General features: G+C 42.5%; 2 protein-coding genes across 2 annotated transcripts; both read right to left on the minus strand.

Moving 5' to 3' along the window:
- Positions 1-46,610: 46,610 nt before the first annotated feature.
- CA10 (carbonic anhydrase 10) lies at positions 46,611-416,957 on the minus strand. Its single transcript, XM_054709247.1, has 9 exons — positions 416,897-416,957; positions 346,354-346,428; positions 265,623-265,765; positions 126,423-126,608; positions 66,950-67,045; positions 63,271-63,343; positions 51,832-51,986; positions 49,491-49,665; positions 46,611-47,308 (listed from the first exon to the last, which is right to left on the minus strand). Exons 1-9 carry the CDS (start codon positions 416,955-416,957, stop codon positions 47,286-47,288), a joined length of 987 nt encoding a protein of 328 aa, XP_054565222.1. The 3' UTR covers positions 46,611-47,285.
- On the minus strand, positions 188,732-189,747 carry LOC129147356 (kunitz-type protease inhibitor 2-like). Its single transcript, XM_054709248.1, has one exon. It carries the CDS (start codon positions 189,510-189,512, stop codon positions 188,757-188,759), a length of 756 nt encoding a protein of 251 aa, XP_054565223.1. The 5' UTR covers positions 189,513-189,747; the 3' UTR covers positions 188,732-188,756.
- Positions 416,958-576,716: the final 159,759 nt, after the last annotated feature.

Consider the following 576,716-nt stretch of genomic DNA (forward strand, 5'->3'; position numbering starts at 1 on the left):
CAGGGAGGGTAGGCAGAACCAAAGGAGAGAGGTAAATACGGGTGAAATTTCTCTGCATTGAACAGGGTTTGCCCACAGGGATGCAGCTAGTAAAACAGGGCATGGATGCAGAGGGTAGTAGGTCCCTCTTGCACATCACAAATAGGACACTCTTCCTTTTTTCCAGTTCATTGGAAAGCGGGTTTAGCTAAGTGAGGATGAAGTTCCTGGATGGAGACAGTGGGAGGAAAGAAAACACCGCCGTGTTGTTTATCTGAGCAAAACTACACAAGTTTCTCGAAGCTTTTCTTACGCTTCCTTTCTCCTCACGTTTCTTTTTGCCTACTTTCAGAAGTTTTCCCTGCGGCAGTGGAGGTGGAAGTTGCTCCTGTCTTTCTTGTTCCTCTTGGAGATCATTTCACCTTTGATTCTTGGGTGACCTCTCACCTTAGACACAGCTGTGCTGGTCATGCACAGCCTAGGAACCACCATGACCTTCCAACCTTGTCTTTATAGGGGATGGAAGAAGCTATTTTTGTTTCTCCAAAGCAGTATGATTCCTGAAGCGATGCTGCTCATGGGTCCTTGGTAAAAGACCACTACAGGAATGCATCCTTGTCTGCCAGGAACAAAGGGTGGGGAACGGGTCCTGGAAAGCATTAGCGTGTAACTTGGACATGTACCAGGTAAGGCTGAAAATGGAAGTATAACTTTTCATGATCTTTGCAATGACTGATTTAAGCTCTCTCATTTTACTGATGAGAAACAGAAGTAAATGACTTAGTTGCCCAAGGTCATGGAGCTAGTGGCAGAGCCAGAACTTGATCCCAGGACTTTTGAGTTGAATTCATTTGCTCTAATGATACATCATGCATGACCAGCCTCTTAAAACCCCAGATTGAAAGCTGCCTGATGGTTGCCATAGAAATGCCAGACCTTCTAGGTGTGTTGGATGGGGAGGGGAGATGATGGGTACTTACTCAATGTCTGTTCTCCCTTCGTTATTAACAGAACTCCAGCTAAAGGGTAATGGCATGTCCATTAAAAGACCACATTTTCCAGGTACTTTGCAGAGAGGATGACATGTATAGTTCTGGCCAGTGAGCTATACATGGATGTCACTGGGTAGAGTCTCTAAGAAATTTCCCTTATAGCAGGGAAGACCTAGCTAATGTGTCATTTCCCCTTTGCTATCCTCTTTTTGTCCAGCATTTAAATGCCACGTTAGAAGTATCTCATCACCGTGAGATGATCATTAGACCAAGAGAATTGCATGGACTTTGGCTTTGACACACTTGAGCTGCTGAGTCAGTCAGCAACCACCTCCTTTCTGACTTGATTACATCACTGTAAATTGATCTTTCTGTTAGTTGCCGTCAGACATAGTTCTCTAACGTGGTCCAGAAAGGAATCTATATAGTTATGTACTCGAATTCCCCAGAAAATAGCCTTTTACATTATTAAGCAGCACTGAAAATGTTAGCAAACAGATGACTAGAGGGTAAAATTATCCACATTACCAGAGGAATTTTCATATTACAAAAGGATCACAGGATCCCTTTCAATTGCATCTTTTTAAGTGTTTGTTTATAGACCATTTCATACTTAACAGAGGAGAAACTAAAAGCTGAGCTGTTCCGTGATATTGCTGATTAAGAATCAATCAGAAACAAAGATAAAACAACTCTGAAAGTATAATGATCAAAAGAGACATTCACATTACTAAACTCCTCTTCTTTTTTTTAACCAGGCAGGAAACTCAAATGCAGATGCCTGGCTATCCTAATAGAGTAGAATCAAACACATTTCCCTCGAGGTGTCATTCATTCCATGAAACTTACTCTTCAAGTATTTCCTCCCCATTTCTATGAAAAGCCTCTGTATCGCCCTGTGCATCCAGACTTCACATCTCTATCATCTTTTCTCCCCCCACTTCAACATTCAATCTGTTGTCAAACCTTGGGTGGGTGGGGTAGGACATGGGGAAAAGGATCCCAACGTGAATTTATCCAGTTGTTCTCTGAAACCTCAATCATATATGTTCTTTGGTATGGCCACTCATTAGCTGCCTGCGTGAGAAATATCAATCTGTGTGATGGTGACATTGGAGGCTTACATGATTGCTATGATGTATTCGTTTTGGAGACCAAACATCGCAATTACAGCCAACAGTTGATTTTTAATTGGGACACAGAGGTAAAAGGACTTTCTGTTGCCATAGTTTCAGAGGCACAAATGTGGTCAGCTTCCTAAAGCTGGATTTATTTTCAGATGTAAGATATTACTGACAGTGAGCTCTGGTAACTAGGGGACATCTGCTGTTCCGGTAGGAGTGAAGGGTGATCTTGAAGCTCAGCTAAAATCAGGCTCTTAGGCGAAGCACATTCTGCAATGGTGTTTTCAATGCCTTCAGTTTCATATCCTTCTATTGGGGATACATGTCTGAAGAGGAAATATTAACCTATCTTAATGAGTACTTTGCCAATAGACTATTGTTCTGTGTGGCAGGAAAAGAAAGAAAGAAAGAAAGAAAGAAAGAAAGAAAGAAAGAAAGAAAGAAAGAAAGAAAGAAAGAAAGGTGCAGCCCTAGCCAGTTTGGCTCAGTGGATAGAGCATTAGCCTGTGGACTGACGGGTCCCTGGTACTGACGGGTCCCTGGTTTGATTCCAGTCAGGGGCACGTACCTCAGTTGCAGGCTTGATCCCTGGTTGGGGTGCGTGCAGGAGGCAACCAATGGATGTGTTTCTTTCACATTGATGTTTCTCTCTCTGTCTCTCCCCCTCCCATCTCGCTGAAAATCAATGGAAAAATGTCCTCAGGTAAAGATTAACAACAATAACAACAAAAGGCAAGGGGCAGTTCTAAACAAGTCAGTGATCACAGCCCCTGGGTCTTGTTCCCACCGTTGGAGGATCTCATGGCAACGGCTAAGAGGATAGAAGGAAGGAGAAACTTGCATTGAACACTAGGAAGGCCAACTGCCATTGTACATGTGAGAAAGCAGACTTTCTGCTAAATATGGGTCCAAAGAAGGACTGATTGGATTCACGACTCTTTTTATGCTTAACACCAACTTGTGGGGAGGTGAGTAGAAGAGACTTCATCAGAATTCAGTGACACCCCTTCATTCTGAGGGGGGCCAGCTGGAGCCAAGGCTGGGCGGCCGGCAGTTGGAGAGTCAGCTGGATCCTGCAAGGAGAAACCCATTAGGTATCCTGTGCCAGGCTGGTACCTAATCACAGATTGCACTTGGCACAGATGTCTCTGTCAGGCAAAACACGGGGGCACTCCCCAGCCAACTCTTGGCGGCCACTCCAGCACTGCAAAGAAAATTGTAAACACAGAGATGAAACTTCTGCTGTGGTATCTTACAGCGTCAGCTTCCTCCCTCCGTGTCTGCCAGGTCTCTGGATCTCTGCAGTAAATCTAAAATTTATTTCTCTTCCCTTCATCAGCACTGAAAGACTGGTTAAAAACCGGGCTATAAAACTCTCTCAAATTCCAAAGGAAGGAAATTGCACAGGTCATATTCTCCCAGTACAACACTATTAATAAATGAAAGTTGAAATAAAACTCAACCACTTGAAAATGAAAACAAAACAAGACAAATGCAGAACATTCACCTAAGTAATTCTTAGGTCAAGGAGGATATAAGAAGTACAATTAGAGTCTAATTAGCTAATTATGACATTGAGAACACTAGATATAAAAACTTATAGGATGTGACTAAAATTGTACTCTGAGAAAATGCATAGTCTTAAATGCCTTCTTTTATTTTTTAATACCTTGCTTTTAAACAAGGAATAAACTGCATGCAAATATTAAATTCAATAATTAGGAAAACAAAATATACCTAATATAAAGCAAACAAAACTTATAGCAGAGCTTAATTTTGTAATATAATAGACAAGTTGCTAGTAGCTCAAATCAAAAATTAGGAGAAAACCTAAGCACACAAAATGAGAAATTAGAAAGAGAATATAATAACAGATATTAAAAGGGCTATAACATCCCACTACATAGAAACAAATTTGAAATTCAAAGAAATATCTGATTTTCTGTGAGAATATAAATTATTATAATTGACTCAAGAAGTAGAAACTATCAATAGTCCATTAACAGGGAAGAAGTTTTATTTTATTTTTAATTTTCCAGCTTTATTGCAATATTATTGACATATAATATACGTAAGTTTAAGGTGTACAATGTGATACATGTATATACAATAAGGATAGTCAACACTTCCATTCCCTCATGATGTGTGTGTGAGTGTGTGTGTGTGTGTGTGTGTGTGTGTGTGTGTGAGTGTGTGTGTGTGTGTGTGTGTGTGTGTGTGTGTGTCCCCTTATAAAAGAGACTCCAGAGAGCTCCTTTGCCCCTTCTGACATGTTGGGGACACAGTGAGAGGACAGCTGTCTATGAACCAGAAAGTGGGCTCTCACCAGACAGTGAATCTGCCCACACCTTGATCTTGAACTTTCCAACCTCCACATCTGTCAGAAATACATTTCTCTCGCTTAAATCACACGATCTATAATATTTTTGTCACAGCAGCCCAAATGGGCTAAGATAAGAACATTAGTGGAAAAATTTGGTTACTAGAAACCTAACAAGATCAGATGCATATTTTTGACAAATGCACCCTGCTGCTATAGAAGGTTGACAATGGGGAAAACTGGGTGAGGGCTGTTCTGGAAATCTCTGTACTCTCCTTGTAACTTTTCTGTAAATCTAAAACTATTCTAAAATCAAAAGTTTATTTACATAGGAATGTTATCTAACGCTCACAGACATTGTGATGATCAAAGACAATCCCATAAATAAAATGTTCAGCACATAGCAGATAGCCAATAAAGAATATCTGTGGTTCGCCCAGCTGGCATGGCTTAGTGGGTGAGCATCAACCTATGAACCAGGAGGTCACGGTTAGATTCCCAGGCAAGGTACATGCTCAGGTTATGGGCTTGATCCCTACTTAGAGGGCATGCAGGAAGCAGCCAATCAGTGATTCTCTCTCATCACTGATGTTTCCATCTCTCTCTCTCCCTCTCCCTTCCTCTTTGGAATCAATAAAAATATTTTAAAAAAATCTACAAATCTGATTCTCCCCATGCCACTGCTTAAAACCCAGGCATGGGCCCTGACCTGGAATTGAACTGGTTCATAGGCCAATGCTCAACCACTTAGCCACACCGGCCGGGCTCTAGTCCTTTCTTCAAGATCTTGGGCAAGTTGCTTTGTCTATCTAAGCCTCTGTTTTATTTGCACACCAAGATTCCTCTGAACCCTTCCAGACCTGACATTTTCTAGTTTTTCCACAAGTTTTGGAGGCAAGGATCCTTGCCCACTATTGACAGGGAAGACTTGGTGTTCTATTATATGGAGGCATTTATTTTGCTCTCTGGCTGGTTCTTAGTTCTACCTCTTTTTCTTGCCGGGATGGATTTCTTGTCTCTCTGCTGGAATCGCCTTCCATCTATTCCCCCTTCAGCTCTCCCTTCTTTGTCCTCCGATTGAAAAATGATGGAGAAACAGGCCCGTGGTGGGAACCAAAACTCCCTGTGGCGGAAGGAGACTCTGCTCGAATCACCACAAAGTTCTTCAGCCGCGCGCCTGTGGAAGTATCGATTCTGATTTTATTTTCTCCTTTTGGTTAGGAATCTTAATTGAACTATGGGTAGCCGCGATTACCACGGGCTCACCCCTATTAAGCCCCAGACACACACCCCTGAATTTTCTGCTCAATCAATACCACCTAGTTTCAATGAGAAGAGAAAGGTTACAAATTTTATATATAAAGGTGGGTATTGAAAAATTCCTCTGGTTGGCTCCAGGTCAGCATCCAATTCACAGCACTTTATGAGAGTAATTCTTTCAGAGCGAGATTTTTCAGCCTGTGGAAGTCCTTTCATGGGGTAGGGGGGCCATCTGGGAAGTCAGCAGGCAGACTCTCCTTTGTAGAAAAAGCTGATGGGGGTGGGAAGAGGCCGCCAGACCTGTCTGTGTCCAGCTGGGTTTGGAGGGAAGAAGAGGCTGGTGGTGGTGTGGACACTCAGGTGGGGACTGCCAGATGCCTGGAGGGAATCTGCTTTCTGTTCTCTCCCTGTTCTCTAACACACAGCAGGGAACAAGCCTTCATTAAGTCCCTCCTAGCTAATGGTCAGACAAACTATTTCATTTAATTCACCCAATGACTGTTGAGCATCCACTCTAAGCCAGGTGAGGGGTGTCCGATGGCAATGCATCTGTGTCAGGAAGTTGAATTCCGAAAACACCCTATACATTGGGTTTGTTCATCTCTAAGACTCGGATTGCTCTTTTGTTGTAGAGCTTGTAAGAACTTTGCTTCTGGAGTAAGATGTGTTGGTCTGGGTCCTTCAAGAAGCAGACACCAACATGAGTTAGACATATGAGAGACTCACTGGGGAAACCCTGAGGAGGGAAAATGGGAAGGGAGCCAGAGAAGGCTGGGAGAGCCATCAGACTGTGGTGACCCCTATGAGGGAGAGAGGAAAGGAAGGAAGGGAGGGAAGGAGAGAGGGAAGAGAGGGAGGGAGGGACAGTGGGAGAGAGGCAGGGAGGGAGGTATGAAGGGAGGGAGGAAGAAGGCTGCATTATAATTCTAAAAACATTTCAGCCAGACTGATGGGGAATCTCAAGTCAAAGTTGCCCTGAGAAGAGTCCTGCATGTCCCAGGACCAGGCATGTCACACTCAGTCATTGACTAGGAGCAGCCCAAGGCACATGTCCCTTTGTGTGAAAGTGGTGATGGATTTCAGAGCACGGCATCCAGGCTATTGGTCAATTACATGCCCAGGAGCAAGGGATCTGAGAGGTACTGCCACAGTTCAATTCCTATTCTGCCCCTTACTATCTGGGTGACTATGGGCAAGTTAAGTCAGTTCTCTAAGCCTCATCTTTCCTCATCTCTAAAGCAAGATAATTCACATCTCATGGGAGTATAGGGAGCAATAGATGAGATGATGCATATAAAAAGCATTTTGCACAGTGCTTGGTATGTAGTGAGCTCTTGATAAATATGAACGATGATTAAGTTTTATTATGTCAGTGGTTGAAGCTTTTCTTTTTTTTTTTTTTAATGCAATGTTCCTTGAAACTGAAATACACAAAACGGATGGAACATTCTAGTTGAAGGGGGGTGAGAAGCCATGTGTGCTTCCCCACACCTCTGCTCCAGCCCTTGGAACATTTCTGAGGAACCCTAGGATTGGAGAAACAAAAGATCGAATCACATCACACACACACATGGGTGTGTGTATTGGAATTCTTTATGTTGATAGTTTAAAAAGTATTTAAAAGATTAATATATAGTCAGATAGATCTTTTGAGGCTCTGTGGGTTTTAATAGATGAATAGATTTGTGTAACCACTATTATGAAGGAAATACAGACCATTTTCCTCAGTTGCCTCTTTATCATTACCCCTCCCCCACTCCTAACGCCTGGCCACCACTGTTCTGTTCTCTATTGCTATAGTTTTGTCTTTCTGAGAAGGTCAGATAAATGGCATCATAGAACATTCAGTCTTTTAGGACTGGCTTCTTTTATTTAGCTCAACGCTTTTAAGATTCATTCAAGTTGCTGTGTACCAGTAGTTCATTCCTTTTATTGCTAAGTAATATTCCCATGTGTGGATGCAGCATGGTTTGTTTATTTATCCTCCTGTTAAAGGAAATTTGGGTTGTTTTCAGTTTATGACGATTCCTGGCACAGAGTTGGGGGTAATCAATAAATGGTCGCTGCCATCATGGAGGCTAAGAATGGGGGCCCCCTTTTTGTGAACTCTATGTGATCCCCATGTGTCTTCTTTTTAAATAAACCCTACACTTTGTTTTTTTACTACAATTATTTTCCTGCTTATAAGTCACTGGATGCAATGAGTCAAAATTCATTTCCTTTGCGTCTGTGTGGCTAATTGGGGAGGCAGCCACTTGGTAACATTGTTTCTTAATTTCTCTCTCTCTAAGCATCTCTCCCCAAAGTCAGACCTCCCCCTCCCTCCCTCCCCAACCTCCCCAGGTCATAAGCAGTGGCTTCAGGACTAAATTGTATTATTGATGGTAGCTAAATGCACACATAGGACTGTAGCTCGTAGCACTAATTTCTCTCCCAGATGCTTCTGCTTCATATTCCTAAGTCACTCATCAGCACTGTGCCCTTTTATCCATCCCAGCTGACACTCTTCAAGCATTTTAGTGACTCTGACCTCATTCTTTATTTAGCAATTTCATCACTTCAGTCCCATGCTGGTAAAAATTCATCTTCACTAATATCAACATCATCAGGATTTGTCTGAGTAATGAAGACACAAATGCTATTTAAAGCTGCAACTGGAAAAGTGGAGCTGGTTTAACTGACGACTTTCCATCCCATTGAACCCCAGAGGGTTGGCTATTTAGTCCGTCTGGAGCAGAGTTAGTTGTTGGGAGCTGGAGAAAGGCTCTCCCTAACAGAGTGAAAAGAATTGGGAGTTTCCGGGAGCCATTTTATAGGGTGAGGACCAGGAGGAATCAAGGAAGGCTAAGCAACAGAGAAGAACCTATGACGTGTGCTAGGCTTGGCAGCGTGGAAGAATAAGCAACTAGAGACCAATCCTCAGCAATGGAATTTCACTCCTTGCCTTTTTTTCTCTGTGATACAGTAGTCACACCTTCTTATAGGGTTGGAGATATAAACTATCAAGGGACCACCCCTCCTGCCCTCTGGGCTCTAACTGGTTGTGAATAGATACTAGGAGTCCTTGGTAGTAAGGATGGTCTCCTAAGAACAGGCCATCTGGTGTTCAATGTGAAATGTCTATAGAGACTCTGGTCTATCCCTCTATTCTTGGACTGCTTAGTAACACCTAACACACATCCCAGGGACATTGAGAAGGATTTTATCCTGGAAAACACCAGGGCTGGCTCTCATTCCTCTGTCAACAGGAATTGGGACAGAAGGTACAGATGCTGGATGGAGACAAGATTAACACTAGGATTTAATTTGGTGAAAGTAGGAGTTTGGAGTCAAAGAAGTGAAGTTCCCCTTCTTGCTCCCCACCATTTCTCTGCCACTAAGAACCCACATCATGTTGAGGAGCGCTTTACACTCCAATTGGATGTGGAATGAGAGGTGATATGGAATAAATTACACCCCCACCCCCCAATTTATATGTTAAAACCCTAACTCCCAGTACCTTAAAATGTGACTGTATTTGCAGATAGTGCCTTTAAAGAGGTGATTAGGTTAAATGAGGTCACCTGGTAATCTGGCTATTTGGTAACAGAAGGAAGTATTTTCCTGTTTCTTTTTTCTAGTTTTATTAAGATACTAGAGGCCTGGTGCACGAAAATTTGTGCACTGGTGGGGGGAGGGTCCCTCAGACCGGCCTGCCCTCTCTCACAGTCCAGGAGCCCTCGGAGGACGTCCTACTGAATGCTTAGGCCCGCTCCCAGTGGGGACTGGGCCTAAGCTGCAGTCTGGCCTCTCTCTGCGGGAGGTGACCGGCCGATCAGGGGAAGACACTGTCCCCATCACCCTCTCGCTGCTGCTGCCTCTGGCCTCCCTCTGAGGGAGGCAACCGGGCCGATCAGGGGAAGGCAATGCCCCCATCATGCCTCTGCTGCTGCCACTGCTGGCCACCACAGCTTGCCTGAGCCTCGGGCCAGCTCTCACAGCGGCAGCTGCTATCTACGGCTTGCCTGAGCCTCGGGCAGCTGCTGCGGCTTTGTCCGGAAGGATGTCCAGAAGACATCCGCTCTAATTAGCATATTACCCTTTTATTAGTATAGATAATTGACATAGTACCACATGTAAGTATTTTGTCCCAAAACATGTATACACACTTTGAATACATATAAGGGCAGTGTTTATTAAATACAGCTCATTTTCAAGATGTACTAGAATCAGCTATTAAAGTATGTATACATTTTTGGGGAATATATATATATATACATATATATATATATATATATATATATATACACACACACACACACACACACACATATATATATATATATATATATGATACAGCTTAATGATTTGACTTACATATATTATGAAATTATTACCACAATAAGTTCAGTTAACATCGACCAACTAAGATAGACATAAAAAAAGAATTGTTTTCCTTGTGATGAGAACTCTTAGGATTTACTGTTAATGAGTTTCACACTATCATACAGCGGTGTTAACTATAGTCATCCTGTTGGACATTACATCCCCAGGACTTGTTTAACTTATAACCAGAAGTTTGCACCTTTTGACTACCTTCCTCGAATTTCCCCTCCCCCCACCCCTGTAAGGGAAGGTATTTTCTCATCATGACCCTGTTCAATGGGAGTGTTGTCGTGTTACTGCACCTGGGCCAGCCAAGGCACACCCAGAGGCCCCCTTGGTTATTAGCAGGCGAGGTGGGCTTTCTGACACAGTTTGCTAGAGCGAGAATTGTCTAGAACTGAGCAGGGGGTTGTCTCTGAGCCTCTCTGTTTTTCCGTCCCGTTTCTGCCCTCCGTCATTTTCCTCGCCCAGATCCTGGTTGCTCTTTCTTTTGCGCGGTGTGTGTCATTTCAATTTGCAATTTCAACATGGGATAAGGAATTTTCGAGTAAATCTGGCTTTAGTGAGACAAATTAAAATCCAATTAAAGAAATAAAATAGTGAACGTCCAAGTGCTTATGAGAGGTTGTTGGGGTTTGGGGTGGGGATTGGTTTGAGCTCACAGAATAGCTGAAAATTACCCCTGGGAGAGGAACTCCACAGTGAAGGCTTGGCAAAGCTGAGAACAAGGGGTAATTACAGGCGGGAGTCTGTGACCTGCTGGATAGAGAAGATGAGAGGAGCTGGTTGCAAGGGAAATGCATTTGATTAAAAAGCAGCTTAACCTCTCCACAAAGCCTGAACTGGAAAAAAAAAAAAAAGGGAAAGAAAACTATAAAGCTGCCATGGAACTTACCAGGAGGCAAAGGAGAGAGAATGTGCAAGTGGATGTACTTGTTTGTATATTCTCCCAGGAGCGCTTAGAGGAATGAAATTGAGTTTGACAACACTGCTTGAGACCCTGCCCTGTTCCAGATACATTGAAATTAAATTTTAAAAATATATTTTTATTGATTTCAGAGTGGGAGAGGGGGAGAGAGATAGAAACATCAAAGATGAGAGAGAATCATTCACCAATCGCCTGGCGCCCCCGCACTGGGGATCGAGTCTGCAACCCTGGCATGTGCTCCCAACCGGGAATCCAACCATGATCTCTTGGTTCATAGGTCGATGCTCAACCACTGAGCCATGCCAGCCGGGTTGAAATTAAATTTAAAGGGGCGCCCTACACTTCAGTAATTAAGATAAATGACATTTAATGAAATATTTAAAAACATAAAACAATCTATAATAATAAAAGTGTAATATGCTAATTAGACCAGATGTTCTTCCAGACGAAGCTGGGGCTGCGAGGGAAACCCGGGTCCCAGGTGCCAGAGGGAAGCCAGTGCTGGTAGCTGGGGGAAGGAAGGCCTACTCTTGCACGAATTTCGTGCATTGGGCCTCTAGTGCAAAAAATAAAAATGAATTTAAAAAGACAGGATCAGTATTCCTGATTTGTCCTTTTGCTTCAGGCTTTTGCTTTGGCCTGGCACTGTTACTGACCTTGTCTTTGTTTAAAATTTGATATTTTATTCATCTTGGTATTTTTTTGCATTAATTTTGGTTTTTAAAAAAATGCTGCATTAAAACATTATTTATTTCGATGACAGAGTTTTTTGGTGCCCCCTTAAAAGTCTGAGCCCAGGGCCAGTCCCAGCCCCATGGGACAGAGAGATGGTGTTTGCCCTCCTGGGTGGGGTCAGCACCCTCACCTCAGACCCTTAGACGACCCGTTGTGTTCTAGGCACTCGGTTTGGTGTTGCAGATACAAATTCAACCAAGACATGCCCCTCCCCCCGAAGAACTCCGTGTAGTGCAGGGAGTGGGGCAGATTCATCAGCAATTGATTCCCACTTGGGTTTGGGTTCAGTCAGAGAAACAGTTGCTTCTGTTTATTCTTTTGGTCCTTGAATGAGTTGGTAACTCCCGCGAGGGGAGAAGGTTTAGCTAGAATGGGTATTATAAGAAATGTGGACTTGCAGGGAATTTTGGAGTCTCAGTTAACACCCCTTTTGCATTTACAGACCATTCACGTTAGGTGGTCCCTCCAGGACGGGCGAATAGACAGTTCTGACGCTGAGACCTCCGAGTTTGGTGCCTCCTGCTCCTGAGTCAGAAAGGCAAGGGGGCTACATAGGAGGGGACTCTGCCCATGCATCCCGCCCCCATTCTCACTGTAAACACACTGTGCCCCGAAAGGAGAAGGGCTTCAGAAAGTCCTTGAAACTGGGGCTCTGTTGGCCGATTACATGGGAAAGCTTTAAGGCTGAAGGTAAACCATCCAGCCTATTTAAAGTCGTATACCCTCTTTAATGTGAGTGATAAAACCTTAATTAAAGCAGTGATTAGAAAACAGAGTCATAATGACCACTAATAAAGTAGTTTATAGGGATCGATAGCTTTACAAAGAACAGCCCGTCCGGCTGCGGGTGAGCAGACAGCCCAGAGCTCGGGCTCTGGCAGGGCAGAAGTATTAGAGGAAGGGTTTGCTGGAATAGAGAGATAACATAAAAGGCAATTTATAATGTGTGACTCCGAGCAATGAGCTAGGGAAAATGGAAAGCTGTGATGTGGATGGCATTCCTTGTACCTTTGCATTGTGAATGAGCTTTACAAGATTGCAGGCTATTGCAAGGATTTGGCTACTTGTGTGCAAATGAGTGTTATCTGCATTATTTTTCTTCTTTGTTGTGGTCCATGTATCTTAGGGTGAAGGGAGCAGGATGAATAAAACCACGTCTGAGAAAGCCTTTGGCGATTGATGCCATGCTAATAACCACCATAGTAATAAAGGCCAGAGTAATAATAATAATAACAATAATAATAGAGTAAGAAGGAGCACCTAAGTGCCAACCCCCTTCATATTTCATCTTTAATCCCAATGACTCTGCTGCCAGGTGTATAGTATCACTTTACCTTTACCAAGTGATATAGAGGGTGTTTACTGAGAAATTGGAACATGGATTTTTAGTTCAGGATCTGAAAGGTAGTAAAACACTTGGTTCAAGCGCACCCCCCTCCCCCCAACCCCACACACAATCTGTTCCATGACCTACAAGGCCCTATCGGATCTGGCTTCTGCTGACCTCTCCAGTCTCACCTATCTCTATTTTGTCCTTATTCATCCACAGTGGTGTTCCTTCTGACCTTCAAACATGCTAAGTTCTTTCCTGGCTTAGTTTGTTTATATTTGCCATCCTCCTCCAGAATAATCCTTCCCTAGATCTTTTCACAGACCCCCTTCCCACCCTTCAGCTCTGAACCCAAATGTCACCTCCGTAGAGAGGCCCTTTCCGTCAACCCTACCTAATCCCCTCTTTCTCCAATTCACCTCTTTGCCCTGTTTTGGTTTCTTCATTGCACTGAGCACCTAAGAGTATTTTATTTATTCCCTTTCACTTGTTTGGTATTTGCCTCCCTCCACTAAAATGTGTACTTTTGTGAGTTGGTATCCCCAGGTTCTGGAGTAATTAATTAATGCCTTGCACATAGGAGGGGCTCAGTAAGTGTTTGTGGGATGAATGGACAAAGGCTACTTGAGGAGCCTGTTTACCCTCTGATCCAATGTAAGATTCCTGTTCAGCTTTAACCTATTCCCTTAACTCTCCATGCTTTTCCTGCCTCCGCCCCCCCGCCCCCCCAATTCATTGAATACAAATTTCACAAGGATTTGGACCACGATGCAGAAACCCTTGGGATGAAACACTGCACAATCTAATGATTTTAAGAGTCCCCAAGTCCTAATTAGCACGGTGCATGGCAATGGTGCTAAATGAACCGTACTAGTCTTATCAGGTCAAAACCCAGCTTTGTAGGGCAGCCTCAAATAGAGGCTGTGCTCTTTTTTTTCTTTAGTGAGACAGTCCATGGCATCTCCAAAGGTGTATCAAGGTTTAATAGACAAATAACATACTTGGTGGATTGTGCAACGAGAGAGATGCTTGCAGACTCTCTGGGGTGTGGCTTCCGGATATTGAAGTTTCTAGCAGGTGCACTCGGGGCTTGGATGGATGGTTTCAATTAGAATTTAATTAGCATCAATCAAGGCAAACTCCAGGGGCTGCCAATTCATCTGAAGTGCCCCTGCCCCAACTCCCTCCCAGCCCTCCCCTCTCCCAGGGCAGCTCTGAAGCAAAGCTCTCTGTAAGCACAGGCATGCAAAGGAAGGGGCTCTCCACTCAGTTTGACGTGGAGCTAGAAACTCTTAACCATCACGTCCATGGCCATTGGGAGACCAGCTGGCCTGTCTCTCCCTGGCCGCCTTATCAGACTTTATTCTGACCCATTAGGTGGCTGGGCCTGCCCCAGGTCACACAGCCAGCTGCATGGAAACATGCACTTTCTAGCCCCTTCTCGCCATTCACAGCCATGCTCCTGAACCACCCGTGACAACACATCCCATAGCAACTTGCTGCCAGCCCTCTTGGCCTCCGAACTGGCTATTGCCTCATTCCTCGTTTTAACTCAGAAATTGCCTCTTGCTGCTTTTGAGACCCAATGCTTTAGGTTTTTCTTTATTTAATCTTTAATAAAGAACTATAAATTATACATTTTCTTCTGTGTGGATAACCCCTTCTGTGCAGTGTGGGCTTGAGAGAGAAGCGGGGTCCATTGGCTTATGTGGTGATTTTGGCTCGCAGGGGGCATGCTGCCAGGAGTACTGTTTGCCTGCGGATTTCATAGACCTCTGGGGTACTGGAGAAGAATACTTTGAAAATGGTGCTTGAATCTTGGGAAACCAAAATCAAATTTCTCCAGCAGAGAGAGGGAGACAAACTATATTATCTACCCTCGGGGGAAGTTCTTTTTCTGGAGCGGGGGAAGTTCTTGAAATTGGTTAGAATTTCTCCTTGAAGGCGAGTCTCCTCCTGTCTGAGATCAAATTGGTTATTAACAGGGAGAGAGACTTTGGATGTGGCCTAGACAGTGACACTCAGCTGCCTTCTAACCCAGCTTCAGAGGAAAACTTGGCTTGGGTTCCTTAGTGAAGGACAGACACAATGAGATTCCCCTTCTTGGGAATAAAGTCGGTTACCATGATGCAGTATAATGAAGAGGTTGGGTGGGTGTGGGAGCCAGACAGACATGGGTTCAAGTCCTACCTCTACTGCTCACCAGCTGTATGATTTTGAGCAAATACATTTTATTTTCTCCTGAGTCTCACTCCTAACACGAGGGTAAGAATTCTTTCCTCACAAGTCCATTGGGAAGATTAAATGAGAGAATAAATGTGAAATGCTTCTTATGGTGCCTGGCCCAGAAGGTCCTAAATAAATGGTTGTACTAAAGCTTATCTCTGCTGCCCAGGTGTTCTCCTGCATCCTGGACCATGGTCTGCTCTGGTACTGGCCCGGATGCTTGTAACTTACCTTCTTTCTTGACCTTGGACTTTACCTTTTCTGTGCGATATATTCTGCTTCTTCCTGGTCTACCTGGATCTGCTCTATTGCCTGACTTTGACTTTTGATGCATGGATTCATCTTTACGTTCGATCTGCACTGTCTTATATGTAGCCACTAGCTACATATGGCTACTGAGCCCTTGAAATGTGATATCAGAGTAAACTATACAGTGGTTTTCAAAGACTTAGTATGAAAAATGAATGGAAAATATCCCAATAATTTTCTTATATTGATTACATATTGAAATAATAATTGAGTGTATTGTGTTAAATAAAGTATAGTATTAAAATTAACTTTACCTGTTGCTTTTTTTTTTTGAAATGATAACAAAGAAACCAAGTTTATTGGGGACTTACCATGTGGTAGGCACTGGCTGGGCAGGTCACATTTGAGTCATTTAATTTTTACAACAATTCCTTGTGTTTCTATTATTAATTATTTTATAGTTAAAGAAACTGAGGCTCAAAGAGTTGATGATAATTCCTTAATCACCTGTTTCTTTTTACTTTTTAAAAGGGGGACTCCAAGGAAAATAATATTTACATGCGTGCCTCATGTTTGTGGCTCACCTTTTATTTCCATTGGATGGGGTGGCTTTGGATTGGCAAACTGCTCTGGAGCCACATCTGGTCCGCTGCCTGGCTCTGTATGGTTTATGAGCTAAGAATGGGTTTTACATTTAAATCATTGAAAAAAATCACAAGAAGAAGAATATTCTATGAAAAGTACATGAAATTCAAATTACAGTGTCCCCAAATAAGGCTTTATTGGGACACAGCCATGCTTACTCTTTTACATATGTGTATGGCTGCTTTCATGTTGCAACGGCAGAGTTGAATTGTGGTAACAGAGACCACATGGCTGACAAAGCCTAAGCTATGTATTATTTGGCCTTTAACAGAAAAAGCTTGCCAATCCCTGCTCTAGCTCATTCTCCTGATTTTGGGTCTTTCTTCTGTCCTGACCATTGGCCCCTGGATCCTCTCCTGAATCAGTCTTGCATTTCTATACCTTATCCTGGATTCTAGACTTACCAAGCGCCCATTACTCCGCTTTTTGACTCTGTACCCACAACCTGCTTCCCCATGTAACCCCAGCCTGGACCGGATGTCATTCTCTCCCAGTCACTTGCAGCTGCTCCACCAGCTCACGCTGAGTTGACGTATGTGATGATTAAGTGAGCCGTTCTGCTTTGGGCTGGTGTCCTCCCTGTGGCCATCTTGGTGTTTTGCTGGGTGTGGATTGGGATTTGCCATAAAACAAGCGCAAATGCGCAGAAAACACCAGTTTCCGAGGACCACAAATTGTTGCAGAAGACTGACAGACGGCAACGCCGCCGTCGCGATGGGGGCGGCCATCTGCTGTCACCCGTGTGGAGGATGTCACGGAGGGAGCAGAACGTGGGGAGTGGAATGACAACAGCTGTTTCCAAGCTTGAATGCGGTGCCTCCAAACGGAGCACAAGATGGTGACAGCTGACAAGGGGAGAGGTCACGCGTCCCGGGAGAATCTTCACCAAGGGCCCCTTCTCACCTTGCAGCCCACCACCACCATAACCCCTCTTTCTGTAAGAAAACCTTATTCTTATTTTTTTACTGTAAAAGAAATCCATAGTTATTGTTAAAAACCAACCAAACAGTCAAAAAAGGCATTGAGTCTTCCATCGGATTTACACACAGTTTGGGCAGGGAGGTGGCTGGGACTCGAGCTGGAGTTGAGTTTCAGATTATACCGACTCTCAAACTATCTCTTTTTCTCAATAAGCTAAGGATCCCTTAGGAGTCTTGGCGTTTTCCCTGGTTCTATTTCCTTTGGATACATTCTTTGTCAGGAGATTTTTTTTGATCTTCATTTAAAAAGCCTTCATGTGGGTCTTTGCCACCAGTTTGCTTCACTTGCCTGGGTCCTCTGAATCCCAGTGGGAGGCACAGATTAGGCTGAAGGATCTGGTGAGCGTGGCTGTAAGCTCTGAGAGGTCAGAAACTCTGCTGTTTTCAACATGCACACGGCAAGCCTGTATGGCAGCACCTGTGTATATATGCCCTCTTTCCCCCTCTAGACCCATCCAATAACTTGAAATTGCCCACACTCAGTTTTGCTGTACCTTCCCTGTATTCCTCCTTCTTTCTCCCTTATGCACACTGGTTTCCACACTAACCTGCCCATAGTCTTAAGTACCCTACTCATTCCTTCAGGAACCCCATTCAAGCGCTCCTCTGGGCCTCAGGACCTGTCCCACGAACTCTTACCTCTCCCATGTCACCTCTGTTCAGGGCTGAGGTCTTGGTGAAGGAAATGGAAAAACTACCAGGAGCTAAGTCCCTGGTAGCCAAGAGATATTAAAATACAACCACCGATTGCCTGAGTGGCAGAGAGCAGAGCTGTGGTTTCCATCTCAATGAAGCCCTAGATTTCTAATTGTTGTTTTTACATTTAGAATAAAGTCCCTTTTACTGGGGCATTTGCAATGGGTTTGTTCCTTGCCACTGCATGTTCCTTGAGCAGAGCAATCAGCATTCTTCCAAATAGCACATCGTTAATTTCAGACACCCTCTGTTTTAAGGAGGTTTCACCGGCCTCTGTTTCCTTTGGCACTAGGGAGCAGAGGGTCTGGTTACTAGTACTATCCGGGTCAAAGAGAAGTCATCTAATATTTTTTTTGTGATGCATCATCTCCACACCTCAAGGCAAGCACATGAAGCTTCCGCCTTCTTCCTTGAGAATGGGTGTCTCAGCGTTTTTATCTGCGTGGTTTTCCAGCTATCTAAATTATTTATCCATTCAATCTTTTATTCATTCAATGAATATCGATTGATATCACCTATCAGTTGACAAATGTGCTGGGACTGGGAAATCTGATTGAAAGATTCCAGTTCACGTGGACATTCCGCTGGATGATGACATAGTGTAATAAACCATAAGAAAAATATCATGTAGACAAGAAGCAATACAGAGCCCTAGCAGGTTTGGCTCAGTGGATAGAACATCAGCCTGTGGACTGAAGGGTCCCTGGTTTGATTCCGGTTAAGGAATCATATGCCCAAGTTGCGGGCTCAATCCCCAGTAGGGAGCGTGCAGGAGGCAGCCGATCAATGTTTCTCTCTCATCATTGATGTTTCTATCTCCCTCTCCCTCCCTCTCTGAAGAAGAAGAAGAAAAAAAGCAATGAAGAGAATGAAAGCAGGGTAATGTAGTTAATAGGTGGCTATTTTGAATCGGATAGCCAGGGAAGGCCACTCTAAGAAGCCACTATCTGAATATTAAGAAGGGATCAGTCATGAGGAGGTCAGGGAAATACAAGGGCCCTAAGATGGGATCAAGCATGGTATATTCAAGGGACAGAAAAAAGGCCACTGTGACTGGGGCACAAAGAGAAGAGAAAAACTGGAAGATGATGAGGACAGAAATGTGGGCAGGGCCACATCAGGTAGGACTTTGTACATCAGAGGAAGAAGAACATTCTAAGTGTTATGGATACCCTAGGAGGCCCCTCTCTTTTAAAAAGATAGCTTTCTTAAAGTATAATTTGCACACTATAAAGTTCATTTGTAGTATGATTTGCATACCACAAAATACATTTAAGTGTACAATGAAATGCTTTTTAGTAAATGTACAGAAGTATGCAGCCATCACAACAATCCAGTTTTAAAAGATTTTCATTATCCCAAAAAGTTCTCTCCAACTCCTCCACAGTCATTCCCCATGCCCATCCCCAGCTCTTAGCAAGTATTTATCTGTTCTATAGATTTGTCTTTACTGCATCTTCCATGTAAAAGGAATCACATAATATGTAGTGTGTTGCATTTGGCTTCTTTCACAAGTTTTTGAGGTTCACCCATGTTGTAACCTGTATCAGTACTTCATTCTTTATTTCTTTTTCTTTTCAACTTTTTTTTTTTTTGTATTTATCCACTCACCAGTTGATAGACATCAGGGTTATTTCTAGTATTTAGTTCTTATAAATAATAACAAGTAACAAAAAACCTGAAGTTTAAAAAAAACACATTTTTATTGATTTCAAAGAGAAAGGGAGATTGAGATAGAAACATCAATGATGAGAGAGAATTACTGGGCCAATGGTTCTCAATGGGGAATGATTTGCTTCTCCCCAACTGGGGCACATTTTTGATTGCCGCAATTTGGAGGGAGTGTTACTGGCATCTAGCGGGCAGAAGACAGAGTTGCCGATAAACACCCTCCAGTGCTAGAACCCATCCTCCACCCCCAATAATGATTGGTCAGCCTAATGTGCCACCAAGGTTGGATTCAGAAGCTCTCTCTCAGACCTAGCAACCAATTATATCATTGCAATTTAAATCCTTGGCTGTCTCTTAACTTACATTCATCTTCTGTCTCCCATAACTCCTGACTCTGAGGAGTCCCACCTAAATGGGGTCCCACTAACCCCAGAACTCTGCACGGTTTGGTCATTGTTCCCACTAACCTCAATCTTGTAAAAGAGACTCAGATAGGAATGGGGTGCGCCAGAGCAATGTTGTCTTGTTTTCCAAGCAAGCCCGGGGAGAAAGAGGCTAAGACAGAAGCTATTAGGATGAAACATAGGGTAGTCCTGTTTAAGTGATAGAGGTGAAATAGGATCTTGTCTGCGGCAGGTAAAACTAGGAGGCCCATTATGTGGAAGAATTGGAGGTGGGGGAATGGCTGCGAAGCTGAACCATACAGGGTAATTGATACAAAGTAGCATGTAAAGAAACCAGTTAGGGTGGCTTTACAGAAGGTGAAATTAAATGGCGACATTGCTCAAGCTATAACATTGCACAGAAAGGGGAAGGTGGGGCAGAGGGGAGAACCAAGGAGACCAAGAGAGCAGTTGTGGCAGATGGACCTGCAGAGGCAATAGGGCTGTAGTATTTACTATATTCCCTATTCTGTAATTTACATCCCCATGACTATTTTGTAATGACCAATTTGTACTTCTTAATCCTTCACCTTTTTCACCCAGCCCCCCAACCCCTTCCCAAATGGCAACCCCATTTGCTTTATAATTTGTTTTCTCTTTCTTGCTTCACACACACACACACACAAATTTTTTTTCTGAACTCTTCAACACTAGTTTGCATACATCATGCCCCTTTATTCTTAAACAGTTCAATGCTAAGAACAGGAATATTCTCTTACATGTCAACTTCAATAATTTAACATCAATTCAGTATTTTATCTAATCTACCATATTCCAATTTTGTCAATTGACTCAATAGTGTTCTTTATAGCATTTCTTTTTCTTCCTCCAGTATAGGGACACATGTAGGTTCAAGTATTTCATTTAGTTGTCACATCTCTTCAGTCTCCTTTCATCTGGAATATTTTGCAGCCTTTCTTTGTCATTTATGACACTTTTGAAGGTACAATTCTGTTTTTGAGTTTAATAGGAAGTTCCTCATTTTGGGGGTTTTCTGGTGTTTCTTCATGGTTAGATTATGCACCTCAGCTTGAATACTAAGTGATACTGTGTCCCTCTCCAGGTATCACATCTGGAGGCACCTGATATCTGTCTGCCTCTCATGGATGATGTGAGTTGACTATCCAGTCAAGAGGTTGCATTATCTCTCATATGCACACATTCTTATATACAGTATGTGTGTGTGTATATATATTTAATTTATTTAAGAGAGATAGGGAGAGAGAGAATCCTTGACTGGCTGCCTCCTGCATGCCCCCTACTGGGGGGTCAAGCCTGCAACCTGGGCATGTGCCCTGACTGGGAATCGAACTGTGACCCTGTGATGTGATTAAACCAAGTTAATCAGATTAGATTTAGCCTATTTAATTATGTCAAACTGATCAGATTGAAATCAAGCCCATTGGATCAAATGTAGCTGATTTGATTGAATGTAGCCAATCCAATCCAATCAATATGAGCAGATTAAGCCACACTGGCGGGGCAATTCTTAATCAATTATACTCATAGACATTAGCATCCTAGGTCATTTCAGTCCCTCACTTTCTTTGCAATCATGTGCAGGTAGAAGGTGTGTCAAGTTTTGGTTTCCATTTACACTAAAGGAGGAGGTTTTATAATTATATGTTATACTTAATTTCTGGAATCAAACCAACCTCTGAAGATTGTTTCTTTTGAGCAAACAAGTGAGAAATAAAACCAAACCAAAACAAAAAGCTCAGAATTCAGCAACCCTGCCCTCATTGCCGTGTTTCCTCCACTAGAGGAGAAGATTGGGTTTCACAGAACCGACCATTCCGACAGCAGGATTCTGTTTGTTGCCTCTTGATGAGAATTTGACTGGAATATCCTTGGAAAAATGAGAGGAAGCTTGACTAACATCTCTGTGGTTAAACAGAGGAAAAATTAAAATTTTCTATTTATGAGTTCACATCCCTTGTATTATGCTGGTTGACAGTTGCTTTAGGAAGGGTGAGAGCAGAGGGTCGGTCTGTTAGTGGAAATGTTTGATTCCAAGCAAGGACATTCCAAATGAATTACTTGCACTCAAATCCTTGTCTCAGGGTCTGTTTCTGGGGAACCTGGCCTCAGACAAGTCTACACAAGTATGCTACTGTGATAATTTTTTTAAAATATATTTTATTGGTTATTTACAGAGAGGAAAGGAGAGGGACAGAGTTAGAAACATCGATGAGAGAGAAACATCGATCAGCTGCCTCCTGCGCACCCCCCACTGGGAATGTGCCTGCAACCAAGGTACATGCCCTTGACTGGAATCGAACCTGGGACCCTTCAGTCCGCAGGCCGACGCTCTATCCACTGAGCCAAACCAGTTAGGGCCTACTGTGATAATTGTTAAACTACAACAATAATGGTGGTTTGAGATACTCATCAAATGACAAAATCCAGCTTTGAATGTTTTTTTGTCATCATGTAAAGAAGCCTGGTCTAACCAATGGAGGATGATCAGCCACATGAAAGAGAAAGTAGGCTTTGCAGTCAGCAGGTGCATTCAACTGCCAGACATGTGAATGGCCATCTGGCCCCCAGCTGGCCTGCCCTTGACCACAAAACCATGAATGAACTCAGCCGACACTGCAGGGGATGGAGAGGAGCCACCCCGCTGAGCCTTGCCCATATTTCCACCCCACAGAATGATCTCTGGATCAAGAGGAGCTAGCACTTGAAACGGCCTTGACCACGTTAGAACCTGATGCTGTGACTAAATAAGACCTTGGGAATATTGGGAGGGAGTGTACTTAATGGACTTTGTGTGAATCATTGGGGCAAGAGGGAGGACTGTAGTCGTTCCTTAGAATAAAGGCTCCCAATGATTCACACCTCTTTGTCTCTTCCCTTTGCAGTGTGACTTTGCTGCCCCTCTCATCCAGAGACGGAATCTATTTCTCCATCTTCTCTGAATCTGTATGCCCCCCAACCTGTGACTTATTCTCACTAATAGAATGCTGCAGAAGTGACATTTTGAGACTCCTGGGGCCTGGACTTAAGGAGCCTGGCAGCTGCCACTGCCATTCTTATGTCATGCATCTGCCATGATGTAAAAGGCCAGGTATAATTACTGGGGGAAGAGAGGCCAAGCAGGGAAAGTCACGGAACACTGGCTGACAGCCCCAGGCAACTGCCAGATGTGTGAGTGAAGCCATCTGGACCAGCCAGCCACCAGCCAACGGGCCAACTGACCACAAACAGAGAAGTAAGCCCAGCTGACTCCACAAGGAACAGACACAAGCCATTCTTGTGGAGTCCTACCAAGCTGCCAACTCACAGAACCCTGAGGGGGAAATGCAACCAAATCCATGCATAGTTCTTAGTTTTGCTGAGTTTCTGTGTCCATGGCCTCTTAATGCCAAGCCAGGGAAACAAAGATGGCACCTTTAATATGAAGTTTAAAGGCCCTGCCTCCACCACTTCCAAGTTCACCTTCTGATTTTGGTCCAACCTTCAGTCCTTTCCTGTTCAATAGACCCAGGAGGCTAGAACTGAGGGTCCTTTGGACATAGTTACAATGCAGAGTACTAGGCCTATTCAATTTCACCCTGAGATTAAACCTACCACCAAACTGAAAGGCGTATTACATAAAGTGAACGACTATGGATGAAGGAAGACCCTGAGCAGGACTTGGTATTTTGCATGAATTTGTAAATCCCGGCATCTTCTTGTAAAACGCAGAGTATGGGTAAGTTAGTCAAGAAACCAATGCAGTCCTTTTGCCCTTTGCTTCCCACATTAAAAGTCATGGACAAGATTTTATCTTAATTGAGATGGAAATACATATTTTTCTTCTCAATACAAGAAGGGGACATCTATCAGAGATAGGCAAAAATGCACCAGGCTCCAAGGAGCAGCAGTAATTTCAACTTGAAATATTTTTGCTTTGGGGAAGTTTAAAGAAAGGTTGCTTTGACATTTTCCTCTCTCCCTTTCTTTCCTCTGTGTCCATCATTAGATGTTTATATTGAAGCTTTCGGTAGAAGAGCACGTTTTAGGACAGCTTTCCTCACTTTTCTGAACATTTATCTTCCTTTGCAGAGGGGGGTAAACCCCATGAGTGCTTCATTTCAGATTTCCTGCCCTTCCCACTCTGTTTTCTTCACATGTCTCCTGTGGGTAGAAAAAGCTAGAGAGAAATGTTGATTTCTGATGAGAATAATGCTGTGTGTGTGTGTGTGTGTGTGAAAAGTCTTTGTTGCATAAGGCAGTCGGTTTTGTTGCCAAGCTACGTGGGGAACCATCCAACTATTGATCAATTTATATCATAGCGTAGCTCCTCTAAACATGGCAGAGTTCCCCAGACCTCAAAAATACAAGTGCATTAACTGCTAGTACTAAACTTAAATCGGAGATAACTTCTCATTGCTTAAAGTCCTCTTGCTTTTAATGTGTGTGCATTTGGCTACTCCCGGATGTCTCCTCTCTGTGGTCTAGCTCAGTCAACAGAGTGGAGGTTGAGATGAAGAATTTGCTTTTCAGGCAGAAGAAACAGCCTGTGTGAATCCCTGAAGATAACGGTGCTCTTGAAAACCGAGTAGTGTGGCGAGACCAAAGTGTAGGATCTGTCTGCAGGGCGGACAGGGCCTGCAAATGAGGCTGGAAAAGTGAGCAGAGGCAAGGTTAGGAAGAACCTTTTGTTCTTTGCTAAATAGTTGGGAAAGAGTTCCATGGGTGATGCAGCATCATTGCAGAATCGAAGAAGAGTGATAGGATCTGGCTTCATTTTGGAAAGCTTGCTATACTTGCATATTTTCTCTACCTCTTCTGACCTGACTAGGTATCATTGGCCAGATATATGAGGACGGCCATTTGGAAGAACATCTTGTCTCCTTATCAGTGGACCAGATTCTCACCAGGCTTCCCTAGTGCCTGTGAGGGAAGGTGATACATCAAGGACAGATAATGTCAGAGTCCTAATGGGGCTCTGTGGGTGGAGGACCCAGTCTTGAAAGGTATTTTTTATTTTTTATTTTATTGCTCTTGAGATTAGAAGGAAGGCTGCCTTTGCCTCAAATGTCAAGGCATTCTGTAGGCGAATTTTCTACTGGAGGTGAATCGATGCCAATTTGAATTTATCCAGTAAACTCTGGAAAACAAAATTAAATTATTGGCCCTCTTTCCCCTGGCAGCTACAGTGAGCTGAATACTTTGCCTCATGCCCAGACACCTGGACGGACAGCTTCTGGGGCGAAAGAGAAGTGAACAGAGAAAAGGGATGAAACCCGGGCAGGATTCTAACACCAAGCACAATACTCCTGGGGCAGAGATTTTAAAACGGAAGTGTAACTGGCACCTGTAAAATACTTGTCAGTTAGGAAAACACTGTAGAAACATGTAGCCTAAGGTACCATACATGGTGGTCTTCAGTTACTGGTATTAGAAAGTGTGATTAAAAACCCTTAAAAAGTCACAGGTTGAGAACGTTTAAAAATTACTTAGAATTTGTTTTTGACGCCTGGGTCTCCTTTTAGATGAAAAGTTTGAAGTTACTGAGTAGCAAGGTTGTTGTAAGACCCTTCCCCAGCCTGGCAAACGTGTCAATTCGGTGGTAGAAGCCGTGTGTGATGGGGGTTACAGGGCTTTAGTGCGCTTTGGGGTTAGACAGACCTGGCTTAGAATCCCACAACCTTGTTCAAATTGAGTGTCCTTGGCAGTCACTTCCTCTCTTTCAGCATTAGTTTCCCGTCTTTAAAGTGGAGTCAACACTAATCTCCTCGGATTGTTGTAAGGATTGAATCAGAGTGCTTACAAAGTGCTCACATTTATATTTGAGATGTAACAAACACTCAATAAAAGGCAGTCACGGTGATCGCTGCTGGTGTTTTTGAGACTCAGGTTTCCCAGCACCAGTCCTGCATTGTCCTGATTTGCTGCCCACACCATCTCCCCTTACTACTGACCTTGAAAAGGTCATCTCTCCATGCTTACTTCTGTTAAATGCTTCCAGGTCTGACACCAATTTGCTTGACCAGGGCACTCAACATGTACCCCAGTCTCCTGAGACTTGGATTTTAGTCCATCTTTCTACCCTGACTTTACTGCTTGCAAATCCTGGTAATGACTCTCCCACCCCTCTCCTCCCGTGGAAGATCCCGAGACCTCCCTTCAGAGGAAGGTAGGAGAGTAGGAGCAGAGTGACATGTAAAAGAGACTTGAATGGCCATTGTTAGCTTTGAGGATGAAAGGAGCTATGAGCCAAGGAACGCAGGCAACCTCTAGAAGCCAGAAAGAGCAAAGGAACAGATTCTTCCCCAGAGCCTCCAGAAAAAAAAAAAATCTTGATTTTAACCAGATGAGACCTTTTTCAGACTTCTGACCTCCTGAAACTGCAAGATAATAAATCTACATTTTTGCCCTAGCCGGTTTGACTCAGTGTGCTGCGATCAGCACGGCCAGGGGTAAACCTGAGAGGGGGGCGGGGGCGGTGAAGGATTAAAGAAGACAGACAAGAGAGTAAAGCTGGAACTAGATGGAACGCTGCCCTCGGATGGAGAGACAGCGCCCGGCCTGCAAACCGAGTCTTTATTTTATAGCCGAGATTCCACGAGGCAAAGTAAGGGCGTGGTCAAGATGTTTACAAAGTTCTTGCGGGTTTTGAATCTACTCAATTACATGCACCTGATCAAGTTTTGTTTTGGCAGCACTTGCTGCACCTCCCTCAGCCTATATCACTCCGTCACCTGGGACCACAGGTTCAGACCATAAGGTCAAGCTTACAGCTTTGGCTATAATTGTGCTGGGTGGCTTTGCCCTCCAAGCTGGGACCTGCACGTGGCTTTGCCATGAGAGAACCATGCCCTCTCATTAGTCTGAGGCTTGAACCCGTCCAAACGCTGTAGCCACTCTTCACAGCTCAGTGGATAGATAGACATTGACCTGTGGACTGAAGCGTCCTAGATTTGATTCTGGTCAAGGGCACATGCCCTGGTTTCAGGCTCGATCCCCAGTAGGGGGCATGCAGGGAGGCAGCCAATCAATGATTCCCTCTCATCATTGATGTTTCTATCTCTCTCTCCCTCTCCCTTCCTCTCTGAAATCAATAAAAAATATTAAAAAAATAAATCTGCATTCTTTTAAGCCACCAAATCGTAATTGGTAATTGGTTATAGCAGGAAATGAATACTCTGCCTTTTTAGGCAAGCTATTTGCTTTCTGGTGGACCTGCCCAAAGTTACAGACAGAAAAACAGGGTAACATGGATTTCAGAATAAACACTTCCAAAAAGACATGGTACACAGGCAGTTTATTACAAATAGGATCAATCCAATAATCCCCAGGTATTTATTCCTATTATAAAGTGAGAAAACTTTTATCAGTTTTCATTATTCTCCATTAAATATAATATTTTAATAATTTAGCATTAACTAACCTACCATAGTCATCCATATTTTTCCTGCTGTCTTTGGATTTTAACCTCCAGTATTACATTTTTATCAGACAAAAATGATTTTAAAAAAAATCTCTCAAGTAACAGAAGCATAGGATATTAATAGGGGTTTTTATAACATTTTATCTCCTTAAATAATGGGCCCCCTTTATCAACTGACATATGATATGACCACATACTATATAAAACAGATGATGGCAAATTGTTCAGGTAGAGGTCGATTGCTGACGGGGAGAGGACAGGATCTCCAATGGTTAGCTTCAGTCTCTGTGGCCTCTGCAGCATCTCATTGGAGCCCCAGAGAAAACATTGTTCTAGATTTGAACTTTCCATTTGACAGATGGTTAAAACTGGGGGGTGGGGAGCATGGTCATTTTAAGGGTACGTGGCCAGTTAACACTAGAAGGGAGACTTAAGCCTGGGCCTCTGGACTTGGCTTTCAGACTGTGGCTCCCCCCACACCCCTACCCTACTACATTGACCTAAAACTAAATTTTTGTTTTGTTTAATTGTTTTTTTTTTTTCACAGATAAAGTGAGGGACACAGGCATTCTTTGAGGGTGGTTATTTTTTAATCAAAAACGTTTTTATCAGGCTCAAACATGTATCAGCTGCTAAAGTAATTTCTTCGTTCAATTACAATGATAGGTGAGGAAACTGAGCCCCAGAAAGGTAAAGTGACATGCCTTCTATCCATTGTCAGCTCAGATCTCAATTAGCAAATGTTTCTTCCCATTCGAGTCAATGAAAACCCCCTTCCTTTGTTACAGGGTGGGGGACTGTTGAAAAAGTCAGAAGAAATATGAAGATTTCTCATTGATAGGAACACAGACAGCCAACATTCTGTGCTTGTCAGATTACATTAGAAGAAAAGCTGGCTTTCCATTGAAATGGATTAAAAATAAATCCTCAGAGGCTTCTCTTTGAGCAGGTGAGATTAGTAATTAGGCCCCTTAGTAAGAGGCCAACTTGGGAAATGATGGAGAAGATGTCCAAAACCTGAAGGAAGAAGGCTCCATCCCAGGCCAGCTCTGAGAGTGATCACCAGCCCTTCCTGGGGAGGAAGCGTAGTCTTGGTATCAAATTCATGTCTCCTTCCATTTCACTTGCTACACCCGTACATACTAAGTAGTTCTTACTCCCGAGTGAGGCTCCAGTCACTCTTCACAAACCCACCCTGGGCAGTTCTGTGCCTATCAGGGCTCACACTCAGCTGGAACACACCAGCAGGCATGTTCTGATTGGCTGAAACCCGTGCCATTGCTGTCAGTAGATATTTTGAATATTACCCCTGACATAAATATCAGGGTCAGTCAAGATTCTGGTGCCTATAGTGAGCCACGCTAAGCCAGCCTGATCAGCTGTAGAACTTCTTAGTAAAATGTATTTTGATATGGGTGTTCTAGTAAGCGATGGAGCCAGAATCCAAAGCCCTTCCTAACTGGCTTCTGCGGTGTTTCAAGTGATGAAAAGCATTTTTCAATTTGATGGGCTTCATCTGCATTTTATTAGCCTATTTCTGGGGAAAAAAATACCATCTGTACATCATTTTGCTTGCAGACTTGTCTTTATTATTCCTTCCCCACCTCGTGCGGTGGGTCCAGGATTTGATTTTCTCTCGGCTCTTGGCACATTTCTCATCGTCTCTCAGAGCAATTTACCCTTCGTGACAGTCCATCTGTCTCTCCTGCCCCGCTTATGAATACTCTGCCTTCCCCGATCCCCCTTGTTTCCTTTTTAATATCATCCGCCTAGTCTTCCCTGACCTTTCCCAGCTCTTCAGCTGTCCCCTGGCTCCCCATCCGCGCTGTTTGATTGGTCGGAACCATGCAGATGGCTCTGACAGCGTTTCTCTCAGGACTTGACCCATCACACTTGTTTCACTGTCTCATTGACCTTTACTTGTGGGTTAGTGGTTTGTGTTTTTCTCTTATTAAAATAGAAGAAAGAAAGAAAGAAAGAAAACTATAAACATTCAATGTGAGGCCATTTCTGAATGTTACCATGTGAGTGTGGATCTGGGTGTGAGTATCTTCCCTGCTGGGGTTGGAGGGAGGGACTGTGTGGACTTGTGACCTTCAGGGCCACTGTGCCAAGTTGTCATGGCCATGGGTGAACCTGAGAGGGGCCGGTGAAGGATTAAGACAGACAAGAGAAGAAATCTGGGCGTTAGGTACGATGCCCTCTCTGATGGAGAGACAGCATCACAGCTTGCAACCCGAGTCTTTATTTTATAGCCAGATTCCACGAGGCAAAGTAAGGGCGTGGTCAAGATGTTTACAACGGTCTCGGGGGTTTCCAATCTACTCAGTCACAGGCACCTGATCAAGCTTTGTTTACTTGCTGCACCTCCTGCAGCCCATATCACTCAGCCACGTGGGACCAGAGGTTCGGACCATAAGGTCAAGCTTACAACTATAGCCTTTGGCTATAATTGTGCCGGGACTTGGATGTGGCTTTGCCACGAGAGGATTGTGCCCTCTCATTAGTTCCAGGCTTGAACCTGTCCAAACGCTGTAGCCGCTCTCCACAGGCCACCTCTGCAGCTTTGATGGGTTGATGGTCATTGCTGATGAGCGTCACCTGGGGGGGAGAGGGGAGGGACGTATACTTAGAGGTTTACATCAGCAAGTCAGCAAACGTTTTCTCTAAAGAGTCACCTAGTAAAATTGTCAGCTTCTCAGGCCAGACAGTCTCTTTGGCAAGTGCTCACCTGTGCTGTTGTAGTGCAGAAGCAGCCAATGACAACACGTAAAGGAATAGGAAGGGCTGTGTTCCAATAAAACTTTATTGAGAAAACTCAGGCAGGGGGTCAGATTTCGCCTGAGGATCTTAGTGTGTTAACCTTTGTTTTATTTTGTCTTCTACCTTTCTATCTTTGCATTTTTGTGCATGTGTTGTTTTTCAGAAATAAATTAGCCTTGTGAGGGAGACAGTGGCAGGGAAATGGGGGCTTGGTGCAAGAAGATATGTGCTGGGCATATTGCTTTTAAAATTGCTATTTTTCCATGTAACATATTATAAATACTCTTCTTGTCAGTGAATATTCATCTTAGCATCATTTGTAATACTGGAAACATCCTATTTTTATTGTTTATTTATTTTTACTTACAATTTTATTTTGTATCAGTTTCAGGTGTATAGCTTAGTGGTAGACAATCATATACTTTGCATAGTGTTCCTCCAGATATTTCCAGTGTTCCAACTGGCACCGTACATAGTTATCACAATATTATTGACTATATTCCCTAAGCTTTGCTTACATCCCTGTGACTATGTTGTAACTACCAATTTGTACTTCTTAATTCCTTCGCCTCTTCACCCCCTCAACCTTCCTCCCCTCTGGCAACCACCAGTTTGCTCTCTGTGTCTATGAGTCTGTTTAAATTTTTAAAAATCCCATCTTTAGGTACAGTATATTTTATATATGGAAAGTGTGGTGGTCATGCTTTTTACTATAAAGACAATCATATGACATTTCATTACCCCGTGAGCTGTGGACCTGACTTTGGTTGGAGGCAGGTGAGAATGGATAATGGGCAGTTCAGAGCAGTGGGTCAGAGTAGTGGGCTTCAGAATGAGGCCGAGCTTGGCATTATTTCTGAATCTGCCTCTTACAAGCCATTTGATTTTAGGGAATTCACTTAACTTCATTTACTCCTAGTTTCACCAGCAGTAAAATATGCATAATAACTTCAACTTCATAGTGTTGTTGTGAGGATTAAAGTATATGAAGTATGTAAAGGCCTCAGCACAGGGCCTGACACAGAACAGTTATACAGTCAAGAGTAGGCACCATAAGCATTCATTCATTAGTGCCATTAACACTTACCGAATAGCTATAGAGTTTCAGTCACTCTGACAAATGCTTAGGCAAAGAAATGACAATATGGACTCACCCTTACCCTCAGGAAGCTCACAGATAAGTGAAAACACAGCGACAGAACAAGGCAATAAATGCTGTAATATTGAGGAATGCACGAGGGACCCAGGGGTCGGGGGGAGATGGTGCCCAGGCTTTCTGGATGGCTGTGTCCCGTGAAGGACACAATCATCATGTACTCTTTTTCCTAGGAAACAGAAGAGGCCAGTGCCAGCTTCACAAGTCCCTGCGTGCTTGCACTGTGATTTAGGGCACGCATCCTCCATTCCTTAATTCCTTATCTGCTAGAGACATTGTTCAAGGCAAAGAGAGACTCAGCCTTATGATACTGGGGCCAGCCCAGGCCAGCCAACGGGCCATAAACAGACCTGACAGAACATTATTCATTGGATAGAAACTATTCTAATATGAAGGGACCTTTGGAGTTACATAAGCATTGCTATTTGCATCAAAGAGATTCCCTGGGATAAACTCCATTTCTAGTTGAAAAGGAGAGAGAAGCCATTGCTTTTGATTGACAACCAAAGATGAACTGACCCATCTGGTCCAGGAGGGATGTTGGGACAAGCCAAACAACAGCTGGAACATTATACCTGTTACACCCAAAGGGAGATATGACCGTCTTCTAAAGAGTGAGGATTGACCAAGGAACCTGGTACTGTGTTCTATTTTGTATTAGAAGCATGGGGCCAGTCAGGACCGGGACTGTTCCCTTGGCGTCTGCACTTAGGAGGAGTGCAGGGATAGTTATCTAGAGGTCAAAGACTGAGGGAGGACAGGGCCATCCTTAAACATACAGCACATGTGTCTTATAGCTGATGTGGCAAACAGGTTTACTCTCGTAGGCCAATTTTGGTCTGTTCAGATTTGCTACCAGGAGCATGGCATCGACAAAGATTCAAGGGCCATGGGCAGGCTCAGTGGCATAGGAGTCCATGACGGGGCTCATTGAACATCAGCAAGGAGTATCTTATTTATATTTGTGCATGTGCCTACGTGTTTCTCCAGAACAAAATTTCGAATTGGAATTTCTGGGTTCAAGAATATGGTCATTTAGAATTACTCATTGCAGACACTCAGGTCGTTACTGAACGGCTTCTGCTTCCTCACCGGGGGCTGGCCCTGCCCCAGCACAAATGCTGGGGGCATTTTGGCAGTTTCTATTATAATTCTAAACGACCTTACCTCTCTACGGGGAGAAACCCAGGCAGGTTTTTCACATCAGATAAGGCACCTGGAAACTGCAACCAAGCCAGAGAATGCTGTGCGCTGGGCTTTCTGTATCCCTGTTCCGGAAAAAGCAGTGTCTTGTAAAAAGTGGAGCTACAGCATCACCTTCATAGTGAGGGCAGCACAGCTGTCAACCCCCTGACTCGGGATGTCGGCTTCGGTCCCGCACTTCCGAACCCACCCCGACAGGGTTCATAGCCTTTATCCCGAGCCACTCACCTGACCCGCTCACACCGACTCTCCGACCTGTGCCCAGTTGTCTTGATTTCCTGGCTTCGGATGCTGGGGTTTATTTTCCGGCTCCTGGTCAATCTTGCACAACGTGCTGGGGAACAGAAGCAAGGCGGGGAGGGGCGCGGAGGGTGGGGGGAGTTGGCCTGGAGAGATGCATGGGGGCGGTGTGCAGTGTATATAAACTTGCGTTCAACATTTTTTTCTTAGTGTGTACATCTGCGTTTGCAACTGTATTTTTAGTTCCTTGGGGATGGAACCAATTTCTGTTCCTCAGAGTGAACAGCACGGTGAAGACGGTAAGTTTTTATTGAATGAAAACAGTGAGATAAGAGGAGAGAGCTAGTGTGGCCATAGAGAAATCACTTCACCTATCTGGGTATCACTTGGATAATCTTCAAAAATAAAGGCTGAGTGACAAGTTCTCCAAAGCAGCAAGGTCTGAGGCAGGAGTCGGTAAACTTTTCCTGAAAGCACCCAGAGAGTAAAAATATTTTAGGCTTTGCAGGGCAGATGGTCTCCGTGGCGACTGTTCAACTTGGCCTTGTGGCACCCTTAGCAGGCCCAGAACAAGCCAGTGTGGCTGTGTTCCAGTAAAACTTTATTTACAAAAATTGGCAGCAGGCTGACCCTGCCATGGAGGAAGGGGCTTAGTTGTACATGGCCTTGAGCCCCCAGCTTGGACACCAACTGGTTGCCTTAGGCAAGTTAATTAATCTTCCCGATCCTGCGGTTGTTTAGCCATAAAACACAGGATGATATTCCTTACTTTGCAGGAACGGTTGTTGTGAGAATTAGATGAATATATATCAAGTACTCCTCCCGGGGCCTGGCAGAGGCGGTAACTGCAGATTTTATCATGCGGCTCTGATATCCAAGGGGCCTCAGAGTCTAGGAGCTCTGCTGGTGTTTTTAGCTCAGGCTTTCCTGAGACACAAGCTCCTAGATGACATTTTCTCTGAGAAACAATAAACAATTAGTGGATTTCTTACCGGAATTTGCACCAGCAGAAAGATAAAGGGACGCTTTGGGGACAGTGTTCTAAGTGGGTTGGAGAATTTTTCTTTCTCAAATGCCCATTCTGGGCCCCGGCCTCTGGCAGTTTCCAGGCCGGCCCTCTCCACCAACGCCCCCACCCCAGCCCCTCCCTGCCCTCAGCAGGCCCACTTCACCCGCTACATGTGTCACTCTGGCCCACACTTCTGCCTTAGGCGTTCCTTCCCCAGGCCTCCATCGGAGGTCCTCTGGTCTGGCTTTTTGAGATCAGGTAGGGCACTGACTATAAGAGATCAGGTAGCATCATGTAATTCACAGCAAGAATGGGAAACTGAGCCAGGTCTTTGGGGACCTCGGAGTGATGAGGAACTGATGGTGACATTGGGAGGCGATTGTGTAGGGCTTGAGCACCTCACTCTGAAGTCAAGTTGCCTGGGTACGAATCCTGGCTATCCCCCATTCGCTGTGGGACCCTGAGCAAGTGTTGGTAGAGACTGTAATTGTCCTTATGATGCAAGACTGAGTGACGATTAACTATGGCTATTTCTTCTATCTAAGAAGTGCGTGATTTTTTGATAATGTGGGGTCTTGGGGGTTGAGTATTATAGCAGCTAACTTTAATTAACCTTACTCCTCCTAGTCACTGGCTAGATACCCCCTCATCTAAACCTACTAGCAGCTAACTTTAATTAACCTTACTCCTCCTAGTAAGGTTATAGCAGCTAACTTTAATTAACCTTACTCCTCCTAGTAAGGTTATAGCAGCTAACTTTAATTAACCTTACTCCTCCTAGTCACTGGCTAGATACCCCCTCATCTAAACCTACTGATGATGTCCCACATGTGTGCCTCATTTGCCCTGAAATGGAGAAAAATATCTACTAGTATGCGGGAGGAGATGTTACTTCTCTTTTGGGGTTCCATTCTTAGGAAAAGTTGGAAACAGCATTATTCATAGGCATTTTTTATATGCTAGGCGTTTTCACACATGTTAATTCCCTTAATCCTCTCAAAATCATGATAGTTAGATATTATTTAGTATTCATTCTCCCTGTTTTACATAACAAGACACTTCGGCTCGAAGAACTGAAATCTGCACAGCTGGGGAGCCATCAATTTACTAATAATCCGAAGGGGAGAGGTGACCCACAGGTGCAACAACATAAGACTTTCCAAATGGCATATGAAGAAGAACAAGGTCACATGAAGAAAGGTATGTCTGTTAATGCAGAGGCGACCCAGAGTGGAGGACTGACAATTCAGAAAGCCTCACCACGCTTTTCACCCTCTGGTTCATGTAGAACAGGTATTCTCAGTGAAAAAATAGTTTTTAAGAGAATAAGGATGATACCTTGCCTTCTTTTAAAATTTTAAAAACAATTTTAATTACAGTTTACATTCGATATTATTTTGCATTAGTTTCAGGTGTACAGCATAATAGTGAGATAATCATATACTTTACAAAGTGTTCCCCGCTATTTCCAGTACCACCCTGCCACCATACAGATTATTGACTATATGTGAGGATTAGATCAATTCTCACTTTGTACTTTGTATACCCATGACTATTTTGTAACTACCTATTTGTAGTTCTTAATCTCCACTCAGTCCCCTAAACCTCCTCCCATCTGGCAGCCATCAGTCTGTTCTCTGTATTTATGAGTCTGTATCAATTTTGTTTGTCATTTATTTTGTTTTCTAGATTCCATATGTCAGTGAAATCATATGGTATTTGTTTTTCTCAGACTCACTTCACTTAGCATAATACCCTCTAGGTCCATCCATGCTGTTGCAAATGGTTAAGATTTCATATTTTTATGGCCAAGTCATATTCCTTTACATTTATGTACCACCACCTTTTTATCCACTTGTCTATTGATGGGCACTTGGGTTGCTTCCATATCTTGGCTATTGCAGATAACGATTCAATGAACACAGGAGTGCTTATACGCTTTTGATTCAGTGTTTTGGGTGACCCTGCGTTCTTAGTTGAGAAGACTGAAGCTCATAGAGGTGAAGTGCCATGCCAGGTCATGTGGCCAGTAAGATGGAGCTCTGGATGGCACCCATGCTCAAAGCCCACACTCTTTTTCTTCTACTGATAATTGAAGTTCCCTTAGAAAGTGGTCAATCTCTAGTCAGAACTTCTAGAATCATTCCTGCTCAATTTTTAAACTAACCCATGATATAGCCATACACAGAAGCATTGGTGTGTGTGTGTGTGTGTGTGTGTGTGTGTGTGTGTGTGTGTGACTAGTTATTAATATTGAGGTTTCTGGAGCCCAGAGTCACCAGATTTCTCCTCTTTTCCATCAAATTCTACTATCATTTTACTTTTCTTAGTGTCATCAATTCTCCCCTAATGCTGGATTTTCTAGGAAACCTGGGTTGTGTCCAGTTGAGTGAAGGTTAAGCTCTCTGAGTTTTTGGAATTGGTCGTTTCTGCCGCTTTCTCCTTGTTAGTGCCCAGTTTCCTCTTGAAAAGATTTATTATCCACTTTTCATCCTCTGCCTCAGCGTGGGTGTTTGAAAGAGCCTTAGTTATTCCCACGCTTTCGGACGCCACAGGAAGGAGTGGGTTCTCAGATGCCATGCTTCTCGCTATAATTGGTTTGCATCTTTGTCACACACTCACTCCTCTTCTGAATAATTCTGTAGCAAGAGTATAAAATGGTTTGACAGTGTTTTCCCCTCCCAAATTTACCAGAAACAAAACAATTGCTCTGGGCTCCAATGACTTCTGTCCATATCTGATTGGGAAAGAAAATTGGAAATGGCATGGCCCAGCTGCCTACTCCTAGTTCAAACTGCTCTCAGGCAGGGAGCCCTCGTACACACTGCTGGTGAGAGAATAAGCTCACTTCTCTTTGGTGGGGAGCTTATTCTCCCTCCAGCTGAAGGATGGAGACAAGCTGGGGGGAAAGTATTGCTGGATGTCTCCAGGAGGGATCTCGCCAGTCCCGGAGTAACCCTGGCGTGCGGAGGGACTCTGAAGGATGGAGTACAATAAGGTGTAGTTTTGAATAGTCAGAGTGACCTGGGTTTGAATCCTGGCTCCACCACTTCCTTAAAGTAGGCTGTGGGGCAAGTTGCTCAAACGTTCTGAGCCTCTGTGTGGCTCACTGTGCTTGGGGACAATACATGTTTTTATCACAGAAGACTGTGGGAGGATCAGATAAAAGAATGCCAGTAAAGTGCTTGGCAAGTATTGATGGAGAACGTAAGAAATTAAAGAAGTATAGCTTTACCTATATAGTTAATAGGCTTGGTAATTAATGCATGTAGAAAGCTATTGTTCCAGGGACTGGAATGTGTGACTGGACCTGGGACTGGAATGTGTGATGGGACCTGCCCTGACTTCAGGAGACAGGCAAGCGATTTGACCTTTGTGCCCCAGGAGGACTGCAAGTGACTGCAATTGCTCCTGAGAAAGAATCACCGGTCAGCAGATGAGGGGAAGCTGGGAAAATCACCGAATGCAGCTTTTATCTGATTAACCATTTTCCCTGAATGCCAAACCCCTTACCTACTTTCTCCTGAATTCCAGCCCTTGACCTATACCTTTCTCCCCATTAAAAAGGGTCAGCGCCACTCAAGCGGGTGCCTCTATCCCTAGCCTTGCCTGTGCTGAGCTTTGGTCACTTATTATTTTCAGGTTGAAGTGAAATTCACATAACACAAAGTTAACCATTTCAAAGTGAACAGTTCCATGGCATTTAGTACATCTACAATGTTGTGCAATCACCACACTGCCACCTCTCTCTAGTTCCAAAATATTAAAAAAAAAAAAAATCCTCACCTGAGGACATACTTAGAGAGAGGAAGGGAGAGAAAGAAAGAGAGAGAGAGAGAGCAAGAGAGAAACATCGATGTCGATCGGTTGCCTTCTGTACTCTCCCTGACTGGGAACCCAGTCCCACAACCCAGGCATGTGCCCTGACTGGGAATCGAACAGGCAATCCTTTGGTGCACCGATGATACTCAACCAACTGAGCCACTCAGGCCAGGCCCCAAACCTTTTGATTACCCCAAAAGAAAACCCCATACCTGTTAAGCAGTTGCTCCCTCTTCCCCCAGCCCCCATCCCCTGGTAACCACAAATCTGTGTTCTGCCTCTATAGATTTTACTTATTCCAGACTTTTTATATAAATGAAATCATACAATATATAGCCTTTGTGGGCTACATATGTAGGCTCTTTCACTTAACATAATGTTTTTGAGGTTCCTCTACATGGTAGCATGTACCAGTACTGCATTCCTTTTCATGAATGCATAATATTCCATTATTCCATTGTATGGATTTACCACATTTTGTTTATCCATTTATCCATTGGTGGGCAATTGGACTGTATCCACCTTTGGGCTATTGTGAATAGTGCTGCTATGAACACGGGTGTACATGTTTGAGTCTGTTTTTAATTCTTCTGGGTAAATACTGGCTACTTTAATTAATCTCTGCTGCGTGTTTCTTACTGGTATGGGTTGTACAAGGTACCATGACAGAGAGATGAAGCATGAGGACTCTGGTGCCAGGCTCTCTCCTCTGATACTTACTAGTTGAGTGATGTTGGGCAAGGGGCTTGACCTCCCAGTACTTCTGTTTTCCCTTCTGTAAAATGGTGTCCATGACAACAGTTCCTACCTTATAGGAGAACTAGAGGCCCAGGACACAAAATTCGTGCATGGGTAGGGTCCCTAGACCTGGCCAGCAATCAGGGCCAATCGATTGGGGCCTTTTGGCTGCCAGCTGGGGCCTTCCTTCATTCCGCACCGCCCCCTGGTGGTCAGTGCACATCAGAGCGAGCGATCAAACTCCTGAGAGGACAATTTGCATATTAGGCTTATATATATATATATATAGATTGTGATAATGAAATGGATTGGTCCCTATAAGGCACAAACACTGCTTAGTGAACATCAGCAACCACAGTTACCCTCTTCCTCCTGGAAGCTCCTTTTCTTTTTTTTTTTTTTTTAATTTTCAAAATTGATTTCAGAGAGGAAGGGAGAGGGAGAGAGAGATAGAAACATCACTGATGAGAGAGAATCACTGATTGGCTGTTTCCTGCACACCCCCTACTGGGGATTGAGCCTGCAACCCCAGCATGTGTCCTGACTGGGGATCAAACCATGACCTCCTGGTTCATAGGTCGATACCCAACCACTGAGCCATGCCGGCCGGGCTCCTCTGTTCTTTATGGATGAGGAATCTTAGACTCAGAGGCATAAGGGTCGCCAGCGAGTAAATTGCAGAGCTCAGGTCTGACCACGCTAGCCAGACCCAGAGCACTTTCTTCTTCTGGTTTGTACATTGCCACCTCCTCTGGCCTCCTCCTACCAAACCCAGCTGGTTTTTCCTTCCTTCGTTTCCATCGGATCTGTACGAAGCCTCATCACGTCTGCAGAACCCGCCAGGCTGCTCTGGCCCCGGATCTTAGCCCCAGCTGTTCTGCTTATCTGGACTACCAGCCTGCCTCCCGCCTTCCAATCCTGCCACCTGGCAGGCCTGATTCAAACTCTTCCTTCACGAAAGCTCCCCACTGAGCTTTTCAATCAAGAGGTGGTACTTCATGGCTGACTCTCTATCATTCTTAAAGTAGCTGTCTTCCGGCCTCAGCGAGCAAAAGCATTGTCTTTGTGTGAATTGCAAGAAGGCCTTCATTCTCTCCAGGCTGATGAATGGCGAAAAGATGTCCCCAGTCATCCTCTCAGCCGGGCACCTCCGTGCAGCGTGCAGACTGTGCACCCGGACGTGGCCAACCTGCCTGTGTGACAGTTTCAAAAATTGTCTTCTGAGTGTAAAGCATCCGAAGCCGCATAGAGTGCATGAGTCCCATGTTCATTCATTGTTTCCCCCAACTAGATTTTAAGCTTCTTGAGGGCAGGAACCACAATATGCCTTTCAGTGTTCCCCACTTTTCTCGGCCCAGAGCTGAGACCTCAGGGTCCAGTAATGAAGGGACTTGGGGCAAGTGCTGTGTCAGCCCGGGGCTCTGAAGAGACCCAGCAGAACTTGGGCAGGCAAGATTTATCATCCACAGGAGACCTTGGGGCTTTATCCCATTCCAGTCACAATGACCACCTCACGGACTTGGGAAGCCACCCAGCACCCCTGTTCCCCCAGGCTGGCTCCTTCCCTATTCCCCAACCACACCTGGTGCTTCATCAAGTGGCTCAAATGCCACTTCCCTGGTGAAGCTTTCTTTCCCAGAAGCCTCTGTCGGAATCAATTTCTCCCTCCTACGATTCTCTAGGTGGTCTTTCCCTTCTAACCCACCATCCCTGACTCTCACAAATGTTTTTTTAACTGATTTTAGAGAGGAAGGGAGAGAAAGAGAGAGAGAGAGAGAGAAAGGAACATCAATGAGAGAAAAGAATCGTCAATGGGCTGTCTCCTGCACGTCCCCTACTGGGATGGAGCCCATAAGCCGGGCATATGCCCTGACCAGGAATCAAACCAGTAACCTCTTGGTTCATGGGGCGATGCTCAACCACTGAGCAACACCAACCGGACCCTCACAAATGTTTAAGATACAGGCCAAGTTTTCATCTCTAAATTCTGTTTGCATCAGGGAGATGTATTCCAAACTACACTGGGCTTCCTCTCCCCTTATACTAGGTTCTTTGAGGACAGGGTTTAGGCTCGGCACACAGTAGGCCCTCACTCACTCAGTGGCTGTTGAATTGATGTCAGCCAGGGTCCCCCGCTGCACCCATTTTTCTGCTGGGCGTTGTTCTGCACCGCAGCGGAAGCATTTGCATCCATTCTATTAGCGGTACCTCACACTGTTTAACACGTTCCCGGGCGTTTTCTCACCTCTCTCTGGTTTTGTTCTCACAATTTCTAGAATATGAGAAAAGAAATGATTATATCTGTTTCACTCAGAAGGCACCTTAAGTCCAGGAGGCAGACATCTTATCTCACTGGTGACAGGGACACGGCCGCCACTCACTCAGGTGTCCTGAGCTCCATGCACACGAGGGCACCGCGGCATTTTGGCTCTAGTTGCATCCTCTTACATCTTGCCTGAAGTGAAGCGCTCATTATCCTGAATTCCCACTGAGTGTGAGCCCTGAGGTTCCGGAGCCCGCTGGGTGTGAGGTTTGAGTATCCTTGTCAATTCTAAAATTCCATGAGCACACATCTCTGGGTTCATGTGTCCAGTCTTAAAGGCATCATTCTTTCCTCTCATCCACTCTCTGTTCTACCATTCTATTTGAGTATCTCTTCCAGGGGCAGACAGCCTCCGAGGTGGCCTCTATGTATTTGGGACCATTCGGCAAATATCTTGGGATAGAACAGTGGGTCTCTGCCTTGGTTGACATTAGATTTTAAGTAAAGGAGAGGAAGAGGGAGAGGGAGAGAGAGACACATTGATTGGTTGCCCCTACCCAGGCTGGGGAACCTGCAACTGAGGTACATGCTCTTGACCAGGAATCGAACCAGAGACCCTTTGGTCCTCCGGCTGACGCTCTGAGCACTGAGCCAAACTGGCCAAGGCCACCTGGGAACTTTTAGAACTACCAATGCTCGGTGCCTTTATAAGCTCCCCTGGGTAACTCCATGGGCAGTACATTTTGAGAATAGTTCTCTTGGCTGATAATAGAGCAGAATCACCTGTGGCTTTAAAAATCTGTTGGCCTGGACTCATACTCAGAGACTCTAATTTAACTGGCCTGGAGTTGGGAAGGGCAGCCTGTACCTGGGGTCCACTCTAAAGAACAGGACTAAATGACCACAGTCTCCGGGGGCAGAGCCATTTCATTCCAGCAGCAGCTAAGAGCACATTCACCTGAGGCTTCTCTAGTATCAGCCTCCTTTGTAACTTTCTGGCTGATGTTCAACAACTGTGTGATCTTGGGTAAGTTTATTCACCTCTCAGATTAACTTCTTTATGTATAATATTAAGCCAAGAACTACTTGGCAGAACTGCTGTGAGCACCAAGTAAAAAAGGTGTGGCCCTCGCTGGTTTGGCTCAGTGGCTAGAGCGTTGGCCTGTGGACTGAAGGATCCTGGGTTTGATTCCGTTGGGCACATTCCCGGGTTGTGGGCTCAATCCCCAGTGTGGGAGTGCAGGAGGCAGCCAATCAATGATTCTCATCATTGATGTTTCTCTCTCTCTCTTCCTCTCTGAGGTCAATAAAGAACTATATTTAAAAAAAAGTGTGTAAGCCAAGGCTGGGTAGCTCATTTGATTGGAGTGTCATCCGCGTGTGCCAAGGTTGCAGGTTTGATCCCTGGTCAGGGCACATACAAGAACCAACCAATGAACGCATAAATAAGTGGAACAACAAATTGATGTTTTCTCTCTCTCCCTTCCTCTCTCTCTCAAATGAATAAATTTAAAGTATATGTAAAAAATATATAAAAGAACCCAGGACCATGCCTAATATCTACCTGATACACAGAAGGTACTCAACAACTCTGAATTGAAAAGAATTCAATCCTCCCTCCCATAGGAAAATTCTATGTATCCCCAAACTTTTTTTGAATACCCACTATTTGAGAAGCATTCTGATATGTTTCTGTTTTTCTTTCTGTGCGTAGGAGGGAGAGACACAACGATAGATGCCGAAATCATCTCTGTCTTCGGGGAATTCCTTCCGCACTGCTCCAGGAGGCTGTTTCTCTAGCAAGTCCATGGAGTGCCGCCCCTTCGGATGACCTGCTTAGCTTTGTGTTTTGGTCTCTCCCCTGGAAAATGTCTCAGATTATCCTCACCCATGCCCCAGTCCAGCCTAAAATACCTCCAATCACCTTAAAAAAATTTTTTTAAAAAATTGATTTTAGAGAGAGGAAGGGAGAGGGAGAAAGAGATAGAAACATCAATGGTGAGAATCATTGATTGGCTGCCTCCTGCACGCCCCCTACTGGGGATTGAGCCCACAACCCAGGCATGTGCCCTGAGCAGGAATATAACCGTGATCTCCTAGTTTATGGGTCAGCGCTCAACCACTAAGCAACGCTTGTTGGGCCCTCCAATCACTTTTAAGGGTGGGCTCAAATTGCCCTTATCTGAGAGCAGAGCTGGGTACTTTCGCGCTCTTGGGGTCTTTCTCTAATCTGGAGACTGGAGGCCGGAGGACCTGTTGGCTGGATATTGCTATGGTACAGGCCTGAGATAATGAGGGCAGGGACTAGGGCTTGTCACAGGGCTGTTGGGTTGGGGGAGGGAGCACCACATGGAAGAGACACCATGAAGTTAGAACTGACAGGGCTATAATTTGCCTATAAGTTTTAATTATGAACCGAGCTTATCTTTCTGAACTTCTGGTCTCCGAACTCATAGCTTTTTTTTTTCCATTTGTTCTTAATGATCTGAAGTCTTGGAAACATTACAATCTGAGTAATTAGGCACGATGACCTGGGGTGGGTTTTGGAAGGTTGGTGCCAAGTCATCACTTGGTGCCAAGTCATCAAATACAAATGCTTCTTGTATTTAAAAAAGCAAGATTTGTTATTCCAAGCCTGGACTGTTAATGGAAGATCTGGGGAAGGAGAAAGCGGCTGGGGAACACTCGGAGACCACCCCAGATGTTACTATGTCCAGAGATAGGGATGTGATTCTGAAAAGGCAAGACCTGTTGGATAACGCTGGCCTCCTGGCTCCCATGGACCCATCTTACAGGCGAGCCCTCCTCGGAGAAGGGCCTTCAGACAAGGATGTGGTTCCCAACGGGGCTGCACATGGGGATCACCTGGGGATTCTTATAAAACACGGACACTTGGCTGCCACCCGACATTCTGACTTCAGTGGTTGAGGTCCAGCCTGGCACTGGGCAAAGTTTGGGAACCTCTAGGAGTGAGCAGTTGATTTGCAGTGGTTCTCACACTTGAATCACCTGGAGGTCTTGCTAAAACACGGCTGGCTGGACTCCACCCCGGGAGCACCAGCAGGTCCACAGTGCACTCTAAGAATTTGCATTTCTTCCCAGTTCCCCAGTGATGCTGATAGCCAGCGCCACACTTTGAGAACCATCAGCTTAAAAGAACTGGGTCTGGCTTTACTACTTATGAGCCATGTGACCCTAAGCATGACACTTGATCCTACCAAGTCCAGTTTCTGCATTTGTAACATGGGGCAGCAATGGCGAGGACCTCCTGGGTGGCTGTGTGGGTCAAAGGAGATGGTATTTGTAAGTTGCTTAGCATGGGGTTTGACCCATAGGGAATGTGCAACCCATGGTGGACTTTATTCATACAATTCCTCAGCTGGGGCCTTGCAGATCTGTCCTTGTGTTCAATGTGCTAGTTGGTGAATGATGTTACGGTGTGTTTTTGCTCCTGGACATCCTACTTGTAGGCTTTCTGGGACAGGAACGGGGATACCCTCATGAGCTACTGGTGCCCTGAGGTCCAGCAGGGTAAGGGCCCAGCCTGGGGGTGTTGGCATTGTTCATTGACGATCATCAGTCAGACTCTTCTCCCGACAGCGGTGGCTGTGGGCTGGGACTGAGTGTGCTCTCCTGCCCAAACTCCATGTCACTCTCACAATTCAGACACATTTAGTGCAGTGAGTTGTAGTTGTCCTGATGTCACCTTGGCAACCAAACTGCTACTAAGGGAAGTGGGAACAAGGCCCCAAATCGTCTTGGAAACCACAAGTTGTGTCTTTGCGAGGGGCGGGGGATGTGCATCTCCACACACTGTCTTTTTTTTCTCATGTAATTTGCCCAGAACCCTCTTCAGTGTGTGGTTACCTCCTTCCCCCATTTCACTGAGGAGGGAACTGAGATTCGGCAGGTATGTCCCCTCTCGGTCTAATTATCCTTCCCTGGTGATGGGATGCCCACGTGTGCCTGTAACTTTAAAGGCAAAACCAGCCGGACTGCACACACTGCAGAGCCCAGCGACACAGCTGCCCGCCCCTCCCGAGCACCCACTGACTTGAAATGTATGAATATTTTTGTTCCTTGATGGCTTCACCCACTCGCAGGGGCTTTGGGGGCTTGTTTAGAGTACACAAATCTACCTAATTTTCTTTATGTCCACGTAGTTTGAGGGCAAAGTGCCCTACTTCCATGTAACAGTTGGGAGATCCAGTGAGCGGGGAGAAGGGACGTTTGGGATTGGCCCAGGAGGTGGGGAACAGGCCAGTTTCCTCCAGTTCTGTTCAGAGTGAAATTCTGCCTATTCCCAGGGCCCCCCAGGTAGAGCCTGAGTTTTCTTTTTTCCTCCCTGGACTGAGAACTGAGTGAGACAGTTAGGGAATGATGGTGTGGAGAGGCCGGGAGCTCATGTTCAGGTCATTTTTAGATAAGGACACTGGCCCAGGTCAGAGAGGATGCTGGTGAAAGAACAGAGCCTAGAAACCCATCCCCCTCCCTCCATCCTCTCCAGCATGCCTTCCTCTCTGCCCCGACACACATAGGCATTTACCTGTGTGCTGTCTGCTGGTACCCTATTGTTTTTGTTTGATATTAATTTGATCCCCCTGTTGTGATGGGTGCTAGCCCCTCCCTCTGAGGGAGGTATGGTCTGGTCCAGATAACCCGTGATAGGTAGGCCATACACATGCCCTATAGGCACCATTTATAGAATATTCATGGCAGGTTTAACCCCTTTAAGTAGCCATAGAGCATTTAGGCCTCACAACTCGTGCAGGCAGTTATTAGCATCCCCAATATAGATCAGAGAAGTAAAGCAACTTGCCTAGGATCACACAGCAAACAGGCAAGTGGTAGAGTAAAGATCTGAAGCCAGGCCTAGTTGATTTACCATCCATGTTCTTCAGCCATTATATTATATGGCTGCCTGCCCTTGCAGGCTAAGAAACACTCAGACTCAGAGAGGAAGCAGCAAGCCACACAAAGAAAGACTGCCAGCTGCCCAGCCTACACCTTTGCAAACAGATTTGGTTTTCTGGAAAAATACGATTGCTCAGAAAAAAGCGCATATGTCATCATGGCCAAGCCCATCATCTAATATCAGTGAAAAATGTAAAAAAAAAAAAAAAAAAAATCCAACTCAGTGTCTATTTCAAATATGAAATTTCTGGCTATCGATTTTTTTCATTGTCAATATACCTAGTCACTTGGCTGAAGTTTGTCATATGCTTGTGAATGTTCCCATTTGCACAGGCTCTGCAGACCCTGTGCTTTCCCTCTTGTGCTAAAAAGGAGAGATAAAAGTTATTTTTAATTTGGCCACCGGAGGAACATCCAAGCCTTCCCTTCCGGCAGCTAAGCCTATATGTTTTCTCAACAGGGTATTAATTACCTGGCTCCGGGAGCGACTGGACAGGCTGTTCTGGCGGCTCGGGCTGCCCTGCCGGCCACAATGCAATTGCTTGTGAGCGTAGCAGGACTCAGGGGCTTCAGCAGGGAGCATCCTTTGATAAACTCAGACATGGGTCCTGGGTAACTTGTTAAACACATTTATTGATCTCTTGACAGTAACCAAACACAGTGAGTGACCATTATAAACAAGGAAAGAAAGGCATTCGTTTGTACTTTGTGAGATCCAGCTGCACCCGGAGAGAAAAGACACCCCTTCCCCAGGAATTTACAAGGCAAAGTGCATTCCTTCAAGGGAGCATCACAGGGGGAGGGGGATGGCAGTTTTAAAACGCAAGGAATCGGTAGCCTGCTAGCTCAGGCTGGAGCTCACCTCGTATGAATGATGGAGCCACGGAGGGTAATTAAAGTTATACTTGCTTAGCAAATGCATTCCTGATTGCCACAAACTCAGTAAAAAACGGGCTGCAAACGAACAAAACATGTAGATGAAGGAACAAGTGAAACCAAAGAATGCAGCTGCATGGGGCCAGGGCTTAGCCTGTAAGGAGGGAGAACAGACCAAAGCCAGAAAAATAAAATTAAGTCGTTAAACCCATTTATTGAGCTGTTAACAATAACCAAACACAATGTATGACCTTTGGAAAACAAGAAACAGCAAATGGATCTGATCTTGGCAAATCCTACTACAGATATGTGACAAAGGGGAAATAATTCAATTTCTTTATAGTCTGCGGTGGTATATATATACAATGTGTATCTCTTCAATGTCTGTCCTTTTTTTTCTTTTTAAATTGTTGAGTAAACAGAAGAATCAGAATCTAGAAATAAGTGTCCTTGGCCAACTCTGTCCTGGTTCACCTGCCACCAGCACCCTCCAAGGATCCTAGGACACTGAGATTACTCGATGCAAAGCACAAAGTCTGCTTGATGCTGTCAAAGCCATGTTTTCTCCTCTCTCTTTTGGAAGAATTCTGTATGTACAAAGGCTGAAAAGTCTCATTGGGTAGATTTTTTAGTTCAGGAAAACAGTATCAAAATTGTAATCAGGTTAACTGGTTATTTTCTTCTAAGACCTCTCATGAATGAGCCTTTTGTTTCTGAAAACTTGACTTCTGATCTTGAAGGCTGTGCATGTATGTGTGTAGATATGTTTGCAGGTGTGTGCGTATGTATGTGTGTGTGTGTGTGTGTGTCTTCTGCCATGGTTTTGCAGACACTTTTCATGAAGATGGGGCCAATCCAAAGAGTGAATGAGGCTTGAGAAAAGGGAAGGAGAGAGAAGAAAGAAGGGGACATTCCAGGTTACGTCAGTTCACAGTTGTAGCATTTCACTGAGATGGAATTCTTCTTGGGCTAGTTCCCTACTTGAGGAGCCATTCATTTACTGGAAAGAGAGAGAAAGACACACACACACACACACACACACACACACACACACACACACACACACCACATAAAAACAAGGCATAGTTGAATTAGTTGGCACAGAATTTGGGGGACTTACTCCAAAGGAGAAGGAACAGGTTTGTAAATGCCTGCTTACTTTTTTATATCCCTAGAACCCCTCTATTTCCCCAGGAACCTCTATTCAAAATTATTGTCCCCATACCAGTCACATGCCGCTACCATAAATTTAAATTAATGAAAAATTAAATAAAAAATTTAGTTGTCTCACTCTACTAGTCACACTTCAACTATTCAATAGCTACATGTGGCTAGTAGCTACCCTATTGAACAGTGCAGATATAGAACATGTTTATCGTCACAGAAAGTTTTGCTCTAGACCACGGTTGGGCAAATGACAGCCAACAGGTCAAATCCAGCCCATATCAGTTTTTATAATAAAGTTTTATTGGAACACAGCCACACCATTTATTAACATATTACCTATGGCCTCTTTCACACCACAACATCAGAGTGTGGCAGAAAATTCCACATTCAAATAGGTTTGTGAAATGCTACATATCTTATTGCTTCCTCTTGAAGACTGGCATAATTATTATCATTATAAAGGCATGGGAAGTCTCCCAATGATGAAATCTATTTAACTCTTTTAAAATGCAGATTTTTCAAACATAGTTGACCAACATCCCTTTTACTCAAATTGCTTTCTGAACATTATCGCTGTAGAGCATTTTGAGAACTAACCCTGTTGGTTCTTTCTCAGACAGGTCGATAATTCTACAATCAGTTCATACTAAGCCTTTTCAGATGCTGATTATTTAAACATATATGTGATCAGTTGAATTGTATACCCCCCAAAATTTATAAATTAAAGTCCTTATCCCTAATACCTCAGAATGCAACCTTATTTGGAAAGAAGGCACTTACAGATATAATTAGCTAAGATGAGGTTACAGGGGTGGGCCCTAATTTAACTGATTGAGGTAGGCCCTAATCCAATATGACTGGTGTATGACTCAAAAGTCTACACCCTGCTGTAGACTATTTGTGCTGGATGGATGGGGTCATATCTGTCTGCATCACACTATATCCTCGTCACCAAGCTAAGTGCCTGGCACATAGTAGATGCACAATAAATAGGTGTTGAGTAAAGAGAAGGCTTAATCAATGGGTTATTAATTTGTTGGTAGCTCTGGCTTGAAGGGAACAGAATATTAGTTTTGGCACTCTACATGTGTCTGAGAAAAAAGAAAGGAAATGTGGGGGAAGTAGGAGAGATGAAGTGGGGGGCCAAGGGCAGTGGTGGTAGCTGCTTCGAAAAGCTGTCTGGTAATATCTATAGCCCCATATTTGAGCAGCACATTATTGCTACAAAGGGCTTCACCATCCAGGCTCTCGTTCATTCCTCACAACAAGTCGTGAGGTAGATGGTATAGGGATTATCATAAAAAAGTGAGGTCTACTGGGTAAATGACTTGGCTGGGTTTGCATAGTTTGTTAGTGACAGAACTAGGTCTGGAACTGGGGTGTCCTGACTCTGGGTCAAAGGCGTCTCCACGACACCATTCTGCCTTCATCGTCCTTTCTTGTTGAGAGCTGAGCACCATGATGAAACACATACTTAGTGTGCAGAACGGAAGAGGGCTGGTATGGACCAGAGGGTTACAGGAGGCAGGAGTTGTTTTGAATGCCCCCCATAGTAGGAATAATTGTCACTTCTAGGGACATAACACCAGAAAAGGATGCATTCACACACATTACCTCCTTATATCCCAACGGCCTGGCATCCAGAGCATTTGCTCACCTTTTAGCAGAAAGGGGCTCATCATGCACATAAATAAAAGCTCCAATGCTTCTAGCTGTCTGCTCTAACACATGACCTTGAAAAAAATCAGCCTCTCTGGCTCTTCTGTACAATGGCAATGAAAAGGCTGTTTTGCCTGAACCAGAAGCAAAACAGAGGGATTTAAAGTTTGATCTCTATCTCTAATATATAGGCTTTATCAACAGAAAAGCGCCAGGCACATGGAAGGTGGCGGTGTTAATTATAATTTATAATCACGATTCTGATAATGGGAGAAAACACCAGGCCTTCAAGGACAGATGTAAGCAGGAGGACTGAGCTCTGGCCTGGCCCAGTGCCCTCTGAGCCATGCACCCACCTCTATACTGAAGCTTCTGGGCCCGGTTGTTTGGACAGTCCTTCCCCTGTAAACTGAAGTTGATGTTGGTGCGGATACAGCGGTTGTTGAGGGGCTGGACGGGCCTGAAGTTGTCACTCATGCTCAGAAAGATCTGAGATGGCTGATTCTGGCTGAGCAGGCGTAAGGAATGCATCTGAGGAGAGAGAAACAGCTGTGAGATCCACCCATCCTCCTAAATACGCCAGGGAAGAAGACTGTGTAGACTGCCAAGCCAGGCTAGGGCCCTGTGAGCCCCTCGGAGACCCTGGTTGTGTGGATTCAGTTGAGCTGGGGGCCACTGATGCTGCCATGTGTGAAGTGAGCCTCGTTTGTAGCTCAGTAGCTCATGGATGCCTCTGAACAAGTCGATTATTCTATTTTATCCTCAAACATACCCTCTGTCGAAGGAGGAAATCCAACTAGCTGTTCTTCAGGGTCTCTTTCTCTTACACCCCATGGTTCAATAATTCTCAACAATTCAGGGAATTATTCCCCGCACATGGGTATTATCCAAACTACAGTGACTGGTCCAGGGGTCAGAGCGAAACTAAGCTGGATTAGTTTGGTTCCTTTTCTGTGAAATCAAAGAGCTGGACTGAAATGTTTGCAGCCAAGTTCCACCCCAGGACTGAGAAGCAAAGGAGTAGTTTTGAGCAGGAGAGAAGAATGAAGCGAATGGGTGGTAGGAAGCAGAAGAGAACAGAGATAAAGGGTGTCTGGGGTTCTGATCCCAGCGAGTTCCTGACATCAATTTCTGATATAAATTCCTTAAGATGCCCAGTATCTCTTGAACAAACACTTTCTCTGAGTTTATCTGGAGGAGGTTGCTTGTCACCAAGAGTCCTAACCAATACAGATAGGATCAGGGAGTTCAAACTGTTCACTGTTTTTGGGCTGTAAGTATAGTTGATCCTTGAGCAAAGTGGGGGTTAGGGGTACCGACCCTCTGTGCAGTTGAAAATCTGCATATAACTTTTGACTCCCCCCAAAACTTAGTTGTCTCTTGGTATCTATCATCGGGGATTGCTTATAGGGACCCCCCCCCCCCCGACCCCATGGATACCAAATTCCACGAATGCTCAAATCTCCTGTATAAAATGGCATAGAACAATGCATAGAGTCATCTCTCTGTGTCCATGGACTCCCAACCACAAGCATTTATTTTAAAAAATTTGCATATCGGTGGACAAGTTATTCAAAGATCAACTGTACATATCCTGTAAAGGAGAATGGAGTCTGCTTCCTTTGCTCATCTTTCCTCTTAGCTGTCATAGGATGCCAGAATCAGAGCATGTCAGAGCTGGAACAGACTTGTGTAATTTACCCCCGCATCATAAAGAGCAGTATTTATTTCACAGGAGGGGGGTGGCAGCCCAGGAGCACATAATGAGCACATAATGAACCAAAGCTTGCCTCAGAGGCCAGAGCTCCTGGTTCCCGTCCAGTTCTGAAGGATCCAAGCCAGATTTATGAGAAATACTGAGCTGCTCTGAAGAACTCCACATTCAAATATGTTTGTGAAATGCTACATATTCTATCTCTTCCTCTTGGAGACTGACATAATTATTTTCATTTTAAAGGCCTGGGAAGTCTCCCAACAATGAAATCTATTTAACTCTTTTTTAATCCAGCGTTTTCAAACATATTTGACCATATCATCCATTTTGCTCATTTGCTTTCTGAACACTATTGCTGTAGAGCACGTTGGGAACTAACTCTGCTGTTCTTTCTCAAGTCGATGCTTCTACAATCAGTTCATGCTAAGCCTTTTCAGATGCTGATTCTTTAAATATAGGTGTGATGAGTTGAATTGTGTACCCACAAAATTCATAAGTTAAAGTCCTAACCCCCAAATACCTCAGAATGCAACCTTATTTAGAAATAAGGTCATTATGGATGTAATTAGCTAAAATGAGGTTATTGGGGTGGCCCCTAATGCAATATGATTGGTGTCCTTATAAAAAAGGGGGACTTGGACAAAGAGACACAGACATAGGGAGAACACCATGTGAAGATGAAGGCAGAGTGGCAGTGATGCTTCTACAAGTCAAGGAACACCAAAGATTGCCAGAAAACACCAGAAACCAGAGAAGAGGCATGCAACAGATTCTTCTTCACTCCCTCAAAAGGAACAAATCCTACTGACACCTTGATCTTGGATTTATAGCCCCTAGAACTGTGAGACAATACATTTCTGCTATTTAAGTTTGCAGTACTTTATTAGAGCATTTCTAGCCAACTAATACAATAGGTATTTCACAAACACAGCCAGTCTTCACATCATCTTCCCCATTTGCTAAGAGACCACAGAGAAGCTCACCTGCATCCTCGTTATATAGACAGGCTTGTTCATTATTATCCAACTTGCTGTCTCATAGCAGGGTGGGATAGTCATCGACCCATCATAAGTAATGAAACTAGAGGTCTCTGGATACAGTTCTTCTATATTAAGTCCCTGTAGTAAATATGCATCATCTAGAGAAGGAAATAAGAAAGACTTAAGAATTAGGTTTCTTATAAAGTGCTGGTATTGCTGATTATTTTTTCCTTTTCTGATTACAGAAGACTGCATCTGTCAGGATAGGCTGCAGTAACAAACAGTCCCCCAAATCTCAATCATTTTAAACAACAAAGGTTTATTTCTTGCTGACATACATGTCCACTCTAGGTTGGCTGAGGGCTTCCTCCATGCCATTGTTGTCTAAACTCTTAGGATAGGTGCCATCTGGACCCTGGTGAGCTGCAATGATAGGATGAGAAGCTCCCATCCCAGAAGTGGTGTACGTTACTCCTGTGCACATTTTGGTAGCCAAAAAAATTACATGCCCAAGGTTGACATCAGAGATGCGAGGAAGCACATTCTTCCTGCAGGATGCGACACTGAATATTGATGAAAAGAAATGTTGTCTATGACAAGGACACAAAGAAGAGCCAAATATTTGTTTATAGTCCCTGAGACTTGGAATCATAGTATTATAGTCACAATGAAATGCCCATTTGAAGGCTTCAGTTTCTGTGGAAAGGTTGCCTGGTCACCATTCTTGTTTCTGAACATTGCTTAATGAAAAGAGCATTTAAGAACTACTTTTAGAAAGAAAAGTAATCAGGCCAAATCCAATCACAAGGCTTAAAAAGTGAAGTTCAACAACTAAGAGAGAGAGAGAAAGAGATTGGTCAAGCTGCATTTGGAGACCAACTCTAGGAGAAAGGACTTCCTTTGTCTTTCCATTTAAATGATTTTGCTTTTCCATCAAAACATCAGAGATTCAGGACAAGTTCAAGAGAGACACAGCGATTGGTACACAGCTGGTCTGGTCTGCACCCTGGCCCTTGCAATATGCTTCCATGACAAAGTCATGATGCCTAGAGCACACACTGACGTGATGAACCTTGGCAGTTAGATCAGGTGCCTACACAGCAAGCTCATGTGAGTGTCCATCACTTGGCTCTGTTTCTTGAGCTCCTTGTACGTGTCAGGCCGGGTGTCGGAGAGCAGGATGTAATTAAGTGAAGGCATCAAGGAGCAGCAGACACAGTGATGCGTATCTGCACCAAGTACATTGAGAAGCTGTCACTTCTGCCTGGGGGTGGGACTCAGGAGAGGATTAGCCGAGGAGCTCACCTGAATTGCATCTTGAATGACAGGAGCTAATCAGTGTGTGGCTGGCAGGGGGGTGGCTGTCAAGGGCACTGTAGACAGTCATGCTGGAGAAAGAGCTAAGGACATACAGAACAGTGCATACCCAGGGACAGCCAGCATGTAGATGAGGTGCAGGGGGAAGGGTGTTGTGAGAAATGAGGCTGGAGGGTCAGCAGGGGCCACACCTGAAGGTCCTTCTCTGTGCTGCTGGGAGTTTGGGCTTCATCCCATAGGCAATGCAGAGCCACTGAAGGGTTTTAAGCAGGGGGGTAGCGTGATCAGATGTGCACTTAATGATGCTTGCTCTGACAGTGCTTTGGCTGAAGATTAACATATTGAATGAGAGAAGGAAGCATTTGGCACATCTTTATTAAAGGTCAATGTGATTTGTTTAACCAAGCTTGCCCGTGGAGCATATTGGGACTCAAGCATGCTGCCATTATTTTATTTTATTCGTGGTGGTGGGAATGAGGGAAGGAAGGAGGCAGTAGAATGAGGGGCATTCCAAGCATGACTGGAGGAAAGAAAAAGAACATTTATGTTTCTCTGAAACCACAACCAGCCTCTGTGTTGCATTCACATTTGGGGGAAGGATTGGTGTGTGTGTGTGTGTGTGTGTGTGTGTGTATGTGTGTGTGTGGGGGTGTGTGTGTAAGAGCACAATGAGGCATGTTCATGGATTTAACCCACAAAGCAAGGTAACAACATGCTTCCAAAGCACCATAATGATGGTATTCCAGACTACCCACTGTGGTCCCACCGGGAGATTCCTCTTTGTCCACATCCCCTTAGAGAAATGCAACAGTTGTCAGAGAAGGTAGGCAGCTTTTGCCCTCCCACCACCCTCATTCACCAACTTTGTTCTTTCCACGAATCTCCCTAATTCTCATACTTGACCTTTTGCCCATTTATTTCCTCACACTACAGAATTTGGAAAGACCCAGCGTGAAGAGTGTGAGCTCTGGACTCAGACCTGAGTGTGAGAGATGATTTTGCTGTTTACCATCCAAGTGACCACGGGCAAGCAGCAACTTCTGAGCCTGTTTCCACATGTGTAGTACGCAGATGGTTGGAATAGGCAGTGGACTGAATGTTTGTGTCCTCCCCACCCAAATTCATATGTTGAAGTCCTAACCCCAATTTTGATGGTATTTGGAGGCAGGGCCTTTGGAAGGTGGAGCTGCCATGAATGGGATTAGTGCCCTCATCAAAGCAACTCCAGAGCGCGCTCTCATCTTTTTCTACCATGTGAGGATGCAACAAGAATTCTGCAACCCAGAAGAGGTTTCTCACCAGATTCCTAACATGCTGGTGCCCTGATCTTGGACTTTTAGCCTCTAGAACTGTGAGAAGTGAATTTCTGTTGTGTATATGGTACTTTGTTATAGCACTCAGGACTGACGAAGACAGAGCACTTGCCTCACAGAGTTGTCTGAGGAACGAATGAGATCAAGTTTTTCAAGTACTTGGCACAGGGCCTGGCCCATGGAAAGCACTCAGCGAGGCTGGGTAGCAATGATGTCATTCCTTCTTTCCTGGGCTGTTCTCACCCCCTTCTCCAAGATAACCACTGCTTGGCCTTTCTGAGGCCTCCTGGCTCTCCCCCAGCTGGGGTAGTGCCTTCCATTTCCACCATATTTGCTGAATTTGCTTGTCAATAGTTACCTACTGTCTCCACTAAGCTGTGAGCCTTTGGGAGAAGGGATTCCATCTTTTATCTCTAATCCCAAGCCCCAGTATGGGGGTCCACTGCGTAGTAGGTGCTCAATAAACATTGGTTGAATGAATGAATGAATGAATGAAGTGGTTTCTGCCCAGCAGCTCCACCTGCTGGTAGTGCTGGTCATAAACTAAGGGAAGAAGAGGCAACATCATCTGCCAGATGATGGGGAAAATTCTCTGAGGCTCCAGTCTATACCATTAACTTAAGTTTGTGCTGTCCAGCCCTCTCCTCATTACATATCACATCCTAAGATATTAGGGTGAGACGGAGACTGTTGTCTAACCATGTTTCTACACCAAACAGGTCTGAACCGCGTATTTGCATTGCTGAAATTGGTGTGTATTTAACATGTAATGCTTATCTACTTCACTCACCATGTTGCCTCAAAGGCGGCCACTAAATCAGTGTTCTCTTTTAGAAATTGGAATTTGAGAACTATAGGCTACACTTTTGCCTCTTCTTTTCTCCCCACAAAGACTTGCTTGGTGTATTTGGCAGGACGCAGGCAATGGAACCCGAGAAAAGAATGAGCACACCCAGCAGTTTTCAGCCCTAGTATCAAGGGACCCTGGGGTGTCCTCCACTGCTGACCTGGCCAGGAACTAATTATTATTACCCATAGGCGATCGCATCCATGCAGCAGCCTGCAGAAAAACTCAGTCAGTGCATGTCAGTGTTATCGTCTGGGCATCGTAGACCAAAGGAGCCTAAGAACTAATGCACTGGAAAGTGGCCTCTGGTCCTCAGACTCTCACGGCTCTATTCATTAGTAAGAGTGGCAAAGATCTAGAGGTCAGATTTACTTATGAGCAGAGAGACACAAATGTGCGGGGTAGCTCCGAGGCCAGTGGGGTGATCATGCATGCCCCTGCTTGCTTTAAGGATATTTACCGAGAAGAAGTGATGGCAGGAGTTCAAATAAATTTTCATGGATAGTTTTATAGAGAGGTTTTCTTTCTTTACTTATTTATTTCATCTATCTATTTACCTTACCTATCTATCACCTATCTGTCTGTCTATCATCATCACCATCTATCTATCTTAGGAGAATATAGCTTATATAGGATAAGCCCCAGACTTCAAGCAGGAGTCTTAATTCAAGTTTAAGTTCTAATTGTGGGCTTTGTCAGTAACTTACTTTTCCATCATGGCTAAGTATTGTAATCTCTTATTTGAGGGTAATATCCAGATTATTCTGGATATTACTGAAGTCATTTTCAATTAAAAAAGAATTCTATAGACTCTGAAATGTCACTCAACAGAAACAAGTTTACATAGACACATATCTTAAGTAGGTCAAATTTTTGGTATGACAGTGTTGTAATTTTTTTAGTATTGTCTACATCTTTGTAGTACAGGAAGACCCCTTACACAATCAAAAGGTATAAAATATTTATGCACAGTTCATAGCCCAGTGTTATTCTTCCAAATTACTGTAGAAGTTGACGGCTGTACTCTTGATTTTATGACATGCTCTTGGCAAGTCTATCATTTATGTTATGCTGAGTTCTTAGTCAGGGACACAATTCCCAAGTTGACTTTTTTTCTTTTCCTCTTCCTAAGGGAAGCACCTATGATGAAAACACCTAGAACTGCACAGTGGGGAATCTTGCCTCAGTCTGAGCAACAGCGCAGCCTCTGTTAAACGCATTGTGTTTACTTATGTGGACCACTGATTAGATTTAACATCGCCTGCTTTCCAGCTTATGAAGTTCCCATTCAAAGAGAATGATGCCGGCCAGCCGGCATGGTTCAGTGGTTGAGCATCGACCTATGAACCAGAAGGTCACATTTTGATTCCCGGTCAGGGCACATGCCCGGGTTGTGGGCTCGATCCCCAGTATAGGGCGTGCAGGAGGCAGCTGATCAATGACTCTCTCTCATCATTGATGTTTCTATCTCTCCCTCTTCCTTCCTCGCTGAAATCAATAAAAATATATTTAAACAAAAAATCCAAAGGGAACGATGCCAATGAAAAAGATTTGGCAGTCCTGGAGATCAATAGTGGACTCCCTTCTGATCAACATGGAACTATTTGGCAATTTCCTCATATGGAATGACAGTTCTTCTTGTAATCTGAGGCACATTCAACTGAAATGAAAAAAAGCAATTACTAAAGCATAAAGTAATATGATTTTTTGTTCTACACAAACAATAAATGAAAGAAAGAGCCTCTGAGAATTGGATTCATGGAGGTAAGCTGCTCCTTCTCCGTTCCTCGCCGACTTGAGTTACTACTTAGATTGCAACACGAATGGGTATGTTGCATTTCGTATTCTGTGAAAACCTTTCCAAAGCTGTTCTTTGAAATGAAAGTACAAGTTCAATTAAGCACCGAGAAAGGCACGAGGAACAATATGCTTAAATTCTCTGGTGACATTTCATCACATTTAACACCCTGTCTCTCTGAGGAGCGGGCTCACAAAACACTTCCGGAGGAACTAAGACATATAAGGCGGTTACAAGTTGGTCTCCCCTTGCCTCCACATTCATCTTTTAGCTGGGTTAAGGGTCGGGGGCTAAAGCAAAGTTATAAACAGGCAAGACTGAAAAAGATGTTTTAAGGGACTCATATGGTGTGTCAAAACACCACGCTTAAAAATCTCTCCTCTAAACGCCTTCAGTCCTGCCTTTATTTCCTCGGAGGAAATATATTAAGACAACAGCCAGACACTTTCAAATTTGGAATCTGTGATCTTTTGGATTCTTTTTGGACTAAAGTTCACCATTGTATTTACTGAGTATGAAATGAATGGAGAGCGTGAAACCGAATGAGAATGAAACTATCAAAATGCTACACTGTCCTAGGACATTGGAATAGTTCATTTATACGTAATGTCCTAATAACGACTCCCTCTTACCCACTTAAGAAGGCTATTTGCACTCCATTAGTCACTAATTTTACCACTTTAAAATACCATAAAATTAAGAAAAAATGCTAGCTTGATGAAGTCACGTGGATATTAAAACGATAGGAATGTTACGTTTTACATAATTGGGGCACTGTGCCTGCTAATTAATTAACACAAAGAAAACGGAGGGATACAGGCATCTTTCCAAAATACCACATTAAAAAAATTAAACTACTTTGAGTAAATGACCAATATCTCCTCTAGAAAATCCATTCAGAAAGTTCATTTTTCAATGTCATGATTTCAGTCTTGACCCCCAATCTGTTGAAGGGGAATTTAACTTTAATAAAATAGATTTCATTCAGAAGACTGTCTAAATTCAGCCTGAAATTAATTCAGGCTGGTCTTTCCCATTGTTGGTCTGGGTTAGGGAGAGAGTTTTATAAGATTTGCTCAGATATATGAAATCCAAACTTCCAAGGAAAGTGGTGGATCCTCACTAGGCCATTACCATCGACTGCATGGGTTCACACATGGGAACTGTGAACTTGAAACTTCATTTAGAGTGAGCAAGATATTGTCTGTGTGCCCTGTATTGTGTTTATGTTAAACCTATTTTTTAGGTGGCATCATAGTGACCTACCTCCCACTCTTCAGGAAGCTGGTTTTAATGACCATGAAGTTTAGGACAATTTAGAAACATACAAAACTATGCACTTATACTAGTCATTGTCCAGGCGGTTGACTCATGACCTTGTTTAATCCTTACCCCAACCCTCTAAATATCAGTATTAATATACTCATTTTACCAATGATGAAATTGTTATCTCAGAGATGTTAAGAAACTTGCCTGAAGCCACACAGCAACGGAAATGGTAGAGCTATGAGCATAAATCTGCTAGTTTCATCTCTCTTTAGTAGAACACATCTTATATAATAAAAGCCTAATATGCTAAGTGTCTGGTTGTCTGGTCATCCATTCAACCAATCAAAGCATAATATGCTAATGATATGCTAAGGCCACTCAACTGCTCACTATGATGTGCGCTGACCACCAAGGAGCAGAAAGATGACAGGTTGACCAGTTGCTATGACATGCACTGACCACCAGAGGGCAGACGCTCAATGCAGGAGCTGCCCCCTGGTGGTCAGTATGCTCCCACAGGGGGAGCGCTGTTCAGCCAGAAGCCAGGCTCACGGCTGGAGAGTGCAGTGGTGTTGGTGGGAGCCTCTCCTGCCTCGGTGGCAGGGCTAAGGATGTCCAACTGCCAGCTTAGGCCCGCTGCCTGCGGGGAGCAAGCCATCCCCCGAGGGCTCCCAGACTGCGAGAGGGCACAGGCCGGGCTGAGGAACCCCTCCTGAGTGCACAAATTTCATGCACCGGGCCCTCTAGTATTTCTCATAAGTATGCTGACTTTTATCAGCTTGATATCTGGCTTCTAAAATTCCCAGTTCTTTGACAAGATTCTCCTTCTTTCCTTTTTTTTTTTTTTTAATGGATTGCCTGGCATTGATTTTCTTAACTGGCTCAATAGGATGATTTTTCACAATTCCTTTTTCTCTCCTACTCATCTAATCTCTGATGAAACCAAGCAAATGGACGGTGTCCCTATTGGCTGCCATTTCATGGTGACTTCACCGCATGTTTCCGGGGTGTTCTAGCCTCCTCACACCTCCTCAGCTAGCTGATGAGGCAGACACACAAGAGCCTCTTTGAGGGTGGGATTTAAAAGATATCTTTAGAAATGATTTGCAATCCCTAGTCATGAGGATTTGAGCTACTCTTTTAAAAGTGAGGACATGTCCGCCTCTCTTCTCTGTCTATTCTCACTCCCATGATTTCACCCAGTTAAAATGCCATCTGGAACCCAATGATTTTTGCATTTATATCTTCAGTTCTGTCTCCTGAAATCTAGACTCATATATCCAACTGCCTACTCCATGCCTCTTATTGGTAGACATCTCAAGCTTAGCATGCTTGAAACTTCTAGTTCCCTTCCCACCCACTACTCACATGTTTCATCAACAGTCTTCACATCTCACTTGATGGAAACCTCTTCTTCCCAGTTGCTCAGCCTAAAAACCTTAGTCATCCCTGACTCTTCTTGTTCATATCACACATCTGATCTATTAAGAAATGTCTTCAAAATATACCCAATCATTTCTCTCCACCTCCTCCACGTTAGCCTGGTCATGATCTACAATGTCTCATCATTTGGATTGCTGCAATCATCTCCCAACATTTCTCCTTGCTCCTCTCTAGTCTATTCCCAGTCAGACAAACAGAGTGATCCCTTTGTCAGCAGATCATGTCACTCTCTGCTCAAAGTCTTAGGTTGACTTATCATTACGATGGTCTTCAAGGGAAGACTGATGAGGAAGACTGATCCCATGACTTAAGTGGTTACTACATGTGACAATAATGGCAGTGCTGCTATGTCCTTCTGTATAACACTGATTTTCACTGGTGGTTCCATGCCAGGGGACAGGCAGGAGTTGCAGAGAGCTTAGGATGGTATGAGCTTGAACTTTCCAAGTTTCCCCAAGTTCTGTGTTAGCTTAGGCCCCTTCCAAGTGGAAACAATTGCAAAAAGCAAAGAGATAGCTCTTCAAACTGAACCCAAATTGGCATTAAGAGAAAAAAAACCCCCATGCGTTTCATGGAATGTGAAAGTATCAGTATTGTAGCTAGTTTGCAAGCAGAGTATTCTGAGAGGTGCCCCTGAGCAGGTGGCGTTGTCTCCATCTTGACTGGAATTCATGGGCTGATGTCAGCATCACCTGCTGCCTCCTGCTGGGTCTCTGGAGAGACTTTCAGGCTTGTGCTTCCCACCCACTGGCTGTATCCTAGTGAATGACTTGTTTCAGATACTCCCCTGCTTGCCACACAGGCTGGCTGCCTCAGGGAGTTTAGCTGGAGGGAAGAGTGCTGGTGCTTTCCTGCTGAGCAAATCAATCCCTGAAGCCAGAGTTCTGGGCATAGCGTGTCTAGGCCATTCCCACGTGTGGGGCCATCATTATCCTTGTGGTGCCAACCTTCAGGTGCATGATAGATGTGCTACCGGGAACACCTCCATCATCCCCCAATGAATGTTGGAGCACCAAATACCTGTGATTAGGGGGCATGATGCAGTTACCTCTCCCCATGGGGCCTCCTTATCTCCCTTAGTTCTCCTTTCTTTTCCCTTGGCTCTGACAGCTAGATTATGAAGGACAGCGGAGGAGGGGCTCCTGCTCTCTTCTGTTTGCATTTCTAGAAGGGGGTCTGGAGAGGTGCTGAGGGCATTTCTTCAAATACGTCTTCTGCATACATTCCTCAGCCTGGAATCAAGACCATTCAAGATCTGGCTTCCAACCATCCTTCTTGCCACTCACTATCTCTGTCCCTGCCACTGCTACGTCAGGGGGCCTTCATTCCCCCATTAATTCAGATCATCACCGATGTTTATAGGGTTTACTGTTAGATGAAGAGCTGATGAGGACAGAGATCCTCCCTTTGAACTCTTCATCATCTTTTTAATATGTGTATTTTTTTTATTGATTTCAGAGAGGAATGGAGAGGCAGAGAGAGAGAAATATCATTGATGAGAGAGAATCATTGATTGGCTATCTCCTGCATGCCCCACATTGGGGATGGAGTCCACAACCCAGGCATATGCCCTGACTAGGAATTGAACTATGACCTCTTGGTTCATAGGTCCATCCTCAACCACTGAGCCACACCGTCTGGGCTTTATTGTCCTTTTAATGCTCTCTTTGCTGCAGATGCTGCTCTCTAGGCTTAGAATGTGCCGCCTTCCTCCATTCTTCCCCCTCCTCTCTCTCTCTTTTTCTCTTCCTCCCTCTTTTTCTTTCTCTTTTCTCTTTCCCCAGCAAATAGTTATTCATCTATTCAGTCCTTATTTGAATGGCGCCTGCTTTGTGCAACCTTGCCATGTAATTCTACGCAGATCTTCTATGATTTGAAAGCATTCTTTTCATATTTTGAACACTGACCTTGTTACACAAATCTTTATCAGACACTATGAGAGTCCGTCTCCCCAACTAAATAGTGAAGACCTCGTGGACAGACATGTCCTTTATATTGATTTCTCTATATCTTGGCACTTAGGAACCACTCCATAGATATGTGCGGAGTGAGTGAGTGAACAAATGAGTCAAGGTCTTGGGTTTTAACATCACTATCCACTTCAGTTATTGCCAAAGTGTGTCCTTCTCAGTTCCGGCAGACCGGATGGGGGTAGCAGTCAGCAGGGACGCCTCATCTGAAGCAGAAGTTTCCCTTAGCCACAAAACAGCCATCCATCATTGGTCCCAACAAGACTCGTCACCTTGGCTCTCCAGTCCCTATTTACACCAGAATCGATACACCTTCCCATAGCGCACACCCACGTGGATACTTTCTTCTTCAGCTGCAGCCACATCGCTCAAAATTAATCAGACCGGTGCCGGGGGTGGGGCGGGGAGGAAAGTCTCACTAATGATTGATTCTGCAGCGGGCAATCTGTTAGATTGTGTGTTGGGGCTTAATGTGTGATTTCACGGCTTTTCACGGTCTCTAAACTGCAAATTCAAGATTATTTGAAAACATTTTATTTAATTTTCATGCTTTTTTAATCAAAAAAGTTAAAAGACTAATAATAATCTTTTATGGGCAGTTATCAAATGTGCTATTTCTACATAAGTCAGCAACCCCTTCCTTAGATTAGAGAGGACTCCACTGGGGTACTGATGAGATGGCGGGGTGGGGGGTGGCTCTGGAGACAACGTCATTCATTCTTCTAGGTGATGTTCAAGGGCAAGTGGCCTGTTAGAATGTTTGCATGCTGCTTTTAACTTTTGTGAACATCATTATTTACCTATTGCTTGGTTCAGAATCCTAGAAGGGCCTCAGACACCTGAAATTCAACTTCTTCACTTTAGCAATGAGGAAACAGTCAAAATGAGAAAGTTCTTCTCCTTCCAATGCTGTACTATTCTCTCTTTTCTGTGTAAAGATTCTAGGGACTAAACACCCTGGAAACCCAAGGAAACAGGACAGAGTCCTCTAGATCAGTGGGTCATATACATGAGGAAGAAGAAAGAGGCCTTCTGGCCTCTACTTGAAAGGGAGACCCAGTGACACAGAGAGGGAGACTTGGCCCCACAGTCAGGCTCTGTAAATGCTGAAGTTGGATGCAAACTACCATGTGAATGCTTTTCCCATTACATAATTGGCGAAGCCCCAAACATGACTAGCTGCCATGGTGGAGTTTCTCAGCTAATAGAAGGCCCTGATTTATTATCAATCCATGGGTTAATGATGACCATCTTCATAATAATCATTATTGCCTTAGACAGGCATGGATGACAAAGACTCCAGGGAATATTTTTTGAAATGGGCTGCTTCTTAGCCAACTCTGACTTTCCAGAGTCACTTTCTACAGAACCAAAGGATCATGAAGCTAAAAGGGGCTCTTGGAGATCATAGATTCTGGCTTTCTGCCTTCAGACGGAACTAACCTTTATAGAACAGCTGTTGTAGAGAAATTGAACCAAACTTACTTTTATATGTTATTCTTGTGATAGTATCTCTGTTGAGCATTCGATTAAGAAATGGGTTTGATGAATCAGAAACCTAGGGTAGAAAAGAAAAATTTAATGATTGGATAGTGCTATCTCAGGATAAACATTGCTTCCATGAATTCACTTGTTCATTCACATTTCTTGAGTGCCTACCATATGCCAATCATTATGATGACTGAAAATTCAGAGATAAAATATACTCTATTTCCCAGAAACCCCAGTCTAGAGAAAGAAGACAGATAAGTAAATAAATGGCTATAATATTGTATGAACAGTGCTAGGAGAGAGTCACCCACCTGGAGAATCTGGAGAGCTAAGACCTGAACTGAGTCTTGAAGGATGGGTGGAAATTAACAAAATGCTTTGGTGGTCAAGTGTGGAAACAAGGAAGGGTAAGGAAACATATTACTTACAGAGGACCTGTTCATACATGGACATGTGAGAACTAGCCATGCTAAGGCATGTACTTCAGTGTAGATGGAGCTGAGAGTATGGGAGGAGAGGCTAGAGGGGTAGGCAAAGGCTAGCTCATGCCAGGCTTTGAAAATCATGTTAGAGAATTTAAACTAGGGATGGGGAACCATCAAAGGGTTTTAAGCAAGAGGCAGGGAGTGACATGTTAGGAGTGAGATAGTAATCTAGGTAGAGAGTGAGAGAGAAAGAGTACACAGAACAGAGGAGTCAGGAGATGAAAGTAAATCTCTAAGAATAATAGAGAACCTGATTATGTAACTGCTCTTTATTGCATAAGTTGAATATATCATATACCATGCCATTCAATCATCCATCCACGCATAATCCATCCATCCATGTATCCATCCATGCACCCTTCCATGCATCCATCCACCCATCCATGCATCTATGCAGCCATCCATCCATCCAACCATCTAACCATCTATGCATCTATGCATTCATATATTCAATAAAAATTTACCAAGCATCGATTATGGGTCGAACATTGTACCAGATGTTTAGGGATCAGTTGCCCATGCCTTTAGGTCTCCAAATCCCCTCTTTGGGAGAAAAAGCAAGGTTCAAGGAGCTTGATCCAGGGGACCACCATTTGGAGACTGTGGACACTGTTTTCTTAGCACCCACTTTTTACTCATTTTTTTCCGAGTTGCATTGTTCATCCTAATAATTTCTCTCCTACCTCACTTGGTTCAGCTCTGCTCTGTAATTTACGCCTCAGCTACTAATCGGATGTTGTGACACATCAACATTTTAAATCTGATTTATTCTGAGGGTTGGAAAAATTCAGCAGGTGATTATTATTATTAGATAAACAACAGGTAATTTTTAGTTTGGAAATAGCACAGACTGTTTATTTTCCCACCATCTGTCTCTCATTTCCCACCGGTCCTGGGTGTGTTGTGTTGAGACACACACCAAGGGGAGCTTGGTGAGTGACAATGCTCAGTGGTGTTTGTAAAAGCCCACCCACAAACAGAGAAAAGTCCCAAAGGAAACACTGCTGTACCCCAGAAGCTTTAGTACCAAACCCAACTGCTGCTTTGCCATCCTCAGTGGCCATTTAAAAGATAGCCCGAAGCCACCGGTGTGGGCTGACGTACCCTCGGAAAGGAGGAGAGCCAAACTATAATGTCATGGCAGGTAAGGAATGTGCCATGGCCCACTGTCCGGTGCTTTGGGCTTCTGGTACCTGGCGAGTCTGGGTATTGCTAACATTGGGACTGGATCCCTTTGAGCTGATTAAAAATAACTGAAAAATTTCCAAAGTGCACACAGATGATTTGTGGGCTCTAGTGTGTTGGCTGCGTGGGTGAGAGGATAAAATATGTACTTGGTATAAGTGAGCTTAAGTGGGAAGTTAATGGTGTGTGATTGAGTAGCAATTACAGCCAAATCTCAGCTCCCTGTGGTCACGGGAAGGATGGGGGATGAGGAGGGGACAGAGATAAGTAAAGCCCACAGATAAACAAGTCTCTTATTTTTAGCCAACAACTTCAACCCTTCTACGGCTCAGCTTTTGGGCACAGTGACATCTCTAGGGCTCAGCTGACCTAGATGTGGGGCCTCTCATTTTTGTTCCTGCCTCCCCTGCAGGGAGCTGGGAAGGGGAGGCGGAAAGATCAGAAGGAGGGGAGGCCTAGTAACAATGTGTGCCCTTAGAGACCAAGGGCCTTATTCACTTATTTCTATTTCGAGCGCCTAGCACAGGGCCGGCCCATGTCCCACACTCGATCCGTGCATTGGGGTGAGTGAATGACTAGTCACAGCTGGGATAACTCACAGAACATCTGGAAGTTGACTATAATGAACCAAGATAGGGATGCTGTGGCTTACTTTGAGGTCTAACCAGAAAGCTTCAGGTTTGCTCAGGGGAAGAATGGAAGCAACCTAAGGGCCAAAGTGGCCCAAACTGTCCCTCTTTCACTGACCTCAGGGTCCGGGGCACAAGTTCCTCCCAAAACCCCACAGGGAGGCAGCCAGGACTTGCATCAGTAATCTCAGTGGGTCTTAGACATAACACAAAGGGTGGTGTGTGTGCCCAAGAAAACCGGGGGGTGGTGATTTTACATCCATGAGGTTTATGAAGGACCAAAGGATTTTAAGCAGGGGGTAGGGAGTAGTTTGCTGTCAATCACCCAGGAAGGGAGGGAGAGGAATTAAGGAGAGGCAAGGAATTAAGGGGAGGCATGGAGTCTTGAGAGGGAGGACCAGGCAGGTGAAGTGCCTGTTGCAGAGGGTGATGCTTTCAGGGGGCACAAGGGAGTGGTACCTGGGGTCCCCCCATGCCCATTCTTCTGAGCTATGTCATCACCAGAACTCTGTTCAGAGCCCAGAGTAGCAAGCGCTGGATCATCTTCATCAGATTCCAAGTTCAGATTGGGGCGCCTCCTCTAACGATCTGGCCAAAACTTCCCAAGGGGTTGGCACAGTGACGGCCAACTTTTGGAAATGCCACACATTGCTTTTTTTCCTTCCCCCGCTCCCCACCACCAATGGAAAAGACAATTTCTTTGTTTCTTTCTTCCTTTAAATTTGCATACCTGTTTTCTCTCTCCATCTGTCAAAAATGTTAATGGCAATTACCTTTTAACAAATTAGAACTGGCTTGGTAGGAGATTTGTTGTTGTTGTTGACTGCTAGGAAGATGTGGCGCCTCCCTAGAGTGTCAGAAAGTCAGCACTGGTGATCTTGGCTTAGTTTTCTTCAGGGGATGCTTACAAAGGAGGGAGGGAGGGAGCGAGGGAGGAAGAGGATGCCCAGAGCTATAGTGGGGAAGCTGGAGGGAGCTGTTTAGTGCAGCGCCCAAGGGGAGAGCATCTCACATGCATCTCTTTTTCCAAAGGATGGGCAGGGCTTTAATCCTGTGGGTGTCAGTGAGCTACCCCCTCCCCTCCTATTACTTGGTTCTGATTTTTCTGCATAAGGTGGCGCCTGGATCCAGCACTGTTTTTGTTCTCTAGGACAGGCCCTGGTGTGTGAAATGGAACCCATCATGTGTGCGTCTCGCTGAGAGGGACCTCATTCTTCATAAATCCCGTGGATGTCAAATCACCACCCTGCAGGTTTTCTTGGGCACGCACACCACCCTTTGTGCTATGGCTAACATCCAGCAGACTGAGGAAAGATATCCTGATTGTGGTGGGAATGGCAAGGGGAGAAGAATAAAGGAATGCAAGACACTTACTTTTATAAATATAGAAACTACCACCAATCCATTCGGGCTCTTTGCAGCTTCTGTGACATTTGTATACAACTCATGGTTATAGTGGATGAGCTGCACCTGGAAGGAGGGAGAAACAATAATAAGAACAACAGTGTAGCATTAAAATGTGTGAGGCACAGCATGTCCACCTAACATAAGGGTATCTTGTAGAACAACTGGAAAGACAATATTGTAGCTGAAGGGATTTCGAGGAGATGTGTGTGGGTAAAAGGCACGCACACACACATATGCACACATATACAAAAATACCCATCCACATTTGCAAATGTTTTCTGGTAACAATCATGCCGTTCCTCAGCTCAGTGCCCATCTGGCTCTGGCTCCATCTCAGGACATTTCCCCTAAAGTGCATATAAAGTGAATTTCCCTTATTAGGAGCGGAATTGCCCTGCAGGGGCCCACGTCCTGCACCGACAGCTGCCACTGGCAGTGAGTAAATCCTCCTCAGGCTGCTGGGCGAGCAAGGAGCGGCCAGGTCCTGATGGAGACAGAGCTGATGGCTTAGGCTCCCAAAGCACCAGCCTGCCCAGGTCATCTGACTGTGAGGGACTCAACTTCTTCCTCCTTCCCAGAAGATCAGCAATGTGCCTGTTGGGACCTTGTGCAATAGCAGTCTGGGGGCGAAAGGAGTCCTGGAACTGTGTTCCAGTAAAATGGGTTTTCCCTCTGTTACCTAATTTTTTTTTAAAATCCTCTTCTTTAAAAAAACTGTGTAACACAGCATACATATATAGTCACATGAGTCCCCCTCCCCCCAATTTTGAGCCACATGACTAATACCCCACCTCCGTGGGACTCACTCGTTTCCTCTGAAAAATGGGTATGATTATCTCTCCTTGGACTCATCTTAGGGCTGTGGTTTTATTTTTTATTAAAAATTTTTTTTTTATTAGTCCTCATATGAGAATATTTTTCTATTGATTTTTAGGGAGAGTGGAGGAGAGAGGGAAAGACAGAGAGAAACATCGATGTGAGAGAAATACATTGATTGGTTGCCTCCAATCAGGGCCCGGGCCAGGGAGGAGCCTGCAACCGAGGTACATGCCCTTGACCAGAATAGAACCTGGGACCCTTTGGTCCACAGGCTGATGCTCTATCCACTGAGCCAAACCAGCTAGGACAGGGCTGTGGTTTTAAAATAGATTTTTAAACAGTACAGATGTATCATTTTTATAAAAAAGTAAAAAAATAGAGAAGAAAAAAAGTGATAGGCCCCCCTCCTCTACCTATGTCTAATCCTAGCTCAAACAATATGACTTTCAACACTTTAGAATTTATTTTTCTAGATTTTTTGTGTGCTTTTAAATCACACACATACATACACATGTAGGGCTTAAAATATTTGGGTAAACCCCTAGAAATGTATAACCTACCTAGACTGAATCAAGAAAAAATAGAATCCTAACAAATGAACACAAATATGGAGATTGAAGTAGTCATAAAAAAACTTCCAATAAAGAAAAGCTGGACCAGATAGCTCCACAGGTGACTTTTACCAAACATTCAAAGAAGAATTCATACCAATCCTCCTTAAACTCTTCAAAAAAAAAAAAGAAGAAGTATACTTCCAAACTCATTTTATGAGGCCAGCATCATCCTGATATCAAAGCCAGACAAAGATACTTCAAGAAAACTATAGGCCAGCATTCCTAATGAATACAGATACAACAATCTTCAATAAAATACTAGCAAACTGAATTCAACAGCACATTGAAAGGATTATACACCATGACCAATTGGGATTTATTCCTGGGATGCAAGGATGGTTCAATATATACAAAACAATGTGATACACCATATTAACAGAATAACGATAAAAAATACATGATAACCTCAAAAATTATTTGACAAAACTCACTATTTATTCACGATAAAAACTATTTTAAAAAGGCACAGAGGAACTTAACACGATAGAGGTAATACCTGAAAAACCCACAGCTACCATCATAACCAATGGGGAAGAACTGAAAAAGTTTCCTCTAAGATCCAATACAAGGCAAGGATACCCACTGTTGCCACTTCTATTCAATATAGTACCAGAAGTCACAGCCAGAAAAATTAGACCAGAAAACAAAATAAAAGGCATCCAAATGGAGGGGAAAGAAGCAAAATTATCCAGAAGACTCCAGAAGGCAGCTTGGCTATGGCCAGACTTTTGGTTCCCACCTGTCAGAGCACAACTCTGGCATCAAGGGCAAGACGGAAAGACGCTTGAGGACTTGCACCAGGTCACGCCCCAATAGCTGGGCTTCACTGGGAAAAGGTGCTGCTTCCCCTCCACCTGTCTCCCAGGTCTTGTCGGGGCAACCACACTGCCTGTAGCTGTTGCCTTTGTTCCTCCCCAGCCAGGTAGAGTGGTGCCAACCCAATACCCACCAACCCCTCACAAGGTGCCTGGGTGTGGGTGGGTCTGGGGGAAGGAGGTCGCTGCTTGTCCTGCCCTTAAATTGGGCTTGGGGAACAGCCACACACAGAGGCTAGGCAGAGTATTACATTGGCAGCTGGGTTCTAAAAGTGATGTCTGCGGATTACTTCTTGCCAGTTATAGGTAATATTTTAAAATCCAAACCTTCCAAAGGCAGAATGTTGAATAATTTGGCTAAGCATTAAACTGCAGTTTTATTGACCCCAACTGGGGGCTTACTCAAGGTAATCCCGGTGTTGGACAGGAAATAGGGGATCAATTAGTGAATGTTTGACCATCTGAGCAAGGGCGTGAAGCAACTAAGACTGCAGGGAGCCCTAACTGGTTTGGCTCAGTGGATAGAGTGTCGGCCTGTGGACTGAAAGGTCCCAGGTTTGATTCCCGTCAAGGGCATGTACCTTGGTTGCGGGCACATCCCCAGTGGGAGGTGAGCAGGAGGCAGCTGATTGATATTTCTCTCTCATCAATGTTTCTGACTCTCTAGCCCTCTCCCTTCCTTTCTATAAAAAAAAAATCAATAAAATACATTAAAAAAAAAAAAGACTGCAGGGAGAGGGACAATGTTGATACTGCTCGCAAGAGCAAACTCTTCGGGGTTCATGATGACATGCTGATGAAACACCAAGTTTAGCGATTCATTAAAGTGACACCCCAAGGACTTCAGCTAGTCTGGCTGGAATTACATGTGAAAGAGCTAAACCCAGATGACTGGAAATTATTTTTCAATCTTGACTCTTTATCAATTTAGATGGGTGTACTCCTAGAGAAGCTTTCTGAAAATACAAGACTGAGAAATGGCTGCCTTAGAGGAAGAAATGGCATAATTTTGGTCTTTTCACGGTGCTCAGACGTGGTGGATGCCATGATTCAGGTCTTTCTCTATATCCACATTCTGCGTAACCTGAAGTGACTCTACATTGTGTGGCACTAGCTCACACCTTGCGTTCCCATCCCAGAACACACTGCCTCCCCTCAGTCCTTTATAGGGACCTATTTCTAATTTTGAATACACATCTCAAGGGCAGGGATCTCCATCATCATATCCCTAGTATCTGTCATGGGACTTGGCTTAAAAAGAGATGTTGGCAAGTGTTTGCTGAATGAATCCTAATTCTACATCTCTCTCAGGGCATAGTCTTCATTCTAGAAGGGGCCTTAGAGAAAACCCAGGCCAGCCAATTCTTTTAAAAATGAAGAAACTGAGATCAGAGAAGGGCTATGTCTTGCCCAAGATCATGTAATCATTCCTAGATCCATTCATTCAATGTTTAGTGAGCAACGACTAAGTGAGGGAGTGTGGTCTGATTTGAAGTCAAACAGGGAGGTAGGACCAGACCACAGAGAGCCTGGCAGGCTAAGCTAGGGGGTCTGGATTCCATTCTAAGGGTGATGAAGAATTGTGTTTACCATATGCCTAGAATTCTCTCAGGATCAAAGGCGAAGCTTTCTCTGTGTCCTAGAACTGAAGTGTGGACCCTGACAAAGATCGGTCTTTGGTGACAAGGAACACAGGTTTCAAGTTAAAAGATAAGTATTCATCTTCACCTAATGAGCCAACCTGCTGCAAGCAAGCTTCTGAGTTGATAGCAAGCTGTTCTTGTCACCAGTTAGGTTGGGAGCAGCCTCTGGTGTGAAGGCCTCACAGAACATTTTCACTTTGTGGCAGTGAGGTGACTCCCAGGGGGTGCCAGGTTGCTGGTCGCTCACCCCTCACCCCTCGGCAGGGAGACCAGCTGTGTGTTCAGACCCTGATGTGCACACCTGAGTTCGTCTTTCTCAGTATGATGCTCCATTAGCTGAAGTCCCTTAGTGAGCTCGAAAAACAGAGTCTTATATCAGAGGACCACATGCGGCCTTCGGAGCCACAAGGCCACCACCTTACCCACCCCTGCTTAAACACCCCCGTCACTTCCCATTGCACCAAATCTGAGCACAAGCCTTGTGTGACCCCTCCCCCGACCCCTCTTTTCCAACCAAGTCTCCTTATCCTATGGGCTCTGGCCATAGTGACCTTCTTTCAGTCTCCCTTACACACCATGCTCCCTCCTTCCCTAGAGCCTGTGCATACGCTGTTCCCTCTGCTTAGAACACCTTTCCCTCCCCTGCACCTGACTAATTTATGAACTCCTTTAGATCCGAGTTTAAGGTTCACCTCTTGAGAGAGATCCCCGCAACCCACTCTCAGGGCATCCTGCGCCTTTCTTCTTTGAAACACAGATCACGCTTTTACTTCAACATTTATTGTGTGACTGATTAATGTCCATCGCTTTCACTAGACTTTTAGCTTCATCCACACAAAAACTGTTTCTGATTGGCCCCATGATATCCCCAATGCCCCAAAACTGTTTCTGATTGGTCCCTAGAATGTCCCCAACACCCAGCACAGTACCTGGCACATATTAGTGTAGCAAGGTAGAAATGAAGCCATACTGATTGTCAATAATAAGACAAAATGTAATGCCCTGAGCAGCAGGGAGAGCAAGGTGCTTGGCTGAGCTGGTAAGGGAACAGCCTGGAATCCTGAAGTGTATCTCTAATGGGAGCCCAGAAACTAAATGTCTCACTGAGCTACGTGGATTGCAAAACCTGGCTTCTACATTGGATACCATTGGGCAAGGCAGACCTCTCCTTTATCAATAGGAAAATTAATACTAAATAACTCATAGAATTGTGGGGATGATTTTATGAGACAGAATATATAAAGAATTTAGCCCAGGGACTGGCATGTAGTAATCATTCAATATTTAGCTACTAGAGGCCTGGTGCACGGACTCGTGCATCGGTGGGGTTCCTTCAGCCTGGCTTGTGCCCTCTCGCAATCCAGGACCCCTCAGGGGATGTCAGAGAGCCAGTTTTTGCCCGATCCCTGCAGGCCAGGCCGAGGGACCCCACCAGTGCACGAATCTGTACACTGGGCCTCTAGTATGCAAATAAGATCTCTTCCCACCCTCCCTCCCCCACTCCCCTCTGAGATTCATCAGTCTGTTCCATGTTTCCATGCCTGTAGTTTCTGCTCCTGCATTGAGCGTCTGCCCCTTGGTGGTAAGTGTGCGTCATAGCTACTGGCCAGTCGGCTGGTCACTTAGGCTTTTATATATATATATATATATATATATATATATATATATATATAATTGTTTTTATTGTCTATAATTTATTATATGAGCAGTAGAGATAGAGCCTTCAGTTCCTACAGGCATAGGGGTTAGGAATATGCAGCCCCTTCTTCTGGGTCCTCACTCTAAGTCTGTTCCCCAAAGAAACTTAAGGAAGGTGGTAGCTGTTCATAACCTGGGTATTTTTCCCATTTGTCTTGTCCTGTTCAGACATGTACATTCTAGGCACTGGATGAAGTCAGAGCTTATAAAGAGAAACACATCCTTATAATTCACAGGGCAGCAGGCTTTTCTGTAAAGAGTCTGATAGTACATACAGGGTGCCCTCACCCCCCGAAAAAAAAGTATACACACTTTGAATTATTATAAAGTCAGTGTTTATTAACATGTAGTTCATTTTCAAAATTTAAAAGAATCTACAGAAACGAATAAATTTTTTTGTCAACACCTGTTTTCAACCTGATAACTGTTCTGGTCCAGGCACTGCTACCATAATAACGTGAAGCAATGGAATCGCAAACATCAAAAATCATTTCGTTCAGTATTTGTTTGCCCTCAGTTCATGACTGTTGCCAGTTTTGTACCGTAAACTTTATCTTTTATGTATCCTCATAAAAAAAGTCCAGTGGTACTTTAGGATAAATTTTCTTTGTTCCAAGCTTAGTCTGGCTTCACCCATTATTTCAAATCAGTTAGATCTGAAAAGAAGTGACAATTAAGTGGGTTATCAGCTGTTAAAGTGTGTATACATTTTTTGGGACACCCTATATTTTCAGCCTTGTGGGCTATCTGTATGGTCTCTGTCACACCTATTCAATTCTGCTTGTGTATGAAAGCAGCCATAGACAAGATATGAAAGAATGGGTGTGGCTGGGTTCCAATAAAACTTTATTTACAAAAACAGGTGGCAGTCCCATAGTTAGCCAACACTGCCAGTTTAAATTTGAGAGATGAATAAAAAACTCCAGGGGCATTCATTTTCTAGAATGTGTTCTAAAGTGATAGGAAGAAGCACATGTTGAAAGACTCTAGGTATTAACCTCTTCTTTCGTTTAAATGATAGTGATTACAATTTCACACTTCTACAGCCCTTTAAACTTTTCAAGGCATAGTCAACTCAAGTGAGTTTATTTCCAGTCAACACACAAGTCCCAAGTGCCCATCATGTGCTAGACCCCAGAAGCCCAGAGACAAATGCTACATAGTCCATATCCTTGAGGAGCTCACCCATACTACCCTATTTGTTCCTGAAATAGGCAAAGGGTGAAAGGAAGGCTCAGAGAGTCTAAGCAACTCTTCCCAGGTCACACAGCCGAACAGGGAGCCCGGCCCACTTTCCTGTGTACAAATGTTTTCTTCCCACAAGAAAGCAAAGAGGAAAAGAAAAGGTGTTTTATATTTGAGGGGATAAGGTGTTTTATATTCAGCAGCTGTAGCAGGAACAATAATTATAAACTAGAACTTATTTATAGAAAGTCATTAACAAGTTTGTCTTTAAGTGCAAGAGCTCACAGAGAATTCTGCAGAGAAGAACTTGGTTTGATAATGTACTAACCGCCACATTGCCAGCCTAAGGTTTGGCAATTATCACTGGTCTGCCTGTTGACTGATGAGTTCCTGCATTTTAAGACATGGAATGCAATTGTGGTTTAAAATAAAGAAGTGCCTATAATTGCATTGACTGAAGACCCCCAAATGTGCTCCAGCTATTACAGCAACCTAGAAAACCAGAGTGAAATATGGTATTTTTCCCCCAAAAAGATGAAACTTGGATTTTCACGCATGGCGCTTTTCTCCGAGTTGCACGGAGGTTTGCACATGTGTGGAGTGATGAGTTTAGGTGCAGGATGATGCTGGAAAAGGCAAGACTCTGAGTCTAGTCTCTTCTGTCCAAGTAACTTCAGGCTAGCTGCTTAGCCCCTCTGTGCCCTAGTCTCTTCATCTGTAAAGTGGGGATGAATCTAAGAATCATCTGGGGATGAAATGAGATGATCCATCACACAGTCTTCCAGGAACTAGGCAGACAATCAAGCAAGTGAAATAAAATAGATGGGGTGACAGGACCACACATATAAAAGGCAGACACCAAATGTTCCTTATATTTCCTTCTATGATGTGAAGATTGAACGTATTTCCTCCTTATCGGTTTCTGGACTTGAAAAGTTTTAAAAAAACAAACCATAGGCCAAGAATCTTCTAGAGAGTTCTCTCCTCTAAGGAAACATATTTCTCACACCTTTATCAAGAACTACTGAGTAAGGATGTCCCCTGATGTGTTTTTCTTTTTTTCTGGAACATTTTGAAATAGATGCTTCTAGAAGTCTAACTTTCTTCCTATGATCCTGCTGAAAACCAGAGCAAGACATGCCTCTTTCAATGAGGTTTGATCCTCTCAGGTGTGACTTCTGAGCAGTGGCTGCTAACTGCCAGGATTTAAAGGGGAGCTCTGTGTACACTTAAAAAAAAATTTAAATGTTTTTTATTAATTTCAGAGAGAGGAAGGGAGAGGGAGAGAGAGATAGAAACAGCAATGATGAGTAAGAATCACCCATCAGCTGCTACCTGCTCACCCCCTATTGGGGACCTAACTGCAACCCAGGCATGTGCCCTGACTGGGGATCCAACTGTGACCTCCTGGCTCATGAGTTGATGCTCAACCATTGTGCCATGATGGCGGGGAATCTGTGGGCACTTTTTGAACCCTGGCGACTTTAATTAACTCTCTGCCTCACTGGCATCCTGCAACCCAGATGTCATTTCTCTTGCCCTCTTTCTCTGCATTCACCCACTGCCTCCCCACACTCCCATGACCTCAGACTCCTCCCTGTGAAGGGCACGGATGAAGATCCTTCACTGGCTCTGCAGCCAAATGTCCTGGGTTATTTATTCTCTTGGAGCCTCGATTTCTTCACATGCAGAATTGTGACTGCGACATAATCATCAAAGCCTTCTTGGAATGATTAAAAGAGCTAAAACATATAAATGAGCTAAAGTGCATAAATGAGATGAAACAGGATTCAGACGCAGGGCCTGGCACAAAGCAAGCACTCGTTAAGTGGCCGTGGTGATTATTACTATGAGGGATGTCTGGCTGCTGGGGTTCAGATAAAGGAAACGAGAGGATGAGCGGCTTGTTCGTTCCATGGGTAACAGCAGAGCCAGGCTGCAGCACTTCTCGATCATATTTCTCGAGGACAGGGTCTGTTTACCACTCACGGTTGTATCTTACTTTATCTTATTGTCTGGATTGCCAAGAAGATTTTTCCAGTCTTTTCTCTGTGTAGTTCATGCTATGAAAACAGTAGATGTACAGAACACATGGTCTCAGACTACCTGTGCACTGTCTCTCCTCGCCTCATGATCACCCCGCTGGGTGAAAACCACTGTTCTGCTGTGTTCAGGTCACTTTTGTTAAATGCTCATTGAATAAGTAATTCAGAGCCCATATACATAGTATTAACGAAGGCTCACTTTGTTCTAAATCACTGCAGAGGTGTCATGCAATACCGTTCCTCTGGTTAAGGCAAGAATCCTTTCCCTACTTCTACTCCCCACAATGAAGCTTGGTCATGATGAGTTTATTAGTATGTTCCAGAAGACTTTTAAGGGGCAGCTAGGCCAATGTCTCTTAAATCATATATCCAAGAAGCCCAAGTGAATATGAGCTAATGAAAAGCAACACGATTGCGGTTAAAAGTTGTTTTTTATTACTTTATTATTTTATATATTTTTGTTTTTATTATTTCATTACAATCAAGTAGAGCTCATATCAGGAATCAAGAGTAAGTCAACATTGAAAAAAAAATCTTCCAATGTGATTTAGTTGAAAGACGTGGGGAAAAAGAACCATGAACAACTCAGTAGGGACCACCCATACTTAAGTTACATCTATACCCAATTCACGCCCATTTCAGTGGAATTACTTCTTACTTCAGCCGGAGAACACGGCTTTAACATCTGACTTCACTGACGTGATGGCTACTTCTTGCATCTCTTAGACTCACTGGAAACTGTTAGTAAGTTACTTCTGTTTTATGATTCAGGTTTAAATGACTTCAGTTTTGAATTGTACTTTGGAGGAAAAAAATTCAATGCTTCAATATGATGCTTGGGATGTCTGTGCCTGAGGTCTGATCTATGCCACGAACAAGGAAGGTAGCCTCCAAATGATCACATGATAATCTGGACCCAAGCATGTCCATGAGAGGCTGAGAAAGGTCCTGAACACTTCATTCTCCATCGCTAGAGGCTGGCACCAATAGTGCAACGTGGATCCCAGAGTGCAACATGAATGACATTTCAGGGGACCATGTAGGTTTTTATCCCCTTATAGTCATTTGGAAATAACTAAACTGAAGAGACATGTGATTTGTCAAATATCCAGGGGCAATGGCCATTAATAGGTACCTTGCAATCAGTGAAAGTTAAAGGCTGACTGAGAAAGCTTTTCTTTGCTACACTTCATAGTCCATCCCAGGATTAGCTAAACTCAAATCACAGAGAAACAGTAGAAACCCAACTCCTCTTTTAATAAGAAGCAGCTGTGTGCTACTGAATTGTTTGAGGGCCTTAGAAACTCAAGTTCTAGACCTGAGTCCAAGCTCTGTTCCTTGTTTGTTTAGTGAACTCAGGCAATCACCTAGTATCTTTCAGTTTCCTGATCTGAAACATGAGGCCAAACACTTGTGCCTCCTAGGCTCTGGGAAGGATTTGAAAAAGACAGTGGATATACATCCGGTTATATTTTCACCATGCAGCTCGATGTCTGGTATATTCCAAGTACTTAATTACTTGAATGAACAAAGACATGTATAAAACTCTTTATAAACTGTAATGCTATATATGTATAATAAAAAAAATATTTTTCTTCCTCTCCTCCTCCTCCTCCTCCTCCTTAAAATTGGCTTACTCAATACTCAGTTTTTTTTTGTAACTCCAATAAATAAATCATACAGGTATTCTGGTGGGAGTAGCTGGGGTGGGGGGCTACTTGGGTGACCTCTTTAGAAGAAAAAAACCAACTCATCTGAAGAATAGCGAGACCCCTTTGGAGGGAATAGCAGAGGTTAAATTAGGCAAATTCCAGAGGCAGAACCTGTCACTGCAGGTTCTCAGACCAGAACAGAGGAACCACTGGACCAAGAGTAACAGCCCTCATTTTTCGTAGACTCCAACTCTATAAGCAAGAAACTCTATTATGACTTTTACGATGTATTATTCCGTCACGTCTGCTTTCTGCAGAGGCCATGAACACCCACCACGGAGGAAGGAAAGATTAAATCCTCACACACCCCATATTCAGTTGCTAAAGCCCCATATTCAGTTGTTGTTAATTCAGAAGGGACACTCTTGACGAGTACCCTTCAAACTGTCATATTAATGGAAATATAAACACAGCATCTATCAGGTAAGAGATGAGGGCTTTCTGTCCTCTTGTAAATCAAGCTGCAGAGCAATTTGGATAAAACGTTCATAAAAGTAGGCTTGATTCTGCACACATTAATTGCCTAAAGTGTGATAGTTAATGACCAGAAATACATACTTTCAAAGCCATTAAATATACACAAACACCATCCATGGTGGATTGACTCTGGGGAAGAGGAGTAGAAAGAGCCCCGAGCTGTCAGTCAAAGGGACTGGATTTTAAAGGGCAGTTCTGCCAGGATAGTTGAGTGAGGCTCTTCCTACTCCCTTTCAGACCTAGAAGTCTTTGTCTGGAAAACATGAGATTTTAAGGGCAGGGTTTTGTAATTCTTCTAAAAAATAAACACATACTGGTGGGGGGTATATAGGGTGTTGCCTCCTGAGTTTCCATCCAAGTCACTTGAATTGCCTTGAATTGAAACCAAATATTTAAATGAAAGTTTCCGTGGACAGGATGTTTAAGCCTGGGGTTGCAAATGGAATGACGACAGGGGCTGGGCAGGTTGTATAGGTGAGAGAAGGTGGCAAGGCAGGGATCAAGGCTAAAGAATACATGTGTGTAGCTTAGTTTCTGGGCATCCTGGCTGCCAGTTTGTGACCTCTGTTTTCTCCATTCGACAGTGTTTAGGCCAAAACAAATCAAACCCAAACAAAACAAAAAAAATATCCCAAACTTGAGACTCGACTCCCATGTCTTCAATTCATTGATTCTTTCAGTAAGCACTTATTTGTGCCTCCCATGCTCCAGGCACTGTACTGGGCATGAGGTGAGGAAAAGAGGGAAGATCTCAGAGGCAGAAGGAAGTACATGTAGCATTATGCAGGCATGTTTAAGAAGAAAAAGCTGTAAGGGGGATGAAGGTAAGATGACCTGAGAGAAAAAAGTAGGGACCAAGCCATACCCAGGCTTGGAGACCTTGGTTAAGAACTATGCCTTGATCATACGAACAATGGAAAATAATCATAAGTTTTAAGGTGAAGGAGAGGGTGTGTATTGAAGGGGGATAGGATGGTGATAACATCAGTTTGCATTTGGTACAGATCACTCAACCAAAAACTACAGAGACTCTTTACCAGAGCACATTTGCTCACTGTGATGTCTGACTCTTCCAGGAATCACAATGCCAGCTGCCTGCCAATTTCCTCACACTATTGCCCTTCCTGTAACTGCCCAGGTTCTCAGTGAGCTACCGATTGCAAACCCTGGGACCAGATCACTCAAATTCAATAACATACCTCATGCTACAGTGTTTAACAAATAATTGAATATCTGCCTATAAATTTTTATCATAAAAGGCACTACAAATTATTTAGTGATTTTGTTCCTTTAAAAAAAATAAATAAAAAAACATATCAATCCAGAACACAAGGAATGGGGGACCCTCAAACAGGCTTCCAAAAAAATCAGAAAAAGTCTTCAGGAAGATTTCAAAAGATGAGTAGAGTGCAAAACAACTTTTGGCAAACATAGAAAAGTATTAGCTTATTCCAAGAAATTAGATACAAGTCACCCAATTATTGGAAATAAAGGGCAAAAAAATGCCAAGAAAGGCCCAATACTTATGTGGAAAAGAACAAAAGCAATATGTCAAGAACTAATTTGAATGACCCAGGAATGGCCACATCGGTTCTGGCCTATCATTGCAAGTCAAACTGAAGCCAAATGCCAGAGGATAATGAGATCTGGTTCAGGGTTCTTACATGCCACAGGGGAGAGAGGGAGTCACAAAGATACCACACTGAAGAAGCAGAAAGAGAGGATGAATGCCAATGAATGGGCTTACTTATTTTTCCACTTGTTCAATTTATTAGCAAAGGATTATATAAATTTATGCATGTACAGTACACAGCACATGCCAGATATGTACTAGGTACTCAAGAATCTTAGTTTACCCCTCTACCCCACTTTTTTTTTTTACCTCTTCCCCCAAACACACACACACTTACACACACACACAAACACACACACTACTAACACCACCATCACCACCAACATGAAGAAGATGGCTCGATGCCTAGTGTTTGTGGGATCATGCCATGTGGGAGCTGTAGAGTCCATTAGCAGCCCATTGTTTAAGTCATTGTTTTACAATGTTTTTACTTCCAGGGGTAACTAACACCTGGGTTGGGGGACCCTTGCCCTCACTATGGTAATAGAGCTAACATTTATTGGTTTCCTACTACATGCCGTGTAATTAATGCCATGCCATTATCTTTTTTTTGTGTTTTATAAGCATTATCTTCTTTGATTCTCCCAAAGGATGCCCTATGAAGTCAGGTAACATTTTCATCATCCCCCTTTCTAGAGGCATGGGGAAGCAAGGCTTAAAAGAAGTGAAGTAGCTTGCCCAATATCTCACTCTGCTAATTAGTTGAACAGCTAGAATTTGAACCCAAGAGCCTAATTCCAGAACCTGGCTCTTGACGAGAAGCCAAAATGAAAGTGGACCCCAGATATCCTGCAGGAAACCAGATAAAGCTCATGTCCCAATTCCCAGATAAAGCTCATGTCCCGATTCCCACGCCAGGGCTATTCGCCTAGCTCTGCCCAGTGGAGCTGAACTGAACAGAAATGACTTCCACCAGGCCAGACGCCTTGCCCTCCCATCTTGTCCCTCAATAGTTAAAGTGAGTTCCCAAGGGCTGGCTATTTTCAGGGGGTGGAGGAGGGGAGAGTTCTGTGAACTCTGTAGGCGAGGAGGCCTGGGGAGTGGGTGGGGGGACCCCAACCACCTCAGTTGTCCTGAGGCATGTCCTTATGCCTGTCCCAGAGACAGAGACTCTTTAATTCCATCTTGTACTGACACAAAACACACATCTCTCTTGCTGCTCATTCTGAGTTGAACAGGTCATGGCCTTAAGGCCCGTGGAATTGGATGGGTGCCCGAAAGGGCCATTCTTGGCTTTCTAGGTCCCCACATGGAGAGCAGGGAAGAGCAGCGAGGAACAAATGCAGCCTCCTAGTCCCAGCCCCGGAACCTCTCGTGCTCATTCGCCTTCTGTGGCATTTGGAGAGCAGGTCTCTGAAGTCCCAGGTGGCAGAGGTACAGCGCTGACCCGCGGCAATCCCACGCAGCCGCCCCACTGTCTGTGGCCGATCACTGTGTCTAGGCAAGGGAGACGCGCTCTCACAGGGAATTTTATGCTTCAAATCTCAGCCTATCCCAAGCCACACTTGTGATCCCACCACCTTAACTTCCCTCAGATCGGGTCCTCTGGCATCCCCTCACTTTAAAAAGAAGCCAGAGCTGCCATGCCAAGGAACTGCCTGGCATGCCATGCACCTCAACTCTTGGAATGTTAAGAGCAGGGCAAAATAGCCTAAGCAACCTTGTTTCCCAAAGAACGGTGTGCAAAGATAACAAGAAATCAGATATGGCTCCGGGACTGAAACTTAAAAACATGGTTGAGAATTAACATCACTATGTTATGTTATCTGCTCCACTAAAAATACCTTTCTTCTATTGATGTAATTGTTCCCCTTCCCCTTATCAGAAATGTCCATTGCTTTCTGTCTCCTAATAGAAACGTTATTTGGACTTCTGCCTGAATTAATGATTCCGGAATAGCTATTCTTATTGATCTCAATACATGCTTGTTGCCTCTCACTTCGAAAGACCTTTCATTTTTAGGTTAGCAGTTTAAACATTTCACCCCCCCCCCCCCCGCCCCCGCCGCGCTCAGGGAACACTCCTGTGGCACCCCAGCTCTTTCTTATCATCTGAGAGCCCTTCATGACCTCCACCTCCCCCTTTCACTTTCCCATCAAACTGCCCATGCCAGCCATGCCAAGTCACTGCTACTTCCTGTACAGACCTGACTGTTTGCACATTTGTACCTTTGAATATGCCTCTCCCTCTACCTGAAATGTCCTTTACCCCTGTGTCCAACTGGCAAACTCCTACTCATCCTTCAAAACCCTACTCAGTCTTTACCCACCAGGTGGAAGGGCTCATGTGTTCCTCTGCGCCACCGTCACATCTACAACATACCTCTCTGAAGGCCTTTACGGCTCCACGTTACAATTATTGTTCATAGGAGCATCTCCCGCCTAGAATGAGAGCTGCTGGAAGGCAGGACTGTGGCTTATAGAAATTGTTTCCCAGGGTCTAGCATAGCCTCTGTCGCATCATAGGCACTAAATACACTTTGTGGATATGGATGACTTTGCAGAATTGGTCACAGGGAAGAAAAAGCATCCTCTTACTCAGGAAAGAAATGACTCGACATGTCTGGAAACTGTAAAACCCTTGTACAAGCACTTTTCTTCTTCTTTTGTAGTTTTTTTTTTTTTACTATTGTGTGGCTGTAGTCCGGAGAAGTTGCCTGAGTTTTATTCATTTTCCAAACTCTGATCGTTATCTTAGGGAGGGGTGGTGTGGGATGAAACAACAAACAGTATAATTGTAGCTTTTTTTTTTCTTTCCCAGGGACAGAGATAGAGCAGCCTCTGAAGAAGTGTTAATATTGGGAAAGATGCTATTATCTGCATTTTATTAATTAATCCATACATCTCCCTGTCATTCTTTCTTCTCTATGGCCTTCCTCACAGCAGTGGGGCACACTTCTGCTGTTGGTAAATTGGCCCAATAAATCTGGCGGGACCACCTCTATTTCCAGCAGTTCACTTAACATTTTCTCACATGGCTCTGGTCTCAGGATTGAAGTCAGTTAAAAAGATTAATACCATTTAATACTCCCCAGAAGGAAGACGCCAGAAATCTGTTTAAGGTCTCGTTATTCATGTCTTCATTTCCTTTGTGCGTGTATTGTGATAAGCATAACCATCCTTTTCAGGCTGCGGCTAATAACTACTTAAAATGATTAAGGTAACTCGTTATTTCCTGTAAGAAAATTGCTCTGCTGTCATTAACATGGAATTAACACGACTCCCGTTTCATCTTCGGCTCACAGCCTTTTGGCCCCCCTGTTCCCTTAAGTAAGCAGAGAGCCATCTGGAGAAGGCTGCGGGTTCCTTCATAAAAGATGTGCTCTGGAGAGGCAAGGAGGTGAGGAAGGCAGCTTTGCAGAGGTCACTGCTGTGGAGGCAGCCGCTGGGAGGGAATCCCTGGCTTACTTCCCGGGTGTACGCATAGTCCGCCTGACCTCCCACGGGGTTTGCAGGAATAATTAGCATGATTGTTATGACTCCTGCGTGGCCGAGCAATGCCAGGGGGACCTATAACTCTTTAAATCTCCCAACTGTCTGGACCAGTGGTTCTAAAATTTTTTTCCATTACATTCACATGTGATACACACTCCTATGGGAATATTCTGCTTTTTAGAAGGTTCCACAGATGTCTTGTAGGGACATAAAACACTGTGATCGTTTGTAGCCGCCCTACGTAGTAATGGTAAGTTGGTGACGGCTGGATATTGGGGGTTTCAGCACAAAAAAGACTGACCAGGGCTATAAAAGTGGGGTTTATGAACACGTGTGCACAAGTGTTTGTTGGAGTACCTATTTTCAATTCTGAGGGTATATACGAAGGAGCAGAATTGCTGGGTCGTATGGTAATTATTTGTTTAACCTTTTGAGGAACTGCCAAGCTGGTTTCCTGCGTGTTAAATTGAGCACTTACCCGTGCCTGGCACTGAGTTAAAGAGTTCCCAGGACAGAGCACTTGGATGATGCACGTCTCGAGACAGGAGACCAGAGGGGCCGAAGTTGTCCATGCCGTGTTTATGGACCTATTCTAGTTGTCTTTCTCCCTCTCTGTCTTTCCTACCTCCTACACGCCCCCCACTGGAGGAGCTTGAGCTCAAACCTGGGCATGTGCCCTGACTGGGAATCAAACCGGCAACCTTTAGGTGCATGGGGTGAGGGCCAACAAACTGAGTTATAACAACCAGGGCGGTTATACATTTTTAAATGAAAAAAAGAGAAAGAATTCTATTTCATGAGAATGATATAAAATTTTAGTGTCCAGAAATAAAGTTTCACTGGAACATAGTCATACTCATTCCTTTCATATTATCTATGACTGACTGCTCCCTACAAAGGCGGAGTTGAGTTGTGGAAACTGGAACCACATAGCCAGCAAAACCTAAAATATGTATTCTCTGTCTCTTTACAGGAAAAACTTGTCTACCCCTGGTGTAAAATAATAAGGGGTTTCAGGAGAGGAAGAGAGATCACATCCTGCTGGGTTAATCAGGGGAGACCTCCCGGAGGAAGTGGGTATCTTGACCAGTGGGTAGGCACTGAACGACAGCCTCTGGGGAAGAAGGAAACCCAATAGGTATAAAGTCTTGCAAGTGGGAACAACCTGGGAAGTGAAAGCATATTTTAGGCTTAAAACCATGAACAAACCAGGCCAGTGTCTGGAATGTCCATATAGAAGCCTCCTCAAAGCGTCCCTCTGAATGGGAAAGAGCAACGGCCCCCCACAAAGAAGTCCTGTTCCCAACTCTGGATGAAACCAGCTGGGCATGTGGATGGCGAACTACCTATGTATGTCTGAGCAACGCCGAAGCCCAGGCATAACATTAATTAAATGTGACTGAGGGTTGGGGACCCACTGGTTCTCAAAGTTGGGGAGTGACACTGTGCCCCAGGGAGTGTTTGGACACGTATCAGGCTGCGCTGCCACAGTGAATGGGGAACATATGCTGAGATTTACTGTCCAGGGGTCGGGGCTGTTAAAAGAATTTGCAGAGAGAAGCAGAGGACCGTAGTTCTGGGCAATATCAAATAGCTTCTCCTCAAAGCCGGTAGCACCCCTGTTAAAGTCAGGCTGGGGACTCCTCTATGGTACAGAATGAGCATGCGCTGAGGAATGAGAGGCTGGATGAAGGGAATGCACCTGCTTAAATACTGATGAATGGAGACCAGGCAGGAGGGTATATTGATGCTAACGCATAACATAGACTGAAAGGCTTCTACCACCATGCTCCCTCCGCCCCCCCCCCCCCGTCCCCCCGCCGCCCCCCGATTCCAGGAGAGCCAGAATGCCAGGGAAACATGCAAATCCAAAGAGAATCTATGTTTCGGGAGATATTTATGGTGCCTATGAAAGATACGATTTGGGGGTGGGTAAAGGTCCATCACTACGCTTTACCCACAGCCACTCTTTAGCCTTAATCTGCACAGTGGCTGGCTGGCTGGCTTTGGAGTCAGGAAGGGCTGGGTATGGTTCTGGCTTTGTCTCTTCCTGGCAATGGATTTAAAAGTTCTTAACCTCAGTCTCCTGACCTGTGAAATGGGTATGGTGAAGGACTTTTCGTAAGGGTCGATCAAGAAAACCAGTGCTTAGCACAATATTAGGGCCCTTAGTGGTGCCCAGTATAAGTGTGTTTCCTTCTCTCTTTGCTTCGATGAGACAAACTGATTTCTGCTATTATAGGCCAGTGGGCAATTAGAGGGAAACCAATCTTGGCCAAGCGTGGCACATGGCAGTACAGAATTGACATTTGGGGCTGCATAATTCTTTGTTGTGGGGCAGCCCTGTACATTGTAGGGTGTTTAGCAGCATCCTTGGCATCTACATCCTAGATGCCAGCAGCAACCCCGGGTCATGACAACCAAAGCTGCTTCCTGGAAGGTAAAACTGCCCTTGGTTGGGAACTACTGGTTGAAGGGAAGAGGAAAAACAAGTGGCAGTTGTTTCTGATGAAGGGAGAAATGTGGGATTTTTTTTTTTTTGCCTACGCAAAAATTCGGACCATAAACCTCCCAACTCTATGGCCTATTCATACCACAACATACCATGTTGTAACTCAGGGCGCTGCACTGGTCCTGGGGACAGACAGGGACAAGGCATGCCCCTGTTCTCCAGGGGTGGACAACCTGTTCTGTAGAGTCCCATCTGGGGAAGAAGGTTCTTGAAACTCTGGCCACCAAGCGGTCATTCATTTCCCAGGCAGGGCCTGCCATTGGGTCTCTGGAAACCACGTGGTGGGACAACTGGACTGAGAAGGTGAGAGCTGGGTGGTTTATGCCGGTGTTCTCTGCAAGCTGGGCCCGGGCTGGTGAAACAGCAGTTCCCCTTCCCACTGCGGGGAGACCGGATTCATCGCAGGGGACGTGGGCTGGTGACAAGACTGATGATGTGGGGAGTATTGTTTATCTGAGTGCAATGCACGCAGAGCTCAAGGCAAAAGGTGGGTTTTATAAATCAGCAGCTGAGTAAAATAAATGCATTGGGCTAGTTACTAGTACTCCTGCTCACTGCATAAAGGCGGAAGGGGGTGGTGAAACACAGTTATTCAAAGGAATTCAATAGACTTAGTGGATTCTCCCTTACCTGATCAGTTACTGCCAACACCCAAAGGCATTATCACCCGCTTCCTCCCCCCTGAGCCCCCTCCTCCCTCCCCCCGCCCACCCAGGGCCATATTCTCGATGATAAAGCTCTGGAATTTTGTCATTGGAAACAGGAGCTTGTCTTCTTAACACCAATAATCAAAAGTAAAGAAATGACAGACAGAACGCCCCCTGATGAAGGTGGGAGAAGAGAGGTAACCCAACGTTTATACAAAGGGCCGCTCTGGGCCAGGCGCTTGATACATACATCACCTCATTTCGTTCACACAAAATCCTGTGGACCAATGCTCTCCACATTTCCTGCATAGAAGAACCACCAGGCCTGCTTATTACAAACCCAGAGATTTGAGTCCCACCCTTAGACCTTCCGCACTGATTCTCTGGGGAAACAGGAAAATCTGTTAATATTGTTAACCATCACCTCCTATCAGGGGGTTCTAAAGATCAGGCTAGTTTGGAAAACACAGCAGTCAACTATCATGTACCATCCCTAAGTTACCGATGTGGAAACTGGGCTTTGCCTGACCCCTAATTCTAAACCCTTGTCATGGCTTCATGCTGCCTCCTTAGAAATGACAGTCCGAAAAAGACTCAGATGCGATGGGCTTACCATTAGTCTCTGCTCTGCATATCAGCTGCTTGGAGCTTTGAGAGTCAGTGTGGTGGAGAGGACAAAATCTCTGATGGGAGTCCAAGGACTTGAGTTACACACTCACTGGAGTTTATTAGCTCCGTGACCTTGGGCGAGTTACTAAAGCTCTCCTGGTCACAGTTTTTTCATCTGTAAAATGGTGATAAAAAAAATAATACTTGCTCCAACTGCCTCCGAATTCACTGTGTGGAGCGAATGAGATAATGGATGTGAAAGAGTTTTGCAAATGGAAAAACCGTCCGTTCGGTGATAATATTGTGGAATCCTGATTAAGTCGATGCCCAATTATCTGTGTAACCAGTTCCTATTTTGTGTAGGTCTTTTGTCAAGGTCTAAACTTTCTTTCTCACCTTTGGATCACTTCCCATTGTGTGGTCAACGTGAGAACAAGACATTCACACTTATTGACAGGTGAAACAAGGCATGAATAGTGCGCCCTATCAAAGGCTGCTACTCCATGCAGGCTCCCTCCAACGGCATCTTGTACGTGTGGTCTGGAACTCCTGATATCACAGCATTGGGATAACTGAATTAACCAGCCACCACTGTAGCAGCTAATGGAGTGTTGCCTGCATCGTGTGAGGTCACCCTCTAGTGGCTGAGGCTGTCAGTGCCCCTAAACATTTGTCCCCCACTGTCACAAGTAGAATAATGGCCCCCAAAGCTGTCTGTGTTCTGTCCTCTGGAGTCTGCAAATATGTTACCTTACAAAAAGGGACTTTGCAGATGTGATTAAGGGAAGGATCCTGAGATGAGCACATTAGCTTGGATCATCTGCGTGAGCTCAATGGAATCGCATGGTTCTTGTAAATGAAGGAGGGAGGGAGGAGAATAGAGAAGCAGATGTGATGCTGGAGGCAGAGACTGGAGTGATCCAGTGTGAGCAAGACTTGGCAGGCCGTTTGCTGGCTTTGAAGATGGATTCTTCCCTAGGTCTCCAGAAGGGGCACAGCCCTCCCCCGACCTCCGTTTTATGTATGTATGTATGTATGTATGTATGTATGTATGTATTTACTTATCTAATTTTACTTTATTTTTAAATATATTTTGATTGATTTCAGAGAGGAAGGGAGATTGAGAGAGAGAGAGACAGAAACATCAATGATGAGAGAGAATCATTGAAAATCCTGCACACCTCCTACTGGGGATCAAGCTTGCAATCCCAGGCTGGGAAGCGAACCTCAAACTCCAGTTCATAGGTTGATGTTCAACCACCAAGCCACACTGGCCGGGCCTGACCTTCATAAAATCTATTTTGGACTTCTGATCACTAGAACTGTAAGACAGTAAATGAGTGTTGTTGTAAGCCAGTAAGTCTGTGGTCATGTGTTAGAGCAGCCGTAGGAAACGAACACACCCCTTCTTTCCATGTTTATCAGTGGGGTGCTGTTGACATGTGAGTGGTCCCAAGCATCGCAGAGCATCTAGCGTCCTGCAGGCACTAAATGCCAGCCTCCCTGCCTAGTCACTGTGACCACCCCAGTACCTGCCCACTCATTCCCAAAGGCCCTGGGGTGGGGGATGGTGTTGCCCAGGCTGAACAGAAGAGTCTCTATGGTGGGCATCAGGGGAGGAAAGGAGCTGGGGGAGCAGACTTCAGAAGAGCAGTATGTAAAAGCTACCTTTAAAGCTCCATGGTCCTCACTAGCATTATTGGCTCCTCACTGGACTGGAAACTCATTCATGCTTATGTATCCCCTGCACATCAGGCCTCACCACCTGGCCCAGAGCAGGTACTCTCCAAGTATTTGTGAAGAAAAGAAACAGGTTCTGTAGTTAATTATTTCTCAGGCCTCCAAGAAGGATTTATGATGCCTTAGAATATAAAAAAGGGTAAGCTGAAAATAATGAAATAAAATCTCATTAAGAGGAGCAGAAAAAAAAAATTCCCAGGCACCAGGGATAGGAGGTGGGAGGGATGAGGGGGTTGGGGTCCTGTTTCTGACCCACCACCGTTAGTCTTGAATTCCTGACTGCGAATGTTAAGACAGGCAATGCCCCCTTCAGCATCCTTTTAGGTCTCACGTGCAGGTCAAAGGTGAATCACAGGAGGGTGTCAGGCCTGACAAGTTGTTTACCAGATAAAATTGCATGGAGGCTTGCAAGCTGGAAATGCAAATATATGTTTGATCTCCAGAAATGTCCTTTACAATTAGGCCAGGGATGGTTGGACAACGCAGTCAGCTTGATTAGAGATAGCTGGAGGCGTGCTGGTGTGAGCAGTTTATTAAATTATTGAGATTTCTGGAGGCTACGGATGCCAGGGAGGGTGATGTGAGAAGTTCGAGTTGGAGTCTGCAAATCACTGGAGACACTCTTAGTGTGGGTGTCAGGACAGAAGGGGAAGCCCTGAGTGGGGGGAGGGGAGGAGGGTGAGCTAGGGTCACAGTATCTTCCAGGCAAAGAGCCCCTCCCCCCCGCCATGTCCCTCCTGTCTCTTTCTGTCTCTGCGAAGCCACATTATTGATGCTAATAACCCCCTAATGGCCCTGCAAGAAGGATTTCAAATCTGCAAATGACAGCTTTTGCAGGCACCACAAATCACTGAGCTTTGCAATCAAACGCAGAGGGGCCCAGATCATTGAAGGACTTGGCATAATGGGTGATAAAATGCAGTTTAATGCGGACAAATGTGGAATAATATGTCTTGGAACAAACACTCAGAAGGAGGAACAGCTGCTAAATGAATTGGTTTGCATTGCACTGACCAGGGACTAGTAACAGCCCTGAGCAGCAGCCAAAGAGCTGACAGAGAGGCTGGGGAAGCTGGTCTCCAGTGCTGGGGAAGCACCCCAAACAAGTCAGAGGGAGGAGATGGCCAGGTTAGCACCTGCCTCACGGGCACCCAATGCTCCACAGAGGAAGAGTGGCCTGATGTCCCTTCTATGAGTCAGGAGCTGGCTGCTGCTTCTCAGCTCCTTTCTTGCCGCTCTGCCCAACCTCCAAACTCGAGGGTAATTCAGGGTTTGGGGGAGTCCCAGGGATTGGACCTTGGCCTTCACTTCTCCAGTTTCACCGACTCTCCAGAGAATCTCAATCAGTCCCCTTGGCTGTAAGTTATCAGCTATATGCTGATGACACCCAAAGTTAATCTCCAGTTTACCTTCCCCTGGAAATCAGCAGGTCTCAAAGTTTCCTACACATTAGAATTATCTGTGGGACATTAAAAAAAAGTCCCTATATACAGACCATACCATAGACCAATTAGGCAGCACCTCTGGGGGTGGGACCCAGAGATCAATTTTAACTTGACAGGTGATTCCAATGTGCAGCCATGTTTGAGAACTACTGCTCTAGACTTCTCTACCCAATTTTCTACTTAACCTCTTCCCTGGATGTGTAATTGGTGCCTCAAACTTAAGATGGCCAAACGAACTTGAATATTCCCTCCACTTCACACTGGGCCTTTGCCAGTCTTCTGCTCAAGCCGCATATCTAAGCTCTATTCTTGTTTTTCTCTCCTTTCTCAGTACCTACATCTAATCCGCAGCAAATTCTTCAAGACTAATTTGAAAATATCCAGCATCACCCTACCATCAAGTCTAGCCTGGACCATCGCAAATCTTTGCTTACATTTGGTTTCTCTCTAATCCATTCTCCCTCTGGTAGCCAAAGTGATCTTAAAATTAAAATCAGGCTGTGTCACACCCCGGCTTAAAAAACTCTGATGGCTTCCATCCTAGGTGGAATAAAATCCAAGCTAATTATCCTGACTTCTGAAGCCCTGCTCTCACATTGAATAGGGTTGAACTGTGAAATTAACAGGATATTGAGTAAATGACAGTGTGTGATTTCTGAGTCTACAAGATAAAATATCACAGTTTCCTCTCAGGTCACTCTTGAGTCACTCGCCTTGGGGAAAAAGCTGCGATGTCTCGAGGACACTCAAAAAGCCCTATGGAGGAGGGTGTGTGGTGAGAAACTGAGGCCTCCAGCCACCAACTCATCATCCATATGTGTGTATCATCTTGGGAACTGGATTCCCTATGCCAGTCGAGCCTGCAGATGACTGCAGGCCCGGCTGACATGTGACTGCAGCCTCTTGGGAGACCCCTAGTCAGAACAACCCAGCTAAGCCACTCCCCAGGTTCCTGACCCATGGACACTCTATGAGATAATGAATGTTTATTGTTTTAACCCACTACATTTTGGGATAATTTGTTATGTAGAAATGGATAACTAATACATTGATTCATACAAATCCAAGAGTCTGGAGACCTTTGCATTGCTCTAAACTGTTTTGAACCATGGTTTGTACCACTGACCTGTTTTAGCACTAAACATCTCAAAGCTTTACTTTCTTGTCTGTAAAATGGGAATAATACTCATTGTTATTTCTTAGGTTGCTGTTAAGATGAAATGGAAGCATTATTAATAGTAATGTATGATATTGGTTATCATTATTCTTATTTTATACTAGAAGCCCAATGCACGAAGATTCGTGCAAGAATAGGCCTTCCTTCTCCTGGCTGCTGGCACGCTGCAGGCTCGCTCAGGCAGCCTGTGCAGTGGCGGTGGTGGTGGCAAGCCCTGTACACTCCGGTGCCGCTTCCTCCTCACCTTCCTTCTCCGGAGAGTTCCTCTGTGCTGTGCTGGCACTCCCAGGGAGGCAGGAAGGGGAAGAGGTGGGAGGAGTGAGGAAGGTGGGGAGGACTGGAGAGGTTGGGTGTGCTAGTGCATTTCACTTTCCCATTGTGAAAGTGGGATGTAACTGGCCCCCTTCCTTATCCTCTTCCTCCTCCACCCTCTGCCTCCTGCCAGCCCACCCTCCCTCCACACCCATCACCCCGCCCCTCTGGATTTGGTGAGATAGGGAGGAGGGAGATTTGATAATTTGGGTTACTGTGTAGGTGGCCTCTTTGATCTATTCAAAACAAAGCTGAGCCGCCACCATCGCCCCTTGGCTGGTCTGGGGCTCCAGGGGCGTGCTAACTGTGCACCGAGTGAGCTCCGGTGTGTGTCTGTACCCACAGGGCTACTCCAAGGCTAGGGTTTTGTTTACCAGAGCAGCGGGGCAGAGGTGGGGTAGAGGGAGAATCCAGACACCGGGAGCTACGAGCTCAGGCACCAGAGGGTTGCCTCTGAGGCCAGGGGCTGGGCCACAGGGAGGCTGCAAGGACAGTTGACAGGTGTGGAGTGCAGCAGGGAGGCCCTGAGGAGGCTCACTGCCCAGAGGCCTGGAGGGGCCAGGGCCATCGCCATCTTTGTTGGGTTAATTTGCATACTCACTCCTGATTGGCTGTGGGCATCACGAAGTGATGGTCAATTTACATGTTTCTCTTTTATTAGTATAGATTGTTTTTTTTTGGGATGTTTCACAACTTCATGAATTTGCAGTACTGCTTTCTCTGCTCAAACCTACATCCTTTCCCCTCATCAACCTGCAGAAATGTTCCTTCCAGACCTAGAACAAGTATTCCATCCTCTTTGTCCCCTTTTCTGGCCATCCTAGAAGGGCTGATCCCTTCTGCCTGCCCACTGCCCAGGCCCATGGCTGGAATGCTGCCTCTGCTCTACCATCAGCTCTGCTGTTGCTGTGTTCTCCCTTGAATGGGAATAAATGCTCCTCTTCCCTGCCCCCTGTTTCAACGGTTCACCTGGACCCTGAAGCAGAACAGTTGGTGCCCCTCTAAGTCTGTCAAGGTTGCCGGGTAGAACAGTCCCTTTCAGTTTTGGTTTTAAATTAAAAAATTTTTTTTCAGTTGCAGTTACATTCAATGTTGTTTTGTATCAGGTTCAGGGGTACAGCATAGTGGTTAGACAACCATCTACTCTACAAAGCGTTCCCCCTGATATCCTTTTCAGTTTTTACTTAGCACCAGCACCTGATGAAGAGACACCAACCTGCTCGCCACTCTCTTTGCTCTAAGCTTGCTTTGAACCAACCTTCTCCCTCTTCCTTCAACCAGACACACGCCCAGCCGCCTGCCTCCCAATCCATGCAAATGCTGTCTGCTAGCAGTGACCCAATCTTAGCTTCAGTCAGCGTCCTCCAGAGCACCAGAAACAAAACCAGCCATCCTTAAAAAGACATGTGAAAAGCAGCATTATAGAAGAATCCAATGCCTTAAATTACTGTGTGTTGCTAGGCTGCTATTCTCTCCGAAGGTCCAGTTCTGCATGATGAGGCTACTTTCACACCCCCAACAGATGGCCCATGGTAACGGGCCATCGCTGACCTTGTTACAATGAAACCTATTACATGGAAAATGCTCCCCAGCAGATGTGTTCACTGGTTCCATCCCCACGTGGGGATCATCCCTTCATGGAGATGCTGTTTGGGTGGTATTTATAGGCTAATGGTTGCAGGGTGAAGAGGGGTGACTGTTATTAGTATTAATTACAATCACATGCATTTAGCTAGTGCTTTATGCTTTTTCGGAAATGCTTCTACAGCTGTTCCTTCATCCAATTCTTGCAGCATCCCTCTGAGGTAGACATTAGAGTTGAGGGCAATGAAGCCCAGGAGGGCATGTAAGGTCTTCCCTTCCTTCTCTGAAAGGTCTCAGAGTGAGTTTGCAGCTGTGGCTAGTGGCCTGGCCTGCATGTGGGTGGTGGGTCTGCAGGCTGTACAATGTGGAGGGGAGACCTGGACTGAGAATCCCACTCTGCCCACTCTGCCCCCTCCCCAGCAGGTGTCCTGGGGAAAGCCAGTGAAGGTCCCCATAAAGGAAGTGCTCTTAGCTGGTTTGCTGCTGTAGCCCCTGAAACAGGTCTCCTTGCTTCTGTCCTTGTCCTGCTTCCATCTGTTTTCAGTGCAGCAGCCAAAGTGAGCAGTTTAAATCCTATTGCAGATGATGTACTGACCACTCAAAACACTCCCACAGCTCCCCGCCCAGCTCCAAAACAGAATGGAAGTTTTGGTGATGGCTGGCATGGCCTCCCAGGGTCTGGCCTCGCTAACCTTCCTGCTCTCCTCCCTGCTGCTTGCTCACATTCCTGCCACATTGGCCTTCTAGGTGTCCCCGCAACAGGACACACTCCACTCAGGGCCTCCATATCCCCGCTTCCTTGCCTGCTACATCCTTCCCCTTATCTCTGCTTGGCTCTCTCCCCTCCTGCCTTCAAATTTTGTGCACATGTCACCTTCTCGATGATGCCTGTCCCAGTTTCTCCAGACCTCCCTTGCCTGCCCACCCTCCTTCCTTCCTTATCCTTCTCTCCCTGTTCTGTGTATGTCTTTTCTCTGTAGCACTTACCATCTTCTGATACAATGGATGTGTTAGTTTCCCAAGGCCGCCTAAAACAACAGAAATGTACTCCCGCACAGTTCTGGTGGCTACAAGTCCAAAATCAGCGTGTGGCAGGGTTAGTGCCTTCTGGGGATTCTGAGGGACAATCTGTCCCATGCCCCTCTCTGGGCTTCTGGGGGCTCTCGGTGATCTTTGGCGTTCCCTGGGCTTGTAGCAGCACACCTCCGATCTCTGCCTCTGTCTTCCCATGGCCACCTTCTGTCTGCGTACGTGACCAAATTTCCCTCTTCTTCTAAGAAGACCAGTCATTGGGTCAGGGCCCACCCTGGTGGTCTCATCTTAACCTGATTGTTTACATCGGCAAAGACCTTATTTCCAAATTAGGGCTCAGGTTTAGGACTTAAACATATATTTTTGAAAGGCATAATTCAACCCACAGCACTATATAATTTATTTGTTCTTATCATGTTCCTTGTTTATCGTGTTTCCTTCTGCTAGACAATCTCTGTGAAGACCAGGACCTTTGCTACATGGACTGGCTGGATCCCAAGACATTCACCAAATGTCAGCTTCCTTCCTTCACGTTCTGCATCCTTTTGCTATTATTTATATCCCCAAATGGAAGTCTCATAATAGCTAATTCTCAATTATTCACCCATATTTGGGAAGTAATTTCATACTCATTTCTAATGTACTGCCAGAAGAATCCTATTTTGACAAATTGGATGTTCTATCAAGGTTTCCAGCTTATATTCAAATTCCTTTCCCAGAGGCTGCTGCAGTCTGCAGACTTGATGGAATTCTTGGAGGTGCTATCTCCACTCAGGGCCCCTTCTTTCTGCAGACCTTGCAGTCAGCATGCTGACCTCCAAGCCCTCACCCTGCCCCAGTTCTTGCCCTCGGTTTGGTACCTTGTCCAGATGTCACGAGTTCTTACTCAGCACCTGACAACCAGTCTAGAGAATCGGACCCCTATCTCCTGAGAGCCAGACAGGATCTTAGAAATCATTCATTCATTCACTCTGTAACATATTTCTTGAGTACCTACTAAGTGCCAGGCATTATGAGTTTCCCTTTATATCTCCTTTTAACCTCACAGCACCCTGTAAGGAGGGTATATGGTTCATTTTTTTCTTTTTCCTTATCCTTAACTGAGGATATGTTTATTGATTTTAGAGAGAAAGGAAAGGAGAGAGAGAAAGAGAGAGAAACATTGATGTGGGAGGGTAACATCGATTGGTTGCTTCCAGAGTGTGTCCCAACCAGGGATTGAAACTGCAACCAAGGTACGTGCCCTTAACCAGAATTGAACCTGGGACCCTTTGGTCCACAGGCCGATGCTCTATCCACTGAGCAAAACTGGCTAGAGCAGCAGATCCTTCTTTTAGGTCACTCTTATCCCCTTCTTGGTGGCACACTAAATCTTATCCCCTTCTGGTGACAGCTCTTCCTCCCTCCATGGACTCATTTCATCAGGTCACTTTGGTGCAAGTAGGGTCAGTGGTTTCCACCTGCACCTCCTGACCCCCTCTCTACCCTTCTCCACTTGGCCTGGGAGACTGTGTGCTCTGCCTTGACTGGCCCTGTGCCCTCTGGTAGCCCTGGGAGGAAGTTGGAGGGAGGAGGCTGGGGAGATCAGGTCCTTATGCCCCTGGTTCCTGCCCTGTGAGCTTGTCTCAAGCTGGCTGTGTCTCAAAGGTCACTGCCCCTTTCAGGACTGCCAACCCTCAAGAATCTCTCTCATGCCAGCTTCTGGAACTGCTCCCCGCCTTTGTCCCTTTGGACCTCGGGGTAGTAACATAGAATGTTCTATCCCAGGGTTAATGTATTATCCCCAATGGCTTCCCCACACTCCCGCTGTTAGGAATGGTCCCTTTTGCACACAATTCCCTCAGTGTTTCCCATTTGAGTGTGCCATCTGTGTCCTGTTGGGGATTTATTGTGTACAAACTGCAGTGCCCATATGGTGGGGGAGGAGACCGAGGGTTAAATGCCATTCTCCAGGTCAGATGTGGTTGAGAAAGTGGTTGGCCAGGGGCTGGAATGAGGTCCCAAGTTTAGTGCTCTGAGGGCAAAGAGGACTATCCAATTGGCCTCAGATAAGCCACTGGTTAGATACCCTGTGTATAGTAGGTATCTACTATAAATAAATGTTGGCTGATGACATGTAAATTTTCTTTGTTGATCAGTTACCATGATCACATTCTAAATAACTACAGGTAGGAAGTCAGCCCATTGGAAATATAATTATCGGGGCATGCCCCTAGTAGATCTGAGTCCGGCAAGCCTGTTAGACCCTATGGTCTTACTCTCCTCAGCTGTAAATTAAAACAAGGCCCCATTCTCTAGTATTTTCATGAGGATTAATGAGAGGATATTTGTCAAGGATATATATTGGCAATGGCCCCGAGCCACTTTCTGAGCCTCCTCATACTTACTGCCATTTGAGATAATATTTCTGAGCATTTAATTCATTCCTCCCTTAATGGGGTGTGGGCTTTACAGGAGTAGTGGGGTGAGAAAGGATGAGCTCCTGAGGAAACACTTACGAACCCGGGCTTTCTGCCATTAAAAGAGACAAATCTTTATAGTGACCTAATTAAAGTTTTTAAAATTCAATTTGGACAGTTAGCAAGCCAGGCTCCTTTCAAGGAGGAATCAGGAGTCAGTGCAATGACCCAAGTGTTCCTGGGCTGCTTGCCATCCCAAACAACTGGAGTGGGTTTATCAGCTTCTCTCAGGAACCCATGCTGCCCAGGCACAGGTTTGAGTAAGGAAGGGTGTCCTATGGGGTCACACTGATGTCATGGCCCAAGAGTGGTTGACATGACTAGAGGACATGCTTTTGGGGATGGAAGGTCATGAAGTATGGTTCTTACTAAGGGAAAAAGGATTTCTCTTTCAACTGTTGCTATGGAAGTTTACAGAGTCTAAAAGAAAGAGCATCTTTCTAAATCCACTAATCCATCTGTTCTTTCATACTTCCATATGTCCATCCATCCATCCACCCACCCACCCACCCACCCACCACTCCATCCGTCCGTCCGTCCATCCATCCATCCATCCATCCATCCATCCATCCATCCATCCATCCATCCATCATATGCTGAGTACTTACTTCTAGCAAACATTGGAGAGACAATATTAACTATGACACAACTAGTACTTTGATAGAGCTCAGTCTTCATGGAAATACAGATAACTAACACCATGGTTAGGAGCCCCAGGGTCTAAGTCAGGAGGCCTAAGTTTGAGTGCTGACTCTGTAATTAAAGTGGCCATATGTTCTTGGGCAAGTCACCTTTCTCTATGTCAATTTTCTCATCCATAAAAGAATGCAGCTGGTCTAGGGAAATGCTCTCTCAGGTCTCTTCCAGGTCAGACATGCTAAGATTCCATGTCCAGGCAAATTCAGTGTAAACCAGATCACCTTGTGACTACAGATACTGCAGTAATGTAGTACATGGTCTCCTCTGTCCACCTTGCCCCTCCAACGAACCTCCTATAATTATAGGCAGTTCATGGTCCTTTCCTGGTCCTTCCTAAAGCACATCTAACATGTTCCTCTTTTAATTTGTCCCTCTAGGAGTGGATTCCTTCCCTCATAGGTTAGAGATCAACATTTTAAAAAATATATATATTTTTAAAATTGATTTCAGGGAGGAAGGGAGAGGGGGAGATAGAAACATCAATGATGAGTGAGAACCACTGATCAGCTGCCACCTGCACATCTCACACTGGGGATCGAGCCCACAACCCAGGCATGTGCTCTGACCAGGAATTGAACTGTGACCTATTGGTTCTCTCAGTTTGACACTCAACCACTGAGCCTTGCTGGCTGGGTGAGATCAACATTCTTAGGGAGGCATTTGTGGCTTGGCCTAATACTTCATCTCATTTTGCATCAGGCCTTGATTTTCCTTCTTATCCCCTTAAAGTCATCATAGTTCCTTCTGTTCAAAGGCCTCTTTCTGGACCACTTGTTTTTCTCCATCCTTCTCACAGGGAGAATCACTCATCCTTCAGGTAACAGCCTATCCACCATCTCTTCAGGGACACTTTCCTTCATCCCCTAGGCAAGGCCTGGCTCCTTTGTTATATATACACACATAGAACCATGTTTCTTCCCTTTAAGGCACAAACCCTATCCTTGTCCTAAACCCTAACACAGCGGTCCTTTGGTTTAGTGTCTGGCTCCCCCATCAGTCTATCAGCCTCATAAGAGTAGGAACTGGGTCTACTTTGCTCAGAGCTGCATTCCCGATGCAGTGCCTGGCACATAGGGGGTGCTCAACACCTATTTTTCTGAATAATAGTGAAAATATAGTTAGTGTCATAGGCTGACAAATATGAATTTCCCCATGCCTGGAAATGAGGCCGGGAAATGGTATCCACTTTGGGTTAATCTACCTGAAAAAAAATTTGCCTCAATAGAAAGCAACCCATACGTTGTAAATCTGCTGCAGGTAAAAGCAAGTTACTGTCCAAATCCCATCCAATGATTAAGGGTGTCTCTCAAATCTCAAGAGAGAGAGAGGACTCCTCTGAACCAGATTGGGTGTCCCAGCAGCTGGGATTATGGAACCTGTGACACATCACTAGCTGTGAAGCCACTGCTGAGTTGCTGAGAGAGGGTAGAAAAGGAGGCACACAGAGGAACAGAGTCAGAATATGACCAGGGGTCTCCACCACTGGCCAAGGTGGGGGTGTCCTCGGTCCAGAAAACTGATTCAATAGTTTCAAAAGCCTTAGGAGAAGATGAGCAATTCATAATTTTCTTGAACTTGGTTCAAAACTATTTTGAATGTGATTCTGGGTAGCAAGCACAGTGGTTGAGAGCATGAGCCTGGAAGCCAGATAGGCCTGGCTGGAGTTGTGGTCCCAGCACCGGGCAAGTCGCTTTGCTCCAAGCCTCATTGTCCTCATCTGTGAGGACAATGGCATGTTTATCACTGGTTGTTGGAAGAGGAGATGGAGTTACATAGGCTCAGCAGGGCCTGGCATGAATGAGGTGCTCTGGGAATGAAGCTGTTAGCAGTGAGATCAGTTACTCCCTTCATCATGATTTTGTGCTCTCTATGGGTCCATCTGGTCTGCATTTGATTCCTGAGTGGACCCAGTTGCCAGAAATGGGCTCCTGTGGGAACTGCTCCCCTTTCTGGCCCCACACTTTGACTCCTCTCCTCTTTACAGCACACCAAGTCCCTCAGCTATGAGTTGGCCCTACTTTAAACATGTAACCAGAATCCAACTCTTTCTCTCCTCTTCCACTGCTACTGCTCTGGTCTAAGCTGCCAGCATCTCTCACCCAGCTGATTGCAGCGGCCTCTGAACTGGTCTCCCTGCCTATGCCTGTGTCCCCTCCTGTCTTTTCCTGGCACAACAGCCCAAACAAGCCTGTTAAACCTAAATTGGATCCTGCCACTCCTCTGTTAGAAAACACACTTAGAACGAAACCCAAATCCAGATCTCACTCCCAAACCTTCATGATGGATCCCAGCCAACCTTTCTGGTCCTCTCCGCTCTCCCCTAACACATCGTTTCCAGCTGCAGTGGCCTCCTTGCCGCACACCAGGCACATCCCACCTGGAAGCTCTCTATCTGGAAACCTGCAAGCTGGCCTCCCCATCCTCTTAGGTTTTTGTTCACATGTCACGTTCTCAGTAAGGTCTTACCTGGCCACCTTATTTATTATTGCAATCCCATCCCTTCCCAAGCACTTTTCCTATAACCCATCTCCTACTTTTATTTCCCCCACAGCACTGGTCACCATTTGATGACTACGTATTTTACACATTTGTCCACTGCCTGTCTTCTCTAGTAAGTTCCATTACAAAGGAGCTTTTATTCTCTTTTCTGTTCTATGTTGTAGCCTCAGTAGTTAGATCCTCATAGAAGCAATGTGCTAGGTTCTTCATGAATATTTACTGTATGAACATATAAATGAAGGGATGGTCAGCACAGTTCTTAGGGTATGGATGCCTTCTTAAAATAATTTTAAAATATTTTTATTGATTTCAGAGACAAAGGGAAAGGGAGAGAGAGATAGAAACATCAATGATGAAAGAGAATCATTGATTGGCTGCCTCCTGCACGCTCCCTATTGGGGATCAAGCCATAGTTGTAGAACTGGACCCCTGAAGGACATAGGAAAAAAGGGTTCATGCAGAGGAAGCCAGGGAGGCAGGGAGGATGGTAGGGAGGAAACCCCACACATCTACTTCTTCAGTGCCGTCAAATAGCCAACTAACCTTAACTGCAGCATTTCTCTGGTGAACAGCAGCTGCCTGTTTTCCTGGGGTGATCAATCTATGAAAAGTTTCCAAACTGTGTTAAAACTGCCAGTTTCTCTGCAAACAGCACAGAGCGTACTTTCCAGGGAGAGAAGTTCAATAATTAAAATGAGTCAGCACTGAAGAACTGGAGGGCGGTTTGATCTAGTTTAGCAGCCGACATTTTCTTAGCAGAGAAATGCAATATCCATAATACATTATTTTGTGCCGAACGGAAGTCAACTAGAACAGAATTGTCTCAGGAGAGACCCAGGGCAGCTTGCCAGAAAATCTTTTCGAAGGCAACAGGAAACCTGGTCTTCAAAAACCAAAGTTGGGGAGTGGTCTTGGGGCTATGTCTCAGGTACCTGCAGGTCTGGGCACTCCCCAGAGCTGTTACCACATGCCAGTCCCCTCTGTCTCCCCGTGAGGGTGCTCTAAAGGGCACCTAAACACAGCCACAGGGCTGTCTGAACACCTGGAACGTAGAAGTCCAGCTTCCATCCTCCCCACCAGCAGAAAGACCTCTTCAATGTTGCGCAGCTCCTGTCCTAGGGCTTAGGTTTGCTTTGGCCTGGGGTGTTACTACAGGCAGTGGGAAGTTGGGGGTGAATTTTTGCTTTTCTGGGAAAAGCAGTGCTGTTAAAAGAGAAAATTGCTTTCTCTGGGTGGCAAGTGTCCCTGCAAAACATCCCCCCACTGAGCTTCCACGAAAAGTGAAATCTGCCAAACCTGAAAGTGCTCTGGCTTGAAGTCAGAGTCCTGGTGAGAGGTTGTAAGACTCTGCTCCCTGCGCCTGCTGCATGGTCTCCCTTCCAGGGGCTGGCTCTCCCACTTCAAAGGAAACAGAAATTGGCTCCGTTCTGTCCCCCTGAAGTTTTTGCAATTACGGGCTGAACTAAATTTGTGTTAGATTATGCCAAAGATGAAACACCGCTTTGCTTTATTTTTTATTTTTTGCTTCACTGACAATAGTCCATGAGAGAAAGCCTTCAATTAGGGTAGCAAAAAATACTGATTAGAATCAATCAACACCTCTAGAAGTTTCAACACTTAAGTTAATTAAATGGTTCAGTAAACTTGAAGCTAAACTCGCAAACAGAAATCGCAATGTATAAAAGGATGCTTAGATTAAAAAATACAACCAGATAATTATCCAACAAACTCAACATCAACCTCACCAAAGGCTCTGTGGAAACGATCAGGCAGTGCGCTAATTTTCAATGCAGCTCGCACTTAACACCATTACTCAAAAGCAAAAGCTCATGACTCCTATCTGTGAATGTGATGTTCTCACAAAGAACTGGTTTAGAGATAGACTAGGGGGAAATTGGCAATGACCTTGAGGTTTTTAAATAGTCCTGAGTATTGTGAGACCACTGTTTCTTTACCCTGAATATAAATAAAACCATGCAAATTTGCTGATTTTATTTAATGTTAGAGCTCCACAATCTGAATGAGTGAAATAAGTATACAGATTTTTTTTTTCCCAAAGACCACTATTTTGTAACACTTCTGCTGCAAAATAAAGTCAAACTAGATGTGTTCGGTTGAATTCCCTTAGACAAAGCCTGAGATCAAGAGTCTAGTTCAAGTGACTTATTGGGGATGTGTTCCCCAGACAGAGGGAGAGAGGAAAGCAGGACAGAGCAGGAGCAAATATCTAAGCAAGTATGTTGACTCAGCTGGAGACTGCTTCAGTTTGAATTCTTAAGGAAAGGCTGGAGTACAAATTATGTAACAAAATTAGTCCCTCCTGGGGCAAGGAGGTTAGTCCATTATATCCACTTACCTTGTACATATCAGTCATTGGCTCTGGGCTTCTGCTGGGGATGGGCGAGAGTGTTTGGGGCATAGTCTCCTGGGCACATCTGGAGGCAATTCCCCAGGAAGAAGGTGTGCAATGACCAAGTCACAGCGCCTGGGGAATGGGCATAGCAGCTACCAGATGGGATCTGGGCAGGGTGTCTACTCTACTGGACCAAGGAACTTGGGATCTCAGCAGGGTATCTACCCTATTGGACCAAGGACCTTGGGATCTGGGCAGGGTGTCTACTCTACTGGACCAAGGAACTTCTGCTTTATAGAGATCATTGGATGATCTTGGGTAAGGGCAAACCCATTCTGAAGAGTTAGCTACTCCAGGTTTCAGACACTGCCTCACTCCTGAACATATGAATGAGTCAGTCAACAAATATGTGTTAAATTAATGGTGAACAGATCACTTACAAGTATCAACGGGATATTGAGCTGATTCCATGCTCTTTCCAAACATTTCACAAATACCCACTGGAGATAAACACAAATACCCACTGGAGATAAAACAATAATATGCTACTTATAAGGTTCCATTTCATCAGGACACATAGGTTGGAGCCTTAGTATAGCTTCTCATTAAGTATGTGGCTTTGAACCTCAGTAGTCCAATCTTTAAAGTAGGAAAAAATACAGATCCACAGAACTCCGATAAGGATTAAGAGACATGGTACATAAAAATGCTTAGCAATTTGGCTTTTTCTCCCCAAAATGTGTTTATTTGGCAGAAAGGCTGGAGATCAGGAATAGAGATACTTAAAGCTAAGGGATAAGAAGCCTCTAATAATAAAAATGTATTCTATAAAGATAAAGTGATACCGGAACCATGCTGTAAGTCAATAGGCACCACGAGTTGATATTGATCTATAAAACACACTTTAAGGAATGAAGTGACTACATAAGGCGAGGCAGAACTAGAACAAGCATCTCATTGTTTTATTTCCCAACATAGTTTGCAGCTCAGGCTCTGAACGCTTAACTAGAGAAATTGTGAATTGTAAGCAAAGCATGGGTTTCCTGTGTATTGGCCATTTGCAAGGTCTCTATGCACAACACTTGCTACTCCCTCTCTGACAATGTGGGTTGACTTCTCCTTTTTGGGGTTTGCCCAAAACAAACACTACCTACCACTTGCCAAGAAAGCAAAGGGAAAATGAATGTACTTGTCAGGATAGGACAAGGTCCTGCAGGCCCTCTGGTATTCCAGCTGTCTGGTGATCTATCTTGGCCTCCACAGACTCTCCTTTCCTGTCCCTGCTGGGCAGCTGTTCATAGGTCCAGAACAGAAGATCATTGCAGGACTCAGCCAAACAATAAATCAAAAACAGAGTTTTAATTATTTGAAAACATGAGGACTATACTTGTCCAACTGGATGACTCCTCAAGAAAGTGTTTTATTATTTTAGTTGTTATTGTTTTATGATTTTAGGGAAGTGCCACTCAAAATGACCGTTTCTGAGGCTCATTGAATGGTCTGACCATTGTTCATCATTGACTAAGGGACTGGACTAATGGTTGGGCTTCAGGCATGGCCAGAAGGAGGAAAGAGCCTATGCTTGGCTATTTTTTGACTTGGTCATGACCAAAGTGAGGGAATAGGTGGCTAACAGGCAGTTATAAGAGGACAGTTAGAATCTTGTGTTGTCTGAACCCATCAAAAGATAAAGCCATCAAAGATAGGGACAATGGGGAGCCCCTGAGGGCACTGGTGATGGTAAGTTATATGAGAAGAGTAGGGTCTGAAAAAAAAAAGTAAAAATGGCTATCATTTTCTTTACCTTGTTCCTCACCTGGGGGAAGGTCCCTCGGTCACCTCACTCAGGGGCTCTCCCTCAAGATTGGATTCAGCAAATCATGCTGAGTAATACATTATAGGCCCCTTGAGAAAGAACTTGGTTGGGAGGAAGGGAGAGTCCCTGGCCTGGAGGTGACAAGGTTAGGGAAATGGATTAGTGTATTTTGGGTAGAAGAAATTTACCTGGGGTAAGAAACTATCCCCTCCCCAAAGATGTTTAAAATGTTCACAGTTCCCTTTTTGGCCCCCTCAAAAGGGACATTTATTCCGAGGAAAAAGAAAAAGAAAACAACAGCAATGTCAAGATGTCCATCCCTTGGCTCCTTTCTCTGTCCCCTCCTCCTTCCCCCCTCAGCCCTTTAGGATTGAACCCTGGTTGGAGCAAACAGCAGGGCTGCCCCCACAGGTGAGTCAGGACCGTGGTTTAAGTACTGTCTCACCACTTACTAAATGAATTTGGGAACCTCATTTTGCCTCTCTTAGCACGAATCATATGCTTGCCTCCTCCACTGAATTGTCGGCCTCAATAAAAGTTGAATTTAATATAAAACCCTTTCCTTTATGCAGCCTTCAGCCTTAAGGCTTGCTGCTAAAGAACTGGTTTTGCATCTGACAGAAAACCCACGGTTCACCAGGTTCTGGGTGCACTCAGCATCTGCTCATCAATTTATGGTCGTTCAAGCTTTGACTATGCAGGCAAGGAGATCTTAAGCAGGAAGTAGACATGGATAAATGAATTACAGTGTTACTTGAGTAACGTATGAAACAGGTTGCTACCATCTTTGGAAACCTACTTTGGTGAGGAAGTCTTCTGTACCTCCTGTTATTCCATGGCATTGTAAATTGGAAACAGTGGGCGCTTCCCCCAAATGATGACACCTTTTTCCAGTCTCTTATTCCCTTCTGAGAGCTCATCTGAGCCTGCCACATGTCAGCATGTGTGCAAAACAACATTATGGAGAAAAGGGATTGGATGAATCATAAAATCTCACAGGGCACTGGAAAAAGTCCAGGATAAATGGGCTTTGAATAAAATAAATGCCACCAAAACCCCCACATAAATGAGGCATGACATTGCCTGCAAATGGATGATCCTGGTACCCTGCTAGAAATGTTAAACTCTCAGATGGCTCCCCTCTGTTTCTTTTCAGCTGATCCTCACAAAACTTGTGCAACAGCGACTTCACTCACCATTGAACTCAGGTGACACCTGAACTCAGCCTACTGCTGCAAAGTAGACAGGGAAGTTGAGTCACTGGGGACTTGAAGGCCCCTGTTATGTTTACCCCGGTAGCCCTAGCACCTAGTAGGTCTCAGTAAGTGTTTTTTGGCATGTTTCTAAATGGGGAAGGAGAGCTGTTTCTGCCTAAGAGAGGCTAAGACCCATCAGCAGGCATCTTAAGGGGTTAAGTATGTGCAGGTGAAGATGAACTTGGGTTTCCCAGACTTTTAAGGAGGCAATGAAGTGGGCTTTGAAACCAGACAGGCTGGAGTTTGGTTCTCAGCTCTGGAATATTATAAGCATATGATCTCTGAGCCCTGGTTTTCCATCACTGAGATGATTATAATAATACTAATATTTATAATAATTATAATCAATTGCACCTTCCTGGCATTATTTCAAAGATTGAACGAATAATAATGTACCAGAGTGACCAGAATACAATAGACACTATACAAATGTTTCTTCTCACTCATTCTCTCCCCAACTCTTTCAGTGACTGTTCTGACTCTACCAGTCCAACTTTTTGCTCCAACATCACGGTCCACTGGGGCAAAGGTAGGTTTACAGTTATTCTCATGGAAAATAATATAAAAAATTAATAAATAATAATACAAGATTAAACTTGGTGTCGTAGACTCACAACTGTAAACCTACTTTTGCCTACCCCTGCATATTGTGTCTCTGGGGAAGTTTTTTTGAAACCCAGTCAGTTCATCTTCCCTTTGATGTGAGAAAAGCAGAATCAGACAGAAACCTTTTTTTTTTTTTTAGCCTACTTGCCATTCATACGGGGTGCTTGCTGACCCTTTTATCTTTTGTTGAAATCAAAATCTTTTATGTCTGATGAGTATGCTGGTGCAATGCTGCTATCTGGGCTTCGGTTGTGAGGCTGTTTCCCACCCCCCCAAACCCCTGTGCCTCCTCCCCCCATCTGTCTTCACATTTAAAGCCTGGCACTTGTTAGCTGGACACCACTGCAACCAGCCAGCCAGTGTTTACTGGGTGCCCACAGGGTGACGGCATCGCCCTGGGCACCCCTGCCCTAATCCTAGCTCCCGACAGTGCCCCAGGGCTGTGTGGGCCTGGGGCACAGCCACTGAGATGGTCAGGCTTTGTGAATAGTTCCCAGGAGCATGAAGTGGCCTGGAGTTTAGGATTTTAAGGGGGCCGGAGAGGAATGAGGGTTCGGTGGGTAGAATTTGAAAGGAGGAAAGATTGCATAAACAGCTGCTCTAAATGCAAGAAAGAGCTTCCAATAAGTGCAGTTTATACTGTTGTCCTTGCTGAGTGGCAGGAACACCCACTCTCATGCATTCTGTAATTGATACACGATGAAAGAATATTGCCATAATAAACGACACCCCTAGGGTGGGGGATGTGCTGAGATTATCTGGCCCTGCCTACTTACTTTCTACTTTAGGAAACAGTTTCCCATTTACAGGGTGTTCCCCCAAAATGTATACACACTTAATAGCTGATAGCTCAATTTTGAAAATGAAAAGTATTTGAACAAACACTGCCTTTATAATTATTCAAAATGTGTGTATACAATTTTGGGGGGACACCCCGTAGTTGGGGCATGCCTTTTTAAAAAACGTGAACACAGGGAGTGAAGTTTTCTCTGTCAACAACGGCTATTGACAACAAGATGGGCTAAAATCCCCGTTGTTTGGATGAGATACAAAAGCCCCATTGTGTCTGGATTAAAGGCCATTCCCCAATTTAATTTGCCTAATTAAATTTCACTCACCCTGAACCTGGGAAATCAAGACAGGTTTGACGTGTTGGGGTGAAGGATTGTGGGTGAATTTTCCCTTCCTTTTGTTTCCTCAGAATATTATTATGACGTCTGTGTAATGCAGATAAACAGTCACCTGCTCTCTCAAAGAATGAAGGCTTGCCATTGAAAAGACAATGTCAGGGAGAATACAGGGCTGTGCTAGAGTAGGGTTACAGTTGTAAATATGCGAAACACAGAGTTTACTCTTGTATTGTTATTTATTAATTATTGCATTATTTTCCATATGAACAGCTGTAAACTTACTTTGGCCCCACGCTGTCCCTTCTTCATTTGAGAATAAAAGTAAATCATGCCTATCTCTGAAGACCCAGAGAAAATTCCATCTCTTCCATGAAATTCCTGTTAAACATCTCTGTGCCTCTTCAGTGCCTGGCACACTGGTGTGAGCCTACTGGTCACTCAGTAAGTACTATTTGAAGATAAAGAGCGTAGGAATAGTTGATAATAACTATAACCATTTCCAATGTTGAGTGTCTACCAGGAGCCAGCCCTGGGGGGAACAGTTTTAGTCATCATCTCGGATCCTCCTGACAACCCAACAAGGAAGGGGTTATAACCCATTTTACAGATGGTCAGGCTGAGGCGCAAACAGATGAAGTATTTAACCTCCCACAGTTAGTAAGGCCACACAGTAAGTAAGAGACAGGAATGGGACTTGATCCCAGGTTTCCTGGACTCCAAAAGCCCTGCTCCATGTGGAGATCTCAGTGGCTTCTGCAAGGGGCAGGATGCATGTGGCCAGCCATGTGCTCCTCTGTGTTCCCATCCACACAGGCCAAGGATTCACAAGCAGGCCAGAGCCCCTTTGAAAAGAGCCTTTGAATAACTCACGAGAAAGCACCAGTCAATCAAGTCTAGTTTATTAGGTTCCCATTGCTCTGGGAAATGCATTAATTGAATGCACATCGTCCTCCTTCTGAGCTTCACCAAATATCAAGGTTTCATCAGCATGAGCCATGCTTTTTCAGGGAGGGACATGTGCACTGCTGTGCAGCACATCAACAAGGAGAGGGAGTGCTTTCTTAGGAGGCCCCCCCCCCCCCCCCTGCAAGGCCAGAAGCGCAGCCCTTCTGGGTGTGTCCATGCAAGTGGGAGTACACTCGTGGGAGGTACCCGGTAGGCGCTTGCTGGAAGGAAGAATATTTTTTGTTTTCTCGCCTTCCCTAGCATCAAAGAGGGTATGTTTGCTCATCGGGAGGGATCCTTTCTCTCTTGCATTTTCTCTTTCATTTCTCCCTATTCATTCTGCATGTCTGTCCCTCAGGTTTGAGTTGAAGAAAGATGCTGATGGTCAGCTAGCTGTATCTGGTTCAGAGTTTGTTTGTACAGCCTTTCTTCATGTACCTGTTCATTCATTCATTGTTTTTTTTTTTTCATTCATTCATTATTTATAGCATGCCTACCTTTTGCTGGGCACTATGTCCTTTGCTGAAGATAGAGAGATAAGAAAGACAGGGATCTTAAACAATTTTGGGATGAGTGTAAAAATAAAAGTGATGTGCAGGAAGGACACAATGACATCTTCTGTGGGAGCCCCCCCAGGCGCCTTTAACCCTGTGTGGGAGTGGAAGTGGTGATGCTGGTGGGACAAGGGGCATAGAGGAGTCTTCAGAGATGAGGTGGCATCTGAAATGCATCTTAAAGGAGAAGCAGGATTGGATAGGCAGACAAGCAGGCCAAGGAGATTCGAGTGAACTGCTATGCAAAGGCCCAAAGACGCAAAGGAACATGTTGTTTGCAGAGAAGTGGCTGGCAAGCTCCTCTTTTGGTTTCAGTTTATGTGAACCTGATGCATCCTTTAAGGTCCAGCTCAAGTCGCACTTTATGTAAGAGGCTGTCCTAGACCGCTCCAGGAAACACCCTGGCCTCCTATGGAAATAACCCTAAGGACTCATTTGTCTCCATGTAAATGAACATCTAGTGCCTTGTGGTGTTACTTAGCTTTCCAATGTATGCCTATTTTTTTTTTTTCCTAAGTATACTAGCTCTTGGAAAGCACGGAGCATATCCTACATATATTTTGTTCCCTCCGATGACAAGCATAGCACAGAGTACTGAGAAATATTTAGTATGTACCAGGAATGAGCCAGAAAAAGACTTAGAGATTTTCCAGAGAACTGCCCTCGTTTGACAGATGAGAGGCCCGGAAAGAGGAAATGAGTCGGCCATATTTATGAAACCATTTGGTGGGATTAGAACCTGGGTCTTGTTGAATATATGGGTGGGTGGATGGATATCATGGATGTGTGACATACGTCAATTGCAGCCTTATCTCAATGTCATCCCTTTTTCAGCCATTGGCTAGGCCTCTTCACCCTTCTCTCTGGTGCCCCCACACTCTTTAGGGGGAGGGGGGCTTTTATTTCTAGAAGCTGAGACTCATCCTAAATGGACTATCTTCCAACAGAGCCTGCAAAGGACACTTCTCACAGAGCAGCTGGCACTGGGGAGAAGTGTGTGTGTGGAGGGAGGGCACATCATCTCCTGCTTTCACTTTCAATTCTTCAGAAAGACAGGTCTTCCCCTTGTCTTTGGCAAGTGTTTTCAGAGGAATAATCAGCTGTGGAGGAGGAGGAGTAGCCCACTCATTTTTAATGAACCCAAATTAATGAGATGTCACAATGATAGTGATTTTTTAAAACTTTTAAATGAACTTTCTCTTGTCTCACAACCTTTGAGTTGGAAAATCGTCATGAACGTGGTTGGCTGCAGGTGATGCCCAGGAATGGCCTGATCGCATACAGTGGTTTCTAAGCTGTTACTTTTTGCAGCTATGCCCCAGGAAGTGGGCAGTCTTTCCTCATTTAAAAAATCAAAATGAGATGATAATGATATTCCCTTATGTTTGTAAAGAGCTACTTGCAAAGTACTTTGCACTTGGCAAACACTGTATTTGCTACATTTATTTGTAAGCTGTCTTTATTGAGTTGACAATGTGTCTATCTTACTTACTTATTGAATAATGTTTATTGAGCTCCTATTACCATTCTAAAGATAGAGGTACAGCAGTGAAAAAGAAGACAATGTCCCTGATATTGCAGAGTTTGCCTTTTTCAAATTTTTAAAATTTTGTAATAATTTCAGAAGCATTGGAAAGATAGTACAGGGTGTTTAGACCTTTCATCCATCTTCCTTTAGTGCAAACATCTTATAAACTGTGGTACTTTTATCAACACTGAACATTTATCATTAACACAATACTGTTAACTAAATGAGAGACTATGCTGAGATTCTATCCATTTTTCTGCTGTGGACCTTTCTCTGTTCCAGGACCAAGGCAGGATCCCATATTCATTTAATTGTTCTCTCCTTAGTCTCCTCTAATCTGTGGCAGTTCTTCAGTCTTTCCTGATGATTTTTTTTCTCAATAAAAAATTCTGAGAAACTGCAAGCCACTTTTCAATTTTTTAGTAGTAACGAACGTCCTAACCAATTCTGTTTATCTTTTCAAAGAACTAGCTCTTAGTTTCATTGATCTTCTCTATTGTTTATTTCCTTGTTTTGTTTGTTTGTTTGTGTGTGTGTTTTAATCTTAACATTTTTGAAGGGCGCTTATCAGACATTTTGTACAATGTCCCTCAATTTGGGTTTGTCTGGTATTCTCATAATAGTAGGATTATGGATTTTTGGATGCATATTACAAAGGTAAAGTGACCCTCTCATTATATCATACTTGGGTACCTAATATCCACATGATATCCCTGGTGATATTAACCTTGATCACTTGGTTCAGGTTTCTCCTCTCGAGAACTACTATTTCCCCTTCCCATCCTCTATTCTTTGGAAGCAAGTCACTAAGTCCTGCCCACACCCAAGAGAGGAGGAATTAGTGGAGTTGCTTTTTAATGAAAAGGCATAGAACATATTCTAGTTAATGGATAAACAAGAAAAATTATCAGTGAGTGATAAATGCTGAGCCGAGAATGAAAGCAGGGTGATATGATTGTGAATGACTGGATGGTTAGGGACACTTTCAGCTAAGATCTGAGTAACAAAGAGTCAGACATGAAAAGGCCAAGGGGAAGAGAGAACAGCTACTAATGCAGGAACAAGCTTGTCATTATCACACCATGTCACTTCCCTCCAATGAATCCTCCTCCAGCCCAAAAGCCAAAGTCCTCATATTGGCCCTGCAAACCAGTAAGATCTGCCCTTCCCGACCCTGCTTCTGACCTTATGCCCCTTCTGATCCCCCCCACTGACAACCTCAAATGCAAACTTCCTACTCAGGCCTTGACACTGCCTGCTCTTCTGGGGAAATTCTCTTCTTCCTCCTACCTTCAGGGCCAGCTCCCTCACCTTCTTTAGGTTTTGCTCAAATGCCATCTTTTTAGTGATGTCTACCTTGACCTTCTTGTTAAAAATAGCAGCATGCTCTCACTGCTGGTACCTTCAAGTTGCTTAACCTGCTCTCTTTTTCTGCATCAACTTTAACTTGACACACACACACACACACACACACACACACACACACACACACCCACCCCAGACCCAGTGAGTAAGTAGGTGCCCCATCAATAGGGACATCAACATCCTGGGAAGAGGAAAGTCCTTGGTGTGTAATTATGACTTGGGCATTTTCTTTACCTGCATGACAAGCCAGTAGGCAACTGTGTGAGACTCTGGTTTCCACCTCCTTACTGCTGCTTCTCCCCGCCCCCCCTTTTTTTTTTTCCCAGATTGACAGTTAAGACTGCCAAGTTTTCCAAGCAATCAACCCTCTTTTCTTGCTTCAGACACTGCCACCTACAGTTCAGGCAAGAGTGAATTCTCATGCTCTCTCTTCATTTGCTGGGGACTGAAGAGGCATCTGCCTCATGTCCCCACCAGCCTATGCATGAGAAAACTATTTGGAGGAGAAACTGACATTGTGAGTGGAAGTTTCCGGTATTTCTAAAATAAATATAATTCAGGATTTCTAGCACTTCCTTTACAGTCAATATGTTGGTCCACCTCTTGCTTACCCACCAACTCTCCAGCCCCCTGCAACCCTCTCTGGGGGCATTGCAGTGGGACAGACAAACCCGACCTGTCAGTCACCATGCAGCGATGGCAGAGAGGGATGCCTCTACAGACCAGAAAGGAGAACGGAGAACTGCAGCTGGCATGTGTTGTTCTGTATCATATCATTTTTGCTAACTCTCATAAATGTCTGTCTTCTCCAATGATGTGGATATTGAGGTGATATTTTTTTTCAGAAAACACCTTTAAGGAGAAATAAATCTTGAATAGACATCTCTCCCAAGTGGCCAAAGAATCATGACAGGAGATGTATCAGTGAGCCATAAGTTGGTACCATTATTATTTCCACTTTATGGAAGAGGAAACTGAGGCAGAGATGGGTCAATAACTTGCCTAAAGCTAGTGCCAGCAATAGAGCCAAGAGTTAAGTCCATGTGGTCTGGGTGTGCTCATAACCCCATGGCAGCAGCATTAGTGCAGAGATTGCGTCTCCCTCCTGGAATAGAAGCTCCCCGAGGACAGAGACTGTGCATTACTCATATTTGAACCTAAAGGCTGGCAAAGCAATCTGCACAGCAGAAACTCAACTCTGTACCTATGAAGAATAAACAGAATTCATTAAACAGAGTTGGGAGATTATTCACTATTTCGGATTAATCATTCTTCTGTTTCCTTGATGAGGAAGTTATTAGACACACTGGGTAGACTTTGTCAAGCCTTCTGATGGGAGGATATATTCTCCTGAGTCAGATTCTCTTTCTGAACTTGTTGGTCATTATTTCCTAGTAGAAATGTTTTGTAAATCTGGCCAGAAAATCAACAGGGACTTAAGCAAGGTTAAAGAGATTAACGTGTATTTGCAATGAAGCGAATCACACTATACCTAAGGAAATAGTTGGTTTTATAAATTTAACCCTGATCCCCAGCTCTTATCTCAAGCAAACATTCCTTTTCCTTTTAAAAAAGACATTGAATACATGCCAGTATGGGAAAAAAATGCATCTTTAATATTAAAGGTCCACTGTTACTGAACTTTACTTATAATTAAAACGAGCACCAAAATTAAATAATAAACCTGCAATGTTGATCAAGCTCAGCCTCTGCCCCAGAAAGCTGTGTGTTTCTAACCTGTTGGCATTTTCAAAATATTAATAATGAGAACTACCCCAGTGGGACTATCCCAGACTTCGATATTTAAAAGGTTTTTGGAGAGTGTCCTACATCTGGGATTCTGAAAAACTTAAGTCACCACAAGGAAAGAATAAGTCTTTGGGGTGTTGCAGTGCCTTGGACGGGCGGGATACTACACACAGTTGTCCTAGACTGACCACCTGTGCTCATAGGAGATGCTCTCTGACTGACACCAGGGAGCATGGCTCACACCAACAGGTTTAATACTGAGAAAGCAACAATGGCTCCTAGTCAATGAGTAATCATGAACAACAGAAACAATTCTTTTTCTTCTTTGCTCTGAGATCTAGAAACTGACAGTGAGACAAGAGGTGGGGACATGTCTAAAGGCCCAATGATTATGTTAGAAATGTTCCCCTTTTTTGTAGGAGGAGTCTTTTTTTTTAACTATTCTATTCCAATGTTAGACCACATCTACTTCTAGGTTCACATTTTTTGTGTGTGTCCATCATCTTATTAGCCTGTGACTGGAGAAGAAAACAGATGGAGAGGAAAGGGGCCGGAAGCAAACATTCTTGACATCCTTTTTGTCAGAGATGGTGCTAGAATTCTCAACCTCATACTCTCTCACTGTATCCAAACAACAGTCCTCTGAGGTTGATATTGTTATCACCATTTTTCTCATTTGTTAGAGGGCACACAATAAGTGGCAGTGCTGGCATTTGAATGCATTTGCTTGATGCCAACCCCTAAGCGACTTATCTGAGCCCACCCTGTGGTTTATGCATTGGCAGAAAGGAGGGGGGGGGCACAGTGCCAGCAGCCAGGAAGACGAATGCCAAGGTTGAGATGTGCCACTGATGGCCCGGCGATGAGTAAGATTGTTGTGACAAACACAATGCTAAATTCTTTGAGTGCACATTATGGATTGACTACAGTTATTCCTTCTATTAACAAGTGATATTTCTATTTGTCTTGGATGCTCTCACCCTATTTCCAGCATGATCATATTTTTCTTTCAAGATCCTCTCATGTCAGAAAGCCTTCTCCAACATTGAGCCAAATGTGCCAACAGCACTGAGGATAGATTTTGTCAGGCTAACCAGAAAAGAATGATCTATCTTCCCCACCATAGCAGACATTTTTGGGGTGTTCACAAGACAATGCCTTGCCTTCTCCATATGACTCTCTCTTCACCATAGGAACAGGCCCCCTAAGACCTGTTTATCTCTACAACCCCAGCCACATGCATAGTTGATTGGGTCAGAGAGGACATCAGATCTTGGTTGGAAAAAAATCAAATTCCTTTTTGGAGAATTTGGAATTGGGATAAAGAGCCAGCCAGCCAGTCAGTCCAGAATGATCTTGATCCTAATGGACACAAACTGGAGAGCCTAAGAGGGGGCTACTTATGCCCTCCATGTGCACAGAGAATTAGAAGGTCAGCTTATGGAGTGAGTGAGAATAAAGCAGCCTCGCAGAGACAGGAAACCGAGCAGAAGTACTTCCTAGGGTCGTGCCCTTGTTTCAGTTCTGGCTTCAGTCTCCCCTGAGACCTGTAACATATCTCAGAGGCCTTGCAGTAAATTCCCCTTGTAGCTGAATGAGTTTCTGTTATTTGCACCCCAAACCAATATACCTAAGATGCCCCGGGGAACTTGAGCTCCTTGAAGATCGTGGCTGGGTCTGTTCATCTGTACAGCCCTCAGCCCCACGATTCTTGGCTTAATTCCATGAATTTTTGTTGAACTGTACTCACTGAATACAGCTTTTCTATCGGAGAGATAGAGATAACACTTCCCAATCCGCCCCCCAGTTGTCATATGCTCCAGGAAGTTAAATGAATTAAAACCAAGGGCTGGTTGATTCCATTGAAAGACAGGCCATGCCTTGCTGTCATTCCATCTCATTTCCAGTTTGACAAGGCAGGTGTGGTGAAAAGCTGACAGGCACTCAGAAGAGAGAGGCCAGCAGGAGGGGGTGACAAGCTAGACAGGGGATGAAAGGGGCTTGTTTTGTTCTGTGTGCTTTGGAATCAACTTGCTCTTTAATTAAAGGGAAAAATCACCCTCCAGCTAGTAAAAAACGCCCCTAAGAAAATTAAAATAATGCAAATCAAGCTAAATGAATACTCCAGAAGTGGCACTAGGGCTTGGTGGGACTGAGTGGATGCCCCCAAGGTTTTCAAAGCAAAGCCTGCAACTGCTTTTTGGAGCCAAAACACTCTCCCTTTTGTTTGATGGCAAAGGAGGCTAAATGCCCACACACCAAGAGGGATTTACAGAGGAGTTTAAGGTGACCGATTCATCTTGCCGTTCTGGCTCTCTGAAGACCAGAACTGAAACAAAGCCTAAGTGGATAATGATGATAATTCCTGGGGTTTCTTCCTAGGGGTGCTCAGTGTACAGAAATCACTCACATTGTAATTAAAATATACAAAGCAAAATGGTTCAAGGGGAACCACTGAAACCAGAGTTTCTAGTAAAACACCTTACTAACCACAGGAGCATTTTACCTGGGAAGTAGCTGAAGGAGTGATGGAGGTAGGATGCATGCCTGCGGTGTGCTTGTAGGGTGCTGGTGGTGGCGGGGCATGAGCAGGAAGTGCAATATTTTAAGCATAACAAGTCAGAGTCGCATACCCAAAGTGAGCAGAGCAATCTGAGCTTTAATTTGTGGCACCACATCAAAGGACTTAATTTCCAAGCTTTTATCCTAAAGGAGCTAGGATGGTGGCTATTTATAAGTATATACTTCATCGTTGGGGCACCTCTTCAATATAACACAAAAGGTTTCCTTGCAGATCAATGTTTCTGGCTCTTCCGATATAGCACAGTGACCCTCAATCACTGTTCATCTGTGATGATAACATTATTCAGGAAATATTTTACTTCCATGGGCCTCTTGGTGCTACAAGGGCCCTAACTGAGCTACTCCAATCCTTTCATTTTTTTTTTTTTTTTCTGGATGAGGTGAAGGAGATCCAGAGAGCTTACATTGTTGGCTTAAGGTCATCTGGACCTAGTATAACCATATGATCCACTGTGCCAATAAGGGCACTTTTGAGGGTAAAAGGAGGTGCCCTCACAATGACATCAGGACCAACGGGTCCAACCTGGACTGTCCCCAGGAAACTGGAGCATGTGAGCATCCTATTCAGACAGCTCAAGGCTTTGCCCAGACTCATGGGGAATGAGAAAATGCTCTATTTGCTGGTGCCCTTTGCAAGGAGTTGTTATCTGGGGATTGGAAGGGTACTCCCAGGAGGCCAGGAAGGGAAGTGAACTTCCTGTATGTGCTCAAGGTGATGAATTTCTCTACCATTTTAGGCAGTTTCAGTGCTTGTGTGAGTAATTAAAAAAGGTGCCATTCTGAGGAGGACAAACACTCTGACCAGTGGATGGTGCCTTTTGCAAACAAGAAGGACACTTCCTCCAGGCAGCCCTACTCCAGGGAGTATTGACAGTGATAAGAAAATGGCCACCAGAAAAGGGCCCCAGGCTCATCTTTGTAGAATAAAGGTATTTGGAACCAACTCACAGTGGCTGGTGGGATGTATAAGAATTTCACCCCTTGCATAGACGCCACTCTGGATTCTTGTTCGATGTGGATGGAGGATTGAAATGCTGACCCTGGAAGAGGGAGCTGGAAGACGCACGCTGCTGCCGGGAAAGCTGCCATGTTCTGAGCGCTTTACATGTATTGGTCCTCTTAACCCTCAAAACAGCCCTCTGGGGGGAACCATTCTGTATCCTGATAGCAATGATAGTTATGCAAATCTGTACATGTGTTATATGTTCAGAGAACTATATGCCAAAGGAAAAAAGTTATAATGTATGATAATTTAAGAGATAAAGTAAGAAAAAAAAAAAGACTACATACTGTAGGAGTCCATTGATTGGAAATATGAGAAAAAGCAAAACTATAGTGATGGCAGGTCGGTGGTTGCCAGGGGTCAGGTTGAAGGCACTGACTGCTGAGGGACATGGGGGGCACTTTTCAGGGTGATGAAAGTGTCCTAGGTCATGGTTCTAGAGGTGGTTACATGATTATATATTTATGAAAACAGTTAAAATTGCTGAATTTTATTATATAGAAACTTTTCCTCAATAAAGCTGAGGAAAACCGCCTGATAGCATGGGCATCTCTGTTAGTCTCATCCTATTGTTACCGGGAAATGCCCGGTTGGGCTCGGGCTCCCTGTTGCTGTGTCCAATGAATGAAGGCAGGGTTGAATCATATAAGGCGTTTACTGAGAAGGCTAGCCAGCCAAGAAGACAGGGCGCTTACACTATTAATGAGGAAATTGAGACACAAGCAGGTAGAGTAACTTGCTCAAGGTCACAGCCGATAAGTGATGGAGCCAGGATGCAAATATAGGAATAAGTAACGAGCTATCTTAACCTCTGCAATTAACCACTGCTCTTGCTGGTGGGTCCCAGCCCCTCACCTGGGCAGGGGGACGTATCAGCCCTAGCGGGGCAGGTGCAATAGGCAGGAAATTTGTGATCCCCACAGAGGACCTCACAGAAACAGCATTTGTCTGGGGGCGCCATTTGGGTCCATCACGGGTCTTTCCTGAAGCAGACACAATTATTTGATCTGAAAAAGAAACTGGTGCAGGGCATTGAGTCTTGACACAGAGATCTGGTGATCTCTGGGCCTGCCCCCTTTTCCCGGCTGGGAGTGTGATTTAAAACCTCCCGGCTCAGCTCATTTTGCCAGATAGCTCCTGCAGGATTCATTTTTCAAGGCTCAATCCAGAAATTTCTAGCTCAGCAAATAGACCCAAAGCAAGGAAATGTATTCACCCAAGTTACCTCTGAGTTAAGGTATATAGTTTCTCATGCTTTGCAGAGGGAAAGGGATGTGTTTATAGGCAAGCAAATGTACAGATATACCATACCTTGCTTATTACATTCCAAAGAAGTAACAGAAAAAGCAGCTGGGTATGTAACTTCCATCTGACAGGAGAAGGTGCATGAAGCTGCAGTCCTCAGCAGGCACACACTGCCATAGTTCACATTCATAAGGTTCATGCAGAATTGGGAGGGAATGGACTTACGCATTCTAAGCAGATACTTAGAGGTAGAACCAGAGAGGTCAGGTGACTTATCTAAGGTCACTCAGCACTTAGCTGGAGTCAGAGACCTGGGTTCAAATCCTAGCTCTTTCCCATGCCAACCATGTGACTAATGGCTTATTCTTTAACTTCTCCAAGTTTCTTTTCCTCACATGTAAAATGGTACTAATTAGTTTTAGCTCATAAGGTTTCTATGAAGATTGGATGTGATAAGGCACTGATCACAATGCCTGAGACATAGTACATGCTCAATAAATGAGAGCTGATGGTAGTAATCATATTAGTACATTGTGATTATCTTTACATGTATGAGCCGACTTGGGACTAGATGAACTCAAGGTTTAGGCTGACTAATAACGGACGTGTCTAGCACTTTATAGCTCAAAAAAAAAAGCCCAATCACAGGAGTGTTTTCTTTGCACAATCACCCCATCACATATATAAGATTGGCATTATCAGTCCCATATCAGTTTAAAAGCTTAAGGAGGGCTTATCCAATTCTGCCCTCACTGAGATCACATTGGTCTTACTGAGATCACACAGCCAGCAAGAGACAGAACAGGGTCTTGAAGTCAGATCTTCTAAGTCAAAATGTTGATCCCTGCCCAGTGGCCGAGTGGTTGACTCTTAGGCCAATATCCTATCCCTACAATGTGCTTGTCTCTATTTCCCTGCCGCCCTCTTCCAGGCCAACCCAACTACTGTTCTTGGAGATTGCCTCTAAGAAGCTGATCCAATGAATAACCATGAGAGCCATCCTAGAGTTGCCCTTTAACTGCTGAAATGGGTATAGATTTATAGAGGCCAACTCTGGCTGGTATTTGGGAACGGATAATTACCTTCACTTACTATAGCCTAGGCTGCTTCAGCTAAATATTTACTGCCCAGAATTCTGCCCTTTCCAACGAATTCTGAACACGAGCATGCCACAGGCAACTAAGTGGCATAATTCATTTGGGGCGATCATAAATCTAAGGCTTCCACTAGAAATGATGCAAAAAAAATTAATGGAACATGAAATCAAGTAAATGGAATTGAGTACAGTAATTAGTTCATATTTTAATCCTCAGGTCTGTTTATTATCCGTCAACTGGCGAGCAATTAAGCCGGCACCATTGAGATGATTAGCTTTGTTTCAGCAAAAGTTTATCGATATGTCAGAGCAAATGAATCTGGGGGTTTTAAATGGCTTTATTTTGAATTGTATAGCAGCACATCCATGGAGCGGCTAGACATCTAATGACTTAATTTTGCAATATTATTATCTAGATTACTTATATTTAATATTACTGAGCTGTTCTAGATGATTATTGGGGAGAGTGTTGGGGGGGGGGAGGGAGTCAAACTATAAGAAAAGCAGCTTATAATATTAGATTCTTAATACAATAGTATGATTTTGCCTTTTCATATTGAGAGCAAATAAAGGATTTTTAAGGCATTTCACTTTCTACCTTAGTCTTCCAATTGTTAATTTCCACATTTGTTGCAATCAGGCCCTATTATGGTTCTTTCATTGGTGGTATTTTTGATTGGGGGCGCTTTGGTGACTTCTAAGTCCATTTCCCCATGGACACTCATCAGTGCCCATGTGTGTAAAATACTATGTCACTGTCTTTTAGTTTTTTGAGGCTATATAAACACCCTTGTGATGGTGCTCTGCCCACGAAGGCAGGAGATCTGAATATTAGGCTCCACCTGCTTTACCAGGCAACTAGAACAGGTGACCTAAAATGGCCTTTTGAATCTTCGAATTTAATATAATTTAAAATTTTTATTTGAAAAATTAAAAATTCCAAACTAAAAGTCAGGAAAGTTGGGTTCTGGTCCTAATTCTGCCACTGAATCTCGGTGACTTTGGGCAGGTCTCTTGTCTTTTCTGGAACCTGATTTTTCCTTTTGTACAGTAAGTGGGTTGGAAGAGATGACCTCAGTGGGGCCTCCGACCCTGACACTTCAGATGGAGGCTTCAAGCAGACTTGTTCTTTCCAATTGTAGCTCTATTTCTTGAAGTGGGAGGTGGTCTTTGGGGGAACCCCTACAAATTTTAATGAACTGCTGACATTGGTCAGAGTAGTAGTGAATGGATTATGCTTACTTCACACCTTCTTTTCCAATTTGATTTTATTCCTGTGGCTTTGGAAATGGATTAAAAAAAAAAGTATAGCTAGCTCACAGAAGTGTTAGAAGCAGTACCTAACTGCAGTGTCATTGGTTACTAAATAAAGGAAGACCCATTCAACACCTGTGAAGCTGTAACAGTGATGGTCTCCATGGTAACAGTCAGGTTCTAGGATGAGCCTTGATCAAGTTCCAGTTAATGCCTGTCTTTAATTCTGTCTGTAATATAACACCTCCTTCCCTGCTTTGGACGAGCACTAGGAGGAGGTCAGAGTCAAGTGGAGGAGGATGGTGCCGGTCATAATGCCATCCTGGTGGGACCAGGTCAGCACTATGATGCAGGTCAGGATGAAGTCAACGGGATAATGAGCTGACCTCAGCAAGCTGTCTTCTCTCTTAGGCTGCCCCACGGTGTCCATCTAAAACTGGCAATGCACGAAGCTGCTGACTTGATCGGGCAGTCCTTCTCCAGAAGTAATTATAAAAATGTCCAAAGGGAAAACTTCCTATCCTTAGATCAGAGTCATCACCTGCTCACTGGTATCGTCATAATCTGCCCTCCCACCATCTGGGCTTCTGACTTGTTTGCTTTGCTTCTGGAAGGCCAGTGTGCTCACTCTGGGGAGGACTGGCTCCCGGAATCCGGAACTTTGGCTCTTAGCATTGGCAAAGACCAGGTCCCTGGTCTGACCCTTGGAGTAATTCCAGGAAATGAGGACTCTAAATGAATTTTTCTAGTTCACTAGCTATCAATTGTTGCATTGCTCCTCCCAGCTACCTTGAAGAATTTGCTTAACTGTATTTGTAAATAATTTAACATAAAATGCCTAGGACTTCTGTTAATATCGACATTAACTTGATTAGGTTTGCCATTATGACAACATAATTTAATTACTGATATACCAGACATAATTTAGGCACTCTGAAAGCTACAGTCTTTCAAAACTATCTTCCCTTACTCATTCAATCTCTTTGTTCAACAGTATACTAGTATACCAAGTGCGTAAAACATATATGGAAAAGTATTAAAAAGCACAGCCTACTCTGTGACTATAGGGAGTTAACAGTCTGGGCTGACAGGATCCTCTGCTAGATTGTTGACTCCTTAAAGGCAGGCTCCAAGGTCTACGGGTCTTTATTTCCCCACTGGGCTAAGGCCCAGCATAGGTGAACAGTCATTATTAAGGGGCTTGTGGATAAACCTTGGCCTATGTTAAGCAAAGTTGTGAATCCGAAGACCTGAGATAAGTCCAACCTCAAATACTTATTGTCTGGATGGTCTTGGCCTCAGTTTCCCCAGGTAAGAAGAAGACAATACTAAGGGCAACCTCACTGACCTAGTGTTTACTGGTTAACTGGGAGAATATATATCATTGTTCTTTAGATTTCATTCAGGGTGAAAGCCAAGTCCATACAAAGTCCATGCAAAGAGGATATGGTCTGCGGCAGCCCAGGCCCCAGTCATCTCTCTCTGACCTCTCACTCCCTATTGCTACAGATGTGTTCTTACTGCTCCTGCTCTTCCTAGAATGCTCCCAGCTCTTCCCCACTTCAAAGCCATGGTCCTTGCTGTCGCTTCTGCCGGCAATGTCCTCCCCCTAAACACCCCCACGGCACCCTCACGAATATCAACCTCACATTGAGACTAAAACCAACGACCCTATTTACACTTGTAACTTACTACCTCCATTCCTCATCCTCTGATACCCTCTACGTTGATCTATTTCTTTTCCCATAGCATTTATCCTATTCTAACTTACCATATCATTTATCATGTCTATTATTTGTCTAGCCTCACTGGCCTGAAAGTACCTTACAGGCAGACTTTATTTTATTCACTGCACAGCATGTGGTAGGCACTCAACTCGTATTTGTTAACTGAATGAATGAACGAATGAAAGTAAGTTGCAAAGCATGTAGACAGTGGCCAGGCTGTCTATTTCCTGTATAGTCCATGCTTCTTTGGGCAGGAAGCTGGGCTGTGGAAATAGCACATGGCAGGAGCACAGCTGTCATGTGAAGAGTGGATCACATAAACAGCGGGCTCTGGCCACAGGTACCCCATGAAGTGGCTGGTGCAGTTCTCAGTGCCCCTCCTTACCCCTTTGACAAGAAGAACTTAAGGGAGGCTTTTAAAATGAATATTTCCAATTTCCCCCAAATAAGAAAGATTCTTCTTGTCTGGCCTCACTACTGCAACTTAATCCACAGGCATGATTCTTTTCAAATATTATCTTCTGCCTGGTTAATGTATTTGTTTCTTTTCATAAACACCCTACTTTATACTGGACATTAATCTAACTACTTAGACATGATTAGCAAGCTAAGGGTCTTACTTATTAAAAACAGTTAATTTTCCCTTCTTAAAAACATTGAGACATTTGAATCCCTGAATATGCTCATTTATCACCAACCCCCAACAAGGCATTCAGGAGTTCTCCATGTAGGACATGAATAATTTTTATAAAAACGCAGTTGCTGACTGTGTCGTACATCCACGCAGCTTTATAAAACAAAGCAAATGATTACCATCAATTACAATAACCTCACTAGACAAGACGGCAATTAATCTAAGCTCTTCAGATAAGGACTGCTGCACTGTGCCAAGGAAAACGCTTGGCGTTAATGGACTTATCACGATCAGCAATGATAGATGGGGCAGATGGCAATGTGATTATTCATTGTCAACAAAATAAACACATGCTTTGTGGCTTGAAGTGTCTACCTGGGTCCTCTCAGTAGATAGCCAAAAACAAAGGCCAAAGGTGGCTATGAAGACAGCACAAAATAAAAATACTATGTTAACCTACAGGATGGGAAATACTTACTTTAACTGGGGCTAACCGTCAGTGGAATCGGATTGGAGAACATTTTCTTTAAGGAAATCATGGACTGTGTAGAATTTCAGCATTAAAAGGCACATTAAAGCTAAAAGGATGTGAGTCACTTTTATGAAGTCCTCAAATTCCATTCCATGCTTAATAATTCCGGTGATGGGAATTCGCTAGTAGTCAGAGGTAAACTCATTCCATTGATTGATAGTTTTCATAGTTAGAACATATATTCAGCCAAACTCCATTTTCCTGGAATTTTCACCCATTGATTCTAGTTCTTTCCCTCATACCACAAAGAAAATGCCAAACTCTTCTTGCTCACTACAGCCATTTAGGTCTCTCAAAGGCCAAATGCCTATCTAACTGCTTTCCATACGACATTGTTTTGGTGCTTCCAACATCCTGATTTCTGGCACCTAAACCTACACCAGCTTACAGACCAGCCATACAAAGACCGCTCATACTGAGATGGAGCGGCTTGGAAAGAAATGGGATACAGCTGATGTGGTCTACCAAGGGCAAGGTCTAACTGTACTTCTGCTGAGGCTAATGCTTAAGTTTGCCTTGGAGCAATGGATGTGTGTGGCTACCATGCTTGGGAAGCTGTTCTCCAAACCCCACCAGTCTAGAAAGCACACAGCTTTGCTATTTCCAAAGGGCAATTAACCTCTGGGTGCTCCTTTTTCATTTTTGTGCTGTATGGCTTTTTAAAGTCCTCATTGTTTAAAAAACTGGGATAATTTAGATAGAGTCTGAGCTGAAACTGGCACACCGAAATCTCTTGGGGGAATTTGTACAGATGTGCACACCTGGACCCCACTCCTGGAGACTGATTCAGTTGCTGTGGGAGAAGAACTCAAATGTAAATATTTTGACAATGATTCCCAGTTAATGCTGATTTGCAAATGCTTTCTTTATGGAGAACGCTTAAGAATGCACTATTGAGGGAGTGCTTCACAAATCTCATTATCAGACTCTCCTGGGAACTTTTAAAATACGATTCCCTGGAGTGTCCGATACCTGTGGTCTGGGGTAGGTCTAGGACAGTGGTCGGCAAACTGCGGCTTGCGAGCCACATGCGGCTCTTTGGCCCCTTGAGTGTGGCTCTTCCACAAAATACCACGGCCTGGGCGAGTCTATTTTGAAGAAGTGGTGTTAGAAGAAGTTTAAGTTTAAAAAAATTTGGCTCTCAAAAGAAATTTCATTCGTTGTACTGTTGGTATTTGGCTCTGTTGACTAATGAGTTTGCCGACCACTGGTCTAGGAAAATGAACTCATTGACAGATCAAATTGTTATATGCTTTCCTTAAGGATTTTGGAAGCATTCATTTACTCCAAAATTGTAGTTCATATATCAATTACAGAGCCCCCTTATTATATACTGAAGAAATAAGAAACTCTAAGGAATTCTACAATGTAAAGATTTTAGCCAAGTAAACATCTACATTTTTCATTCATTCTTTAAATAAATTCTTTCATAAATTCATTTTTACTCTGAGGCAATCTTGTGATAGGCACTGGAATGTAACAGTACAGTGAAAGAGGAAAAAAAAAAGAAACAACAGCAAACAAATAAATGAGCAAGTAACTCAACAAATAAAATGATCAGAACTCTTAAAATAACATGTGTTTTTAAAAGGATGAGTTTATCTGATTTTGAATATTTTCTAATTCAGATTGGCAGTCTCTAGTCATTCTTAATTCATGAGTTGTTGCCCTACTCTAGTTTAGGATCTGCAACTAGGGATTTTTGCATTACAGTGCCTTTGGCAGACTTCTCTAATTAATCCTAGAATTTCTGCTACACATTCTAGAAGGATACCCATATTCCTGCTCAACCCTGTCCTCTAGGCAGCCATTACTAACTGAAGATGTCTGAAATCTATGCAAATCTTCCTCAATACTCAGTGTTCTGACTCATCTGGAGCCTTTGTTGTCCCTCATTTCTTGCTTTATCTTTGTTGTCTATCAACCATTGAGTACTAGTGCTCCTCACATTTGGAATCCCTGTTAATTTTCAAAGTGACCTGGAGAGCTGTCTAACTCAGCCTGAGAAAGATCAAATAGCCATCTCAAGATCACACAATTAGTGTGTATCAAAGCAGGAGGTACAAACTCAGGTTCTTTTGACTCCAAACATGATGCTTTTAAATTTGTTCTGCATTGCTCTTCTTCTCAGCCCAGTTTAAAGGTGAGGCGTCTTCTGATCCCTGCAAGTAAAATTCGCCAATTCTTCTTTGAGTTGGCCAGAGCCTTTGTACACCTCGATTACAGCGTGACATTATACTTGAGTGATTTGAATATAGCACCCTTTGAGCTCCTCTGTGATAGGAGCTCTGTGGTTTTATTTGTTTTAATCTCTGTATTCCTGGTAATGAGCAGAATGCCTAGGAAGGTTCTCAGTTGATGCATTTTGAACAATTATTAAAATCTGGCCACTGGACTCATTAAGGTGGTGCATTTCTTTCTCAGCGTATGGCCTACGATATCAAAAACAATGCCAGGTTTAAACATGTTCTTGATTAAAACCACTTTAAAAGACCAAGTTGGTAATGAGATATGTACTTTTGTTATTTCAGAGCCATCTTGACATCAGTTACTGAGAACTCTTAAACAGAAATCTCATTACAGGGTATTTGGCATGTAAAACCCCTGGCCCCTTGTTGATAACCACCCTCAGGTGCAAGAGAGGTCAAAGAGGTCAAATAAAACACACCCTGCTTGTCAAGTGTCATAACACAGATGCCATCTGCTTAAACTGTAGCTCTCATCCTATAATTGAGACTGTGGTTTGGCTCACTGCTGTGGCTTGAGTTTTTTTCTGGGTTGATGGTGGCATACAGTGACACTCACAATTAATGGTGACTATTTAGTTGCCTGACATATATTTCACAGTAAATTATAGTTTTGTGCAAATAAGACCCATTCTACCAGAATGGAGAATTATGGAATCTATGTTATCATATGTGACATATGGGAGATTGATTACCCAGAAAGAAGAAAATGAAGATGCGCTTGAAAGGTAAGGGTTTGGGGTTGAACTAATGCTCTGGAGATGACTTAGGGCATGAGTAACAAGAAAGGTGCACCAAAGTTTTGGAAAGAAATATTCCGTTTCATTGTGGACTTCCCTGGTAAACACTGGAAGCTCATTATAGACTTCCACATCAACTTGCAAAAGACAGAGGGAGAAAGAAGGTACCGACCTTCTTGTTTCATAGATTCAAGAGAAATCTTCCCACCTGTTATCCCACCATGGATATAAATAGGCACCAAATCTTATTAAGTTGCACTTAACCTTATTCCCAACAGCCCCACCTACCTCCCCAGAGAAGGCTTGTCCGTTGAGGAGGTGCTCTGACCCTTGGCTATCTTCACTCCCAAAGTGTAGCCGGATCTCCTCCAGCCGGTGGCTGTATGTCATGGGCCCTCCTGATATGTTGACCAAGTGCTCCTTGTCCAGGCGCAGAGACACGTGTCTTCCAGTATTGTACATGGTCCCACTGACCTGCAAGGCAATGGGCAACAGGTCAAGCAAGGCTCTCCTCCTTCCATTTCTCACCAAACCTAGCATGGTGCTTAGACCTATGCCTTTTGCTTCCTCCTAATGGGAGGACATTAGGTTGAATCCACATGTGGAATGGGGAGCAGCAGCCTCCCCAGAGGGCATTCCTGCACTACCTGGCTTCGATGGGACTTTCTGTGCAGCATAAACCACATTATCATTTAGGAATTTGAGGTAGGAACTCAAAGGAGACCTCATCAACTATGACTAATATTTTGGACATTGCACCTTATAAAATGTTAACTTGTCTTCTTACCATAAATACATGGGATGTAGAAATGCTGCAAAAGTTCAAGTCTCAGGTGTGAGAAATTGGAGAAGCAGTTAGTAGGGGTGAGATGCTACAAAGGCCAAATGAGAGACAAGGAAGCCAAAATGGATGAAGAGGAACAAAACTTGGGAGACTGAAGGCATGGGTCTGCAGTCTCAAGTGTCCAGTCCAGTGTGTCTTGGTTAGGTCCCTCTCTCACCTCTGCAACCAGATGCTGCACAGGATGAGAGCTCTGATCCTTCCTCAAAGCTGGTGGCCTCAGTGCGAAGCTAAAGAGATTCATACAAGCTTCCCCTTTTCAAAGATTCCTAGACTTACTCACTCGCAAGTCCATCTTGCTTCAGCCCTTGCGAAAAGCTAGCCTTACTGCTTATGGTGCTTTTACTTCTCTCCTTTTTGAATTTTGATGTTCACATCATTTTCCTACTACCTTAGCACCTCTCAATACTTGGTTCTAGAACACTGATTCTTACCTGTGACATTTACTGCCTTAGTCTTATGGGTTGACTTGGCTCTAGGAGCAGATCAAAAGCTCAAGGAAGACTTTGAGTGGGTCTGGATGGAATGTTCTAGGCTATTGGATGCAGAACTACTTGCATTTTCTTCCTGTTTACTCTGGCCCCGTTGGGCCAGCCCTATGGATTCCTTAAGAGCTTCACATAACTTTTGATACCTTTATAGCACTAGCATTACCTGCTCCTCCACTGTTCTGACACTAGTCTTTTAAACAATCGGTTAGTTTAGTTCTGTACAATGCTCACTGTGGCAGAGACAGCGATGCTTGCCAAATACTCCATTGACTCATTATTCTACCATCTTGCCATAAGGTGGAGGCCATGTGACTGGTGTTGGTCATGGGCTATGAAGGGACATGACAAGTGTCACTTCCAGGCTGAAACAATGAAACGCTTATGCATGATTCTCCAGCCTCTCTCTTTTTCGGCTGTATCAGCCAAGTGGGTGATGTAGAAATATGTAAATGTGGTGCAGCTACAAGATGGAGCCTGTGTCAGCCTGGGTCCCTGGCAGATTATAAAATGGCCAGAATTCTTCCCCTTCCCGCACCTGCACTCCTTACAGTGTGACTCTGTAGCTGTTCCCATGAAGATAGGGGTCTATTTCTTCACCCCTTGAGTCTAGGCTAGCTTTGTCACTTGCTTTGACCAATCACATGTAGTGGGTGTAACATGCTACTTCTGAGAGTAGTAGATCCTTACATGCTTTCTCCCTCCTTCTTGGAAACCTGAGACCTCCATGCAAAAAAGCCTGAGCTAGCCTGCTGGAGGCTGACACCATAGTGAGACGAGCCATCCCAGGAGAAGCCATTCTAGACTGGCCATTCTATGGATCATCCACCAACTGACTGGCCTGGCCAAATCAGCTTAGGCTGGTCCAGATCAGAAAGCAGGCCCACAGACCTATATAGCCTTGGGAATGAAATCATTGGTTGTTGAAAGTCCCTAAGTTTTTGGGTCGTTTGTTAAGTAGCAAAAGTTAACTGATACACACTATGTCAACCATCTTCTCTCTCCTGTGATCTGGAACTATCAACAGAAACTCTGGACGGTCTCTGCTGAGTTCTGAACTGGAAAGTCACATGGGGACCAGACAGTCAATCTGCTAAGCTGTTGGAGTCAGATCTAAGAGAGAGAAGAGAAAAGCAGATGTGCCAACAGTGACAGAGGAAACCATGCAGAGAGAAAGGGAATTGGAGAGAATAACTGCCTGACCTTCAGAAACTCTTGGCACCTCCTTATTCCAGTTCCTTCATGAGACCTGAGCTGTACTTTCTCAGATAATTTACCAATAAATTATTCTTTTTCTTAGGTTATCTATTCCTTGCAACCAAATGATCACTGTCAAACCCTCCATTCCTGCTCTCCAGTCTCAAATAAATACATATTTAGTCAGTATGACATAATGAGAATTTATATACAGACCTTATGGTTAGAACAGCTCAAGAAAATAAAAATCATCCAGAACCACTTACCCAATACGCACCACTAATATTTTAGTATATGTACTCTTCACACTCATAACTCTATATACCCATATGTTAATGAAATTATTTTATGTGTGTATAAATAAATTATTTTTCACATATATGATTCTATATATAAATACATATAATTATATATAATGTATTAATGTAATATTAGCATAATATATTATATATTATTTTTACTAACATGAATATTTCTGGTTTTTAACTGTTCTTCTGTAATAACACTTTGCAATAACTGTATAATATTCTTCTATAAAAACATATAACTTATTGTTGAATCTTTCCATCCCCTCCACTTCTCACTATTGTACAAAAATAATGCATGAGCATCCTTATAAATAATAGTTTTACTAAAACAGGGCTATTTCATTAGGCAAATTCCGGGTGTAGTGGTGTACACATCATCACGGTGCTTTCTATCCAGTGCCACATCCATCTGCTGTGGAGAGTACATCCCACAGAGCAGGGCTGGATCTCTCTAATTCTCTTCAAACGACATGAAGAATAGAACTATAGGATTCAACCTGTAACATCCATGGGCACCTATGGTATGCAAGGCAGCATAAGAGGAGCGGCTCTGAATTCTTATAGGACATATGCTCTGTCCCACTGCGCAGATATCTTGAGCTTCCCTGCACTTCTAGGGATGCTTTCATCTGTGTCTGTTTCATGTTCCTAAGAAAACTGTTGTTCACTGAATCAAGCCAGTGACAATGTCGTACGCTTGTCTGCATTTTTGCAATACTTAGGAACACACATTGGCACATATTCCATGGAAGAATCAAGGACTCTTGAATCAAAAGATTCCAAATCTGTATCTCAGTGACCTTTTAGTGAATCATTTTATTTATTATTATTATTTTTTAATTCTCACCTGAGGACATGCTTAGAGAGAGAGGAAGGTGGGGGGGGAGGGAGGGAGAGAGAGAGAGAGAGAGAGAGAGAGAGAGAGAGAGAGAGAGATCAGTTGCCTTCTGTATGTGCCCCAACTGGGGACTGAATTTGTAGCCCAGATATATGATCTGACCGGGAATAAAATTGGTGACCTTTTGGTGAACAGAATGATGCTCAACTAACTGAACCACTCTGCACTCTGCAGCTTCGGTTTCCTTAATTGTAAGGTAGAGATAAGAAAATTTCCCACATGAAAACAAAGGATAAAAAAAGTATGAGGTATGTAGAAAACAAACGTCAAAATGACAGAAGTAAATCTCGCCTTATCCGTAATTACTTTACATGTAAATGATTCCACTTATGTGAGGTAAGTAGAGTAGTCAAAATCACAGAGATAGGGAGTAGAATGGTGGTTGCCAGGGGCCGGAGGTAGGGAAAAATGGGGAGTTATTGCTTAATAGGCTTAAATATTCAGTTTTGCAAGATGAAGAGTTCTGGAGATGGTTGGTTGCACAACCTGAAGGCACTTAATACCACTAAAGTGTACATGTAAAAATGGTTAGGATGGTACATTTTATAGGTGTATTTTATCACCATATAAAACCGGGAAAAATGTCCCCAATGAGGTTGTGGTAAGAATTAAATAAATAAGACATGTTTTCATTCTCCCCCTTCCCTTAATTTTGACGTGTTGCATGGGTGCCTAGCTGATGTTGAAGGACCCATGTTGATCTTCCATACTTCCTGAGCCTGGTGGGATCCAGTGCTGCTTGCTAAGCATCACAATGAAGCACTTTAATTGTTCTGCATTGTGATGAGTCACTTGTTTCCCATTTCGGATTTTAAAGCTCCAGGCGTGAGATGCATTCAAGATCATTTTGCAGGCCATGAAGCAAAACAAAACCAGGGTCATCAGGAATAAAACAACTACACCTTCTAGTTCTTGATGCCACTTCTAGACCCCTTCTACTTACATGACTCTATATTCATTCATTCATTCATTCATTTGTTCATTCATTCATTCACTCATTATTTTGTCAGCAATTCATACAATATTCAATATATGTGACTATGCACTAGGAGCTAGGAATTGTGTGGAGTAAAACCAGGCATGCTCCCTGCCTTCATGGAGCTCACACTCTCCATTATGTAGAGACCAGAGTCGGGGAAGGAAGTGATGGGGAATCCATCTGAAATTCCACCACTTGTCTATGTGTTCTTATAATTAGATGCAACACCCCCTTATCCCACCCTTTCCCCAGACACCAAAATAACATTAATTTGTATTAATCAAAAAAAGCTGTGTAGCTTGGGTATGGTTTGTTGCACTTTAATTTAAAAATAAAGGCTTGACAACATTATGTATGATATCTAACGGTGCATCTGCACTGTAGTAATTAACATTGCAGCAGTGTCATTTCATCTGTGATGCTAATTACTGTGTTTCCAATGAACTATGCTGGCGCACAGCACGTTGACAAAGTTGTATGATGCAGATCAGGAAACAGAGTGAATGAAGAAGTTGATGCTGCAGCAGATCTCCAGGAGGCCTCTGGCTGCCTCCCAGTTCTCCTTTGTGTTGTATTTCAGTCCACTGCGAAATGAGGAGAGAGGTGTACGGGATGCCTGTTCTACAAACCAGGGAAGTAAGTGCGGTTGGTGAATGCTCAGTGACTTTTCCTGGATCACACAGTTGGCAGTGAGGCAGACCTAGGTCGTCTGATTCTACATCTAATGAGTCTGATATGAGCAGATGCAAGTATCTCAGCTCATTTCAGATGGAAACTATGTCAGGGGTTTTCATTTCTTCTCCAGTCTGGAGATTCAGGGCAGAGGAAACAGAATCCCAGTTGTGTAAAAGGAAGAGGTGGCCATCTGACTTGCACAAGAGCTACCTGCATTCGCAACACAGTTGGGTAGGAAAGGCAGGGTGGAGGGCACCCGCGGATTCTGAGGACTCACTATGTGTCAGCTAGCGTGCCGCTTAATAGGTCAGAACTAGGTACACATAGGCGAAGAACTCGACTCAAAGGTACAAGGGGAGCAGGTGACGAGACTGACACTCAAAAGAAGTCTTTGTGAGCCAAAGTTCATGGTCTTCCCACTGTCTCAGAGAGCAACTTCAAAGCCACCAGAGAGAGGCTGCCTTCCATTTCTCAGTGACTTTGTAAATTCAGACATTGAGTAATGGTCTTTTTATTTATTTTTCTATGTAGAGTTGGCACAGGCCTTGTTCAGTTGTAACACAAGAGTGCTGGCATTCTTGCCTTTAGGATACAGTCTCATTTAGCAGATTGTCTTTGACTATCATTCGAGGGGACACAATGGGCTGACATCCACAAGAGTAGCAGTGATTGTGGTGTATTCCAGGCCTTGTACTTAGCAGCTTCATTTAATACTTGCACTGCCCATGTGAGAAAGGGATTATTATTCATATTCTACAGGGGAAGACATGGAGGCTCAAAGAGATTAAATGATTCTACACAAAGCTCCAGTCAGAAGTCAGCAGAGTCAGAATTCCAGCCTAGGCCTTTCTGATTCCACATTCTACAGCTCTTGAAAGAGAAGTCAGAATTAGGCAGAGAGTGTTAGGGAAATCATGTAGTTCATAAGGGGTTGTGGCTAAACTCTTAAAGCCCATGGGTGTACAAGTTTGGGTTAAATTTGGCCAGGCCTGGCCACAATACTCTTGGGGGTTTCAAGATCCAGGACAGCAAGGGGAATCCCAGTCCCCACTTGCTGGGAGTTGAGAGATGGATCATACATACTTGCCTATCCTAGTGCTGGCTTAGCAACTGGGTGGCTGAGCCCATAATGTTGGCTCAGCGCCTAGAGGAGTTAGTGAAGAAGGTCCGACAACCATGTCATATAAATTAGGTGTCCTTTCTTTGCAACCGAGGTTTCCTATTATGTGTCTCTGACTGCTCTGCTGAGGTGTGTAATAGGCCTTCTTTGAATATAATTAGTGAGCCTAAGAGATTTAAGAACAGCACTTAGTCTGGTTTCCTGCAGAGCAGCTCAAGATGCCAAAGGGTTGACTGGTAAAGGCTGAATGCAAGGGGCTGCTTGCTCCCAGGGGCACTCCAGAGGCATCACTGCCAGGAGAAACAACTAGAGTCAAATAACTGGCCTCACTGCAGCATAGCATATACACGGATTGGCAAAATTAGGGTAGCGTGGATTCTAGAGCTAAAAGGACTTCAGAGAGAATGAAGTCCAGTCTCTTACTCAATAAACCAGGAAACGGACACCCAGAGAGACAGAGACTTGTCTAGGATTGTACAACAAGTAAGTGGCAGACCCAAGACTAGAAATCACATTTCCCCATTCTCTTATCCCCTCCCCCCCTTTAAATTATTGTGTGTTGAGGGTACAGAGCAGACTGACATGGGAGTTAGAACTGCTCTAGTACTAAGGGTGTGTATATGTGAATGTCATAGAAAAAAATTCAGCCTGACATTTGGACATAGCATTTACCTGATATGATTCATTTGGGTATGGGGCTCTTCTCAGCACTCACCCAGATGTTTTATGCTATGAAAATTTCAGAGCAATGATTAGAAATGGAGGGGATTAGACGTTGAAGAGAGAGATGGGGGTAAAGGATGTGAAGTGTTAGGAGAAGGCATTTTTGTAATGCAGCTTTCAAAGAAAGCAGAAGATAAATATTTGGAGCTCTTGGGTTGCAGCTGTTAGGAAGAAAGTGGCTGAGACAAGGGTAAGGAAGAAAATAAAACCCGACCAGAGTGATCTGCTTTGAGTTGCCATAGATGGAGTTGTGTAGGAGGGTTGAAGAAGTACTTCCAAGATCTCACCCACCACTCTTAACCCTGGAGGGCGGATAGAGGTTTCTTCCTTAGCAATGCCAAGTTTATTCTAGTCTTTCTCTGACCCATCAATATGAGTCAGTCTGCTTTTCCTATGCAAAGAGACTAAGATTTTGGAGACAACATTGAAAAACCAGATGAAATGATCACATGAGCTGCTTATTGTGACATTAGTCCTATTATTATGAAGATAAAATTAAACCTATGTATGGCAATACTGACTCTTCAAACAACAAATAATTCCTTTGCAAACTCTACAGGGATGCTAGGCAGTACCACTGCAGTGAAGCAGCTCTTTCCATGATTGGTGCTGGTGGTTATGACCAGAGGAACAGAGATCAGGTATTGCCTGGTCCACAAAGGTGTGGGCTATGTGAACAGAATCTCTTCATCCTCCATCTTCCTCGAGGGGACATTGGGCAGGTGGCTGCCATTAAGTTGGGAATGCTCTTACCAAACATAGTTGTTGGTACTGAGCCCTTTACCTATACCTCAGCCTTTCCCAGTCTCTGGCCAGGGTGGGGGGACCCCAGAGAAAAGTGTCTGGAATGAGTTTTACCCTTATAGTCCTGGATTATGGGTTTCCAGGAGTGAGTCCCATGAACTACTTGTCTATTAAGCCATCGCTACCAACCAATGATTTTTACTATTAATTTAACAGTCTATAATAATAAAAGCATAATATGCTAATTAGGCTGGACATCCTTCTGGACGTCCTTCCGGATGACCTTCCGGATGAAGCTGGGGCTGCGAGGGAAGCCCGGGTCCCGGGTACCTGCTAGCAGCTGGAGGGAAGCCCAGGTCCCAGGTGCCAGAGGGAAGCCGGTGCCGGCAGCCAGGGGGAAGGAAGGCCTACTCTTGCATGAATTTCATGCATTGGGCCTCTAGTATTTAAATAATTTAATAGTTAAGTAAAATGTAATAATTTGTCTTGTGTCTCCTTTGGTGCTTTATAAACATTTACAATCCCTACACAAAATCTGCAAGGTAGGTGTGATCTTCACGTTTTCCAGCTGAGATAAAGGACGGCATACAGAGGATTATGTGACACCCCAATGACTGTGCATCTGAGATTTCACATTGTTGTCTACTTTTCACCCTGTGCATGTCTCAGAGGCTCTCCAGTGTAATGAACATTTCCTGTGCCCTGGAAGGAAGGCTCAGGGTCTTAAACTGATAAATATCATTCACAACCTAAATCCAAACAGGACCCCCACTCCTGATACACTTATCTTTCTGGATTCACCATGATGGCCATTCACTACTACAGCCCTTAACAAGTGATGGGTGACTGTGAAAAAAGACACTTATTTATAGAAACAGCATGAATCCTTTCTAGAAGCTAGCAAACAAGGGAATTACATTTTCTGAGTAGAGGTCACATCTAGATATACTGCTGCTGCTACCACGTTGACATCACTAGCCTCTATTGTACTCTACGTGTCTGCCGCTGTGCATGCATTAGCAACTCGATCCTTGCCACTGCCCACGAAGCAGATAGTTTTATTGCCAGCATCCTGATGAAGAACCTGAGACTGAGTGAGGGTACACAGGTCACAGAGCTATAAGTGTCAGAGACAAGATACAGGAACGAGCCTGTGTGGACTGCAGACTGAGCTGCTGTATTGGCTCTGAGGAGGGAGAGATGACTTCCATTCAGGAGCACTAATGATGTTTCCCCAAAGGGGCTGGCATTGGACACGGGCCTTGGAGAAGGTGGGATGCAGATGTCCAGAGATGCTTAGATTAGGAAGTAGCCTCAGCAAAGACCTGGGGATGGGAAAATGCAAGGCATGCAAAGAAAATGGTAGAAGTGACCAGGCAGTGTCCCTGGAGTAATTCAAACATGAGCAACCAAGGGTGGGGTGGCACAGGTAACTGAGACCGGAGGTAGTGAACTCCCTGATGGTGCTTTACATAGCTCATCTCATTTACTTTTCAGCAAAACCTGTGAGGTAGGGCGTATTACTATTTCTGTGTTACAAGTGAACACGGGGCTCTGAGAAGTTAAATAACTTACCTAGGTCATACCTGTCCCACTCTTTCCACGATAATATCAGAAAAGGACACTATCCCCCCAAAATAATTTCCTGCTGGCAAGCTCTGCCCTACCACACCGATTCTCCTAATTTTCCACAGTTCAATATCAGAGAGCGCCCTCACCGGCGAACCTCCTCTTATTGCCTATCATTACCACCCCCTCCTTCGCCATCCACATTAACCCTCTCCCCACTCCTCTCCAGTCTTTGATAATAGGAACAAACTCGAAAAATCAGCAACCAACACAAGCCCAACGCAATGAGTAAGTAGCTGACAGCATCAACTAGAATCTCACCTTGGGGATGAGAAGATAAATACCACAATAACCCAAATCTCAGAAATACATGGCTCAATTTTATGCAACTGATATTCCATTTCATGGATCCAAAGCAACAGTTACATCAGCCAATTTATGGCCTTAATATAGAAAAATGCCTATTGAGGGAAGGCAGGGAAGCCTGTGTGCTGTGGGGATGCTTTGCTGAGGTTCCTACAATCAGCTTTCTGGGGGTCCAGCATGGGGCAGCAGATGGTACTCTTCCCTTCCATCCATGACAAAACTATTGAGTGGCTCCAGAGTTGTTTGTACAATTGATTCAGCTGATATTATGAGAGCGTAAATGCCAGATAAGTCAGAGCAAATTAAATGCATCGCTGTGCTCCTGTTTCCTGCAAGCAGAAGACAGTCTTAAACCCAGAGGGTCCAAAAAACCATCTAATCCAGCGGTCGCCAACCGGTGGTTCGTGAGGTCCAATAGGTTAGATTCTAATCCTTTTATACACCCCACTCTTGTCCCAATTCCATCATTCTAGCCCATTGAAAACCTGGACAGATTTTTTTAAATATATACAATGAAGTGTTCTCATGGCACATTTTGGCTATGTTAATTCCCCTCCCCTAGATTTTTTATGGTCAAAGAACTTAAAAAACCTACTTTTACTACTTTCTTGATATTCTCTCTCTCTCTCTCTCTCTCTCTCCCCCTCACACACACACACACACAGACACACACACACACACACACACTCACAGAAACTCTCTTCTTTGTCTCTGACATACAATCATTCAACAATTATAAAAATGCCACCACCTAAAAGCCTCTATAATGTGTCCCCTTCTCTCTGTCTCCACAACCACTACTTCATCTTATTCTGTCCTGTTATTTTATGTTGTCCTCTCCTCTCCATCCCCCAGCCACTGCCTAATTTAAGCCCTTATGTTACTGCATCTCCTCGAATCCCAGGTGCCACAGACTGTCAAATGGGCAGATTTTGTCCCACCACAGAGAGAGAAAATGCTACCAATAAAATGATGACACAGCATTGTTTGTAGGAGGCATCCTCAAGAGATGTTAAAACATAAAAGGAATATGTGCATCTTAAACATTGATGCTACACAGTATCTCAACGAAACCCTTGTGATCGTCTCTCCCACAATCTTGTAGGGGCACAGCAGGGCCTTTGCAATTGGGCCCCATCCTACAGCTCCTTTTCCTCCGCTTGGCAAATCCCTTCTCACCCTTGCAGACCATCTTCTCAAAGTCCGTGGGGACCCCACAGGTGTGGTGATGATGCTTCCCTGTGCTCCCATGGCATTCTGAACATTCTCACGTGGAATAACACCGACATATTACTTGGTGATTATCCACCTATGTGTTTTTCCCTCCAAGGGCTATGAGGAATTTGAGGACAGGCTGCATGTCTCCTTCACCTCAGTATCTCTGTCCCTGGTCTATAGCAAGTCCTCAATGAGATTCAGGGGTGGGGAACCTTTTTCCTGCCAAGGGCCATTTGGATATTTATAACATCATTTGAAGGCCATACAAAATTATCAACTTAAAAATTAGCCTGCTATATTTGGTCAAACATTTAATTAACTCACTCTTAATGCCTTGGCAGGGCCAGACCAAATGATTTTATGGGCCTTATATGGCCCGTGGGCCAGATGTTCCCCACCCTTGATAGATATTATTGAACACAGCTGAAAACTGCGTGATGCTCATAGCTTCTGAGCACAGCCACTAGAGGGCAGTGTGGAACCATTCCGTGGCCAGAGCTGCTGTTTCCCAGGAATCTAGGTTGCAGAGGTTGAAGGAAGCTGGGCCTCCTGTGGGCAAACTGGCTGAGAGCCTAGGAGGCTCCATAGCTCTAAGGGTGCTCCTACCATTCTGCAGATTCTACCTTGAGGATGCTCCTTGAATCCCCGTACCCCTTGCCAGCCCCATACCACTAGGTGCTTTCGGGTGGCTGCCTGAGCACATTTCTTTCATAAGAGCCGAACGCTCTTCCCAGCTTTCCATCCTGAGCGGAAGGGGGAGGCCGTGGAGAGGGAAAGAAATATCTCCGGAACATTCTCATTTCTAATAAACACAGGCTTGCCATGAAGGGCCTGCAGTATAATTGCTCCACTTTGAAGAACAACAGGTAGCAGCATCAATATTTGATTTTTAAAAGGTTGTGCGCAAGGTTTTAAATATTAAAGATAAAGGCAAAGTCTCAGATCGTCTTTTCATCTCAGCAGTTGAAGCATTTTAAACGGAAAACGGTGCTAATGAGCAGAATAAGACTGTGTACCCATCAAGTGGCATCGGGTTGCAATGAAGCACAATCATTTTGAGGTGGGGGCGGGGCCGGGGTGGGGAGCCATAGCTGCACGAGGGAACTTTTCTGTTCATTATCCCTGTAATGAGAGAAAAATAACACAACCACCAGAGTAACTTCCTCCCATCTCATCGAGGGCTGTTTAGTTCCCTCTATGAGTGGTCTGGGACAGGCTCCGAGAAAACCTCATAAATTAACTATCCAACTTCCTGCCTAATGAGCCCAATATGTCAATTTTCAGTGATCAAAATGATGCAATTCAATAAAGCACAGTTCATTTTGTAAGGAAATATACTTTTAATAGGGAGAACGGCAGGGTCACGGGCCTCCTGAGATAATTATGGGCCAGAGGAATTAGCGGCGTGGAGCTGAACTCACTGTCTGGAGACACCCCATGGGGTTTGTGTGGCAGATATTGTCTTTCAGGGACAATAAATTCCTTCATTATATTTCCATTCCTGCATTAATGCAGCGATCTCCGATTTACTTGTAACCAAGAAGGCGGGTTATTCCTGAAACTTGGCATTTAATGCTAATGAGTGCTAGCAAGTCAGGCCAATCTGTGTGTGTGTGTGTATGTATGTGTGTGTGTGTGTGTGTGTGTGTGTGTGTGAGAGAGAGAGAGAGAGAGAGAGAGAGAGAGAGAGAGAGAGAGAGAGAGAGGTTCAGGCAATCCAACAGGATAGTCAGGAACCTGGGAGATCACTGGGGTAGGGTTTGGAGGACTGAGATGGCTCAGGCCAGCCAGCCAGATGGATGCATATCTGGAAACGTCAGGAGTAGATAGCCTGAGAGGCCTGAAATCACAGCTGAAAAGAGAAGCTGAGCTGACTAGCAGGGAAGCAGTACCCAGTGGACATCCAGACTGAAAAGGCAGGGGGTCCTTTGGTAAAGCAGATAGGACTCGGTTGAAAAAATGAGAGTTCTGGGCAGCAGAAGTGTGTAGGACCCAGTCTCAGAAGCAAGAAAGGGTGATGGGAACTCCTGCTGATTCAGGGTTGCCTATGCAGTGTAGGAGGCTCCAGGCACTTCTTGGTGATGGGGCCCAAGGGCAGCCAGCCCATGGGTGTCTCTTTAAGAGGCTGCACCTTGAGACACCTCCTTTAAGACCAAGGACTCCACAGTCAGGCTTGCTGGAATTGCTCGATTCTGTAATCTGCACCCAAGAGTGAAAGGTACCTTTTGTTTATAATGGCAGAGGTAGATGGGATGAATTTCACAGTCTCTATGCGGGAACAGATGATCCTCTAATATGTTACCCAATCATGATGGGAAGCTCTGCTTTGGAGGGAAAAAGCAAACAGGGAAGACGAGTTCCACTGGCATCCTTCAACGTGACTCTAGAGTAGTGGGTTGGCAATGCAGCAGGAGAGAGGAGAGCTCTTGGCATCTGTCTGGTTCAAGTTCTGGCTCCTCTGCTCTTAGCTGGGTGGTGTTGGGCAGGTTGCTTAACTCTCCGAGCTGCAGTTTCCTTAACTGACATTTAATTTGCCTGGCAATCTATCTATTTCAAGAGAGATGGGAAGATAAGTAAATATGTCAGTTTGCTTACTTTTGCTTATTTTTGATTTCTCTAACATCAGAGATAAGAGGAGTAAGTTTCAAGCAGTACCAGGATTCTCTCCCTTAAAGCAATTCTTATCTAAAATGGGACTTAGCTACAAAAGTAAGGTTCTGCTAATTTGAGTAACTTGGAAATAAATTTGTGAAAAGAGGATTCTCCCATGAGTCAGAGGGCTGAGAGGATAATACGTTAATTAGGGGAGTGCTTACTTAAGGTGAGACGTGGATGGTTTCAAGTTCAACCTTCTGCAAACTGAGGTAGGTCCCTGATGGGCAATGGCAGGCAATGCTTGTCTGTTTGACCTGTCCTTGAAATGAGACCCCTGGTGGCCCAGGACTTGCAGGAGGTACCTTGGCAAGGATTTTCCACTATTAAAAAAACTCTCTTCTTTGGTTTTTGACACTTACCTTATCTTGGCCTTCGATTAAATTCAACTCATGTGCATAGAACATTTACTACCTGCAAATTCATTTTATATGTTCTGTCATTTAATCTTCTTCAGAATTGCATGAAGAGGGTTTCATTATGCTGGTTTTCAGAGATGAGAAAACAAAGGTTCGGGTCGGTTAAGAACTTAACCCCAGGGGGCAGCTAATAGGAGAGGGGAGCCCACCCTCACGCCTTTGGATGGGTTTCATGTCCCCCATTCTTTTTAGTACTTCATGTCTCATCCTCAGTGACCTATGGGTTTGATCTCAAGTATTTTACATAAAATTTATACTTTGGAATAGTTTTAGGTTTACAGAAAAGTTGCAAAGCTAGTCCAGGGGTTGCCTGTATTCTCCTCACCCAGCTTCCCCAAGTGTTAACATACTACACAACCATCGTATGTCTATCACAACTAAGAAATTAACACTGGTACATCACTCTCAACTAGACTCACAGACTTGATTTGGATTTCATCTATTTTTCCACTTGTGTACCCTTCTGTTCCAGGGTCCAGTTCGGGCGACCACACTACATTTAGTGACCCACAATTTTGACCTGATATTTGTGGCAAGTTCATTTGAGAAAAAGTTGCCATAGGGATCAAGGTTCTGTACGCATTTATAAAGAGAGACTCGTTACTTGCTTTTGTGTTTGTTTGTAGTTGAATTCGCTCTTGATAGAAGCAATGCTTCACACTCATTTCAGAGGCCACTTCCCTATTGGCTGGGAATCCTGGCTTGCTCGCACCGGAGCTGTGTATGTTTGGGATTGAGACTCAGCCTTCAATAGCGACAGTCCATCACTGTCTTCTTCCAAGGACAAGGAAGTTTCAAATCAACTCCTGGCTTTAGCATTCACTGCACCAAACACACCTGAAGTTTCCACATTTGCCAATAAGTAAGACATTCTATCATCTTTAAGGCGTCAAATCTTCTGATAAATTGAATTTCATAAAATACTGCTCTATTGATCTCAGGGCTCAGCTCTGAATAAGGCACGCCAGCCAGAATTGCTGGTGGGGCCTTTTCTGCAAGGAGGATGTCGTGAGCTCACATGCGTAGGGACATTTATGAGGTCAGGGTCTCTGATTCTAAATCTCAGTCCCTGGTACGACATCACACCCAGACTGATCAGAGTGACCTTCTCTCATTGCTGCTGCCTCCGCTTCATAGGAAGATTTCACTAATGCGCATTAGGACATGGGCAGGGGAGCCCGGGAGTCCACACTGTAGCTAGTCCTGGGCACGGGGGTGTGGAACCTCTGTTATTGTTCCCTTTCCTCACAGAACAAAAGAAGATCAACCCTGTCTCAGAGCTCAGTTTTGAGAGTTTCCCATGTTTGCAGAAAGGAAAGGACCACTCATGAAAACCTAAGAGGCGGCCAGACTGAAGAGGGACAAGTCAAAGCACAGTGTTTCCCCGACATCAACTTGCCCAGGGCTGCTCTTCACACAGCCTGCAGGGATGTACAGGTTCCTTTTCAACATTAAAAGAAAACCCACAAATAAAATCTTCACACTTTTACAATGACACATACCTTGAATGCCATCTGTGCTTGCCATTTGTTCAGGTAACTCAATGAGAAAATAGTACTATTTGGAGGACTACCATTTAGCCTGTTCATAGTCTTTTAAATGGGTGGGTGGCTTCCTTTGAGATAACATCCCAGGACCCATGGCTGCCCCACTTCTCCCTCTCAAACTCACCAATCAGAGAAATCTGCCCCCTCTTCTTTGGGGAGGAGAGAGAGGGGGGGGGTACAGAGGGACCAGAAGTGTTTGATCTGGGAGGAGTCCCTCCTCCTGAGTCTGGGCATGGGAAACAAGGGTGCCCCCAAGGCCTAGAATCTGCTTATGCATCTGTCAGAGCATAAAAATAAAACCATTGTTGGCAGGGTCAGGTGAATCAGGGTATGTGTAAGTGCGATGAAAATATAAGCTATTATTAAGAACCCTCACACACACCTGACTTTCTTTCCTCGCCTTTCTTTAAAAGAACAAATTACTCACTGTCTGAGAAACCTGAGCTCTGGCCCCTGGCCCTGAACCTAGAGGTTAGCCTTGAGTGAAGCGAGCTTTCCACCCGCCCCCTCCCAGCAGCCCAGTGTTATATTGCCACCCCGCTCCCCTCAACAGAATGGAATAGCCAAACGTTGATTCGCAGGCTGGAGGGGGGAAAACTGCAATTAAAAAATGTGCTAACGTCCTTTGAAAATTCATAAGCAACAACCAAGGACCCAGTGTGGTGCTTATGTTCTGACAGTCTGACAGCTTCATTGGTTGACGCTTTTGAAAAAGTAACTCTCAAACTTGCATAAATTGCACCTTTTGTATTTTAAGTCACACAGGCACGGCAACATGATTATTCATGACTTTGGAGAATGTTCTTGACAACAAGAGGACATGAATATCCCCAGCCCTGCACCAAATTAATTAGACACCCCAAGAATCAAAGAGAACAGCCAAGCAGAGCCCCTTCTCCCCAGGAGGAGAGAGGGGTCTGTTGCTTTGCCACGTGTGGGGCCTGGGGTGTCACTCCTCAAAAGACAGGTGTGGGTTTCAGGCTAGTGGTTGATAAGTATGCTCAGGCAGAGGCTGCCGCAGAGACGGGTCTCTGCTGGCAACCGAGAGGGCTTTGATTTGCTTTGTGTTGCAAGTAGCAATTGGGCTTCTGAGCTTTCTGAAATGAGGAAGAAAAAGTATCCAAGATGCCAGTAACATACAGATGGGAACCCCAGCAGAATAAAATGGAGATACAGCCTTAAAATGACAGCCCCAGTTCAAAGAGGGTGAATTATGTGTCCAATGCAGTGTGGAAGCAGGTGACATGGGATCCTGAGGAAGGTACTGTCATCCTGATGTTACAGAGGGAGAAACTGAGGCATGGGAAGACTAAACAGTGTTCCCACCGTTACACTGACTATCAGATGCAGAACCAGGATTTAGACCCAAGCAGCCTGGCTCCAAAGACCCAGTGGGCTCCTCCCAAGATGCATCCTCTGCAGAAATCTAGCGACTTCTTCGTCGGGCTGTGAGGATGGCTTCTCTCTGAACGTCTGCTTCATTCTTCTCCCGGCTTCTCAGGCAGAAGATGGTCAGCCACAGTTCCTGAGTTTCGTCCCTTTATCTAAGCGGCTGGCCCAGAGCGAACCTCCTAGATCTAGTCCCAAAGTAGCAAGAAAGGCATCTGGACCCCATCCCCACCGCCAGCTTCAGTAAAGTATCTAGACTTATCCAATCACCACCTGTGCCCAGGGGGGAATTTGTAGCTCAGACCTGGCTCCCAGGGGGTGCTGCACACTGAGGACAGTCCAGGGGCTCTGGCTCTACTTTGGTACAAAAGCAGCTTTTGCTTATGGAAGTCCTTGCCTCCTTCCCAATCCTGCACATCGCAGACCCTCTCCCCTCCCCCAGGTCATTCAATAGACAATGTACAAGGTCATAGGTCAAGCACTGTGCAACCACAGCACTGACCCTGCCTTCAAGGAACTTACAGCTGATTGCACAGATCGCTCAGGTGTGCAAAGAACATGCATGCTGTGTGTGCAAGCGTGTGTGTAAATTAAGAGTTCCAGAGAGGGAGGAAATCACAAGCCACTCCCCTAGGAAGCTCCCCAGATGAGGACATTGTTGTTGGCAAGGTAGAAAAAGCATGGGCTTTGGAGTGATATCTCTGTGTTAAAATTCCATTCTGTGACCTGGACAAGTTACCTCTTGGAATCTCCATGTCCTCATTTCAAAAATTGGGATAATACCTGTTATCTCATGTGACAGTGATTAAAATTAAATTTTGGGATTTTGTGAATGGGTCCTGTAGAAAGAAATTACTTCTCTCTTTTCCCCTTACCTCCTCCTCATGGCCCCTCTGACAATTTTAGTTCTCGCCTCATTTTAACCTGCTCACCTGTGTCTGTGTCTACCTCTTTGTCTTTTCTATTTGTGAATTTCTTAAGGATTTAGTTCATATGTTAGTCCCCCTTGGGGCCTTAATTACTGAAACATGAACACTTAGAACTGTGTATCAAAAACAACCAATCTTGGGAAACTTTATTTTATATCACTTTTTTACGCCATGTCACTCAATACTTTCATTTTATAAGCAAGTGCTTATACTCATTTGCATGTATTTGCATATTTCTTTATGTGGTTTTTATTTGTTGTGTGAGCATCATAGTAGTAGCAGTTAATAGTAATACTAGTAACCAAGTATTAGTAGTAACTAACTACTAGTACCTGAAGTGTGTTAAGTAATTACAATATCAGGCACTCTTCTAAGTATTTTTCACATGTATCACCTGTATCACCTTATTACACATACCCTGATTCACCTGGCCTTCCCAACAATGGCTTCATTTTTATGCTCTGACAGATACATATGCAGATTCTAGGCCTTGGGGGCACCCTTATTTCCCAGAAGAAACCCGAAACACTAATTTGAAAGAATACATGCACCCCTGTGCTCATTGCAGCGTTATTTACAATAGCCAAGATATGGAAGCAGCCCAAGTGCTGTGGATAAGAAAGCTGTGCAACATTTAACAATAGAATACTATTCAGCTGTGAAAAAGAAGGAAACCTTATCTTTTACAACAGCATGGATGGAGCTAGAAGATATTATGCTAAGTGAAATATGCTAGTCAGAGAAAGACAAGTACCATATGATTTCACTTATATGTGAACTCTAATGAACAAAATAAACTAACAAACAAAATAGAAACAGACTCATAGATGCAGAGAAAAGATTGACAGCTCTCAGAGGGGATGAGTTAGGGTGGCTGGGTAAAAAAGGTGAAAGGAGTAAGCCAACCCCGCCCCCCTCCAAACTCATAGACATAGACAACAGTATGGTGATTACCAGAGAGAAAGGAGGTGGCGGGACGGGGGGAGGTAGCAGAGGTTAAAGGGGGAACATATGGTGTTGGAAGGAGACTTGAATTGGGGTGGTGAACACACACTACAATATACTGATGATGTATTATAGAGTTCTAAAATATGACAACACTGAGGACTCCCGCCACTGAGGATACGTGGAGCAAGATCTTGTCCAGTACAAATATAATACGGGCCATATGTGTAACTTAAAATGTTACAGTCGTCACATTAAACAAAAACAAAACAACCACCCCACTAGTAAAATTAGTTTTAAGAAAATATATTGTTTAGCCTAAGGTATCCCAAAGATGATCATTTCAACATGTGGTCAAAATAAAAATTACCGATGACATATTTTACATGAGTTTTTAAAACTAAATCTTCAAAATCCAGTGTGTATTTCACATTTACAACACATCGCAGTTCGAACACCAAATTATCTTTGGAAATACTTGGTCTGTGTTTACATTTCATCCAAGTTAAGAGTTGAAGAAGTAGAGTCACATACCTCAGTTGTACTACATGTACTTAACAGCTTCCCAAGAACTGAATCGAGTGTCGGTTTTTAATTGAAGTGAATTAAAATGAAATAACATGGTAATGTCAGTTTCTCAGTTTCACTAGCTTCCTTACATGTGCTCAGGAGCCTTTACTGAACAGCTGGGCCTCAGAATATCTCGCTGTCAGGGGTGAGTCAGGGGAGCTGGGATATTTGCAGGTCAATTACAGTCAGTCATTGGACGAGGAGTGCTCCTGACACCCACACCTGCCTTTCCTGGGGTGGAGTTAATTCTGGCAACTAGAGGAAGCCCAGGTGGCTGGCTGGTAGTTGGGTGGTCATTGCACCTTGATGTACAGTCTAAGTGGATCAGGGCAAGGATGAATCTGCTACAAAAGGACTGAAGTTGGAAACAGTCCATAGGCTGTGCAAAATGAGAGAGAGAGAGAGAGAGAGAGAGAGAGGAAGAAATCAAGTGTGATTTGTAGTTCCTGGCTTACAGGTGTGTGGGTAGCAGTAGCATTTATGGAGGTAGGGAAGATGAGAGGAGGCCTTGGTTTGGGAATAAAACCATCGATTTCGCTTCAAACATTTGAGTTTGAAATTCCCGGGAAATCTCCAGGTGGAGATGTTGGAGGTAGCTTTGGGATACATTAGCTGAGAGATCAAGGAAGATGAGAGGACAGTGAACGATAGTTTAGCACTCGAGTAATAAAAACAGCATACAATGATAATGATCAGATATATATGTAAAGTCACCTTAAATATTATAAAACAGCTCCTGGGCTGAGCACAAGATGGAGATGGAACAGTGGCTAAAAGAGCAGATTTTAACATTTTTAGAATGTGGCCATTGGTGGGGGTCTCATTTTTTTTGTGGGGCAGGATTGGTTCATGTAGATCCTCTCAGCGGGGGCAGAAAAAAATCCTCAGGAACGCATATTCGCCTTTGCTCTGAGTCCAGGCTCTTTGAGCACCTTTCCTTGGCAAATGATAGTGGACAGAAGCTGTCTTGGATAAAGGACATCGTCAGTGGAAAGAGTGCCCCCATTCTAAATACTAACAGCAGGCTTCAGCGTTACACCGCCTTCTGGGTGGGTATCTGTTTGCCTTGGGCCAGTCTCCCCAGGACCCATCAACTCTGAGTGTCCTGGTCCATGGGACACACCCAGTGCTAGGCACACAGGTGGCTCTCCCAAGACAACGATGGATCCAAGGCAGACCAGTGGCATAGGTGGCAAGGCCTTCAGATTCGCACGTTTTGGAAGTGAAGCTTGGCTAGCTGGCTGGTAGGATTTTGGCTGGTTCGGGAGCATGATCATTGCATAGGTGCCCTGCAGTCAGGGCCACTCTAGGTGGTCCAGATGGTGAGGTCTTATAGGATTTCACACTTTGTTAGGAGGCTTTGTTCCATCAGCTTAGATGAGATTGCAGAAAACACGCTCTAACCAGATGGGAATAGCCCTGGTAGATATAAAATCCCACCTTTACACAGAGGAGATAATCCAGTGCTCAATCACTCGTTCAACTTGACGTTGTAAAGTGCTCACATTTTCCAGGTGGTATGCTGGGAGAGGCCCCAGAGCAGGGCACTGTTTCTGCTCCCACTAGGAGGGAGAGTTAATACACAGACAGGGTAGAATGTGCTAGAAGGTATGATGGAGGGGATCACAGAAATGAGGCGTCCAGCTCAGGTGGAGTAGCGAGGACAGGGAAGTTTTCCTGGAGAAAGTCACCTGTGAAGTGAAACTGTTGAGGGAACAGGAGCACTGAGGCCCACGTTCTCAGTTAAAGTCTTGGAACCTAGTTTCTTGCCCCTGGAAGGCTCTGCCGTACAAAGGTGGTTGGGCTGGACATCTTTTGATCCACAGCAAGATCAAGGGAGAGTCAGGGGCGGAAAGGGCAGGACCTGGAGTTGAGGGAAACTGAAAACCAATAAGTGGTCAGAGCCAGGGAGGGGCTGGTATGGAAGCCACGGCACAGGTGCTTGGGGGCTGGTAGGTTACAGGCAATGTTTCCCTGTTTCCACGCACGGGAACAGATAAGTGGGTAGAGTAGTGTCTAGAGAGAGAGCCCTGTTGTGGGGTGGGCATGGCATCTTGGAGCTCCGTGCCTGTGTAGCAATCCCGTTCTGCCCTCCACCTCCCCAGACAGGATTCTGGCCTGCAGATGAACACTGGATGCGTTAAAAATTAATCATATTCCCCCTTAGAACAATTCATTATAAATTCTATGTCCATGAGATGCATTAATATTGATTAAGAAACAGGTGCTCCCAGATTCAATTAGCAAAACTGCAATTATTCACAGAGGGTTATGCTGGGAAATTGGGGAAAATATGCAGGTGTGCAAATGAGCCCTACCCGGAGGCACCTCAGCAAGCCTGGAAGAATGCCTCCCACCAGCAAGCGCTTTGTTTGGGTGACAAATGGAGTTGCTATCTCACCCAAACAGTGATGAACCTCTGTGGCTTAATGTTAGGTTTGATCAAATAATTGAATCGATACTCCTCCCCTGGGAACTGACCTTTAGGCCACTTCACAATGGTCATTCCCTTTTGCTCAGATCACATCCTACTTGCTAAGACCACATACTACTTGCTAAGACCATTATCTCTCCCCTCCGGACCTTCCCAGGATCCAGACCTGCACAGAGAATTCTCCCCACCGAAAAAGCTCACCTAGAGTCCTTTAAAACCTCTGACTCCCCATCCCCTGGGTGCTGGTGCCATTTTGGGGCTCAGCCCATCTGGTCTCCAGATGACCTAATCTATCTATATAAAAGCCTAAGTGAGCATCCGACCATCTGACTGATAGCTATGATGCGCAATGACCACCAGGGGGCAGATGGTCAATGCAGGAGCTGCCAAGCTGCGGTGACTTGGCAGCTGCAGTTCTCAGGTGACACACTTGGAACCCAAGAGGAAGGAGCCCAATCCTGGGGTGCATCACCGGAGAACCGCCCTCTTGCAATCTGAGACCCCTAGGGGGATGTCAGAAAGCCAGTTTCAGCCCGATCCTCACAGGCCAGGCAGAGGGACCCCACCGGTGCACGAATTCGTGTACCAGGTCTCTAGTAAACTTATAATCCCTTACCACTTTGGCCTTGTGCATACTTCCTTTGGTGACCCTCACATTTAGGAGCCGGCAGAACTTCACACTTGGAATCAGACTCCTAAGTTAGGTCCCCAAACTTGCCTGTTTGACTATAGAGATCCTTTGGCCCCACTCCCGCTGATACCAATAAAATGTTAGCTGCTATTGCTCCACAAACAGGACATGTTTCCAGATGGGCCTGTGGAATTAGCATGGGTTGAGAATACACTCAACAAGAAAGGTGCCTTGTTTTCTCCAGCAGATTAACAAGGAGAGATGCTGTTTGGCCATAAGTCCAGGGGAGAAGTCTCCAATGGGATCTCTCCCTGAAGGCTCTAGGTCAAATGGTCCTTTATTATCTGGCCTTATACATATGAAACTTAATGGAAAGCTGTTTTTTAACTCCCTCCGCCAGACTGTGAGCTTCTTGCAAGCAGACCATCCATCTCTGAGACACAGGACCTGGCACATAGCAGAATTCAAGGTTCCATGAAGATGACTTTGTGTCCGTTGCTCTTTCTGCGTGTGGCACCTTCTTTCTCTTCTCTTTAAGTCCCACTTCATGCTTATGCCATGTAGACCTTTGCTCTTATAACAAAGATGATGTATAATATATTTGAATTCTTATTATGTGCCAGGCAGTATCCTTAACACTTTTTTGTACATACTTTCATATCTTGTATAATATGAGTAGTTATATAACAATATTATGTAACAGTGAGGTAGGTATTATTATGACTCCTACTTTACAGATGGGGAAACCAGTGCTCAGAATACTTGCTCCAAATTTTACAGCTCATAAGTGGCAGGACTGGGATTTGAACCAGGCTTGTCTGATCCCAAAGCCTGAGGCTGTGCCATGGGATGGCATGCAGAGCTCCTGCACCATCTTCTGATGTTCCAGGTGACTCCACGTAAGTCAGTTTCTTTCCCCAACCAGATTGTGCTTTTGATATTTTTTTTCTTTCAATTCCTGATCTAATGTTGAAAGGCTGACATTTATGAAATACTTGGAGACTTAACTTGCAAAGACCTTTGTCCCATGGTCACCTGGATTGTTCCAAAGAATGCACTGCTAACTCGTTCTGGCCTTTGGGAAATACTGCTCCTTTGACATATGGCAAGAATGGAAATATTTTTTCTGTTTATATGCTAAGCAGCATTATAACAGCTGCCTGCGAATACGGGCCTGCCATCCATCACGCAAGCACCTGGATGCTGTAATCACTGATGACAGGACAGCTCAGAAGTGCATTCTCTCTGCAGAGCATTAGTGGAAACACTTTCTCAATTAAATGGAAATCGAGGCCCATTGGACTGGAATCCCCCCTTTAACAATAGTAAGTGGAATCAAGTATGGTACATTCTTCTCTGATAAGAAAAGGCTGTGTTTACTTTTTTTTTTTTTTAAATATATCTCCGTTCTCTATGGGATCAGGACAAAATCTACCATGGAGCGCTTCTATGGAACCCTGTTTCTCCTCCTCCAGGAAGCTTGCCCTGATCACTTCAACAGGGCTTAGAAGTCAAGACCCAGGTTCAAGTCCTGACTCTGCTGCCAATTATCTGTGTGATTCTGGGCAATTTACTCTACCTCCCTAAGCTTATTTCCTCCTGGGATAAAAAGCCTACCTCATGTATTATACCTCTAGATAGATTATACAATTGCAGAATAGCTAAATAAATTTAGTTTCCCACCTTCTTTCCCCCTTTCATCTGAAATTCAATGGCATTTATAGTATTTGTCATATAATTTGGTTCCCAGCTACAGTTTTCTAATTAAAGACTTTTCCCATAGTGCTATGTTCACTTGTAATTCACTTTATGCTAACAGACTACGGCCTGTAGTTTAAAGGAATAAAATAGGTCTGTTTGCCATTAGTTCATTCAATGCAGACAGGCCCTGGCATACACCTACTCCTTGGATTCTGCCCTTGCATGGAATATGCCTGCCACGTGACAGGGTTTACAGCTCCCTGAGCTCACGTCTTCTGCCTCTGAGTATGTTAGTATATGACTGCCTGTGTATGAGCGCTCAGCATGTGAAACAGGCATAGGGAGCCATTACAGGCTGGGGGTCAGGCAAGGCTTTCCCATGGAAACGTAGGGAAACACAGGTGGAAGAGGAGTGGGGATGGGCAAGAGTGGGCAGAGCAGCTGGTTTCTGAGCGGAGAAAACAACATGCATGATGTGTGGGGCTGGAAAGGGAGGAGAGAGAAATAAAGATAAAAGGAAAGATGCTACAATATACCTACTTGCGAGTATTATGCCAAGCGCTTGATACATATCATGGATGCCTCTCATCTGAGAGACAGGGATGACTTCCCCAAGTTTAGCAAAGAGAAAAACAGGCACAGAGAGTTAGTTAAGCAACTTGCTCCCACTAATGAAGATAGGAAACAGTGGAGCTGGAAATAGAGACCAATTCTATGTAGTTTCAAAGCCTGTTCTTCCACTTGACCAGGTCCCTACTAATGCTTTGCACATGACGCAAGCTCAGTAATTGTTGAACTGTGACCTGATAAACCCAATAACATAGAGGGTATGTGGTCGTAGCTAAACATAATAAGATCCAATTTAACGGCTTCAAAATACTTGAGTAGTAGAAGGTGGGTAACAGCACATGTTTGTCGGGATAACTATATTACGAGAAACCAGTTCATTGAAATAGGAAGCAAAGATTGAATTAGTGGATGAAGCTCAGTGTAGAAGCTCAGCCTCAAAAGGACATGAGCAAGGCCATCATTATAACATGCTGTTAATTATGATCAAATCAAAAGCAAATTGACTGGTAGCTATTAATTATGTTTTTAAGCATCTGGAAAAAATAGGAAAATAAGCACCAGGATCAACAGCTCAAACACGAGGCTGGTCTGGATTATGCAGATAGGAGCCATAAATCATGTGTGAGTAAACTTTAGGAATGATCCTGTCTCTCCCAACCATTATTATGACAACTAAAACAATATGTTATGTTGAGGCAGCTCTTTGTAGTTTAAACATAATCTCAGACCCCCTCATCAATGTTAATCCAAACATTATATGGTTTGTATTGTCACTCCTATTTCACAGGTGAGGAAGCAGTTCAGGGTTTAAGCACCTTGCTCAAGGTTGCCCATCCTATATAATAAGAGAGGAATATGCTAATTATCCGTTATGCCATGAGGCGTAACCACCAACTGCATAACAACCAAATCACGGATCTGCAGGAGGGTGGGGCAACGAACTACAAGTGGGCGGCAGAGAGCTACAGGAGGGTGGCAGTGAGCTACTGGCACACAGATTCGTGTGCAGGGCTACTAGTAGCTAATAGAAAAGCAAAGAAGAGAATGGAGACCTCCAAGGAACTGCTTTTCTTCCAAAGGTTTGCTGTACATAGTGAGGTCCCTGGAGAGAAATTGATTACTCCAGTCACTTTATTCCTATCTTATGCTGTTCCATCTTCCTTCTTCTCCATGACACATGCTGCTGAGGACCCAGAACACCTTACATCTGAGCCCACCTAAGTTGGAGCAACAGGAAATGCTGTTTCATGGTTTAAAATCAACTTGGGGTAGAGGGGAGGGCAGAGATAATTTTGGACCATGAACTTCCTACAGAGCCGGAATTTTCTAACAACTTCCTTTGGCTCACTGGCCATTGGGGGCAGGGTGATAACTCAAAGAAACAAAAACCAAGATGTCTGTTATGGAAATCATGTGGTTGTGGCTTCATGTGATTGAGTGGGTCTAAGATTATTTGCCTGCCCCCATGGCTTAGCCACATGACACATACATACAGTTCAGAAATCATTGCTGACTGAAAACAAAAACAAAAACAAAAACAAAAACATAAACACTACAGACTGCAACAAAACTGAATAATGGGCCAAGGCTGGAATCTTGGTATAATTCTTGATAATCTTCACTGTGGTAAAAGTTTATTGCAATATCCCTTGGGAGGCTGGTTATTCCCAAAGCAGCCAGGTTTTGCCTTGAGTTGAAACTACTGGCCTAGATGCAAAGATGAAACCAATAGTTTTTAACTAGTGGTAGGGAAATTTGCTGTAACTTGGTAATAAACTTGTCTCTTGTACAATGGACAGTGGAAGTGCCGAACAGCTGCTGATTGGTAAATTAGTATACAGACCCACATGGTATCTTTGGAGGAAAGACAATTTCTTTTCCCCTTGCGTCCTTTAGACAGATGTTTGGTGTTCCTTGTGCTTTCTTTCCTTACCATCTCATTCCTGACCTTTCTTTGTCAACTGTCCATTAGTGTAGAGTTATCACTTATCCACCTGCTGCGCCTCCATCTGCCTAGGAATGCCTGTGCAGGCTCCGATTCTGGACATCCGATGCAATCTGATGGGGATTTGCTTCTCAGCGTCCCATTCTCCTTGTACATGATACATCAAATAACCAACGGTGACCGTGGGACCCACCTCTGCAAAGTCAACAGATGCTGGGTAGCTGTTTGGAAGGAGGCTGAATGGAACTAGACAGTACAGATATTTGCAAATTAAAACAACTGCTTTTCTGCCAAGGTTTCTGTTGGGTCTTACAAGGCCCAAGGAGTGAAGTTAATTACACCAGTCACCTTGAATTTCCTCAATATCACAAGAGGAAAAAGGAGTATTTTAGTTTGTTTCTGGTTCCATTGCTAACAAAAGTGAGCATGTAAACAGGGCATTGTGCTGCCTGGGCACGCACGTGCATAGACAAGGTGTAAGAGCTAAAGGAAACTGAGGTCAGGGAGGTTACATGCCGGGGTCAAGGTCAGGTAGCTAATTGGTGACAGAAGTGGAAGTGGAGATGAGGTAATTTTACCCCTGGGTCGGCAGGTGTCATCCTGCTATATTTATTAATTTTAATTTCTAGACATCCTTTCCTATTCAGGCAGGGTTCTTTTTTTCTACCTTAATTTCAATTTCATGATACTTAAAAATTGATACCAAACAAATAAAACCAAGTAAGTATCATGTATAATGTATATACTAAATATAATACACAGTGTAATAAATGTCCTCATTCTTTCAACTAATATTTAATTAGGACCTTTGGGCAAACACTGGAATAGAGATCGAGTTTCAATGACACATAAAAGAAATGTATAATAGAGTGAAAAAGTAGAGGGAAAATTGGGGGAGAAAAAAGAAGAGAGTACAACACAGGCGATGTATTCATTACTGCAAAATCAAGGATTTATCCATGAATATAAGGCAAGATACGTGATACTTAAAAAAAAACCCCACATCTAAAAATCTTCTCTTTAAATAGCATTTATAGTGAAAACTTGGTTAACTAGAAGGGAACTCTCTGGGACTCTCAGTGATTCAGACCTCCATGGCTGGTTCTGTTTTGGGAGAAAGATGCAAACCACGAAGAATATAAGGCATATAGGGCAGGGTAGTATCTGAAAAGGGTCTGGGTCCTGATCCACGTTTCCCAGAAACCTCAGCATTTCTACCACTCAGTTTCATCTCCTGTGGCCCCTGTGGGGTCTCACTGTGCGGACAGGATGACATCATGCATGTGGAGTGCCCAGCCCAGCGTCTGCACACAGCATCTGCTCAGTGAATGTTCCTGGTGCTCCTGAGGACCTTCCTGGGTGTGATCCTGATCCAGCACCGTGTCTTGCTCATCAGGTGGAAGAATGAGGATCAACGTTCGGAATGATGAGAGGGGGCCCCAGGGGAGCACAGCCACGCTCACCAATGGGCTCCGTTCTCTTGAAATATAACACCACTTACCAAAGGAGAAAAATGAATTCGGCATTTTGGAAGACTCTTGGCCATTGAAAAGGACACAGAGATGCCTTTTAACCATCAGAAAAGTCAACCGGTAAAGTCAACTACCCAGAACATGGCTGCTACATGACTGTGGATGATTGAGGTTCTGTTTTCTATTAACCTCACGAAGGTGCCTTTGGAGGCAGCTCTGTGCTGCCTGGCACCAGCTTCCTCCAGGAGGTAAAGGACCTGAGTGCCCTACCTAAAAATAGCCTCTCCTGGATGTGACCAGTGCTGACAGAGCTCAGGGCTGACCCCGGAGAGGCACAGTGTCCTCCGCAAGGTCACACTCGTGGTGGCCACAGGGCAGGGCTGTGCCAGGCAGATGTAAGAAGGCACAGGTGAGCATATATGCAGATACTTCTGAATGTGTCAAATCCCCCCCTGCTTCCCCAAACTGGATTTGGAGAGTAGGTGGGAGTGTGTGTGGGGGGCAGATGGAATTCAAAGCACAAGGAAATCTTGGCATAAACAAGTCCTAGAAAGAAGCCAATTTGAAAAGGCTACATAGTCTATGCCATTCCAACTATAGGGCATTCTAAAAAAGGTAAAATTATGGAGACAGTAAAAAGATCAGTGGTTGGCAGGGATGGAGTGGAGACAAGAGAGATGAATAGGCAGAGCACAGAATTTTTAGGGCAGTAAAATAGTCTGTATGATATTATAATGATGGATACATGTCATCATACATTTGTACAAACCCATAGAATGTATGACACCAAGCATTTGAGTTAACCCTAATGTAAACTATGGACTTTGGGTGATAATAGTGTGTCCATATAGACAGGTTCATCAATGGAAACAAATGCTCCCCTCTGGTAGGGCATGCTGATAGTGAGGAAGGCTATGTATGTGTGAGGGCAGGGGAAATATGGGAAATTCTGTACCTTCCTCTCAATTTTGCTGTGAATCTATAACTTCCACCTACCCCCATAAGCCCTAGAAGCCAGAGAGATTTATCTAGAAACTTTATTCTATAGAATGAGAAGTTGCACTCTGGAAAGGCACAGAGGTTTCTAGTAAAATGGCAGCAGTGGGACCAGGGCTGCTAATTTTTCATTCAGGTTCTTCCCACCATCTCTCTGATGAGCTGGTTCTTCACTTTCTTTCCTAGGGCCATCCATGGACCACTAACATGGAGTTGGATGTTACAGATGAAGGCATCCTATAAACTTCTTGTTCCAATTCTACTCTGTTTTGGAGGAGGAGACTGAAGCCTAGAAAGGGAATGCACCATGCCCAGGATTTTATGGAAATTAGTGACCAGAGCTCACCTCCCCTATCACTGGCCCAATGCCATTTCTACGGATAGCCAGACTTCAAAGAGGATCAACATGCTTTGGTCCCAGGAACTGCAAGTTCAAGTGCAGTGTCTGCACTGTCCTGGGGACATTCTAGGGCACCATGCAGAGAAAACTATATCCTTTGGGGGTATAGGAGACTAGAAGGAGATTGAGTCAAAAGAAATGATAAGAAGACCTACTATCCTCTGGTTTAAATCTTTTTAGATAATTCAAGCAAAATCATGAATCCTAGATTAGACCTAAATTCACAATAGTCATAATCCTGGGTGGCTCTGGGCTTTTCCCTACCTGTTGCCTGGAACACTTCAGATCAGGGAAGCTGCCCCCTAATTACAATGTAGCATCTGTCATTCCATCTCCTTCTGCTCCAACTCCGCGAAGTCTTGTCCATTGCCAAGGCCTCCAGCATCTGTGCCAAGAGCACTGCTGCTTTCCCCAGAGCCACCAAGGCTTGGGAAGGTCACTGAAAAGCCAGCTCCCACAGCTGTCAGAGACACTGGTGCTTATTTTTCTATAAAACATAGAATGAGTATGTCTTTAAAGATGAGGATAGGAACCTTACTAAATTATTCGGCCATTATCCTCATCTTTAAAGACCTCTTTCCCCTACCACCCTCAGAAGCATCCCAGGTACACAGGTTCCTAACCACAGACCATCTGCCAACTGTGTCTGCTAGAACAGCTGCCCATCAGGTGGAGGATGGACCCAGAGAGCCTCTGCACAGCTCTGGAGTGCATCTCCAGCATCAGGGAGCAGGCAAGCCTGTCACAAACAGCTCCCTCTGCTTGTGGCTGACACAACCAACTTGGGCATGGAATCGCTACTGAGGGCATTCAGGCAGCATGGAAATAAACTTCATTGGGCCACACTGTGCAAAGTGCTGCTGTTTCTGTGGATTTCCAAGGCTCACGCTGCAAACTCTACTCTGTCCTAATTCACAGTGTGTGCGGTGCACATGAACACTGACTCATGGAGTGGTGGTACTGAAAGCGATCATTCAATCCAGTGGTTCCTATAACGTGACCATGACTTCAGACCATACTAATCACCTTAGGAGCTCATTTCTTTAAAATAGGTTTTTATTTATTTTTTTAGATAGAGAGGAAGGGAGAGGGATGGAACTGAATCGGTGACCTCTTGGTTTATGGGTCGATGCTCAACCACTGAACCACACCAGCTGGGTATATATGGGGAGCTTTTAGAAATCACGGATTCCTGTGTCCCACCTACCCCCTAACCCCACGAATCATAATATCTAGAGGTAAAGCTAAAGAAAAAAAATCTGTATTTGAACAAGCTTGCCAGATGATTTGGATGTAGCCAGCCCAGCATGTAGCCACAGACTAGCATTTGGGTAGCCACTGATTGTAGTTCAAATACCCTCTCTTCACCCTGCAATTTTTATTGAAGAGGACACAGTAGCCCTGGGAGAGAAAGTGACTATTTTGAACCCATGGCAAATCCCTGACAGAGAAAGTTCTAGAAGCAAATGACCTTTTTTTATATGTCTTTCTCCTTCCCACAATGTACACCACCCTGGCCCTTATTAATGGCTAAACCTGCCTTCCTCTTTTTCTCATGTTAACCTGTACGACACACACTTGGCGAAGCAACCACACCTATTGACCAGAGAATATTTCATCTCACCCTGCCACCCTTCAGAAGCTCACATTCCCTCTACACGAGACATCCAGGCCAAGTCCGCAAGGCTGTGGAGAGACCCTGAGGCTTTAGAGCTGAGTCTTGGAAAATGTAGGAATATCATCATCTCACACACACACACACACACACACACACACACACACACACACACACACATCTGTGCTTGTTTTTTGGAAGAGGGTTCATAGCTTTCATCAGATTTTCAGAGGCATCATAAAATATCCTTAAAATGGCTTAAAACCTCTGGTTTATAGTATTCCTGATAAGAGCTTGTTGGCCTACCATTTTGAAGGAGATGGTTGAGAACTTAAAACAAAACAAAACAAACACACACACACACAGAAAGAATAGAGAAAAAAATAAGTCTACTTTACAGATTCTATTTAACATTCTGGTTTTGGGTACATCTCGCTGTGCTGAGCACAGTGAAAGCGTTTGATAAAGTGTCAACAGGGAAGACGTGATCATAAAAGCGAATGTGACTTGAGAATTTTTTAAAGTTGGCTTCAAGCTATGCTGTCACTAATGTGAAGCCAAAGTATGGCCAAACCAAATGCCTCCAGGATAGGCAAGAGAAGCCAGAGAAGGCTTAAGACACAGACTTGGACGGATAATAAACCATTTTCTCAGGGCAGAACTTGGGAGGAACAGGAGGCAGTAACTTTTAATTAAAGTTATGCTAGTGCACTAATTTGGGCAACCAAGATTCATAATTAAAATTTTGTGCTAACTCTGCGCATCACCAAACATTTTTAATGGCTCCAGGAAGAACATGGTGTGGGTACACGCTACACTGCAGTGAACATCAAGGGGGCCAGTCCAATGCACCAGGTGGGGAAATTGGTGGGAATAGCTGGGAAGCTTTGTCACTCAGGCTCTCGAAGCTTCCTTCTTCTGCAACACAGGCAGTGATAGCTACACGGTCAAGGGACCATCCAAATGTCTTTCTCAGCACAGACTGAACTGTATTATCACTCTCTGGTACTTTTCTGCTTTCCCTAATTCAACATGGTGCCCTGAGTGCAGGGACTGTGTCTTTCCTCTTTTATCGTTAGTACTCAAGATACTGTCTTCTATCAGTTATCTAGTCTCATAATATAGCTGCAAAACAATCACAAACCCTCACTGGCAGATAACAATCAACATTTACTTAGCTCATGCATCTTTGGGGTTCTGGTGATCTGGGTTGGAGTTGCTCGTGTGTCTGTAGTGAACTGCAAGTCATCTAGACCAGTGGTTGCCAACCTTTCAGACCTCATGGACCAACAGTGGTCTGCGGACCACCGGTTGGCGACCACTGCTCCAAAGGTTTCCTTAAACCAGTGGTCACCAACCTTTTGGACCTCACAGACTACCAGTGGTCCAAGGACCACCGGTGACTGCTGATCTAGACAGCTCTGTGAAACCTGCTGGGTTTGCTCACATGTTTGAGAGTTGCTTGACTCTAGGCTGACCTAGGATAGTCTTGGTTGGGATGATGAAGTGACTCAGCCCTGCACCACATAGCTCATCCTCCAGCAGGCTAGCTTGGGCACCATCTCCTAACATCTCATTGGACAAAGCAAGTCATGTCACTAAATTCTGATTCTGAGTGAGAGAGTACTACCAAGTTACTTGGCAAAGGATATACCGTATTTTCCGGCATATAAGACGACTGGGTGTATAAGATTTTCCTGGGTTAAAAAGTTGTTTTATACGCTGGAAAATACTGTAGTCCAATATATCTAATCCATTATATCTAATCCCATCAATATAGTCCAATATACCATATTTTCTGGTGTATAAAATGACTTTTTAATCCAGGAAAATCTTATACGCCCAGTCGTCTTGTACGCCAGAAAGCACGGTAGATACAGAGAGGAATGAAGAATTGGGGCCATTAATGTAATCAGTCTCCCATATGCCTGGAATATGGTAAAAGCTCAATAGAACTCATGGATACGGACAATAATATTGGAATTGAGAAGGGGGCAGGTAGGAGGTGGAGATGGATGATAAGTGGTGATGGGAAAATAAATAAATTAAATAATTAAAAAGAAAAGTTTGTGGCAAAAAGTGAATTGAATATTCTCCAAAGAAGATATATAAATGGCTAGTAAGCAGAATGGAAAGATGCTTAACATTAGACATCAGGGAAGTATAAATCAAAACCACAATGAAATGTCCCTTCAAACCTACTGGGATGGCTAGCACCCAAAAGTCAGAGAATTACAAGTTGGCAAGGATGTGGAGAAATTGGAACCCTGAGATACTGCTTGCAGAAATAGGTTGGTGCAGCCATTTTTGAAAATAGCCTGGCAGTTCCTCAAGGAGTTCAACATAGAGTTACCATTTGACACAGCGATTTCATTACTGGCCATATACTCAAGAGAAATAAAAACATGTCCACCAAAAGCCTTATACACAAATGTCCATAGCATCATTATTCAGAAGAGCCAAATGGTGGGAACAATCCAGAGTCCATCAACTGCCGAGTGGATAAGTCAAATAAAAAGTAGTATACCCCTACAATGGAATAACACATCCATAAAAAGGAATAAAGGACTAATACCATATTATAACATGGATGAACCTGAAAGAATCCAGACACAAAGCCACACATAATATGATTTCATTTATATGAAATGTTCAGAACAGGCAAATCTATAGGGCTAGAAAGTAGATTAGCAGTTACCTAGAGCTGGATGGATTGGGATGAAATGGAGTTGAATGATAAAAATGTTCTAAAATTGATTGTGGTGATGATTGCACAACACTGTGAATATACAAAAAAACACTGAATTTTACACTTTACATTGTATGGTATCTCAAAAAAGCTTCCAAAAAAGTAAATTAAATGAGATAACTCCTATAAAGGTACCCAGCATTTTGTACTTGGCCATGTCAATCATACTCTATGAAATCAATGATGCTGTAGACTGTAAGATGCACCTTTATTTTATGTACCATCAAGAAAGAAAAAACCCTGCCAAGTAAACTGTGATAGATCAATGATAAGATATATTCTAATTTCAGAGATGTTAAAATGTGGGAAAATGTGTGTCTTAGAACCAATGAAATATGGCATATGTTGAAGAAATGTTAGTAGCATCTGAAATGAAATCTATTCAACAGAAAGATCATTCTGTCTTCAGATTCAAATTTTAGGCTTACACGTCTTTGCTAGATTAATGTTTTTTTTTGTTTTTTTTTTGAGTATCCATTCTTGACTCCTGGTCTCCATCAAATTTAGCAGGCATGTCCAGGTGAAGTGCCCACCCTCTCTTATTTGTCTAACTAGCCCTGTCATTACCACTGCCCTAGAAGTCCCTGGTCTGCCCGAGTATCTCTTGGTTCTCTGCAGGGATGGAGGCCTGGGCATAGAATGAGTCTGTCTTTCCCTCAGGGACTGCAGGCCATTTCTTCCTCCGAAGCTCTTCAGGCATCTTTTCTCTCCCCTGTGATGGGATGTGACTGGGATAAACAAGGAAAGTGTTTTGTTGTGGCGAGAGACATCTGGCCTCCTGTGGCAGCTTCCACTGAGGAGGGAGTGAAAACCAGACACATGTTCACTTTTGTTTGGGTGATGAGCAGTCAGAGCTGTTGACTGATGGCCAATGGAATGAATAAAAGCACCACCCATCTATCTTTTGGTTGTCAGTAAATCTGCAGTCCCCCTTGGGGACAGGGGAGAATTCTTTCTCCTTCTTGCAATTTACGAGTCTCATCTAGGATGGAGAGGAGAATAACTCCCCCATTGGCAGGCTGGGTCTCATGCACTTTCTTAACAGCATGAATAGACTTCCTAATGGTCAGACGGGAGGGGGAAAGAAACAAACTCTTCAGTCCTATCTTCCGTATACATGAACCTTGCATGAGCTCTGAATGTTCTTCTAGGGAAAGGCAACTAAGAAAAAATAGTGATCAGAAGCAACCTTTCTCAGAAATGAAATCTAGAAAGAGAGTGGCGAGAAGCACTGTGGATGCCTTGTTTCCTCTGTGACAGTTCTCCCAGGCTGTCATTTTGTTCTGAATGACTCCAGGTTTAGAGTATAACGTCACAAAAATTACAGTGAGATAAGAAGAAGGTATTCTAGTGCAAGACGACCCATGCTTTATGACAGGTATCTAACCCGGTGACACCACGAAGCCTTTGATCATGGTGTCCAAGGTATGTCATTCTCAGGACAGGGCTTGTACTTGAAGTGTGTGAGTCTGTTGTTCTAAAGTCTTAATTTCAGCCCTCCTGCTCAGGGAACAACCCATATAGACCACAATCACTAAAGTGTCATGCGGGGGAAGATTGCAGGGTGTGGTCCATGGGGTCTGGATGCCTAACTATTGGGTATCACAACTCAGAGATGGCAAATAGCTTCATTTTTCATCAGGATTCCAAGTGATGGGAAGTGGCTCCTTGGCATGGCATGCTGAGGGAGATTCAGAGGCTGCTTCAGAATTTCGATAGGAAAAAGTGTACTATTATTGATCACGCCTGTCTGTGCTCTTGGCAGGGGCAGGAGGTAGGGCTGGGTCTGTCTCTCACAATGCACCTCATCAGTTTCCCTCCGGCAGACAGCACACCTGCTTCCAGCCCTGGTTTTGCTTTTTGTCACACGACAGTGGGACAGCTTATTTAATCTCCCCGAAGCTCCATCTTCTCATTTGCAAATGGGAGTGACAAGAACAATCGTGGTCTCTTGTATCTTGTTTGCTTGGTGCAGTGTGCTGTTTGCAAGGGCTGTGCACATTGGAACTCGTGTGGTCCTAAAAGTGCCTAGCACCAGCAACCCCTGGCCTTGTAGAGGGAAGAGTCACAGAGGGCATTCCTGGCTGCCTTCTCAGTCTTCCACTGAGAGGCATCCTTCCAGCATTAGATGGAAGTGTGCTGCTTGCTTGGTAATCCACCTACCACAACCTAATTAACAGGTAAAGACTCCTTGGCTCCCAGAAGAGTTCAAGTCATTTCTGACTGACAGACTTGACCTTTGCCAACCCATTCGCCCTGTGAATGGATTTAGCCTATAATTTATTCATCTTCAGAAAAGGTATCTTTTGCTCCCTTCAAGAAATTGGGTGACCCATAAAACTTGCATGTATACTTGTACATCAACATTTGATTTGTTTTTTTCTTAACAAACTATAGGCCAGGGTTTCTCAGGTTATTATTTTTCTTGAGGAGCAAGTAAGCTTTATCTGGGCAAAGTTAATCTTCTATTGATAGTTGTTACACTTGTTATTACTGATGGAAAACTTTTCAAAAATATCACAAAACCTCTGCACCTCGCATTCACCATTTCTTGGCCTCCAGCTTGGTCTGGTGTGGGTTTTAGCTGTAGTTTCCTAGTTAATGACACAGATAAAATCTGCATCGCAATTTCATTTCTATTTCATTGCAATTTCAAAGGAGGTCATTGTGTGTCCTCCTTTGAGAAATCAGATCATTATATTTAGTAACAAAGGGCTATCTATACTGGGGAACCTCTTCTTGACTTACATATTTATGATGGTAAATACCAGTAGCTTTGTGGTCATCTACATGCAAACTCCTTAGGCACAGAAATTAGAAGCATCATCTTCTATGATGTTACAAACCAGAAGTTGCTGAAACTAGTCAATGGTTTTGCTACATAAACCTTTGCATGGATGATTGCTTGACTATCAACTATCTTAACAGTTAAAATCCCTATTGGTCACAGACATCCTCCAAAATAGAACTGGATTGCTTTCATCAAGTCTGCTGAACAGATCACTCTGTCATTAGCTACCTTTTTTGCTTTCCTTCTGAATTTTCAGCCCAAGTGATCTGTAGTAACATGAACTCGCACAAAGAATGTTTTTAAGGCAGGAAATTGGGTCCTACAAGGGAATCGCACACGCAGGAAAGAAAGGCAGCTACTCTCTTGCTGAGCTCTGGGCAAGTTCTCTCCCATTTTGCTTACCTTATGCTATTTCCCCGGGATCCCTCCAGCTCTAGACTCTCAATTCTGTCTACTCAGCCCTCTCCTTTGAGTCTGCCCCTGCAGCCTGTTCATGGTTAACTTCTGACCTCAGGTTGGACATTGTGGTTTCTCCTTATGGAAATAAGCCTCTGTTTCTACCTGCCCTCTCGCTCTTCCCCAAGACTTGGCCTTAGTTCACTCTTCCAACTTGGATGGAACACCAAGGAGAAAAAATAAATTTGCACACATCTACCTGGATACGGAGGAAAGAGAGCCTGAAAACCTTCTAGCCCAGTTTTATGAATTAAATAGGTACGCAATGCCATTTATACTTTATTGCTTAGTAATCTGTCTGTTGTTTAATCTTAGCGAATGCAAAAAAATCCATAAGAGTTTGCATAGGTTTATAGGTGAGAGCACTTTATTTAATTTTTTATTTATTTTTTGCCATAGGTCTCTTTCCCCCGCCTCCTCTAGCTTTATTGAGATACTAGAGACCCGATGCACAAAATTCATGCAAGAATTTGTCTTTCTTCCCCCGGCTGCCAGCACCGGCTTCCCTTTGGCACCCTGGACCCAGGCTTCCCTCGCAGCCCCGGCTTTGTCTGGAAGGTCGTCCGGAAGGATGTCCCGTCTAATTAGCATATTATGCTTTTATTATTTTAGATAATGGACATATCACAATGTATAACATCAAAGTGTATAATATAGTGGTTTTATATATGTGTAAACTGCAAAATGGTAACCATAGGTTAGATAACATATTCATCACCTCACATAGGTACAATTTTTTTGTTTGTGGTGGGAACTTTATAAATCTAATCTTTTTGTAAAAAATATATTTTATTGATTTTTTACAGAGAGGAAGAGAGAGGGATAGAGAGTTAGAAACATTGATGAGAGACATCGATCAGCTGCCTCTTGCACACCCCCTACTGGGGATGTGCCCGCAACCAAGGTACATGCCCCTGACTGGAATCGAACCTGGGACCCTTGAGTCTGCAGGCCGACGCTCTATCCACTGAGCCAAACCAGTTTCAGCATAAATCTAATCTTTTAACAACTTTAAACATACAATACAGTATTGTTAACTGTATTATACAGTCACCATATTATGCTTTATGTCACCAGAACTTTTTTATCTTATAACTGGAAGTTTATACCCTTTGACCACTTCACCCGTTTCCCCCACCCTTTACCCGCTGCCCCTCTAACCACCAGTCTGTTCTCCATTTCTACGCATTTGGTTTTTTATATTCCACATATGAGTGAGGTCATACAGTATCTGTCTTTCTCTGTCTGACTCATTTTTACTTAGCACAACACCCTCAAGGTCCATATATTCTGTCCTAGATGGCAGGATTTCCATCATTCTATTATTAATGGCTCAACAATATTCCATTGTGTCTATATTTCACATTTTCTCTATCCATGCATCTGCCAACAGAGACTGAATTTGTTTCCATGTTTTGGCTATTGTGAATAATGCTACAATGAACATGGGAGTGCAGATCTCTCTTTGAGATAGTGACATAGGTCTTAAAATCCTTAATTACAAAATTTCCTACTCTGAGGGTGTAGACTTAGGAAGGAGAGAGATGGTACTTTCCTTGAACTCCCCATTCTGTATTTCTGTGCTTCTTAACAGAATGCCTCTATTTCCTGTGTCTGGGGGTCTTTCCTCACTACTTTGCAGGGTTAAGTGCCCACTCATTGGATCCTTGGTCTCAGAGGTCCCTCTGAGCACTGGCTGGCTGAATGCGTCTCACAGCATGTCTTGGTTCCAGCTCTACATCTGCCATTCTGGGCAGCTCTTTGGCAAACACTCCATGGGAACAAACTGCTCTTTCGTGTTTCTGTGCCTTAGCAAGGGTGTTCCCTCTATCCTCTACTTTTCTATTAACCTACTTAGTAAACATATACTAAGCAGCTATTATGTGCTAGATGCTGGAGATTCAAAGGCGATCCAGCACAAGTCTCTCCCTTAAGGGAGCTTTTATTACATGTGACTAGGACAATGCCCAAGTAAACACTGAGTAAATAAGATAAGCAAGTGCTATGGAGGCAATAGCTGGGTGGTAACATAGAGCAGTGCCTCTGAGTCGTGGCTGTACATCAGAATCGCCAGGAGAGCTTTAAATATCTACAGGAACGTAGACCCTATCCCCAGATCAATTAAATCACCATTTCTGGGAGTGGGGTCCAAGTAGCAGTATTTTAAAAAAGCTCCCCAGGTAATGTTTAAAAAATAGCTTTATTGAAGTATAATTTACATCCCATAAATTCACCTTTGCAAGTGTATGCTTCAATGATTTTTTGTAAACTATGGAGTTGCGCACCCATCCCCACAGTTCAGTTTTAGAGCATTCCCATCGCCTGAGAGGATCCCTCCTGCCCATTTGGAGTAACTCGCCATTCCCGCTCCAGCCCTAGGCAGCCACTGACCTGTTTTCCATAGACTTGCCTTTCCTAGATGTTTCATTCACCAGGTAGTTTTAATATGCAGCCTGAATGGAGAAACGCTAAGACGGAGTAAATGAGGGGAGTGAGTGGCTAAGCTAGACCCAAAGGATGAGAATCAACCAACCATGCAAGGAGCGTGGAGAGGAGCATGCTTTGCAGAGGGAACAGCAAAGGAAAGGCTCAGAGGAGGGGAACACCTGTTTAATCTTGGCCCAGAAGCCCAAAGGAGGCCACTACACATAAGCACAATGGGGAGCAGGGATCCAGAACATTCCAGGCTTTATGGCCTGGTGGGGAGCTTGGGTTTTCCTCTGGGAGCATCGGGAGGTCACTGAGGGTTTTGGATAGGAGTGTGGCATGCTGTGATTCTCCTTTGAACGATTCCTAGTAGCTTTACAGAGACGAGGTCAGAGAGGCGCAAAAGATGGAAGCAGGAAGTTGGTTGGGAGGCTACTTCTGTGGGGCAGACTTCTACTCATCCTTTACAGCCTGAATGTGACCCACTCTGGGAGGCTCTCGTCTTGGTGGAGACACACTAAGACAGTAAATGAGAGTGCTTCACGCTTCCATTAAAAACCAATTACAAGGGATTGTTAATATCTGTTTACTTGTCTGTCTTCCCTGTAGGCTCAGAATGCCTTTGGTGGATCTCATGGGGGAAGAAAATCTCACCAAATAAATTAATAAAATATAACAAACAAATAAAAATGAGAAAAAGAGAATCATGTGTTATTTATCCTTCCATTCCTAGCGCCTGGCGCTTTGCCTGGTGCAGTAACAGGTGTTCGGGAAATAAATGTTTGTTGAATTGAACGATACATTCTTCAAGGGCCAAAACCAGGCCTCACGTTTTGAATCCGCTCAGCAAACAGCATGAATTAGTGCACAAGATAGGCAATGCATAATTTCACATGGCATAAATAAATCTACCTTGAGGCTTGGTTCCATCAGCACATGGAATACAATGTGTGATAATAATGAAAGCTAACGTTTGTATAATAATGTGTAGTTTTCCAAGTACTTTCATTCACATAGAAAATAGTTGCTGAGCACGTACCGTGTACCAGGCACTGTGTTGGGTATTGGTGGGTGGTACTGGTTTGGAGAAGACAGCAAGGGTCTCCTTGTATGGAGCTGTGTGGTCTTATTGGAGGAAACTGAAGACCATGGTACCATACAATAGGTAAGGCTGGGAGGCAGACAAACCTCATTATCCCCATTTTACAGATGAGGAAACCAAGGCAGATTGAAGTACACATCTAAGATATCAGCTGAGATTCAAGCCTGTGCCATCTGCCTCTAAGTCCCTTTGCTGGGTAGTGGCTCTTGGAAAGAACGGCCACATCCAGGACACTTGGGCGTTTCCCAATGGAAAGCAACGATTGTCTCTGAGATGCAGACCAGGTTGGACTCTTCTGAAACATGGAATTGACAGTCAGAATGAACCTTGGGGAGCATTTGGTTTGACTGATGTATTTTACAGGTAAGGAAAGAAAGGCCCAGAATAATGAGATGACTTTCCCTCAGGTTACACAGGTATTTAGTCAGAAAGCCATGAACTCTCAGCGTGAAAAGTCTTCATTTTCTTGTTGAGAGAACTTAGAACCAGAGACATGAAATGATGTGCATGAAGTTACACAACTAGGAAATGGCAGAGCTCCAAGAAGAATTCAGGTCCTATAGCTCTTGCTTTATTGTTCTTGCTACTAATTTGTAAAACACCTGAAAGCTTGTATCTGTTGTTTGCAGAAGAAGACATATAAAAATGTCCACAGCATCTTTCATCATGATAGCCAAAAGGAAATAACAAAATGTCCATCGGTGAATTCTGCAAGCTGGTTGTTAAACATATCACTATTAATAATTACATTATATAAACTTTCACTTAAATACATTTGGTTATATTGAAACAATAGTAATGCATCCTCAAAACGCATTACCTTCCTAATTCTTTTATTGCATTTTACTATTATCTCTGCTCTGTGGATGATTAACATTTATCTGTATGGTGGAAATAGTAAAACATGATTTGCTGCTGTGCATCTCTTCCCATATCCATGTTTAGTGATGTCCTATTGTTAGCTTGAATTTTCCAGCATGAGCATAGAATGAATTTTCCAGCATGGGCATAGAATTTTACACCATAGAAATTGGCAAACTACAAATCAAGGCCTCTCTCCTTCCTCCAGCTGACTGGTAAACCAGCATACCACTCTTACCCTAATTCACAAATCTTGAGGCCATGCACTGAGGCATAACAGCAGACAGGAGATCAGTGGGAAATGACTGAATGGCTACTTCATTGGGCCTTTGTGCTGAGGTGATAATCTGAGGCTGATATCTGAATGAACAGATAACCTGTCCCAGATTTTAGCTTCACTATCTAGTTAGGAATCCATTTCCCAGGGCTGTAAGATAATGGAATTTAAGGACTATTTAGGTGACAAGAAAGCTGACAGAGAAAGAAATTGATTATCTGAATTTTTCCTCTACCTTCTAATATGAAAAATATAAAGCTTTGGGTTTCCTTTGCTTAAGGAAGCCTGCTTTTAGGCACAAGATAGCCCTTCCTGATTCTCTTTACACCATCCCGGGTCCCGTGTGCCGATTTCTGGCTTTTGGGTTGATTACCAGGAAAGGCAGGAAATAGCTCCAGGGAGTCCTGCTGGCCTCAGAGCACTGGTAAGAGCCATTGGGACAAGAGGACTTTGCTGAGCCATCTCCCAAGTAGCTCATCATTCTCAACTAAGAATAACACGACATGTGCCTTAAATTTATTTCAGGGGTGGCTTAGAAATAAAGACACAAAACGTTTATTTACTTTAAAAACTTCTCAATCAGCATGAATTCACGTAGACTAAATCAGATCATAGAAAGGGATGGGGCGTGTAGAAAAGATGAAAAGGAGAGTCAGACATAACAGGTTAAAAATTACACCACCGGGACAGGAACAAGAGCACGGTGCTCCGAAGGAAGAGGCTTCCTCCAATGATACTATCTGGCATCTTAATAGTCCAGGTAGTTAATGGCTGTAAAACACTCCAAAAGCATAAAGCACTGCATCAATGTTGACACATAATTGTGCCATTATACCAGGACATGGAGCTTCATTACGCGCGCTCACAATGGGATTCTTAAATGAGAGATGTTAGCACCACAGTCTTGACGTAAACCCATTGGCTTCTATCAGGTACTGACCTGCCCTATACCCAGACCACTCATCCAGATAGCCCAGGGGAGGGCCGGAGATGTGTGAGGGGGTAGGCCTACGCTTACATGTGAAGTGGGAGGCCGTCAGTCCACGTCCAAGTCCCACCTCCAGCATGGAGCCCTTATAGATCACCAGGCCCTTCTCAGAACCACAGTAACTCTACCCCACGGGTCACCCTCAGGTCACTGTTGTACTGCATGGTCATTTACATGTTTCACCTGGGTCATGCCTCTTGTTCCTGTTGCCCCTGTGTATGCCTGCCCATCACAGAACTGTAGCCTAGAGGATTCTCCATAAAGCTGTGTGCGATTGCATGGTCTGAGGGAAATCTTTCTCCTCTCACTGGCCTCCTCCCCCATACTATAGTCCTGCTACACCAATCCTGATACCCCATGGAATATTCCAATTCTTCCACCTGCTCTGGAAAGGTGTTACCTAAAACCCTCATTTTGTAGACTGGGGAGAACAAAGGTTCAAAAAGGCCAGGTAGATGGCAGAAGAGTACAAGCCTACTTCCAGTTCAGCCTAGCGCTCTTTCCCCATTACTTCCAAATGTTGGTTGGCTGATGACAGACTTCTTACGACAGTCAAAATAGTAACCATCCAACACAAAAGCAACTGACATTGCAGACAGGGCTTTCCTGAGCTCAGAGTGCTTCTGTATTTGGCATCCTAATTAATCTGTGCTGAGGTTCCATTTCTAGCCACTCAACCTTGGGCAAGACCTTAACCTCTTGGGGCCTCCGTTACTTCAATTATCACATTCATCATCCCAACATCTAAATGAGGCCGGCAAGATTTTATCATTAGTAAATTATTAATAAATATGCATTAATAATGGTCTCTTAAACTTTTATAACTCTTCAGAGTTTACAAAGCACTTTCTCAAGCATTTTCTCCCAATGGTCTGCAAGGTCGGTGAGGCCGACAGCATGGCCCTGATGTGAGGGTGAAGACACTGAGACCTGAAGAGACTCCAGCAGCATTTTATAAAATGCATTCTGGGAACATATTCGTCCCTGTCAGTGCTCTGTGAAAAAAAAATTGGGTGGGAAATTCAGCAAGGCTACATTCCCCATTTTGAAGTGAAAACTCCATGGCACATTAAAAGCTCTGATAAGTGCTACAGTAAGTCACATAACCATTATGGCGGCAAGCGCCAAACCACTGCAGCATTGATGCTACCTGTGACTGCTTTTCCAATAGAAATCAGAGGTATTTTCATATCACATTGCAATTATTGTGTCAATATCTCAAAATATTTTGCTCATCACTGCTTTGTAATTATAGTAGTTACCAGAGTGACTCCTAGGTCTTCATTTAATAATACACTAATAAAATAGCACACACATTACTATATTATAGTTTGGTTTTTATTTTAATATTTTGATAACTATTTCAAGTTGGTTTCCTTTTTAATCCTATGCATTGTATTTTATTCAGTTACAAACATTTTTCAGAGACGGGTCCATAGGCTGGACCAGACTGCCAAAGGGGTTCATGGCACAGAAAGGTTCGGACCCACTGCGCTCGCTCTGAATGGATCAGAATCTTCCCTCCCACTGGGGGGCCCTGCCAACCCACATTAGGCCACAGTATCAGAAAGGAATACACACCTTTCTTGTGTGGAACCTCTGAGATTGGGGGATGTTTGTTACAGCTGCTCTGACCCACACTGATTAACCCTTCCAACTGCTCTAAGTAACCATTCCAACTGCTCTAAATCTGGTTTCCAAACTTCTCGGAAAGAATCACAGGATGGCTGGGAGGCATGAAGGGGAGAAAGTGCATGAAATGTGCCACAACGGAGGACTTATATGAATCACCAAGTAAGATGGCTTTTCCCTAAGCCAGGGTTCAGCAAATGACAACCCAACTGTGTTTGTAAGTAATGTCTTATTGGGACACAGGCCACCTGTTAGTTTCTGTATTACCTGTGGCTGCTATCATGCGGGGTGTGCATATTGGAACCTCTGGCTTGCAAGACTAACGTAAGCTCTGTAAGAAAAAGTTTGCCACCCTCTGCCCTGGGCCCGCTTTTCCCATTTAGGTGGTGGTGGGGAGGGAAGAGCTGCAGGCTCCTTGTTAGGATAAAAAGCCTGAGAAGATGCTATCCTCTTTAGATCCAATTGGGAGGTTGGGCTGGGGCACTGGGACTCACACAGCATGCCCACCCTCTAAGGGCACTGAATGGATTCCAAGCCAGAACTGGTGGCTCCTCTGGAATTGATTTGAACTGGTTCAATATATCGAAGCATACATGCAGTTGTGTCCTTTGACGTCCTCATAGCTAGAAGACAGGCATGGGGCAGAGAGCGGGGGCAGTTCCATATCCTCTCAGTGGTATAACTTCCCACCTGATCTTTATGTAGCAGTGAAGATATGATCCCAATCAGTTTACAGATGAAGAAACTGAGTCACGAGAGGTGAAGGGAGCATGGGAAGGGAACTACCATTTATTCGTGTACAATAAAGTCCCTGGCCCACAGTGAGATGCAATCAATGCTAACTTGACCACAGCCATTGTTCTAACTACCACATAAGTGCCTTCCATCATCATGTACTGTTCCTTAAAACCCTACTACGAAGAAGCAGGCATTGGGGGATAGGGGAGTCCAGGGTTTGCCCAAGATGATACAATTACTAGGTGGTAGAGCTAGGATTTAAAAATGTGTTACTGGCCCTGGAGAATTGGTCTGCGGACTCAAGGGTCCAGGGTTCGATTCTGGTCAAGGGCATGTACCTTGGTGGCGGGCACATCCCCAGTGGGGGGTGTGCAGGAGGCAGCTGATCAATGTTTCTCTCTCGTCGATGTTTCTAACTCTCTCTCTCCCTTCTTCTTTGTAAAGAGTCAATAAAATATATTTAAAAAATGTGTTATTGAATTTATTGTGGTGACATTGGTTAATAAAATTATAGCAGTTTCAAGCGTACAAGTCTATACTATGTCACCTGTGTATTTATTGCATGTGTGTTTACCACCTGGGCTGAGATTTTAATCCAGGTTGGTTCCATGCCCAGCACAGTGTACGCTGCCCAACACTACATGCTACCATCATTTCCACTGCCCTCATTTCATTGTTCCACTAACACTGACATCAATGAACTTTTGTGCAGTGTATGTGGTTACTGAGTGCCAGGCCTCTGCCATAATCCAGCCCCGAGTGGCCTTTCACCTGACACCAGGTCAACTCTTGTTTGTCATCTGCTATCGAGTTTCTATGGGACCCCAAGTAAGTCACTTAACCTCTCTGAGCCTCAGTCCACTCAACTGTCAAAACAGAATGACAATCTTTATCCTACCTCACGGGGGAATTTAGCTTTCATTTAAGGAAGGAAGCAAATAAATTAGTTTGGTAGATTTCCCTCTTTTTAGTCTCAGCACTGAAAAAAAAAAAAGTGTTTTTCTTTGAAAGACTCACAAGACTGACAGCTGCCAAAATTAGCATCTGGCTCTTTTCCTTTTATTTAAAATACGTCTTCTTTGGCACATCGTAGAATGATATACGAGATCTTTCTAAACCAACCCCCTCTATTTGCTGTTGAGGAAACAGGGGTCCCGGGAGGCAGAGTGATTTGCTTTGAGTTGCCCGGCAAGTGTGTGCTGAGGTTTCAGCTCTGGTCTTTGATTCCTAGGGACCTGTGATCCCCACATTACTTTGTTGACTCTTGAAGCAGGAACCTGCCCAGAGCCTCCAGTTTCTTGATGATGGCTACTTAAGCACAGAAGTCACCATCCATGTGTTCCTTTCGTTGTGGGGAAGGTGTGCAATGCTAAACCCATCGGCTTTGGCTTGAAGCTGTGGGTTTGAATGGGGCCTCAGCCATCGACAAACTAGGAGACCTCGGGCTCCTTTCTTGCCCCTCCTGCAGAGATTTGCTTCCTTGCCTGTAAAACAGGTGTAAAATAGTACCTATTTCACAGGGTACTGAGAGGTTAAATAAGATGATGTAGAGAACACATGTATAATCAAGTCCCTGGTCTACAGTAAGATGCGATCGATGCTAACTATTACAGTCATTGTTCTAGCAGCCCCAGGTAAGACCCTCCCTCAGGCACCTACTAGTGCCATCCGATCATGGGGCAGGAAAGAGGCAGTGATGTGTTCTCCTGAGGTCCATGAAAAGGATGCAAAGAAACAGGGCATTAGCAGCCATGGCCATCTGCCCAGTTTTATGACTGAGAATAATTGCATTCTAGAAAATCACTGTGAGTTTAGGCCTCTCACTCGATATCACTAAATGGGAGTTTAAGTATATGTTTATTTCACATTCCCGAGGAAATCACCCATAAACAACTTGAACCTCCAAAAATAAACTTCCTGGGGGAATTTCCTTTCCAGCCAAGGGCACCCAGGGTCTTTGATTTAATTTGCACATGGGATCCCCATGGTGGCAGCCTCCTTCTGACCGCAGAGCTGGTCTCCAGCCTTTGGTGGCTTTGGATCCAGGGCCTCCGCAAACCCTTACCAACTGTGAAATGTCTTTAAGAATGAAGCTTTGCTAAGGTTGCTGCCCAGGAATCAGACCTTGTAGCCACTGACCGAGGTCACAGGCTGGCTTGTTTACACACAGCCACACTCTCAGCAGAGCCCCGTGGAGGTGGGAGCTTCTTGGGGCTAATGAGCCTCATTAAGAAACTGCTATCAAGCTAATGGAACTGATACGTTGCCACTAATCCTGGCCTAAAATATTCTTTTTGCAAGATAGTCACGGGGCTTGCTCCTTCACTTTCTTCAGGCCTCAGGCCACAGCTCATATTAAAAACCCCATTCTTGATCGCTCTACCGGTATGTAAGATAACACCCTTACTCTCCCATTATCATTACTGTCTTGCATAATTTATCTCCAAAGGACTTAATGCTACCGCTCATACTATAATCAATTGTTTAGGTGTTTATTGGGTTCCACCCAGAGAAGGGAAGCTCCATGATGGTTTGTTGGTTCATTGATGTTTTGCTAATATATGCCTGGCACATAGTAGGCACTCAGTAAATAGAAATGGATAGTGTGTAAAGGGTGGCACACAGAAACACAGAGAAGGGATATCTCATAGGACTTGGTAGAGCAGAAGGAGGGCTCACAAGTCCCTTTTGGAGAAGGTACCACTTGCCCTGAGTTGTGAAGAATTGAAAGGTATTGGCTAGGTAGAAAAGGGGTTGGGGGAAAGAATGCATTCACTGGAGGGTCCAAACATTACATGTGAAGACAAGAGCATGATGCATTTGGGGTACTTTAAGTGGTTCTAGAAGGGAAGCAGTCTGGAATCCTTCTACATTGGCGCAAGGAAAAGATTCAGCTCCACCCCCGCTCCCCTGCCCCAGCTTCTTTTGTTCCATAATAATTCACTAGAGGTTTTCTTAACTGAGAGATTTTTAAAAACCCTTTCCTGAGCCCTGCTCTTTCCAACCTGGGCAGCACTTTATTTTCTTTACTTTTGTTTTCCTTGTGTTTTGTTGCTTTGCTGGAACCCAACCACTATGAAATGAGTTGGTGAAATGCCAGGGCGGTCACATCCAGAGTGTTGGCAGAAGGCCATGCGGGCCAGGCCGGATCAGCCGACCTGCCAGAAGCAGGTGAATGGGGTCCAGACTCTGGAGTGGACCTTCCAGCTCCAGCCAACGGCAACAGCTTTGCTGATGTTTTCTGTCCATGTTTGGATGTACAAAAAGGAATCATGTTCACTTTGGTGTACCAGGGACCGAGGGGTTGTTTTCTGGTTTGCTCATCCTTTTCACTTCGGCAGCACACCTGGTCTTTCTCTTCTGTTCTCTCGGTAAGGAACAGGGTGAAGCCCAAGTGTGCTCCCTATGGAGGGAGGGGCAAGTGAAACTTTCCAATAATTGCATCTTCTGAGCCTCAGGGCCAGAGACCTCGATGCTCCCAGAGCTGAACCAGATGATAAAGATGCTGTTAACATTTTAATGCTATGTCTATGCATATAGTGGTAGAATTGTCCTAAATCCTGGAGTCTCAGCTTCAAAGGTGGAAGTATAGCCATGACCATGGGCTCAACCTGCCTCTCCATACTTATCTTTTTCTACTTGAGTGAGATAAACAACAATCACTTATTAAGGCATTAAGATTCTTAGGCACTGTGCTACACTTTAGAGACAATTATCTCCTTTATTCACTTCAGCAACCCTTCTCTAAACTAGTCCCATCTCTTTCTTTCCCCTCTGCTGCCATCACTCTAAGTCACCCTTCACCTGCTTTATGTTTTTTCTAAGTACTTACCACCATTGTGCTAGAGGTTATTATGTATTTATTTTTATTGGGCATTACTCTCCCAAAGTAAAATGAAATGTCAGAAGAGCAGAAACTGCTGTTTTGTTTTCATGACCACTCTATCTCTTACACTGCAAGCACATAATAGGTGCTCAATAAATTTTTGTTGGTGGATAAACAAACACATCCATGAGTTAGGGTTGACTACCCTTTTACTGAGGAAGAAACCAAGCATGTAAGGGAAAGTAAATTACCTAAGGCAACATATTCAGGATGAGGCAGAGGGTCAACCTGAGCCAGGATTTGATCCCAGGCCAGGTGATTTCAAAGACATGTCTTTTAATGCATTCTTTCTGCGCATCTACACTCTAGCAGGGCTGGGATTAGGGCGAGGCAAGTGCTGTACCTATCCCTGTAAAATTTAAGGGGGGAACACAAAAAATCCAGTAATCAGATTAAATGATATTTTAATGCACTATTTAAAAAAATAAAAAATTTAATGTCAGCCACGGTGAACAAAACTTCAAAATGAAACATAAAGGATCAGTATTAGTGCTTTTTTCCTTCTGCCTCAGGCTCCCACGTGGTGCAGCCCAGGACTGATCCATCTTAATTTAAAATGCTGATGTTCTCCTGACCCCTGCCTGAGCTCCAGTCACAGTTCTGTGCTGAATCACTTATTCTTCAGGCATGCTTTTCCTCTGGGCCTTTGTGCACATGCTCCCGGACCTGAGGATATTTGTCTCTGGACCCATTTGCACTTTTGTGTGTTTCACAGGTCTCTGTTAAGCCACCGTAGATTGGTCACGTACCACCGTGTGGCATCTGTCACGCACGTTCTGACTCCACAGATTCTGACTTCCCCATCTCGCTGACCAATGGCCACAGGGAAGCGGGTGTTGGCATCACTCCAGCCACCAGGGCAGAGTGTCAGAACCACCATCCACATTGCCATGCTCTTCAATTATTGCACCGTTTCGTTGCATTTCCCTTATTATTTTGTGAACGTCAGTGGAAAGCAGAAAAATGAAAGAGCTGAGTCTAGAAGTGTAAGTCTTACAATCTAATTCGGATTGAATCAGAAATGGAAATCATTAGACATGCCAAAAGCATGCTTCCTGAGCCTCCACCAGACGCTTGCTGCTCGTCTACCCACAGCATGTCCACATGTGGAAGAACAGGATTAGAGAATGTGTGAAAAATGCTAAAGACATACTATCAAAGAGTGTGTCAAAGGGCGATGTTTACTCAGGTTTTGATGCTTCTTATTTATTTATTTATTTTTTTGTTCTGAGAGCGTCTTTGTAATATCATTATAATTATTAATGTAGAATCGACTCAACGCCAGGCTCTTTACATTTAGAACTCGTATAATCCTCATAACAATTCTAGGAGGTAAGCGCTTATATTACCTGTCTTGTCTATTACATGCGAGGAAACCGAGGCACAGAGAAGCTAAGTAAACTTGCCCAGGGTCACATAATGAGCTAGCGAGTGTCAGAGACAGAATGCGAACCCAGAGAGTCTGACTCCAGCACCCCAGCTTTTCGTATACCAAACCTCTTATATGATATGTAGTCTACTGAACTTCATGTATTTTCACATTTGCACATATTCACTTATTTTTGTTCTTAATTCCATAGCATTACATCCAGAAGTAGTGCCTTGCCCGGGAGCCTCTTGCTCCTTTGCTGGCCCCAAACCTAGCCTTTGCCAAGGCCCAGAGGAAAAGTGACCTTTCCACGTTGCCTTCACGGACATGCCACCAGCACTCTGTCCGTCCGGGAACGCCCCCCAGCATTTCTCTCTCCATCTCTGAAAGCACTTGATTGTCCTTTCACTCTAACACGTGGAATCTCCCTTAATCGATCGAGTGGATTCCCTCTTTGCATGAGCAGAACAGACAGTAGCAAGTGCATGCTGAAGCGGGGACAGAGGAGTGGGATCTTCCCGGGACAGGTGGCCTCACAGCTCCTGGGAGACTTAAGGATGCCATGGTTTTCCCATGGCCTTCCCATACAGTGGACAGAAAGCAGCATAAGGTGCTATATAAACATGGAGGAAGCGAAGGCACTACCTCCTGAAGAGCGTAGCAGGAAGTGACTGACGAGAGCATCCTTTTGCAGAGATGGCCCTTCGGGGACACCCAACAAGGCATGTCATTCACCTGGTGGAATGAGCACCAGGTTAGTTCCAGGAAATTCCACCTTCAAGTCTCAACCAGACCTAGGAAGCCTGGAGGTGCAGAAGGCAGCTTTGTATGTAATTGTATGTAAAATATGGACAACGACTCATGGGGTTGTTGTGACAGTGGATGAAAGAAGGTATGAAAAGGCTTCATAAGCTAAAGCAATGAGGGGCGAGGAGGTGAGCGCATTTCCCCTGGGTGGGTTTCCTCATGCCAATCCGTATCTCGCATCCTTAAAGCCCCACTGTGTTGGACACTCTGCTTTACCCCTAGGTCCTGCCTCCATCCTTCCCACCTGCCTCTGCTCTGTGAGGCTGACCCTTATGCTCATCGTCAGCTTCCCTGCTCTGGCCTCTGGTTGGGTGTAGTCAGTGGGGGTCCCTGGCAGGAGACTGGAGCAAGGAAGAGGCATGAGGCCAGGGAATTTATCCCATTATCTCCCACTCTCACTCCCAGGGTCACTGTGTCCCTCAACTGAGGTCACTCCTCCCCTTAAGGCAGTCCTCTGTACCGGGCACTGTCCTTCAGTTGTCCCCATAGGTCTAAGGACAGTGACAGCCAGTGCTGGGCACTGCACTCTCCCTGTGGGTTCTCTCCACCCTGCACACACCTATATACACAGTCCCTCTACTAGACCCTCCCCAAGTTACCCTACTGTGTGCTGTCATTTCCTAGGGGACCCTTGTGGATTCACCTGCTTAGCTTGAGCATGAATGACACAGGAGAATGTGTGTCTAGGTGTTCAATGCCTCACTCCGCCTAGGAGTTCAGTGGCTGCTGTTTCTCCTGCACCCCCTCCTATCAGCTCTGTTCTACTGGGCCAGGAATCCAATGATTGCTTTTAATGAGCAAAATTGCAGACTCAGAGCACAGTAAAAGCTCTGTGCCAGTACCAGCTGGCGGGGGCCCAACAGAAAAGGCTGTAGCAGCCCCCTTGATGGCACAGGACCCAGGAGGGCTCCCGGATCCTATCACGTGGCCAGACAAGCCCCCTTTTAAGAACTGCTCTGCAGCGCTTCTTGGTTCTTCCAGATTCTCCTGACACACGGAGCCCTGCTGGAGGGTCTAAGTGATTTTACAGCAATGAAGACTGTAGGCAGGAGAGATTCGTGTTATTCATAGGCTGCCCCCCACGGATGTGTTCTGAATCCTCCGAACAGCCCATTGCAGCCTCCCTGCAGTTGGCTCTTTAATTTTTAAAGCGTTTGAATTCTTTACCAAGTTTATAGCTTCGGTGACTGTACACATTCGTTATATATATGATTGCTGAAGCCTCAATTTCTGCTCCCGAGAAACTCCAGCTCTGTACGTGTGGGACTGACTGTCAGGGGCTGGGCTGGGAAGAGCAGTGAGGTGCTGAGGTGGTTGGTATTCAGGGAGGCGGGGGAGGGGGGTGGTCGAGGGATTCTTCCTGAGACATCTTGCAAAATCAGCTCCATGCAAATAAAAGCAAGAGCCAGGAGCTCCGTTTAAATGCTTCATGCTAATAACACATAGGAAAAGGAGTCACGAGGGAGACACATGCAATTGCAAACCAGTGCAACCCCAGAAAGACCACACAGGGGATGGAAGGAGAAGGGAACTAGCAACTGCCCAGGTGCCTACTAGGTGCCAGGCATTGTGCTAGATGCTTCCATGAGCAGGTTGGCATTCCTACTCTCACAGCGGCCCAGTGAAGTCATTGCCATCATCACTCCAACTCCACAAGGGACAGCATTTCCTGGCAAATTCTGGTTCCATTTCCAGGAACATTTGTAAAGTCTGCATTGATAGACAGTCCTCCTGACAATGACCATGAGACAACCAACCTTACATCTCACTTACATTTTTAGGCTCCAGAGATGGAAAACAAGGACCCTATTCCTGGAGAGAAGTTTTGAACAACTGAAGGAAGAAGATGCAGTGTGAGCTACGCAACAGTGGAATGAGTGGCATTGGTGAGAAGTGAACTTCCTGCCGCTAGAGGTAATTGAGCAGTATGGATCTTCTCTAGCAATGATTCATGCTCTGGACTGAGGCTGGATGATTCTGAGGGCCTTTTCAGTTCTGAGATCCAAGATTTCGTGAGTGATAGTGGCAGAGCAACCAGCCTCCAGGGAGGTTCTGGGGTGGGTAACAATCTAGCTTCCTGCAGGGAGAGCTGCTGAACTCAGGCAATCTGGAGTCAAACAGGTTTGATTCCTCTTCCCCTCCATTAGCGCCTCTACTGCAAGGTGCCATGAAGTGTTTCGGGTTTCTGGCTCCCCACTTTGGCATTAGCAGGCTGCCCATTCTCACTGGTAGATCCCAGTGATGCCAACACCCTAGAGGTGAGGAGAAACCAACGCACCCAGTCCTCCTCCTATCAACACTCTTCCCGTCCAACATGACACAGAGTAAGAGCTTATTTTTCAACAGCCTTTGATGTGTTGTTAAGCCTTTACCCTCAGGATTATTTCTTGTTCTTCCTCTCTCTTTTGTTCTCCCAACTTTCAACCAGCTGATTAAAATTCTAGTTCAATTGAAATACTCTTTCAAATCGGGCCATTCAGAATGAAGGAAAAAGTACTGGGTTTACTAGAGGTCTAGCACTTTTGATTAATCTTTAATTAATACGTCACTTTAATTTTCAATGCTACTTTTAAGACACAGAACTATGTTGAAACCTCAAACTCATTATCTTATCATTTTCAAAGGCAGGACTGTCTCCCAGAGAATAAAAAAAGAGTGCTGGGTAGTCATTGCTTCCTGGAAGTCGACTTTGTAAAAATCTGCCCTGATAGACAGTGGTATATACACTGAGTGGACCGATTATTGTGATCTCTGAACGCATAGTAATCTGGCTACTCAGTGTGTGTGTGTGTGTGTGTGTGTGTGTGTGTGTGTGTGTGTGTGTATCCTCTCTAATAAAAGACTAATATGCAAATTAACCATCACTCCACCACACCCACCAGCCACGCCACACCCACCAGCCAATCAGGGCAAGTATGCAAATTAAACCCAGCCAAGATGGCTACCATTGGGTTTCCCCGGCAACAGAAGAAGCCAAGCTTTCCACACACTCTGGCAGGCCCAGGCCTCCACTCAAGGATACAAAGTTTCAATTATAGGAGGTAAACAAATCCAAGCAGCAGCCACGGATCCAGGAGGAGGCTTGGCTCCGCTCCAGGCTACAAAGTTTCAATTGTAGAAGGTAAATAAATTCTAGATACCAGGGCCTCTGCTTGGGTCACCAGGGGCGTGGCTGGCCTGCAAACCACCACAGGCCCCTCGCCCAGGCCGACACCCCAAGGGAACCCCACCCTGATCCAGGAAACCCTTCACGGCACACCAGCTGGCCCCCACCTGTGCACCAGGCCTCTATCCTCCTATCTAATAAAAGAGTAATATGCAGATTGACTATCAACCCAACACATAATATGGCTGCCCCCATGTGGTCAAAGATCCTGCCCCCATGTGGACACAAGATGGCCACCACAAGATGGCCAGCAGGGGAGGGCAGTTGGGAGGCACCAGGTCTGCAAGGGAGGGCAGTTGGAGGCAATCAACCCTGCAGGGGATGGCAGTTAGGGGTGACCAGGCTGGCAGAGGAGGGAAGTTGGGGGCAAACAGACTGGCAGGGGAGCAGTTAGACATCAATCAGGCTGGCATGGGAGTGGTAGGGGGTGATCAGGCTGGCAGGCAGAAGCAATTTAAGGGCAATTAGGAAGGCAGGCAGGCGAGCATTTGGGAGCTAGCAGTCCTGGATTGTGAGAGGGATGTCCCAGATTGGAGAGGGTGCAGGCTGGGCTGAGGGACAGCCCCCCCACCCCCGCCCCCGTGCACAAATTTCGTATATATATACTAGAGGCCCAATGCATGATTGAATCATGCACGTGTAGGGTCCCCTAAATGCTTTCGCTTTTCGCGGTGGAGCTGGGTGCCTGTCTGCTGGTGCCGGAGCAAACAGGCACCCAGCTCCCCCACTTTTGATGGTCTGCGGCCGCTGAGGGGGGCTACCTTGCTGTTGAGAGGCGCAGGGGGCGGGACTCTCGCTCCCTGTGCCTCTCAACTGCCACTGAGGGGGGCTGCCGCGGACACCTGGCTACCCTGCCGTTGAGAGGCACAGCTGGGTGTCTGCGGCAGGCCCCCTCAGTGGCCGCGAATCTGGCCGTTGAGAGGCACAGGGGGTGGGAGTCCCGCCCCCTGCGCCTCTCAACAGCCGGGTAGCCCCCCTCAGTGGCAGCGGATCCATGCCTCTCAATGGCCGGATAGGCCACCCTGAGTCCCACCCCCCAGCCTCCCGCCGCCCGATCGTGGGCGTAGCGGAGTGATGGTAATTTACATGTTACTCTATTATTAGATAGGATTAGAGGCCCAGTGCATGAATTTGTGCATGGGTGGGGTCCGGCCAGCCTGGTCAGGGGGAGAGGACATGGGTGGTTGGCCGGCCTGCCTGCTGGTCAAACTCCTGGTTAGAGATCATAATAATCTGGCCATTCAGTGCATATTTTCCCCAAAATGTATATACACTTTAACAGTTGTATATACATAAAGTGTATACACATATACTTTAGCTCAATTTTGAAAGTGAAATGTATTTCAATAAACACTGCCTTTATAATTATTCAAAGTGTGTATGCACTTTTTGGGGACTATATATATAATCCCCAAATGTTTAGAAAAAAATATATTTTCTAAACGTTCTAACAAGAAAAAAGAAATAAAAGATCTAACAAGAATCAGCTGGGAGAAAGTTATTGTAATACAAGATAAAATAATATTGTGCCATGTTAACAGTAATTTATCTTTGTTATTTATCCTAATCATTTTATGTTTTTATTGGTGTGCTACATAGCCGAAAATGTGGTTTCTAATTTAATTTCCACCGCTGAACACAGAGAAGCCACTGGAGGCACCACAATGATGAAGGAAGAGCCACGGTAAGACCACAGAAAAGGATGCAAAGATGATTTATGTAACTTTCTTTTTCTGTTTGCAGTTCATTAAGTCACTGTCTTCTCACAGTGACCAAGTGAAAATTAAAGTACTTCAGAGGAGAGCTTGGGGTTCGGCATCATTAGAGGAAGAGAAATGGGTGCCTCGATGAACTTGACTGCAGAAATCTATAGAGCACAGCTTAATCAGCCTCCACATTGATCTCAGATGCTCAGAGGCAGGCTTCAGATTGAACACATCTTTTCAATGCATATTCTTTCCCTTTGAAACACAGCATAGGATGCATGAGAACGACTTAGGGATTATCCCAGACTTCGATTTCATAGCGTGAAATTGCACGTAGCACTTTCCAGGTTTTTATGGAAAAAGGGGAAGAGAACAGACGCTCCTCCTGGAGCTGCCTCCTTCCTTGGATGCTCTGTTCATGCTCCCGAAAAGCCCCATCGGTGCAGTAGCGATCATTCAGAAGAAAGGAATCCTGCTTGCTGTCCAGATGATCATTATACAGTTGGGCCACTGATGTGTCACTTCCTTTTCAAGTGCAGGTTCAGAGAGACTCGCAGCATCTATGTCCCTGGGCTGGCCAGAAGCTGTGAGCAGCATCCTTTCCTGTAGCAATACATCATCTCCCATCCTCATGGGGAGGGGTAGCTGCACATGAGGCAGGTAGCCAAGGCATGAAGGCTTTGGTGTCAGACAGGCTTGGCCTGGAATCCTTGCTTTTCCGCTTACTGTGAGTCCCTGAGCAAGTTACTTTAAATCAGTTGAGCTCCAGCCTCCTCAACTGCTAAAAGGGGCTGATGAAATGTATCTCATATGGTTTTCCAGGAAATGAAAGGCCGTCATTGATGGGGACAGAAGGTAATGGCAGCCATTGCGCTGTCATGCAAAAGCAGACTTTATTGGGGAAATTCACAAGCAGAAATTTGCTAGCAAGACTAATCCCCCATTCTCTCCTCCGCCACAGAGTGCTGTCAGGGGGCCACGTTGGCTGACACAGTGTGAGGCTCTGCTCTGGAAATGGGGCCCACCCCTCTGATACCCTATCCTTTTATAGGCAAAGTGTGAGAGAGGTCTCAAAGCAATTTGGTCTTGTGCCGCAGTGGCTCAAGAGAGTTGTAGATAAGCATCGTGCAGCCGGACATTAGGTTTTCAGGGGGTGTTTACTCCTGGGATGATGTCAGCTCCAACTTGTGTGGAGTCTAAGCCCCTCCCACCAGAAGAGAAAACAGTCAATCACCCCAAGTAACATATGCTGGAGACATAGAGGCTCTTTGAAGAGAAGGTGGCGAGGTTGAACCTGGGTTGAGGCTGTGCCTTGAACTACATGGTTGAGAAGAGAGGTCACTTCCCTTTGATGATCTATTTTGTGAGTCAAGGTTTACCTCGGGTCCCCTCAGAAGTGGAACTGTGGCCCGCCCCTTCCAACCTGCTCTCAGGCTCCCTCCTCTGCCACACCAGGAGTCCAGGACCAGCACTGAAATCAAACTAACACCAGGCAGGATGTAATTAGGTTCCTGAGGAAGGTGTTTTTGTTGTTGTTATCTTCCAATTCAATGAAATAAGCATTTACTTTGTACCTCCTAGGCGCCAGGGAATGTAACAGTGGGAGGGGGTTACCCACAACAATAATTCCTAATAGTTATTGGGTTTTACTGCCTGCAGGCAGTACTCTAAGTACTTTATGTATTTTATATAAAAATATATCTAACATATAATCCTGCCTTGGAGTTGGGTGGGGAATCGGCCACTTAGCCAACTGAATGGGCAGTGCTAGTGTTAAGTGCCATAAGGATGTGAAAGACGGAATGCTACTGGAGCATAGAGAAGGGCTGTGAGGAAGGTCAGAGGGGACACGGGAGCTACAAGGGTAAGGGTTAGCCTGGTAGAAGAGGGATGGAAGGAAGAGCACACACAAGCCAGGATGCTTTGAGAATGATGGTGATCAAACCCGAGGAGGAAGAAAAAGAGAAGGAGGAGTAGAAAGGAAAAAAGTGAAATAAGATATGAGCGACTTAGATTCCCAGGCACCATCAACACAACTCTCATGCAGGTTTTCAACACATAGATTTCAGTTATTGACTTAAAAGGGACCGTGAGAAGCACACAAACAGGAACGCTACAGACTTTGTTGGCGTTGCCAAAAAGCAAGGCATCCTTTCTCTAGTCTGCAGGTTGGCTTTCCTTCTCTCACCTGTCATTCCTGCTTGCCAAGGTAAACATACCATAAAGGAAAAATGTCTTTCCGTCTGCCCAAGATCTTATAACCCCTTTGAAAAAGGTACCAGAATCTAGCACACAGGCAAAGTTGATGCTGTAAAGAAGTCGGGTCCTTTGGGTTCCTTCTTTGCAGTCAGAGCTCACAGGATGGAGACAGGCATGGACAGGTGGTTGAAGGGCGGAGATGAGGCGGCACAAGGACAGGGCACATGCCACAGGAGTGACCCAGGTCTTTTCCACACTGGCCTGCAGGGTGCTCCTCATAGTACCCATTCCCACTAGGAAGGGAAACACTCAGATGGAGGAAAATACATCAGTTCAGTTCATTCATTGTGTGCAGTGCCTGTGGACACCATGGTCAAGGATCTCCCACTGTATCAGGAACATGGACATGCAAAAAGTAATAGTATATTATGTGTGCGGGATGGTGTAAAAGTGTGGGGACGCAAAGCAGTGAGACAACTTGTAGGGTGAGGATTGACAGGGAGAGTTGCAGGTGCAGGAAATCCTCCCCAAAGGTGAACATATTTGAGTATGAGAGAGAAGGAGGAGCTGTTTTATGGTTTCATTCTCATTGTATATATGTAGTTCTTTCCATTGGAGGGTGTTACCCAGGGAGTAAAATACCCAGGGTAATGAAGGAAGAAAGGGGGATGGGAGGCTGGGAGAAGTGGTGGGAAGTGAAATATTGTGTGAACACATTTATAATGTCATAAGAAATGGAACATAGCCCTGGCCAGTGTGGCTCAGGTGATTGGGCATTGTCCCATGCACCAAGAGATTGCTGGTTTGATTCCCAGTCAGGGCACATGCCTGGCTTGTGAACTTGATCCCCTGTAGGGGGCGTGCACATGCCTGGCTTGTGAGCTGGTCCCCTGTAGGGAGCATGCAGGAGGCAGCTGATCAACATTCCTCTCACATCAATGTTTCCCTCTTTCCACCTCCCTCTCTCTCTCTTAAAAAAAAAAAAAAAAAGGAAATGGGAACATATATACTGGTTTGAAGTCAGATGTCTCTCTCTCTCTCTCTCTCAAACACACACACACACACACACACACACACACACACACACACAAACTTAGGGAGAAAGTCAGTGAAAAGATTCACGTTTGTGCTGTGTGAGGTCCAAGCCCTTAGGAAAATTCTTCAAGGAAGAATCATTGAAAGCAGAATAGGGTGAGAAGACCTTAGCAAAGCTTTTCCTTGTAAGTTAAGTTTCTAGAAAATATGTGTCCTCTTTCAGCATTATCATAGCACCTGACATGGGGAGGACCTTTCTCTATAAAGTCAACTGGGGGCAAGGACAGGAACACAAACATTGGGCAGATGTTATGTATATGTAAAATTTCATTTATTTCTTATGACATCCTATAATCCTATCTAATAAAAGAGAAATATGCAAATTAACTGTCACTCCACGACAAAAATGGTGACGCCCATAGCCACAAGGTGGCGGTGCCCAGTCCTCTCAGGCCCGCCGGAGTCCCCAAGTCCCAGGGAGGGCTGCCGCTGAGAGCCGGCAGCGTAAGCGACCTGGCAGAATGCTGCCCAGAGGCCCTCCTGACCCTTTATAAAAAACAAAAACAAATTTACTCCCCACTGAGCAATCCCCTCCCAGCGGCAACCTGGGCTGTCAGCCTGAGCGGGGGCCACACTCACCCCCACGGAGTGATCTTGTCCCAGCCGCAGCCTGGGCTGTCATGTGAGGGCAGCTGGGGAGCAGTTAGGCATAGATCAGGCTGGCAGGGGAGTGGTTAGGGGGTGATCAGGCTGGCAGGCAGAAGCAGTTAGGGACAATCAGGCAGGCAGGTGAGTAGTTGGGAGCCAGCAGTCCTGGATTGTGAAAGGGATGTCCGACTGCCTGTAGGATCGAGCCTAAACAGGCAGTCAGACATCCCCTGAGGTGTCCCAGATTGGAGAGGGTGCAGGTTGGGCTGAGGGACACCCCCCCCTCCGCAGTGCATGAATTTCGTGCACCGGGCCTCTAGTGTTGGATATGAAAGGCTAGATCCAGTTCACCATTGACTGGAAATATCTATTTTTATTTTAGAGAGGAAGGAAAAGGGAGAGAGAGAGATAGAAACATCAATGATGAGAGAGAATCATTGGCTGGCTGCCTCCTGCATGCCCCCTACTGGGGATCAAGCTTGCAACCTGTGCATGTGCCCTTGACTGGAATTGAACCGTGACCTCCTGGTTCATAGGTCGACACTCAACCACTGAGCCATGAGGGCTGGACAGTGATTTGGACTTTTAAAATATTTTGCCTAAGGTCATGCAACTGATATAAGTCAGGCCTCTGTCCCAATGTGTAAGTTTTGTCCATTATAGAATGCTGCCCTGAAAGCATTAGCCAACACCATTACTTTAACAGGCAGGATTTAGACTGTCATTATTTTAGTGTTATTGAAGGCTTTCCATTGTTTATAACTTCCAATTTTTTTTTTTTCAGTCTAGTCCATAGGAGGCTAGATTTTTGGAGATCCTAGCCAGCTAATTATCTAACAGACATGCAATATAACACCTGCTCTTCAAGTTATTATTTCTTCTCTCCCGGTCAAGGACTAATTTAGATGATTAAAGAATCTGTATATTCTCAGACTCTGAAACTCTTCAAGGGATATCTACCACCACTGATTTAAAAATCGAAATGCAAGTTTCTTGAAGCATCTTATCTTATCAAAGTATAATGTATCACTGTGCTTAAAACGCGTATTAAGGGGGCTGCAGGTATTACCATCTTCATCTTACATCCATCCATCCATTCATTCATTTTACAAATATTTATTCACAGATTTTAAAATTCTAAGCCCCAGAGAGATAGTTGATAAACCTCCAAGTCTTCTAAGTTAATGAAAGACTAGAATCAGGGCTTCTGGGATCTGAATTTGGGCATTTTCTCACTAAATTGTCTTGCTTGCATCTCAATTGTAGTCTAGGCCTTTTGGATACACATTCTTGATGCACTAGCTGATTTATTCTATTGTAGGAAAGATCTTGGTAGAACCAGTAACTCCTAAATCAACTCCCATTTGCCTCCAACCCCCCATGGAAATGTGGTTGTTAGTAATGCTGTCGCTTCAGAACTCCTGAGAACTGCCACCAAGTGGCTTGTGCACTAACTCAGTGACAGGGGATGGGACTGCTTAATTGCTGGGAGGAGCTGAATGCATTTATTGCTCAGAGTGAAAGAGCCTTGTTTCTTATTTTCTTTAAAGACTGACAATTACTTTCTGGCATGACTTAATGCATTATCAAAACATTCATAGAAATTCAACGAAACATTCCGTAACAGAGCAAGTCACCCCCCATCTTTAGATAGAAAACATTTCTACAGACACACCCTGTACTTCTCAGACAGAAGATGCTGGAAAACACACAATTCTGCTCAAGCCAGTCTATGGATGAGCTCTGTGGCCCTGCTCCTGCCTAACCCCTGCTCCACTTTCCCCATCAAAGACAGGATCCCTCTTGCCCATCCATCACCACTGTGTCCTTTATTGGCCTCTATGAATAATAAAGTTATCTTGTTTTCATGTCTTGATTTTTTTTAACCCCTGCTTTCTAAAGGCAGAGCTCTTTTTTATTAACATTTGGGACCTTGATACCCAATACAGTGCCTGGCACAAAAGCAGGCACTCAGAAAACATTTGTTGGAGGAAGACACAATGTATGAAATCAGGGATTCACAGTTCTTGGTTAATCATGCATTCATTGTTTTTGTTCTTTTTTTTTTAATTTTAAAAGGGGACACCCTTTTCATTAAACTTCTACTCTTTACTCTCTTCCTTCCAGAATCCGAAATAAAACAACACACCAAACTTTTGCTCCTGCTTATGTACAAAACAAAGAAAACTATTCAAGCATCACTTTTGTGATAGGAAAGAAGGTGAAAAGTTTCACCATAAACAAAGAAAACTGTACCTGGAGGAGAGAAATCTAAGGGGCACTGACTCTGGTCTGGGGCCAGGCCATCCCAACGTGAACCAGAGCCCTCCTTGGGGAGGGTTTCCAAAGCGAACCTGCCTGGGGGACCAGGAAGCAGCCTTCTTAACTTCTGAAGTAACAAACAGAGCGAAAGCCCTAATGATCACAACACAAATCCATCTATTTTAAACAGCATATGGGCTTTCTGCAGCTCTCTGCCCACCCCTTCTCCAGGTTTTCTTCATCAAGAGGGGGTCCTCATCGTCCTTGGAGCTGCAGAAGGTGAGGTCAAACTCCACCCACCCCATCACAACCAGGTAGAGCAGCCCGTAACACACCAAGAGGAGGAGGATCACCTCGAACAGCTCTGCCAGGTCCTTGGTGATGCTGTGGGGCGGGGCCGGGTAGGACCACGGGCCAAGGCAGCTGCTCATGCAAGCCTCCTGGGAGAGGTAGTTGTTTCTATTGCCCCAGCACCCTCCATAGATAAATCGATCACAGGAGTTGTTCTTGGCATCAAAGTACCAGCGTGGTAAGGATGCGTGGCAAGGCCCGGTGGCCACCCTGGCAGCGCAGTATTCTTTGTAGTTGAAAATATCGCTGGAGGGGCCATCAAAACCCTGCCTTCTGGGGACACTTGGGCCAGAGGAATCTGCCGGGTTCCTGCTGGTGGCCGCATTGTCCATGGTGTTCCCTGGGATATCAGCACACTTCTCCAGACACTGCTCCTTGGTCAGGTAGTTATTGCCGTTCCTACCGCAGCCTCCATATACAAACTGCTGGCAGGATCGGCAGGTGGCATTGTACCACCACCTGTGGAGGGAGGCCAGGCATCTCCCCACCACCTTTGGAACTCGGCAGAAGTCGTGGATGTCGCGTTCTTCATTGGCCGCCTTGGCCCCAAAGAGGAGCAACGATGCCAGCAGGGCGAGCAGCGCCATGATGGGCTCCACCGGGTCTCAAGTTCAGGTGCGGATGGATGCTCGCTTCCAAGCCTCCGGAAGCCCCTCTGGTGTCCGGACTCTGCCTCCTCCGCCCACAATGCGGGAGAATGGCCTCACTCGCCCCTTTGCCCCCAGTGACACTCAGCGACTCTCCACAGTTCAGAACGGAGCCCAATCAATGCTGGGTGGGGGCTGGAGCCAATGGCCGCCTGGGAGGAGCTAGCGCAGGAGGTGGCAGTTACCTGCGGGGGGAGGGGGCGGGGCGCGCAGAGCGCAGGCGCCTGGCTCATGATTGACTAAAAGAAGCAACAAGCCACAGGCTTTACATATACCCAGTGCTTTCCTACCACGCACAGAACTCTGTGGTCCAAAGGCTCTACCTTACAGAAGAGGTAAGGAGACATGTCAGTGATGTGAAAGAAAAGCATGGGATGGTTCATCAGCTACTAGGCCAGTCCACACTCTGGTCCAAGCACTAGCTGATGACTAGGGATGAAAGGAAGGACAGGGTCCTGGAGGAACCTAGAAGCTTGGTAGGAAGAGGCTGGCCTATTATTAGGAAACTAAAGAAATCCAAGGGCCTAAATGCAAAGGATGACTGAAACTCAGAAAACTCCAAAAAAAATGTATACAAATACAACTCTGGTAGAGGAATCCACATGCAAATCAATTCTGGGCGAGCAGTGGATGAGCAATGAGGTCCTTAACATTTAGATGAAGTGCTTTGGTCAGAGGGGGTGGGAGGGGACTGGCCTCTAACTGGATAACTTATTCCTTACACGGACCCCAGAAAGTAAGCACTGGATCCTTGTACAGATACAAACTTGGGGCCTTAGGAGATATCCACCAGCTTTGGCATCTGGCAGAGATGGATCTGGGGTCTATTACTTAAAGGTGTGACCTTGGACAAATCGTGGCAAGCCTCAGGATTTTCACCCGTAATAGGGGCGAACGGTAGTACCCACCTCCCTGGTGAGGCTGGTAAGGCACTAATTAGCAGCACAGTGTTCAACATAGAACCCACGAAGGGTTGGCTGTTTCTTTAGTTCAAGACCACACAGCAAGGGCCAAGGCAGGCTTTCACTCCCTACCCCCCACCCCCATCCTCTTCATTCCAAAGCTCATGCTTTTACATGCTCTCTGCTTTTCTGGGCAAAATGAGTGATTGGATATTAACTGGGTAGCTGATATGGGCCAAAAGGCAGTATACAACTCTGTGATCACAGTATTTGGGCATTTCTGTCCCAACTTGAACTGTGAACCAAATCTTCTCTCTCTATCTATCTATCTATCTATCTATCTATCTATCTATCTATCATCTATCTATCTATCTATATAAATATAAATAAAATAGTTCCTTGTGGCTATAGTAATAAAAATTAATAATGAGCTAGTAAATGACAGATAAAGGGAGGAATAAATTAGAACTCTTTCCCATGTTTTTGACGTTGGAGAGTAATTCTACACCTGAAGACAGGAGGATGACTTTAGTTTGGGACTTGTTGTGTCGGAGTTCCTGGCGATCATATAAGTACAGAGGAAAGTACAAATGGGAAAGACATCACAAAGGCATCGTCAACAGGAACTGACTACACTCAGGACAAGCCAGGACGTTTTTTGAGCAGGGGAGCAAAACATCAGAACCACAGTGCAAAAATGTATGGCGATTACTCCAGATTCCTTAAACAACACAGATCAACACCGAAACCAAAGCAGCAGCAGAGGCAGGCCTTGGGGAGAATGAACTCACAGTTTATGTCAAGAAACAGAACGCAAACCAGGGCTGGGCCCACTTCACGAGACCCATGTGGCTGCTTGGAAGTAGAGCTGAAGTAATATTTGAAGGACTCAGTGAGAGCAGTAGAGACGGATGGTAATGGCCTTCATTCTCAGCAGCCAGGCTCCTGCTCGCCCGGAGAGGACCAGATTCTTATATAACATAGAGAGCTCTTTGCCTGCCCTCAGGAAGGACATGCTCTCTTGGTTCCTCCCTCTCCTTTTCCAAGGCTTCACCCTCCCACCCCAGAACCAAGTCTTCAGTCATGTGTCATTTATATTTGCCCTCCAGGACACTTATCTGTGTGGGCAAAAGTAGGTTTAAAGTTGTGAGTATGAGAAACACAGAGTTTATTCTTGTATTATTATTTATTTATTAATTACTAGAGGCCTGGTGCACGAAACTCTAACACGGGTGGGGTCCCTAGGCCTGGCTGGCGATCAGGACCAATCAGGTTCCCCACCTCCCTGCTTCCTCCTTCCCTTGCTCCCACAGTGCCCCACTGCCACCACCTCCTGGTGGTCAGCACATGTCATAGCAAGCGATCAAACTCCCGGTCTCCTGGTCGAACTCCTGAGGGGACACTTTGCATATTAGCCTTTTAGATATATAGACTAGAGGCCTGGTGCATGAAAATTCATGCACTGGGGGGGGAGGGTTGTCCCTCAGCCCAGCCTGCCCACTCTCACAGTCTGGGAGCCCTCAGGGGATATTCTAAGCCTCAGTCTGGCCTCTCTCTGTGGGAGGCAACGCCCCCATCATGCCACTGCTGCTGCCACTGCTGGCCGCTGCTGAGCCTTGGCCTGGCCCTCACAGCAGCTGCTGCCATGCCATCTGCAGCTTGCCTGGGCCTAGGGCTTGGCCTCAGCCCGACCCTTGCAGCAGCTGCCACCATGCCATCTCATGAACTTTGAACTCGAGAGAAAGCAATATATAACTGACCATGTCCGAAAATGGGTTCAGGTAGGAATATTCCTACTTTGTCTAGAGTTTGTCCTTGTGATTTATTGTGATTGCAAATGCTGGCATCACGGGAAACTGTCTTCGAATTAATTTAAATGGGAGGCCAGTGTCAGACGGGGACAAATCAATTCTTGGAATCAGAACAACCTCTACTTCCACAGATCCTGTTAATTCTTCAGCTTTGATTATGTTAGGTCACAATCTTTTGATAATAAATCTAGTACCATTACAAAGACCCCATTTACTATTAACTATTAAGATTTCTCAGTAGCATGATGATTGCACCTACTTTCAATTTTAATTTATGACATGGCATTCCTGAAAGAGTAATACTATTAAGAAATTCAATGGGGCCCTGACCAGTTTGGCTCAGTGGATAGAGCATCAGCCTGCAGACTCAAGGGTTCCAGGTTCGATTCCGGTCAAGGGCATGTACCTTGGTTGCGGGCACATCCCCAGCGGGGGTTGTGCAGGAGGCAGCTGATGGAAGTTTCTCTCTCATCGATGTTTCTAGCTCTATCCCTCTCCCTTCCTTTCTGATGAAATTCAATGGGAATATTTTCCTTTTCAGCATCATCTGTTGAATTGATGGAATCATCACTCAAATAGGTGTGAACATCTCCATTGAGTATATCCAAAATTTCTTCATTTAATTTATGAACATGCTCATTTTTAGGACAAAGAATGTACGTTTAGATATATTTTTAATATTATACACACATACACACACTATTCCGAAAAGGTAGCTTCAATAATAGATCTGTTAAAAATCACTTCATGGGGGATTTCAATAATATCTATTCCTAAATGAAAATTGCTATCAAGTTTACCATCTCCAAGTTTTATTAACTATTCACTATAAGCAGACTCCTCTGATCTCATATTTGTTTTAAGAGACAACTTTCTGAAATATCCCCAAACACTACAGTACTTTAAATTCGTTTGTACTATGGCTGATCGCATAGCATGTGGCACAATACTGAGATATTGTCAAAAATCCCTTCCAAGAAGGAGAACTTTCCCACCAAATGCAACATTCAAATTCATAATTTCTCTTAGTAATCTGTCTATGGCATTTATAGCATGACTGGATGCCATGGTGCATTCATCAATAATAAGAAGTTGGGCATTTTCAATGGTTTTAGCAACTTCACTCTTTATATTGAGTCTAGAAATTGAAGTTTCATTTAATGGAATTGGTAATTTATATTGGGAATGAAAGGTTCTTCCACTGAGAAGTAAATTTGCAGCAATTCCTGTAGATGCTGGGTTAGGGGCCGCCGGTGGTTTGAAGGCTGGCCACACCCCCGATCGTGGCGGGGGGTCCCCTCATGGTGACTGGTTGTTTGGTCATTTCGGTCATGACGCTCTTGGCCTTTTATTATTACGACTGTATTACATATTGGTATCATTTTTCTTATCTTTCTTCTTCTTTCATCTCCTTACTTATGATGTATCTAGGTAATAGTGGCGGTAATTTAACCAACAACCCATCTGCAAGTCATTTTCCATACAAACAACTAGGAAACTTGCCTTTGCCTACCCCTGTATATACCGCCAGTTGTATTTCACAGCCCCCTTTCGGGTTTCATGGTCTCAACACACATCCATGCGACTGTTATTGTCTCTAAGTCTGGCTGCATATTTTCTAAGCCACCAATGTGCACAAGAATGCACCTTCTTTACTGGTAAACATTTTACTGAACCGTGCCCCTGGTACTGCTTCTGGTGCAGATCTGGCTCTTCTGGAGGGGAACTTCTAATGTGAGTGTGAGAGCACACATCCACAAAGAAGTCCCAGTAAAGAGGCTAAAGAGCGGGATCTGTATACAAGGTTTCGTGGGGAATTGGATGAGGCCATGGTTCAATCCACTGTGAAGAGTGGGCACCTTGGCTAGTCTTGAAAATCACCAGGTAAATAAGGGCAGAAGCTCCCTCCAAGCAAAGGACACAGCATGGGTTGATTTATTATTTTGGCTACTATGTCAAAACACTTTGGCAGCAAGAAGCAGAAAACCTGGATTCGAACAGCTTAAATGTAAGGAGATTTATTATCTCACAGTGCAAGCTGTCCATAGGTAGGCAAGGCTCCAGGCAGGGTACAGCAGGGCTCTGACCCCACTTCACTGTCGCCCTACCTTCCTTTGCGGGTTTTGCTTCATCAGCGGTTCCAGACATCACAGGCAGGCATGCCCGTGACCAGGGAAAGAGCAGGGACTTCCCCTTTTTAGAAGCAAGGGAACATTTCCCTTCAGTGCTCTAATAATTTCTCATCTCACTGGCCTGAATAGGGCCATGTGCCTGCCTCTAAGCCAGTCACCTTTAAGGGGTGGGAGATGACCATGGTGGTCTTACACTCCTTGGGACTCGCCCTCCCCCCCCCCCCCCGCCGCCCCCCGTGAGTGGTCACGTTCCCGAGAGAGGCGATGTGAATAAATTCAGTACTGCATCATCGAAGAGGCAGAGAGCAGATTTTATGTGAGCAGTCAACAGAGCCTGCTACCGCCACTCCCTGAATATAAGATTTTTTTATTTTGAACGAGAAAGAACCAAAATGAAAACAAAGCATGCTATTACTTGTACAATAGGACCAGGCTCAGAAGAGGACTATTTCTGGGCAAGGAACTTTGGTTACAGCCAGAGGGACACAGTTATAAAGAAAATCTGGAGATTCCAAGAGCTGGCTGCCCATGGGCTATCGGTTGCAGAAATATCAAAACATCTCCGTGTAGTCATTAGACATGACTGGCGTGACTGAGCCCTGCCACGTCACATAACTCTGTGCTACTCTCGGAGTGTGTGCAGTGTCAGAGATGACAGTCACTGTGGTCTGCCCTATGTGTGGTTTTGAGGCTCCTAGATTCACTTGTTGGAAACACATCCCTGTAAAAGATACGGCACCATCGGCATGAAACTCTCGCATATGCACTTACAAAGAGAGCTAATCACTTATTTTTCACGCATCTGAAACCATTTTTGTTTTTAGTAAAAATTACATCAATAAATCAATAAGTGATTAAAATTTAAGCATTCAGTCTGAGAAGAATAACAGTATATGGAACCCTATGACCCAAAACCCTGTCTTCGACTGGCTTTCTGATTTTACACACAAACCTCTGAGAGACAAACAAAAATGCATTTCTGTTGCAGCAAAATGAGCAGAGTTGGGGATGCAAACGGGTTATCTCCAGAGATTAAGCCGGAGGAATGCTTACATACAAAGGATAAGTACTATGACTGTATCCACTTCTGAGTACCCATCGTTTTTGCACTGAAGCTGGGGCTGACGGGAATACTGAGGTGGGCAGCCAAATTCACCCAGAGACAAGAGAAGGTATAAAACCAGCTGCAGAAGAAAGGAACCATGGAGACATCTGTAGCAGCAGTCTGTTCCCTGAAGTCATTGAGTAAACTCTGAGTATTTAGCACATTCCTAGTGGATAGATTGGGAGTGGAGTGAGTTGCTATGGGAAGGAGTTGTTCACTTAAAGAGAGGTGGACAGGTTATGATGTGTGTGGGTCCCTAACACTGGGCTCAGAAAACTCCTCTGATAACGCTCTAACCACATAGCCTTTGACTAGCCTATTGCATTTGCAAGACAAGACAGACTCTTATTTAGTCACTCCAATTGCCTTCAACACTGGTTCAAGACTTCATCTGGAAGGGACTTTTATTTTATACTAGAGGCTCGATGCATGAAATTTGTGCAAGAGTAGGCCTTCCGTCCCCCGGCTGCCGGCACCAGCTTACCTCTGGCACCCGGGACCCGGGCTTCCCTTGCAGCCCGGGCTTCATCTGAAAGGTCGGCCAGAAAGATGTCTGGTATAATTAGCATATTATGCTTTTATTATTATAGATTTTTAGGTTTAAAAATATTTTATTACTAGAGGCTCGGTGCACAAAATTCGTGCATGGGGGAGGGGGTGTGCATGTGTGTCCCTCAGCCCAGCCTGCACCCTCTCCAATCTGGGACCCCCTCGAGGGATGTCCAACTGCCCATTTAGGCCCGATCCTGGTCCCGGTCTGACGGGCAGTCGAACATCCTTCTCACAATCCAGGACTGCTGGCTCCCAACCACTTGCCTGCCTGCTTAATTGCCCCTAACTGCTTCTGCCTGCCAGCCTGATCATGCCCTAACCACTCCCCTGCCAGCCTGATCAATGCCTAACTGCTCCCCTGCCAGACCGATTGCCCCTAATTGCCCTCCCCTACCAGCCTGGTCACCCCTAACTGCCCTCCCTTGCCAGCCTGGTTGCCCCTAACTGCCCTCCCTTGCCAGCCTGGTTGCCCACAACTGCCCTCCCCTGCTGGCCATCTTGTGGCAACCATCTTGTGTTCACATGGGGGCAGCCATCTTTAACCACATGGGGTGGCCATCTTGTGTGTTGGAGTGATGGTCAATTTGCATATTACTCTTTTAATAGATAGGATGGTAAGGACACTTGACATGAGAGATACCCTTTTAACACATTTTAAGTGTACGATACATTATTGTTGACTATAGATACTGTATATAGGTTTTTGTTTGAGCACCTGCTTTCAATTATTTTGAGTATATCCCTAGGGATGGAATGACTGTATCATATGGTAATTTTATGTTTAATTTTTATGAGAATCCACCAAACTTTTCTACAGTGGCTGCATCATTTTACATTCCCACCAGCAAGGCAGGAGGGTTTCAATTTTTCCCTATCTTTCCAACACTTATTATTCTCAATTTTTTTGGAAAGTAGTCATCCTAATGGGTATGAAGTGCCAACTTATTGTGTTGCCTTTGTTTTTATTTTAAATCTTTATTGTTGGGACTATTACAGATGTCCCTCTTTTTTTTGGAAGAGACTTTTAAAGGACAAATTCCAGATTTCTGCTCCAGGGAAGGTTAAATGAGAATCATGCAACACTGGTTTACTTTCTTCCCATATGAAGTCTCTTGGGAGCCAAGGCACCATCCTTGGTCCTCGTTATCTGAGACATGTGGGTCCATCTTCAATAAAAAAAGTTCCTGATGCAACTCAGGCCTAGAAACATTCTACAGCTGTATATATCACTCTTTCCCTACAACGATATACTGAAGTGATTCTACCAATGTTATTTAATTTTTTTACAGTGTTGCTTTAAAAAAGATGAAAAGATCTCAATAGTATCTTTAGCAGGATGGGGGTACAGTTGTAGAAAAATGAAAAAGTCAGAGAGTCCTTATTATCTGGGTTTTCATGACTGGAGTCTCAACAGAGTTGCCAGGTTTTAGAGAGAAGTGAGTTCCCAATTGTACCAACATACTCATTACTGAATTGACCACTTAGAAAAATCAGTCCCCATTCAAAATCAGTCCCCACTTAATGCTAGCATCTTCGTCAACATCATTGCAAATCTCTAGTGGATTCTTGTAAAATGCAGTCTTATAAATATACTTTGTAAGTTGATTATAAAATAAATTTTCAAATTTTCCAAAAAATGGAAGATTTTACGAAGTTAAAAAAAAAGGAGCTGTTGAAAAACTACTGAATCACATGCAGAATTATTGGTAAATGATAATGTGGCAGAAACATAACTAGGCAGTATTTGAGGACGAAGAAATACTTATGGATTTCGGCTAAGGCATTACAGAAGAGAATGCCATGCATACCAAAAGTCTCAAGGAATATTGATAAAAATCCTTGAATTTGGGAATAATAATGCTCTTCATTATTATGTTGAAAAAGTCAAACTTAATGTGAAGTATGCTCTGAAATCATGTGATTTTGTTGGAAAAATTAAACCGGGGGGAGGGGCGGGAGGAAAACACAATTCATTCTTCATTTTAAGAATTAGTGCAGTCATATTTAAAACCTATATTTTTCAAATTTAAGTAAACCTCACTTATTTTCATAATAAAATCTAAGCCAAAATATTTTAAAAGAAATTTGGTCCCCACTTTAAGAGAATTCATGGAAATGGCCCTTTCCAGGTATCTCTGATGTTAAATAAGACAGAATTTCTATAAATGTTCTCTTTTCACTGGACCACATGATCTCATATGAGACTGGAAGTGCCCAGCAGAAAGCATATGGTACAGAAACACAACTTTGTCCTTGTGGTGGTGTTAAAATATGTCCACACATTTTTGAGTGCTCCTCTCTTCAAAAGACAGTCTAATTCATCTCTTCTTGAGTGTGGGTGGATCATGGACTTGCTTCTAACAAGTAGAATAAAACAGAAGTGATAACGGGTGTACTGGGTGGAATATATCTTTCTCCAAAAAGAAAATTCATGTCCACCCAGAACCTCAGAACCTGACCTTATTTGGAAATGGGAACATTGCAGATGCAATTAGTTAAGATAAGGTCATTGTGGATTAGGGTGGGTCCTAATGCAATGACTGGTGTCCTGCTAAGAAAACAGGGAAGATAGCTGTGTTCAGATGGAGGCAGAGCCTGGAGTAGTGCATCTGTAGACCAAGGCATGCTCAGGGTTGCTGGCAGCTACCAGAAGCTGGGAAGAGGCAAGGAAGGAGTTCTTTCTTAGAGTCGTCAGGCCCTGATGACACCTTGACTTTGACCTTCTCACCTCCAGAAGTATGAGAGAATACTTTTCTATAGTTTTAGGCACCCAATTTGTGGTACTTTGTTATGGCAGCTCTAGAAGACCAGATTGGGATGACTTTAAAGACTACATTATAAAAGGCACTACAGCTTCCTCTTGACTCATTCTCACTTGGATCTCTCACTCTAGGGGAAGTTAGCTGCCATGTCATGAAGATATGCAACAGTCTATAGGGAGGCCCCCATGGTGACAACTGAGGCCTCCTGCCAATGGCCATGGGAGTGAGTCATCTTGACCTTCCAACCTCAGTCAAGCCTTTGCATGACTACAGCTCCGGCCCACATCCTGACTTCATCTACCAGAGAAACCCTGAACCTGAACCCCAACAAAGCTGCTTCCAAATTTCTGACCCACAGAAACTGTGTAATAATAAATATTCATTGTTTTAATCCACTGAGCCTTGGCATGATTTATTATTATTATCATTTTAAAAAATGTTTTTATTTGATTTCAGAGAGAGGAAGGAAGTGGGATATAGAGAGAGAAAAAATATCAATGATGAGAGTCATTGATGGGCTGCCTCCTGCATACCCTCTACTGGGGATCGAGTTGCAATCTGTGCATGTGCCCTGACCCGGAATTGAACTGTGACCTTCTGGTTCATAGGTCAACGCTCAACCACTGAGCCATGCTGGCTTGGCTGGCATGATTTTTTTATGCAGTAGCAAACAACAAATACCTTTGTTCCCTCATATCTAATTTCCCCACCTCCAAAGTTCCTGAAGATCCAACTGCAATAGAAACACACTTAGAATTGAACAGAAATTTCTTCTCCCAAGGCTATTAAAATTCTCCATAACTTCATTTCCACTGCTTATCCACCAGTTATTTCTGGTAGCTTCAAACGTGAGCTTGTTTTCTTCCATGGAACTCTCTCACTCACAAAGCTCAATCATCTCTGGGATGTAAGATTCTACATAAAGGGTGGTTGCCATTTTCATAAATGAGATTTATTAGTTTTATTACCTTATATATTTAAAAAAAATGATCCGAAGCTTCTCCTATCTCCTTGGAAAATGCCCTTGGGTACAGATTCCAATACCGGCATTCTAGCCAGGAAGATTCAGAGGATGTTCAAAGGGTGCATGTCTCTGGCTTCCCCGATTCCTCGGCAAGACCAATGAAGGCAGCTCTGCTGCTCCAGCAGCTTAGCCAGTGAGCAGACTCAGGAGGGAGGAAGTCCCTGAGAATGGAGCAGACAGAAAAGAACTACCACCGGGATGCGACACAAAGAGCCAGGCACTGGTCATTGCCTGATTTAACAGCTTTATGCAGGACCTGCAGTGCACTGAGGTAGGCACCGGGCTCAGGATGTGAAGTCCTGGGCAGGGAAAGAAGACTAAGGTAAGGACCCATCATTGTCCATCAGGTAGACGAAACCAAGATAAGATCATTACAATAATGGAAATATGTATAACGTCCAATAGGAACCAAGAGGAGATAAGGTGAACTTGCCAGATGTTTGTTTATTTATTACTTATTTGTTTTTATTTCTAGAATCTGCCTGCAGGTTTCTTTGCCTTGGAACTTGTATAAGAACCACCTTCAAGGTGATGATGGCAGCTGTTCAATGTTGAAGGAGGAGGAGAAGGGACAGAGGGTGAGAGGCAAGTCCACGCTCATTTAGGGCTCAGTACTACAGATTCATGCCCCCAGGGTGAATGAACAGGCTCAAATGAACACCTGTGTGTGAAGATCCTGCCCCGGGGGCTGTCTGCGGTGGGAAATGCCAGCTAATCTTGTATGCCAGCTGTGGCGCAATGTTCTAAGTGCTTTACAAATATCACTCATTAAACCCTCATAACAACTTAAAGAGGCAGGTACTGTTATTTCCCCCATTTTATAAACAAAGAAACTGAGGTACAAGAAGAGGCAGAGCTGGATTCAAACCCCAGCAATCTGTCTCCAGACTATGCCTCTCCACGGTAATCCCTCACCTGTCCTGAACATCAGCAACAAGGATGTTTATTCTTCATTCCAAATGATTTGGAATTCTGATAAAATAGAGCAGAATTTCCAGCCTTTTAAGCAAACCATACAGTTCTAATGCCAATGAACTTGCTATTACAACCCAAGTCTGATTTGTGTCTGTGCTTGGTAGATATGTTAAAAACAAGGCAATCAGGGGTAGGCAGACTCAGATGTTTTTAAGTCGAAATAAATTTTAATGTAATAGTTTGGAATGCAGTACATTAGGTGTGCTCCTAATTGCCGGGGGGGGGGGGGGGGTAGGAAGGAGGGGGACAGACCAGTTGATTGTGCGATGGCATGGACCATTCAGTGTTATGTAATACACCTCAAGAGAATCTGTGCAGCCCATCACAGGTTTACTTTAAATGTCAGCTGCTACGAAAAGGAGAGATTTGGAGCCTCACATTAGCTGGACTGGACCAGCCCTTCCCTCTGCAATCTGGGGCTCCAGATAATTGTGTAAGTAGAGAAAATTCTTAACCCATGTAAGAACGAGAGAATCAGACAACGGCTGCTGCAGTCTTTTCTCTCTTGGGGAAATCTCTGCAGAGTGCAAATGAAGCAGGAGGCTTCCTAGGACCCTCTGTCCTTCCGTGAGTTGCACGTTTGCCTTGTGGCGGAGTGGCACAGCTTTCAATGAGCTGAGGGTGGTGAATGGACGACTGAATATTCAGAGACACACAGAACACTACCGTCCTTTTATGTCTATCATGGGGGTACAGCCTCGCATGGAGTCTCCCTAGCCTGTTTTCAATGTCATGGTCACTGGGGTTATGATCATCATGTATTTTGATCCCATTTTAAGAGGCACCATTCCCCCACCTCCCTTCTCCCCTTATAAAATCTCTGAAGTTGGTATGTGTCTTCAATTGTTAGTACCTTCCAGTCGCTGTCATCTTGGTGGTACATAAAATATGTGTTTCTTATAAGGGCTGGGAGCATGGGAGTCAGTGAATAGGGTGTTTGTGAAGCACACCAGGGTACATGCATGAGGTGGCTTTGCTGGAGGCAGCCAGTCTGGGGCTCCTGTGTCCCGGTCACACCCATGATTCCCTTGTGACATTAGGAAGGTAGGGTTGCCTCCTCCAGTCTCAGCCACCCTGTCTGTAAACAGTGGTCCTAACACCACCTTCCTGAGGAGACGCTTTTGTGGGCTGTCTGTGAGTTATGTCCATAAAGCCCTCCCTATAGAAGATGACAGCAGAGAATCTTAGTCACCGCTGTTGGTTTTATGGGGCCAGGGCTTGGGGGAGGCGAGGGATGCATTTATTTACCTTGGTCACAAAACTTAAGGGGCATCCAAATATCCATGATCAAGACACACAACACTTTCATGCAATATTTTTAAGAAGTCAAAATGAATGACAAAAGAGTCCAGGAAGACAAAAGGAACCATTTTAAACAAAGACAGGATCTGGCTTTTCACCTGGATGATGCACCTTATGCCTTACCCTCCTCTCTGCCCTGCGGGATTCTGTCTTGATTTTCTTCAAATATTGCATTAAAATATATCTTATTTCTCAGTTTTCTGGTGTCCCCTTAAATTTTGCATCCGAGGCTAGCACTTCACTTTCTTCATCCTGGTCTTGACTCTGGTTGTTTCTGATGCTGTGCTGATTGTCTCTAAGTGTGCCTGATGGTAGCTCTCCTTTCATGCCTGCACTCATTCACTCGGCCAGCCCCAATCTGGGCCAGGTGCTGTGCCCGCCTCTGGAGAAACAGTGATGAGACACAGCACTGGCCTGTGGAGAACAATGACACACAGATAGGTGCCCTATATATCCCTTAGGGGTGTTGCAAACGCATCCATCCATTCATTCATTCCACAATGGACCTCCTCTGTCTTATTCGGGTACACGATATGTACCAGGTACAACAGGAAATTCAGGAAGAGTCACTTCTATGTGGGTCACTATTTCCCCCAAACACTCATTTGCAGTGGCCTACCAGGAGTAGGTAATGAGAAATCCTTTAGGAATTACAAAATTGCAATGGCTACATCAAACTCAGCGCCTAGGACAGTGCCTGCACCTTAACATTGCAGACCAGTAGTTTTATTGCTAGCTTTACCCAGTGGCCAGATAAGTTTCTATTGAATGAGCACAAAAAACATTTTACATAAATGTTAAAGGCACGCCTTAAAATTAAATACCCATTGCATTTTGAAGTTATTTATTACATGTTCTTACAAGCTAATATCTTTTTAAAATATGATATTTCGTAAAACACTGTGTAATATGAAAACACAAGAATTCTTGTGATCCGTCCACAATTGTGAAGACACGCTCAATAAATGATTGTGAAATGACTGTTCAAACTGATGAATTCCTATAAGTAAGATGAAGATGATGAACTTATACTCTGCCCATTTGGACTCCTCTTGTTTGCCCTGGAGCTTGGCTTAGTGCAATGGAAGAATCCGACTTCGCAGTCGGCAGATCTGAGCTTTAAATTTGGCTCCACCACTTATTATTTGTGCGACCTTGGTCAATTTGCTTGATCTTTCTGAAACTGCCACCCTGAATAAGGTTAATAACGCCGAACCTGCAGATCCTCAGTGAGTCTAGCTCATAGCAGATACTCTGTGGAGTATTTCTTTCCTTCCCACTTTGTTTTGGAACTTGCTGGAGGTGCAGGTCAGAAAGGCCAAGTCGACCCCAGGCAAAGAAAACCACCTGGGAAGGGAGCAGTGAGATCTCACAGCCGCTTCCATGCCCAGGGCTCTGACCACACCAAGAATGGAACCAGTCTGTTTTTCTGCGTTGATTCCTTGTAAGCAAGTTGGCTGTGGGTTCTGAATAATTCAAGTCCATTTCCACAAGACGGTCACAAATGCATTGGCTTCTCCAGGAGAGATGCCAAGCTGGGGCCTGCAGAAACGTGGGCCTGAGACATGCTTCAGTGACGGGGAAACACGCGTGTGAGCAGGGAAGTCCTAAGTGCTACAGCAGAGATGCAAATTGGGGCTGTGTCATGAAAACAAAAGTTAAACCATAAAAATGTCACTTCATATGCAATTTAAGAGAGATCGATGAGAAATAAACTTTAGGAAACTGCTCACATATATCAATGCATTACAGGTGCCTGGCAAAACATTTCTACAAAAATATGCAGTGCAGTGTATGTATAAATCTGCCTTGAGTTTTATGGTTCCATATACACAGTTATAATGTACATAAAATAGAGGAACACAGAGAACCAGTTCATTGCTCTAACCCACGGTGGTCAAATGGACTTGGAATAATCCATCAAGGTTACAAAGCCTCAAACAAGTACAATCACCATCTCTCAAGGATCCAAGTGGCAAGGGCAGGTCTGGTCACATTCATTACACAGGATGGTAGGCAGGTGGGGAACAGACTAAGGTTTTTTAAAATATATTTTTATTGATTTCAGAGAGGAAGGGAAAGGGTAGAGAGAGAGAAAAAAAAAAAACATCAATGATGAGAGAGAATCATTGATTGGCTGCCTTCTGCTGCCTCATACTGGGGATTGAGCTTGCAACCCGGGCATGTGCCCTGACCAGGAATCAAACCATGACCTCCTGGTTCATAGGCTGATGCTCAACCACTGAGCCACACCAGCCGAGCCAGACTAAGATTTCTTGACCACGTGCAATGGACCAGGTTTCTGTTAAGCACACTATACCCATTATCTCACTTCAGCCTCAGCCCACACCCCAATTCTATGAGACAGGTACCACTGTCCCCATTTCACAGGTGGGAGAACTGAGACCTATCTGAGAGTTACATAAGCAAGGACACATAGGCAGCAGACACTGCACCAGAATGGAAGCCTCATGCAAACACGGGTTTTGTACACCACTCCACTCTCAGCTCTTAGAAGAGCGCCTGACACATAGCGAGTGTTCAGTAAATATCTGTTGAGCAAGTGAGTGGAGATGGAAAGCCCAGGTTCAGCTGAATCTGTCTGGCACAGGGTCTTTGCAGTGATGAGAGGAATGAATGGAGCAGCTCACAGGGTCTTTGCAGTGATGAGAGGAATGAATGGAGCAGCTCACAGGGTCTTTGCAGTGATGAGAGGAATGAATGGAGCAGCTCACAGGGTCTTTGCAGTGATGAGAGGAATGAATGGAGGTGCAATGAGAGCTGCAGCCTCTGAGAGGGCAGGTTATGGAGACCTCTTGGGAAATCCCCCCGTTTGAGGAGCACGCTGCCTCTTCTCGGCAGTGCCTGCCCAGACCTTTTCTCTAGCCCAGGCTCTGCTAAATGGCCCTACTTTGTACTCCCATGGTAGCCCAGAGCAGCAACGTGGAGGCCCCACTGAACCTAGAATAAGCATGATCTCAGAGGCACCAGTTCCAAGCCTCAGCCCTGCCACTTACTAGAGATAAGACCTTGGAGATGACCCCAACACCCTCCAAACCTCAATCCCTTGTCTCTGAAAATAGTGCATTAACACCCATCCTGTTATCTTCCAGGCTGGCCACGGCTCTGCACAAGTCCACACCCTGTAACCTACAATGTGAGTGGTGGCCACACAGCAGTCTTGCTCCTGGATGAAATGCAGGAGAAAAAAGCCACACACTGTCAGGAGCCAAGAGTTGGTCAAAGGATTAACTCTGACCTTACCTCAGTAAGTTACTGAAACAAACTCACGGAAACTAGGCCCACTTCCTCTTGCCTGAGGACAAAGCATTCCTTCTGTAGCCGCCCTTCCACCGCCACACCCTTTATCTATATATAGTCAGCACCCTTTACGACTTTAGCCGATTATCTAAGTCCACATGACCCGTTCAGCCCCCACCCCTCCTAGGCATCTCCCCTTCTAGAAACCACATATAAGGAAAGCTGTAAAAAATAAAATTTCGAGGCTTGATCAGAAACCCTTTTGTCTTGCCTCCATTCTTCTGCGTCCCTTGTCTGTCTCTCATTCTCTTAGGTGTGCCTCCTCGGTACCCTCGTTAGAAGACCCTGCTGGCCGGGGCAACACACGGAGCCTGAAACACCTGTGTTCACATCAGCTCTGCCACCTGCAGGCTGTGCGGTCTTGACTCAGTGTCCCCACTTGTAAACGGGAACAAAAGGAATATATACCTGATAGGGTTCTCCTGAGGCTGAAATGAGTGAACACACGCAAAGCCCTTAGAAAGCATGTGGGAAGGGCTCAAGAAATATTTTATTGTTATATTATAATATGTTATTTTACTATTTTTAAATTCTGTATTAAACCAACCTACTTTAGGGTCAGTTTTCCTTACCAGATTGGAAGCTTCTAGAAGGCAAGGATTATGCCCACTTACCTATCTACCACCATTCTCCCAGGGTGGGGCTAATACTGACTCTTGATAAATATTTGTTGAACTGAACTGAGCCAGCTGTTGACCAAATAAAATGCTGAGTCTCTTTGACCATGTCTCATCATGAACTGTCCTCTTCTGCTTCACAGATTGGAAAAATCCAACTAGACACCTCTTTGTTTGTCCTAGTTACAAGGTTCATATTTCACTAACCTCCAGATTTCTCCAGACTTTCCTTCCCCACCTTTTGTCCCAACTCAAATCCTCTTAAGTCTAAGAGGAATGAACAAAGAGCTTTCTCTCCTGTCAGCCTGAAATCCGCACATAGTAAAGGCTCCGATTTGAAAGGACTTTTTAATTGCTGCTCTCCTTTGGGTCATACAATTAAGTAAAAGAAATATAGAGGCTACACTGTCTACCCAGGACCCAGTATAATGCAGCCTTTAAACCTTCCAGGGACAGAGTTAGAATCAGGGTCATGGAGCAACGTGCTTGTTCCTGTTGGCAAGACAGGATGGGGGTGCTTTTGTTCTTTTTTAATTTTAAAAGGGGACACCCTTTTCATTAAACTTCTACACTTTACTCTCTTCCTTCCAGAATTCTAACTAAAAAACCCCACAAAAACTATTGTTCCTGCTTACGTACAAAACAAAGAAAACTATTCAAGCATCACTTTTGTGACAGGAGAGAAGGCGAAAAGTTTCACCATAAACAAAGAAAACTGTACCTGGAGGAGAGAAATCTAAGGGGCACTGACTCTGGTCTGGGGCCAGGCCATCCCAACGTGAACCAGAGCCCTCCTTGGGGAGGGTTTCCAAAGCGAACCTGCCTGGGGGACCAGGAAGCAGCCTTCTTAACTTCTGAAGTAACAAACAGAGCCAAAGCCCTAATGATCATAACACATCCATCTATTTTAAACAGCATATGGGCTTTCTGCAGCTCTCTGCCCACCCCTTCTCCAGGTTTTCTTCATCAAGAGGGGGTCCTCATCGTCCCTGGAGCTGCAGAAGGTGAGGTCAAACTTCTGCTTCATATACCACATCATGACCAGGTAGAGCTGCAGGAAAAGCGTCATGATGATGACCATCACCAGTAACACCTTATCCATGACCTTGATGGTGCTGCAGGGGGGGACTGGGTAGGACCTCGGGCTAAGGCAGTGGTTCATGCAAGCCTCCTGGGAGAGGTAGTTGTTTCTATTGCCCCAGCACCCTCCATAGATAAATCAATCACAGGAATTGTTCTTGGCATCAAAGTACCAGCGTGGTAAGGATGCGTGGCAAGGCCCGGTGGCCACCCTGGCAGCGCAGTATTCTTTGTAGTTGAAAATATCGCTGGAGGGGCCATCAAAACCCTGCCTTCTGGGGACACTTGGGCCAGAGGAATCTGCCAGGTTCCTGCTGGTGGCCGCATCGTCCATGGTATTCCCTGGGATATCAGCACACTGCTCCAGACACTTCTCCTTGGTCAGGTAGTTATTGCCGTTCCTACCGCAGCCTCCATATACAAACTGCTGGCAGGATCGGCAGGTGGCCTTAGGAGATACCCACCAGCTTTGGCATCTGGCAGAGATGGATCTGGGTCTATTACTTAACTGTGTGACCTTGGACAAATCGTGGCAAGCCTCAGGATTTTCACTGTAATAGGGGTGACCGACAGTACCCACCTCCCTAGTGAGGCTGGTAAGGCACTAATTAGCAGCACAGTGTTCAACATAGAACCCACGAAGCATTGGCTGTTTCTTTAGTTTAAGACCACACAGCAAGGGCAAGGTCCTCAGTTCAGCTCCTCTCCAGCGAATTCCAGTGTCACTGAATCAGAGGGTTGGAGATCGGGTTTGTCCGGGGTCTTCCCACTGTAGTGGTGAGTGGAGGTGACTGATTGCCCATGAAGCTTCAAACACAAAAACTCTATTGATTTTCTCAATTATTTAGAAATTTGGGTAATATTTTAAAGTACGATGTACCAGTTATAGTACTATTATAATACTGGGCATTTGCCTATGTTTTACTTGATTTAGGCATCACAAAAATTAAGGTAGGGATAATGAACTTCCATATTATAGATTCAGAGAGGTCTAGTAAGCTGCCTGAAGTCACACAGCTGAAATTCAAATGAAGATCTGAATCTGAATACTGTGTCCAGGGTTAAGCATTTGGGCTCCAGGGTTGGAAGGATCTAGATTTAAATCCTAGGCCTGCCTCTGAAGAGCTATACTGTTCCACCCCATGTAAAATGAGAATAATAGCTGTATTCATCCCACAGAGTAGTTGTGAAGGTTAGTTGATTTAAGGCATCTGATAGACTTGCACAAAGTAGGTGTTTCTTCAATTTTAGTTGCTCATTACTACTTTTTACATGTACTACTCCTACATCATGCCATTTACATAATTCTGGTGTTCCCCATTTCCCTCAGTTTTAAGAGAACAACGGCATGGCAAATTTTTAATCTAGAAATTCTAATCTGTTTCACCTGTTTTATTTCAGCAAGAAAGTATCCCATTTAGAAAAAGGGGGACTTTATCCTATGTCCTTGGAAAAGTGGAAAGAGGGTAAATAGATAGATAGCTCAATAGAGCTGGAGACTCCTGCCAGACATTAGCCTGAATACTAATATATTAGTTGTTTAATAAAAAAGAGAATATTAAAAAGGTCCCGGTGATATTTAACTATATAATAAAACCCCTAGAAACTGCTAGATGGAGAGCGGGAGATGAAATACTGCCGTAATCTAATCATGCTGGAAGCCACGGTGTCACCACCCGGAGCTGGGGCCCCTCAGGCTGTGCTGTGTGAGGCTGGTCAGTCAGGGGCATGGCTGGGAGGTTGGATGCTGTGCCTGCTTTAGTTAGTAGCCCCACTCCCTGTGTGTGAGGGCTGCTTTTTGCAGTGCCTGTCCCACTGAGCCCTTTATGCGGATGTGCCTGCCCACAGGGGAATGCCTCCATACCCTACCCCAGGCCCTTGCCCTTGACTTTCCTTAGCCCAGGTCACCACCGGCATGTTTACTCCAGCCAGCGCTCCTGTCCACTCCCCTTCCCCAAGTTCATTCCCGCTGGCTCTGTGTCCACTTCTGGCTTCCCCGCTTTGGTGATCTGTTATACACATGTGTTCTCTGGCTCAGTCTGCACCTGCCTCCAGGTTCACTTCAGATATTTACCCTCCGGTCCATGCACTTGGCCTTGGATGAGAGGCGCCCTCTTCCCATCAGGACTCCAAGGGGACATTCTGCTTGCTCAGTGGTACTTTCCTTTCATCGTCTGCCTGAAGGAAGTTAGTTTGGCCAACCTACATTCCAGAATGAGAAACCGAGGCCCAGGTACATGAGCTCACAGTGCCGGGGCCGGGGGGCCAGCGGAAGTGGGGGCAGTAGCTTCACCTGCTGGGCGCGGTTCCTTTGCAGTGAGGTCAGACTATCTCTGGCCGTTCAGGAGATGTAGGATTAGGACCCGGCAGCAGACAGCAGTATGCGCTGTGGCTGGAAAATGTTTCTCTGGGGGGAGAGTGAATGCATTTCTGTGCTGTTTTTATACGGGCAGCATGCAATACACCTCTTTGGTTTATCAGTCTGGTGTGTGTGGTTTCCAGGGGCTGGTCTTGTGGGACCCTCCCGTTTGCTGGCGAACTTGGGTGAATGGAAGAGCTAGCTGAGAAGTCACTTCCTAGTGACACTGGCTGAGAGGAAGGCAAGCTCTGTTCAGGCCTGGAGAGGGCAGTCTGGGAGGGCAGAGGCATCAAGTCCCTGGTTCCCCTCCCGCTCTCTTAGAAGAGGTACACGGTACAGGGCACTCCAGAGGCTTCTGGGCACCTAGCTCATGACATGAGAGAAGGAATGGAAGCCATGTCTAAGCTTCAGACGATGCCCACAGGGGATTCAGCAAACCAGGGAATGACATAGTCACTCATTTACTGAGCCTGCAGTGCCTGTGGGTGCCGATGGGAGGTGCCATTCTCATCCCATTTTACAGATGAGAAAATTGAGGCACAGAAAGGTTGTGGAACTTGCCCAAGGTCACTTGACAGTCTGTGTTCTTATGGTCCCCTCCCTCCTCCAATTCGGCTCCCTGGGAGACTGAGAGCCGAGCTCAAGGAGGAGAGGAGGAAAGAGCATCACTTTGGATTCATACCGCCCTGGGTGTGGCTGGGACTCTGCACCCTGCTGCTTGTGACTTTCACAAAAATCACTCTATCTTCGTTTCCTCCTCTATGAAATGGGGATATGCCATTTTGAGGAGTAATTATGATGAGGGGATTAAACAGAGTGGCCCATCAAGCCTACGGTGGGCATTCTACATACGTTAGCTCTTATTATTATGGGGAAAGTACTTTGAACTATCAGATACTTTTTAACTCCACGATGGCAAGATTGTAACACACACCATCATTTAAAAAAAGAAAAAAAAATGGTGACTATGAAACGATGCCACACCACTGACTGTAAGACACGTCTCAAATTCAGTGACGCTAAAATGCTCACTATCCTGTCACATACCTATATACAAACAGCCGAAGGAGGCTCTAGGGTCCCCTCCCCTCAGCCACCACTACAGCATGGATGGAGAGCAATGCAGAGATGAAGACAGAGCAATTGGTTTTATGAGGAGTGAAGAGCCCAGACCACAGGGAACCGAGGGGCCACACCCAGGGGTCCATCTGGGCGGGCTTTCTGCTGGTCAGCAGTGCATGAAGGCCATTAGGCCTGGCTAGTCTCTCCGTCATTTGAGCTGCAGGGTTTACAAACAGCTAAATCTGGCTCTACCTCAAAGTAAAAAGCAGTGGTGGCAAGGAGGTACGATTCCTTCCTTTGGTGGACCCTCAAAATGTCAGAATTTGGACAATGTGAGTAACCCATGAATGGGAAGAGACCACAGGAGACAGAAGAGGAAAAAGCAGTGAACTTTAGACCTCAATTAGTCTGGCTACCAATGAGGGGATGAAGTCTGTGTCTACACCCAGGGCAAATGCGCAAGGGTTAAACCAAAGGAGGTATTAGGGACCTGGACTTTCCAGTGCTTTTAGCATTTCCAACCTGGCCCCGGAAAATCCCGGCCCTTTGAGCTTTCTACCTGAAAAGGGACTAACAGGCTGATGTGAACCATCTTCCTAAAGCAGATCCAACCCTAATGTAGTGGAGCTTTTTCTTCAATCCCCCAAAGCAGCAGTGGGAGAGGCGCTGCATTCTAAACTCCTGTTTCGGTTTGTTTTCCTGTGGAGAGCCTGGTTATTTAAGGGGTCACCCCTACAAAAACAGACGAGAGACATTTCGGCAAAACAACGACGACGACCCCCCAAAGCCCCGAATGCTACCGTAAGACCACAAAGTGTGTAGAGATGATCAGTATAAAAGGACCGAGAGTTGTGAAGTAAGTGGCCACCGAGGAGCATGAAAATCATGACACGATACACAAGTCCCCAATAAACAACTAGAGAATTCAGATCAGGACACTGGGGTCCTGAGAGGGAACATAATCTGCATATTGTGGCAGAAGAAGAACTAAAGAAAAGGCTATCGACTCTAAAGGCTGCCTTTCCCCAAGGGCAGTATACACCTTTCACCCTGTGCTACTGGTTTTTTAAAAACATATTTGTATTGATTTCAGAGAGGAAGGGAAAGGGAGAGAGAGAGAGAGAAACATCAATGATGAGAGAATCATCGATTGGCTGCCTCCTGCACTCCCCGCACTGGGGATTGAATCCGCAACCCGGGAATGTGCTCTGACTGGGAATCGAATCATGACCAACTGCCTGGTTCATAGGTCGACACTCAACCACTGAGCCACGCTGGCCAGGCATGTGCTACTGATTTTAGCAGACAAAACAATGACCCTGTATTTTAGCAGAAAGAGCCTTAGTTAGTTGAGAAGCACCATCATTAGCATAACTCTTCAAAGTTCACTCTTAGGAATGCCAAGACCTACGCCATCAGGCACTCTAGAGGAAAGTGTCCCGGCACTGATACTCCCCGAATTTACCTGCCGTGATATGGCCGGGCCACACATGACTTCACTTTCTTCTATTCTAGCACCAAACTACTGTCGGGTTTGGGGGATGAGCAACATCCCCACGTTCTGTTCTGTTGCCATAGCCGTTTCCACGGGAAAGGGCTGAAACTAGAAGAGTCTGGAAAGATAGAAGAGACAGCGGATGACACAGGCACAATAGTCCGCTTCCATAATTTTACGATTTCTGGTCTAGTCTGCAGGAGCAAGCACAGTAACAATCATTCTGATTCTGTGAGAGTGTCTCCCCGTAGAAAAAGACTAATTTTTCACACAGTTAGGGTTGAGAGGGGATCAGAAACTCAGGACTTTCTCTTTCGTGCCCATCCCTCACCCTGCCCAAGGCCCACGTCCTGGAAGTTGGGGAAGGTCTCAGTAACCTCATACTGTCCTTTTCCGAATTATATTCATAACTCTGCACCTGAAACTATAACTATATTACTATGTAAATCACAAACCAGAGGAGGAGAGGAAGGAGTCCTCAAAAAATCTCTCTGGGAACCTCTATCAGAAATGCAAACCAGAGAAGTTTCTGGATTGTAGGTAGGCAGAGAGAAAACCATCCTTCCCACCTTAGTGAGCAAGAGCCAAGGGGTACGAGCAGTAAAAGCAGAAGTAGAACGTGCAGACTGGAGCCTCGCTCACACTGAGGAGGCCAGGTGCGATGTACCCAGCGCTCTTACCTCGTTTGGCTCTGTGCAGGCCATTCCCTCTGGGAGGATGCGGAACATGTGCCCGTGCAGAGACGGGGCGTCCCCACAGCCTACCTTTGCCACCAATTCTGTGTGTTTTCCTGAACCGAGTTCCAGCTACAAAATACTCAGCTGCGGTGTAATAGCTCTGCTTACAGCTGACAATGTTAGTCATTTCATTATACACACTGGAAAGGGGGTATATAAAAGTTGTTTACAAGAGCAAAGCGGCACTTCTGAAAGCTGGCTTGAAGGGCTCCTTCCACCTTGCCATGTTTTAATTCTTCGAACCTGCAGCAACAGTTCCGTTTTTATAACTGCCAGCGCAGGAAGTTATTAAAACACTTGGCTCTAATGTGTCTTGGTCCCTGCCTCTGCTGGAATGCCGTAAACAGTTACAGCCAGATCATTTGTGCAATCCTGTGAAGAGAAACGTCATATTGAAATAATTTCTGTGGCTAGTGAGAAGTTAACGACAGACTGTGCGTCTAGGCCAGTGGTCGGCAAACTCATTAGTCAACAGAGCCAAATATCAACAGTACAATGATTGAAATTTCTTTTGAGAGTCAAATTTTTTAAACTTAAACTTCTTCTAACGTCACTTCTTCAAAATAGACTCGCCCAGGCTGTGGTATTTTGTGGAAGAGCCACACTCAAGGGACCACAGAGCCGCATGTGGCTCGCGAGCTGCAGTTTGCCGACCACGGGTCTAGGCCATACGATGTAGTGATTGACAGCATGGGTGCTGGAGTCAGCTTGAATCCTAGAGCTGCCTTTTGAATCCCTGTGTCTCAAAGTCTCAGGGTTCCCATCTGTGAAATGGGAACAATAGCAGTACCTGCCATAGAGGATGTGGTTGGAATTAATGAGGCATGTAATGCACATAGTAAGTGAACAATAAAAGTTATTGTTCTTGAATTAATTATTTTTGCATCAGAGCAGGGTTCTGGAATTGGTGGCAGAATTAAATTTCATGACCATATCCCCCTGTTGTAATCACTTGTTTATTTTTTAACAACTTAATTGAGATATCTTTGACATGTAAAATTGTATATGCTTAAGGTATATAACTTGACATTTTGATACATGCATTGAGAAAAAAATCACCATAATCAAGCTAAATAATTTATCCATCATCTATACAAAGTTATTTTTATGTATATTATGTGTGGTTTGAAAAGTGAAGATGCATCCTCTTAGCATATTCTAAGTGTGTAATATAGTATCATTAACTATTGTCTATGCTGTAGACAATAGTTAATATTGCCTATATTAACTATGCTGTACATTGGATCCTAGAACTCATTCATTTGTGTAACTGAAACTTTGTACCCTTTGACCAACATCTCCTCATTCCCCCCTCCTGTCGTCTCCCCTCCCTTGCCCCTGGAAACTACCATTCTACTCCCTGCTTCTACCAGTTGGACTGTTTTTAGATTCCACATATAAGTGAGATCATGCAGTACTTGCCTTTCTGTGTCTGCCTTATTTCACTTAGCAATGCCCTCCAGGTTCATCCTTGTTGCTACAAATGGGAGGATTTCCTTCTATTTTAAGGCTGAATAATATTCCAATTAGTGCCTCCCTCTCTCTCTCTCTCTCTCTCTCTCTCTCTCTCTCTCTCTCTCTCTGACATTTTCTTTATCCACTAGTCCATAAACAGACGCTTAGGTTGTTCCCATAGCTCGGCCATTGTGAACAGTGCTGCAAGGAGCATGAGGGTGCAGTTATCTCTGCGAGATCCAGATGTCATTTCCTCAGGATATATACCCAGAAGTGGGACTGCTGGATCATATGGCAGTTCTATTTTAAATATTCCCAGGAACCTCCATACCCTTTTCCTTAATGTCTGTAATCACCTTCTTATGGGAACTGAAGGTGAACAATCACGAACTCCATCTTTTTCTCTTGTAATCAAAGTGTTCCAGACAATGGCAAGATCTACACTCCTCCCTGGCCTCACTGTGAATGTGTGAAGGCCTGGTATACAATGGTCAGCATTCTGCACTAGAATGTTAGTACCTCCCCAGTCCCCATGTTTGTTATCTTCTGCCCTCAGACTGGCATTATCGGGCCTAGAAGGGTGTCCGAGATTATTCTCTTGGCTGGGTCTGGAAGTGACCTTGGGGGACCCACCCACCCAATGAGGATCATGAGCCTTTGTGCCACATTTCTCACAGGCCACTTGAGGAGCTATGAATATTGGAGTTAAAAGAGCTGGGTTCAAGTTCCAGCTCTGCTCCCTAGGATGATGTGATCTTGGACAAGTTACATAAACTCTTGAAGCCTCAGTTTTCTCATCTGAAAAATGGAAAAATAATACTTCATAGAGTTTTTGCAAAGACTAGAGGACATAACACAAAAGAGCATTATAAACTGTAAAGAACTACATAAATGTTACTTATTATTACTTTTGGTAAGCAGGGCAGTCATTGTCTGACTGGTTCCTTATGTTAAGAATTCTGAGGGTTTCTGTGGTTGAAGATTGCCACAAATCACATTCAAATAAATGCTGTATTTTTAAAAAATATATATTTTTTATTGATGTCAGAGAGGAAGGGAGGGGAGAGAGAGAGAAACATCAATGATGAGAGAGAATCATTGATTGGCTGTCTCCTGCACACCCCCTACTGGGGATTGAGCCCGCAACCTGGGCATGTGCCCTGATTATGAACCAAACTGTGACCTCCTGGTTCATAGGCAGACACTCAACCACTGATTCACACCGGTTGGGCAAATGTTGTATTTCTTACTCAAAGGTCAGAAGCAGTGGAGTTAGATAAAGATAGGGTACAATGGTGGGAGGCAAGGGATCTGGTGCAGGCCACACTGGACTGCGTGGCTGTTGAAAGGGAAGTAAGGCAGGGAGGGAGCAAAGTTGACTGACGTCTGATTTATTAGAATTAAACTTCACAATTTTCTTCATTCCTCCCAGACATATCCCATTTCATCCTCATGCTCTTTCCAAATCCCATTCCCGGAAACCCTTTCTCTTCTGATCTCTCGAGACACTTTGGAATTTAGCAGTCATCGAGCATTAATTTTTAAGTGGTAGATGCTTTTAGAGGACCCAGCACTGACCCCATAAAATTATTCCTTCCTATTTAGAACCACCCAATTACGGAGAGGCTCGAGCGCAGCCAGATCTGCAATTCTCTCCGCCTGGCCAGTCCCAGAGACCTCGTTTGCAACATTCTCATGTTCTCTTTCCCCGAAACACCTGGCAAATTGAGCGGCTGGACGTCTGACTATCAGCAATGGCTAGGAGAGTGGACCAAATACGCGATGTACATTTTGATGTCATGGAGGCCAGGGGCCTGCCATGTCATTCTGCAGCTCTGCACGGATAACTATCTGAGGGAAGGACAGAGTGGTGGGGGAGAGCTGGCCACTGGCCACACTCACTGCTTTGAGAGACTCCAGAGGATGAATGCTTCCCCCAATGTTAGCTGTCCCCAGTCATTCCCAGTGATCCTGACTTTGAATGTCCAGCAGGAAGTAGATTTCCTCTGCCTTGTAACTTTCATCCATGGGGCAGAAACACGCTATGCACTTTAATGATGTATGTGCCAATGACAACATAGCAGCTATTGGTTTCTTTCCCTTATTAAAATATCACTGGAGGGTATTCAAGGATGGGCTGAGATTTGGAAGGAAAAGGAAAGAAACTGAGAATGGGACCAAAAGATATTGCACTAAGTACTAGATTCACTCCTCCTCCCCACGTGCCACCGCCTGTGAGCTGTGTCTCTCCTTCTGAGCCAAGAATAGACACTATACTCTTTGAAATTTTAACAAAGAACACCTCCCGTGCCATATATGAAGCGATTGCCTCTCAGCATCAAATCCAGCTTCCCACACTTCCTTTTGTGATGCTGGGGCTCCGTGCTGGAGCCAGGACAGGTTCTGCCAGTAGGGGGCGCCAGAGGAGACTGGGAAGCCAGACAAGGGAGGAGAGACTGATACCCTTCAGGTCTGCTTTGTGTTCTTGGCAACATGTTGCTGGCATCATTTGCTTTTTCATGCCAGCAGCAGCAGTTCCTTCTTGTAGGAGCAATTTTAATCAGTTAGCGGTTTTTCTAACATTGCAGAACCAGCGTCACGGAGGCCCTTCCGAGACATCAGCACCATCTGAGGCTCCGTAGGGGTTTGGGTCCTCTCGGCTGAGGGACAACAGCGCTGGCCAAACAAGACCCATTTCTCAGAGGTCTGATTCCAGCTACCTTGCCCGGGCGTGTAGGTTTTACTATTTATTCCTCTAGCTTTCCCTGCCCTCGAAGTGGTATCTGCTCCCTGCAACGGCTGCCTCTGTGACACCTTTGCCTTTGCAGGCATCTCACACCTAGTTAGCCATGCTATTTATACTAACTAAATTCTCTCCGTTAAAATACCTGGTGTGGTTTCTGTCTCCGGACTGGACTCTGACAGATGCACCACTTCTGTGCTCTGATGTGCCTGGCAGTGAGAACTAGTAGTATTATGTTTTAATCAAAGACACAAGTGCATGCTCTAAGGAATATCTGTTGAAAGCCCATAAGAAACAGCTGATATTTGAGAGAGATAATCAAGGAACCATAGTAACTATTCATACCTAAAAATTCTTCATATTTTATTAAGCCGAATCACCTGAAAGCCACATGCTGGGATTGTGGAGGGCCTGGGACTATCAACTGAGAAAACTATATAAAGCACCTAGCAGGTTGTAAGTGCTCAAAAATACTGGGTAATTGTGTGTGTGTGTGTGTGTGTGTGTGTGTGTAAATACTTTTTTTTTTAAGGAAGGAAAGTGAATGTGTTATTTCTTGCAAAGTTGTTCTAGAGAGGGATACCACTGTATTTGGAGATTTAGGAAAACAAAATTGGAAGCCGTATCCCTTTCCTGGTTTTGCTATACAAAATTAGCAAAACAGAAAGGAGACATTCCTTGTAGCCCAAGAAGAGAGGCCTTAAAGGGACTATAGTGGAACAACTTAAGCCTCTCGTTATCTTTCAGAGAGCTGAGGTCGATGAGAAGAAATAAGGCATATTTTATGTGGCCCAAGAGGTCCAATGAGTACTGATAGAAGGAAAAGAATAATTTTTGCTTAAGATAAACAGGAATTTTAAAAAGTAAGAATTATCCAAAGGCGTACAGCGTAGGAAGCAGTGAGTTCCCCATTAGGTGGGGAGATCAACAGAGGCAGGTATCTGCTGGGCTAAAGTAGAATGTCTTTGAGCAGCAATGGAGGTTATTAAAGTTCCTTTCAAACCCAAGGCTATTTAATTCTCTGATTTCAGTCTACATTTCCTAATTCACAGATTAAAATTGCAAAGGTGGAAAAATAAGGAGGATGTGAGGAAGAAAAAAAAGTTGGACAGACGCAGAATATAAGGTTGGAAAGGCACTAGGAAAAGCTATACTTATGAAGAAAACTCTATGCCCCGCCTCCCACCCCATTATATTTTAAACCGCTGAGCTGGAAGAATGAGAACTAGGTCATGATATGTGCTTTTAAAAAAAAAAAGATGATTTGGGTCAACTTTCTATATACCAACTTTACGTGGTATTATTTCAAAGGCGATTCTTGGCATAGCAAAGAGATAACATAATAAAAAATTCATGAAAAAAAGTTGCAATCAACGTAGACTAAGCCTTTGAAAATTAGCCAATTAATCTGGCTTTGCTTTGTTTCTTCATATCGGGGGACTTGATTTCCATAAAAGAAGCCTAGTGTGAACAATGAACACATACGCAGAAAATAAAAGTTGAATAAAAGATGACTTATGTGTATGACTACACACTTCAAAGGGTCATGGTGAAAAATGAATCACTAAAGGCTATATCTGAAAAGAACCAGAACCATGACTTTCTTAAAACAAGTTGTAATGGATTCCACGAGGTCCAAGTAGAAGAGCATATACAACAGTTACTCTCTGGTTATGGACACCATTTCTTCCTTAATTCTCACAGACAGGGCCAAGATCAATGAATACAAAACACACAGAGGTACTTTGTATTATTTTATTTAAAAAATATATATATATTGTATTGATTTCAGAAAGGAAGGGAGAGGGAGAGAGAGATAGAAACATCAATGATGAGAGAGGATCATTGATTGGCTGCCTCCTGCATATTGGGGATCTAGCCCGCAACCCGGGCTTGTGCCCTGTCCGGGAATCGAACCATGCATGACTGCCTGGTTCATAGGTCGACGCTCAACCACTAAGCCACACCGGCCAGGCCAGAGGTACATTTTAACTCCTTGAAGAAATGTTCAGATGATCTGATCTGCATGAAGGAAGCATCATCTACCAGGAAAGGTAGTCAAGCTTCAGCTGGAGGACTACCTGACTCTAGAATCAGATGGGGAGATCCCTTTTTGCACGGAGATTCTTAGGATTCTTTGGTGATGAGTTCAGTAACCATGAACGGATTACAATATATATTTATAGTTCTAGTCATTCAGATAAGAGAGATTTTAGACAGAACCAGCACTTAACAGAACTCTATTTTTTTTTTTTTTTTTGGCTTAAGCCCTAAGACATTCCCACCTCCAGGTGCACCATTGCACTCTAGAGGAGACAGGATGCCATGTGCTGACAGTAATTCTCAGAAGTGAAGAACTCTTTCCAAACGAAATTCAGTGCAATCATTATGTACAAGAGTTCCAGGTCCAGACACTGTCTTAGTCAACTTGGGCCGCCATAACAAAATACCATTGCCTGGGTGACTTAAACAATAGACATTTATTTTCTCACAGTTGTGGAGGCTATGTGATTGGATTCAATCCCCATTCCCTCGCCAGGACTGGGCTGACATTTGGTGGATCAAAGCCCTAACCCTCTGATTGCATGGTTGGTTTTTTTTTTTGTCATGGCCAGCTCCTTACCATTAACTGTCAGGGGCAGGTGTGTGGTCCCAGGGGACCACTATGAATAACTCCTATCACCAGAAAATTCCTACAGGAACCAGGGGCAAACAAAGGTCAGCCAAATATTTTATTACATAGAGATTAAGCATCCTGTGTGCTTAGTAGAATCTATGATAGGTGGTGAGTAAATATTTGCTGAATATATAATGGAATGAGTAATAGAAGTCAAAACTAAGCTATTGTTGTAACCACATGGAAAGAGGGTATATTTATTTCTGGCACTTGAAGCCCCCACACATCCCTTATTCTATTTCCTCCTCTACTTTCTTCTATTTTCACTGAGCTTTTCCCACTCTCCTTATTTCTTACTACAGTGAAACAGACTTTGAGTTCCTTGTTAAAGCCCTGCCTTTGCCTTTCACACCTTCTCAATAGGATTTCACAGCGCTGAGAGCAGCGGAAGTGAGACAGAAAACACTGCGTAAGAAAACCATATTCTTCTCTCAGTATCAGAGGTGCCTTAATGCATGGGAGCATTTCAATCCTGGTGTTCATTCCTCTCCACGTTATATTAATGTCACTTCAGTTGCCACTCCATTACTTTTCATTAGTCAAATCAATAAGCAACCTGCAGGCTTGGCGCTTACTGCTTGTCACACTGAGGCATGCGGGTGGAGCTGTGAATGCTAACTGACATTTCAGGTGTCATGGGGCACTCTGGCTCCCTGAGACAGGTCTGAGGGGGTGCTGTTTGGTTCAAAAAACAATGATTAAGGGCCTACTATGTGTCAGATGTTGTGCTGAGGAGACCATACCAGTACTGAAAAGGCACAGTTTCCTGCCTTCAGAAACCTAGTGGCTGAGGGACAATGGAGATGGGGGATGGGATGCTTGTATCTTTGCTCTTCGGTTCTTTCTCCCCAGTAGAAATTCCCCAGAGTCCCTATGTCATCTTCTGAGGTGTGACTTGCATATTGAAGATCCCAATGATTCCACCGCACCCTGGTACTCCTCATCCCACCCCCTGCTTCATTTTTCTTCACGGCATTTGTCACCATCTGACACACTTGTATAAAATAATCTGCCCATTTTTTTTAGCTTCTTCCTCCCTCTAGAATGTAAGCTCCACAAAGACAAGGAATTGTATCTCTTTTCAATCATGGCTGTGTCTCTAGAGGCAACACCAGGAGGCCACCCATTTTGGCTCATTTATTTCTCAGCCCCTATCATACATATATATGGACCATCCATCCAGACAGTCAGGAGATCCCAGGATGTCTTTTAACATAGTCCCATGGCGATGCTGTTTACTTTTGAAAGCTTCATAGAAATGTAGCCCCATTCAATGGCTTTTCATCCCCATGAGGAAACACTGAAAATATTTTACATGCAAGCTAGACAGCTATTAATAGAAAAGCTAAAGAGAGAATTGGAAGATAATAGCACAGCTCCTCAGAAATAGTCCCCTTGTCTGCGAAGTTAAAACTCAGAAGCACCTGGATTGTATTCAGCGGATGAATCCCCAGTATGAGAAATGACTACAATGGTTTATTTCTGTTTGTTTGGCAATCAGATTGACATATTTCCTTGGCTCCCTGGTGCTATTAGAAAGAGAGCCTCTAAAATGGAGACTATTGCCCATTTCAGTAAGAAATGAGGCCACATGTCAATAGAATATAGGTAACTAGACATTTATAACACTGGGCAGTGATGCAGAATTGATTAGCAGGTGTAATTGCAGTAAGTAAGATGCTCTCTGCTCCCGGTAATGATGACTCGTGGCATATTGAGAGGAAAAAGCACGATTTGCAAGGAAATGAGATGCCCCATATTAAGACTGGGTCTAAAAGCACCCAAATAGAATTGGAAATAACTTAACTATTGAAGGAGACTGTGGGGTGTAATGGGTAAGAGCATGGGCTGCACACAAAGACAGAGCTAACTTCAAAGATCAATGTTAACATGCATTTGATTTTTGATGTGTGCAGCAAGTTCTTTAAGTGAAGTCTTGGTGTCCTCTACTATACAATGGGGATGCTGATAGTGTTTACTTGTCCGGGTGATGGTGAGAATTAAAACAAAACAAAACCATGATGCAAGTGAAGCAAAGTCTGTGTCTCTCACACAGGAAGTGCTCAAAAAAGAAAGAAAGAAAGAAAGAAAGAAAGAAAGAAAGAAAGAAAGAAAGAAAGAAAGAAAGACTATATTGCTTTATTAGTTCACTAGAAACCCAAGTTACTGGAAGGCAACCACCCAATGATCTAAGTCTGCCTGCATATGAGATGTACTTTTGTAACTGATTAGATTCAGACCAGTGGCAATCTGTGGTCCCCCAGGGCAGAATCTGAGGTTCTGGCTTGTGAACTGAGGGCATAAGTAGCAGGGAAAATCTTCCCAGAATGGCAAATGTGAAAGGGAAGTGCCAAAGGTGACTACTTATTTCCAACCAATTCTACAAGCCTCTCAACGCCAAGTTGGCATAAATGCAAACCTAAACCACTGAAGGATGACCCACAGTTTCTACACTATTCAGTCTTTTAAACATAAAGAAATCCGAGTTTTCCTTAAGCAATTCCATCAAAATTCAACTAAAGCAGGTGTAAGAGGCAAAGCAAAACACCAACAAAAAGTCATCGAAAGAGGGTCTCCTTTAGCTTTCTGTTGTACCTGGGAAACCATTCATCTCATCTGCTGCTCTCTCCCTTGCTCTCTTTTTTAGTAAACATTAATCCGCACAGATGGTGAACCATGGTAATCTCTGCCACCAGCTGCAGAGAGGAATTTTTAATGAAATGGGAATTTAAAGGTTTTTACACAAAGCACTAGGATCTCTGCTACTTTTTCTCATAATGCTCAAATTATTTTTACTGCTGCGGGTTATAAGTGCACCATTGCGGCACTGCTTCTGGAAGAAATTGACTTGCTGTTCAGAAGGCGCTTGCTGCTTTAAGCATGCTGTCTCCTGCCCCACCTGAGTTTGAGGGTGCCAAGCAGGTTTCAGAACCCTGGACAGAGCCAAGTAAAAGGCGCTCAGTGGCTCTAAGATGGACAAAATTTACCCTGATTGGCCTTATTCCAGACAGCGGACCTTGCCCAACCTCTGTCTGACTTTTGTTGGTATGTCTCCTGATCTTCTGGCCTCCCTTTTAATAAATTCCACACAGCATTGTGGCTTTGACTTAACTGCTTCTCTAATTCCCAACTGAAAATTTATTTCCTTCCCCCCTGCGCTGATCTCACTGACCACCTGGTATTTTGACATCTTCTGCTTGGCCTTAAGACCCTCCTTTACAAACCATACCATGAGCAACTCTCCTGAACATGGCCAGGTATCTACACAGTCACTCACCCTCCCCAGTTCTTGTTCAAGAGGGTTGATGCTGGACACTTACGATCATTCTCCAAGAAATCTTATAGGAAGGAATGCTAAGTTAGTGAGGAAGCCTAAAAATCCTGGCAAAAAAGTTCTATGAAAAGTTACACACCCACATACGTGCATACATGTGTAAAAAATTGAAAGCCAAAATACTGTTTAATCTAAGTTATGTTAATCATTTTTAATAGGTACATTGTCCTCTAAAAAAGATTTGTGCATCTCTAAAGACATTCAAAATATAGTGACATAGGATGATTTTGATGCTTATAATAGTTTTTAAACATAAAATACAATGGGGGAAAAGTCATAAAGAAACTAACAAAAAAGAACTACTGCCTGCTAATTAAGGCTGGACACAAAATCATAATATAATCTTAAGAAGTTTATCTCCATTGAAGCTAAATTGTGAAAAATTTCCATCTTGAACATTGAAGTCTCATGTGTACTCCTCTGATCACCACAAACCCAACCACACACCATTTCAAATGCACTGGGAGAATATTCAAAGGCGAAGGGAGAAGATGAAAGGGAACCCATTGTCATGCAGTCAAGATCAGGAAGCCCGGGATCTGCTCTTGACTCTGCCAGGAACTCACTTTGTTCGGAGGCCTCTTTGGGCCTCAGTGATCTGATGTGTGAATTTATTTGTGCGGTTCTCAGGTCCAAGTAATATAAGAGATCAAAGGAAACAAAGCAAAACTCATTTGGAACTTGAAAAGGAGACCCTCTTCCAGATCCTTGATAGTATTTCACGAGGGTCATGTCGGAGGCAGGTATCAGAACCCTGAACAGAGCTAGTCTATGTGGGCAGGAGGAAAAGCAACTTTTATGACAGAGTAGAAAAAAACAGGATGGAGTTTGTCATTGTACTCTTTATAAAGTTGTCTCTTAGAACCATGTCAACATTCTAGGCAAGATCATATGCTTCACCTGAGCCCTCTATTTACAAATTCCCGAATCTAGAAATGCGTATTTTTCACGGCCCAGCTGGTGATTCTGCCAGGCATTCATGCTGGAGAGGTTTAAAAGGCAAAGACCAGGTCTTATTAAGCGCCTGGCACATACTGGACTGCCAAAAAAGCATGCTAAAAGAATGCATGTGCTGAGTGAATTAATGTACTTCAGATCTTGCTATCCAGCACAAACAATGACCTACCTTTATTGGACAAGTTACTCTGGACATCAGGCAAACTTCCATAGATTGCTGTTCTACCAAAGATGCTTCTAAATGAAGCCAGCTGAGATAATCAGAGGTGACACCATGGTGAGAAGGATGGAAGGGGACACAACTACAAATACATATTATTTGTCCTAGGGTACAAGATGATCACCTTTAGGCAGGTAAGAACCAGAGCAACACAAAGAGGAGGATGTAAACGTTGGCCTTAGGTGTGGTATCTCCAAGACTGATAAAGAAGAAGAGGTCAGGTGTTATCCAAAATCAAGCCTCAGACCTTCCTGCCCAAAGCATTCTTTAATGAGTATTTATTAAGACCAATCCACTGGTGCATGATTCTCTAGTCTGACCTACAGTCACTCTGCTCGGTCTCACAGTCTCCCTATGAGAAAGTTATAAGGCAGAAGGAAAGACTCACGTGGAATTGAAGCCAATGATACAATCTGGCAATGACTGATGATACTTACACAGTTGGCAGCCCTCCTAGGAGATTGGCCTACTGACTCGGGAATCACTGATAGCTTTTCTTGGGCCATGGCTTTATAGGTCATGCTCTATTTTGTCCATCATGAAAGGGCTGGCAAGTCCACAAATCACCTGAGGGCAGGATCACACTCTGAAGTGACTTGAGCAAATGATTTGTGTACATTAATGTGCACTTCCTATGGCCCTGCTGTCATCAAAACACTGGGTCAAATCAAATAAGTCCATCAAGATGCTATCAAATATGCATGCAAAGAGAATGGATGTGATGTTGTTGAGAATAATAAAGCAGTCCATAAATGCTACAAAGTAAATCAGCTGTTCTTTCAGGCATGGAATACCAAACACCACATCCATCCACATATATTATATATGCTGTATGCACACATATACTATACATCAGCAGTTATTGACACACTTGGGGAAACACAACATGATTAAGGTGTTTGCTTCACAGTAGCATGTACTAGCATGAAGGCATTGGCACCTGGAATGAACAATGTCTTAGTGTCTAATCAATGGCTTCAACAAGGATAATCTCCCTGGTGAATATTTTGCATCGGGAGCATGTGTATCCTTAGAAAGGCTGCAACATTAATAGAAAATACTACCCTAATAATAGGGAGACTACAAAGATGCCACAAAAGAAGGATCTCAGGAAGGTAGCTCTCAGATGTTCTAAAGGGATTCTTTGCCATCATCATGTTTCTAATCTCAGGTCATGGGGAAAAATGCACCCCTAATCTTCAAGGGGAATAATGAATGACTTGGGAGGAAGAGACCCCTTCTTCCCAGCCTCCTTCCTTCCTTTCCTCTCTCCATTTTATCCTCCTTCCTCTCTAACTCCCTCCCTCTATATTTTTGGAAAGTGCCCTCTAACACCAGTGGCCCCTCTGCATACTGTATTTAGCAATGCCAGCATTCCTTGGAGTGCATTTGCATGTGACAAGACTTTTGCTATGGACCAGAGGTGCAGAGTTACAGACATGAATGAGCTACCCCTCTCCTTAAAGAGTTCACCATTGACTGCCAGATAACTATGTGTAGGCAATTAATGATAATTCCAATAAGAACAAAGTATTTACTTCAAAAGAGAATATAGCCCGGCTCAGTGGTTGAGTGTGGACTCAGCAACCAAGAGGTCACCGGTTCAATTCCTGGTCAGGGTTGCAGGCTCAATCCCCAGTGGGGGTCATGCAGGAGGCAGCTGATCAATGCTATTTCTTTTTCATTGATGTTAAAATCTCTCTCCCTTCCTCTCTTTATAAAAATCAATAAAAAACATATTTAACAAAATAAAAGAGAATATAAGGAAAGAATGACTATAGAGATTGTAAAGTATCTCATACAAGATAACATCTGCACTTTGATTGAGAAATAGGATTTTCATTCCCTGAAAAGCCAGACCACTATTCCAAGTTCATTTTTATACTGTACTAGAGGCCTGGTGCACGGAATTCGTGCACGGGTGTGTGTGTGTGTGTGTGTGTGTGTGTGTGTGTGTCCCTCAGCCCAGCCTATACCCTCTCCAATCTGGGACCCCTCGAAGGATGTCCGAATGCCCGTTTAGGCCCGATCCCACTGGGCAGTCGGACATCCCTCTCACAATCCTGGACTGCTGGCTCCCAACTGCTTGCCTGCCTGCCTTCCTGATTGCCCCTAACCGCTTCTGTCTGCCAGCCTGATCACCCGCTAACTACTCCCCTGCCAGCCTGATCAATGCCTAACTGCTCCCCTGCTGGCCCTATTGTCCCCAACTGCCCTCCCCTGCAGACATGGTCACCTCTAACTGCCCTCCCCTGCTGGCCTGGTCCCCCCCAACTGCCCTCCCCTGCAGGCCTGGGTCCCCCCACCCCCAACTGCCCTCCTCTGCTGGCCCAGTCACCCCTAACTGTACTCCCCTGCAGTCCTAATTGCCCCCAACTGCCCTCCCCTGCAGGCCTGGTCCCTCCCAACTGCCCTCCCCTACCGGCCATCTTGTAGCGGCCATCTTGTGTCCACATGGGGGCAGCCATCTTGTGTGTTGGAGTGATGGTCAATTTGCATATTACACTTTTATTAGATAGGATATCCTCAAAGGATGCTAAACAAGGTTACAAAACTGTGGCCTTCATGGACAGAACTGTATGGTAGTTGCTGACCTTGGGAGATAAGACCACGCCTTTTGAAAACTGATAGAAGAGGGCATTGCTTGAAAAAGTTTTTCATGAGATCTAAGAATCAGTGCTGTGTTCATTTATGACTATTCCTAGGGGAAGTAGTGTCAAATCCCCAATATAATCTTACTAATTTAATTTTTAAAAATTGCAACATAAGGATCTATTCCTGGAGTGCTTATTTTTAAAAAAATATATTTTTATTGATTTCAAAGAGGAATGGAGAGGGAGAGAGATATAGAAATATCAATGATGAGAGAAAAATCACTGACTGGCTGCCTCTCATATGCCCCCTACTGGGGATTGAGCCTGCAACTCAGGCTTGTGCCAGACAGGGAATTGAACCCTGATCTCCTAGTTGATGCTCAACCATTGAGTCAAGCCAGCCAGGTGGAGTGCTTATTTTAAAAAACCCACAAAACCCCAAACTTCGTTTTCCTTTCTCTGCTCTTTTATTCAAGTCCTTTTCAAGTTGTTTCCTAAGCAATAGTAACTGTTCCAGTGATTAAAATGTCAGGAGGTGGGCAGATCTGATTAGAATAGCCTCTGACCACATGTACCAAGACAGTCATGTGTGTATGTGTGTGTAAGAGAGAAAGATAAAGATAGAGAGAGAGAGAGAGAGAGAGAGAGAGCAAGAGAGAGCGCTAAATTCTTGGATATGACCTCATTATTAACATGGCTTATAATGTTAACCTTGTTCCAAATGTAAAATGTGCTGAAAACATTGATACTCAGCTCTTTCTGGTTTTGTTTCTGGCACCTCGGGCAACTGCTCCCTACTACAGCTAAAAACTGCAAGTGTATTACAAAATGAAGGCCTGGAAAAATGAAATGTAGATGCGAGTTGAAATAACACTCTAACAAGAAACTCAGTGTCCGCGTCTATCACTCCTTGAGGATGTCTGCTTTGTCTAAGGATACTGCATCTTGACGGGCCTCACCCCTTGGTGGCATGTCTCCGCACTAATCCTTGCAAGTCCTGTAGGAGGAGGGGTGTAGGGTAGTCAAAGTGGGGAGGGTGATTTCAGTCAGTGTCTGGATTTGTGTTCACAGATGTACTACTGGAGGTCGCAGTTGGATTCCAGGTAAGGGCCCATGCCGAGTTGCAGGCTACTGATGCTTAGTAGGGGGCATGGAGGAGGCAGCTGATCAATGATCTTCTCTCATCCTTGATGTTTCTATCTCTCTCCCTTCCTCTCTGAAATCAATAAAATCTCTATATTTTTTCACAAAATATGATTTTATTAAATAAAGCACTCTAAAGTAATTTCAATCTAAACTTTCTTTTTTTGTCAGTGTAAATGGCTCAATCCCAGTTTCTGAATTTATTTTTTATGTCCAATAAATTCTATGCTTAAGATGCATTTTGATATAGTTCTATCATTAATTTTTACTTTGTCTTTAAATTATACATTTATATTTTTGCTCTGTCTTATATATTCTTTATTGTTGAAAGTATTACAGATCCTCCATTTGTTGTTGTCTTTTTCCCATTGATCCCCTCCGTTCTGCACTAGCCCCTCCCAGGTCTTCACCACTCTATTGTATGTGTCCATATCTATATATTCTAAATTATAAAAGCCTAAGTGACCATTACGGTGGAACGACCAGAACGACTGGTTGCTATGGTGCATGCAGATGCTCAAAGCAGGAGCTACCCCCTGGTGGTCAGTGCACTCCCACAGGAGGAGTGCTGATCAGCCAGAAGTTGGGCTCATGGCTGGCGAGGGCAGCGGTGGTGGAGGGAGCCTTTCCCGCCTCCACGGAAGTGTTAAGGAGCAGCGAGCCGAATGCTAAGGAGCAGTGAGCAGGTGGGCGGTAAGGAGCGAGGGGTCCCGGACTGTGTGAGGGTGCAGGCTGGGCTGAGGGATGCCCCTCCCCCACCCAGTGCATGAATTTCATGCACTGGGCCTCTAGTATGTATATAAGTTATTGGTTAATCATGCCCCACCCTTCCCCCCACCCCCTCCTTCCCTCTAAAATCTGTCAGTCTGTTCCATGTTGCTATGTCTCTGGATCAATTTTGTTCATCAGTTTATGTTGTTCAGTAGATTTCACATATGAGTGAGATCATGTGATACTTGTCTTTCTCTGACTGGCTTATTTCGCTTAGCATAATACTCTCCAGGTCCCGCATGCTGTTGCAAATGGTAGTTCCTTCATTTTAAAATAAGGGATAATAATACAAGGGATAATAATATGGCAGATAGTAGTGCAGATCACCAATGTTTCCAGTTCCGTGACTCTCTCATCACTTGACAAAATGTCATCTCCTGCCCTCATTAAGTTGCACTTGACTATAGAATTGCCTTGGCCAAAGGTGGAAGGGAGGTGGGTCACTTCAGGGTGGACACATAGAACAGCTGATGTACTCTTCTCTGTCTGCCCTTCTCCCAGCTTTGGCAACCAGTTACAATCCAGATGGTGGACACTTCACCAGCCATTGTCCTTGGGTGAGAATGTCATGGAGGAAAGTCCTCTGCCAAACTTCAAGTGGACATAAGGTATGAGCAAGAAATAAACCTCTGTCATTTTAAACCACAGGTATTATGGGATTGTTTGCTACCCATCATATCTAGCCTCTCTAGACCAAAACAAATTCCAATGTGATAGGCTCACTGAGAGCATTTATGAGATCAATGTAATGAATGCATTTAGCACAGTTCTTGGCTCAAAATACATGCTTGGTAAATAGTTGCTATTATAACCATTTACTTTTCCCTGATCATCCTGCCCCATGGTGATTCTTGTATGTATGTACTCATAGCTTTTGCTCTCTGTAATGCATGGACAAAACTACTTTAGCTCCTTCAAGGTATCCCAAAAAGACAGAATGAAGCAAGCATGCATTTCATTGGCCACTGAGGTGTGCTGGCTCACCATTTAGGGATTAAGGATGAAGCATCGCTGTGATGTCACAAATATATTCTTTCGAATGACAATGAACAATATCAAGTCATTTCCAAACCTGTCTCCTATAGGTCATTGTATGTTTTGAAGGTCTTTTCTCAGTTAGCTAAGCTTTTCACATTTTCTGTCTTCTTGCCCATTTCCCAAGAATATAAAGAGAGGCAAAGAGGTATGCAAACACAATGGTTCCCAAAATTGGTGTTGCATCAGAATTACCTGCAGAAATTGGAAAATTCTGATTCAAAGGTTGAATCCCCCTGAAATTCTAAAGCAATAGATCCAGGGTGAGGCCTAGGACTTAACATATTTTTAAAGAGTTCCCTACATAATTCTGATTAGGAGACAAGTTTGGGAGCCACTGCATTAGTTGCAGAGGGCAGGAAGAGTGACCCTGAGAATCCTGGTAAGACTCAGATATTTTTGTAACTCCTGAAATCATCCTAGCTATTTAGAAATGCTAACCATCCACACAACTCACTGGGCAGAATTGCAAGCTGCCATAGGACTTTTTTCATGTTATTGCCCAATACTGAAATATACCCCTGGCTCGTCTTTAATCTGGCAGAGACCTTCGGCAGAAAACTTAGCTCCCTCTGGGCACCAGCGTTCATATCTCTTATATATGTAAGAAAAAAGTCTTTGATCCACTATTTTCTATATCCAAACATTTATGTTGATTACCTAACTTGATTGTTGCAAAAGTGGAGGGCCCTCTACTTGGGTCAGAATTTTATTTTTGATATGGAGCCAACTAATATTTTTCAAATTTATAACGGTCCATTCACTGATAAACAGGGTGCCATGCCTGAGTGAAGGCCTCATCAGTTCAGGTTTTTGTTTTTAAAATAATATTTTTTATCATTCTAAATATAACATATGCTCATTATATAGTATATGAAGCACAAATACATAACCGTAAAATTTCATAATTTGACATTCCCAAAATATCCACTGTTAATATTTTATTTTTAAGATAAAATATAGCATCTATAGCTCTGTAACCTTTAAAATTTTTCCCCATAACATGAGAATTTCTCATGATTGACTGTTATTAAAAATGGAACTTTAAGTACCTGCCTAGTATTTTATTGGATAGTTATCATACTTATGTGACCATTCTTTTCCTGTCAGACATTTTAGATAGTTTCCAATTATTTTCCATTAAACATCATGTTATGATGAATATTCTTCATACATATATTCTTAAGTATGTAGCTCTGCTCATTTCTTTAGGATAAACCACCAGAATTGGAATTAATGGGGAGTCAAACACTATAAAGAGTTACACAGCCTTCTAAATGGTCTCCCTATCTCCATTCTTTCCCTCCTCTACATATCTTCCTTACTATTGTCAAGACTACCATTGTCACACACAGACTTTGTCCCCTCCCTCTCGCCCATTTAACTAAACCTATGACGGGATCCCTGTTCTAGATGGTGGTACTCAGCACACTTTACCTTCCCTCAACCTCCCAATATTATTAAAAATGAGCAAAAGGATATAAAGGGAAGAATTAAGTCAGTGAAAGCTCTGGAAAATAGGAATGAACAGTAACTTTAAGAAATTTCTGAATAATAAAGAAGAACTAAGATTTGACAGGAAGTGAAGACTTCAGGAGAGAGAGACCCAAAGCCTATCAAAGAAAGACTCCCTCAGAGAGGAGCACCAATTGCTCCCAGCGGAATCCTGCAGAAATTCCACATGGCTATTGGACATTAACAAGTCTGAGGAGCAAGGTTGGAATGCAAAGAAGCTCCCAAATCCATATGAAAGAGGGGAATTCTTTAATAAAGGAAAGGCAGCAAAACATGTCCAGGCGTGAAATTCACAGACAAGTGGCACTCCTTGAATAGAGGTGGATTAGTTATGTCTTTTACTACTTTGTATCCTGAAGCTCTGACATCTGATCTGGAGGGACAGGCCCTCCCAAGGTCAGCCAACTTCTCAACAGTATTCAACCTGCCTATGACTATGCTTTTTGTATATGAAACCAACCAATCCAGAGTCCACACCTCTACCACCCCCTTTATTGGGCTCTCACACACAGAGCCACTGTTTCTCTGTCCTGATTACCCTGGGCCGGGTACCAGTTGTCTAGGGACAGCTCCTACATCCCAGAGCCCGCTGAAATTATTCAAACTAGCTAATCTTAAATCAGGTTACCCTGCCTCCCTGTTCCTTTCCACGGAAATCATAATGAAGGCTTTTGCTACAGTTTCCTCCTTCCACTGCCTCTGGACAGACCCTGGTGGACCCCATGAGGTGGTATGCCTCCTCCCCTTGGAAGCCAAACTATCTTTTCAATGGCCATCATTTCCTGATGGGCTGGCCTTACTGTACCTCCCTCATGTTTTTTATTAATACACAATATTTTAGGACAGAAGTCTTCTTCTGTGTGTTTCCAAATTGACTGCCAACTCCCTGCCTAGTCTTCTATAGGAAATCTTGCCTTTTTGTTTTGTTTTGGTTTTTGGTAATGAGAATATTTTTCCATTAATTATTTTTGGAGAGTGGAAGGGAAGGTGAGAGACAGAGAGAAACATCAATGTGAGAGAGACATCGATTAGCTGCCTTCCGCATGTGCACCGACCTGGGCTGGGGATCAAGCCTGCAACAGAGTTACGTGCCGTTGACCGGAATTGAACCTGGGACCCTTCAGTCCTCAGGCTGACACTCTATGCACTGAGCCAAACTGACTAGGGCTCCAATAGGTTTTGATAATGTTATAATTAGCTAGTTATTAATAATAGGAAAGGAGCAAGGGGGGAAGCCAAGCATTGTAGGCATGTCATTTGGGCAGCTTCACCAGGAAGCTGCAATTCCACACTCCACAGGGAACCACAGGCCATTCCCTGTAGGTCACTGGGGAAGGGGTCCAACAAAGGGGAGATGAAGGTATGTGCAGTGAGTCATCATGACTAGGGAAGATGCCTGTCAGTCAAACCTGGAAACAGAGGTAAATGGTCAAAATAGACAGGGCCACTGCAAGCCCGAGAACATTTGGGGACACATAATCCCCCAAACAATGGAGTTCACTCTCTTGCATTTACCTGTGTGGCTCAGGCCATGTGGACTGGACTCTGCTTCAACATGGAAAGGAAACTCTGGATGCTGGCTCTGATTCTAGCCCTATTGCAGCCACAGCTACACTTCTTCCTTAGGGGGTGGTGGTGGTGAGGGGAAGTGGGACCGTGGACACTCTGGAGTGTAATTCCACAGAAATAAAGCTTTCTACAATACCTCCTCCTCTTCTGAGAGTCTCATAAAATTCCCTTTCGTGGGATATCGCAAGAAATCCATTTCCACGAGCAATAGGTGGGGATGAGGGCCTCCCCCCACTGGTAACAGTTTCAGAAATAAAATGATAATAAGTAGATAAAAGCCCTACCAAGAAGCAAGATAAAAATACTGTTAGGGGTGAAAGCATGTAGAATAAGATGGCGACAATTAAACCTTGTGGTATTGGTAAATGAATAGGTAAAGAGAGACACTAAAAAAGAAAGCGTGAAACGGGTCCGTGCACATGTAGGAACGTAGCTGCGTCTCAGATTTGTGGTGATGGATGAATTATTCTAGAAATTGAATAACTGGAAAACATTAGGTAGATATTTTTTTTTATCAAAAATAGACTAAAATAACTTTGGGATGAATCCTAGACATACATATTTAAAAAAAATAATCCTACAGTGATTAAATTAATAGGATCATGTTTTTATAATTTTATGCTAAAAGAGGCTTTCCCAAGCAAGGGCAAAACTCAGAAACCACAAAGAAAAAATATACAGAATTTATAACTTAAAAAGGGAAGATACTGCACACCAGCAAGAGTCACTATAAACACATTTAAAAGACTAACAGAAAAGATATCTGCACCACCTAAAACAGAAAAATGGTTAATATTCATAATGTAGAACAAACTCATAAAAATCAATATGAAGAAGACAGCCTATCTAAGAGAAAAAAAGAGCAAGGGATATGAATAGACAATTTACATAAAAATACAAAAGGCAAATAAACATATGAAAACGTGATGGACTGCATTTGCAATCAGGGAAATGCAAATTCAGTCAACAATGAGAAAGCAGTTTCCACATATCAGATTGGCAAAAATTTTAAAGACTGGTAATATCCAGAGTTGGTGAAGATAAGGGGGAAGAGGAGCACCTTACATTATTGGTGGCTGGAGGGAGGAGAGAGAGAGAGAGAGAGAGAGAGAGAGAGAGAGAGAGAGAATGCTTTGTGGAGGACAATTTGGTGGAAATTATTAAAATGACAAATTCATAAATTTTTGTCCTGGAAATTCCACTTCTAGAAACATCCTATTGGAATGCTTGCTCAGATGCATAAAGTCATGTGTGTGAAATGTTAGGTGCAGTATTGTTTGATTCCCGCCCCCCTCCCCTCTGTTATCCTATCAGGAACTAAAACAGTGCCCAGGTAGAATGCACCCATAAAGACATAGATGACTGAAAGCTCCCCAGGATTAAGAGGATCAAGGCAAGGCCACTGGAAACAGTGTTCACACTCTTGGACAATCTGCCCCTAAAGTTTTCATTCTGAGCTCTTGTCAACTCCCTCAGTGTCCCTCATTTCTACCAAGTGAACTCCTGGCTCTCCCTAAAATAAACACTTCTACTACTCCCCATAACTGCTCTTCCTTTCCCCTCTCCTAAAAATATGCTCTTTCTCTACTTCAAAACACACCTCACTCTGTTAACATCTTATACATCTTCCAAGATCAGCTCAGTTTTCGCCTCTTTGAAACCTGTCCTGAACCCACATGCAGTTAACAGCCTCTTTCTCTGGGTCCTCCCAGTTGTTCTGGTTTGCCCATTAGAAATCTCATCTTATCACGTGAATGTCTATCATGACAACCCTGACCTTCCCATTAAACTGGGAAACCCTTCAGGAAGGGGCCAGTGCTTTCTTTATCTTTCCTTCACATCAACCTCCAAGATCCACGCAGTGCTGGGACTGTGGTTGCTGCGTACTGAATACCAGTTGGCAGAACAATGGAACCAATGTGGCTCAGTGGTTGAGCGTGGGCCCATGAACCAGGAGGTCATGGTGGTTTGATTCCCAGCAAGGGGGCTGGATCCCCAATAGGGGGCATGCAAGGAGGCAACTGACCAATGATTCTCTCTCATCATTGATGCTTCTATTTCTCTCTCGCTCTCCCTTCCTCTCTTTGAAATCAATAAAAACATATTAAAAATAATAAAACAAAGTTGCAATTTTGGCCCATGGCCCCAGGGCATTTGGATTCCAGAGTCAGCACTGAGTAGAGTGGGAAAGATGAGGTTCCTCGGGTTTTATTTTATTTTTTTTGTCACTAAGTATCTTCCAGGAAAGTCCTCAGTCATGGGCAGAGAGTACAGGGATCAGAACAGGAACACTCAAAATAGACTGCGCAAGAGGCCAAAAAGGGACTTTGTCTCTCCAAACTGTCTACCAGCCATGGCCAGTCAGTAAGTGGGATAAGAGGGCAGAGTCTTCCCTCAGCCACCTGCTTTGTCCCTAAAGGCCCATCCCTTAGAGCCATTTCCAGAGATATTTTGAGCCTTGTGGGTGAATTTAGCAGTGTGGTCTTAGACTTCGATGAGTCTGAGTGGCTATAAAACTTGCAGCTGCCAACTATGAAAATGCCCTGGAGTAACAAACCCGTCGCCCAAAGTAACTCAAAAGTGCAATTGATCTGTCTGGTCTTTAGGCAATGTTCCACATAGTTCAGAACCACTCTGCTAGACTCCCTTGAGTGCTTTTAGAATATTTAATTCCTAGGTCTCATCTAAGATCCCCTTGAATCAGATCTTGGGGTGGGGCCCTCAAACCTGCATTGTCAATAAGGCCCCCAAGAAAATATGACACATACAAAAATTTAACGATTTCTATCTTAAAGGAACCCACCTTCTAAATCTATCCACATGAGCTAATGTGGTGAACCCTATTCTTGATAAAGCTGGAGAGAGAAAAGAGTGAAACAGACAGAAAGGCTTTGGATGAGGCTGGGTCTTATCTAAATATTCTCCTGCCTCCACATAGAACTATTCTTAGAGGTCAGGCACCCAGGATGAAGCCTGTGGGCTGAGGCAAGCAGGCCTACGGGGCTGGGCCAAGGAATGGAAGAGACAGCAGTTTTTGAGAGCTTTTTAGCAATCACACCCAAAGAGAGACAAGGATTCTGAGATCAGGAGTCATTTCGTATACTTTTTAGCAGTTCTTGGAACTAGATTTAGATTTCAGATGCAGGGTGGTATCCTATCTAATAATAGACAAATATGCAAATTGACCATACCTCCGACACACCCACAAGCCATGCCCACCATCCAATCAGAGCGAGTATGCAAATTAACCCAAACCAAGATGGCTACAGCCACAGAGAGCAAGGTTTCCTAGGTAACAGAGGAAGCCAAGCTTTCCGCCTGCCCTTGCCAGGCCTAAGCCTCCACTCAAGCTACAAAGTTTCAATTATAGAAGGTAAACAAATTCAAACAAATGGCGGCAGAATGGAGCTTGAGAGAGCAGGCCAGGGTTGCCGCCGGCAACAGGGGAAGCAAAGCTTTCCACACACCCTGGCCGGGCCCACCCGCTTAAGGCAACAAAGTTTCAATTATAACCCCAACACAAATGGCTGCCGGCCTCGGAGGGAGCCCCAGGTTTGGCTCCGCTCCAGGCTACAAAGTTTCAATTGTAGAAGGAAAATAAATTCCAGATACTAGGGCCTCCGCTTGGGTTGCCAGAGGGGGTGGCCGGCCTGCAAACCACCACAGGCCCCTCGCTCAGGCCGCCCCACACCCCAAGGGAACCCCTACCTGATCCGGGATGCCCTTCAGGGCAAACCAGCTGGCCCCCACCCCTGTACCAGGCCTCTATCCTATCTAATAAAAGAGTAATATGCAGATTGATCATCACTGCAACACACAATATAGCTGCCCCCATGTGGTCAAAGATCCTGCCCCCATGTGGACACAAGATGGCCACCACAAGATGGCCAGCAGGAGAGGGCAGTTGGGAGGCACCCAGCCTGCAAGGGAGGGCAGTTGAGAGGGACCAGGCCTGCAAGGGAGGGCAGTTAGAGGTGATCAACCCTGCAGGAGAGGGCAGTTAGGGGTGACCAGGCCAGCAGAGGAGGGAAGTTGGGGGCAAACAGGCTGGCAGCAGAGTGGTTAGGGGGTGATCAGGCTGGCAGGCAGAAGCGGTTAGGGGCAATCAGGAAGACAGGCAGGCAAGCAGTTGGGAGCCAGCAGTCCTGGATTGTGAGAGGGATGTCCGACTGCCCACCGGGATCGGGCCTAAACGGGCAGTCGGACATCCCTTGAGGGGTCCCATATTGGAGAGGGTACAGGCTGGGCTCAGAGACAACCCCCCTCCGTGCACGAATTTCGTGCACCGGGCCTCTAGTAGTGAAAATAAAAGGCATTTGGTGTAAGAGAGAAAAAGTTATTAATTCCTGCCTCACCAGTTATTTCTGGCTAAGTAAATTTGGGCAAGTTATTAAATGTATGTTGGTCTCCATTCCTCCATCTGCACAATGGAAACAGCATCACCATTTGGGCTGGCCTGTTGTGAAGAGTAAATGAAATCAAGTGTCTGAGATCACCTAGCATGATACTTGAAATAAGACTTTTTCTAGATTAATTTCCCTTGTCCCACTCAGAGATAATCAGAAGTTGGTATTGATTTAGAAAGAGGAGGAGGAGGAGAAGAAAGAAAGGAGGGGGGTGGAAATAAAGGGAGGGAGGGAGGAATAAAAGAAGAAAAAAATAAAAAAATAAAAAAAGAGAAAGAAAGAAAAATATACTCAAAGAAAAGGAAATTAACTTCGTTTGGCAGCTATAAGAAGTTTCGTGCCTGTGGATGTTTCACTGCACATTTCAATTATAATCTTTAAAGGATACATCATGCCATTATAGATTGCTTCAAGTAGCTAGACAGTAGAAAAAAAAGACTATTTTCTGTAGCTCAGAGTGAAATAATATGAAAGTAAACATTGGAAAGCTTTTAAAGCATCTTAAATTGTTTCTTCTTCTTTTAAATGTCAAAATATCTGTCTCAATAGATATTCTAAAATTGCATTCCTTTTTTTCTCTCTTCAAAATCCTTCTATTCTACTGTCTCACTTAGGAATGAAAGAAATAAGTTGGAAACAGCATAATCGGGGGGTGAGGTGGGAGGGGAGTTTAAGTAAATTTCAATTTGTCTATCTTCTAGATCTTAGTGAATATTGATTATATTTTACCACTGAATTTTGTGGAAAGTGGAGAGAAAAATCATCTTTAGATGTTTCCTATGCTCCCATTGTCTACTGCTACATAAGAGATCATCTGAAAAGTCAGTGGCTTAAAATAATAATAATAATTTATTATTATCACTATAGATTGACTGGGCTCAGCTGGGCGGCTCTCACTTGGGGTCTATCATCATCTGAAGGGCTCCCGGGGTCACTCCCAAGATTGGGAACTGATTTTAGACGTCACCCGGGAGCTCAGCAGGGACTGTTCACCAGCGCACCTATAAAAAGCCTCTCCAGGTGGCTTTGGCTTCCTGGGCATGATGGCTGGATTCTGAGAAGGAAAGCTCCAAGACACCAAGGAGGAGACTGCAAGGCTTCTTATAACCTGGCCTTGGAAGCCATATAACATCACTCTACTGCATTGCACTGGGCCAGTGAAGAATCAAGAGCATCAGTACCTGAGTAGAAAGGAGTGTGACTCCTGGGAAGCATCCTTTGCTGGGGGGGGGGGGAGAGGTGGGGGGCACACCTACTTACCTTCTAGTTAAATGTCCTTGCTCACAGGAGAATTTCTACATTTATAAGATCATTAATGGGGTCACTTGCCATTTAACTATAAATTTCAAATAGAAGTTTACCTACATGTATGAGAACAAGATTACCATCAAAGGTAACAAAATGCATGACCACTCATTGTTTGCTAAAGCTTCTATGAAGCCCTTTTACTAGATGGGGGTCCACTAGAGACATCCATCCTTTGAGCATTTTTAATCTCAGTTCCTGGACAGAAAGGGAGTTGAAATCTTCCAGCTGCTAAACAGTCCTGGGGGAATAAGCTGGTAGAGATAGACCATTACATTGAGTATCTTGGGCAACTCACTTCCTCTAGTTTCTTCATCTGAAAAAGAGGAAGGAGAAAGACTAGATGATTTTTAGCATCTCTTCCCTCCTGACTTTAATATGCTAGTGACTTAAGATTTTGCAGTGAACTTCACTGAATAGAACACTTTAGTTAATTTAGGGTTGTTGTAATGCATTTTCCGAAACCATCCATCTCTTTCTTGCTTTTTGGTTCATTCATTAGAATAGAGCAGGCGGGGTGAGTAAAGTCCTAGCTCTATCACAGTGCAAAGCAGAGAAGAGTATAGATCATGGAGTCAATATCTATTTGACTGGGTTTTAAATGTGGGCTATATAGGGGAGGGTGGGGGAAAGGGGGAGAGATCAACCAAAGGACTTGTATGCATGCATATAAGCCTAACCAGTGGTCACGGAAAACTGGGGGGTGGGGGCATACGTGTAAAGGGGTTTGGGATCAGAATGGGGTGACGAGGACAATTATGTAATACCATAATCAATAAAGAAATTAAAAAAAAAGAATCTCATAGATGATAAAAAAAAGAAAGAAATGTGGGCTATAAAATTCACCAGGGTGAGACCTGTTCCTACTTGCTCAACCTCTTTTTTTAAATATATATATATAATTATATATAATTGATTTCAGAGAGGAAGGGAGAGGGAGCGAGAGATAGAAACATCAATGATGAGAGAGAATCACTGATCGGCTGCCTCCTGCATGCCCCACACTGGGGATTGAACTTGCAATCCAGGCATGTGCTTTGACCAGGAATCAAACCATGACTGCCTGGTTTGTAGATTGATGCTCAACCACTGAGCCACACCGGCTGGGCTGCTTGACCTCTTTGATCACTGGCTTTTTCATTTGCAAAAAATATGAAACATATAGTTCAATTGGGAGGAATAAATGATCTGAGCTTTAAGGTCTTCTCCCTAGGTCTTTCTATCAATGAGACATTTTTGTTGTTTGAGTCTTTGTCTTTTTAACCTCACTTGAATGACTTAATGGTTATGGTGTACCTGTAGCTTTTAGTTATTGCAAATCTGTTTGAGAAGTAGTCAGGGTATGAATAATACTCGTAAATAATACATGAGTGAACGGTATTTCAAAGCAAAGTAACACTTTTTAAAAATTTGGACTCAAACCACAACTTTACATCAATCAAAAATATTTATTGGGTCACCAGAATTTGGGTTCTGTAGAGAACAAGATTCATATTTAGTCAAAGCTTCTTTCAGCCTACTTATCCAGAGATTGCTGAATTTGGAGCTGGTTGACAGTTATGCCAGCAACACAGATCAATCTGCATGCCAGCAGAGAAATGAAAGCTCGCTTCTCAGTGCAGAGCAGATGGTTCGCAAAGAGCCTTGCAAGCCACGTACTGCAAACAAGGGCACGTCTCCTCCTTCCAGGTTTTCCTAAGTAGGTCAAGAACAGTTCAGGAAAGATGTACTTCTGAATAGAAAAACAGTTTCAATAGACAAAAATTCAAACAGCAGTGAAGACAAAGAAGATATGCCAATGACTGTCTTTAGTAGCTAACTCAAAGGGAAAGAACCCCAAATAATCCCATGTACGAACCCAACCATTATCATAGGCTCCTGAGGACCCACCTGGGCAAGAAGCTGTGTGGGGATTAAAGTGGGTGTTTGTGTGTGTTTCGTGTGTGTGCAAGGGATGGGTGAATAACACAAGGCTTTTAGGAGCTCACAAAAGAGGAGATGAGATGGGTACCCAAGTAATTATATTTCAAGAGGGAAAGTGCTAAGGTTGTAAAAACTCAAAGTCCTAAGGAATGAGAGACAACCCCAGTCAGATAACATAAGGAGGACTTGTTGGAAGGAGAGGTCATGCTTCAGCTTGGCCTTCAAGTAGAGGTGGCAACTGTAAGCAATTTGGTTTAGATGAATCACAGAGTCTTGGAATGGAAGAGGTAGAAGAGGTAGAAGAAAAGTCTCTATGGAAAGAAGGGTGAAGAATCTCTAGAGCATTTTCAATACTGACCCATAGGGTTTACATTTTACAGAAAAACATAACAGACAGTGGTTTAAATGAGAGGGGAATCTGTGTATTCCACACAAAGGGAAGACCGGGGGAAGGCAGTCCAGAGTCCATCGGGTAGCTAAACGAGGCCATGGGAGGCCCACACTCTTGCCATGTTCTCTGCCCTGTCATTCTTCACAAGTAGCTTTTGTCCTCATCAATATTATTGTTATTGTAAGAGGTAGATAACATAGCTGAATGTTAACTTACAGATGAGAAGGCTGTAGTCAAAATACTACAGGAACAAATATAAAATATCCCCATGAAAAGAAGGAAACAAAGTCACTACAAGGGACTGGCAGTAACATAAAACCATGTGATTCTGCAGAGGTGGGAGCTGTCTATACAGATGTTGGGAAAATCTAGGCTCTAAGCTCAAATCCAGGATTAAAGGGCTCTGTACCCAGATGCAGAAACAGAGCACACATGGAAGGGGTGGAGGGAGGGAAGCCTTTCTCCAGGAGAATTCTGAGCGATGGCTACAAATTAGTGTTCCTGCTCTGGAAGAGGGATTCCGCAGCTCCTACTTAAATTTAGTGTTCTTGGGGATAGAGAGAAATCAAACTAGCAAAGAGAGACTGTGGTTTCTGCTAAGGAGTTTAGAAATCAGGGAAGCCAAGGTCTATGTAAATGAATTCTCTGACCTTCAGAATTCTTTAGCTAACTACTGAATGAGGTAGAGTCTTAATCTATAATGTATGTCAAAAGTTCAGATTTGCATGGATCTAAAGTACAAAATTAAGCCCTATGAACAATAGATACCAAGAACAGAAAGGCTATGGAAAAAAACTCCAGTGTATAGCATAGCCCTAGGCATACATGGGTTTGCCAAATAAGCAAATGACCAAATGAGTAGTACAGGGTCATGCAGACAAAATCAGAGATTCTACTTTCATGAGGTTAGCAGGTTAAAATTTCTACCACTATCTTTACCATCTATCTATATCATTATTATTTATTTACACATTTTCAAAAATATTTGTTATCATTTACAGAAATATGTACATAGCAACAGACTAAACAACTGATAAAAGAATACTGCACTTCAAGATGGTTGACTATGTGTGTCTCCTGTCTCGCATGCCATTCAGTGACATACTGTAAGAACAAAATTATAACACTGCTGGAGAAGAAATGGACTTTATGAAGAAAGCAAAGAGGTTGGTATGGTAGGGAGAATAAAAGCCCTTCCAAAGATGCCCATACCGAATCCTTAAAAGCAATGACTATGTTACCTTACATGGCAAAAGGGACTTTGCAGATGTGATTAAATTAAGGACCTTGAGATGTCCTGGATTATTCAGTGGGTTCATTGCAATCACAAGAGCCCTTATAGAAAGAAGGAGGCAGGAGTATCAAAGTCAGAGAGAGATTTAAAGATGCTATGTTGTTAACTTTGAGGATAAAGGAATAGGCCAGAAGCCAAGGAATGCAGGTGGCTTCTGGAAGCTGAAGAAGATAAAGGATGGGGTTGTCCCCTAGAGCCTCCATAGTGACTGACCTCCTGAACCTTGATGTTAGCCCAGTGAAGCCCATTTAATTGCAGACCGCCACAGCTATAAAATAATTTGTTTTCTTTAAGCCACTAAGTTTGTGATAATTTGTTACAGCAGTGTTAGGGAACTGATACACTGTGGAGAACAGATTCAGCAGCCCCAATAGCTGTGGAGGAAGGGAGTTCAGAAGGAAAGGAAGATATGTGGATGGAGGGTGGGATGTACCAAATAAATAATGGGAGGAATCACTCTGAGCTGAAAAGGAACTTGAGTTTTCAGAGAGAAAAAAATGTCCAACTGAGTCATTTATGGAAAAATTGTAAAAAAAATTGGGATCCTCAAGGACAAATAAAAACCCTACAAGCTTCCAGACAGGAGAACAAATATATAAGGCTGATAAAAAAACTTTTTCCTCATCACTGAGTTCATTATTTGTTTGTGCTTAGTATTTTACTTTAATCTTCACTACACAAGGGCCCTTACCATCCAGTGAGGAAAGAGCTGCACTGAAGTTAAGCAGTTATACTGGTAGTAGGTGGTAGACAGGGATTGAAAATTCAGGTTGCCTATTTCTGAAACCCATGACCTTAATTGCTAGCATTGAACTTCTTTCTTGCAATCCAGAGAGCAGGAAGGCAACGGACCGGTGCCTCCAAAAAGCTAAGGAAATAACATTTGGAGTCTCAAGTCCTGCCATTAAAGTGTGGGGCAGAGGGTGATGACATTTTTACATTTACAAAAGCTCAGAATGTTTACTGTCCACATAACCTTTTCAGAAAACAAAACATCAAAAAACATAAAAATTCTGGTGTCTTTCAGAAAAATAAAGCCAAGAAACAGAAATACATAGCATCCCAATAAAATGAGTAATGGCATCAGTAAAACTTACAGTTAATACTAAGTAATTTTTGAAAATATGGCAGTGAAATTTCATGGAATTGTTAAGTGGGTACTCATAAAATAGGAAAGGCTCAAAGTAAAAAATTAACAATCTGGAACCAAAATTTAAGATAATTTTAATAGTACAGAGGAGGTAGAAGGAAGAACTAAAGGGAAGATATAAAATACCTGATGAGACAACTCCTATTTTGTTTAAGTGAGGTGGATGCAGGTACAGCTTCATTTTTATGGAAAAGAAAATAATTTGGTTGCAAAGAGTTTAAGGATAACCACTAGCAGAATAAGAATATAAGGTGGAACTTTTAAACTACTAAAATTTAGTAAATGTAAAATAAAAAAAATATGAAATCTGAAACACATGATATAAAAAACAAAAATATCAGGCATTATAAATGAATGACCATTAGTTGAGTTTTTAAAAAAATATATTTTTATTGATTTTTTTTTTTAAAGGGAAAGGAAGAGAGAGATAGAAACATCAATGAGAGAAACATCCATCGGTTGCTTCCGGCACACCCCCTACTGGGCACTGAGCCCGGTAACCTGGCCATGTGCCTGACCAGGAATGGAACCAGGAACCTCTTGGTTCAAGAGTTGACACTCCACCACTGAACCACACTGGCCGGGTGAAATTTTTTTTCTTAAATGATTCTCAGTTTGGAGGGGACAAACAATACAATGTCACTATATTTGTTTTAGGAGAAACACCCAAAATAAAACCACATAAAGAAGTTGAAAGTAAAGGAATGAACAAAGATTTATGATGCCAATGCCAGTACAACAACAGTCTGGGTGTTATCAACAAAGTAGAACTCAAGACAAAAAGCATTATAAAAAAAAGTATAATTCATATTGATAAAAAGCATATGTTCTAATAATATTTTATAATAGCTGTGAATCTTGCTACTCAGAAAAATAGGTCATTTAAAATACATATATTTTTATTGATTTCTGAGAGAAACAGAGAGGGAGAGAAAGACAGAAACATCAATGATGAGAGAATCATTGATTGGCTGCCTCCTGCACGCCCCCCACTGGGGACCGAGCCCACAACCCGGGCATGTGCCCTCAACTAGAATTGAACCCGGGACCCTTCAGTCCACAGGCCGACATTCTATTCACTGAACCAAACTGGCCAGAGTGGTCATTTTTTTTTTTTTAATGATGAAAGGTGAATTTTATTTAAAAATATCATACTGGAAAATTTCTGAATTGAATTAAGTAGACACAAAATATAGGGTATATAAAGGATTTGAACAACATAGTTAACATTCTAGAAGGAACAAGAGAGAGAAGGAGGGAGAGGAGAAGGAAAAGAGAAAGAAGGAATAGAGGTAAGGGACATAGGGAGGAGGGAAGAAGGGTTGAAGAAAGGAAAAGAAGAAGAAAGGGGGGAAATTAAATTTTATTCTGGAAAAGAATCCAGACTATGCATTATTTTTGTCTGACTATGAGCTATTTACCAAAACTGATGCTATACTAGGCCACAAAGAAACTCAATAGAAATACAAAAGCTCAAGCCCTCCAAGTCACAGTCTCTGACTACAGTGTCATGAAGTTGGATATTAAAATAAAAGGTATAACAAAAATAAGTAAAGGACAATCAAAACTCTTGGACATTTAACAAATACTGATTTACACAACATTTTGTTTAAAGAGAAAGTCTGAACTGACCTTGCAAAGTCCTTAGAAAGGGGGGAAGTATGAGAACACTACAGAGAACCTGAGAAATAAAAGTCATAAAGAATGTCAGGGTTGGTAACTAAAAAATTAAACATTTCACGTAGAAAACATCACTGATTGGTTAAAAATGGAGGAGAACAGTCCATTTAATAATAGTTTAGCACCCATAACACACAAAGAGAACCTGTAAATTAAAGATAAAAAAGACAGGCAAATAGAGAAATGGGAAAAGGATAGAAACTGGAAACTCACCCAGGAAGAAATAGAAATGGTCAATAGACAGCAACAGATATTCTCGCTGGTTATAGAGGAAAAGGCATATAGCAACAAGATGTAGTTGTTGTCCATTAGTTTGAAAAAAAAAATTATAAATCTGCTAATAACCAGTTTGGTTAGAATGTGGGGAAAGAAGCATTTTTATACTTTCTGGGTAGTGTTTAAAATGGTTCAACTGGATGCCAAAGGGAAGGGGGTGGGTACGATTATCCATACCATATTATAAATCTATGACAAAATGAGTTCTAATCCATCCTATATAATAAAAGCATAATATGCAAACCGACTGAATGGTGGAAGGACTGGTTGGCGGGGAGTGGGGCCGGCAAGTAGGCGGCACCAGGCCAGCCAAGGCACGTGCCAGCGGGAAGAGGGAGGAGACAGCGATGGGGAGGCAGTGGTGACCAGCAGTTGCAGAGGGGTGATTGAGGCTGGGGGCGGGGCTGGCTGCTTGCCTGTGCCATCCCCTGATGGGCTTGCCAGTTGCCTCTCGCCATCAGTCAGACATCCCCTGAAGGCTCCCGGACTGTGAGAGGGTGCAAGCTGGGCTGAGGGACACCCACCCCCCCCAACACACCTGAGTGCACGAATTTTCATGCACTGGGCCTCTAGTAAGTATGTACCATATAAAAAGGTCTCACTGCCTAGTTATGTTTAGGTAACATAGTTTATGTTTGTCAATTCTGAGTCCTCTTTCTCTTTCTCTCCTATTAGCGCTCTTTCTCTATTTTTTCAAGTCAAAAATAGACAATGTCCAGTGAAGAGTAGACCTTTTGGCCAGTAGATTCTTTATCAGGGGCCAAATAAAAGCCAGGTAAAAACAGACCTTCAATAGAAAGTTCTCATACTTTTTATGAACATGGTCTTAGACTGCTTTCCACAACCTGAGCTACTCTTTATGCCTCCCTAATTACTCATGTCTTTTTATTATCTCACCCTTAAGATTGCACACTTGGTACCACTTCCCAGGTTACAATCTCAGTTCCTCTCCTTGGTCGTAATTGATGTTGTCTCATAAATGCTACCTCGGGTCACTTAGAGAAGGATGCGGAAGAGGAATGAGAGTGATGATGATAACAACAGGGCTATGTCTTTGCACCAGGCATTGTGCTGAGAGCTTCACATACATTATAGCTACAAATCCTCACAACCCTGGGAGGAAAGTGCTGTTATTATCACCATCATAGACATCAACAAATGAAGCTTGGAAAGGTTAAGTCACATACTCAACACCATACAGCTAAAAGGCAACAGAACTGGGATCCCCTGTGAACCTAGAGCGCATGTGCTTAACCACTGGCATGGTACCTCTATGAATACCTTTCTGTTTTAGTCTGGCCCCTAACACCTCCTTCTTCTGGGCCCAATTGTCTTGTAGGACCCAGGCAGGCAGGAGCCATCCAGGTGCAGTTGTGCATGAACATACAATGAGTGCCCAGCCAAGAGTCAGCTTCTATTTGCTTAGAAATGATAATGACAAGAAAGCAAAGGTCAACTAAAGATAGAAAAATGCTCTAAGCTACAAATGGCAGCAGACATGACTATGAGCACCAAGAACTTGGTGTGTTCTCACAGGATTTCTGAGATCCCAGCTCTAACACGTGTGCACATTACTTGAGTTCAGTACAGAAAGACTAAAGAAGAAAAGGACAGCTGGTGTGGCTCAGAGGTTGAGTGTTAACCCAGGAACCAAGAGGTCACTGGTTCGATTCCTGGTCAAGGCACATGCCCGGGTTGCAGGCTTGATCCCCAGTGGGGGTGTGCAGGAGGCAGCTGATTGATGGTTTCTCTCTCATCAATGTTTCTATTTCTCTATCCCTCTCCCTTTCTCTCTCTCTAAAAAAATCAATAAAAACTTTTTTTTTTTAAAGAGAAAAAGGAATTAATAGGTATTGTTTTGTTTCTTATAAAAATTATGTTCCTTGCTTTGGGGGAGGTTCGAAATAATCATGACAACTACTTAGCATTTTGGAGAAGTTTGTGAAGGAAAGAATTAACACTACAGAACTTATTCTCAATATCCAAATATTCAGAAACACTCTACATGTTCAAAATAAGAGAACATTAAGTAAACTATGGCAATATTGATGATAATGATGATGTCATTATTGATAATGGCAGCAGCTAGCATTTATTGGATCCTCATTAGAAATCGCTTGAAATAGATTCACTCTTTCATTTCATCTTCACAACATCTTATGAAGCTGAGTTATATAGTCAGTATAAGATAATGTTACTGGGAGTTTATGATAAAGTGGAAAATAAAAAAGTAAGATAAAATTTTATCTTTTACAAGAGAAAAACTACTTATTGAAAAACTACTGGAAAGAAATAGAGTGTAATATTAACACTGGTTGATTTTCAAAGGTCGGACTATGTGTATTTTGTCTTCCTTCTTTTCATTATTTCTTGTGTGCATCTTATAAGCTTTTACAATGAGAAAACATACAAACTTTATTTAAAATAAATGAGCAATGTGGAGTTCCTCTCCTAGAGATGAGTAACTGGGCAATATTTATTCTCCAAGGGTCTTGGGGGGCCTCCAGGAAACCTGGGTTAGATTTTGATCATCAAGTATAAAAGCATGCCCTACTGTCCTTTCTTGGATGTATGAATCAGAATTCAGCAAAAGGGAAGCATAGTTACACACTTGTCAGAAATGCAAAGATGCCTCTGGCGAACCACAAAGAAGTCACCTTCAGTGTCTATGGTGTTTTACACTTTTCTCAGTAACTTTATTTTTATCTTTTCCCCCACGTATTCCTCACAAGAGTCCTAAGAGATGAGGACACCAGGCATTATTAATGTCCATGTTACAGACAATAAAACGAGAATAGTTACGTGCCAACACCAAGCAAGGAGCTGGTAAAATCCGAGAATGGAATGTGATCTCAGCTCTGCATTTCGTATTGATAGTTGTCTTCAATAGCAATGACTATCTCTGCAGAGTCCCGGTCACTCTTGGCAGGAAAGACAAGCTTATCAGGCTATCAGCGATCTAAAGCATTGATGGGTGAAGGTGCTGTGTAATTCCTGCTGTACATGCAGTCTATTACATCTCTAAGCAAAGTCAAAGTAATACCAATTGTATCACACCCTTTTATGCAGCCATTCATGCAACTCTCATTCATTGCATGCCCAGCACTGTGAGAGCCCTGGGAACTCAGTGATGGTTGCCTTCAGGTAGCTGATAGTAAGGGAGCAGGTAGACAGGCATGTGCTACAGTGGTACGAGTCCTGTGAAGGAGACACAATGAGGTGTCATGGCTCTCAGAGGAGGGGCATGCTGCTCCTCATTCATTCAACAAAAATTATTGAGTGCCTTCTTGTTGCCATGCTTTATGTTGGGTTCTGAGGATCACAGGGAAGAACATGTGGTCTTTATACTTAAGGATTACCATCTAATGGGAAAGACAGAGTTAATCAGATGATTATACAGACCTAAATTATGTAAAAAAATGAATAAATGTGGCAAAGGATAATTAGTGCTGCAAAAGCATATGATCTGTAATTTTGATTCAAGGAAGAGTTTCTTGGCCACCCTCTACTAGAAAAGGAGAAATTCTGTATAATCTCAAAGGATTGAACATTCACAGGATAGTCTTCAAGTGCTGGTTGGAAGCAGCCTACTCAATAGTGCTATTAAAATAATTTCATAGATTTGCTACTGCTTATCACACTGCTGCTTCATTCTCCCCCTCTCCATGACTGCATATAGTAAATGCTTATCCTCTTGTCCTCAGTTCATGGATGGAATATTAAGTTGGACCATTTCTTTCTTCCCAATAAGCCAGGCACACACTCCTGGAGAGAAAATGGCAATCACATCTACATTAATCCCAGTAAAGCATTGGCTGCTAACCTGAAGCATCCTCCACGGAGGGTAACAGATGGCATTGGGTCACCTATGCTAGAAGAAATGAAAACCTGATTATACTCTTTCTAATTTCCCCCCCTCCTACGTGAAGCATGCTACAGCCACCTCACAAAATATGGTCATGTGTCAAAGCTTAATTAGCCAGCACTTGTTTGCCATCTACATTATGTTGGAAACTATGTTTCCAAGAGCAGGAGAAAACAGCTCAAAATATTCTGGCAGGAAGATGATTCTTAGAACACAAAGAAGAAAGAATAATGCAATAAGCTATTTTATGTTACCAAGGCTTTAATGATTTCTTAGATAAGCAGAAGCAGGAGAAAATGTGTTGGTTCCCTAAATGCAGTAAGGTTGGCCTGGCATGAATGTATGTACTCATGAGGGGACCAGGGATGGGTCTATTTGAAAGAAGTACAGTTCCGATGTATCTGGAATGCACCACAGGGTGACCAACCATCCTGCTTTGCCTGGGACTCAGGGGGTTTCTGGGATGCAGGAATTTCAATGCTAAAACTGAGCAAGTCCCAGACAAATTGAGATGTGTTCATCACCTTCCATGCATGTAAACTGTGGTTATAAGAAAATCTTTTCTATAAACTTAGAAGATCAAGTTGACCAAGCCAGTGCTGTCTCCTCTGCTCTCTCCTTCAACCAATGTGAAGGAAGAAGGCTGACTGTTCAGAGGAACATCAGAGGAGATCTTTCTGGTTCCTACACAGGCTCACCTGTCCAGATTCCCTGCTCCTCCCTCACTATCTTCTCCTCTGGCCCAGCTCCTTACACCTTCGCTGTCACCCTCACTGCTTTATGGCTGAACACACTCACTTGTTCACTGCAGCATGAGACGAGTCTCTCAGGCAGGCCCAGAGCTCCTTTTATATGTCCCAGGGATTTGTAACCAGGAAACAGAAAACAATGAGATAAACTTTCAAAGTGATAAAAGGGCTCCACAAATCTCACAATAAAAATATACTCTTGGAATTCCCTAATACATGCACGGAGCAGTTTCCTTATTTACTAATTGCATGCCTGAGAGATCCAATCCCACCTCCAACCTATCCCCAACCCCCCTTTGCTTCTGATGTGCAGGCTTGATGAAGAGGCTCCTATCCTGGGCTCCTCCCACTTCTCGTGGCCATAGGAGACAGCAAATGTAACATAAACCACATGGATTTTGGAGTTCTCTGTTCACAGTTGGTTTCAGACCCTGGCTGCCACATTTTAGTTGAATATGCTTGGATGAATTACTTAAGGACTCTAAATCTCAGTTTACTCATTATGTTGTCACAGAGATTGAAAAAACATTAAAAAGTTATATTGACATGTTCCTAGCTTGCTTTGTTTGCTCACATGTTTAGCGTGATAGGTCATTATGAGGCCCAAGAATCTCAACAAAGAATGATGCAAGTCAATTCTCTATATTTTCTTCATTAAGGCAAGTAAGTGGTTGAAGATTTGCTCCAAAATTGGAAATCAAAAGGGTTATCCATCAGTGTCCCAGAAATTGCAGTTGACTCTCCCCTGTGGCACTGAGACAGCTGTAGAATTGGAAAATGGGGCTTAGACACTGAGCTAAAAGTATTTGAGCAAATAGTATGCACCGAGTCCCAGGTGGGGTAATCCCTCCTGACCTCACTGACTTGTGAGAATTAGTTGAGAATAGATCTAAAATCATGGGGGCACAGAGTAAGCTCTCAATAACTATTGGATAAGTTGGGCAAACTTTTTTCCCCCTTTTGATAAAGGGAATCAAAAGATTACCTGGCTAGTCAGTAGCATTTCTATCATTCCCTTGCTTCCCTTCTTACCTGCTAAGAATCCATGGTTCATCACCACGGTCAGTCTACTCCCCAACAACTCAACTCCTTTCATCAAACTCACCTGCCACAATCTGTAGCTGGTTGGAAGTGGCTGTATGCCTATCTTGTTCCTGCTTCCATCCACAGAATGAATTTGGATAAAAATATACACCTACTATATATTTGCATTTATAACCATAACTCTCAAGTATGTCCTTGCTACTCCCGAGCAATTCTACTACATTGCTCTAGTCAAGTTACAATCCCACCCTTTGGGAATACTGCTTTTTTGCTTTTTCCTCACCCTCCTCAAATTTCCCTTTCCCAGCCTTCACTCCCAATTGATGACCTTGATTATTTGAGAACATAAAGCAATCAGACTTAAACTGCTTCATCTTCCCATAACCAAACCTTCTTCCCCAGCTCCATCCACACCCAGACCTGCCTCATCCCTCCAGTGATGGGGGTGAGCTGTCCTTTCACCTACCTAGGGCCAGCACCTCCTCTTTTGCACTGGATTCCATCTTCTCTTACCTAAAGGAGGACTTGACACCTACAGGTAACTTATGTTTCCTTAGCATTATCAGTGAATTGAATTATTCCCATCAGCATACAAATATGTCCTAAATCTCCCATTTAAAAAAACACACACCTTATGTTTATCCCCATTCCTCTCTAACTACTAAGTGTGTGTGCATGTGTGTGTGTGTGTGTGTGTGTGTGTGTGTGTGTGTGTGTTTACTATCTGCTGACCAGATCTCCATTCAAGGTTGCAGGACTTATACACCCAACTGCTATGAGCGTTGCAGCTAGAAGTCCTTGGCAGCCAGCCCTCTCCCAAAATTGCTTTTAGCTGGTAAGAGCCTCCTGCCCAAGATCATGTCCCCTTCCCAGATAACCCACAGTCAATGACTACCCTATGCATCAGTCTAAAGGTGAAGACCCTTTCACCGCAATGGGGGACCATTCTGAAAGGCCATCCCAACTTCAGAGCTTACCATGGAGTCCCTGCACCGTTGTTGAAACGGCCTCACAGACAAGCTTTTAGCCTGTGGTCAGTCTTTCTTCCTTTCTTTCCCCCATAGGAGTTAAGCTGGAAAGTCTTCACCAATAAACTTCTGGAACACAAATGTCCCTCTCAGAGTCTCTTCCTGGGGAACTCAGCCTGTAACACCTCAATTAAAATGCAAGCTGCACCAGTGCTGGGACCTCATCTGTCTGGTTGTCAACTGCATGCCCAGAGCCTCGAACAGGGCCTGGCACATAGGTGTTCAATAAATAGTTCTGCAAGATTTCAAAGCTAGTGCTCTCTACCCCACAAACACTACCAAGGAGACATTCCTAACCTATAACTCTGTGATCCAGTTCAATTCGAAGTTCTGCCCTAGCTGCTGCATGCACCTGGTAGCAGATGAAACGTGCAGCTAGATTAATTGAAGGAACTCATTCTCACAAATGGTGAACCTGGGGGAGCTCATGCGTGGCAGTGTAATTACTTTGGTGGCATCGACACATGAGAAGGCCCCTGGAGAGTCCAGAACTGGGCTCAGCCGCAGAGTTTCCATCTTAACTTTGAATTTCCTTGGACCTCTGTCAGTTGAAGTCAAACAACATCATTTTAACAAGTTTTGAGTATGTGAGTAATTTCTCCTTTTCTTCTGCCCTGCTATGTAAACCGATATTAAAGACTAGAATATTTATCACGTTGACAGCTCCTGCCTGGTATATTAGATTTTGTTAGGAAGCTGAGTTTTCCTCTGAGAGCATTCAACTCCATATATTCCTATTCTTGACTTCCACTTGAGACACTTTTTGGTATTAGCTCGCTCTACACCACAATAAAATGGGAGGCAGCTAATAGAAATAGTTGAGTAAAAAGCCCATTCTGTTCAGGAATGATGCTGTGTCATTGGGAGACACAGCATCACAGCTCATATTCCAGTGATGTGTCTACCACCACACTTTACCAAATCACTAGGAAGGCTATGTCCCGGGACTTCTATCCAAATGCAGAGAGAATCAAACTCTGACTCTGCTAATCTGATATCAATGCAAGAACATTAGTGAAAATAGGATACTCTCACTGAATGAATTGTCCTTTGCTTTCATTACTGATTTGTTTAAAAATATATTTTTTAATTGATTTCAGAGAGGAAGAGAGAGGGAGAGACAGACAGAAACATCAACGTGAGTGAGAATCATTGATCGGCTGCCTTCTGCACACCCCATACTGGGGATCAAGCCCACAACCCTGGTATATGCCCTGACCAGGAATCGAACCATGACCTTGTGGTTCATAGGTTGATGCTCAACCACTGAGCCATGCCGGCTGGGCTCATTACCAGATGATTTCTTGACTTCATCTGGTTCTTTGCAAAAGACAGAGACACAGCTGCCTTTATACTGCAGGTAAGGCCATAACTCAAGGGAACAAGTGCACCAGCACACACGACGTCACAGAGCAGCCACGTTGTCTTGTGCACAGTCAGTGTAACTGTGCAGCCATTGCCTGGTCACAGGTGAGAGAGAAGGTGAAAGGTACACGGAGACAGATCTTTCCTGGCCTCTGCTAAAGACAAACATTCATTTCCCAAGTTAAAGCAACTAGTAAGACTAGATGCCATCTCTGTTTCTGTGAAATTACAGTTTCAACTATTATTTTATTTTATTATTTTTTAAATTAAATGCATTGGTATGACATTGGTTATTAGGATCATCTGAAATTACAGTCAGATGTCTCTGGGACTGGGTGTTAGGCTGCAGAATTAGTTAGTTTTATCTATAGACCAAGCCCAGAGTTTCCTAACATGATTTCAGGAAATGCAAGCCACACGTGACAGGTACAATTCAGAAGTAAACACTAGCAGTTTGAAAGAGAGAAACATGGTGTCCTCCACTCTTCCTATTGTAGGAATTATTTCGAGACCTGGTTAGACACTGCAGCAACCTGGAAAATATCAGTAATGAAAAGCAACCCCTTTTATGAGAACAAAATTGCAGTGTTGACATGAGAATGAACCTGTCCGTTTCCAATCATCCATTCAATGGACAAAGAGCCCATTTCAGGGAATCATCTACAGATGTTCTTTTAATAGCTTTTGCTTTAACAGGCAACTGGGGGCTCAGCTTTTTATAATTTGGTTTCCCAGAAAAAGCATCCTCTTCTCTTAAGAGACTATTCAGTACCTCTGTGATCTGCAGAATTCACTCTGGCACAATGCGCTCATCTCATGGATGCTAATTAACCCTGGAAAGTAGAGAATGTGGAGAAAGACCCCTTTCCAGAACAGCCTACAGGCCAACTCATAGCCCCTCCCTCTGTTTTCACTGCACTGGGTCTTTGAAACCACTGCAAATTCTACCAGGCTCTATGCAGCTGGGAATACTTCCCACTTCAATTTTTGAACTTATAGACATGTAATAAAGTGTTGCTAGGTACTGTTGGCTGAAGCCATTGAAATCAGACCAGCTATTCAGAAATAGGGTGACAGGAATTAAGAGCAGAAGGGGAAGCCCATGGCCTTTTGTGGGTTCAGGATGGAGGATGGGGAGGAGAGGCTTAGGAAGGGGGATGGTTCGAATGGGGAGACTTTGAAACAACATATTAAATCCCCTTTGATCCTGCCCTTAAGCTCTTTAGAAAACCTAATCTCCAAAGATTTAGTTTCATTTTGATTACAAATAAAGTATTTTTCTACCAATGGTAATTAATGAAGAGGAGAAAGCAGAGAAACAGACCAGCTGATTCCCCTCTTCTTAATTAGGTACCCTGACAGCGCACCATTTCATTTAAATATTTGTTTTGTTCTCTTTTCTATCTGCCTCATTCCACAAAAGACTTAATATGGCTTACAGTAAAAAAAATTTCTATATATTATGTATAACAAAAAATAAATCAAAGTAGGATTCAGAGTGTAAGTCAGTGTGTTATAATGTTCCACTGATTTTATTACAGGTGGGAATTTGGTTCTGAAGGTCTTGACCCTCAAAGGAAAGTGGACAACACAGTTACACTGTTCTCAGGGGGGGGGAGGGGGAGGGTTACATCAATTATACAGGGAAAGCCAGGTTTTTTCTAGCACTTAGTGTTCAAGAAATTTCTTACCTAGGGCTTCCTTCAGCGACACCTAATGACACAATGTCCTTTACAAAATGCCAGCAGTAATCTAAAGGGTAGATACCTCCCTCCAAACTGCTCATAAATTTGAGTTTTATAAAGCAAAATGAATCTTAAAAGTGTTTGAATTGGTGGGAGAGGAAAAATTTTGGCCTGTAAGTTATCACCTTTCAATTGATCATTTTGTTAACTTTGGATTGTTTTATGTGAAATTTTCTCAAATAAAGGCCAATGTGGGTAGTGGAGAGAACACATTGGAAGCCACAGATGGCCATGCAATGAGGCCAATGAAATATGGATGGAAGTGACAGTGGGCCAGTTTTGTACCTAAGGCTCATGTGACATTCTGTGCTTCCGCTTGCTCTTCCAGGAGCTTCTGATCTCAGCCAGAAGGACACACTTTAGGAAGTTGCTACCACCTTCAGCTTGGGCCACAGAGCACACCTGACCTTGACTTGAAGTTTGAATGAGAACTGCCCCAGCAGACCAGAAGACCTTACATCACAAACCGTATACTCTGCTATACCTTTCACCATGCTATTTTATTTTTTCCCTTCAAGTTTCAACTATTATTTTATTTTATTATTTTTTAAATTAAATGCATTGGTATGACATTGGTTATTAGGATCATATAGGTTCTATTGTACATTTCTCTGATACAAGATCTGTATATTGCACTGTGTGCCCACCACCCAAAGTCAGACCATCTTTCTATCACCATGTATTAGGTCCCCTCCAACCTACCGTATATCTCACCATGTTCTATGCAGCACCATTGACCTTCTATGTTGACTAGAAGTATACTATTACTGCTGGCATAAAAACGCTGAGCTTATTATTACATGGGTTGTCTCTGTTGACATAATTCCCATGGTCAGCTATTTCTTTTATTCTTTTTTAAATTTATTGGGGGTAACTGGTTAATAGCATCATGCAAGTTTCAGGTGTACAATTCTATAATACATCATCCATGGATTGCCATAGTATGCTTACCACCCAAAGTCTAAGTACATCACCATATATTTCAGGGTGAGCTATTTCTCTGTTAAATTAAAATTAAATTGTGGAAAAAGTATGTGCTGGGCACAGTCATGTAAGCATTCCAATAAACTGTTCCTCGCCACAATTCTTTTTTAAAAATATATTTTTATTGATTTTTGAGAGAGAGTAAGACAGAGAGAGAAATATTGATGTGAGAGAGGACCATCAATTGATGCCTCCCATACGCACTCCTACTGGGGACTGAACCCACAACCTGGGTATGTGCCCTGATCAGGAATTGATCTGGTGACCTTTGGGTGCATGGGATGAAGCTCAACCAACTAAGCCACACCAGCCAGGGCCACAATCTCTATATATAAAAGCCTAAGTGACCATCCAACCATTCAACTGGTAGCTATAATGTACACTGCAGATACTCAACGCAAAGGCATAGAGAAACATGGAACAGACTGATGAATCTCAGAGGAGAGAGGGGAGGAGGGGAGGGCAGGAAGAGATTAACCAAAGACCTTACATGCATACTAGAGGCCCGGTGCACAGATTTGTGCACCGGTGGGGTCCCTCAGCCTGGCCTGCAGGGATTGGGCCGAAACCGGCAGTCCGACATCCCCCAAGGGGTCCCAGATTGTGAGAGGGCACAGGCCAGGCTGAGGGAACCCCACTGGTGCACGAATCCATGCACTGGGCCTCTAGTTCTTTAATATTAACTCCCCTTTACAGATTAGGAAGCAGGCTGAAGGAGATAAAGTAACTTGTATAAGGACTGCCGGAGTCCAAGCGCGTTCCTTTTCTCTATGCATCCTGCTACCTTCATAGTTTATTTACTGTGCTCCATATGGTGCAGTCACTATAAAGCAAATGGCAATTGGGGGAAAAAATAACTTGCCTGCCATTTCTCTTCTTCATAGCTAGAGAAAGAGTTTACTAACATCAGTGTCAATGATCATAAAGTGAAAACGTCCTGAGCCTTAAATTTGCTTTTCAAATACCAGTATTTCAGAGGCAGATTACCTGACTCCAATAATATGCCTCAAATCTGGCACTGTGTGTGCAATGGAGAGGGAATATTTTCATCCATTATAAGAGGCTGTCAGAGGAAAACATTTCCCCGAGATCCTACCCAAGAGAACAGCATGTGAAGCAACATTATCATATTTTACTGAACTTTCATATACTCCATGCAGGAAAATGTATATTTTATCTTTTGAAAAGCCTTGGTAACAAAAGGATAAAATATCCATCTAAAACTCCAAGTACATTCTAATAATGCTGCATTCATGTTAATAACATTAAAGGAAGTTCACGGGGCTCGGCAGCCCAATCTGACTGAGCTAGGAATGACTATCCTTCGGTTGCAGGAGGAAAGCTCAACCCCGTGGCTTTGCTCACCCTTTCCAGCAGGGCACAGGTGGCAGCTGAGGGGCCAGGGGAGGGCATCCATTTAGAAAAACTCCCCCCCAATGACCAAGAGGTGGGGAGAAATTCCTTATGCAAGGCGAGTTAAGTACAAGCTTAGTTTAATTTGCATGTTCCTGTAGAATGACAAGGGTATAAATTCTAGCCTCAGAGCCCATTTACATAAAGGTTTCAGGGCACTCTCAGGAAACACTAAAAGGGACTTCGGAACTGACAGTGATTCTGGATCTTAAGAATCTCAAGAAACGCGAGGAGAGGAAATGTACCAATTGTTGCTCCTTGGGTGAATTACTCTGAGGAAGAGAGTTCTAAAGACCTGTGTCTCGGGCGAGGCAGCCTCTTGTTGGTGAGTAAGAGCATCCCTGCTGATTCCCATCAGGCATGGTTACTTCACCTGCTTGGCTTCCAGATGGATCCCCAGGGATCTTGTTTTAAGAGGCTCCTATGGAACTGGAAAAGCCATACTATCTTCTGGGGAAATGCAAAAGAAAGCTGGAGTCCCTTCAAGGTCAGACCATTCGGGCTTGGAGAAACTCCAGCGCCAGGATGGAGCCATAGTGCCATGTTTCAACAGTGCCAGCGAGAGCAGGGTGGAGTCCTGGGGGTGGGAGAAGCAGAAGCAACACTAGCTCCATAGGCATCGGCCTCCCAGGAAGCATGCGCCGCCCAAGACCATGCAGAAGGGAGAGGCCCGGGAGGCTGGGAGCGGCTCCCAACAATGGTCGTGAGCGGGGACGCTGAGCTAAATACCATTGCCATTGCAAGCCTTCGATTTGATTGTCCTATTCTTGGTGTGACGAGACCTGAAGGTCACCTTTGAATTCTTTCCAGTCTTAGCGCTGGATGTGGAGAAGAACAAACTTAAAATTTCCATCCATTATCATCCTTATTATCCACAGAGAAGTACGGGCAGGCTGAGAAATGAATGGCAGGGATGTGGCAGCTTCGCCCCTGTTAAATTATGCACATCCTATGAAATGACTTAAAGGATGACTGCCTAGGAGACACAGGGAGGGGCCGTTCACGCTGGCCAGTCCTTCGAGGCTCATGACTTCAGAAGTTGTGCTTGATTTGCTCTGAGCCCAGGAGAACTTGGACATGTGCCTACTGGGGTTTCATGTCCTCTGGGGGAATAACCCAGAGGCAGACACTCCAAGGTGTGTCCTCATCACACATGAGGAGAGAGTGAGCAAGCAGAAGAGAGAGAGAGAACAGGTGACAGAGATTACACTGCCTCCCTCTATCCTGAGAGAAAGCACACGTATTTGTGTCCTAGAAATTAAAACTGTATGTCTTTCTCCCGACCCCATAGCTGCCAGATCTGGTGTTTGATGCTAATAACTACCTTGGGCATTTTATATGTTCCTTTTTTTTTTTTTAAATGAAGGAAGTAGGGAAATTAACCGCCCATTCAGAAACGACATTCAGTGTGTGCTTTGCCACCTTGCCAGGGGAGAGATTGGCAGCCAGACCTGCGGCACCATTTCTAAGGATAAAGCATATATGATGCCAGAGCAAAATAAACAGCCCGCAGAGATGAAAATAACAGGCTGAACCCGGTGCAAACCCGGCATAGGGCACCGCCATTCCTCATTCTTGCAAATTATGCCAAAGAGAAGAAAACGTGCTGAAGGTCAGGGCGCTTCTGATCCCATGCCCTCTTCTTCCTAAACCCTTGATATAGATGGAAAATATTCCTCCCCCATCTCCAGCTTTCCTGCAACATTCTGGGAAGGAACACAGCGTTGCGTTCAGACAACCTGAGGTTGAAACTCAGTTCTCCTTCTCATCTCTGTAAGCTGTAGGCGCATTATTTAACAACTGCACATTTCACTTTCCTGGTGTGTGAAACTGACCATCTCAGGTTGTTTGGGAAAGAAAACGAGATAAAATATATATGTGTAAATGGAGGTAGTAGGTACTCAATATATTTAGTTCCTTTCTCTTCCATCTACTTGTGATTTCAGGATCTGGGGCATTTTTTCACTCATCTATTTATCATTTCACTCAATAAACCTTTACCGAGCCCTTTCTTTATGCCATGCACTTTGCTGCAAACCAGAAGCTGTCAGCCACAGCCATAAAAATCAGAGGGCCAAAGGAGCCCAGACTGCAGGGTGAAAGGGGCCACCATTATTCAAGATCCTATGCCTCATATCTGTTGATGCTTTAATCGCGCAGTCCGTGCGGGACATGCTAGACCCATGGGAACTGGCAAAGACAATAGGTACATCCAAATAGATTCCGTTGCTCCCATTTGAATCTGTATCAAGGGATGTTGTTAATTCACCTCTGAAAGGTGATACATGTATACACTTTCTCTTCAGCTATATGGGTCCAAGTCTATGAAAAGGCAAATTAAAGGTCTTACCAAATGTGTCATTATGGGTGTTGGTGTAACATTTGACCTTCTTGTGTCTTCACAATCCTTTTAATTTTCTATTTCTAATCGCGGTGCGTAGCAATCTGGGACACACAGAACCGTTGACTATCCAGTATTAGTGAAGTTCCTTATTTGTCTATTATACGTGATCACTTACTTCTTCCCATTACATTCTTCCAAGTGGATAACTCACAGTTATTAACTTTCAGGAAGCCCTTATATATCATAGCATCATACCATTAAGCCTTTTGGAAATTCATCACAAATCAGTATACAGATGACATTGATGTCTTATTGCTATTCATTCCTCCTGGGCCGTTTTCGGCAGTTCATTTTTTATATCCCTGCAGAGCTGAAATATGGCTCACTCCAGTATCTGTCCTTTTTGTAATCGCAAAAGGAAAGCTTGGCAGTTGCCGTATATTACACTCTTGAGAAAAATGCTAGTAATACTTGGAATTGATTGAATAGCATGGACTCAAGACTGCCTGGCACACAGGCTATTTCCTCATTCCTATTTAGATTTTTTTCTCTCCCCTGATTCTTACCTTTTGGATTCAGAAACTGCAAAGAGAATCATTAAAAGGCAATGGGTTGAAGAAGGATCACTTACTTGGACAAGCCTAAAAGCTCCTCCCTATTTTCTCCCTTCAGATTCTCAAACATGTTGATAGTATGTGTTTACGGTGTTATAAGCTATGCTGCTGGAAACAGTATCATTGACAAGAGGCTGGTGGAGGGGCTGGAGGTGGGAAAGGGACAAGGGCACCCCTGGTCCTGGGGTAGTGGTGACTTAAACTGGAGAAGTTGAAAATGTGCTTTGTGACTATCAAGGCATTATCTGTACCCATACACCAACCTTGCCTTTGCAAATATGTGATTAGGAGGAATTCAGGCTTACAAGAGGCAAGCATGTCAAGGAGCTGTATTAAAGAGGAATTAGGGGGACGGTAAGGAAAGTCCGAGTCCCATATACTCACTTCTGTGCTTCCCCTCCTTCCCAGTTAGTGGAAACTGGGCTTGCGGAGGGCAGAATATAGGGCATAGTTCAGTCCCAATGACACTTCAGGAGACCAAACCATGGTCCATAGGAATATTTGTGAAACTTCCTTTTCAACACCAGGTGTAATAGATCCTTCGAGGGTTCCACCGGGACTCCCTCTTCTGGGCTAGTGGACATTGGGCCTTCCAGCTGCTATGAGTGTTGGCTACAATCAACTCACTCTCCTCCTGGGAACTGCCCTTGGCCTGTAAGAACTGTGGCGGTAAATGCTTATCAACCAACTTTCCAGGAAGAAAATAAAAGCCCTAATGAACAGATTTCACTGGTGTAAACACTCATTCCAAGGTGAATTTCAAGTTACCAACCTAATAAACACCGAGTTTCAGGAAGAGATTCATAAATGGGCTCTTGAAAGCCAGCGTGAGAGAATTCTCCAGGACCCCAAAGCATAAGAGGTGGCTGGCCTGGGAATGCCAGGGAGAGCATATCCCTCGTAGGCGGCCTCCTAGATTCTAGGGGTGGGTGGGGCCTGATTGCAGCTGCCACTCATGCTCAAGAGCTCCCTGTGGCATCAGGCTCCAGGTGGATCCCACTTGAACCCATATCTTAGCTGAACAGCACCCCTGGCCTGCTTCCCCCATTACTTCCAGGCCTACCTTTGGTCACACTTCCTCAGCAAGTCATTTGCACAGACTTTCCATCTCAGGCTCTAAACCTGGGCTTGGAGAGCAGCAGACCCCGAAAGACTCTTAAAGATCTACTCTGTCCTACAAATACACATGAAGTTTTATGGACCATTTGCATCTGCTTCAGTGTAAATGGGCACATGCATGGTACTTCAAGACCGCTAATAAGTTCCAAATGGTAAGAATACTTATCTGTGAATGTTTCAGATCGGTTACCCAAGAAAAACCAGCACCACAGCCACATATTTAGATGGCAAAAATGCTATCTCTACTATTTGCTTTCATCACACAGGTAGAGCCAGAACATCTAACATTCAAAGTCCTGCCTGCCTACGTAATTTCATTCTACCTACTTTTCCCTGGGAGCCCATATTCTAGCACTTCTGTAAAGCCTGGTTCAACCAACCCAACTTCTTGCCCCCATTAAAATTAATGCCAAATTGATCGATCTTCTAATTAGTCATTTCACTGCTTCCTTAGTATCCTACTATTCTCTCAAACAGTTATTTAAATGGATTATTGCCATTTACTTTTATATCTCTATGCTTTCTCCCCTAATATAACATTAAATCTCACTCAGAAAAGGCTTCAGAATATACTTATGAATTGCAAAGGTTTATTGTGGTCAACTAAATTTTGCTGTCAGGTTCATGGGAAAACTTAAAAATAGAGAAGTGGTAAAATTTTAAGCCACAAACTAATTCACATGTCTTATTTTTTCCAACTTAGTATTTCAGCCATGCTTTAGAAAAGTTTCTAGTGTAGGATACTGGTTTCTAGTGACAGATTCTGTTGATAATGAGCTTACTTTTCTCACCATGGGGCTTTGCTATATTTTTCCAACTTAAGCCAATGCAACTTTTGACTAATTCCACAAAACCCTTTCCTTGTAATTAAGGGTAATCTTGGTTCAACTCAAATCAACCAGTATGATCACAGATAACTCCAGGGATATAAAATCTATACTAATAAAAGGGTAATATGCTAATTAGGGAAGGCGTCTTCTGGATGTCCATCTGGACAAAGCCACAGTGGTGGTGAGGCCCGGGGCTCAGGCCTCGCACCTGCCATGGCCGGCAGTGGCAGCAGCAGCAGCGGAGTTATGGGGACAGCACCTTCCCCTGATCAGCCCAGTCGCCTCCCTAAGCCGTCAGTAGGACATCCCCTGAGGGTTCCTGGACTGTGAGAGGGGGCAGGCTGAGCTAAGGGACCTCCTAACACCAGGCCTCTGTGGAAAATATAAAAGCACATTTATTTCGAGGAGCTCTTAAGCTAAGACAGGGGGAAAGAAGGCAAGTAAGACTATAGGCCAAGTTCTAGATCCTAAAAGAACTATAAACAAGGAACTTAAGATTTTATCTTTAAAAGTTCTATGTATTAGGTAGGAACTGGATAAAAAATATTATCCTTTATGAAAAAACAAACAAACACAAGCTTACAACCTACCATTGACATTAAGTAAACAAAATCTCACCACTCAAGTAAAATGAATACCCTCTATTATACTCAAGACACAGCATGTTTTAATGCTCATGTGACTTTTATTATTCTTTGTATTCTTGTGTTCAGGTTGAATTTCGCCCCTCGCTAAGAAAAGCCCTCAGTTCATCATCCGAGCCTATGCCAGGCCAAACACGTTAAAACAAAGTCAGTAATCCAGGGCAGGGACCGCGGCGGAGCTGCTTCATGGGTCTGTAAGTAAGCAACATTTAAACACGGGCAGGAATAATGCTCACGCATAAAGATGCGACATAAAACACATAATGACTGGGATGCATTTAACATGCTGATACCCACCTGATCTCAGACTTCAAATTGCTCAAGTCCATGAAGCCTCCCAGTCTCACAGGAAGGTTTTTAAGCCTTTTGAATTGGATACACATTTCTTCACAGCAAAACTAAATTCAGAGCAGGGCTTTGAATTCTCACTTCCAAAATAAATCTTCAACTCATTAAAAATCACCTTTTAGACCGCTCTCCAGCACGTTTTCGCTATTGTCTATCGGGTTTAGGCATTTCATCTACCAGCTTTTTCCTTCTCCTAACCTTGTGTGTGTTTTTTTTTTCTACCATTCACAAATGCAAAGGGACCCATCAGACAGCTCTCAGCTCTTCAAACAGCTGACAACACAAATCATGCCAGATATAAATATTTACATCATCAAAAGTAAATGTTTCCAAAATTCCAAACTCCAATGCATTTGAAAATTGACTTGGATCAGGTACACTTTACGGAATTGAGAATTTTTAAAAAACCACTTGTCAACAACAACAAAAAAAAAACACACACCAGAACAAAACATAAGAGTGATTTTTACCACCAGGCTCTCTCTCAGTCCCTTCTTTCCCAATGAATTTTAGGGGGAAGCTATCTTGAAATGAGATTTTTTTTTCAGGTTTCACAACATTTCCCTCTAAGATGGTCTATTGAAGATTATATCCCCTTTATTTGTGTTAGCTTTCCACCTTTCCATCCCACTCTCAATGTACCCTTTATGCAAAAACACTTTAAATGCTTGCCATAACTCTTAGGAAAAAGACCCAGTTCCTTAGCATAGCCCCAGGATCTGGCCTCTGCCTTCTTCCTCCATCGACAAGTCCCCACTACCTCCTCTCTGGTCTCTGTCCTTCAGCCTTGTTGGTCATCTTTCAGATAATTTCTGGACATCAGTTACCAACCCTCATTCTACTTTGGGCTTTTCCCATTGCCTGGAATACAGCTATTCCCTCCATCACCCTCTCTAAGAAAGAAAGATAATTGAGGTTTAGTTAACACGGCAACTTGTCCTTCTTAAATACTGGTCAGTGACCTTATCCATCCTCATGACTTGACTTGAATGAGTCCCCTTTTAAGAGAGAGATGTATGTAGAACCCACAACAAGTTCCTTTCAGGGTTTGCATAAATAAAACTGAACATGGAATAACAATTAGGCTAGGTTAGTTTTCTATGAAACCAGAACAATAAACTATTCCAACTGCATAGAACCCTGCTACAGAAATGCTTCCCAAGTTATATTTAAAACAGCACACAAATACTACATGGCTAAACAGTCTTAGCCACATGCAAGGTCTGTTATAACTTGCCTTGTGACTGAAGTCAAGGATACTAACAACACTTTGATTAGTCATTAGATTTTCTTTCTTTCTTTTTTTTTTAGTGACAGTTATGCGATAGAAAAAAAAATTCCAATATCATAAGGGAAAAAATTACTTACAAAGTCTGTGGTAAGTAAGGTGAATACTCTGCATAAGTGGAGAAGAGAGCAGAGCCCAAGGAGCCCACGCCCTGGAGAACCAGCCGCCCGCAGTAACAAAAGTTGTCCATAATTGTAAGCCCAATCAATGTCTTGCTCACAAATGATCTCTCATTCCTCTTGAGTTCCCAACAGCTAAATGACCTTCAGACACAATTTTCTCTATGGATGTGTGTTTCCACCTTCAACAATCTACTCAACAGTAAAAGGTTGCCAAGTAGAAATGAATCAGCAAGAGAAATGCTACATTCCAGCACTGAGAAGACCCCATGGGCATAACTACATGTCCTTTCACAAGTTAAGGAAGAGCCCATCATAGGGGGAGGAGGGAGAAGGAGAGGGATGTCAGAGTGAGACACACACAGCACAGCTCAGCATTTCTGTGCAGGAGCTAGGATTCTTAGCCAGCAAGATGCTTCGAGGAAGATGAATTATTGATTTTCTTATAAATCATCTAGGGTGATTTTTGTTTTGTTTTTTAAAATGATAAATGTCTGATTTTACTTTTGTGAAAAAATTTATTTTCACCTTGTTCAGGTTAAAAGAAGCTCCAGTAAAGAGGTTTCTGGGAAAAAGGATTTTCCCAGCATGATACACAGAGGAGGCAACTCTGTGTTCTGACCTTCATGGGGTACCAAGGGCTAGAACCTCAGACAACCTCCAGGGGTTACAAAGTAATTAGAAACATGAGGGCTTCACTAGCTAGGGAGAAAAAAACCACAGTTTAGACATAATTAGATGTGCTGGCAGTAGGCCTGAGGTCTAGGTGAGAAGACAAACTCATTGCAGAGATCCAGCCTTGGAGGATTGGCTTTCAGAATCAGTATCACCCCATGCCCCTCCTCAACGTCACAATGGAAGCAACATGGCTGCTTACCTTCCTGCCCCCAGTGTTGATGCGAAGCGGCGTCAGAAAGGGGTCGAAGATCATGTGGCTGGTCTCTATGTTGACTGGCGACTGCCGTTTCCCCACGGAGCAAAGATTCCAAGCTGAGTTCACCAATCCCCAGAAAGAAGGAACTGGAAACAAAAAGAAATTGTAGAATCAGGTTGGGTGGAAGGTTGGGGAAACAACATAGAAAGAGCTATGGTATTAAAGTGGTAAAATCAAAGAGTCATCCACAGAGATCCTTGGGTGTATTTTTCTGAATTTTAGTCCATTTCTCTAAGTCCTACTTTCATGATCTTTAAGGTCAGATTTTCTTATTGCAGACCCATTCATCCTATGGACTCTCTGGTAGGTATAGTTGGCATTAATGCCTCAGGAGGAAGGTGGCATAATCCAACCACATCATACTTGCAACATCTCTGAGGCTCATCAAATATTTAGCAAATCCCGAGTTGATGCTCTGCTTTCCCATTTGGCAGGAATAATGTGAACATCGACCTTATCCTATATAGCAGAACATGGCATTTGATATATACAAGGTGATATTCTTGGAGTTGTCAAGATCAAACTGAGGGAATGAATGCTTTTTATGACCCTCAGTCAATGCCAGACAGGAGCTTGGCAACTTGACTTTGTTTAGTCCTGCACTGTGCCATTAACCTAATGTATCAGCAGCTGACGAGTTGATTCCTTGAATAGGCAGAAAAAAATGACACTGAGTGCTGAGTGCTAATCTCCAAAGGGAAAATGTCTACCCATCTTCCGTGTCACATTAAAACATCTATTAAAATGAACTTCAATGGCAACTTCCAGTCCTACTTTATTTTGTTTAAGAAAGTTAAACAGAGCAGGGGTAAGCCAACCTACTAATTTTATGTCAGTGAACATCAAAGACTATATCCACAGACTTTTCCAGCCCCTCTCAGGATCTCCATTGAGGGCCTGGATCCATATGTTCCCCATATGTCCCTGAGATTATACTAACTATCATTCACTCAACCATCCACAGCATCCATCAGCAGCCTAGTGAACTAGCATCGTGTGCCCAGCCCTGGGCTATGCCAAATTGTGAGGAGGGCAGATACACTCAATAACAATGCCCACACTGTGGGGAGAGTGTGATGCTAAGTGAAGTGTTTTATGAGACTCTACTAGTGGCCCGGTGCACGAAATTTGTGCACATTAAAAGGGGATTAATTAGAGGAAATAATTTAATATTGCTATTTGCCCTTTCTCTATAATAGAAGTGTCAGAGATAAAAGAAAATTAGTAAAATGTATATGAAAACCTTCCTCCTGTCAGAGTCTGGGGTGTACCATGGGACCCAGAGTCAAGTCCCCGCCCACCCACATGCGCCTCAAAATCGCGTGAGACCCAGACCTGGCCTCCCCCCACCATTGGGCTAGATCCAGACCTGGCCAGTCCCACCCTTGTCAAGCCCCACTGGGCAGGGGGCATAGCCTCAGGTTCCCTGGCCCTGTGCCAGGATGGGGGGCATGGCCTGAGGTCCCCCAGCCCAGACCAAGGCGGGGGGCATGCCTTGAGGTCCCCCGTCAAGCCCCGCTGGGTGGGGGGCATGGCCTGAGGTTCCCCCATCAAGCCGGCCAGGTGGGGGGGCACAGCCTCAGGTCCCCCATCAAGCCCCACCGGCAGGGGGGTGCATCTTGAGGTCCCCTGTCAAGCCCTGCTGGGTGGGGGGCACAGCCTGAGGTCCCTGCTGATTGCTCGTTAAGGCTCCTTATGGGAACTTGGCCTCAGCTGTGGGTGCAGCCATCTTTGTGATGGAGTGATGGTCAATTAGCATATTCCCTCTTGAGGTCCCCTGTCAAGCCCCGCTGGGTGGGGGGTGCGGCCTGCAAGCCCTGCTGGTTGGGGGGCACAGCCTGAGGTCCCCTGTCAAGCCCAGCCAGGCAGGGGGATGCAGCCTCAGGTCCCCTGGCCCAGTGCTGGGGCGGGGGGCATGGCCTGAGGTCCCCCATCAAGTCCTGCCAGGCATGGGGGGGGGGTGCAGTCTGAGGTCCCTCTGCCTGGTGCAGGGGTGGGGGGCGCAGTCTGAAGTCCCCTGTCAAGCCCCACCTGATGGGGGGTGTGGCCTGAGGTCCCCTAGCCCAGTAGCAGGATGGGAAGCGCACCTTGAGGTCCCTTGTCAAGCCCCGCCGGGTGGGGGGCATGGCCTCAGGTACCCTGGCCTGGCACCGGGGTGTGGGGCGTGGCCTGAGGTCCCCCAGCCTGATGCCAGGGCAGGAGGCATGGCCTGAGGTCCCCTGTCAAGCTCTGCTGGGTGGGGGGCACGGCCTGAGGTCCCCTGTCAAGCCCCACGAGGTTGGGAGAGGTCCCTGCTGATTGCTCATTAAGGCTCCTTATGGGAACTTGGCCTCAGCTGTGGGTGCAGCCATCTTTGTGATGGAGTGATGGTCAATTAGCATATTCCCTCTTTATTAGATAGGATAAGAGGGTCACCAAACCCTATAGCTGAGGAAATGGAGCCAGGGAGTGATTCCTTCAGAAGATGAGCCCAATAGTCAAATCACAACCCTCTCAAATGTTCCTGTCCCTCTCAGGAACTCAAATGGAATAAGGCCTTTCATTTACAGCAGCTATCTTTCCTGCCCATGTCATGGATGGAGAAAACCAAGGCAAGAGAGGAGGCTGGCAAACACTTGCTAAAGATACTATATAAGAGACCCATAATTCACGAAAAGAATTGGGCTAGATGGCATGTTGAATCTCATCTAAATCCAAAATTCTATGACCCTTTTAGTTGTTGCAAGCAACTGTTGGGCAGAAGGGGGAGAAAAATTCAAAACCAATCCCCAGGATTCTTAGGAGAATGTTTCTATGCCAAACTCTGGGCTTCATTGTGAAATATGGCAAACACCTGACTTGGTTAAACCCATTCCAACAAGCCTCTGGTGGCTACAGTCCCTTTAGTGTAAAGATTTTGAATTGGATTTTCAGTCACAACTGATTTTCAAAATGGCAGGAGTGGCCAGAAGGAGAAAGAACAAGGAGTGGAAGGAGGAGCAGAGAGAACACAAACGTGTTTCCTTGGCATTCTCATTTCTCATCATTGCTTAAGCTCTGTTATCACTGCAAGTCACTTAACATCTTAAGAAGTCACGTAACATCTTTAGAAGGTACCATACCCTGGAAAATTTATAAATATTAAGAAAATTTCTGCATTAAAATTTTATTTCAGAAAATATATAAAAATCTGTCTTCTCTAAGATAGCTGCTCTATTAAAATCATTGACTTAATTCTACACATATTCCTCAATCATTTCAAGTTTATTATGAAAATAGAGCATCCATCAGGGCATGCTTTGATCCCTGATTGTCAGGGATGCTCATAAAGATGGCAAATGTGAGGATGCCAGGGGATAATCCAGTCATGGCACTGCCACAAATGGGGTGTGTGACTTTAGCTGAGTCATGGGTCTCTTAGGCCTTGGATAAGTCATGACTTTAGGTAAGTCATGGCTCTCTACAGCCCCTGAGGTCATCTGAACAACAGTCCCCCTTCAAAGTTGCCCACATCCTAACTCCAGAACCTGTGAAGGTTACCTTAGTAGTAAAAGGTACTTTGCAGAAAGGATGACATTAGGGATTTTGAGATAAATAGATTATTCTGGGTTATTTGGGTTGGTCCAATATCATCACAAGGGTCTTTTTTTTTTTTTTTTAAGAAAGGTGAAGGAAGTTGGAGATCGACAGAAAGTATTTAAGGGTAAAGAGGAGGACAGAAGTTGCTGGATTTGAAGATGGATGAAGGGGACATGAGCCAAAGAATGCAGGTGGCCTCTAGAACCTGCAATGGGCAAAGAAACTAAATTCTTCCCCTAGAGCTTCCAGAAGAATTCTGGCCAGCTGACACTGATTTTAACCCCACAAGGCACATTTCTGATGTCTCACCTCTAAGTTGTAAGATGAGAAATATGTGTTGTGTTAAACCACTAAATTGATATAGCCAGAACAGGAAACTAATACAACTGCTCTATCTTTAAAAGTCTGTGAGACAATACTCTCTTTGGCAAGCTGGCCATCTATGATGTCTGGGGGGCCTTCCCTGGAAGGCAGCTGCATGATAAACGAAGTTACAGTTGGGTGCACATTGCCTTTCATCTACACCCATGAAAATCATTAGCAAAAATAATCCCAACCCTATAAATGGATTGCGAGACTGTTACATGGTAATGCGGGTAGGCATATACTGCTATGCCTCACTAATAAACTTCACCCCCCCCCCAAACACCCCCATGAAAACACAAACCGCAAAAACTTTATGCGAACATCTGCCTGGGCTTTTATTGGGCATGATTCTGTGACAAGCAGTTTCCAGGTTTTATATCCCCACTCCACTAGCAAGGCCTGTGTCTCTCATTCTAAACACCTGCTCGGCCAATTCAGGAACAACTGAGAAACACTCGCCCCTGCTCAGCTGTGTTCTTATTATTCCATTCCTGAAGGGGTTATCTAAACTCATTTGCCATTTGATTGCTGGTTTTAAATATGCCATAAATTAATGGTTTTTCAGAACTAGATGCCACCTCAGAGATCATCTGATCTAAATGAATACATGAAATTGAGGCCATCAAGGCAGAGGATCAAGTCCTCAGTCAGGGCACATACAAGAATCAATCAATAAATGCATAAATCAGTGGAACAATAAATCGATGTCTCCCTCTCTCTGTTTGTCTCTCTCTCTCTCTCTCTCTCTCTCTCTCTCTCTCTCTCTCTCTCAAAATTAATTTTTTTTAAAAAGAAACAAACCCTTTGGATTTGTGCAGAACTCCCGGTTAGCCCCAGGGTTCTGATACCTCTCCTCCACATGATCATGACTGATCCTTCAGGTTATAAACACCCCACGTCTCCTCTGGGACCGCATGTGCCATTTACAGAATGCTATGGCACTGCGTCTATTTCCACCTTTAGACAATGAGTGTTGAATTAATTTTCTCTTAGTTTCCATGACTGTCCCAATAAATCAAAATTTTAAACCTTGTCATTTTTTTAAAGCAACGTGATATTGCGGCTTATCAGCTAATGCTGTGTCTATTTCTATCTTGACTGATACAGCTTACCGTTGAGCAAAAACATGTAAATGTACAGTAAAATTGAGTGAGAATCACTCTAATTAATGGACACCTGGTCTGAAAATGTTTGAAAGGGTTCAGCCCTGGCATCCTTTTCACACAATCTCCTAATTTACATATAAACCAGAACATACAACAGACCTGGATGTTTTTGCAAATTAATTTTCACTGAGCCTAAACAATGGGACTTAATGGCAGAATCACGGCTATGCGTTCTCATGCCAAAACATTTCCCCACGACAGTGTTGTCACTCTAAATCCCACATGGTCTCTTGGCGCTGGGTCCAGTGAACTGTGAAAGAGGCTCAGTGACTGTGATTTCAGCTGCTTCAAACAGGAGCCTTGGAAAACCCAAAGCAAAACCTATCAGCTGCTTGTTTAAAACCAAACAAAGGAGCTCAGTTTTATTAACACGTTGTGGTTGCCCCCAGACAAAGACAAAACAAAAAAAAAAAAAAAAAGTTCTCACCAAAACAAGAAATAGGTCAGGAGAGCAAGGAACCAGAAGAACGAAGTCTGATACTGAGAGTTAAAATTTGCCTCGATGACATTTTCACCCTGAGAAGATGTTCCAAAGTCAGTGTAGGCTTTTAGGCATCCTCCTTATTCATTTGTCCTGAATTGTCATTTGTCATCTCAGCAAAATTTGCAGAGACCATGCTGTTGTGGACAGGGAGTTCAGCACTAGAAATCAATTTATGCAGCTTATGTGAATTTGCTAAATTCTATGGGAACAAAATAAACTCAATGAAAAATTGTTTACTGACAGCCTATGTCGGGCCAGGCATTTGGCTTGACACTGACAATTCACTTTGGCAAATATGGACTGAGGACCTACTATGGGCCCGATACTGGCATCAGTTCTGGATAGTCAGTAATGAATGAAGCACATATGATTCCTGCTCTCCTGGATCTTGCAGTCTAGTGGGGAATATGGGAGATACTGTTTATCTCCAAGTTTACATATGTATATCTATGTAATTAGGACTTTTCGGTAAGCATGCTGTAGAGACAATTAAGATGGTAATGTATTACAGAATAAAGCATGGAGGGGGACATAATCCAGGAAAAATGGTTGAGGATAATTTGTCTGGAAGTGACATCTGGTACACCCTGGAAGGACGGAGAGGAGTTTCTCCTGAATAGTGGCAGGGGAAGAGATGTCTAAGGCAGAATTGAGGAGCAGTTCTTGGCAGAGAAGAGCTTAAAATGTTCCAAGGAACTGAGAAGAAGCCAGTTAACGTGAATGTGATGAATCAGATGAGAAGAAAAGTGAGATGAGATGAGGTTGGCCAGGTAAGCCAAGGACAGATGTTCAGGGCTCTGCAGACCACAGTTAGCAGTTTGCATTTTACTCTAATGTGCTAGAGAGGACTGAGAGTTTTAGGCAAGGAAGTACCATGGTCTGATTTATGAATTAAAAGCACGTATCTGCTTTGGCTGGAATACAGCCAAGAGTCAGCGTGATTATCCTTGGAGTAGTTTGAGTGGGAAAAGAATTGGTTCCTGAGCAACAGTTAGATTTTTACATGAATTTAATCCTATTGCTTTGGGTTTGTTTAAATTCTATCTCAAAGGCAGAACTAATTGAATGTTTTAAAAACTATTCTCTTCAACATGTGTGCCAATAAAATAGCATTTTTCCTAGGATCCAACTAGTGCTTTATAAGTCATCATTTCAAGCCAGGAATATTTTTGTGAAGAGACAGCTAAGGCAATCTATTCTAGCTTTCAAGCAATAAACTAACTCCCCAACTTTTGGCTAAAGGAAAGCAAATGAAAGTTGGGAAAATGAATACTGGCATAAAACACATCTTCAGTGAACTCAGTCCTACAAATGAAGCCTTCCACTTCAATACAGCAATCTCTACTTTGGGGTTATAAAGCATATGCATATATTTTAAATACAAACTCATATCTTCCCCTTGCTCTTTTCCTCACCAATGCTGACTTACTGTCTCCTTCCTTTTTCTCAACTGTCATAGATCCCCACTTTGAGCCATTGTTAATGAGCATGTTTAAAATACCCACTGCTGCAGGTGTTTGGCCCTGGATGATTTCAGATTTATTTCATAGGGGGACATGGCTCAGCATAACTCCTTTGCTGCTGGATTCTTCTTCCTTTGCTAACTAGGCTCCTCCCCCTCTCACTTGGACATTTAAGGGGTTATAGAAATCCTATTTAACACATCACCATTCATTTGTACATTTATCTAAAAAAATTAAAAGAATATCTCAAATAAACCATATAAAAATGGCCCCACTCTTAAGAACTCTCTATATATTGGGAAGATGGGCAAGCCAACAAATGGTTATAACAAAACATAGTAAATGTTATAATTAAGGTGTATGCATCTTAAATATTAAATGCAGAGAGGGGAGTAAACTGACCGCGATCCTCTTCTTAAGTGCTATGGTAAGCCTTCCTAGTAGAGGAGACATTCAAGTTCATCCTGAAAGCATGACTACAGATTGCAAGCTGTAAAAGTCTTATAACCAGTTAAAAGGCTATAATGTTCTCCCCAACATGGAGAGACATGCAGTTCCTAGCAACTGAGACCAGTCATCACTGGGATTTGAATAACTGTTATACAGGGAGAGTTTAAGTCACTGGATCTTCTGACATCTCCAACTTGGAGAGTGATTATTGTGTAAGAGAAAGACCATGAGCTGCCCGGTTTGCACTCTGAGTGGGTGGCTAAACTTCCATAGCCTATTTTCTCCATCTGTAAGATGAGGATGATGGTTACTTCACAGAGTTGTTGGGAAGATTAAGTGAGAACATGTTTATAGAAGCTCCAGCTTAATGTCATTTCTATAATAAGTATTCAATGAACGTTGTAGACTCTACAATGGAGAGGGAATTGAGTGAGGGGACCCTGGGGAATGGAATGGCCACCGTACTGTGGTTCCACCACTGTAGCATTCTAGAGAGGAAAAGGGTGAGGATACAGGCAGGAGGGGAGGAGAGCAGCTTTCAGATGCCCACACAACCTGGATTCAAAGCAGGGAACAGTCTAGGTCATTGGATTGACCACTTAATTTCATACTTTTAATGATCCATGTGCAATTATTTCTTGGTCCATAACTCTCAATGTCTAAATGAGTGGAGGGAGTGAGCCCAGTATTTAAACAAACAACCAAAGAAACAACTTATAAGTGGTAAAATCAGGATTCAAAACTCAGACTGTCTAGCCCAGATCCTTGATCTTAATGCCCATATAATACTTCCTTTCTATCCTGGTACACTGACTTGAGCCTAAAACATATTCTCTTGAGCTTCAGTGTCATTTGTGAAATCAAGATCATAAGAAGATACACTTCCCTGGATACCTGTGTCCAACTAAGTGACAGTAAAAATTGAAAGGACAAAACTAGCAACAACTATCATAGCCAGTTCCATTTACTGACGAGTCGTGGATTATGCCACTGGAGGTAGATCGGAAATTATTCATAAATGTAGTCCTCAAAGAATGGTATTATTTGTCCCATTGTATAGAGGTGGAACAAACTCAGGATGTTGAGTAACTACCCAAGGACATTTAAAATGTACATAGCTGAGTTGCTGACTTGAACCCAAGTCTGACTCCCATCTCATTCTGCTCATCCATTCTCATATTCAGCAACAGATCTGAGCTGAACTAAGCTGCCAACATGACTTTCTCCTTGCTATTTTGCTTTCTCAGAATTCAATTCGTTTGCCAGTGAATCAGGATGACTCGTGTTTTTGTGAACACAGGAAGTCATAAAACAGTCTGGATTATGTAGGCATTACACCCTGTGTGTGCTTTAGGTTTCAGATTTAGCCCAAGAGTGGTGTTAAGTATTATCCGATTGTATTCGGGTGGCCATTGTCTCAACACATGTCAATAAACCAGCCCATTAATTACTTCCACCTACCCAACTTTGAAAAAAATGACCAGGCTGATGCCTCTGGATAACCACAGCACCGGCCTGAATTTTGTACAAAAACTGCATCCACGTGGTTTCAAGAAGCACATATCAGTAGTGATGGAACCAGCTGGGGCATGAGAACCAAACATTCGGTGAAGAACATATAGCCACTGAAACTAAGTGATCTGCTTTAGCCTCCGGGAATTTTGAAAAATTCACCACACAGTACCAGGCAATGGTTTCCTACAAATTCAAACACCTGGTGAAGCATTTTAAAATCCTGCAAAACCCCTGGATATCTTTAAATACACTGTCCTTTATCTATTTGAATATGTAAATACTCTCTCTCTTCCCCTAATTCTCACCACCTCTGTGCGCACAAATTATCCTCTTTTACAAATGTTAAAAGTAGGCAAACGATGAAAGCTCTGTTCCCCAGATGTATGTGGATCTCAACTGAGCAATAGCCTCACAGCCCATCCCAGTGGTGGGTATCTCAGCCTTTTGCAAAGTCTCACTGTGTTTACATTTGTATAATCCTACAGAAAGCTCCAGCTGTTCCAGTCTGTCTTGAGTTTGACAGGTATTTAGGGCATTTTCTTTATCATTTGCCAAAATAACAGGGCTCAGTTATCTTCATGATACATTAGGAGAAATAATCTTCCTGTGATCACTGAGTCTTGGGGCCCAAACACAACAGAATCAGTCACTAAACAGAGAACAAAAACACGATCTGTTTAGTCTCTTCCCGATTTTGTGTGAGGATGGATCGTCCAATAACTCTGCGGTTCATATGCTATGGAGATGCTAAATTTAGCTTCTAGGTAATATAGCGACTTCACCACGACATTCAACTTGTCCTAACTTTTCTATTTGAGTTTTGCATCAACACGCTTCCTATTAGTAGGTGAGAAAACATACAGGCATCTCACTAACTGTCGATCTCTTTCATCCCCCCAAATCTCATCAACAATCAAATCTGAGTGAGTTCTTTGCTAAGAAATGCTCCTGCCCAACCTAGTTGCCATTAGCCTAGTCCAGGTTTCCACTTCTACACACCTTCATTTTTGCAACAGTTCCTTAGATAAGTTCCCCGGCTCCAGGGTCAGGTCTACATCACGAATGAAATGAGAGCTTGGCAGACAAGGATGAGTCAGGGCTGGAAGTTGGGCTGGATCTAAGGTCCACAACAGAATTCAGTGCACAGCAAGGGTCAGAATTAGGTTACTCTAGGCCTGTGTTTCTTTGTAGCCCTAGAGTTCTGTTTTGATGCCACCATTATATCCCAAGTTCCCATTCCTGTGTGGCACAGAGTAGGCACTTAACAACTATTTATAGTCTTTCAATACAATTTGTGGGATGAATGTACATCATTCTGTTTTATTTTCATACCTTCAACAGCACAGTGTACTCATGCATACTCCTGTGCTTCTTTCCCCCTAGATTCATTGAGGTATGACTGACAAATAAAGTTTGTATGTATTTATACTATACAACAAGATTTTTAAAGGTCTACAATGTGATGATTTAATATAAATTACCACAACTATTAATTATCATTAATTAACACACCTACTTAATTAACTTTTTTTTTAAGGATGCAGGTCAAGAGACCACTCTAAGAAGCCTTACTGCTATTCCCTCTACTCTCCACTCTTTCTGATGGAGTCACATGCCCACCCCCATGCAATGTGGGCACTACTCTATTCTAATACTCACATATTGTTGATATTTTGTACATTCCTGTCTACCCAACTACGATGGGCATTTTGTGAAAACAGACTTCTGTCTCTATATCATCATTAAGCACAGTGCCCAGTAGTTAGTAAATTTATAGGCAATGTTGTTGGAATCTGAAGTAGTCAAGACCATATATACACTAGTGGAGGAAGAGACAAAGGATGAAGAGTGGGGAGGACTATCATTTTATTGAACATCTACTTTGTGACAGGCCCAGTAATAGGCATTTACTCAGGATGTTTATCTGATGTCTCCTGACTCTCCCCAAATAAAGAGGAGATAAGCCCTGATCTCAGGGTCATGGTCTTACTTATCCAGGTTGTAAAGCATGAACACTGGCCACAGTGGGGATTTAATGTCATTCTTACCAAGGCAAAATCCAAAGTTGGATTACCACATGAAATAAAGAAAAAAGAATGATTCAAGATCAAAATCAAAGGAAGAAAAGTAGATAAGTGAGGAGATTTGCAGTGGGCAGTAGGAAGGGGAAAAAAGGAATTTCATATGTCAAACAGTAAGGAGACAGAGAAGCATTTCATTCATTTCTATGTCCATGAACATGGTATGCTCTGAGCTTTCAAAAGCATAGCCCTGATCCGTCCTTCTGCTAATCATGAAAGGTAGATAGTAGGTTGCATCAAATGATCACATTGGAAAAAGAAGTAAAATGGGATCACCCCAGGAAACCTTGGCATTGGTAAAAATGGCTTCAGAACATAAAAGAATGCTACCCATGCTGGTACTCATGTTTCCCCTTTTAAAGACATTCTCACTTCCCCACAGCCCTGTATGAAGATTCAATAATGAATGAATGTAAAAGTGCTTTGTAAACTGTTACAAAGTCTTAATTATTTGTATTTACATCACAATTTGCTTACAAATGACCAGCACTCTCTTGGTCAGCTGGAGCTCAGCATTTCAGCACCATTTTGCTCTCCTGGCAGAACAACTCAAGTTCATGTGCTAAATACAAGAAATAGATCTTTGCTGTGATGCTTGCTTAGAGAGCATGGATGTTTGCTTTTTCCTTTATTGCTGTTTCCTAAGGAAAAAGTGAGGTGATTAATAAATCATACTCATCTTGCAGCCTCCCCAGGAGAACTGTGGCAATGCAGCAGCAGAAGTTCATGCTGATCTAAGGGAAGCTTTCTTTCAGAGACTAATCCAGCTTAGAAGACGCTCTCACATCAATGGTTTGGGACATTAAAGTTTGACATCTTCTGTTTGAAACAGTGAGAATCTGAAGTTTCCTCATTATAGTTGGCGGCTCCCTGGTCTTAGCTGAGAAGAAGTCAAAGTGCCCCGAGGAAACACCAGTTCATGGTGACAAGAGATTAAAAGAGCATCTGAGTTTTAAATATCTGGATGCCTCAGAGAGTCAGCAGAGACAGCTCAGAAATAAAATCAGCACTGAATACATCCTTATAAGTTTCCTCTGTAAGTGGCTTGAGCCTCAGCACCCAGTTCATCATAAAGCTGGCCCCTCCTCCCTTTCTGTCTCTGCCTATGCATCGGGAAATCAGAAAAATCAGCAAAGTCATCGCTTTCCAACTCATTAAGGTTCATAAAGCATGTTTTCAAAACCTGCAGCTCATGACTCCCTGATATAGCTATTCAGGATTTAATCAATAATTTGGCAGTTTATTTTATTTATTTATTTTTTATTATTTTTTAAAATATATTTTATTGATTTTTTACAGAGAGGAAGGGAGAGAGATAGAGAGTCAGAAACATCGATGTGAGAGAAACATCGATCAGCTGCCTCCTGCACAGATGTGCCTGCAACCAAGGTACATGCCCTTGACCGGAATCCAACCTGGGACCATTCAGTCTGCAGGCCGACGCTCTATCCACTGAGCCAAACCCGTTTCGGCGGCAGTTTATTTTTTAAAATAAAGTTTTAAAAGTATTGTTATTGATTTCAGAGAGGAAGGGAGAGGGAGAGAGAGATGAAAACATCAATGATGAGAGAGAATCATTGATCAGCTGCCTCCTGCATGTCCCCTACTGGGATCGAGTCTGCAACTGGACATGTGCCCTGACCAGAAATTGAACTGTGACCTCCTGGTTCATAGGTCAATGCTCAACTACTGAGCTAGACTGGCCAGGCAGGATTTCATAAACAATTAGGCAGTTCAATAAAAAAAATCCTTGTGCAAATGTCTGGGTCACCAAACATGAGCATGTATACCCTCTTCTCTCAGAAAGAAGCAACTCTTAAAATTCCTCTCCGATCTTCTGGAAAGCATAGAGCAAAATCCAAGTCCTGAAGCAATCAGAGGTGTTAGATTATTGATCACTCCAAACATTCATGAATAGAGCCTTAGTGTAGTGTTGAAGCATTAATTTTGGGCATAGCATTAAGCTATGAGCATAGAAGATACTTAGTTAGTTTTGGTGCAGTGAGGAATAAGGAGTAGATTAATGTTTGAAAAGAAAGGGAAACAGAAAAAGCTGGTTAAAGAATCAATGGTCTTTGTAGGATGCAAAGAGTTGGCCTAATGCTGTGATTGAATAATTAACTTTTATGAAGAGCTAATTCCATTCTAGGCCCTGTTTTAGGGTCATATATGCATTAATGACTTTAATCCTCACAACATCCTATCATATGGCTACAACTCTACAACTATAATCCCCACTTATCAAGTGAGGCAACTGAAGCACAGGGAGATTGAGTTTCCAACATAGTAAGCAGTTGGGCCAATATTCAAAGCCAGGAAGCCTGGCTCCAGAACCTCTATCCCTTAAACACTATGTGATCTTACCTTGCTTCTTAATCTTTAAGGATACACAACAATACATTCTTATTAAATAAATCTATTGTGGGATCCAGGGATTTGCATAGAACATAATAATGGAAAACACCAGCTGATAAAATTAACATATATTGGCAGAAAGTAGGTGTCTGAGATTCACAAGGTCAGCAATGTGACCTGAACAATGACAGACCTCAGAAGAAAAGCATATGAACTAAAAGGTCAATTACAAAGAATAAAACAGAGAAACAAACATCCACATTTTGCTTCCAGCCCTGCCACGAGAGAGAGGCACAGAAAGGTGTTAATTGGTGGGGATGGTAATAGTTCACTAGGACTTACCATAGCCCTCACTGTGTATCTATCTCCTCTTGTTCTAATTCCTTGTCCACCAAAATCCTCGGATAAATATCTCAGAGTGTTCTAATCTCAAGGAAGGAAAAAGTTGTTTTAGATGCTAGACTGAAATAGTTCTGCTGTGGTTGGGGGACATTTTCCCAATTCCTCATCACAGAAGCAACTTGTCACGATGGCTGATGCATTGACCATCCTGTGCTATTAGAATGAGCACCAACCAGCCCCAAAGCCTGATCATCTGTGAATATACCTAGAATATCCTGTTTCTGAGGTTGCGAATCTGCACATCAGACATTGGGTCATAGGTTCTGGCCCACATGTGGCCTTGGACAGGCACTGCCAGCAAACAGACCACACCTCTCAATGGCTTGTCTCTGTAGTAGCCCCCACCCTCCACACTCCCAACTCATCGGAAGAGAACTCGCACTCATCATCATTTTAGAAACCATAAACTGCATTTGAAAACCAAAAATGATTTGTGCACCAAGACGTTCACCAGAACATAATTTATAATAATGCAGCACCGAAAACCATCTAAGTATGCAACAACAGAATGATTTAGTAAATTAGGTATAGACATGTAAAGAATGTTTGTACAGTCCTTATAAATTTTAACTATAGAGCAAATTTTTATATAAAATATTGTTTCGAATATACAAAACAAGTGTACTGGAGGGAAAAAAATTAACCAACATGTGGATAACAGGTATCTCTGGATAGCAGAATCACAGGTGAATATTAATGTATATGCAAGTGTGTTTGCAAGTCTAAGCTTTCTACAACAAGCAGGTAGTACCTTCACAATGGAAAAAAAAAGACTGCTTATTTGGGTCAACTTTAACCCTTCAAAAATTATATCCTGTTAACCTGAGATTAATTTTCTTATAACCCTGAAGGAAAACTGTCAGCCTCCCAGCACCCACTTTCCAAATTTAGGGGCTGATGGAGATGGTGTGGTCACACCCAGGAATAAAATGCAGGAGAAACTGGGCACATGTAGTGATTGCCAAACAGGCCACATGAAAAACCTCAATATACAGAGCAGGAATTATTCCCTTTCATCCCTGCCCTTGGACATGAGAAGTTAATAGGGGTGTTGTTAATTGGCTGGTTTTCATACTAATTGGCTAATGAATCCAGTCCAATCTCAAGAAAAACCAAAGAGGAGGAAACAGATAACAGGAGGATTTAGCTGCTGATTGATGTTTCAAAGAGTCTGCATTTTTAAGTGTCAGAAGGTCCCAGGTCCTGAGGCTCAGAGCAGTAGCTCCCTGGAGAGTGGAGAGTGGGGGCTCCATTAGGTGAAGTTCCTGCTGGGGCACAACTGGCCTTCCTGTCTCTTTGAAGAAAAATACAAGAAACTGACTGCACATATTTGAGTTTGTCATGTAATACTGAGTGAAGCTTAAGCAAATGCAGGCTCATTCTGGGCTGTGGACAGAAAACTCGTCAGGGCCTTCTTGAAGGGACAAGTTAAACCCATCGAAGCTGAGTTTGCTCATTCTTTCCCCACACCAATTAGTGTTGCGTTTAACACAGGGATTAGCATGCTCATTTCCTGTGACTCTCATCAAAGGATCACTTAGTGGAGCTAGGTTTCTGCAAAATTTTGAAGTCAGCTAAATGGGTTTTCCACATCCTTTCACTTGCCTTTTAAGCCTCCTTCCCACCCTATTCCCTTACCAGTTAATCTGGGTTCCCTTTCTCACTCCCTTTCGGTCTACCTCTTCTGCTCCTGACAACAGGTATTCCATGTGTCACAATCACACAATCTGAATGACAACTCGGTACTTGTGATCAGACACAGGAGGGGTGGCAGAATGCTTGAAGCTTGTGCTACATCAGAAATTCAGGACTGTATCCAAACTTTCCTAAAAGAAGGCAGGAAATGAACACACACACACACACACACACCAAATGAAAGAGAATAAGGAAAGAACCAGCATATGATGATAGGAGCTAATTTATATACTACCAAACTGACCTCAAGACCAGCTCACAAAAGTCCTCTGGGTTCTGGTTATTTGCAGATGAAAGGACTCTCAAGCAGCAGTAGGGAGAACCCAGGATTTACAAAACAATGAGGGATAAAGTCTCTCCCATGTTTAGTGTCTCCCTTTCCATTCCTTTTACATATCCATTTAACCTTCTGTCTAATCCAGTGGTTCTCAACCTTTCTAATGCCGTGACCCTTTAATACAGTTCCTCATGTTGTGGTGACCCCCAACCATAAAATTATTTTCGTTGCTACTTCATAACTGTAATTTTGTTAATGAATTGTAATGTAAATATCTGTGTTTTCCGATGGTCTTAGGCTCTACAGTCGTGACCCACAGGTTGAGAACCGCTAGCAGGGTCCCGTAAGACCATCGGAAAACACAGATGTTTACATTACGATTCATAACAGTAGCAAAATTACAGTTATGAAGTAGCAACGAAAATAATTTTATGGTTGGGGGTCACCACAACATGAGGAACTGTATTAAAGGGTCGCGGTAGTAGAAAGATTGAGAACCTCTAATAAAAGAGTAATATGCAAATTGACCATACCTCCACTATACCCACAAGCCACGCCCACCAGCCCATCAGGAGCAAGTATGCAAATTAACCCCACCAAGATGGCTGCGGCCACGGAGCAAGCAGGAGGCTTGGGTTTCCCTGGCAATGGAGGAAGCCAAGCTTCCTGCACACCCTGGCCGGCCCAGGCCTTCGCTCAAGGCTACAAAGTTTCAATTATAGAAGATAAATAAATCCCAACAAAAATGGCTGTGGCCACTGAGCGAGCAGGAGGCTTGGGTTTCCCTGGCAATGGAGGAAGCCAAGTTCCTGGCCTGCCCTGGCCTCTACTGAAGGCTACAAAGTTTCAATTATAGAAGATAAATAAATCCCAGATACCAGGGCCTCTGCTTGGGTCGCTGGGGGGCGTGGCCGGCCTGCAAACCACCACAGGCCCCTCGCCCACGCCACCCCATGCCCCAAGAGAACCTCCACACTGATCCGGGATACCCTTCAGGGCAAACCAGCTGGCTCCCACCTGTGCACCAGGCCTCTATCCTATCTAATAAAAGAGTAATATGCAAATTGACCATCACTCCAACACACAAGATGGCTGTCACCATGTGGACACAAGAAGGCTGCCACAAGATGGCCAGCAGGGGGAGGGCAGTTGGGAGGGATCAGGCCAGAAGGGGAGGGCAGTTGGGAGGGACCAGGCCTGCAAGGGAGGGCAGTTGGGGGTGATCAAGCCTGCAGGCGAGGGCAGTTAGGGGAAACCAGGCTGGCAGGGGAGCAGTTAGGCATCAATCAGGCTGGCAGGGGAGTGGCTAGGGGGTGATCAGGAAGGCAGGCAGGCAAGCAGTTGGGAGCCAACAGTCCTGGATTGTGAGAGGGATGTCCGACTGCCTGTTTAGGCCTGATCCCAGTGGGACCTAAACGGGCAGTTGGACATTCCTCAAGGGGTCCCAGATTGGAGGGGGTGCAGGCTGGGCTGAGGGACACACCCCTCTGTGCATGAATTTCGTGCACCGTGCTTCTAATCCTATATAATAAAAGCCTAATATACTAAGTTTCTGTTCATCCAGTCATCCATTCAACCAAAGTGTAATATGCTAATGATATACTAAGGCCACTCAACCGCTTGCTATGATGTGCACTGACCACCAGGGGGCAGATGCTCAACCTGTAGGTTAGCTTGCTGCTGGGGTCTGGCTGATCAGGACTGAGTGAGATGGGCTAGACATGCCCTTCCATAATCCCTCCCTGGCTGGTCAAACTCCTGCATCCCTCCCCGGCTCTGATAGTGCACCAGTGGGGTCCCTCGGCCTGGCCTGTACCTTCTAGCAATCCGGGACACCTTGGGGGATGTCGGAGAACCAGTTTCAGCCCGATCCCGCAGGCCAGGCTGAGGGACCCCACTGGTGCACGAATTCGTGCACCGGGCCTCTAGTGTAAGACAATCATCCACTAAGAGGTCTTACAACTTTTTCCTGCTTTCCTTCCTCTGCATTCTCATTGGTTCTCACTAGTTCTAACTACTGATCAGATAATCGAGCATCTTTGGGGGTCAAGAACTTTTAGTGGCTTCTCATTGTTACTAAAACACTGGGGCCACCTTTACTGTAGCTTTCAAGACTGCCCACTGTCTGGCAGCTGCCTGTCTTGGGGCTTACCACCCACTGCTCAACCTCATGCTCTCTGGCCTCTGCAGAACAAGAAGTCTGTGATTCTTTGAGTGTCATGGAGCTTTCCTCTTTTCATCATACCATGCTCTTTGCCTGACATGCATTAAAATCTACTCATTCTCCAAGGCTGGACTCAAGTATCTCTTCCTTTGGGAATTTCCCACAATGCCCATTTCTGCTTCTGAAATTCTGTTGTATCCAATGTTTCTCTTCTGCCACTTCTTATAATAGCTCTTATAAATAGTGGCAGACAGCACATTTTTTATGTCCTAGTATTCCTTATAGCTTATGGTAGATAATGGAATATCAATTGTTTGATGAATGAGTGAGGAATTCAACCACAAACTCCGAGTGAATGCCACCACACTGATGGAGCTTTCTCTTTGGCTTGCTCACTTCCTCTTTCATATGCACGTTACACACTCACACACACACACACACACACACACACACACACACACACAGGGAACAATTCATATATCTAAATTGAAAAACAAAAGAATGATAAGCAGATGAAAAAATAGAGTAAAAATAATGATTAAATAAGACAGATCTTTTCCTATGTGGCCTTTAGAATGTAATTATTTACAAATTTCTGTATGTAGAATCCACCTTGTTCCACAGAGGCCTTTGGAGACTTTTTATAGTGCAAAATCTTGATTTTCAGATGCATCATCACAAGGCAAAAAATAAGCAAAGACTTTGTCTAGCCTTCTGAACCGCCTTTACCCGTGCGGAGGTGAAAGACAAGAAGCAGCAGCTAAAATTTCTGTAATGATAAACAGGAGGGCTAATGAAGTCCCATGGAGGTTCACCTCCCTGAGGTTTGTAAACAGAGTGTATGTTCTTGTTGGGGTAGATATGACCTTGTGGGTCTCTCTGCAGACTATATTGCTGCTGTGCAAATATTCCTACTCAATTGTAAAGGCACATTATACTCAGGGAAATTATTCTCCCAGCAAACAGACAGATATTTAACTTCACTTAATATGACACTACAGTCTGAATTCTTAATGTGAGACATGGTTCCCTTCCTGATCTGGAGTAAAATGGTGTATGCCACATTTGAACAATGTGGCGCTTTGTAGTGCCGATTAAGTCATCATCTCTTTCTGAGTCAAAACTTTCTGCTCTTTTATTCAAGACATGGTGCACCTAGCAGACCTTGGCAATCACTAGACGATGCAGGAGGTGTCTGTGGATGATATTTATCAGCCTCTAAGAACTTTTAAACACTTCTAGTTGTAAATTCTGACAGAATAACACAGCATGACTTATTTCCAATTGTAGGAGTCTGCTCCCCAAAAAATCTGAAACACACCTTTTCCAAAGACACTAGGAAGGCTAGGAAACTCAAGGAAAAGTAAAAGGGTGGGTGGGGTTAGAGCAAACACACTATCTAGATTCATTCTTGGGGGCTTTGACTCACAATGAACAGATCCATCTGTCTGCTAGTGGTCAGGGATAACTGTCCTTCAGAACTTCAAGTAGAAGGGGCCCAGGAAATGTAGCTAAATCTGAGTTTAGACATAGTGGAATGTCCTTTAATGCTGGAGTTAGCAACAACCCCAACAATGCTGGGACTCAGCATGGGGACCAACACCCCTGTGAGGTTCTCACAGTCTCTAATCTACACTCTGCCCTTCCCCATTTTGCTTGTCCCTGCTCTACCTGTATGCTGCTCCCCCTAGGCCTCAACAGCCACATTTGTACTTTATCAGTTCACTTCTGCAGGCTCCACCTACAGGGAAATGTAGAAATGAAGGACCTGCCCCTTCCTGTTTGCATCCTGTTCCTATTGGCCATGGGGCTTCACTCTGGCAGTAGCATTTGGTCCCACTTTGTAGCATTGACTCCCATGCTCCCCAAACAGCTTCATCACACCCCATTTGAGTTTCCAACACCAACTAGCTCTCCAAAGTCCCCAGAGGTCTGCGTGTCACCCACAGGGGCCTCCCACGACTCCAGAACTCTCAACAGCAGACCTGCTCTAAGCTCCCAGTTCTGGGGTATCCTCCCCTAGGCATTTAAATTCTCATTCCAGTCTCTGCTTGTTCTCCTGGCCCTGGGGTGGTAGCTGATTGCTTTTAATATGATGCCTATGATACACCGGGGGTCCTTTTATTTTCCCTTTTCAATCCTCTGATTAAACAATCCTATATAATAAAAGGCTAATATGCAAATTGACCAAATGCAGGAACAACCAGTCATTGTGACATGCACTGATCACCAGGGGGCAAATGCTCAATCAGGAGCTGCCCCATGGTGGTCAGTGCACTCCCACAGGGGAAGCGCCACTCAGCCAGAAGCTGGGCTCATGGCTGGTGAGCGCAGTGGTGGTGGCGGGAGACTCTCCCGCCTCTGTGGCAGCACTAAGGATGTCCAACTGACGGCTTAGCGGGGAGCAGGCCTAAGCCATCAGTGGGACATCTCCCAAGGGCTCCCAGACTGTGAGAGGGTGCAGGCTAGGCTGAGGGACACCCCCCCCCACCCCAAGTGCACGGATTTTGTGCACTGGGCCTCTAGTTACTTTATATTAAATTATCTCTGATTTGAAATAATTACATGGTTTCTATTTTCTTGACTGAGCCCCAAATGACATAATTTACTACCTGTAATGGCGCTACAGACTTTTACAATACTGTTGATATTATGTTTATATTTTGGAAGGTGTATTCATGTGCTACAAATGTAAAAATGTATGAATGAACTGCATTTGTTAAAAACTGATAAGTCAATATTACTTTCCTAAAATATCTCCATGACATGTTGAGTAATAAAAGCAAATGTTTTTATAAGTGGCAATAAGAACTTTACAATTAGAGAAAAATCAAGGAAATGGTTAAGAGGTATAAACTAACAGGATACTTCATTATTACTGTTAACATAACTTAAAATATCTTTAATATATGTAATCAGGACAGTATGATTTTTGGGGCCATATTTAGCTGGGATTGCAATAAGTATAAAACAATTAAGATGCAATTTTTTGATGCTTTTCCTGCAATTGGAAGCCAAAAACATTTATATAATAAGCATAATTCAAAGGCATACATGCTACTGCATCTAAAAGTTAACATTTTAGCTAAATATAGCTAAAACCAACTCACATTAAAGTCCACAGCTGGGAAGAAGAATTAGCAAAAACTTCAATTAGGGTCTCATTTACACTTCTATTTTCAAGCCCATTCATGAATTAATTTTAACTCTCTCCCTCTGCCTTCAATCAAACCATAAGTACCTGTCAGAAAATGACAGTGTTTGAGTATCTGCACATATGTTTGAAATTTCCACACCTCGATTCCTTTGTCAGAATTTCCACTTAGAGACATGTGAGTGAGGTTCCAAGGCAGAGGCAACAAGGCTGGTCTCTAAAGGTGGCCAAGATCGAACGTTCTCTGGTGTAAGCCAAATTTGGAGATAGTTGACCTACAACATGTGATGAAGCAGGAGGGGAGCATGAAGTAGGGAAGCAAGTGTTGAAGAAGAAATGTAAGAGACTTGAGTTCAGGGCCGTGTTCTACAGTGTTGCCTTGGGCTAATCTTACTCTGTGAAATGGGCTTTGGACCAATAGAGTTTTGTTGTCTGTAGGCAACCTCCCCCTAAATAAGATCACTCACCTGCAATATCTCAGAGCAACTCAGTCTAAGATAAGTGGTTGCCAAAATTTTGGAAGGTAAAGCCCTGTCAGTGACAAAATAAAGTGAAGCTCCCATAAAAAATTATTCATAAATTAGAGATGTATGCTGTTGTATTATCTAGTGTTGGGTACCTTCTAAGATTGACTATCGGCCAGCATCCTCTCCCACACTGGCCTCCTTAGGGACCCTTGACCTTGCCAAGCATGTTACTACCTCACAGTCTCTGCCCTTGATGGCTCTCCAGTTAGCCACTTGATTTGTACCCTCACCTTCTTCAAGTCTGCTCAAATGTCACTCTTTTTCAGAAGGCCTTCCCTGACAAGCCATATTAATAATTAAAATCCTTCACCATGATGCCCCTTGCCTGCCCTCTCCCCTTCTTGCTTTACTTCTCTCCAGAGCACTTGGATTGGGTGTTCTCTATTTACCTGGGGACCCCTCTTCCCCAAAAGTATAGACTTGGCTGGCCCACTTTGTCCCGATTCATAACAGGAGAAAAATCACTCAACATCTTGTTCCCCAGTTTACTTACTAAATTTGCATACAATGCCCTGTTATTTAATTAACATAACTTCTAGGATTTAGTTGCCCAGATCAGACTTAATTGTGTTTAGTAACAATACCCTTTAGAGCAAGAATAGCTAATTAAACAGCAAATAAAGTTTTTAAAGATCAGAAACACATATAAATCTTTTTATTGTCCTTCAGTGTACAAATGTGGGTGATTGCTACTCACTGAATTACCCTATGCCCATCAAACATGCCCAGTACTTCCCTTTGAGATAAGCCAGATTATTTTTCACACACCTGAGTTTTTTTCTCAGCATTAATCAATAAATGCAGCTGGGTGCTAAGAGTGACTACTGTACTGAATAGAACCTGATCTTCAAGCCAACCTCCTGAACCTGCTGAGCTTGGGCCGGGAGGGAGAACATAAGTGGCAAGAAACTGCTGAACCCTCCATCCAGGAGGAAACATTTTGTAAACACAGTAACTTCCACGTGCATGTGGCTCCATTTTTAGATGCCGTGCTCGTCTCTGGCTATATATAATAGCATGAGTAAGAGTTTTCTCATGTGGTTTTACATTGCTGGAGCTGCAAGTCAAAACATTGTGATGTTCAAACAGTCTTGGGGAAGAAGAGGAAATTAACTGCCAATGTTATTAAAACGGAACTCTGCTGTCTATGACAACCACAATGGATTCGCTTGCACACATCATAAGGAAAGATGAAAGCTGTATTCATTTGCTGGGGATGTCGTAGCCAGGACCACAAGCTGGGAGGCTTAAACAACAGAACTGATTGGCTCAGGGTTCTGGAGGCTGGAAGCCCGAGGTCAAGGTGTCAGCAGGGTTGGTTCCCTCTGAGGGCTGTGAGGGAGAATCTGTTCCATGTCACTCTCTCAGATTCTGGTAGTTTCCTGGCAATCTGGTGTTCGTGCTCCTTGGCTTTTTATACTATCCTGAGCTTGGCTTTTACCTTTTTATGGTGCTCTCCTAGTCTGTGTGTGTCTCTGTCCCCATTTCCCCTGTTTAGTTGGACACCAGGTGTCCTGGATTAAAGACCCCCCTACTCCAGTATGACCTGATCCCACCTTAACTAATTCCATGTACAGCAATCCCATTTCCAAATAAGGTCACATTCTGAGGTTAGGACCTCAACCTGAGTTATTTTGGGGGTGGGCGAGGGGGAGACACACAATATAAGCCATAAAAGTGGTAAAAACAAACAAAATGTTAGGTCTCAAGAAGATGCTTAGAGACCACTTGATTCAAACCCTTTGTGTTTCAGTGAGAATGAGAAAGAGAAAGGGACATGTCCAGGGCAGGCTTCCTGGTAGAGTTGGTAACACAGACCCAGAACATCGCTTCCTGCTCAGGTCCTGAGCACAGGACACGGCCTCCAGTGTCATTCTCCCTGAAGCTGAAAGTGGCTTTGCATGTACAGAGGGGGAAGCAGCAGCGACCTGGCACATCTGGAAAACCTGCCCAGGCAGAAGCAGTGTGTCTCTGTCAGCTGGCCTTGTGAGGGTCATCTACTTGGGCGGGAAAGCTAGGTGTGATTACTGCAAGACAAACCCAACTGAATGCCAGACATAGTTCCTGGCTCTCCCTCAGTTCCCTGAGAAAGTTTGAATGAGTAAGTGAGACTAATTTTAGTAGCGAAAAGAATTACTCACAAGCGTTCAGTGCTTCTATGGCATATTGTGTTTTCCAATCCATTATCTCATTTGTTCCCTGCAAACTCTGAGAGACGAGCATTTCTATTTGACAGAAAGAGAAACTCAGGTTCAAAGAAAAGTGATTTTTTTTTCAAGCTAAAGTGTTAACAGTGTCTTTTTAACTAAATACTTGATAAAGCTTGTGTGTTATCTCAAATTTTGATTCAAATTCTAGTCCTCTCTCTACTGAATTCTTATTGTTCTGAGCAAATTGAAATTTAAACATTTAAAAATATTTATTTATTAAATTGACTAGGATCACATTATGCAGGATGAACATAGAGGTTTCAGGTGTGGGATTCTATGTTACAAGATCTGTATATAGCACCGTGTGCTCACCACCCACAGTCAAGTCTTCTCCTGTCACCTCATATTAGGGCCTCCTTCTCGGCCACCTCATAATTTAAACATTTTAAAAGTTCATAAGTGTCTTAGCATGTACCTTCAAGTTTTTTCTATTTTTCCTTGAAATGTAAATGTGGGAGAGCTGCTCATAGGCCAACCATCTCTCTCTAATAATTCCTGCAAGTACTCGAGTCCCCCACTGCTTTACATTCAGCAGATGGTTGTGAAATATGGGTAAGTGATGAGAGTTGTATCTTCAGATCTCAGCGAGTCACCAAGTCACAGAAGCTTAGGATTTGGATGGGCATAGAGGGGTTGCAAATAATAGCCTCTGTTTTACACACAAGGAAGCTAAGGCCCTAGGTCCTAGAGCAAGTTAAAAACCCGGTACCCTGACTCTTATCCCAGTGCTCCAATGATTACAGGACAAACAGCTGAAAAAAATCCTGATCAGACTGCTTTTATCCCACTTTCTCTGAAGGCAAGAAAGGTCATTAAAGGTGCATGGGAGAGAAAGCATGAGAGCACCCTAGTGTAATTCAAAATTATTAAATTGGTGGCCTAGAGCCCCTGGCAGGCATAAAGCTGCTCCTCTCTATGGGGATGAAAAGAGGTCGCATGCTGCAGGAGAAGGCTTCTTTCTTCAGAGACCCTATCACGGCTCCAGAGGAACGAACGTTAATTCCTTCCAGGGAGTCTGTGTGAAAGATAATGTATGATTCTTTTCTGATTCACAAAAGATATAGGAAGTTTGAGGCTCTATTATTGATGACCGCCCCACAGAATATGCCGCCTCTCGTTTTTAAAATACCCTCACTTCTAGGTGAAGTATTTGATGGTCTTCATAAAGAAATGGAACGTTTTTTAAAATAAATATATCTTATTGATTTCAGAAAAGAAGGGAGAGGAGAGGGAGATAGGAACATCAATGATGAGAGAAAAACATCGATTGGCTTCCTTCTGCATGGGGGAATCAAACCGTGACCTTTTGGTTCACAGGTGGATGCTCAACCACTGAGCCGTGCTGGCCGGGCGAGAAATAGAACATTTTGATAGAAGTCTTGAAAGAAATACAGAATGCAAAAGAGAGGGGCAAAGAAGAAGCAAAGAAGGCCAGGAGCTGAACTCACTGCTCCTGGATCTTTCTGGACCTCAAAGGAGTCATCTTTTTTACCTCAGGGCCTCATCACCTCTGTTGGTTTTCTAGATGATCTGAAGTCATCTTGGCCATTGTCCACACTGCTGAACCGGTTGGGTATTGTCACTCATGAAAACCTTTGTCATCCCACATTGTCAAGTCCACCTTGCTCAGATCCACAGACTAGGTCCTGGGAGACCCAGCCTCTGCTCACCTCGTTTCCTGCTCCACTGCTCCAGGTGACTCATCTGTCAGCCGTGCTTGGTCACTTGCTACTCCTCAGACATGTCACTTGTTGCCACTGCCTTGTGCATGTCCTTTCTTCTTTCCTTCCTTAATAAAAATTCTCCCTGAAAACCCAGGCTCAGCTCAGAAGCTCTCTTTTTGGAGAAATCTTCTGGGTCAGAATAAATCACTCCCCCAGCCCAGCTCTTTCTCTGGGGCTCAGCTCATAGCCTCTTGTTCTAAGCTTTGGTTCTTTTGATTAGAACTAAAAACAAAGCTATTTGTAAACTGATGCCAGATCTAAATTTTTTTAAACTTTATTTTGGAATAACTTTATTGTTAGAGAGAAGGTGCATAGATAGTACAGAGGGGTCCCACCTAATAACGTTTAGAATCATGAAATATTTTATAGAAACATATATAAAGAATGACATTATATCCTCACCTCCCATCTTTATCAAATCTCAACATTTTGCTCCAGATTTTTCTTTAAAGGCATAGACCATTACTATTATTTTAAAAATCCTCTGTGTACTTCTCTCTGATCTTTCTCAGCATTAACTCTCCTTCTTTGGTATTTATCATTCATTGGCATGCTTTTTATATGCCACATACATACATACATATTTACATATGTATGTATCCCCGAAGTTATACATGATTTTTTATACACAGAGTATCATTCAGTAGGTATCAATCAATTAGTCATATTTGGCTTTTTCATGTGTTTATGATTTTCTAACTCTCATTTTTTCATTTAATCCTCTGTATAGTATTTTATTATATGGATACACAACCACTTATTCTATTAGATTGCTAGGCATTTCAGATTCTCTATTATTTTTTAGTGTCGACAAAGAGAAACCTACAGCAATGCATACTGCAACACTGGTGTTATCAGCAAAACCAGGAAGTGGATCTGAACTGATCCATGAACTCTTAAACTTTCCCACCTTAGAGCACCATTCAAGCTTTCATGGAAGAAAAAAATTAGAGACATCAAAATAATATATTTGTCAGTGGTGAGAGTTTTTATTTTATTTATTTTTTGTCCCTTTTGGTTCAGCAAAAATAATTTTCTTCTTAGATTTATAAAAACGCGGGGGAATGGTCTACCAGCATTTTTAGGGAAATACACATACAACAGAGATTAGCCTCTGCCAAGCTCTTCCAAATATCCAAAGTGGAGGTAGGAGATGTTATTCGTGCTATTATAGAAAACAGTAGAAGTAAGTCCAAAGTGCACCTGGAGTCTTAGCTCTCTAAATTCTGGTTTCCTTTACCCAGCACTTGCTCAGCTTGCTTTAATCACCCCCTGAAATAACAAACTCTTTTAAAAAATAACCCAGGCTACACAAGATATGATTGTTTTTCCCCAAAGAGTTTTAAAATATGCCTATAAATAATCCTACAGAAAAGAGGGGAGGGATAGGCCAGCTCAACTATTTTGTGAGCTAATTAAAGCAGAACTTGGATTTTATTTCTTAATGATTTTATAAAAATTGCAAGGAAGGCAAGAAATGTGATTACAGGGTGTTCAGGCAGGAAAATAGATGACTTATATCAACTCAAGAGTTCCCTCTGGTTCCACTGGGACATTTGCATTCATCACCCTTTTCTTCTGCTTATTATGAGAGTATCAATCTCATAGGCATGGTGATAGGATGGGGATAGTTGGATGAATAGGAGAGTGTCTAGTCACTTCCTGAATATGTGAAAACATAATGAGAGAGAGAGAGAGAGGAGGAGAGAGAGAGAGAGAGAGAGAGAGAGAGAGATGATATGGTCTCTGGGGGAGGCAGGAGATTGGGTGGCAGTGCTAAAAAATAAGATAGAAAGTGCATTCCCTGTGGAATGAGCATGTGAGCAAAGGCATGGAGTAATGACAGGATATTACTGCCTCTAAGGAACACCTGCAATAGCACAGCTCATTGGGCCCTAAGTCTTGGTTTCTATAGTTTGGTCAGTTCCACTACTACCAAAACCATGATGCAGAAGAAATAAAACAACATGGGTAAAGAGCATAAAAACAAAGTGGAGTGTATCACACACCAGCTACATTGAACCACTGTCTGTTCCCCAAGAGGGCTCTGAATTTCCCAGCCTCCAAGCTTTTGTTACAACCCTTCTTTGCATGACATTCTCTGAGTGCCCTACTTCCCTGTGGCCTCCTGCATCCTTAAAGCCCACCTTAAGCATCACCTCTCTAGGAAACCTTTCTGGATCCCCTGCGGAGGCCTGCAGCATCCCTGTGTGCTCCCAGAGAAGGCTGCTTTGGCCTCTGTGAAGTACAGCACTCAGCACAGTCTGACAAATAGCCTCATAAGTCTGGGGGACTCTGTGTCCTCTACTCTGAGAAGACAGGGATTCATCTAATTTATCTTGTGGTCCCCTCCGTACCTGGAATAGTGCCAAGACATAGTATGTGTTCAATGTCAAGTTCATTGAATGACTTGCATAGCCAGTAAGGAAACTTAACGTTGGAGTTGCGAGTAATCAATGGATTCTGGTTGTATAATTGCCTTAAAGTTAATGTAGATATGATTCTTTTGAAAATAACCGTGTTGACTTTCTAAATTATTTTTTATTATGGGCATTTATTTCCTCAGGTCTCCCTAGAAGTCCAAGATTCAAAAGAAACTAAGTTGTATGTTTGAGTGGATGGATGAGAGTATTCCTCATTCATCTCTATTACAAACTATGTTCAAAGGAGAACATTTCCTGCCAGAGTCCTCACCTTTCCTAGACTGCATTTGCTGAAATGCTTATTTTTATTAAAGCCAGAAAAATAGTTCAAAATTATGCCTAGGAAAGAAAATTTAGAAGGCAAGAAGAAAAACTCTACAGATAGAATTTAAAAGGATATTATTTTCCATTCAACTTTATGGTTTATTATATTTTTTCAAAACCACTGTGACTAGCTTTTTCTTAGGAAATTTTTTTCCATTTTGTCTAGAAAAATGTTTGGAAAAGAGAAACATGTTTTAGCAAGGAAGGCTGAGAAAAATTATTAAAACTCAAAGGCTGATAAATACATAATACAAAGCAAAGCAAAGAAACAAACTGATGAACAAAAGCAAACAAGAACGAATACATGAGAGTACCAATAAAAGGAAAAGTAACACGTTTGATTCCAGTTCTGGCTGTGATAGAGTAAGAATACACCTCTCTCCAGCTCCCACCGATTACTAATAAAAACACAAAGGCATCTATCTGAAGAGTCAGAAAAGTAAATAATAGCAGGTGAATTAGGGAAAGAAATCAAAACTAAAGATGACCAATATGGCAGTTAGTTTACTGGTATTTTCTTTTTCCCCCATAATCTTCCAGCTTGGACTCCAGGCCAGCCCGAATCCCAGAATGGCATATCAGCACAAAGAGGAAAATCTCCAGGAGAGATTTATTCCCTATGTTTCTTTCCACAGTGCTGGGGAGGAAGAGCAGATGAGGTGGAGGCTGTGGAGGAAAATCCCTTCCTATGTTTGTTTTTCGTTGTGCTCACCTGGCGTGGTCCCAGACAAGCTGCAGTTATAGTAGTAAATGCAGTGGTTATGCATGTACTTAAAACTCTGAAAGAAACGCTCTTTGAGCAGAGGAACTAGGAAATCAGGTCCTTGTAACCACAGAGGGAGAGCATGCGTGTGTGTAAAAATATTCATTAATTTCTTTCCTTCCTTTTCTCTCATTGCTTTTCTTTCAAGGTGAACCAAGTTATGGGAAGTGTGAACTGACTTAAGGAACCCCAAACTCTGATTTTAAGACAGAAGACTTGGGAGAGCAACCCTTAAGGATTGAAGAATAAAGAAAAGTCATGGAGAGAAAGGTGGCAGAGAGAAAAAGGCCCTAAATCTGTGTATGAATTCCCAGACTCACCAATGAGTTGCACATGCATTGAAATGACCAGAGATAGCATAGCAAATGCTTCAAAAACTGAACTCTGGTAACACAAAAGGTTCCCCTCTGGGTCACGTTCATATGAAGCAGACAGAATAGCACTACATGTGCTTTGGAAACTACAATGACACAGGAACCACAGCTTACAGAAGGCAGGCGTGGCAAGAACCACACCAGGCTGAATACCTGCTAATACAAACAACAAACAAAAACAAACCAAAGAAAAAACATTCTCTATAGGATTTTAACAGGATCAAAGTTACAAACATAATTCTCAAAATGTCCAGGATACAATAAAAAATTACTATACATAAAAAAAATTAGGTGGGGGGTGGGGCAGCCAGCGAGAAGTCAATGAGGGAAAAAGGAAACGTAATACTTTAAACAATAAAGAATTTAAAATAAAAAACAGACAAAACAAAAAAAAGAAAACCTAGGAAAATCTCACCAACTCTCCATAGAAGAGACAATAAACTGAAACCACTATCTGAGATGACTCATATGCTGAAATTATTGAGCAAAGCTTTTAAAGTAGTTTTATAACTATGCTCCATGAAGTAAGAGAAAAAATCTTTTTAAATAAATGGAGAGAGAGAAGTTCTAAGTCAAGATATAGAAACTACAAAGATGAACCAAACAAAAATTTTACTAATAAAGAATATAACTGAAAACTGTACTTAATGAACTCAATAGCTGCGTGAAGAGGGGAGAAAGGAGTCGGTGAACTAGAAAATAAATCAATAGAAGTAATCCTTTCTGAACAAGAGGGACAAAAATAAAAGTGAAAAAAATATGAGTAGAATCTCAGGGAGCTGTGGAATAGGCCTTGCATTTATGTCACTGGAATTCCAGAAGGAGAGGAAAAAGAGATTGGACCAGAAAAAAATATAGCTGAAAATTCCTCACATTTGGTGAAAGCCATAAATGTGCAGATATAAGAGTCTGAGAGAACCCCCAAAAGGGACATTCAGAGACATCATAATCAACCTGCTGAAATCCAAAGATAAAGAAAAAAATCTTGAAAGCAGCACATAAATACTCCAACACATTATATCTAGGAGAATGATTCATATGACAGTAGTAATTCCAAACTGAAAATACCCCAAATGACCATCAACAGGAGAACTGATAAACTGTGACACAGTCATACAATGGAATATTGTCCAGGTATAAAAGGCAAAGAACTATTGGTACATGCAACAACACAGATGAATTTCAAAGACATTAAAGTCAAACAGAAAAGAGTGAATCCTAAATGACTCCTCTGTGTGAAGTTCCAGAAGGGGGAAAACCAATCTATGATGAAAGGAATCAGAACACTGGTTCCTTCTGAGGTAGTGTGATTGATTGGGAAGGTACACAATGAAACTTTTTAGGGTAATGAAAATGTTCTATATCTTGATGAGGGTATGCTACATAAATGTTTACACTTGTCACAATTCACCTAAACTTTATTGTTAAAGGTATATACATACATATATATATATGCATTTTACTGTATATAGATTACAAAGTGTAGCAAAAGTACGTATACTGTTGCTTATATGCAAAATAATACAATAATTAACAAATAACAATACAAAAATAAACTGTGTTTCACATACAACTGTAAACCTACTCTTGCCTCACCCTGTATATTTCAATTTTTTGAAGGGCTACATGTGTGCTTAGTCATGGAAGCTAATATTTGCTTCAGTCTTCCCCTGAACAGCATTTAGGTTCTTTTTATTTTTTTTCCTGTTGATTATATATATATCCTATATAATAAAAGGCTGGTATTCAAATTGTCCCCTCCACCTGGAGTTCGACCAGGGACCGGGGCCAGCCGGCCAACCACCTGTGGCCTCTGCCCCGGCCAACCCCGCCCTCAATCACCCCCCCCCCCCCCCGACCCTGATCAGGGGTGGGCTGGCCAACTGACTGCAGCCCCTCCCCCAGGCCAGCCCTGCACGATCAGCCCTGGGGCGGGCCAGCCAGACCCTACCCATGCACGAATTCATGCACCGGGTCTCTAGTGTGTGTGTGTGTGTGTGTGTGTGTGTGTGTGTGTATATATATATATATATATATATATATATATATATATATATAATCTGTCCAATGTTACAGAGCACTTTGCATCTGTGAGTTAAAGGTGTCCAGGGGATATATATATAATGATAATAATATATATATATATAATGATAATAATAAACCCCAGCAGATTTTGACAATACTGAAATTGGTTTGCCACTGGGGATATATCTCTTAAGACAGAAATAACTGATTTAAGTGTTAAGAAGGAATGGGTTGAATTTAAAAAATCAACTGAATTTATCTATCACCTCTTTTACCTAAGATCCTCCACAGGTCACTGAACTTACGGCACACTTGGAAAAGTGCCATTCAGCTTTGCAAGAAGTTAAACAAATGCCAGAGGTAGAGCTAGATTCCCATTCATGAATTTTAAGTTGTAATTTCACTGACTGGCTATAAAAATTCCTTTGAACTTTTCCTCTCTCTTACCTGTGACTCCGAGAACTATAGTGGGTGGCTGGGTAAACACCAAGAAAAACCTCATGCATAAATAACACAGGCATTGTAGCTTTCTGTGATGGCTTTTCCTAGTATTTAACATTTGCCAGTCTGGCCATCGTACACACACCTCCCCTGGCATGGCTTTGAAGGCGAGTATGTAGGAAAGATCCGAATCACTATTCGCAGCAACGTGTTCAGCTGCTTGGTTGACGTAAGTTGTGCGATCAGGGTCTATCCATTTATTCAGCTAGAGTCGGTCCAATGTTACGGTGCACTTTGCATCTATGAGTTAAAGGTGTCCAGGGGACATTTAATGCCCTGACTTATTCCAACCTTCATGGATAACGCATTAAGAAGAAAATACACTAAAGGAGATTCTAGTTTCATATGTTCAACCTTCACTTGGACTGATTTATAACTGCTGAAGCCATTCCACGCTATGCATGGATAGTGCTCAAGACTCACCGGGCTCTTTCATCTCTTTTCCTTTATTTTTAATGTTCTTTCCCCCTTTGCCTGCTGGTTAAGGTTCCACTTTTCACTCAAGTCTGTGCAATACAAGAACCTCTCCTTTAGGTATTTTCAATTTATTTGCTCACATCTCTGTCCTTTTAAAAGAATGGGGAGCGCTTTGTAATGTTGATCTTTATGTCCTTGTGGTCTAGCTCACAGTAGGTGCTAAATCACTGTTTGATGAATGACCAAATAAACTATAGGAAGCAGAGATTTGGGAACACCATCACCTCTATAATTTGACTAGGTGTCAACTTCATGATGATAATTTCAGCTCAAGCTAATCAGTTAGTTTGGATTTTTTTAAATTGGGTCCTCTAGTAATATTGTTTTTTTATCTCCAGCCTAATCTGATTTCACATCTGTGAGTTGGCTTTCAATGTTGCCATAGGAAATGATATTTTTTTTCTATTTTCTTGATTCCAAACTCTTCCATGTTTTATATCTGGTCACTCTTAATACAGTATGTCATTTATCCACCATGAAACTAACTGTCCAGATTACTCTTTGTTTAATGCTTCCTGTCAGCTTTCTGGGCATCAGGACACCTGAGCGCTTGTCCAGCTCTATTCCCCTCTAGGATATTCATAATAGAGTGCTTGTTGCCATCACGAATAACTTTTCTTTCTCTCCTAAACACAAATTGGGGATTAATGTACAGACACCCTCACATCAGGCTTTCTGATTTGTTTGATTGATTTCTCCCATTATACTGTGCAAGTACAGTGGAAATCTCAATGAATTATCTGCACGTAGAGTGACTTTTCACTGTCTTTTGAATTTGCAGTAATAAACTCTGCTTAACTAACTCCAAAACAAATGGCAGGCCTTGTTTGTTTTCACGGAGCCTAGCTTCTCTGGTTTTTGCCAGATGAATGCATATGCATTTCACCTTTTGTTTACTTTTTATTGATTTAAAATCTTATGCAAAAGAAAATTAAGACACTGCCCATGGCTTCCTATCAAACATGTAAGGAATTGTATCTATATATATAAAAGGCTAAGTGACCGACTGTCCATCCATCTGACTGTCTGACCGGTCAGTACATATGACATGCACGGGCAATATAAAAATAAACCTTGACTCGCGCATGCGTGATACATATAAAGCTCTTGCCAGCGCCAATCGCATTCCTGTTTTAATTTTATAATACTATATTATATATACTATTTTGACATGTAATTTTTTGCAGTAATGTAATTACCACACGAATCTTTCTTCTAATTAATTTCCTTTCAATGTGCATGAATCAGTGCACCAGGCCATTAGTAATTAGATAAAACTTTAGCAAAAAGAGCTCTACAACAGGAAGGTCTAGTTACTCAACAATGGAAACAGAAGTTAATGACTACTTGTTATTCACCTATACCAGTGGTCGGCAAACCGCGGCTCACCAGCCACATGCGGCTCTTTGGCCCCTTGAGTGTGGCTCTTCCACAAAATGCCACATGCGAGCGCGCATGTACAGTGCGATTAAAACTTCGTGGCCCTTGTGCAGAAGTCGGATTTCAGCCTGGGCGAGTCTATTTTGAAGAAGTGGTGTTAGAACACTCAAGGGGCCAAAGAGCCACATGTGGCTCACGAGCCACGGTTTGCCAACCACTGACCTATACCTTCATGATAATACACACACACACACACACACACACACACACATGGGCGCACGTATATATGTATGTATATAGATACATTTTTTAAAAAGCTATGCCAACAAACAAAGAACTTTTTAAAAATATATTTCTTTATTGATTCCAGAGAGGAAGGGAGAAGGAGAGATAGAAACATCAATGATGAGAGAGAATCATTGATCAGCTGCCTCCTGAATGCCCCCTACTGGGGACCAAGCCCAGCAACCTAGGCATGTGCCCTTGGCCGGAACTGAACCTGGGACCCTTCAGTCCACAGGCTGATGCTCTATCCACTGAGCCAAGCTGGTTAGGGTCAAAGAACATTTAAGAGTAGGATTACTGTCTGGGTGGCTTGCCATGCATAAGGTCAAAAGAACGTTATGCGGGACAATTTTCAGGGTGCATATGCTGCTATGTTCCCTGGATTTTGGGGCATGTTTGTCACATGATCCCCCTATCACTGTGATGATAAGAGCTTTGTGGCTGGAATATGGTGAAGAATAATTAAGAAAAGGAGGGTGTGTGGAGGTGAAGCAAAATATCACATCTAGCAGAAAGAAACTGGATTGATGGGGAAGGTGAAGAGGGAATTAATTATATCAAAAGCAGAAATAGCCCATTATTTAAGCCTAGGACTCAGAGAGGGAGGAGTTTTCCTTGAAATCTGTTCTACTTGGCAAATACTCTCTACTTTAAGTCTCTATGTGAGAGTTGACTATGATGAGTAGGAATATCATAGCTGTTGGCTTTCAATTAATTTTCCCCATATTATTCCTACTCTAATACTTCACAACTTTTAATGGATTCTGGATCAATTAGATGGCTAACTTAAAAAAGCACTGTACTGCCCTAGCTGGTTTTGCTCAGTGGTTAGAGAAGCGGCCTGCAGACTGAAGGGTCATGGACTCCATTCCAGTCAAGGACACGTAACTCAATTGCAGGCCCGATCCCTGGCCTTGGTTGGGGTACATAGCAGAGGCAACCAATCGATGTGTCTCTCTCTCATCAATGTTTCTCTCTCTGTGTCTCTTCCACTCTCTCTAAAAATCAATGGAAAAATATGGTTGGGTGAGGGTTAGCAAAAAACAAACAAACAAACAAAAACAAGCACTGCATCTTTCACCAAAAAATATGCACATCTACCCATTTATGACTGTGTATACAATCTCAGGGAATAACACGATGGACAAAAATACACAAGACAAAATGCAAACAAAAAGAAAGTCAATGTCACAATATGAAAAGCAAACCAAGTTGGATTTAAGGCAAAAAGCATTAAACTGAAAAGAGAAGGTAATTTCATGGGTAAAGTCAAAATTGGAACCATGACTATTCTGACCTTATATGTACTGAAGATTACTGTATTGAAATACCTGAAGCAAAATGACGGAGAAGACAGGGAAATTTCAGGGAGAAAGTTAAGAAAACAATGTGGTAGAGAAGAATTTCATATTTCTTTCTCAGTTTTTGACTGAGTAAAAAGACAAAACAAAGGGAGAAAGTGGAGGATCTAAATAATATAATTTTAAAAGTTGATCTAATATGTGTATGTGTTTGTGTGTGTATAATTCTCTGTATCTGAATAATTCTCTGAAATAGCTTCTGATATCCATGAAATATTTTTAAAAATATGCCATATATTTTAGTCAATAAATAAAAAATAATGTAGAATGGGTTAATGTAGAACAACAACAAGCTATTTAGAATTAAATCCCTCTACTAATTCTTGTGTCAAAAAGAAATAAAACTGTAATTAAAGAGCATCTATAAAATAACTAAAATATCACCTGTTTGACCTACCAAAAAGTTTAGAAAATTAATAATTCATAACATAAGAAGACACAAAAAGAATAAAAAATAGCATAAGGATTTACTTAAAAGTCTACTCAATAAATGTTTATTCAGATTCTTCAATGTGCCAGATAAAAGCAGAAAATAAGAAAACAGAGGACAGGAAAACTGCTAATTTGTGGACTAAATCTTACACTTTGTTCCATGGGGGGAAAAGTAACAGTAATAATAAAAACACAAGAATAGGTGAAATGTCCACAAGCTAATTAAAAAAAAAGTAAGTAAAGCACAGAGACATAAAAATTGAAATTCAAAATAAAAATAAAAGTTGGGGGAATCTGTTGACAGCAGACCTATCTTGCAAGAAATATTAAAAGAGGTTCTTTAGAAGAAGGAAAATGATATAGGTCAGAAACAGATCTACATAAAGAAAGGAAGCACATTAATTGGGGAAAACATGAAGGTAAAATAAAATCTGTTATTTTTCTTATACTTGATTAATCTAACAGATAACAGGTTAAAATAATAATAGCGATGATCTATTCAGTGATTATAACTAATGGGTAAGTGAAATGAATGACAGCAATAGTGTAAGGAGAGGGACAGAGAGATTGGGAATACTCTGAGGTACTTGCATTTCCCATGAAGTAGTAGGTACAATGTTTGTTATTTGAAAGTGGACTTGGATTAATTGTAAATGTATTTTGTAAACTCTAGTGACAACCACTAAAAAAGTAAAAAAAAAAAATCTACGTAAGAGATAGAAATCAAGAATTTGATTTTAGATCCATTAAATTAGAGAAAGTTTAAGCATATAAGTCTATAGGTGGGGAAGATGAAGTCAAGAAAGAAAATGAAGGAAAAGTAGTAAGAATGATAAATAGCCAGCACACAAAACTTGTAACTTAAATGAACACTATAAAGGCTGGAATGACTGCAGTCCATTCTCTACTTTCAGGTATAGTATTAAACCACACTAGGCATACTAGTAAGTCCTCTACAAATTTTCTCAAATAGGAAATTGACCATAATACGCAGGCAGTATTCATTCATCATTGAAAAATCCAGAGTCATGATGATCTATTAGTTCTTTCAAGTGGCCCTGATTACCTGTCTGTATCACTTGTTCTCCAACACCTGACTGCAGAGGAGAATGGGACAAAAATTTGGGTTCCTGAACTTCATAGGCTGAACTAAAGATGGACAGGTATTGGACAGATGTGCACCCAGTCTTCTGACATCCTCAATAGCCTTTCAAGATAAAAGCTGCCTTTTAGTTTGCTACAGCCCCACTTGCTGTCTCCTATTCAATTATTGAGATTTATAGACATAAAAAAAGCATAACTTGCCACTTCAAATTATTTGTAATAAAATTCTATTTTGTTTACTAGACACTAAATACCCACCGTCAGGGAAGCGGTGGGCAATCTTACTTGTTTCCCCCCATACACTAATTAAACATTCTAGTGCAGAGATCAGCATAACTAAAGAATTAGGAAACAATGAGCAGCGCTCAGGATAATCTGTAACTTCAGTGTACTGATGCATTGGGTCCAGATACCACAGTTTGACTGGCAGGACTTTATTAAGTTTTGGCAGCACTTAGGTAGGCTGGGAGCTCCTTTCTGAGGCTCTTGCACATTAATCCAGGCTCCCGTTCTCATTAACACTGATGAGTGAAGGCAGTTAATTGAATTATGTATGAAACACTGCTGATTAAATAATATTTCACTCTCCACTACAGAATTAGCTCTGCTGGATTAGCATCCACTGTTGTCTCTGACACTGAATGTCACAAGGACCTCTTTGCAAGCATACATTTTGGTTCTCCCCCATCTGTTCCAGAGACGGAGTGTCTCAGTCACCACTGGAACTTCCTTACCCTTCAGATCTGACATGAGGTCACTTTGGAGAACCGAGAGCTATTTATTAGCATCTGTGTAACCAAGAGCAAAACCTTCCCAAAGCCCCTACCACTCTAAGAATATTACTATTTAAATCCACCGTGGAAAGTTAAAAAAAATCTAATAATTAATAATTGTATTCTGGATAAGGTAATAGGAAGAGAAAGTAACCCAGGGTCTTCCAAATCAGCCTTGAAAATTAAAGTGTTTTGAGCCGACTGTGTGGTTCTGCTTATATTTTCTGCACCTTCCTCTTCTCATGTAATCCTAATGACTGCCTTGTAGGAAAAAAAGAAGACTCTCCCCATGGAAGATGCATTCAAGTTTCTTTTCTCTGCCCTGCCATCCTTCTTTTGAGCCATGTGTGTAATTATTAAGTGCCAGACACAGTGATGGGTACTGGTATGCAGAGGTAAACAAACCATTGTTAATTTTTAGAGGAGCTCACATCTTCACGGGCAATAAAGTATGTATGTAGGTATTTAATATCATGTGATAAGCACATAATAGAGATATGAATGGGCCAGAAGTGGAAGCAACTAATCCTACTTGGAGAAGCTGAGAGAAACTTAGAAATTGGAAGTAATAAATGAGATGAATCTTGAAAGGTGAGTGGAATTTTCCAGGTCCTGACTCCATCAGCAAGAAGAAAAAAAGTACAAGGTGGATTAAATGGCATGTAGACCCATTATCCGCTGAAGTGCTAGAGCAGAAATTAGACTAAAAAAATTCAGGAGTTTTGTTTCCTCCTATGATTCAGATAAGATTTATTGAATTGTTTCTTCACTTCTCCAAGGATGATGGTGTACTACAAGGCCACATGGTGTTATGGAAAGAACATATACTTAGGAAGAGGCCAAATTTGTAATGACCTTTGTCAAGACACTTCTCTAGGCTGTGCTTTAATTTTTTCCAACTCTAGTGTAAGGGGTTTGGTCAGGACATATTCTACCCAATGTTTGCAGAAATGAGGTTGGTAGGCTAGAAGGCTATTTTGGTGGATTTACTATAGATCAGGGTCTAGCTTTTCACTTTGCAAGTCCATAAACTTCCTCATATCAGTGCTACAGAGATCTGGGCTTGAATATGTGATTTACACAGACTAAATTTCTAAGAGATTGGCAGCCTACAGGGAAAGATGTATTTTAATCAAAGATTACTTAACCATGGGCTCAAAGCTAAGGACATTGAGTGTTTTAAATATTTTATGACGTCAGATCCTGGAAGCACCTGTCTGAATGCACCCATTTCCATGTAGAGTCTGTCTGTCAAGGGGAACTGTTCTTGAGTAGACTGGGCCAGGAATACCTCTCTAAAGACAGTGTTAAAGAGATACTACCAACTTTCATCTCCCAGAAGGTTCCTTCTGAATTCTCATTATTCACCACTTTTTCTTTCCTATAGATCTCAGTAAATATGTACTATCTATAACTATTGATTCCTCAATAAAGTCTCCACTATTTTATGGGGCATTCCTTCTCCTTAAGATGGTTCATGAGTTGATTTGGTAATTCAAGTTGGAGAGGACCATCTTATTTCTTATGTAGCTAAGTTCTTAGAGGATCCTTGTTAGCACTTACCCACCTAGATATTCCAAGTCTAGAATTCTAAGACATATAATCAATTATCTTCTCATGGTTTGCAAAACATTAGACCTACAGAAGATGCTTAAGTGGAATTGAATGTGGTAACAACCCAGAAATAAACAACAGGTAGATTCACGTAAAAAGAAATGGAATAAAGCTGATGTCAAGTTCATAACTGATACGCAAAATTATCTTAGAGGAGTAAAACCACGTAATACATTTTATGTCTCAAATATCAAATTCGTAAAATGCTTAATACAAACAAAGCAACCAAGAAAAGAACGTAAAGGCCAACACTCAGCATTTGGATTATTAGAAAAAGGTCATTCTTTAATTAAAATTGTTAATTGCTTTTATGCTGTGCTTCGCTTATTGTAAATAAGTAAATATATTCAGGATATAAAATGCCTGAAATACAGTTGCTGAAATTTCAACTAAGAATTCTGTTTATATGCCTTAGCATTTCTTTAAAAAAAAAACACCAAAAACTTATATGAATAATTATTTAACAAAATAATTGAAGAAGAAATCATTAGAAGACATTATTCAACCATTAAAAAAAATTTAAACCCTCAAAAGATCAAATTAACATTTTCATTAAAGTGATAATCAATCCTTACATTCTATGGCACTCCCTAACTGAGGGAATATGATCTAACAAAAAGAATATATAAATGGAGAAAAGTGTAGCTGAGGTTAATACCAAAATTCCTTTAAAAAGTTATGTGTTTTCGTGCAAAGGCTCTCTGTCTATTCAGTGCTTAGGATGACCCAACTAAGATGGTTGGATTTTCAGAACTCATTTCCTGTGTTATTCTTGCTTTCAAACCTTTCCCATGGCCACCTTTTAGCAGAACCAAACTAGGTCAGCTATTGTGTCCCCTCATATTACATTTCCTCTTCCCTTAGGAGCTGTCACTTTTCTTTTCCTTGAAATAAATTCACCTCAATCAGCTTCCCATCATCCTCTTTGGAGCCTTCAGAACTCACCATTATACTGTCAAAGGCATGCCATCCTTGCATTCACTAAAACACAACTATTGAAATCCTAATAATAGTGGTTATTATTTACTGAACTCCTCAAATGAAGCATTCTTGCCCTTGAGGAGCTCTCAGTCAACGAAGAGAGGCAAACGTAGGCAGATGCTCATTGTAGAGGAAGATATATAAGACCACAGGTGAGACAGCAACTCATTCAAAGGGGAGTGAGGTGATTCTCCCATGGCTCATTCATGGTGTGATCATTCATCATGTTCCCAACACGTTGTCACACCCATTTCCTCTTTTACCTCTTCACATCAAATGGTGATTTCTATTCCAAAAATATCTCCAACATCTCTTCTCACTCCTAATGAACTGGGCCTTCAGCTCTTGCCTGAACAACTTTAATAAACTCTTTGCCACTACTCTCTTCACTCCAAAAAAGTAATACTTATTCATCTTAAGCAGTTGAGGACCACACTTTAGCCAAACACAAAACATTCACATATGGTAAAATTCTCACTGAGAGAGCTGCTATAATGTACTCAATTATTTTCTATGGATTTAAAGATGTTTATACATTTCTCAAAATATCTAACTTTCTCACAGCCAACAAGTGCACTCTACTGTAAACTTCACGACTTCCAACCTCTCTGTATGGTGCGTTGTTTATCTTTCATATTTTGGCTTATATTCAGACTCTTTAAGAAATCTTTCTAGCCCTGGCTGGGGTAGCTCAGTTGGTTGGAACATCATCCCAAAGTGCCAAGGCTGTGGGTTTGATCCCCAGTCAGGGCACATACAAGAATCAACCAATGAATGCACAAATAGGTGGAACAACAAATTGATCTCTCTCTCTCTCTCTCTCTCTCTCTCTCTCTCTCTCTCTCTCTCTCTCTCTCCCTGCTCCGTTCTCTCTCAACTCAATAATAATAAAAACAGATAAAAGAAATCTCTCTAGATGTCATTCCCAAGTCAATCTTGCTATCATCTTTCTAATATAATCAGGATCTTTTCTTCTACAGACTTACCCTAATTTATCATTATATATTTATTATTTGTTTATTGTCCTTTTCTGCCCAATTTTGTAAAATCCACAATGATAGGGGACACGTTTGTTTTATTCATCTATACCTAAGCAGCACTAGTCTGGCACAGAGTGAGTCCCCATAAATATGTTGAGCGACTACAATTCCATGTCACCTTATACTAGATAACATAAAAGCAAAACAACAACAACAACAACAACAAAAAAAAAACCCAGTAGATAACATGTCCACTGGAGTTATAGTCTGATTGCTGGATAAATCAATTATTGATGAGGATCTACGCATATAAGGGTTGCTAAGTGGTTTTCAAGAGTTTTGTCTGTAAGAAGACCCACAAGGAAGTCATGAAGGCAGCCAATCAAGGATTTTCTCTCATAATTGATGTTTCTCTCTTCCTCTCTCTCTCTCTTTTTCTCTCCCTTCCTCTCTGAAATCAATAATCTATAATAATGAAAGCGTAATATGCTAATTAGACTGGACGTCCTTCTGGATGACCTTCCGAATGAAGCAGGGGCTGTAAGGGAAGCCCGGGTCCCAGGAGCCAGAGGGAAGCCAGTGCCGGCAGCCGGGGGAAGGAAGGCCTACTCTTGCATGAATTTCGTGCAACGGGCCTCTAGTAAAACTATATTTTGAAAAAAATAAAATGAAATAGCATGCTCTAAGAAAATATAAGTAGAGGGCAAAACTCAAGGGATCATCAATGGAACACCACTGAGGAAATAATCTCACCTCATTCCCTGTGAGAGGAGCACTCAGATAAACAGAGGGGAGACAATATGAGCTGTTGTAACAATGTCAGCCTCCAGTGGCAAACCCAAGGTCACCTTCCCAGTGGGAACCACAAGGACAGAAGAATTTGGAAATTATGGCCACTAAATAGCAAACCTGGAGAGCAGCATGTTAACAAGGTAACAGACAGGTTGCCCTGGTCACTCAGCCTGGGGAACAAGGCCAAAGGAGATGTTGAGAAGGGCTCAGTTATTCCTTTCAGTAGGGACCCAGGTCAGAGCCTACGTTCTATACAGAGGCCATCACCACCCATGTCTTTTGTTCATTCATGCTACATGCCTGTATCCTTGAGAACAAGGATTAAAAAGACATACCATGTGAGCCCAACCAGTATGGCTCAGTGGTTGAGCACTGACCTGTGAACCAAGAGGTCCCAGTTTGATTCCAGGTCAAGGACATACCTGGTTGCAGACTTGACGCCCCCCCCCCCCCCCCCCCGCTCCCCCTGCCCCAGTGTGAGGCATGCAGGAGGCAGCCAATCAATGATTCTCTCTCATCACTGATATTTCTATCTCTCCCTCTCCCTTCCTCTCTGAAATCAATAAAAATATATTTTAAAAAAGACATACCATATGAGAAAATAAAGAAACAATAAAAGTAGTGAAACAATTTTGTGCTCAACTACATGTACAGACTCCAGGAGCTTCGGATATTTAGAGATGAGAGAAAACGCATGTAGAAAAGGATGGGATATAAATATTGCCCCTCCTGCAATCCATCAAGCAGGGAGTCAGCCAAGGATACATTTAACTTTACTTTCTTTTAATGCCTTTCCCTGGGAATTCTCTATCCCATAAACCACCAACCTCATAAAATTATAGCACCAGCCCATCTTCTTCTGATGTATTTCTCTTCCCTCCTACTTCCTATTTATCAATTAAAAGATGCTTGCTCTCAACTCTGACAGTACTTCCTTTCACTGTAGGCTCCCCCAGGCCCAATTTCTTTACAGCTCATCAATTTATTTATATTTATTTGTTATAATATATATATATTTTTCAATTGGTTTCTATTGTGCAACATACCACAGGGAAAGATCCTGGTATTAAAATCATACTGTAGTAGTTTAATCTCACTTCAGTGGCAGGGCTCTGGTTTTAATCAATTTATTTTGGTCACAGAATAGTTCTCCGTAATCATCCAGTGGAGTTCAGTAGGCTATGAGCTGAGAGTAATCAAGTGAGTCTCTCCTCCCCTTTCCTGTCTCTTCCATATGGAATATGGAACAGCACATTTCTTCCACTCCACATAAACTGGATCTAAAGCCAGGTTTAAATTGGTCTGGTGAAACTGTCTCTGACAATCCATTTTCCCTACTAGTACTGGGAATTAATGGAGTGGATAATCTGAAATAATGGCTGGATCCAATTCAATCATATTTGTCTTCAAGAATGCAATATGTTTTTCCTCTTCAAAAGATTTATCTTCTGCTATCATCACCCACTTTTCTTGGAAGAAAAAAGCATGAAGTATATAAATGACTTGATTGAGGTCATATGGCTACTAAGTACTTACACGGACCAATAGAACAGGGACCAATAACCTGATCCACTGAAATAATGATAAAGCTGATATGTAGGAAGCATATGTGACATGGTAGACATTGTCTACACATATTAGCTTATTTAATCTTCATCAAGAAACAAGCAAAAACCCCATAAAAACAATAATACTATCCCTTGTTTTGAGATTAGGAAACTGAGGCTTAAAGATTAAGAGGCTAAAATATCTGCTTTATGTTACATAGCAGGTAAATGGTAAATGGGTACTAAAATTCAGACAGTAGATAACCAAGGGGCTGAGGGTGGAGTGGGGATGGCATTCCCATCTTCAGATTCTCAATAGTGGATCCATATCATCCCTTTCTCATAATGTTGCTCCCAGGACTGAAAGCTAATATTAAATAAGATGCTTATACCATACCTGACATGTCAGAGAACTCCTTTTTTGTTAACTGTCTCATCCACTAGGCCCGTGGTCGGCAAACTGCGGCTAGCGAGCCACATGTGGCTCTTTGGCCCCTTGAGTGTGGCTCTTCCACAAAATACCACGGCCTGGGCGAGTCTATTTTGAAGAAGTGGCGTTAGAAGTTTAAGTTTAAAAAATTTGGCTCTCAAAAGAAATTTCAATCATTGTACTGTTGATATTTGGCTCTGTTGACTAATGAGTTTGCCAACCACTGCACTAGGCCATACTGAGTCTAAGTAATGCTGGTTCTCTTATGGCTTATGCCAGGGATTAGGAAACAATGTACTCTGGTCCAAATCCAGATTGAGACCTATTTCTGTATGGCCCAGAAAAATTGTTTTTAAAGAGTTTTAAAGGGTTGCAGAAAAGAAAACAAGAATATGCAGCAAAGAAAAATGTGGCTCCTTTAATATATATACAGATTTCAGAAAGGAAGGGAGAGGGGGAGAGAGAGAGAAATATCAATGATGAGAGAGAATCATTGACCAGCTGACTCCTGTATGCCCCACACTGGGGATTGAGCCTGCAAGCCGGGCATGTGCCCTGACCAAGAATCGAACCGTGACTTCCTGGTTCATAGGTCGATGCTCAACCACTGAGACATGTCAGCCAGGCAATGTGGCTCCTTTTTTTTTTTTTTATCCCTGAATATACTTCCTTTAACCTGTGGACCATGGCTCATGCCACTCCCCTTGTAGGCATATCCTTACCTGTTCTTTATTTCTTTCAAGATTCAGCTTGAGAGTTACCTTCTCCTGGAAGTCTTTTTTCACCACTTTTTTTTAAACTGGGGCAACCATGCTGCACCCTGAAGGATGCCCTCTGGTTACATGTCTGACCTGTGGGTTCCCATGTGCCTTGTCCTCTCTCTATCAAGCACACAGACACTACAAGGTGACACCCAGTTTAGAGAATTGCTTCTCTCACTTTACTGTAACCTCCTTGAAAGCAGGGGTTGCATTTTGATCATTCTGTTGCCTCAGACTCTAGTATAGTTCCTGATCTATAAATGGCCAGTTAGTGTCTGTTAAAGGAATAAGTAAATGAAACCTTTTTGTTTTCCTGTTTAATAATTTTTAGGGCACAGTGTTGGATAGTAGCGGATGAAGAAAACACACCCACGTGTTCTCATTCTTTTTCCAATGGCACAGGGGTAAGAGAAGCTTAAGACAGAGGGTTTGATATGAACCATTGCAGCTCAGCTAGACAATAAAACAAGCAGAGTTTGCTCATAAGGGAAATGGGCAAATCTGAATGCAATGACTTTAAGGAAAGGCAGAGAAAGAAATCTTCCAACCGCTCTGTTGAATTTGATCAGCTTTGAACTATGTGTTGACACTGAGCCCATCAAATTGGCATCTATTCCCACTTTCATGTGAAAGGAACCTTCTTTCTAAGGGAGTAAACTCTTCCCTAAAAATATGCAGAGTAGTTACATACAGGAAAAGAAAACAATAACAACACATAAATAAGTTAACTGACTCTTACCAGGACAACCACCAGAAATAACATGCGCATCCCAAGGGGCTGCTTCCTGGTTATATTAATAAATCAAAATACCTACTTATAATGATTTATTCGTGGATCTTGATGCTGAAAACTCATTTATCATTTGCAATGCAATTTACCTATCTCTACAGATCATAAAAATTCATTGAATTATGCTTCTTCTTAAGGTATAATTTAATATCTTGGTTTTAGCACTGGAATAAATCCCCATGTTGAGTATATAGTTTCCCTATGTTATCCTTTAGAAGTCAATTACAAACAATGCACATGTATTTTTTGTGCATTTTAAGAGTGAATGAAACACATTTCTCATATTATAATCTCTTAAACCAAAAGGAACAAAGAGAAGTATCTAACTTATTAGGAATCTGAACAACAAAACTGCCCAGTTAATAAGAGAGCCAGTTGTATATTTTGGGAGTAAGTGTAATATCTTGCTGATTCCAACAAATCTGTGATTTATAACCAACATTGTGGAAAAGACACATGTATATGGTTTCTTAGAAGTTGACAATAGAGATTTTTTACTACAGCCTTTTTGTGCTTCAGACTTTAACAAGAGAGTTGTGGCTACTGAAATAAGGTAACAACCAAGACCTGAAATAAAGTTATACATTTTGCACTAATTGACATGCCACCGTGTTATGTTATTTTCACACTATGTCTTCAAAGAAATTCAAGTATTTCAACAATTAGCAAGTATTTTCCAAAAATTTCAGAGAAACTGAGGCACGAAAAGGTTCAAATACATAAGAATGAAGTAGTGATAGATAGCAGTCAACCAGTCTGGTTCTTGTTTTACAAAATAAAAGGTAAGTCACATCCTTTAATAATAAACAAATTCTATTTTTAGTATAAAATTATCAAAATACCAACATATTTTTAGCCTCTTTTTTTGATCAAACTCTGGCCCATAATGTGAGCAATCCTAGGAAATCATGTTCTCTCTTCTGATCTCTGTTTCTTATTCAATAGATAGTTTCTGTGGCTCTTATGGTTCTTCTATTCCTGAATTTACTAATTGTTCTCAAATATCCCAAAACCAGGGCAAAAATAAGGATCTTAGTTTCCTTTTTCAAACTTGTCTAAAACAAAACAAAACCTTAAGAGTCTCAAATACTTAAATGCCTTTGAACTTCACTGGTATATTAGCAATTTATTCTGAAGTATATAACAAGAAACATTAAAATCTGGACCTTCATAAGTCCCCAAAGTTGTGACTATCACTGTAGGATATCATTCCCCCCATAAAATGTAGTAAAATATAATGTAATAGTTTAGTTGACCCTTTAAAACCTTAATGATTCTATAAATACATGAATAAAATAATTTATAAAGCCATAAAAATAAATTCGGCTTCCAAAATAAACTCTACACTTCATTATGCTTCCATGGTACTGTCGTAATGTTAATTATGAACTTACTGGAATCTTAAAAAAAACTTTTAATCTCCATTAGGACCTACCTCTTGAGAGTTACTCTCTAAGCAATGATAATTCCAAGGTTCATTGAAATGAAAAGGGTGGGCAGCCCACTGGGCCACTCACCAGCCAAGTGATTGGCTTCACTACCAGCCGCACACTGTGTGTTTCTGCATTATATTCATAAAACATTATGGCTCTTTAGGGCACATTGCTAATAGCAAACAGGATGAATGTTCCATCTGGTCTGGGAGAGCTCTACTTCACTGGGTTGGAGAGCAGTTTGTCAAAGTCATTTCATGGATGGAAATTCTTAACCAGAATTTCATGTACAAAGTAGCTCTACTGGAGGTGGGGTGAGGATTTGATTTGCAATTTTGACATAATGATAAGCTTTTCAAATAGATCCTGTTATATCCTCCAAAATTCTTGGTTTTGGAGAAATTTCCCTAAAATATATTGCTCTCTTGACTCTACTGACCCATACTAACTAGTCACATGAGAAACAACCAGGAACTGGAAAATGGTGAGTCCATATACCAGGTTTACTTTGAACATCTGGATATAGAAGGAGAAGAGTGACAAAGGAAGAGATGATAAAGATGAGGGGAAACTGAGGTAAGGGCTCAAGGTGAAAAGAGAATGCAAAAAAACTGCACCAAGTATAAACATCTTCATCCCACAAAGAGCTCCCATGGGTCTTAGAGGTAACGCCAAATTGCAATTTCCATCACTTGATCATGACTGTGAAGTAATGAGTCCCAGAGAGAAAAAGATGCCGAAGGCACATACTCTAAAATCCCTGATCAACAGCAAAATGATCAGAGATCCTGGTCTTTGTCTCTCTACAAGGAAGTATCTCCTAATATAATTTCTGCTTTCACCTAAACCTAAAATCCCATGTGGACAGAGCTTGGATGCTACAGTATTAAACCAAGACAGCCCCCTATAGCAGAAAAGATGAAGTCACAATGTACAACTTACTCTATTCTCTGACCCTTAAATCCCAACCAACTAAACCTCAAAAGGGATGGGAATACTTGTGCCAAAAATTATGAATTATTGCAATAAAATATCAGCAAAAATACAGACAATAATATAAAAATTCCATGTATTCCTGCCCCCACACACCCTAATTTAAAAATGGTTAACATATGCTATTCTTTCAATGGATCTCTCTTTATGAAAAAACAGTGGAAGATCCAGTTTCATAATTTTTAAGCCCACTTTTCACCTCTCTCACTAGATGTAATTGATTTTCTTTCTGACCATTGCTTTTATATTTCATATATATATATATAGCCACACAACACAGTGTTTGTTGAGTTGTAACCATATAGTATTTACTCTGCAACTTGCTTATTCACACAAGATTGGTTGAGATTTATCAGTGTTAAAATGGACATATCTAGTTCATTTATTTTAAATACAGTAAGTTTTCATGCATACATATCTTTTCTAAAAATGTCATGGTGATTCTTGGATCCTCTTGGGATTTTGATTAAACTATTAATGAACTGATTAATCTGGGGAGAATGAGCCTCTTTATTATATTAACTCTTGCTACTGATGTACATAGTGATTCTCTCCCTTTCCCCCAGTATTTTTAGATCCTTCAATTACAAGTAGTAATGTTTTTGTTTGTTGTTGTTAAAGAACTTTCACACATATTATACACATAGTATAGGTTCCTTGTAGTCATTATTATGAATGGTATATTTTTTTCCTATTTTATCCTCTATTTTATTCTAGCAGATGTATAAAAATACTTTCATTACTTTTATACATTAATCTTATATCCAGTAAACTTGTGAAATACTCAAACCATTTGGCTTTAAATTCTCTTTTATATATATATATTTATATATTTATATATATATTTAAATTTCTGTATAGATAACCATATCACATTTAAATAGTAACAATTATTTTTTTCTTCTTTTGTAATTTTTCTACAGTTTATTTACTTTTCTTGTCTTTTTGTGGCTGAGACCTCCAGTAACAAATTCAAATGCTAGCAGTGGCCCTGAGTACTTATCACATATCTGTCCTCATGGAAAATATTATTTACATTTCATCCATAAATAAGGTGTTTGATATAGGGTTTTGGTAGATACCTTTCAATAGATTAAAGAAGTTTTATTTGATTCCTAGTTAAAAAATAATTTCAGTATTTATAATGCTAAAATTCAAAAATATTTTTCCTGCTTCCATTGAGATGACAATGCAATTTTCCCCTTAATCAAGTAGGAAATTATAATAATGAATTTTTATTGTAAAAATCCATTGTCACTTTTCTGGAAAAATTAGTTTAAAAAGAGATTTTTAATATTCTGTTGTATTTAATTTGCTAGTGTTTGCATATGGGGTCATATAGGAGAACAGCTTATACTTTTTTTGTTTTATTCTGCTTTGGGTGTTAATACTATAGTAGCCTCAGATAAAATGTTGGGCAGCTTTCCTTATTCTCTGATACAGTTTACATTATATGAGCACTATTACTCATAAGTCAATTTATATCTCTAGTTGTCCACGGAAAATATTTCTATAATGGTTACTGATTCATTTTTTCAAGCATTTTCAATTATTTCTACATTTTTAGGAAATTATCTATCTCCTAAAATTTTAAATAACTGATCTAAATAGTATTAAACTCCTTTTGTTGATCACTATATCTACAGTCATATTACTTTTTCCATTACTTATAGCATTTATTTGTGCAATCTCTCTTATTTCTTAATCAATCTGCTTATTTACTTTGTAATACAATTTGGTTTGTTTATTTTTCAAAGGGCCAGTTTTGATTATCTCTTATTTGTTTGTTTCCTATTTCATTACTACTTCTTTCCAAAGGCTTCCTTTGCAAACAAGGTTCCAAAACCCTAGAGGAAAGCTATTGCAAAAGGAATTCAATAAAATCAACAATTAAGATCTGAATACACTCCGGATGGAATGAAAATAATAGAGGATATTAAAAATAAATTTAACCCTTTGCACTCGCTTGCTTTTCTCTCAATTCCTTTATTCTAATGCTAACTGTGTCGAGTCACACTCGACATCCGAGTGCAAAAGGTTAAGATGAGCATGTTCAGCATCCTTGATTAGATAAAATATCATACAAACCACTTTTCTTATTGAAAAGATGAGGCTTTAGGCAAAAATTATTTGGAAGTTGGGAGTGCCAAAAGTGTCTAATGTATAGCGGACTCTTGGAGGGAACATGGTAGAGAAACTAAACAATTTACACTTTAAGTATGTTAAAAATTTAGGGAGAACGCTAATGTCTCTAATGTCTCTCTTTATTTTTTTTTTCTGTTACTTCCATGTGTTTGAAGCAGAAGAAGACTCAAAATAGGAATGTACAGTGTTATCCTGACTAGAAATCAGAAGTTTCTGTTCTTCTAGTACCTCCCTCTTAAAGAATTTTTGAAAGGTACTCTCATCTCACAGCTCATTAGAATTTATATATATTAAGCTATTTGAACTTACTAAATAAAAAAATATTGAATTTAAACATGAAGGTAGTGGCCTTCCTAACTGAACCTATTTCTCTTCTTTGTCTCCTTTTCCAATTTATTTACTTCTTTAGAGAGAGAGAGAAGAGAGAGCGCGAGACTTACGCATTCATTGGTTGCTTCTTGTATGTGCCCTGACCAGGGATCAAAGCCATACTATGACATATTGGGACTAGGTTCTAACTAACTGAGCTACCTGGCCAGGGCTATCTGAGAGTATTTCTTACTCCTGCTTTGGCATAGCCTTCTCTTCTCTAAAGACTAGTTGATGCCTCTTCTAGCATTTGTCCACACTCTTTCACCTTTTCCTCAGTCCCCCACCTGAACATCAAACTAAGGGAGCTTAGAGGACAGGAAGTACCTCTTTACCATTTTTGATTTAGCACTTAGTACACAGTGTCTGGCACAAGAGTACTCAATGAAGATTTCTGCCACTAATATTCTCATCTATCTCATCTCTCTTGTTTTCTTTCTGTGTTTTTTAAAAAATAATATATTTTTATTGATTTCAGAGAGAGAGAGAGAGAGAGAGAGAGAGAGAGAGAGAGAGAGAGAGAGAGAGAGAGAGAGATGAGAGAGAATAATTGATCGGCTGCCTCCTGCACGTTCCCCCCACTGGGGACTGAGCCCACAACCCAGGCATGTGCCCTTGACTGGAATCGAACCCAGGACCCTTCAGTCCACAGGCTGACACCCTAGCCACTGAGCCAAACCAGCCAGGGCTCCTCTTGTTTTTATAAGACTATAAAACTCTCTTAGACTAGGATCTGTTTAATTTTTGTCTTACACATAGCAGATTATAAAGATGGACTGGGTATTTGCTGCTAAATAAATAGTTTAAAGCATAAGAATACACTTAAAAATGGAATTTTCCAATTATTCACTCTTTAGTCACTACATTCACCAGGCCTTCATGAAGGTGCCTACACTATGGTTTTAAAATGTCACTTGAGAGAGGTCCTATGAGCATCAAATGTTTTCCTTCCTTTCAAAGCAGAATCGACTCTTCCACAGGGGATCTCTGAAGCAATGGCCCATTGTAGTCTCTGAGAGCATTTCTCTACTGAATTTACAAGTATGAGATGTTTAATATTAAAGGGATAAACATTTGTGACTCAAAACTCGCATTTTAAAGCAAAACGTTAAGCCACCTATATGATTTTTTATATTTGTTCAAGGAGCATTTATTCATGTTTTTATTTCAGAAAAATGCATGTTGTTTTGTTGCAATTTGATTTAGCAAAGCTGATGTCATCAAATGGAAGTGCTAAATTCATTCTACCATTTGATATGTAATTAAAGCTTCAATTCTATGATCAGGGAATAAGGTCAAGTTTCAGTAAATTTGCTGTAGAAAGTGATGAGCAGCAGCAGGCAGAGAGGATTGCTACAAATGAACAAGCAGTGGAGCCTAGAAGATCAAGTTTTCTGTCCAGCCTTGGAAGGTCACTTAGCCTTTCCGGGCCTTGCTTTTCATGTCTAAAATTTGGGAATTGTATTCCAGACCTTGCAGAATATTAGTGAAGGTTAGAGAAAAGTATGCATGACTCCTAATACTGTAATATGCACCTACTATCTATGGTATAATTTGTGGTCATTTATCATGACCATTGGTCATTATATTTACACTAAAGGCCCAATGCATGGATTCATGCACTGGTGGGTTCCCTTGTCCTGGCCTGCAGGGAATGGGCTGAAACTGGCTCTCCGACATCCTCTGAGGGGTCCTGGATTGCGAGAGGGTGAGACTAGGCTGAGGGACCCCACGGTTGAAGCCAGGAAGGGACAGGGGGAGGGCTCCAGGGCGTGTCTGGCCCATCTCGCCCAGTCTAGATCAGCCGGACCCCAGCAGCAAGCTAACCTACCGGTCAGAGCATCTGTCCCCTGGTGGTCAGTGTGCATTATAGCGACCGGTCATATGGTTGAATGAACAGTTGGACACTTAGTATATTAGGCTTTTATTATATATGTTAATTATGATGAGGGTGATGATGACGATGATGATGAGCGTTTTTCACTAAGTCAGCAATGTCTCTTGGGCTTAAAGGCTATAGGAGCAGCTCTGTAAATTTAGACTTGAATTTCTTCTTTGATCAGGTCAAAGGAAGTAGTTTGTCCTTGGGGTCATGAACATGGCAGTATGCTCTGGTTCATATACTTTGGGCAATTTCAAAAATTACATTCTCAATAGCTTAGGTATTTACCTTTTATAGCTGATTGTGATCAAGTGGAATAGTTCATCATAACAGGAAGACAATGCTAAAAAATGTTATTCAGTTATATTAACCAATATATAAAACATGAGACACTTTATTAAAGCAAATGAGGGAAAAATGTCTACCTTACAAAGTACATTTAGATATTTTTCTCTCCTGTCCTGTTGCTCCTACTCTCTTCCCCCTTTCTTCTTCACCTTCTTCTTCTTCTTCTTCTTCTTCTTCTTCTTCTTCTTCTTCTTCTTCTTCTTCTTCTTCTTCTTCTTCTTCACCTTCTTCACCTTCTTCTTCTTCTTCTCCTTCTCCTCCTCCTCCTCCTCCTCCTCCTCCTCCTCCTCCTCCTCCTCCTCCTCCTCCTCCTCCTCCTCTTTCTCTTCCTCTTCCTCTTCCTCTTCCTCTTCTTCTTCATGCAATGGTCTATAATTTAGGGTGGCTGGTTTCACACTTTATAATGGAAATGTATATGAAATAGCTAAGATACTTAAATATTTAGGCGCAGACTACTATACTGATTAAATTTTGGTTTGGTTAATTCATGTGTGCTTGGTACAAGTTGAGGATGACTATTAAATGAATATAAATAGAATTCTAGGAAACTAGAGGAGGCAAAAATAAAACACAACAAACAAAAATATGATAGAAGTTTTACCATATATATGACCACATAATAAATGAAGATAGAATTAAACTTTCATGTATAAAAAGTAGAAAATTCTTTAAAAAATCAACACCATACATTTTAAATTAATGAAATAATTACAACTCCTAAATGTATGAAGGAGTAAAGAACTAAGACTAATTGTTAAGTAGAAGGAATGATGACTTATTATGCCAGATATTGGGACTTAATTCAAATATAAACTGTAGACAACTAGACCAAGGTGACAGAGGAAATGGTCACAACCACATGCATGCACATATTGGAAGTTAGAAGTGATGGAAGTGGCATTAAAACTCAGCATAGACTAAAGAGTTGACTACTTAATAAATAAATAGTACGGAGTCAACTGACTGTATGAAAAAAAAATTGGATTCCTATCTTACACCAAAAAATAGATAAAATACCAAAGTGTGAAAAGCAAAATTATAAAATCTGGAGAGAAGTAGAGAGTATTTTTATAACCTTAAAATAGGGGAGTATTTATAAACTAAGACTCAAAATATACAAGCTATAAAAGAAATGTTTGATGAATGAATAAATATGACATTAAAATTTTAAACTCTCTCTATAAACAAAATAAAAAATCCTAAGATACTACTGGCTGGGCACATAACTGACATGACATAATGTTAGCATCTAGAACCCTTACAAATCAATAATATTTTTCAGAAGGCAATGTTCTCCTTCTGGTTATTGAGGCTCTTGGCTTCTGAGGTCTTGGCAACCTTGGTCACTCTATGATGCTTTCTGACATATTTTAAAAATAGTTTTTGTATGTTATCTAATTCTCAGCAAAAGGACTGATCTGATATAAGTGATTCTTCAATCGCCAGAAGAACATTCCCTTTTGAGGTGATATTTCTTATACTGTACTAATCCCAGTCATAGACTGAACACGCCATCTGTTTGGTCTTACTTATACATAGTCACCATGTGAAATGGGAGCCAACTTTAAGGCATCAAAAAGCAATAATTTCAAGCCTATTAAATAAAATTACGTCTCTGCCATTCTACTCTTTAGTTGCTCTTGGCTCTAGGACACTGTGACCCTCACTGTACACCCTTGGGAATTAGAAGGGCTGCCAAATCCCCAGCTGAAGTCAGATGTGACAAAGCCACTGCCTGAAATCCCAAACCAAAGAGAAGCAGAGGAAGTGAACCAGGTCAAAGGAGAAGCAGAGTGATGAATGGGAAGATACCCCAAAGACTCTTTCTCCTCCACAGATAATGATCAGGCCTCCCTCAAAAAGCAGACAACTTCCTGACTCTTAAGTTTCAGGTTTCTCTAAATGATGAAATTTATGCATTAATTATTTTACAGGCTTGTAGTGATTGGAAATAATAAATATGCAGATTGTTTAGAACAGTGTCTTGTTCATAGTAAATTGCTTAATAAGTCAGAGCTGTGAGAATGGTGATGGTGATAATGACGATGATTGTACTGAAGGTATCGGTGATTGTGATGATGATCATGACATGAAAATGATTATCATGATTGTCAGAAAGAAGTCAAAGGATATCAGAGCATGCGGTCCTAACATGTTACAACTGACTTTCTGTGTTTGTTTGTTTACAATAAAAAGGAAGTCTAGTATTCACTGCTTTTAAAATATTTGTTTTACCTAAAGTGGCCATGCTCCTTAGGCTCCATCTGATAAAACAGGGGGACCAATACCCCAAACAGACTCAATGGGACACATGACATGTCACAAGCATGGTCTTGTGCCACTGTCCCTCATAACTAATAGTACCGGGGAGGGAATAAAGCTAACTCACTGTCATGGAGCTTGGAGGATTCAATGTCAGTGTATATGGCTCAGAATTTCACAATGATTAATAAGCAAGGTCTCAAAGGAGAAACAGCACATACTTCAGAATGGACACATTCCTCATCGTGGCTCTTGCTGAAAAATATTGATAATAGAAAGCAATTTCCTAAGGCTCATTCTCAGGGGCCTAGATGGTTTTTTTGCTCTGAATACACTGCATTTTAAAAGGGGATAATTTTTAAAAAATATATAACTGCCATTTAAACCAAATGGATAAGCCCCTAGATGGGAGTAGACAAAATCAGGACACTACCATTTCTATTCATGAACACCTTTCCTGTCCTCATTTATCTTAAAATATTTTTGATTGTCCAGAAGTGAAACATGGATAAAATATCAGCCTTTTTGGAATGTGACAGGCCACTCTGTTGAGGCAAATGAATTTCATGATTGCTTTTCAAGCTGTGGGTGAAAAAGAGGATGATGACGACAGAGAAGGGAATGAGACACACACAGAGAAGCAACAGAAAACAAAAATATATACCATATAAACATAAATATTTTCCCCGCTATATATAAAGTGTATACATATATATATAAAAATATATCTTAAATTGAGAAGAAAACAACAGTCTTTCTCCAATTTGCCCAAGGTTAGGGTTCTGGCAGATATGGGCTCTCATTCATGAATGCACTAAGCAGTCCTGGAAATATAAAGGATCTTCTACAGGAGGAGAAGCGAGTCATGCAAATTAGGGGACCACCTGGAGGTGAGAATCCTGCTTCACAAAGTGGGGTGTGCAATAAATGAGTACTTCGATCCAATGATCTCTGAGTCTTCTCCAAACCACCCCCATCGTTTCCAACTTCAGAAACCTTACATTCCTCTCCCACATAATGCCCGGAGTCCTCTACTCAACAGCACCTACAGCTGTCAGTTTTTCTCTAGTTTATCCTCCCAATGACATCATTTTCATAAATAAAGGCAGGTGACAGAAGAAAACCTCCTTAAGAAAAGAAAATGCAGCTAACTGGCTTTCTTCTTAAAATCTCCTCACTGGACCTCCAGTTTTTTCCATCTGTAGAAGGAGGAGCTTGAACTAGAATTTTCCAAAGGGAAGCAAAGAAATTTAAAAGCATGAGCCATTGAACCCTGATCAGAAATATTTCTAAAAATCTTACAACTCCTTAGCCATAGGTTCCATTTCCTATCCAAGTACAATAAAGTCACATGACCAAACTAAAGAGTGCATTTATTCTATAATTTATTGTACCATAATAGTATATGTCAGTGGTAGGCAAACTGCGGCTTGCGAGCCACATGAGGCTCTTTGGCCCCTTGAGTGTGGCTCTTCTACAAAATACCACGTGTGGGCGCACGCACGTACAGTGCGATTGAAACTTCGTGGCCCATGCACAGAAGTCAGTTTTCGGCTCTCAAAAGAAATTTCAATCATTGTGCTGTTGATATTTGGCTCTGTTGGCTAGTGAGTTTGCCAACCACTGGTATATGTGTATTTATCTCACACATTTTATATGTATACTCTTGGAGACAAAGACCTTTTTGAAAGTCAGTAATTTTTTAAAAAAATATATATTTTATTGATTCCAGAGAGGAAGGGAGAGGGAGAGAGAGAAAGAAACATCAATGATGAGAGATAATCATCGACTGGCTGCCTCCTTCACACTGCTCACTGGGGATAGAGCCGGCAACCTGGGCATGTGCCCTGCCCGGGAATGAAATCGTGACCTCTTGGTTCATAGATCAACACTCAACCACTGAGCCATGCCAGCTGGGCAAAAGTCAAAGAATTTTTATGTCAAGCAAGAAGGGCTCCTGTTCATTTGCACTGAGGGCATACTCTCTGTTGCAAAGTACAGAAAAATGAATGGCTTGCTCTTCACACCCTAAAACTGAGTCCACAAGGATGGAAACAGGCTGTGGTGACAGACTTCTGTTCAGCTGAGCAGAAGTCCTAGCGGGCCCTGGTGATAGCAGGGACTGGCTCCTGGTAATAATTTTGATGTCGTTACCCTCTCCCAGAAATGCATGAGTGATTCCGGCCTTTAAAAACAGATTTAAGAGGATGCATTTATCTTGACACTATCAGCCTTTGAAAGATCATGCAGTAGGGCTTTTGACCTTTCTGTCTTAATGATGAGCTGCAAAACTGTTGGATAACATTCATGGAATGAAGTGAGACAGGAGTGTATGCTCAGAGCAGTCCCTGTGGAGGGAAAGAGGTGAGAACAATTGTTCAGGATGACACAGGAAACCTGTGTTAGTCCTATGGGACCAGAGGAGTCACATGGAAGCAAAGGATGGATTCCATTTCTCTGTCTACTCCATATGTAGTCCCTGTGTGTATATCAAGGCACGTACCAAGAAAATATGAAATATTTGGCTTATAATGAGGTGGCTGACAAGTACTTCAATTCTTGGATGTGAAAAGCACAAACACATCTACATAACTGCACCCAATAATGTAAATGTCTACACTTTAAAAAAAAATACGTAATGGTCACCAATTCACTATGGTATGTTGGGAATTGCACTGGCTTCTGTCACTAATCATATGACAGTTTGTTGCAAATCACCTCCCTCCTCCAGTACTGAATTTCACAAAATAAAAAACCAAGGGTTTCTCTCATCTTAAGGACCGAGGACAATAATAACTGCAAAGTTCTTCACACAGCTCCTCGGTCATAGCATGGGTTCAATACATGCTCTTATTTTTCCTCCAACCCCAGAATCCTCTGGTACCTACAGTTCTCCATTTTTTTCTAGTTTATCCTCCCAATGATATCATTTTCATAAATGTCTCCTGTTGTAATTCTTTTGTGGGGTCCACAAATCGAATGGTGGATACAACTGATAAAGTTGATAAAAATGAGAAATCGAGAGTGTCTGACTCCCTTGGAATCTTGGAGATATTATTGCCATGAACACGTTTTCAGTGCAACAGAATTTTAACAAAGGGGGCAGGAATTTCAAATTGGAAGCAGTCTGAAAAATACAGGAGCCGCCATGGGCACAGCAAACATGTCTAATCTCATACACACGAATCAAAAAGGATTAAGTTAAAAGCACTGACGGTTCTGCCTTCTAAACCCGACAGGGAGGTCATCTCAATGCACAAACTCAAATGCACAATTCTACGCACGCCCACTACTGCTACAGCCCAGTGAATGCTTTAAATCCCAGATATGGTGAAGAAATATAACGGGGTATGTGATTTTCTATTAAACCTAATACAGTGAAATGAACCACAATACCAAACAGAAGCAGGTGAACTAGTATTTCCTTGGCAACCAAAGGCTACCAATATCACATTATTATTTTTTTCTTCATTTTGCAGGGCACCTTCTTTGAAGAGCAACTCCCTTTCTGCATAGTTCTACATGACAGCTCCACAAATAATTCGAATCCATAAGCCTTTGTATCTCCTCTCACATGCTGGAAACACCATGGCTTATTCTAATTACCTCATGAAACTCAACTCATAAATAGCACTTGAAGTGAAAGCATAAAGCAGGCCGCTTCTTTGACTTCAGTGATTGACTTCTTGGTGCCTTCCTCTAGGCAGAGGCTAGTAAGGAAACGGGATAAGCCTGCTGCAGAGAAAGGGGTCTTTGCACTTGTCCCCGGCAAGAGGAGGTGGGTTCGGGCCAAGCCAGGCCCATTTAAAGAGAATAAAACATGAGTGACTGAAAATCATCCCTCTGGATGACAAAGGAGTAACTGGACAAAACTAACATTTATTGAGCAACTACTGGCACTTCGGTGAAGAAACCAGGGGTCTAGGAGACCTCAGATTTGCAAGGGGAGAAAACGGGCAAACACGGGAGGTCAATAAACTGCAACAAAGGCACATCAAGGCCACCACTGGTTCACTGTCCAAACTGGGTCACTTTTGAGAACGAAAGGGGCACTCCTCATACTTATTGAAGGCGATTGACATAAACATTACTCTAGTTAGGATATAAATGTTGGGGAATGAAAAAGAGAAAGCAGCAAAATGCATTTGGGGTAGGGGGACCACCAGGGGTTTCAGAGGAATTTCTGATTTGAGTCATGAAGGAAAATAGATGGTGCTAAATGGAGAAACAGGAAAACATTCCAGGCAAAATGGCAAGCACCAAGAGGAGAAGCATAAAATTGCATCGTGTGGTTCATACCCATGTGAACCCAAAGGAAACAAGCAGGGGATGCCACCTCAGCCTCCTCAGACGGAGAAAATGCAGAAGCCTGATAACACCCGGTGTTGGGAAGGATATGGGTTAACATCTCACATGTGGTTACTATCAATTTGGAAAGCGCTGCAGAAGTATCTAGTAAAATTGAAGAGGTGTATACCGTATAACCCAGGAATAAGATTCCTGGGTTACCAAGACTAATTTCAGTAAATCTCAGAAACATGTTGTGTGTAAAAGAAAAGTTGCAGAAGGATATGTATTATAGGATGTCATACCAGTAAAGATTGACAGCATGAAAATGTACTATAAATTGTTTAAAGGATACATATTAATAGATATAATAAATGTATATGGTAAAAATTTTGCATAGTAATACACACACACACATAATGTTATACATATATAAAATTTGGCTAGTGTTTGCTTTAGGTAGGAAAGAAAAGAGAGATTAGGGAGAGGTTCACAGATGCCTTTAACTATAATTGTAGCTTTATTTCTTAGAAGAGAAAGAGATAAAACAAATATGGCAGCATTTTCAGATGTGGCAGACATGGGTGACGGGTACATGGGAGTCATTCATATTTTAGTGTGGTGATCCATGGGGTCTGAAGCTAGACTGTCTGCATCCAGTGCAATCCTGCTCTCCCATTTCACGTGTGTATCCTCAGGAAAATGACTTGACCTTTCTAAGTCTCAAGTCCTCACCTGCAAAATATGGCTCATAGCAGCATCTGCATCGTGGGGTTTCTATGAGGACTGAATGAATTACTGTTTGGAAGACTCTTCAACACAAAGTAAGAACTATATTTTGCTAAAGAGAAGCAATTAGTCTGGGGCACAGCTTAAGTCAGTAGAGAACAGGATAGCTGGGATGGGGCTGGAGAGGTACTTCGGGGAGAAGCAAAGGTCCTTAGAAGCCTGCAGACATCCCTTGAAGCCAGAGTGAATGAGGGTGAATATAAATGACAAAAGAATAGTCTGGACTCAGAACATTCTTGGGAGAACTGAAATTCAATCTACTGGTGAACATTGCATTGGGAAACAATGAGTCCCTGAGACATAACTATTGCTCAAAACAAAACAAAACAAAACAAAACATTCCTTTGCTTTATACTTGTCTCGGTCTAAAATGTTCCAGAGGTAAAACAGGCCCCTTTAGAGTCCTGCCATCAGGGATCATGACAATACCAGGCTTAAAGGATGGTTATGTCCTATTATGTATGAGGTGGGTGAAGAAGGCATGACTGTACCCATGACTTTTCTATGCAATCAAGCCTATCTAATATGCTAATTGACCCTCATGCCATTGCAAAGATGGCGGCACCCCCAGCCAATAAGGAGGGAATATGCTAATTGACTGTCCCACCCTCAAAGATGGTGGTGCCCACAGCCAATAAGGAGGGAATATGCTAATTGACTGTCCCGCCCTCAAAGATGGCAGCGCCCACCACCACAAGATGGCTGTACCTGGTCCCTTCAGCCCTGCTGGGGCGGCAGGCGCATGGCAAGGCCGAGCCCGCCCCCAGGTGGGCCCGGCCACTCCGTGTGCCTGCTTCCAGAGTCCCCCAGTCCCCTCAGCCCCCCATCCGAGCAGGGCCAGCCCGAGGTGCAGGCAAGCCTAGGATGGCGGCTGCCTAGCTGACACCTGAGGCACAGGCAAGCCTCAGATGTCAGCTTCCCAGCTGCCCAGGGCCGGCCCAAGGCTCAGGTAACCAGGGCAGGCTGAGGCTTGCGCTGCTGGCAGTGGCAACAGCAGAGGTGTGATGGGGCATCACCTTCCCCTGATCACCAGGTCGCCTCCCACCCCTGATGGCTCCCGGACTGTGAGAGGGGACAGGCTAGGCTGAGGGACCCCCCGCTCCAGTGCATGAATTTTCATGCACTGGGCCTCTAGTATATATATAATACAATTCTCCAAGTAGAAATAGACCTGGAAGGTCATCAAAATGACCCTGCTGGTATTTGCCTGTCTCAGCTTCAAAACCCTCCCTCCCCATTTCTATTCTCTGTTCTGGCCTCATGTTAGATTCTGCCAATGAAAGGCATCAGTGGGAAACTGGAAGTTGGAAGGAGGGAGAAGGAGGCCCCTTTCCAGCTTTAGCCACTGTCAACTTTACTGTAACAGCAACAATAAACAGCTATGACTCCACCTTTCAGCTTTTCCCAGCAATCCCAGGACCAGCCTGCAGGGCCCTACACTCCTCAGTGGAATACCAGCCCAGTGCAGTCTTTAGCTATAGGACTGCATTGCCTTGAGTATCCTAATTCCTGCTGGGCCACAGCTTCTTTGATATTCCAAGCACCTACAGGGCTACAGCCCTTTATTAATCCAAGAAACCATAAGGCAGTGCCCCACTTGGCCATCCAAGTACCAGGCAAAAGGGCAATGCTTTCTTAGCTCATCATGCTGTCCTCTTTTTGGTTTGAGTTATAGTCCTTCAGGACACACCTTCTTAATTCCCAAATTCTTGCTTGTGGCCTCTTCCTTATTGCTCTCCAGGTTTTAACACTGGAGTTTCTCTCTGGATGTATTCATGCCAAGTTGCCTTGGCTCACCCTTTTTGCCCAGAACCAAATATCTGTGCACCTTTACCTTTCACATATCTGTGTACCCCAGTTTCCTGTATTAAATTCCCCTTGTTTGAGGTACCTGGCATGGTTGGGTTTTTTTCTAACTGGACCCTGACTTATATAGCAACCTTACTCCAAAGTCACTTTTCAGGATGAGAAAACCGAGCTTTGGAGAGTAGAAATAAGTTACATTATAGCAAGGTAGGACCACGTGGTCCAGAACCCAAGTCTGCTGACTGGCAGTCCTTTATCAATCAGGGATATCACACTGGACTCACTACTGATTAAGCGTAGAACTGAAAAGGCCCATGGTGATCCTATCATTTATCTGAGACCCTGTCAAAACTTTCCTGTACAAAACAGGCCTCAGGTGGAATATGACCCCTGGGTCATAGTTTCCAACCCCTAATCTAGCAGTTCTCAAATAGGGCCACACATCAGTATCACAGGAGGGCTTGCTGCAAACAGAGGTTTCTGGACCCCACTCCCAGAGATTCTGGTTCAGCAGATCTGGGGTGGAGCTGGAGAATTTCCATTTCCAACAAGTCCCCAGGTGATATTGATGCTGATATATACTTGAGGAACCACTGCTCTGATCCAACTTCTTTATTTTATACACAAGAAGAAAAATGCCAGGGGTATTGACTCAATTTCCTATGCAAGGTCACATAGCCAGTGACGGAGGGAATTGGGGCTTCAATCAAAAACTTATTCTAAAATTATGTAGGAAGTTCTGACTAAATTCTGGGTGCTGTGCTAGTTTCTGGGTAGAAAAAGATGAATGTGACATGCGCTAGAGGTCTAGTGGAAGGAAACTGGATAATAGATGATAGAGTGTGTATGAATCCTAAGAGAATAGGAAGCAGTGGGACCACAGAGAAGAGTTCTTGAAGCAGATGACACCTGAGGCATCTTAAAGCATGAATAGTAGTCAACTAGTCAAAATAAACAGGTGGGAAGAGGAAATTCCAGGCAGGGGAACAGCTTGTGTAAGGCATGTGACAAGCAGCATAGCATCATGCCTAACAGTAGGCATTCTGGCTTCGGCTTTTATTATATGCAAGCCCGGGTAAGTTATTTAACCTCCAAACCTCAGTGTCCTCTTCTGAAAACAGGGACACTAAAAGAACCTGCTGCATAGGGCTGATGCATGGGTTACATAAGGTAATAAATATAAAGTGCTTTGGCACAGTGCCTGAAACACAGCTAGCCTTTAATGAACATGAGCAATTGTTATTAGCATTGTGACGGCGGGGTGTCAGAGCAGAATACGTTCATAGTCATGAATAGACCTGCAATATGAGGTGTGGGTGAAGATAATGTGGCAGGCAAGGCCAGACAATGAAGAAGTGTCTTCAATAGCCTCTTTTTACATAAAGGCCATGGGTAACCAGTGATGAAGAGTGAAAAACTAGCATTTGCGTTATAACGGAGGAAGGGAGAATGATATAGATGGATGATATGGATGACTGAAGGGCAGATTCTGAAAAAAAGATGATGAGGTCAGTTTGGGAAATAAGTAGGATATCTAAGTGAAACTGTCTAGAGCTCAAGAAAGGTCTCGGCTATGTCAATTTGGGATCTCCCAGTTGGCAGTTGAGGATCCATAGAAGTGAATCACATGACCCAGTGATATTCTGTAGAGAGAAGAGGGTGTACACCAATGCCCAGTATTGAGAAGTGGAAGAGAAGACGTATGAGATATTATCCTAGAATTAAGAGAGGAAAGTTTCAAGAAGGAGATACAATATAGACACTAAAGATCAAACAAGATAGGGATCATTGAGTGACACCTGAATTTAAACCAGGATATGCAATTTTAAAATCTGCTTAATTCTAAGTGGACTGCATCAGACATTTCATGCAACACCACTGATTTGCATATAAGAAGGTAAAGGTGATAGGCAGTAATTAGTCAAAGAACCAACACGATTTTCCAAAAACAAGCCAACAGAAAACTCTCCTCCTGGAGAATCGAAGGAATAGTGGTTTGAATTCTTTACTCTCACTTTATGCCCAAGGACCTGCCCTCTGTGATATGGCTTTAGGTGACACTAGTCCACACTCCCTTCCCAGACATCCTTCCATGAAGATTGTCCTAGCCATGCTGATGGTCTGTATTTCCCCCATATATACCATGACTTTTCAAACCTCTATGCCTTTGGTCATTCTGTTCCCTCAGTCTAGAATTCCTTTATCTTTCTCCCAAATGACAAAAAATTATCATGCTTTAAGCTTAATTTCTGTGCCATGCCACACTCTGACCTTGCTCACATACCATTATCCTCTGCCCCAACACTGTTTCCTTCCTTCCTTCCTTCCTTCCTTCCTTCCTTCCTTCCTTCCTTCCTTCCTTCCTTCCTTCCTTCCCTTCTTTTTTCCTTTCAAAATGTATTTTTATTGATTTCAGAGAGGAAGGGAGAGGGAGAGAGAGATAGAAACATCAATGATGAGAGAGAATCATTGATCAGCTGCCTCCTGCAAGCCCCCCAGTGGGGATTGAGCCTGCAACCAGAGCTTGTGCCCTGACGGGGAATCAAACCGTGATCTCCTGGTTCATAGATTGATGCTCGACCACCCAGTAACACCAGCCGGGCACTGTTTATTTTCTTCACAGCACTTTTTCCCATATTATACTTCATTTGTTTACTTACCTGTTTAAATACCTGCCTCTGCTCTGGAATGTAAGCATCACAAGGTGAAGGACCACACTTATCTAGGTCTTTATGCTACCCATTTGTACCTACTGCATCTCAGTGCTTGGTATACAGAAGGCACTCAATCAATAGCCATTGAGTGGATAGAGGGAACAATGTGTCATGCTTAAAAATAATTTTAAAAATAATTTAGACACATATAAGAAAATTCATAAAAGAAGTAATATGTTATCCTGGACAGTTGAAGGCGATAAACAGAACTAAAGTTTGGGGAGAGCCAAGTGGGGGGAGAGAAAAGAAGTCACCAAGTACCCACTAGACACATTCCTTGTCAGTCATTTTATCCTCACACAAACATTGTGAAGTAGGTGTTATGATTCCCAGTTCATGAATGAGCCCACAGAAGCTTGGAGAGGCTACTAATTCGTTGCCCAAATCACACTGCGAATAAGTGGCAGCGCTGCGGTGAGCCTGATTCTGTGTGATGCCACGTTGCTTTCATGAATTAGAATGCACAAGAGTAGAGCAAATTAAATGTAAAGCAGATGTGAACAGAGACTCGGTGTCCATTAATTGATCTAGTAAAGGGCAACAGAACTACCGATGCAAGAGCAGGTAAACTTGTAATTAAAAGGGTGCATCATAATTAATCATTGTGTGGAGAGAAATCGTGCAGTGAAAACAACCCTGAACAATGTTTAATAGCCTAGACTTTGACCATGACTCTGCCAACTGATAGCTGAGTTACTCTGTTCAAGTAACTCACCCACTTTGAGCCTTTGGGTCCTCAGGGGACGAAATCAGATCTGTCCTGCCTACTTACCTCAGGGGGCAAAGCATTCATCATATTTTGCAAGCATTCTGAAAATTGAGACAGGCTCCACACACTAAGGGATAATTAATTCTAGTTCTCCTGACTGCTTCCCTGCCCTACACTCTTTGAGACATTTTTCTTACAAATTTTTGCTTATCCTTTTCTTTTTGTCTTAATCATACTAAAGTGCTTGCAATTAAGCCCATGGTGTTCCTCTGAGCCCTATTTAGAAATAATTTTAAAGAGATGATGTCTTTCAAGAAACATTCCAAATACTATAGTAGAATTTTGGCTGGGGTTGGGGGGTAAGAAATTCAGAAGGCCTGTTGGGCCACAAACCATTTATGTGGTCATATGCAAATACTTTTCCTTCTCTCAGTCTCACTTTCTTCACCTCTAAAATGAATTAAATTAAATGATTTCTAAAATTGTTACCAACTCTCGCATTTTATGATTACTCTTGTGTAATCAATTTGATGTGCGAAATGTGGTTTAATCATTCCCCCTTTTTCCAACTTGGTTCTTAAGAATCTGGAGAAATATTTATTTTCCTGACCCTGAAATGATTCTGAGATTGAACATACATATAGAGCATTTCTCTGTCTGTAAGTATCCTTATTACAGCATTAAAGCCCAGGATGAGCAACTTTCTCCTCTAAATATTAGATTGATTCTACATTTTCACTGTCGATAGGGTTTTAAAAAATACTTCTATTCCTTATAGCTGGCAGCTGATAGGAAATTTCAGAGGAGAAGTGATCATCTTAAACAATAGGCACATGCTTTGATTCAGGGGATGAAAGTTACACTGATATTTTAATCTGATATCAGCACAAACAATCACCCGAAGTTCAGACAGATGGATGAACCATGGCTTTCTGTGATTACCTCTGCAACCCATGCATCAATGGGGTGAGAAATAAATGTGTTTTATATTACCTGTGGTTCAGCTAGACCTAGAAATTAAATCTCTCCACATTAGAAAAAATGTTAATACTGGTTTACACTGCATTAACAGAAGTCTAGTTTAGATGCCATGGGAAACAATTGACCCATTCACTGTGTATTTAGAATATTTATTTCTGTCAATCAAATTTGAGTGTAAAAGTAACACATTAGAGTTTCTCTAAAGAATAATGACTAGTTTGGTGAGAGGGTCTGAAAGGCATGCTCTATAAAAAATCAGAGGATTTTAATCCAGATAAAAAAGACTTGAAAGGAACCCCATAGTAGTTGTCAATTACTTAAATACCATACTAGAGGCCCAGTGCATGAGGTCCTCAGCCTGGCCTGCGCCCTCTCACAATACGGGACCCCTCAGGGGATGTCTGACTGCCAGTTTAGGCCCAATGCCCACAGGCAGTGTTGGACATCCCCTGAGGGATGTAGCAGTGTGCCAAGGAGCAGGTGGCCAGGGAGGAGCCCGAGCCGCACCGTGCCACTCGCACTCATTCCGGCCCACTGTGCCTGCCACTGCCACCGCTCCAGTAGCGCTGTTGCAGCTGCGCTCGCCAGCCATGACCCTGACTTCTGGCTGAGCAGCACTCCCCCTGTGGGAGCACACTGACCACCAGGGGGCAGCTCCTGCGTTGAACGTCTGGCCCCTGGTGGTCAGTGCACGTCACAGCGACTGGTCGACTGGTAGTTCTGGTTGTTCTGGTCATTCAGTTGTAATGGTCGCTTAGGTATATATATATTCTATGTGATTTAGGGGGACAAAGAAGATAAATAGGAGGGAGATAAAGAAAGAGATATTTGTCTGAACGGTACAGAGAAGGTTCTAAATAATCAGGCTTTCCTTTATTAGAACAGGTCCCCCCAGAGGTGGCACTGACTGGACACAGAACATGTGTGAGCCGAGTGTGGATGGTCACCTATCAGAGATCCTATGGCTGGGAAATAACAAAGATTCCTTATAGAATTAAGATGAACACCCTACCCCCCTTTTTGAGTTATTCTTGAGTGACCTAATCAACAGCTTAGAAAAACTACATTCCTGTTGGAGAGAAAGTGTGGCTTTCATTGCTCAAATTATAACCATGGAGCTCTAAGTCCAAGTCAATATTAGGTTATCAATACTGGTCTACGTATCAGTCCTCATTTTTGTTTTGCACTAACGATGTTTTCTATGTTAGAGGTACTTGGACCCTCAGATCCTCTTCCATCATCATAATTTGCTCTTCGGTTTGCTTTTAAATTCTACTCTACATTCTATAGATGTTGAGTGCAGATCTCATAATAGAGATTATATGAAGAAACTTTCACTTCTGGCCATATTAAGAATGGGTCTCCCTAATCCCAGGTGAGACCACAGGATGCTAATAAGTACTGAGGCAGAATGCTAGAGCCAGACTATCTGGGTTAGAGTCCTGGCTCTGTCGTTTACTATGCGACATTGAGTAAAACACTAAACTTTCATATGCCTCCATTTCTTTATTTTTAATTGGGGCTGATCATAACCATTTCATGGGATGGTTGTGAGGAGTAAATGAATTAACATTTGCCAAATGCTTGGGGATCACGCCTGGCACGAGATTAAGTGTGGTATGAGTGTTTGTTAACTCAAACAAATGCTTATGTAGTCCTATGTTAACGTGAGTTGTCATAGTAGGTAAACTTCCTCCTGCTCTGCCCATCTCCTAAAATGTTGGCTTTTCTTGGTTTCTAATCTATTTGTGAACTATATTTTCTCTTTAAGCAATCTCATTCACTCGGTGGTTTGTTTGTTGGTTAAGAGGAAAGTCTATTTAAGAATTTTTAATAGAGATATATAAAGGACAGAAGTAGCATTTGAAGTTCCATGTTTAAATTATAGCTTCATCCTTTTCTGGTGGTATGGTGATGGGAAAGACTGTCAGTCACCCGGAGCCTCAGTTTCTAGATCTAGAACAAGATGTTAATGATGCCTTCCTGACAAGATTGTCCTCAGAGTTAAAAATAAATACTGAAAATGCCAATGGTGTTCAAAAGTGGTGACTATTATTTTGGAGTCATCCTTTTGACATATATGATACTTACTAGACCTATGCTAAAATTAAGTGAAAGATTAACGTTTTCAATATTTTTTGAATGGAAGAAAATTTAGGATATTGATAATAAACATAGTAGGAATCTTAAATGTTGGTAATGGAGTAAAATTAAATCAACCTGGATATTATTTAATTTTTTAAAATAATTTTTTAATTTTCCAATTACAGTTGACATACAATATTACATTAGTTTTAGGTGTACAAATAGTGATTAGATATTTATGCAACTTATGAAGTGATCACCCCATAGTGATTAGATATTTATGCAACTTATGAAGTGATCACCCCAATAAGTGATCAGTGGTTTTAAATGCCATTTGTATGTGGGCAGAAGGCCAATGTACATATCCCATTAGAACTCTCTTGCCACCATCTTGCCTCCTCTTGAATGTTTCACAAGCACGTCAAAGTCAACATGGCAAAGACAGAATATTAGACTCTCCCCACTCCAAACCCATACTTATCACAGTTCACTAATCCAGATGATGGCACCACAATCGTTGAGTTATTCAAACCCAAACTTCAAGAAAAAGTAGCTGCCATAACACAAAATGCATAATTAAAAATTGGGAAGTATAAATATACTACTGTGATACTGATATACTATAAAATGACACATATGTAATGTATAATAATATTGTGATATATTACTTACATATTTTCATACTGATGAGATAAAAGTATAAGTTTTTCTGAACAACCTGGGTAGCATTTTCCCAGGAAAAATAAGTGCAAGAAAGGCATGATTTAAATATAAAACACTCTAAAATGAGGCATAATTCTGGGCAACCACTACCGTGTTAGAAAGATCATTCTGGAGAGAAAAAACAGTCAAATCTCCAGGAGTGCCAGGCCAGCATGGCTCAGTGGTTGAGCATCCACCTATGAACCAGGAGGTCATGGTTTGATTCTCGGGTCGGGGCACGTGCCCAGGTTGTGGGCTTGATCTCCAATAGGAAGCTAGCTCTCATCATTGATGTTTCTATCTCTCTTTCCCTCTCCCTTCCTCTTTCTAAAATCAATTAAAAATTTTTAAAAGGAGAACCACTGACAATTGGAGCCCGGGCTGAATAGGAGCCAATGGTTTGGCACTTGGCAGGAAAAGGTGACCTAATTCTATTCCATGAGGGGAGAGGACAGGTTGAAGGGCAATTTGGAGTTGGAATGCAAAAATCATCACAGCTGTTGTGGGGGCCAGTTATAAGGAGGCATGGAATGGGTTGGGGGTGGGGAAAGGGAGGCCTCCCTTCTAGCCCTTATCAACACACTGGGACCCTGAAATCCAGTCTGGAATGGGAGGAGGGGGTGTGGCTCCCTCCTATTGCCAGATCTGCAAAGTTACAAGCATCCCATGCTGGATACTTGCTGCATAAAGCTTTTGCTATATAATCTGTCTTTTTGTGAATGCTATAGAAGCTAATATTCCGGAACCAAGTCCGCAGGCACCTCCCTGTCATCCTCTTGTAGATATAAGAAGTAGGATCCCTGGTTGGGGGTTACATTCTTGCTGCCTTTGATTATCTTCCACCTGACAAGGAATGTATAACCTGAGTGTGAAGCATCCTGCTGGCAATTTTGCAAACACCCTGTTATCACACAACAACTCAATGATCAGTATTTACCCTGACAAGGTACCTCCCAACAGCTCACCACGCTGCTTTTCAAAGAAGATGTCTCTGTGGCCTGTGAAGGTAACTGAGGCATGTCTTTCAAATGGGAGGCTGTGCCAGGAGGAGGGGAGAATGGATTTTAAGCTAGCTAGGAAGCCAGGAGATAATGAGGCCAATGCCTGGGATGTTAACTCAGTTAGCATCACTCAGAGAAACCAGGTGTTTCTCTGCCAGAAGGCACCCTTGAACTCTGCTTTTGGGTTCCCCACCCCTGGGGTGGCTTTTCTGTGATTGTAAAGTTACTAAACCTAAGGCTGTATACAGTGGCGTACCTCAAGTATTTTACTCAGGAGCAGATTATTTGTTTCCATGCCCCCCTCTCTCAAAAAACAATTATTTTCAATAATAATCCCACACAACATTCAATAACAACTATTTTTCTTTAGTTTTTAAGACAAACAACAAAACTTTAAAATTTCAAGGATAAAAGCATTTTTTCAGATTCAATCAAATATTTCATGGATGAGTTGAAAATTGCCGTTATGAAGCAAAAATATTATGCCTTGCAGTTCACTTTCTGCTTCAGTGTTTTAAATTTTAAGTACAAATGAAAACTCCAAATAGTCCCCTAGAATGACATAATTGAAGTAATCCACTTTTTGGGTCTGTGTGTACAATCGCAGTGCTGGCGTCATTTATTTTGAACCAACTGTTTCAATTCAGGAAGGAATACGTGGTACTATGGGGATGGTGACAGGGTCTGCCCTAGAGTGAACTCCACCTGTTCTGGACCCTTAGCATTGCCCTCTGGGAACAAATGCAAGTAGATGAGTCCCTGTGTGCTAGAAGCTAATAGAATAACTAAGAATCCCTCTAATTAACTTCTTTGTAGACAAAGCACTTATTAAAGAACAAGTAACAAAAATGCGCTCATTTAAAGATTACACATTTATTATTAAAACACAACAGCAACCACAGGCATTGTTTAGAGCTCAGACCAATACACTTTTTTTTTTTCCCACAGAGTGGTTATTTTATCACTGGCATTCTTAGAATTTCTAGCACATGGGGGGTAATAAAAAGCAGATCAAACATTTGGTGGGTTTCAGTATTGTTATTAAATTCTCTACAACTGATGTGTTCCCTTCTGCCTGCATCCAGAGGGGACCCCTGCCAATGAGCCTCCATTGGTACACCGCTGACTGGCTAGGTCTAGAAGTGTTTCCCAAGAGGTGGACTGGCTAGAGATACCTGAGTTGACTGGACCAGGGATTAGCGTGTGGTACTAGGAGAGCCACGTACCTCTGAGAAGGTTTGGTGCAAAAGCCCACCCAACAGGAGTGCTCCCCATTGGATGGCTGCAACCAGACAACAAACAAGCCTTCTTTGGAGTAGAGCCTATCGGAGGCTTCATGTGTATGTGTGCTCAAGTTGCATCTTTGTGTACAATGTGCTATTGTTAACCGTTAAAAGGTCTCCAGGGCCTCCCTGGATTAGAGAGAGGTAGCAGGACCTCAGAGTAGTGGTATAGCGAAGCAAGTCTCTTCCTGGCAACCTTAAGTAGCCGAATGCAAAATTATGCTAACAAAAATAGTAATACCTTTGTGTACTGTCAAGAGTCCATAAGGCACATCTGGGTCTAGTACACAATTTCATTTTTACAAAAATGTTTCAGATATAGGTTTACTATCCTTATTTTACAAATGAGTCAACCGAGGCTCTGAGAAGGTAGGTGATTTGCCAGCAACATACAGTCGTGTATGACGGGGTGGGACACAAAAGCATGATCTTCTGAACCCAGTGCACTCTCTACCACACAGCTCTAGAGTAGGCCCTGTCATAGATGAGATGATAAATAGGAGTGCCTACTGCTTAGAAGAAGTTTACAATCTGTTAGTTAGCAGAAGGTCAGATTCCATTACGTTTAATCTGCCAGGTATGTCCGTTTCCAACTTGTTCATCTAACATATACTTACCTATCTTGCCCTGGCCAGTGTTGCTAAGTGGTTAAAGCATCAGCCTGTGCACCGAAGGGTCACTGATTTGATTCCCAGTCAAGGGCATGTACCTGGGTTGCAGGTTTGATCCTTGGTCCCAGTTGGGAGGCAGCCAATCAACGTGTTTCTCTCACATGGAGTTCTCTCTCTCTCTCTCTCTCTCTCTCTCTCTCTCTCTCTCTCTCTCTCTCTCTCTCTCTCCCCTGTATACTCTCTCTAAAAATCAATGAAAAAGAAATACCCTTGGGTGAGGATTAACAATAACAACAACAAAAGAGACCTATCTCAAGAGAAGTTTTCATCCCTGAAGCCTTCTCTGATGCCAAAGGCAGAGTTAGTTGCTTTCTCCTGTCTCCCCACTCCCGTCTCACATCCCTGACCAGGTAAATGGTAATCCCTGACTGGCCCGTCTGTCTCTAAACTTGTCAAGGCTCTCCTTAGGATCAGGAGCATTAGTTTATTCCCACTTGGATGCCCAACGTCTAGCAGGGGGTTTGGCACCTATCAGGCTCTGAGTAAATTTTCATTCCCACACATCCCAATTTCTGGGAAACACTATAGCTAAGATATTTACTAGTATAATTGAGGGTGATGAGTCAGTGTAACATCACCCTCCTATACTGAGGCGAATGTCTCCATTAAATTCTATTTGCTTTCTCTTAGAGATGAGAGATCAGAAATCTGGAGAGACACACTTACATCACCGACTCCATTTCCAAACACTGATATTAAGAACATAACACGATTATCCTGTGAATAAAATCAATATTCTATTTCTTAATGCTGATAAATATATCTCCCAAACCAATCATGTATCGCATTAGCAAACTCTCAGAGAATATTGGAGCCAGAATGGGTCTTTGAAAAATCATGTCACTCAACATCCTGATTTTGTAAGTGGGGAAATCAAGACACTGAGATACTAAGAGACTTGCCTAAGATTTCATGGAATAGCCAAGCCAGCTTGCATTTGCTGATATTCCTTGCTGGTTCCATGACCCAAAGGAGGAAGAAGGTTGGTAGTGACTAAAGCAAAGTTCATGGACGGAGACTGGGGTGCTCACCCACCGACTCCCTGCTCAAGGAAATTCAACACAAAACAAGAACTTACACAGTAAGAATTGACTGGCTCCCACAGCAGAGGGTATTCCCTTGACCAAACAATATGCCACAGGACTCTGTAAAATGCAAGTTTTCTCTCTTAGAGAAATTAAAATTAAATGCTATAACAAAACAAGGTTTGTATATATTTTTGTAGCAGAGAAACTGATGTCATAAAGTGGGGTATTAAGAGGGGCTTGATGTTAGAACATCTGGCCTCTAGAATTATATATATATATATATATATATATATATATATATGATAAATGTGTGTTGTTTTGAGCACCTATTTGTGTTCATCTGTACCACAGGAAACCAATGGAATGATTTTATATAGCTCTCAACTGGGGTGTATTGAAGGATGCTGGAGGACAGGTAAGCTTGGGGGCTATGGGACTCTCTTCCCTTTAAAGGAAGAGTGAGTGGGGGTTGGGGTGGCCATGTAGTGAATACCTGAGGGGAGAGAGCCTATGTCCTGTGCTTCACTTGATACCACGGTCAACAGAACCTGTGGGTCAAAGATGGAGTAGAAGGTTGGGAACAGGGCGGGAAGCAAACCCTGAGCCTGAGCCAGAGGCCAAAAGGCAAGGTCCCTAAACACAAGGACGTGGGCGAGACATATGAGAAGCTAGGTTCTAGGGCCAGAGGGTAAAAGAGCCAGGGAGAGGAGGGCAGGGGGAAAAGTTGGAAGAGCAATTTGGGGTGACATCTGGATGGGCCCCAGAGTGCTGCTGTCCACAGGAGTCTCTACATACCTTGTCCTGCCCACCTGACTGAATGGTTTCTGCATCTCAACAATGGACTACAGCGCCACTCTCTAACACATTGAAAGAAGCCTGGGAGTCATGTATTAAATCCCCACTTCTCCCTCACCCTCTACATCTGTTGTAAATCTGAGAAAAGCGGCTGAGAAATCTGAGGTGAGGTGGGGGAAGCCAGCTCTGGTTTTCTCTTGAGGATATTCTTCATGTAAAGGCAACACAAGTAATATCCCACCCAAAGAACATTATTACCTACTTCTCAATTTGAAGACGTTAGACTAGAACAATGTCTACTCATATAGGAAGGTCACAATGGTGTACACACCCCATGAGAAACCTCCAACTGAGAGGGGGTGGGATTTAGGAAACGCTGGGATTTCAACCCTGTGAGTAGGTCACATTTTGCAGATGTAAATGAGGTCCCCAAAGGTGACGCTGAGTTGATCAAAAGCGAGATTACTCTGGGTGGGCCTAACTTTAAAAAGAGAAACAAGGCCTTCCCAGAAAGGAAGGGAAAGATCTGAGGCAGCACACTTTGCTGTTGGCCTTGAAGAAACCCTCAGCCATGTTGTGAACTACCCGTGGGGAATGGACAGCTTGTAGGGCCTAGGGCCACTGTCCTCTAGCCCCCAAAGAACTGAATTCTGTTAAGGACCTGCAAAAGCTTGGCCCCAGATGAGAATACAGCGGCATTGACACCTTTGGCAGCACTGAGAGCCCCTGAGCAGAGGACCCAGCGAAGCCATACTTGGACTTCCTGACCCAGCAAACTGTGGGACAATCAATGTGTGTCGATTTCAGCTATTAAATCTGTGGCTATTTGTTGCACAGCAATGGAAAAGTAATATTTAGTTTTCTAACTAGAAGGCACCATTTACTATGTGGAGGAATGAGAGTCATGCATGACCCTAGGCCAGCCATCCTAGACAGCAAGCACCCCCTACTGGGAGAACTGCTGGGAGAAAAGTGAGCTCTTGTCTGTCTTACCAGTGTCTAATATAAGCCTTTCTTAAGCAAAGAAAATTGGCCATTTTGAACAACATAGGTAATTAGGCGTCACTGCTAAACCACAGGTGGCTGCCAACAGGTGTAATTATCCTCATCTTCTAACAATCTTAAGCTTTTAAAACTACCCAACAAGGAAGGGTTGGAAATTGCATGTTGAATGAGTTGATTAGCCTGGGTGAACCATTCCTACTCGATTTTGAAGAACACACCAGAGGATGGCGCCACTGAGTCAAAGCACCCTTCCGCCATCCTGGTCAGAAATGAAGCTATGAATTCCTCTGTTCATCATTCAGACAGAAACTCGGTATCATGATCCCATGATGTTTGTCATATCTCCGAGGAAGAGTAAATTGCTTATAACTGTCTATTGTCCTCCCATTATCCTTAGGATCTCTACGTAGACACTTGAAGTGTGGCCATCTCTTTTTGAAATCCTAGCTCCTAGCATAGTGCCTCCACTAAAGGGAATGCCCAATCTCCCTACTGTTTTGGATAAATGAAATGTGAATAGATAGTATTTGGCACACATTTTTTTCTGAAATGTGTGTATATATTTATGCTAAATTATAAATGTGTTATGTACATGTGTGAGAGAGATATATACTTTAAATGCTATTGAACAAATCCCATAATTAATCCATTTTTCTGTTTTTGTTTTTTGTTTTTGATTCCACAGTCTTAGTATAGGTGCTTACCATCTGTTGCCTGGATGATAAAACAAAACAAAACAAAACAAAAAAACAAAAAAAAACAGGAAAAGAAAAAAACACCTCATGATGCCCCACACTGGAGATCTAGCCCAAAACCTGGGCATGTGCCCTGACCAGAATCGCACCATCACTTCCTGGTTCATAGGTCAACACTCAACCACTGCACCATGCCCGATGGGTCAATACCTCTATTTTTAAAGGGATGTATTTTAGCTCTTGAATTTAGAACACAGAGAGTTTCATTGTCTGGCCTCTAAGGACCTTGCTGGCCTTCTCACACATCAGGCTCCATTGTGTACCCTGCCCTTTGGATACTCAGAAGTACCCACCATCCCTCAAGTGCATTTTCAATCTTTGCCAGTGTTGTTTACTCTAACATTCCCTACCATCTCCTCCTTCTCCACTTGGAATAATCCTAAACACTGTCAAGACCCAGTTCCAACTTCCTTCCTTTCACGGTGTCCTGAGAAACCTGAACCTGGAAGAATGCATTGGGTTGCAAGTGACAGAAAGCCTGATTCAAAGTGGCTCCAACAATAAGAGGTTTGTTTTCTCACTTAAGAAAATCAATGCCGAGGCAATGCTGTGGTTAACTCAATGCTCAATGGGCCATAAAAGATGCGGGTTCTTTCCAACTTTCTGTTCTGCCATCACCAGTGTGGCTTTTGTCCTCAAGTTTGATCAGCAGGCTTTCCCTCACAAGCCACGGATAGCACTGTTTATCATATGTTCATGTCTATATTAGTATATTAGTCAGGTTTTCCAGAGAAAAAGAACCTATAGTGTGTGTGTGTATGCGTGCGTGCAGCAGAGAGAGAGATTTATTTTAAGGAATTGGTTCATATAATTGTGGAAATTGAAAAATCTGGAATTTGCAGGCAGGTTGGCAGGCTGGAGACCCAGGGAGGTATTAATGTTGCAGCCCAAAAACCCAAGGATTCTGGAAGCACAATTCCCTCTTCCTTGGGAGACCTCAGTCCTTTTCTCTTAAGGCCTTCAACTGATTGGATAAGGCCCACCAACATTAAGGAGGGTAATCTGCTTTACTCAAAGTCTACTGCTATAAATGTTAATCTCATCTAAAACCTATCTTCACAGAAACATCTAGAATAATGTTTGAGCAAATGTCTGGGTACTGGGGACTAGCCAAGTTGACACATAAAATTAGCCATTATGAGACTGAAATTACCATGATTGTTGTAGATATTAGCCAAGGGTAATTAATCTTCTGGAGCTGGGGAGGGGCTCCTTCCCTGGGCACATTCAAACAAAATTGGGGCTCTGCCTGTGGTTATGGATGGGATTGGATGAAAGTATGGATTTAAGCGGGTAAATGGCAAAGTCTGTTAAACACCAGGCAGGCAGAATCCCAATACTTTATGGCCTTCTTTATATGTTCTATCAATCCTATTAGATCCCTTGTTATACTGAGTCATGGGTTTATGGCGTATCTTTCTCCTTAGACTGTAGGTTAACCCTTGAATAAGAAGGATGTATCGGTTACATCTTCATCAACAGCCCCTTACGTGGTGCTCAGTATCAGGTGAATACTCCATAAATGGTACTGAATTAACCCAAGTTGGCTATTGTGCTAAATCAACCTTGTGCTTGCTATTGCTACAGAAATCGCATATTTCTATCCACCACAACCTTTGTTGAAGTCACAGATTCGCAACTGCTATTCCAACTGATAATTACTTCTGGACACTCTTGTAAAGAACTTATAGGACCATAAAACTTGTCCAAGTAGTCTAGCCATGTGAAGTTCTCTTCTTTTTCACACATCCATAACCTGAAAAAAAATCCCAGTGGCAAAGTAAAGAACCCTCTCAGCCTTATACTCAGCAATAATAATTAGAGATAAAGGGTCCATTGTTTGCCCTAAAGCATCAGCTCAGATAAAATAGGTCATCTGGAGTCTGTCTGATCTTAGAGCCTCAGGTACAATTACTTAATTCAAATATTCTCATGACTCCTATATATTTTTTTAACAGAGTTAAAGTTCCCAAAGTTTAGAAAGTGAAATAATCAGATACCAGTCTTCTTTATCAGGAAGTCAGAGGTCATCAGGAATGATAAATACAGAGGATGATAAAGTCAATTCTCACTTGGCCACTGTGTAGAGGAATTTAAGGAGCATTTTACTAAGCACCTTCCATGTTCTGGGCATCAGGAGAGACACTCATTTGCAATATCATATTTTCCAAAGTTCAGCCTACTGCCTTAGCTGAAGTAGATAAGTATCAAATATCCAGCTATGGTGATAAAAGAATGATAATTATACCAAGGAAACTGACAAGTACCAATATCACCATTAGCACTTTCCCTGCATTGTGTAATTTAATTCTCACAAAATCTCATGAAGCTAATTTAGTCCTTATCTCCATTTCAACAGATGAAGACTTCGGGGCTGAGAGTGGGTAGGCAACGTGCTGACAGTTATACCAGCAGGAAGCCCTGGAACCTGAACTCAGCTCTAGGTATGACCCCCGAGTCCATGCTCAGGCCTCTATACCTTCTGCACCCCAGATAGTGGGCTTCATATGTATTATCTCATTTAAAACTGGAAATGAGGGAAAGTTCAAGTCTTAAATCAACACAGAAAGGAAAAATATAATTTCCTGTAATTAAAAATAATATGAAATAAACTCAAAATATGGCCTTAAACACATGTAAAGAGCGTGTCAACAGAGAGGGAAATCATCAAAAAAGGTGGGGCAGGAAAGCAGAATCCTGCAGTGCTTAGCCAGTATTATCCATGAGCATTTTAGTCACTACAGAGAACATTATAATAAGCCTAGTTTAGTTTAGCAAGACTTACTATAGCCTGGAGGAATGCCGTTAGCTGCTCTAATTCCATAATCCCAAAACAAGAATATAATTATACATGTAATTTCCAGGATATTTTGCCCTGGCCAGGTGGCTCAGTTGGTTAGAGTGTTGTCCTATACACCAAAGGGCGGTGGGTTCGATTCCCAGTCAGGGCACATAAGAGGTTGAGGGTTCGATCCCCTGTCGGGGAGCATATGGGAGGCAACTGATCGATGTTTCACTCTCACATTGATGTTTCTCTCTCTTTCTCTCTCCTCCTCTCTCTCTAAAATCAATAGAAGGTTATCCTCTGATGAGGATTTAAAAATGTAATTTCCAGGATATCTTGAATATAAACAGCACATTCCCCAGGAAACAAACAAACAAATAAACATTCCATCCATTGGACAGGGACATTCCCAGTTGTAGTATAAAATATCATGTATCTATACATGCCATGTGAACATAACTTGTGTTAATTAAGTTGTTATAAGATTATTAGAAACCTGATCATTTCCGGGTGAATTAATCAAGTCCAGTTTCTATCCCACTGAGCCAAGGAATAAATGTACCATAATGAATTTACGAAGTTAATAATGTCAGTTTATGAGGCTGTTTGGCAGTCAGTTGGCTTTTTCCTGAGCCCCCCACTCTCCCTCACCATGCCTGCTTTCCTCCTATTGGAAAGCTCCAAAGCATGCATTACTCTCACACAACACAAGTGAGAAAAGGGACACTAAGAGAAGCTTGGTAACTTGCTTAGCTCTGCACAGCTATGTGGGGCGCGGCTACAGTGTTTGGACAGGTTCAAGCCTCGGATTAATGAGAGGGCACAGTCCTCTCATGGCCACGTGCAAGTCCCAGCTTGGAGGGCAGGGCCCTCCCAGCACAATTAGAGCCAACAGCTATAGTTGTAAGCTTGAACCTATGGTCTGAACACATAGCACCACATGCCTGAGTGATGTGGGCTTGATAGAGTTCAGGTGCATGTAATTGAGTAGGATTGAAACCCATGAGAATGCTGTAAACATCTTGACCATGCCATTACTTTGCCTCGTGGCATCTGACTATAAAATAAAGACACGACTTGTGGGGTGCGGCGCTGTCTCTCCATGAGGAAGCAGCGTCCCACTGAGACCCAGCTTTCATTCTCTTGTCTGTCTTTTCTAGGCCTTTCAGCCGCCCCCACTCAGGTTCACCCTTGGCCATGCTTGCGCGGCACACAGCTAATGTAGTGAACTCTACAGAAGAACGGGAGAAGATGACATCACATTGACCATGTGGATGAGCCAGGTGACCTGGAGCACTGCTCTTTCCACTTGCCACCAATTACGAAGACCCCAACTGACACTTGAGGTCGTCTGTTCTCAGTGTCTGAGTGAGGACCCCACATTGGCTCCTCTTGAAAGCTTTCTGTTTTACCCTCTCATATATAAGCAGTTAAAATTCTTTGAAATATCTCACCTGCCTTCCCTTCCATCCTTCTCTTGAACATTCTTTCTCTTCCCCTTGCTTCTCTCCCCACTAAAGTCTTCATTAACACAGCAGAAGGATGGGGACCACGGCTCAGATAAGGGGAGTGGGGAAAGGCAGGGACCCTCCACCTTGCTTCTAAACTAAAGTCACAGTATGTGTCTGCCTCCAACCTGTCTCCAGTTCCCTCCCCCCATGCTGACAGCATCTTCTTTGCCTGTTATTTTTAGCTGGTGCTTGGCCTAATCTGCTAAGTGCTGACCATGGATGCTCCTGGAGTGACATCGATGACAGCATGCATCCCAGCAGGCCACATGGCCATGGCCATCCTTTCCAGAATCCCTGCTTCACTAATGTTAAGAAACGGCGCTCTCTCACTTCACCAAATTCCAGCAGACAGAGCTTCAACCCTCAATCCTCCATCACCCTCTCCCTGACAGAGCCACCTGCAGGTGGAAGAACCTTGGGATGTAGACTCAGATGGAAAAATTCGGTCTTGATTAAATTGCCACTCGCTCAATACACTTTCTCTTGATGGAGTATTCATCTAACATATAAGTCAGAGTATACTGCCTTTTGCAATACAGTGCATGCCATGTAGCAAATGCAAAACTCTGGAAATAATACCATATTTCATTCAAATTCTTTTCTTATAAATGAGAGTAAATGTTTTACCTGGAACAAAGCTTCCCTGGACCACCTCCTTGTACGCCCACCAGCCTTCATGGATTTTTGGTGAATTCTGTTGAGCTAAAGGAAAAACAAGGAAGAGAGACTAAGATAATAGCAGAGAAGTACTGTGTCCTGGCTGTCAAAGCAAAAAGCATGACTATACATAAAATAATACTTTTCTCCCCAAAAGTCCTACTAACAAATTCAATAGCAACCCTCCCACTCCTTCTGTTCAATTAGATCATTATCCTGTAAATATGTTGTCATGGAGTATTATAAAAAGCACTCAGGATATTTCTATTTAATAGAAATAGACTATAATTATATATTTAAGCCTATTTGAATTCCCCTGTCATTTGTCTCTACCTCTGACTCGCTTCTTTTCTTCTTCTGTTCCCTGCACACACATACATACACACACACACACACACACACACACACCCTCTGCTGGAACTGAGAGGAGGCTGATCCCATCCACAAGCCAGGCAAAAATCCTACAGATGCACAGAACTCTTAGGGATGGAGAGGTAGGGAATTTGCTGAAAGAGCTCAACTAGAAGTGGGAAGGGTGCAATCAGCCAGCTCTCCTCAGTTCCCAGAAGAATGAAGATAAGAAGGTAAATAATCATGGTGAGGGCTTTGGACTTCATAGGGAGGAAGAGCAGAAACCCCAAGAAACTGGAACATCCCACAGGGATCTGTGAGCTCATACTGACATGGCCTCAGAATAATCTGACATTTATGACAGTTGATGGGTGAATTGGGGCTATGCTATTTCATATGGGGATACACCCCAAAGTATGGTGACACATACACTTGTGCTGAACCCTTCACCAATTAAACCGCATTCACATTTCAGCTCTTAGTCCCAATGGAGGAAAACAATGTAATTTCAGACCATAATTATAATTTGTCTAGTATATAATAAATGTTAAAACTCTGCTTGGATGTCCTTTCTTTAAATCTTGTTCTGTTTTTCAATCTCCTTGTTCAGACTCCTCATTCAGGGTCAGAGAAAACAATACAAAACCATGGGCTTAAAAGCAATGCTTTGTGTAGAGGGAAGATCTGCTGAGTTCCTTTAGCTCCCATATGAGCTGCAATTGCTTAGCCCCAAGTGTCTTCCCTTGTACAGAGGAGATGCTTTTCCTGCCTATGACAATAAGACCCCTGAGGCATGCAGCTCTGTCATGAAGGCGGGTTTATGACATAGGACAAGTAAAAGAGAAGCCCACTTCTCCTGGGGCTGACAGTGGGGGTAGGAGAGTTTAGAAACAAATAGAAGAGGGACAAATATCCTATTTAAGGCTCTGGAAAGACATCACATTTCAAGGTGCATCAAAGTAGAGTGAATTTTCCAGTACTTTGACTTCCCACATGGCATGAATGGTGGCCAGATGTTCCCATAGCCCTTGAGGAAGCTCCTGCAGGCAGCTGAGTTGAAAGCCAGTGCATCTGTTCTGGGGCAGAAGACAAAGGGAGAAGTGACTTCCAACAAAGGCTGGAGGGATTCTGTCCAGCCAGGGAGCCAAGAGAAAGAGTCCACAGAGACTCCAGGTATTAGTAGCACCAGGGAAAGACGAGGAGATGTGAAGGAAGCCAGGAGACTGTTAAGCATGACCAAACCAAGATATCAGATCAAGAGTAATATGCTTGCAAAGTTCACCAAGTAGGTGGACAAAGGACATTTCTCTACAGTTCAGAATGATTTTGATTCTCCCACTGACCTTGCCACTGCATATAATTCACCCTCCTATTCCTTCCCAACTCATTGGAAGGTACTCCTAGGACAGTGGTCGGCAAACTCATTAGTCAACAGAGCCAGATATCAACAGTACAACGATTGAAATTTCTTTTGAGTGCCAAATTTTTTAAACTTAAACTTCTTCTAACGCCACTTTTTCAAAATAGACTCGCCAGGCCATGGTATTTTGTAGAAGAGCCACACTCAAGGGGTCAAAGAGCTGCATGTGGCTCGCGAGCCGCAGTTTGCCGACCACGGGACTAGGAGCTAGAGGGGAATCTCAAAGGCTAAGAAATCTGTGAGATCAGGTGTCACCTAATGCATTCAAACACAGTGGCCCTGTTTTGAAACAAGCACCTTGTAATACACACATTGATGATAATTAAATTCACAGACAGTACATCCTACTGGGGGTGGGGGGAAGAACTGATATTTCAGCATAGCTCTGCTGGACATGGAGCATGTCCCAGGCCTGGAAAAGATACACCTGTCTGAAAGCTCAAAAGCACTGAACAGTGGACATCACCAAATGGTTTTACACCAGAGATTAGTCGGGATGGATTTCCTTATCAAAAAGGAACTTCTGAATTTTGTAAAAAATCACCAAATTTTATCCCATCAGGATCTTTGCCTGTCATTTGAACAACTGAGACCATAAACACAGCCTTCTCTTTCATGTTCAGAGACAGCTGTTGGAGAAGCTATACTCTATTGCATATATTTCATCATTCCAAGAAAAGATCTACATAGCACTCAAAAATTGTTGTTTTACATTCGTTTTTTTAACCAAGTAGTTTTAGTTAAGATTTTTAATTGCTTTTTTTTAAAGACAGAGGAAAGGAGAGGGAGAGAGAGAAACATTGATCAGCTGACGCCTGCACCCCCTCCCTCACCAAGGAATTGAGCGTGCAAACCAGGCATGTGCCCTACCTGGGAATCAAACCATCGACCCTGTGGTGCACTGGATGATGCCCAACCAAAACACATCAGCCAGGGCTATCAAGTAGTTTCACAAAAATCTTTGTTTACAGTATTTACACATATTAATTTTGAAAAATCAACATAGTGCTTTAGTTATAAAATATAGAGGAGAAATAAAGGAACTATAATCAATGATATGTGTCTCAATATGTAAATGCTTTAGCATGAGGCACTAGAAAAGAAATTGGCAAACTATCATCGGCTGGCCAAAGATATCCCACTAACTGTTTTTGATCTGCCCAGGCACTAAGAATGGTTTTATATATTTAAATAGTTGAGAAAAAAATCAAAGAATAATAATTCTTGTGACGTAAAAATCATACTAAATGCAAATTTTAGTGCCCATAAATCAAATTTTACTGACACACAGACATGCCCATTTATTTATATAATGTCTGTGGCTGCTTTTCTACTACAACAAAGTTGAATGGTTGCAACAGAGACCATTTGGCCACAAAGTCTAAAATATTTCCTACATGGCTCTTTACTGAAAAGTTTGACTGCTAACTTACACACATAATTTCAGATATGTATATATATCTAATTAATGTAATGCTTTAACTATAATATAAAGGACAAATGCAAAGAGATAAATTTCAATAAAATGTGTATTTCAATTTGCAAATACTTGGGTATGATGCACTAGGAGATAAAATGAAGCAGTAGGATGTATGGTTGAAACAGGTGAGAATAAAGAGGTTGTATTATACTGCAGATTCCAGAACCCACAAGCAGCACTCTCTCAGTGGTGTGATTTTCCAAAATAGTGAACCGACTTCTGGCAAAGTTTGGAACAAGATGAAATACCACCCTCCCTTGATTTACATGGCCAAAGAACTGGTATATCAAAGCTATGTAAGAGATGCTTTATGTTCAGATGCAAAATGAAGTATAACTGTAGGCTCAGATAGAGAACATAGTTTTCACTCACTTGAATGTCGGCGGGGACACGGGACAATTTATCATTGCTTGGAACTGTCAACTGTACTGCAGAGTATATTCTCTGTGCATCCTGGGTTGGAGCTACTTGGATCCTCTTTCATTGAAACATTTCAAGTTGCCTCACCCATTTCCAAATATTCCCCTCTTGACACTCACTGACCTACAGGGGCTATATATAGCACTATTTCTACATGCTAAATGAGATAGAGCGAAACGTGTGTTAAACACTAATAGAAGATAACGTTTTAACTAAATGGATAAAAGATGCATCTTTCCCTATGTATCGGAATTGTAGTGCTGCGTGCACCCCATTACATACTCAAAAATTTGTTTCCACTTTTTCCTTCCATTTGACCGTATCCTGAAGAAGCTGTCCTTTCCACCAAAGGATAAAACAGTGAAGAAAAAGCAAAAGCAAGGGGAGGGTAAAGGAGGGATAAATGATGACTGAAGGAGGCTTGACTCTGGGTGGTGAACACTCAATACAATATACAGATGATGAATTACAGAGTTGTACCCCTGAAACCTATGTAATTTTATTAATCAATGTCACCCCAATAAATTAAATAAAATGGAATATGGAATAAATACTTTGAATAAATTGAAAAAAAGAAAAAGCAAAGATGCTTGCTCTTAAGATGGCATAAAAGGGAAAGCTAATTCTAATGCAACTAAGAAGACTAAATTTTCAGATTTTAAGATACATTCATATTCTCTCTCCCGTGTGTGTGTGTGTGTGTGTGTGTGTGTGTGTGTTTGCTTACACACATGGATAGACTGACAGGCACACACACACTCCTGTAAGGAAGACCTATCTGCCTGCGAAGCATCCACTTAAGAGACATCATTTCAAAGGAAGAAAATGAAGTCATTGGATCATTAAGAGGATGGCAAGTAACAGAAGTTTCACCGAAAACCTCTGTCCCATCCAGAAAGTTGCAGAACACTTTGCTCTGTTCATCTCCAATCATTGCCCCTTCAGCTCCCATTGAGAAGTGGCTGATGTAAGGCGTTAGCAGGCGGCTGGACAGTCAGACCATCTGAATCAGGTGTGTTAGGATGATCGAACTGCAGAGTCTTCCTTAGCCTCCTTCAACATGCATTGTGAAGGACCCAACTTCATCTCCCCAAATCAGTCAGCCTGAGCGGGGCCCAGTGTTTATCAATTACAAAATATGCTCCCTGCAGCCTTGAGTTAAAGAAAATAAAGGCATTTTATGTAACATGTTTTCCAAGGCCCAGTCTGGCTTCACACTCTTCAACCAGCTGAAAGGCAGAACAGCACACAGAAAAGGTGCCTCCTTTCAGGTTCTGCGACGTGCTGGGAGCAGCTTATTTGAGACAGAGCACCAAAGAAGTGCTGGATTTCCACTTTAATTCATGGCCAGACCCTCACTAGTCATCTTGTTTACATCTAACTTGCAGCGAGTGGGGAGCTGCTTGAGAATTCCTCCAAGCAAACAGGTGAACAGGAAACAGCCTTAGATTCTGCTGGGCTCTCTGCTTCTCTTTGCTTATGGATCGGGATTTCTTCACTTCACATGCAGCCAGCCCCTGGGTGGGGAAACTCAGGTGTCTAATCAAAGACATTATGCTGCCAATAAAAGTTGTCATCACTGCCAGATGAGGCGATACACATGGCAAGGGCCCCTCTCCTGACAGTAAAGAAAAGCCATTTCCATTTTATTCTTCTCATTGGAGCAATTTGAGAACTTGTGAGCTTTGAAAGGAAACTCAGCATATCCAGATTTTGAAAGAGATACAGAGTTTGCTGCTCCAATCTCTGCCTGTGCAGATGAGGAAACTGAGGCACAGAGAAGGGAAGCCACTTAAAAAAATATGGGGTATTAGGAGTCAGCAAACTTCTACTGTACTAGTAAATGGCCAGATAGTTAACGTTGTTGGCTTCGAAGCCTATACTGTCCCTGTCCTACCCACTCAACTCTGAAAATACAGCACAAAAGTAGCCATATGCAATAATAAATGGATGAGTGTGGCTATATGCCAATAAAACTTTATTCATAAACATAGCCAGAGGACTGGATTTGGCCTGTGAGCCACAATTTTCTGACTCCTGTCTTAGAGCAAGAGGGGATTTTGTCATCTAATTCTGCTTCTTACTCAAATATTTAGATGTGAGCTACTTTAGAGAAAATAAAAAAGAATGGAACTACATGAGTTTCCAATGACATGTAAATTGCATCTGATCAATAAACACTGTAGAAAGTATGTGTAATATGAAATCTTTTCCAGACTTCCTGAAATTAGTCACTAGAGTCTACCTAAAATTCAATAGGCCCTCTTCACCCCCATTTTCATTGGGCTAAACCAGTGGTCGGCAAACTCATTAGTCACCAGAGCCAAATATCAACAGTACAACAATGGAAATTTCTTTTGAAAGCCAAATTTTTTAAACTTAAACTTCTTCTAATGCCACTTCTTCAAAATAGACTCACCCAGGCCGTGATATTTTGTGGAAGAGCCACACTCAAGGGGCCAAAGAGCCGCATGTGGCTCACCAGCCGCAGTTTGCCAACCACGGGGCTAAACCACCAAAGTTGGAGGGGTCTCATGCAAACATTGCCCACAATCCCATGCTGGGCTTTTCAAACTAACCATACGGACATGACTATTCCTGGAAGCCCTTTTATTCCTCCCACAAGTCCATAAAGCACATTTCTGGATGACTCCTGGGAATCTCACCTGTTTCCATGGATAAAGTAATTATATTTTCACCTGCTAATTCTTTCACATTGTTTTGAGATAAACATTTACAACTCTCCTCTATTTACTAGTATATATATGTTTCTATCCCTATCACGAGCTGCAAGACAGAGTTAACTAACTTAATTAACTTAGGTACGAAGAAAATACAACTGTGAAACATCTGCATGTGGACATTACAGTGATCTCTTGACCTGGGAAAAAAACAACACTCAAGAGCAACAACTGAGTGCGCCCTGGTGTGGGAGGGAAGAAAATGGTGCAAGAGGGAAGAGAGGAGCCCTTGTAAAGGGACAGTACGGGAGGGAGATTGCTTAATAAAAGCCCACCCTCAGTCAAAACGCACCGAACTGTAAGCATACGCACTGCAAAACGAGCTTCCAAGCCTGGGTCTGTACAATTACACCTGTGCCAGGTGGCTTACCAGAAGGAAAGATGGAGCCAAATACAGTAGGTCCTCGGGTTACGTGGGAGATCCGTTCCTACGGCGTGACGTAACACGACGTAACGTGATTTTCGCCGTAAGTCGGAACCCACCTACATAAGCACCTACGTCACTCACGTGAAGCACATACACAGCAGTAATGAAGTGAAACAGTAAAAAAAATTTAAAAGAAAGATAATTCCTGACCTTTACTTGTGGTAAATACAGTAAATAATAAAAAAACATAAAGCACATATGTACATACGTCGAAATGACGGAACTTTTTTTTTTTTTTAACTAAATGGGAGATGGTGACGTAACCACGAAACGACGTATGTCGAGCCCGACGTAACCCGAGGACTGCCTGTATGTGGGAGAGGCAGTTAGAGCACATGTGGTTACTCGGTTCTAACGTGACTGTAGGAGCCATGAGCAGTTGCTTCCCTATGAAACTGCATTTCTCACTGAAGAGGTAACTCAAGGAAGGAGGCACTGAGCCCACTGGACCAGGAGCACACGAGCTGTTGCAAGGTGAAAAAGTCCTGCTTGCATGGGATACAGGATGCAAAGTATCATATCCCCTATCCCAGTGGTCGGCAAACCACGGCTTGTGAGCCACATGCGGCTCTTTGGCCCCTTGAGTGTGGCTCTTCCACAAAATACCACAGCCTGGGTGAGTCTATTTTGAAGAAGTGGCATTAGAAGAAGTTTAAAAAATTTGGCTCTCAAAAGGAATTTCAATCGTTGTACTGTTGATATTTGGCTCTGTTGACCAATGAGTTTGCCGACCACTGGCCTATCCCAAGGACTTCACTGCTTTCCCTTTAATGGCCAGTTCTGCCCCCTCCCTGGGAAGCAGGAACACTGAGAAGTGCATGTGCACAGCTCACCATAGGGAACGTGAATGGCCTCCTGAGTGCACTGTGTGGCACCATTGGACCTGCCAGGGATAACGCTCTTCTCCAAGTCCTTGCCTTTTACACCACCAGGTAGGTATCTCCCTCCACGAACCCCTGATATTATGTTATCCTACATTTTAGCATTTAGATAGTGCCCCACACTTACCTGTTTCCAAGTCATTCTTTCACACAACACTGTAACTTTCTGGAGGTCAGGGAATGTGTCTTCTTTGGAAATCCCATCATTTATGCAAAGCTTGGTACTTAAGAGGTACCCAGTCAAAGTTGGATAAGTGCATGAAAAATGCGGTAGTGGAGTCATCCATGATACAAAACTTCAGTCCAGCTTTGAACAGTCCCCCTTGGGACATTTTAGTCTATATCCAAATACGTTGGTGTGAGGCCTGTGTTTGTAGTCAGTGGGAATGTGGACAAAGTGTTGTCAAGTTAGGTGATGGGCCCACACTGGTTTGACAGGTGGAAGAGCGCCAGGAGCTGATACCCTGTCTGGGGAAACCAAAGCAATACAAAACTCCTTTATTTCGCTTAATGTGTTTTATTTAAAAAGATGGGGGTGGGTGTTGGGGTGGGGGAAGAAATGCCATACTTGATAGTATTTATATCTCTGCCCTTCTGAACTCTTTCTGAAGTTTTGAGACAAGGATAAACTCATTTCTACCCAGTTCACCACCCTGTATGATCCCAATTTACCATAAAAACTAGACAGAACATACAGATCATCAAGAATTGCACTGGCTAACTGAGAGACAAGTGTTCCAAGCACTGAGGATGGATATAAGCTAGAATCACCGTACACATTGGGCCAGACCCAGGCAAGTTGACATCAAAATTATATTTGTGTTGGAAGATAAAGAAAAAAAAATAGGTGGTAGTGGATCAGCTTTTCTTTCTTTCACCTAAAAGGCTTTGAATGACAGCATGGTTAAGAGGCTCAGGTAGCTGGAGCTGAAAATCAACAGGAGGAAAAGTCCTAACATGGCTCATTTTTGCCCTGTATTCTAGACTCTCTGCCACATGGATTATCACTCCTTGGATCTCATTTCCCATAATCTTTACAAAATTTATGTTCTCCCTGCTGTCACCAAGTATACCATGTCTATTACTCTCTCCACTTATTTGCTCAGCCCTTTTCCCCCTGGAATTCCCTCTTTATCTACTTTTTCATGACTAGTCTTACTCATTCTCAAAGCTGTACCAATTCCCACGCTTTTCAAGAAACTTCTGATCACTCGCCTCTGTGAATTTCAGAACATTAGTGTCTATTCCTCATTTACCACTTGCATTAATTCAACAAACATTTATTGAGCACTTATGATTGTCAGGCATTATTCTGTACATTGAGAATACCAAGTTCCCGTTTCTTCCAAGAACTTAGATTCTCCTGGAGACAGAAAAAGTAAACAGGTGGATTAAACTATAAGGAGAATATTAGATGGAGAACATTTTTCTGCATAATAATTTAACAGATGAGGTTATAGAGCGACTGGAAGGACACATTAGATGGTGTGACAGTGGTGACCTTTGAGATTATGACACTTGATCTGAGATTTAAATGACAAAAAAGATCTGGCCTCATAAAGGTCAACAGTGATAGTATTTCAGATGAGCTCAAAAATGTTAGGAAGGTAGAAAGGTGTGTGGCTTTTTCAAGAACAATAAAAGTGGCCACAGGAGATGCATGGGGAGAGGGGTTCCAGATGAGGCTTGAGGCTGTGGGTAGTGGTCCAGGAGAGAGATGGTGGTGGCTTTAACTGGGATAATAATGGTGCAAATAGAAGTGGCTGGACCCTACATATTTTTTAGAGGAAAAGTAGGCACAGATGGATCAGATGAGGGAAGTTAAAGACCATGCGTGAAGGATTACTCCCACCTTTTTTGGCCTGAGTGACTATGTTGACAGTCACTGAGATGACAAGGGAGACGGGGGAAGAGTAACTTTGGAGCATGAAGGTCTGTTTCCAATGGCTCATGAACTTTATGGGGTGGGGGGGGGTTGCACGTAGGCAGTTGGATCTAAAATGAGTTCTGAGAAAAGGTCAAGATGAGATACATGTTTGTGACTCTTGGCATATAACTGATATTTAAAACCATGAGCTTACAAGGGGTTATCAAGAATCATGCGAAAATGTGTAGAGTCCAAAAGAGACACGGATAGAGCTCAGGGATGTGAACTTTATTCAGATTTCCTGTTTTGAACCTAATGTCCTATTTCTGTCCCAAGATCTCATCTAGAATCCCACATCACAGTTTGATGTTGGATCTCTTTAGTCTTCTCATGGTTGCAAGAATTTCTTCATATACTTTTCATTGGTATTTTCCTATAGTCCTGTCTCTCTAACTAAATTAAAACTATCGCAAGGTAGATGTAGTGCCTTGTCTACTATAAGGCAGTACATGTAATAGGTGCATTAGGTACAGTGATTACTACATGTTTAGGAAATCTGGGAAGGGGAGAAAGCATAAGCTCCATTTAGAAATGTTATTTACAAGTTTTATAAGAATATTCACTTTCAGATTTTTCTCTACTTTTCCCCTGAAATAAGTTTAGTGATAGCCCTTAGATATTAAGAATCATGTAACTTACATAATAACAACAGAACACAAAAGAAGGAGATAAAAAGATTATCTCTAATTTATGTAATTGTAAGAGTGTAGCTACAGAAATGTAGCTTCTTTTATCAAACATTACTTCCTGGGTTGTTTTCTCCATTCTTATTTTTAATGTGTACATAATAGCCCTTTTAGTAAACATGCCACAATTTCCCAATTATGCCCTTCCTATTGGCTGTCTGGTTGTTTGAATACAGAAATTTAGTTTTTCTAGCCTAGAATTTCTTTTGTTCCACCTTCTTTAGAATCTTTTTGTAGAGCAGCATAACAAAATCACTGTGCAAGGACAAGGCATAAGTGTATTTAAGTTACTTTTCAAAAAAATTAGATCAAGTCTGGCCAGTGTGGCTCAGTGGTTGAGCATCAACCTATGGACTGGGAGGTCACAATGCCATTCCCTGTCAGGGCACATGCAGGCTTGATCCCAGTGGGGGGAGAGGGGTGGGGACATGCAGGAGGCAGTTGATCAATGATTCTTGATCAATGATTCTCTTTCATCTCTTTCATCATTGATGTTTCTTTCTCCTACTCTCCCTTCCTCTCTGAAATCAATAAAAAAATTTTTTTAAAGTTAGATCAATTTGCATTGCCATTTTAATGTAAGTGATTATTTTTTAAAAGGAAAATATTGGGGTAACCTTAAGATAAATAAATAATGACAGAATAATGCTAATTCATTAAAAATTCATTTTGACTTCTGAGAAACAGGCAACTAAACAAGAAGCATTGCAACTCTGTCCAATAAATGATTCTCTTTTGTCACAAATTCATGAGATGAACATTTCATCAAAGTCAGGACACATTTTGTATTTCATGTTTTTTATTATTATTTATCATCTTGGAATCAGGTATAGATGTATTGTACATGAATATTATAGATCAATTTGGTGGTAGTCTATTCACGTTTTAAAACAGATGAATGAAACTTCAAAGTCCATGCCCAGGTTCGCTCAGACTCTCATAAATCATAGTGATAAGGAGAGAGAGAGAGAGCGAGAGAGAGAGCGAGAGAGAGAGAGAGAGAGAGAGAGAGAATGTGTGTTGTATTCAGAATACTAAAAGGGTATTGATATAATACGTCAATTTTACATTATAGCTGATAAACTATTTCTAATTCCTAAAATCAATGAATTAGTCAATTGTGGGATTAATCTCGTTTCACACAAAACCTTCAATCACAACAAGCAGCTACGAATGCAAGTAAAATCTCCTATCTTTTGAAAGCTTGAATTCAGCAAGGCTAAGTCAAATTATTAAAAAAAAGGAAACAAGTAGAATTGTCAGTATCTTTTGAGAGGCAGTGTGAAATAATGGAAAGTATATAGCAACCTGGAGTTTAATTCCAAATGTACTACTAAATTTTGTGTCACTCTGGGCAAATTATTTCAACTTTTAAATGCTCAGTTAAAATAAAAAAACAATAAGACAAACCTCACTGTCCTTATCTGAGAATTGGGATTAACCCCCTTAAAGGACTGTCATTAAGGACTAAACGTGCTAATGTATTTTGTGCTCAATAAATAACATCCATTACTTTTATTATTTGTTGCTAGTGGTGTTGATATTGGGAAAATAGAGGGTTTCAAGAAGAGGCAGAAAGAGAATATGGAAAAAGTAGAAAATTGCCCAGAAAAGAAACCAGAAGCTATGGCGCAATTTTACTTGAATCTGGTTGGAAAAAAAAACAACAACCACGCCCTAGCTGGTATTGCTCAGTGGATAGAACATCGGCCTGCAACTGAAGGGTTCTGGGTTCGATTCCAGTCAAGGGCACATGCCCGGGTTGCAGGTTCGATCCCTAGTAGGTGGCATGCAGGAAGCAGCTGATCAATGATTCTTTCTCATCATTGATGTTTCTATCTCTCCTCCCTCTCCCTTCCTCTCTGAAATCAATAAAATATATATTTTTTAAAAATTATGACCTGAAGCAGTGTTAACCTGCATACTCCCTCCCATAAATTCTGAGCCAACTCAGGGAAGGAAAAAGCTAGCCCTGACTGACAAAGGGAGAGTGTGGAGCCCCTGAGAACACTCATGATATTTGCAAGTCAAAGTATATAGTCACCAAGGAATCTGTGGAAATAGAACAGAAGACCTGGAGCCAAAAAACAAATGATTCCCACAACTCACAGAGGAAACCTCTGCTATTTGTTAGGACAAAGGCCAAACAAATCCCAAGGCCCAGTGGGGCTGCAGGAAAAGCAGACAAAATGACCCATTGGAATCAATTAGCTATGGTGGGCCATGGGCAAGATGCTAGCCTTAGGCAAAGGCCATGTGGCTTAATTAATCAAGTAGTTAATTTTAAGCCTCACCCAAGGATAGGGTTTTTAAATTGATTTTCAGGGAGAACGGATGAGAGAGAGAGAGAGAGAGAGAGAGAGAGAGAGAGAGAGAGAGAGAGAGAGAGAGAGAGAGACACTCCTGTAAGAGCCCCAATCAGGGATCAACCCACAACCTGGCTATGAGCCCTGACCTGACTGGGAATTGCTCCCACAAACTTTTGGTGTATGTGATGACTAACCCAGCCACGCTGCTAGGGCAATTTATTTTTTTCATATACTATGAACTTAGCATCTTTTTTTGGTCCTTCTTTCAGATTATGATGGACTCAGTCTTTGCTGATCATGCTCTTCATGGCAGGGGCTGTCCCATAATTTACAAACACTGCAGCCAGTGAATGATGGGCATAGCTGGGCTGTCCAGACAAGCCAAACTAGGGTCCCATTAGTTAAATAACAAAGATGAAAGTAAAGTTTGGAACTTGAATTATTGGGAGAGTTGAAACTGGAGTTGATCATTTGATCTATCTCAGTCTATCAATGAGAATGACTCATAAATTTATATTTCCTACCTGGACTTTTCATTCAGAACCCATTTAAATTCTCCAGAGCCCACTCAATAGGGTATCACTATTTTCGAGGACTTGGTGATCACAAAAAATTGTCTTTTGCTCCTGTGGCAAAGATAGTGTTAATAATCTCCCAATATCCATTTTCTTTTTTCTTTTTTTAATATTTTTATTGACTTCAGAGAGGAAGGGAGAGGGAAAGTTAGATTGAAAGATCAATGATGAGAATAAATGACTGGCTGTCTCCTGCACACCCCCCAGATCGAGTCTGCAACCCTTGCATGTGCCCTTGACCGGAATTGAACCCTGGGCCTTCTGGTCTGCAGGCGACACTCTATCCACTTAGCCAAACCAGCTAGGGTTCCTCTTTTCTTTAACAAGAGAATCCCTGGCTTCTTAGTAAGGCACATGACTTCTCATAATAACAACTACATCTCCCTACCTCCCTTGTAGCTAGGTGTGGACAGGTGACTTGTTTTTTTCATTTTATGTACATCTTATTTCATATCAATCCAATTCAATATGATTCTATTCAATCCAGTCCAAAAAATATTTAGCATGTACTCACTGTAATTGAATACCTATTCGGGATTTCTATTTTGGAGAGGCTCTGCCTCTTCTTGCAACCCTCTATTTTCCCAATATCAACACCACTAGCAACAAATAATAAAAGTAATGGATGTTATTTATTGAGCACAAAATAGTATATATATTAGCACATTTAGTCCTTAATGACAGTCCTTTAAGGGGGTTAATCCCAATTCTCAGATAAGGACAGTGAGGTTTGTCTTATTGTTTTTTTATTTTAACTGAGCATTTAAAAGTTGAAATAATTTGCCCAGAGTGACACAAAATTTAGTAGTACATTTGGAATTAAACTCCAGGTTGCTATATACTTTCCATTATTTCACACTGCCTCTCAAAAGATACTGACAATTCTACTTGTTTCCTTTTCTTTAATCATTTGACTTAGCCTTGCTAAAGATAGGAGATTTTAGTTCAATGAGAAAAAAAGAAATGTGATTACTATATTTGAGGCTAACATTTATACTAATATGTTAGTTAAGATAATGCTAGTGATGATGACACTAGTTTATCTGCTGTTAAATGTAAACTCTAAAATCTCAATGACAGAGTACAAGCTTATTTCTCACACATGCAAAACCCCAAACTGCTTTTCCTGATTGTTGCACAGCTCTCCAATCCAGGACCCAGGCTCCTTCTGTCTTGTGGCTCTGCTATCTGCAATATATGATTCAAAACCCCATGCCGTTCAAGGCAGACGGGAAGACAGCATGCAGACTCTCTGGTGAGTAACTGTCATGGAATTAAGCCTAGAAATAATACCCATTACATCTGCTTCCATTTCATTGATTAGAACTTCATCTCCTGAATATATCTACTATTAAATGTAAGAGAGGCCAGGGAAATGCCCAGCTGTGGATTTCACAATGGTGTTTGACTGGAGAGAAGGAAGGTAAGTCCTATAGAATCTTCCACATCCCACAGTGATGCTGAAGAAAATGTAAAGCTTCCCATTTCCCTAGGATGAACCAAGAAGAGGAAGAAATGTTTTGAAGCATACATAGCCAGGGTAACTGTAACTTCGATTTGCCTAGGATTTCCTAGTTTACCCTTGTTTAAATATAATTATAAATAGGACTCTCTTTTGCTCTCAAAGGTGCCCCAGTTGAAATGACAAATTACATGGCCATCTCTACACAGACTTGGCCACATATAGCGATAGCCACTTTGAAGAGCCTACCTGCAAGGTATTTAGATTCATGTCAGATCATTCACATATTGATAACTATTTCATCATGTATGTTATTTAACCTAATTTAAGAATGGTACCTTCTCTCTCCCCTCCTATATCCCCTCTTTCTCCTGCTAGTCTCATCAACATTTCCCAGCTGATAAATCAATAACACCAATTTATTTGACCACAGGGAAAAAAACTACAATTACTAGTAACCTGATGATCCAGGAACTTTTCCTTTTATTTAAATGTTAGATAAAAAGAGGCAAATTTCAATTAAATAAGCTAACTGAAAGTATTAAAGCCTTGGATTACATGGGAGAAGGATCCCTCTTCTCTGAGTAACCTTTTTCCATCTGTAAATATTCAACATGATACCCAAGGCTTTCTTCACCTCCTTTCTATACTGTAAGAATGGCTACTGGAATGAGTTGTAGTATATTAACTATAATGAATTATAATTATCATATAAACAAATTATCTAACCATATTTCATTTACCCCTAAATATGAACTAGCCTGTTCAGAAAAATGAACACATGACATAGAATTACAGATGTGAAAGGGATCTCTGAAATCCTATTTTCTGGCCCCTCATTTGTCAAATGGAGAAACTGAGACCCAGATGAATGAAAGCCTTCAGAAAAGTTACGGCAGGGAGCCCAAGCTGTGCCTTAAGGCATCTGCTGATCAAACACTACTCTTCCAACTATATAGAAAAGAACTTTAAAAATATATATTTTTATTGATTTCAGAGAGGAAGGGAGAAGGAGGAGAGAGAGAGAGAGAGAGAGAGAGAGAGAGAGAGAGAGAGAGAGAGAGAGAGAGACAAACATCAATGATGAGAGAGAATCCTTGATCGGCTGCCTCCTGTACACCTCATGTTGGGGATTGAGCCCACAACCCCTGACAGGGAATCCAATGGTGACCTCCTGTTACTGGGTCGACACTCAACCACTGAGACACACTGGGCTAGAGAAGGGTTTTTAAATGAGTTTTAAAGGTAAAGATTAGTTGTCAGTTGAACAGAACACCTGCCTTTAGGTACTCGGGATTCTCAGCTCAATAGTCAGCCAAGTCCAGGCTTTCTAATGACATGTGTACTAATTCCACCAAAGAACTCTTTCAGGATGACTTTGTTTTATCAGCCTGCAGAAGGGGTTCAGGAACAGAATGCACCCTCTCTGCCTTGGAAAACTGAGAGGAAGGACAGAGTTGGAAAGTTCCCGTGTTCTAAGTTCCAGAAAGCTTCTTTTGTTCTTTCATTATCCACCTCTAGAACTCTGTGTGATGCACTCTCAAGGTTTACTCACTTGTAAATCAAAGACAGATTGTTATGGATGAAAATGGAGGATCTATGGGAGAGCCTGCTTTCTCTGAGATCCTCTTCAAAAATTAATTTCTAAAGGAACAAAGGCAAGTGTACTTTCAAATGACTATTTTTTCTCAAACAATAGGTTTTTCTCAAATTTCTGGGAATGCCAAGAACATCCTATCTCAGTTACAAATGTTATACACAGCATATAATAATAAAACCAATAAATGAAAAGAAAGAAAAAGCCCTTGCAAACAAATACTTTTTAAATCACCCAACCAAGGCAGATGCCAGTCCTGAGAGCCACAGCACCTCTGGCTTAAAAAAAACAACAATCACCAAGCAAAAAAGTAGAAAAACACATGAAGGATTATATAGAGCTCAGTCAATAACATGCTTTCATCATCCTGGCCATATTTCCCCAGACCATATTTTGTATAGAATGTAAGCAAATGCTCTTTCTTAATTAGGTTAATGCTCCACAATTCTCCACAACCACTTCCGTTGGAACATCCAGGGTCATGCAATCATGAATTTCAAAAGGTAGGCACAACCAGACACAGAAATAGTCTGTGTGCTCCTGGAGCAAACACTGAGCTCTAATGTTCAAGGTAAAAGAGATAGGATTGGAAGATTTCAGGAGTCTGCATGAAGCACACAGTGTGGACCTTAGCTGAGTGTTTTTGTAGTTCATGTACATGTGTTTGTGTCACTAGTATACTCACACATGGCTGCTAGATGAAGAGATGTTGGCCTTGGTGAGTGTACAATACGAAGGTATGATCACAAGTCAGGACAAGCTGACATTAGGATTTGGAGCTTGAGTTGAATTCAAAGGTGTTCTTAGCCAAGAGTCATGCAAGAGAATAACTAATAGCCTGGCCAGTATGGCTCAGTGGTTGAGCATCAACCTATGAATCAGGAGGTCAAAGTTTGATTCCCGGTAGCCGATCAATAATTCTCCCTCATCATTGATGTTTCTCTCTCTCTCCCTCTCCCTTAAAAAGAGAAGAAATTGTAAATAATAACTAGTGGCCCGATGCACAAATTTGTGCACATTGAAAGGAAATGAATTAGAAGAAATATTTTAATATTGCTATTCGCCCTTGCTCTATAATAGAAGTGTCAACCTAACTCACGATTGACAATGACAGATGGAAACACACACATGCGTTTGGCGTGAGAGCTTTATATGTATCGTGCATGAGTGAGCCAACTTAGCCTTTTATAGATATAGAGTAAACTTGCTTAATTAGACCTGCTTTATGATTTAGCCAAACTTTTTCTAGCCCAGTGAAGCACCCCAACTTCTCTTTCAGGTAATTGTCAGCAACACAGCAGTCAATATCAACATGAAGCAGATTATTATTGTAGATCACGCAGGAAGAACAAAGGGTAAAATATTTAATTGTAGCAGTGTTTGACTATATTGTGTGCAGTGAGAAAACCTGAAGTCATTTTCAAGGTCCAACATTTCTTACTTCTTTTCAGTTGGGTCAAGTTTCTAAGCTTTCTAAATCTTCGTTTTCCAGCTAATGAAAAGAAAATAGGATTCCACCAAGTCTCCTATCTACATACTCCAGGACTTCTGTGAGAATCAAATGAGATGAGGCACGGGAAAATGCTTCACAGACATTTGGTTACAGTGTGAAATGCTTCCACCTGGCTATAAAGCAAGTCATGTTCCTGGGGTGAAGAAATTGCAAGGAGGATAGTCGGCGCTAGCGAGAGGAAGCCCAGCTTAGCTATGTGATGTCATTACCCGGACGGAGGGAAGGTCACTTAGCATATTATCCTTTTTAATATATAGAAGATAGCTAACATTTAAATAGCTTTTACACATAGGCACCGCTGAACACTCTATGCATATTGACTCATTAAGGTCACCAAGACCCCCTTTAGTGTTAATTTTATAGTCCCCATTTTATCGGTGAAGAAATCAAAGATTAGGATGTAAGTAATTTGCCCAAGGTCTCCCTGGTAGGAAGGGGTGCAGCTGAGATTTACACGTAGGCAGTCTGGCTCCCCAATCTGTGCTCTTAATCACTATGTCTCTTTCTTCTAAAAAGTTGGAAGATAAACACAAGTTTTTTCTTTAGAGAACTGTAATTAAAAAAAAAAGATAGAAAAGAGAAGAAAAAAGGTCATCAAATGCCAATGGGGTAAAACAGGACTCAAGATAGCAATAGAGCTAAGAGGTCAAGTGACCAAGACTGGAGACACTGTTAGAAAAGGGGCAAGTGGGAAGCAGGAGGACTCTAGCAAATAGCTGAGATCATCTTTAAAAAACTCCTAATGTAAAGACTGTTTCTGATGGGTTCTCACGGAAAAGACCAAGTCACCCCTCCACCACCACTGTTCTCCTACCAGAATATTCTATCACAACTATTCAGAAAACTATAAAGATATTCTTGTGAATCAAACTTTACTGCAAGTGAGGTTCATTCCTTCAGATACATCTTAGAAGTGGAATTATTGGGGTTAAAGGGGAGAAATAAATCAATGGGCATTTCCATCCTAATCTGAAATAAGACAAGGATTATTAAAATGATGATTAATAAATAAAATCTGTCCTTTATTCAGTGATTTTTGCATGCCAGACACCCTTCTAGGCACCCCACACATGCCATGTCACTCAATCAAAACAAATCTATAAAAGAGAAAACATCATGCAGATTGATTAAAAAACATTATATAACTTGTACATGGTTACAAGCTATTAAGTGGCAAATGCAGGATTTAAATGAAGTCTGTTGGATGCCAAAGCTCATGGGCATAAATTTACTCTCTAGACTGCCTGAAAACTCTGAACAATCAATACAGGGGTTGGGAATAATAACTATAACTACTGAAAATAAGTCAGAAAAAATTATTTGCCTATCCTAGCTGTCAAATGAAACAAAGAACTTCCAAACTGACTAAGAAAAAAACAACAACAAAGAAAAAAAGGAGAAAATAATTCTGTAGAGTCAAGAATGGAGATAGGAGTGAGTAGAGAGAGAGAGAGACAGAGCAGAAAGAGAAGGAGGGAGGGAGGTGTAAGGAAAACCATAGAGAGAGAAAACAAAATATAATGGGAAAATACATTCAAATATATTAATCATCACTATAAATGTAAATGGTTTGAATTCAACTATTATAAGGAACAGACTCACATATTAGACTTTTTAAGAATGAAATATTCTATATTTTAGCAATATGGTTAAAATAAAATGGCACCAAAGGATTGAAGTAAATAATGGAAACAATTTAAATATTCATCTGTGTAGGAATAGGTTAATAGTTATGCTCATCTGTAGGAATGCTGTGTAGTAGTTAAAGGAATTTGATCTATAAGTATCAATTTTAAATAAAAATTATATTCAGGGAAAAAGCAATTTGTAAAACACTGATAATTTGAAATGTATATATGGTATCCTACATAATAAAAAGGTAATATGCAAATTGCATCACTCCGCTACACCCACGATTGGGCCGGCTGGAGGCGTGGGGGGCGGGACTCAGGGTGGCCGATTGGCTGGCAGTAGGAGCGGGGGGCGGGGACTCGCGAGTCCCCACCCCCCGCTCCTCCCACCGGCCTAAACGGCTGCGGAAGGACCCATGGGGCCGGCGGAAGATGCTGGTGGCGGAACTCGGGGTGGCCGATTGCATGGCTGCTGGCACCAGTTTTCCGCCAGCAGCAGTTTTCCTCTGGCCACTGGCCGATCGGAGCGCCTCCCAATCAGAGTTCCTCTCAGGGTGGCCGATCGTGCTGGCTGGAGGCGCTCTGATCGGCGGGTGGCCAGAGGAAAACTGCTGCTGGGGGAAAACTGGTGCCGGCAGCCAGGTGAAGGAAAAGTCTATTGCACGAAACTTCGTGCAACAGGCTTCTAGTCCTATATAATAAAGAGCTAATATGCAAATGGTTGTCATGCCCTCACACCACCACGCAGTAATGGCTCAGACACTCAACACTGGGGAGAGAGAAATGGGGACCAGCCAGGCACAAATGAGCTCGCGAGAGAGGAATGGGACCAGCCAGGCTACTGCCTGGAAGAGGGGCAAGCAGCCCACCCTGCCGTCCCAGGTGCCAGCGGCTGTGCCTGTGGCCCAGGAGAGGGACAAGCTGCATGCCCCATGGTCCCAGGTGCCAGCAGCTGCGCCTGTGCCTGTGGCCCAGCCCTGGAGAGGGACAAACCACCTGCAGCCGCAGCCCGGGTGAAGTCGCCTGCCCATGGTCCCCTGCAGCCTGTCTGGGCGAATCCGGCCCAGGTCCTGGGTGCCTGTGACCGGCCAGAGGAGGGAATCCTGGGTCCAGGGTGCAGGGCGAGACAGAAGCAGTTAGGGGTAATCAGGCCAGCAGGGGAGCAGTTAGGGGCGATCAGGCCAGTAGGGGAGTAGTTAGGGGCGTTCAGGCATGCAGGCAGAGGTGGTTAGGGGTGATCAGGCAGGCAGAGGTGGTTAGGGGCAATCAGGCAGGCATGCAGAGGGGTTAGGGGCAATCAGGCAGGCAGGCGGGTGAGCGGTTAGGAGCCAGTGGTCCTGGATTGTGAGAGGCAGTCGGACATCCCCCAAGGGGTCCCGGATTGGTAGGATGTAGGCCAGGCTGAGGGAACCCCCCCGCCCCCCGTGCATGAATTTCGTGCATTGGGCCTCTAGTATAATTATATATAGGATATTGATAATATGCATATTTTATAAAGCAAAATATAGTCATATATAACTATATATCACAAATAGATTATATGTCATATACATACCACAAAATAAAACTATAAAATTTATACACATGTGCATACATAGTGAAATTATGTAAAAATAGATACTACAATCTTAAAGAAAGTGATTATATCTTGAGAGGAGGAGAGAAAGTGGGGGTGGAATTAGGAAGGGGTACACAGATTACTACAAATTTTATTAATTTAAAATATCTGAAGCAAATATGGCAAAACGTTAGTATTTACTATTTTAGAGTAGTGGGGAGTATTTGACATATTCTTTGTAGTTTTTTGGTAAAAAAAAAATCCATGATTTTAAAATAGGTATGGGGAAATAGGTGTGGTTAAAAATAAACATGTTATTAGATAAACTTAAATACCTATTTTTGAAAATTAGCTGGGAAATAAACAACCTCAGAAGAGATGAGTAAGATCGACAAATCAGTAACATAGAGATCAGTAAAATCCTGTCATCATTTAGAAGTTGGAGACTGATGCCAATTCTTCCTAAATGGATATATAGTTTTAGTGATAATCTAATTCAATAATCTAGTAACTTAAACTGTTTTCAAAGTTTCTATGGAAGAATAAACACATAAGACTTCAAAAAATATTGTTAGGGATCTACATGTTCATAGATCAACACCTTATAAAGCTATAATAATATGATGAGTTACTGATAAGCAACTGGCAGACAAAGCAATAAAATAGCGTTGATAGTGCTGAAATATTCCCTAGCATATCCTATCTAATAATAGACAAATATGCAAGTTGACCGCACCTTCGCTACACCCAAGCCACACCCACCAGCCAAGCCACGCCCACCAGCCAATCAGGACGAGTATGCAAATTATCCCAACAAAGATGGCAGCTAATTTGCATATCAAGACAGCGTCGAAAGAAGCCAAGAGCTGCAGAAGGGAGTAAAACTTCGAAGAAGCAAGCAAGCCGGGGTGGGAGGAGAAGGGAGGAGCGAAGTCAGGGCGGGGGGTGAAGGGAAAAGCAGGCGGGCTGGCGGAGAAGGCGGGGAGGGCGACAAGGGAGGAGCGGAGGTGGGGTAGAGTGCAGCAGGAAATCCTATTGCAGGATTTTTCCTGCAACGGGAACGCTAGTTTGTTAATAAGATATAATAACAAAAATATCAAAATCTATAACAGTGAAGTGGGCAATTTTCTAGGAAAATTGACTACTTATAGCAAAAAATGGTTAGATATGTTTGTCACAATGTAAATTCTTTTACTAATAAAAGCCTAGGTGGTCCTCACGCCATCATGCCATGATGCCCTCACGCTGCCACAAGATGGCTGCACCCACCACGAAGGCAGGATCCCCAGCTCTGGCCTACCTCTTTGGGGCAATCCATCGAGGAGTTCCAGGTGGGTGGGCGGGGCCTACCTCTTTGGGGCGATCAATCGCCGGGCTCCCGCACTGTGAGAGGGCACAGGCCAGGCTGGACCACCCCGCCCCCCGCAAAGTGCATGAATTTTATGCACTAGGTACAGACTTATGTAGACTTATGATGGGCTGGGGTTTCCTGAAGGAAAGATAAAGAGGCCCCTTAGGGAAGATTACCATGAGCCAATGACAACAAAGATTTATGTAAAACAAAAAGGGCTCTGACTGCATCCTTATTAATAAATTTACAAATAACCCAATGTTGTACAGAAGAGCATTAGGTAAATATATCATGGAACATTCATCCAATGTAGTACTAAATTGTGTTTTTTGGAGATTATTTGAAGACAAATCCTCACCAAAAAACACTATGTGAAAAAAAGCAGAATACACATGTGGGCAGGGTGGTGGTGGTGGTGGTGGTGGTATATAAAACATGATCCCAACTTTGAGAAGGGACAGTAAAATCTGGGTGAAAATGCAACCAAATGTTGAGCAAGCCTATTCCAGGTGGTAAGATTATACAGGGAGTTAATTTTCTAACTCTTATTTTTCTCTCTTTTCCAGGATACTGCAACATGTATTTTTATGATGAGAATAAAAAAAGTTATTAAAAATGTAAAAGGCAAAACCTCCCACTGTGTGCTGAGCTTCCCAGCACCAGTGACTCAGACTTCAGCAAAGACCCTAACAACTTCTCTTCTTCGTGGTCAGAATGAGTCTCCCCAACATTAATATTTAATTTGCAGGCCTACAGACGGGAACAAGAAAGCCCAAAGGACATTCATTGCTGAGCATAACTGCTCACCCTCACACGCTGGCCACTATGCTGCTGGCTAAACAATTCCCCATTCTTGGTTACTCATTTTGACTCATGCATAAAAAGATACATGTCAAATCCGAGAAACCTCCTGAAGGGCGATTATGAACCAAGGCAGCCTGGAGTGTTCTTTCAAGCCTTAAATTCAGAAACCATAACATTTTGGACTCAATTTCACTTTGCTCCCGTAAAGACAGGGGACCACACTGGGGGGTGAGGGGGTGGGGGGACTTCCTTGTTTATGCCAGCATTCAATTCTTAAATAGTGTCAGCAAACCCAAAGACCATCTCCATGGCCAGAGGTCTTGCTAACAGGACGGCAGCTGCACGGTGAAGTGTGGGCCTGGCAGGGCCTGCTGTCCGCACAGCTGAGGAAGTTCCATGGGGCTTCCTGAATAACAGGTGCAGACAGAGGAGAGGTGGGAAGGGCGTGGGATACACGTTACCTGTGAAAGGTGAATGCTGTGTATGTGCTTCACATTCCGGTGCTTCTAAAGCTCTGCCCAAACCTCAACGTGCTGATGCTTCTCTCTATGGCAGGGATGGATTAAAACAACCTTCTCTCTCTCCATCTCTGGCCCCTTTTGATGCTTTCTGTTTCTCCCTCTGTGTGTCTCTATGCTTCTGTGTCTCTGTCTCTCCCTCTCTGTGCGGCTCTTTCTGTCTCTGTGTTTTCCTCAAATGCCCGTTTTGTCTCTTTCTCTGTACACCATTCCTTCTTCTTGTTCATGCAATTGAAACAAAAAAATTGGGGGTGACTAATACAGCACCTACTTCGACCGGCATTATGTTTATTACTTTATATACATTGTTTCATGTAAACCAGTGGTCGGCAAACTCATTAGTCAACAGAGCCAAACATCAACAGTACAACGATTGAAATCTCTTTTGAGAGCCAAATTTTTTAAACTTAGACTTCTTCTCACGCCACTTCTTCAAAATAGACTCGCCCAGGCCGTGGTATTTTGTGGAAGAGCCACACTCAAGGGGCCAAAGAGTGCATGTGGCTCGCGAGCCGCAGTTTGCCGACCACGGATGTAAACCACTCAGCCACCCTCAGAGGAAACGGGCTCAGAGAAGGGTTTTGTCCAAAGTCGCAAGTAAGTGGTAGAGATGGGGTGTGGACCCCGTCTAGCTGGCCTGTCTACTCACAGAGGATGGAGATGGCGATTCAATAGTAAGCCCCGATAGCTATTTTCTGCAGTAACACTGTCCTTGTTCTATGGTTACACTTGGAGGAGGCACTTCCTCTGTGATAAAAGGGTTTATTCTTCCTAATCTACAGGCTAGAAAATCCATGGCCCAGGATGTGAGCTGACCCACCCAAAGGAAAGAGAAAGATAGCAAAGCAACCGGCTCTCCTCCCCTCCCACCTCAACTGCCTTCCGAGCAACTCTTTTTAAACTTCCTTCCATCTGACCTGGTCTTTGTTCCTAAAACAATCTAACGTTACCCTTCCAAGAGTCTTGTAATATCCAAGATCAAATGGCCACCACCGAGTCCTTACTGTACTTACACTCTCTTAACTTGCTCACTTTCTATTTATCCTCTTTATAAAAAAAGTAAAATTATATAAACAGAAGTATAAGTAATATTTAATGTAAATACATTTATACACATGTATACATTATTTAGTATATGTATTATTCTGTCTTTTCCTTTTTAAAGATATATGTGAGCGCAGAGTCGAGAAAACCAAACATCATAGAGCTTGGCACAAACTAGATGCTCAATAAATAACTGTTGACTTAATGAATGAACCAACTCGCAGTATTATTTCCCAATCCTCATCTCAAATCTCTCACTCCAGCCAACTAGAAAAGTACCTCCCACACATGCCATGTGCCATGTGTTTTCTTGCTTCCATCAATAGACCCCATCCGAGATAATTCCTCAACCTTTACAAATGCTGTTCACATCCTGGCTAAATTATCACCAACCGAGTGAAAAGACTTCTGAAGACTGAGACAACTGCTCCTCTCTGAATATTTACAAAATTTTTTGTCTGGCAGTTTACCCTGTACTCTGCTGTGAATAATCTTTAATAAGTGCTTTAATTATTACTTAACTTTTGTATTGTTATTTCACGTTTCCCTTGTCATTGTCTCTTCAGCTGAGTGGGCCTTAGTCTTTCTCTGTGTCTTTACTATGCTCCTCTAACAGGGCGTCCTCAATACGTGTTTAATTTATTAATATCTTGAGTGCAAGAGACAAATACTCCAAAGTATTACTAACTTTTATGTGACAGAATGGGGAAAGGGTGATAAGTAAATTTGCTGAGCTGCTTCTGTGTACTAGATTCTTTACATGCATATCTTGTTTAATTCTCACAATGAATTCATTAAGTAGGTTTTATCTCTTTTACTCATGAGGAAACTGAAGCTCAGAATTACTTAATCAGGGATATGCATCTGATAATAGGAAAGCTGGGATTTGAAACCGTGATTCAACTAGAAAGTTCATGTGCTTAAAATTACCCCTCACAAAGCTTCTAGAAGAAGAGATATGAAGATATCTTCAGGATAGGCCAATATTTCATTAACAGGACACAAATAGCCCTAACCACTGGAGAAAGAAAAGGTTGAACTTCATTAAAATCAAGAACTTCTGTTTTCTGAGGACATTAAAAGGGCTAAAAGGCGAGTCATGGATTAGAAGATGCACCCAGACAAAAGATTTGTATCCAGAATATATTAAATACTTTTACAAAAGCAAACAACCCCGATTTTTAAAATAAGCAAAAGACTTAAATAGGCCCTTCACAAAAGTGAGCATCCAATTGGCCAGGAAGCATATGGAAAGCTTGCTCAGTGTCATGACTCCTCAAGCAAATTAAAACCATAATGAAATAGCACTGTCAACCACTTGAACAGCTAAAATGAAAAGAACTGACAATACTAAGTATTGGCATGGCTGTGGAGCAACTGGAATTCTCAACTGCTGCTGCTGGGAGTCTAAATTGGCACGACCACTTTGAAAAATTGTTTGCAATATCTCCTAAAGTTAAAACTACAAAACCCACCTACTCTATAAGCCAGCAATTTCACTCCTGGGTGTATATACAAAAGGCACTGGTGTTCATGTCTACCAAAAGACATGCACAAGATGTCTACAGAAGCTTTATTCATGGTAGGCAAAGACTGCAAACACCAACATGCCTTTGCACAGTCCAGTGAATAAATGTTTTTGTATATTCATGCAATGGCATACTACACATCAACAAAGAATGGACAATTGGCATGTGCATTAGCAGGGGTGAACCTCAGAACTGTTGAGTGAAAGCAGCCAGATAAAAGACCACATTCTGTTCCATACTATTTATATCAAGTTTAAGGACAGGCAAAACAAGTCAATATTGAGAAAAGTCCTAACAGTGGAGAAGTTGCTCACTGACTGAGAAGGAGTGTGTGTGTGTGTGGGAGGGGGGTGGGGATCCTATTGAACCTAGTAGGAAATGTTCTAAATTTTGGTGTCGGTGGTGGTTACATGGAAATACATAGAGATGTACAATTACTATTTGTGCATTTCATATGCTATATCTCAATAAAAAAGCAATAAACAAGCAAACAAAACAACATCTGTCTCCCAATGAGGAGAGCATGGGGGAGAGAAATACAATTGCAGCTACAATGCTCTCTTGTCTAAGAGTTGATGTGACCTTCCCTTTGTATAATTAAGTTCTAGGGAGAATGTCCTCTCCAGTCACACTGTCAAGCTTCACTTTATCAGACAATAAAACCATATCTCCTGGCCTGTCTCACTTGTGCCAGGAAGTACACTCTAATTCAATACTGAACTAATCCCTCTCCTAGCCTAGGTTTTAGGGTATTTATTTCTATTCCCCAGTCCCCAAACTCCAACCCCATTTCCATTTGGCAAATATTTTTATATAAGCCTACTGCCACCTCAAAACCACATTGGATGCAGGTAAGGGCATAACACAAACAATGTACTAGATGAAGAAGATGCTATGGGCAGAACTGAAAAGTGGTTGAAAGACGATCATATTCAGAGTTAAAACTTTGGTTTGGGTCTATGCGTCCTTTGGTTACTTGCGTGAACTTAAGCAAACCACTTATTTGAAGCTTTTTGCCTCCTCAGCTCTAAAACCAGGATGCCATTCACAGGTGTTGTGACTATCTCATGGGATAATGCATATGCAAAGTATCAGAAAGCATGGCAGGCCTGGCTGGCATGGCTCAGTGGCTGAGTGTCGACCTATGAACCAGGAGGTCACGGTTGGGGTGTGTAGGAGGCAGCTGATCAATGATTCTCTCTCATCATTGATGTTTCTATCTCCCTCTCCCTTCCTCACTGAAATCAATAATAAAAATATATACTTTTTTTAAAAAGAAAGCATGGTGATAAGGTTCACCTGGCTGCCCGTGAGCTGAGGTCAGTGAAGAAGCAGATCCAAGTGTCCCCACCGCAGCTCGAGGACCTCATTGCTCTCCATCTGCCACATTTCCTCTGACCTACATTTCCTTTTTGGAACTTGATGGTGTTCCCCCTGATGAAAACAGACCACCTGCTACCAGGAAAGGGGACTCAAGGAGAAGCCTGTGAAAGCGACGTAGAAGGCCTGGCTGGATAATGACCATGGAACTCAGAGCCTCAGGTCTGTCTTCTTTTTCTACCCTTAGAGAAAAAGTTCCAGGACGCCCCGGCATGTCTGATCAGAGAAGAAAGAGATGGAAACGAGCTCAGAGAGAGCGAACAAGCTTCCAACAGAAGCTAACTGATGCTCTTACCCTCCACCCCCTCAACTTCCATGGCCATTGGTTCATTTTCATTTTTAAAATTCATTATGTGGTTAAAGATGCCAAAAAGCTCAGGCAATAATATAATAGACACCAATGTCTCCACCCCTGTTTTGAAAGTGAAATGGACAGTATGCTAAATGAGCTAGGATCTTTCTTTCAAAATAAAAGAATGAAACATTACAGGTAGAGCTGAAGTTCCACTCCCCATCCTTCCTCTTTATCCTCGCCCCTCTTGAGCAAGAATCTCATGTCTGAAATGGGTATAAATCATTGGCATACATCCTTTTGGTTTTCTATCCCTCATCCCCGCATACTATTGTTTAGGGTATCATTAAATTAAATGTATCCAGTCATATCCATCCTTTCAAACTTGCTTTTCTCATTATTTGCTCACATTGCAGTCTCAATTCGTTCATTGTAACTGCTGTGTAGTCTGTCATTGTATAAATTATCAATGATTTGTCCATTCCCCTACTAATAGCTGGATTTCACCCCCCCTTTTTTAGATATTTCAAATTGTGCTACAGTGAATATCCTTGTGTAATCTTGCCTATGCACTAGGATATCCCATTTTTAAAAATCTAGAATGAAAGCCAAAAAGTAGAATTGCTGAATTACAGAGTATGCCTAACTTGAATTAAATTAGATCTTCCTAAAATGCTTATAACAATTTAAAGCACCACATCCTGTGCCCACAGTTGGTGTAATCAGATTTTAAATGTGTGCCGACATGAGGGGTTTGAAATGGTATGCTACTGTGATTTTAATTCCCCCCGAATCCCAGTGAGGCTGAGCAAATTTTTCATACACTTATGGCTATTTGAGTTTCTTAATCCACATGCAGGGTTGTTTATACAATTTGTACATAAAATGATTTATTAGATTATTTTAATAATTCTGGTGCCAGGGAATTTGACTCCTCCCAGAGAAACTCAATCCATTTTCTCACACCTCGAATTTTCAAAAAATTTCTTCTTGAAGGTTGAACTAAAATATGTGTTGCTATTTCTATCCAGTACACTGGTTTTGCATTCTGGGATGACACAGACTTAGTTTTCCCTTTCTCTCATATTTATTTGTGTGTTCATTCCTTCATTCATGCATGCATGCATTCATTTATTTCAGCAAACATTAATTAACTACTCACCGAGGACATGATTAAGACCTCAAGAAGCTGTGGTTTAGTAGGGGAGACAGACAGTGAATCAACTAATAACACAGTAGCATGGTGAGCCCACTAAGGGTGGTATGTACCAGAAACAAAGGCAGCCCAGAATAAGGATGATTTCAAGAGATATGTCATGTTTATTACATATCTCTTTATTAAAATATTAAGCCATTTGTATAAAATGTATCTGTTATAAACAGCTATTGCCACAAGCCCTTTGAGTATCTAACCCGCATACCTGGCCATGGTGGCACTTCCCAGGGACAGTCCCTCTAATTTAATCTAATTTAATTACAGGTGTGACACAGGTGGGGCCCTGCTCCTGTACTACAGCAGACCTCTGTTCTGGTTGGTGCCCAGGCCTGGCTCTTCCATATTTTTCCTGTCTTCCCTAGGAGGGGCCTATCTTCACCTGTCACCAGGTTTTAGGTATTCCCACCATCCTAGTTCCACCCTTTTTCTGGCTTATCATTATCACTCATAAGTTAGAGCCCCCAAAAGGATATTTAGAGGAAATGGTCTAAGAACTGTGTGTGTCAAACTTTAACGTATGTTTGAAATACATACTTGAACGTATGTATGAAATACATACGTCACGACCTACAGGTTGAGAACCGCTAGCAGGGTCGCCTAAGACCATCGGAAAACACAGATATTTACATTACGATTCATTAACAGTAGCAACATTACAGTTATGAAGTAGCAACGAAAATAGTTTTATGGTTGGGGGTCACCACAACATGAGGAACTGTATTAAAGGGTCGCGGCATTAGAAAGGTTGAGAACCACTGGTTTAGAGAGAAGTTTACCCAACGTGTTCCTGACAGTGCACCTGAGCCTCTGCTAACCTGTCTGTTGTTCCATTGCTAAATTAAAGCAATTCTCTTGTGAGCTAAGGTTCGCAGACACACCTTCATAAATGTTTCCTTCACTCCTTTGATAAGGAGTGTTGAGCACTCAGTCACTGTTTTAGTTACCAAGAAAAGCCCCTTCTCTCATGGAGCTTCCATTCTGCTGGGCCACATATGCTTAAAAACAAAACCAAAACACCCGAATTAAAACATCAACAATAAAAAACACAAGAAGAATGTCTTATGCCAAGAATAACAGCGAGAGGTGGGAGTGTGACATTTCGCTTAAAGTGCTGTGGCTTTGGGCCAATGACCACACTTCTCTGAGATTCCATTTGCTATCTATAAAATGGAGATAGTAATAAAATAATACCTGTCTCAGGAGGCTAATGGAATTAAAGAAGATGAGATTAGGCCCATATATTAGGCACTTAGTACTTGCTCATTCCTCCTTTGGCTCACCTTACAGAGGGCAGAGAACACATCACCTGCCCTGCCTTCCTTTTATCTTTCTTCCTCAAACAAGGAGACAAATGACAATAATTACTGGGAGAGCTTTGACAAAATACCCATTGCCCCACCCCTAGATCCAACCCTTTTTAAAAATATCTCAATTTATCTCCCCTCTCTCCTTCTCTTAGTGACTTCCCTGAATGTTTCCAAGGTGGTAGGCCCATGTGAGGCAAGGGAGGTGTCCAGGGTGCACAACTGCTCACTGTCAATCCTAAGATCATGCACCTCCTTAAGTTGGGCTCCCTAAGCACCAGCCTTGGCCTGCTGCGGATTTCACTCCCTCAGTTCACCATATGCTGCACTGGTGAAAGACAACCATTTCCTTTCTCCCAGTAGTTTAGATGTACTTTAGAGTAATTAACAGTAGAGCTTAGGCAACTTTTCTCACTGGTGTGAATGTGAAAAATACAGGTTCCTGCCCTACCTCGTTTGGCTTGGTGGATAGAGCACCGGCCTATGGACTGAAGGGTCCCATGTTTGATTCCGGTCAAGGGCACCTACCTTGGTTGGAGGCTCGATCCCTGGCCCTGGTCAGGGGATGTGCAGGAGGCAACCAATTGATGTGTCTTTCTCACATTGATGTTTCTCTCTCTCTCTGTCTCTCCCCCTCCCTTCCACTTGCTCTAAAAAATCAATGGAAAAATATATCCTCGGGTGAGGATTAACAACAACAACAAAAAAAAACTACAGGTTCCTGAGGCCCCCCCCCCCCGCCACCCACCCAAAACCCTTGAAAGTAGTTCACCACCCTGGCTGCACAGGAGACTCAACTGAAGTCTAGCCCCTCACCTCCAGAGTTTCTGGTTCCATTGATCTGGGGTGGGGACAAATGGGTCATTAAAAACAAAACAAAACACCTTTCCAGGTGATGTTTGTTAGTGACAAGGTCAAATCTCTAGAATGGGGTGAATGAATCTCTTTCCAGGTGATTCTCACACTCCCTACTAGCTTCCTTGAAGTTCTCCAGCTCTGAAGTCAGACTCAAGTTCACATCTTTACTCTTGCACTTGCTACCATTTTACCTTGAGTGAGGTACTTCACCAGTCCCTCACCAATGAATGACATTAACAACAGTAGCTACTGCAGACGTGTTTATGGGGATTCAGTAAGATGAAAATCACTTAGCATAACATGTGGCACATAGCAAGGCTCATGAAATGGTAGCTATTATTATTAGCATTGTAAGCATTCATTTGGCTCTTATTGTGGGCACGCATTGCACATTCATATACACAAATGACATAGTCTTAGGCCAATTACTTAACCCCCTGTGCACAGGAGATGCTCAACAGCATCAATGGACTAAATATATCTTGAGGATTCAATTAAATATTGTGTTTAGTAGAGACTTGGTACATAGTAAATGTTCAATAAATGCCAAATATTAGAACTACACATAATAAAATTTCAATAAAGGTGGATATTCCATTAGGATTTTTAATACAATTATTATCCAAGAAAATGGCCCAACTTGGCTCCTTAAATGAGACTAAATGTCTTAATTGAACGTATTTGTTTCTCCAGCTTTTAGCACTGTGGCTGGCACACATCAGGGGTTCGAGAATGCTTCCCCAATGTGTGAATGAAGGAATTACCAGGGGATTTGTATTTGCCTTGGCACTCACATTGATTTTGCCCATGTCTCAAGATGGTGAAAACCTCACTGGCCATGGGGCCATTCATTCTGTTTCCAAATGCTGCCAACCTGCCCGCAGCTCTAATCAAGAGCAGCCCTGATTTATGCTTCCCCTGGCGCGCGCCAGGGATGTGGAATCCTACACTGCTGATTTGTTTATCGCTGAGTCCTTGAAAATTGAATAGGGAGGGAGAGGGAGGGATGAAGAATGAATTAAGAGCTGCTCCCCATCACATTTGATATGAGGTCCTTTCACTCTGGCAGAGAGTAGCTTTTTTGTTGTAGTTAATATGAAAATTCTACGAATTTTACCAAAATACATGGCAAGTACCATGCCTGGGTCTTCTACCTGATGGCCACCAGATCCCTGATAGTGATGGAGGAGCAAGCTGCTGGATTACAGGGGCTTAACTATTGAACTGTTACAGGCTGTGTGCTATAACTCTGTAATACTCCAGTGAACAGTGAATGACTACAGTATATAAAGCAAAACGTGTTTCCCCCGTTAGTGGATATTGATTAAAGGGTTTGTTTTAAAGCATGTAGGCTAACTTGGTTCTTTGTTTTGTTTATTCATAGCCATACATTAATTGAAAGCCCAACAGCTCAAAAAAGATTGTATTAACATGATCGCCCTCTACTGGCCATAAAGATGGCGTATAAACCTGGTGTGGACCATGTCCTACTAAAACTAACACTATTTTTTTAGAAAATATTGGGCTTTTAAAATCCAAAATACTTTCTAGAGGTTAATTGAATAGTAGAGAGACCCATTGGTACTGAATCTCCAACTGTCCCTTATTTTTGCATTTTCTGCTTCCTGAAAGGAGATCATCTGATTTCATATATTTGGTGATTTATGAAGATAACATAGCCAGGAGAAAGGAGACCTGAGTTCATATGGACCTGTTTTCTCATCGTTGAAAAGAGAGGGATGAGTAAGGCAGACCTCAGGGTCCTTCTCAGTCTCTCCGACTACTGTATAGATCCTGTACCCCAGGTTAGGAGCCCAGTGCCCTGAGTTCTAGTCCTGGCTCTGACTTTTACTCTTGCTATAAAGTAAAAAAGGAGGGAATGGAATTTCTAGGGTTCCTGTGAATTCTAATACACTATGACCTAAGTCATACTAAGCCTGAGCACACATATAAATGCCAGGGAAAAACATTATTACAAGAACAATTCCAGTTAAAAGCTTTTACATGTTATTTTTTCCCCTTGAAAATTATCTAGAAAACTAGAGGCCTGGTGCACGAATTCGTGCATGGGTGGGGTCCGGCCAGCCCGCCCTGATGGGGGCTGATCGAGCCAGGCTGGTGGGAGGGAGGGGACATGGGAGGTTGGCTGGTCAGTCCCTCCCCTGATCTGGGGTGAGGGGAGGGCGATCAGGGGCTGGGCCTGCTGGGGGGAGGGGCCACAGGCAGTTGGCCACTCCCTCCCCCTTCTTCCCACCAGATTGGGCTGGTTGGCCTGCTGCAGTGTGCATCATAGCAAGTGGTCATTCGGGTGGTTCCAGAGTTCTGGTCGCTTGGCTTTTATATATATAGATTCCCTTATATAGCTATTCATACTTGCAACAAACTATCACCTCCAAACAGACAGTTGGAATAAATCCTAATATTTTCATTGTATAGAAAAATAAGGAGATAAAAATATCCAGCACTAGTCTCTAGAGGTGGGTTCTTACAATTTGAGAAAATGAAGTCATGAGGCCCTTCAGATCCAAGGAAGGACAGCAGCCTCAGAGAGCCTACATAGAAACGTTCCGAAAAAAGCTAGACAACTTCCCTCTACAAAGCAGATTTGCAATGTCATCTGCGACCTTTGCTTCCATCAGTGAGTGCCGGACTCCCCACTCCCTGGTCACAGTTCAAAGGAGACATTAGCTCAGGCAAGGTGAGCACAGTGCAATCTTCCATCCTTGCAACAAATGCTGAGCGCATTTAAGAAAGTCAGAGCAAAGCAATGCTTCTGTACCACAGGGGAAACAGAAAATGCCACATAAATCATAAAGTGGATTGACCTAGCAACGATCTGGCCCAGTGAAAATTCACCAAGTGACAAGAACTAAAAACAAAAATAATAACTTCCTTACATTTAAGTAGCCATGTATTCTACCAGACACTGTCAAATGCATACTTTCATTGGTGTCTTAAAACGACACTGGGAAGGGGTTGATAGGAGCATCAGTAGGCCTACTTTGTAGGTGCAACTGAAGAAATTATGTACCTTGCCTTTAAAAACCAAAACATCCGGGGAATCAGTACTGTTCCCAGATATTTAAAATCATGTTCTAATGGATTTTCTAAGAAAAACATGCAAGTCCTTCTAAGGATGTTAATATTGTATGTATGCATGTATGTATGTATGTCTCTTCTTTCCAATGAGAGAAAAAGAGAAATAAACCACGGGTTACCAGGGGAAAACCAGAGCGTCAGAGCTGGGAAAAGAAACCTTTGAGTTTGATTCTATCCTGACTTCTCCAAAACAAAAGTTCTCTTCAATGTGACGATCACCCAGAGTGTGGATAGGCACCTAGAATGCACTGTACGGGAAGCACCACAGGAAGCCACAATCCCTTCCCAATCCTTGCCTAGATGGGAGTGAGCTATGCAGATGAACGCAGATTAAATTCTGTTCTCTATGAAGCCTGTGGATAGACTGGTAGCTATTAGTTCCTGGGGGTTACAAAATAATGGAGAGGAAGCTTCATGCAGGTCACATCGAATCCCATAAGCAAGTCTAAAAAAAAAACTACCAGCTCTAGTTCAAAATATGTCCCAAATCTCATCATTCTTTCCATCTCTGCTATCACCATACTAGACTAGTGGTCCAAAAGGTCCATTGAAGGTATGTTTTATGACCTTCAGGTAGCCAGTTTCAGAGAAGGGCATATCAAAGAGGGGTCCTCTGCCTAGCTGACTGTTGAAGAATTTGAGACCCTGTTCCTGTTGTCTCTGGAATCAGGAGGCAACACAGCCCAAGGCCCCTCTGTATCATGCTCCCAGGCTTTATCTGCAACAGGCCTATGTAGGAGTTCATAAGACATAACAATGTGTGCTCATACCCCTCCATCTCACCCACACGACTACTCTGCAAGTACAAGGCTTAAAATACACCAGACTAGACGCCAACGTGAGTCCAGCTGGAAAAATGGAGAGCTCAGCACAATGTCTGTGTAAACATGTGATAAAATCTCTACGGTCACACTGTTCAACTGGATATGAGCACTCCCTCCTCTGAATGCCCATAGCCTTTCTTGCATCTCTCTGATCATAGCTTTGCATTTGCGCTCTCCACCTATCGCACTGTAAGCTCCTGTGGGTAGAGAGTATGTACGGTCATGTGTCTTACTCAGCTCAGGCAGCTGGGTAGAATGAGGTCTATGGAGTCCAACAAACCTGTCCTGGAAAGTTAGCTCTACTAACTATGGGACTTGGGTGCTCTAATTAACCTCTCTGAGCCTCCATTTCAACAGTGAAACAGTTACTGTACAGAACAAAGGAGATAATACATGTAGATTGCTTAGCCAATGCCTTGCCCCTAGTAATGGATGCAATAAGTGATGGAGCGCTGTGTCTTAAGTTTGGCACTCCAGAAGTAAAATCTGAGATAAGGTGATGAAGGACTGTGATTTCATTGAAGAAGAGGTCTCAGGAATGAGGGAGTGAGGGAAGCAAGATAGGGCAGGAGGAGGAGCTAAATTGAAACCTAGCTTCAGCCTGTATCCCACAGTGAACTCTGGCGTATAAATTGCACCAAAGAGTTGGATGCATCTTGGAATGGATTCAGCCTGTTGTACCCTCCTGCCCATCCAACCCCTCCATATTAGTCCATTGGCTATAGACTGCCCCCTACTGAGCGGGTGAGGAAGGCATCTACTATGGCCAAGTAGCTCTTATTTAACTAAGGACTTTCTCTGGAGAAGAGGGCAGCTGTGAGCTGACAAGAGCCAATTTTCATAGCAACTGCGTAAGGGAGCTCTGGGCAGGGCACCAACATCACCCACTACACTATTATTATATTTATAAATCCCATGTCTAGATCTGATCATTTGCTATGACAGGGGTTCAATTAAATTAAAGGATCCCAATTATGGAGAGTACACAACACCAGCGTGAGCAGCTCAAGTCTCAGCCACAGGTCCAAAATCTCTGGAAGCAGCGCTCACATTTCTCCCCTTCACTGGCCCTCATAATTACTAAGACGACACAAGGCTGCGGCATATCCCTAAACTTCTTGGCACACTGATTATGTCTGAGGCTAACTTAACAGTGAATTTCCTTGCTTCCCTTGTTTCAGAGATTTTTCTGGCGTTAATTACACCTACGCTTACATCCAAATATTTCATTGTGATGCAGATTACACTTGTAAGTGCATGAATTATTCTTCGAAGGCAAAAAGAATTAATAATGTTTCACCACGCACTGTGACATGTTTCCAAGCACATAAGTGACAGATGCACTTTTAAATGATGTATTTTTTCTCCTTCTTGACATGCAAGAGCCCAGATTTAAAGAGATAGAAGATGTAAAGGCATTACCTTCTGGATCTACTGATGTCATGCTTGGATTTCCATCTCCATCAGCAAATGCATGAATAAGTAATGGGCTCAGGTCCCAGTACCTGCTCACATTATATTGTATCAGCAGACTTACACTCTGAAACACCATTAAGACAAATCCCCAGGCACCCAGGGAAGGGGCTGGTCACTAACAGGAGTGGGAAAAAGCACTTTGTAAATTGTAAGGTGCTTTACAAAGGTCAATTATTAGTATTAATATGAATTCTTCTATCATCAACCTTATGTTCAACGTTCTCCAAATCTCCTGACCCTCACGTCTCCTTCTGAACTAATCAGCCCCTTGTAGAGATTTTGTTTCTGTTTTAGCAACTGGCACAAATACAAAAGAGCCCCACCAGGTTGAGCGACCAGCTCATTTCTTGCATTTTCATCTGAAACTCTATCGGTGGGGACCAAATTGAATTCAGAAAATGAATCCCAGCAGGTGCTAGGAGACCCTTAAGAGTGAGTGGCCTCATACAAAAAGGGAACAGGGGTTCTGGACCCCAGCTCCACCATCATGAGGTCAAGGAAATCAATGTCTGGCAACCAGTTTTCTTTGGAAAGATTCAGGTATGTGCAACAAATGGGTCTGTTGTCCTAATTCATCAGATTTCAACTTAGTTCTATCAGGACCACAGGTATTTGAGAAAGAAAAACAGCAATAGCTCCTCTTTGTTATGGATAATCCACAAAATAATTGATCTCTCACATGTATATTCATAGTCATGGGAAAGGGGGGTGGGCAGACTCTAACTTTGGAAGAGCAGACAGTTGAGCTCTAGAGTTGGGGCTGGCAAAGCCTGGGCCAAATCGGGCCCTTTGCCTGCTTTTTAAATAGGCTGTATTGGAACACAGCCATGCCCATCATTTACATATCCTCTGTGACTGCTTTTATGCTACAGTAGCAGAGTTGAGTAGGGGAGACAGAGACCATCTTGGCCCACAAGGTCAAAAATATTTGCTATCTCACCCTTTACCAAAAATGTTTGCTGATCTCTGCTCTACAGTCAGACTCCTTGGGATTAAATACTGGCTCTACCACGTATTAGTTCTGTTACCTTGAGGAAGTTCTTTAGTATCATTATCATGAGGACACTAATACCCTCTACCAAATAGAGTTGATGTGAAGATCAGATGAGTTATGGTATTCAAAGCACCTAGAAGTGTCTGGAATTTATTAATGAATCAATAACTGTTAGCCATAATTGTTATAAACAGCAAGATCAAACCTCCTCCCTCTCCCCACATACATCAGTGGCCCTTCTGCCAAGAGGAGACGGACCACCAGACACCTTCCTGCCCTCTCCCATATGTAAATTCGGAATGTCTTTCAGACATAACTTACTGCGGATGCAGACAGAGCACTTTCTAGGGAATCCATAGCAGCCATGCAGAGGGGAAACATTCTTTTCCTTTCCTCACTTTATTCCTGGAAGAGGACTTCAGTCAAAACCTCATGCAGAGGCTTCAAATCTCCTTCCTCTGACTCCTACTAAGACATTCAATGGCCAGCCTAACAACTCTGACAAAATAATGAGTTTGTTTTCCCAACTAACAGTGCTTTCTCACCTTTAAAATCAATTAGGGGCTTTGATCATATGATCCAGGGACTGTGGTTTAAAACACCAACCCTGAATGCCTAAGAGGGCTTATTAGTGGGTACAGATTAGCTGCTCTAGAGGCACAGAGGGCCCAGCCTCTGTGAGGTAGGAATGTAAGGTAGGCAGGACAAGCCCTCAAAAAAACACAGATGGACAGGTAGGTTCCTCTCTCTCTCTCTCTCTCTCTCTCTCTCTCTCTCTCTCTCTCTCTCTCTCTCTCTTTCTCTCTCTCTCTCTCTTCCCCTCTCCTTCCTGCCCACCTGGCCTCTCTTCCTAGCAGGGTTCAATAATAAAAGGTAAGTGTCATGAGCAAAAAAAAAAAAAAATTATATTAATGCCAATATGTGCAAGCAGGGCCCTGGGAACCATGGGAAGAAACCTGTAAAATATACTTCCTGTCCTAGGGAGTTAATAAGCCACCTGGAACTACAAGACAAGTCCATGAAAAGTTAAACAGCAGTTAATGAGTTCAATGACTTTACAAGACAACAATGGAAAAGATACCACCATGTAGTAATTAGTTGCTAAAGGCTTTCTTCAGATAGCATTATGGAAATTTCAGAGAATAAGATCCACAGGACATGTGCATTGGTTAACCAAAACAAAGGAGAAGAAAATGGCCCTCCTACTTCCTCTTACTGAAGGAAGATAAACCACCAAAGTTAAATATGTATGTACATTTCAAGTGAGAATTGAAGGTGTTTTAGTCTAAAATGAACGTGAATTAACTAGCCTCCCAGGCTAACCATGTGCATTAACCAGCCACTGAACATTGTTGTCTAACTTCAGTTGCAATGTTTTTGGAGGAAGTGTGTAGGTTGGACCAAGAGATTTAGATGGAAACCAGGATATGTGGTTGGGGGAGGCCCTGAAAAAGAGGACAACTCCCACAGCCAGAGCACGAGGAGGGGATGGGGTCCTGAACAGCGTCCAAGGACCCCAAAGCTGATGGAACATAGCAGAACTCAGACTTGGCAGAAAGGAACAGGATTGGCTGAATTCTAGAATGTTCTGGAAAGTCCAAGCTGAAACACTTGAGAATGAGTCTTGTGAATGAAGCTTCTCCATCCCCTTCACCAGTTCATTTCACTGTAGGCATCCTTATTTTTCAGGATGCTTAGGAAAGGGTTTTATTCCCAGACATGTCACCAAATGCCAGTTGAACCACAGGCCCAGGTGTCTCTTCCTTTTGGACCCCTGAAGCTCTAATTCTGGTGATGTGACGACCTGCTTATAGAAACTCCATAGTGGTGAAGACTGTGGCTCCAAGACCAAATTGCCTGAGTTCAAGTCCCACTTCTGCCTCTATGAACTGGCGCAAGTTACTTATCCCAGTGGGGAGGATAATACTGAATTCATAGTGATGGATTAGGGCCAAATGAGTTAAAAGACATGTGAGACTTTTAAAAGCATCCCTGGTACATAGCACCTAAGGAGTGTAAGTTGTCATACTCGGTCCTTGCATTTCTCTCTTACTTAACCTGTCATCTACAGGGCAGCCCTGTCTCCTCCTCTGGGACCAGCATTGGCCCTACAAAGAAAGAGATAACAAGTCAGAGTGTACTTATTTGGAAGGCTTGTTTCTGGTCCTGTGTGTATCCTCTCCAGCCCTGGTTCCACCCAGAGGACCTTGTTTTAGTAACTTGGTTCGAACTCTCTCCTTCTACCTATCAGGTCCTGGCTTCAAAGAACCCCAGATTTTTTCTTTGTGTTGACCTATGTCAGTCATTCTGAGAACTAGATCAGTCTTTGCACCCCAGGCCCCTCCCACCTCAGGGACCCTCTAACACTAGCTCTGCTCCCATCATGGGCTCTTGTCTATGACATGACTGCTCAGGTGATGACTGCATGTCTACCTAGATATCTTCCCTTGTCCCGTTGAGACCTTCTCCCATCACCATCTGCGCCTCCTAGAATCTGACTGGCTTCTACTTTTTTGCATTTGTGGTTTGGCATCTAATCCACTCAAGTACTGTCAGTTTCCCTTGGAGCAGGTAGTCTCAAAACGCTGGACCACCAACTATTCTGCAGCCCTGTGGCAAATGTACTGAGTTTCTCAGGAGCATTCTCCAAGGACTCACCTTCTCTGAATCACCTCTAGGTTGGTTGGTTTTACAAAATGAAAACACAAGGAAGACTATTCAGAGCTCCTCCTGATTCTGCTATTTTTGGCAAAACTGTTCATCAGCATTAATAGGGAGAAGTTATAAGTGATGTGGGATATTGCTTCAAAAAACATGACTGCTGCTTAGCACACAAACTAACGCATAGTGTGTACCCAGAACAGAGCTACCGAATGGCTCTTCCATAGACCAATCCCACAGGCTTAGGAATGGGGAACCATGAACCCGTTCCATAATTTTCACTGGAAAGAGACCTTCATAGAAAAGAAAAGAGAATTGCAGCCTCCCAATAAACATCCCCAGCAATCACATAAAAGGAGAAAAAAAAATTGAGTGCATTCCTGTCTATCTTACACACACATGTCAAGGCAAAATAAAATGCGGGCTATTAATTTCCAATCACTCTTAAGAAGGCACCAGGCCTCTCACAATGACTTGCAACGAGGAACTCAACTAAGCATGAGTTTTGTTACAAAAAGAAAGCCCATCTGTCTCCCAAACCACAGGCCTGCCTCTGTGCACACCTGTGCTGCCCTCCCATCTAACCACCTCCAGGAACCCGCAGGCAAGAGCTGGTCATTAGCAGCCCTGACCTACTCAGCCTCCCCCAGTTCTGGCGCATAGCTCAGAAGGTAGCGATTATTTGCCTAGTCCTGGGATCAGCAAACCAAAACCTCTTCCACAAAAATACACTTCCCACTGCCTTTTATTCTATAGCAAAAACCCCTTTACAGATATGCTACTTCCATCAGAACTACCCAAACAGACGTTAACACAGCTTGGAGAGGGAGAAGAGTTACAAACACACACACACACACACACACAAAACAGAAAAATGGCTGCAGAGTCAAATACTCATATAGAACCCCGTAGATGCTGGGACTAGGGTGATGGGAGGGAGGCAAAATTTAAGGTGTACCCCCAAATTCAGCAAAACAGATGGTTAACATTTTAACGCACTATTTAAAAAAAATCCAAGTGAATGCATATCCATTTCTGTTTACAAAACAATCATTGTAAGCAAAATATCAGAATTTTAAATAACAAAATTCAACAGTGCTGTGATGAACCATCTGGGAACCTAAGACAAAAGGCAAAAATCAGTATTAGTGATCCTGTCTTTATTAAAAATATAGATATTCTGTTCACCACGGGGTTTTTTCACACTAATTTTGATTTCTTAAAAATATTTCATTAAAATATAACATCTCAATTGATGAGGTTTTTGGATCACCTTAGGTTTGCACCAGAGGCAAGTGTCTCATTTATCTCACCCTTGTCCTTGCCCCTCTCCAAATTATTGAGCATCCTTGTATCACTGGAAAGACTATTAGCTTCTGATAGAGCATTCCAGAATACTGCTATCCACTTTATTAAAAAAGAAAAAAAAGCCCCAGAATTAGTATAGTGGAATGGAGGCTGGTTTTTAGTTTGGCATTATTAAACAAGTTAAATATCCCCTTGGGTTCAAAAGCCATGGCTTTTATTCAAGAGAGATTGAAATTGGAAAGCCCCAAATTTAACATTAATTTCTCCATTTCTGTTTCATGAGGGGTTGTGTTTTGAAAAACAAGGTCATTTTTAATCAGTAATTCCCAATCTTTGCACTATCAAAGACATTATTTCTCCCCACCTCTAACCAGACCCTATCTTTGGAAAATCTTGGTGTCTTCTCACCATGACAGGTCCTTTGTGACTGACTCTCCCAATGTCACTCCTGATTTTTCTTCTTTGATACATTTCCTGTCTGTCCCAGAAAGGGTCCATGAAGAGAGTCTATGATCAGATTCTCCTGGATTTTCTTTATGGGAGATGCCTCCCCATGTTTGCTATCATAACTCTATAAAGGTTTGGGGTGATTGGTATTGTGGAAAGAACGCTGAACTAGATGCTGGCTCAGTCTCAGGTCATTCATTCATTCATTCATTCATTCATTCAATAGCTATTTGTGGAGTACTTCCTATCTGTATGCTAAGTGCTATTCTAGACAATGAAGAGAATAGGCAAAGCCAAGTCCTTAATAAAATTTTCATTCTACTAAGAGAGTCAGATCAGAACAAAAAAAGATAAACATACAATGTAATGTATATTAATGATACTATGAGGAAAAACAGTGGCTATGATATTGCCTGTACCATCCTGGACAAACCTATTAAATCTGTCTGAAACTCAATGTTGTAGTTTGTAAAATGGTGTTAATAATATCCGCTCTGAATAACCAGCCAGGTTTCTACAAGGTTCAGGTATGCAAGAATATGAATGTGCTTTTGGAAACATACCAAGTATAGGCTATTATTATTATTTTAATTTGGATGTAATGTAGTCTCTATTTACCTCTTCCAAGAGCCAATATGTGAATCTGAAAAGTCCATCAGTCATTTAGACATTTGAAAATGAACAAATGCATGGCTGTCAGCTTGAGTCTTCATCTGAATGTTTGGCCAACGTATCTGCATGGTTGGAAGAGTCGTGAGTTCTCGCTGTGCACTTGAAAGCATCAGTCTTTGGGACCATTCTTTTTTCTTATACTATTATGATCATGGCAATTTTCCTGTCTAAATGTACATTTAAAATGGGCATTTTCATGTCGATTTGTAAAAACAAAAACACAAAATAAGCTAGAGAGGGCTGTCCATCTCACATAAATGTTATTTATATTTCCACATAGCTCATTTTTATTTAGAACATATTGCATGCCAGCAATGTGTGGGAGAACATTAAATCATTCTCCATGAAATTTAGGAACCAAATTTAATTGTGCAACTGTTTGCAAAATTTTTAAAAAATGGCAACATACTTTTTTTAAAACTAGCTCAGCTCAGAAAGGGTTAGTACATGAAAATAAACGAAGCCACAACTTTTCTCTATTGCATTTGCTAAAGAACTTAATGGCCGCCATTTTGAAATGTGCGTAGGAGTGAGGTGAAGATGTGGCTAATGGGAGTGAACACTTCAGGCTTACTTTACTTACGCACTTGTTTTTTGCAATTATACAATAAAGTATGAACACATCTTCACAGTAATTCTGACAGTATTTGTAGGGCTCAAGTTACTCTTATCTTCTCACCTCCCCGATTATAATTTCACTCTACCCATGAGGTAATCACTGTTATCAATGTAGTGTGCATCCTTCTAGACTTCTTCATATGGAATCATAAACATCTATGTGTATTTTTATATAAATAGAACACCTCAGATATTGTCCAGGAAGTTTATTTCTTAACTTATGCTCTGGAGACCCCGCCATATAGGACAAAGGGCTCTTCCCCAAACTTGGTCACGGTTGCATAGTATTGTATGATGTAGCTCCACCATGGTTTCTTAGTTCATCACAGTTTATCCCATTCTGGCAGATGGAGATTTGGGTGATGCCCGATGTCTTTATGCTCAAACCATGCCACACGGAGAATCTTGTACATGCTTCCTATTGCACATATGTGCATATTTCTCCATAGTACACACTGAGATGTATAATTGTGGCTTCAGGGACATTTGCATTGTTTCTTAATTTAAATTTTTTATTGATTGATTGATTTTTATAGAGAGAGAGAAAAGAAAACATTGATTTGTTGTTCCACTTATTTATGCATTCATTAGTTGATTCTTGTATGTACCCTGACTGGGGATTGAACCTACAACCTTGCCGTACTGGGACAACACTTCAACCAACTGAGTTATTAGGCCAGGGCCTCTTTATTTAGATTTTAATAGATGCTACAGACTTGCTGTCTGATAATGGAACAACAATGTACACTTTCACCAACCAGTTCCACTCCAGTTAGGAGGCATCTCTGTGCTATTCAGGGAGGATGTGGGTGGGGAAGGAGAAGCTGGTGCCTTCTAGCTCTCTGGGAGTTATGTACATACATTCAGCCACTAAATTCTGAGAGTGGAAGGAGCTCAGCCTGGCAATAATTCTCTCTTTTCTATTACACTAAAGTTAATTCCTCCTCTGTGCTACTAAGCCCTTTTCAGCTGACCCTCAATCTCTGATATCAGATATCCGCTGGACCTACATTTCCCTGGGATATGACCCTAATGAAATAGTCCATTGGAATTAATAGCAACTATCATTTATTAAGTGTCACACACTTTGCATGCAGTATCTCAGTTAATCCTAGAAATAGCTCTGTTAGATAGGTACCACTTTGATCCACGCTTTACAGTTGAGGATACAGTCAAAGAGATTACATGTACCTGCCCAGGATCACAACATCTGTCAAGTGGTGGAGCAGAAATCTGGACATGGGCTAGGTGATTCCCATGCTGGCTCTGGGGCTGTGAGTCGCCCAGCTCCATTACAGCAATCATTCCCTTCTCTGCCCTCTTAAGGCTCTTGATCTCTGCCCTCTTTATATCAGGTGCTGCTTCCTACCTTATATTAGTTATTTGTGAATAGGATTTATCTTGTCTTTTAGACTGTTAGCCTCTCAACCAAAAGATGCATGGCCAAGTCACCTCTGTCTCCATCACGGTTTCAAAAAGTGTAGTATCTCCAACACAACAAAAACTTAGTAAATATATTTTCAAAGAAAGAATAGTCACCATTGAATCTCATAAAATTCTTCCCAAATAAGCCAAGATCACTGAGTGTCCCCCAAGCTGAATATGACAACGGTCTTCATGGGCCACCTACTGCGGTGTTTGTCCTGGGGCTGATTCCCACATCAGAAACTCTAGACTCGGATCTCTTCTAACCCATCTCTATCATTAGCAACCATTTGCCTTATGGCCAATTCCCCTAAGACTCCACTGATGCAAGATCTGATGCCTTAATTTGAGTTAATTCATCTGATGCCTTAATTAGAATTTATTTGCCTTAATTTATCAATTGAAGCCCTTCCCAGCTTGCTCCTTTCCATCCCCATGCTCCGTTTTCTATCTTTCATTCCAAGCCCTCTTCTCCTAGCATTTATAACAAGTTTCCAATATTTGGGGTCATGCCTTTATTTTGTCTTCCAACTCAGCTGCTCAGCGGAAGCTTGATTTGACTGTCCAGCTTCCAGGCCATTTCCACTGCTGGGTATCATCTCTTGAATCACCTTCCATTCCATGCTCTGCTACCTAAGGGAAAAGCACTCTCTACTCCCATGACTAATGCAAGCCCCCCAAATTTCAGCTTAGACCTAGAATCCTGGGCTTTGTTTATTTGGATGGAAATTTGGCTAACAAACACTGTAAAAAGGACCATCAGTGCTCCTATTAATTAAAGGAAGCAGCCCCCATGTCAAGAACACTGAGCCAACACTTTCCCCTCTGCCTCTCTCCAGTCTACTCAGCCCCAAAGCCATGGTCAAGTCCCTACTCCATGTTGCCTTTACCAATTTCCCCCAAGAATTATTGAGAACCTTATTAAACTTCTGATATTCATTACCCATACTAATATTTAATTATATATGGTCTCTTTTTGTTTTGTGTGATTTAAGGTCTGCCTCATTAGACTAAACGCTTGTTGAAACAGGGACAATACTGCTATGTTCTCCTTAACCATAGTCATCAACATCATCAGAGCAAATGGTTATTTAACACTTACTATGTATAGTTATGCTCTGCAAGACTCAAGTCACTTAATCTTTATAAGAACCCTATTAAGTAGGCACTATTATTATCCCCCTTTTGCAGATGAGAATACTGAGGCATCCAGAGGATAAGTAACTTGCACAAGATCACATGAATACTATGTGGTGACACAAGTATTCAAGTTTATGCAGTTCTAGGATCTTTGGGCTCTGGGCTTAACCACTGAGCACTTCTTCCATGCAATCCCTTTAAAATACTGGGAAGAGCTGAGCACAGAAATATTACACAACAAATATTCATTGGCTGCTTGGTATACAATTTGACACTAATGGTCCTTTCAGAATCCTTACGTCCATTCTAGGATCATTTTGAGATTCAGCTGCACGTGGTCCAATTACTTAATTGGCCATTTTCCAGTTATGGAGGAAGGGACCAGACTGGAACAAGAGTTGCCTGTAGGAGCTATGGAAGCACTGAAGAAGCAGACCCAGAGTAAGAGGCTACTAAAAGTTGGTTTGGCTGGAAAAGCTCTGAGCATGACAACAAGAGGACATGCTCCAGTCGAGGCAGACAGTGAAGTGGACTCTCGTTCAGAAAAGGGCTTTGGAGCAAGGCTGCCTGAGCTGGAGTCTTAGCACCTTGGAACACCCTTCTCATGGAGCCATTGTGAAGCTATGTGCGCTAATTACCGAGTGCTTAGCACAGTAATGGGCAGAGTAGGTGCATGCTAATGGCTATATTATCCTTCCTTCCTATATAATAAAAGGCTAATATGCAAATTGTCCCCACCAGTGGGAGTTCAACCAACCGGGAGTTAGACGTGCGCTGACCACCAGGGGGCAACGCGGAACATGGCAGGCGAGGCAACGCAGCACTGGTGGTGGGCAGCAGTGGAGGCACTGTAGGCCCCGATGGGCCCTGATGAGAGCAGGACCACGGGGGGATGGTGAAGCAGGTGAGTGGACAGTGCCAGGCCAAGGCGGGTGCAAATAGGGACCCCGACCCCCCCCGCCACTGGTTGCCCCAAAGATGGGCCCTGATTGCTGGCCAGGCCTAGGGACCCTACACCTCTAATTCAGAATAATTAGGATGAACAACAACAGCTGATATCTGGGCTCCTGACCTGCATATGGGATGCAGCCATAGGGAATGAAGGCACACTGTATATTCAGAATTCAGCCTCTTTTCCTGGGCTCCCACAACCTGAGTCCAGTGGGTTCTAGTCAATGGGTAGTAGAACCAAATTAGGGAGAACGCTGTGCCCGAAGCCTAGAGATGCCAAGGTCCCTGTACGATGCCTGCAGAAAGCAAGGCACTGGGTACAGGGAGAGTCAGTTGCACATAGTCCAATTATCCAACAGAACCGAGCCACAAACTGCGGATCTGGTCCCAGATGCTGGTGAAATCTCATGACTCAGCTGAGGCACAGGACCAGAGCAAGACAGCAGCAAGTGTACCTTGGAACAGAGTCCAATACACAGGGTAAGATCGCCTGAACCAGCCCTAGCTCTGCTCTGGAGTGGCCCCGAGACCCATGGTCAGGCTGAATATGCAGGTAAGCATCATGTGACATCAAAGATGAAAAAAAAAAAAAAAAAAGCTGGGAGTCAGGCTGGACCTGATCCATATGGCATGAGGCTGCCTCACTCCCTGTCCCGGCCTCACCCTGTCGGTGAGCAAGCAATCTGGTGCCCTGCCCTTTGCTGAAGGCAGGCACACGGCAGGTGACTGACCCCAGGAGCGGACATCAAGCTGTCAGTGGGCACAGCCCATGGTGTACACCTCTATGCATGCCTCCCAGCCTCCAGGGCCCCAGCAGTGGGGCACGCGTCCTCTGGGCAGGGAACGTCGATGCACACAGCAGGACAGCCATAACCTAGCGGGAGACCCACAGAAGGCTTTTAAATGTCTATTTTTTAAAGTGGTTAGCAAAGCAGGGGAGAAATTGTCAGAGAGCCACAATGAAGAGTTTAATCGAGAGTCAGCAAAGGGGTGAAAGGAAGCAGAAGAGAAGACAGTAAAAGAAGAGGCCTTGGGATTTGGGGAGAAAAATGCAAAGGATGGTAACAAGGCGAAAAATAACAGTCACATCACAGAGACAGTGCCGACTGATATTTGCAGAACACTGTTTTCCTGTACCTGCTGCTTTTTTAGACACATGTCGTCAACCTTGACAGAAAAGCCCTACTCCTCCATATATCTGACAATTTACACCTGTTCCTACCCCCAGCTCAAAGTCCACCTCCTTTAGACAGAGCCACACCCTCTTCTGGTCTCTTCATACTACACAACGTGTGTAATAGTGTGTTTCAAAGTATAAAACAACAAGCTATGAACTCAATGTATTATAGCCACCCACGAGCTCCTTGAGGATTTTTATCTTCATGTCCCCAAGACCTTCAAGACTTAGTATAGCTCCTAGGGTGCTCAATTTAGGAACATTGAATAAGTAAGTGAAAAAAGGAAGGAATGCAGGGGAAAAGGAAGGGAGAAAACATAGAAGGAAAAGAAGCAGTGAGGGAGGGAAGTTCGTTTATGGCTGGAGTGTAGGGCACACACAGAGGGGAGGCAGGAAGGGAATTTATAAAGGTCATGAGAGTCACGTGGGCCAAGCTAAGCATTTATCTCACTGGCAAAGTAGCATCATCAAAGGTTATAAGCAGAATGTTGTTTCAAAAAGCTACCTCCAATGCCCTCTTCACCCTACATGTTATTAATCCCATTTATTTGCTCCCTACTTCAAACTAATGTCCTTGCACGCAGAGATTTGGCATCTACAGCCTCATTCAAAACCAGCGGACCTCAACTGCTCCAAGAAATATCCCTAAAACAACCTCCTATCAGACTCTTTGTTATCTCAGCACTTTATTCTTATTGTTCGTCACCCTCAATCTGCACCCATTTATTTGCCCCTTGGGTGACAGTTTTCACTAGGAGTTATGAATATATTCTTTAGAGCCAGGAAAACTTGGGTTCAAGTCAGAGCTTAGCCAATTGCTAGCTCCAGCTAAATTACTTAATATCTCTGAGCCTCAGTCTGTTCAGCTCTGCAGGGGCGATGAATGATACCTATCAAGGTGGTTTTTGTAAGAAAATGTCTAGTCAAGATTTAGACATTTACTAAGCAATCAACAGTAACAGTGGTATTGCCAGTACTAGTTAAAGATAATAGTAATAGTAGGTTTGCTTGTTCTTATACCATGGTAAACTCTCTGGTAGAGGAGACGGTGTTCTCTTTCTTTCATTAGTATCTCCTTTTCTCCTGCTCCCCAACTCTATACATCTCCTTCTTCCTTTCATGGTGGCTTGCAATTCTCTGTGACTCAATGCAGAGTGAATGCTATGCATGCTGGCTCCCCTCTTCCATTGTGACCTAGATCCATGAATGACACTGCCATCCACACAGTTCATCAGCCAAAAACGTGGGTCTTGTTCTGACTCACCCTTCTCCCTCATTCCCACCATATGCAATTTTTTAAACTCCATGTCCTAAACAGCTCCTGACTTTTCCATTGCTCTCCATATCCAACACCACCTTCGTCAGCTTACCTCCATCTCCAACTTAGACTGGCAGTCTTCCGACAGCCTCTTTCAAGGTCACCTGTCTTCCTCACCCTACTTCACTCCCAGGCCATTCTCCAATCTGTGGCCAAAGAGGTCTTCTTAAGCCTCAAATGTGATCATGTGAACTCCCCACTCCCTGCCCGCCCCCAGCTTAAGACCCTCTTGTGGCTTCCTATCGCTCTTAGTAACATGATTGTTTTGTAGTCACACTTGCTATCTGTGCTGAAGCCACACTGGTTTATAACAGCGCCCCCTCTTTTCCTCCAACAAGTGCTCAAAGGAATAAGCTGTGCAAAATACTGCCTCAAAAACAAAGGTAAGCCCTGAACACTGGACTAGGAAGGGCTCTTTTTGGTTCAGGGTGTGGTACATAACTGATATAAAACACTGTGTGGAGACAAGTCTCAGAGAAAAGAGTCAAGCTTATATAGTAAAAGAGAAAGTAATGGGTGGAGGAGCTGGGTGCCTGAGAGCACTCCATTTCACTCTTCTAAATGTGCCCTGTCAACGTGAAGGGAATAGACCCAGTAAGGCTTGAGTTAGTGGATGCACAATGAAGTAGAATATTTATCTTCACGCTTTTGAGCTGCAGACCATCCAGCATTGGAAAACACCACCGAGTCTATTTCCCAACATGCCTGGGGCCCTTGGAGTGAAGAGGATCCTGATTTAATGAGCAAGGCACACCATCTGTCAACAGGACTGCTGAGCAGTAACTCAGCAAAGCAGCAGCTCCCAGAACCCAGGGAACAGAACACTTGGGCGTCATTTGGGTAAGACGTAGCTCCTGGCACCGCGGTCAAGAGACCTTACACAGCCTACCTACTCAGCCCGGGAGTGATAAGTGGTATCTGTGTGTCCTTGCTACAGTTCTGCTCAGACTCAGCGTTTTCTGTGGGTGCTGATGAGCCACTGCAGAGAGGAGGCACCCACCTAACAACAAGATGCTGGAGGGCTACCGCTCTGACCCTTACACTTTCGGAAAAGAGGCTTCAAGGGGCATGAATGTAAACAATGCCATTGGCCAAAGTGCTGACCTGAGCTTACAGGTACAGGTGAATGGAAGGAGAAAGGAGACAGTATAATTATATATATATATTCTTTATGTAATATTATTTTAAAATTGACGTAATCTAGAATGTATTTTGTGCCTAATTTGGTCAAAGGAACATAGGGGCTGCTTCTCCTGCAGTTGTAAACTAATAAGATGTTTAACTAAATGCACCAGAAATTGTATATACAAATGAGGGTTTTCCCTTTTAAAATCAGTCACCTTGGAAAGCTATGTAGTTCTTCGTTTGCATTCTCATAGCTTATTTTATTTTATCTACTGAACTTTGAGATTCACTTATTTGGGGACCTTGATGTGAATCCCTAGCCCTTAACCCAGTGCTTGGCACACAAGCAGGCGAGCCACACAACATGTATCCAGGTGTCAAAAGACCTGAGGCTTAAATCCCAGCCCTGTTACCTAGCAATGTGAATGTGATCATATTTTCTAAGGCTCAGTTTCCTCAAATGTAAAATGGGAATAATAATTGTCCATACCTCATGGGGTTGATGTGACAATTATATGAAAACTAGAGGCCCGATGCACGAAATTCGGGCAAGAGTAGGCCTTCCTTCCCCCATCTGCTGGCATTGGCTTCCCTCTGGCACCTGGGACCCCAGGCTTCCCTCACAGCCCCCACTTTGGAAGGACGTCCAGTATAATTAGCATATCATGCTTTTATTATTATAGATAAAGCACATAAACTGCTTACGTACTCAATAAGGGTTGGCTACTACTATAATAGATATTTAATTGAAATATATTTATTCCAGTTATAATGCCTTTATATATAAATTGTTAGGACTCTTCTTCTGGAAAAATCTGGACATCCTAACTCCTATTCTTCCAAACCACCCTAACATGGATTTTTGCTGGGACTTGATATATACAGACAACTGGAAATCAGTTCAATCTAAACCCAGTGTCTCTGGACTTCTTGACTGTTAGCTCTAAGTCTTATTCTCTGATTTTCCTTTGTAACCATGGGATCTTTCCCAGTGGTGGCACTTAACTCCAGTAAATATTTATTTAATGAGTAACCCATTTGTTGAATAAATCATGGAATGAATAAAGTAGGTGCACAAGCTGAATAATCAAAAGCAACTTACTCAGCGTGTTCACCCAATCTGGCTCCAGGATTATATTAGAATGCTCTCAGAGTTGGGCGACGAAACCCTATGTGACTTGAATGTAGGAAACAATTTTTCTAGGTTTCTTTCGATGCTGCTCTATTGACATTGGTCACGCTTTCTAGCTTCCCATCACACTTTGAACACTTTTCCTATGTGTATTCATTTCTTATTGCTGCTGTAACATATTATTACAAACGTATTGGCTTTAAACAACACACATTTATTATCTTCATAATTCTGGGGTTCAGAAGTCTGAAATGAGTTTTAGGGGACTACGATCAAGGTGTCCTCAGGCCTGTGTTCCTTCTTGAGATTCTAGGGGAGAATCCTTACCTTGCCTTTTTTAGCTACTAGAGAACTTCTGCATTGCTTAGCTCACAGGCCCCTTATTCCATCCTCAAAGAACATCACTTCAGCCTCTGCTTCTGACCTCTACTTTCTCTGGTTCTGATCTTCCTCTTATAAGGATCCTTGTGATTATATTGGGCCTACCTGGATAATCCAATATAATCTCCCATCTCAAAACCCTTAATTTAATCACACCTGCAAAGTCCCTTTTACCATATTCACAGAATACTAATATTAGGACATGGACATTTTAGGGGGCCATTATTCAGCCATCCCACTATGTTTGGAGTATTACTTCCTGCCTATTGCGTTCAATCCCACCCAGGTAGAACCCTGAACTTGACTTTTCAGAGGGCACAGAACGTGGCTGAAATTGGCCAACCTCACACGCCCGAGACTTCAGTTCTGAGTGAACAACATGAGGAAGTAGGTCCTGATGTGGAATCCGTTTTCTGGTAAGTTTGGAGGAGAACTGTCCAGCTTTCTGGACACCAGTGGTGTCTAGTGACCCGTCCACAGCAGTAATGGGATTCGGCGGTCTCTCATCAGCAGAGGCAGAAGGAGGGGTCTTCTCTGGACCAATCCCACAGCACATTCTTATAAGCGTAGTCTTCAACTCGGGTTCCTTGGCCCACCCGCAGATGCTGTAAGCACCCCCGATGCTTTAATGAATTTCTTCTCTGCGGACACTAGTCTTGAAGGGGTTCTGTTATATATAACTAAGGACCCCAGTGGACATAATCTCCTGACCTGGGTAGTAAGAAAAGCCTGCGTAGAGGCTGATGGGGTGCTCCTAGACAGTTAGAACAACCAGTACTATTTTGGGGTACCTTTTAGGTGCCAAGTGCTTAGTAAAAAGGCCCTGAAGAAATGCAGTGTTCTGATAATCATTCAAACTAGGGGTTGGTAAGCTGCACCATCCTTTGTAATAGCAGGTGTGAAGAGGAGGAGGAGGGAAAGAGACACCCTATGTGGCTCTCCTCTCACTTTGATTTTCGCTTTCTGCTCAATCTAAACAAACCAGGGTAGGTATAATGCTGTTTGTGAAGGGATAGGAAGAGAGACTTTGATTATTGATGCTGGTCAGCATGGACGTACCCCTCAGGGTTTTCCAAAGCACTTTACTGCCATTAGTTGCTTATATTAAATAAATAGTCTTGAAATATCCATTAGTTTAGAAAGCAAAAGGACATCTGGCTCAAGACTTCTTCCACCCACTGCCATCTCTCCCCCTCTGCATTAGCTACAGCTTGTTCACCCATAGCTCTCTGTAGGATAGGGTGATTTTTCAAACTAATGTTTTTCAATTGCTCTTTGTGTCATGCCTTTTGCTTGCTGTTAGGAGTTCAAATCCTGACTGGCAATTAGTAGCTGTGTGACATGGACCAGTCGCTTGTGACATGGACTTCTATGAGATTCCTTCTTCTATAAAATGTTGCTACTTCATCCCCAAGCAGGCTTGTAGAGAAAACTGAATTAAGTGCATGGCATGTTCATGATCTGGGCTCAGATATACTATCAGAGTTCAAATCTTAGGTTACATCTTATCAGCTGTGTACCCTTCACAAGTTAACCTGGGTGTCTCTGTCTCCTCTTAATAAAATGGGAGATGGATAAGAATTCCCTTATAAGGTTAAACAATTAAATAAGATAATAAATAGAGAGCTCTTGGCATAGTACCTGTCAGCTACTAATATTACAAACAGTTAAGTGGCTGTTTAGAGTGAATTAAGAAATTATCAAATGAAAGAATAAAATCATTTCCCACATTCCCACAGCCACTCTTCTTTAACACAGTCTCTAGTGGTCCAAAATGCTCAAGAAACAAACATTTAAAAGCGGCTACTATTGACTGAGATCATATCTTTGGTTGCCTGAATTCAAGGATGGGAGAACAAATTGTTAACAGTGGGGAATTGCAACACACCCCACCATTCTTTTGACATTGTTCCTGTAAGTGCTGATTCTGACTAATATGTAGCTTATAGATAAACAGCATGTTTGTATAAGAATTCTAGGAACTAACTTTAGAGGATACAAACTCCAACCTTCAGTCATCCCAGGTCTAGGAGACTTGCTGACCTTCAACTATAGAACCAGACAATCACTTGAACAGTTTCAAGATCATTATTGAAATGGGACCGTGTTGGCCTGCACATAGAGAACTTTTCAACCCCTTCCCATTGATTTGTTTGTTCTGCTTTCTATCTGCCTCCTTATAAAAACCTCTGCCTGCACTGAGATAGGGGGATAGACTTTGGACAAGAGTCCCCCATCTTTTCAGGTTGCCTGCAGGTGAATAAACCTCTTTCCTTTTTTCACCAGCACCTGTCTCATAAGTTTGGCTTTTAAGGTGGCAGGCACTCAAACCTGGGGTTTCAGTTTCAAAATGACTATGCAGAGCACAGAGAAATTAAAGGGATGATGGAAATGTTCTGTATCTTGATGGTGGTGGTGGTGGTTACATGACTCTATTCTTTTCCCAAACTCATTAAACAGTAGTTTTAAAATGAGTGCATTTTATATATATTACAGTTCAATAAATTGATTTTAATTATTATATTACATGCACTCTAGAGCTGGGGTTAGCAAATATATTGTTTTTGTGAAGAACCAGCGAGTAAATATTTTAGGCTTTGCCAGCCAGAGGCTCTGTTAAGACAACTCAACGTCAGCTGTTGTAATGTGAATACAGATAATAGAAAATACATAAATGAATGGGTGCGGCTGTGTTTCAATAAAATATTATGTATGGACCAAAATTTGGTTTCATATAATTTTCATGTGTCATGAAATATTCTTCTTCTTTTGAATTCTTTCCATTTAAAAATGTAAAAATCATTCTTAGCTCACGGCCTTGGCCTTATAAAAACAATTTGCTTGCCAAGCCCTGCTCTGGGGTTCAGAAGAGCCTCCATCAAGCAGCATTCTGAAATCTGCTTTAGGGGCTTCTCACTGCAAATGCCATGTCTAAGAGGGCTGGAAATCAGCTCCTGCAAGTCCTGCGGGGTCTATGACAGACCCCATGTCCACTGTGGCCAAGGGAAGCTACTGCCTCTCGACTTCAATTTCCTCATCTGTCCAGGGAGGCCAGCAACCATCTCCCAGAGCTCTGCAATGCTTCTTCAGCTTGGTCTCTGGGAGGAAACGTATCCAAGTGCAGAAACCGATCATGGCTCGGGTTATGTGTCTGGCCTGTCTCAATCACCGGGGGGAAAGGTTTGATTTTTCAGGTTGTCATTCCTAAAATTGCTTGTCTTTCCAGGTGACATTCTTATTTCTGAATGTGGTCTGACCTTCATATTCCCAAACGCAGAGGTTATTTTTTCAAAGGGCTGGCAGCAGAACTGTTCTCTCAGAAAGCTTGCTCGTTCCCTGCCAAGCTGCCATCCCCAGCACAAATCATCCCTTAGGGGAGGGTGGCTTCCCCCAGAATGTTGTCTGGGCAAGGCCAGAGCTATGCCAAGCTCTTCTGACAGCGGAGGGAGCTTTAGAAATCCAAACTAGCACAAAGATTTCATTTTCGGTTTCTGACAGTGAGAGGTGCATAAGGAACCCCCTATGGGCTAGTAAAAACTGGCAAGATAGCCACAAAAGTCAAGATAATTCTGAAGTTCTTAAAGCCTCAATGCTTAAAAACACTTTTTAAAAAAATCATCACCTGAGGATATATTTTCCATTGATTTTAAGACAGAGTGGAAGAGAGGGGAGGGCAGAGAGAGAGAAACATGGATTGGTTGCCTCTTGCATGCCTCTGCACTGGGCCACGGATGGAACCTGCAATTGAGGTACATGCCCTTGACCAGGAATTGAACCCGCTACCCTTTGGTCTACTGGCCGATGCTCTAACCCACTGAGAAAAGCTGGCCAGGGCTAAAAACACTTAAAAATATTTCACCTAAAATTTAGACAATCTTCCATTGAAGAAATGGATTATCTAGGAACGCAGTTTATCACTCTACCTCGTGGACGCATCCAAATCAATCATTTGCATTAAGGATTGCAAAATTTTCCTGTAAAGGCCCAGACAGTAAATATTTTAAGCATTTCAGGCAATTTTGTCTCTGTTGCAACTATTCAACTCTGTTGCTGCGGCATAGAAGCAGCCATAGACAATACATAAATGAATGAACTTGGCTGGGCTCCAAAAAACTGTTTACAAAACTAGGTAGCTGGCTAGATTTGGCCCATGGGCTGTTATTCACTGAGCTCTGACCTGAGCTGCTATAGTATCTCTAAGAGGGAGTAGGTGGGTTGAGGAATAGCAAATAACTTAAATTAACGAATACTACTTAGAATATCTGCAGTGAATCTTGTAATTATCATTATAAATTGCAGAGTAAGACCCAACCAATCAGCATGTTGTGCTAAGAGTGGGAACAGCATAGACTAGATGAATCTTGATCACAGTGAGTTTTCCAGCTGATGGAAAAAGAAAGACTGGTCGGTGATGAACGGCTCTGGAGACAGTAAGAATCCCAGGGTGTAGAGAAGCAAGAGACCCAGGCTAACTGGACTGATGACCCCAGCATTCACAGAGAAGGAGCCCGCTGGCTGAACTTGTGAGATGGGTGTGACCCAGGTGGGTGAAGGCCAGGTGGAGAAACACAACACGAACAAAGGCACAGGTATGTATGTGCAAGGTGTTCACAGAAGAGTGAGTTGGCAAATTGGAGCCAAGTCAAAAAGGTGCTTCTGGGTTATCATAGAAGATGTTAACACACCAGTGTTGACGGTGTGAACTCTTTTTGTAGAGTCAGAGGGAGGTATTGAAGGTTTCTGAGCTTCTAGGACAAAGTTCCCTACAAAAGCAAGCAACTCAGAGGATGCTCATCCTTTACAAATAGGATGTGGCTGGCTGCATCTTACATGTTATGAATATAGTGTTATTGGGGGGGGGGTCACATTTATTAAGCCACCATTGTCTGCCTGACAATATCATACCAAGCGCCTTACTTTCACATGTCATTGAACACATAAAAAAATCCCTGAGGTGGTTCTATTTTATCCCCATTTTACAGATTAGAAAATGAGATGCAGAAGTTCACTTGACCAAAGCCATCCAGCGTGGAAGAGGCAGAGAGTGGGTTTAAACCTAGGTCTGCCTCTGTGTAAGCTTTTAATCACTCACCTAAATTGCTTCTCAGTACATTTAAACATATTTCCATGTTTTAATAGTTAAATGAAACTTTTAAAAAATCCTTTCTAAATTGTCTCTTCCAGTGTTTCTTCTACTAAAAAACCTCCAATACTATTATTACATCTCTTATCTTTCTTATCTTCCTACTAATTATTTTTTTCAAGAGCAACATGTTCATAATTAAAGATTTAGAAATTTCAATTCTGTTCAAATTTCATCCAATTTGAGCTCACTAATTTAGCATAAAATTGTGATTTTCATCAATCCCATATCTATCCATCTATGTATATAATTATTTTCACACAGTTTTTGTCTACATTTTAGGTGGGCCTTGCTTTACTGCACACAAACCATATATTTATCTCCCATGACTTTTTGTCCAAACAGAATAGTGGAATGCAACTTCAAATAAATAAAAATGCTTGCCAATAAAAACCTAGAGGGAACAAACTAGTAACAACAGTTGCATTCAGGTTATGTGATTCCTTTTCTCTTTTTCTCTCAATTACTTTAAATTGGGTTATAATAGTGTTATAATTTTTTAATGTAATCATGTGAAAATGTTCGCCTTTAAAAAAGACTGTGAGACAACACATTGGGATCTAATCTAATAAGCAGCGAATAAAAGAATTCCCTAATGCAGAAAGTGACTGTGTTCCATGAAAGTTCCATGACTCTTGGTTACATGAACTTAGAGCTATTAGGTCTCATTAACTCACTGGGATCTAATATCAGGCTAGCTGGTGTGCATCTATCTTCCGCTTCTCCAAATTCAATCAATTTCAGAGAAACAGGAGTAGGGGTTAGGTGGATTAGTCACAACAGGCCATTAATCTCTGCATTCTCAGTGGTAATCCAGCCTCCACTGATGTGATTGGGGGAGGGAAATCCGATAAAAATACCAAACACTCAGAAAAGCTCCAACGCTGGCTCCCTAGAGACCTATACACTTAGGTCACAGTTTGCTTGTCTTTACTTAACATCAATACATACAGCATTTGTCATCTGTCCTGTTTCTTGTTGGTTTTCCTTTTATGTCTTTTGCTGAAATCCTCAGATCAGATGTATTTGAAAAGGAATCATGTTGCAATCTCAGGAATAGCCTAGCATTTAATTATCATTTTAAAAATCATTCTCTCAAGCGAATATGAAACATAAATCAAAACTATCTTTTCATGTTGAGAATTTGTTGAAAAAAAAACACACAAGGTTAAGGTTGCCACGTGTATAAATCAGTGCTTTGGGGAAGCTGGCAAGACTGAATAATGAAAAAAAATAGAGTAACCAAATTCCTGTAAAAACGAGCAAGTGACTGTTTTAAAACATGTACTAGTAAATATTATAGCTTTACCATAAACGAATTGGGTCATAATGCCTCATTCCTTTATTGTTCTGAACAATAAACCATCATTTACTAATGTATATCAATCAGGGAAAACATTAAATGAATTAGGGTTTTGTTTATGCCACCATTGTCAAAGCCAAGTTCTTACTGCGTCACATGAGACCATGCACCTATATTAGAGACCTTGATAAGTCTAAACCGCAGCTGTAAAATGAAAATATGTGGCATTAAATTTTTTTAATTATTAAAAAGTGTGGGCCAGACCCAGGAAATTGACTCTGAAGATGGTTTTATGAAAAAGACACGATTGTCTTCTTTCTTATTACCTTTAAAATATTCCCCAGACATCCCTATCTTCCCCCAGTGAATGAGATTCAACCAACCTCAAATGATTATGTGTTATGTGCAGGCATTGTGCTAAACACTTGCCCATGAATTGGCTCATTTAACCCCCATGTTTTACATGATACTGCCAAGTTCCTTCTTAATTTTGCCCAACACGTCTTTTGTTCTTTTAGCTTCAGTCATAACAATGCAAAACTCACCATTTATCAAATCCATTCTGTGTGCCAAGCACTATGCTGCATTTCTAAATTTCAGTCTCCCTTGACTCCAAAGGTAGATATTATCACCTCCAGTTTATGAGAGAATACGAAGGATTAGACATTTTAAGTAACTTCCCAAGGTCACACAACAAGTAACAGCAGAGTTGAGATTAAATTCTAAGACTCTAATATACAGACCCCAAGGTTTTCAGTAAATGCTTGGTAGGGCAGTCAATGATGACCCCCAGAGTCTTTCCCAGAATCTTACTAGAGAGCTGCGGACAAGGTCATAATTCCACAAACAGTCTGAGTCATTCTCTCATCATGCCTTAGCTTATGCTTGCCCATTTCAAAAGCCATTTGCCACTTTTCTTGAAAGTTCGTCCTGTTATTTAACCTTGCTGCCTCCACATCTCAAAAACTGGAGTTTAGCATCAAAGCAAATTTAGATAATTTTTTTAAAGTCTCTTAACACTATAAAGTGTCCAAGTTGCAAAGGGTTCTAGATATTATTTCATTCAACATCCCCATTTAGAAGGAGAAAATTGGGCCTGGCCAATGTGGCTCAGTGGTTGAGTCTTCTTGACCTATGAACCAGGAAGTCATGGTTGAATTGCCGGTCAGGGCACATGCCTGGGTTATGGGCTAGATCTCCAGTAGGGGGCGTGCAGGAGGCAGCCAATAATTGATTCTCTCTCATCATTAATGTTTCTCTCTCTCTCCTCCACTCCCTTCCTCTCTGAAATAAAAAATAAAAAATAAAAAAAAAAAAATAAGGTAGCCCCTGAAAATAAATAAATAAAAGGAGAAAACAGGAACCCAGACCAGTGAAATGACTTCCTCCACATCACTGAGCTAGCAGTGGCAAAGCTAACAGTCACTTCAACATGTTCTAACTGGCATCCCAATTATCTTTCCTGCCATCCACTTTATTCACTCTTCTCTATAAGTTATAGAAATAAGCTCTAGAAACAATACTTAAGAAGTCTCAATTTTATGGACTTAAGAAAGGTATTTTGCTTGTTCTTGACCACGGCTTCCTGTCTCTGATCTGACTTACTAAGCAAAATAACACTGGGAGCCATATCTTGAAGACAAGCAGAGTCTCCATCAGCCTTGAGATGCCCAAGTCACTACAAAGACAGGATTCCTTCCCTTTTATTCCTTTCCCCTAACCAAGCCCCTTACACACAAATGCATGCGCACGCACTCACACATACACAGCAACCAACAGACAATTACTAGTAATATGAATAGGAAGTAAGCTTCTGTTATGTTATATCACTGAGATTATGAGTTTTATCTGTAATAGAGTCCAGAATTAGCTGAAGAAAATTAACTAGGAAGCATCATGGGGGAATACTTAAGACATAATGTAAAGTTTTCTTTAAAAAGTACAGATTTAAGGTTGAAAAAGTTATAACTGCAAACTTAGTAAAAAGAATTAGTTTTCCCAAATTTTCTTGGATACTGTTGTTATAGCATTGTTAGCATTAAAATGAATTCAATGGCTCATCATTCATGTTTGTGACACTAAACACTTGCAAATACAGTCTCTGGCCTGCAAGAAGCTCTGATCAATGAGAAATGTTTCACTTGAACACATGATTGGCCTCAAAGTCAAATGCATAAACAAAACTCTCATTCGTTAATTTGCTCAAACCATCTTGCCTTTAGAGGTGGCACATGATGTACCTGGCTTAGTTAAACTCTAATTTCAGCGGCTCTAAAAGTAGGAAGGGGGATTGGGGCGCTGCACCAAGTCTTACACTTAAAATTGCATAGGACTCTCATTTAGCAGCACCAAATGAAAAGGCCACAAAGAACTTTACCACAGTGGAAAAACAGGATAGAACTTGTCACGGACACAAAAGTAATGACTTCATCACTTTATATTTCATTCTACAGGGATTTGAGCCACTGCGACTTAAAGCTGGTATCATGAGGGTGCATTATAGGACTTAGACAGACAGTGACATACTGCTATTCACACCCAGGCCACACAATAGAAAGGCATAACTCACAGGTGCCTCACTTTAAACCATCAGTATAATCTCCATATACCTGCTAAGAGGTTAATAATAGGAACTTTTGTTCTGTAACCTCCCCTCTGTAATTATATTAACAAGCAAACAAACATCAAACCACCCAACTCACCATCTCCTCACAGCTGTTAAGATCAACTAGACAGAATGCACAGATATTACAGGCAGAATGCACAGCCGAGAACTGCCAATTCACTATGTTCTTCCCATTTCTAGGTGCCTGGCTCTCCTCCCTGGTAAGAACTAGTAGAGCTACACCACAGTCTGTTTCAAACAGCTGGAGGGTGAAGTGGTTCTCAGACACAAGACTGAAACACCTTGGAGACCAGAGCCATTCCCTGGATTGCTTGTGCACCAAGATGAAAGAGTGGGGTAGGTTTTCCCCTAAAGCCCTCTAGTCTAGTTCAATACTTAACTAAGGAACTTTCTCTTGTGCTGGTTTTCCCCAAGCTAGATTCCAATATGAAAACACCTTATCCTAAGCAATCTCCTTTAATAGGAACAGAGATGACATGGAGAAAAGAACAAGGATGCATCCATTGATTCTTTTTTTTTCTTTCTTTTTTTATTGATTTTTTACAGAGAGGAAGAGAGAGGGATAGAGAGTTAGAAACATCGATGAGAGAGAAACATCGATCAGCTGCCTCCTGCACACCCCCTACTGGGGGTGTGCCCGCAACCAAGGTACATGCCCTTGACTGGAATCGAACCTGGGACCCTTGAGTCTGCAGGCCGACGCTCTATCCACTGAGCCAAACCAGTTTCGGCCATCCATTGATTCTTAATCATCCTAGTTCAAGGCTTTTAGTATGGCATCATAGAACATAAAGTTGCTGAAATACATTTTAAAACAACTGGTAAGTGCCCCCAAATAACACTGGTTGGCCAAATGCAGATATGAATTAAGTCTGAGAAGGAAATAGAAAACCATCGAATATGTTGCTCTTTGGGAAGGTTTCAGTTCTGAAACTTTGCGTGATCAAAGACCCCCGTGCAGTAGAAGTAAGAAGGCAGCTAACAGAGAGGTTTTCATCTCCACTCTCTCCTAGTCTCAGGTCTTGTCTCCCAGTCTCCTGCTAACGAAGGAAAGCCATTCTAAATCACTCCTTGTCATTCATTTACATAGTAATTCAATCATTCATTATTGAGCATCTACTGAATGCTAGGTACTGGGCTGGACAATGGGAAAAGAAACCAATATGTGTGTATCACTAAATACACATTCTACAAGGGCAAAGATCATGGTTGTTTTACTCCCTACATTTTATCTTCTGCCTGGCCATTGCCTCCATCATTGGAGGCACTCAATAGCATTTTGGGGATTAATGAGCCAATACATTAAACCCTTTGGGGATGGGAGAGAAGCCTTCTGTAGATATGTACCTTTATTAGTTCAAGAATCCAATGCGGTTACTTACTTTTCTTCCCACCTCATGGAGGAGGAATGGCCTTTGCTCACTCAGTAAGTGCTGCTGTCAAAACTGCTTCCCTTGAGGATGAAAGGTAAGTGTGTGTGTGGTAGAAGAGGGGGCCACAGGACGGGAATATGTGGATTCATATCCTTCAGGGAATGGGTTCGTTCCAACTTTGGCCTTGCTGCCAACTGTGCCATGAAGCCAGCAGGACTTGGCTCTGGAAAACGCACCTGAAAGTCACAGGCTTCATTTCCTATCCCAGCCCCTTCAGCCACTGGGCATGAAGTACTGGAGGAGGTCAAAGATGAGTTCTGCAATTACTGTGACAAAGGTCCCACCTCTCCCTGATCATCTCTCCTCTGCCATCCTGATGGCACCTTCATGTGAATGCAACCCAACCCAAACACTGGCTGGCCCGTTACCAGTCCAATCTCGCTAATAAGCAGCAATGATCGCTTTGTTACAAAGGCAATTCCCATACCATTTCTTACCATCCCCGGCTCCCTACCCCAACCCCTGCTAGAAATCCTTTAAAGTTTTGTTTAAGTTACATGAGATGAAAACTGCAAAAAGCTGTGGGAAAGATTCAATGATCCAGCAGAATGAGATGATAATTGACACATTGCAAAACCCAGCGCCAACCAATAGGGTCTCAGCTCCTTTTCCTAGGGCGAGAAGAGGTCCATTCTGTCATATGTATCTGGGTTATCTCCAAAGCTTCTGAGAAGCCACCTGGAACTAGAGAGGACACTGGAAAATACCTAGTGATTTGGGCCAAATGGAGCACAGCTGGACCAGAGCCAAAAGCTTTAACCCTGACTGTTCTGTTCCTAACAAAGAAAAAAAGGATAAACTAGACCTACCCCTTGGGTCTTAAAAGGATGCTTTCCCTACACAAAGAGGCAAAGGGGTGGTTTTTACTGACTAGGATTAGATGTAAGGTATTACTCTTATTGGGATCACATTCCGTAAATGCTCAGCCTCATCCATCACACTCCACTCCAGTAGTTTCCATATTGACCTCTTGACAGTCCCCTAAATTCATCATGCCCTATCTGATCTTCCTGTCTTTGCAAATGTTGTTTCCAATGATCATCCCTCCCCAATCACACTCCTCCTGGTCAATCAGCCAAAAGCTTCCAAGCCCAAACTTTAATGTCCTTCCAGAGGCAGCCTAACCTCCTTCTAACTAACACTACTTACTATCCTTCCTCTACTCTTCCCACCTCCAGAATGAGTCAGATGTCCCTTCTCTGTGCTACTCAAACACTGTTTGTATGTCCTTTCATTACAATACTTACCACATTCTAGTGTAACTATCAATATTTAAAAAATTAGTCTACTAGATTATGAATTCCAGGAGGGAAAGGGCAATGTCTTACTCATTTCTGCTGGATCCCCAGTACCTTCTGCCTGGGGCACCCTCCATAAATGTTGAATGGTTAAGTGGACAAAGGGCATAACATGTGTAGTATTGTAAATACTAAGAACCAGGTATTGTTCATTTCTGTGATTCTTCTGCCTGGTACATAGTTAGCTGGTAATTTGTTGAACACAGAAGAAATGACTGAATAATTCATTTGAATTTACAATAACAGGTTCAAAGTGTCAACAGCAAGCACTCTTATTGATGACCATGATGATAATTTTCTGAGCAGCTCCAATTCACTGAGTGACTGCAATAAGCCAGGCACTGTGGCAGGATCTTATGTAATGTACTTTTTCTCCAATCCTCATTTTACAGATGGTACAGAGGCTCAGAGAACTTAAAGGACTTCTCCAAGCCCACACAGAGAGTGCATGTAGAAGGCAGGATTCACATGTTGGCCTATCTTAGTAGCAAATCCCATGCTTACTCTCACATGATATGTGTAATTCGGTCAGTGGTTACTGAATTCCAGGCATTTTAAAAATAGTGTTTTGTTCCTTATGACTACCCTGTAGGATCAACAACTTTGGGAAGTATCATCTCCATTCTACAGAGGAGAAAGGCTGAAGCCTCTTCAAATCTCAACTGTCTACAATCCCAAATAGGGCACAAACTATGAAAAGTACAGCAGGAGTTGGAGACATGCCACTCAAATTTAAGATCAAAAGAAATATTAGAATCTCAAACAAATTTTAACCAAGTTCAGCCCATAAGATCAATGCAAAGATCCATATAAGAAACATAAAAACCACCAAGAGATTAAATATATTAGGATGTTGCATATCTTCTCAGTGCAACAGGTCCCTGAGTGGGCTCATCCCAATTTTCCAGCATCTCCCAAAGTGAACCTTTTTTTTCCATTAGGGACAGTCCTCACTACATATCTCACGCAATCCTATTCCTCTCTCTTTGATAATATAGTCCCCTCCAGCTCTCCTATTCCCAATCTCCAAAATCTATCAAAATTCTCCATTTTCCTCTGTTCTGTAGCATTTATGCCCTTTACCAAACCATTAGGTATTATTCTTATTGTTTTATCTCATGATATATTTTGTGTATTACAACTTTGCTTTTACTAGTATAAACTACATCTTATTAAGCCTTATTCATTCTATTTTATGAATAACTAGTAGCCCTGCGCACAATTTGTGTGTCAGTAGCTTGCCAGTAGCTCACTGCTGCCCTCCAGTAGCTCTCCCCCTGCTGCCCCATCCTTCTGTATCTCCTCCCCCCTCCCCCCCCGCTACCCTCATAGCTTGCTGCCTGCCCCCTCCTGTAGCTCTCTGCCGCCCACTTGTAGCCAGTAGCTCCCTGCTGCCCTCCTATAGCTCTCTGCCTGCTGTCCCGCCCTCCTGTAGCTCCATCCACCCCGCTGCCTCCCCTTATAACTTGCTGCCCTGCTCCCTCCTATAGCTCTCCACCGCCTGCTTGTAGCTCGCTGCCCCACCCTCCTGCTGATCCGTGATCCTGTCGTTAGTGCAATGACCCATTTGCATATTACATCTTTATTATATAGGATATAACACTATTGTGTGTCCATACCTCAACTTTGATTTTAAAACTATATCTTAAGCATGGATCATCCCATAATACTATGAACAGTTCTTTGAAATGGGCAAAGCTGAGTTAATTTTACAGATGAGGAAACTGAGATACTCAGGGGCTAAGAGAATTACCCAAAGTCATCTAGATAATTAAGGAAGACTTCATGAGCAAGTCTTCTAACTTCCATACTGCTTCTACAATGGCTTGCTTCCATACACTTTTATGGTGCCTAGCTCTTTTCTTGACTTGAACCACAGGCCCAAATATGTAATGCTTAGTTAAGGTGAAAAGTTGAGATGTTAGGCACTGATGGCCCAGGATAGCAAGCCATCCCCAGGGACTTTCTATTTCTCAGGAAGACTCATCTCATCTCACTGCCTAGATAGTCTCATCTATGACAATGGCACCTGTCAGTGACTGGGCTAAGTGACACCACGTGGGAAACTGGATGTAAAGAAGCCATAATGCTAACAACATCATCAGGTGGGTGTTCTTTGTTTGGCGTGGCCCTTTTTTGCATTTAATAGAATGTTCTATTTCAAGCCACATTGCCAACATCTGCAGTTCGCCATTTTGGAAGCACTATAAAGTTGGGTTCTAGACCGAGTCATAATTTAAAAGCAGAAAGAGAAAATTCTGTTGCTCCCCTGGGTAATAAGGGCTACCTTGTTCCCAGGCGATGTATTAAACTTTTCAAGCCCCACCTTCATATTGGGCTCCCAGGGATAAAGGGAGTGCCACTCATGACTAGCACCCATACCTAACACTGCCAGTCTCATTTGTCTGAGAAACAAAATGAAGAGACATTTCAAAGCTGTTAAGCCAAGGCCTTCTTAAAAGGAGGACTCAAACTCAATCAATAAAATGTGATTGTTGATGATTCTGTTTTTTGCTTTTGCACAAGTGGGAGGGAAGGAAACTAAAGGCTCTGTTCTATCTTGGCCTCACAAACCTGTGCAATGTCAGATTTGTAGAAAAAAATATTTACATGACTGTAAGCACACTATTGCTAGCCACAGACACTGTGCCAAAATCACTGAATACATTATCTCGTCTCATCCATATAACAAATGTGTGGGGTATGTACTATTATCCCCTTTCTACGTGTAAAGAAGCTGAAGGGAAACCATTTGAATTTTCAGATAAGGAAAAGAATGTATGACACATTCTTTGCTTAAGGGGTTGCTTATCATAAGGCATTGGGGGGCAAACTTGGATAACAGTCTCATCAGTTTGATTGACAGTCATGTACCACTCAGATGCTACCTTAATTCTAGCTCTAGACTATATAATCCCCCTAATTTCCACTTTCAAACTCTCTAAGACTTACATCCATTTAACACGGTTTATTCTTTCCATTGAAAACATTAAAAAAATATACCGAATAACAACATTTAAAAGAAACCTTGAACCAAAACATTAATGATATATTGGATTTTGACTCAGTTAGACCTGGCTGTGAATCCTCCAGGCTGACCCTCTGTGGGCTTTGGTTGCCTTATATATAAAATTACTCTAAGAATAGATGAGTTAAAATATGTGCAATATTATGTAATATATGTGAAAGCACCACATAATTGTAATTGTTATTGCTGTTATTATTATGAATAAGCTGCCTAAGTAAAGTTACATATAAGGTAGTGGGATGCATTGAGTAAATTAAATCAGACAGCTGTTTTTGGACCAGGAAATTCTCTCCTGGTGCTGCTAAGCATTCATTCCTGCAGATGTGAACTGCTTTTGTAAGGATGGAATGGTGCTCTTGCTAGCATCGGGAAAATCATCTCTCTCTCTCTCTCTCTCTCTCTCTCTCTCTCTCTCTCTCTCTCTCTCTCCTCCCTCCAGTCTTCCCTCCCTCCCTCTCATCTCTTCAGAGATCTTGGCTGCCTTACATTTTCAGTAAAATGAGATCTGAGCCGAATGAAGAGCCCCAAGAACTCCCAGGCGTGGTATTCCCTCTTCAGCCTAGCTGAGTTGTCCTTAAGTAGCCAGAATTGATAGAATCTCTCAAATGGAAGGCACACATGGTACTCCCTCAGCAGCTAGTTAGCTGAGCCTGGCCAAGCAGACCCCCAGTCCCATTTGTGGCCAGTGGTGACTGCATTCTGGACACCACGCTAGGCATTTTATAAAGAGTGTTTTGTTCCTTACAATTACCCTGCAGGGTCAACAGCCTTGGGAAATAGTATCACAGCTTCATCATAAACCAAATGACTAGTGCAGAGCCATCAAACCTACCCAGAAGCAGGTCTCTGTATTTCAAGCATTATGTCTACACAGGCCGAGGGAGAAAGCTCCTTGTATATATTTTTAATTTGGGGGGTAGGATGGGGTGAGGGAGGGTAGGCAACTTCGGTTAATGAAACACTAAGCTACAAAGCACCAGAGTATTCCTGAAAGCTAGTGCTACTGACTGAAATTCAGTCAATATACCTTCTACAGGCCAGATCTACTCCCCAAATTTTCCTTCTGTAAAATGTTTACAATGCAGACTTTTACTGGTCTTTCCTAGTCTGGTTTTCCTCAGTAATGATGCCAACCCTAGCACTGCCTCAGTTAGTGATGCCCTGGTAACTCTGTAAGAATTAGTATCTGTTTCCTGGGTCGGGCAATTCATCCCAAGATGGTAGAGAGGTGTTTTGTTTTAATTTTTTTTAACTCTTTTAAGATTTAGTAGGTTTTATAATCAAGGGTTATGTTCCTTTTGGTAAAGCTCAGTCGTGAGTAAATTAAAACTGCAAATCATGGAAAGAGAAATGAAAGACCTACTAAATGCTCCTACGACAATTATTCAACCTTAAGTGCATCGCATTCCTGCACTTCTTAAAGCTGCCAGATGGGGAAAAAAAAACAAAGTCCCCCAAACTGTGAGTCATAATTATGTTCCTAATCAGACCTATGACATACAGAGACATCACTGAGTGAGTAGTTCTGTTTATGGAGGATGAAAACCACCTGGACCCTGGAGGAATAGCCTTTTGAAGTTAATTGTATGGATGTGTAAATACAGAGTCCATAATGGTGCATCTCTGCCTAAATGTCTTCATAAAGTGCAAATTAGTGCAGATCCTAACTAGGCATTTGCAACGCTAACCTGGTTTTCTGTGTTTAGCTAATAGCTAGCAATTTCGCTTACACTTTTATCCCCTCATTACTTAGCAATGACGATTACTTAGTAAACACATGTGAAAGGCCTTGTACCTCATGGCACCCCTCCTGGGTTGGAAATAACCTCCTCTTAATGCTTCTATTTATATAATGTAGTTGCTGATACACCAAACCAAGTATAGCTGTGACAGGTATCCCATTAATGGGAGGCTAAGAACAGACCCATTCTCAGCTGGGTCTCCTGTGATGGTCAAATGCAGGGACTGGAAATAAAGGATGCTGGGGGTGGAGCCTCATTGATGTTAACCCTTTGTAAGTTTTAAAGGGACTCAGATGGCTCGTCTCATTTAAAAATTATTTATGATGCTGGAGAGAGGTAGGGAAAGGGTATTTTATAACCAATGAAATATGGAATGTGAGAGAGAGAGAGAGAGAGAGAGAGAGAGAGAGAGAGAGAGAGAGAGGTTGAAATAGACATGTAAAAGAGAAAGATGCAAAATGTGGCCTTGTGAGATGCTACCCACTTCATTCCTGGATATATGACTGATATAAACCTTTGCAAGTCACCTAACCTAGGAATTTTCCCTTAGATGTAGGATGGGGTAAAAGAGGTCCTACTAGAAGATTTCAGGGCACTGTTTATTATCTGCCAGGCCCACAGTATATCTCAATTTCTTAGTAGGGTGACCAAGCCCCAAAGGGAATAATTTTGAATAAAAGATTTCCTATTCCTGTTCTATGAAGAGAACATTGAAACTGAATAACGGTCTTTGGATCTGGGTCCAGTGTAAGGGCAGACAAGGGTTTTTACTATCCAGAATCAGAGGGTGGGGATTGCTGGACTGAAGGAAGATGCAGGAAACATGTCCCTGTCCCCCAGTGATGCTCAAACGTGCCTGCTCACAGGGGCAGGGTTCCTGCTCTCCTCTTCTGGTGACTTCATGGGAAGTTGGCTGAGTCCCCAATTCTGCAGAGGGAATGCAGGCAGAGGGGAGCGCTGCAAAGGGGCCTTACCCTGGGCACCTACATGACAGGTGTGAAGGGAAATGGGGTGGACACCGTCAATGGGAGGAGGCACTAAATTGGGCAATACTGCTGATCCTGAGGCTTTTTCTCACTGCTCCCCTCCAAACCTCCCACTCCCTGCACCAACAAAGACATTGCTTGGAAATCAGCATCCCTTCCAACAGAGACACACAGGTGCAGGCAGGCACTAGCCCTGCCTCATTCCCCTCCACTGGCTTGCCATCCGCTGCTAAACCCAAAGACTGGCACAAGTAGCCTGAGGTCAGTGAGTCTGAGCCAGCACACCCCTGCCACTGGGCATTCCCAAGGACCGTAATTTAAAGTGGCATTTATGATGCTGTATTGTTTCTGATGGGGTTTGCTGTTACTGGCGGGGGAGGGGGGGGGCTAGGATGTTTCAGACCATCACCACTGGGCCTGATGGGTTTGGGGAAGGAATGGAGGACCTCCACATCCCTGTGGTCCCTGATGAATATTCTCCACTCCCGCATCTTCCCGCAGTCCCTTGAAAGTGCTCCGATACCCAGGGCAGGGCTCCGCGTCCATTTTGCCAGCCAGAACCACCAAGTTTGGTAACTTTGAAAGCCTGGGGTTGGGGGTGGGGGTTGCCAAGGCTCAGATTTCGGCGCCAGAGTTCTCAGCCAGAAAAACCTTGAAAATCAACACCCATCTGCCTCTCCCTTCTCATCCCCCCACCCCCTAACGTTCCAGAACTCCACGCGGATACTACCCCGTACACACACACACACACACACACACACACATCCTTGGGTTCAGAAGGTTTTTAATTCCGGAAGGCAGCAAACCCGCAGAGCTGAGCAGGTCTCTGCCACCACCCTCCCCGGATCCCACCCCAGAGGCCACAATAAGACCCCATATCTCCCAAACACGACACCACACCAACCCGCCCGCGACTCCAGCGCGTCCCGTACCTGATATGCAGACGATGAAATTGGCTTGAAGAAGAAAGAGCACCTCCCAGACTATTTCCATCCTCTGATTCTCATTCCAAGTGCATCACTCGACGGGAAAACGGGGGGCGGGGGGGAGCCCGACACGGCACACACACATCCACACACTCACACACTTCTGGGCGAGTGCACACTCGCACTCCCACCGGACGGCCGGTCAAGGGACAGTCACCCCCAAAGATCAATATCGCCGTTTGACTTGCTCCGGCAAATATCCCCTCGGGCTTAACGGATGCGCGCCCCAGGTGTGCTGACACATGTCCGACGTCTCGCTGCCCCGGAGGTGTCCCCGCTCAAAGGTCTCCTCTGCTCCCGGCCCGAGCGGCGGAAGCGACACCAGCCGAGGCGGCGGCAGCCACCTGAAGCCACCAGCGCTGGGCTCCGTCTGCAAAAACGAGACCCCGATCCGCCGGGCGCCCCAAGAAGGCATAGACGATAGCCCCCCGCCGGGCCGCGCTGCTCCTCGGCTTCCGGGGCCCCGGCAGCTCGCAGCTCGCCGGCCGAGCCCAGGCAGTCCGCGCCAAGTTGCCCTCGAAGTCCGCCCCCCTCACCGGGGCATGGTCAGAGGGCGGCTGCTGCTCCGCTTCGGGGCCGTTCCTCTCCTGCTTCCGGGGGGGCGGAGGGAGGAGCCGACGCAGCAGACAGCAGGCAGGGAGAGAGAGAGAGGCAGGGATGAGTGCCCGCACCCGCCGGCCGCCGGCAGCCTCCGCCGACCCTCCCTGCTCCCAGGTCCGCGCGCAGCCCGCCGCCTCGGAGCCCGACCCTAGCGGCGCGTCCAGGGCGCCAATCGGGAACGGCGAGGGGCCGGGGACCCGGGCGCGTCGGGGGCCCGCGGGCTCCGCACGCCGCGCGCGCGCTTCCCGTTCCTCTGCTGCTTCCCGGGGCTCCCCGGAACCCTCGCTTCCAGCGCCCGCCACGAGCGCCGCCGCCGCCGCCGCCGCCGCCGCCGCCGAGGTTTCAGCACTGCAACTGCAGGGGTCGTTATTTCCTCGCCTACGGATCCCGACGCTTCCCGACGAGGAGGGGAGGAGAGCAGGTGGGGGCGAGAGGAGGAGGGAGGGGGGGTGAGGGGGAGGTCCGACCAGGTGAGCATCCTCGCTGCCACCGGGAGACCCTCCAGTCCTCGGGCCCCCCGCTCCCGGGGGCGGAGGCGGGAGGCGGGAGGCGGGGTGGGGGGGGGGGGGGGGAGGCTCCATGCGGCCCTAAGGGGGACGGGGCGCTGGGAATCGGAGCTGCGGGCCACCGCGGCAGCCGCCTGGGCCCGAGCCCCGCTCCGACTCAGACTCCGCCCCGCTCGCCTCTGTCACCCTCCGAGATTTGGGGAGTTTCTCTTCTCCTTAAAGAGAACTTCGAGCCCCCCAGTTCGGCCCGGGAGCCCGGGAGGGACTCATCCTGGGAGTGCTGCTGCGCTCCTCCTCTGCGGTGGAATATGGGGGGAATTTTTTTTCTTTTTTGCATAATTCGTTCCTTGCCCCCTACCTTCCCCCCGCTTCTCGTTCCTCCCCTGCCCTTTCCTTCCACCCCTCCCCCTTTCCGCTCCAGGGCCAGGACACGACTTACCCCAGAGTTCTCTCTGCAGCTTCCTAGAGCAGGTGCAACTCTTGCCTGCCAGTCCCTCACCTCCCTCCTCCGGAAAGTAGAAAAAGCATCGGTCCAACTCCGGGTGCCAGCAGCGACCGCGGCCAGCTGCGCCTCTGCCCAGCTCCAAGGAGGACCCGAGACTCTGGGCAACCCGGGCTGTAGGGGAGCGGGCTTCCCTGCTTGGCTTTCAATCGCTTTTCTTTCGGGAAGCTCAAGTGCTCTGGGGGCTGTTGCTGGGGTCCAGCGGACTCTCTGCCCCAACACTCAGCTGCTTCCGGGGAAGACCTTCCCACCAAACCCGCGGGCACGCACTCACGCCCGGCGCGCGGCTGGCGCAGGCCCCGCGGGAAGGTGGGAGCGGCCGCGGCACCACCCACCGCCCAGGCCCCAGGGGAGCTCAGGTTCAGCCGGTCTCCCGACCCGCAGGCTGCCTGAGGCCCGGGAAGCACTAGCACCTGGTCAGCCGCTTGCCAGGTAGAGGCGAGCGGACTGGAAAGAAACCCTGCACTCGGGACTGTGCGCCCGAGCAGAGGGCTGGGAGCGGGAGCAAGGGAAATCGCAGCAGACGTCTGTCTCCTGTATCGCTGCAGCAGGGGTTGGAGAAAGCCCCAGACCTACCTCTTGGGGAGTCACTGAAGCGGAGGAGGCAGGGTAGGGGGATCCCTGGGAAGATCTCGGGTTTCTGGGCGCGCTCGTCCGGAATGCAAACTGTGACGTTTGGAGATTTTTGCACAAGCGCGGATGGACACACACACAACACAACGCACACGCACAACCCACAGGGGATTTTTTGCACATTTTTATTTTCGATGTTTAGAAGCCTTCGCAGTGTGAGCCTATTTCTGATAACAGCATCTAAAGGGTGGATGAGTGGAAAGGAAGCGGGAGGAGGGAAGAGGGGATGGTTCATCCGCACCGAGTCAGTTTAGCGAGTCTCCCAGGCGGTGTGCATCTGAGGGTGGGGCGTGGGAGCAAAGGAGTTACACTGCAGCGCTCCCCGGATTACTGAACGGACGCCAACTGCCCAGGAGTCTGGCTGTCCTTGGGCTGAGTGGCGGTGGCGGCGGGGGTGGAGGGGATGTGGGAGGGAGCCGAGGTAACAGCAGGAGCTTCCTAGGCTGGGCTCACTCTGGGAGACAGGGCTGCATAGTCCTGCTGCCTCCAGAGATTCTAGAAAAGAGCCCGTGGCAGACTTTGCCTACTATTTCAAAAGGAGGTGTGGCCCAGGGATCTGCTCTCTGACGCACAGCCAAGGACTCCAGGTGGTCAAGGCATTAAAAATCTAGGCCCAGATGAAGAAAGCCCAGGATTCTCATTTCCAGAGCTCCAGGCTCAGCAGGAAAGGTATTGAGTGAGACCTGGTAACATTAAAAGAATCTCAGGTAGTGAGAATTAACCCATTTGGGAAACATGGCGGGGGTGGGGTGGGGGGGGGTGGGGTGGGGGCGCGGTGCAGAGGGGCCGCTTGTCTCCCAGCCTTGCAAGCCCACTGCACGAAAGGACTTTTTGAAGAGAGAAAAAAAGCAGTTTGCCAAAGATGAACGGATTCCATCCTAGGGAGGGTTTGATACCAAGACCTCTCTGGAAGCAGAAGCAGGGTGCCCGGATTTTTATACCACGACCTATTTATTTATTAATGAATTATGCAAATGTCAAGGGCGTGCCTGATATGTGTCAAGCCCTGTAGCAAGATGCTGGAGTTTTGTAATTGAAAATCCATAATCCTTGTTTTCAAAAAGCCTAAAGACCATATTCTCTCCATTTGCTTTAAGAGCGAAAGCCAGTAAAATAATACTTCATTTCCCCCCTTTCAGTCTGTAGCTTTCCTTCAAGCCCTCTCAAAAATATTTAGTCTATTTATCTGCTGCCAAGTACTTTTACTTTTTTAACAAACAAACAAAAATAAACAAAAACCATTAATTCATGATAGTATTTAAGTAAAAATAATTGCATGCATTGTTTTCTATGTACTACATATTGCCAAATCCTTTACATGAATTACCTTATTTAATCATCAGAACATCCATATAAGAGAAATATTATTACTTCCATTTTACAGGTGATAAAACAGAGGCCCAGAAAAGCTATTTGCAGTCTCACGGCTACTAATTCGTAGTGTAGAGACCACAGCCAGGCATTCCAAACTCAGAGGCCACGCTACCCCATCTCCCCTCATGCTCTGTGAAATTAAAAGTATCATCTTGGAGAGGTCCTTTTGTGCTTAGGTAGAACCAGAATCTACACATCTCGCAGCTAGACGTCAGTTAAAGACAGGATGAAATGTAACAGTAGAATATGGAACTTATAATTTAACTACAGTAGAAATGGGAGAAAGAAAAGATCACTGGGAATTAGGAGTAATCAAAGGCATTTATAATGAAAATCTGAGTTTGAAAATTGCCTGCTAAGTACCAATTCTCCCCTTGAAATACAGCACTGAACACAACAGTCCCTCAACATTGACTTTCTACATTAGCATGTTCTAGAACATCATGCTATACCTTTCTTCTTTTCATTACAATTAATCTCTCTCTCAAACATCCAGCTTCCTCCTGAACTCAAGATTTTACAAATGGGACACTTGTTTACAACAGTTAAATTGCAGGCACTCTGTAAATGATTGCTGAAAAAAATGAATAGGTTTTCTTGCTTGTTTATTTAAATAACTACACTCTTTTGGATATGTGGTACATGTCACATAGTATATTTCAAGTGCACATTAATATGATTTCAGAACAGATCTACTCTAACTCCCTTAATTTTCAGAAGAGAAGATGGAGGATTAAGGTGAGTTTAAGTGATATGTCCAAGTTCAAATACAGACAGAAGTAGAGGCAGAGGCAGAATTTGACTCCAGCCTTCCTAATTATTTATTTTAAAACCTTTGCTGGTTCCCAAACTGGCCCCTGTACATGGAGAGCATGAAGAGATCTAGAAAAGAGGAAGACTGCTCTAGAGTGGTAGATGGCAATTTTAATAAGCAAGGGAACTTGCATATGAACTTGGGTGGTCACAAGAGGAGTAGATCGCCGCATCTGACTGCCAGATCCTAAAATGAAATTGCTGGGTTCAGTAATATACTAGTGCGGGGGCCAGATGTGGCAGGGGCCAAATGATGGCAGGGATCTCCCTTTTCCGTGTCCAGCACAGAAAGAGAGATGAACGAACCGGTTCTAAGTGGAGACGGCCAGGGATTGAGAAATGAAAGAAAGAAAGAAAGATGCAGAAATAGATTTATAAAGCTGGGAGCCAGGTGGGACGCCATTCTCTCTGATGGAGAGGCAGGATGAGAACCCTGAGCCACGTAGCACATTTATTTTATACCCCCAATACCAGGAAGTATCACCAAAACTTAGGATCAAAGGAGCTTATTTGCATTCTTAAGTAGGCCCTAGCATTCCTAGTGCTTGACTGGATTTACATATCTAGACCCGCCCCTGCCAACACCTGGCCATCTTGGGGAAATGTGTATCCAAGACACGGCTCTGCCAGTCGTCTCGGACTCAGCTGACAACAATTTAAAGAAATGCCCATGTGCCTTCCCAGGAGGCCCTCTACATACTAATATATCTAGATGGTCTCAACAACACCTTCCTCTCTCAAGGCTATGTCCTTAAAATGAATCCTAGGCTGAGGATGGTGGGCAGAACTTACATTCCAAGGAGGTGGAGGGATTGAGGAAACTGACTTCCCAGGTCCTGTTCCTGGGTCAACCAGCTGTCTCATCCTCTCAGTGACCTATCTCCTCCAACAACCTTCCATCTCTGTCATTCTTTTGTTGTTGTTGTTATTGAATAACACATTGCAGCAGCTAAACACGGAAAACATGTTACCTAAATCCATACAAATTAGTGGAAGATGTTTTCCCATATTTTTTTTGCTTTCTTGTCCAATTCACTTTCATCTTAATCCTACCATTTGTGTGTGTGTGTGTGTGTGTGTGTGTGTGTGTGTGTGTATTTGTGGTTTTGTGGTGCAGATTTCTTCTACATTAAACCTTTCTCAGAGAAGTTTTGTACGAGCAAGAATCTTACACCAGCTGCAGTACCTTCAGGTAGCAGTTATAGATCAATATAGTGGATGTTAGCTTCATAATGGTTCTCCAGTTTAAAGAAAGGCTTTAATTAGGACAACAGCCTGCTCCCATCTCAGCCTGTATAATTTCAGAGTTAGCAACTAATGCATTAGGTTTTTAAATTATTTGCCAGGAATTTTTTTCACATCACCTCCCCAATGATTAGCATTAAAATTACAAGTATTAAGTCTTGCTTTTTCTTTTGCCCCTGAAAAGCACATTCTGGTTGACTACTCAACATTTTCTACATGCTGAATTAGAGAGTCATATGTCCCATTTATTAGGAAGATCTTCACACAGGGATTGTCGAAGACAGACCCACTCTGCATATTTGGAAGCCCAGGTCAAAAGTAAATCTGATGAAGTCTTTCTTTCCCAAACCCATGGACCTTCCTCATTCCCTGCCCAGCCTTGACACTGCCTAGCACTGCCAGAGGTCTCATGTGGAGTCTAAAGCTCCAGGGCCCATGTTTTTCTCACACACACATATTTAAAGAGTGATTTCTTGGCCATACTCTCAGTCCTAGGTGCACACTCACCAGCATTGCTGTCTACCTTTGGGAAAACAGTACCTGTCCCCTCCCTCAGCCCATTGGTATTAAACATCAAATGCTTGTATGAAATAACTTTGCTTTCATTCAAAGCATTGGAGATGTTCAATAAACAAGGAATGTTGTAACTCAGAGGTTCTAAAAGGAATCCCATCCAATTATCACAAAGGATGGGCCCTGCTGTAGAGGTCTCCACATCCAGCTTATTTTCTTCTCATGAACATGGGATTTCCAGATTTTTATCCAACTTCACACAGCAGAATTTTTCTCCCTGGTACTACTGTGTGGATTTAATAAAGCAGGAGGAGTTGAGTTATCATGGTAAGAAACCAAAAAAGTTCTGAATCTGTTCTCTGATTGCTGCTAGACAGAGGAGAACACATTAAATCAAGAAGAACCTCCTGCCAGGCAGATGGATCAGGACGGGAATGAGTAGCCACAACCCAGTGACAGAGTTAACAGCAGCTGAGACCAAAAGGAGGTTGTATGACTAGCACCTTTATTAAAAAATAGAAACATGCCATTGTCAGGTACTATAACATATCACACATAATGAAGTGATGGTTTTCATCTTACTTGTTCCATTACCTTATCTTACTGAATCTATAAAACCCTTATGAGCTGATATTACCTTATGCTAAGTGTCCTCTTGGGAGGGGGTGGACATAAATATTACATGGAAATATATTTTATTTTAATTTCCCATAAATTATTATTTAGGAAAAATGTTTTTTTAAAATGGATCTGAAAAAAATCTTAAATATATATTAAAGGATCAACTATTAAAAAAGGGGAGTCTTTTTTTTCATTTCAAATCACCAATTTCTCTCATGATAAAATAAGAGTTTCTGGTGTCTGTTTCTCCCCATCCTTGCCATGAAATGGGAAACAGACTAGCATCATTCCCTCTTCACTTCAGGTTTTTTGTTTGAAAGAAAATGAGCAAAACAAACTCTATTTTCTCCTCTTGTATCAATGAATTTCAGAAGGAGGTGGTAGTAATTGCAGGGGTGTTGCCCTAATAATTTTTTGGACTCTTGGATTTAGCTCAATCAATAACTTCTTGAGTTAGTTTGTTCAATAGTTGTCATTAACCAAAGAAATGGAATAAGGCTCCTTATCAAGCAAAATGTGAGTGCTACTCCCAAAGATTTCTCAATTACCTTCAGGAGTTTTATAACATTTTTCAAAATAAATGGATTTTAATATACATGAATTACAATGACTCTTAAGAAGATATAGAGAACTGCAGCTGCCAAGTCACCGCAGCTCGGCAGCTCCTCCATTAAGCATCTGCCCCCTGGTGGTCAGTGTGCATCATAGCTACTGGTCAGATGGTCGAACGGTCAGATGGTTGCTTAGGCTTTTATATAGAGAGATATGCATAGCCCATAGGCACAGACAATAGTGGGATGAAGCCCTAGGGTGGGATAAGGGTTCGGAAAAGGGTGGAAGGGGTCCAATGGGGGGAAATGGTGGACATCTATAATACTGTCAACAATAAAAATAAATTTAAATAAAAGTTAGGAAATTGGGTAAAAGGAAAAAAAAAAGAAGAAAAAAAGAAGATATAGAGTGATAGTGTTACACAATCAAATGATGGAAAACTTGGATAGGCTCATTGGTATAAGGAAGTAGGATCTACAATGGTTCAGTGACTGATTTTAATCTGAACCATTTGGCCACTAAATTCTTATATCAGAAGAACCTCCTCTCATCACCTGCTACCAGCTATCTGCGTTAAACCAGCAGGGTGTGATGTAGAGGCAGCCTGGATATGCCTATCCCTGTGGAGAAGCAATTTCCAATTTAAAGTGAAGGTAACTAAAGGTAAGGGGACTTGAGAACCTCATCCTAACCATTCCCCATGTAGGGGAGGAGGTTTCTGGCAACTCTAATGGAAACCCAAACTAGATAGTGCAGACCCAGTGAACTAACCACGATCCTGTCAGGAACATGAAACCAATAGTTATTTAATCATTATTTTTGAGACAAATTAATATAAAGAAAGGGTTAAACAGGGCTCAAAAGCCAGCAGGAAACACTAAGTTAACACTGAGAAAGTAACTGAAGCAGCTACCACCATTATGACCGGGGAGACAAAGCAAGGACATTAGGGTTATCAGAACGGAGAAGCCTGAGGAAGGGGTCCCCTAAGGTTTGGAGCCAGACCTCTCAAGGGAAGATGCTTCCCATTGGTCCTGGCACCTTAGAAGCTCAGAGGAGCGGCTGTAACTCAGACCCCTCTGAGGAAGGTGTATTGTTCAGCTGGTACTGCTGTCTCTGATTCAGGGCAGTGAAGGCTGGTTCTGAGACTCCTGGAAGAAACTGGAAAGTGGACCAACTGCTGCTTGCTGAAGCAAGAGCTGCTGTGGAGGAGACAGAGAAATTGGATGCAAAACTGAATAGATCAAGTCCTTTCTCCAGCTTCTGGCCTTCTAATCAATCTCTAGCACCCCCTGTTGACAAAGCACAACATCACAGAGCAGAGTATGAAACTATTTGGGACTAAACCTTAATAGGAGAGTAACAACACACCTACTTAATTCCAACAATGACAGGACTTTGATGGGGGCAGATTTGCCAGTAATGCTGAGAGCTTCCTCAGTTGTTACAGCCCAGGGGTTTGAAATTGAAGTTGTTGTTTGTCCGCTGGTTTTCGCGGTGCTTGATGAGACTGATCAGTACTTTTCTCTCTGAATCACCAGCAGTTCTGATATTTTACCTACAAATTTATATACAGTAGATCTTCCCAAATCGGTTTTTGTGATCATCTCTCACTGCACTATGAAACGAAGTAGCTTGCATCACAGTCCTTTTTCCTACCTTTGAATTAGGCACCTCACCCCTAGCCTTGGCTGACTCCACCGTAGTCAAAGGCTGAGCATTTCTCATAATCATGCCTGGGACCAGCTCCTAAATGACCAGCAGCATCAAGGATGGTGCCTTACTTCCATGTCCCTAGAACCTGCTTGATAATAATGGAAATGCAAAAAGACAAGAGATGTCTTCCGGTCACAAGAGATGTCTTCCGGTCTGGAGACTTGATCCCGAGTTAGACTTGATTTAGTGAGGCAATACAGCTGACCCACAGGCAGAGAGACCACTATGGGAACCCAGAAAGGGAATGTCCAATATGAACCATAATAGTTGGGCAAAGCTTGATGGCAGAGGTGAGTCACTCTAACTTTAAAGGAGTGCTAACCATAGGCACTGTGGACAATGCAGTGGAGTAAGAGGTGCTGGACTTGGAATCATAAGGCTAGTGTTTGAAGGGAAGTCTCCCATTTGCCAGCTATAGGATTTCAAAAATACTTAAGCCCTTTAAGCTAGAATTTCTTTTGCAAAAGCAGGATAAAACATCTTCCCTGTAGAATGATTGAGATAATTACACATGATAGTATACCAAAAAGCGTTGAATATATTATGGGTACTTAATAATTATTAATTAATCTAAATCGATACAGAACTATAATTGGGAAATGCTGATGTGTTTTATGCAACCAGGAGTTTTAAAACATCATATTCCAGACACGTAGTGTATATATGCCAAGTTATGGTTTTCATGCATCCTGTTCTATATTCCTTCCCTCATAGCCAAGGCAATGATCTCTGATTGGCTGGATGGAATTGGAGCTTAGGAAGTTGAAGTTAAAGGGGAATAAACAATTATACAAACAGATATTTATATTTTAAGCAATATTTATTTGATATTCACTAACTAGACCCCCCCTTTTTTTTTTCTTATTTTCATCAGGGAGGAAATGACATCATGAAGATGAGATTTGAAGAACTCAAATAGAAATCAGAAGACATGAGTCAAAGTTACTGCTCTGCTATTTAGAGGTTATGTGGGCAAGTTACTTAACATTTCCCAGCCTGAGTTTTAGTTGTTGATTTGTTTTTTGACTCTGTAATATTTTTTTCTTTACTATAAGAGGTGGATTAACCTACCCTACTGGGCTGTTTTGAGGAATAAATGATATAATACATGCAAAGTGCCTGGTGTGGAGTAAGCCCTAAATACATGGGGTCATTATGTTAGCCCCTGAACACTCAATGTTTGTGGACAGATCAGTGAGATACTGGCTTGAGTCCTGGCTTTGCCACTTACTGTGTGATCTTGGGTAACTCATTTAAAATCGCCAGGCATTAGTTTCTTCATCTTTAAAACTAAGAGACGCTACTGAGTTCCCCTATTTCACAGGGAGTGAAGATGATGGGAAAACATCAGTGTAAAACACTTTTTATATGTGTGTATACATATATATGTATGTATATGTGTATGTGTATATATGTATATATATTTGTATACATAGCTCTATATATGTAGGCATGCATGTATATATGTGTATACACACACATTATACCATGGTACACCCATAGAACTTGATTTAGAAGGTCTCTTAATATTACATAATCTACCTATGGTAGCCCATCGATAGGAATTTACTGATTAAGGCAAAGAAAGGCCATCAAAACCCAGGCTATACTGTGACAATTGAGAGAAGCAAAGGTAGCCTCTCATTTGTTACAGATAAACATTAATATCTTTATTCATTAATAATAAATTGCCCCAGACTCTGATTCCGGTATAATTGTACCTCATGAAATCCCACAGCAGAGAAATATTGTGCAAAATGCAAAACACCAATTTTATCATGAGTAATAAAAATTCAATTAAGTTGAGAATAAATGTGTGAGTTAGCAACCCAAGCTTAACATAAAACCATGGAATGTAAATAGATTTGGGAAAACAAAATAACAAGGGTATGACAATTTATAAAGTGCACAGAAAATCCATCATTGCCTTCCACACACTGGCAAGAAAAGGCCCACGTTATGGGAGAGGAGACTAATCTCCGACATTTTTTACTGTGCTTTATAGCCGGAACAGTCCAAACAAGGAGGCTGAATAGGAGGTTACCATACAGCTGGAGGGGACATGTAAACTGCCCAGAATTATTTCTTCTGTGTACCTCTGGTGGGGCCTGGAATTCTACAGTGCAGTTGAAGGTTTCACTCCAGAAGAGCGTGAGTGAAAAATACGGCCGTGAATCTGGTATCAGATAATTTTGGGCTTGGTCTGCACTTTGTCCTTTACTTTCTATGTAACTATGGACAACACACTTAACTTCACTGATCTTCAAAAATAGAGGCACTAATAATGTTATTGTTATGAACTATGTTATGAGAGATATTTAATTAGAGCACTCTGCCTATATTACGGAGGTTAATGAATGTTATATAAGAAGCGAGATTACAAAGTAATTCAATGATCTTAAGATCTTTCATTGTGTGTTTTTTTATTCACACAGCAAAGTTTGCATGTTCAAATAATTTTGTCCTTCAAAGGAAGAGCCTCAGAAAAGAATTTTTTCAACAATTCTATCCTTTCTCAAAATAGTACTGGGATTCTTATCTGAAAATGGATTTCAAAAGTCATACCAAAATAAAATGGCTATATTACAGTCACAACCATTTAAAAAAAATAGAAAATGTATCAACAAGCTTTATCCTTCACTTTCTTCAGTGGAGTTGAACTTGTCATTAATAAGTACATTCTAAGGAATGAGTCACAGATTTTGAAAGCGGTTTTTATATTTTATTGATTTTTTACAGAGAGGAAGAGAGAGGGATAGAGAGTTAGAAACATTGATCAGCTGCATCTTGCACACCCCCTACTGGGGATGTGCCCGCAACCAAGGTACATGCCCTTGACCGGAATCGAACCCGGGACCCTTGAGTCCGCAGGCCAATGCTCTATCCACTGAGCCAAACCGGTTTTGGCTGAAAGCGATTTTTAAATAAGGCTCAGAAGTGTTCTGAATAGTGATAACATGGGTGGGACACCTATCAGAGCACCTTGGGGCATAGGGGCCACTCAGACCGATTCCCACAGCTACCGGTTGAATGCTGAAACCCTTTCTTAGCTGTTTCCATGAATGGTTGTCCTGTCTGTACTTGTCCCCTGGTGAGCCTGTGAATGCTTTGGCTTCCCAGTGAAGCAGCTTAAAGTCCGATTCAGCTCCCTAGTGAATCAGACACAGGCTGAATGTCCCATTCCATTTGCTCCCTTCCTTAACTAACTAGCTGCCTTCACTAACAGGCCCAAAGAAAAGTTTTATTGACATGTGAAAAATAACATCCTGACATATCCCATTGGCACATTACAAGTGGTAATGTAACCAATGCAACACTGGACTAAGAACTCATACTTTCCTGAACCCTGTCACTTAGAATTTGGCCTTGAGCAAGAATTTTCCATCTCTGAGTACCTCAGTTTCCTTATAAGTAAAAAAAAAAATATAGGATATATTAGATATTCTCTAAAAGTTCATTTACTTCATTTGCATAAGGTCTGTAAGGCTTAAACACAACTTTTATTTAGATATTGAACCCATTAGTGACATTGCTGGAGACTTGGCTTCACGGGGGCCTATGAAGGAAGTATTTCCCAAGGGAAACGTGTATAGAATTTCCTTAGGAATGTAACCAATGAATTGACATGTCATTTCAAGCTTTCACCAGAGTCCCATTTTGATGACCTGACCTAATAAAACAGAGCTGAATAAACAGAAATTTGCCTCACTAATGCCTTGGGCAGAGGGAAGAGGCTCAATCTAGTTATTATACACCACTATGTGTTTGACAATGTCTCCAGTTATTCAGCCAAAAGATTAATCTAAAAAGTCAGCAAATGTTTGTTCAGTGGGGAAAGAAATGCATGATGATTGAATTACATATTATAGCTACATTGATTGACAGCAAAAATACTGAAATATTTGGCCTGGTAAATTGAAACTCTGTTGCACAGGAATTTTTTAAAAAAGAGGAAACTTTGTGTAATCAGAGCATGTTAACACACTGTTATCATTTCAAAGATGTGTTTTCTCCCTTTCACACACACATACAAAAAGCTGTAAAAGAGTCTTGGTTTGTTTATACAGAAGCTCATATAGGCCAGGATCATGAAATATAAATAGGAAAGCCATCCAAAATAGCTAAAGATGGAAGGATGGTAGAAATGGGAAACATTGGGACAAAGTGAGAGAAAAATCCAGAGCAGGAGGGATGGCAAATTTGAACACTATTCTACCCTCTTCTATTTTGTTATTCTGAGTTAGTGAGAGAGAGGGAATAGGGAAAAAATTCTTCTATGAGTGTGGCAAATTCTCCTTATTAACTCTTCAACTCTTTCTGCACAGAGAAAAAGCGTATTTGCAAGCCGTCCTTTTAAAATCATCCAAAGAGATGAGAAGTGAATTCATTTTAGTGATGCCTTTTCATTCTCCTTCAGGTCAGTGGTTCTCAAGTGGTAATGACCATACGAATCACCTGTGAGACTTGCTGGGCACGCGGATGCCAGGACTCCATCCCTCTAAAGATTCAGACTCCGCACCTGAGGAGGAAACCTCCGGCCTCCCTTTTTAGCAAGTGTCCCAGGTGACTCTGATGCAGTGGTCCGAAGACCACATTTGAATATCCGTTCATTAACAGGCAACAGAGCAGGGCGTCAGGCTCTTCCCCTTTATTGTATCGTAGCTGAGCTGAAAAGGATACTTTTTCTGGTTCGGGGGCATTTATCCCCACTGTAATTCTATAGGCAGAGAACTATTCCTCACATCACACTTGCTAGCTGAATAAAATGCAAAGTTGAATGCTATGCTGCGTAAGAGACCTGCGCCAGGAGACCGAGGGCGGGCGTAGGTGAAACTGTTTATTCCTGCTCAGTAGAACTCAAGGTAAGAAACGTTACGTGGATAAACGCCGGTTATTTTATAGTACTAAAAGCACAGTCTCCAATAAAGAGACGACAATTGTGGACATTTAGGCACCAATTAATAAAACATCAAAGATATAAAAGTGTAACTTTTCATAAAGGAAAACTTTTAAAAAATTGTGAGAGGTTTTAATACAATTATAAATTGTATAATTGAAATAGTCTAGTAGCTGATTGTATCCAGTTGCCTCTGTACTTAATTTCTATTAAAGGCAACATAAACCTTTTACCAAGACTTCAAGTTAATCAATAGCATATAATAGCATTCTAAGCGAGAGTGGATTTCAGCAGACCTGACGGTAGACATAAAGGGCAGTTTTTAATTTATCTAAATGGACTTTTAATGGGTTTACTCTTTCTCTCCCTTCAAATGTAATCATGTCTATGTTTACCCGCCACAAATTCATGAAGTGTGTGTGTGTGTGTGTGTGTGTGTGTGTCTGTGTGTGTTACTCTAATGGGGAAAAAACTAATATAAACACAAAACAGTGAGTAATAAAACAGCATTTCTATTTGCTTGCAGAATATGTTAGTAAGTAAAAAAGGAATGTAGTCTTTGGTAACTTCCTTGCTTTCTGGTATATTGAGATGTTAAAGGCTCATCTTATGCAAATGCTGTCCATGAATTAGAATCAACAATTTCTCAGAGGCCTGGTAGTTAAGACCATAATCTAAAGAGTAGGAGTGCTCATTGCTCCTGGGTTGGTCATTGTTTCTGGTCTTTTCAGTGGACAGAATAAAGGTGGAGGGAGATATATGTATATATGTATATCATATATACATTGTTATATATTCATTTTTTAAAAAACTTAATGATACAACATAGAAAGCCCTCCATAGCAGTAAAGAGAGGATAAATTGTATTTCTTGCACTGAGTATTATAAAGTAATTTCATACCTATAACACAAAGCAATCTCAAAATTAGAAGATGATTTAAATCAGGGACTCTGACCTTGCTGTGCCCCCCCTCGTATTCTGTAAATAGTAAATGAAATTGCATTTGAATGGCTCGAGTTCTGTACTGAAATTCATACCAAGAAATCCAGTTCTGTCGGCTCTTTGATGGAGTTTCCTGCTCAGTACATTCACTTTATTTATTTATTTTTTTGAGTGAATAATGTTTATTGAGAGCTTCATGCCAATGTTGGGTATATAAAGTTATGAAAGCTGCTTTCTGGCTTCAAATAGTCCAAATGCCAGCAGAGAAAAGATCCCTCTGGGCACATGGTGTGGAAAGTGCTGGGTACGTGGCATAAGCCCCTCTCCATCTCTCTTCCCTTTGCTGTTCCCCTTGACTGAATTAGTGATGGTGAAGAGTGTGGGAGGCAAGTTAGGAGACTTCAGGGGGTGTCTGATTGGGCCATAAAGCTGGCTTAAAGGTATAGGGACAAACACACAGTAGACGTTTAATAAATATTAACGTTTCTCTTCTCCCTTCTCCCTTCCCCAAAGAATTTCCTTCCTGTGGAGCTAAGTGTTATTTCATCCTCTGACTCACCGTTGGTATAACAGTCACACTCTCTGCATTAAATATAATCTTCCCAGACTGTCACCCCATTTCTATCACTTTACCTCTCTTTCAGATACCTCTCCCCTCCCTCCCCCCTCCTTTCCTTTTCTTAATGCTTCTGTTTTATAGCTTTCCAGTGCATCCCCACTGTTTACTCTTTTATTCTGATGTAACCAATCCCACTCGTACAAACCCAATTCATTCCAAAAGGAGACTTAATGTGCCATAAAGCTAACAGGGAGATTGCTCTCAAGGTGGGCAAGAAGCTGACACAGCACACAGGTAATATTTATTCGGCAATACGACTGCGAGAAATACCAGCCACTGCACTGCTTGCAAATCACAGGGTAATTATCTGCTTTTGGCCCTTAATCACTGGAGCAAAGCCCTTCATAAGCAAACACACGTAGTGAACGGGAAGCTGGATGCTAAAGGAAAATGAGACAAGGGAGAGGCAACCTCTGGGGGTGAGGTGAGGCGGGTGGAGAGGCCTCCTCCCTGCAGGCTTTATGGAGGCAGTGGATTACAGGGGTCCACATCAGGGTCTCTTTTTAAATAATGTTGTGACCTTGGGCCAGTCTCTTAACCTTGGTGTGCCTTGGTTTTCTTCCACAGATGGCCATGATACGCCCAACTCACAGATTTGTTATAGGGATGGAGTTGTACAATGTATCTAAAGGGCTGGTACTTGGTAAATACAAACGTTGTTACCACTATCATAATCATCTTCTTCATCTTGATTGATAACAACCAAGTTTTTCTTTTGCGGATCATTGTTTATTTGGGGGAGTCCCAGAAGACACTACAGATTGTACACGAGCTCCTCTACTATTTCTGCCAAGAAGGCCTAGGCACTGAGTCCCTTGGAAGAAGGGTAACTGGAGATGCATTTTCAGCTTGCTGGTCCCACTGACATACACATGTAGGCAAAGGTCTAATGTTTGGAGGGAAGCATAGAGGAGGGACTTTCTTGGTCAACTAGTAGCCCCAGGTTCTGTTCTTTCTTTTTCATTGTCCCCTGTGGCCATATTTTAAATGGCTATTGGCTAGAATTCCCCATCTCTATGTAGGTTGTACCTCTTTAGCAGTTTATATGACACTAGATGCCTGGTGCACGAATTTGTGCACATTGAAAGGAAATTAATTAGGAGAAATATTCTAATATAGCTATGCACCCTATCTCTATAATAGAAGTGTCAACCAAATTCACCATCAACAAAGACAGATGGAAATACATGCATACGATTGGCGCCAGCGAGAGCTTTATATATATATATATGTAAACTTGCTTTATTAGACCTGCTTTATGATTTAGCTAAACTTTTTCCAGCCCAGTTAAGCACCCCACCTTCTCTTTCAGGTAATTGTCAGCAATACAGCAGTCAATATCAACATGAAGCAGATTATTATTGTAGATCAGGCAGGGAGAACAAAGGGCAAAATATTTAACTGCAGCAGTGTTTGACTATATTCTGCACAGTAAGAAAACCTGAAGTCATTTTCAAGGTCCACCATTATTTCTTTTCAGTTGGGTCAAGTTTCTAAACTTTCTAAATCTCTGTTTTTTGGCTAATGAAAAGAAAATAGGATTCTACCTAGTGTCCTATCTACCTACTCCAGGACTTCTGTGAGGATCAAATGAGATGAGACACTGTAAAACACTTCACAGACATTTGGTTAAAGTGTAAAATGTTTGCACCTGGCTATAAAGCAAGTCATGTTCCTGGCCTGAAGAAACCCCAAGGAGGCTAGTCACTAGGAAGGGGAAGCCCGGTGTTGCTATGTGACATCATTACCCCATGCCCATGGTGACTGTTTTTGGCCTGGGCTGGGCTGCAGGCTGCATTTTGTGCCATGGGGTCATGGCAGCATTGGCTGTGATTTGGTGGGCTGTCGCTCTGGGGTAGTGGTGGGGCCTGTGTCCCACTTGGGGGAAGGTGAGTGTTGCTTTGTCGACGCCAGGTCCACAGTGACATTTCTTTGTAAATGGCCAGTGCACGTTGTGGCAGCTCTTGCATTGAGCATCTGCCCCCTGGTGGTCAGTGCATGTCAAAGTGACCAGTCAGTCAGATGAACACTTAGCATATTAGCCAGATAGATAGATAGATAGATAGATAGATAGATAGATAGATAGATAGATAAATAGGGTGAGTTCAGGGACAGGGGATTTTCTTAGCGGTTAAAGCAATCACAAACAACAGTTAGACAAGCTTGTGTTTTGATTTTTCCCCCTAATACAATTCCATTAAATGCTTAGTAGGGTATTTGTCTATTGGGTTCATTCAAACCAAAATAGTCTTTGAATTCAGAACCTAATATGGGAATTGTGGATTGTAGCCCTTGACCTCAGATCCTATTTTCCACCCACTTCATTTTCCAGCACTCCCTTCACTGGCTTCCACATTGGACTGTGCTTTCAGACAATTCAAAACAATAGGCAGGGAAGGAGAAACCATAATCTTTCCTTGTCACAGACTGCAGCCTAACTGAATCTTCACATGGAGATTGCATGTGTTTTACAGTTTCAGCTTTCCCCAACATACACTTGGGAAATCACTCGCAAATTTCCGTGAGCCTGCTCATTTTTTCCTTTTGAAAAAAGTTGGCTTTTACTATTTGCCACTCACAGTGTGCAGTGGATATGAGTATGAATGTGGGAAAATTCTACAGAGGGCTTAAATCTTAAATGTCCTTGGTTTGAAGCAAAGTGCCTTCAAACACTAATAAAATCATTATTGTCATTAGAGCCAGACTTTGAGAATGGAAAGTGGATATTTATATTCTGTTAGCAGTCAGGTAAAACACACACACACACTCACACACACACACACACACACACACACACACACCTCCTTTCTTCTTATTTGTGTATAGCATATAAATATATTATTAATGACTTTGACTTTGGTGAATTTTATATTTATTGTGACTACTCATATATTTGGGAGTATTTCTGCTATCTTATTTTGTGCTTGCTATCCCCCCAGCTTCCTCTTTAGCTCCTGTCCCCCTTTTTTACCTTCTTGGTTCAATTAAAAAGACTTTATTCCCTTTTTCTTTTCTATTGTTTTAGAAATTATATATATACTAGAGGCCCAGTGCACAAATTCGTGCATGGATGGGGTCCCTCTGGGTGGCCTGCAGGGATCGGGCCAACCTGCAGTCCAATGCCACCTGCAGCTCCTACCTGCCACTCCCGCTCATCCCAACTCCACTGTGCCAGCCATGGGCTCTGGCCCAATCATTCCCGATTGGGAGTCCTGTATCTGGTGCCCTCCCAAGGGGAGTGGCCTGCGAGATCAGGCTGAAACCAGCTCTCCAACATCCCCCAAGGGGTCCCGGGTTGCGAGAGGGTGCAGCCCAGGCTGAGGGACCCCACCAGTGCCCGATCGGGCAGGGGAGGGACCACGGAAGGGCTCCAGGGTATGTCTGGCCCGTCTAACTCAGTCCCGACTGGCTGGACCCCAGCAGCAAGCTAACGTACCAGTTGGAGCATCTGCCCCCTGGTGGTCAGTGCACATGATAGCGAGCAGTTGAGCAGCCTTAGCATATCATTAGCATATTATGCTTTGATTGGTTGTTTGGTTGTTCTGCCATTTGGTCTATTTGCATATTACCCTTTTATTATATAGGGTATATATATATATATATATATATGGATGCCTGAAAGCACCAAACACTACATATGCTATGTTTTTCCTATAACTACACACCTATGATAAAGTTTAATTTGTGAATTAAGCACAATTATATATTAACAATAACTAATAATAAAGTAGAACAATTATAATCATATGCTATAATAAAAATTACGTGGATGTGGTCTCTCTATCACTCTCAAAATACCTTATTGTACTGTACTCACCTTTGTGATGATGCGAGATGATACAATGCCCAGGTGATGAGATGAAGTAAGGTGAAATGGTGCAGGCCTTTTGATCTATCTTCGCACCAGCTTTGGGTGATACTGGGTCATTGAGCCATGATGATGTCCATGGTTGGATGTCAAGAGCAGAAGATATCCATAGTTGGAGAAATTTAATATTTTTTGACCATAGTTGATCTTGGGTAACTGAATGGGAAGTGAAACCATGGATAAGAGGGTACTACTGAATTAGCTTTTGTGTAGACATTTGTTTTACTTTTTGAGGAACTTCCAAATTGTTTACCAAAGTGACTGCATCATTTTAAGTTCCCACCAGTAATGTATGAAGGTTACAATTTCTCCATATCCTCATCAACACATATTATTTTCCTTTTTAAAAATTATAACTATTCTAGGAGGAATGAAGTAGTATATCATGATTTTGGTTTGCATTTTCCCAATGAGTAACGATGGTGAGCATTTTTTCATGTGCTTATTGACCATTTGTATATCATGTTCAGAGAACTTTGTACTTAAATCCTGTGCCTATTTAAAAATTATGTTATTTGTCTTTTTATTGTTGAGAAATATTTATATATTATGAAGAATAGATCCTTATCAGATACATGATTAGCAAATATGGTCTCTCATTTTGTGAGATTTCACTTTATTGATTGTGTCCTTTGATATCAAAGTTTTACTTTTGGTGAAATCCAATTTATCTTTTTTCTTTGTTGGCTATGCTTTTGGTATCATAGCTAAGAAAACCATTGCCTAAATATAAGGTCACAAAGAACTGTTTCTCTGGAAATCCTACTAGATATATGGTAAGTCTTGCATCTACACTCTGAGCCTCTTAATTTCCCTTTCATATATTTTGTCTTTTAATTTTTCTGTTTCATGATGAGTAATTTTCTCCTGTGTATTTTCCAGGTCTCTGCAGTTGTATTTATTCTTTAACCCATTTGTTGAGTTTTAATGTAAATGATCAGTGTTTGTTTTTTTACTTCTAGAAGTGTTATGTGGTTGCTTCTCAAATATATCCGTTCTTTGTTCATAGACTATTTTTTGTTCTAATGCCTTCTTTTGTATTATTAATAATCTTAAATACAATAATTCTAGATTATTTCACAATATGTTTTTGTTGATAGCCTAATTGTGTGTGTGTGTGTGTGTGCACGTATGTGCTGATTCTTGCTCATGGTGCGTTGTTAACTCATGTGCTTATATTTTTGAATGTGAGAGCTTCCTTAGATAGCTTTCCCTGTGGAAATTCTGTATGACCTGGCTAACAGGCATTTCTCTCAGGTGGTTTTAAATTTTATTCTGCCTGGAGCTTGAAGTTTATTACAAAATGGGATCAATTTTAACATTCTCTTCTTTGTTTAATGTCCACACACTGTGCAGGTGGTATAAATTCAACCCCAAATTTGTATGTGACAGGTTTCATAATTATGAATTTTTAAGGGAAACCTGTTTTCTCATTCAAATACTATGCAGACACGAAGTCTTTTTTATATATTTAACTAATCCATCTGTCAAGGGTCTGAGCTCTGTGCAGGAGTCAGTTCCATTTCCCTGTTTCCCATCGGCCCCATGTTTCATCTACCATGGTAATAAAATATAACCATATAAAACAGATCATTGAGATTGACAGTATCTCCTAGGGCAGTTGAAACTTCTGCTCACCTACATATATTTGAATTTTCAGTATTCTTTTTATATTTGGTCCCTAAGAATTTCCCTTACTTTCTCACAATTTTAGTTCTGAGTTTAAAGGATATTCAATATATTTGTCTAGACTTTCTAGGTGTGTTTAATGAGGACATTTCCTGGTTATGTAGTCTATTATTTTGGTAGAAGTGGAAGTCTGTGACATGCACTGAAGACTCAGTTGTGTATGCAAGAATATTTGGGGATCAGACTAGTTATCTACAAATGTATTCTAGTTGTTCTTACATGAAAACAAAGCTCATTGGTTTCTAATCCTTCAGGGGAAATCACTCAAGCTGAAAAGCTTACCATAGAATATAGCCTACGGGATGCCAGTGTTTTACCCAAACACTGACTTGTTCTTTTCTTTTTGATATATAGGGTGTCCCCAAATTATGTATACACACACTTTGAATAATTATAAGGCAGTATTGATTAAAATGCATTTCATTTTCAAAATTGAGCTATCAGCTGTTAAGTGTGTATACATTTTTGGGGGGTATACAATGAACTACTTGCAAATAATTTCAGACTGATTTTTTGGTCCTTTAAGGAAAATGGATCAACATTAACTTGCTCTTTCCTGTTAGGATTAAGCCTGGGATTCTATTCTCTGGGACCAGTACTAGTATCTAGGAATCATGTAGCTCCTAGGAGAGTGTATCACAAGGCGAGGTCCACTGAGATTGTTGCCCCTGATAACTTTATATGGTCTTTTAACTAGGATATTAGAACCTTACTATTTTCAATGATTGCATTGTAGATAATGTTTGTATGTTCTTGCGATTCTTAAGAGAATGAGCTTATTGAATTTAGAATTATAATTAAGAAAATAATTATAAAACGAGTGTCAAGACTACACTCCTGAGCCCCAGGTGGTTTTCTCTCTTTGGTTCTGAGCAGGTGCATTGGATTTGGAAAAAGACTTGGCTGTCACCACCTTGTGAGGCAGAATTTTCTGGTGATGGTTCTCAGAGAATACCAATAGTGATGACAACATACAAATCTTTATAATACAAAATTTGCCTCATTTCATCCTCCCAACAATGTGGAAAAGTCATTTTTAAAATCTATTTACCTTTTTATTTGTCTCACGTCATACAGGTAATATGTAAGAAAAAAATAACTCAAAGGGAATCAACGTTGACAGTATATTTTTATACCTTTATCTAATGCCATTTACTTGGTATTGATGGTACTTTATGGTTGCAATCCTCATTTTATAGATGAAGATACTGAGTCTGATAAAGGTTATTTGGTTCCCAATGTCACGTTCTATGAAGCATCTAATTTGAGTTGAATGAAGATCATCTGATTCCAAATTCGGGGCTGTTTTTGTTACACAACACGACACCCACTACTACTCCATGCTACTTTACTCTAAACTTGCTGCCAAGTCACGACACTTCGGAAGGCTGAGATTGTAAAATACATTTCTGGAAGCCATGTCCTAAATGGCAGCTCCCCAAATGGACCCTAATGCTGAGATGATAAAGAAGGTGATGAAAAAAATCCCACTCCTGCATGTGCTGGTTACTTCCTTGCCTCCCACAATCCACAATTGGATACTGCATTAAGGAAGGCCCTTGTCATCAGATCACACCTGAATTATGGGTTGAAATAAAAGGTGCATTAGCAAAGACACATTCAACAGTGCACACATCTGGCCTCAGGAGGCCACAGCTGGCAATAGATTTAAATCTACTCCCAATGATGAACAGGACAGTGGCTTGATGGTTAAAGAGTTGGGTGCAAGTTCTGCTTCTGCCACGTTTTAGTTCTGATTTACCAGACTAGTAAATCACTGAGATTCTGCATCCTCTTCTATTAACAGAGACATCAATATTCTTGCCTCAAAGAGTTTTCGTTAGGGTCAATTAAGTTAAGGGCATATGTTGCATAAACTGCTATCTTATATAGTTTTCTGTATGCTGTGCATTAGTATTGTCTTGCCAAGCAAGACTGTAAGACTTGGAGCTTATGTTTCAAATATATTTTTGATCCTCCTCCAAGAATGCTGAGTATATGCTAGGCTCCCAAGAAGTACTTATTAAAATCAGAGGACTAAAATTTGTGATCCATTATTAATTCATTACATACTTGTTTAGTGTCTGCCTTCCCCACCAGAATATCCATTCCATAAGGAGCTGTTTGTTTTTGTTCTTTGCTGAATCACAAACACCTAGAAGAGTGCCTGGCACATATGGGCAGGAATGAAATATTTAATGAAGGATAAATGAATGAATGAATGAATGAATGATGTTCACTGAGCTAGGAGTTCTGGAATAGGGAATCCAATATTATTTCTTTTCTATGTTTTCAGTATCAAGTTCTTTTTCTGGACTAGTAGGCACTTACTAATTGCTGCTGGATGAATTTTGAAACCCTCACAAATCATGACTATTTTTGCTGCCTGTCTGCCTATTCTCACTGCCTTCACTCTTGTTCAGGTACAAATTATATCGCCCTCAAGTTATAACTATTTATTTTAAGATTTTTTTAATTGATTATTAGAGAGAGAAGAAGGGAGAGAGAGAAAGAAGAACATCGATGTGAGAAAGAAACATTGATGTGAGAGCAAAACAGTAATTGGCTGACTTCTGCATACCTCCTATCAGGGATCAAGCCCACAACCTAGATATATACCCTGACTGGGAATCTAAATGGCAACCTTTTGGTGCACGGCAAAATGCCTAACCAACTGAGACACACTGGCCAGGGCTCAGATTATTATTATATATATACTAGAGGCATAATGCACGAAAATTCATGCAAGAGTAAGCCTTCCTTCCCCCCATTGCCAGGACCGGCTTCCCTCCAGCACCCTGGACCCCGGCTTCCTTTCTCCATCCACTGGCAGGCACCCGGGACCCAGGAGGCTTGCCTCAGGCTGCCCGCAGGTACCCGGGACCGGGCTGGCTTCCCTTGACCCCGGCTTTGTCAGGAAGGACGTCCAGAATGACGTCTGGTCTAATTAGCATATTACCCTTTTATTAGTATAGATATATAAAGGGAGAGAGAGAGAGAGAGAGAGAGAGAAACATCAATGAATCATTTATTGGTTAACTCCTGTACGCCCCACAGTGGGGATGGAGCCCACAACCCAGACATGTGCCCTGACTGGGAATTTTTATAGTCTCATATTTCCTGTCTCCAGTCATTCCTCTTGTAATTTGTAGTGTTCTATGCAGCCAGAAAAATTTACTTAAAGCACAGATTTCAACATGTTACCTGGCCTGAAAATCTTCAATGGTTTCATATCACTAAAAACCTCATTCCTACATTTAAAATGCTCTAAGTGAATCCATCTGACTTTTCATTCTTTCCCATTACAATTCTCTCCTGTACCTGAAACTGCTAGTCCAGAATGTCTACGCTTGCATATGTCCTGTATTTTTTCACTCTTGTTCCTTTGATGGCATTCGTTAGTTGCTACTTGAAATGCCCCTCCTCCAACTCTAACACATCTATTAAACCCAGCAACCTTTACACCTGAATTTTCTCTTTAAATCGTATGATGCTTATCCCATTGTCTCTTTCAGTTCAACTTAATCTATTTTTTTTCAATAAGATTCTGGAGGATGGCAAACAAATCTTGCTACTGTTTATTTATTTAGCTAATTTACTTATAAATATGTAATTTCCTTCTGAGTGCTGTGGAAAGTCATTGGAGTGTTTTAAGCAGAAGAGTGACATGATATAACCCATGTTTTAAAGCAGGGTTTCTCAACATCAGCCTTATGGGCATTTGCTGTGGAGAAGATTCCTGTGCCTTGTAGGATGTTTAGTTGTACCCTTGGCTTCTACCTACTGGATGCCGGTAGCTCCCCCACCCCGCATTGTGACAATACAAAATATCTCCAGACAGGGCCAAAGGTCTCTTGGAGGGCCCCCTGTTGAGAACCATTGTTTTAAAGCATCCCCTTGGCTGCCTTGTGGAGAAGAGAACAGGGGAGAGAAGCCTCCATGCAGACACTCCCACTGTCTCTGTTCCCTCTGACCTTGGCTGTGAGGCAAGGAGAAGAGAAAAGATGTCCATACGCTTTACAGCTGATGCCTCCCTGTGATCTGAGCAGCGATAAATAATACATCAGTGACGGTCCCTTCTCTGAAAGGTAAAGAAGAAAAATACAGCAGGTCCAAAATGTCATTAGGAGGTTTGTGCTATTGTTTTAGACCTAATTGTATACAGATACCATGCTATGATCTGAACACAGAAAGAATATATTTTGATGGGTATTTATTTTCTAGTGTGAGAATTCACATTTGTCCCTCTCTGGGATCAGGATGAGGCTTGGGAAGCAGGTTTCAGAGTTTAACTGAGAATAAAATACTAATGTGCATCCAAAAAACATCGTGATAGTCATGATTTAAAAGGTTTTATTTTTCATTGTTTTTGAGAGATTTCTTCTGGCAACCAAATGTGAAACGTAAATATTTAGTAACAGATGTTAGGAACATCAGCTCTCTCTTCCTATAGCCTCTGAGAAGGGTGGTTATTTCTGGTTAATCCTAGCCTGTAACCCTGGACTCCCTGACTCCAAAACCAATCCTGGTTCCAGGCAGGGGTGTTAGAAAGAGCTCCATGTCATTTCCTTTTTGGCTCAGCTTTGAGTAAGTATTCCTTCCAGCTCTAAGCCACCTTTGCAATCAGCTTCCCAATGATCTGGTTCCTAATTTTTTTTTTTTTTTAATCTCCCCTAATGCCTGGACTTAATGTGTTGTGAACCAATTCTCCTCACCTTGTTGAAATCGTTGCCACTATTTTTCTGATACTGGCTATTGGGCTACGATATACTTTTTATAACTCTTTTTTTTCACTTTAAAAAAGTTATTTTCTATAATAACTAAACGTTTGCAACCACAAATAAGTTTTTGAATTTTTCATTGGGAAAAAGTGAGGACACAAATGTTTATTTGATAAAAACACAAGCATTTTTCAATTTCTGGAGTTTGGGTCTGAGTGGAGAACTCTTACCGACTGGTGCAGCTGTAATAATGATGGAGCAATCATCACCATAATCACAACAGCAACAGTAATGTGGTGGGACGTATTTTCTTTTCCATTCACCCTTTTCTGCCCTTTCTTGTTCCTCATAGAATTACAGGTGTTTAGTAAGAAAAAAATGATGAAACAGAGACAGTGTTTGTATAATTATAATAATATTATATTCAAGTTATGCTCTGGGAGGAAGGCAATACAGTGTAGAGAAGAGTTTGTCTTAATAAGATTTTCTTTTTTTGCACAAGTAACTATGGTCACTACTCAGAATCACAAAAGAGGTCTGGTCCCCCTCGTCTAGGATGAACCTCTGACCTTGGGGGAAAGAGTAGAGGGGCAGAAAGAAGGAGGGATGGTAAAGACAAGAGACCAGTGACCAAAGGGACTCCAGGTGAGCCCTTGTATGAAGTAGCAGGTGATTAAAGAGGAAGTAAAGGAGCATCTTTGTATTCTGTGGGTGCATGATTGCCTCATAGAATTTTTTGTTCATGGGAACAGCCTGAACTTACCCTCCCTCCCGTGTCACAAGAACAGCCAACATGAATGGAAGACTTACTCATGCCGCTGTCTTGCTAAGTCCCTCAGCAGCCCTTCCTCTGTGCCCTCAGAATCCCCGAGCTTCCTGCAGCCTTCCTTCTCAATGAATCGGGAAAGCCAGTGCCAGCTGCGAGTTCAGAAATATCTTGGAGACACTGTTGCTGGCGGAGTACACAGAGCAGGCACCAAAATAGGGCAGACTGTTTTCTCCTAGGAGTCTGATTGCCCAAGGGGCTGCCTGATCCGCCTTAAGCTGCTTTGTTCGTTTCTCAGTGACAAGGGCCTGGTGGCTGTCAGGACAAGATCACTGGAAGCCCAGAGCGAAATCAGAAGGCAGCTTTCCCTTTGTGGGCTCCGAGTTGCTCTCTGAGGATCTCTCTCAAACTCGCTCTGAGAGCGGACCACTGGGCTGTGTGATTGTGATTACCCAGCCTTGTCCCCAGCGTGGAATTGCACTTGGTGGCTCACCAGGGGGCTGGGTAGAGGGAGGGCTGACGGCACCTTGAAAACCTGGCCTGCAGGTGCATTCAGCTGGCCTTGGAGATGCTTCCTCTCCCTGAACTGGCTCTGCGCACACTCCTCTCCCCATTACCACTAATCACCCCCTTGAAATGTTATGACTTTACAGCGCTACATCTGAAGGGAGCTAAATCCTCAAAGTGAAGGCGGTTTGTCAGCTCGGTATTAAAACAAAGTGTGAGAAGGAACATTTCAGCCAAAGCCAAGCTCGCTAACCTTTCAAGAGTAACTGTATTTAATTTTAGCTGAATCAGGGAGACTGCTTGGATGTCTTATGTATTTATAAGCGCTGTGTGCAGGCTTTATTTTACCCCAGAGGCTGCTTGGAATCCCGTTCCTCTGCAAAAACATCTTCTGGAGATGTAAGCTGAATTCTGAATCTTGACCACTGTCTGGAGTACTTGTGGGCTTGCTCAACCCACCTTAGGGCTGTTTCCTGAGTAGCACTTCTGTCCTCTATTTTCTTATCCCTTCCACAACCCTTACCACCCCATCCAAAAAGGAGGCTGCTACCTCTATCTCAAAAATGGGGATTTTCCTGCCACATTTTAACTGGCCTTCCTGTTTCCAGTTTCCACCTCTCTTGCTGAAAATCAATACAAACTGTTCTCTACATAGTTGTCAAAGTGATCTTTCAAAAATATGTCCATCATATTGCTCTCCTGCTTAAATCTTCTATGGCTCCTTATTGCCAAGTCCATGCACTTATAATGGAGTTCATGGTTGTTCTCTCTGTCTATCCACAGTCATGCTGCTTCATAGCTTCCATACCTTCCATGCCACTGGCTAGAATGCCTCTTCCTCTTCCTCTCATGGCTGGGGAAGTCCTATTCATCCTTCAGATCGCATGTCAGTAATCATCTCTTTGTGAAAGCCCTCTACGACTACTGTCTGTGGGTTTCATCATTTCCTCCTGAGGCCTAATCAGCACCATTTCCTGGAGCTCTGCAGGGAAAGGAACCTTGGTTGCCCAGAGCGGGAACCTGCTTAATCCTGGACCCTGCACTCCCTTCCTCTTCTTCACATCTCATTTCCTCACTTCTCTCTTGGTACTTCCTTGTATCAACTCCCAAGTAAACTTGCACCAAAAATCAAATCTCAAAGTCTGCTTCCATGGAAACCCAATATCAGACATCCCTCCTTAAAGTCCAAACTATTATGCAGTTGAACATATTGCCTTCCCACCATCCTCAAAGATGTGTGCTTCTCCCATTCAGGGCTCATTCTTCCTCCCTGAGTGCAATGATGTCATCCTGTTTACTTAAGAGACCTTGCGGAAGCACCCATTCTCTCCTTTGTTCTTATAGTTCTCTCTTTCCACTCCTTTCTCATAGTTAGAGTCTTCACTGTGTGACAGAAATGACCCCAAGACCTTGGGATGTTTTCTTCCTATTCCCATCAATAGCTTAAAAAGCATAGACTCGTCTTCCTATTCCCATCAATATGCTTAAAAAGCATAGACTCGTCTTCCTCTCGCTGTCTTCTATTTCCTCACCTCCCACTCACTTCTCAGCCCAAGGCAGTCTGGCTTCTACTCTTACTACTTGACTGAAACTCAGGTCACAAATGATTGGCTTGTGGTGAAATCCAATTGTAAAGGTTCAGCCCTTATATTCCTTAACCTTTTTACAACCATTGACAATACAGAGATGAAAAGAAATGTTGCATGTATTGTAAGTGCTAAATAATGTCATCTATTATTACTAAGATCATTATTGTCTGCTTTCTAATTTCTTGAGACCTATCCCAAGGCATTCTGGAAACAATTTCTATTTGTTTGCTTGATTTTCTCCTACCCATCTGATTTCTCTTACTTAATTTTCGGTGATGGATCTTATGCATTTCCGCCCTCTCTGAATGTTTGTGTTCCTCTAGAGTTCTATTCTCTTCTTTTCTGTCTCTACACATGTCCCAGTGAGATTCTATTTACTTCCATAACTGCAGAAATTCAGTTCTCTAGACCAGAATTGAATTACAGGTTTTTATTTCCAATTATTTTATGAACATTTCCATCTTGATGTTCTAAAAGACTACCAAACTCAATGTATGCAGTATAGAATTTATTTCATTTGTTATGCCATTCTACCCCTCTCTACCTCTTCTTTAGTGTTTCCTATCATAAATGGCACTACCATCTCTTTATAAGCCCAAGCCAGAAATGTCCATATAATCCCATTTTCTTTCTTCTCAGGCAACAACCACCCAACTGTGTCTAAATGTTTATGATAGTCCATAGAAGCTAAGATTTTAATATTTCTCTAATCTGCTTCCTCCTACCCAATCCACAGACATTACTTGAATTTTTGATCTTATGATCTTTTGCTAGAAAGATTGTCCAAGTATTCTTGCTCCCTGTCTATAGTTTTGTTTATTTCCAGCTTGCTGCTTGATGCCAGAGGAGTATTCAAAAATATAATTCTACATGTAATATGACCATGCTTGAAATCTGTCTTAACCACCCACATAAATACAAAGCTTCAGGATCTACAAAAATCTTTAGGATCTACACCTCCCAAAGCCCCAAAATCACCACTCCCCAAAATGTGCACAGCCATACCAGACTGCTTAATGACATGCTCTATGTTTGTTTCCTTGTCACTTTTCTTCACCCACCCTTCATTCCCACTTCCCCCAAAGTAAGAATTAGTATTTCTATACTACAATAAGCATACATCCTCTATGACCACTCTGTATCATATTTAGAATAACTTACGTTCATGATGCTCATGTTTGTCTTTTCTACTGGCCTATGAGATCCTCAAAATAGGCTATTTCATACTATTCATCTTTAAAACAACAGGGTTTATCATGGCGCCTTAATTCATTCCAGACAAACATAAATCCCTGTTTGTCATCTCCTAAAGACTGATTAACAGAAGCTCTTCAGGGATTGTTAAAAATGTAATAACTATGTGAAGACAAGAACTTGACTTCCAACATGAGCAAAATAGGGTCAATTGGGAATTGGAGTCAGAGGCTAAGGGTTTAAGTCATAAATTCTACCACATTATTTTTCTGTGAGTTTAGACAAGTTATTTAAACCCTTTTTAAAATATATTTATTGATTTTTTACAGAGAGGAAGAGAGAGGGATAGAGAGTTAGAAACATTGATGAGAGAGATACATCAATCAGCTGCCTCCTGAACACCCCCCACTGGGGATGTGCCCGCAACCAAGGTACATGCCCTTGACCGGAATCAAACCTGGGACCCTTGAGTCCACAGGCCGACGCTCTATCCACTGAGCCAAACCAGCTAGGGCTATTTAAACCCTTTGAGATTAAACTGGATCACCTTTAATTGGCTCACAGTTTTAGCCTTATCTACTTCTGCAGATTAAATGAGATCATATGTGGCAAAACAACTTTGTAAACTGGCAAATGCTAAAAATCAATTTCAGATAAGTGGTTTATCAGATATCAAAATGACTACTTCTCTATTATTTGTAATGATTTCAATTGCAAAACAAAACAAACCAAAACACCCAGGAAAATAGTAGCCTAAGAAATTAAAGCCCATTTTTCTCATCAACGAGAAATATGGAGGTAAATTGCTGGTTCAATAATGCTGTCAGAGACTCAGGGTCTGTTTCTATTTTGAATCCATCATTTTTAGCACATTGGTTTTGCCCTTATGCTTGTTGACTCAAAGACAGCTCTAGCAGTTGCAGACATCACACCTGTATCCAAAGCAGAAAGAAGGGAGGTAAGGGAGGAGGAACAAGCCTTATTTGTTCTTTTCATTAGGAAAGCACTAGTTTTTTAAGAAACCCCCATCTGACTTCTGCTCCCTTATCACTATCTGGAACTCACACAGCCACTTTGAGCTGCATGGAAGGCTGGAGAAATATTCAGCTTTCTCAGCCTTTATAACAGAGGTGGACAAGAAAGAAGGAGCTTGAGAATGGAGGTAAGGTCTGCCAGCCAACAGTGTTTGCACAGATCTCTTCTTGAACATCTCAGTTTTTAATCAATTGTTGAGCAATTGAGCACAGCATTGTGTTCTCAGAGCTGCTTCCAGTGGGGGCAGACCCCTCATTAAAGTTGGTTAAGAGTCAGCTTATCTTTTCAGATGAGTGGTCTTCCTTCAGATGTCAACAAACTTTCTGTAAATATCACAGAGCTCTGCCGTTGGTGGAAGGGAAGGTCACTCTAGCTCTTTACCTTGCCTTCAGAAAACTAACTCATCTGGAGCTGATCTCCTATTATTTCATAGGAGAGAAAGGGCTCTTTGAGAAATACCTTTCCAACACAGTTTTCAATAAAGTACAGTGTAGAAGGACTGCAGATGAAGACTTAGAAACAAGAAAGAGGTGATAGAAGAAAGCAAAAACCAAAAAGACGAACAAAACAAAATGAGCAAGCAAAATTAAACTAGATGGTAAGGCCATCATTGCTCTCTCTCTTCTCAAGTCTCAACAAAGCATTTATCTTATAAAGAGCAAAGCAATCTTGCTGCCCACTTCCACCCTAGTCATACCTGCTAGCTGGAAAAAAACTTTAGTGAAACCCAGGAAATCATTAAGATTACTAGTGAACTCACTGGAGGTATTTATAGCATCTAGGTCTGGAAGTATCCTCTTTCTTTTTCTTCTGTAAAATAGAGAGAGGGGGCATCTTAACTAAGCATCTATGTATGTTGCTTGGAAGCACATGGGGCTGTGGCTTTGTTCAAGGATCAGTTTGGTCAAGGAGCAAGTGCACCTTGGGTTGTGTCTACTGTACTGAACAAAGTACTTTAGAGTAGGATAATTCTATAGCCCCAACAGATGGCTACTTTCTGTTTTTAGAAATGCCGACTTGGAATGTCTTCTTGCTTTTAATCTTGTTGAAAGGTGCTCTAAAAACTCAGAGCCTGTCAATTGCTCTTCATCTTTCTCATTCAAGCTAGAGCAAAAATGCATTAAAATTAATTTATTATTTAAAATGGTAGGAATGGAATGTGTAATGCCCTTCAAAGAAATGCAGGAATTAATTCCAGTGATAAATCTCAGACCAGACTGCAAAGTCATGGGGAACTATTCTAACCGTCTGCACCCACCATCATGTGAAAAATTACCTAGTGGAAACAGCCCATTATGTATTTCTTTCCAAACCCTCCCTCTCTTTCTTTTTTCTTCTGTCTTCTATCTAGCCCTTAACTGAGGCCACAAAGGCAGTGAGATGGGTGATTTTGTAATAGCTGTCTGCCTGGAACATTCAATGGCCTCCTTATTTTAAGGTCTGTGGATGTTTTTACTGCAGTTCCTTTGGCTAATTTTGCTGCTGCCAAGGCTTTTGTGAAGGACATGACTAAATCCAGTCTCCATTTTCTCATTCAAATAATCTAATGACATTTTTTTGTGGTTAAAATCACGACACCAGTTCCTTACATGGAATTATGTTAAAATCCATTTCTAGCTGAAGACAAGAATTGGATTCTTTTGCTATGTGCACTTATTCATATTCATTGGTCGCCAGGCCTCCAATGGATTTCAGTGGTCAACTTGAAATATTATAATTGCTCTTCTTTCAAGTTGTGTGCAAGTGAAGGAAGTTGAGTAACTTGGGATATGCAGGCAGGTGGAGACTTCTTCTTTAAAAGTAAATTTGAAACTATATTCTTTCTTATGGTTGCTTTGCAAAAGGTAGTGTTGAAAATACATAAAGAGGGTGCGCTTTAAAGTATTGGATAGATCTTAGAGCTGGGGGAGTTAGAAGAGAGTTTAATTTTTCATTTTGAACCCTCACTGCCACCCCTCAATCTTCACTCTCTTTTTACCAGCGAGGGCACTTTCCCAGGCAAGTGAAGGACTTCCCAAGGTCACATGATCTCAAATCTCATTTCTGATCAGTGCTTGCTCTGCTAAAATTGCTTTTCAATATGACAAGTGTTTTAAAATATATTAAATGTGCATTCAAACCCAACTCAATTGGAAGGAAAGAGCTCATGTTTAATTGATTGTATTAAAAACTTCACAAAGGAAAATCACATCATAATGAATCATCCTTTTTAAACATTTCTCGGTGGAATGTAGTGCATGATACACATCCTCCAGAGTTAGACAGGCTTGGGTTTCATCTCAGCCCTGTGTTCTGACCTTGAATAAGTTGCTTATCTCTTCTGAGGATAAGGATACTGAATTTGCAATGTTGTGAAAATTAGCAGCACTGTATGTGAAATGCCTAACATAGTACCTGTGATAGAATAGGTACTAAAATAAAATAGCTTTTATCATGTAACATTGAAGCTAACTTTTATATAAGGGATGGTGAGGGTTACATAATTTTAGGGACATAGAGGAAATGTGTATTGTGTAGGTGTCTGTGTGAAGAGACTAATGAAATGAGTCTCGGTAAATATAGCATGCTCGGAAATATTAGTTTCTGCCTCCTTTGACATGAGTCAGCTCAGACACTGAAGGCTATTTCTATTACAGGTGCACCTTGCCTAGGTCTTGGCCAAATGTGAGCAAGATGGGGGCAGGGGATTCACACTTGCAAAATCAGCGACTCCAGGTGATGGAGCCCGGGAATATTCCTTCTGTCCTGCAACATATTAGACAACCTGCTTGGGAGACCCATCCCCATGCTTTTACTGTTTTTCTCCTTATCATTAGTTTGTCCAGCATTAGGCATGACCTGCTGCTTTGGTGTCCTGATTTGCATGTTGGTTTCTCTAGGGAGCCCAGGACAGTTTGCTGAAACCCTGACATCTTGCCCAGTTCTTAGCAGTCACCTATTTCAGAGATGCACACTGTCACTTTAAGGCTTTGATGTTGCCTGGGGTCCTACTCCACGTGGACATCACATTTGATACCAGAGGGCTTCCATTAACTGTAGACACAGAGCAAAGTGTCAGAATAAGCTCAAGTTCACCACAGCCTCTGAATATTGTGATTGGACTGTGATTCACCATCATCAGGTGCTGATTCTCCATATCTGTTCATTCATCCATTTATATTCTATACCAAGCTAGCTTCTTTCTTTTCTCCCACTAATGAGTTTCCATAGTTTCTTTCTCCAATCAGTCCTGAGCTAAGAAGTCTTTAGATCTGTAGGTAAAAGAGCAGGTTGATGGAGATATCATGAATGAGGCTGATCTCTGTTATTGTCTGATGTAAAGCCATGGATACGTTCTCAGAGACTTATTGTAAAGTTTTAGAAATACAGCTCTTTCACTCCCAGAGGGTTGGGTAGAGTAGGGACTCATCTGGGTAACATGGGTCATGACTAAAAGTCAGTCCTTCCTTCTTTTGTTGAGCTATGGTTCTTGGACAAGGTTTATGCACCTCAAACTTTCCCCTTTGTTATTCATTCCATGGACCAAATAGACTTCCAGATATGTTTGCCAATGTTTTAATAGCAGCAAACTGATTAGGAACTCTTTTAGAGAAACTTGATATAATAATAAAAAATAAGACCAGTTTTAATTTTGGCCTTTATTTACACAAATGGTAACAGAACCTTAAAGAGGTCTTGAGTGCAATGTCTGGGTGTTGAGGGACTCTTGGCTGAGAATGAGTGGAACACAGGGGATTAGGTTGCTGTGCCTTACTGCCCACATTTAGTATGTGCTTTCTCATAGGCAACAGCAATTGCTCTTGCCTCTGTGGACCATAGAAGCAGAAACTCTGATGGAGAATTTTCCCCTCAATAAAAGGGGACTATGTCACCCTTAGACTTGTATTTGGGATGCCTGTTACTACTTTGAGTTATTTTTAAATTAGAAAATAAACCTGGAAGTCCATCCTATCATTTAAAAAATTAGGTGTACAAAGATTATATTTTAGAGCCAACATGGATAAAATGCATACTTGTTATTGTTACTCCAGAAGTAGGGGTATATTTCTGCCCCAATCTCTTACTCTTTTTCTGAGTTCCAAGTATGACCAATGATATGATCGACAGGTGCCAAGAGCATCATCTGGAATCATGAAGCACAATAAATGAGATGGGTTCAAGGACCAGAAATGCACAGGAGCAGCATAGATCACTGCAGAGCCACCTCTATTTGTTAAGATTCTTTTGGTCACGTGCAGCCTAAAATAACCCTGGGAGGATTAAGCACATAAAAAACACACCACCATTTTATTGTGACCATAATGTGATTCTTACAGAATTGAACCGAGAGATTAATAACTGAGGCTCACAGGGAAAGGAACAAAGACAGTATGGACACCGTATCCACAGAAGTTTGGGGCCTTTTCCTTGAGGTAGCAACAAATCAGTTCTAAGTGTTCTCAGTTTCCGAATGTGGGCATTCCAAATATCAACATCTCACTGCATCATTTTGGGCCAGGTGTCTGTCTTTGAATTAAACTGTAATGGTCAGAGGGGTGAGGTCATATGTGGAAAAGGCTCCTGGGACATACCCCTATGGCCTGGGGTCAGTCTCAGTAAAGGGGTATTTGTTGTGAGATGGGGAGCTCCCCAACATGGTATGCTACACACCTCATATTCTAACATTCTCACAATTAAAACATTTGCAAATGATCAAGTACAGATTTATAGATTACATGGGAAATGAACTACACACACACACACACACACAGAGACATGAGGGTGAAAAAAAATTAAAGTAATTTGATGCTTTTGTAGCAAAGATGCTAAAGTTTTGTTGCTGATGAGAAAATTTGTTCTTCAGCTCATAGGATGTTGATTTTGGGTTGGACTGGGTATCCCCTAGATTCATATGTTGAAGTCCTCATGGCTAGTATCTTAGAACATGATTTTATTTGGAGATAAGGTATTTACAAAGGTACTCAATTTAAAATGAGGTAATTAGAGTGGGATCTAATTGAATATGACAGACATCCATATAAAAAGGGGAAATTTGGAGACAGTTGACAGCACACAAGGAGAAAGTCATGTGAAGGTGAATGCAGGCATCTGGGTGAAGCATCTACAAGCCAAAGGACACCAATGATTGACAGCAAATGACCAGAAGGTCAGCCAAAGGCACGGAGCAGATTCTGCCTCACAGCCTCAGAAGGAACCAACCCTACCCTCACTCCAGACTTCTAACCTCCAGAACTGTGAGACGATACATTTTTGTTGTTGAAGCTACTCAGTTTGTGGGACTTTCTTTTTTATAGCAGCCCTAGCAAACTAATACAATGTTAGCAAAACACGAAAGGGCGCTGGTTATACACTTAAAAATGACTCCATTAAAATTTGAGTGGTCACAGAAAATGATGATCTCATCAGAATCTATACTAGATTGTTGTTACTTTTGTATTGAGGCCAACCTTTACTTTCATCCCTGGAGTATGACATGGGAACACTGAGTTAAATTCTCAATGTATCACAGACCAAATATGATGAAGTAGGCTGTTAAGTAAATGGGCTAGTAGTCACATATAGAGAGATGGCCTTGTATTCTCAGGTTATTAGGGATATTTTGTGATGTTAAACTAGTCTTTTCTCAATTTTGGAGCAATTAGAACTTGAGCTAAACAGTCACTGCAAAGCAATAAAGGAATAGATTCTGTTGCATTTTTAGGTCAACAGTGGACTTTTTCTCTCTGTAATTACTAACATTAGCTCAACCATCTGTCCCTTTCACCAGTGAACCCATACACTTCACAGACTCCAGCTGAGAAAAGCCTGACTGTTTCTCTTCAGCAAAATATAATGATTTCCAGTAATTTATAAATGTTGGAAATAGCAAAATATTCTTGCAGATATTATAATGGTTTGTGTTGAGGCTACGCTACTCAGAATTCACTGAAGAGGTATGAGAAGGAGAATGTAGTTCTATTATTTTAAAAAAGAAAACTTCCACAGTTGTTTGATTAGGATGATGGTGATGAGTTCAATCTGAAATCTTTGTAACTCAGTGCCAGTAAGTTGTGGCTCTTTAGCATAGTATTGCAGAAGCACTTATCACAATCTATAATGATCTCTTTTACATGTTTAATAGTTATATCCCCAATAGATTTTAATCTCCATGAAGACCAGGACTATATTGGACTTGATCAACATTGTGCCCCATAAATCTAGCACAATTTGGATTTTAGTAAATTTTTGTTGAATCAAAGGATGATTAAGTAGGAAAAATAAGTGATTAATCAGTGATTATTGCAAGGTACAAGCAAAGTATCATCAGGTTTGATACAGAATGCAGATAGTTTAGTACTTCAGGACATGTGTTTCTACTTCTCCTTCCTTTTTATTTAACAATTAATTTGTTTTTACTTTGCCAACTTGGATATGTCATATCCTTTCTTTAAAATTTTTAGTTTTACATTTTTTATAGTACAAAGCTCAAAATGTACAGCAGAACAATTCTTTTTTAAATATGGCTTGAATAAACACAACAACCTTTTCTTACTTTTCTCTCCCAATATGTTCCTTATAAGCTAGCCAGACAGAGCTGCTCTCAACCCCACGTTCCATGTACTTTCAGAACCATATGATGGCGTTCTTACCCAGAATTGGGTCCCCTTCATCTCTGTCTGCTGATATTTCATTAAACTTGTAAGACTCACCTCAGTGCCTCTGTAGAAACTTCCATAATTCAGTTTTCTCTTTTCACAAAATTAACCACTTCCTCCTCAATACCCCACAAGACAATATTTACACAGCAAATAAATTATATTTCCTTAATGGTCTGTGTGTCTTTAGAATTTGAGAATCTCTTTAGGAAGTTTATTTGTGCCTCAATTCCCTGAACCTCTCTCTGTGTGTAAAACATAGTTGGTGCTTAATTAATGTCAAATTGATCCTTTCTTGTTTTTCTCAAAATTCTTATTTTTAAATTCATCCTTTCAAAACATATGTGGATATTTGGTTCTGTTCCCATAAATATGCTTAACCTACATGGTGGTGCTTTGCTCATTTGACCAGAGATGACCTAATGTTTTATAGGCCAATATAAGACTCAGACTATTGGACACTCATATTTTCTTTTCAGCTGATTTAAGAAATCACCTCTTAACGGCTCAAAACAGCTTGGTATACATGACACATCTAAATACTCTGGGACTATTGAAATTTTACATTTCTTTCTCTCTATTTTTACAAAATAATCAAGCAAGTAAAATAATGCTGCTTTTCATTCCTATTGTACCCTTAGTTTAATTGACTTGGATTCTCCAGAGTCAATTAAAACTGAATATGTTATCCCATCCAGTCACGGGAAATGGATCCATCTCTCCATTTTCTTTGTAGGTTTATGTAATCTTCTGTGGAGGAATGCCCAAGGCTGTGAATCTAGAAACACACTCCATTTTGGAAAGAATTTCATTGAACTTAGGCGGTGGGATTCCTGTGGATCAGTTGGGCAGCTGCTTTACAATTACTACTGGGATGCTCCTAGATAGCTCCAAACATACTGTTAGGGAGTGAGGTTAGCAAACCCCTGGGGCATAGGGGAGCCTTCACCTCTGGGTCTGCCAGTTGCCCAGAGAAGTGGCCAATTAATCAAGAAAATGTGAATGAAGAGCTGAGTGCATCCATCACCTTGTAACTGAGTTTTCATATAGAGTACATGGTTTGGACTTGTGTCATTGATAGGGAACAAAATCTTCTACATGATTACTAGCCTTTTAATTTAGAAAATTGCTCTTTTAAACCTTTTGCACTCGGGTGTCGAGTGTGACTCGACACGGTTAGCATTAGAATAAAGGAATCGAGAAAAAAGCAAGCGAGTGCAAAGGGTTAAAGAACATTCTAACCCAAGTAAAGTTGTTATAAAAGTGGGAAAAATCCAACAGTATGGCAAACTATTAGAGCAATAAGTATTTATTTCTTCAGTGAAGTGGGTCTTCTCACTGTGGATCTAGAGAAACACACAAAATTTCTGGCTCTTCTGCCAAGGAACATATATATCCTTGTTTAGAGAAAATTTCAAAATTTTATGCCAAGTATTAATCAGCTAGTGCTTCAATCCTATATAATATAATAATATGCTAAGTGTCTGACCATTCGACCATTCAACCAGTCACTATGATGTGCACTGACCACCAGGGGACAGATGCTCCAATCGACCAGTAGGTTAGCTTGCTGCTGGGGTCCAGCTGATTGGGACTGGGCGAGATGGGCCAGACATGCCCTGGAGCCCTCCCATGGTCCCTCTCCGGTCCTGATCGTGCACCAGTGGGGTCCCTTGGCCTGGCCTGCGCCCTCTCACAATCTAGGACCCCGTGGGAGAGCCAGTTTTGGCCTGATTCCCACAGGCCAAGCTGAGGGACCCCACGGGTGCATGAATCTGTGCACTGGACCTCTAGTTATTATTATAACACTTAACATTTGCATATTGCAATGCAGTTTACCAAAATGGTTTTTCTATACATTATTTTTGTAGGGTTTCAATTGATTCTATGATTTGGATATCATTTAGAATGGCATAACATAAAGGTTTTGAGAGATTACAATTTATTTAAGACCACATTATTACTGTGTAGTATTTTTGTTAGTGAAACCTAAAACTTCTGAGTTCCAAGCCCATACCTTTTCATTAAATAGTATGATATACAGTTAGTAATTATACAGCAAGAGCACACACGCATCTATAGCTATGACTTGAGAGAAACTGAAGAAGATCTATTATAAAACTATTTTTTCTAGTGGCCTTCAGGAGACATGAACATTCTAACAATGTAAAAGCATTATGGTACCTAAAAAAGGCTCAGAATAAGCAGCTAGAATAATAGCATCAATAGCAGCCACCTTGTTGGGGGCATAAAAGATAACCATAATTGGGAGCACTGGAAGGTAGTGAGAAAAAAGAACTTAAAGAAAACCTGCCCCTTACTTTTACCATTTACTAGTACATAATCGAGGTGTTTGGAATTTTAATGTTTAGAATTTAAATGAGAAAGACATTTAAGGTTTGACTACAGGTGCTTAAACTGCAATTAAAAAGATTTAGAATTCTGACCAAAGAGAAAGGATGGGCCATTAAAATTGAGACCCTTTATAACTTGAAATCAATCAGTTACCACTCAGATTTTTATGGGTCCAAAGTGACTTGCACTTTTCCTAGTTTCCCCTTTATTCTAAACTATACCCATTAAATGAGTCCAAAATAGTATCTAAACAGATGGCTATTTGCATAATTTAAAAAGAAACACCATAGTACATGTCACAGTTGACCTAGTATTTCCCCTGGGGTCGTGTGGTCTTTGAATGAAATGATCAAAATGACTGAGAGGTCCTTTTCCTGATTAGGGTACAAAGTGCAGGACAGAATCAGTGGAGATTAAAAATCTAAATTGATTCTAGTTCAGATTTCAGATAAAGTATTTATAGGTAGGTTTTGTTCATTTACTTAACATTTACTGATCATCTATTCTGTGACAGGCACTGCATTAGACCTTAAAGAGTCAGAAATAATCAGAACAGATATGTCCTTGGCCTTAGGGAATTTACAGTCTTCCTGGTGAAGAGAAGAGACTCTCCTTAAGCCCAAGATGTCTTGCTCATATACCGATAGATACCAATCCAAGATTAATTTGTAACTCTAAAGAGTTTTCAATTTTCTTTTAAGACAGTGGTGGTCAAACGGGCTTTGTAGCATGAGCTGAGTTTTAACAAATAAAGAGGCATTCCATGGGTCCAGAGTATTCTGGGCAGAAAGACAAATACCATATGATTTCACTTATATTTGGAATCTTAAAGAACAATATAAACAAACAAACCAAACACAGACAGACTCATAGATACAGACAGCAGACTCATGGTTGGCAGGGGGTAAAACAGTTGGGGGGCTGGGTGAAAATGGTGAAGGGATTAAGAAGTACAAATTGGTAGCCACAAAATAGTCACAGGGATGTAAAGTACAGCATAGGGAATATAGTCAATAGTATATATATATATATATATGGTGCCAGGTCAGAACTAGACTTACTGAAGGGAACACTGTAGCATATGCTTGTCTAACCACTGTGCTGTACACCTGAAACTAATACAAAATAATATTGGATGCAAACTGTCGTTGAAAAATGAAATTTAAAAAGTGGGAGAAAAAATAAGTATTCTGGCAGAGGGAGATAGAGCAGGATGCATTCAGTGACCTGGAGGGTTTTGGGTATGACTGGAGCATAGGATTCAGGTGGGGATGGGGGAAGGAGCTGGGAGGGAAGAGACCGGACTAGAGGGATAGGAAGAGCCAGATCATGGAGGGCTTTGCACGCTGTGCTTAAACACCAAGACATTATCCCGGAGGCTTTCAGGGGCCATGGAAATGTTGTTGGCATTGTTGACTCTTGGTTCTTGAGTCTGGCAAAGAAAGAATTCAGAGCCAGGGACTCGAGCACAGGAAGTTTATTTAACCTTTTAGAAAGAAAGTCACAGGGGAAGAAGAAGTGAACCAGCTGGGCTGCGTGGGTTCAGGAAAGAAGCCACAGAGGCAAAAGAAGGGCCCTTGGAGCTTAGGAGTAAGAAAGCGAAGGATACTCACCTGAGAAGCGGGGGAAGGTGTGCTCACACGAATATGCCCTGGGTCCTTTGTCTGAAGGGTTTTTATCTGTTTTCTAATGGCAGGACTTTTAGGGGAGATCTCAGGGGAGGATCTCAATAGAATATTAAGCTGCTTTCCAGGTCTGTCCTTTCAGGGTCCTGGTCTCTACTGATTGGTTGGTGCTAGGGGAGGGGGTCACTAGTCATTACATCTGGTCCTGTGTCTGGTTTTTCTGCTTTTCTGGGCCTGGAGTTAAAACACAACTGAGACCTAGATGTTATCTCTAATTTGACCAAAATTCTGACTCTGTTGATCAGAACCTCATTGTCCTGAGGGGTCAATGCTTCAAGTAGTGGTCATGCAGGGAAGGAGGGGTGAGTCAGGGTGCTGGATGAGGCCAGTTTGAATGAGCCATCTGTCTCAGTTTCCCAATTCCAGTTGCCAAGGGATTTTCCTGGCTTCTTACTATTCTGCTTCAGAAAGATGTAAGCAGCGAGGTGCCAATCAGCTTGGACATTTAAAGAGATGACTCTGGTGGGCTTCTGATGAAGGTTTGGAAGGCATAAGCCTCGTGGCAGTGGAACATTTCAGGAGACTTTAGGAGGAGTCCACTGTAAAGATATCTAAGGTCTGTGCTAAAAGCTTTCATTTTTTAATTGTTTCTAAACATTCTCTCTTTTTAGGTATTCCATGAGATGTGCCCCACTCCTTGACTATCTTTCATATCAACTACCCAGGCAGATGAGTAAAAAGCAGGCGATATGTTTTGTCCAAGTCACCACAACAGAATGGTACATAGAGACGCACTTCTAGCTCCCCCTCCAGCCCTCAGAGTCAGGGACCTGAGGAAGCATTGAGCAAAGAAAGACATTGCAATTAGGTTTTTCATCAATGGGGGTCCAAAGAAATAGCTGAGACAAGAGGTAATGTTCAGTCGGTGAAGCAAATGAGAGTGAGCTAGAGAAGAAAGAAATCAAAGAAAATGCTGAGGAATCCAGACACATGACCCTTACAAGCTGCAGCATACGAGTAAGAGCGAGACAGGAGAGGAGAGAGGGAGTGGGGTTTGGAATCCTCACTTTTATTTTAGAAAATCTAAAATGGTCGGGCGAGAGACACCGGAAAAATTAAAAACGTCCAATTGTTCCACTGAGAAAAACAGGAACACTCAAGTAGAACAAATTCAGCCATACACCCCCTTTGTTTCTTCCTGTGGAAGGAAAGAAAGGACCTTTGCATGGATTCTGATAGGTGTCTGTGAAAGTAAGAGAAAAGGGGACAAGGGAATGAGAGGTAGGACCTACTTTGAAACAGTGCGAAGACTTGGGCGCTGTGCTTAAGGACATCATTCTCCTGCAGAGGCGTCAGGAGGGCTGATGATGAGTTCAATGTCCTGGAGAAGGACTTGTGTTAAGTAGAGAGCTGGAGAGGCATGTGCAAAGATGAAACGTTCTTGTTTAAAACACCTAAGGCCAGATTTCTCTGTGGCTCATATGGTCTGTGACTTAGATTCCCAATTTCTTGCCCCTCCCCGCTCCCGCCCCCTTACTCTCTCCACAAGTTCATGTACTATATTGAAAGGGTATTAAGACATGCTCACTGGGGAATGTCTACTAGAGCAAAAGATATATGTACAAAGCACTCGAGAGCAGAAAGTCCTGGTAGGTCTTGTAGATGAAATGCAGTGTGTTCAATTTACTGTACTAAAAATAAATAAAATGCAGAAGTGGATTTAACAACTCACTCAAATTTAAAAAGGCAATGTATTTCAAATAGGAGAGGGGGACTCCATTATGATCTAGGACACTCTAAAGAGTTCTTTTTGTTGTTGAATTTACTGGGGTGACATTGGTTAATAAAATTATATAGGATTCAGGTGCACAATTCTATAATACATCATCTGTATATAGTACTATATGTTCACCACTCCAAGTCAAGTCTCCTTCCATGTCAAAGTTTTGTACCTTATCAATGAAGAGGTTGAAGAGAATGAGGAAATACTTGGTATTTAAAAGTCAGCAGCACTGGGCCTTGATTCTGCCTCATTTCTCCTAATCATTAGGGATTTTGTCCCTTACTTATCTCTAGTGCATTGCTAGTTGTATCCTCTCTTGTAAATCCTGGAATATTAGAACTGGAAAGGCCCTTAGAGACCACCTGGAAAGTCTCTATAAATGGGGAAATGGAGGCCCAGAGAAAAATGGCTAAATTTCAGGGTTTGATGACTGTCCTGGTAATAGGATATTTATGGACTCCATTCAGAATTATCTCAGGCTGGGGAATCTGGAGGGGAGGAGCTGATATATTGTTTTCCTGGTGCCTCTTTTGAATTTAATAAAGTAATAGCTCACACAGCCCTCCACAGCAGCAGTTAGAGGAAAAGTCTGTTCTATAAATTTGCTCGGTTATCAGAATAAGAGTGGAGCCATAGACAGCAAAACGACAATCTCCCTGTTTGCAACCCTGAGACAGTTACTTTCCTAGTTCAAAGAGGATGTAGCTTTGCTCTCTCTCTCCCTGGCATCCAAGAAAAATAGACAGGCAGCTAAAACTTTATGTCATGCAGACAAAGAGGCCAGAATATTGCTTAGGGGATAAGAATCTGTCCCTTAAGGTTATAGAGATTAAGCAATACAACCCAAACTCCAAAATAAATAAATTAATTAAATTAAAAGACAAGGGAAGAAAACAATCTCTTTTAAATCTCTTGTTTTAGTTTTCCTAATAAAATATGGATGAGGATAAATTATGCATTATTTTGCTTTCTTATCTCCCCTCTAAGTCCTAGTGTTTGTTACCACAGCTGAAACTTTCCCAAATTATCTCAGCACTGTGATTTAAAAAAAAAAAAAGGTAAAACCATTGACATTCTAAGTTAAATTATTCCTGCTATTGACATGCAACTGACATTTTACCTTGTCATGGATGAAATCTGTTACTACCCTGATCCACTCAAGCTCTCAATATTGCCTTCTTGCTTGCTATGTAATGATTTGGCTTTGCTGAAAAGTTGGGAATCTTGGCTCATTTATGCAGAGTCCCATGTTAGTAGTCAGTTGACTACATGGATAAGTCAAGGTAAGAGATGGTCCCTTTTTTGAAAATGTAAACATTTAGCTATCTCTTCCTTGTCCCATTCACTTATTTAACACATGTTAACTGAACTGACTGTGTGCCATAATTACTGTCCTACTGTTTGCTCAGCCTGAGTTGCTTCCTCCTATGCTGTCAATAAACTTCTGAAAGCACACATATGACTCTCTCCCTCGCTCAAAAGTCTTCAGTGTCTTTTCTTTGTCTATAAAAAACCCTCTAAAGTTATTGGCATCCTTTTCTAGGATTTGACCCCTGCTTAAGTCTTCAATCTCATCTTCTACCAATTCTATTTTCTACATGCTTGCCATGCCATCTTATTGACTATTTTCATTGAATATACTGATATTGCCACTCTCTTCCACCTGGGAGATCTTATTTCATGTCTGAGAACAACATCAAATATCTCAGCTTCTAGGCAACTTTCTGTAAGCACCCCTTTTCTTCTTGTTCTACCAGTATACCAAGTGCATTCTTTCACTCAGTCAACAAGTATTTTCTGAGAGCTGCCTATATGTTAACTATATTCTAGGTATGACTAACAGTCCTTGTGGTCAGAGAGTCATGAGGGAGACAAACCATTATTAATGAACTGCAATCATGGTACATGCAGGATTCTTCAAGAACATAAATCTAGGAAAGCAGGCCCACTATTGGGGATGTTGGTGTCCTATTATAACACCTATTAAACTCTAGTACAACTGTCAACTTATTTCCCTCTGTCACCTATACACATGAGTTCCTGGGGGTTAGGGATTCCTCTTACCAGTGCCTGACAGAGTGGCAAACACATGGTAGGAACTCAGAATATGCTTTCAAATTCAATAACTTATGCAAGTGGCCAGACCTTAAATTTTGCCTTCCTATCTGGAAAAATGCATTATTTATCCTATAATGTAGGTTTGATTATGCTCATTTAATAGGTGACAGACTGGAACTTTAAGATGTTAAAAATTTTCCCCAAGATTTTATATTCCCAAAATACCTAGAGCTCTTACAAATTGATACATTTAAGTGAAAACAGGAACGACATAAGCATTTTAATCAAAGAGAAGAAATATGATTGACTGATGGTCATATGAAAAGATGCCACCCAATACTGATGAAGGGCTACTACTTAAAATGAGATGGTAATATTACATTGCATTATTTGCTAATTACAACCCAACCTCTTTTAAGAATTGGGCCCACAGGATGCTTTCTTCTATTTGATTCTTACTTTGATTTCCATGCTTGTTCTTATCATGTTAGTTTATTTTCTGATAGTTATGACCCTAGATTGAGGCTCTTTCCTCTCTTTTTCTGTCTTACTATGTTTTAAAAATATATTTAATTTATTATCTCTTGGTCAGAAATTTGCATTAAGTCAAATAAGCTAATTGTATATTTTAAGAACCATGAAGTTTCCAATGTAAAATAAATAGCCTCCTGCCCTGGCCGGTTTTGCTCAGTGGATAGAGCGTTGGCCTGTGGATTCAAGGGTCCCAGGTTCGATTCCGGTCAAGGGCATGTACCTTGGTTGTGGGCATATCCCCGGTGGGGGATGTGCAGAAGGCAGCTGGTTGATGTTTCTCTCCCATTGATGTTTCTGGCTCTCTATCCCTCTCCCTTCTTCTCTGTAAAAAATCAATAAAATATATTTAAATAAATAAATAAATAAATAACCTCCCCCTGTCTTTCCAAATCTGATACCTTTGTGTATGTACTTATATGTTCCCTATTAAAAAGATTTTGATTTGATTCCTTTTTGTTTATAAAAATGGATCTATTCTTTTGTAGTTTGTTTTAATCTAAAGCATCCTGTGAACACTCTTCCAAGTCAATACAATTAAATCTACATTTGCTCTTATAATTCTTAGCATTTTATTTTTTTAAATATATTTTTTATAGTTAACTAGGGGCCCAGTGCACCAATTTGTACACCTTGAAAAAAGCTGTGGACCGCAAAGCAGCAGTGGGCACAGAGGCAGGTCTTGGCCCATCCTCTGCATCCCCGCCTGGCTCCTCCTGCTGCGGCCCTGCTCCCGCAACCATGGCTCCCACGCACTGAGGGCACCAGAGCGATTGGGGCCCAATCACCCTTCAGGAGCAGGGGGAGGTGGATAAGCCCTCAGGGGCGATCAGAGCTGGCAGCTGCTGCTTACACTTGCTGACAGTGCCAAGCAATTGGGACTGATACCGGGCACTGGCAGTGGGTGCAAGCAGTGGCTCTGGTGCCAGCTGTGGGTGCAAGAGGGGCCTTCACCGGCCGAAGGTGTGAGTGGTGGTTGCCAGCCCCTATTGTCCCTCAGGAGCAGGGGGAGGTGGAGAAGCCCTGAAGGGTGATCGGGGCTGGCAGCTGCCGCTAGCACCCGCTGATGGCGTCGAGCAATTGGGGCTGGTGCCAGGTGCTGGCAGTGGGTGTGAGCACCTGATGGAACCGTGGCATGCGGGAGCAAAGAATTTTCAGTAACCACCAGAGGCTCACCCTGATGACAGCAACCAGTACCCTGCCTTGGTCTGGTGCCCCTGCTCACCTACTCTACCATCCTGCTGCAGCTGATCCCTGCCATGTTCTACACATGCTCCCTGGTGGTTATCGCATGTCATAACAACCAGTGACTGGTTGTTCGGTTGTTTGGTTGTTCAGTTGTTCCACCATTCGGTCTATTTGCATATTAGGGTTTTATATATATATAGATAATGTTACTGATATCTCCCACCCCCCTTTTTACTGTCCTCCCAGCCCCCACCTCTCAGGTCCTCACTACCCTATTGCCATGTCCATGGGCTATGCATATAAGTATATAAGTTTTCTAGTTGATATAACTATATATTCCAGGGGATATGATATATTGTTTATATTGTGTTATCATTGTAATTATGTATTATAATGAAAACATAACCCAAGTCTTGGGCATGCAGATTGGTACCAGTGTTCTTATACCTCTATTCCTTCTATTTAAAATATTCTTTCTTCTCTTTCCTGCAGGGCCCTCTTCCATTCATTTCTCAGGATTTATTTTCAGCATTTCTTTAATGGTTTCCCAAGCACATGGCATACACCAGGCATTGCTCTGGAACAAGCATGTCAAACTCATGGCCCACAGGCTGCATGCCTTTTATTTGGCCCGTGTTAGCCTTTGAGTTTGACATGCTTGCTTTGGAGTGATGCCCACTCTCCTATATGAGGGCACCCTTTGAGGTCCCCCCATGGCTTTGTCTACTTCTTAATGTAGGAAACATATCTTTTCACTGTTGTTGCCCAGCCCCTACGCGGTCTTGCCTGGAATTGGTGTTTGAAAACTGTTTCCAAATGGGTATTGCCTCTTCCCTCTTCGCACAGCCACAGAGGCACGGCTGCTTTGTGGACTGATTGATGGGGCTGCCAGGATCTTCCATTAGGAGTTTCTCCAGCTGCAACTTAGCCTCTCTCAGAGCCCATAGTTCAGTTTCTGCAAGTACCCATGCAGCTGGTGATTGTAAGGAATTTCTATTCCGAATTTGTGGGACACCAGGCCATACAGAGGGGTCAGCACGAGAGGCGGAGGAAGCTGTTTGTTGTGACATTCACAAAACTCCTTGCTTCTCTCTCCCTGGGCGATGCAGACAGAGGCTGCTTTGCTCTCGGACCTTTCATTAAGGCGCTGTTTGTAAGCAAAGGATGGTCAGTTCTCAGCAGGGCTCTTATCGGCACTAGCACAGCCTCCCCACACCAGGGATTGCTTTGTTCCCCTGCCTGGTGGAGAGGCCTGGGATCTCTCCTCCTGGCTAAGATACTTTTATAAAGTAAAAATGGCATTTTATCATCCCTGGAAATAGGAAACTAGAATCACTAATGAGATTTATAAAAAGTATGGCCCAAGCCAACTTGGGCTTTCATAATAAAACCTGCACCTTGGCCTGCCCACATACATAGGCATAGTGAAAACCTCTGGATGGTAAAGGATGTCCTCTTTGAATTATGGATTGATTAAAAGGGGCACAACGTGTTATTTGAAGGTTGTGTGAAGGCTAAATAATCCCATCTGTGTAAGACAGGCTATGATAGTTTATGCTGTCTGTGGAGATTCATCCAATTACGTTTTACGGTCTGGACTCAAAGATTCCAGCTTCTTATTTTATTTAACTCTGCAGGCGATTGTTCAGCAGAACATCCACTCCCCAGGGGTAAAGAAAATGGGGAGATTGGGATCTGGAGGTCATAATTTAGCTTCAAACAGAGGTTTTATGGAGCAGGGAGCACCCTTTGAATTCTCCATTGTGCCAAGTAAGAAAGAGAAAGATGGGTCCAGATCCTGATCTGATCTTAGTGTTGGTGATCCAATCCAATCATGATGCAATGAAGGAGGTCATTTCCACATCACAATAAACCTGACTCAGATTGGTGGTGAGATGTGTGGTCAAATATATCTTGTTTTTAGGGCCCCGAAGAGCTGGTGTCAGGTGAGATTTCTACCATGAAACAGTTCCAGCAATTGTCCTTCTCAATGCCACCCATGTTTCTGTTGGCCATTGTTTCCAGATATTTCAGCTCATTGAGGTCCTCTATTCATCTGGCTGTGATTTGATTATTTCCTAATAGGAAGTTCATAATCATAAACTACTAGAGGCCCGGTGCATGGATTCATGCACCAGTGGGGTCCCTCGGCCTGGACTGCGGGGATCAGGTTGAAACCAGCATTCCAACATCCCCCGAGGGGTTCTGGATTGTGAGAGGGCACAGACCAAGCCAAGGGACCCCACCAGTGCATGATTGGGGCTGGGGAGGGACCACAGGCAGGCTCCAGGGCGTGTCTGGCCTGTCTCACCCAGTCCTGATTGGGGCCTATAGGGGCTGTGGGAGGGATTCAGGGCATGTCTGGCCCATCTCTCCCAGTCCCAATTGGCCGGACTCCAGCAGCAAGCTAACCTACTGGTCTGAGTGTCTGCCCCCTGGTGGTCAGTGCATGTCATAGTGACTGGCCGAACGGTCAAACGGTTGGACACTTAGCATATTAGGCTTTTATTATATAGGACTAGAGGCCCGATGCATGAAATTCGTGCAAGGAGCTCAGCCTTCACAGCCCGGCTGCCTCGCGGCCCACCTTCTTCATGGCCCTGGGGCCCCGCAGCACTGCCCACTGGTCCTTCCGAAAAGTCGTTCTGCCATCTAGCTTAATTATCATATTAGTTCTTTATTATATAGGATGTTTAAACAAATGAATTAATGCCTGATTTCTACAAATTCATTTTAAGTCCCCCTGCCCCGTCCCCCCCAGAAAAAGCAGGAAAGGTGAGAAGAACTAGGTTTGTCCTCTAGGTTATCCACAGCCAAGCATGCTAACCTTTATATAGTGTAAGATGGAAAGAATGCTTTCCGAGAAGCAGAATAAACAGCATTAAACTTCCCAAAATGCTGTAGTCAGCCTTCTGGAGCAAGTAATGTGCTTGGTTTCCAATGTAAATTGTTGAATGAATAATTAAATGGGAATTACTATCTTCTTAGAGATCCTCAGCCACACTAGGCCAGCCTGAGCTCTTCTCCAGGTGAATTTGGAGAAGAGAACAATCCCAGGCCCTCTGGGAAGGTGAGGCTGAGTGATGAGAGGTTTAGAAGCTGTTGTGTTTGAATCCTCCACCTTGTAGAGAAAACTTCAAATGACTGAAGCTCACCTGTAAGGAAAGAGAGGCCTCAGTCTCCTTTTTCTTGGAGATTAGTTTTATTCATGACATTCCTTTTTTATGTCAATACCCCCCCTTTTTTTAAACCTAAGCTCACCATGTCTGTTTCTGTCACTTGCAAGACCCAGCTTCCATCACCAACATCACAATGGAATCATCTGCCATTCTTAGCAAAGCCTCTTCCAATTGCCCTGAACGTTTATAAATCAATTTAGTGAATTTTTTTTAGATTTTCCATTTATCTTTTTCTGAGGTCTGTAGTCTACTTTCTCAGCACAGGGATGTCCCAAATCAGACTTATTCCATATCCAAAAAGGAGTCATATTTTTATAGTGCTTGTTCTAGATCCATAAGACAGATTTTCCCAACTTTTTCCATGTGAGTGATCATATTAACAGTTACTAAGACAGACCCTTGTTCAAACTACAGAGGATAATTGCAGCTTTCTTCTTTGATAGGGGTATAAGTTAAGATAAGGGCTTCTGAAATGTAAACACCAAAATAAAAGGGATGCAATTACTCCAACATGCTATTCTCGCTATTCTATCCTTCCTTCCCTCTCTCTCCCCACCCTTCTCTCTCTCTCCTCCTCTTTCTTTTCCTCCCTCCCTCCCTCCACCCCTCCATCCCTTCCTCCTTCATAGCAGACCAAAAATCTATGGGCTGTCAGATGGGGAATGGCAGCTTCACTCCATTAGCAACCCAAGTTCCTTCTCTCTTACTGCTCTACCATTCCTTAGAGTGCTGGCGGACCTCATTCATCAGCAAGTACCCTTTCCAGCTCATGGGAAAAGGGAAAAACTCACAGAGCGGGCCAGATGATTTTACTTAAGGAAGGGATGTGGAAGTTTCTACCCCACTGATGAGCATTGTCATACGAATGTTAAACGCAGCCACAGCGGGGGAAACTGGGATGTGAGTATCTAGCGGGGCAGCCATAGGTTTTGGTAACATACAGTGTGGTAGAGAGAGCTTATTACTAAAAGGAAGAAGGAGAGAATGGGTATTGTGGGAAAATGATATCCTACCATGCATTGCTAGATTGTTACTATAAGGAAATGAATGTGCTTTCTCCCTAACGATCACTTGACTTTCCCATGTGCTAAAACACATAACTATCACTCCGCTATCCCTTCAAACTTCTGCCCTCTTTTCATTTCATTCACCACCCAAGTTCTATAAAAAAGAAGTCTACACCAACATTCTTAGCACCTGCCTCCTCTGTCACCTATTGCAATCCGGCTTCTGTGCCTGTCTTTTATGAAAAAGCTTCCTCATGAGTGAGAAATGGCCTCTAATCCCTCCCTTCTCGGCTCCCAGGCGCTTCACCCTCTCACCTGCTCAGTGGCTGTTGAAGGTTTATTCTCGTCCGGATGTGCACTCATTAATTTCTGTGACTCAGCGCTATCCCGCTCCTTCCGCTTCTCTAACCAAGCCTCCTCTGTCTTTTTCTTTGCCCATCTCATTCCTCTCATGTTATAAATGTGACATTGTCTGTGGGTATACATGCCTGAATTCTTTACCTCTCTTCCGGCAGTTTCCCCAGTGGCTTTGGCTGACACCCAGGTTGACCTCAATTCCACGCCCACACTCCCTTTGTCTTACATTCAGTGATGCTTCAAAAAGGAGCCTGATACCAACCCAAGCGCAGTTCCCTATTAGCTTCCAGTGTGTTCTGTGACTTCTCTGGGGTGTCAGAGCTCCTTTGATTCCCAGGAACAGAATCTGCCTGTCTACTGTAAGTGAAAGAATAGGATTCTGGGGGATTCTGGGATATGCAAAAGGGTGGTAATACCAGCAATCAACTGCAGAGGGCCCAGAGCTCCTGGAAGAATCAAGCCCTATCTTCCCTCTTGCTGTGCACATGCTTCTCCAGGTCATGGTGGGACACAGCTACTCACAGCTCCCAAGGTGATGCATCCTCAGTGTCAGTTACCCAGCGTGAGGCTCCCCTTTATTCCCTTAGTCTCTGTTTCCAAAATTCATGGAAGCAATTCCAATGGAGTTGGGCTGAAGGAAGTGCTCAGAGAAAACCTGTCCCATAGCAGAAGACATTTGGGGGAAGCCACTCTAATAGACATCTATCTACCCAACAGTGTGAGTCATCTCTTACATGCAAGTGCTAATATACATAAAAGCTATAACAGCGTGGAAACAACATCACAGCTGGCATTGAGATATCGGCCTCTGAGGCCCCAGGCCTGCCACTGTATTCGCTGCATGACTTGGCAACTTTAAGAGCGCCGATATCTTCATCCCAAAGGGACCCTGACATCCTGTCCTTATTGTGATAACCCAATGCCATGATAGATATGAAACTGACTAGTTTAGCTCCTAGTAGGTATTGGACACTCAGTAAATGTTAGCTGCATCTAGTTGGCCAGGATGTCCCTAAGAGAAAAAAGACATTGGTCTGGAGAATTAGGGCAACCACTTTCCTCAGGGCTGGAAAGTAACATAAAAGCCCTCTTTCCCAGTAAGTATACAAAAGTGAGAGTATTAATGCATCTGTCTGTTCTTTCGTGGGTTAGTTGGCTACAGATATTCAATGCACTGTTTAATTGGCCTGGCCAGTTCGTCAGGAACTGGGGAGCAGTGTCCCGACCTTCCAAAGGAAGATGGATTGTGCCCTCCTTCCTCACATAATAGCAAACTGCACATCAGCTGAAAAGTACACAAAGCAAACTTCCCTGGCTTTGTCTGGGCAGGAGAAATATTTTGGTTCAATTCAAAGCAAACTGGTGGCCTCATTGCAGTATTATGCTGGATATAATTCTGGGAACAATGAGGGTATCTAGAACATTGGGAAGGGGTAAGAAAGAATACATCCTCCAACCTGAAGGTATTGATTATGTTTGTCTGGGAATGAAAGGAGCAAGGACCTATTACTTTGGACTTTGTTTTTCTGAGGCTCCAGGTTCACAAAGCAATGGCTATTTGGACGGTTTCAATTTTTCACTTCTCCTAAACCCTGCTTCCGATTGCTGCTGAAGGCCTGGATGAATTGAGATGACACTGAGGTCTGGTACTGTGCCAAGTGGAAAGAATTGAGGGAAGATGAGCTGACCACTTCCTCAAAGCCAGCGGGAGTTCCCAGTGCTCTGCTCTTGGGAACAGCAAGACAGAGGGCTTGCCCATCTTTGTTCATAAAATTCTTGTAGGCTCCCAGCTTGTTATGAGGGGATTGAGGACAGGGACCCCAGTTAATCACTGAGGTTCACTGAGTGCTCACCTTTTACAACTACTCGTCAGATAAAGCAGACCAAGATCTTTAGCACATACTGGTAGAGTAAAATCTGACATATTTTTATTGATTTCAGAGGAAGAGAGAGAGAATAAAAAACACACCTCAGCAATGATGAGAGCGAAGCATTGATTGGCTGCCTCCTGCATGCCCCACACTCACTGGGGGCCCAGCCAGCAACCCGGCATGTGCCCTGACCGGAATCAAACTATGACCTCCTGGTTCACAGGTGCACGCACCGGGCTTAAATATTTTTCATGAGGGTCTCTCTCTTTTTTTTTTTTTTTTTTGAAGGTGGTAAACTTTGAGCTGGTTCTTTATTTTATTTTTTATTTAAATTCTTTATTGTTTATTGTATATGTCTCCTTTGCCTCCATTTCCACCCTGGCCATTTCCACTCCCTAGCACATGCCCTCACCCCCCTACTGTCGATTATCTTTTTTGACCCATGATAAAGCAAAGTCATAAGGTTCAACAACACAGACACATGCTCAGGCACACACACATATACACATAGACATATGCATATATATAAAATATTTTTACACAAAATATATACAATATTTTTACACATGCATGTATGTATAAAATCACCTAGGCAAATCTGAGATCTATAGGGAGTTAAAGCTACAGGCCAGAGGTGGAATTTCTCCTTCCTTAGGAAAGCCTTAGCTTTGCTTTTAAGCTCTTTCAATGGATTGAATTAGCTGCCACTGAGGCTCACTGAGTGCTCACCCTATCATGATTCTAGATAACCTGCCAACTCAGGTTATCTAGAATCATCTCCCTTCCTTCAAGCGAACTGATCATAGACTTTATCACATCTATTTTTGCACTTTCACAGCAACACTAAGATTCGTGTTTGATTAAATAACTGGTGACTGTAGTCTAGCCAAGTTGACACATCAAAAGACGTCACAGAACTTGAATTAATAAATTAAATGTATAAACTGCAGTAAAGAAGCAATGTCTATCTCAATTAATTCTATCCTAACTTTATTAATGTTTATATGTAATGTTCAAATTATATTTTGTTTCAGTAAACAGATACTATTACTTCTATTTAACCATCGTGTTTCTGAATATATTTAAGTAACAAATATAGCTATGTTAGACATGTCAGACAAATCTTTCCCTTTATTGTATTTGAATTAGCTAGGTGCATCATCCTGTAGATTATTTTGCAACTGCCTTTGCATAAAAGAAATAGTAATTATTGGATTGTTTGGGAGATTTTACATATTATATCATTCAATATTCCTAAGAATCCTGTGAGATGGGGATTCCCATCTTGTTATTCCCATTTTGTAGTTGAAGAAACCGAGGCTCATAGAGGTTAAATAACTTGTTCAAGGTCACAGAATGAGCAGATGGATATGTTCAAGATTTGAATGGGGTCTGGCTGGTTCCAAAGCTTGAGTTTACCTCCAATGGACCACCTTTGCCTATTATGATAATTTCCCATTGATGAGCATCAGGCTTATCATGCCCTAGGAATTGTAGCAAATGACCAAGTCTAACATTGATTAGTCTTCTTTGCTTTTCAATGTCAATATAATCTAAGTTTAGAATTAGATTGAGTTAATAAAACAGAATAAGCATGTGCTAAAGGCAAGTTCATCCCCATCCCCCACAGTCAGTTAACTGGCCTCAGGGAGGGATGGGGAGGAGAGGAGCAGATTGAAGCTGACCAGAGATTGAATGGAGAGAAGGGAAGAATGAACAATAAGAATTTAAGATCAGCTTTAGGAATTTAATTAGCTTCTTTTAGGAATTCTCTTGGGGGAGGGGGAAGGGGGAGGCTATTACCAGAGGTGTTTGTCAGATTTAGAAGGATCCTGGAAGAATAGTGACCTCACAAAGCAGAGTCTTGAAGTCCCAGTTCTGAATTTGTTCCTTATTATTTGCTCAACATTGGACAAATCACTTCCCTTCACCTTCACTTCCTCTCTTACAAAATGCTGTCCATTTTATGCAACTTGCTCTAACAGTCTCTAACAGGAGATGGGGGATCAAATAAACAGAAAGTTGTGAATGTTCTGCAGAAAATGTCCTTTATTTGAAAGTGCTATGCAAATATGATGTGTAGTTATGCAGGGAGGATATTGCCTTCCTTTCTTTTGGGTTGAATTATTTGTGGTCACATCATCTGACTTCACTTTCTCCCTTCTTCTGTGACCCTAGGCCTATCCATGACTTGGGACTTTGAGCTTTCCCGGGATGACTGCAGCCAGCGTGCCTTCTTTGTAGCTTGATGCTTCCGGCTGGGGTAAATGTATAAGCAGCTCCCTTGAAACTAGAGCCTGGCGCTCACTGTCTGAAATATCTTCTTTATCATCACATCCAGGAGAGAGCAGATCCGCCAGGGGATAGCATATACAATGATTTTTTTCCCCCTGAAGAACTGCATTTTTCAAAAGAGATGCTTTCTGATTCCCTCCTCTCACTCTCCCCAACTAGTAGCTTTCTGTTGCACTATTATTAGAATCAGCTGCAGATAAAACATTCAAGGAGTGCCTTTCTTCCACTTGTGTATTATTCTTATAATCCCAACAAGCTCAACCTTGATCTATTTGAACTAAAGATTTTTGCCCATATATATATGGTCCCAATTACCGTTAGAAACAACTTTAGGGATGGATGGGGCTTGATAACTACAATTGTCAAGCTGCAGAAAATTCAGAAATTCAGTATCATTGAATTATGATTCTGAAGCATGTTCCATGAATTTTTTCTCTCTCTAATACTTTGCAATAATAGTCAATACAGGGTGAGGCAACTTTAAAGACTTTTATATTCCCAAACTACCCACTAGTGGATTCTTGCAAGTTGGCTCTTGAATGTCCTAGATTTTCGACTGCTGCCAGATTACAGAATTTTCAAATGTACATGGTCTATTGAGATTCTGGATGAAACATGTCCTTAACTACTGACTAATGAGAGACCCATTAACTTGGAAAGCCGAGGAATAGATAATAGCACGAAAGTTAAAATATACACTTTGTATTCTTGTCTGAATGTGAGGCCACGATGCCTGTGCACAGAGGTTTCTGCTATTAAACCAGCAGTTTCTTTAGGAATAAATTTCAGATATGCCCCAGAACTGGGCTGAGACTAGTCTCAAGAATTACATTTTGTATCTGTTATAAAACTGTGCCTGCATTCACTGTATGTTATGCCACTCAAAATCTCCTACAAAATATCCCAAAGAGGTAGTTTTAGCAGGAAGTAACATTTATCATACACACACACACACACACACACACACACACACACACACACAAGAATTAAAAGTAAGAGTAACTCATTTTTATTCAACTTCCTTTTCCATTTTTTTGGGGGGAAAAGTCTCTTTTCCCAACTGCACCCTCTACCATTCATTAACTGTGGCCACAAAAATCCTAAGCTATGTTTCTGTGGAGCAAAGAAAGAATGGCAATGAGTCAGCCATCAGAGTATGTGCCTGATAATGACGATAGCCAAGATACACCCTGAATTTATAGAACTAGTTAGAGCCAGAATGTCTGTCAGGAAAACCAGTGGGCAAATATTTGACTATAGCTTAATCAATGATATTAACACATCTTAAAAAAAGAATGGGTCAAACAAGGAGGTAGAGGCTATAATACCTTGCAAAAATACCCACTATTGTTGAAGCAATTTCTACATTCATGCTCTTTGCAGTGTAACTTTGTACCTCCTCTTTAATACGTAAGTCCTTGAATAAAAACTGAACTTGTAATTTGCTTCGGCCAATAGAATACAATAGAAGTCACAGTGTGTCACTTCTGATCTTAATGTTGCTTTCTTGGAACCCTGACCTATGAGCAAGAGCAGGCTAGCTTTCTGGAGGAAGAGAAGCATATGGTTCAGTTCCATGCATCATCCCAGCTTCCAGCCAACTGTTTAAGAATGTGAGTCAGATCATTATAGACATGCCAATCTCCAGCCACCATGTCAGTTATACAGATGTAAGAGCAAGCTCAGTCAAGATCAGCTGAGCTTTACCTACATCAGCAGAACCACTTAGTTGACCTGTAACCTTGTGAGCCTTAATACATGGTTGTTGTTTTAACCCACTAAGTCTTAGAATGGTCGTTATGCAAGAAAAGATGTCTCACACAGAGGACATTATTAAAAAAATAAAACAGCATCAAGAAAAATCAATTTTATCAGTATGAATACAGGCTAGCCTAAGGATCTGGAATATCAAAAACAGACCAGCCACTGGGCTTTCTCAGAGCTTAGGTGAGATATCACCCCAATTCTAACTCCTGCCCAGGATAGGCAATGAGCATTTAAGATTCTAAGAAGTTATAGCCTTGTTGTTAATATACTCTTGGATTTTGGATGTCTGTCTTTCAATCTGATACAAGTTTGGCTGGTCATCTTGGATGGGCTATAATGTGAAGGTAGAGTTTTCCTTCATGTGGAAATTTGCTTGAGAGGGTGCCCCTGATTTACAGACTAGCACCAACGTCCTCATTGGTGAGCCCAAACACAGAGTCCCACTGATCCATACAGACTCTTTAAGTGTTAGAGATATTACACAAAGGCATTACTTTATTTGTAGGGTAATGATATACCTAAATGTCAGTAACAATGGACACTTTGCCAGGACCATTTGTCTCGTGGGTATTTGCTTGGAATGAATATTTAGCCTCCTATTTCACTATGATGATGAAAAAGGAATTTTTAGGGGTGAAAAAGACAGGTTTAGAAAATTTTAGAAATTAAGAGGACCATGGAAGAAGCACGCAAAATGTATATTTCTATAGAATAGGGGAGCTGAAAAGCTGCAACAGGTACTTTTCCATAGGATGAGGGAGCTGGAAACAGCAGGTCTATATTTACAAAATTTGTGCACTGGGGGGATGTCCCTCAGCCCAGCCTGCACCCTCCCCTGCCGTCCCAGTTGCCCCCAACTGTCCTTCCCTGCTGGCCTGGTTGCCCCTAACTGCCCTCCCCTGCAAGCCCAGTTGTCCCCAACTGCCCCCACTGCTGGCCATCTTGTGGTGGCCATCTTGTGGTGGCCATCTTGTGAGGACGTGGGGGCGGCCATCTTGTGATGAACTGGGGTGGCCATCTTGTGGTGGCCATCTTGTGACAACGTGGGGCAGCCTTCTTGTAATGACATAGGGGTGGCCATCTTGTGATGATGTGAGGGCATGTGGGCCACCTAGGCTTTTATTAGTATAGACTAGAGGCCCAGTGCACGAAATTCGTGCACGGGGGGGGGGTGTCCCTCAGCCCAGCCTGTACCCTCTCCAATCTAGGACCCCCTCAAGGGATGTCTGACTGCCCATTTAGGCCCTATCCCAGTGAGATCGGGCCTAAATGGGCAGTTGGTTATCCCTCTCACAATCCAGGACTGCTGGCTCCCAACTGCTTGCCTGCCTGCCTTCCTGATTGCCCCTAACTGCTTCTGCCTGCCAGCCTGATCACCCCCTAACCTCTCCGCTGCCAGTCTGATTGATGCCTAATTGCTCCCCTGCCAGCCTGTTTGCCCCCAACTTCCCTCCTCTGCCGGCCCCGTCACCCCTAACTGCCCTCCCCTGCAGGGTTGATCGCCTCCAACTTCCCTCCCTTGCAGGCTGGGTGCCCTCCCCTGCTGGCCATCTTGTGGTGGCCATCTTATGTCCACATGGGGGCAGGATCTTTGACCACATGGGGGCAGACATATTGTGTGTTGGAGTGGTGGTCAATCTGCATATTACTCTTTTATTAGATAGGATAGAGGCCTGGTGCAGGAGTGGGGGCCAGCTGGTTTGCCTTGAAGGGTGTCCCAGATAAGGGTGGGGGTTCCCTTGGGGCATGGGGCAGCCTGAGCAAGGGGCCTATGGTGGTTTGCAGGCCGGCCACGCCCCCTGGCGACCCAAGCAGAGGCACTGGTATCTGGAATTTATTTACCTTCTACAATTGAAACTTTGTAGCCTGGAGCGGAGCCAAGCCTCCTGCATGCTCCACTGGCAGCCATTTCTGTTTGAGTTAATTCACCTTCTATAATTGAAACTTTGTAGCCTTCAGCAGAGGCCTGAGCCCGGCCAGGGTGTGCGGAAAGCTTTGCTTTCTCTGTTACCGCAGGCAACCCTGGCGTGGTCTCTCCAGCTCCGTGGCTGCCGCCATTCTGTTTGAATTTGTTTACCTTCTATTATTGAAACTTTGTAGCTTGAGTGGAGGCTTAGGCCTGTCAAGGGCAGGCGGAAAGCTTGTTTCCCTCTGTTGCCTGGGAAACCTTGCTCTAGGTGGCTGTAGCTGTCTTGGTTCGGTTTATTTGCATACTCGCCCTGATTGGCTGTGGGCGTGGCTTGGGCTGGTGGGCGTGGCTTGAGTGTGACAGAGGTATGGTCAATTTGCATATTTGTCTATTATTAGGTAGGATAAAGGGAAGGAAGCCCCTTATCCAGAAGGAAAAGAAGAAAGCCCAAAGAGAATAAGGAAACAATAAGGGAAGAGGGGAGGAAACCTCACATGTCCCATGTGAGGTTAGACCTTTGAACTCAGTAACCAGTCTAGGGGAATAGTGACCAATCAGAGGGGACATCAAGGCACTAAGATCTACAGCCTTTATAAACCGTGGAAACAGGGACTCGGTGGGACTCTCCCCACTCCCGACATGGGAGTCTGTACTTGTTTTTTAATAAATTTCCACCTTTGCTATACCACCTTCCATCCATGGATTCGTTCTTCGACTCTTCTGGACAAAGAGCCCGGGAGCCATCCTGCCCAGGGGAACACACGTGTTCCAGTCCAAAAATTCTGTTTCAATGACAATACACAGAGCCTGATTCATTTGAACATAAATATAATTTTTAAAATAGTGAAGAGGTTTTGAATTATATTCTTATAGATTGTGAAAATATGTCATTTTCCATTAGTGGATGATTCCTAGTCTTGGCACTGTTATTAGAGCACAGATTTTGAAGGAATGGTACTACGCATTACCAGTTGGTTAGCATATATTAAGTTTTTCGGTTATTATGTATAGAATTAAAGGCTAATGAAACTCAACAGAGACAATAGTCTTATGTGACTTTGAACACATTTCCCCAGGAGAATAGCAGTTTTCCATGTAGTTGTGGCTATGCCTGAAGTCTTAACTGCATGAAACAATGAGTTCCACCTGAGGCTGGGAAGAACTTCCAGAGGAGTGACCTTCACCTTGGTTACTGAGTATGGTGAGGAAGAGTCTGTGAGGACAGAAAAGAGGAAGGAGTCTCCAGGAAGCACTACCAGCATATGCCAAGGGCAGAAGCATGCTAGAGAAAGCCTGGTTCCACTAGGAGCTACAGTGCTGTGCACATGAGCAGTTGTATGTGTACACACGTGCTTGTACATACAAGTGGATATTTATATAAAGCAAAAAAAAAATATGCATAGAGACTAACACAGCAGGGAAGATCCATTAGCAAGAGAATTTTAAATGAAAAAAAATTATGTTAGCTTAATGAAGCCAATACATATATTATCTTGATCAGGACTCCAGCTCCCATTCAGGGCTTTGGACAAAGCCTTTACTAACCCCACGCACTGAAAACATCTAGTAGTATGAACAAAGGACTCATTGCCAGGTATTGCTTTTCTCCCTTTCTAAGGAATCAGACACATTATTAGACCAGAGAGTGCCAGCGCGTTAGTATTATTATTTAATGATGTGAATTATGGGAATTTAATTCCCTCACTCTGAATGACCATATATTATTATTCCATTTGGGGTTGGGCATTCACACTCTGACCTTAATAGCTGCAAACAGACCCCAGATCCAGCTCGGAGCACTTCCCTGGGGAATGGCAACCAGCCCATTAAAAGCCCTGCCTTCTAGTTCTTCAACACATCGAATCAAACAGTGGGCCTCAAGTCAGGGAAAGCCAGGAACCAGAAAGCAAACTGTTTTTCTTGCTTTTCCTGAAAATCTTTTTATCTCATGCTATTGTGAACCGCAGTCAGACTCAGCCTTTGGTAGGGGACCTGTAATTGGCTTGTTGTAAACTGCTTGTCTGTTTTGCCTGGCCTCGCTGTAGATTAAATAATGACCTGAAATGCTAGCGTAGTTGCCTGGAATTTGACATTTGCGGTGTGGGATCTCCATGTGTTATTGTCAGTAACTGAAGCCAGAGAGAAAGGTGTGAAATTTAGAGTAAAATCAGCTGAACTGGTTATCCATTGTTAATTTTCTCTTTCTGAAGGGGAAGTTCAGGTAGGGTAGATCCAGGGAGTCTGACTCCTTTGGGGCTAGGATTGGGGTAAGAAAGGTACCAGGACCATATATTGAAAAGGGGGATAACTATTAGGCATGTTCAAAGGTGAACTTCAGTGTTGAGTCAGAGAGGAAAGTAAGAGGCAAATAGCGCTTGAAGAAAGAATCAGGCATTGAGGTGGAGAGCCGGGAAGATGAGAATGGAGTCACCTGAGTGAGAGGAGGTAGAGGTCCACTTCAGATGCATTGGCAACAAAGGCAAGATTCTCACATGAAACTTTCATAAACGTTCAGCATTTTTGCACATCCGAACCCATTTCAAAGAAAGTCAGGACCTCTAAAAACTGACAAATAATAAATCAAATCTCTGAATTATCCTGCCCTGGAAACATGCCTTTTAGGAAATTTCTCCATAGTCTTCAAGGGGAAGAGGCAGATTATTTAGAGTATAATGACTCATAGTGTACACTCTGGCCACAGAGAGTCTAAGGTTCAAATCTTGATGTTTCCATTTACTAGCTGTGGGACCCTGGTCAAGTTCTTAGTTATTCTGACATTTATTTTTCTCCATCTGTTAAATGGGAAATAAAAATAGTGCCTACCTCATCGTATATTTTTCTTTTTAAAAATATTTTTATTGATTTCAGAGAGGAAGTGCTGCATCCATTTACGGCTCGGGTTCAGGATCTGAAGAAGGGGCTGCACACAAATGAAAAACACTAGACAAGAAATATGAATTTAGAAGGCATGGGGGCCAAGTGGAAACCTCTCTCTAGTGGAGAAGCTCCCTGAAACCCTGGACCTGTCAGCTTTTATTCACTTGAGTACACATTTGCCCTTTAGGAATGCATACAGGCATATCAAAGGTAAAGTTGGGTAAACAGTAAAAGGATTATCAGGTTTGGGGATTGCCTTGAGCCATTTGGCCAATAGCAGGGCAATATTATGCTGATTTTCAGCCCTGCTGAATATCAAAGTCCATTGGCCTTCCAGTGGGACTTTTTGCATTAATATGCTAACTACTGTTGGTCTTTGCCTCCAGCAAGGAAGGGAGATGGAGAGAGAGAAACATCAATGATGAGAGAGAATCATTGATTGGCTGCCTCCTGCATGCCTCACCCTGGGGATCCAGCATGCAACCCGGGTATGTGCACTGACTGGGAATTGAACTGTAACCTCCTGGTTCATAGGTCCATGCTCAACCACTGAGCAATGCTGGCTGGGCTGTATTTTTTATATTCATTGAGGTAAATCCTATAAAATGCTTAGCAAAGTGGCATGTTCTAAATGTTGCATATTTATTAACAGTTACTGTGATTATGGTGGTGGTGGTGATGATGTTGATAACGAAAAATTAGTATTTATGAAAACAAATTAGACAGTTAAGTTAAAGCACACAGCTATTTAGTGTGAAGTTTTTGAGGTGTAGATTTGCCTGGTTCAAGACCCTCCATTTCTTTATAGCAGATCCAGGTCTCACAGCATAATTATTCTTACAAATGAGTCCCTGCTCTGGGTCTTTTTCTGTGGGTTTGAAATCGATCGGCGGAGACCTAAGTAGTTTGTAGGCAAAGTGTTTCCCATGGCCTCTTGTTAGCAGACGGTGTTACCTCCTCAGGCAGGATGGAGACTGGCTGATGCTCTGAATTCTCAGATGCCTATCAGTACATGCATACAACATCTTACACACAGATTTCCTCTTCTATCAGTTTAATAGGTAAATGGCCACATTCCAAAGACTGTTTTCTTGTGCAAAACCTGTCACTCCTTCTCCATAGAGATCTAAGCTGATGTCAGGCAGACCGAGGGAAGGCAAGAGAGACAATGGCTCCTGAATAATTCCTTTTGAGCTTTGAGAATAAATTTAGGAACCGAAGGAGAAAGGTATGAGCTTACAATTTTCACTTTTTGCAGACATTATTTCCAGACCTTCCTGATATTGATCCCTATAGCTTTAGGGCCAGCTCAGCCTAGTTATGTTTTTTAAAAAATGAGAATTTTAATTGTAATATTTGTGATGTGATTATTTTCTTCCTGGTGCATTGGGTCCCAGGCTTCCTCCTCATAAAGACAGGTGTTATTACTCACTTGTGTGCAAGCATATCTATTAGGTAAGGCAAGCTATGGCACGTTCATCATACTTATACTTATGGCAAAGGGATCTCTGTCTCTTGAATAGCCTCATTCCCTGATAATGTTCTTCTGCAACAAATTGGATTTATATTAAGTCTTCAGCCTTACCTCTCATTTCCCTAATACATCCACCTTCTATTTGAACCAGCTCAGCTTCCTTTGCCTTTAGCAGGTGGACTCAGAGATTTGGGCCACGGGTTCAGTGCTGACCCATTCCTGAAATAGTCCTGCCTGAGTAATTAATGTGCTGACAGCCCCATCTCTTCTCATTGGTTTGGCATCCAGGAGTTGCTTCCCAGGTTTGGAGTCTGGCAACCTGCAGAGTTACCTTGGGTCCCCACATTTTATTGAATTGTAGCTTAACTACCATCATGTTTATTTTGTTCAGACCTGGAGAGATGTTCTTCGCCTCTCACATGGTCAAGTAGCATGGTATTGTTAAATCATTCAAGTGAGTTGCCAACATTGAGTGGGGTGTGCGTGTGTGCGCGCATGCGCGCGCACGCCTGCATGTGTGTTGAAAAGATTTAAGATCTATCCTTCTAGCAAATTTAAGATCTATCCTTCTAGCAAACTATATTGTTAACAGTTGCCACCATGCTGTACATTAAATCTCAGAACTCATTCATGTTGTATAACTGAATCTTTGTACCCTTTGACCAACATCTCTATTTCTCCCTCCACTTCCCCACCCCCCCCCCCCCCGCCACCCTCCGCCTCTGAAAACCATCATTCTGCTCTCTGCTTCTATCACTTTGACCACTTTAGATTCTGCATATAATTGAGATCATGCAGCTTTTTTCTTTCTGTGGCTTATTTCACTTTGCATAATGTCTTGTCCTCCAGGTCTTGTTTGTTTGTTTGGACATAAACACCTAGCGTGTCTTCTGCTGTAGACAGGCTTGGGGAAGGGGGTACAGATGATTTTTCCAGGAGCAGAAGGACCCTTCCTCTTCACATCCACCTTTCCTCTCTTCACCAGGACCCTCCCTGGAGGCCTTTTGGGCTGATGGGATTCTTCTTCTGATTATTCCTCTCTTGCTTTTCTGGGCTGTGGTTTCTTCCAGTTTGTTTTGTTTATCAATATGCTTCCATCTGTTTTTTGACATTGTTAAGCCTTATTGAGGTATAATTGATATGTAAAATTTACACATAACTAATATACACATTGTGATGAGTTTGGATGTATACACACACCCGTGATATACTTTCATTTCTTTTGATGTAAAAAGATCTGTTTCAATCTCTCCCCTGCTAATGTGCCCCTTGAGTTCTTTTTGTTCCTCTGATTTTATTTCCCTTTATTACTGCATCATAATTTTAGCTGGGACTCAGAAGAGAGGGAGGAAAATAATATATGCTCAGTTGATCATCTGGAACCAGTAGTCTTTTAATAAATGTATGAATATTTAATTTAATATAAAATTACTCTACAACATTTAAACAAAACGCCACATAATAAAATAATTCTAATAAAAAGTGACATTTCAAAAAGAGGTTTTTTGTTTTTTTTAAAGCACTAAAAACACTAATGCCTCAATGAACCACAAGGGCAAAAAAATAAACTGACTAAATTCAAATAATGAATAAATATGTGGGAATATTTTAAAACTTGTTAGTCATCAAATGAATGCAAATTTATCTAACAATAAAGCACTCTTTTTCATGTACTAGAATTGGATTTTAAAATATTTTACATTACTTAATACTGGGGAGCACACCATGAGATAGCCCCTTTAAAGACTGCCAGGAGGCATGCGCATTTGAAACTCTTTTGGGAACCAATTAAGCAAGATGTATCAAGGACACTTTATAATATTTTTTTTTCCAATTAGATGATCCACTTTTAGGCATCTATATTATAAGTCTAATAAAAATTGTGGGAAGTCATTGCACCACTACTAATCTAATAGAGAAAAAAATTGAAACAACCTCTATAACTAACAAAGAACTTAAAAATAAACCATAACAAATACATGTGCTGATTATTATGTAGTCATTAAAATAATAGTTCAGCCCTGGCTGGTGTGCTCAGTGGTTGGAGCGGCACCCCACTGACTGAAGGGTCACAGTTCGATTCCAGCCAAGGGTACTGGGTTGCAGGTTTGATCCCTGGCCCCGGTCAGGACATGTGCAGGAGGCAACCAATTGATGTGTTTCTCTCCCATCTATGTTTTTCTCTCTCTCTATCTCTCCCCCTCCTTTCCACTCTTTCTGAAAATCAATGTGAAAAAAAATATCCTCGGGTGAGGATTAACAAAAATAATATTTCAAAAAATACTTAATCTCATGAGAAACTGCATGATAAGTTGGAGTTTTAAAAGTTATTTAGGATTCAAATTATATAAACAATTAAGCTTTTCACTTTGGGGAAAAATGCATATTAGAGAAACTTCCCTATTCCTATCTAATCAATGTCCAGCCTTTATGTTTCCTTAGCATTGCAAATGTAGAATTGGTTACGCTTTCCACTATAGCAAGTTTGTCTTGGTTGACCCGGAGCTCCTTGATAGACAGGTATGCTACATTTTTCTTTATATTTGTGATCTGCAAGAGGCCTGACACCTAATAGATGTTCCATCTATATTTGTTGAATTATTAATTTGATTGATGAATGAATGAATGAGTAATATAGGTCTAAAAATACAGATCTAGTCTGGTGGTGGTGGTCTAGTGTAGGTAGAATAAGGAGGTAAAAAGAAAGAGGTGGAAGGAATAGGAGTGAAGGTAGGTCTTTGGCCAGAGGGACAATACAAGGAAATACAATTGCACAGGATTATATAGAGAAAGAAATAAAGGCAAATATACCAAGGAAGGATAATAGAAATATATCATGATATTGTGGAATATCCATGGGGTTTTAAATCAGAAATATCTGGGCTTAAATATTAAATTAATTTTTTATTGGCTATGCAATCCTAGAATTCCATAGAAAAATAGACATAAGAGTTCTTTTTATAGTGGAAAATATTTTTGGTACTGTGTAAGCTCATGATAAAAAAAAAAGGGGGGGGGGGACAAATTCGAGGAGACAAAGTGCCAAAGAAAACTCATTTTTGATGAGATGCAATACTAACAAAGTATTGGAAGTATAAAGTATTGTTACAGTAGGGAATTAGAAGTTAAGGCCACTGTCTAAAATAACAAGGAAGCATGCATTTTTGCTGCTGCAGAATCCTGTGTTCACCACCCTACCATTGCTTGCCAGACTGCACCAAAGCATATCAGCAACAATTAGGTAAAATTCAACCTTCACAAAGATTCTTGTCTAGAAAATAAAATACTTTTAAACTAGGTTTCACTACCTGTCATAGTATCTACTCAAATTGTATCTTATTGGAGTCCAAGAAAAGTATTCAAGTTAATTATTTATGGTTCTTGATTTTTTTTTTTTATGGGAGTAGGGGATGTAGTGTGTCTTTTGATGGGTGCTAGGGGCAGTGGAATGGAGAGGTAAACAGTTTTTTGAGACCCACCCAAGTGTTAGAATCTATATCTTAGAGTCATCCCCACATCCTTGTCAATGAGGCAGTTTGGTTGAGCCTGGGCTTTGAAGACAGATGGTTCTGGGTTCAAATTTCAATTCCAACTCTTACCAGCCCAGTGGCCTTGGGACTGACGGTTAAGCTATGGAAGGCACATTGCTTTAGTCTGGGAAGGTAATTAATGTTAGTAATTTCCTAGGATATTTTAAGAATTAATGAAGATTTATATAATGTTTCTAGCATTCCCAACACTGCTTGGCTGTAGTGAGAATTCTAGGATTCATAGATTCTTTGGGAGTTTGGGTGGCCAGCAGGCATTTGAAGAGAGAGTGTGTAGAAATGCTTATCCATGTATCACTGCAATTGATGCATTTCCCAGATTTTGATCTGGATTTCTCTGGGCCAGCCTGCAAGGGATCTTTGCCTATTTCCGTAGGGTTTATGATGCCGGTCCTGCTCTCTTGTTATCTAGTTGTGCCAGGGGTTGTCAGGAAATTTGTCACCAGTGTGGAAAGATGAGTACCAAATTCTGACAACCAGCAGTTCCCTTCTGCCAGCACATCTTTTGGACATAAACAGAAGAGCTAGAGAAGTACATATATCTCATTCATCACAGCTTTGGAGAAGCAGAGTTTATCATTCCAGAATCAAAAATGAGCATTCGACTCAAGGAGAAAGAAAGAAATCAATTATACTGGTGGCACTAAAGCGTCATAACAAAGAAACTAAAAAGCACAGAATGAGATCTTATATTTTCCTTAAGTTGAAGAAGCCAAGCTTCCATTTTTTATACTTGGAAAGAACATCAATGAGATTGATTGGGTAAAGCTAGTAGAATGTTAAAATTATACCGTATTTTGGCAGCTCGACTGTAATTTGTGCACACAATGGGCTATTACCTATGCATTGTTCTATGGAAGAAAAAAAAAATTGCTTCTTCCCTTCCCTCCTTCTTCCTAAAAACCTTATCAGTGATTTATCTTTAAACTTATTGCAATGAGTAGTTTCATTATCATTTTTAAATTTTTAATTGTTTTCTTTAGGGAAGGAGATAAAAAATTAACGAAGAAGTTATTTGTTTCCAAAGTGCCTGTTGGACATGGCCACTGCTGATCTGCATATCCATCTAATGGGCTGTACCGGCCCTGGAGCAGATCTTAAGACCCAGCCTGATCAGGGGAGGAAGGTTGCACTCCACCCAACTGCTGAGCATAACCTCCAGTGAGGCCACAAAATGTGACCTCAGACACTGGGCAGCCTTGGAGCACAGCCTATGGTACCACCCAGTCATGGTGGAGTCAAGACTGCTAACCTCCCCAGCAGCTGAGCCCAGTATAAAGCCCTGCCCCATTGCTGAATACAGCCTATGGCTTACCTTAGGCAGGAGCCGAGCCAGCAACCTTGCCCACCAGCTGAGTATAGGTAAAGTTCTACCCAATCACAAACCTAGCCGGTAGCCCTGTCCTGCCATTTGCACAAGTTGGATGAATCTTGAGGGCATTATGCTAAGTGAAATAAGTCAGACAGAGAAAGATGAATACTATATAATCTCACTTATATGTGAAATCTTTTCACACTAGCTTGTTTTTTTTTTGTTTGTTTTTTTTTCTTTTTTTCTTTCTGGGATTTCTATGCTGTTCCATTGATCTATGTGTCTGTTTTTGTGCCAATACCATACTATTTTGATAACCCTGAATTTGTAACATAGTTTGAGATCAGGAAGTGTGATGCCTCCAGTTTTGTTCTTCTTGCTCAAGATTACTTTGGCTTTTTGGTTCCATATAAATTTTAGGATTTTTTTTTTCTATTTCTGTGGAAAATACTATTGGAATTTTGATAGGGATTGCATTGAATCTGCAGATTGCTTTGGGTGGTATGGACATTTTAACAATATTAATTCTTTCAATCTCTGAATATCATTCTATTGATTTATCTTTTCTTTCATCTCTTTCAACAGTGCATACATACACGTAGGGAAAGCCAATACTAGACACTATTATATTCTGTGTTCAATATTGAATTAAAATGCGTCGGGTAAAATGCATGGAAAAGAGTAAGCATAAGAGTACTGGTTTTGCCAATCTTCACCTTCTGGGAAGTCACATTGCATCACTGGACCTCAAGTTTGTGTTTGTTTGCTGATTTCTATGTTTGTTTGTTTGTTTGATCTCTAAAATGGTAATGCTATCTGATCTCCCCACACACTGCTGGGTTGTGATAATCATTTCAACAAAAACAAATTTTGCCCTAACCAGTTTGGCTCAGTGGATAGAGCGTCGGCCTGCGGATTGAAGGTTCCCAGGTTCAATTCCGGTGAAGGGCATGTACCTTGGTTGTGGGCACATTCCCAGTAGGGTGTGTGCAGGAGGCAGCTGATCGATGTTTCTCTCTCATCGATGTTTCTAACTCTCTATCCCTCTCCCTTCCTCTCTGTAAAAAATCAATAAAATATATTTTAAAAAACCCCACAAATTTTAAATACACACACACACACACACACATACACACACACACACACACACACACACACACACACACACACACACACAGAGTGCATGCAAAGCTTTATACCACAATTATAGAGATAATTTTGCTTTTACTGATTTCTGGTGCTAAGTATTGAGAGACTTTTTCTTAACTCAGCCTTTTTGTTTTACTTTTGGCTGCCTGATTTGATAACAGAGTTAGCTCTAGGAAGCCAAGGTGGATGTGAGAGGGTAGATTACATGCAGTGTTTCTCCTACCAGAAGCTCCTTTTCTAGAACAAGAGGACCTATTCCCCGAAAACTGAATCTGGGGCAAAAGTACTCATGTTTCCCAAATGAATCTGTGTGGGAAGTAATTACAGGCCTCCTGTTTGCCAGCCAGTTCATCTCCATAACTCAGAAACCTCTGGCACAGTTAGCATCATTCATTTGTGCCAATAAAGTCCAGTATGTTCCACCACAGAATTCTTCTAGGTATCATAAAGGGACTTAGGTACCTGTGGATACCATATGCTGGTGATAAGTCTAGCCTAATAGTGAAGTCCATGGTCCCCTCATTGCTTTTAAGTCATTCCTCTGCATCACAGTAACCTCCCAAAAACTACCATTTGGTTGTCACACATGTCAGCAGATGGAAGCTAAGGGATGATAAATAATGGCATTACCCAAAACAACATGGGCCAGTCTGCTCCCTGCCAATGCTCTTTCGCTGAAAGTGCAGATCTTACATTACATTAAGATGGTGAAGCCAAAGGCAACACTGTCGATCAAACTTCCCAAGCAGACCTTTTCTCTTTTTCAAGATCAAGTCCTGCTTGGCTCATAGGACAGGGATGTGAGTCTTCTTGAAGACAGGCTGACAGGAAAGATTTAGGAGACAGTAGCCAGTCAATGCCCTGGCAATTAGTAAAGGGAAGCCAGACTCTCCCGGGAAATCCCTTTTTGTAAAATGGCCTGAGATGGGCTTACTGCCCTTGCTGGTATCAATTCATCAAGAAAAATTAGCCTGATGTTCCTGGTCATGCCCCACACTTTATCTAAGCCGGGATGTTTCATGATCTTTTGACCTAAAAGACACTTTCTCCATTGCTTTGAGCTCATGATCTCCCCATTAGTCCTGTGACCTCATCTCATACCACTCACTTTTATCCAGCCACCAGCAATCTGCTCTTGCCCCAGGGTCTCAGCTACTGCTACCTCTTGGCTATCTTTCTGGTTGAAATACTCTTCTTCCAGATATTGGCAAGATTTCTCTTTGGTCCTTGGCTTGTTAATGTATCAGAAACACCATCCTGTCTTCTATTTTCCTGTTTTATATTCCTACATAGGAGTCATCACTGTTCACTTATTTTATGTATAGCACATTTCATTGAAGGCAATGAAATCCTTTCCTTAAGACTCCAATTAAAATGCTCTCTACTGGCTGGCTGGTGTAGCTCAGTGGTTGAGCATTGACCCATGAACCAGGATGTCATGGTTTGATTCCTGATCAGGGCACATGCCTAGTTGTAGGCTCAATCCCCAGTAGGGGGGCATGCAGGAGGCAGCTGATCAATGATTCTCTCTCATCATTGGTGTTTCTATCTCTTCCTCTCTCTGAGATCAATAAAAACATACAAAAATATTTTTTTAAATGCCCTCTACTCTATTAAATCACCTCTGGTCCCCAACCTCTATTTTTTGTTTTCTCCTTTGTTCCTCTGCTTTTTATAACACTTTATAAGATTGTAAACACATTTTACCTGACTATGTAGTTGTTCTAGGTATACTAGCTATTAACATTTCATCTTCCTTATTAGACTATAAGCTCCTCAGGGATGTGGGCAGGTTGAATATGCTGTGATTGTCTTATATAAGAACCATTATATATCTTGAAATAGAAAAATAACAGGCTTATGCCAGTGCTTAGGAGGAAGTAAAGACTGGGCGGAAGTCCTCCACACGTGGGTCACAGCGACAGGCTCTGGTGATGGCAAAAGGCGGAAGGTCGGTCCTTGCCTCAAGGGCTTCCCATGTTTCCAGGGAAATGAGGCTTACTCTAAGGAGAGGTGTGTGCCCACTGCTGTACAGGAAAGAGTGGCCATCAGAGGCTGCCTTCGGCTCCTGATTTGTTTTCTACCCTTATGTTCCTCTCTTAGAGTTGGCCAGTGAGTAGTAAAGTCAACCCTACCTTATCCATCAGATAAGCTGTTTGTTAGGGGCGTGGACAAGGTTACATTGCCCACTTTATGGATGTTCTGGCCAAGCTATGATCTCTGGGCCCCCACGTGCCTTTCCATATCTTTATGTTTTATCTGAATATACCACTGACAACCTGACCCAGACTCCACTGTTAAATAAGTCATGGATAGATACATGGCCCCACACTGTAGCACTCCCTATCCCCTGGGTAAGTTCATGCCTACAGATTGGCTCTTTATCCCTTTACGTCCGTAGATTACTCTCTTTTCTACAGCAGATTTCCAATTGTATTCTAGAACTGAGGTTTCCACTATGTGCTTGGTTGGAATTCTAATACCCAGTTTAACACTCTCCTCCTTCTCCCTGAATGTTAAATTCAGTATTCCACGCTCTTAGCACATCTCCTGGTACCCTGACATCTATGGGCAAATCATTCATAAGACACACTAATGCTGGACTCTGAAATTTGTGATGCCACTTCATCTTTGAAGTTTTCTCATGATATGATGTGCCAGCCCTCTCCTCCATTCTGACCTCATTTAGTGTTCTGAGATTGTCATACAATCGTCCTCAGTTTCCTGAGGTTATATCTCCAAAGCCCTTTCTATCACCAAGTAGACTTCTTGGATCCTGGATTGTCTAGATTCTGCTTTAATCCTCCTCCACACAAGTTAAGGATTTAGAAAGGATCTAGGCAGTGGCTAGTGAGATAGAGGACTGGGGCTGTGGATAAGAAATTAAAAGGAAAAAAGAGGAAGCAGAAAGATACCCTGGACATTCCTACGCATTTGAGATTACCAGTAAATAGTCATTGATTTTTGTTTTTCACTTCATCTCAGCACATCCAAACAGCAGGACTCCAGTCTTCCCGGGAGGGAGAGGTTCTGAAGGCTTTAAAGAGTCTCTTTTTATGTGCGGGAGACAGCCCTGCTGTGTGACCACCGCATTTCATGGTGACAGAATGAAAAACAGTCCTTGCGGGGCTGGAGCTAAGCAAGGGAATGATTCTGAGCATCAGTGTGATGATGTTGCGCCATATAAAAAGGTTTAATGCTGATTCTTTAGATCAGTAGTTGTTTACCTCTTCAACATGAAGCATTGAAACTCTTCTGTCAAAGGAAACCTCATGTAGAAAACTCCCATGGAAAACATACAAAGCAGAATTGCTCAGGTTGAAGCCGTTGTGCTAGCCTGAGCCCCGGCCACCAGCGTTTCTCTCTGGTCCTCTGGCAGCACCAAGGCTGGCAAAGCTCTCAGTGTGGGGTCTGCAGAGCGGAGGCTACAGACTGGCACCTGAGGCTGGGTCTGCTGCATAGATGTGCCTGGTTTGGATCTTTCAACATTTTATTTCAACTTGAGTCAATATTTTTAAAATGAGGTAATACACATTAAACATTTTAGTTTTCTATCATCTCTTGAATAATGCTAATTTCATTCACTATGGAGCAGTAATTCTCACACAATAACATTAGTTTAGAAAAGAAGAGCAGTCAGTTCTCCATTGAAACAGAACCATGAGGATGGGTATATCTACATCCATATTTATATATCTATACTCGATATATCTATATCTATATCTATATCTATATCTATATCTATATCTATATCTATATCTATGTCTATTTCTATGTTTATACCTATGTCTATCTATACCTATATTTGTTCTATATCTGTATGTCTTTATATCTATAGCTATCAATCTACTTATCTATGCATATAGCTATACATTATGCACACACACAGACGGAGCGAGAGAGCGAGAAAGAGTTATAAGCCCAGATGTGAATGGGTGTGGCTCAAGAATGAACTGAAACAGCTGTAGATATTTGAAATCTATGCCTTTGTGTGGGGGTGCACCACATTTTGTGTATTTCTACTTCAAGGGGCTTCACTGAGTGTGGTTTTCTGCACTCACCTGTTTTCCCCAGATAGAATCATGCATAAGCAAATATGACATTCGAGGCATACTTACATTGTTCCTTAATGTAGCAATCATATTGGAATGAATTCATGTTTTGCCAACAAGGGTTACAGCAAATCCAGTTACAAGATGAATCTAATAAATCTGATTTGACTTTATTTGGATAACTTAGCATATTTTGGGGTAAAGAGTTGCAAAACAAGAATCTTAGAGTGGTGATGGGATCAGGTGAAACACTAGTACTTCCCAAGAGCACAATAATGTCCATTAACAGAGGAGACTCCTGGAAAAGTTGACATCTCCCCTCCCCTCTTTGTCGCAGTACTTTTCCTGGAGCATTTTACACCCATGGTTACCTCTCCAAGGCTATCAATTCAATAGGCAGAAAAATAAAAAAAAGTAGGGAAAGAGAAACCACATCAGAAATATTAGTGAATTTGTACCTAAAAGAATACACACTTATAAAGGGAGCTTCATGAAGAAGTTACGTGATTGAAGGAACCATATGAGATGATGCCCAGCTCTATACCTAGAGCCATTAACACAGATACAGCAGGCTAGCACAGTCATTTCCGCAAATGCCCTTAAGTAGCAATTTATCTAAATGCAAAAGAAAGCGGTAGACTTTAAGGATCCTCTGAGTTTTGATTTCTATACCAAACCTCTGAGAGTTTCCTGTCTCTCCTTTCCAGCTGATTTCTATAATCCTATCTTTTCTCTGGGCTTTTTTGACAAGCGACAAGACTCCCGATTCTTGACAGCCCTCAAGCTCAGATTTTACTGAACAAAGTGAGGCTTCCGCTGAACAAGTGGATTTTGTATTTAGAGCTTCCTCTGGTAGTGATGCCAGTTTAGGGAAAAAGAAATCAGGGTCTAATTGTTCTTTCAGCACCTGACATCCATCCTTTTAAGACTTCAGCATTCCCCTGCAAAGGGAAAACACGTTTCATTCTAGGTTTAAGTCACAGTCCATCTTTGTGCTGGGTGATACAGCATTTTTTTTTTTAAAGCAGATGACTTATCTTTTAGACAAAAAGAGAGATCTATCAGCCTCTTGGCCAAAAGGGGAACTTTCAAAGAGCAGGCTGCATGGAGGGAGGCACGGACCTGCTGTCTCATCCTATAATTTGCATTGTACCATTAAAGATATCACTGGACATGTGTGCTCATTAAAGCATTTGTCATAGGAAGAAAAGGTCTCATCAACTCTGGGAGCAAAGTGAATTTCTATCAAGAGGTTAAGTTATTTTTATCCAATGAAATGATAGGTAACCATTTAAAGTTATGTATTTCTTTACATAGAAAGAAGTTCAAAACATATTGTGGAAGAAAGAAAGAGGATGCAGAAATGCAGAAAAGTATCCAAGTTAATAGGCATGTGTGTGTGTTTGTGGATGAATCTGTGCACTGGCCAGTTTCAGCCCGATCCCCACAGGCCAGGCTGAGGGACCCCACCAGTGCACGAATCAGTGCACCAGGCCTGTAGTACTAAATAAATGATAAAAACAAAGGTTAGGGAATAAAAAAACAAAACTTCATCAACGGTGATAACAGAAAACCACTGAAACCTTAGTCCCTGAGATATAAAAAGTACCTGCAATACAATGACATTTCTCTCAAAACAAGAGGGATATCAAGAGTATATTCCTACCTCTCCACATTTCAAACAGGGTGCTTATAACTCTGAAAGTTAAACTTTCTTGGGAGGCCAAGTGAGTAAACCACTTGAAATAATGTAGTGGTTCAAGGAGCCTGTGATTGCCTATTGCCAGATACTGTTCTAAGTGCTTTACATTCAATCTCCTTACAGCCCCTTAAGGTAGGTACTATTATAGACAAAGTAACATCCATGAAGCACAGAGGGGTGAGCCAACCCAAACAACAGACCCAGGTGAAGCTAGGATTGAACTAAGGTACTCTGACTCCAATGTTTATAATCCTACTAGAGGCCCGGTGCACCAATGGGGTCCCTCAGCCTGGCCTGTGCCCTCTTACAATCTGGGACCCCTCAGGGGATGTTAGACTGCTGGTTTTGGCCCAACTCCTCCGGCAGTCCAACATCCCCTGAGGGATGTAGTAGTGCATGAAGTACAGACGGCCAGGGAGGAGTCAGAGCCCGGGCTGGGCGCTGTGCTGCTCCCACTCATCCTGGCCCTGCTGCATTTGCCGCTGCTCGGTAGTGCTGCTGTGAAGGCAGGAGAGGCTTGCGCCACCACAGCTGCGCTTGCCAGCCATGAGCCCAGCATCTGGTGCCTGTTGGTCAGCTGAGCGTGTTCCCACTGTAAGAGCACACTGACCACCAGGGAGCAGCTCCTGAATTGAGCATCTGCCCCCTGGTGGTCAGAGCGCATAATAGCGATCAGTCGACCAGTTGTTAGGTCATCTGTTCGTTTGGTTGCTTAGGCTTTTATAAATATAGTAGTGTTCCCGTTGCAGGAAAAATACTGCAATAGGGTTTCCTGCTGCACTCTACCCCGCCCTGCCTGCTCTCCTCCCTTGTCCCCTGCCCCGCCTTCTCCGCCAGCCCGCCCGCTCTTCTTCCTTCTCCCCTGGCCCCGCCTGCGCTCCTCCCTTCTCCCCTGGCCCGCCTTCTCCGCCAGCCCGCCTGCTTTTCCCTTCTCCCCTGGCCCCGCCTCCGCTCCTCCCTTCTCCCCCGGCCCCGCCTCCGCTCCTCCCTTCTTCTCTCCCCCTCCCCCCCCCCCCCCCCCCGCTTGCTTGCTTCTCCGCAGCTTTGCTCCCTTCTGCAGCTCTTGGCTTCTTTCTACGCTGTCTTGATATGCAAATTAGCCACCATCTTTGTTGTGGTAATTTGCATACTCATCCTGATTGGTTTGTGGGCGTGGCTTGGTTTGTGGGCGTGGCTTGGGCGCAGCGAAGGTGCGGTCAATTTGCATATTTGTCTATTATTAGGTAGGACTGGTACATGAAATTCATGCATGGGGGGAGGGTTCCTCATTCTGGCCTGCACCCTCTCCAACTGCACCCTCTCCAATCCAGGACCCCTCAGGGGATATCCAACTTCCCGATTAGGGATAAGGGGCAGTCAGACATCCCTCTTGCAAACTGGGACAGCTGGCTCCTAACCTCTCACCTGCATGCCTGCCCTAACCACTCTGCCTGCCTGCCTGATCCCCCTAACTGCTCTCCCCTGCTGGCTTGATCACCTTAACTTCTCTCCCCTGCCAGCCTGATCCCCCTAACTGCTCTCTCCTGCTGGCCTGATGACCCCTAACTGCCTCTGCCTTGGCCCCACCACTGTAGCTTTGTCTGGAAGGACGTCCGGAAGACATCCAGTCTAATTAGCATATTACCTTTTTATTAGTATAGATAAACCAGCAGTTGGACATCCCTCTTGCAATCCAGGATGGCTGGCTCCTAAATGCTCACCTGCCTGCCTGCCCTAACCACTCTGCCTGCCTGTCTGATCCCCCTAACTGCTCTCCCCTGCTGGCTTGATCACCTTAACTTCTCTCCCCTGCCAGCCTGATCCCCCTATCTGCACCCCCCTGCTGGCCTGATCACCCTAAATGCTCTCTCCTGCTGACCTGATGGCCCCTAAACTGCCTCTGCCTCAGCCCTGCCACCATGGCTTTGTCCAGAAGGACATCCGGAAGATGTCCAGTCAATTAGCATATTACCCTTTTATTAGTATAGATAGATGTGGGAATATATTTTGTGAGGCCAAATACACATTTCAGATTGGTGGGAGAGGCCAAGATAAAGGAGGGCCTATGCAGAATGACATCTTTGATCAGATCTTGATTTGGTGGAAAAGAGATAGGAAAGTGGCAATGCTGTTGGTAGCTCCTGATGGTGGTGATTGAACAGAGCTCAACAGGCATGCATCATTTACTGTATCATTAAAATGTCTTATGAGCCATGAACGTTCACTGATTCAAACAAATTCCCCTCCAGACAGATAGCATGACCCAGGGAAGAGGGAACTCTGAGCCCTGAGAGGGAGAATTATCACACCACAAAGTGTGCTGCAGCTTGGATAAGAGTAATCTAAGGCAACAAATCAGAAATGAGTGACTACCTGCCAGGACTTACTCTAGTGTCTCCTCTTCTGGAGAAAAATGGTAGGTCACAAATAAACTACTCTCATTCAGAGAACAAACAAGCAAGCAAATTAACCCAATAAAAAGGAGTCTTACACTTAAAAGGCAAATGAAAAATGTGAATCTTAAGAATTAATTGATAGAAGTACATTTTAGATGACCACTCTCTTATAGTCTCAAACAAAGGAACATTAGCATTTTACAAATTATAAGCAATCAAAAAAAAGTTTTTAAGTCTATAGAGGAGAATAGGCGAGCTGCCATATGTTAGAAGAGTAAAAAAAAATTAAGGTATTTTAGAAACACACTAAAATGTAGGCATTTGGATAGATATTGACTACACACAGGGGTGCAGCGAATTGTATTATAAAAATGACATAAAACAGAGGGAAGAGATAAAGGCAATTAGAGAGAGGCATAAATATTTGGAGGACATAGGAAATATAGTCACCATATGGATAATTACCATCCTTGTTACTAAAACAAAGAAACCAGCACACAGCACAGTTACATATAGAAAAAATATATTCAGGAATATAATACAAGAGAACTTTCTTAAAATGAATAAAGTCATAAATGTGCAGATTTAAAGAATACTATGTGATCCAAGGGGGAAGACTGCTAAGGAAGGACAATCACTGAAGCATACCTTGATGAAGTTACTGTAATTCCAGAATATAACAATGGACACTACTGTAGTCTAGGCAGAACAGAAATATCAAAAAAGACCAAAGAAATCAGATTGGCTTCACAATTTTCCTCAGCAATGTTTCAACAGACAAGTACCTTAGAACAGTATTTTCAAAACTGTGAGAAGAAAAAAGTGAATACAAGAATTTCATACCCTACTAAGTTATTGTTTCTGTGAAATGGCATAGATAATCAGGTGTGTAATCTAAGGACTTAGAGGAAAATTGCACTCAGATGGATTAATTGGATAAATATCTTTTTGAATTCTAGCCAATCAGAAGAAAGAGAAGGAGGAGGAGGAGGAGGAGGAGGAGCAAAATGAGTAATTCAGAGATTTGGAAGCTGAACAATAAAATAAATAGTAGAGATTACTGAACATATATAAATATAGAAAGTAGACTTTAGAATCCATGTTAAATGGCTTGTAGAATATAATGCAAATGGTATAAAACCTGACAATATAAAATATACTGTGATAACTAATCAAAATCAAGGAAATAAAAACACACTAGTTAGGAGACATTTTAAATATTAATATTATTTTTTTTAGGATAAGGTATCAATAGGTACTGTCAACCTTGCTAAAAAAGTAAACAGAATTTAGGTGTGTCATTTTACAGTGATCAGATATTAAGTGATAACCACTGCAAAGTCTAATTTTAATTCAAAGCTTTGATATCATCAAAAGGGGAAAAAGGCAAAAGATAGCAAAGAAGAAACCTTGATCCCGAAGTAAACACTTAAAACCAAACACATACTAAAAGATAAATAATAATTCTCTTTCAATAAATGATGAGGTCAATGAGTGAATTAAAAAAAAAAGTCAAAACATTCCGTCTTAAACACTTAACATTACCATAGTGAATGTCGGTGGTAAACTCGATACATTCTGCTTTTCATCTTCTTACTAGAAAATAGATTTTGCTCAGATATCTACCCTTCACATCCACAGTTCTCTTTCTTGGGCACTAATAGATAATAGATAAATAGAACTCTTATCTACTTTGCTAAGGACTGGTTGAGGAATGGTCATGTGAACCAATTCTGGCTAATCTGTGGGAAAAGAGGGAAATACAGACTTCTGGGAAAACTTTTCCTTGTTCTTGAGTGAGCCAAACAATGCCAATTGTGAATGAGGAAACATGGCTCTAATTGCTGTGGACACAAGGGGATTCACCTTAACATATAGCCTCTACTGGGGATACAGAGTAACCAAGGTCCTTGAGAACATCACAGAACTTCCAATAAATCAACCCTAAAGTCCATCTTACAAACGAACTTCCTCCTATATGAGCTAATTTAGCTCTCAGTCAATTTGAGCTTGCTTTTGTTTGTTTTTATATATCATTCATTTAATTGCACAGTTAATAAATGATAGAGAATAACAAAAATTAGTCATCACTTACAGTCATATGTTGCTTAACAACAGGGATATGTTCTGAGAAATGTGTTGTTACATGATTTTGTCATTGTGTGAATAGCATAGAGTATATGTACACAAACCTAGGTGCTATAGCCTATTACACACCAATGCTACCTGGTATTCCACTATTGTATATGTGGTCAGTTGTTGACCAAAATGTTATGCAGCCCATGACTGTATTCTACAAACATTTATTAAGTAATTATTATGTATAGAAATAGAGAGTTTAGTAAATACATATACAATATAATACATATGTGTGTACATATGCATATGTATACAAATGTGCACACATATATACACAAATATCCTATCTAATTAAAGAGTAATATGCAAATTGACCATCACTCCAACACACAAGATGGCTGTCCCCATGTGGTCAAAGATGGCTGCCCCATGTGGACACAAGATGGCCGCCACAAGATGGCCAGCAGGGGAGTGCAGTTGGGAGGGACCAGGCCTGCAAGGGAAGGCAGTTGTGGGTGATCCGGCCAGCAGGGGAGGGCAGTTGGGAGGGACCAGGCCTGCAAGGGAGGGCAGTTGGGGGCGGTCAAGCCTGCAGGGGAGGGCAGTTAGGGGTGACCAAGCTGGCAGAGGAGGAAAGTTGGGGGTGACTGGGCCTGCAGGGAAGGGCAGTTGGGGGGGGGGTCCCAGGCCTGCAGGGCAGGGCAGTTGGAGGGGACCAGGCCTGCAGGGGAGGGCAGTTAGGGGTGACCAGGCCTGCATGGGAGGGCAGTTAGGGGCAATCAGGTCAGCAGGGGAGCAGTTAGGCATCAATCAGGTTGGCAGGGGAGTAGTTAGGGGGTGATCAGGCTGGCAGGCAGAAGTGGTTAGGGGCAATCAGGAAGACAGGCAGGCGAGCAGTTGGGAGCCAGCAGTCCTGTATTATGAGAGGGATGTCCGACTGCCCGTTTAGGCCCAATCCTACTGGTATTGGGCCTAAACGGGCAGTTGACATCCCTCAAGGGGGTCCCAGATTGAAGAGGGTGCAGGCTGGGCTGAGGGACACCCCCCCACCATGCATGAATTTCGTGCACCAGGCCTATAGTATATCAATATATAGCAAAGGTATGCTCACACACATATACATAGATGGAGAGAGTGTAGAAGAGAGAGGTGAAAGATGGGGAAGATCTCAAAGGATATACGACCAAATGCTGATAGTGTATAACATTTCATACTAGTTGAATTCTTCACAAGCATATATTACTTTAACAATAAAATGTTCTCTCAAATTTTTAAAATTCTGTTTTCACTTTGACCATAAAGAAATCCCTGCTGTCTCTAGTATCTGCCCTTATAAAAGAAATCTCAACATTGTGTCTCTGGCTATCATCCACTGGGGAGAGGGTCCCGGCAGGAACACAGCAGAATTCTGTAGTGTTTAGCTGGGGTTAGATCTCCTATTTCATCACCCAAAAAAATCATAGAACAAAATGTTTCAATAGTCCAACATTTTTGGAACATTCATATATGCAGAAGGAAAAAACTAAACATCATTTTCAAAAGAAAAAAGAAACAGCTATCCGAAGAAGCACATTCTACAGAGTTACAGCTCTATAAGGCACACGCATCGTACTGGTGGTATACAATAAAGATCTTGTTTATCAAGGACAAATGTCTTGGGAATAAAAATCTGGTTTCAGCAACCCCTTTGCCTGGTTGCAGTAAATTAAATTTAACGCTGACAGGAGTAATACACATTAAACTCCGGAGCAATAAATTTAAGCACCAAATTAATGCAACTGAACTGAAAAGAAGGGGTCTCGGAAGAACAGTATGGACAGAGCCGACGCCTTTAATGATCGTTCTTTTAGTAATGGAGAAGACAAGATCTAAGAAATAAAAATGCAAAACTAGCAGCATCTCAGAAGCCTCTGGAATTGCAGACGCTGGTTTGCCTGTCTCTGGTGAACAGTACTGCATCCATTCCCTCACCTCTCATTTCATGAATATCTTGTTAGTCCTTTCTGATACAGCAGTACCCTCTAAGAGTGAGCTGTCTGTGATCAATGAGAAGACAATGGGAACTTGTACTGAAAAATGAAAGGGCGATATTTCCTTAATAAGAAGAAAAGTGTTTACTTTTTTGCTGAATCATAAGTATTAGCCATGTCACAGGTTAAGACTTGTTTTTTTTTATTTTTTTTTTAGAACAATTTGACTTTTCCAAACAAATGCAGATCCTGGGTTTATAGGAGTTAAAAGTTCTACTGAAATGTTAAGATGATAGTCAGAGGTGAAAATGATCTTTTTGCTATCCGATTGCAATAATTCCTCCATTTGATCACTGATATTCCTGCAGCATCTCTTGTTCAATATTTTAGCGTCTGCATTGCACTGTTGGAAATGGTGGTGACATTCCTAGGACCATGGAGGGCGGGTAGCTGGAGGAACTTCAGTAATAATGCCTCCAGACTCCTTGTTATGTGAGAGAAAACATCCCTGTGTTGTTTAAGACTTTTAAATTTATTTTTCTAATACTTAGAACCAAAATTATCTTAACTTATAAAGGGAATCAAGCATCAGAAATTTATTCCATCACTAAGTCAACTATGTTGCTTTAGTTCCTACTACGCGTGAGCCAAATGTAGCCTCCCCCCCTACACACACACCCCGCTGCTCTCTCTCTCTCATAGCCAACAGCTTAGTGAGGATTCCAGACTTAAAAGACAAAAAGGATTCTGTTGAGAAAATAGAGCCAATCTAAAAAAAATGTTCCTATGACATTCTGATTATATGACATATTGAAGTAACCCAATAATGGAAATGGAGACTAGAGCAGTGATTTCCTGATGTTAGGGATAGGGGAGGTGAGTGTGACTATAAAAGGGTAGCACAGGGGGTTCTTATGATGATGGAATACTTCTGTATTACATGCTAAAGGTACACAGAATTACACACACACACACACACACACACACACCCCTCCTCACATACACACACACACACACACACACACACACACACACGAGAGCATTTAATACTGAGGTTAAATACGCTCTGTGTGTGGTACCCCTGTCAAATACCTGGTTCTAATATTTTACTAACTATGAGGGTGTTATCATTGAGAATAACTGAGTGAAGGATACATGAGACCTCCTTGTACACCTTTTTTTTTTTGCCATTTTATTTGAGTCTCTAATTATCCTATCTAATAATAGACAAATATGCAAATTGACCATACCTCCGACACACCCACAAGCCATGCCCACAAGCCACGCCCACCATCCAATCAGAGCGGGTATGCAAATTAACCTAAACCAAGATGGCTACAGCCACAGAGAGCAAGGTTTCCTAGGTAACAGAGGAAGCCAAGCTTTCCATAGCCGTTGCAGGCCTAAGCCTCCACTCAAGCTACAAAGTTTCAATTATAGAAGGTAAAAAAATTCAAACAAATGGCGGCAGAATGGAGCTCGAGAGAGCAGGCCAGGGTTGCCGCCGGCAACAGGGGAAGCAAAGCTTTTCGCACACCCTGGCCGGGCCCACCACTTAAGGCAACAAAGTTTCAATTATAACCCCAACACAAATGGTTGCGGGCCTCGGAGGGAGCCCCAGGCTTGGCTCCGCTCCAGGCTACAAAGTTTCAATTGTAGAAGGAAAATAAATTCCAGATACCAGGGCCTCCACTTGGGTTGCCAGTGGGCGTGGCCGGCCTGCAAACCACCACAGGCCCCTCGCTCAGGCCGCCCCACACCCCAAGGGAACCCCCACCTGATCTGGGACACCCTTCAGGGCAAACCAGCTGGCCCCCACCCCTGTACCAGGCCTCTATCCTATCTAATAAAAGAGTACTATGCAGATTGATCATCACTGCAACACACAATATAGCTGCCCCCATGTGGTCAAAGATCCTGCCCCCATGTGGACACAAGATGGCCACCACAAGATGGCCAGCAGGAGAGGGCAGTTGGGAGGCACCTGGCCTGCAAGGGAGGGCAGTTGAGAGGGACCAAGCCTGCAAGGGAGGGCAGTTGGAGGTGATCAACCCTGCACGAGAGGGCAGTTAGGGGTGACCAGGCTGGCAGAGGAGGGAAGTTGGGGGCAAACAGGCTGGCAGCAGAGTGGTTAGGGGGTGATCAGGCTGGCAGGCAGAAGCAGTTAGGGGCAATCAGGAAGGCAGGCAGGCAAGCAGTTGGGAGCCAGCAGTCCTGGATTGTGAGAGGGATGTCCGACTGCCCATTTACGGGCAGTCGGACATCCCTCGAGGGGTCCCAGATTGGAGAGGGTACAGGCTAGGCTGAGGGACAACCCCCCTCTCCATGCATGAATTTCGTGCACCGGGCCTCTAGTTTCAAAATAAAAGAAAAAAGGAGTTAGAATAAATAAGAAATAATTCTTTGTTAGGATGATAGACTGATGATAGATTGGAACATATACCTAATTTCTAATTCATCATCTGTCAAAAGCAACATTAAAAACTATAGAAAAGGGGTTTTCCCCGAAATACAGAGGTACAGAGCCTTGAAGAGAGAAGACAATGATATTTTGGAACCTGGAAAAGAGATGAACCAGTTATAATGGGCTTAGTATACCAAAGAAAGGCAAAACCTGAGCCAGCAATACAGCTGATAACAACCCCTAAATGGTATACTGGCAATTCCAGGAACATCCAGAATTAGAGGGAGTGGGTGAGGCAGAGTATTATATATGTACAGAGGTAGGCAGAGTAGGTTTAAGGTTGTGAGTAGGCAAAACAGAGTTTATTCTTATATTACTAATTATCATAATGTAACCCTACTTTTGCCCAACCCTTCATTATAGTATTAGATCACACATATTATATACCAAAAACTATATATATATAATGTGTGTGTGTGTGTGTGTGTGTGTGTGTGTGTGTACCACTAGCTTTGAACAACCTATTGCTGCTTTTTAAAAATTATTATTTGATTTAATATCAAGATCACACAGGATTTCACAATTATGGGAGACAACCGAGAATCCGCAGTCTAGTCCTACTTTAAAGATGAGGGAGGGTTAAGCTTGGGGCATTGAAGTCATTTACGTAAATGACACCCTTAGCAAAGGTGAAGTTAGGACCCCGGTCAACTGTTTTTAAACCATCCCTTTCTGTTATGAGGCACAGCAGAGGGAGAGATGTCGGAAGAATGATAATTCATATTACTTCTTTCCGCAGTCACTGCTACGCTCTCCTATCAGTGGGCACCACCTGGAACAAAAGGCACAGGGCAGCCTCGTGCGCAAGGCTTTTCCATTTTACCACCAGATTGCTCTCATGCTTTTGGGGAAAGAGTAACCTTAAAATGATAAATGTTTGTCCTATTAAAAGCTCCTCCAGCACAAGCATTATTGATAGTGTGCAAAAAGGCCATCCATTTTAGTGCAAATGAAAATTGAAATGGAGAGAACATCATGTCTTTTTTTCTAATATATCGTGCTGGCTCAGGAGCAATGTGACTGGTGGCAGCTGAAAACAACTGTCCAGAGTCCTTGCGACCTTCGCCTTCTTCCCCCTGGTGATCATGGGGACACCAGATCCAAAAGCAAGCACGCTCTGGCACACCCATAGAATAATGTCCTCAGCCTTCGGCAGGGCGGTCAAGGACTCTCACAATCTGGTATCAATCTACTCCTTGGATTTATCTTCTATCACTTTCAGTCTCAACATAAAGGTATTAGTTATCTGAGAGAATTCTCATTATTATTCCTAGATTGCTGTATGTTCTTCCAGTCTCCTCATGCATTGTTTTCTGTGCCCCCTTTTCTTTCTTTCTGGAAGGCTGGTTAACTCTCTTCTTTCTCAGCCCTGCCCAGTTTCCTCACTAGGTCCTTCTCCGCACCTGCTGGTCCTCAAACTGTGTGAATGGTGGCGCCATCAGGGCATTTCCGTTATTGCTTAAATGTATTAAGGGTGCTCCTATTACATGGAGTTATGGTCAGGTGTATGTCTGTCCTCTCATCTAGAGGGTGCATTTCCTGAGAGGAGTGACCCCATGCATCTTTGTGTCTCCAGTGGCCAGCACAGTGCTTAAAAGATGTCAGGCAATTACATATTTGTCTAAAGAAAGGAAACTATGAGTAAGTGGTGAATGAATGGAGAGCATGTATGAGATCAGAAAGCTTCACACTAATGGATTATTCTTTTAGAATGCTGATAAATGATGATGAAAAATAAAATAATATTTTAAAAAAAAATAAGGCTGACTCAGCTATAGACTCAATCTTAGCCACAATCAGTCCCAATGATCAGGAGTTGGGAGCTTTCACCAGGCAATCATCCCAGCTGCTAAGGCTTGTGTTGTCTGTATTTCACCCAACAATAACTTTCTAGGAGTAAGAGGTTCATATTTGAAGATGAAGCAATCCTTAGCCCTAGCCGAGTAACTCAGTTGGTTAGAGAATCACCCCGATACACCAAGGTTGCAGGTTCAATCCCCAGTTGGGGCACATACAAGAAGCAACTAATGAGTGCATCAACAAGTAGAATAACAAAATGATGTTTTCCCCCTCTCTCTCCCTTCCTCTCTCCCTCTCAAATCAATTAAAACTTAAATTAAAATGAAGCAATCTTTTTCAGTGCCACAACAGAGCACTTGGGACCCTCCATGCTGTATAATTAACATCTGGGCATTAATCTTTCCGCTTTGTCACTGGGTTTAAACCCTTTGCTGGTGATCATTTTCTCATGATAGGACAATTTCAAAGTAAACTGGCAGTTAATTCACCAGCACTTAAAAGTAATAAGAGAGCAAAGATGTCAGAATGAAATACATGTTTCTTTGAAAACTCAGGCAACTATTTTGAGATCTGCTTAAGCATACAAACCTGAAAAGGAGCAGGATGAAAGAGCGGCTGAATTGTGATTTAGTTCAGATAGGGAACCATTAGGAAGGCGGTACGGGAAAATGAAAAGAGGATTAGTTTTAGAGTCTTGAGGCCTGGATTTGCAATCCCAGCTCCACTTGTTTTCAGTTGTGCCACCTTAGCTAAGACTCCATTTCTGTTGTCCGTAAACTATACAGATTAATGTCTACATTGCAGCATTGTTGATGATGCAGTGAAATAATATATACATAAGCTCAGAATCTGGCATGCTGTTGGTGCTCAATGAATGTCCCTTCACTTCTCTTTCAAAAAAAAATAACATTCTGACATAGCATTTATGATATTTCTGTGTCTTTCCTGAGCATGGAAAGAACAGTTGATTTGGAAAGAATCAAACACCTGTAAGGAGGTAAGATCACTCAGGAACTTAGTAAACCACTCCAGATACTCCAGGCTGTTCCTGTCCCTGGGATATGAGAGAAATCAGAGGGTCTACTTGAACTTACAATGCCCTGCTGTTGCAGCAGCTGAAACCTCTGGGCAGATCAAGTGAATAGGGCATTTCTAACATTGAGCCAAAGCTCCTAGCTCATAATTCAGATTCACCATGGTAGAAAGATAAGGGGCTTTGGAGCCAACAAGTAATAGTTCACATTCTGGCTCCGCCTCTTCCTAATGTCATGAGTCATGGTTATGCTGTTGGTAAAATGGTAGTACAGCACCATATGTCGTTGGGTGGGTGTGAGTATTAAATTTGATAATGCACATCAGCAGTTAATATAGTAACTGACACATCGTAGGTGCATGACAATCCAGTTTTCTTCCCGTCTTGGATCTGAGTATTGCTTTACCCTGATAGACTGGGAATTAGTCACTAGAAAGTGATGTAGCAGAAAAGACTCATAGGAATCAGCTCCCCCCAGAATTTTACAGTTATATGAAGTAGGTCCCTAGGATTTCTCAGAGGTGTCCTCTATGCCACCTAAGGGGTGGCAAAGTTAATCCATTTTAGTTTGCTTTGTGTTTAACAGAAATAGTGATGCTTAATAGTACAAGAGAAATTTATCAACAGAACAGATGTCTGCAAACCAGTGATTTGTCGCAAACCCTCATTTTACATTTGAGTAAACTCAAGCCAATGAAAGCTTAGGGCTTTCCAGAAGTCATTCCACCGGGGAGACAAATGGTGGTTTATCAGGTCCTTAACACAGAATTGGAACATGTCCTAACATCCATAATATCATGTGAGAAAAATGAGTAGAAACTCTTCACAGGAGCAAATTATTACCTCCTACCTATTGTGACTTTCCCCCCAAAGGCATCTCTCTCCAAAATCTCATAATGTTGTATAAAATAGTAACTCTGTTTATACAGCAATTTGCAAAAAGAGATATTCAATTGTTTCTAGCATATAAATAAATATTAATAAAGGAAAGGAATAGGTGTCATGAAAGATATACTGGCAAGGTGGGGATGAGCAGACAGATCTGGGATGAGGGTGGAGAAATAATAAACTCAAGGTCAACCTTTCTAGGATGATTGTAGATATTCTTCCATGACCTGGAATATGGTTGAATCAACTCTCTGCAGAAATAAACATATGAACATAGAATGTACTTACATCCAGGTCTCAGAGCCAGAGTTCAGTTCTAATCCTGGCTTGGCCACTCACTTGCTACACATATTCTACCCATGTGGCAGACTTACATGAGATGGATATTCCTTTAGAGGTTGATAATGTATCTTAGATCATTTTCAGTTATGGATGACTTCTATTTTACTTTCTGGGTGTCTGTGGGAAGTAAGAAGAAGATAATGGAAGAGGATCAATGTTTTCCTACTTTATGGATACCTAAAATAATTTATTAAAATCCTGACAGGGATCAAACCCCATAAAAAAAGCAACCCAGAAATGAAAGGCATTGAGCTTGTGGCTTGCAATCTCCTTGAACAGAACAGAGTAACCTCTGAACCCTTTAGGACTTCTGGAAGGTTCTAAATGATCTGGTGCTTTGTTCTTTCTCCATTTGGTCTACAGCCTCGCTCCCTTTTACATGTACATTGGCTTTCCCTCTTGCAGACTGAAGGGCTTTGCATGGGCTGCTCCTGTCCCTGGAATGTGCCTTCTCTTTCACCACATCACCATGACTAGTCAACCTCTAACCTTAGTCTCAGCTGCTGTGTAACTTTTTCAACAAGAAACTTGCCCTCCTCAAATTTAGTTCCACTATTCCCATTTTCCTTGTGTATTAAATCATATGCTTTGTCTTCATGGTACTTGTTTTATAGCTTGCATGTTATTATTTAAAATACACTCCACCCCTTTCAGAATTATAAAAACCATGATGTCAGGGACCATGCTTATTTGGCTTTATCTGTATTCTCCGTGCTCAGGATATAATGGAAACTCAAGGAATATTCCTGTGAATAAATATTTGCCCTTAATTTACCCATTTGTTCAACTGCTGTACATCTTTGGGTCTGATAGGTACCAACTTACCAAAAAACAAAATGAACAAACGAAAAAACACCCAGCAGCCGAAACCGGTTTGGCTCAGTGGATAGAGCGTCGGTCTGCGGACTGAAGGGTCTCGGGTTCGATTCCGGTCAAGGGCATGTACATTGGTTGCGGGCACATCCCCGGTGGGGGGTGTGCAGGAGGCAGTTGGTCGATGTTTCTCTCTCATTGATGTTTCTAGCTCTCTGTCCCTCTCCCTTCCTCTCTGTAAAAAAATCAATAAAATATATATTAAAAAAATACCCAGCAACTGATGAAAAATAGAATTTTATAATAAATACTGAACATATTAATTTACATTAATATAATATTCATTATTATGTTTCAAATGAATATTACTGTTTCTTATTTAAGGATTATTTGGTCATAAAGATAAGGAATCCACTCAATGCTGCCCAAAACAAAGGCTATCTGGGGATCTTATAGAACCAACTGCAGAAAACTGAACTGTACATCTTGAAACAGAAGTCTTCAGGCAGCCTCTCTACTGCTCTTCTTTCTGGCTCTGTGATAAAATTTGTCATCTTTGCCTTATCCTGAACATGGAAAGATTGTCTTTGTTTCAGAACGGTTTTCTCAGTGAATCTCCTAATTCCTTCTCCCCATACTGGTGGCTTGCACAGGCAGTAGCTTGTCATGAGCCCGACTTCATCACTACATCTGTGACCTTGTAATCCCAGCGCCCAGTATTGTCTTACTCAGACTCTGCCTGGCTCAGCTTGAACTCTCAAGGGGCAGACACTGTCATCGGTTGTTGTCTATTCATAAGGGGGTTTCCTCAGGACCTTACTGTGTAAGGTTTTCACAGAGACCTGCAGTGTGAATCCAGAGCCCTGAAGCAAAGATTCATGCTCAGTATACTGCCTTTAATAAGAAAATAGAGAGGTAACAAATATTTATAAATTTTCCTGTTAAAGTATTTAATGAAAGAATTTTGGTTTTGACTTTGGAAATATGTTCATCTGCATTATTATTCTATGGGGAATAATTTATTCCTCAATGGCAAGAGGTAGCTGAGGTGTTATGAGTACTACATGAATATTATAAAACCAGAGGCAGAAGCAAGTCTTCATTGTTGGTTTCAACTTTGTTTTCACACGGCAGGGACAGTGTCTATGATTCAAAATCTGTCTGTATACCTTGTAGGTACTCAGTAAATGTTTAGACAGCTGGCCACTTGCAGAAGTGTGGATGTGCCCATATTTAATGTAGGACATTGTAGGTTGTTCAAATGATGCCCATATTTCAGGCTTGTGAATATGAGTTATGCTAATAGTAACTTATGTAATAGGGTTTTGGGGGTGGGATGCTGATAAATGGCATTCTCATTCTCCCTTTCTTACTTCTGAATAAACTGAGATAGGCAAAAGATTAAGGAAGAAGGAGAGAAGAATAATTGTATTACCTCTTAGAGCCAAAATAGAGAATAAGACATAGTTGTCACATACAAAGGGCTTCCTAATAACCTTGCCTCCCTTTCCTGCCCCTCCCCCCCTTCTTTGAAGTACAGAATTGGACTAATGAAAGCATCAGCTCTAGACTGAAAACTTCAAGGAATTGCTAACTCCCATCTTATTCAAATTGCTCTCAAGATGAAAAAATGATGAAAAGCTACCTGACTTATGATGATAGTATGATTTTGATACTAAAACCAAAGGAGATTGTGAGTAAAGCAAATTATAGGCCAGTTTTATTTCTAGTATAAATAATAAAGTCTTAAATAAATATTTAGCAAACAAAATCTAGTTCATAAACAGACAGAGGTGGATTTACCAAGGCGATAATGAAATTTAAGCCTCAGAGTCTTTCAGTTACAAGAGCTCTTTCTAAGTCATATCGTCTGATTTTGGAATTTTTTTCTTAAGGAGTGCCCCCCAAATGTGTAAGTTTCAGGTCCTACAGAATCTGGATTGTCTCCTTACATACACATATACATAAATCTATCACACGATATAAACACACCATGAGCAATTAGGATAGTTTCTAAAAATGCTGTAATCTATTAACCATGATAATAGAAAAAAAACCAATATAATCTAATCATCTAAAGCATAGAGAAAAAAGCATTGAATATATTTCAATACCTATTTTTGAAAACAGAATAGAATTTACATGATACAGGGTAACTACCAAGAACTGCCACCAAGCATTATGCTTTATTGCAAAATGTTAGAAGCATGTCCTTGAAGAAACAAGTGAGGGAGGGTACCCACTATTCACTCTTGCTACTTCTATTCTATACCAGCCTTGAGATCATAGCCAAACCATTAAGACAATATAAACAAATAGTATAAAAGAGGAAAAATAGGAAACATTTTATTTGAAGAGAAATAATTGCCTTTATAGACATACCCAAAAGAATCTGACGATGAATGAATTAATAAAAGATTCAGCAAGTTTATCTAACACAAGTCTTAAAGTCCCAAATCAATGACCTACTGATGCACAAACAAAAACTCATTAAACATTTTACAATAAAAAGATGTCACTTACAAAATAAAACATTTGTTATAGATTAATGCAGTCAATACAATTCAACCAAAATCACATCACTGGTTGATAAATTAAGAAAATTTACATGGGAGGAGTAAGAATAATCAAAACAGGAAAAATAATACGGAAGTGGCATTCACTATTGACATTGACCTATTCACTAGTGACATTGACCATAAAGCTCTCATAGTTAAGATTACCTAGTGGTGATGCAAAAATAGCCAAGTAGACTAATAGAACACAATGTGAAGTTCAAACAGAGACCTGTATAAATAGGGAGGTTGGTGAGACAGCAGCACACTAGTAAATCAGTGAGTAAATCAGTGAGTAAATGGTGCTGGGAAAACTGGGTAAAATGCTGGGAGGAAGAGGTCTTATCTTTTTCTCCTGTGAAACATATTAAGTCAAATCTCAGTAGAATAAATCTACAAATGTGATCAGCAAAACTTAAAATGTTTGGAAGAAAATATGGAAAAGTATTATTATGACTTGAACATGGAGGAAGATTTCATAAATAAGCCACACAAAGCATAAAACAAAGAAAAATATACATCTGACAGACATAAGAGGCAAATTTTTACATAACAAGACACATCATAAAATAGAATTAGAAGAGGAGGCACTGACAAGAAATAGATATTTGCATCGCATATTGACAATAAATGATGAGTGAATGGACCTGAACCATGCCTGCACACCCTTCCTAATATTTGCTGAATTCCCTATTATGTGATTCACCGTTCCCACCTAGCAGAAACGAGCTAGGGTTTAGGCAGGGGACCGAGGTATCAATGATCAGATATAATGGGGCCAGATTTTGGTAAGAAAGCAAGTCTCTGGCTGTAGGGGACAACAGACAGCGTTTCCAGCCCTCAGTCTCCAATCTCCTTGGTGGCACACTCAGTGTTGGGCCCAGCTGTGCAGCAGTGAGGCCTTGCTGTGACAATCCTGCAGTGTGTTCTGGACAAACCACAGGACCTCCCAGTCAACTCTTTGGTCCTTCCAGAGATTCCATTGATTGCCCAACATCCTTTTAATACATACCATGTCTGCTTAAACTAGCTAGAGTGTGTTCTTCTGCTTGCAAATAAGAACAATAACTCATACAATTCATATCCAGAATACATAAACAGCACTTAGAGAATCAATACAATAATTTCAAAATGAACAGGAAATTCAGAGGAGAAAGCCTGCACAGAAGGGCTAATTAGTCTATGAAAATATGCTCAACAACTCTACAAAGCAGGGAAATGCAAAGTAAACAACCAAGAAATGCTTCACACTTACCATATAAGAGAACTTGAAAAGTCTGTGAAGACCAACTGGAGGCAAGGATGTGGTCAAAGAGCACCTATCACTATTGCTGATGAAATGGTAAACTGGTACAACCATGTGGGAGAGCACCCAGTATATCAACAGGAGCTGTGCATGCCTAAGATAGCTAAAATTGCCCTTGAAAATCCATAGAAAAACCCCATGTTGGGGGAAGTCAGTCTCATTGAGGTTTAATTCATCTCACCTCCTGCCTTGGAACCATTTTTTTCTAGTTAAAAAGTCATATAAGGTATAAAAACCATTTGTCCTGTGTTGAGGGGTGAAGTTATACCAAAAACATGTATCTTTAAGTGTTATAACCATACTCAGGGAGATGAGAAGTCTAGAAGCATGAGGAACCCGTGCTTAAGAGACACTTTAGCCTCCCATGTCAATGTTGCTGTTGGATGTGAACTCAATGGGATATCAGATAGGATCATGTGCTTTTTAAAATCATTGTTTATCTCTGCTTTATAGACCAATCTAATGCAACTGAATTTGCAGAATTCATTGAGAATATGATGTGATTCAACCTTAAGTAAAATTGTTTCATTGTTATAGAACAAATCATAATTAACAAAAGCATTCTAGAAATCTGTGGTTTTACCAATGCAGCGTCCTTCAAACATGCTCATATTAATGTCTTCATACTCATTCGTTTATTGTGGGCCAATTCGCAAGACAGCAACATTTTTCTAAAATGTTACCACTATACTTCATTTCTACCCACAGCTGCACCTGTACCTAAAAAATTCACACTTCATCCTAATTTTTCAGTGTATGTGCCTGCCACACAATATATTCCAACATGTTAACCCCAGGGAACAGGCATTCTTAAGAGCATGGTACATACAAGGTGTTGTCTACAGCCTGCTCTTCAGGATCTTTATGCCAAATTGAAGGCAAGCTTATCAAATTTTCAAACGACAGGAGGCTCAGATATATAGAAAATATTTTCAAATGAGAGAGAGAGAGAGAGAGAGAGAGAGAGAGAGAGAGAGAGAGAGAGAGAGACTTGACAATGTGGAATGATAAGATAAATAAAAACAACATGGAATTTAAAAGAATTAAATGTAAGGGGCTACTCAGATTGAAAATGGGAAAGATAGGTATCAGAAGCACTTGAAAAATAATTCAAAATTTTAATCAATAAGAAGGTCATTACGATAATAAGTTGCTTGGGACTTCATACTGAAGAGTGAGAATTCCATGAATTTAAGTTCAGGGGAGTTGATTTTGTAAGGTATTAAAATTATGCAAACATACTTTAATGATATTGCTTATGAGAGGCAATCTTTAATATGTTTATAAGGCAGTCATTAAAATTCACTTGAACTACGACAGTCAAATCTCAATAAAAATACCAAGTAAGTATCCAGGTAACATCAGATTTCTGTTTTGCTGAAAACTGCCTCCTACACAGTAGGCTTCCAACCTTTCCTCAGATGTGAGGGACAGAAACCTTATCTAAAACAAAGCAGGGAAGAGAAAGAGAATTTGGTGTAGGAAATATGACAGGGCTGAATAGCTGGCCAGAGTTCTGGAAATGTGATTTGCCCAAGAATGATAAGAACAAAGACATGATTATAGCAAGTCCTTCAAAGACATCTTAGATGTGGCCAAGTCTGGGATTAAAATGAATGGATTTGTTTAGATGCATCCAGCATAAGATAGGATGTCTTTCCACATTGATGGAACTGGAAGATGAAAAAGAAAATCACCAACCTGTTCTTGGATAGATGAGAGAATGAAATGATTAGAAGGCAACTAAGTCATTCTCAGGTAGTGTGTGCCCTAAAGAGATTTGACAGGAAGACAGCTGAAGTTAGAAGGCACCATGTGGGCCAATCTAAACTAGGAAGTCTCAAACTGATTAAAAGAACACCTTGTCTTAGGTTGTCTCTTAGAATTCATATATATGTAGGCTGCTTTCTGTTCAGCCAATTTAAGAAATACATATATTATTTCCAACTGGGCAGGTAGGTATCTTTTGGGGCATTTGGGTGGAAAAATTTTTACGTTTCTCTACCCCAAAATACACAAATTATCTTTCTTAGTGCTGAGGGCAGATCAATGCAGGCAGAGAGTAGACTGAACTTGCCCCTGCCTTTTTGTCCTATTCAGGCCCTCAACAAATTGATGATGGCCACTCATATTGTATAGGGCCATCTGCTTTACTCGGTCCACTGATTCAAATGCTAGTCTCTTCAAGAAACCTCACACAGACATACCCAGAGATAATGTTTAATGACTTATCTGGGCATCTCTTGGCCCAGGAAAGTTGACAAAAAAAATTAACCATTACAACTGCTCTCCCACATGTTTCCCATAATCTGGGCAGGCTATTTTCCTCATAATACCCAACCAGTCTCCCCACCACTATATCTATATCTATATCTATATCTATATCTATATCTATATCTATATCTATATCTATATCTATATCTATATCTATATCTATATCTATATCATCTATCTATCTATATCTATATCTATATCTATCTCTATACCTATCTATATCTATCATCTATCTATATCTATCTATATCTATATCTATATCTATATCTATATCTATATCTATATCTATATCTATCTACTTAGAGAGAGAGGAAGGGAGAGGGAGAGAAACATCAATGTGAGAGCTCATCTGCCCTGACTAGAAATCGAACCAGCAACCTTTCCGTGCATGGGACGATGCCCAAACAACTGAGCCACATTGGCCAGGGCTCCCCAATCTTTGATATATATGCTATTACTTGCTTTAGTGCTATTTTCCTAGCCAACTCTTTTATTCATCTATCCAAATCCTATTTACCCTTTAAGAAACAACTTCGAATCCAATTCTTCTAGGAAGCATTTTTGGTCTCTTCCAGGCCTTGCCAATCACCCATTCCCTGTGCTCAGTTTAGCGCTTCACTGTTTTTCTTTGTGTCATGGAAGATTTTTCTCCTATTTGTGTCTATACAGCACTTAATTCAGGACTCAGTTTGTTGTGATTGTAGAATTCAACACTACGTGCTCATTTGTGTGTCTCTGTGCCTCTTCTCAAATCTCTTACAGCACATATGACACTGATAGGCATATAGTGAATTCTAAACAAAATAACAATCTTTCCAGACTCATAAAATTGCAATGAAAAGACACCAAGAAGAGCTGTTTATTTCTGTAGCATATCTCTCCGTGGACATTTTCTTGAATTCTTCCAGGTTGTCATTTTCACGGGATATTGTTAGTAGCATATAGATTTTTTTATAGGATTCCTAAAAAGCTTTAATATACTGTACTTACTCTTATCATACACCTATATTAAGAAATTAATTAATCCGCAAATATTATCTAACACATTTATTCGATATTAAGTGAATGGGCTATATATAGACACCAGCAATTTCTGGGCAACTTTAGTCTCCAAAATCAATTCATCTCACCTTCTTGCAGAATTTGGAGTTTGCACATTAAAGTTTTCCTGAAGATTTAGATCTCTCCTGGACTTATTCAGCTGTTCTCTTGGGTATTTGTGCTTTGGCCAAGTTCAGGTATGAGCTTTCAGCGTTTGATGACTCATGCTATTATTTCAGGATGCTTCTAGGTTTTTTTCTTCAACTTGCAGCTTCCTATCAATGAATTCTAGATTGCCCAGCAGGAGTGGCAAGGATCAAATCCACTTTGCAGATGACTGCCATATTTCTTTCTTCCTTTAAATTCTTTTTGTGGGTGCAATGTTACTTTCTATACCCATATGTTTTACCATGAGGTACTCTGGCCCTTGGTTTTCTCATCCCCTTGTGGGTACATTTCTAGAAAAAGCCCTGTAACTCTCATTTCCCTCTCAAAAAAATATCTGACTATGAAGACTTAAACTGTCTATGCCTAGATGTACACTCACCTAAAATTAGTTGAATTGCAAGAAAGTGATTCCGGATGTTTACAAGCACCCCCTCTCAGTGCTATTTCAGTCTGTTTCACCCCTGTTAAACCACTAGAGCCTCTGGCTTCCCTAACGTCTGCATTGTCCTGCATATTTTCCAATCAGTCTGACAATGCTGTGAAGACATCTCAGAGAGCCCCTCTCCTAGAAGAATCTTGCCATTTGTGAGTGATAACCTGGGAGAAACACTTGAGGAAAATCCCATTTTTAGGATCTGATTTAAATATCCCCAGCTGTCTGAGGAGGCAGGAAACCCGGGACCTATTCCCAGTGCTGCCCTGATTCCCAGTGTGGCCATGGGCAAGCCACTGTACCTCTCTACACTGCAGGCTCCTCATTTGTAAATCCCTAGAGTCGGGCCAGATGATTTCTCAGGCCCACTTGCAATCTTCGGTGCTGTAAGTTTTTTCATCATTGATATTCATTGTGATTTGCGAAGAGATGAGAATTTCGAGCAAAGCGTTTGATTTAAAGCCTGTGCTCAGAAGTGCCGTGTATCGGATACAGTGAATACTAATGGGGGGATTTAGATGTTTTCCAGGATGAGCTTCAGTGACTTCCAGAATCTTCTCCAGAGCTCCAGATCCAACAATATCCTCTCCCAGAACCATGGTTCATTTTTCAGAGTGAACGTGAATAACAATAAGAGCCAAAAAACCTTACTTATTTAATTTTTTAGAAATGCCAAGCGTGATATAGATTAGCCTGGCCAATATGAATCACAGGTTCATCGGCCCACCAGGGATGTGTTCAGTCATCTTTCCACCAGGGCCTGCCTGGAAAGGGAACAGTTAGCTTGCCACTTGTTTTTGTAAAATCTCTAAAATAAAAAAAGATAGCAACAATGACCTAACTGAATACTGAATAGAATGTAGGAAAACCCATCTCTGGCCCAGAGAAAGCCCAGCTCGAGCCCTGTTCTCACGAATCTTGACTTCTAGCCCTTATTGAGTTATCTATTATCTGTAAAGCGATGGCTCTGGAGTTTTAGTGAGCATCAAAATCACCTGGAGAATTTGTTAAAACGTGAATACCTGGCCCCAAATCCAGCCATTCTGATTCAATGGGCCATGGGTGGGGTCTAAACATTTGCATTTCCAACAAGTGCTCAGGGGATGTCACAGCCTTTCTGATGAGCCCCCTCTGAGTCGGACTGTTCTGAAGTATTACTGCATTACACACAGATGATGTTAATTAAATGTTGACAAAATAAAAAGGATATGCAGTACACAAATAAATATTTTCTGTGCGTAATGATTCATCCTTTACTCTGATTCTCAAGTTCCTAGTTCCTAACATAATTTGTGTACAAATATAACACCCAGCTCTTGTGGTTTCTATGAGGATTAAATAAGATGATATATATGTAAGCACTTTCTAAAATGAGAAGCCTTATTCAGATGTGAGATGTGTTAGTGATCATAGTACTAATGGTACTAGAACTCACTGAAATTTGATAGAACTGTAACGTTGAGCTTTTGAACAGGAGGTGAGTCCTAAATCTTGTGCAAGGGCTTATTAAGCTTCTATAGGCTAGACTGGGAACCTGACTCCCATATTCAGTAGGGCACCATGCTCACAATTGTTTCTATATCTGGGAAAATGCATCCCAAATTCCCAAGTTAATTTTTAGAACACACCTATTTATGAATTGGAAAGATATAGCGATAAAAACAGACTGTATAGGCTCCTCCCTGATAGAGAATTTACACATAAGGGAGAAGAGAAGGCTAGAATAAACCCTTTGGTACAGGTGACAGTCAGAAACATCCTTATGAGCTCATGTTTACAGACAGATAACTATAGATAGATGTGTATAGATACATGGATGTGTGTGTGTGTGTGTGTGTGTGTGTGTGTGTGTGTGTTCTGTCTGCAGAAGGCACCTAGAAGCAATGATACCGCAGTAGAAACTAGCACTCCTAGCATCTGAATCTTGGTTTCTAAACACGGTTCTCCAACCAAAGAAGCCAAAGGGCCTTAAAGAAATGCCTGATACTGGTGCTGTGGTGCAAAAGATACAGGATGACCCTGGAGACTTACAGTGCCAGAATGTAGAAAATGCTAAAAAAAGATACAGACTCTGTAGGTATTGAGTAATAACCCAAAGAATAACATAAGCCAAACTGAATATAACTTTTAAAAATTAAAAAGAACAGCCCTACTCATTAACCTCTCCAAGATCTGGGTGTAAAGCACCTTTTCCCATTATGTGAAGTATCAAGGACTTGAAGTCAGAAACCTTCATTTCAAATTCAGTTCTGATGCTTATTGTGTGTCTTGCTGAGTTGTGTCATCCACGCCTTGATGTTCCAGTTTGCTAGATTCCTTTTCAGCGTTGTTGGGAGCACCACATGAGATAATGCATGCGAAAGCACTGTGGAACTATAAAGTAATATGAAAATATTAGTTATTATCTATTAGCTTTATTATCCTGCTGCAGTGATTTTTTTTCAAAGCATGGTCTGAAACCCTGAGGTATTCTTAAAACCTTTTTTGTGAAGGTCTTTGAAACCAAGTTATTTTCATCATAATTGTAAGATGTGAGTTGCTTTTTTCACTCTCATTCTCTCATGAGCATAGGGTGAAGTTTCCCAGAGGCTGCATACCATGGGATGGCATCACCATTTTAATGAGATGTGCATTGTTTTTCTTGTGTTTTAACAACTTCTCAGTTTAAATTTGTAATATCATATCAATTGACATAACCCATAGAAGCCAAAGCTCTCGGTGTTTTTGAAATATTTTTAAAAGGTAAAGGGTTTTGAGACTATGAGTTTGAGAACCACTATTTCATTTCATTATCATTATACACTCCAAAATGATAATTAAAGCAGAATTTTGAAAAAAGATTTTTTAAAATCTAGAATGTTAAAATGGTAGTGTCATGGGTGATATGTGAATAGAAGTCAAAACGGCAAGCATTGCCCTAGCTAGTTTTGCTTAGTAGATAGAGCATCGGCCTGTGGACCAAAGGGTCCCAAGTTCAATTCCGGTCAAGAGCATGTACTTCTCTTACAGGTTTCTCCATGGCCTGGGCCCTGGTCAGGGCATGTGCAAGAGGCAACCAATCCATGAGTTTCTTTCACATTAGTATTTTTCTCTGTCTTTCCATCTCTCTCCCACTCTCTCTAAAAATAAATGGAAAAATATCCTTGGATGAGGATTAAAACACACACACACACACACAGACCCCAAAACCAGCAAGCATCTTGTTTGTCTTTTAAAAGATTTTTTTAAATAGAAAAAAAGGAAGAAAGAATAAAGGTATTTAGTTTTTTCAAGGCCGGTTTACAGTACTCTTATATTGTTTATTATATTATTGTTCTTTTCATGGCCAGCTCAAGTGAGCCACACTTTGGTACTTTGTCTGTTTTCCATATTTCAACTCATCTTGTACTGAAGCTTCGATGTTCTGTGTTTGTTATTTCTCAAGAACTTGACAATGACCGGAGGGTTGACAGTACAGGCAAAATCTGATGCACATTTCACATGCACTGTCTTGTGTTGGGAGAAAGAAGTTAATTATCCTTTGATGGCTAACTGACTGCATGCATATGAGGATGCTTTCCTCCTTTTCACACATTGTCTACACTTAATTATTCTCCTTACACCCCCAACGGGTTTTGTTTTCTGAAGTTAGATGATCATTCCATGTTCTCCATGCTTCTTTTGACTTAAATATTTCATTGCTCTCTTGGAATCAGTTGTGCCCTGGTTCCTAAAATCAATGACAATTTTATATCTTCAAAAATTCAACTCTTTTGTAAGTCTAGCTACTCACAAATTGCAACCCTTTAAAAATTTTCAAATTGATAAAGAGAAGGGTGACATTCAGGGTTTCAGAGAGTTTAATTTCATAAATACCTGTTTTATAAATTTGGACAAGTATGATCATATTTAACAAAGGCCAAGATGTCAGTTTTTATAGAAAGTAAATTTTTATGGCCTTTCATTCTAGATTAAATAATTTCTAATGATATGCTCTATGTTTTAATTAGCAAAAATGGTCTCCAATAAATGTAGGTAAGTGTGGACATATCCACACACAGGATAATGGGCAATGTCAAGGTGTTATTGAAGGAATTTCAGTTTTCCTTCTTTTCACATTGATCATCTGCCTGAATAATATAATTACGGAGCACAGCACCAAGGAGAAAACCAAGGACCTCTATGGGATCCCTGATCCTGAAAAATGCAACTCATTGATTTACAGATTGCTGTTGACAATTCAAAAACAAATGCTTTAATAAAGCAAGTTGTTTTTGAATGTTAACATAATAACTCTGATAGGAAGCTCTTTATAATCAGAGGCTAATCATTATTAATTCCTTTGACATTCAGTGCAGTGACATTCATTATAAGAAACTCAGCAAACGTCGAATGTAGTCTAGAGCTCTACAGCAAATGTGTTCCAACTTGGAAATCATTGTTGTATAGTCAATGGGGCTACTTGATCCAACTTTGAGCATTTTCTTAATCAAAGTTATCTTACTCTTCTATATAGATGTTTTTAATCCTGTTTTGGAAATATTTGATAATTATTGCCTATTTCTTTCTCTTGTATTCCATGACTTTGAAATTGTTTTATCTAATAAAAACAGTTTCTACTTTCCATATTTAGATTTTCCTCCCCAGATCTCTTCTTTTGAGTTATGTACATTCTCATTATTTTCCTGGTCCATAAAAACTTTAAAAAACTTTTATCCATTTATTATATTCTGCAAACTTTTATCCATTTATTATATTCTGCAAACATAGGGCAGCGGTGTGACTATGCAAATCATTTCTTCCCTTCTGAAATCTAGTTGTAGTAGAAGACAAAGTCACGGAAATCTAAATACTCCTAATAAATGCTACTTTATGTTGTCCCCGGAATATCAGTTTTGTTACATCATCATGCTTTTGTTGTTATTTTTCTCTAATTGTTTTTGTTGGGAATGTCTTACTTTAGGGACATGGCTATGGTCAAAGGTATGCAGGCTTTGTTGTTCATTTATTGCATGATCCTGAGAAAAAGACAATATTCACTATAATGGGAGAATAATTTTAGGCATGTTGTAAGGATTAGTTATAATGTAGCTCAGAGCACATGGTAGATGCTCACTCATTTTCATGATGAGTCACCAGGGCTAACCTTTACTGATCACACATGTGTCAGGCCATGTGAAATTACACATGTCATCTCTTCTAATCTTTAGAATAACCCAGGAAGGGGCTATTTAAAGATAAAGAAACTTAGACATATAGATCTTTAATATTTTGGTAGCTAGTAAGTGAAGAAAGAGCTAGTGGATTGGGGATCTGAACCCAGGATGTCTGATCTTAGAGCCTGTCTTTACCATGAATTGTTTCTTCTATATTTTTGTTATCCAGCTATTACTCTTATTATTAATTTATGCCACAGAAATTAGTTATTAGTCAACAAAATCCCTTTTGTGAATTCTGAAACAAGGTAAGAGTATTGGTCTAGTAATATTCCCTACCTGAAAGGTGTTTTGAGTAATTTTTGGCTAGGGGATTGTCTAGGTGCCATGTGTCAATAATTTTTCTTTTTTTCGTCTCTCCTCTCTTCCTTTGCCTTCCCCTCCTTCTCTGTGTTTTCTCTCTTTCTTTACAATCTCCCAGCCAGGTTTTGCCATTCAATACCTATGGGAACTTGAGCAAGAATCTTAACCTCTATGGGTGATAAGTATTAGCACTTACTACTATAATAATAATGATAATAATAATAATTGAAGAATTTGTTCTCAGGAAAGATGAAATGTGAGGTTTTTCTGATGGTTTAAATACTAAATCTCCACTGTTTGATGCCACTTATAATTAAACAGGTAGTTTCAAGTGTTTTTTAAAACAAAGTTTTGCTTTTAGATGAGTGATAGCATGTCATTTGTTTTTATTTACTTAGGATGGGGCTGGCATTTATTGTCATGTCTTTAATACTATCTTGTTCAATCATTTGCTGAATTACTACTTGTTTATTAGGACTGATAAGGTTTCCCAAAATCCATGTCTAAAGGACATCAGATATATCACCTTTAAATAGAAATGCATGTATATTTAGTACATATTTTAAAATGAATGAAATATGACCATCTTTATCTCCAAATCTGTCCTTTCACCTAAATGACTGTACTACCAATTTTTATCCAATGCTCTAAGTCCCTCATATTGGTGACTCTTGCCAAGATTTGACATCAGATTCACACTCAGAATGGCTATGAAACTTGTGATGTTCAAAGTATCATGTAAATACTGAATTCAATTAGCAAACTTGCAGATTCAAAGTTAGACTGTGGCATTTATTTATTTATTTATTTAATTTATTTATTTATTTATTTAAAAGGGGGTGGGGGAGAATGAGTGTGTGTGTGAGAGAGAAACATTGATTTGTTGTGCACTTCTTTATGCATTAATTGGTTGATTCCTGTATGTGCCCTGATGTGGGATAGAACCTGCAAGCTTGGCATATTGGGAGAACGATGCTCTAACCAACTGAGCTATCCAGCCAAGGCAAGAGAGGCTGTCTTTGAATCACAGGGCTGAATTCCTTGTGGTGTCCCCGGTTAGACAGAAGGTGTGGATAGCAGATTAAGGGTTAAGCCTTGAAAGATTATACATACGAGGATGCCAAGATGGATTTCTGTGATGCTAGGAAAAATGGAGAGGGGAACAGACAGGAAAATAGCAAACCCTTGTCTTGTCTAACAGGATGCTGAGCCTTCTGTTCTATTTTCAACCTTCATTTCTTGCACAATCCTCAGTTCAGTCCCTGTCAGGCTTTCCTTGCATTTGGCTGAACCCAGATCTGCACATCAAAAGTTGATGAGTCCAGATGTTTAGTGGAAATTAGTTTGCTCATCACTCTGACTGTTTAACTCACAATGCCAGCAAACCCTGGCACACCCTGGCCACAGAGGTAATTTGGAACATGTTAAAGGAAAGCTAGCCTTGAGTGGGATCAGTTGTCATGGTGATATTGTGAGACGCTCAGATATCTACACTTGGACATACAATAGAAATGTTTAAAGCAAAACTTTTCAAGGCTTAAAGCAAACCTTTTCATTGACTTGTATCATCACCATCATCATCATCATCATCATCGTGTTCAATAAAGCACAGAAAGAGAAAGAACACAGATTTGGGGGATTAAACATACTGGGTCCTAAACCCAGCTCTACCATTGGGTAATCTGTGATTCTGGGCATAGTAACTTACCTCCCTGTGCTTCAATTTACACATTTGTGTGAAGGAGCTAATAATGGTAAATTAGATTATATGTTTTGATAAGATAAATGCATAAAAAGCAGCATGGTGCTAACGAAGAAATGACTCCCTGTCTTTGTCCCTGTTAGTTCTGAGATCATTAATAAAATGATCATTAGGCTCATCATCTACCTATGGAGTATGGAGGCTTGTGCTGAGGCATAGAGTTATCCAAGGAGAGCTGTGTGCATGCATGTGATACATCTGTGTGTGTGTGCATATACATGTATACAGGCAAGGAGATGACATTTTCCTTTGCTTTAAAACATATTTGAGCATATAATGCAGTGATTAGGTGGTTATCACAGTTTTAGTTATTTACTGTACATACATTTATTCATAGTTTTCAAAATTTTTGTGTTTATTATTGATCTTATAAAAAGGAGAGCAGTGGTTTCCATTTTATAAAGAAGAAACAGGGAGTCTCAATGGTTTTTCCAAGTTTATCATTCAAGCAATTGATGGAGACAACTCACTCAGTCCATTTCTAACCCATGAGAATTACTTCATACTGAGATGTGAGATGGAGCATTTTTGTTTCAATTCAACCTAGTTCAGGTCTCTCTCCTCCAAGGTTGTCTGGCAGCGCCCTGACAGTCATCTTTCAAGGTTGTGTTCCTATCCTCCGATTAAACAACTTTTGGGAAAGGGATGTGGTCTTTACTGTGGTGGTCACCACTGTCATGCTCCCTCTCCAGGCCTGAGTGACCTCCTTGAGGGTGGGAAGCTCTTCTGGAACACAATCCCCTCCTTCATGCGTTCAACCATGGGAGACCTTGTCTGATTTCTCAAGGCCAGGCCATGCTCACAGCTCCCTGGCATATCTACCACTGGGAAACAAACTATACCAATACTCGGGCTCTGCTGAGATAACACACATGGCTGAATCAGGACAACTGGGGCCTGGCCAGGGTTCTTCCTCTCCCCCTTCCTCTCCCCTGATCATACCCCTGAGCTTTCTTTGGGCTTTCTCACAGCAAGAGAGCTTCTGTCTCCAACAGTGTTCCCAGGCACAAGAGCTACTAAGGCCTTGGCCCAAAACCTGGCACAGCATCGCTTTCTGTTGGTGGCTAATGTCAATGCCACCCCATACTCTTCCAGATTCAAGAGAAGGGGACATAGTCTACACTTCTAGGTGGAAAGTGTGCCTCCAAATTTGAGACAGCCTTGAATTCACCACACCACATTTCTGAGATCCTTGCACCTACAGGGAACTACATTCCACTTGACTTAGGTGTCCACTCACCCTGGAGGAGTTATCATTAAAACTTGTTTATCCTTGAGATAAAATTCCCTCATTTCTAACCATAGGTCCTTTGTCTCTAGGATAATGAGTTTTAATCACTTATTGGGAAGGACCTGAGAGTCACATAGCCAGGTCTCATTCCCTAAAACTGCAAAAATGTCTTTCCAATTCCTGGGGTCGGGATTGGCAGAGGGAGATATTCTTATTGTGTAGTGGTAAGTCAATTTTCTTTAAGAAACTAAATGATTCTTCAAAGTTAGGCACATATGGCTCATCCCAGCAAGCCCCAATCTGAGTTATTATGTCTTGCCAATTTTAGTTCTCATTAAGTCTTCCTGATACAAACAAATTTCATGGGTATTGATGGACTAAATGAATGAGTACATGAGTGAATGAGAGAATACACAGAATTGAAGGGATGCATATCTGTCATTCCCACCAAGGAGAGCATTCATTAACAGAATCAGATACTAAGGCTACCTGTCTGTGTCAACATTGACACCTGTCCTTAAGGGGCTTAGACTCTCATCTTTTCCTGATGGTGAAATAGAGTAATTCAGGTTCAAGGTTCTCAGTCCATGGACTGCCAAGAAGTGGCAGCTGGCTTTGTTTACTCTCCTATGCTAAGACTTTCAACAGCTCACTGTGATAATGAAGTCATTGTTAATTCTTACGTGGGAGCCCCTTAGGCAAATCCCTTTAAAGCACTAATTTCCGAGATAACTCAAATCAGACATCAAATTGTACTTTTCATAAAAATTCAATGAAACATCAAGCCAAAGGCAGGACAGATGTTGCCCTGATGAGATGATCAGTGGATTGTTTTCTAAAAGTTCATTTATAGGTACATCATTCTGTGTAATATGCTTGTTAGTAATGTTCAGAATGTCTCGCTAATGAGCCATTTCAGTATTTTAAAGTCTGAAGTGGGACCCTGGCAGCTGCATTCTTAGCGAGCTCCTTAGGGGATTTTGGAACACACCAATGTTTGAGACTCTGTTTGGTACACAGGTGCACACACATACATACAGGGTGTCCCCCAAAACGTATGCACACACTTTGAATAATTATAAAGGCAGTGTTTACTAAAATACATTTCATTTTCAAAATTGAGCTATCAGCTGTTACAGTGTGTATACAGTTTTTTGGGGTACATCCTGTATTTGCACAAATAAATAGGTACTTGTGCCTTTTCCAAAAGCATAGAAGTAAAAAAGCCAAAAAAATGAGGAGTGAGATAGTCAGAAATTAGAGAGAGAGAGAGAGAGAGAGAGAGAGATGAAAAGCACAACTTGTAACTAATCTGGCTTTAATTTCATTTTATCTGCAGTCTATTCTCCATTAGTCCAGGTTAGTTACTTTTCTTCACCACAAATCTAGTCATACCCTTATGATTAAAAAACAACAACAAAAAATGTTGATGGTTTCTCATTCCATGTGGAACAAACTATAAATTACTGATCATGACTTTTGAGACCCTTCCCACTTTCTCAGACCTATTGTTTCCATTTTCTCCACAAATTGACTCTAGCCATACTTGGCTACTTACCATTTGCTCAACAAGGCTTATATTTCTACATTTCTGTGGCTTCCTTGAAGCTTTCTTCTTGGAATGCTCTTCTCCCAATCTGGATTGAGAGATATTCATACTTTACCATGAAGCTAAATCTCAAGTTATTGACCTTTCCTCACACTATCTGACAGTTGAAGAGATAAGATTAAGAACATCTATTTCACCATAAAAGTGATTTGGGGGAGCCCTAACTGGTTTGGCTCAGTGGATAGAGCATCGGCATGTGGACTGAAGGGTCCCAGGTTCAATTCTGGTCAAGGGCACGTACGTTGGTTGCAGGCACATCCCCAGTAGGGGGTGTGCAGGAGGCAGCTGATTTATGTTTCTCTCTCATAGATGTTTCTAACTCTCTCTTCCCTCTCCCTTCCTCTCTGTAAAAAATCAATAAAATATACTTTTTAGAAAAGTGATTTGGGGGAGAGGGGTTGATGCGAGCTTATCATTTTATGAGGTTACTAGAAGGCAACATTATTAAAAACTATATACCTATATGAACCACACTGGGATTTTTTTTAACTACCAAATTTGTTAATGGTTAATATCTACCTTAAATATGTGCAAAATACATATTTCATTCCTACTTTATGATGAAGATATTTAGGCCTCAGGGTGTATATTCAGATTTTGAACGGGTTAATTTTTTTCCTGGACAAAACATATAATTTTACACCCCTGCAAACTACCTCCCATTATCAATGCTGACTGAATAAAAACCAGGACTTTCTACTTTCCCCCCAACATCTCCTGATAAAAATTGTGAAGAATGCAAAAAAAGTTGAAAGAATTATATAGTGCACACCTATGTACCTACCATCTGGATGCTGCCATTACTGTTTCGTTATATTTGTGTTATCACCTATCCACCCTTCTAGCCCTTCATCTGCCTACCCACTTATTCATTTTATTTGCCATGTTTCTCAATAAGCAAGCTGCAAACATCAGTGCACTTCCGATCCTTTCCCCTGTTAATGCAGAACGTTAAGACTTCCATGTGAAAGCTTGGCAGTGCAAGCTTATGCCTTTCCCTTCAACCAATAACATAATATCTACACTATAATCTTAAACTGCATGTGGTCTAGTTCCTGTCAAAAGCATGATTAAACTGAGCAAGCTCGCCTATTTCTCTGGTTTCTCACAAAATTATCCTATCAGTTCACATTACCAAAAAGCAAAGAATTTTTGATAATGACAGCTTAGGTATTGCATAAATTCCATGAGAAAAGTGATTTGATAATATGTGAGGTCAATATAAAAGTTTGCTAGAGAGCCTATGTTTTTTCTGCTTTTGTAGAACTATGATTAAGGACAATTTCCTTAATATGACTTATTATCCTTAACCTCGAAGTCAACTGACTGGTTGAATGAATAACTAACAAATGTTGAGACATACTCAGACCATACAGAGTTACTCAGGGGAGGAATGAGAATAGTGACACAGGAATGGGGGAAGAGAAGGTGAGGGTATGGTTTGTAAGTTGACAAATCTAATGTTAGAATGTGATTTAGCACTGTGAAATTAATAGCCAGAAGCACTAATCCTGGAAATAGTAAAATATAGGGACCTTTTGAGAAGTGGACTGGTCAGGAGAGGGCTGTGAAAGGAAGGTGGTGATTTTGATTATAAGACCTTCTGCAATCATCATCAGCATCATCCAAATGTATATTAGCATATATATATATATATATATATATATATATGCATAATAGCACATTATTATGTGCCAAGAACTATTCTAAACTCTTTATGTGTCTTAAAACTTTTTAATTTTCTTTATTTTTTTTACATTTTTTCTTTATTGATTAAGGTATTACATAAGTGTCCTTTTCCTTTAATCATTATAAAAGTCCTAAGACATAGATATTATTGTTGTAATTTTGCAGATGTGGAAACTGAGTCTCAAAGCAAGACTTGAGGCTTTGAAGTCAGGGAATGGGTTCTAAAGTTCATGTTCTTTACTGTTGCATCTTGATAACCTTTGTCAAAGAAGAAAATACCCACGAGATGCGTTAATTCCAGCCATGAGTGGCAGAAAAACTCTTTTTTTAAAAATCTTGTAAGCTTACTTTTATCAGGTAATAACAAATCTTGTAAGTACTACAGAAAGCCCCCTCTCTGATTGGTTTTGGGAAACACAGACATCAATCTACGGCTTAAACATTACAATTATCCCACTCCCATTTTGGCTTCCCATCTCGCTTTTATATTTAGCCTCTGTGTGTGTAGGTTGTCAAAATAGCCAAAGTAAATAAACGCATAAACAGACAAATGCAACAATAATACACGATGCCCCATCTCACTTGTGTGCTTCTACCCTGATGGTTTTACTTAACATTCTACACCTTTCATAGTTTGTGACATTGTTGTGACGTCTGTGAGAATGCTCCCTGAGGATTCAAAATAATCGTCAAGCTATTCCCTAATCAAAATTCATGTGGCGTTGAAAATGCAACATGAAAATCTTTACTCAGGGAGGAAATGGATACACCACTTGCTTTTCACTAATGAGAGGTTTTCAAAACTGGTGGATTCTGGGAAGAAAACCTGATGTTATCAAGTCAGTTTTTATGCCTGTAAAGGTATAAAGAGAAGATCATGGGACTTAGATTTTCTCTGTGGGTTAATGCTTCCTAGTATAAAAGTACCCACATCATACCCTGACCCCATCATTTTTGAGCGTTCATCCTTGAATGAATTTATTCGTCAACCTTCTGATGGACTGCTGCTGGGCCTCCCAAGGGTTATCAGGATGTGAGTCTGCTCACAGAGCACTGGACCCCTGGGCAAAGCTCTCCAGGAAGAGTACCCAGCTCCTCCAGACTGAGACCCACACAGACCTAAGATGATCTAACTTTTCATCTCTAGTGTCAAGCAACTCTCATCTCAAAAGGGATCAATGTGTTAAAATAAGCTTTAAAAATCTTCTTAAGGGGTATATCCTGCCTTAAAGTGTTTAGTTCCTCTCCTTCCCTCTCAGGGATGATGGATATGTCAGTCTCTGGAACCAAGGTGAGCTAAGAAAATGCTTGTATTCAAGCTAAAAAAGGCATACTGCCAAAGAACATCACAGAGTTGCTGCCTGAATCTATCTCAAAACAATCAAAGGAGAAGTTCCCTGTTATTGCGACAGTACCAGCTCCCTGTGGAATTGAAATGTAAGATGTGAGCAACTATGCCTGATTTCACGGGGTGTTTGTGCCTTACTGAGGAATACCATGCTGCTGTTCCTAGCATAATAAAAGGACAGGATCTTAGAACTGAAAATGTAGAAACAAACACACTAAAAAAGAGTTTGAGATGATGTTATTAAAGACATCAATCGATGAATGAATGGTATTGTGTTAAAATAGAGAAGAGAGAAGATCAAAGAATTGATTTGGTTACTGTGTAGAGAAGATATGGGGTGGGGCAGGAATAGGAGCAGAGTCCTCAATGAGATAAGGGATGGGAACGTATGGCCTGAGTGCCTTATAAGGCCCAGGAAATCATTTGGTCTGGCCCTGCCAAGGCATTAGGGGTGAGTTAATTAAATGTTTGGCCAAGTACAGCAGGCTAATTTTTAAGTTGATAATTTTATATGACCTGCGAATGATGTTATAAATAGCCAAATGGCCCTTGGCAGGAAAAGGTTCCCCTCCCCTGGCTATTGCCACAGGTTATTAGATGGTTATTGCCACAGATCAGGTGTCAGGGTGATAGTAGGGTAGATTCTGGTGGAGGAGGTGAAAATGGAGAAAAGTATGTATTTGGGGCACACATTGTAGACATGGAAAATGGAAAGATGTACTGATGGATTACATGTGTGACTGAATCACAGGTTGGAAAAGGAAGGAATTGAGATGACTTCTAGGTGTTTGGCTTGAGGAGCTAGATGGATGGTGGTGTCATTCATTGAGATCAAAGACTTTGGATGGAAACAAGTTTGGGCATACAAATAGGGACTTGCATTTTGGGTACAAGGAATACATGATTGATTCCCAAGTGGCATCTGAAAAAGAACTCAAGCTATTTTAATATGAGGTAGTGCATACTATGAGCACACATATGTACAAATATCCGTAAGATAGATCCAGAAAATGCAAAAATTAGATTTCCACTGAAACACTATGGATAGCTCCTATGTTTCAAGTTAAACCCAAGGCCTTAATTAAGTTTGTAAACATCATAAAGTGGTCACTTCTTGGAAAACTTCATGCTTTAACTTATTACGCATCTTATTGAAATGAAATCTAAAAAAATAAATGTTATTTATCCATAAAAGAACAAAAGAAATGAATTGCTGAATTTGATGCAAGGGGTATAAATTGCAATTACTAGTGACTTGTATTTTCCTCCAACTTTATAAAACATAAAGGCTTAAAAATGTGTGTCCTATGAATGGCCATTTGTATAGCCTGTCTCATCAATTAGGCTGTAAGCTTTTGACATTAGGAACAGATGATGTTTTATGCTTCTTGGAATTTACCAAGTAAACTAGGAACATTGTACAATGAAAAGAATTGAGATTGTAATGTGAATTACGGTGCTACTGCTTATCCCTCTTTTGACTTTGAGAAAGTTACCTGCCTTGATACATTTATATTTCCTCATCTGAAAACTGTAATGATACCTATTCTCATGTAGTTGCCTTGAAGATGAAAGAAGGAAAGTTTAGCAAAGCCTAACACAGTTCTTGGCATAAATTGAAGTGCCCAATAAATGTTAGTTTCTCTTCCCTAAGCATGATTCTGTGGACAGAGTCAGTAAATATTTGTCAAATAAATGAGTGACATTAACTTTAGAATATTATTACCATTAATTCCTAATGGGTCTTACATTTTGGGTCAAAAGGACACTCTTTCAACCCTTTTCTATTTGGTGTTAATAGCTGTATAGTGTCACAGATCACAAAACCATACTTAATGTTTGTTGCTATTATTAATCAGCTGAACACAGCCCACAGAATATAATTGAGTCAGATTAATGTAATAACTGAAAATGAACATTAGCATTCGTGGGAATGGGAATAAAATTGTCCCCATCACAAGTTAAATTACTGCTGCTCTTCATAAATTTTAAAACAGCTGACTCTGAATTTCCACCTGCATCTTTTAAAATGATCTTTCTATCTGCCCATTATTTTTTTAATAGACATTTAGGCAGAATTTCATCTCAGTTGTACTTAGAGTAAAGCTAGAAAGTGGCTAGGGGGGGAAAACCCTGTTTCTAATTGAACAATTTATACCAATATTACTTAAATCTTAAGTGAGAAATTAGAGGAGTGAAAAATCATTTTTCTCAAATACTATTTTGACATTGTATTGTGTATGGTTATTCTCTCCTTGAAATACTAATTTGTAGGAACCCTTATTCCTAAATACTTTGTCATAATGCATGTGCACCATGAAACGCTAGGTCCTAGGCAGAAACTTTGGAACTACTTATTTTTTTAAAAATATATTTTATTGATTTTTTACAGAGAGGAAGGGAGAGGGAGAGTTAGAAACATCGATGAGAGAGAAACATTGATCAACTGCCTCTTGCACACTCCTTACTGGGGATGTGCCCGCAACCAACGTATATGCCCTTGACCGGAATCAAACCTGGGACCCTGGAGTCTGCAGGCTGACGCTCTATCCACTGAGCCAAACTGGTTAGGGCAGGAACTACTTATTGATAAACAAATAAATAGCTTTTCTAAAGTGTTTCTAGCATCCATAGTTATTTCTGCTTTAACTTCTAATAAGCCAAAGGCATTGAACTCTTCTAATAACATTCATATCTACAGAGACAGCTGACTCTTCTTTACCACTGAGTTAAGGAAACAGCATTTGTATTTTACCCTGCTCTGCACAGGAAATCAGAACATGCTTGAGTCACATATACTGGGGTGGGGGTAGTGGGGAGAAGGCTACTTGTTTTACTAGGAACCAGGTTTTTGGTCCACGATAGATCCTGATTGTTCAAAAAGCACTTCAGCCTTTCTCGCTAGTCTGGTATGCCAGGAAGAATCTAGCTACCATGTCAAGTAGCTGGCTTCATTGGAGAAGGTAGCTATTTCAAGGATGCATTCTGAGAAACAAGTGAACGGCAAACATCTTAAAAATGCAGACTAAATTAAAAAGCAACAAAGCACAGGAAAACATCCTTCCTGAGAGGCAAGCAGGGCTTTCATGCACAAAAGACGTTTACATGGAGACTTTGAGCTAAAGAAAGTAAAACAGGGGCAGATGCTAGGGGCCATGCAGACCTAGAGCTGGACTAAGCCCTGGGACCCTTACCTGTTTCAAGGAGGCAATAATAAGGAGGGGAGCTTTGGGAGAGGAAAGTGTTGTTGAGCCCACCTGGATGGTATATGAGACTGAACCCAGTGAAAGCCTCTATAAACCTTTAACCCTTTGCACTCGCTTGCTTTTTCTTGATTCCTGCTACCAATGCTAACCTTGTCGAGTCACACTCGACATCCGAGTGCAAAAGGTTAAGATTCTGGAGAGAAGGTACAGAGATCTACTCATCTTGTGGCACCCAAGACAGCCTCATAAATTCCCTTGTTTATTAAACATTAGAGGTCCGGTGCAGGAAAATTCATGCACTGGAGGGGGGGTCCCTCAGCCCGCCTGCCCCCTCTCACAGTCCAGGAGCCCTCAGGGGCGGGAGGCAACCTGGTGATCAGGGGAAGGCAACACCCCATCACACCTCTGCTGCTACCACTGCCGGCAGCGCAAGCCTTGGCTGGCCCTGGTTACCAGAGCCTTGGGCGGCCCTGGGCGGCTGGGGGGTGAGGGGACTGGGGGACTCTGGAGGCAGGTGCACGGCAAGGCCGAGGGGACTGGGTGCCGCCATCTTGTGGCTGTGGGTGCTGCCATCTTTGAGGGCGCGACAATCAATTAGCATATTCTTTCCTTATTGGCTGTGGGTGCCGCCATCTTTGTGACAGCGTGAGGGTCAATTAGCTTATTTCCTCTTTATTAGATAGGATGCCACTTACCAATCTAGAGTAGCGTGCCTCTCCTTTGTCTTCCTTTGCCCTCCACTGATGGGGAACACAGTCCAGCTCCACCCCAGAAACTTCTGGCAGGAGGAAGAGTGACAAATTTGCTCTCTGCTTGAGCTGGGACATCCATCCTCTGCCTTTGGATGTCAATGCTCCTGGGTCTCAGGCCTTTGGACTTGGAATGGGAACTACAGCCGCTGTCCTGGGCCTCCAGCTTGCAGACCTGAATCATGGCACTTCTCAGCCTCCAAAACCCTGCGAGCCAATCCCTCATTGTCAATGTCTTTCCATATAGAGTCCTCCCTTGAACAATTCAGGTGTTAGGGGCCCCGCCACCCCCATGCAGTCCAAGATTCACCTATAATTTGACTCCTCCCAGAATGTTAACTATAGTCAGCCTTTGCACCTGCGAATTTAACCACAGATTCTAAATGGTACAATAAACCCTCAATTTTGCGGACCAACCACAATTTAACAGACTTCGGATTCAATGGACAACATTTCTGATCCGCATGTCATATGTGAAAATGAACACCCTGTTCATTTTTAAATGATTTTAACTAAGATTTGCTTATAATTAAATCAACAGGTTATTTTTTTGTTATTAATTCACTATTATTTTTAACAAATTTTAGCGAATAGGTCATATATTGGAAAAAACACTGTAGTAAACCACTGTAGTAAACCAACATAAGTAAATATTATATACCTACAACTATAGTCTACACATTAAACTGCAAGAGTCACTGCTCCCAAACAAATTTCGGGGAATGATTAGCACCTGATCACACCATATGGCGCCTGGTGATTGGTTCTGTTGTCTTGTGGCATGACTTTCTGCAGCAGATTTTTTTCCTGCAGCAGTTTTAACATGAGCGCCCAAAGTTCCCATGTTTGCTAAGCCACGCCCCAGCCACGCCCCAGCCAAGTGCGTTTGTTTACTCACAACACTTGTGACTGGGATGACTGGTGAATGCACTCATTTACTAGACCTATTCAGTATAAACTCAAAATTACTGTAATACATATAGAAAACTTTTCTGTGATATTAAACTTTTCATACACACTTAATTTTAATTACACAAACGTGTTTACATAAGTAAAAACCGGTAAGCTAACTAATTTGTCAACTTTTTAATATATGCATTCGGAAAACCTACTTTATTATATATAATGGACTTTCAGTTTTAATGGACACCCCCTCGCCCGAATTAGTCCATTATATTGAGGTTTTATTGTATTTTCCATCTGCGGTTTGGGAACCTGCAGTTGGGAATCTGCGGTTGGGAATCTGCGGTTGGGAATATGAAAATACTGTGTCGCTTCCGGTTGATTGAATTGCAGATGCAAACTCCTTGGATACCGCAGGGCGACTGGATTTACTGAAGAAAAAAAAAAAAATCCGTGTTTAAGTGGACCCGTGCAGTTCAAACCCACGTTGTTCAAAGGTAAGCGCTTGCTGTGTAGTTATATCCTATTGGTTCGTTCCTCTGGTGAACCCTGACGAGTACAGTTGCTGTTTATTAAATTGGCAAAGATCAAGACAATTAATAAAATTCATTATCGGTGTGATAGATAAATTGGTACTCTCATGCATTTCTAATGGGCGTGCATATTGATACCTTTGAGAAAACAGCTCTAAAATTACTTACTTTTAATTCCAAAATTCCTCTTCTGGAACTGTATCTTAAGGAAGTGCAATGCATAAAATTATAGGTGCAAAAATATCTAGCATTGCTTATAACAGCAAAAAATTAATGATATCTTAAATAAATATTTTAAAAATATTCTGATTTATTTATCAAAATGATACTATAAAAATAATGTAACTTAAATAACTAATAAGAATAGCTAACATTATTATTGCGTTTACTAAGGGCAAGGCACTGTGGCCACTGAAATGATTATGTAGCTCTGTACTTACTGACAAAGAAGTACCTATATCTATTTGATGTTAAAAAGAAAAGAAAAGCCTACAAAATTATGCATAATATAATCTAATTTTTCTAAATAAATAGGCACTCTCTCCTTAGCATATTTATAGAATAAGTTTTGGAATAAATATCTGTCTAGATCACTCACCTCTTCCTCTTTCTCTTCTCACCCTTAATTCTTTGCCCCACTCCCCCTTTTTTTTCTCAGACATGGAAACAGATATTTTCTGTGTTCTTCTACAGAGAAAATTAGTTCTTTTGAGTACACAGTCTTAGATTCGGGCTTCTTTTGTAAATATAGGCATTAAAATTACTCTGCTCTAATTAAATTCTTAGACATTGTGTCTATTCTCCACTACCCATCTGTGTGATATGGAGATCTATTTTACAGTTTTAATTGTATTTCTCAATCTTACTACCAATACACAGAAGTTTTATGTTTCTTATGGTGGACTGCTAAATAATTCATACTCTACTTTAGTAAATAGCATATTACAATAAAGAGTCCTTGAAAAGAGAAGCATATTTTTTATCTTATCTCTAACAATTAATTCATGTTTGGAGTAAATCTGAGGGCTTTGATTACATTTAAAAATTCAAAGCAGTATTGTTTATCTGGTGGTATTGAGCCAAGTTTTAGACATTGGAGAAAGTTTGGGTAACATTTGCTGGATTTCAGAAAACTCGCTATTTTGTACACTATTATGCTTGTATTTTTATTTACACACTAGAGGCCCGATGCATGAAAATTCGTGCAAGAGTAGGCCTTCCTTCTCCTGGCTGCCGGCACCCGGGCTGCTTCCTTCCGACCTCCTGCAGGCACCTGAGACCCGGGCTGGCTTCCCTCCAGGCCCAGCTTCATCAGGAAGGACGTCTGGAAGGACGTCTGGTCTAATTAGCCCTATTACCCTTTTATTATTATAGATTATTTATATTTATGAAAAGTGGAAAGAAGTTAAGAAAACATTCAAATCAAAATATATATTCTTATGAGAAAAAAATTAAGTAGAATCAATTTTACAGCAGGTTGAAAAAATGCTATGTTGCAGTGTTTTTTTTTTTTTTTTTTGCCATATTTACTTATCAGGGTAATAAATACACCAGAGTTGGGGGAAATGAATGGATAGAACTCTGTATTCTCAAAACAATCCAACAAAAGTTAGGGACAGCGATCAGTTGAGCTACAGAATAAAACGATTAGCTCTTTTATTCTCCATCTTCTCTTTCATAGAAATCCTTGCATTACAAGTCGTTTCCATAGCCAGTCATTCCAGACTTGGCACGCCCTTTAATCTTGGCAGTGCTGTCAGACATCTCTGGGCTGCCCTTTTTCCTGTGTTGACAGTGATCCTTTCCCCCTGTCCAGTGGTTCTTCATATGAAGGCTTCCTTGTGACATTAACTGACGTTTCTCTAGACAAGAATTTATTTGAGGGTAAATCGGCAGCCACAACCATAAATCTCCAGGAACCCGAGAATTCAGAGAGTGCACAGCCTCAGATATTACAAAAACCGAGAGCTGGGATGGGAATGCTTCCCACCCTGCCCTCGTGTTCTGACTCCTGGTGGTGCTCATTGGGTCCCCTTCACCACAGTGGACTCTTGCCACCAGTATGTTGACCTCCAAAACTTTGCTATGCATTTGTTCAGATAATAATATGCATACATTTTCATTGATTTATTTACTTCTCAATGTACTCTCAAAATAGTGCATCCAGTTAGGCAGAAGCCTAAGGTCTAGCTCATGCTGCATATGTGTATTCATCCCAACATCATGCCAACACACCTTTCAAGCTTCTTACTGTGTTCACTCACTTATAACTTCCAGACCATTCGTTATGTAGATCTGTACTTGGATATGGGCTTTCCCTGGAAGGAGGCACCCCTCAAGGATGAAGGGCAAGTGAAGGTCATCTTCTGGCAGCCCTCACAATAGCAGGGAGAAAAATGCCCTCTTTCCTATAGATCTGGGTGGTCCATCACATTATTGACCACACACTTCAGTGGTTACTCAATTTACAAGGTTTACAGGAGATCAATGGATTACAAACATCTTTTTTAAAGAAACAGTACTTTTTGTTCCAAACAATAGCTTATACATCTTTTTATATAACAAGGCCAAAAGCAGCTGCTTTCCCAGAATGTCCAAGAAATGACCCCTGAGATAACTCCACAGGTATTTAGATACCCAGTGTTTCTTGAAACACATTGGAAAACCTACTAGATGGATAACTGTAAAGCTTGGCTGATCATCAGAATCAACTGAAAATTTTTTCTTAAAAAAGAAAAACCACACAGATTCTTGGGCTTTGCACTTAGATATTCTCGTGGTCTAATTACGATATTAATATATAAAGACACACATACACATGTAAATATTTATTACCTGCTGCGTGGAAAACACGTAAGTGTTTGGGATAGATTGGTGAACAAAACAAGACATCCTAGCAGACTGACAATAAAACAATACACATGATAAATAAGTCGTTTTTAGTGAATGTTGGAAGATCATAAGTGCCATGAAATAAAGAAAAAGGAGAGCAGAGTAGGCAGAATCCAGAATGTCATGGAAGAAGGAATGGAGGTTGCGATTTTAAATAGAGGGGTTTAGATAAGTGTTGTTGAGAAGGTGACATTTGATAAGGGAGCTAATGGTGTAGTTACCTGGTTATCTGTTCCAGTTAACAGATAATTGGGTTCCTCAATTACGGCACCACTGACATGCGGGGCTGGATGACGCCTTGTTGTAGGGGCTGCCCTGTGCTTTGTAGGATGTTCAGCAACATCCCTGACCTCCACCCTCCAGATGCCAATAGTATCCTACCCTTCAGCTGCTATAACAAAAAATGATCCCTATATTGCCAAGGGTATCATGGAGGCCCAAATCACCCTGGTTAAGAACCATTGTAATAAACTGCATAAATAATTTTGTCTTTTTCTATATGGATGTTATCTCAGCACTGACTAGTATGGGATCCATCTTCCTATTGAATCATAAAATGTTATTTTTGTTAAACAGTAAGTCCTCATATTTTTGAGGGTCAGAGTCCTACTCTATTATGTTTCAAAAATGTATCTCTCGCTGAATAAATGTTCCCTTAATTACTATAACTTTGCAAGTCTTGCTGTCTCTTAGGGCAACTTCTTCATCCTTATTCTTCTTTTAAATTAACTTAACTGTTCTTGGCTTTATACCCTCTTCCATATGCATTTTCAGCCCAGCTTGTCACAGTCTATAAAAAACTGTGATGGGATTATGAGAGGAATTCATTAAATTTATAGATTAATTTAGAGGGAATTGACACCTTTATGAAATTGATTCTTCCCATCCATGACCAAAAGTATCTCTCCCCATTTATTTAGGACTGTTTTATGTCCTTCGGTAAAGATATTATTCATTTTCTTCATATAGGTCTTGGACCTTTTTGATAGATTTATTTCTGGCTATGTGATAGGTTCTGTTGCTAATGTGAACAGTGTCTTTAAAAACAATTAGTACATTTCCTTAATTGCTGTTTCTAGTGCATAGGATTGCAATTAATTTTTGTAGTTTCAATAGGCCAATCTTGCTTATTCTTTCTAGAAATTTCCTTTAGATTCTATTTAATTCTATTGTCCAGGAGGACAATCATATAATCCGTGGATTATGAAAAAAAAATTCCAATTCTTTTACTTCTTATTGATTTTTGTTGTCTTTTTGCTTGGGTTTCATTCTGTTTCTGATCTTAAAGTGATTGATTCTAATATTTTGTCTTAAGTGCAGTCATTGGAATACCTTTTTTGTTAGGTAACTTTTATTAAGTTAATGATGATCCCTTCCATATTCATTTTGCTATGAGTTTTCTCGCTCATGCCATTAAATATTATCCAATATTTTTTTACCTATTGAGATGATCATGTGATTTTTATCTTTTATCAATGAATGAAAAAATTGTATTAACAGATTTTTTTTGTAAATTTAACCATTCTTACATTCCTGGAACAAATACTCTCTAGAAAAGAGAGCAATTCCACTCTGCAAATAAGAAAGCATCTGCTATATTTCTAGAGTGCTCATCCCTAGAGGAAGTAACCTGTGGAGGCTGACCCAGGTTTATAGCAACCTGAAGCATATTCCATTTGGCGTCTGCCTATAATAATAATCATGTATATCTTTGAATAAAAATCAGCTATAATGTGAATATTTATTTAAAATGAAAAAGAAACCATAAAAATTACAAATTTAAAAAGCTGATGAATATCACAAAATCTAGAAAAGTGACTTAACAGTTTTATTCTTCAACTGCTTGATGTTACACCACTTTAACACTTCTTTTGGGATATTTTTTGGCACATAGTCTTTAAGAGACAATGATTTTAAAATATTTTCTATGTAGATTCTGGAAAAATAATTCAGTCTTTCCTTTAAGCATGAACAATCAAAATTAGTTTTTAAAAATTATTGATAATGAGTATTCATAAAATGTGCAATCTCCATGCATACACCCTCGCTGTTGTGAATTTCTGCTTCATGTCTGTCCTCTATGAACTCCACCAGAGTTCTAATCAATTCTATTTGGCATGATTTCCATAAAGGTTATGGGTGCATTTATAAGTATATATAAGCTGCATTATTGGAATATTTATAACAGAAGAGAACTTTTTTTTAAAAAATAAAATTTCTCATGATATTTGGGAGAAATTTCCAGAGACTAGCTTCTGGCTCCACAAAATTCAAACTTGTGTCTCTCCCATGGCTCACACACTACCATTACTGAGATCTGAAGGATACCCTGAGATTGTGATAACACTTCTGGTGGGGTACTTTGACATTGTGTCATGGTGAATCGTCACAGTGGGCAGGAGAAGTATTTCTGGAAGCCATTCCCACACTGGGAATGACAGTAACTTAATTATACACAGAAGTGACTTTAACCAACTTAACTATGTGTCACTAAATGAAAAATAAATGCATCCCCCAAAATGCTCATGACCAAATTACTATCAGTTGGCACAAGGGGAAGTATGAAGAAAACTAGTGGATGTGGAGAGAAACAGTGGTCTTAATGATCAGATCAAACAAATTTTACAAAAAAACCTGTGACCATGTGCCATTGGTAAGGCCTGTTCCAGGGCCTTGGGAAGAACCTGTGCAATTTCAGGACCTTGAAACTTGAAATTTATTAGCTTCATGGTTAATCCACCATGGTAGGGGCCACACATTGAGTATTTAAATAAATAAAACAATTGAAAATGTAATGTGTGGCATTAGTAAGCTTATGTGGCCTATTTCACAATGTATTGCCTTTGCAGCCTTGTGAAGTGGGGACAGAAGCTCAACTTTTCACAGAACATTTACCTCTATTCTGCTAATTAAAATAAGATGCTCATAAATCCTCTCTCTGATACAGAGCTCGCTCACTGAGACAAAGGCAAGGAAAATTAACTTTAAGAAAACGTCTGATAATTAAGTTTTAATTTCCCTTCCCATCCTGAAAATTTGCTTTCTTTTCCTACAGATAGAAATCAGTTAACCTTTTTTTCCAAACTCACATAGCTCCCACTAATACTTGATAATAATGAAATGAGCACTACTGGGTCTTGCATATGACGATTCTTCATTTACTCAGTGACCAAGGATAAATAATAATTTCTAAGTGTTTTAATCCCAAAGCATTCATTTCCATTTGTTTTAACAGGGAGGTCTTTGGAAATAGTGAATAGATGTTCTTGAACCTGCCCTTTGTTGGAAAACAGCTCCACAAAAAAGTCAAAACATCTGCTCCATCATCTTCTCCCCAGAATACATTCGTATTTCTGAGAATTACTGGGGAACTCAAGTGGGAGAACCATTCTGAGGAACTCTGCAACAGATAATGTTTCCTTCTCTTCCTCAAATTTTACCTTCCTGTGTATTTTTCTCCTTTCCTTCAAGGCTGGCCCCATATGGGCACCCACAGCATTCACATCATCACTGCCCTTCTCAGTATGATATTAGGGAAGGTGCTGAGTAGCCTCCTGTCCATCGAGATGTAGATTTCAGATAGATTTATTCCAGGTGGTTTGATTTTCACTGCATCTTCTGCTAGAATTCATGACGCTTCAAGCACACACACACAACGGCACAAAGAATGATTTTCTTTGGAAATGCTCAGAACAGAAAAATAAATGTTGCTTCCAAATGTGACCGAAAAGGATTTAAAACAAAATAGTTCTGATTCATTAAAGGAATGGTTAACAAGGAATGGGTATCTTTAAACAGAGGATATGGGAAAAATAAAAACTTGAGGGAGATACTGAGGAAATGACTTCTTAAAGTCAAAGGACATGCAAAGCTGCAGCAAGGAATCAGCTCCAATTCTAACACATCCAATATGTCTAAGGGAAATAAACCTTCTCAAAGAAACCTTGGGATTAGGGTATTAAAGCAAATATCTGACAAAGAGAATTAGCTGTGCTTATTTTGAACCCAGAGACCATGTATTTTAGTGAACTCAAGGGGTGCTTCCCTCTGCCCTAAGCATAAGGTTGAAAAAAATACCTGGTATTTTTACTAAGCACTCTAACCCTTTGTTCCTGGGATAAAAATCAATGCACCTAATGGGATAAAAACACATTGGGATTGAAAGATGGTTGGTACAGGCATACATTGGTGATATTGTGAGTTGGGTTCCAGACCTCTGCAATAAAGAGAGTATCACAATAAAGCAAAGGACAGGTAAGCCTGAAATGGCTGGTTGTTCTCTTTCTCATCATATGGCGATCTCCTCCCTGATGATGAAGGCAATGTGGATGGGGAGTGTAGAAAAAGAGACAGAAACCAGTGATGCAATATGAGTGCCTGATTTCAGTCCCTCCTAAAGAGAATAGTGAATGTTGTTTACCTCTGTGAGTATTCTAGTTTTATAAGCTAATAAGCTTTTTTTTTTTTTTAAGCTAGTTTGTACTGGGTATCTACCCTACTTTCAACCAGAAGAGTTCTGACTAGTAAACATATGATATCTTCTTTTGTCTGGCATACCTATGCCTTTTTACACATCTATGAAATCCCAGATTGTTTGTAAATTCCTCTGTAAAGCCTTTCTGAACCATTTCCTCATTTCCATCCTGGTTGAATTAATGGTTCCACCCTCTGTGCATTCCTCCAAGGTCGGTTATGTTAGCTGTTTTTTTTCTGTGTGTCCTCCTCATAGACTATGAACTCCCCTAGGGTTTGGACTAACTCCCATTCAACTTTATAAGTTTAGCTTCTTACCTAATACCTAGTAGGAGCTTAATGGCATCTGTTGTACAATCTAATGACTAAATGACTACAATAAGTCACGTGCAGTTGTCAAACGCAGAGGCAACGTTTTGTTTCGTCCTTCCCACACTCTGCTATCACTAGACTCAAGAACTGTTTGAGCACAACATTCGCTGAATTGGAATATGGGAATCTGAGGGGAAACAGAGCACATCTTCCATGATGGGAGTTGTGAAGCTAATATAGCTCAAACTCTTAACTCATTGATGATTTAATGACTTAGAAAATCTAGAATAGATTGTGTACATAGTCCATTCGATTCTCTTTCTCTAATATCATCTGTCTTAAATAATCCTTTAGCAGATGCTGGCTTGCAATCAACTTATGATTGGATTCTCTAGCAAATGCCTGTGGTGTAGATGGTCTCTCAAGCAGGGCTCCCCCGTGGGCAGGGGCTGCCCTGATTGGCTGCTGTGGAGAGTCAAATCACAACAGTCAGGATTTCTTCTTATGATTTATTAAAGTGACTTTCTAATACCAACCAATCCCTGTGTGTTTGATTGTGTGAGCCAGATTTCCTAGGGCTAGATGACAAGTAAGGCATTCAGGTTACACACCTGGGAGATGAGTGTGTGAACCCATGTCTACAGGGGGCCTGCCCAGTGGTAGCTGTCTGTCTCTTATTGCACTCCTCTCTCCTTTAAGTCCTGTCTTGTCCTAATGGAGGTATTCATTGAGCATATCAATATTTCACCAGGGCATGCATGCCATTTTCCTTTAAATGGGGCATTTGCTGAACCTTCACATACAGTTTTGATTATGTCTTGGGGCCACTTTTACCCTGGACTCTCATCTCTGAAATTCAAATATAAGGCAATGGAGAAATATAATTTAACTTTGAAAAAACATTTGTTTTATTTTTAGATTTGTTGTTGTTTTTACAAATTTTAAGAACAAATATATTATTGAAGTCTGGAGAAACTCTGGAGCATATAGTTCCCAGTGGTCATGAACTTCTGCCAAAATCAGAGACTTCACCCCACCTTCCTCCAGCTTTGGATTCTAGGGCTCAGACATATGTCACTAACAAATGCATTTCTCTGGGAAATGATCCCAACATCCTACTTAACACTGTGTGGTTGAAAGAGGAAGGGTGTCTTTCTCAGTTCTGAAAATTTCTTTAAGATAAAACAGTGCTAATCCTTTAGCATAATTAGTAAACAATTGCTCCCAATGGATGTGAATCATGTTTTGTTTTGCAAACATTGGTGTGTGTTCCTTCAGAAGGATCTTCAGAGCAATAAGAACTCTAGCAGGGATTCAGGTGAGAAGGGGAAGATTTGGTTCATCAAGCAGGCAAAAAGGAAAACAAACATATATTGAACACCTACTATGCAGTCAGTGGATCAAATGCGCTCTGTCAGCAAAACTCACTTAAACCTATGGGATGCCAGTAAATACAGCAATTATGGGTTCAAAACTCTTGGCATCAAATTACAATTCTGTCCTTTACTAACTGAAAAACAGGCCAGTTAGTTGGCCATTCAGAAACTCCATTTCCTTGTTTGTAAAATAGTAATAATACTCCAAAACCACAGTGTTAAGGAATGAGAATTAAATAAAATAATGCCAGCAACTATCACCTTAAAAACCTGATAGTGTATAATTTTTTATTATTATTATACATTCATCATTATTTATTATTTAATTAGAAACTGAGTTTCAAATAAGATGCTCAAGGCCATTTATGAATGCAAGCTGACCTCCCTTGCAAGCCTATTTTGTGCTTTTGGAGGTAGAGGTGATGGGAGGCAGGGAGAGGGTGTGCCTTTCATTGGCAGAGAGGTAGGGTTAGGATTTTTGTGGAGCCTTGCGAAGCTGGATGATGACAGCAGGGCTCACGGTTCAGTGCTAAGTATTACATTATGATTGCAGCTACTCAGCCTCCCATTATTTTTTAGGGTCTGTTTTAGAGCCGTTGCCATTTTTAGTCTTGCTTGCCACATGTCTCAATTTTTCTGATGTCAGAAATGGCTTGGAAGGGTTATACACCACTGCGGCAACCTTGGTCATTCATCAGCTCTCAAGCATCCAAAGTGCTGGCGCTATTGTTCAGCAACATTGAAGGAAGGGAATTCGCCCCTCGGGACTCGCTTTTGATTGCTATTAGATTTTTAGTCCTAGCTATTGCCCTCCGAAGAAAAATCCGCTCCACCTGGGCTACCCTGCAGTTTTCCATTATAGTGCCCACGCTGTTCATTGAGATCCAGTGAGGGTCTAAGCAAAGCCATCTATCCCAGTCTTGTTTGACTTCAGAGTAAAACCCAGTGTCTGAAATCCCTGTCTCTTGCCATCCTAAAACCGAATGCATCCATCTTTCTTCTAGTAAAAATGACAGAGAGACATTTTCCTCCTCCCTTTTCGGTTAAGGCTACGGAACATACTTTGAGATGTGTTGCCTATATCACATGACGCAGATAGAACAGAGATGTAGCTGGTTCCCCGATGAATGCTGGTGCTGCCTATGACCTTATCTTGGAAGGACAGTTTCCTATGTTAACACAGCTCCTTAGAAAATAGATCCAGGGAAGCATGGACCATTCAAACATTGTCTCCTAAAGTCCTCTTTACTCATTTGCCACTAGAGAACCTCAGTATTCCTTAAGACAGGTACAGATGTCTGATGTTTTGGCTTCAGATCCAAACTGAAGTGGCATCAAGTGTAGGAAAGAACTATTATCCATTTCTTCAACTTTTGATACATATTTTCTTACAAATCACAGTCATTTGTTAGTTTATATGGGCTTCAAAAACATTTAGGATAAATATTACTGGTGGAATTACTACTGAGTGTTCATCTCTATTGTATTTTTTTTTTCCGCCATGGCCAGACAATTTCAGTCACCAGCCAAGTAGTCAATATTGTTAGGGAACTACAGTGAGAAGAACAAGAGTGAATATTCTGCCTCAAGGAACCGGGGGTCTTGCTTGGAGACAAAAGCTTATAAAGCTGAATGAGAGGCTTGTCTTAAATATGTGAGTCAGGGCTTTATCAGAATTTGCCAGTATCAGGCCACAGACAGAACTAAATCCTTAGCCCTCTTAATGCTATAGGACAGCGATTTCAACTGGTGTGTCACAAGAATTTTTAAAACATGCGATACCTGACTGTTTAGTAAGGGGCACTGACCTCTTTTCCCTTATATTGTAAAAAAATGACAATAGCCAACACAATAATAGCTTGGTTTGAATGCCATGTCTTGAACCATAGGTTTGAATGCCATGTCTTGAACCATAAATATATAGGTCATATAATAGATTTGCATCTTATTGGTCACGTCGCATAGTAAGGTTGCATCTGACTGGTTAATTCTTGGTACCAGAAAGCCTTATATACAAGCATAGGCACCTGATTTTAAAAAAAATATATTTTATTGATTTTCTTACAGAGAAGAAGGGAGAGGGCTAGAGAGTTAGAAATATCGATGAGAGAGAAACATCAATCAGCTGCCTCCTGCACATCCCCCACTGGGGATGTGCCCGCAACCAAGGTACATGCCCTTGACCCGAATTGAACCTGGGATCCTTCAGTCTGCAGGCTGACGCTATAGCCACTGAGCCAAACCAGTTAGGGCAGCACCTGATTTTTTAAAAAGTCACTTTGGAGCAAAAAGGGTAGGTAATTACTATTATTGTTATTATTATTTTTTGCCATACCTATTTTTTGTCAGATTGGCAAAAAAGATAATATGTTTTTTGGTGTGCTGCAGAATTTTAGTAATTAGTTTATGTGTGCCATGAGATGAAAAGGATTGAAAATTGCTGCTATAGGAGCTTCCAGGGATAATATAAAGGATCAGTGATGCCAAGTTTTAGGAGTATTTGGAAGAATCCTATAAAATAAAAGGCAAATATGCAAATTGACCAAACGGCAGAACAACTGTTTGCTATGACGTGCACTGACCACCAGAGGGCAGACACTCAATGCAGGAGCTGCCCCCGTGGTGGTCAGTGCACTCGCACAGGGGGAGCACCGCTCAGCCAGAAGCCAGGCTCACAGATGGCGAGTGCAGCAGCTGTGGTGGGAGCCTCTCCTGCCTCTGTGGCAGTGCTAAGGGTCGGACACCCCCCCGCCCCCCGAGGGCTCTTGGACTGTGAGAGGGCACAGGCAGGGCTGAGGGACCCCCCGAGTGCATGAATATCATGCACCGGGCCTCTAGTAGAATATAAAGATGAACAGGAAAGATTGTGGTATATGTTAGAAAATGTGGGAACTCCTAAATTGACTGGGTGGGTGTTTCTATAAATGATGTCATCTTGTTCAGATGGGGGGCTGCTTGGATGAACAGGGTAGAGCCCAGAAACTCTACATCAGAGATCTCAAATACTCATGTGTTAGTGTAGGCCTGGGAGTGATGCTCAGAAGATGATCAAGAAGTAACTAGAATAAGGACACATGGAATGCCAGGTCTAGAAACTGTGCTAGGTTTTTTCAAAGTTGAACCTCACAGGGCCTGGAACACTATTTGGCCATATAAAAGGAATGAAGTACTGATTCATGTTACAACATGTATGAACCTCAGCAACATTATGCTAAGTGAAAGAAGCCAGACAAAAAAGACCACACCTTGTATGATTGCATTTATATGAAAGATCTAAAATGGGTAAAACTATAGAGACAGAGAGATTAGAGGTTGCTTATGGCTGGGGATGGGGATGGGGAGGAACTGCAAATGAGCACAAGGTTTCTTTTAGGGGGATGGTAGAGCTGTACTAAAATTAGCGGTGATTATGGAAAATTCCGTAAGTATACTGAATAACCTTGACTAGTTCACCTGAAATGGGTGAATTGTATGGTATGTAAATTTTATCTCAGTAAAGATTTAAATTAAAAAAAAAAAAAAAAGATCAGGAGGGGTCTTTACAGGGGAAGAGCATATCTAATGAACCCTGGCAGATGTCAACAATCATCTCTCTGAGAGCACACATCCTTGACCTGGTCCATAGGTTCAGGTACACCATCTCATTTTCAGTAGAGGAAAGGAGAGGCTAGGCTCCCCCGACTCCAGTTCACATTCCAGCCTCTGGGACAGTTATTTCAGTTGACACTAGAGGGCGTGAGTATGCCATTGCTATCATGGGCAATACTGGGCTGTCTTTGATCTATTCTTTGCTGCTGTATGCAGAGACACTATGGACCCAGGGCTCCAGGGGGCACTTAACATGGCCTTCCCTGTAGATGACCAACACCGTTGGGCTGGCTGTTGGTCTTTTAGATTGTGCAGGAAGGTAGGAGAGGCTCTGAAAGTCTTAGACATTTATCTCCTATTCACAGGAGTAAGGAGATTCTAGTCAACAAACTCAGCATATTCACCCAGCGCTGCCTTGTTACTGTGAGCTCTAGGATTAAAAATAAAAATAAAAAATGGGGCTCTAGAAAACACCAGGCTTTAGGAGATAACTTGCGAACAGTTACTGATGACTCAGACTGGGTCTCCGTGGGCCTCGAGGATAGTGAGGATAGTCCAGAGTCAGCAGACACAGAGCACAGCTGACTCTGACCTCCTTTTCTGAGTGGAGAATTTGAGGTTCTGTACTTGTAGGTCCTGGGACAAAGGAGGACTTGTGTCAATGGCATGGGTGAAGGGAGAGGGGAAAGGCATTACATAATGATGGCAGATGGGCAGAGCTAAACACATTGTCTAGCATTTGGTTGACACAATTAATGTGCTAGGAAAACAAACAATCAAATAAACAAAAAATGAATTTAAAGTCAAGAAGGTTGGCAATATACTTTCAGAAAGACCAGAGCCTTGTTTTGGGAAGCAGCACTAGAAATTACCCTGGTTAAGTCAGAATTATGGGAGGTTTGCCAAAATTGTGAGTTAAAGAGGAAAGGTTGGGAGATCTTTAAGCTTGGAGTCTGGATAGGTTACCACCTAGGCTTTAAACCAAGTTAAAACTTAACTGTGGCATTCTCTTTGAATGAAGTAGAGTGGAAAGCAATTGCTGACTATTCATAATTTCTTTCGGCTAACCCTTTGACATTTTTAAATAAAGGAATAGTTGCCATTAACTTCCATTTAATTTCTTAGAAACGATTGGAATTAGAATAAAATTCCCAGGAAGGATGCCACCAACGGCAAGAATAAACATGAGTTGGAGTGATTGGTTGGGTTCACTGAGCTAAAGCACAGATGTGACTTTCCTCTTCCACCAACACAACGTCATCCCCGGGAGAGGGTGTCACAGGGGTGTCCTTTATGACCTGCTAGCAGGGAGCTCCATGTTTTAGAGATGTGGATCTCTGGTCTGGGGTACGAGAGGTCTCTGTTATTCACATATTCTATTGTTGCCATAAATTAAAGACCAGCAGCTGGTATCCATGCTGTCATGATTGCTGTCTCTCCTGGCTTCTTTGTTGGTAATTGCATTTATTTTGTTAGAAATTCACACAGGCGTTCAAGTCAGAGAGTCTTTCTGAGCTGTGGCTGAGCATGTCTAGGGAGAAATAGGAAAGGTCATGTTCACTTAATTACAAGACTTCTCTTTTGGAGGATATATGTCTTGTAATGTCTTTGGTTTTTAAATCAGAGTAATGCTGTCCTCCTAAAATGAGTTAGAAAGTGTTCCCTCTTCTATTTTCTGGAAGGGCTGTGTGCACTGGTTTCTCTTTGGGGTTTATTCCAGGGTGGGGGGTTTTCAATTCCTGTTTCCATCACTGTTGCTTCAGAGGGAATTTGTTTTCCAGGAGGCAGAAAACCCTAAGACTGCGAGAGAACCACTCACCATTTCCCATCTGGGGGAAGCTTGTTTGCAGCTCCCTAAACCTCCAACTGTCCTTCTGGCATTTTCCTGGAGCAGTTTTTCAGATCAGACAGACCTGGGTTTACTTCTGATTTTTTTTTTCATAGACTTATTTTTTAAGAGTATTTTTAGGCTTACAGAAAAATTGGGTGGAAAGTACAAATAGTTTCTATATACTCCTTTTCTACTCCCTCCACAGTTTCTTTTATTAACATCTTGCATTAATGTGATCTATTAGAATTGATAAGCCAATCTTGATACCTAATTATTAACTAGATTTCCATAGTTTAGATTAGAGTTTATGCTTTGCGTTGTATAGTTCTTTGGGTTTGGACAAATGAATAATGTCATGTCTTAACTATGTGAGAACACCTTAGTATTGTCACCTCCATACACTCACAAGGAAAATACACCAAGGAAAATAGCCATGGAGGGTAGATATCTCCAGTAAGTTCCATTTACCTTGGTTGCTCAAGCAGTAGATGTGTCTTCAATAGCCCTGTAAGTCTGCAAAGAAAGGGCCTATCTAAAGAGGTTCATCAAGCTCTCGGGCCCTTAGAAAACCTCCACGTGATTACCATGAGACAACCACATGACCCTAACATGACACCCATGTGACCACAGTGTGACTCACCTTGAACTCAGTGTGACTCCCACATGAATGCCATGTGATGCTAGTGTGACCACCCCCACATGATCCATGTAACTCCAATGTAAGAATCACAGGATTCCTACATGCTCCCCATGTGATTCCCACATGACCACCTTGTGACAGCCACCTGCACACACACAGGAAACTCAGACTGAATATGTCAGTCAGCATCATCTCCACCCCTTTCTAAATTCTTCCCTGTATCACTTCCCAGTAGGGTTTGCATTCGATTCAACCAATAAGAGGCACCCACACAAGATTTGGAGAGCAAATGAGAAGCCCTTATCCTCCTCCAGCTGCAGTGGCCCCACAGGTGTGTGTGAGGGGAGAGGGGGAGGGGGAGCAGATGTGAGGTCTGCACCACTTCCCGGGCGTTCTCCTGTAACTCATCTGCTTTAAGAGCCTAGGTGGCCGCCTCTTTACCTCCTGGAAGCCAGTAGTATACGGGAAAGCCATGAAATTAGATTCATGAAGATGGCAGAGTCCTAAAAAAACAATCTGGACCTCTGTGTGAAACACTGGAATAAAATAGTTGGTTGGGCTGGCCACGGGGTCAAAGGTTCACAAAGAGGAGTAAATGCTAAAGATCCCAATAAGAAAAACAGCTCCTGGAGCCCCTCAAAGCCAGCAGTGCCTCGTTTCCTACAACTCCATTTTAGCTGAACTGTGTGTTTTTATGATGTTTGGGGACACTTTTATTAAGCCCCTGGATCCCTCCGACAGGTATATAGCAACCGGGTGAAATAAAAAGAGAAAAAATGCCTGCTACGCCATGGAGAGAATGATGAAAAAGAAGACCTTTTGTGGGGAGGCTCTGGAAACCGCAGGTCTCTATATATCTGCCTGCTCCTTCCTTTTCTTCCCAGTTCCCTGAAGTTAAAACTCTGGGCAAGTAGAAGCTCGAGGGGAAACTCTGAAGAGGGAGTGGTGGCCCTTCTTGGTGTGTTGGAAATCCCTAGACTTGTGGGTCAGGAAGAAGGCTGAGGGGTCTCTTGGCTACGGAAATGTAAGATTTACATTCCTGGGCCCTCAGATCAAACAGATCAGGGTTGACTCTTGGCTCCGTGGTCTTGAGCAAGTTCTTAACCTACTCATTCAGTTTTCAGATAACGATCACCTATTGTATCTATTATTTTGTGGGTTATGTGGGGTAATTTATAGAGAATATTGAGCGCAGGCTGGTGCACAAGCGGCAGGTAGTAAATGATCAAAACTATCATTGTTACTAGGGATTATTGTTGTTACTAGGAAGCTTCTTGGAGCAGCTGTGGAGGTGGTAACCATGATAGTGTGTCTAAGCAGGTGCAGGTGGAAGAGGAGAATACACCAAGAGTTTGACCTCCAGAGCTTTGGATCTGTGGCTTAGCTCTAACACTTTCTGGTTGCATTTAACTTGAAAAAGTTCCCAACCCTCTCCAGGTCTGGGCTTATTCATCACTGATGTGGGGAGAAATTATAATAAAAGACCCAGAAGATAATGGGCTGGTTAGAAGACTATACACTGAACTATTACATTTTATAAGTGAACAATTTCTTATCTGTAGCAAATCTGGTCCACCCCTTACCGTGCACCTCCAACTCCCTTCTTTTTTAACCTCTGAAGCCAGTCTGAGAGTGCTACACGGGCAGTCTCAGTCATAAAGGTGCAACAGGACTCTGCCTTCCTGCTTACTTCCTATGGCAATCTGCTCTGAGATTGTGTCCAAGTTTATTGTCACATTTTCCCAGAAATGATGTTGGTCACTCACTGTCCTTACTTCCTCACCTTTCTAATTCTTTCCACCTGCAGCATCCAAATTGCACAGGACGCCACCTTGCTGCCATGAACCAGTCTTATGTCACACGGGAGGGGCCTCAGTCACTCAGGAAACCAGGAACAAGGGAGGCCTTTTTTGAGAATGCCACTCAGTACAGTATTGTTAGCTATAGACATTAGGCTATCTGGTAGATCTCCAGAGCTTATCGTGCAAGAGGGAAGAACTTATGTTAGTGTTTTTACCAAATAATAATAATGATAATAATAATGGGGCAGAAAAAACATTGGGAGGTGAAGAATATGTCTATAGCTTTGATGGTGGTGATGGTTTCATGGGTGTATATGTGGCCCCAAACTCACCAAGTTGCATACATTAAATATGTTCAGCTTTTTACATGTCAATCATACTTCAATAATGTGGGAGACAGAAATATATATGTGTGTGTGTGTGTATATATATATATATATATATATATATATATATATATATATATAGAGAGAGAGAGAGAGAGAGAGAGAGAGAGAGAGAGAAAGCCATTCTGCACTGTGATTGCAGTGATATGGCCTCACTTTTCCTAGGCTTGTTTATGCAGTCTCCTCAAACAGTTAACTTTACCCAAGGGGACAGACATTATATTTTAGAAATTAGCTATCCTTGTGACCAGAGCAAAATTGCCAGCAATCAGGTCATTTTTACCTCTCTGGTATAGATCCTAGTACAGTGCCTTAGAAATATATAATAGGTGCTTAAGACATATTTATTGTAATGAACTTGAAATGTATTCATGTCTTCCTTTGGGTTTTTTTACCCTTAAGGGGAATAACTATGACTTATTTTATGTTCACCCTCTACACAGTGCTTTGCTCATAGCAGGAGCTTAGTAAACATTTAACTTTAATTCAATAAGTAAGTCTGACAATGATCAAATTGGGGAGGGGTTTTCCTGGGCCATGAGTATGACTAGTGAGTCTCCATCTCTTTTTGACTCTGATGAATTACTGTCAATGAAATATTCAGCAACAAAATCTCAGCAAGTCATATACTTACTGTATTTCAATATTTAGTCATAATAGCTAATGGATAAGGAGAACAACAAACAAATATTTAAGGCCTCAGATTTCAGCATGGCTTGCTTCTGGTAATTAACACTATGGTTTTTAAATGTCAGTGACATCAATACATCACCTCACTATCCTTCATAAGATGAATTTAACTATTGCATATATATTAATTTCTTTTGAAGAAATGGATATATATATATATATAAATACATATATTTATCTAAGAGTTAAATATATATATCAATTTCTTCAAAATAAATTAATGCTGCTTAATATTCACCTTTGTTATAGAAAGTGCTTCACAATGAAAATGTTATAATTTTCTGGGGTGGGGGGAAATCATTGCACTTGGTATTTGAAATGTTTTGCAAATTATTGTGATTAATTGCTAGTGCAACTGAAATTTCTTTGGTCATATTTTTCACATGTAGTTGAAGGATGCATTTTTCCACTCATTTATCTGCTGAATGGCAATTGCTCTGTTTTCATTAACATCATTATTAGTAATTCAATATGTCTCCTTTATCTAGAATCAATCAGTTATATTATTTGGTGATGTGTTTTATTCCAGTCTGAGACATTCTTCCTGCTTGATGCAGAATGGTTTAAAAAAACATAACACAACTTGTAGGTCTTTCCATACTTTCTACTTACATAAGGCCTTGTAAACAATATAATATTTTAACATGAATATTACACGTCTGGATATAGATTGTTATTTTTAAAAATGAAACTTAAAACATATTTCTTGGTAGAGTTGCTAATATTTTCAGAGCTTAAACATCATATTGTTGCCTATTCAGATTAATCACATTTATTAAAATCTTACCGGGTACCTAACAGTGTGCTAGGCTCCGGAAATGCAGAAAAGGATTATATAGAAAGCCCTACTCGGAAGGAACACATGATCTAGCAGTAGGATGTGCAAAAACATAAAGGTCAAATCATGGTAAATACTCTCATAGAGTTACTGAGGAGGAGAGGGGATAATTTGGACCTAATACCACTTACAGGCAAATTGAGGCAGAAGGGAGTGAACAAGGAGGAAATGAAGTCAGAAAAAACTGAAAAAATTAGTTGTTTCTTAAAGAATGAAAAAAAAAAAATTACCACATAGAGAAAGTAAGGGCTCATGTAGCACCCCAGGCCTAGGGAACAGTATATTTAAAAGCATGAGGTATATACAACACATGTTTCTTGAAATAGATTCAGATTGCTGAGACCATGTTTCACGATATACACTGAGTGGCCAGATTATTATGATCTCTGAACGCATAATAATCTGGCCACTCAGTGTATATATACATATATATATTAGAGGCCCGGTGCATGAATTCGTGCATGGGTGGGCTCCGGCCAGCCTGGCCAGGGGGAGGGAACATGGGCGGTTGGCCGGCCTGCCTGCTGGTCAAACTCCTGGTCGAGGGGACAATTTGCATATTAGCCTTTTATTTTTTTTATTTTATTTTATTTTCCAATTTTTTTTATTAAGGTATTATATGTATACATATCTTACCATTGCCACCCCCCACCCCCTCCCATATATGCCCTCACCCCCCAGAGTTGTGCATCCGTTGGTTATGCTTATATGCATGCATACAAGTCCTTTGATTGATCTCTTATCTCCCCCACCTCTCCCTAACTTTCCCCCTGTAATTTGACAGTCTGTTTGATGCTTTACTGTCTCTCTATCTATCTTTTTGTTCAAGTTTATAATGTTCTTTATTACCCATAAATGAGTGAGATCATGTGGTATTTTTCTTTCATTGACTGGCTTATTTCACTTAACATAATGTTCTCTAATTCCATCCAGGTTGCTGCACATGATGAGAATTCCTTCTTTTTTATGGCAGCATAGTATTCCATTGTGTAGATGTACCACAGTTTTCTGATCCAGTCATCTACTGACGGGCACCTAGGCTGTTTCCAACTCTTAGCTATGGTGAATTGTGCTGCTATGAACATAGGGGTGCATATATTCTTTCTGATTGGTGTTCCCAGTTTCTTCGGATATATTCCCAGGCGTGGGATTACTGGGTCAAATGGGAGTTCCATTTTCAGTTTTTTGAGGAAACTCCATACTGTTCTCCACAGTGGCTGCACCAGTCTGCATTCCCACCAGCAGTGCACGAGGGTTCCTTTTTCTCCGCATCCTCGCCAACACTTGTCGCTTGTTCATTTGTTGATGATAGCCATTCTGACAGGTGTGAGATGGTACCGCATTGTTGTTTTGATTTGCATCTCTCGGATAATTAGTGACGTTGAGCATGTTTTCATGTGTCTCTTGGCCTTCCTTCTGTCTTCTTTTGAAAAGCTTCTATTTAGGTCTGTTGCCCATTTTTTTATTGGATCATTTATCTTCCTTTTATTAAGTTGTATAAGCTGCCTGTAGATGTTGGAGATCAAACCTTTATCAGTGATGCCATTTGCAAATATGTTCTCCCATGCAGTAGGCCTTCTTGTTGTTTTGTTGATGGTTTCTTTTTATTATATAGGATATACACTGAGTAGCCATCAGAAGGCTACTATAGTAGCCTTCCGAGTAGGGCTTTCTACATAATCCTTTTCTGCATTTCCATGTTCAGAGATCATAATAATCTGGCCACTCAGTGTATAAGAGAAAGAAGAAAGCAATTAAGCTAAAGAGAGATGCCGGGCTCAGACCTCAAGGCTATCATGCTAAATCAGAGGTAAGCCTTTGCCTTACAGGAAATAAGCAGTTAGTGAGGTGTTTTTAACCAGGAGATGCCTTATCAGTTAGGACATCTTAAGGACAGTTATATTTTATGTGATATTCTCTTCCCACAGGGCATGGGCATTGAGGATGGTAGGGCTGGTCAGAGAGTAAGCATTAGCTCTTGGAATAACATAGGTCAGGGAAGCAATCTGCCCTACCCTGATAGCCTCATTAGTTTACAATGGCATGTGCACGTGTGCGTGCATGTGTGTTTTCTGAGTCATCTACTTCTCCAGTTGTGGAGGGAAAACAAAACACAGTTGATCAGAAATAATGATAATTGCAGATCTTTCATCTTTTCCATCTGGCTCCTGGACTCCAGTCAAAGCAATGAATCTTTCACTATTTTCATTACATCTTGAAAATTAGAGTATTCTACGATGTCATAGTGGGAAGTGTTAATCTACTTAATCTACATAGTGGCCAACTTAGTTGTGGTCCAGCTAACAAAGCCCACTAATATAACATATCCGTAGGCCTATCATGACTATTGGTCATGGTATTTGACAAAATATTTCTGAAGCTTCCACAGTATTGAATAGTGCTTCTGTTGGGTAAGGCGAGTGTGGCAGATCTCTACCTTTTCCAGAAATCACTTCCGGGGGAGAGAGCACCAAAGGTGAGGAGAATACATTTTGTTCTTTTATATCTCCTTCCCCTGTTTTCTGACAGTAACTATTGAGAGGTTCCTTGGATGTGTGCATTTGAAATGACACAGAAAACTATATTTTCACTTGTCAAAATGGGCAGGGTTTACCATTAGTGACTGAAAACAAAAGCAAAGTTTGAAATGTGATGGGTGCCTGCTACCTTTTTGGTCTGTGCCGTCATTTTTGCCTTCCTTTTTGGAACTTTTCCACCCCAGTGGCAATCCTGGTGGAGAAGTCAGTCATGACATAACCTAATATTTCCTAAAATAAAAAACAAGCATTTGACACACCTGGGGAATGGTAGGCTGATGATCTACTTTTCCAAACATTCAAAAGTCCTGATTTGTTGTGTTTGTATTTGTGGCATCTCACACCCTCCCACCATGGCTGACTTCCAATTACCAACAAGACATCACCAACTTGTGGCATTGGGGAGGGAAGCCTGGAATTGGCTTTGTGGAGTTGATACAAGCCCACTTCATCAAGTCACTGCCAATAGGCCCATCCTGATCGGTTATATCCCTCCGTACACAGAGATTGGTCTAGAATCAAGTACATGAACCCAAACAGTGCCGAAAAACACCAGTGCGGAGAGCTGGTGCAGATGCTGTGGGGAGAGGGCCACCTGCTTTCCCTTGGGATTCACGCTGTGAGGAATATGTGAGCCTAGGGCTGTGCATCGCCACCTTTGCTACCTTATGAAGAGAATGTTTGTGAAAAGAATGGCAGGGTGAAGAGGTGACTACAGAGAGTCCTAATGACAATGTGAAGGCCTGGTTCCTCTTTATGCTGGCCAGAGTCAGCTCTCAGGGGTTTCTGATTACATAAGCAGGTGACTTCAGTTTTTTTTTTACATAAACTCATTTAAGTTGGGTTTCTGTCACTTGAGAGCAAAAATACTCCTCACCCTAGTGGATAAAGAATGTCTTAGAATAGGGGATTTATATTTTTGTATTCCGAGTGTGGAAAGCTTAGAAATCTTTGGGGACTCAGATAAGGATGATTAGGCTTTCTTTAAATAGAGAGTATGCAGAAGGACACCTGAAACTTCCCTCGGGAGCAAAACAAGTGAGGAAACCAAACCACAACAGCAAAAAGGAAAGCAGCCTGGAACAAGATTTCAGGAGCAGCATCAGCCAGCAGACTGGACCAGGGACTTTGTGCTTCTCCACGCAAGAGGCTTCTCTGTCAACCGACTATGCATAGAGGGGAGGGGTAATGACACGTACTAGATGCTCAATCTATTCCCAACATTCTATCCTTTGTACAGTGACCAAAATTATCTTTAGGTGTGGACATTTGATTACTTCATCTTAAATGTGACATGCTTTCATAGTTTCCCTTTTGTGATACTATGATTAATAAGCGAGGTATATTTAGTCTTTCCTATTCTGAGACAGAGCTCCTAAAACACTTGGAATTTCCTACTTCCAATAAAGGTGAATGCTCCAAGGTTGGGGGATCTTTTCCGGGAGAACCAACCACTTAATTGAGAGGGTTGGAACATCCAGCCCTATCCCCAGGACTTCTGGGAACAGGGGAGGGGCTGGAGGTTGAATCCGTTTCCAATGTCCAATGACTTAATTATGCCTGTGGAAGGGAGCCTCCATAAAATCCCTCCAGAGGATGAGGTTTGGGGAGCCTCTGGGTTGGTGAACTCATGGAGTGGCTGGTGCACATGGAGAGGGCATGGAAGCCCTGTCCCCATACCTTGCCCTATGCCAGTGGTCGGCAAACTCATTAGTCAACAGAGCCAAATATCAACAGTACAATGATTGAAATTTCTTTTGAGAGCCAAATTTTTTAAACTTAAACTTCTTCTAACGCCACTTCTTCAAAATAGACTCACCCAGGCCGTGGTGTTTTGTGGAAGAGCCACACTCAAGGGGCCAAAGAGCCGCATGTGGCTTGCGAGCTGCAGTTTGCCGTCCACAGCCCTATGCATTTCTTCCATCTGGCTGTTTCTGAGTTATAGCCTTTTATAATAAACTTGTGATCTAGTAAACAAAATGTTTCTCTGAGGGGGGCCGTGGGAACCTCTGATCTGTTCTCCATAGGTCAGAAGCATGGTTGACTGATTAATTACCTGGACTTGCAGCTGGGTTCTGAAGTGTGTGTGTTGGGAGCAGTCTTATAGGACAGAGCTCTTTACCTCTGGAATCTGATACTACTTCCCTGTAGTTGGTGTCAGAATTGAATTGAACTAGGACAGATGGTGTCAAAGCATTGCTTGTTGGCATGGGGAACTGCCACATCTCCCAAACACACACACACACACACACACACACACTGATAAAGGGTGATCAAACCCTTTACCTTTACTTTTGTAGGAAAAAAAATAAAAACTCCTTTTCATGGTATGTTGGTCCCTTTATAATTTGGCTTTTTTATAGCACTTTTGCCCCGTTTTCTTTCACTCTCTTCTAAACACCTCCACTCCCATAATTTTAACTTCCTGGACCCCTAAATAGACCTTGCTCACATGGATATCTGGATATTTGTGTACCTAAAAGGTGCTCACCCTGCTGCTGACCTAGTTAAGACCTACTCACCATCTGTCTCAGCACAATCTTCGTTTCTACAAGAAGTATTTTCAGATTCCTCCAGGAGGCATTCGTGACTCCACCTCCGTTCTTCTTTATCACCATATCTATCTACTGTAGCAGTTATATGTTTGTTTGCTTCTTTATTTACTTTTGTAAGACTGTATCTCACTAGATTGGCAAACTCTTGAAGATGGGGTTCCTATTGACTAAGCCTGTGAAAAACATGGTCTAGAGTTTGGTTGTAAATACAAGCCTTCAGGTTGTCTCAGGCATTAGAGTAGCAGGCTGACTCTATTCTAGCATATTTGTTAAATCTCAGACAGTCTGCAAGGAAGTAAATATATTATCAAGACATGGCTTAAGTCCTTTACATTCTAGAGCAGAAGACAGGTAGAAAAATGGATAGATAGATAGATGATAGATAGATGATAGATAGATAGGTAGGTAGATAGATATAGAAAAATGGTCACTTAAGGGGTAAACACTTCAATAATAGCCTGGGGCATTGTGCCTAGATCAACTGCAGGTTTCATAAAGAAAATAACATTTAAATGGGGTCTTGAAGGATATAGAGAAACTCTTTGAGAAGGAGAGGGCAAAAGGAGAGGGGGAGCTCATTACAGACCGAAGAGACTGCACATGTCCAACCACAGACATGTGCAGTTCATGCTGTATAACCAGATTGGTGTGGCTGCTGTGTGATATTTAGCTCAGTTTCTGGCATATAGTAGGTACTCAGGAAATTTTTGGTGACTGAATGAATGTAGACCTCATGAATAAGAGTGATGGGGGAGTATGTGGAAGATAATTTGGAAGGAGCTTACTATTTCAAGCTCAGGAATTGGTACTTCAACCACACTTAAATAAGTCAGTGTCTCCTAGTGGTTAATCTCCATCACTAGTCAGACTGCTGGGTTTGAAAGCTGGCTCCATCAGTGTATCAATTTTGTTGCTGTAGGAAAGCCTAAATCTTGTGTTGTTGTTTTTTTTGCCTTTAAAGCGGAGTTAATAATTATACTTACTTTGTAGAGTTGCTGTGAGGGTTAGCATTGAAGCCTTTGGTATAGAGATTCATAAAATGTGAGTCTCAACCCCCCCCCCCACCCAAAATGAACAAACCAAACAAATAAATAAGCAAACCAAAAAATAGGTTAACTAGCTAACTAGCTCTTTATGCCCTAGAGAGCTTTGAAGAATTTTAAGGGAGAGAGTGATGAGAGCAGGTTTTGTTTCTTTAAGATGCTACAGGGCTGTTGGCCTACCACAGTCCACAGAAAGTCATCTTTCTTGATTTTTTGGGGCCTCTTTTGATTAGGGGGGAAAAACACCCTCACAGCTTCATGAAAAACATTGATGATTTCTGAGAGAGAGGCCAGAGGCATGGAAAAGTATCAGTTAAGGCCTAGGACTAGATAATGATATATGTCTTTGCTTGCAGAGACTGTTTTAGCCCTGGAGGAGGAAAGCAGTAGCTTGGTAATAGGACTGAAGTAGGACCCTTAGGAATGAGAGTTGGAAAGGCTAGTAGCATTAAATATCAAGTTTAACTGGGTATGGGAGAACAGGCAAGGGGAACTAGAGAAAATGGAAAAATGACTAAATGGCCAATAATAGTTACCAGAGAAGGAAAATGCATTGCAATGTATAACCATCTTCACTGTTCCTGTCTACCTCTAACCTTTTAAAAAAAATACCCAAGTATATGTTCTTATTGACTTTTAGAGAGAGAGGATGGGAGAGAGAGAGAAAGGGAAAGAGGTAGAGAGAGAGAAAAACATCTATTGGTTGCCTTCCATACTCTTGACCTAGGTATGTGCCCTGAACAGGAATTGAAGCTGCAACCTTTTGGTGTATGGGATGACATTCCAATCAACTGAGTCACCCATCCAGGGCCTACCTCTAACCCTTAAGGACAGCTCCAATCTCTCATATATTCTAATCTATAATAATAAAAGCATAATATGCAAATTGACCGAACGGCCGAACAGCAGAACGACTGTCCCAATGACCACGCTATGACATGCTCTGGCGCCAGGCCAGCCAAAGTGGGTACGATGCGATTGGTTGGAGGGGGGGCGGGGGGAGCACCATTGCCCCACGATAACCCTGCAGAGGGAGGTCCAGGCCACCGGCTGGCGGGGCGATTAACCAAGGGGGAAGAAAGGGGTGGTGGTGGATGTGGGCAGTGCCAGGCCAAGGCAGGTGTGGGCCAGGGGCAGGGCTGGCTGCTGGCAGCCAGGGGAAGCCTGGGTGCCAGCAGCCGGGGGAAGGAAGGCCTACCCTTGCACAAATTTCGTGCATTGGGCCTCTAGTTTGGGATCAATGCAGCCCTGGGTGGGTGGCTTTGGCCTGAAGCCCCATTCAGAATGGGATGAACAGGCATGGAGGTGTCTAGCCACGTTTTGCAACTTTGACTTGGGTCCTTTGACTGTGGCTGGAGTTCTAACAGTCTCAGTTGGTATTTGAAAGCCATCATTCCTAGCAGCTGTATTTCCCCACCTATGAATCCCATTGCACATCAGTGAACCTCGTTGTAGGGATTGACAGCTCAGTGACAGCAAAGAGGAGGAAAGCACTTGAACTAGGGCTGTCCCAGCTATTTCTTGGAGGACCTGTAAGATATTAATACATGTTCTGTGAAAAGTGATTCTGTGGTCATAGTTATTTAGAGATAGTGACTTAGGCAGGATGAGATCAGTTGATTCAATATAGGACTGACTTCTCAGATGCTTACTATGCCATGTTTATTGTTAACCTCCTAGAGGGGAAATCTAGGCAGAGGGAAAGATGATGGGGCATTGGATACCAAGTTCTCCTCTCAATGTAGCCAGTCTAGTGAGACAAACAGAAGAGTAATTCAACTAGAGCAATAGTTTGTGAATATTCTGTGAATGCCTCTTGACTTTCTCAATGCCAAAGCCACATCACTGATCTTATTTTACTGCCATTTACCTCTTGTCTGGCTTGTGACATCAGGAATTAACTAAATACTTAATTAGGCTCCTAGGTATGCAAAGGGGAAGCTAAGTCTTACATCTGACCCTACAGTGCATGATCAATTCCACTTAGTGATCCCGGTCTCAGTCCTCCCTCCTGGATTCAATGCTATTCATAAGACAAAGTCATGTGCTGTTTCTTTCAAGTGTGTAGAATTCATAGAGTCAGATGTTAGAACAGAAGGAATCTCAGCTCTCATCATACTCAGTCTCTTCATTCGATATCGTCATGTGCAATCCTTTAATTTTATAGCAGACTTTTACTAAAATAAGTAGGCTTAGACATAGCTGCCAATGTGTGCATTGCACCAAGCAAGGTGCCTTCCTCTAGACCAGTGGTCGGCAAACTCATTAGTCAACAGAGCCAAATATCAACAGTACAACGATTAAAAATTCTTTTGAGAGCCAAATTTTTTAAACTTAAACTTCTTCTAACGCCACTTCTTCAAAATAGACTCGCCCAGGCCATGGTATTTTGTGGAAGAGCCACACTCAAGGGGCCAAAGAGCCGCATGTGGCTCGCAAGCCGCAGTTTGCCGACCACTGCACTAGACTATGATATGATCAGCACAGAGAGTAGCCCTGGCTTAGACATAATAGTGTTTAATTTATTTTTCCTCAGAAGAGGTAGCTGTGTGTTTTACGAGAGTTGAGAATAGTGATTACAGTGTCATAATCAAAAGCGTATACATCTTGAAGCCTGGAAGGTACTAGTATATTTATGTCTCTAAAACACAATGCTCCACTGGGAAATAAATTGCTAGGATGAACATGTTACATTTATCTAGTTAAAACTTGTATTATATCTCTAATTTCAAAACCTCACCTTCTCTATTTAGAAAATAATTAAAAACTAATAGAAAAAGAGGGTGGGAATAGAGAAGCAACTCTGAGTAACACTGAGGTGTTTAGAAAAGGGATAGAGGCGACTGAAAATATAGTCAGAGGGGCATCTAATAGTCACCAGATGTCAGAATACCAATGAAATATATATAAATACAATCTGAGGTTTATATAACATCCCTTGGTGAGTCATCTCACATGGCTAGTTAAGTTGCAAAAAGAGTAACCCCAGTATTTTAGTTTGTAGGTGAGAAACTGGAGGAAAAGGAAGTTTTCATGTGCTTTTTGATACCCCTTGGGAGTTAATTTCCAGAATGCCTAATGCAGGCAGCATCATCATTATATCTCAGCCTCATACCTGTTCTAGCTTAATGATCTGTCTCCACTTGGCTTGTGGAGGTGCTCTAAACATATTTAAGTGGTCCCCAGGAATAGGGACTCTGTTCTCTGCCTTACTGCGAGGTTTACCTTGTCAGGTAAGATCAGACTTACGTCACAGAGGGGACCTCACAGCATCACTATGGCTGCCTTTCTTCCTTTGCTGGCTTTCCTTGTTTCTCCCACTAGGCTATTACTCCGTGGGGTATGGGGACTTGATTCCATTCTGAACCTCCCTCATCTCTAACACAGAGCCTGCTGCGTGGAAGACACTCAATAAATAATTGTTGAGGGCATGAGGGTTGTGGCTTCTCTTACCCAACCTTTGAGAATCTCAGCTCCAGGCCCTGTAAACTGGTTTCTCCTGCCTATGAAACCCCACGCTCATTAGTATGCTACAAGGTCCAACAGACTATTTTACTAGTAGCCAAGAAAGATGTTTGCACAGCTCCCGCACTGCCCTGGCACGTATGGGGGAGGGCAAAACTCAGACCCATTCTGGATTAAGATCAGGAATTCCTGTTTGTTTAGGTTCCAGCGGCAAATCTTCCTGTACATGGAAATGCATCATGTTGATGTTCCTGACGGGCAGGCTGCCTGGAGCTTCATTGAGTTATCACTGTTTCTACTTGATCTATTGACAAAGGAGGATGGCAAGTAAACAGCTTTGCCAACTCTAAATAGCTGCATGGAGGCCGGCAAACAGGGAAGTTTTTCACAAAGGGAAGAGCTGGCACAGGGCTTGGAGTTCTCAGTCCGTTTCTGCCATTGGCTTCAGGAGGGGAAATAGGAGTCTGGATTTTAAAACAAAGGTGGGAAGTTAGACCTTGAATCCAGCCTGTGTGAAGAGGGAGCATGGCCCTATGCACTGAGCTTGTATAAGAATGAGATGGTAGCGAGTTTGAAGTCCAACTACCACCTAGTCATCTGACTTCTCTGATGTCAAATTTCTGAGTCATTTCTGTATCTCAAATAAGGATGCAGTGACAGCAAAGATGACTTGATAGAAAGGAATGTGTGAAATATTGACATTCGAGTGAGAAAAGCTGGATTGCATTCATGGGCCTACAAAACCCTACCCGTGAAAACCAACATACTACTCAGCTTTGTTTTGGCTACTTCGTCTGTAAAGGGGTAGTAGTACTCTCAAGAGTCAGCCAGAAATAATGACCTTGATAATCACATAGCATCATAGGCAGAGCTCAACACTGATTGAGGAAGCAAGAATCAGAATACGCACAAAGCAGTGTGTGTGTGTGTGTGTGTGTGTGAATGAATTTCTATAGTGAAAATGGAGAGACACCTTTTAAATAGACTAGAGTTGGAGGCTAAGAAAGGAAGGAGAGAGTGATATAAAGGTAATAAAAGGTAAAAGTAAAACAAGAGAATTGTCTGGAATGGACCATAGGCTATTGTGCCCCTGAACATAGTGATTCACTTGAATCTGTAGTCCATGAAGGGGGAAAAAAATAACCATGCAAATAAATATGTTACTACAAATCATGATAACTGGTGTGAATGTAAACTATGCTGTGATTAAGAATAAGGGATTAATAACATAGATGTTAAAGTGATCCAGGGGAAGAGTGGAGGAAAGGACATTCCAGGCAGTAGGAACAGCCTGCTCATAGTCCAGGGGGCTAGGAATAGGTGAATGCATTCAAACCACTGAGACAGCCATGAGGCTGGGGGGTGAGGGACCACGTGGTGAGAAATGAGCCTGCGGTGGTTAAGTTATGCAAGGCCAGTGGCCACATGAAAAGGGTGCATTTTAACTTAAGTGCAATGAGAAGCCATTAATGGTTTTTAATGCAGGAGCAGGTGGATAGCAATTGATGGATTCGGTGGGCAGAGAATGTATGTGGCATGTTTAGATTTTTGTTGAATAGTCTAACTGCTCTCAGGGAGCCAAAGTAAATGTACATAGATCTATTAAGAGCTTTCTTGCAGCAATCCAGATGGACCATGAGTGTAGTTTGGACAACAGCGTGGGCAATGGGAATGCAGAGAAGTAATTGATTGGAAAGATACTTGCAGATAGTATCAACAAGTCATATAAGACTTATATGTCTTTGGCATGGATTATCTATGTATTTAAATATTAATTGCCCCTTTCTGTTGTAGGAGTACATCTCCCTTTCTGATTGACATCAGGAATAGCCATGTTTCTTTTCTGTAGAATGTGAATTAAAGTAGTATGTGTCACTTCTAGGTAGAATTTTTAAGAGCCAGAGAATGCTTTGCTACACTCTGTTTCCTGGGACACGAGATCAGCAATGCCACAGATGGTGGCTGCCTCACCAACCTGGGTCTCAGGATGTTAATGATGTATGGCAGAGCCTTAACTGACCATTGATAACATGGGTGAGAAAAAATATTGGGTGTTTTTTGTTTGTTGTTTATTTCAGAGAGGAAGGGAGAGGGAGAGGGAGATAGAAACATCAATGATGAGAGAGAATTATTGATTGGCCTGCACTGTGGATTGAGTCTGGAACCCTGGCATATGCCCTGACCGGGAATCGAACCTTGACCTCCTGGTTCATAGGTCCATGTCCAACCACTAAGCCACTCCTAGAGTTTAAGTGCACATCAAATGCTTGCTAATTTATACCATATGCTAGGCCCGTGGTTGGCAAACTGCAGCTCGCGAGCCACATGCGGCTCTTTGGCCCCTTGAGTGTGGCTCTTCCACAAAATACCATGGCCTGGGTGAGTCTATTTTGAAGAAGTGGCGTTAGAAGAAGTTTAGGTTTAAAAAATTTGTCTCTCAAAAGAAATTTCAATCGTTGTACTGTTGATATTTGGCTCTGTTGACTAATGAGTTTGCCGACCACTGTGCTAGGCCATAAAACAAAAGCTCACTATGTTTCAAAGAATTAAAATCATACTAAGAATGCTCTCTCACCATACTGATATTAAATTTGAAATCAATAATGAAAAATATTTGAAAAATCTCCAAATATTTGGAAATTAAACAATTTACTATAGAATAATCCATAGATCAAATAAGAAACAATTTGAAAATTAGAAAATATTTTGAAGAAATAAAAATGAGAACATATATCAAAATTTATGGGAAGAATCTCAGTGAAATGTGAATTTTAAATTACTATATTGGAATAAATAAAATATAAAATCCATGCTCTATGATTGTGGGACAGGTTCAAGCCTTGGACTGACAAGAGGGCACAGTCCTCTCATGGCCATGTGCAAGTCCCTGCTTGGAGGGCAGAGCCCTCCCAGCACAATTATAGCCAACAGGTATAGTTGTAAGCTTGAACCTATGGTTCGAACACGTAGCCCCACGTGCCTAAGTGATATAGGCTGCAAGTAAACAAAGCTTAATCAGGTGCATGTAATTGAGTAGGATCAAAAATGCTGTAAACATCTTGACCACGCCCTTACTTTGCCTTGTGGCATCGGCTATAAAATAAAGACATGGCTTGTAGTCCGTGGCACTGTCTTTCTATCAGGGAAGCAGCGTCCCACCGAGACACAGCTTTCATTCTCTTGTCTTTTCTAAGCCTCTCAGCTAACCCCACTCAGGTTCACCCTTGGCGGTGCTTGCGTGGCACATAAGGCGCCCTGGGGCTGAGTAAGCCATGGCCTTGCCAGCGCGCCACATATGATTTTGCCTTTAGAAGCTAGGAGAAGAAGAGCTAATCAAATCCAAAGTAAAGAGGAGTCTTTAATAAAATGTGTGTAAATCAATGAAATAGATGATGAACAAGCAATTGAGCAAATCTAATCTAATAATAGACAAATATGCAAATTGACCATACCTCTGACACACCCACAAACCACGCCCACAAGTCACGCCCACCATCCAATCAGAGCGAGTATGCAAATTAACCCAAACCAAGATGGCTACAGCCACAGAGAACAAGGTTTCCTAGGTAACAGAGGAAGCCAAGCTTTCTGCCAGCCGTTGCAGGCCTAAGCCTCCACTCAAGCTACAAAGTTTCAATTATAGAAGGTAAACAAATTCAAACAAATGGCGGCAGGATGGAGCTTGGAGAGCAGGCCAGGGTTGCTGCCGGCAACAGGGGAAGCAAAGCTTTCCGCACACCCTGGCCGGGCCCACCCACTTAAGGCAACAAAGTTTCAATTATAACTCCAACACAAATGGCTTCGGGCCTCGGAGGGAGCCCCAGGCTTGCCTCTGCTCCAGGCTACAAAGTTTCAATTGTAGAAGGAAAATAAATTTCAGATACCAGGGCCTCTGCTTGCGTTGCCAGGGGGCATGGCCGGCCTGCAAACCACCACAGGCCCCTCGATCAGGCCGCCCCACACCCCCAGGGTACCCCACCCTGATCTGGGACACCCTTCAGGGCAAACCAGCTGGCCCCCACCCCTGTACCAGGCCTCTATCCTATCTAATAAAAGAGTACTATGCAGATTGATCATCATTGCAACACACAATATAGCTGCCCCCATGTGGTCAAAGATCCTGCCCCCATGTGGACACAAGATGGCCACCACAAGATGGCCAGCAGGAGAGGGCAGTTGGGAGGCACCTGGCCTGCAAGGAAGGGCAGTTGAGAGGGACCAAGCCTGCAAGGGAGGGTAGTTGGAGGTGATCAACCCTGCAGGAGAGGGTAGTTAGGGGTGACCAGGCCAGCAGAGGAGGGAAGTTGGGGGCAAACAGGCTGGCAGCAGAGTGGTTAGGGGGTGATCAGGCTGGCAGGCAGAAGCGGTTAGGGGCAATCAGGAAGGCAGGCAGGCAAGCAGTTGGGAGCCAGCAGTCCTGGATTGTGAGAGGCAGGCAGAAGCAGTTAGGGGCAATCAGGAAGGCAGGCAGGCAAGCAGCTGGGAGCCAGCAGTCCTGGATTGTGAGAGGGATGTCTGACTGCCCGTTTAGGCCCGATCCCAGGGATTGGGCCTAAACGGGCAGTCGGACATCCCTTGAGGGGTCCCAGATTGGAGAGGGTACAGGCTGGGCTAAGGAACAACCCCCCTCCATGCACGAATTTCGTGCACCGGGCCTCTAGTACAAAAATAAAAAAATTGATACTTTGAAAAGTTTAGTAAAATTGATAAAATCTAACAAGATTAAGAAAAAAAAATGACAGAAAATACAAACTGCCAATATCAGAACCAAAAGATAGGACATCATCACAGATCCTAGAAACACTAAGGGAAAGGGTTTTTATGAGAGAAACTTTATGCCAATAAATTCAGCAACTTAGATGGAATGAAAAAATGTTTAAAATGCACATAGTCAAGATTCTCCTAGAAGATGTTTTCTAAAAAGCTAAGTAGCTTCTATCTATTTAAGAAACTGAATTAAAACTTTAAAATTTTTCTTTGTGGAAAGATTTTAAGGATTTTTTTTTCTAAACTTCAGTTGCAAATGCAAAGGATTCTAGAATCCCACCAAATCTTGAAAATGAAGAAAAATTGGATTACTTTTGCCATCTGATTTTAAGACTTACTATAGGGCAAATGTAATCATATTCTTGAAATGATATACATGTAAAATCAATAGAATGGAATAAAAAAGGTCTAAAAATGAATATATATGGGGCTCAGTATTTATATATACATACACACACACCTGGGATGGATCAATAGCTGGAGGCTCAGTGTGGACACAGCTGCGAGTTAAAAACTCCAAGGGGATACAATCCTGAGGAGTTCATATATACTGAGCCCCATATTTATATATACACACATATGATTACAATATAAAGGTGTCATGGCAATTCAGTGGGTAATGGACAGTGCTCTCACAAATGGTACCAGAGCAACTGGATATCTACATTGGGAAAAATAAAACTCAATGCATGCTTTATACCACATAATACAATTTATTTGAGATAACATATACCTAAACATAAAGAGCAAGTATATACAACTTCTCAAATAACATGTATTTTCACAACTTTGAAAAAGCCAAATATTTTCCCCTTTGGAAATAATATAGGCAAGACAGGAACTAAAAGGAATACGTTGATAAATTGAACTTCAGCATAACTAAAAATCTCTATATATCAAACAAAGACAAGGCAAAAATTGGGTGAAAATATTCTCACTGGATATATTTGACAAAGGACTTAAATCCAACATATACACAAATGTCCTACAGCTTAGTAGTAAGAAAAACAACCCAATTAAAAACAGTCAATGATTTGAAGAGACACTTCACAAAGGATATTCCGGTGGTCAATGAGCATGTGAAAAAGCGTTGAACACCATGAGTCATCAGGGAAATGTAAATTAAAACAAACGAGATACCTCTGTACACCCACCAGCATGATTAAAATGAAAACTTCGGCATGCAGACACAGCAACTGTAATCGTTAGCATTTTTGGTGGAAGCGTAGAATGGTACAACTGCTTCAGAAAAATGCAAAACTGTTCAGCAGTCTTTTAGACATGTATTTATTCTGTGACTCAGCAATTTCACTCCAAGGGAAATGAAATCATACACACCATAAAAATTTGTCCCTGAGTGTCCATAGCAGCTTCTTAAAAAAATAATTGTTATTGATTTCAGAGAGGAAGGGAGAGGGAGAGAGATGGAAACATCAATAATGAGAGAGAATCGTTGGTCAGCTGCCTCCTGCACGCCTCACCCTGGGGATCAAGTCCACAACCTGGGCCTGTGTCCTGACCAGGAATTGAAAAGATTAGAAGCAATCCAAATATCCATCACTAGGAGACTGCATAAGCAAATTGGTGTAGTTATGTGATTCATACCACCCAGCAATAAAAAGGATGAACTGGTGATATATTGTGCCTTTCTGAGCCAATCCTACATTGTCAAAACTGTTTACCACTAGTCATGACCTTGGCATGCCCATCTCTCCCCTTTAGTCATGCTCCCAGCCACAATGTCCTTCTTGCAATTACCTTTAAAGGCTCAGAAACTTGCCAGGTGAATGAGAATCGATTAGCATGGAACATGTCATTCCTGTATCAAGAATGCCTTCCCTTAACCCCCACCACCTCTAATCCCGTGGAAAGCCCACTCTTTTCTTCAACATTTTATCATAACATTTTTCAAATGTTGAAAAATTGCACAGTAAACATCTGTATACAACCTAGGTTCTATCATCAACTACTTATTATGCTTATTTTAGCACATATCTATCTAGTAGCCATCCTTCTATTCTTTGGCCCATTATTATTCCATCAATTCTTCAGGGAAGCTTTCTCTGATTACCAAAAGAGGTGAAGACCTTACATCTATTCCGGTACCCTCCCTTACAATTTCTCATTTGTCTTTTATGACACTTGATTTAATTACCATGAATAACTTGTCCAAATTGAGCTTGCATCAGACCCTCTGGGAAGCTCGCTAAAACACAGGCTACTGGGCCCCCTTATCCCAAATTTCTGATACAGCAGGTTTCTCAGTTGGAGTTAAAATGTTGCGTTTCTCACAAGTCCCCAGGTGATGCTGACACTGCTGGCCCACAGACACGCTGAGAACCACCAAGGCTGACTGTAAGCCCCCTGCCTGCAGGGATCAGGTATGTTTTATTTACTGCTGATTCCCATAGGTTATCATAGGCCCAGAGTGGGTCCTCAGGACATAGTATGGATTTGCCGAGTGAATGGAGATAGATATATGTGATACAGTACATATATACCATTCTACACTTCCACAAAATCACCATAGGCACCATTCTCACCGGATATTGGACACAGCTCTTCTCATTGGAAAGTTGTCATGAACCTATTTACAATGTTCTTTATTCCACACAGGATAAAATTGTTTAAGTAGAAGCACAATTTACTTGAAGATTACATATAAAATCACATAGATATATTTACTTACTGTATCATAGGAATTCCTTAGAACCATAAGTGTCAAAGAATATCTCCATCCATCAGCATATCCTGTTTCCTTTCCTCCCATTATTAGATATTAACATTGTTTCTAATTATATCCTGTTATATTGATTATGATACTTTACTGAGATGGGTTTTGCTTTTTCACAAGGATTCCTTAACCTCAGAAAAGCAATTGTAGCTAACAAAGGATAAGTATACTTTCTGATTTTATTTCTTTTCTTGTGTAAAATCAACATGTTGTCTCCCACTTAAATGAGGTAGGAATTAGGACTTCAAAAGGCACTTTTCTCAAGGGAAGGAGCAAAAAAAACAAAAACGAAACCCTAAGCATGCTCTAGCTAATTGCAAACAAGCTAACGTTGTATGAGGTTGGGTGCACAGGTGTGAAGGTGGAAGGTGAGGCCACAGTGTGGATTAGCCTCACTATGAAAACACCTGGCTCTAAATGCGTGGCGGGATCCATTGTAACTAAAAGAATTTCCTGGCACGGACATTGAATTCTTCAGATAATGGGGGAAAAGAATGTCCTTGAGTCGAGTGTGGCTTTTTAAAAACGAAGTTTTATTTTTTAGAGCCATTTTCAATTCAGAGCAACATTGAGAAGGTACAGAAATTTCTCATTTATCCTCAGCCCTCACACAGGCATAGCCTCCCTCCCGCATCATCAACACCCCCCAACAGAGTGGTGCATTTGTTACAGTGAATAAACCTGCATGGACATCACTAAAGTCCACAGTTTACATTAGGGTTCCCTCTTGGTGGTGTATACTCTATGGGTGTGAACAAATGTATAATGACATGTAACCACCATTATAGTATCATGCAGAGTATTTTCACTGCCCTAAATTCCTCTGGGCTCCATCCTTCCTCTCTTCATTCTCTCCCCCCGCTCCTCCCTCTTCTCAATCACCGATCTTTTTACTGTATTGATAGTTTCGCCTTTTCCAGAATGTCATATAGTTGGAATCATACCATATGTACCCTTTTCAGACTGGCTTCTTTCACTTACTAATACACATTTAAGTCCCCTCCATGTCTTTGCATGGCTTGATAACTCATTTCTTTTTAGCCCTGAATAATATTCCATTGTCTGCATGTGCCATACTTTATGCATTTACCTCCTGAAGGACATTTTGGTTGCTTCCAATGTTTGACAAGTTTGAATGAAGCAGCTCTAAAGCACTGAAGTGCCGGTTCTTGTATAAACATAGGTATTCAACTCTGGGTAAATACCAAGGGATGCAATTGCTGGGTTGTATGGCAAGAGTATATTTAGTTTTGTAAGACACTGCCAGACTGTCTTCCAAAGTAGCTGTACCATTTTGCATTCCCACCAGCAATGAATGAGAGTTCCTGTTGTTCTGTCTTCTTGCCAGCATTTAGTATGGTGAATGTTCTGGATTTGGGCCATTCTGATTGGTGCCTGGTGGTGTCTCCTGGCTTAAACTTGCAATTCCCTTGTGACATGTGTGGGGCATCTTTTCAGATGCCCATACCATTTGTATATCATATTTGGTGAGGTGTCTGCTAAAGTCTTAGGCCATTTTTTTAATTGGATTGTTTGTCCTGAGTTTTAAGAGTTCTTTGTATATTTTGGATAACACTTTTTCATCAGGTATGTTTTTTGTTTTTTATAAATATTTTCTCCTAGTCTGTGGCGTATCCTCATTTTCTTGACGATATCTTTCTCAGTAGAAAATTTTAATTTTAATGAAGTCTGGCCACCTTGTCACTTTTGGTTGACAGGTGGACACATCGATAGATGGAATGTAAGGAACTGCTGTCAATAGGCTTTTAGTCCCGTGGGGGTAAGGCTTGGGGGAGGGGAGGCATTCTCTAGTTCTATCATTAGGACTCAGTCTTTTTAGTGAACCTGTGCTTTTGGACTGAACTTCACAGGTGTTTCTTAGTTTCCCCCCCTCTTTTGACACAACAGCGTGGTCAAAGTGGGGTGCAGTTGCATATTTCCTTTTCTCCCTGTGGTGGAAGGCTAGAGCCAGCTGGTGGGGGGTATTTCCCTGCTCTTGGGCTCTGATGGGACTCCAGCTGGTTCAGCTCTCATTAACTAGCTTCTCCAAAGGGCAGAGCTTGTTAGGAGAACCTGGATGCTCAGGCAGCGTCAGAAGCGGTTCCTCTTACCCTCCCCCTTCCCGAAGCAGGAGGGCATTCTCCCTCTGGGACGCGCTGTCGGAACCCAGTGGAGCTCCTGCTAGGAAAACTCACAAAAGTGAGGGGCCTCCTCAGGACTGTACCCCTTGGAGTTTTTAACTCGCAGCTGTGTCCACGCTGAGCCTCCAGGTCAGGCTCTCCTGCCCCGGCACTGGTTCCTGCTCAGGTGGGTGTGATTCCCTGTACTCCCCTGTTTGTCTCTCCAATTTGGGGGGGGGGGGGGAAGGGTGTATCGGTTTGCTCCTCTAACAGATCTAAGAATAGTTGTTGATTTTCCAGTTTCTTTAGCTTTTTACTTGTTTGTGAGGGGACGGGCATCGTCTAAGCATCTTACATCTTAACCTGGAAACTAGAAGCCCCAGTACAACTTGGACAGTGGTCGGCAAACTCATTAGTCAACAGAGCCAAATATCAACAGTACAACGATTGAAATTGCTTTTGAGAGCCAAATTTTTTAAGCTTAAACTTCTAACACCACTTCTTCAAAATAGACTTGCCCAGCTCATTATATTTTGTGGAAGAGCCACACTCAAGGGGCCAAAGAGCTGCATGTGGCTCGAGAGCCGCAGTTTGCCAACCACGGCACTTGGAAAATCGGTGTATGTGATTCCTTGGCTGCAATATGGGGGTGGGCGGGGAGGGGGCATTCATTGCAGAATTTCATTGCTTTGGTAATCATTTCTGCCTCATTCAAATGATGGAAAAATTTCCAAGTAATTTTTATCTCCTCTGTCTTAAGATGAGGGAACATAGGCACCATTCTCACCAGATATTGGACTCGGCTCTTCTCATTTGAATGTTGTCATGAACCTATTTACAATGTTCTTTATTCGACTCAGGATAAAGTTGTTTAAGTAGAAGGCACAGCATTCATCCACCCATAAATTCATCCAACCTCCCCTTACTGAGTGCTTTCCTCTTATTCCAGGTATCCTGGGAACACGAGCTACACAAAGCTTGTTTCCCTCTAGGAATTTAGAGTCTAGCAGGGAATAGAGTTAATAATCTCAGTGCGATGTGATGTAATCTTCAAGTATGCATGGGGCTTGTGGGGAAAGATAAGTGTTTAAATGAGCTGGGGCATCAGGGGAGGCACAGAGCTGAGTTTTGAAGGCCAAGTAGCTTTAGTAGAAGAAAGGCAGCCATTGTACACCTTAAACTTGCAGATGTCATATATCAATAACATCTCAATTAAACAGGGGTTGCCAAAGTCACTTTAAGTGGAAGATAGCATCTAGGAAGACAGGAGGTGTGAACAGAATGAAGCATTTCAAGGAACAAGAGTCTTTCAGTGTCGTTAGAGGTCGGATTGCCTGTATGAGACAGTTCTGAGAAAATCAGAAAGTTTGACCAAGAGGAGGTCATGAATTGCTGAGAAACTGACCAGCCAAGTCTGGCCCACGCTGACCTCTTCAGCCTTATTTCACTACTTGCCCCTGTTATCTGGGTTCCAGCCCCACTGGCCCTAGATCCGTGGTCGGCAAACTGTGGCTCGCGAGCCACATGCGGCTCTTTGGCCCCTTGAGTGTGGCTCTTCCACAAAATACCATGGCCTGGGCGAGTCTGTTTTGAAGAAGTGGCGTTAGAAGAAGTTTGTTTAAAAAATTTGGCTCTCAAAAGAAATTTCAATCGTTGTACTGTTGATTTGGCTCTGTTGACTAATGAGTTTGCCGACCACTGGCCCTAGATCAATCTCCTACAACTCTCCTGTTGTCCGGACCTTTCTCTGGACCTTTGAACTCTGCCTGGGAGGTTCTTTCATGCAACCTTTATCCAGGCGATGGCTACTCTTCTGTGGCGAGCTGGTTCGGCCTTGGCTTAACTCAGCCCCAGGGCACCTTATGCGCTGCACCAGCTCAGCCAAGTTTAGTGAGCCTGAGAGGGGGTGGTGAAGGACTGAGAAAAGACAGACAAGAGAAGAAAGCTCGGTCTGGGTGGGACGCTGTCTTCTCTGATGGAGAGCTAGCAACAGCGCCCTGGGCTATAAGCCGTGTCTTTATTTTATAGCCAGGTTCCACGAGGCAAAGTAAGGGCATGGTCAAGATGTTTACAGCATTCTTGTGGGTTTCGAATCTACTCAATTACATGCACCTGAACTCTATCAAGCCCACATCACTCAGGCACGTGGGGCCACGTGTTCGGACCATAGGTTCAAGCTTACAACTACAGCTGTTGGCTCTAATTGTGCTGGGAGGGCCCTGCCCTCCAAGCTGGGACTTGCACGTGGCCATGAGAGGACTGTGCCCTCTCATTAGTCCGAGACTTGAACCTGTCCAAACACTGTAGCCGCTCTCCACACCCTTCCTTCAGATCTGGTCTCCAGTTCTACTTTCTCAGGGAAGACTCTCTGTCTCTGTCGTGCATGTCCTGTTTCCTATACTCTTATACTCTATCTGCATAGCCATTCTCTTAGTTGATATTTATGAACATGATTACTCCACCGCTATTCCATAAGTTCTAGCAGGAAGATGTTCCATCTGTTTTTCTCCATATTCTATTCCTTTTAGTAGCAGAAATTCTGTCATACAATGGATGAGTACAAAGCAAGTACTGAATAAAAGAAGACAAAAACTAGTATTTATTCAATGTCTATAACCCCTGCTCTCTGTGTATATGTATGTGTATGTATACAAACGTTTTCTTTTTTTCTTTCCACTTAATCCTAACCCAAACTCTTTGAGGTTGGTGAAATTATCCCTATTTTACAATTAAAAAATACATTGGGTTAATGGAAGTTAGTGTCCTTAAAGTGGCAGTATGCCCTCACATCATCATTCATTAGATGTGCTACCCTTTCTGTCAACCCACGGCCTCCAAATTCTACCCAGAAATAAACTAGCAATCTTATCATCTGAGGTCTTAACCCCTCAGCGGGCCATCCCCTGACCCTCCCTGCACCACAAGCAGGAGAGTCTAGGCCATTTAAAGAGGTAGATTTGTCTAATTTTGCACTAATGTTGTTTACTTATCTATTTCCCCATCGACACTGAAAACAGGGATTTTGTCCTGTTCATTGTATACTGCAGCCTCTGAAGTATCTGGTATACAACAGGCACGCAAAGTATACCCAGGGTGGCTTGTCTGAGACAAGTTTGCAAATTATCAGGGATGTTCAATATCGGATTACCAACTGCAGAGACATGAAGTCTGTCACCTGCCTGCCTTTAAAAAGAGCCTGCTATCATGAACTCCACACAGACGCACTGAATACTTACTCTAGGCGTCCTCAAACTACAGCCCGCGGGCCACATGTGGGTGTTTTTGCCGTTTTGTTTTTTTTTACTTCAAAATAAGATATGTGCAGCGTGCATAGGAATTTGTTCATAGTTTTTTTTTAAACTATAGTCCGGCCCTCCAACGGTCTGAGGGACAGTGAACTGGCCCCCTGTTTAAAAAGTTTGAGGACCCCTGACTTACTATGTAGCAGGCACTGATCTAGGACCTGGGAATAGCAGTGAGTAATACCAGTCAAGTCCAAGTTTCTGTTTTCATGGAATTTGTACACTAGCGGGAGTTCCATTAGCCTACCCACCCTCCCCCGCCCCAGTCTCAGAGCTGGAAGGTGGCAGAGCCAGCCTTTGATTTAGGTCTGCTGGTATCTGAAGCGTTTTACAGGCTGCTGCTCCCCAACACAGGCTTCAGAATAAGCATATTTTATCTGATGGTCACATTCAGCCCGAGTGAAGCCTTGGGCATTGCCCCTTTCCGAAGGGCACTCTCATCAGTTAGTAAAGTGACCCGAACTTTCTTGCCATCTTGAAGAGAAAACATTGCTTCCATTCTCGCCCCTCCATCATTTCTTTGCTATTTTTAGCATTTATTCGTATTCCAAAACAGTGAACACATCCTAATTAGAGTACAACAGAACATCCCAGCTTTAGAGGAATTACTGGGCTTTGTGTCATGAAGGGAAGAATCTTTGACTTTGCATTCCAGCTGGCAGCCCAAGTGCATGCATGCAATCAATTTGTCAGGTGCAGTGCTTTTGTTATGAACCTAATTTCTAGTACGTAGCCTCCAAAGTCCACATTTCCTTTCCCAGGGACGCTGAATAATCTCCTCCCAATAATGTCCTTTAAACCAAATTCAGAGAAAGTGCTTCCTGTTCAAATGTTCTTTTCCTTTTGTATGCATTTATAATTCTGGTGTTTCTATTATCTAATTCACATTTTCCTACTCAGAGCTCATGTCCTTTTTAAAAATTTTATCTTTATTGTTGAAAGTATTACAGAAGACCCATTTTCCCCCCATAGACGCTCCTCAAAACTGTCCCAACCCCCCCCCCCAGGCCTTCAGTACACTATTGTCTGTGTCCATGGGTTATGCATATATGCATGTAAATTCTGTTTTAAACAATACACTTTCCTGTACTGCTCTTTCTTCTCTCATCGAACATTGACATATCATCAAGTTAGTCCCATCGTGGAAAAAACAAACAAAAACAATACTGATTTTTATAGACCTCCTGTTTTTCTTCAGAGTTCAGTAGGTGACACCTCTAAACGTCTATAGTCCTCCCATTGCCCGCGCTGGAGTTTGCTAGTGAGTCTTCACAAGCATTTCTTGGGTTTTAGTTCACCCATCTAGCTTCCTTGGTACCCTTTCTTTCCCCTCTTTGATATTTCTCTCGCTCCTTTTCTATGTATCAGTTCCTGCTGGCCGCGTTAACCTAAGACTCAAGTTCCTCAAGCATGGGCCTCCTCTGCAAATTAGCTTTGATCTTCCCCATTAGGTTCACTGCCCCACTTTTCTGTATTTTCCTTGTGAACTCCAGCCAAAGCTGAGTTTTATAAGGCAGCTGATCTTCCCTCATCTTCCTGCTTCAGAAGACGCCTGCCTTCTGCTATTTTCACATTGTGCTCTTTGCTCAAAACTAACCGTTATATTTCTCTCTCTTCACTGCCTCCTGAAATTTACCTTCCCTTTTCGTTCATTTTTATCCCAAGGCCTATCCATTCTCTTCTCCTCTAGGCTCAGGAGTATTCCCTGTGGACTTTGGGAAAGACACCAAGATGTTAATACTCACCTCATGAATCTTGGCCTCCCCCTGTTCCTTGCTACTTTTTATAATTTTTTCTGAATCTTCAGGTATTTATCCCTCTTTCCCACAAGGGTGATATAGCTAGCCCCCTTTTTGAAGGGCACAGCTGTGTTCTTTTTCACATCACCTTTTTGTTTTATGATTATGAGTGGAGTCACCTTATGTCTCATCCATAGTATGTGTTTTCTTAATTCCAGAAACAGCTGTTGTCCTTTCGAAAACTTAAAAAACAACATTTAACAATTATGTACATGTGCTAGTGTTATTAAATAGTTGTATGGCATGTTAACGTTATATCCATTTTACAGATGTAAACATATAGACCCTTTATTATGATGATGATGTTTTTACTACAAATATTACAAAGCCAATATAAACTATTTAACCCCCAGACTTTTGATTTTTAAAAAATGTTACTTTGGTTATTCTTTCACTTATTTGAGTACCTTAATATGTCAGATTGTGTGCTGTGTTCTAAACAGAAACAAAGTACCTTAATATGTCAGATTGTGTGCTGTGTTCTGAAAAAACAGAAACAAAAGGAAACTGATGTGGTTTGAATCAATTATAGATTCCTTAAGGTGGGAAGATAGAGATTAAATGGGCAAAGTAAGTCAGTAACACATTGCAGCTATCCAGAATTTGGTTCTAGTTAAAGGGGATTGCCGATAAACCCTGGAAACTTGCTAGGTTAATATGCAGGTGTCTCTTTGTTGAAATGGTTCCATTCAAGTGACTTATTTAGCGGTGGATGATGATCTTTGGATCTGCAATTTATTGGGCTCAGTCTGAAGCTGATTCTGCCATCTTCAGCTTCCTGGATATCAACATCTACCCAGCAGAGGGAAAGGAAAAGACATAGTAGAGGACAGGGCAGGAGGCTTTTAAAAGCCAGCACTGGATGCAGGGCCCTTACTTCTCCTCATATTCCATGGCTAGAACTAACGTACAAAGTGATCCCTACCTGAAAGGGACACGGGGGGACACAGTGGAGCCTGTGCTCAGGGTA

This window comes from Eptesicus fuscus, chromosome 20, assembly GCF_027574615.1.
Source record: "Eptesicus fuscus isolate TK198812 chromosome 20, DD_ASM_mEF_20220401, whole genome shotgun sequence".
In the NCBI taxonomy this organism is placed as follows: Eukaryota; Metazoa; Chordata; class Mammalia; order Chiroptera; family Vespertilionidae; genus Eptesicus; species Eptesicus fuscus.

Coding starts and splice junctions, on each gene's coding strand:
- LOC129147356 (XM_054709248.1), bottom strand. CDS start 189,512: ATGGCGCTGCTCGCCCTGCTGGCATCGTTGCTCCTCTTTGGGGCCAAG.
- CA10 (XM_054709247.1), bottom strand. CDS start 416,957: ATGGAAATAGTCTGGGAGGTGCTCTTTCTTCTTCAAGCCAATTTCATC. Junction 346,429..416,896: donor TTTCATCGTCTGCATATCAG/GTACGGGACGCG, acceptor TTTTTCCTTTAG/CTCAACAGAATTCACCAAAA. Junction 49,666..51,831: donor TCTATATAACGAGGATGCAG/GTGAGCTTCTCT, acceptor CTCTCTCCTCAG/ATGCATTCCTTACGCCTGCT.